The sequence below is a fragment of the Lepidochelys kempii genome, chromosome 2 (genome assembly GCF_965140265.1).
Source record: "Lepidochelys kempii isolate rLepKem1 chromosome 2, rLepKem1.hap2, whole genome shotgun sequence".
In the NCBI taxonomy this organism is placed as follows: Eukaryota; Metazoa; Chordata; order Testudines; family Cheloniidae; genus Lepidochelys; species Lepidochelys kempii.
The window spans coordinates 88,884,579-89,461,294 of NC_133257.1; the positions used below are offsets into that span (position 1 = coordinate 88,884,579).

The 576,716-nt window shown below is 42.9% G+C and overlaps 5 protein-coding genes and 3 long non-coding RNA genes across 34 annotated transcripts; 4 read left to right on the forward strand and 4 right to left on the reverse strand.

Moving 5' to 3' along the window:
* Positions 1-130,744: 130,744 nt before the first annotated feature.
* Positions 130,745-174,332, forward strand: NDUFV2 (NADH:ubiquinone oxidoreductase core subunit V2). The gene is made up of 8 exons (XM_073331599.1): positions 130,745-130,889; positions 132,661-132,726; positions 156,602-156,664; positions 156,743-156,859; positions 160,013-160,181; positions 164,789-164,898; positions 172,572-172,648; positions 174,178-174,332. The coding sequence occupies exons 1-8, from the start codon at positions 130,839-130,841 to the stop codon at positions 174,269-174,271; spliced, it is 747 nt and encodes a 248-aa protein (XP_073187700.1). The 5' UTR covers positions 130,745-130,838; the 3' UTR covers positions 174,272-174,332.
* On the reverse strand, positions 140,666-186,012 carry LOC140906837 (uncharacterized). Of its 5 annotated transcripts, none has more exons than XR_012157262.1 (4): positions 185,546-186,012; positions 182,047-182,187; positions 178,840-178,992; positions 172,527-174,277 (listed from the first exon to the last, which is right to left on the reverse strand). It is a non-coding gene; the product is annotated as an uncharacterized lncRNA (long non-coding RNA). The 5 variants fall into 5 exon arrangements; XR_012157259.1 differs by lacking the exon at positions 185,546-186,012 and adding an exon at positions 174,830-174,914 and having other exon boundaries at positions 182,047-183,909; XR_012157260.1 differs by lacking the exons at positions 172,527-174,277; positions 185,546-186,012 and adding an exon at positions 140,666-141,395 and having other exon boundaries at positions 182,047-183,909.
* LOC140906839 (uncharacterized) lies at positions 149,221-151,441 on the reverse strand. The gene is made up of 2 exons (XR_012157265.1): positions 151,324-151,441; positions 149,221-151,045 (listed from the first exon to the last, which is right to left on the reverse strand). It is a non-coding gene; the product is annotated as an uncharacterized lncRNA (long non-coding RNA).
* A 96-nt stretch (positions 186,013-186,108) lies between the features above and the next one.
* Positions 186,109-293,268, forward strand: ANKRD12 (ankyrin repeat domain 12). 3 transcript variants are annotated; one of them, XM_073331576.1, is made up of 13 exons: positions 186,109-186,264; positions 218,379-218,516; positions 231,601-231,748; positions 239,153-239,221; positions 246,963-247,109; positions 250,170-250,370; positions 254,270-254,412; positions 257,036-257,183; positions 262,054-266,771; positions 279,893-279,991; positions 289,449-289,592; positions 292,153-292,248; positions 292,631-293,268. In XM_073331576.1, exons 2-13 carry the CDS (start codon positions 218,430-218,432, stop codon positions 292,814-292,816), a joined length of 6,186 nt encoding a protein of 2,061 aa, XP_073187677.1. In that variant the 5' UTR covers positions 186,109-186,264; positions 218,379-218,429; the 3' UTR covers positions 292,817-293,268. The 3 variants fall into 3 exon arrangements, with proteins under 3 accessions (XP_073187677.1, XP_073187678.1, XP_073187679.1); XM_073331577.1 differs by lacking the exon at positions 239,153-239,221; XM_073331578.1 differs by lacking the exons at positions 239,153-239,221; positions 246,963-247,109.
* On the reverse strand, positions 261,824-313,715 carry LOC140906838 (uncharacterized). Of its 2 annotated transcripts, none has more exons than XR_012157263.1 (3): positions 313,565-313,715; positions 303,810-303,928; positions 261,824-262,107 (listed from the first exon to the last, which is right to left on the reverse strand). It is a non-coding gene; the product is annotated as an uncharacterized lncRNA (long non-coding RNA). The 2 variants fall into 2 exon arrangements; XR_012157264.1 differs by lacking the exon at positions 261,824-262,107 and adding an exon at positions 290,556-291,013.
* TWSG1 (twisted gastrulation BMP signaling modulator 1) lies at positions 312,716-353,057 on the forward strand. 2 transcript variants are annotated; one of them, XM_073331600.1, is made up of 5 exons: positions 312,716-313,959; positions 317,321-317,485; positions 336,602-336,701; positions 340,796-341,062; positions 350,570-353,057. In XM_073331600.1, the coding sequence occupies exons 2-5, from the start codon at positions 317,363-317,365 to the stop codon at positions 350,749-350,751; spliced, it is 672 nt and encodes a 223-aa protein (XP_073187701.1). In that variant the 5' UTR covers positions 312,716-313,959; positions 317,321-317,362; the 3' UTR covers positions 350,752-353,057. The 2 variants fall into 2 exon arrangements, with proteins under 2 accessions (XP_073187701.1, XP_073187704.1); XM_073331603.1 differs by lacking the exon at positions 312,716-313,959 and adding an exon at positions 314,088-314,439.
* On the forward strand, positions 340,979-438,709 carry RALBP1 (ralA binding protein 1). 7 transcript variants are annotated; one of them, XM_073331596.1, is made up of 12 exons: positions 365,486-365,683; positions 389,176-389,289; positions 394,499-394,635; positions 399,176-399,467; positions 416,181-416,639; positions 420,680-421,029; positions 423,324-423,485; positions 427,425-427,556; positions 428,656-428,763; positions 432,263-432,384; positions 432,845-432,968; positions 434,768-438,709. In XM_073331596.1, the coding sequence occupies exons 4-12, from the start codon at positions 399,224-399,226 to the stop codon at positions 435,032-435,034; spliced, it is 1,968 nt and encodes a 655-aa protein (XP_073187697.1). In that variant the 5' UTR covers positions 365,486-365,683; positions 389,176-389,289; positions 394,499-394,635; positions 399,176-399,223; the 3' UTR covers positions 435,035-438,709. The 7 variants fall into 7 exon arrangements, with proteins under 7 accessions (XP_073187698.1, XP_073187697.1, XP_073187694.1 ...); XM_073331593.1 differs by having other exon boundaries at positions 365,486-365,666; XM_073331594.1 differs by lacking the exon at positions 394,499-394,635 and having other exon boundaries at positions 365,486-365,666.
* An 8,014-nt stretch (positions 438,710-446,723) lies between these two features.
* PPP4R1 (protein phosphatase 4 regulatory subunit 1) lies at positions 446,724-536,852 on the reverse strand. 13 transcript variants are annotated; one of them, XM_073331581.1, is made up of 21 exons: positions 536,562-536,797; positions 536,303-536,347; positions 514,019-514,103; positions 506,251-506,357; positions 491,440-491,582; positions 484,349-484,495; positions 481,172-481,279; positions 479,552-479,617; positions 468,496-468,654; positions 467,396-467,526; positions 466,538-467,070; positions 459,505-459,680; positions 456,925-457,020; positions 455,762-455,878; positions 455,282-455,467; positions 453,261-453,422; positions 452,690-452,790; positions 451,793-451,913; positions 451,532-451,666; positions 449,808-449,949; positions 446,724-447,835 (listed from the first exon to the last, which is right to left on the reverse strand). In XM_073331581.1, exons 1-21 carry the CDS (start codon positions 536,566-536,568, stop codon positions 447,672-447,674), a joined length of 2,931 nt encoding a protein of 976 aa, XP_073187682.1. In that variant the 5' UTR covers positions 536,569-536,797; the 3' UTR covers positions 446,724-447,671. The 13 variants fall into 13 exon arrangements, 12 of the variants coding, with proteins under 12 accessions (XP_073187682.1, XP_073187680.1, XP_073187687.1 ...); XM_073331579.1 differs by having other exon boundaries at positions 514,019-514,154; positions 536,562-536,796; XM_073331586.1 differs by lacking the exon at positions 536,562-536,797 and adding an exon at positions 518,766-518,914.
* Between the last annotated feature and the right edge of the window lie 39,864 nt (positions 536,853-576,716).

The window sequence follows — 576,716 nt, forward strand, 5'->3', positions numbered from 1 at the left end:
CATAAGATAAGGATCAAGACCTTAAACTTGATTGAATAGTCTAGGGGGAAGCCAGTGTATGGAGCAGAGGACAAGTTTGGTGTGATTGCAGTAGCCCGTGTTGCTGAGGAGACTCGCTGCCATGTTCCGTACTAGCTGGAGCTTCCTAAGCACGGAAGACTTCATGCCAAGGTATATTGCACTGCTGTAGTCCAGGAGATGAAGGTGTGAATAACTGAGGCCAGATCATTGTTGCAGGGGATGGAACAGTGTCTCCTAGCCAACTGGTGTAAAAGTGATCTGTTTACGGCCTTTGCAGGAGTCGGGGACAGAACTCAAGGTGCTCAGGCACTACATTGCTATGCCCAATAACCACATATCGTGAGTTTGTAGGGCCCACTCTTGTGTTCACGCCACACCTGTCTTTTCATTATCCTGATAATACAATAATCTTGCTGTGGTGCCTGCATGACATGTCCGTAGCAGTAAAAAAGGCCTGACATTCCTCGCCTTTATAGTGTGGCAAAGTGGTTATGGAAATGTCAGGTTCTATTCAGTGTGACTTACATCTAGATATTAAACAAGTCAATTGGTAATGTGAAGCTGAGAGGAAAATGGACTTTTTGCTTTATCAATAGTAATGAATATCTTGTTTTGGATATTATCAGAACATTTTTAATGGTTTCCCCTTATTTTGGTATATGTAATAGCACTGTATCTAGGCACTTGGGTTTGTATTTCTGATAGAATCGTGGCTGATCTCAAATAAGCTTTATACAAAGAGAGATTTTGTATTAAAAGATTTTTATGGTGTCTATTACATTTGGGCAGGTCAGGAACGAACAGATCTTCAAAGCTGTTCTGGGAACATGGATCCTCTGAGTTCAGGGTGCAGTACTTATAGAGCCTCAGGGAATATATTAACATAGCAGCAGAACTATACAAGATAGAACCACTTACCGGCATTTTAATAACACCTCTTTGATGTCTTTTAACTAGTTAGGTCCTGTAACTGAGGGGATTTTTACTGAACATTTCTTCTGTTTTGAAGAATTCTTTGTTTACTTGAATAGGAGAATGTCATTTTGAAAATTACTAGTCTAAACAGATGTATTTCATGTCAGAACTAATAGGGAGTGTGCCTGGGATGGACCACACTGAGAATGCCACACTCAGGGCAGAAAGCAGGAATCAGGGCAGACAATCCCGCAAAACGTGGAGAAGTTCTATTTGCTCCCCCTCAACTGACTTTGATTACGGAGGCTTCTTCCCTCAGTTGTGGAGCTCACCTGGGAACTCTGCAAACTCAAGGGCTATGGTTTGGCCAGAATTTAGCTCTTCATTTAAAGGTAAGAGAGTTCAGAGCCATTCGTCTAGCTTGCCACACATTCCTTCCCCACACCAAAGGAAGGAATTTAATAGTAGTTATGGATAATACATTGGCTTTGTTCTATGTGAACAGACAGGGAGGGGCCTGAACAACATTTCTTTGCCAAGAGGCTGCTTTGGAACTTCTTATCTCCACCTTAAGCCTCTCATCTTTCAGGTATCCAGAACAGTCTGGCAGATTGACTGAGCAGGTATTTCACCAGTCACTGCAGAGTGGTCTGTCTGCACAGATCTAGTCAGATACATTTTCCAAGGCTGGGGCATTCTCATATAGACATGTTAGCAATCCACATCAGCAGGAAGTGTTGTCAATTTTGTTCACGGACAGGATACTGAAAGACTCCTGTTGCGCTGGACAGACAAGCTCATGTATGCATATCCTCCGGTTCCACTCCTACTCAGAGTGTTGTTAAAAATCAGGCAGGACTATGCTCAAGTGATACTAATAGCACCAGCGTGGCCTCACCAGCATTGGTTTTCCACACTGCAGAGTCTCTCAACCAGGGTTCCATTGACATTAGCACCAGACCCAGACATGATGTCACAGGACTATGGTCACCTCCTCCAACCCAAACAAGAGGCCCTTCAGATTACAGCCTGGATGAACCATGGTTAACGTCGCAGGAGGAGGTCTGTTCAAAGGAGCTATGAAATGTCCTCTTGAATTGTAGAAAGCCACCTACTAAGTTCTCTAAGTCAAAATGGAAGAGACTCTTTGTCTGGCCTCAGCAAAAAGAGGTTTCCCCGGTCCAGGCTCCAATACAACATGTGCTGGACTATTTGTTTTACCTAACCTGAAACAACAAGATCTTGCCATTAGTTCCATCAGGGTTCACCTAGCATTTGTCTTTGCTTTCCACTCTTTGACCAATAATTGCTCATTTCTCTAATCCCATGTCATTCCAGGTGGGTTTTTTTTGTTTTTTGAAGGGTCTGAACTGGTTATACCCCCAAGTACAGGATCCTATTTCAATTTGGGTCATAAAACTAGTGTTGTAAAAACTAATAGGTCCTCCCTTTGAACCACTGGTTACCCGTTCATTGCTCCATCTCTCAGTGAAGGTAGCCTTATTGGTGGCTGTGATAAATGAAGTGGGGGGTAGCCTCCTTTGATGGACACCCAGCCAGCCAGTTAGCTGTAAAATCCCTCTTGGTAGCTGTTCTCTACTTGCTTTACCTGTAAAGGGTTAAAAAGTCCCCCAGGTTAAAAAAAAAAAAAAAAAAGTGAGCCCCTGACCAAAAGAGCCAATGGGAAGGCTAGAACTTTTTAAAATTGGGAAAGAAACTTTCCCTTTGTCTGTTGTTCTCTGGGCTGGAGGGACATGGAGCAACAATGGTATAAGCAGAAATGCTGTGTAAGGTTTGAACCAGGTATGAAAAAGTATCTTCCATATTGAGAAGAAATTATTTGGATAGGGAATGTTTAGTTAGACACAATCAGGTTTATTTCTTATTTTGGCTGTTGGATCTCCTCTGTGCTAACCCCTGATGCTTTTGTTTGCTTGCAACCTTTAAGCTGAATCCCCAAGAAAGTGAGTTTGGGTGCTTAATTTTTGGAATTGCTCTTTTAAAATCTAGCAAAAGCCTAAGTTCCAGATGTATTGTTTTTCCTTTTTGTTTTTAATAAAATTTCCCTTTTTTAAGAACAGGATTGGATTTTTGGTGTCCTAAGAGGTTTGTGCATGTTGTTTGATTAGCTGGTAGCACAGCTAATTTCTTTTGTCAGCTCTTCCCTGAGTGGGGGTGGCGGTGAAAGGGCTTGAGGGTACCCTACAGGGAGGAATTCCCAAGTGTTCCTTCCTGGGTCCAAGGGGTTTTTTGTTTTTGTTTTTGCATTTGGGTGGTTGCAGCGTTTACCAAGCCGAGGTCAGAGAAAAGCTGTAATCTTGGGAGTTTAATACAAGCCTGGAGTGGCAAGTATTAATTTTTAGAATCCTTGCAGGCCCCCACTTTCTGTACTCAAAGTGACAGAGTGGGGATTCAGCCTTTACTTACCTCGGTGAGGAGAATAGGTGAATCAGGTATCTGACCCACTATATACAATCTTCTAGAGGGATAAAGTATGCCTATGCCCTCATCCAAAGTTTCTCTCCACCATGGTTTCACACTCCCACATCTATCAAGCAATACATTTACCAACTTTCTTCCCTAAGTCTGATGCTCATAAGGATGAGGAGGGACTTCGCACATTGGATGTTAGGAGAGTACTAGTGTTCTACTTGGACAGGACTAAATCATTTAGATCATTTCATAGCAGTCCTGGACAGGATGAAGGGTCTTCCAGTCTCATCTCAGAGAATGTCATCATGGAGTTACTCCTGTATAGGTTTGTGCAACAATTTGACCAATATAACTCCGCCAATCAGGGTGCCAACACATTCAACCAGATCACACACTGCCTCTGCAACCTTTCTAGCTCAAGAGCCTACTCTGAACATTTGTAGAGCTCCAACTTAGTCTTCTGTTCATACTTTTGCTTCTCATTATGCCATCTCTCAGTAGTCTAGAGATGATGCCAGATTTGGACATGTAGTCCTTCAATCATTATTTGGGCAGACACTGATCCCACCTCTGGATCGAACTGTGTGTGAGTCACCTGAAGTGGAATGGGCATGTGCTATCACTCAAAGAAGAAAAAAAGGTTACTAACCTGTTCTGTAACTTTTGTTCTTCGAGATGTGTTACACGTGTCCGTTCCACATCCTGTCCACCTTCCCCTCTTTACTGGAGTCTGTCAGGTAAGAAGGAACTGAGGGGGGGTGGAGGGAGGCACAGCTCTGTCCCTTATACTATGGGTTGCATGTGCTACCCCAATGGTTACCACTCAGGGAAAATTCTCCAGGGCTTTGGAGCTGTGCTCTGGCTCCACTCCAGCTCCAGGCAAAAACCTGCAGCTCCACTACTCCGGAGCTGCTCCACGCTCCAGCTCCGGGCTCCGCTCCAAAGCCCTGAAATTCTCCATTGCTAGTGCAGTGGAGTGAACGTGTGCATTACATCTTGAAGAACAAGAGTTACAGAACAGGGTAGTAAGTTTTCTCCTCAGCCCTGTGCCATCTCTATTCCTGCAGAGAGGCTATTGGAGCTTGTACTCTGTTTTTCAAAATCTCAGCACAGGGGAGGCTGAGGAGCTTTGGCCACTATTCCAGCCCATAGACTAGAACAGCAGCCACAAAGGGACTACCCTGGAGCCATGTGGCCTGTCTGCGGTGTTTGCTTGGATTCCATCTTCCCAAACGTTGTGGAGTTCTCTGCACAAAGGCCAGTTACGCTGGCTTTTTGTGGAATGGGGAGCGATTGCTTGTCACCCACTCTAAACAGAACAGCTCAGGCTGGGAAGCGCCACTCCCCATGCTTTCAGCTGTTGCCCCGTAATCAGTGGTTCAACAGTATCCTGACTCAACTTCACTCTCACTGGCTTTCTGTGCTGTGGGTTCAGTGTGAAAGGGGATGCTGAGCTGAGTGATATCCCTGCAGTCAGGTCAGCTGGTGGCATTCACAGATCTGCCCATATTTACATTTCCTGTTATTTTTCAAAAGTTACATCAGAAACCAAGAGCATAAAATGCAACGTTTCAATAAAATTCCTACCCAAACGTGAAATTCCCAGGCAGCGGATCCTATAAAAACATTGTTACTGAAATCAGTATGCTAAAAACTCTACTGGGAGTCCCAGGTTACTATAACATGTAGATACATTTGAATATACATACCATTGTTCTGGAAGGTGAATGAGGAGCCCAAATACCTGATAGAAACACACTGTCTGTAGGCATGTCAGACTGGCATTGAGATTTGCCTCAGAGCCAGGAGTGGCTTCCTGCCATCTCACAACACAAGCAAAAACAGACATTGCAGGCAGCAAGTCTATAGTAGGTGTTTGTTTACACAGCAAATATGGTACTGCCGATCTACGAACTGATAGCTAGCATTGCCTGGATCCTTTCCTTACGTTTACATTGTGCAGACACGGCAACTGCTTCGGAGTTCAAAAAAACCAAAGTTGTGCCATATTTTGCATATATTACTGTATATGGTACCAAGATTCGTACTTCACCAGTTTGTCATTATCTAGCAGTAAAGCACATATTCCTGGATCAAATCTCCTGAGGTGGGAGTTCCACAACAGCACAGCAACCCTCAGATTGCACGTTATCTTTATCTTTCATAAAACATTGAGGTAATTTCATGGACGGGGACACACACACACACACACATCTTTGAATTCTCAAATAGCTCTATGGAGGAATTCAGACTTGATTATAAGAGTCTCATAACTTGGCCCATTGTCCTTTTTATGGTCACCGGTCTGTTGTAAGGGGACCCAACTGTGTACTTCTAAGCCAACTGGGTCCCTGAGTTTGGTCACTGTTCCTAGCTCTGGGTTTGTGAGACACGCTCCCAGACCCCTTGTCTGAACACTTCCCTGGGATGTAGCATGCCACAGTCCAGCGCCCCAGATCCCGGAACCCATGCCTCAGATCTCCTAACCCCTTAGTCTCTTTACACATGCTCCCTCAGAGTGCCGCCTAGGCTGCGGTCACTCTGGCTTCTAGTTTATCCCCTTTGGGAACACGCTGGGAGGAAAGCGACGAACACAGGTTTAACAAAGAAATGTCTTAACGCTGGCTTCTTTACTCTAAAGCACTCTGTCAGTGATACTCAGGCCTCAATGGTTCAGGAGCTAAATTGACAATCAACATGACGTAAAAGAGCCACAGTAGTGTGAATTCATTGTTTCATTTACTATAGTACTACTGTGTGTGTGTGTGTATATGTGTGTTATTCTCACAGCAAATAAGCTAATAACTTAGTGCAAATTGGTAACTTAATTGGTTAATAACATAGTAAAAGCAGCCTGATTGGTTAGTAATTAAATCACACAGTGTTTTAATATCAGGTGCTGCAAAGAGATGCAGGAGACCCATTTAAGAGCCACTGGCCGCTCTCGTGCCTTTGTCTATCCCTGTACTAGAGTTACAGCCCTTTGAAAAATAACAAAACTCCTGAGACACTCCCTCCCTAATCTGATCTCACCCCTTCCGCTCCAAGGTCTTGTCAGTATGTCAGACTAGGCACAGTCCCTCCTATCTTCTCTCTCTCCAGCCAGTTCTTGCATGTACAAGGCAAGGACCCCTGCTAGGAGAACTGCACTACTGCCACCACCCTTAAGTCTCTCTCCCTTTGCCAGGTGCCCAGGCTGAGCAGCTGCAGATCAACCAGCCATCCTTCTTGTAGAAAATGGTGCAGGAATGGTGTCCCTAGCCTCTGTTTGCCGGAAGCTGGGAATGGGCAACGGGGATGGATCACTTGATGCTTACCTGTTCTGTTCATTCCCTCTGGGGCACCTGGCACTGGCCATTGTCAGAAGAAAGGATACTGGGCTAGATGGACCTTTGGTCTGACCCAGTAGGGCCATGCTTATGTTCTTATGTTCTTAATCCTTTGTTGCATGGAGTTGGGGCAGTAGTTGAGAGACAATCAAAGTTGATGGCCCTAGACTGTTCCGTGATAGTTTCTCAGTGACAAGCCTTCAATGAGGTAACAAATCATCTTTCATGGACAGGGCGGCTGCCTGAAATGCACGTTTCCAAGGGTGAGGTTATACATGTGTTCAGCACAGATCACAAAATGGAGGTTACAATACAAAATGGAGTTAGAATCATAGAATATCAGGGTTGGAAGGGACTTCAGGAGGTCATCTAGTCTAACCCCCCACTCAAAGCAGGACCAATCCCCAATTTTTGCCCCAGATACCTAAATGGCCCCCTCAGGGATTGAACTCACAATCCTGGGTTTAGCAGGCCAATGCTCAAATCACTGAGCTATCCCTCTTCACAGTCTTGTGCAGACCTCTGTCACATCAGCTCATGGAGGTGTAAGATGCGATGACATGAGACAGTCAGTACAACCCCCCAAGAAGCTATTTATACCAATAGCTAAATAAGTCCAGTAACATTTGTTGAACTGGTTGTATTTATGCTGTCTCACATGATCCTGTTGTAAGCTTTGATTAAGTTATAATCAAGGTCACATAAGGGAACCACACTCTGCAATTACCACCTGTTCTGGTGTCAGGCAGAGTGTGGCCCTGGGATCCACGCCTCATCCCTATGTGGCATATGGGGCAATGCAGCTGCCACAAAGGCTCCTGCAGCTCCAGTAATAGCTGGGGAGTGGTATCACTGTGGCTTTGAGGGCAAAGATTTTGCCCCTTGCAGGGCACATTGTCGTCTCCGTGCTGTGTCATCTCTGTTCACTTGGGCTTGCTTCTAATGGGTTTTCACGCACTATTACAAGATAAACCGAGTCACTGCAAAAGTGTTCTATAGTAAATTGTCTGTGTGGTGGATTAGTCTGGAAAAATGACAGCAACATCATTGCTGGAAAGCCTAGTGCTAAAATAGGATATGAAATAAATTTGCCACATCAGTGATACAAGGCTGAGCTTTGGTGAAAATGACTCCATCATACACTCCCAATGAGGGCAGGCTTCTAAAGTAGGGTGCTGCCTTAGTTCTAGAAGACAAAGGCAAATCTTTCGAATTAAAAAGTCATTTATCAGTGTTATTGCAGTTGTTATTCACCGTGTACACAGGCATCAGCCGCAGGCTGCTACATTCTCCATGAAAGAAAGAAAGAACAGGTTAGAAAATAGCATTTTCAAAAAAATGTGACCTAAGTATTACATCAAGTTTTTCTCAGTTTATTAATAATTTATTTCTCTCCCCACATGTTCCCAAAATGTCACCCTCCTGTTTCTTCATGATTCATCAGAGAGGCTTGAAACACACAAATTGCGAGGTACAAAGTATTACAGCCCTCTTCTCATCCTCCCCATGTGGTTCAATAAATGAAAATGACCACCATTTGTGGTTTTGAGCATAGTTCTTTGAGAGAGTGTTCGTGGGAAAGAACTGCACCCATTCCACACCGTGGTGCATCACAAGCCAATTGCAATGTTAGTGAAGCATGAAAGTGCATATGAACATCAGCTGATGTCAACAGTTTCTTTGCTTCCTTAAATGCACACTCACACTCTTTAGTCCATTGCCATTTTTTCTTTGCTTGTAAGAGTTCATGTAAAGGTGCCAGTCATAGGTGCTGACTTTTGTTTTTGCCGGTGGGTGCTTTTGAAGAGGTGTGTGTTTGAAGGGGGAGGAGAGGGCACCCTGCCAGTTTTGGCAGGAGGCTATTTTCAGCATATTTATACACTTCTTTCATATTCAAGTTACTGAATGTGTCTATCATTGGTATCTTTACTATTTTAATAATGATTACATTGTTATGAACTACATAATTACATTTATCATGAATTACAGTGTATTAAAATCATTGCACTCACCTACAAGCTGTCTTCACTAACATCCCAGTTTAAAGACATTATTTCTCACTGTAGCTTTCTGGATGAAATTGTCAGCAAACTTATTCACATCTAATTCCCTGGTATTGTCTCGATGCACATTAAGGACAGATACATATTCAGTTGCATCAGTCCCACTGATGACTGGAGATAATTTTTAAGTCTTCTGAAACTGAAGAATGAGTTCAGAATGATACAGGCACAGTGAGAAGGATTCATGTTAGTCTGTATTAGCAAAAAGAAAAGGAGTACTTGTGGCACCTTAGAGACTAAGGTGCATCCGATGAAGTGAGCTGTAGCTCACGAAAGCTTATGCTCCAATAAATTTGTTAGTCTCTAAGGTGCCACAAGTATTCCTTTTCTTTCTGGAAACATAGTACTTCCAGAGTACTGAAAATGAGTCCAAGATCTCTTTCCAGATGGGTAACAGCTAATTTAGGCACCATCATTTTGTATGTATAGTTGGGAATGGATTATATTTTGCCATGTGCATTTCTTTGCATTTAACATTGAATTTCATCTGTCACTTTGTTTTTGAAAAAAACTTGGGCAGATGAGCAGCGTGTCGGTGAAGCTCACTATTAAGTCTGACAGCCAGCCAAAATATTGCAAAGCCAGAGTTGTGCCTTATGCTCTGAAACCTTTGGTGGAAGCTGATTTGGACCATTTAGTGAACACTGGAGTCTTGTCATTGGTTTCACACAGGGAGGGGCTATACCCATCATAACAGTGATCAAGAAGGATGGCTCCATTGGAATTTGGGAATAAACATCCTAGTTTAAAGGCAGGGCATCACTTCATGTTTGTCAGAACTAAGAGTGCTCTGAGAACTTCCTCAGAGCAGCAACAAACTGTGCTACTGACTCTCCACTTCCCTGATGTTGCTGATGAAAATGATTATCATTCTGCTATTATAGTTGGGGTAGGAGGAAAATGTCCCTGCATTGTTGCAGTGATTGTGGAGTATGTGGCAGTTCCAGGCACAGCTGGAGACGAGATCACGCAGCAATCCATATGCTTTAGGAGCCATCGCTGTCAGCAAGATTGAAACTATCTGGAATGGTGTTGCAGGTTACAAATTGCTCAAAACATTCCAGGTACACCAGCCACGATTCACAATTGTTGTGGAATTCACCAACATTGCCCACAGAAGTTACCATTTCTTTGCTCTCCTCCTATTGGGCTTCACCCTCCTGAATGCCTTTTGTTCCACTGGGAAACTTTGTTGTTACTGCACGGTCTGCACTTGTTCTGCCTCTTCTGTCCAGGTGCCAACACTGCAGAATTCTTCCTTTTGGCTGTACTTGGGATCCCTATGCTGGCTGTAGATCCTCAGCGCAGGCTAAGATGTTTCTCTCTCTGCCTTCTTGCACATGGTCAGTTAATTGGGCTGCCTGCATTCCCCACCCTGGTTTGTGTGCAAATTAACCTCCTGGGAAGCAACCTATTCTTTTATTCTATCTTCATTTGCCTACTTCCCCCTCTCTAGCTATCTGGCTCACACAGTCCCAACAGCAAAAGCGACAGTCTATCACCTTGTGTCTCCAGGTGAACTTTCCCCCCATTTTATATAGTCTTATTTGTTTACTGTGTCTTTTTTCAGGCAGAGGCAGCAGTGGACGCTCACAGGATAGAAATCCTGCATCAGCAAATGTTCTATTTGGACCTAGTGGAAAAGGAGATACAGACAGACACAAAGAGAGCAGATAGAAATACAGCTGTCTGCTGTGTTTGCTTTATTGTTCCATCAGAAAAAAAAGAAATTAATACAAAAGTGAAGCTTTGCATTGGAGAGGAGGGAGTGCTCAAATATCTAAAGGGACAGGAGATCACATCAGTCATAAAAGGGTCATTTAACCAGAAGAATCCAGTTACCCTCTGGCATACACCTGTGCCCTGACCCTGTAATCCATGTGCACCTAATGCTCTCAAGGGTTTTAGTGAAATAGGGGCGGGGCTTAAAGGAATACAAGATTAGGCCTTTGGAGTTTGTAGTTGATAAATCAATCTACTCTGACCAGACCACAGACTGCCAGTTTGTATGCTGGGTCCCTGGAGCTCTTAGAAAATCAATCATTTGAAGGGGTCCAAGAACCAGAATGCATTAAATGCTCCCAAAAATAGCAACATGATACTAAGCTGCCAAAGAGCAACAATTCCATAGCCAAAGTGCCTTAACGACGTGCATCCTGTGTTCTTCATCTAACCTACTCATTACAGATGTCATGTTCCATTTTAAAGTTCAGGGTCAATAGCAAGGCTCACATATAAATCCCCAAATTACATTTTAAGTGAGTAAAGGAAACAAGAGCCAGGCTAAGTGCTCAGCTGAAAATTAGCTTTCGTGTCCTCTGCTGTGCACACGCCTGAGGCCTCCCACTTAATCAGCATTGGCTGATGGATATGAGTGGCTGGCTTAGCTCTGACCCTGAACCTCATGTAGACAACTCACTAAACTAAGAGTCTAACAGTTGCCTTCACCATCACCAGTTCCTCTGATTTCTCTCCCTACATGATGATTCTCTGGTCTGTCCGTCTTCTCTCCTGCGGACTCAGGACAGTTGACACGCAGGCAGAACCTTTGTCCTAAGGCAAATCACTTTCCTAACTCTAAGCCAAATCTTTAACCATAGTACTAAATCCGGGCTAAATTGCACCAAAGCTCTAAATCCAACCATACAGTGAGCCACCAGACTAATCCAGTGTCCTAACCCTAACAGCAAAGCCAGAGCAAGGCCAGATCCCCCATAGCATATACATCCCAAGCTCTAACTGTAACCTCATTACACAAGCACTACCAAGCTCTGAACTGAGTCTAAGCCCTAAGTAACTGGACCCCCACCCCCAACCACAGATTTAACTTGAAGACTAAATGTAAATTGAGCCTTAATCTGAAACCTAACCCTATAGTGAGCCAACGCTGTCAACTCAGTTTTAGCCCTAGCCCAAGCCAAAATCCTATCCCTACATTCAGGCCAAACCAGACCCTAAACTCCAGTATAACCTTACACCAGGCCAGAACAGTTAATCCCCCAGAAGAGTCATAATTCCAGCCAGAACCCTACTGGTGCGTTAGGACTGGGGCTCTCCCTTAGCTCCTGAGCTGGAGTAATATCGAGTTAGCACTGGGGATGGTTTTATGGTTGGACTTAAAATTCTGGTTCAGATTCAGGTTTGGACTCTTGCTCAGTCTATAGCTATGTTTTCATAGGTTTAGGGCTTTGGTCATCCTACAGTTAGAGGGGCTGAGTCTCCACTAATTTACAACATGTGCAGTCATTTACAGCTGTGCAAAAAAGAAAGAAAATGGTGGACTAAATTCCCTGCTGTCACAACTCCATTAAAGTGACACTGGCTGAAAAATTGGTCCAGTCATTCTGGTGTGCTAGCATTTTATGCCCCCTTTGCACTGGGAGTAAATGAATCTACCAGGCAGTGGAGAATCAGGCCCAGAGTTTCCATAGGCAGCCAGGTCTGCAGCAAGTCCACCAAAAGCAGGGAGTAGGAATTGTTCAAGTGATTGCTCCCTGTCATCAGATTTCAGACCTTAGCCCTTGGTGAAGGCCCCTCCCCCACCCCTTACACCATGCTTAAACTTCAGATTTCTGATGAGAACTGTTTTAATCCTGGAGACAAACCTCATTTCGATTCTAAGCTCATTGCAGCAGGGACTGTCTATGATTCTTTACATTGCCTAGTATCCTGGCACTGTTCTCGGCTGGTCCCCAAGCATTACCATAATAAACAGAATAAATGATACTGTGCTATTACAGCCATCTCTTTACCAGGGAATGGTCCATTAGCACAATAAGCGTGTTTGCTTACTGTGTAATGCTGTGGGGTGCCTTGGCTCTAGAAACTGCAGTGCAAGCTCATGGGCTATCATTTGGAAGACAAACTTCCCAATTCTTTAGTTCAAAGCAATGGAGGAGCTAAATTCAACTTTCATTGCAAAAGGCAGCTCCATGTGTTTCTTGCATTATAAGAAAGTCCAGCTATAACTTTTCAGCTCCCTGTGGCATCCAGCTCTTCTAACCAGTAGCATGAAGGCAACCAAGGCCCTGATTTTGCAGTTGGAGCTGCTCAGTGGTGACGTTAATGGGGTTGTGCACAGGGGCAAGGATCGTCCTGCCCTGATCCAATTGCAGCAATAGAGCCTAAAAGTGAGAGGCAATGGTAAGAAATTAGCGGGATAAAATGCAGTGGCAGTTCAAAACAAATACAGTTTGTTTTCTTTAATGAGCCAGTTTGCTATCAGTTTCCTGCTGTGTACAGAAGGGATTTCTTAAATGTGGAGCTGTCACAGAGGCACTGGGTGCTAAGAATATCTACAACCTAAATTAATGCAACATTAAAAATAGTACATGCAGCTATCACAGAAGCTTTTCCCTATGTGTACAGGACCAAAGAGAGAAGAGGGCTTAGCACCATGGAAGTTAACATCTGGGAAAGTCTTCAGCTTGCGAAATCCACAAGTAACTGGCATTTCATGTTAAATTTGATGTCTTGAATCAATAGCTAGGAGCTGTGGCAGATTTCATGAAGATAAATTATTCTGGTTAGCTCCTAAACCACATGCTGGAAAATATTTAAATTGGAGATAGTTATTCTTTCATATCACATTGATTTGCCTCCAAAATGTTCTCCCTGTGCTCTCATAAAAGTAAGTGCCAGCCCCAGTTTTATAGTGAGTGCATTTGTTGTTTAAGTTCTTTAGATTTCACTTGCCGTCCTTAGGATACAGTGTGTATCTGCAGACACTTTGAATAATATATAATATAATATGCACTGTAAATTAAGTTAATCTAAACTTTTAGCTGAGGAGCTTCCATGGCTTGAATGTTTATTTGTATGTTGATTATTCCGACTTGTGTAATTACATTCTTCCTAAATTTTCCCAGCAATGTCAATTTCATTTCATCACTTCCCATCCTCAGCTGCTGAATAGTGCTGCTGTGTACTGTTAAGATGCTAGGTTCCACCGCAGAGGAAGTTGTATTTCAGTTGTCAGTGAAATGATTAACACTTTTTCTTCTTTAGCCATACAGAGAGGCTGTGGTCAAGATCGGCGTCCCCCTGTGCTAAACACTGTACAAATACATATGGTGACATGGTCTTTACTCTGGAGAGCTTACACTCAAAGCTATATGCATCCAAAATCTGTTCTCATCACTCTCAACTGATTAGCTGGAGTGGCTTTTGATTTACACGAGTTGTAACTTACTGTCTAATTTGGCTCTTTGACTCCAAACTATGAACATGACCATACATCCAAAATCAGTGCATAGAAGGGGCCCTCTGCATGCAAAAGGGGCTTGGCTGCAGGTTTTTCGATTTGCTAAGGATAAAACAGGGGTAGGCCAGTGTCTGGAGGTCCTGCACATTATCACCCACCCTCCCTCAAACACCACCTAATCTAGGCAAATTCCTCAGAAGAGATAATACAGCCTTCAGCCCTACTGCCTTTCTATGCCTCCATTTCATAGAATCATAGAATATTAGGGTTGGAAGAGACCTCAGGAGGTCATCTAATCCAACCCCCTGCTCAAAGCAGGACCAACACCAACTAAATCATCCCAGCCTGGGCTTTGTCAAGCCAGGCCTTAAAAACCTCTAAGGATGGTATCAGGGTTCCTTCCTCACTCTGAACTCTAGGGTACAGATGTGGGGACCTGCATGAAAAACCCCCTAAGCTTATTTTTACCAGCTTAGGTTAAAACTTCCCCAAGGTACAAACTATTTTACCTTTTGTCCCTGGACCTTATTACTGCCACCACCAAGCGTCTAACAAATATAACAGGGAAAGAGCCCACTTGGAAACGTCTTTTCCCCCAAAATCCCGCAAGCCCTACACCCCCTTTCCTGGGGAAGCCTTGATAAAAATCCTCACCAATTTGCATAGGTGAACACAGACCCAAACCCTTGGATCTTAAGAACAATGGAAAAACAATCAGGTTCTTAAAAGAATAATTTTAATTGAAGAAAAAGTAAAAGAATCACCTCTGTAAAATCAGGATGGTAAATACCTTACAGGGTAATCAGATTCAAAACATAGAGAATCCCTCTAGGCAAAACCTTAAGTTACAAAAAGACACAAAAACAGGAATATACATTCCATTCAGCACAACTTATTTTATCAGCCATTTAAACAAAACAGAATCTAATGCATATCTAACTAGATTGCTTATTAACTCTTTACAGGAGTTCTGACCTGCATTCCTGCTCTGGTCCCGGCAAAAGCAACACAGACCGAGAGAACCCTTTGTTCCCTCCCCCCTCCAGCTTTGAAAGTATCTTGTCTCCTCATTGGTCATTTTGGTCAGGTGCCAGCGAGGTTATCTTAGCTTCTTAACCCTTTACAGGTGAAAGGGTTTTTCCTCTGCCCAGGAGGGATTTAAAGGTGTTTACCCTTCCTTTTATATTTATGACAGATGGAGATTCCACCACCTCCCTAGGTAACCCATTCCAGTGCTTCACCACCCTCCTACTGAAATAGTTCCATAGTTAGGAACCCCTGATAATCTGGCAGAGGGTTAGTTCCCTCCCCTGTCTAAGTGAGGATCTAGCCCTATGACAGGATTGCACTGAGCCTCGCGGCCAACTTTGCTTTCAAGTGGTTGATCTGAAAAGCAAGAGATTGCGTTCAGAGAAAGAAAATCTCTGCTTATGTGATTCTGCACCTGTTGTACTGACCTGACTCCAAGCATAGATGCCGACTCCATGGGTGCTCTGGGGCTGGAGCACCCATGAGGAAAAGGACAGGAGAAAGGGGTCCTGTCACAATTGGATACACTTTGTAATTCACCGTTCTAAATCTGTTCTGCTTTGGTTTTTTTATAAAATTTGAAATTCACTTTCAGCAAATATTCAAGCTTAGAACTCAATGCGTGTGAGTATTTGTGCCAAGATGCTAACTTCTTAAGGCGAGAGCTTGGGGCTTTCAAAGAACTCAATTGTTGGAAAACACTCCAAGCAGCAAATGTGCTGATTTATATAAAAAAACTTTCATTGCAAAAGGCAGCTCCATGTGTTCCTTGCATTGTAAGAAAGTCCAGATATAACTTTTCAGCTCCCTGTGGCATCCAGCTCTCCTAACCAGTAGCACAAAGGCAACCAAGGCCCCAATTTTGCTGCTGGAGCTGCTCACTGGTGATGAGTTGAAAATACTCTCTATTTTATTGAACTACTTTTTTCGCCCTGGAAGGGGGTTGAGGCAGCTGCTATGATTTGGCTAGAGGGCTAAATTGTTTAGAAGCACTGGAATCAGCTCATCCAAGAGTGGAAGAGTAACGCATCTGAATCTGAAAAAAGGGAAACTGAGGCAGGAGCCCCAGCTATGAAGGTGATTATGTCACAGGGATGGAAAAGTGCTCTTTGTGCACAGTGATTTCTGTTTTTAATGAAATTGCATTTTGGCTTCAAATTTTTTCTTCTTTCATGAATCAAAACAATTATTCTACATTCTGGACTGACCACATGTGAAATCTCACTCCCTAAAATAGTCTTTGAGACGAGCATTAAGTTCAAAGATGCCGCTGTGTTCCAGAAGTGGTACTGTATATGCAGGAAAGGATTAATAGGGGTTGTTCTTGCAATTTGTTCATTAGTAATAAATAATGCAGAGTGTATCTTGCTGGCAGGGAAGTGTGCCCATTAGATCCCAACTCTAATGCACACACTCCGATTACTACAGAAAGCCTTTTATTCTGTTTTGGGGTTTTTATTCAGGTGATAATGTAGGTCCTATGGGTAAATATGGCCTCACACACCCTTATGCACAGCTTGCTCCTGCGAACATCATATGAATGACCCCCAGTCTACTGGATAAACTCATGCCATACTCCACAATTATTTTACCTGAGGAAAACATTATGCTAAAATCATCCCCATTGCAGACGTACAGAATCATAGAGACAAACTCATCCCCGCTGTTGTATTACTGGTTGCTGCGGTTTTTGCCAGTCAAGGACCAGGGTTCTGGTGTGCTAAGTGCTGTGCTGCCTTCTTGGAAAAAGAGTCTCCCTGCCCTAGGTCCCTCAAGAACACTAGGTTCTGACAAGATGCAACAGACAGATGAGGTAACAGTAAAGCAGGCAAGTTGTCCTTTGCTAATCAAAGGTCTCGGCTCACTCTCTACCTGGCTGTTGTAGTCACAGGACTCATATCATGGTTGAACTTAGAACCCTGTTTGTGTTTTCCTACCTCGTTTCTACAGTTCTTTAAATGATTATTAAAACCTCACTCCTATCTCTCAATATTTTGTCCTTTGGGAGAAGCAGGAGAAGAGATTTTTTTCCTCTTTCCCCTTCACTACCTGGGTTTGCAGCACAGATGACTCATGCCAAGTTGTCCTGTTTCCTCTCTACATCTCAGGCCTAGGGCTTACAACATACTGGGCCAGGCTGCAATACAATCTGGCTTTGCTTATTTAATATTTAGAAACAAGCTATACTAAACTAATGGCTACTTTCCCTTAAAGCTCCCAGGAGCTCTATCACTCTGTCTTGAGCTCTTAATTACTTGCTTCTGGCAAAGGCGCATTCAGCTGATGGAAGAGATATGGTAATTAAGTTCATCTTCCCTCTTTTAAAGGGACAAGCAAACCTTCTTTGCTAATTTGTCCATTACTATTCTGCAAAGCTCTGCTTGATTTCCAGGGGGGAATCTTTGGTAAATTCTCAGATTGCTCCTATCACAAATTCTCAATTCTGTTAGGCTGCAGCTCTCAGTTGCTCTCCTCTCCAAAATGTTGGATTTCTCCAGCTTTTTTTGATGGCATCACTTGTCTTTTCTCCTCATTAGTTGTGCTGAATAAATACTGTCAAAAAATCCTTAAAGGAATTTGCTCTGTGTATTTTTCCACTGAATGCATCCAGTGACGTGAGCTGTAGCTCACAAAAGCTTATGCTCAAATAAATTTGTTAGTCTCTAAGGTGGCACAAGTACTCCTTTTCTTTTTGTGAATACAGACTAACATGGCTGCTACTCTGAAATCTGTGTATTTTGTGTACATTTTCCACTTCTATCTTGATCAATTAAGATAGACTAAGATAGATTAAGATAGACTAAGATAGATTAAGGTCTTGACACAAATACTCACACGCAGTGCGTTCTAAGCTTGAATATTTGCTGAAAGTGAATTTCATATTTTATAAACAACCAAAAGCAGAACAGATTTAGAACAGTGAATTATGAAGTGCATCCAATTGTGACAGGACCCCCTTCTCCTGTCCTTTCTTTGCTTCACACAGACTGCTCGGAGACCTCTCCTGTTATAGATACCATGCTATTTATTTACAGCAGGGGTTCTCAAACTTCATTGCAACAACAGAAATTACTATATGACCCCAGGACGGGGGACTGAAGCCTGAGACCACCCGAGCCCCATCCCCCTTAGTGGAGGGCCAGGGCCAAAGCAAAAGCCCAAGGGATTCAGCCCTGGACAGGAGGGCCTGTAACCTGAACCCCGCCACTCTGGCCTGAAGCCCTTGGGCTTCAGCCTCAGGTGGTGGGGTTTGGGTTCAGCTTCAGCCCTGAACTCCAGCAAGTCTAATGCCAGCCCCAGTGACCCCCATTAAAATGGGGTCGTGACCCACTTTGGGTTCCTGACTCACAGTTTGAGAACCGCTGATTTACAGTGTTTCATTCTACCACTTTTTACGTCCTAGTGCAGTAACGGTATTGACATTATCTCGCTTTATTACCCATTCACCAAAGGTAGATGTGTGTGTGAGTTTAGAAAAGGTGTCTCTTTCCTGAGAACTCCCTTTTGTCAGGCCCTGCTTGCTAGCTCTCCAGCTTCTCCCCCACACTTCCTTCCTGTACTCTTGAATCCAGCTCCTTTTTAATGGCTAATTAGCTCATTAACTTCTCTGCCCCAATCTGATCTGATAATCAGGAACTCCTCTCCTTAATCAAGCCCTCCCTGGGGGACCTAATTGGTGATCAGAGTGCTGGTTAGTTGCTGATTCCCAGCACTCTGTCACACCAATTAAATTCATGCATTCAAAACATGTATCTATACACCAGTGAAGGAACAGCAATGCTAGCCCATGACTATACAACTCACAAATGGTGCATATCTTCAGTTTCTGAGAAGTCACAATGAACTTTTTGGGAATGACCCACAGACTGGGTGAAACTCTGAGGCCCAAGTTACGTAGAAGATCAGAATAAATTATTATGATGTCTGCCCTCCCATCAAATCTATATATTTATAGGTAATTCTCTTCTTGGAAAAAATGTTCTGCAACAGCTGAGGTTTTTGAGTGGTCTTTAGGGATATGTTCAAGTAAAACTGCATTATAGTAATCCACTTTGGAGATGGACAAAAGCATGGATAACTGTAAAGAGGCCTGTGTCCAAAGAGGAAAGGTTGCAGCCTACTGGTCAAGCACAGATTGGTGGGGAGGGGAAGGAAAAAATATTGTTGGCCACTACTGCTACCTGAGCATCCAGTAAGGGCAGAGATCCAACAAGACCCTTAAACGGCAAACATGCTTGACAAAGGTGGACAACTTTGCTCAATCATGATATAATTTCCACTATTCCCTCTACTTCCTTCCCCCAACTCACCAACATTCACTGATAGATGAACTTCACTCTCATTCCAACCCCAGTCTCAGCTGGACATGAGGGAAGTCACCCAACCACGCATTTCTGGACTGATGAAATGGTAATGCAAAACTTAATACTATTTCCATATTGCTCCCATCACCTCATTATCTCCCCCACAAGTTTCATTTACAAATTGAAGAGAAACAGTGAGAAGATAGAAGGCTGGGGCACGCCCCATGGAAAAGACCTTGGAGCAGATGGACAATTGTCCAGTTCTGTTTTCTGGGTCTACACAGAGAGGAAAGACTCCCTTGGGGTACAAGTAAAAATCCCTCACTTTGTATTACTCCCATTGAGTTATTTATCTCCTCTTGGACCCATTAATATGTTTTTAAAGTCTTGCTGAACCTTGAGGCTCCAATCTACCCGTTAAAGGAGACATCACCTTCAAATTATTTTCTGCAGCTTTAAGGACTATGACTAAGAAACATGCAACGTCATGCATTTAGGGATTAATAACAAGAATTTTTTTATAAGATGGGGACGCATCACTTGGAAGTAACAGAGGAGGAGAAGGACCTCAGAGTATTGGTTGATCACAGGATGACTATGAGCCGCCAATGTGACATGGCCGTGAAAAAAGCTAATGCTGTCTTGGGATGCATCAGGCGAGGTATTTCCAGTAGAGATAAGGAGGTGTTAGTACCATTATACAAGGCACTCGTGAGACCTCAACTGGAATTTTGTGTGCAGTTCTGGTCTCCCATGTTTAAGAACGATGAATTCAAACTGGAACAGGTACAGAGAAGAGCTACTAGGATGATCTGAGGAATGGAACCTGTCTTATGAAAGGAGACTCAAAGAGCTTGGCTTGTTTAGCCGAACCAAAAGAAGGCTGAGGGGAGATATGATTGCTCTCTATAAATATAACAGAGGGATAAATACCACGGAGGGAGAAGAATTATTTAAGCTCAGTACCAATGTGGACACAAGAACAAATTGATATAAACTGGCCAACAGGAAGTTTAGACTTGAAATTAGACAAAGGTTTCTAACCATCTGAAGTTCTGGAACAGCCTTCCAAGGGGAGTAGTGCGGGCAAAAAAGACACATCTGGCTTCAAGACTAAGCTTGAAAAATTTATGGAAGGGATGATATGATGGGATAGCCTAATTCTGGCAATTAATTGATCTTCAACTATTAGCGGTAGATATTCCCGATGGCCTGTGATGGGATGTTAGATGGGGTGGGATCTGAGTTACTACAGAGAATTCTCTCCTGGGTGTCTGGCTGGTGAGTCTTGCCCATATGCTCAGGGTTTAGCTGATTGCCATATTTGGGGTTGGGAAGGAATTTTCCTCCGGGGCAGATTGGAAGAGGCCCTGGGGTTTTTCGCCCTTCTGTGCAGCGTGGGGCACGGGTCACTTGCTGGAGGATTCTCTGCACCTTGAAGTCTTTAAACCACAATTTGAGGACTTCAATAGCTCAGACATAGGTTAGGGGTTTGTTACAGGAGTGGGTGAGTGAGATTCTGTGGCCTGCGTTGTGCAGGAGGTCAGACTAGATGATCATAATGGTTCCTTCTGACCTTAAAGTCTATGATTTCTATGATCTTTTAATTTGTTGCTTATTCCCTTCTTTTTAATGACTCAGCAGGTCTGTATGGAAACAGCCTTTTATAAACTTGGTCCAAATACCCTAGAAAACCTCCTCCTCCTCCTCCTCCTTTTGCTTTTCATAGTTAATTCAAGAGAGAGCCCATGTACCAATTTATAACTTATTCCCATTCAATGTTTAATGTGCTACACTGAAATGTGCAGCTACTTGTAAGGATTAGATTGAAGCCCTTACTCCTAATGATGAGTAGTTACTCACCAGTCTAGTTGAAATCACTGGGATGACTCATGTGAATCATTGCTCGGCAATGTCAGTGAGTGAGGACTTCACAAACTAGCCCAAACATGGTGGAGACCAGTGTGTTGTGGAGGGTTTTCAACCTCTGAAACATGATTCCTAGGCAACTAAGAGAGGCAGAATGCTCAGCTTCAGATGAGATCATTGGTCCTGAATGGATGAATGGCCTATGTGGTAAGACAAAGCCTATATTCCCAAGTGATATCCACCAGTTATCAAACACTATTATTTTATTGTTTTAAAAAGAAAAGGCTAGTGAGCCATTTAAGCTGGTAAATGGTAAGAAGATGTGACTGTCCTCCTTAGACCTCACAGTTAATATTAGGCTGATACCAGTGCCTTTGCCTTCCCAGCTAGGGTGTTCTCGGCAGGTATTGTGTGATCCTAGCCTTCATGCTTGCAACGCAAATTCAATGTGACGTGTAATGTAAAGATATAATAGAAGGGTAAGGCTGTAACTGGAAGGCATGTGATTTTAACCAGATGAATTTTTTTCAGGTTTAGAGCCCTGAAGATGCCCTCAATTTATGGCAAGATTCCCTTTGACATCAGTGGGAGTTGAGCAAGGGTCAGATGTAGCCCTTATTGTTGGTACAGGTGGGTTGGTAGCAGAGGAACACATCCTCCTCATTCGCAGAAAAAACCTTGTTAGAGACAGGAAACTCTTCTTAAATTCTGAGTACCTGATGCTTCACTTGTAACCTGGGCAGTCATTTACATCTCAACCCCCTGTAAGGCCCCACCGGGCTAGACCTGAGGGCTGTACAGCTACCAGGCGGCTGATCTCTCCAGGCTGCCACCTAGCAGCAGCTGTAACTAGCTTGCACCCCGCTTCCCAAGACCCACCGTGGTCACAGATCAGGGGAAATTCTGCCTCAAGGGTCTGACAGACAGCAGCCTCATGGCTTCTGATTGGCTCCCAGCCCTATTTAAAGCTAAGGGGCGTACCAGAAAGTGTTCATCTTCTGTAGCTGCTATGACTGTTCCTACTCCTGAATTCCTCGTTCCTCCTCGACTTGGTCTGGACTTTACCTCCTGATTCGGAGGCCTGGCCTGGAACCCAGCTATGTACTCCTCAGCTACTCCCTGCCTCAGGTTTGCCCCTGCTTTGACCCTTGGCCCTGACTGCCCTTGCTGGGATCCTGATACCCTCCCTATATCCTCTTTACATAGGTGTAAATGATGCAAAACAATTGAGAAAATGGGCCTGAGTTTCTTGGAGTTCTTTCAGTTGAACAGATAGTTGAATTTCCCCACAGAGGACAATTGTGGAATAGTAGATTTTTTCCCCCCTAATCCCTTTCAGATAGAGAATGGCTTATGGTGGGAAGGATGGAAATTTGTCTTCTATTTTGTCCTGTGTAATGTGTCTGTGCACTATCCATATCAATGTCTTATCTTTTTTTGGCTTCTACTAAGCACTTGACCTCAATGATATCTTGTGGCAGTGAATTCCAGGAGTTTATTATGCATTGTGTGTTTAATAATGTTATCAGTTTTAAATTTGATGCTTTTCATTTCATTGAATGTTCTTCTTGTCTTGCCTTATGACAAAAAGGGCTGAGATTTTTCAAAGATGCCTAAGGGTATTAGGTGCAGTTGAAAATCCTAGCCATGGTGAATAGAAGCACCTGCCTTATCTACTCTGTACTACTCCATTATTTTGCATCTCTCTATCATGTCCCTTCTTTAAAATCTTACACCTATAACCACTGACAGCTAATGGAAATTCTCCTTCTGGTGAAGGGGTCAGAGCTGTTCTTTTCTGGAGCTGAAGGTCCTGAATTCATGCTCCATTTCCTATATGTGCTTCAGTTGATGGTGGCCATGGTTCCTGATTTCTGTATGGAATATATAACTAGAAAAGAGAAATAGGCTCCATGTGCTGTTCTACAAAAAGGATTGAAAAGATATTAGCATATCCAATTTCTATAAACATATTTGATGCCACTCTTACTATATTTCACATACAAAAAGGTTAGAGCATTAGTAAGTTTGCAAAGACAAGTACTCAGTAGTTAAAGAATGCCAGCATTCAGGTTATCTGTGCAATCTTATTTTGCCCCCCCTTGTACACATGTATTATGATAGTCGTTAATTACATGATCACATACTAGTTTTTTCACAGACCCCGCCTCCTTCAGTGCACAGGTGGAAGTTGCTTACTTAATGAGCAATTATTCGATATTTTTTTCTCCTCACTGTTCAATGGATGGCACCAAGCCTTACTTACCACACACTACTCAGACTCTTCGCTCATGACAAATTATTCATTTCCTCGTGTCTTTCTATGGTGCTCATCACTATAGTATCCCAGTGCTTTAGAGGCATTAATTTATTTTCATAACACCTCAGTGAAATGAGGGTGTATTTTCTCTGTTGGGCAACTGAGGCACAGAGAGAGAACATCAAACGTATCCACCTATTTTGGGTTTCCAATTCAAGAGACTGAAAATATGGATTTATTTTCCAGCATACTTAGCACTTTCAATGTACAGTTCTAATTGACTTCAGTTGCAGCTGTGAGTGCTCAGCCCTTCTGCTAATTAGGCCCCAGGGTCTCAAGTCAGGCACTCGGCAAATGAGAAACACACAACTAATGATCACTTGTGAACAGTTTGGTGTGACTTGCCTAGCATCACACAGGAACTCCGTGTCAGAGCAGGGACAGAGTCCCGTTCTCTCGGGTGGCACCCAGCTGCCTTAACTGTGAGACAATCATTTCTGTTCCTGCCATCCCTGCCTTACTCCCTACACACCTTCCAGCTTCAGAAACAAATAAGTCAGGGTTCCTCCAGACAGGTCTCCTTCATTACATAACCTGGATTCATCCTTAGAGCATGGCCATCTTGTGTGCTGAATAAGGCAAGAGTCCTGTGGAAAAATAGCATGTGATCATGTAATTAAAGATGGTATCACTGGAAAAAAATCAGAAATTCCATCATGTTGCATTATGTTGACACTCAAGTGGTTCATCAGCAGGAGTGGGAACTTTTAGAGCCTCCACATAGACCTCTGCCACTTGACCTAATGGAGTAACTAATAGCAGTATTAGGTTGTCATCCTGTATGTGGGCTAGCACTAGAGAGGGATGGGACACTTTGCTAGTGGGTTTCACAGGTATTTGCTAATAGCAGAGAAATGGAGACTCAGGAATCTTGGGTTCTATTCCATGCTCTAGAGATGTGAGTGCTTTAGTGGGCACAGAACTCTTCTGCATGTTCCCCCAAAACTTGATCCCTTCTGTACCATCCTGTCTAACCTGTCCCTGAAAAGTAAGGCTCTTGCTGGGCTTACAGAAAATGACCCTGAACCCAAGAGCCCATCGTTTAACTGCTAAAGATCAAGTGCATTAGCATAATTGCATTACTGCAGTTTCATCTTACAGTGCTTCCCGTTGTGTGAGTGCTCCTAGATCTTGTTTGCCATGCCTGATCCTGTTAAGCCCACTTATACAGCTATGATATATGCAAATCCCTCTGGTATGCAATACTTTTTTCCCCAAAAATCCCCAGGTTTACAAAGAAAATGTGTGATGTCGTGTATGGAAGCCCCTCATGTATACGGCTCTTCTTATACAAAGGGGCAAACTGGACCTTCAAGAGAACTTGACAACATTTGCATTTTAAAACAAACTTCTGAATTAATCACTTACTTTCCCAGTTCTTCTGTGCATCTGATGTCTAAATCATGCTGGCAGCCTGTCATTCAATTACAACTATATGTCTCCAAGTAATCCAGCTGTAGGCCATGCATTTTAAACCTATCTCCTCCATTATGAAGAGGCAGGTTCTTCTAATGCATGCCAGAAAACCAAAACAGAAACAGGGAGCAGATAGCTCCTCTATCACAATTTTGTACTCCGTGCTCCCAGCGCTAATTCTGTGACCACAAAAACTAACAGAAGAGGAAGCCTTGCAAAGAGGTGGGATTCCTTCCTTTAACAAACAGTGCATGGGTTTTCTTTAATTTCAGTTTCTTGTTTCAGCATTTCTGTGTCAATTGTTCACAGGAATAATGAACCATGAAAACACCGGTTTGTGAGGAAGAGGAGTAAAACTTGAGTCTAAAAAGGAGTGCTGAGGTAAGGGCGGGGGGAGGGAAGCTGTTCTACCAAATGTTCCAAGAATAGAGTCAGCATGGGGACTGCTCATTCACAATTTTCCCTGCAAAATGTGATGGAGGTCTGATTCGGGTTTCACTTGCAATGGTGTAAATCGGGAGTTATTCCACTAAAGGCAGTGGGATTAGCTCACCTCCAAGGTACTCCAATTTTATACCTTTATAACTCAATTGAATGGAATTGCACAGATGTAAAACAAAAAATGCAGTAGAGAACAAGGCCCAGTGGAGCCGCAGCAGAGTAAAACTGGTGCATGTTCAGAAAGAAGTTAGCATGACCTCAATGTATAATAGACTACCAAGACTTTGCCTTTAAACCTATAGGTTAGACACAAATAAAGCCCTCTAACTCCCTGTAAACTTCAAATGATTTTGTTGTATAATGTAGAGAGAAATTTTGCTAGAGAGAAGGGAGTGATAACTCATTCTTGTTACGACTGCAGTTCATACACCCACGAGGCCTTAGTCTATGCTGGACAAAACCAGCAAGGATTAATGTCGCGATAGAGAAAATACCTTGGCCACGTCTGAGGGTTTCTGCAGTATGCAGCAGCAGAAGAAAACTAGGGATAAGGGAACCAGTATGGCTCAAAAAGGAACTAATTCTCCCCACTTTCTTGATCTTTGAAACAGACGGTGCAAGCTAGAGGTAATTTCTTCCATATGTGCAGTGTGTGCTCTGTTTTTTCAGCCGATGCTGTGAGGCACTAGAATCTTTGGCAGGTCTCAGAACCAGTACTGTGGCAGTATTGTGGATGAGGGGGGAAATGACACTGACATGCTTAGTCTAAGGACAAAGACTGATAGATCTATCAACAAGGATGTGCCACTTTCATGGGAGAATGCTACCCTGCAATACCGGACAAATTGGCATTGACAATACCACCTCCTGAAAGAGGGATAAAATTTCCATTGCCAAAAAACTCCCTTGAAATATTCCTGAGGTCATCTCACAACACTGGTTATAGGCTGGAAAGCTGCAGAAATGCTTGCGCTTGATCTGTAGCCATGTTCACGGGAGACAATATTGATTTCCACATGTTTTACCAGCATCTGAAGCTTAGCCACGCTATTTCTCACAAGCAAAAAATTACTCTCCACCATTGAGGTGCTTTCTCTTTATCATCACTTATTAATCAAAGCAAGCCATGATCTCAGATGAGCAGAGGGAATAGTCATACAAGTCGTCGCTGAGATGTGGACAAGCAGTCAAGCTATTGCATATCTTCCTCTTAACTACATTGGGGTAATATGTGCTACAAGGAGGGTGTAGAGTGGTTCTATCCAGTTCTCCATTGAGTCATTTTCTCTAGGATTAGCTGCTAGGACTTCAGTGTTTCAGATCAACATTAATTGTTCTCCAGTTAATATAATCTGACATAAATAACGTAGTTGCTAAACATTTAAAATAAAATATTTCATGCATGTGTTCCACTATACTCCTCACTAGTCACTATCATTCTCCTTTTCATAACCAGCCTTAATCTGACTAGACTCAAAAGATTGCTTGTGGAGAACAAAGCACATTTTTACACATCTGGTGTTTCTTCCAACATGCCTGCTCTTGCATAGACCTATATAACTACTTCACTAGTGCCTTTGATTCCTCTGGAATTTTTCACAATGCTTCTTTTTTGCCTCAATTTGCTATCTACAGAGCTGGCTCTGCATAGTTTAGAGGTGTCTGTAAGAGGTGTCTCTCTATGTTCATCTCTGGAGACTGTGAGCCAGATTTTGATCCCAGTTACACAAGTATAAATGAATCTGTTTACTTCAGTGAAATTAAAGATTGGTATATCTGGCATAACTGGTCAAACTCTGCCCTGTAGACATAAAATGTAGAAGCATAAATAAAATATTTTAAATCCTTTAAATGGAATGCATTGTTTAATTAGTATAAAACTTTTTAAAAATATCATTGTGGGTTTTGGAAACTAAGCTGGATTTTCAGCGTTTGTGTTGCACATGTAAGTTTCCCAACTTTTGAAGATAAAAAAATTGCGAAGAGCAAACGAGTTGAGCTATTTTCAAACAATTGGCAGATCTTGTAACCAAACATGACCTCAGTAGTTGTGCTGTTTGTTTTTTTTATTTATTTATATTTTTAAGGGGAAACCTTAACAAAACTCTATTTATTCCAGGTTTCAGAGACCTACAAATCCTTGCAATTTTCAGCTCACCATCTGAAACTTGAGGTCACTGATTATTTGTTTATTTTTTTAAGAACAAACGTGTTTGAACAATATGGAAAGAATGCCAGCCTGGGTGTGGAGAAACAACCCTCCTTTGCATAATGAAGTTGGCCACGCATCATCAAACACAAATCTAATTCATCATCTTCCAGACACTATTTCATACCAACAGTTTTGTTGTTTCTTCAATGCATCTGTCTGTCTATTCTCAAGTACCATCTGCTTGCCCTGCCCTCTCCACACAGCACATGTTTTCAGCTACTGCACTTCCAAAGTGACAAATGAGCAGTCGAGCTAATTTCACTGGGTTAAACAAGAAAGCAAGAGCCAGATGGGAAACCATAGAATGTCTTTGGGAGGGAGGAGAGAGTGTCTGGAGGAAGCATCGCCATAACAACAGCAAGGGCGAAGATGCGGTTTCTGGTTTGGCACTGCCAACGATTACTAGGAATTATTTTATTCCTGCCCTGTGGTTTATCCATGTCCAGAGCAATGATTTATTGGCAGATGTATTGGTTTTGTCTCTTCAAAAAGTTTGCCTACATTAGTGTGTTTACATGAGGATTTCTGTTTGTTTTTTGCCTTTGGGGCTTTTTGGGGGGTTGGGGGGGCGGTAAAGATACTCTTACACAGGCAGTAGATGGGGTGGTTTGGTTTATACAGTATTACTGTATGAAGTCTCAAATATATTTAGTTTTATTATAATATTACTCGAAAGATTTGTGACTCGATAACATACATTCAGAACCTGCTTCTCATGCACACAAAGGCTACCTTACACCATAGGTAAATATAACTTACTCTCCCTTTAAGGATTCTTTTGACTGCTAGAGCAGCATGAAGTCCCTGTGTGTAATCCTGGCCCCATATAAATCAATGGCACAACTCCCATTGACTTCAATGGCACCAGGATTTCCCTGCCTGTCTAAACACAGAAGTTGTACCAGCTTAACTAAATCATTTAACAAATGGATATAGTTCAATCACTGCAAAGTCCTGTGTAGATACACGTATATTTGTTTAAAATTGGTTTAGCTCAGACTGGTAATAGATCAACGAAATCCATGTAACACAGGTTTAAACTGAATTAAGCATATCCCACAGGATTTTGCATTAAATTGACTTTTAAAAACACACCATTAATTAAGCCGATGCAAACTGGAGTGTAGACTAAGTCAAAGTGACCTTGATGTATATGAGAATCAGGCCCTTAATCTTTAGTGGTATATAAATAAACACACTGTTAAAATACTAGATGATGTATATAAAAAACTTACAAATTCCCTGACATTCTATCTAGCGATGTCTCAGTCCCTTGTGCGAGTGATGCATTCTCCTTCGCAAAATATCTTCTGTTCTTTTATTTGTATATTACCAGCATCATTCAGGAAGAACCTGCTCATGTCTAACCATGTAATGTGGAAAGATGAATAATACATCAAAAACTAACATGAATTAAGCATCCACCTCAAATTTTTCTCTTGTACCTTAGCTTCCCAAAGCTCATTTTATAATCATATCTATAGTATCTCATTCAGGGCCCAAAAGGTATGCATCAGAAATTCTTACTTCAGGTCTTCTGATGAAATGCGTTGCAGCAGAAAGCATTTCTGTACTGTTCCATGGCAGAGTATAAATATTCACTTTTGAAGATCCAGTCTCATACATCCCCTGTCATACATTCCCTTGTATTTAAGAAGAGTAGTTCTTGGCACAGTACAGATGCTTATTACAAACATTTCCCTTTACAACAGATCCTAGACTTGGAAAATAAGATGTGCTTTGTTCTCTCTAAACTGAAGATCTTCTGCTGAATTATACAGAATCACATTGTAAGCTGGAAAAGGTTTGTCTCCTTTCTCCTTATAAGTATGTGGCGCTCACCATTAGTTTATTCAGTCAGCTGGCCTTTGGTACATTAAGCAGTCATCTAAAGATTAAGGACCCAGTCCTGCTATCCCTCACTTGTGTGAGCAGTCCAATAGGTATCAATGATATCTGTGTGAGAAGGACTACGTGTGAGTAATGGCTTGCAGAATCCGGCCTTAAATTACGTAAATTGTTCCTAAGCAACTTTTTCTGAGATATGTCATTTCGTTAGACTGGTAAACACCATGGAAATAAATGCTATAATAACACCTACTGTGTATTGCTTTGCTTATAAAGAAATCATTAAGGAAAACACTGTATATTCACAAAGAACAGGTTGAGGATTTTAAAATATAGGCTTCTGGAAGCTGAAATATGGTTCTCTTTCTGTAAAATGTCAGTGTACACAAACTGTAATCCTCCTCTGTGGGGGGGCATGAAAAAGAAGGGATGTATTCATAAGGCCCAGCTCTTATATGTGAGTGTTTCCTGATGTGCTGGCAGTAATGAAACGGGATCATTTGCCATATGCGTAGCAGGTATACCAGGAGCCAGCCGACTTCAGGAGAATTGACAGGACTGCTGGGATACAGATGGCTGCAAGAAGATTTTTAACTGTCGAGTCTTCGTGAGATCCCAAGGGATCACAAAACACAGGGTCCCTAATGCCAACAGAACTGAAGAGAACTCTTTCTGAATGGTTTAAATGAGCTCCTAAATTCTAATCTGAACACCGAGCGCCCCCGAGGAAGAGGATTGCTAGGGCCTCTGAGAGAAGACTGGAGGAAACCTATTCTGGACTAAAGCACTGGTGGAGAAAGTCTGCGGCCAGTTCAGGAATCTCAAACACATAGGGCCAAATTCTGTCTTCAGTTTCACCCATCCAACGCCACTGACTTCAATGGAGTTGTGTGTCAACAAGCTCTGATTAGTACAACAGAGTCAGCTAAATCCTGAAGAGATACAGTACACTTACAGTGAATGTATATGGTAGAAGCCATTTTGAGCTGATTACCATTGCACAATGACAATTTCCTGGTAGGTTTATCAGATTGATGCAACTCCCACACTATTTTCTACTTTTCAAAAGAAATTGACATAATGTTTTAGTTATCATAGCTGACTCTATCAACCACCTACCACCAAAATGTTTTGTATTTATGGTGAGTTTACATAAAAAGCTTGGGACATGGTGAACAAAAGCATCTTTATAAAAGGCTTAGCCTGCTTGGTGTAGCCTGCCTGGTTCCAACACATGAAGTGTCCTTTCAAACTCCCTCCTCCTCATTTAGTATTTTACTGCCAGTTTTCAACTGATGTTTCTCTGTGTTTGAGTTTATGAAGGCATGCAGTGTGGTAACTTGCAGGAACATGGCTCCTTACCCACAAGTAATCACCACATACACATACTTTAAAATGTATAGCAGCCCAACCATATATGGTGTTTTTAATTACCTGGTAACCTGTTGTTCTTAACAGCACCACCACTCTCCCAGCTAGCCAGACTCACAACCTAAGAGACATCTTTAATTCCTCCCTGTCTCTTGGCCCAGACATTCAGGCATTATCCAGATCTTACTACTTCTTTCTCAGAACATCTTTGGAGCCTATGCAGCTAGTGTGAGCCTGGATGAGAGTTTCAGCTCCCATCTTGACTGTTGGCTGTCTCTTCCTCTCTGACACCTGCCGCCTCCAGTCCATTCAAAACTCAGCTGCTAACACCTTCCATGCCTGTTGTTTTGCCCATTTCATTCCCCCACCCCAACCTCTCCACAGGCTCCACTGCATCAAAGTCAAGCTTCTTGATGTCACCATTAAGGCCTCACAATTCTGCTCTTCCCAACTTAAACGCATTTGTATTTTACTGAGTCACTCTTCTGGCTTCCTTCATGCCACCACTGCTAGTCTTGACCATTCACTTGTCAACTTCTCCTCGTAACATTTCTCTTGTCTTCCACACTGTCCCTTGCACCTGGAACACTATCCCTGAATTAATCTGTACAGCTAGGGTTTTCCGAGTCCTTTCCAGGATCCATCTCATGTGATGACTAGATGAAAGTGCCCAATTCATAACTTTTAAGTGGAGAGCCAGTGGGGATTGTGAGTAATGGTTGGGATTTTTTAACTTTTAAATGATTTGGTACCATCAAAGTGATTGCAAACAGGCTAGCCTATGTAAAAACATATTCTTATTCCTGTTACCCCCTCCCACTCTCCCATCCTATTTTTGGTTATATTCACATGTTGCCTCTTATTTTAAATTACATCGTAACCTCTTTGGAGCAGGGACCATGCCTTCCTATATGTTAGTATAGCTCCTAGTACACTGGTGCCCTGATCCTGAGTTGGCCTTTGGATGCTACTTCATTATAAATCATAACTTTGTCTTGTTTCAGAGTAGCAGCCGTGTTAGTCTGTATTCGCAAAAAGAAAAGGAGGTCTTGTGGCACCTTAGAGACTAACAAATGTATCTGAGCATAAGCTTTCATGAGCTACAGCTCACTTCATCGGTTGCATCCGATGATGTGAGCTGTAGCTCATGAAAGCTTATGCTCAAATAAATTTGTTAGTCTCTAAGGTGCCACAAGTACAACTTTGTCTTGTGAAGCTGAAACTACTTGAGTCAGTGGCTTACAGTAACATAGAATAAGTAAAAGAACAGGACACTTAAGGGTAATATGATTTGTCTGTTTTTTAACTTCATAAGTTGAAGCTCTGAAAATTCTTGCCTTTTACCATTAGATAAGGCATTACTGACATGAATAAGACTAGTACCAATAATGCCTTATCTAATGCTTAAACACATAAAATAAAATTGTTTCCCTTCTTTATCTGTTATATGATTGTCTTGCAAGAGGGAATTTTCCTGGCAAGAACAAATGCAAGCACACCCTAACAAGCAAAGAGAAGTCTGTACACTGGGTATGAAATTTAACAAAGGACAGCACTGAAGAACTGCCGTCATATTGGGCAAGTAGAAACAATTTTCTGCTCTTCCCAAAAGAAAGTCACTCAAACACAGTAAACCAGTATTATAGATTAAGAACTCCTTGGATTGCACCCCTATTTTTTTCTGTGAAACTACTATTGGCATAATTATTTTTTCTTTCATTTTACTGGGTCTCTTTTGCTTTAAAGAATGAATTCCCAGCTATTTGGCATGTGGCCTTTACTGGGGCTTACAGAGGTATAAAATTGATACAAACCAGAACACAGTCCATCATATAATGTAACATTCCATAAGTACTGCAAAAGAAACTAGTGAGTTCCTGTTCTTTAAACATTAAATGAGTTTTTAAAATATTGGAGTTGGAATAGATGTATCGGATGACCTTTCTCAGTGGTAAATAATGAGAGTATGCTTAGACGAAAGATGGTCACTTTAACCAAAATTGGACATACATGGTGAATAATTTGGCATTGTCTTTCCAGCCACACTGACTTTTATTGTTTTGTGGGTGGCATTATTGGGGTACCATGATGAAGATAACATTTAAGAACTCAGACATAAAGCATCACCTAAAAAGAGCCTCGGCTGCAGGGCCAAGGTATTTTCACATGCCCAATCACTCAGTGCCACTTTCTTGGATAAAGGATTGACGGTGAGTTCTGCAAAGGATCCACTCCTGAAAACAGAGACCACACAAGAAGGGGTAGCAGGTGTAGCCCACTGCTCATCTACCCGCATAACGCTCAGGACTAGTGGACCCACTCTCTGCAGGACTGTAGGCACATCTGCACCACTCCATTGCCCGATCTGCAACTGTTTTGCCTGTGGCACATAGTAGTCTCGTCTCCTGTGGGTTGTAATATTTTTGGTGTCATTTCAGTTGTTGGATTAGTGAGCGGGGGCTGGTTGTGCTACACAGAAGGTCAGATTAGATTATTTAGTAGTCCCTTCTGGCCTCAAACTCTGACTGTATGACAGATTATCAAGATTGAGTTCCAGAAAGTGTAAACATAGTTTATCTGGAGATTTACAAACAGCAAGCAGTCTCAAAGGTGCAATAACGACGTCTCTCTACTCCCCTCAAGACAAATACAACCCAGTAGTCCCCTTATCAGTAGCTTTGACACAGAAAGGGACAAGAGAACATAATACCTGAACTAACTGTACTTAACAGGTTCCTTTATATCACACCACATAACAAAAGCTCCCTCTTGTTTGTGTTACCCACGGTGTGTATTCACACTGAATCACAGACCACTGTGACAGGGTTGGGCCAGATGGCTACAGGAGAGTGATAGAAGGCAGATATATTAGCCCCAGACTAAGTAGGTCCCTTTTCCCTGGGTAATGTAACAGGGAAGGTTCCAGAACAATCAGGAACCTTCTGGAAACAATTAAGACAGACAGGCTGATTAGAACACCTTCAGCCAATCAAGAAGCTGCTAGAATCAATTAAGGCAGGATAATCAGGGCACCTGGGTTTTAAAAAGGAGCTCACTTCAGTTTGTGGTGTGCATGTGAGGAGCTGGGAGCAAGAGGCACTAGAAGCTGAGAGTGAGAACGTGGACTGTTGGAGGACTGTAGAATACAAGCATTATCAGACACCAGGAGGAAGGTCCTATGGTGAGGATAAAGAAGGTGTTGGGAGGAGGCCATGGGGAAGTAGCCCAGGGAGTTGTAGCTGTTGCACAGCTGTTCCAGGAGGCACTCTAGACAGCGGCATTCCACAGGGCCCTGGGCTGGAACCCAGAGTAGAGGGCGGGCCCAGGTTCCCCCCAAATCCTCCCAACTCCTAGTCAGACACAGGAGGAGTCGACCTGGACTGTGGGTTCAGAAAAACGGCCAAGCTGAGGGCTGCCGTGGAGCTCCAAGGCGAGCAAATCCGCCAATAAGTGCAAGATCCACTAAGGTAGAGGAGGAACTTTGTCACACCACATACAGCATACAAAGCCGATGTTGCTTTGGCAATGTTGCTGGCTTGCTTGACGCGCATTGCTGGAGTGGATGGGACAGTCCTTCAAGGGTTCTGCTCTTTATTGGCTGAGATTCCAGAGGATGTAATAAGCACTGCTTCAGCCAGAAGGCTATGAAATGGAGGCTGTTAGAGGGTTAAAGGGTTTGTATGCAGTGAGCTGGGAAGCATGTGTAGCGTTTTGGGCTGCAGTATAGACAATAGGAAGGTGAGTTCCTTTACGTTCTGTGTCTCCTTTACGTTGAACACAGACTGTTTTCTCAGTGGTCAGATGAGATCTGAAGCTGGAAGCGAATGAACTGAGACTGAATCTAAATAAGAAGGAACTGTTCTTGATGCAGTCCCTGACATATCAAGAGATTAGGCGATTTGCCAGTACCTTCAATGGAATACCGTTGGGGTGTGTTTCCGCTGTGGTTCACAGACTAGGAATCTTGTTAGATTCTTCACTGTTTTCAGACATGGAGAAGGCAGTGGATGTAAATCTCATCATGGTTATCCAGACTTTTTAGGAGCCGCTGGAAGCTTTATCTGGGGCAGAACACAGTAGCCCTTTTCTAGCCCTAACATGTGTGCTCCGTACACCGTGCTCACTTACCAGCTGCATTCTGAATATTATTCAACACGTCACTAGACAATCTTTAAAACCCTGTGTGGTCTGGGAACCAGATATTTAGGAAAATTGCCTCTTTGCAGCTTGTCACAGTTGAGGTACCGTGGGGGGATCTTGGTTACTAGTGCCCAGAATTCAGCTTTCTGAGATCCATGGAAGGGCATGCTTATTTGAAGACACTAGAACTTGCTCTTCATAACTGTTCCTGTAAGCAAGGACTCCGATCCCTGTCAAGGCTTTTTGTTCTTTCGGGTTTTAAATGATCGTGATACTCACCAAATAATTTTTGACTAATTAACTGTCTTAAACTAGCATTTACTTTCTGGAAGTTGAGATTGTTTCTCAGATCTGAGCTCTCTATGCTTTTGCTGTACAGGGCCTAGGCATACTATTATTGGCAGTAGGAAATACAGCAACTTTTGCTATGTGTTTACAGGACAGCCACATGTTTAAAATAATCCCTCTTTATTTTAAAATATTCAGAATAAATCTGTATGGCCTTAAATTCTATGCTGGGATTCAGGAGAACCTCTATCCTGAAATGGTCTGCACAGTTAAACTGAGATGAGACATAGAAATATTGATTGCTACTTATTGTACACTACATACTAATAAAGCCTATTTCTGTATCCTGGCCAGTGATATAGAACCTTGGAGAAATTACATCTATATTTTAATAATCCAATTCCATGACCAGAAGTAAGCACTACTGTCAAGGTTCCTCCCCCACTCTGAACTCTAGGGTACAGATGTGGGGACCTGCATGAAAAACCTCCTAAGCTTATCTTTACCAGCTTAGGTCAAAACTTCCCCAAGGTACAAAATATTCCACCCGTTGTCCTTGGACTGGCCGCTACCACCACCAAACTAATACTGGTTACTGGGGAAGAGCTGTTTGGACGCGTCCTTCCCCCCAAAATACTTCCCAAAACCTTGCACCCCACTTCCTGGACAAGGTTTGGTAAAAAGCCTCACCAATTTGCCTAGGTGACTACAGACCCAGACCCTTGGATCTTAAGAACAATGAACAATCCTCCCAACACTTGCACCCCCCCTTTCCTGGGAAATGTTGGATAAAAAGCCTCACCAATTTGCATAGGTGACCACAGACCCAAACCCTTGGATCTGAGAACAATGAAAAACCATTCAGTTTCTTACAAGACGACTTTTAATAAAAATAGAAGTAAATAGAAATGAAGAAATCCCCCCTGTAAAATCAGGATGGTAGATATCTTACAGGGTGATTAGATTCAAAAACATAGAGAACCCCTCTAGGCAAAACCTTAAGTTACAAAAAAGATACACAGACAGAAATAGTTATTCTATTCAGCACAATTCTTTTCTCAGCCATTTAAAGAAATCATAATCTAACACATACCTAGCTAGATTACTTACTAAAAGTTCTAAGACTCCATTCCTGGTCTATCCCCGGTAAAGACCAGCATATAGACAGACACAGACCCTTTGTTTCTCTCCCTCCTCCCAGCTTTTGAAAGTATCTTGTCTCCTCATTGGTCATTTTGGTCAGGTGCCAGCGAGGTTACCTTTAGCTTCTTAACCCTTTACAGGTGAGAGGAGCTTTCCCCTGGCCAGGAGGGATTTCAAAGGGATTTACCCTTCCCTTTATATTTATGACAACTACCAAGCTACCTGTTCATGATTTTGTGTGGTGAAGAAATTGATCCAGTTGTACATGTAGCATAAAACCAAGAGATCACCAAATACAGTCCACTCAGGGCAGTAGGAAGCTTTGTGTTTAGACTGGCTCAGGAGTATAGAACTGGAATACTTTGTTCTTTTGAAAGATGCTATGATGTTGTCTCATCACCACAGGGATGAGTTGAAATGTATGTACAAGGTATTATTTTTTCATTTGAAGGGTTAAAATAGTTATCGTCCCATATCTGTTATCTGGATGGCTCAGTGTGGTGGGCCTTCAGGGGCAGAGCTCACTTGTGCAATCTTAACTCTACATTTCAAACACTGCACTTTTTTTTCAAACTACACTTTTGTTCTTCAAGATGTATTTACCATTTTCAACTCTAATCTGAGTTTTTGGGAGTATTCATAAGAACAGTTATTGCATGATAAATCTACGTAACTATTCAACATGTTTATGGGAAGACTGGCTCAGGAGGCCAGTAATAGTTAAGAGATGTTACCATTAGATCACATGCTCCTACTTAGCTCCAGAGCAAAATTTGTTGCCATCTGATAGTAGTTCAGTGGCCAACATGAAATTAAATTGATGGTCTCCCTCTAATTCCCAAGGGACAAGGTACCATTTTGGAGAAACCACCACTACAACTGGCAATTCGTTGGAAGTCTGAGGTAGTGAAGCCAAGGACTTGAATAAGCATGGAAACAGAATACTGTTATTTTGATGACCACAGCTGTAATCTGACCAGATGTTTGCACTGAAATGACTATAATGACTTCTCCATCTTTTTCCTTTTGTTGCAATTAATTTAGAACCCATCAATGCATTTGAGTACTTGCTACTTTCACTGTTCATTACCTACCATTTTTTATTTAACTGGTTATTTTTATAACACTTGCCTACATTAAATTTTGTGTCGTGTTGGTAAAAGTGACTTCTAGGCTATTCTGAACTTCCTCAGAAACCTCTCTCTAGACACAATTAAACTAATGATACTGTTTCATGTGCAGAATTAGCTTCCTCACTATTCGCTTCCTCTTCCAGATCATTAATTGTAGTCCTAATTAGAGATGGTCAAAACTTGGAATTTCCGTTTTGCAGGAAAACTTCAACATTTCAAATTTTCCCCTGAAACAAAAAGTGGGCGATTCAATCAGCTGTTCTCAACATCCTTGTGTTAGCCTGGAATCATTTTTCTAGGATATTGAAAACCGCTGCTCCTTTGTTCTAGAAAATAATCTCTTAATGTATTAATAAAAGTGTCTAAATAAAATGTCACAGTTCCAGTACAACACAAACAGGAGACACTGAGCTAGAAAATAAGATAAAATGTTTCAATCTGTACTAAGTAGCAGCTGCCTTAATGAATTTAAAAATATAAAGGGAAAACAGAATATTTCAACTGTTTTATTATATTATGACGTGTTGTGTCCTGCTATGACTTGTCATGTCGTGAACTACTATTGCTGACATGACATGACATATATTACTGGCTACTACTAAGATCATGAAATAATATAAAAACCGGTGAAGAAAAATTAAAAATTGAATTTTTTTTCTGAACATTTTTAGGAAATTTGGTCAAAATCAGGCATGGAGACGCCAGTGGCCATGCTGTTCCTGCCTTCTGAACAGAGGGCTTCAATCAATCTGATACCTCTCACAAACATTAAATTCACACTGACAACTAACTATGTGATAGGCATGTACCTCTCTGTTTTAAAACCACAAATTGTTTTAAAACAATCTACTTTATTAAACCATATTGACAGTCAGATCTCAATATCTGAGGATCTTAACTTAAAACAGCATTGTATTTATTTTTTTAGGTGTCCAGTTCAATAAAGAATACTTAAATTCATCCCTATTCAGCAAAACAGGTAAGCATATACTTTAATCCCATGGAAGTCAATGGACCTTAGCCACATGCCCGAAGTTAAATCTGTCATCTGAGTCCTCTTGGGTGGTGAAGTGCAGAGTTTTCTTTTCTTCATTGATTTTTATTGCCATAAAGCTTGGGAACTGAACTGTGGGATGGGCGGGGGGCATGTTTTAATGAAGCATGTCCATATCAACTGGGTGGTCAATCACTGGAGTGGGAAAGAGGGCTCTAGCTAGTCTTTTTTAAAAAAAGAGAGCAAACAAACAACCACATTTCCTTAGTCCCTGGCTCACAGCCTATTCTTGAGAAATTTCTTTCCTTCTTACGTGTTTTTGAAATGTATATGGACTCGCACTACGTGCAAGTATGACCTTACATTCCTGAGTGACTGGCTGTCTCAGAGATTTTTTTCTGATTAATGAATTATTTTTGCTTACCCGTAACCTCACCGTTAAGGCCTTTGACTCCTGAGAGATAAGCCCTAGAAAATTCAGCAACTATACCAGGTTCTTTCCCTGGTATTGCTGACAGATGTTAGGGAGTTTCAAACTTGTGTGGCGGTCACAACTACTTTCTAATTTGGCATCTGATAGTACCATATGCTTATACGTACTTACATAGCTCTGACAGTATCTTTTTACAACCACAGTTATGTCATCTTCATCTCCCTCTTCCTCCTGCTCTTATCCTACTCCAGCATCCAATGTTAGGACAAAATTATTAACAGAAAGAAATGTTCATCTCCACCAATAGATCTAGTGGGTGCAGAGGGAGAATACTGTAAAACAGCAGATTATGAGACAGCAGGATTTCTCAATCTTTGTATCATCATTCTTCAGTTGTCAAAAGAAGGGAGAGAAGCTTAAAATATAAAAAGACACTTGTTTAAAAAAAATTTAGAACCTATGAAGTGCTAGACAGTATGATTTATTAGATACCTGAGAGATGGATAATTCTACCTGTTCATATAATAATTTAAAGTATTTTTAAACATTTTATGTAATTGAAAGTAACAGAGAAATCATATTATTGTCACTTATTGTCATAACCTTTTAAATCAGTTGTGTCAGCTAAAATTCAACCAAGAGATTCCTTCAACACAGAAGGCTCCAATCTCTTTCTGTAAAAAACTCAAGAAGATTCAGGGGGGAAGTGAAAAAAGGAATATATTTATTCTTATTTATTTTCACATAGGACTCTACTACGATTGAACACCTATTGTATATAGAAAATTCAACATAGGTTTGCTGTGTTTGTGTTGGGCAGAGCAAAGAGGGAAAAGTCGCACCTGCTTTCAGGGTTAAATAGCTGTAGTTTTCCCTGCACATTTTTATTATCCTTCTTTTAAAAACAAAACAAAACAAAAACCAGGAAGTATGAAGGCAGAAAGGAAGGCCCAAATTCTTTTTGGCTCCGAACACCCACAGCCAACCTGACTGTGGCCAGCCCTTCACCAGGAGTAGGTCGGGTGCATCTCCGCCAGTGGGGAGGCAGTAATCAGAGCTGGGGGGCATAATGAAAGAGACCCTGCTGGCATGACAGAGGAGTGGCCAAGCCAAATATGAGGGGAGTTGCGACCCGGAGCATGGGTTCCTGTTCCCAGTCCCAAGTGCCACTCTGTTCCCCAGGACACAAGGTCAAGCCACATAACTCAGCTCTGATCACGTCTTCCCCATTGGCAGAGGTGTGTGCCCTATACCCACCCGCTGCTTGGAGGGAGTGCTCGGCGAGAACCAGATTGGCTGGCTGACTGGGAGCTTAGAGCCAATAGGAAGAGAGTAACTGGAGCTTAATGGTGTAGGCAGAGTCGGCGCTGTAAGGCAGCAGCAATTGTGACTCAGCTCAATCTTAAAATGTATATATATATACTGGGGGGCTGTGACCCCTCCCTTGCTTTAAGCACAATGTCTTGTGCTCCCATTTGGGTGGGTATGGGTGCTAACTGGGTGGGCTGTGACACCCCCCCCAACTGTGCTGCTGAGGCATAGATAGATTTGGGGGTCTGAGCCCCCACTAACCATAACCACCCACCTCCTATGTTGGACCCAGCCCTGTTTAGCGATGACTCTCTCTCTCACACACCCACACCCTTGCCGGGATGATACTGAGACAGGATCCAGCCTTGTGGTTGGGGTGTTTGTGAAGCTCCCGGTAGGAGTGGGGCAATTAATGCAGTAGGACTGATCCTGCCATGCCTGCAGACTATGTCCCATGAGTGCTTCCTAGCAAGAGATTCTCCACAGGGATGAGGAGCAACGCACAGCAGGGCAAAGCTGGGGAGCTGCATTCAGCTGAGAGCTGGTCCAAGATGGAGAGCTGCTGGAGCAGGGAGAGTGAAGAGCCCTGTCCCTGGAGGGGAAGGCTTTTGCATCTACAGGATGAAGGGTCAGAGAGGAGAAGGCCAGAGCTAGATAGCAGGGGCCAAGTTGGCAGGTAACCAGCTTCTCTAGGAAATTTCTAGTTGTGTCCCTGCGTCGCCAAAGAGGATTCCAAAACCTTGGTTCTTCACATCCTCTTTACCTCCTATCTTACTAGGAAACCAACACTTGGCTTTTGGGAACCATATAGAACACCAACCCCCAAGGGGAATGTACTGTATACAGGTGAAAGATGTACGCTCTCTGAAGAGAAACCAGAGTTGTATTCCACCCACATGCCAAGAATCACCAAAGTCCAAAAGCTTCTACAGTATGTTGTTAGTACAGGAAGGCACATGATGAGGTTCTCAGACACCCCTACTGCTTCCTTGTACTGTGACAGAGTTACCCACTCACATATTGCTTCAAGATATGTGGCTGTAGGTGATCCATCTCCCTGCTGAAGAATATGTGGAATTTGATGTTGTTCCAACAGTCTCCTGTTGCCCATCATTTTCATCAATCAATAACCTCTGGGAAGAGTCTTTATTTGTTTTTCTTCATTCTCTTTACAACAGCATACCTGTCCCTGAAGTCTGTATATCCATTTCTCTCAGCTTGCTCCCCAGTGAGTGAAGATAATATATTTAGTTTGTTCTGGCTTTTGGCCAAAACGTAGTAACACAGGTGGCTAAGTGCCTGAATAGACTAAGTAGATGGAACGAATAGACTAAGTAGATGGAACCAAATTCAACCCGGATGTTCCTCTATTGAAGTCATCTAAATCTGGGGGAGAGGATGAGCGTGAGTTTAAGGCACTAGACTGGAACTTGGGAGACATGTGGGACTTTGAGCTAGTCACTCAACCTCTGTTCCTAAATTCCATGTTTGTAAAAGATAACAGCACTTCTCTTCCTCACTGGGGTGTTGGGAGGATAAATACACAAATGTTTGACAGGTGCTCTGGCATGACGATGATGGGAGGTAAGTACATACCTAAATAGAAGTCACACCAGTGGTGTGTATGGCCCACAGTTTCACATTTCCATCAACATATTGTATACAAGCTGGATTTTGTATTCCCCCTCACGCTTGTAATATATATCAGTCACAAGGGACAGGTTATGAAGATAGACCACAGTGATAGTAGATCCTCAGCCAGTGTAAATCAGCATAGCGTCATTCACTTCAATGTTACAGCTATGCCTCGTTGGCGGGGGGGGCGGGGGACTCAGCTCCCAGCAGCTCTCACAGGTAGCAGTCCAGAGGCTGCAATTGCCTGTGCTTGACATCCCAACCAGCAGTGGGGGCTGGGACAGAGGGGGAGTTAGCAGGCCACAGGCCTGACTGCTATGCCGGGCCAACCAACATCAGGCCTTGATGTATTTCACATGTCTTAGACCACCCAGACACGTGCGCTGAGCATGGGCAGATACGATTTGGGGAAAGGGCATCAGTTTCCAGGTGTCAACGTCCAGCAGCAAAATGAGGCAGAGCTGCTCTGTGTGCAGTAGGGAAAAGAACCATATTTTGCCTCTCAGCCAGAAGGGCCCTGCTGATCAGAATCACTTGGCTTCTTAGGGGGTGTCCTCCTCAGCTAACTGTTTCTGAAACGGTTTGGCTATTGAAAAGAGAAACCAGTCCCTCCACGCAAATGATCGCCAACCACAAACTGGATCCAGGGGAAAGATGGAGCCTCCATATCCTGTGGAAGAGAACAATGTGCCACTCTCACCTATTAGGCCTCCCTTGTTCTGGAAGCAAGGGAAAGCCAGAGTTTGAGTCATCTGGGACCTGCTCCATCCAGTGAGGGATCTGTCTTGCAGCTTTAATAGTGTATACTGGGAATACATCACTAAGCTAGATAGGAAAGAGGTCTGGGCTGAGGAAAGTCCTGGTTGGTGAGAATACAGCAAGGTGAAAACTCCCTTTGAGTTGAAGGGGTACACACTAGCAACAATCGGGCCTGATTATTTTATTTTAGAAACATACCTATATTCAGTACGCTCCGTAGAGCTCCAACACAAAGACCAGTGTGCACCCAGACTACCTGGCTGACCTGTGGGCAGAATGGGGTTACACCCACCTGCTTTTATAGTCAAAATCCTTTAGACTATATTAATAATTTTTATTTGGGGGAAGGTCTGATTATTGTTGTGCGGCGTAACGTCTTCATTTATCTATTTCTCTTGGTTCTACTGCCTTTTCCCTTTAGTCAGTTTCTATCCTTACCCCTTTTTAAGTTAACCCTGTCCTTTCCCCTAATAAAATATTTGTTCCTTTTTAAACGTGATTGGTCCTTGATTGCTTTTAATTCTTCATGGCATGGAAGTCATACGGACTACAGATTAATTTATTCATCTAGCAACTAAGGGGAGGCACCATGCACTAAGAATCCTGTTTAGTTCCAGCAAGTTAAGGGGTGATACCTGCCATCAGCCCAAGGAGCACAGGGAACCCACGGTGAATTGGTCCGAAGTTAGGACACAGACTCTTTTAGGAGGAAAAGGGAGCAAGTGGATTCTAGCACACTTAGGGACTGCGGTGCTCCAGGTGGGGGCTACATTCTACCTGACAAGCTAGCTCTCTTTCTTTCTCTATCTTAAGAAGTCATGGAATTACTTCTGCAATTATTTAAGGTTTTCCTAAAGGAATCTCTTTAGTTGCATTTTATATTTTGGTAATTTGTGCCACCATACTGCATGTGGTGGCTGGTGACGTGAGAGGCCTCCAAATGTGGGACCCTTACACTGAGTCAATGAACATATTTCCCACCTCTCTTTCCTGCTGTTTATTGCTACTGATTATTGAGTGACCTGTGAGTTAGTGCTCACAATCTAGTATCACATTAATGTAAAGAGAAAGAAAATAACATTAATCTATGCATCCTAATAAACACTTTTGGCCAAATCCATCCCTAACATATCTTCAGTGATTCAAGCAGGATTATGCCAGGGATGCTTCCTTGTATTCCTCGTAACAGATGTGTGCTTTTTATATCAGATTTATGCTTTAGCTCTGTCACTCTTATTCCTTACAGACCCATTTTGTGATGCACATAGATTTTTCACTGGGACAACTGCCACTTTCAGATTTTTCTCTTGCATGGTCACACAGAGGTGACCATGTTTTTTGAGTTTTTACTTTTTTGTCTTATTTTTTATGAAAAACACATACGCTTATGAAAAAGGTTTGTCATGGTTGCCTTTCTTCTATATTTATTTGCAGGGAACTGTCACTGTTCTCTATTAGCTACTGAACGATCTAAGTCATTTGATATCTAGCAACAGTCTTGTTTATTATTTATTGTTCCTTCCAAAAGAGTATTAGCCACTTCTTTCCATGCCTGTTTCTGGTCCCTGCTGTATGGCATATGTAGCTATGTAACAGTCCTTACTGTGTGCTGTGTACTGTACCTTTGTTTCTATAGAGTCTACTATCAAGCCCTCCATTTTGGAAAGCCGTTTCAGTTCAAGATGGCGGTGGTTGCCGAGCGAGCCCCATGCCGTGCTCTCTTACAGAGCCTTTACATGCGTTTGTTCTTTTTGTTGGCTTCCATAAAGACATTCAGGTTGGAAAGTGCATGTTCTCTGTTGGGAAAACAGAACACAAAATTGTGCTGACAACAAGGCAATACCTGCCTTGGACCAAGCATCGGGACCAGGGTTTTGTGATTTGTTATCAGGGTGAACAGTCTTTCAGACACGTACCTATGAAATTTCCTTCAAAAAATGTTGACTGTCGCTTTCTCCATGTGGCAGTGCTTTCACTCTGCTTTTGGTAATGTTCTGAAAGCAAATGCTATGAGGCTTTTCTCTCCCATTTTCACACGGGTGAAATGGCAGCTCCCATCCATAGTGGGCAGGTGCTGGCACGTCACGAGCAAGCAGTTCAACCTAGAACCTATTCTCTCACTCCCCAACACCGTAGGGCCTGAAGAGGGCCATCCCACCTGTCATTCTGATCAGTGGTTTTCGGTTGTTCCCATCCCTCTTTACTACTGGGCTCCCTCCCTCTGCCCCTCACCCATGCATTGTGTCATACAGTATGAGGTGCCTCGCTGTGGATGCGATGCAGAAATTTGCTCTCACCCCTGGCCTGCTCTCCTTCTTTGTAAGTTTCTACACTGACAGTGCTGCAGTGGTGCGCTCAGTGAAGACACTACCTATGCCAATGGGAGAGCTTCTCCCATCCATGTAGGTACTCCCCCTCCCCGCTAGGCAGCAGCTATGGCAATGGGAGAAGACCCTCCCATCAACACAGCACTCTTTACACCAGCGGTTAGATGGATATACAGTAACTACGTCACTTAGGAGGGTGCGGATTTTCCACACCACTGAGCAATGTAGATATACCGACATAAGTTTGTAGTGTAGACCAGAGCGTCTACTTTACCTGCCTGTAAATACTCATTGTATGGTCATAATCTCATAATTACAGTTACATTCTAGTATTGTGTGCTGATTACATGGCTGGCTGTTTGGTTTGCTTTGTTCTTTAATTGGTTTCTGCCTGCTGCTATTTCTCTGTGTCTATGCATTACTTTGCATTGTCTGGGCATAATTTTTCTTTTCTTCTGTACTTACAATTCAATAAACTTTAAATTGCAGAAAGACAACTCTGACTGAAGGCAAGTGATGCTTGACCCTGGTCATGGAAGACTGGTTTTACCTTCAGCTCAGAGTGAGAGGAATGGTCATTATGTATATTCTGTAATTTCTGAAGTAAAAGCATGTTGCGGGGGCCTGTGGACTGAATTAATATTACCAGAGATTGTGACCCTGATTCTTTGTTGCTCTGTTCCTAGGCACTAGACTGAAGGGAAAGACAAAGGTGGCTTTATCCCACCTTTGCACCTCCCATTTTGGTGAATTTTAGGCTGTGAATTCTCAGATGGGTGAGAGGGAAAGATACAAGAAAATAACATCAAGTTCACTGAACTCCAGCCCCCAAATCCAGGCTTCTATGTAAACATGCCCCTTAGAAAAATGCTCCCCTATGCGTGACCTTTTTCTCTTTGTCTGTAATAACTGCATGCTCCCAAACCACGCCCCCAATGCTGACTGCTTCTCAACCTCCACATGAGCCAGCTGCATGTGGTGGGGTGAAGAGCTGTCTGTCGGAAAGACACAGATGGGGCAACCAGCATGTGGCTGCTGAGAAGCTGAGAGCAGGGGTACAGCTGCCCACCTGACTAAGTGCACCGATGTTACCCACATGCACACTACCCGTTGCCAGTATCCCAGCCTCCTTCACTCACATATGTGCACTCAGAAACACACCCATTCACAGTCACACTTACCTAGGGTGACCAGATAGCAGGTGTAAAAATTCGGTATGGGGATGCGGGGTAATAGGTGCCTATATAAGAAAAAGCCCCCAAAATCGGGACTGTCCCTATAAAATCGGGACATCTGGTCACCCTACACTTACCCAAATGTCTTGCCTACATCCTTATGTTTTAAAATGCCCTCCCTCCCACTCAGCCACAAAACTGCCACCCCCCCCACCCCTTACTCTGACACCTTACTCTACTCCCACTCATAACAATCCTGTGCACACCCAGCGGCTCCTCCCTCCAGTAAAACAGCTGACAGCTGTGTGGTCCAGTGAGTCTCTAGCTGTTCCACTGGAGAGGAAGGAGAAGCAGAGCCACCTTTCCTTGATCCCATCTCTTTCACTGCCTGACTTGGTCTCTCTGACAAGAACTCGGCTCCTTCACTTGCCTTCCCTTTGGGGAGAAGAGCTAGTGGTTCTTCTGCTGGGCCTGAGTCACTGGCCTTTTTTTCCTGGAGGGGGAGGTATTTTGAGGGGGGAAAGCATTGGCCAAGAAGCCAGCTGTTTAAGATGCGTGTTCAAATCCCAGGACCATCTCAGCCAAATGGGCAGGTTTGCATATATATAGCTCTCCTACTGTGTATTAAGCACAAAATCTACATTTAATATTATAGCTCAGGTCATAAACGTATGGAAGGAAATTTGAAAATATAGTTCCCATTGCAATTGGTAGCTCAGTCCCTTTGCACACTTCCCTAAACGCTAGAGGAAGCTTTATGCTACAATGTTCCCTTTAAGGCGTGGAAAACTTTGTCCAGGCCAAACTGTATCATCACAGGTTTTACGAGGGAGATGAGAATGTATATTATAAACTGTCATTCCCTGTTTGTACAGAATATAGGGCTTGCTTCATGGAATTATGGGTCCCAATAATAGGAAATATATAAATTTCAAGCACGAAACACCCATCTGTAAAAGCTGCACAGACTCATCTGGGCAAGGTTAAAATGCAGGTGGTATAAACTGAAACATAAACTGTCAGCAAAAGGCACTGGTATCGCCATACCTACAACTGAACGCTTAAGATACCATGTAGGCCCTTCCAGTAAGATTTTTAAATCAAATGGTCACGGACGCCCAGCATTAATGTTTAGAATGTTATAGCACCATCTAGTGCCGATGCAGCTTATGACATTACAGGATGCAAAAGCAGGTCAGGTCTCTTTAAAGCAAAACATTCTTTTCTTTTTAATAGGAACTGACTTGGGACGATCTGGAGGGGACTAAACTTGTGTATGTGGAATCTGGAGGAGGGGGCAAGGTTGGGGAAATCTAAAAGGAGCTAAATCTCAGGTGCATAGTTGTGGGGGGCATGCTGACGGTGGAGGTGGAGAAGAATTGGGGAGGGAAGAGAGAGAGAGCTCTTGGGGCAGAGCAGAAGGGGTAAGGAGCAAGGAGGACAACCACTGCACTCACACTAGAGACAGAGTTTTAACAGAACTCCTTAAAACTGTTGTTGACTAAACCCGCTTTAAGAGCTCAGTGTGGGTGGGGCACGGACTAGGCAAAAATTTTCCAAGCCCATATAATCAAACGTGTCCGGGAACTCTATTGATTGAGATTTTCTTCCTCAAAAGAAGGTGCTGACAATCTACCACCTATGCGAAACACAAGGTAGTAAAGCCAATACTTAAGAAATCATTTCTTCAACACACTGATCTCGCCAACTGCCCCCTAGTATCTAACTTCCCATGCGTAAGCAAGCAAATTGTGAACTCACCAAGTCACCTCCAGTTCTACCTAGACACTGCCCACGCTTTGCAACTCTCTCTGAGTCAGGCTTCAGGCTGGGATATGGGACAGAGAAAGCTCTTTTGACACTGACGGATAATCGTCTCTTGACTATGGACAAAGGTCAGCTCTGCTGTCCATAATTGCATTGCTAGAACTCTCAGAAGCATTTGGTAAGTCTACCAGGGCATGCTTCTATCCCACATCAGAGATGTAGCAAAAATTAGCCAGATGTTGTTGAGATAGCATTAGTCATCCCTCTTAGACCACACCCAAGAATTTCTGAGGGATACCTGCTTCTGACCCTCCTGAGCCCTCACCTGTGGATTAACACAAGGAATCCAGCCGCTGCTCCCACCCCACCTCCTCCACAACATCCATGTGAACCCACTAAAGGAGTTTGTGAAACAGCAAGCACTAAAATGTCAGTACCATACACCAATGACACCCAGCTCTACCTTGCCTTTCCATCAGACTCAAATAGCACCCTCTCCCAGCTAGCCAAAGGCCTGGCCAAATGTAGCAGCGGGATGACAAACAGCTGGGGAAGGTGAATCCAGGAAAAACTGAGGTGAAGTTGGCAGAGAAAGGGAAGAACATTAAACTTGCTATTTCCATAATATCACTCGCCATTTGGGTTGTCTGTCCTCAGATCATACAGACTGTATAAAACCTCAGGACTCATCTGAATGTCCAAATGGCCATATCTGCAAAATACATCCTTTTTCTACTGCACCCGTCCTATTGAATTTGGACTTGGCCATCACTGGTTTTCATTGTCTGTGCTAAGGGGAAAAAAAACACTGACCTTGGTTGTTTAAAAAAAAAAAAAACAGTAACAAAACACCCTTACCGAATGGAGTAAGGAAATGAGGGGACAGATTTTCTTGTGTTCATTTTAATAAATTTGAAGGTATTTAGGTGATGGGTGAAGTTTCTAACCTTAGACTGGATAGATGTACAAGCACAGGCTCTATGGAACAGGTGTATAGAAAGCTTTTCTATATGGAGTTTGCAACTCTTCTGCCTATTCCATGCCCTGTGCACCCTGAGCTCTTAAATCCAATTTATCTGAACCAGTTTTAAGGGATTCGGTTGGGAACTCTTTGGGCCTGTTTCCCACTGCTTTGCACCTCACAGAGTTGTTTTCTTCTGTTTTGAAGTGAGTATAACGCACACAGCTGTTGTGATTTGGCTGTGTTTTACATCCCATTTGCACTTTATTTTGCATGGGTATAAAAAAACTAGACAAGGTGCAAGGCAGTGAAGAATTGGCCCCACTTTCTTCAGTGTGATGCAGAGAGTGAGCATGCAGGAACTGGGCTAGCAGAGAAGCAGCATAAGAAGAATGAAAAAAATAAATAGGTCAAGAAATAAAATGAAAATGTTTGAACTAATAAAATCCAATGAGAGAGAAAAAAGACACTGTGGGGAGAAAATGAACCAAGAGATACAAGAAAATAAATATACCCCTCTCAAAAGCAAAGAGATGAAAAAGATGAGCAATAGGTCAAACTTAAGAAGAGATCAAGGTTTAGTTTAAGCTTCTGATTATTTTTGTTTATCGCCCTCCTTATTCTCTTATATGGAGCGTGATGTTATGGAAGTAGCAACTTTAATGAAGGTCTTCCCTCTCTCCACCAACTTCCTCAGTTTTTCCTGGCATCACTATTAGCTGTTTGTCATTCTGCAGCTGACCTTGACCAGGCCTTTGAATAGCTGTGAGAGGGTCCTGCTCCAGTCTGATGGGACGGGCAAGGTAGAGCTGTGGCTGTTGCTGATGTTTTAGTCCCTGCTATTCTAGTGGCTTCACATGGAAGTTGTAGGGGAGTTGGGAGAAAGAGGTCAATTGTGTGAAGCTGCACAAAAGGAGTGGGCGAAACAGGCCCCCAGCTCATCAGTGAGAGGCGGAACTCCAACACCTTTTATTGATGCCATTTATGACATGTGACAGGGTCTACCAACTCCACCCTGGAGTGCAAAAGAGTAAGGAGCAGCTCTGGGCCCAGACAGTCCCACCCAGACACACCTGCAAAGTCTGCACAAGCTGGAGGCAGAGCTGCTTAGCAGGGAGCAAGCAATAGCATGAAGCAGACCTTTGCTTTGAGCTCTGTGGAAGCTGTAGCCCAGAAGCCCTTGTTGCCTGAGACCTGGCAGCACAGAGTCCTGACACAACCTGTAACCTGTTTGGGAAGGTTAGAAACTTTATTTTCTGTTCAGTTCTTTAAATTTACCATGTGTGGAGAAAGGGGGAACTGAGGTAGAAAGTGACCCAGGCAGGTATCTATTTAGCACCCCCCAGGTGCAGGATTTAGCTGCCCACCATTTGGCCCTGGATTGGAACCGGGGGAAGGGGTGAGCCCAGGCTCACCTACCAACTCCAAAACATGGGCCAACAATAGGCGCCTACCCCTCGGTGGAGAATCTAGAGGGGGAAGGCCCTGGACACACAAGTGTCCAGAGCCCAGACTCTAAATCCCAAAGGTAAGGGGGAAACCCTTGTGGTCACCAAAAGACTCATCTGTTATTGGACTTCCCTCTTTTTATCCACCTGAGAAGGGTGTACTGGAACACAGCCTATACTGTCAGAGGGCTGAGGTATAAAAGAAGGGATCAACCCCACAGGACTGAGTTGTGGCAGAAAGGGGAGATGTCAGGAAGGGGAAGGGTCACCATTCATGCATAATCCTAAACTACTTTTACAATCTTGTATTTAACACAGAAGCATTTATTTCCTCAGTTGGCTCAGTTCAGATCAAACCCCCTGGAAATGCACGGCATTGTGCTGCCTGGAGAACTACAGAGGGGTAGTAGTTTTGTCTTAGCTCCATCACCAGATTTATATAATTGATTGGGTTGGGGTTTTTTTTTCACTCTCCCATTTCATGCTCCATTGTGGCCAGTTTGCCCAAACAATGCTTCAGCTCCAACATAACGTTTTTAATCCATGTGTATGTGGAGGAGAGGGGGGACTTCCATAATAACTCAACGGAACATTTTGTTGCCTATAAAGTCAATGTCAAACAATAAAAGTGTAAAAGCAATATAATGGAAATGAAATGTATCCTAACACATATTGGTGATGCACAGAAGAAATGTGTAAGGAACTGCTTTACAATAAATCTATAACCTGAAGCAAAGATCATAGAGGTCAGCTGTAGATTTGTAATGCATTTTAAGTGGCATAAAGCAAGTGACTGAACTATTTAGCCTCGCAGTCAGTTGACAATAGTTGACTCTGATTTTTCAGGCAGATGAAGAATTTGATTAGTTTGTGAGGTTTACAGTCCACTGAAGCCTTTTATACTGTTGCTATTTGTTATTTGGAAGTCCCAAGTTTATATATCACCAAAAAGCAAGAAGCTGACTGCTCTGCTTTTAGTGTTCCTGCATACCCTTTGAAACATTCTTAGAGAAAAACCTGCTATATTCATTAACTTGTTGTTAAATCATGCCCCTAGCTAGTTGGGGGTTCTCATGCTCAGGAGCATTTTCACTTTCCTCCGAGCATCGTCTCCTGATGTTTTTTTTTAAGGCACTTGGAAATCTAAACTGGCAGTTCAGCAGGAAAAATAGAGTAATTACTTACCTGCAATCAAATCTGCTTCCCTGAAAATATTGTAAATATCTTGCAGGGTTTTAGTTCCTTCATGTGAGACTGGCAACTATCTCACGTCTTACTGTTTTTTGGATGCACACAGCTGTAATGAGTAGCAAGCAAGCCAGGCCCACTGTGGGCTGTTGCAGACCACACCCTGTCAAATGTAAATGCTGCCCTTGGAAAGTTCCAGTCAGTTCCTTCATGACTGTGGCTGGCAAAGGCACTCACTGAAGGAGACTGAATGTGTTCAAACGCCAATTCTTCTGGATTCAATTGGCACTTGCTTGATCTCACTACCATCTACATGGGTCTGGTATGGTTATTCTACTTTTGAAGGTTTTGCCTTAGATGTTATGTCTTTTGTCTTGTCCAGTCCACATAGCGTTTGGTGGCCGTGACAAGACCTGACCTACTAAAGTTGAGGCTTACATTTGTTTTGCTTGTAGATTTTTTTAAAGCAGGGGACAAAAATCAGGCTTGTAAAGGAAACTCGGGGGGCCTATTCTCCCTTGCCAAGCACCTTGTGTCTTCATGTATATGCCAAATGGGTGTGAAGAGCTACCAAATCAAAACAGTAGTACTATTGTCGGTAGGAAGATCAGGCTTACAACTGCAGCTTTAACTACAGGCACTCCATAATACACTTAAGAGTTAGTGTACTGAATGGGGAGTGTCAGCACACTGGGCCAGATCCTAGCCCATAGTACCATCATCTTTGCACTGCTCCGGCAGCCCAAAAGAGGACAGAAGTGCTGGGTGCTGTAAAGCTCTACGCCATCCAGCTCCTCCTGCATAGGGGGTGTTCCTTTTTAGCAACATATTTATGGTTTTCCACTCTGGCTCCAAAAGCTCTCCTAGTCCAGTGTTTCTACCTGGAGTCCAAAGATATTTTTCTCCTTATGTCCCTATTTATAGTATTCAAGTGTTGGCAGATATAACATGGTCTTGTTCACAGTTCTAGTGATAGTGGGTTTTTTTAATGCTGTATATTTTATGCTCCTGCATGAACTTATAAATGATCCTGTTCATTCTGTTGTCTTTTTAGCTTAGACAGATCAGTGATGTGTGAAATGTTTCTGAATTGAAAAAATAGGCCCACAAACTGATTCTAATCAGAAGCTTATTGTATCATAATTGATGGATGTGTGTTGCACAGATTTCCATGAAGGACATGGTGTACAAACAGAAATGCTATTACAACCAGTCCACAGTGTGCTCAGAGTGTAGTGCCTTGTTGACAATCCACTGACAGCCCATCTATCTAGTATAAGTAACTAGACAGACGAATGGAGATTTCTTGCTTATTTGGCATTTTCCATGCATCTGGAGCACCATATCCCTTCAAGTGACATACTTTAAGGGAAAAGATTTCATGCTTTAGTATGTGCTCTTCTATCCAAGTATGCAATTTATAGTAGGCTCCAGACAAGATTCCTTCTCCTCCTCTTTTCTTGAAAATTGAGGTTGTTTTAGTTGGAGTGTAATTCCACTTCCCCACCCAAAAAAAGCCTTAAACCACAGGGCAGTAGCAAAACAAGATTAATTTAAGAATAGAAAGAAGAAATCAGATTAAAACAAAAGAAATGGTGTGCACAATACATTGTCTTGGCCTATGCAAGGCTTGTCTCACTAAGTCCCCTTCATGTCATTAGAGTCCATAGCCTGCTGACCTGTGCAACACTTCCACACCGGTCACATGATCTCACCAACAAATTGGCAAGATTCTTCTTAAACAACACTGGTGAAAGGCAATCCGCTTCCTGTTGCATACTTCCACTATCTGCCATGCTTCTGAGGCATACAACGGTGTTGTGAAGCAGAGACCGATTAATGCCACTTTCTTACAGTGACATGTTAGCATTAGTGACATTTTATACCTGTGGGACAGTGTGAGCACTTCACCTGGCACTCTGTTTGGTTTATGATCAGGCACAAGATAGGTAGATTAGACAGAGCAAGAGAATGAAAGGCAGCTAGAAGATTTGTTTTAAAAGAAGGTTGTTGGGTTTTGTCATGGGGAAGTGAGGAACTGGAATCTGCCATTTAAACTTTTTTTGTTTAGGGGATGGGAGCTGTAGAAAGAGCAGAATTTGTAGCTGACAAGAAAAAAAAAGTCCAAAAATATAGAGATGAAATGGCATCCTGCATGTAGGTGTAGCCTAGATAATATTCACTATAACTCTGAGTTTAGACTGTGCAAAACAGTTCTGGACAAAATTACCAGACATTTGTGCAAAGCACCCAATTAAAAATAATAGTAAGAGAGCCTGAAAGCCCAGCTAGAGAGACAAGGTGTATGAGGAAATATCTTTTACTGGAGAACTTCTGTTGGTGAAAAAGACAAGCTTTCTGAAGAAGAGCACTGTGTGACTTGAAAGCTGGTCTCTCTTTCACCCACAGAAATTGGTCCAATAAAATATTCCCTCACCCACCTTGTCTTTAATATCCTGGGACCAACACGGCTACAACCGGACAGCATAAAAGCCTCACTGTCACATTTTATTTTTTACTCCACATCACAAGTTTCCCTGAAGCAATATCTTTTAATTTTTTTTTCCCTGAGGCTTTTTTTTTTAAAAATCCTATTCATTGAAATATAGTGACCCAGGTCATAAATAGTTGCTGGAAGCTTCACCTAGTCTGCTGATAGGTTGTCCAAAGAAGAAAAGACCCAGTCACAGGTCCAAGACATTTTATAATTTATATTTTCCTTTTTCCTCTGTGCATTTCTGGAATGGAAAGGGTTTAAGCAGCTCTGATGCATGTAAGAACTCCTCAAAAATCAATTTTTTAAGGGCCTTCATGTGAGCTAGGAGTGATTTAACTGTCTCAGTCTTCGAGCAAGTTTTCTAGTGCTGAACAGATGTCTTTATCTGCAAAGAGTTAACTGTCTTCTGATCTTTGGACTTACACCACAATATAAACCTTAATAATTTTGGCTCTTTCCAGCTCTAGCAATCACTTGACAGAGTACATATGACACTTCTATGTAACCGCAACAGATTAAATTATCTAAATAAAGACTCACTCCTAAAATCCCCTTCTTCACGCAGATGGGGCCAGATACTTGGCTGCACCAGCACTCCACTGAATTGTTTTAAATTCCTTCAGTCTGTGAGATTATTGGGACCAGCTGGGCCCTGGTATAGTTTAGGGCAGGGTCAGAGCTGCTGTAAATTGCACGCTGCTACAGTGGCTGCCAGGGCAGCAGCATTCTGGACATATCCCTTCCCTGAATAGGTTCCTGGGGCTAGGAGGAAGATGCTATTGGGCTGCCTATACCAGTTCTACACCATCTGGAGAGCCTTCCTCCTCTCCCCCCCACCCCACCCCCCGCAAGAAAATCCCCCAGGTAACTGGTTAAAATGTTGTTTTAAGTCTGTATTCTTCCATCAGACAATCATAAAGCAGCCTTAGCAGGGCCCTTGTCCAAATATCCCTGTGGTGTGAATACTCACATAAATCAGGACTACCTGTGGGAATAAGGGTTTGCAGGATTGAGCCATCCATTTTTAAAAAATGTTTTTATCAATCTGCTTAGTGGAACTGAGACACAATGCAGAAGTAAAGAGAGTCCCACACCCATGCAAGTAATTCCACAAGAATTGGTCCAAATCAAGCAACAGAAACCATTTTCCCTGTGTTGGTGGGTACTTGCTGTGGGAATCAGCAAAATAGGGTGGAGACTTCCTCATTTATGTTATCCCACCCTTATTACTGCTCTTTAATCAAAGGGATTAAATATTGACCTGCTGTAGTCAAGTAAGCAGTCTTTAAGATTCTGTATTAATCCAGATGAATTAACTCCTCCAGAAGCTATTTCTTGCCAGCTGGCAAAAAGCCATGTAAACTTGTTTTAAAACGTCTCCTGTCTTTGGTGAATACTTTCAGTCTGTGCCAAGGTCACTGTGCCCTTGATCAATACATACCATTTCTCTTCACCATAACTAAGAGTACGGAGCTTTTGAAGCAGTATATAAAGTGTAAGGAACACACTAAAAAGCATTCCCACTTTCTCTTACTTCTATTTTTCTCCAGTGTCTCAGTTCTGTACACTGGTATTCCTTCAGATCCCTAACACTTATCACTGCATCCATCAGTAGATAAAGTGGGTGTGGCTGTACAATTCTTCTGTTGAAGGAATCAGAAAAACAGAAGATTGTATTAAATATACATTTCCTTTAGATTTAATAAAATAGCAACTGGCAGAGAAACACCCTATTTGATAGTAGCATATTAATTGATAGCTAAAGCAGAGCTGGCATGAGACATAAGCAGATGAAGCAATTCCAGGGCCCTGAGCAGCTCAAGGGGGGCCCCCATTTGCTTTTCACTGTGTGGTGTTGGCGGGGTAGGGGGGAAGGGAAATGACAAAAATATTCCTGCTTAGGGCCCGCAATGGGATAGCACTGCCTCTGTAACAGCGATGAAAGGAAATGTTTTCTGTGGGTGCTGGACTTCAATATAATTAATATTCAATCTCTGTGCTAGTGAAGCTAAAACAGCTGTTGAATATTAGAGATAAATCCTGAAGTCCTGGATGATAAATGATTGATTTAATTTTCTTGTCTAAGCCAGTCGGTCTTATCTGAGTAAAGTCTGAAGGATTTGACCAAAAACCTCATATGCGACAAACATATTTAACCAGGATTAATAACTTTTTTAAAAAAAATACTTATTGGAATATACAGGAAAAACATGCATATCTAGGGAATCTCTTTAGCTTTTATATATGCATTCTGCAAATTGTGTGCCGCTATTGGTACATAGCCGGAGTTGGGGGAACACAGAATTTAACTTCAGAATCCTCTCGAACAGTTACTTTGTAATGTTTTGACATCCTGTAAATTGTTTGTTTGCATGAATATATCCTGTAGCATACACGGCTCTGCATCTTACAAAGAAAAAAAAGATTCAGTCTGAGGGAGACATAGGCCCCGATTCAGGAAAGTACTTAAGGACCTGCTGAAGTCATCCCTATTCCTAACAGCACTTCAGCGTTTAAGTACTTGAGTGTTTAAGTGCTGTTCTGAATAGGGATTTGTGAAACCCTGACACCCCAATAGTCACCACTGTCATATAACTAGGATATGTCTTATACAAAGTATGCCTTGTGAGGTGTCATTCTAAAAGTCTTGATCCGCTAGACCGTAATAGCTCATTGGACTGTATGTGCTATTGTCATATATGAAGTTTGTTATGTATGTGTTACTGAAACATGTTGTGAGGTTGAAAAAACCCACACAGTGTTTCAGGTATTACAGTAAAAAGGCCAAACCATGTTAATGGCTTATTGAGAAAATGCACACAAGCACAAGGATTACCCCAGGAACTATGTACAATAAAAATCTCTCAGAGATCACGCTAAACAATGAGAACTGTTTGACCCAGGTCACAGCAAAAGAACTTTCCAGCAACTGTGGAGAAGATATAAAGAGGGAAAATTACATCATGTGGGGAGACCTCACGCTCCCCACAACAACACACCTCAAAACACCAAAGAAACAAAGACTGAACTGTGGGAAGTGGTGGTCCCAGACTAGAAGAATTTTTAGCCTGTGTATGAAAACCTGGGAAAGCTAAGGCAACTTGTTTATCAGGGTGAGACTTGCTAATTTATATCCTACCTATCTAGTGTGTTAAGATCAGTTTGCAGGTTTTGTTTATTTACTAAGGTAATCTGCTCTGATTTGTTTGCTATCACTTAATCTATCTTTTGCAGTAAATAAATTTGTCTCTAAAACTAGTGTGGAACTCATACTTGGGGCAGAAAGCTGTTGCAGATCTCTCTCCACATTGAGAAAGAGGGGAGATTTTATGAGCTTATGCTATATAATTCTCTGTGCAGTGCAAGACTACAATTTTGGGTTTCCACCCCAGAGGAGGGGTGCACTTGTGTGCTGGGCAATCAATTCCTTAGCTGACCTATCCCATGCAGAGCTGATCTCAGCATCTGTGTAAATATAGCTGCAGCTGTGTGTGTGTGCTGGAAGGGGGCTTGAGAGCCTATCACAGCAACACACAGTAAGGGGAACCCAGGCTGGTGGGACAGCAGGCTCAGTGGTATCCCAGTTCCAAGTGGCACCCCGTGGGGAATCTGTCACAAGATTTTTCCTGGATTTGGGCTTATAATAAACAAACTTTTATAGTAAACAAACTTTACTGCTGATGTTTGGAGCTGCCAAAAAGAACCACAGCCCTGTCAACAATAAGCATTTCTCCAAAATGGAACTGACTATACTGTAGTTTAAAACAGAACTTGTAACAATATCTGTAAAAGCACCATCTGGTGAGTCTTGTTACTTTTTTTTGGCTACCAGCCAAATTTAGTCTCTGGGAAAGCCTTCATAAGAAATATATGTGGAGAAAATCAAGGTGAGAAAAGCAAATTGCCCATTTTAATTAACCATCACGATATAGAGAATTGAGCAGCCTTTCTGTGCAAACTCTCATGTTGCAGCTCCATAACAGGGAACAGTGGAACAAATATATCACAAAAATTATCTCCACCAACTTAAGTTCTTTTATTAAAAATACAGTAGAACCTAAGAGTTACAAACACATCCTCATTAGGAACTGGAAGTATGCAATTAGGCAGCAGCAGAGACAAAAAAGCAAATGCAGTACTGTATTGTGTTAAATGTAAACTACTAAGAAATAAGGGAAAGTTTAAAAAAAACTTGACAGGGTAAGGAAACTTTCTGAACTTGTTTAGTTTAAATTAAGATGGTTAAAAGCAGCAGTTTTCTTCTACATAGTAAAGTTTCAAAGCTGTAGTAAGTCAATGTTCAGTTGTAACTCTGAAATGTTTGTAACTCTGAACAAAATGTTATGGTTGTTCTTTCACAAGTTTACAAACAGCCTCCATTCCCAAGGTATTCATAACTTTGAAATTCTACTGTAAGTAAATATGCTGTATAATTATCAATCATAATTAAACCAGTCTTATGCATATCTTACAAATCTGGAGTGCATTTGGGGTTTTAAAATATGAAATCACTAAATTAATCTATCTATGTTGAAATCTCAAAAGTCTGGAATTTATTATTCAAATTATCCCCTGCCTAGACTCCATAAATTAATCTATTTCAGCATGAGTGAAAACATATGAAAAGTGAGAGTTCCGGTTGCCCCTAGTTTGACTCATCTGTAATAATTACCACTTGTTGGTCCATATATTACAAAGATATAGTTATGTTCTTAAAACTTAACTTCATATTTACAGGGAAATATTATGTGATCACAAGGGTATGTTTTCTCTATCTCTTACCCCTAAAGTATGGATATCTTCAGGTTTCACTTGGAAGTACCAGAGAATGAAAGGTTGGGGGGCAGGGCGGGGTGGGGGAAGGTTTCCTGCCCTAAAAAGTTTTTTGGTTTCGCATTGGCAGGATATTTTCAGACAGCACTCTCTGTCATAGGAGAAAGCCAAATATATCAGTGACACAAGACTTGGTCTGATCCAGGGTCTCTATGGCATTACACTCACATCATGAGTTATCCACTTCATTTTCATGCTGTGTCCATTTTTCACTCTAAGTGTAAAAGGTAAAAATAAATCTTTACCCAAAGACAAAAATCTCCTCCGGTAAATCACACTATTGTACTCCAAATAAAACCCTAGTTTTATTTAGCTTAAATGTAACCTGGAATTGCTTTCCAGTGTACTTGAAAAAGTGATTACTGGGAGACCAGTGACTTGGGTTCTGTTCCCACTTGCCGCTAATGTGTTGAGATCTATGGCAAATCATGTAACTTCTGTGCTTTAATAGCCCATCTTTTTATAGATGGAGATAGCACTTTGAGATCCTTGCATAGAAGGCGTTTTGGAAGCACAAAGTATTGTATTTAGAAAATCATATGATTTCTTGTTAGTAGCTTTCACTATTCACTTAATTCCTTCATAGTTGTACTATATCTCAAGTTATTTCCACAAACTGAACCAAATTGGGTGATGCCTATGGTACAGTGAGTTATGCTTCTGGAAAGGGGTGGAATGGAAGAGGTGAAAATGGTGTAATTTACATGCCAATGGGCCAGAAGAGTGGAGGAGCAGGGAAAGCAGCTAATAAGAGGGTGTAAGAAAGTGTGGCTCACCACTATGATAACTTCTGTATACCTTCTTTTAGTCCCTCTGTGTCGCATCAACTGAGACCCACTAACTTGTAACTTACACCACTTTATACATTTCCTCTGAAATTGACCCACTGTGTTGACATTAAACTGAACCTAATTTATCTGGCACAATGTCTGGTGGAAGCACTAAGGAAAAAACTGAGCATTGGAAGTGAGGGGAGTGTGAAGGTGGCTCTGCCTACATACAGAGGTGGATTAGGAGGTTGTGGGGACCTGGGCCAGAGCAAGTGGGGACCCCTCCCCACCCTTCAGCCTGCAGTACCCCCCGTGCTCCTGCCAGGGAGCAGGGTCAGGGCACAGGGGGCTTCCCCTGCTGCCCAGCAGGAGGACTGCGTGGGCGGAGCAGGGCAAGCCCCCATGCCTCAACTCTGGCAGGAGCGCTGAGTGGGGTGTAGGGGTACCCATTTTTCCAGGGGTCCCCCAATCTGCCACTGCCTACATACAGGACCATAGGCATGAAGAAGGAAGGCTTCTGTCTTGTTCTAAAGCAGTGACAGCAAAGAGCTGGTGAGAACGACTGTAGGTGGAGGGGGGGAAAAAGAGCTTCTAACCTGAAGGTCATTTGACAACTCCCACAGTGCAAGATATAGCAGATTATACTTTTTAAACCCCCCCCCCCTTGGTTAAATAACTTCTGCTTGTTTTCCAGGGAGGAAAATATCAAAGTTTGCTCAAGTCAATAAGAGTCTTTGGCATGGAACTTGAACGCTAAACCCATGCAAATTGCATATCCTTGGTCAGTTAGCTCTCTGATTGCTCCATGTACTTGGAAGATAGCCTGTACAACCTTGTTTCCTTCAGGTTTTTTTGTTTTCAAAAACTAAATTGAATATATATGTAATTTATTTTTTTAAAGAATATCCTTTTATGGGAATCATTTGCATTTGATTTAATATAATCTAACTGAGAGAAATGCTATGTAAATGTTACCAGGGCAACTGCAGGATATCTCATGTGAATTCTTTTCTGCATATTATGAATGAGCCCATATTGCTGGCTCAAAACTGACTATTTGGCTCTTTCTTACACCAGTGTAAATTGGGAGTAATCCAGTCATGTCCTCAATGGAGTCACTCCCTATCTACTCTGGCCCTTTGGGAAGAGATTGAAAGATATATCTTGTGGTTGAGGTGCTAGCCTGGGACTCTTCAACAAAGAGCGGTTCCAGTCTTGGCTCTGTCCCCAACTCATTTGGGATAATGGGAGTGAAAAATTTACACTAATAAGGAAAGGAAATCTCGAGTGCCAATGTGTCTAACTACTTGTGGGATACCAGCAGAATAAATACATTTATCACTGCTAATCTTCACAGCACTATACAAACAATAACTACATCATCACAGTACAAATTTGAGATTTGTGTATTCTGGACTTGCTCCTGCTCCCCCTGAAGTCATTTGGAGTTTTGCAAGTCCTGCAATACTATCTGCATTCTACAGATGGTAAAACTGAGGTAAAGTGGTTAATCGCTCAAAACTACACAGGAAGGGGGTATCAATGCTAGGATTAGAATGTAACAGTTCTTGGCTCTTAGTCCCCAACTAGGATCACTAGCTTGTAAATTATTTCAGGGCAGGGGCTGCCTCTTACTATATGTTTGTGCAGAATCTTCATAGATTCCAAGACCAGAAGGGACCATTTCGGTCATCTGGTCTGACTTCCCATATAGCACAGGCCATAGAATTTCTCCCAAAACAATTCCTAGAGCAGATCTCTTAGAAGAACATCCACTCTTGATTTAAAAATGGTCAGTGGTGGAGTCTCCACCATGACCCTTGGTAAATTGTTCCAATGGTTAACTACCCTCTCTGTCAAATTTACATCTTGTTTCCAGTTTCAATTTGTCTAGCTTCAACTTCCAGCCATTAGATCATGTTATAACTTTCTCTGCTACACTTAAATAGTTATACCCCTGTAGATATTTGTGGACTGTAATCAAGTCACCCCTTAATCTTTTCTTTAAGCTCAATAGATTGAGCTCCTTGAGTCTATCACTCTTAGGCATGTTTTCTAATCCTTTAACCATTCTCGTGGCTCTTCTCTAAATACTCTCCAATTTATCAACATCCTTCCTCAATTGTGGGCACCAGAACTGGACACAGTATTCCAGCAGCTGTCACATCAGTGCCAACTACAGAAGTATTATAACCTCTCTACTCCTACTCAAGAATCTCCTCTTTACGCATCTCTAGATCACCGTGGCTCTTTTGGCTCCATTGGCTCCATTGGGAGCTCATTGTCAGCTGACTATCCACCATGACCCCCAAATCTTTTTCAGAGTCACAGCTTCCCAGGATAGAGTCCCCCATCCTCTAAGTATGGTCTATGTTCTTCCTAGATGTACACATTTCCATTTAGCCATATTAAAGTATATATTGTTTGTTTGCACCCAGTGTACCATGCAAGCTAGATTGCTCTTAATCAGTGACCTCTCCTTCTCATTATTTACCACTCCTCCCCCAGTTCTTGTATCATCTGCAAACTTCATCAGTGATTATTTTATTTTCTTCTAGGTCACTGATTAAACATGTTAAATAGTATAGAGCCAAGAACCAATCTCTGCAGACCTTGCTGGAAATTCACACTTGATAATGATTCTTTAATATGATGGGGCCCTGCGCTCAAATTGGAGCCTTTACTAATAACTAACTGGAACATACTGTTCTCTCTAAAGGAAAGCAAATGTACTTTAATGGTGCAGATCAGCAAAGCAAATCTGCCTGCAGAGCAAGTGCCCCAACAGGATTTTTCTAGTTGAGCTCTTTAAATTCACAGGGTCCTCCTGTCCCATGTAGTAATGAGCACTTAGATGGATTTTCCCTTAAGGGACTTCAAACACCCACCCCTTCTACTGGGTGTCCACTTAACTAACTCCAGACCTTTTGCACTTACATAATTATCTCTATGCCACTGATTCAATAGATTCCACCTGAAAATGTAGGAAAAAGTTGCAAGCAAAGCACCTGTTTCATCAGCTACTGGTTTTGAAATATAGTGCGCAGTGTAGCAAAATCATTATCTCCTTCAAACAGTCCTCCAAATGTCACTAATATTGTATCCACCAGTTGTGTCCATGGTGTCATTCATTTCTTTTACTTTCTAATGCTTATTACCTGGGAGATTTTAATTTGTGTTAGTCTTGCTCCAGCCCATTCAAAATTACATTAATGTTCCAATGTATGTTTGGAAACTACTAATTGTGACTTTCTATTTTAAGCATTTTTCCTGTTCTTTGCTCATTTTGAGTTCTATCCTATAGGGGGGAGGGATAGCTCAGTGGTTTGAGCATTGGCCTGCTAAACTGAGGGTTGTGAGCTCAATCCTTGAGGGGCCACCTTGGATCTGGAGCAAAAATTGGGGATTGGTCCTGCTTTGGAGCAGGGGGTTGGACTAGATGACCTCCTGAGGTCCCTTCCAACCCTGATATTCTATGAATAGATCTGTCCTACATAAATGCCAACCAAAAAAAGTAATCTTAGATCTGTGCTGATAGTCTTAGTTTAAATTATTGCAGGGGAGTTGTTTTGGTTTGGGGGGAGGGGGATTAGCTGCTTCTATAAAGAGTTTTCAACCAGATTACTTCCATTTTTTTACCCTAATACTGCAGATGTAATTATTTAGGGCCTAATTCTATATCTTACAGACATGGGGTGAACATGCTAGCAAAGGGCTAGCATCCATGCATCACTGAAGTCCTGCTAAATGCCTCCACACAGAGATGAATTTCTCATTTAGTAATTCTTATTTTTGAAATCTGAGTGTGATTCCTGTTGAGCTGCTCAGTCTGAACTCTTTCTGGATGCACTGCAGATCAGGTATTGCAATCCAGCTCTGCTTGTAGGAAGGGCTTCCAGGGTCTCACCTCTGAAATTTATATGGAGCCAAATTCTATGACCCTACTCACTGAAAATCAATGAGACTGCTTGCAGAGTTCAGTGTGAGCAAGGTGGCCAGATCTGACCCATGGTTTGTGTTTAGCTAATAGCCAGCCCCAAAATGTGGAGCTAGATTTAAGTGTGTTGGTTGCCAAACAACTCACCAATAATGCCTGCTCAATATTCTCCAACTTTTGTTTACACAGAGTTTCATTTAGGAAGATATTAACTTTACCTAAATCTCATTTGTTTGTGCTGAAAAACCAAAGACAAAACTATAATGTGAAAAATGCTTCTGCAAAGGATTTTCCAGTGTTTTCTTTGCTGTGTGACAGTTTTCGAAATGCCAGTCATGATGCACTAGTGGTGCTGGATCCTCTGTCAAGTCACTTTTAGTATTGCCAAGTAGCTGCATTCCTAAATGAAGGGAGCAGCATTCTGTGGGATGTACTATGTATGTATATGAGCAATGTCAGAAGTATGTTAATACACTATACCAAATTGACAGGGCACAGCTTAAAAAAAACCCCACAATTGTGTAGCTTGCCTTTCACTTCAGATGGGTTACAGTTTTTTCTTTAATAACGGCATGTTTACTGTCTCTTCAAATGGGTGAAAAAATGCTTACACTTTAAAGAGGTACTGAAAAGCAAAATAAAAGTTTGTGACCTGTAGTATTATAACATACAAAAAAACAACCGATCAGATATTTTTCCCCAAAAATATTTTTACTTCTGCTTGTTTTGCTATGTTAGAAATATCAGTTCCTGACTTACCTCTTTTTGCTGGAGGACTTCTTGTGATATTGTATTGGGATGGAGCATGAGAGAGGGCTGAAATCCTAACTGCTCAGTTAAGGGAGCAGGGGACATATGTCATAAAAACAATGTAAAGAACAAGATAGTATGAGTTGCTACTGAGAGAGGTGGAGGTTGATGTCTATGTGACCAGACAGATCACAGATGTTTGTAACCATTTCCCAGCTACATGCTTGACTTAGTTCTTTTCTAAATTGGTACTAGTCATAAATGAGACTAGTCAGACTTTCCTTAGGTACTGACAAGATTGCTATCTAATGGCCTGAGGAAAAGAATCCAAGTGCTAATAACACATTAACAACTATGATGGCAAACTTCAAAGGGCTTATGGCTGTTATAAAACATTTCTAGGCCACTGATAACAGCACAAAAAAATTGCTACTGTATCAAAGCAAAGCGGCTAGACTAAAAAACTAGTAATTTCCCCAAGATAACTGATGATACTTAAATCAGGTCACAGGAAGAAAGAACCTCACTCAGCATTTAATTAACAATAAGTGTCTCTTACATTTATCCAGTCATTTTTAATATTTTTCTTTCCCCCTATTTCTAAGAAATCGGTGTGGGGGGGAGGAAATCAGTTTGAAAAATCAATGACAAAAGCACAGATTTATATTTCCTTGCCAATGTTTGGAAGCCAGAGGATGTAAACCAGCAGCCAATTATGAGAGACCAAATTTAGCGTAATTGACAAAGGGGACAAAATGCCCTCCAGAAATGAGTTGAGGAAACTGAAAATAATGTGTGAACAATTTCTTCATTACAATAGGACTTTATTTCTAATGATCAGCATGGAATTACATGAACATGAAACGTGTCACGTGGTATGACACATGATGAAATATTAGGGAAGTAGTGACAAATGACAAAGTGATAAATGACAGCTGCTGAGGAAGAGGACATTATTCTTAATATGCCTAGTTAAATGCTAACTTGGGTTTAAAATTTTTTATAGCAGTAAGGCGCTTTAAACAAATTGTAGATTTATTTGCACATTTCATAACACCTAGAAGAATGAATCAGTCTGAGCACTCTGGCTCCAATCAGCAAAGGCACTTGAGCACATGCTTTACGTTTGTCCCATTGGCATTACGGAGATGACACACATTTTAAGGTTAAGCATATGCTCAGGTGCTTTGTCAGACTAAGGCTAATGTGAAGAGCACCTTGCAAGATGAAGTCCTAGGTCATGCTAATATAGGCCACAGTGAAGGAAAATAACAATGCTTAGAGCCAAGGCCTGGTCCCATCAAAGCTGCAGGAGTTTTGCCAGAGACTTCTTGAAAAACCAAACCACCCCCTGGTGTACGTGTCCGCCTCTGAGGCCTAGGCACTCTGCCTAAGCACAACTTTCCATGAAGCTACTAGGTCTGGACTGAGTTTCGCTAAACTGGGATGTTTGACATGTGTGGAAAATATCATAGCTCCGTCTTCATTTTCCCCCATTCTACGCAGCGCATACCCAAAGAAATTAAGAAAAATCTGTGCCTGGTTAGCTCAGAACAGCTACTCTAAGTTGGAAAAACCAATCTCTCAATTATAAACTAGTCAATATATTTCAAAACAATATTTAAATTTTAAAATTGGTGTTTGACTTAACTGCTGCTCCAGTCACTTGTCACACATGTCCAGAAGTGCTGGAGCCCAAAACAAGGGAATGTAAACCACTTTCCAGGGAGCTTTCATATGTGGTTGTATGTTGAAGAGAAACCGATTTTTTTTTTAAATATTTAAACATACTTAATATTTACACCACATAGTTTCCCTCCTGAGGTTAAGCAGGATAGAACCCAATTCACAGTTTCTTACCAGGCTTTGTCCTGCAGCATCTCGGTCATTATCAGAAGTTCCACCCTGCAGGTAAAAATCCATTGAAAGTGTCAGTTAAATAAAATCCAAAATCATTTGGCGATAACTTAGATAACATGCAGTCTCAAAAAGTAAATGGTCAAAATTTCCCTTCCTTTATCACAAATCCCACCTATCTATAATTTCCTTAACAACACAAATTGAGGCCCTGATCTTGTAAACACTGAAGCATGTGCATAACTTTACTCATGTGAGTAGTCCATTGATTCCAGTGAGACTCTTCCATGTGAGTAAAGTTAAGCATATGGTTATGTGTGAAGGGATTGGATCCTTGATTTAAAAAAAATATTCAGATACTAATTACACTTTCCGTACATCAGAACCAATGACATTGTGATGGGGTATACAGTCTTTTGGAACCACCTGGTGAAAGAGAAATGTTACCCTGTTTAACTTGTATATTTGCAGGGGACTTGGTTTGCAGGGGAGGGGAGAGAAATGAGGGGGGAAAGGTGAGTGTTTACTGGCATGAAAGGAATGTAGCTGGTGCCTTTTTGCCAAGTTTGTGTCCTGCTGGTTAAATCAGAACCCCGGAAATAACCGGAGACAGGTTGTGTTCAGATGTGAACTTCCAACAAACTCTCTCGCTGCTCCTACCCTGGCACTGCAGGTAAGTATAAATGTCCATGTAGTCTTGGATCCTAAATCAAATTACAAAAATAAAGGGAAGGGCTTTCTAAAGGACTCAGCATTGTCTTGATCTCTGCTCCCATTAAAGTCAATGGGAATGCTCTCTATTTCAGTAGAAGAAATGAGCCATCAGTGAATGCTTTTGTCATGGACCTTGGTAGAGAAGGATAAGCCGAGGCAGAATGCTTTGGAAAATCCCACCTCAAAAGTATAACACACCAAGGAAAAAAGCATTGTTTTTTTATAACTGAAAATACTGGGGAAAGGAAAAGTTATTCTGAATAACAGAAAAAGCTCCTTAATGGTGAAATTTTATTAACTTTTCCCAATATAACTATGTTGGTTAGGAATAGGAATTTTTTTTCTCAACATAGTTAAACCGGTACGTACGTGTGTGTGGTTACTGGTATAAAGCAACTTTATACCAGTGTATCTTATTTTATTTCCCAATCCATAATCTATACTAAAATAAGCACTTTTATATGCTATAACTGCATCCACACTAGGATTTTTTGTTGCTTTAACTATACCGCTATAGTTAAAGCAGCAAAACTTTCTAGTGTAAACAAGCCCTTAGAACAGGGGTGGGCAAACTTTTTGGCCAGAGGGCCAGCGCTGGGTATAAGGGGCTTGGGGGTGCAGGAGGGTGCTCCAGGCTGGGACCAAGGGGTTTGGACGGTGGAAGGGGGATTGGGCTGGAGCAAGGGGACTGGGCACAGAAGGGTGGGGAGGGGTGCAGGCTCCAGGCAGCACTTACCTCAAGCAGCGCCCAGAAGCAGAGGCATGCCTCCTCTCCAGCTCCTACACAGAGGTACAGCCAGGTGGTCTGCAGGTGCCACCCCTGCAGCTCCCATTGGCCACGGTTCCCAGCCAATGGGAGCTGTGGGGGCAGTGCTTGGGGCAGGGTCAGCATTTAGCCTGCCTTCTGGCTGCCCCTACATGTAGGAGCCAGAGGGGGGGACATACCGCTGCTTCCAGGAGCCGCATGGCACAGCCCCAGACCCCACTCCCCAGCTGGAGCACAGAGCAGGGCAAGCCCCAGACCCCACTCCCCAGCAAGAGCTCAAAGGCCAGATTAAAATGGCTGGCAGGCCAGACACAGCCCACAAGCTGTAGTTTACTCACCCCTGCCTTAGAGTGTGCAGTAGTCTCTCCTGGGAATGGTGGAAATCCATCACTTCAAATAATCAGAATTAGATAGAACAAAGCACTAGAGAACAGACCAGAGGGAATAATCCTGCTCTGGCAGCAGGGGAAGGTCTAGATAACCTAACAACAACAGCCCTTCCCATTTCTAACTCCCATGACTTTCACTGGTCTTGGATTCTCAAAGTCATCTAATCTTTAATAGGATTCCACTCTGTCTTAAAGAGCCTTCTGTGCTCAGTTGTGGGGAAAAAATAGTGTTACACATTTCCTTCCTTTCACTGGCTTGGATCACAACCTTAACAACCGTTCAATCTAGTTGCTAATGGATGAGGCCTGACCATGGTGGATTGCAACACTCTGCCCTTGCCCCCCTTCACCTGCTTTTTCTCCTCTTTACATTTCTTCATCTAGATTGCCACCAACTGACAGGCCTCCTGATTGGTTTTTAAAGGTGTGATATCGTTATGAGAAACAGACATATCCTTATAGAAAAGGAGTACTTGTGGCACCTTAGAGACTAACCAATTTATTTGAGCATGAGCTTTTGTGAGCTATAGCTCACTTCATTGGATGCATTCGAATGCATCCGATGAAGTGAGCTGTAGCTCATGAAAGCTCATGCTCAAATAAATTGGTTAGTCTCTAAGGTGCCACAAGTACTCCTTTTCTTTTCTTTTTGCGAATACAGACTAACATGGCTGCTACTCTGAAACCTGTCATATCCTTATAGGAAGCTTCTGGCTTTATTTCCAGTTGATCAGACTAACATGCTTTTAAACTGGTTCAGTATTGCTTGATCTGATGCACTAAATTTCTGATTTTCAGTTTGAAGCTTTTGTTTAAAAACAAAATATCTGAGGCTAAATCAACTCAGAAATAGGAATTTATTTTATATCCTGATTACGTGAGAGACTCCAGCTTCCCTTTTTTTCCCCACTCCTGTTTAAAAGAGAGATTGTAGCCTGGCTTCCCAAGATGGAAAGTAAATGGAAGTGACTTTTATTTCCAGTGGTGTATTGCTCTTGATTGAAATTGCTTATTGTATATTTAAACGTAATCAGAAGGTGGCAGGAAGTACTCACTTCATTTGGGTTCTACTAAAAACAGGCTTTTAATGTGTTGAGAAGCATTTCTCAATCCAAAATAGGTAACATTCTGTAAGGTGTTTAGTTTTCTTAAAGGCTGATCCAAAGTCTATTGATGTCAATGGAAGGACTCCCATTGGTTTCAGTGGGCTTTGGATTGGGCCCCTTCATTAGATTTTTAGTTTAGAATTCCTCTAGGATCCCCCTATTTCTACCTCTTCATTGCAGTGTGCTGCAGTGAGGCTCTTCCCCCATTCTGAAGAGGGTGGGACACAACTCTGTCCAGATCACACTAGCCGTGGGAATGGTGATACCAGGTTACATCATTTTAAAGTTACCACCATAACTGGAATCCTTGTTAGTCTCAGCAAACAAACCAAGGACACATGGGACCACAGGTGCTGATTTTTTTTTTAAATTTTTTTTTGCTGGTGGGGTGCCAATGCTCCGCCCCCATTCCATCTCTTCCCCCCTAGTCACCCCTGCCCACCACCCTCCCCCACAACCTCTCTCCACTGCCTCCCCACCTGCCACTTGCTCCTTGCCACTCCCTCCCCTAAGACCCATCCACTCATCTGCCGCTTGCTCCTCTCTGCCCCCTCCTGCCTTAAGAGGGGGTGGAGAGGAGTGAGCGGCAGGGGCCTCAGGGGAAGAGGCGGAGCAGGGATGGAAAGAGGCCGAGCAGGGGCAAGGCCTTAGGGCAGAGCGCAGGCGGGGCCACAGTCCATGGGTGCTGAGCACCTCCCTTCTCCCCCCCCCCGCCCCATAGGTGCTTGAGCCCAGGCGCACCCACAGAGTTGGCACCTATGCCTGGGACATAGAGAAGGAGCTGTTCTCTCACTGCTGATGGTGGCCCTTCCAGATTGGGATAGAGACATATAGTCAGGGGCACTTCTATTTTCACTACTTCTGCTGCATATATTCTGTGGGTAAAACAGACGACTTCAGTTTTCAGGAAAATGATTCTGCCACCTTTTAAGTACTAAATTCTTCACTTAAAATGGGAGGAGGAAGATTAATTAAAAAAGAAAAACAAACAAACCAGAGGCACTCCTCTGAGCATCTCAGTGCTCCCAGACCTAGTCCCCTCATGAAGCAAAGGACTGAACATATAGGGTGACCAGATGTACTTTCTGGCTGGGACCGTCCCTTTTTTAAGCCTTGTCCCAACTTTTTTTCCCAAAAGGAGGTAGTTGTCCTGTTTGCTCTTGCTGACTTGATCAGTTGGCAAGAGCAAATGGGACAAATGCCCACTTTTTGTTAAAGTGTGGTGCAGAGGAGGTGAGCGGAGATGTCTGCCCCCCACAGGAAGAGGAAGGGCTGGGGGAGAGACAGAGGTCCAGCATTCAGGGCCCCCCCATGGTTCCAGCGACCAGGCAGTCTGGCATGGGGAATGGTGGGGCCAGGGTTCCAGCAAATAGCAACTGCATGGGGAGGGGATCCCCTCAGGTGAGCAGCTGGGGGTGTCCCATTTTTTATTTTGGGAAAATATGATCACCCTATGAACACAGAATCAGAATCCATATCCTCTGCATGTCAATTACTGCAACAGCAGACCAGCCCCTACCTGGAGTCAGAAAATTTTGAAAACCGAGTCCGTTGATCCATACATGTGCCCCTGCTGTCCTCATGTCTACAGCCAAGAAGACAGAAGGTGGAGCAGTACAACTGCCTCTCCAGTTCACTCTTACCGCCACATGGCCTTGGGTCAGAACTCCCAGCTTCCAAAGCTGTGTCCTCCTCTCATTCTTTGATCTGTTAATACATATATTGTGTGTGTAATCAGTTTTTTTTTAAATTTACGCGATAGCTTAAGCTAAGTTAGATTCCATGTCATGGAGAATTTCCTGCCCTTGCCACTGTCCCTGTCCCCTGTTACAGGTACTAGACTATGCCCAGGGCTCCAGGCTTCAAAATCTGCGTTTCTTGTCTATATGCCTTTTCCTCCCAGCAAGGGGTGGAATCTGCTGCTCTTCCTGCAGCTATACCCATAAGGGGTGACAACTTCTTCTTAAGAACCACTTAAGGGAAAAAGCCATGAGGCTGCAGTTGGACCCAGGCCAGCAAACCCCTTCCCCCGCACACATTGGCCTGACTCAGCAAGCAGTGTGCCTCCTGCCACAAGGTCTGACTTAATGGTGAGGGAATCTTCTCCCACAGATTTCTCCGCATCAGGGTCTTGTAGGAAAGTCAGGGAGCATTCTCACAAACACAAGAACAAATTCTCCTCTACATCCACTTCAAACAACCCTGCCTAAGTGGAGTCCACTCAGCCCAAGAGGACTCAAAACATATAAGTCTCAAGGTCATGACAAGAGAGCCCACAAATCCTGGGCTCCCTTGGTACCAGACCATGCTCTGGTACTAATTAAGCCTAAACACCGGGATCCGATGGCACCAACAAAGGGCAACCATCGGCAACTTCAACCACCAAGGAAGGGGTTTTTACTCAACGTACTTCCTAGTACCTAAAAGGAAGGATGATTGGAGACCCATCCACTATCTCCACCATCTCAATCACTTCATTCGCAAACTAAAATTTCACATGGTCACTCTAAGGTAAGTACTTTCTCTTTTATTAATATCTAATACAGCTCTGCAACAGGATTCAGAATCACTGCATGGTCTCTACTGCATAAGGGATCAATTCCAGATTTCCTTCTTCTTGCACAGGTGTTCATGGATGGTTCTTGGAAAGCTAGAAGGAGAATTCCTGGGAAAAGCCAAACCTTCCTCCCTTGGCTCTGAGGTTTGATCGCCAGGCAGGGAAAGATTTATTTTTATTTTTTTCCTTTTTCTAATCAGTCCACCAGTCCAGTTTACAACCCCTTATGATTAGGGCCCTACCAAATTCACGGCTCATTTTGGTCAATTTCACAAGCACAGAATAATTAAAATCCTAAATTTCAGGATTTAAATGTGAAATTTCATGGTGTTGTAATTGTAAGGTTCTGATCCAAAAAGGAGTGGGGGGAGGGTGCGGGGGTGTTGCAAGGCTATTGTGGGGGGAGGGGTTGTGGTACCGATATCCTTAGTTCTGCACTGTTGCAGGCAGCGGTGTTGCCTTCAGAGCTGGCCATCTATAGAGCAGCAGCTGCTGTCTGGGAGCCCAGCTCTGAAGGCAGAGCTGCTGCCAGCAGCAGGCCAGAAATAAGGATGGCATGGTATGGTTTGTCACCCTTACTTCTGCACTGCTGCTTGCAGAGCTGGGCCCTCAGTCAGCAGCCACCGCTCTCTGGCCACCCAGTTCTGAAAGCAGCAGCGTAGAAGTAAGGGTGGCATGGTATGGTATTGCCACCCTTACTTCTGCACTGCTGCTGGCAGGGCACTGCCTTCAGAGCTGGGTGCCCAGCCGACAGCCACTGCTCTCCAGCCACCCAGCTCTAAAGTCAGCACAGAAGTAAAGGTGGCAATACTGCAAACTCCCTAAAATAACCTTGTGGCTCCCCCTCCCCCCCACAATTCCCTTTTGGGTCAGGACCCCCCAGTTTGAGAAATGCTGATCTACCTGTGAAATGTGTATAGTATAGGGTAAAAGCGCACACACATACACCAGATTTCACAGTCCGTGATGTGTTTTTCATGACCATGAATTTGGTAGGGCCCTATTTGTTGTGGGACTAGATCCTGTCCATGCAACAGCATGTGCTTTGGTGCTCTAACTCTGTCTCTAATTACTGATTCTGTGAATTACAGTAGCTTCCCAGCTACCGTTAATAATATCGGGTCACCTAACTTTCCTCACATTGAGCCAAGTCCTCTCCTACTTTACATCTGTGAAAACTCTTTGTCAGTGGTGGAACTCAGGACAGAATTTGACCTGCTATGGTCTGTCTCAGCCCTTCACCTTCATACTATTCTTAATGTATTTATTTTTGCAGTTGATTTAAAATATGCCACAATAACTTATTTTTAACTTTCAAAGCACCAAAAAGTGTACGAGTAACCTCCCAAAACAGCTAAAAGGCCAGATCCCTGCCCTAAGGCAATTAAACTAATTTCAGGCATGACAATGAGGGAAGTAACAAAGCAGTAGCAAGGGGCAAGGGAAGCTGGACAGGGACAACATGAGATTATGTAGGACCTCAGCAAGGCTAGTGCACAGCATGATGGAGAAATTTTGTTTGGAGATAGATATATAAATAAAATTAATCCTCAAGGCTCAAGGTTTAATTACCAGCTCAGTTGTAGGGCTTGTGGAAGGAACTTCTTGACTGCTGCTGGGTGACTGTGTTTTTATCCATTTATTTACTTTAAAAATAAATGCAGCCCTTTCAGTTTTTGTTTTGCACCCTTAGGTTCTTGTGCTCCAATTCACACTTGTTTTCCACTAGTGTAACTCAATAGGATTACTAATCATTACACCAACAGATGTGAGAGAGAGAATCAAGCTCTTACTTTCTGAAGGGAAGATTGTTGGTGGCTTCAGGATACTGACCAGCAGAATAACTGAGACTACGCCACAGGATTATAGATCAAGGGAGAGGAAAAATTGCAGCTCCCAGTCTCAACCCTGGATTTTATCCTAATTAGTTCTCCTGACCTCTCAATATCCCTCTGAGTTTTCCTGACAAAAGAACAAACCAAGAGATTTTTATGGCTAGCTTTAGGTTTTTATCAGCCATCTATAAGTACAGTACCAGTTTGCAGTGTATAGCTGCCCCCTCAGAGTTGGGATCTCATTATAGGTGGGTACACATCCTCACATTCAAGAAGAAAGTTTTGTTTCAAATCTTAGAAAGGAAGTAAGGTAACTACCTAATGGGAAAGAACCTGATTCAGCAGCTTCTCTGGAGTTCGGCACATTAGCAATAATTGCATCAGGTACACATTCTGGATTTAAACACCCACAGAGCAGCAGTGAAGCTTCCATTTTTATGTCACAAGAAGGGAACCCCCTCCATCTTCCCTGCCAGACCTATTATTCTCAATGCTAGGTCAGGGTCTGATGGTGATTATTCAGGCAGCAGTGCTGTAAATTCTTCACTTCAGCACATGAAGGCAGCACTTGATTTGATATGCTAGTCACTAAGGGATGTGTTCTCTTCTGGCTTCAAATTTGTGCAGAAACCTACTTTCTGCACCTTCTAGGTTATATATGCTAAACTAATATGTCCACAGATTCTCCATAAAACTCAAAATATGTACAGTGTGATGGAAATGATAAAGCCTGATTTTGTCTCATTCCGGGGGAGGGGGGAAGTCTACGAAATGACATGTTCATAAATACGTTTTAGAAAACTCCATGGGCACCCTGAAAACACCTAATTTAATTATTTAGCTATAATGATCATCAATGTTACTTAAGGTCTAAGTACCATTAGAACCAGAAAAGTGACTCTGTAAAAACATCATCTTGATGTCCCATATTCATTCTCCTGCATTAATTTGCATGTCAAATTTGCTCAGTTTGCAAAGCAAAACAAGATTATTCTAGCTGTGAGCAATGCAGTTCACTATTAGTCATATTATTAAAGCCAGTAACTTAAATTCAACTAACAAGGATTAGACGCTTTGCTAGCTCAGGGTGGATCAGTACGGACAGGAAGGATGGTACAGAAGTCAAGGTGCTTGCCTGGGACACAGGAGCCCTGAATTCTCTACTGTGCCACAGACTTCCTTTGTGACCTTGGCAAGTCACTTAAGCTATGACTACACTGCAAGAAAAGGTGTGTTCTTAATGCAGGTTAGCTAACCCACATTAGCTAATTCAGGTTGAAACACAGCAATGAAGATGCAGCATCTCGGCTCTTAACTCACGTTAGTAGCTGGAGTTAAAGCCTCCAGGGGAGCCTGAGCTTAAGCTATTAACCCAAGTTAAAAGCAGAGTTGCTACTTTAACCTGAGTCACCTAATGCCTTTTTGCAGTGTAGACATATTTATAGTCTTTCTGTCCTTTAGTTCCCCATCTGTAAAACATGGGTGATAGGAAGGTCCTGCCTGTCCTGGGTCTTAATATTAACCAGTGTGAGGCCCTCAGATCTAAGGGTAAGAGGGATAGGGTGACTAGATGTCCCGATTTTATAGGGACAGTCCTGATTTTTTGGGTCTTTCTTATATAGGGTCCTATTACCACCACCCCCTGTCCAGATTTTTCACACTTGCTGCCTGGTCACCCTAAATAGGGACCATGTAAGAACTGTAAAACTTCCCAACAAACTGTTTAAAAGTAATTGTCTGTGATGCAATGTATATAGCCCACAAGTGTATTGTAACAGAGATTTTATTCCCCGTTACTGTAACAAGGAGATTTCCAAGAAGACCCCTAATATTATAGGAATGTACATATGCAACTGGAACTTACCGAGGGCTGACCTGTCTCTCTTGTGACAAGTGCCATGGAATCTTCAGGTACCTTGAACAGCCATTTTACATCACTTACAAAAGGCAGCACCTCCAGTAGCACAATCCCACCTACTGCCATGTTGGTGTATTGGATTCAGTACTGACTCAATGAGGAAAGAGTGCCACATACTGAATGACCCACACTACTGCCTGTAAGACCTAATGGTATGACCCAGGTTGCTAGGGAGCTCTCTACAGTAAAACACAGAGACATAAACTACGTAATAATTAATATTAAGGGGGAGTTGAAGAGAGCTGACATTTTATCTATGATACAAAATGTAACTAAAAATACACATTTTAGATGGTTTTGCTCTTTCACCTGCTTTTTGTATGTCACTCCTGGAGGCAGGGATCACGTCTTCGTTTGTGTTTATACAGTGCATCTGGCAATAGGGCCTAATCCTGGTTGAGGCCTCTATGCCCTGCTGCATCATACAGATAAAATTACATATTAAAAAAAACCAAGATAGTTAAGGTTGCAAAGTCAAGCCCTCAGAAGTTAGAACCTGGCTCTCCTGGCTCCTAGCCCAGTGCCTTCAATGCAAGAGTGTCCTTTCTCTTTCTGCAGCCCTCTGCCTCGCTCACTGTTCATGCTGTGCACTGAGTGAGGCAGGGCTCCTGTAGAACAAATAGCATGTGATCATGTAATTAAAGATATTATTATCATCATAGTCATAAACTGCCTTTGCTACAAAATACACCTTCAGCCTCAAGTCACTGAAACCAAAGACAGCTACATCTTCTCAACAGCTTTCTTCCAAGGAAACACTTGTTAATCTAAAGACTGTCACATCCAAGAGTGCCTGGATCTGATTTACCAATGCTTGGATACTGCCCAAAAATAATCTCTGACCATCAATAATACTGATGATGATCCTGTTCCCAAAACTTCACGCCATGCTTTGAAAACTTGCCATTTAGAACAGCACATTTTTAAACTTTTGCTTTTCTGCTGTTTCCTCCCTTTTTATGGATATATTGTTTTGAAGGAGGGTAATATTGCTAATCACTTCTGACCTGTGCAGTTATAATAAAAATACGTACCGTGCTGAGTATCCTAGCCAATTGATCAGATTGGTTGGCCTCTCTTGTCTGCTTTACAAATGTGTGTGTATACAATTTTAAAGGTGCTAAAGTTTTAGGTTCAGATTTCTCTGTCTGTTCTAGGGCTTGATTTGTAAATCCAGCTTCCAATTTCATGAGAACAATGGCTAGAGCCTTTGGACACTTAGCATTTCAGATAGGTACCAGTAAGTATTTAAATGCTACCATCTGGGCCTGTAATTATCTGAACCATCACAATATGAAGGCTGAATTGATGCCCCTTTTAAAATGTGTGCCCTGTCAATTTATTAAATAAACATTTGGGGATGTAAGAGATATTTGTGTTTCTAATGTTTATGATTTTATTAAGCCTATATCTTCCATTCCAAGAATACCCCAATCTCACTGTTCTTTCATTGGATCCTGGTTACCTGGTGTTTGGTTGTCACACACACTCCATTTCTGTCACATTCACACGAGAGAAGTTACAGCAATTTCTGGAGCGCTTTCAAAGCTGGTCTGAGGCTGATTGAAGTCGTCATACTAAACTGCCTTTTTTGAGTGTCTGTTCACTCTGCACCCAAAGAAGCAGTAGTCATAGAACATAGACTTGTAAAACCTATTTTTCGTGTGAATTTAGCTCTAACGAAAGTTTCTGTATTGAAAGCCAGAGAACCTAAAAGTCAGATCCAAACCTCACAGCTTCTGACCATTTCTTAATAGGCCTGAAATGGATCCCAGTGTCTGAACACACACATGAACTTTGGGAGAGATCTGAATTAAAACCTCCTAGCTCGGTCAGAATAGTAAGAGCACAGACAGCAGTGGTGTAGGCCTTTTTATGCAGTCTCGTAACCCTGGAAGTTTCTTCAAAATAGCCCATTCATGCCTTAGCCGCTTACTGGTGAAACTGTTTTTTGTTTTTTAAAGGTGCCAGGTGAATCTGGTTGTGATTCGATGATGTGGAAAACTGGGACTGAGACCATAAAATACATTTCACAAAGACCATGTCACAATGTGAGCTAGCTCTTTAAGGGGATTGGGGCTCAGCATCACCTGTCCCAGGTGTAGCTCACCTCCCCAGGTGAAGGGACTAAGACTAGTAGTCACGTGATGGGAGCATGTGACTTAGAACCAGGCTTGCTGGGAAATATAAGGGCAACTTGAGTTCAGTCAGAGAGAAATTTTCCTTAGCTCTCAGGCAGAGGGCTTGATAAGCTAGCAGGGAGGTGGTGCTAGCTGGAAAAGAGCAGGTGATAGCTTTTCAGAGTTCCTAGCTGGAAGGCCTGGGAGATGTTCCTGTAAGAAGCAGGAGCCTGTTGCAGGGTGAGTCTTAGCTGAGGGACATACAGGGAACAAGAGCCTACTGAGTAAGAAGCTCTAGTTCAGTGGCTGTAAAGGAGTATGGGTCTGATTTTTAAAGGTGCTGTCCTGCTGAGTACTGTATAGCTGAACTCCCTGAGTGGCCTACAGCCTAGTAGGATTTTCAGAACAGAGGCAGGGGCTAGTAGGCATTTACCTCCCCAATTACCCTGTGGGGATTATGTGAGTGCCTGTAGAGGGGAGTCTTAGAAAACTGGGATGAGGTCTGCCCTGCTTGACTAGAGATTTTACCCAAACCAGGTCCCCTTGAAAAATGAAGAAAGAGTAACTAGCTTCTACACTGGGCTGTCTCCCTGAAACAATCACTGTATATTTCATTGCTGTCTTCAATTGTAGTAGCCCTTACATTTTTACAAGGACGTTTCCACTATCTAGTGCAATGCTAGATAAGAGAAAGTTGTGCTCTCCTGTCTGCAGTTTCCCCTCTCCCTCAGTATTCAGGAGACCCTGGGCTGTTCTATGGGATGCACTTTGCTACCCTGCTCCTGGACACCGCCATAGAATAGGCACTGGACAGAGAAGCATGAGTCAAATCTCCCACTGTGCTGTGATACTTGCACAGGTCATTGCTCTGGAAGGGCTGAGGCAGGAGCACAAGTGGGGAGACGCATGCCTCCATGGAGAGCAGGCACACACTAATCCCAGCCCCGCCATCCCGAGACTCAAAGGCTTCCCAAAATCCTGCAAAGGCACGTCTGGAGGAAGTCAGTCTTAACAACATCCCAAGAGCATAAAGGATAGCTTACATCAACTAGGCTGGGGGGTGGGAACCCTGGATTTATGCTCTGGATATACCTGAGTGCTTAGTGGCGCCTGGGTTGCTACAGAAATGGAAGGAGTGATCTCCTGCGAGAGTGGAAAAAACAGATGAGGTCTCCCCCCTCAGGCTAGTCCAGGGGAAGGCAAACTTTTTGGACTGAAAACCATAGCAGGTTTTGGAAATTGTATGGAGGGCCGGTTAGGGGAGGGGGAGCATAGCCTGTCCCCCGCATCTGCCCAGCCCCACTTCTTGCCCCCTGACAGCCCCCCCCGGGACTCCTGCCCCATCCACCCCCCTCTGCTCCCTAACAGCCCCCACCCGGGACCCCTACCCTATCCACACTCCCGCCTACCCCTGACCAGCCCCAGAACTCCCACCCCTGACAGCCCCCCTCCTTCCTGACAGCCCCCCCCCAGGACCTCTATCCTATCCACACACACACCCCTGGAACTCCCGCCCCTGACTGCCCCCTGCTGCCCCATCCAACCCCCTCCTCCTTCCTGACTGCCCCCCTGGGACTCCTGTCCCTGACTGTCCCCTGCTGCCCCATCCAACCCCCCCCTTCCTGACTGCCCTCCCAGGACCCCTGCCCCCATTCAAACCCCTGTTCCCTGCCCTCTGACTGCCCTGACCCCTATCTCCGCCCCTGACCACCCCCCCGCACTCCCCTGCCCTCTATCTAACCCTTTCCCCCCCCCCCCGCTGCCTGCCCCCTTACCGCGCTGCCTGGAGTGCTGGTGGCAATCAGGCCAGGCTCTGCAGCTGCACTGCCCCAGGAGCTTGCAGCCCCCTGCCCACAGCATTGTGCTGGCGATACAGTGAGCTGAGGCTGCAGGGGAGGGGGAACAGCAGGGGAGGGGCTGGGGGCTAGCCGGCCGGGCAGGAGGGTCCCGTGGGCCATAGTTTGCCCACCTCTGTGCTATTCTTACCATTAGAAGACATGCTGATGGAGAAAAATACAGGAGAATCCTTTAAAGCCACCAGAAGTTCCTAAAGTAACCCAGAGGGTTCCTGGTGCCCTCACCCCATCCATGCTAGTGATCTTAGCAGAACCTCCTCCATGCCTCACCCCCAGCACGTGGCTAGCTCCACAGTGGAAAGCCATGTGACATGAACTGCCATCAACTCCCGCCCCTGCTCCAGACTTCAGTTACTGGGTCACTAGACAGAGCTGCACATTCAAGAGCCATACGCCTCCCTGGTGTCCCAGTTTGCTGATCACTGAGGGACACGTAGGCTGAAAAGAAGCTTTTCCTTCTCTCTCCCCAGCCCCTATGCCTGCGTTCTTGCATTGTCCAATGGTACAAATAAAACAGTCTCCATCTCCAATGTTCAAGCTGCTTTTTTTCCTATGTTTTAGAGAGACCAGCTACAAATCTGGGCATACAGCCAAGTTTGTTTATCCTTTAAAAGAAGTGATAAATCGTGCCTTATGGTGAGGAGGGAGAGGAGTACAGGCACCTAACTCTGTCAGCAAGGTGGTGCTCACACATGCTGTGGATTGTGTAAGTTAGGTGCCACTCACATAGCGAGATTTTCAAACCAGTTTTTATGGAGTGAATTGGGTACCTGCAGGCTTAACATCAGGCAGGGATTGGCTGATGAGTTCATTAGCATATGGTGCAAAGTTTTATTATAAGCCCATCATGCCAGATGCACACCCCTCGAATCCCAGCATGATGGTAACATCTGAGTCAGAGAGTGGCAGGTTTGGAAGTTGGAGACACATTTTTCAGAGGAGTAGATAGAGGCGATAAACAAATTCATGGCTGTGCATGCCCCAACCCTGATGGGTGCCTGAAAGATAGCAACCTCTTGGCTTCCTAGAACAAGCAACTGGAAAAAGCTAAGGGGCTCAGTAAACACAATGGCCGCCCACAGCAGAGGACTTGAGGACATCAACGAGAAGTGGCAGCTGCTGCATGAGAAGGCTAAGAGGGCTTTCTAGAAGATCACTGCCAAAGAGCGGGGACTAAGCCTGGATAACCTGCAGAACCTGTGGGTAGTTACAGCACCAATTCCAGAGGCAGCTGTGGATGGGAGCAGGGGGTCTGGACCACTCAAATCTGCAGAGGAACCCGCTGTGTAAGTTCACCTAATAGGCATTTTACTCTGATGTGCTTTTGTAATCTGTTTCCATTCACCACATTTATTGGTAAGGTGTCAGGTTGTAGGCTGTACTTCCCCAAAATCCCACAAATGTCCCAACCACGCTTTTCCTCATCCCAAGAGAGCAGTTTGGAATTAGCCCCTGCTGTTCGCCCTGTCAGTCAGACTGGGGTCAGTGGTTTCAGCACCCTGGGTGTGATAGGGCAGGTTCAGTAGCACTGCAATGGAGAATGCACAGATACATTAGTGTATTCCTTCTCCACATCTAGCGCAGAACCTCCCAGTCCCCATACCCTTCTGACGAGTGAGGAGACCTCAGATCAGACCTACTACCCAGAGGAGGAGCTGATGGATGGGGAGGAGACTGAAATACCATCAGGGACATGCTCAGAAGGCAGCAACTCTCTTCAGCCTGTGGAGGGCCCTAAGACAGTAAGCCTGAATCCCTGCAAAGACCACCACCTCAGGGGCACCCCTTTTAGAGCAGAGTAAGGCAGCACAAACCACTACCAGGAATGGCACCGTGTGACCTGGGTCCAGCACCACCTCAACTGTCAGGATACCCCCTTCGAAAGCAGCTGCCATAATCCTGTATTTCCTGTGGCCACAGATGGGGACCAAGAGATCACTATTTTCATTCTAGCATCTTCCCACCAAAGATCTGGCCCCCTGTTGATCCCCATAAATAGACCCACTAGCACATGTGTCCCACACTATACACCAGAGAGACCCAGTGAGAGACACCACTGCCTGAGGAAGGTGTACCCAACCCCCCTGCACACATACAAACACACACACACACACACATCAAGAGCAAGAGAATTTATGGGAGTCATGGTCAACCAGAATGATGCAGTGGTGCAGGAAAAGTGGAGACTAATGTGGGTGCATGCACAAAGGCCTGGGTGTGCTGGGACATCATGAGGATAAATCCTACAATGTAAATTTCATGAGTTGTGACAAGCTGTGTGGGGTAAAGGAGGCTTCTGCAATGCATGAAAAACAGGACAGCTGGCCTTTAGCTGTGAATACAATAACAGAGAAGATCATGCTAATAGTCATCTGGAGCCAGTCATCTAGTATTCTTCCCAAAGGGGCACCATCCATCCCATGTGGCCACAACCCCAAGCACGTGAGCCTTCTTTTGTCCATCCTCCCTATCATTGTCCCACTGTAGTCACTGAAATGATTCAGACAACAGCTAACAATTTGTACATCCCTCCACCACTACCCACTCAGCCTCCCCAAAATCCCTTAATCCTTCCCCCTCTACCTATGTGTGTCAGTCCCTTCTCTGGCAACTCATAGACTCATAGACTATCAGAGTTGGAAGGGATCTCAGGAGATCATCTAGTCCAACCCTCTGCTCAAAGCAGGACCAATCCCCAATTTTTTTGCCCCAGATCCCTAAATGGATTGAACTCACAACCCTGGGTCAACTGATCCCCTCTGTCCTTTCACCTCATCCTGCTACTCCTGTTAGGCCATTCCTTCCCCTCTGTCTCACTCACTCACTCTCTCACACATACACACGCTCGCGTGCGTGTGCCCCTGCCCCTGCCATCACTTCCTGGACCATCAGTTTCTGTTTCAGCAGCTAGAACTATTTCATACCATGACAATGTGCTTGGAACATCATAATTTCAAAGAGGTTAAGGATGCAACTGCTGGAGAGAATTTATCTGACGACAATAACATACCTGGATCTTCATCTGTGTCCGCTGTTTCACATCCCCCTCCACAATGTCCACACACGTAAAAGAAAAGGCAAAGCAGTGATGGATGACCCCCAATACCAGCACATCTCCACCAGCAGGCTGCACAACATGATGCAGAGCCTGGAACGAGCTGGGACAGCCATCACAGGGCTCAGAGCAACCAGTCAAAAACAGATAAAAATGAGTGGTGTGCACTTAATCCCTCCACACACACACACGTTTCATACACACTCCAATTTTTGTATTGAGGGCCCGAATCATTTTCTGTACCTGGAGTACCATTTATTCATTCTGTTACAGTACACTACTTTGAGCATAATTCCACCTTGAGTTTTTTTAGTGTTTTCATGATTTGCTCATTAACCTTTGTTTCCTAGAAAGCCTCCTGCATCAGCCTGTCCTGTACCCTGCAGCCCTGCACAGCTCCAGGGAGATTTCCAGAAGGACCACCTCCTGGTGATGGTTGCCTGGGGAGAGGCATGTCTCCCCCCACAGGAAGAGTAATACAAGTTGCACTGCAATAGTGTGTAATATGCAGCATGCCAGGAATATCCTATTGACCTAGCTGGGGCTGTACTGCAGCATGCCACCAGAGGGCTGGAGACACCTCCACCACATCCTTAGGATGCTGAAGGTTTTCTCTATTACTGACCAACTGGCTCTGTGGGCACCATTATGCCATGTTTCAGCTGCTATTTGGGGGTTGACACTGGGCATCATGAGCCATGGCCTGAGTGGGTATTCTATCTCCTGTGTGGGGCGCACGTGAAGCAAGGGGAATTGACACATTACAGTGTGCATGTTTTGCACTGTGGGGACTGACAGTGAGATTGGATGGCTGTGGCAGCTAATCGCCCAGCAGGGAGGAAGAAGCAGGGCATGTGCAGTAGCTGTGCATGGTCTGTGGTTTTAAGGCTGGGGGGTATATCCATTGCAGATGGCCGTAATGTTCGCAGCATCTGTCCTGCGTCTGTTAAGGTGAGCATTCACATCGATTCTTTGCTTCTGTAGGTCGACATAAATTCCTTCCGCTGCCCCTATTGCCATCTAGTTCCCCTAGATGGGAAATGTGCTACCCTATAAAACTTCTGCATGTACCTTTTCTGCTTGTGTCTATCCACTGGGAAATGGATGTAGTTGAAAGGATGTCACAGCAGGGCCCTCATGAATTGGAGCAGTATGTAGGAGACAGGGGACTGGGATATTCCTAGGGGGGCCTATGAATCTCTGGAACAATCCCATAGCCAAGATATACAGGTCACCCAGAGAGACAGTAAGTACATGGCACCATTGTGTGACAGACTTGTGGTCGTTATTGAGCAGTTTGCGGAGGTTTACATGAAGGCCTGGGTTTACCTGTATGTCTGTATCCAGACCTGCTTAGGTAGCAACAGCTTTCTAGGCAAGGCCAGTAGGTACAAGGGTGTGAATATGAGCTTCACCCCTCTCCCTCAGAATCAGACCTGGGCTAAGGATCAGCCCCAGGCTGGGGCTCTTCCCTTTGCTGTCTCCTCCCTCTCTATCAGGTACAGGGCCTTGCAGCTGTTCCACTTGATGCTCTATTCTCCAGCATCCTGGTCCCTATGCAGCAGCACAGTGTCCTCCCCTCACCCCACCCCAAGGTGACCCTCCCCACTCCCTAGCTCTGACTCAGCTCTCCCTCCTTGAGGAAACCCTCGCAGCCTGACCTACCACGATTCCCTGCCCAATCTAACTAACCAAACTGTCCCTGTGTGCTTCTCTTGTCCCCTCAAAGTGCCCCACTAACTAACCCAATCCCAGTCCCTGACCAGCAATCTCTAACTGAAAACTGTCACACAACATATGTCTGTCCCGCTCTCTCTCTAGCTTACGCTAAATAGCTATCTCACACTCATTCTGCATTTCCCTTTCCACTGCTGCCTTTTGAGCAATTGCAATGCTGCCCCCATTGTTAAGCTTGATTCAAGTGCACCTCGGTGATCAACCCCTGGGAGCAAGACAGGCATGCCTCTGCTTAGTTAAAGACACCCACTTAAGCACTCAGGGAACTCCATGTCAGCCAGGGGACTGGGGAGTGGCAGGTGCAGCTGAGCAGATGTACTGCTCGGTGAGTCTGTGACTGTTCCTAGGTGTGAGCCCAGTTCTCAAGGCTACAGCCGTTTGCCATAGGGTAATGGCAATGCTTAGGATGTTTGCACTTGTGCACCAATTGGTGGGAAAGCAGGTGACATGAGGAACTGGGGGTTAGATGGCAGTTGGAGTAGCAGTTCTAAAAATACCAACATGCCTAAATGGTGGACTTGGGTGCCTTTCTGCTTCCTTAGGTGCCTAAATACCTTTAAAAATCTGGCCCTGGGAACCTAGAGGGACAGCTGTATGCATACTGAAGCCAATTATAAACTGAAAGACAGACTGAGCCTGGGGAAGAGGGCTGGAAGGCCTTTAATGTTAGTCTGTGCTAATAAACCACACCCAGAAGGGGGGCACTAGTGTGAAAACATTAGATGTGGGGGTTTGTTTGATATGAGATGGAAGAAAAACTGAGGCAGTGGCAGGGCCCAACCCTAGACTGGGTAAGTCCTGCTATGGGCCTCTAAACACCTATCACCTGGTGATTACTCTTAGTTTCTGCCAACCTAGGCTGGATTTTAACTAGCCAGGGCAAATTAACGGTAATTGTTTTATAGCTTGGTGCTAATCTGTTGCACCACCGAGCATTCCATCATAGAATTTCTTAAACGATTTGATTCCATGACTGATTTCAAACCAATGAAGTGTGTATCTAAGTTTCTGGTCTATTGAAAAATCTTAGTTATGCACATTTATAACTGAGGCCAGGGTTTGGCCCTTTCATATCTGCCTATGCAATTCCAGTACAGTCACTGGCATTGCACAAATATAAATTTGGCCAAAAGGCATTAACTGAAAACAACTGCAGGTGTTCAGAAGAGGGGTCAGATGGGGGTCACGATGCAATGAAGTGAAATGTAAGTACAATATTTATATGCCAATTGATTTATTTTATAATTTTATGGTAAAAATAAGAAAGTCAGCAATTTTTCAGTAACAGTGGGCTGTGACACTCTTGCATTTTTATGTCTGATTTTGTAAGCAAGTGGTTTTTAATTGAGGTGAAACTTGGGGGTATGCCAGACAAATCGGACTCCTGAAAGAGGCACAGTAGTCTGGAAAGGTTGAGAGCCACTGCTGTACAGTATTCCCTTAAAGTCAAGGGAAATGCTGTAAATGAAGCGCTAAGTGTGCACAAGGGCATGGTGGGAAAAGGTTAACTTAAAAGGATACCAGTAGCAGAAACCAATTGCATGACTGGGTTGCTTGTGATGGTGGAAGGCAGGGCTCAACAGCTCTGGGGCTCACTTCCAGTTTGTCTTTGTCTTAATAAAAGCTCATGCTTTCTGGGTTTCAGCTGGCCATCTCCAGGGGTCAGGAAGGGATCTTCCTCCACCCACCATGTATTCTGGGAAGCTTTCTTTTAATCTCCTTCTTCTGAAGCATCGGGATGGCCACTGCTGGAGATGGGGTATTGGATGGGAAGTGCCAGGGCTCTGAGATAGTAGTGCACATTCTCTCCATCAACTGCTTGGCTGGCAGGTTCTGGCTCACATGCTCAGGGTCTAAGTGAGCACCACAGATGGAGCTGGGAAGGAATTCTCCCCCGGTCAGATTGGCGGTGACCTTGGGGTTTTTTTCCCCTTCCTTTGAATCATATGGGTGTAGGTCGCTTGCCAGGATTATCTGGGTATATCTCACTTACCATTTCCCTGCCATTGTGGGACCCTCAGGCACTGGTGCACCTTGATTCCTCCTGTGCTCTGCCTCTTGTGGGCTGTTATACTTTGGTCTAATTGTGGTTGTTGGGTTTAGTGTGCAGGTGCTGAATGGCGTTGGTGGTCTGTGATATACTGGAGGTCAGACTTGAAGATCTGGTGGTCCCTATTTGCCTTAAACTTTTACTTTAACTCTTTGATGCGGTCTCTCAGCTCTTTCTGGTGATCTCCTTGGCCCCATCCCCAAAGGATGACTAACCACATCCTTTGTGATTTTTTTTTCTCTTCCACTCCCATCTCCAGAGTTTCTTCTGTACTGTTCTATGCAGTAGGAACACTCCCCTTCCCCTTTCTAACTAGTCTGATGCACCTCCACCTTCTCCTTCAAGCTCCTCTTGAAAACACGCTTCTTTAAAGAGGGCCAAAAGGGTTAGCCCTCTCATGCTCACCCATACCCCTGCCCCACCTAACTCACTGAAAATGATGAGTTGTTCTCAAACTGATGCACAGATCATGGAACTAGAGGGACATGGGCTCAAACAGTGCTTTTCCTTGTGTGTACGTTGTCTGTATAGGGACATAGCCTGACATGCTCCTGAGATGGTTCACAAGGAGAAAGTAGTTTCCCTCTCTTGTGTCCCTGTGCAGGGACTGGCCAGAATCTTCTTGGAAAGCACTGTCACTGGTCCCTCCTAGCAAACCCATTGGTACTATCTGACCGCAGAAGGGAGCAGGGGGGAATGGGTTCAGGGCAGAACCCGGGCTCTACCCATCCACTCCCTAACCCATAGAGTTAGGCTGGCATAGAGTGGGCAGCAAGTGCACTCTCTCCAAGGTCGGTGAAATTCCAGTTCCAGCACCCACTCCCAGAAAGCCCTAAGTTGGAATTCTCACTGACTCAACAAAAACTCTTCCTGGGACTCACCTCCACTGTGCTTAAGGGTACTGTAATGTGGTGGAGTGGCCTCATTCCAGCATAGAGGGGGTGATGATGCTCCAAAGCCAGCCTGGAGAAACAGCCAGTCACAGCCCCAGGAGATAGAGGAAGTGCCAAGGGAGCAATTCAGTGTGGAGATGGAGAACCAGGCCACAGCAGCCAAGGAACAACCCAATAAGATGCCAGTAAGAAGCAGCCCAGAGAAACAAGACATTGGTCCTGTGGCATTCCCTAGAGGTGAGGCAGCAACCTCATATTTCCCTCCCAGCCCAGCGATGGGACCACCCATCGCTTCAAGGACCCTGGGCTGGGACCCCATTGATCAGGGTGGACCTGAGTTCCCCTAGGGGCTGGACGAACACTAACCCCTTGGCTGAGGGGCCTCAGCTATTGCTTATTTGTTAGCTCAGCCCACACCTGAGGGGCCTGAGCCCTTGACTGTTTATAGTTTAGCCCACAGGCAGGACCCCGAGCTACAGACTCCTTACTGGCCTAGCCCAGATCCAGGAGGGCCTGAGCTGCCACTTGCCCTGCAGCTCAGCTGCAAACCAGGACAACTGATCTCTCCACTCAGCATGAGCACCAATTCTGGACTGCCAAAGGGGATGCCCCAGAAGAGACTCAAGGAACCTTACAGTCACCAAGACCCAATTCTGATCCTTAGATCCCTACCTTGAAGAGGCTGCAACCTTGTCTATGAAACACCTAGCACACCATTGGCACTGTAGTCATAATAAAGATTAGCAATGAATGAAAAATATTTCTAGCTGTACTCAGGCTGAAAAGAGTCATTTCAGAGGACTATCAATTTCCCATGTACCAGTAAGCAAGCTATAGTGGATTGAAATCATTCTGGAGCACTTTCAATTTTATAGAGCTTTAACTATGAATTAATAAAACCCCAAATACAAGACTCTTCCTCTTTCATTTGCCACACCTGACTTGGTCATTAGGCCTATAACAAATACCAGCAGCTTCTCTCAGTCTTATCAGAACCAAACTAAAGAAAAAGAGGAGTTTTTCCTCTGGAGGGTGAGCTAGTGAACGCTGCTAACTCAGCTCCTAGTCAGTGTAGAAATGACTCATTGAAAGATGATCCACTTTCTGGGAAGGGCAGTGGCACAGCTGAGATGAGAATTAGGCCCACAGAGTTCTTGTGAAGATGTCAGATTTTGCCCGAATGCCGTGGTTGATTGCAATTCAACACCAGCCCCAGCACTGTATACTGTAGGTAAAATGACTCACTGTATTAATTGCTGAGCTGGAAGCATCACAAATACTAACACCTAACTGCCAACTTTTTTTCCACAGCAAGCATTAATCATCCTTGTAAACCTATTCCTAAAGTAGGTCAGGTAAGAACATTGTCAGACTGATGAGGAAAGCCTCCATTTTTAATCACTGTGTTTCTATACTGAATCTTTCAGTGTGGGATTTTACTCTCCAGTTGTCTCAGTTTCCAAGTGAAAGAAGTACTAAATATTTTCCAACTGCTTTGTTGAATGTTTGCAGTGAGTCCTTGCAGTGTGGCTATTGTTCTTCTACCTTAAAGAGGAGTGGGTGGGATTGGGACTACCTTTAAATTCAGGTAGCACCATTTCTTAGTTAGCTAGGGGGGTTGTATTTGAGCAGTGTGAGGGACTCCTTTCCCCTTCACCACCAGGATGAACGTGCAGTGCCTCAGACATAGAGAGAAAGAGACCAGGGATGCATGCCAGGTCTCATACACAGCAGCGTGGAAGAGTGCCACTATGTGTTCAGCTGGGCAAAAGCTGTATTTTAATCTGTTCCCAGCAATCAAACACAAAGAGCATGAATTATAATATTCATAAGTACATTTGCATCCCTCAGATAATGTTTCTCTGTAGCCTAGTCTTTTGCAGACTTCCCATAAGGTAACAATGTTACACTGTAGTTGTTCCTCACCTAGGGCCTTTAGAAGGCATACAGTTATGACTTGCTCGACACCAGTCATTTTCAAACTTTTTTTTCTGGAGACCCAGTTGAAGAAGATTGTTGATGCGCATGACCCAATGGAGCTGGGGATGTGGGGTTTGGGGAGTGTGAGGGTCTCAGGGCTGGGGTAGAGGGTGGGGGGTGAGAGCGAGGGCTGCGGGGTGAGGCCAGGAATGAGGGGTTCAGGGTGTGGGGGGGCTCTGGGCTGGGGTAGGCGGTTGGGATACAGGAGGGTCAGGGCTCTGGGCTGGGGCCAAGGATGAGGGGGTTGGGGTGCAGAAAGGGGTTCTGAGTTTGGGGCAGGGGATTGCCTCTGGCGGTTCCCGGTGAGTGGCACAGCCCGGGGGCAGAGACAGGCTTCCTGCCTATCCTGGCACCACAGACCACACTGCGCCTGAAGACACCAGTAGCAGGTCCAGCTCCTAAGCAGAGGCGCACAAGTGGCTCCACCTGGCTCTCAACCACAGGCACCACTCCCTCAGCTCCCATTGGCTGGTTTCCGGCCAATGGGAGTGCAGAGCAGGTGCTCTGGGGTGGGGGCAGCACATGAAGCCCCGTGGCCCCCCTTCCTAGAAGCCAGGCCACTTCTGGGGCACAGCCCAGTGTTAGAACAGGTAGGGACTAGCCTGCCTTAGCTGGGAAGCACCATCGAGAGGACTTTTAATGTCCTGGTCGGCAGTGCTGACCAGAGCGACCCAGTGCCTGACATGCTGCAACCCAGTACTGGGTCACGACACGAACTTTGAAAAATGCTGCTCTATACAGGATTAATATGTTGCACTTAGATTAATTTTCAGTTACTATAAACACTAGGAAAAAATCTCAGAGGTGAAATCCCTCATCTACAAAGCACTACAAGTCATGAATTACCTGATTATAAATCCCTTTAAAAATATTCTGATAAATCACCAGACTCACAAATATTGGGCTGGGTGTTTGGAACCAAAATCTAGCCCATTTCCCCTCAGTCCCCAAAATCAAGTTCATGGCAATCCTTACCTCTGATTCAGTAGTGGCTCAAAAAACCCAGTATTATATAAACTGAATACTGTGTGCCTGGAATTGCTATCTTGTCCATGAGAAATAATTCCAAAGTCCTAACCTCTTCCTGTCATTAAGGAAAGAGAAGCTAGTCCAGAATGCAGTGACTCACTTGCTTAATGAAGCTTCTCACTATGCTTGAGCCTAGGGCTCTGTGACCTGCAGCAGCTGATCATAGAATCATAGAATATCAGGGTTGGAAGGGACCCCAGAAGGTCATCTAGTCCAACCCCCTGCTTGAAGCAGGACCAATTCCCAATTAAATCATCCCAGCCAGGGCTTTGTCAAGCCTGACCTTAAAAACCTCTAAGGAAGGAGATTCTACCACCTCCCTAGGTAACACATTCCAGTGTTTCACCACCCTCTTAGTGAAAAAGTTTTTCCTAATATCCAATCTAAACCTCCCCCACTGCAACTTGAGACCATTACTCCTCATTCTGTCATCTGCTACCATTGAGAACAGTCTAGAGCCATCCTCTTTGGAACCCCCTTTCAGGTAGTTGAAAGCTGCTATCAAATCCCCCCTCATTCTTCTCTTCTGCAGGCTTAACAATCCCAGCTCCCTCAGCCTCTCCTCATAAGTCATGTGTTCTAGACCCCTAATCATTTTTGTTGCCCTCCGCTGGACTCTTTCCAATTTCTCCACATCCTTCTTGTAGTGTGGGGCCCAAAACTGGACACAGTACTCCAGATGAGGCCTCACCAATGTCGAATAGAGGGGAACGATCACGTCCCTCGATCTGCTCGCTATGCCCCTACTTATACATCCCAAAATGCCATTGGCCTTCTTGGCAACAAGGGCACACTGCTGACTCATATCCAGCTTCTCGTCCACTGTCACCCCTAGGTCCTTTTCCGCAGAACTGCTGCCTAGCCATTCGGCCCCTAGTCTGTAGCGGTGCATTGGATTCTTCCATCCTAAGTGCAGGACCCTGCACTTATCCTTATTGAACCTCATCAGATTTCTTTTGGCCCAATCCTCCAATTTGTCTAGGTCCTTCTGTATCCTATCCCTCCCCTCCAGCGTATCTACCACTCCTCCCAGTTTAGTATCATCCGCAAATTTGCTGAGAGTGATTGCTGAGTTCAGAATGACCTGGGGCCTAAATCCACTGTAATGCTGGTGTCATGCTGCCACAGCTGCAATCAGATGAACCTTGGTGAGTTTAAAAAGAGAGCTGGTGACAGGGTTCTCTCATAGGTGCTGAACTTTAAGGATTCTGTCCCCAGCTTGGTCCAAAGTAGCACATATCTGTTGATCTTCAGGACATGCTTCCCAGCTGATCCCATTTCCCAGGCTTTTGGGGAAGGGGCATGCACTGAGGGCTGGGATTTGTACACCGAGTGCTGGGAATTGTGGCTACCCTGCTAATTGTTTTTTATTTTCTTTTAGAAGCTGCTATATTTGGGAGGGGATAAATTGGCTTGCATTTTTAATACATGGCAAAGGGACCTAGAGATCTGGATAAGTGTTTTTAAATGTTTTGTATACATTGAGAAAAGTAAATAGCATTAAGGACATGAGTAATTAATTATTCTACACCTCCATTGTCTGTTAAGATGTTATATTTCACTCACACAGAGGCAGATTAGGTGTTTGTGGGGCCCTGGGCCAGAGCAAGCGGGGGTCCTTCCCCACCCCTTCTGCCTGCAGTCCTCACCCCCACCCCCTCCCAGAGATCCTGCTGCCGGGGTGCAGGAGCGCCGGGTGGGAGAGCAGGTCGTGGCACGGAGCGGGGAGATTTTTCTGGGAGGGCATTTTTCGGGGGCCTCCCAGTTGGCCAGGGCCCCTGGGCATGGGCCCTGTTGGGTCCAGTGGCTAATCTGCCACTGCACTCACAAGAAGATAGTTTCAAATAGTCACTTTCAGAATAGTAATTTTCTGTCATACAATTCCAGTTCCTTCCACTTTCTTCCTTTGCCTGAGATCTCAGAGTTTGTACTCAACATAAAAATCCACATCTCCATAGCAACAACAACAGTGCTTAAGTGTGATTTAGTTTTTTTCCTTTTCCCCTTAACTTTCAGTACCCCCACATTTGTTTGTTTCTTTTACAAACAGTCCTCCTTACAAGAAGCTGAATGTAAATACCACTGTACTTCATTTGAAAAATAAGTGAAGAAATAAGCAAGCCTACAGTATCGTGCAATCTTAATGTGCATGCCACAATGTGTCCTTGTTTTCCGCTTTGTTTTGCGTACAAAATCTCAGCACAGTACCAAAAAATACAAAATCTACAACTAATTCTACTCAGAATCTGATTTGAAAAGAACAGGAGTTGATGACTTATTGTTTGTGGAGTATAGTTATGTGACTCCAGGCTGATTGTAAACATGTACAAATTATTTTATAGACAAACTGTAAAATTGTAGCTATTTTTAACTGGATCCAATAAGCCTCCAATCATTCCTTATGCAGAAAAACCTAGCTAGGAGACTTGAAACTGCAGAGATCTCCCTACAGAATTTCCTATGGGAAAGTGGATTTGCCCCTTCTTCCACACCTTGGAAAAAATAGCAGAGTTTGCCCTCACTGCATGCCCACATTTCAGGGGAATCCATCAAAAGTGAGGGGGTTCCATGCTGAGACTCTGGTGGTGCTGACCAGAGCGGCCAGGGTCCCTTTTCAACTGGGTGTTCTAGTCGAAAACCGGACACCTGGTCATCCTACTACCCAAGGCCTACCTTGTAAATGTAACCCTTCTGCCCGTCAGAGTTGGCAGCAACAAGGGCCGGGTTCAATATCTAGGGGTTCCATTCCAATAACACAATGCAAACCGGCTCGAGCCCCCACCCAGTGACCTGGGACCAATATATACCACCCCCGCTGGGCGCCTCCAAGAGGCAATACTTCCCCTCTCGCAAGCACATAGTCTGAGTGTAGCAAAAGTCTTTTAATAACAGAGAGAAACAATGTGGCATTATGTTGGGGAAACACCACCAACAGGATTCATAACACAACCCATGAGCAAAAACAACCCCACCCCAGGCAAATTGGGGCATGCCCTTTTCCCTTTGGTTCTTGAGTCCAGCAACCCCAAATCACCCAAAGTCCCAAAAGTCCAATGCCCCAAAAGTCTCTGTCCCTGGTCAGGGCAGCCCCAGAGTTCGAAAGTTTATCGGCGGAGCTTTACCTCCCAATCTGGGTGGAAATGGGACAGGGGTAAGAGGCACCTTACGTGATCTGAAGCTGACCGCCCCATAGCTCCATAGCGGCGCTCCGCTCCGCCAGCCGCCCCACGAACTCCTTCGCTCAGCTGCGCTCCGCTCCGCCAGCCGCCCCACGAACTCCTTCGCTCAGCTGCGCTCCGCTCCGCCAGCCGCCCCACGAACTCCTTCGCTCAGCTGCGCTCCGCTCCGCCAGCCACCCCACGAACTCCTTCACTCAGCTCCACGGCCCACAAGCAGCTCCTGCCATCCACACACTGCTCCGCGTCGAACTGCTTCACCAGCCGTCCCGCAAATTGCTCCACAATATATCTTCAGGCTCCCCCACTACTTAACACAACACTCAGTGATTTCAGCTCTTAGGTGAATTCAGCTTATAGTAGGGGAGCCCCAGTGCTGGTGCACTGTCAGCCCAAAGTGAGCTCAGCAGCCTATAACTAGACTTCTAATGAAATCAAAATTAGCTCTGATATTCCACAGTGGAGAGAGGAGGAAGCGCAATCAGCATGTAAGGCCCTCACCAAGGGGCCCATACCACCAAGTATTAATACTTGTCCCCAGCCTCTCTCCATTCACACAGTTTTGGAACCCATGACCCTTGCCTAGCGAGTGCTACTTAGTTGATGGTGAATCCCTCCATCATAACAAAAGGCCACGTACAGTTCCAAGCACAGTTCCCATAATCAGGGTAATAGCAATTTATTCTTCCTGCCCCAATAACAGAGACACTGGGGATCCCACAGCAGCCAAAGTGACCATTTGGGCAGCTATGGTCTCATTCTAGGCGTGGTGGGTGTGCCTATGCAAATGAGATCGGCCCCTGAAGTTCTTTTCCACAACTTGCCACACCTCACCACCAGATGTCAGGGTGGAGCTCATCCTGACACTGCTTACATCCTCCCCCCAGCCAAGACTTTGTCGTCCCGACAAATCACACTCCCTTTATACCAACTCATTGGTTTCCTCCAAAGGGCCTCAGGAAGCCCACTTTAGCTTCCACAAGCCTGTGTGCTAAATGTATTGGCTCCTCACTAGTCACCCCAGGTGCATCATAAGTTAACCGTTTCACTGGTCTTATCACCCTGTCTCGTCTATTGAGAATCTCTGTTGCCGAAGTAAGGGGAACATCCTCTTGAGTGACGGATGGAGAGGCTTCCCTGGAGGGTCCCTCGGCTATTGGCGTAGGCCCCTGCACTCCTAGTTCTAACGCTGGAGGGTCCAAGGTGCCCAGGACATCCTCTACCTGTCTGTCCCCATTGTCCAATAACCTGTGTGTGTCATCACAGGGGGGTCTCATCAGCAGCACCGGGGTATCAGAAAGGGGCCTAAATAGTTCCGCCATTGGGTTTAGGGCGGAAGAGGGAAAACTCTCGTTTGGTTCAGCTGATCGAGACTGAAATCTTGTCTCCATCCCAGGATACACCAGGGTTGTGTCTTCCTCCTCAGACTCACTCTCAGATGTGCAGAATAGGGGTAAGTTAGCTGCAGGGGGCCCACTGTCTGTGTTGGATGGCGGCTTTGGTCTAGCACCTCTGTTCTGCCCGGCGGCCCTGCCGTGGCCCATCTCACAAGGGGTGCTTACCAATTCCCCCACAGGGAGCAAAAGGTTTCTATGCACCGTCTTTATTTGCCCTGGACCGTCTTCAGGTTTGATCTTGTAGACCGGCAGATCTCCCAGCTTTTCCATCACCAGGTAAGGTATTGCCTTCCATCTGTCAGCTATCTTGTGTTTGCCAGCAATACCCAAATTTCGCAGCAGGACTCTGTCCCCCAGCTGGAGCTCCTGCGAACGCACTCTAGCATCATATCGATGTTTGTTGCGGTCTGCGTTCTTCCGAGCCGCAGCGGTAGCTAAGCGATAAGCATCCCGCAGCTTTTCTCTTAGTCGGGATACATATTGCTGATGAGTTTCATAGCTATCTCCATCCTCTGATACACCAAAGCACAAGTCTATGGGTAATCTTGGTTCTCGCCCAAACATCAAGAGATATGGGGTGACTCCCGTAGCATCGTTCTTTGTGGCATTGTAGGCATGCACCAGAAATGCGACATGCTGGCTCCAGGTTGCCTTCTGCTCTGGTCGCAAAGTTCCCAACATATCTAATAGGGTTCGATTGAACCTCTCTGGCTGAGGATCACCTTGGGGGTGATAAGGCGTTGTCCTAGACTTTTTAATTCCTGCTATCTTCAGCACCTCCTTCAGAAGGTGACTCTCAAAATCCCGCCCCTGATCAGAGTGTATCCGAGCCGGGAATCCATAGACTGAGAAATATTTGTCCCACAATACTCGAGCAACGGTGGTGGCCCTCTGATCACGTGTGGGATATGCTTGTGCATACCGTGTAAAATGGTCAGTCACTACTAGAATGTTTCCAACATTCCTCTTGTCTACCTCTACAGACAAGAAATCAATGCATACCAACTCCAAAGGTTTGTTGCTGGTGATGTTCTTGAGATATGCAGCCCTCGTGGGCAGAGTTTTCCTTTGAACACATCGAGCGCAAGTCTCACATTTCCTGCGAACATCTTCAGCCATTCGGGGCCAATAGAACCTACTACGAATAAGTTCCAGGGTCCTCTCCATCCCTAAATGCCCAAAGTCATCATGCAGGGCCCTCATGGCCAGGGCTCTGTACTTTTTTGGCAGTACTAGTTGTGCTCGTTGTTTTTGTAAAGGGTCAGTGGTCATTCGGTGTAGCACTCCCTGAATCAGTTTTAGTTTGGTCCATTCTCTCAATAGTAGTTTACCCTCCGGGTTAGGTGGGACAACCGCAGTTGGGCTTCGCCCCTCCCTTTTGGCAAGTAGTGTATCACGAATGTCAATATCTTGCCGCTGGGCTTCTTGCCAGTCAGCCGCATTGAGCATGGGCAAAGGAGATTGGTCTAATGCAATATAGTTCACTGAAGCAGAAGGCATGCATTCAGGGGGCAGGCCCAAAGCTTCTGCAACACATCCCTGAAAGTCTTCACGGGCCTCTGGCTCTCGGCGACTCACACTGCAAATAGCTCTCACTCCATCTGTGGGTATCACAGCAACTTCTGGAGCCTGCGGACGCCTGGACAATGCATCTGCATCTACATTGCTTCTCCCTGATCGGTACTGAATGCTGAACTCATAGCTAGCCAAGGCGGCCACCCATCTCTGCCCTGTAGCATCCAGCTTAGCACTTGTTAACACATAAGTCAGTGGATTGTTATCTGTCCACACCTGGAACTGAGCACCATACAAGTAGTCTCGAAATTTCTCAGTGATGGCCCATTTCAAGGCCAAAAACTCCAGCTTGTGGGTGGGATAGCGAGTTTCACTACCAGACAATCCTCGGCTGGCAAAGGCTACAGGTTTACATTTGCCTTCCACTTCCTGGTACAGGACTGCTCCCAGACCCTCCAAACTGGCATCAGTATGCAGGATAAATGGTTTGCTTGGGTCAGCAAAAACTAGGACTGGAGCATGAGTTAGGCAAGTAATGATTTCTTGAAAAGCCCTTTCACATCTCTCATCCCACCGTGGCCCAAATGGTGCAAAGGGGCCATTGTGTCTCTGCACAGGAGGCTTTGGGGACCTCCCCTTATTCTTGGACTTAGATTTGTTCTTGCTGAACTGATGTCCCCTGGTAAGATCATTCAGAGGCTTTACAATCGTAGCATAGTTTTTCACAAATCTGCGGTAGTAGCCACTAAATCCAAGGAAGGTCTTGAGTTCTCTGTAGTTACTTGGACGTGGCCATGTAGTGAGTGCTTCTATTTTATCAGGATCAGTACTCACACCTTCTTGGGACACAATGTGACCCACATACTTCACTGAGGTTCTGCAGAACTGGCATTTGTCAATTGAAAGCTTCAGACCATAATCCTCCAACCTATCAAGCACTTTAAGAAGTCTTTCTTCATGCTCCTCTAAGGTTCTTCCAAACACAATCAGGTCATCCAAATAAACTAACACTTGCAGTAAATTCATGTCTCCCACAACTTTCTCCATGAGACGTTGAAAGGTGGCAGGTGCTCCAGAAATCCCTTGGGGCATGCGTTCGAACTGATAAAACCCTAATGGGCAGATGAAGGCTGTCTTCTCCTTATCTTCTTCTCCCAGAGGGATCTGGTAGTATCCACTTCGAAGATCCAACACAGAGAACCACTGGCTTCCCAGCAAACAGTCTAAGGCGTCTTGCACTCGAGGCATAGTGTACTGGTCGACCACAGTACGGCTGTTTAGGGTGCGGTAGTCAATACACATCCGGATTTTCCCATTCTTTTTGCGGACTACCACAATGGGTGAGGCGTATGGGCTGCGGGACTCTGTAATGATGCCATTCGCAGCCAGCTCCTGAAGATGATGTCGCACATCTTCCATCTCAGAGAGAGCAATCTTCCTAGATCTCTCCCTGAAAGGTCGAGAGTCATGTAGTCTGATATTGTGCTCTACTCCTTTTGCACATCCCACATCCCACTCATGCAGTGAGAACACCTTGGATCTTTCAAAAAGTTTCTTCCTCAGGCGATCTTTCCAGTCCTCGGACACTGGTGAATCTCCAAAGTCAAACTTTGCTGGGTCTATTGCCGAAACTGGAGTTTCATACTGGGGTTTTACAATCGACTCAGGCTCAAAGAGGTCTGCTATCTTTTGTCCTTGCTTCACAAAAATATCACGACTCGTTTCATTAGCAATCAATATAGTCACCCTTTCCTGGGCTTCAGCAGGTAGGGTTATGACTCCACTGGGGACCAGCACTCCTTCAGGGAGCTCTCCTCCCATCGGCTGCTCTATCATTGCTAACGTCCCTTTACTGCCTTTCAGACAGGTACTCATGACAAGCACTTCTTGCTCCGTCCTTGCAGGCACTACTAAGGGGGTTGTGCCCGCGTACTTCAGTGCCCCAAGCGGTAGCTCAGATGTGTCCCTTTTAGCGCTCTCAATTTTCCTATAGGCTTCAGCACAAAGCGTATGGATCATCAGGGTATTCAGGTACTGGTCCCCAGCCCGCCTTCTGCAGTAATCCGCGAGTACCTTGAAGAGACTGGAGTTGGTCCCTATCAGCACAGACACATCAGAAGTCCCTTTAGGGTCAGGGCATATTAAGGCAGCTGTGTCTACCTCTTCTCTTACCCCAGCAACCTCCTCTGGGAATTCCAGGTGCACTATGACATACCCTTGATAGGGGTATTCATCCATGCTGAGGCCACATAGGCCAAGGCCAGTCAGTGGCTGTATAGGCAGGTGCCTAAGCATCTGTTGGTAGAATGACTGAAATATAATAGTCACTTGAGATCCAGTGTCAAGCACTGCTTTACACTCCACCCCTTCGATCCTCACCATGACCTCTGCTCGAGGCCCTATCAGTCCTGCAGGGATCCCAGCTGGACAGTCTTTTCTGGGGGAATCTTCAAATCCTGCAGACCTGGGGGGTCCCCGTCCCCAGACCCTCTGGCAGCTACCGGATCTCTCCCAACTGATCCTCAGCTTTCCATACACTAAGGAGGGGTTTTCTTCATTACGGCACTTGGCAGCACTGTGTCCATCCTGACCACATCGGTAGCAGAAGAATTGACCTTTCCCCCTTCGCCTGGGGGGGATGGTGGCTCTAAGTGCGGGCTTCTCAATCGCCACAGTTTGAGGCTTCTTATTCCTAGAAGTCTTAACTCGGTCAACGGTACTTTGCAGCTCAGCTATCCGTTCCGTCAGGACCTGCATTTGTTGGGCAAGTTCCTCTCTGGTGCTCACCATCAGTACACTGGCCATTTGCAGTGGTGTTGTGCTGGCTGGCTCCGATGTTTGGGCTTCCCAAAACTCACTGGCAGCCTGCCTTTCTTCCTCCTCTCGGACCTCTTTTATCAGCTGGGAGTAACTTGGGGGATGTTCCCGTCGTTCTCTTAGCCGGAGATGAAGTAGAATCGGGTTCTGATACTGAGTTCCTCTTACAATTTGAGCCAGTCTGGTCTGATCCATCTGCTCAGCAGTCACTGCTCCCCTCATGACAGCTCTCTGAAGCAGTCTCTCCAGTCTCTGTATGTAGGCTGAAGCCTTCTCGCCCTTTTGTTGTCGGGAATTAAGGAACTTACAGTAGCTGTCTTCAGGGCCCTCTACGCTCCCAAAGTTGTGTTCAAGGGCCTCTAGGCAGTCCTTCACACTGACCCCAGGGTCAATGAGCTTCAGGGTGCGAATCACATCTAATGCTGGGCCGCCAAGGCTCTCTATAAGGCATCTTCGCTTTTCTGCATCTGGTACGGCCCACTCTTGCAGCATTTCAGTGGTATGCTCTAACCAGGGTTCAAACTCCTCCTCCCCAGCAAATAATCTTAACTTACGACAAGAGTCTGACTCAGCATGGGGCAGCACAACCTTTTCCAATATTTGCCCCAGAGCTTTTGTCCAATCATCAGCCGAGGCTGCAGCCTCCGAGCTAGAAGCTGCTGAGCCAGGGCCCAACAAACCTGACATATTAGCCATTATACAAACAGTAATTTCCTCAAAATATAAGCACAAACAAAAAAAATATAAATTGTTTCCCAATGTAGTGGATCACTCAACAGGTGCTTGCGAGGGGTACTGACCCAGGCGATCCCGGACGAGCCCCCAAAAATGTAACCCTTCTGCCCGTCAGAGTTGGCAGCAACAAGGGCCGGGTTCAATATCTAGGGGTTCCATTCCAATAACACAATGCAAACCGGCTCGAGCCCCCACCCAGTGACCTGGGACCAATATATACCACCCCCGCTGGGCGCCTCCAAGAGGCAATACTTCCCCTCTCGCAAGCACATAGTCTGAGTGTAGCAAAAGTCTTTTAATAACAGAGAGAAACAATGTGGCATTATGTTGGGGAAACACCACCAACAGGATTCATAACACAACCCATGAGCAAAAACAACCCCACCCCAGGCAAATTGGGGCATGCCCTTTTCCCTTTGGTTCTTGAGTCCAGCAACCCCAAATCACCCAAAGTCCCAAAAGTCCAATGCCCCAAAAGTCTCTGTCCCTGGTCAGGGCAGCCCCAGAGTTCGAAAGTTTATCGGCGGAGCTTTACCTCCCAATCTGGGTGGAAATGGGACAGGGGTAAGAGGCACCTTACGTGATCTGAAGCTGACCGCCCCATAGCTCCATAGCGGCGCTCCGCTCCGCCAGCCGCCCCACGAACTCCTTCGCTCAGCTGCGCTCCGCTCCGCCAGCCGCCCCACGAACTCCTTCGCTCAGCTGCGCTCCGCTCCGCCAGCCGCCCCACGAACTCCTTCGCTCAGCTGCGCTCCGCTCCGCCAGCCGCCCCACGAACTCCTTCACTCAGCTCCACGGCCCACAAGCAGCTCCTGCCATCCACACACTGCTCCGCGTCGAACTGCTTCACCAGCCGTCCCGCAAATTGCTCCACAATATATCTTCAGGCTCCCCCACTACTTAACACAACACTCAGTGATTTCAGCTCTTAGGTGAATTCAGCTTATAGTAGGGGAGCCCCAGTGCTGGTGCACTGTCAGCCCAAAGTGAGCTCAGCAGCCTATAACTAGACTTCTAATGAAATCAAAATTAGCTCTGATATTCCACAGTGGAGAGAGGAGGAAGTGCAATCAGCATGTAAGGCCCTCACCAAGGGGCCCATGCCACCAAGTATTAATACTTGTCCCCAGCCTCTCTCCATTCACACAGTTTTGGAACCCATGACCCTTGCCTAGCGAGTGCTACTTAGTTGATGGTGAATCCCTCCATCATAACAAAAGGCCACGTACAGTTCCAAGCACAGTTCCCATAATCAGGGTAATAGCAATTTATTCTTCCTGCCCCAATAACAGAGACACTGGGGATCCCACAGCAGCCAAAGTGACCATTTGGGCAGCTATGGTCTCATTCTAGGCGTGGTGGGTGTGCCTATGCAAATGAGATCGGCCCCTGAAGTTCTTTTCCACAACTTGCCACACCTCACCACCAGATGTCAGGGTGGAGCTCATCCTGACACTGCTTACATCAATACTGAAAAATAAACCAAACCAAAAACCTCTGGAGTAGGACAGATTTACTCCAGGCCCCCGCTGCCAGAGGGTGAAAAGCTGAGACCAACGAGGCAAAAAAGGTGCCTTGTCACAATGGTTTTTCAGGGGGAAAAACATGTTTAATTGCTGTATTAGATGCGCCATTAAAACACTAATCAAAGGGGTCACCAAATGAAATTACTAGGCAGCAGGTTTAAAACAAACAAAAGGACGTATTTTTTCACACAACACACAGTCAACCTGTGGAACTCCTTGCCAGAGGATGTTGTGAAGGCCAAAACTATAACAGGGTTCAAAAAAGAACTAGATAAATTCATGGAGGATAGGTCCATCAATGGTTATTAACCAAGGTGGGCAGGGATGGTGTCCCTAGCCTCTGTAAGCCAGAAGCTGGGAATGGGTGACAGGGGATGGATCACTTGATGATTACCTGTTCTGTTCATTCCCTCTGACACCTGGCATTGACCACTGTCGGAAGACAGGATACTGGGTTCGATGGACCTTTGGTCTGACCCAGTATGGCCGTTCTCATGTTCTTAGGTTGTGAGTGACAGGTCTTTTCATTAAGCTAATGCTTATAAATATATTTATCAAAGAAGTATACCTTCATATTTATTCAATACCATAGCTGTATTTGTATTGGTAAATAATTGACCGATAAATTGACCCTGTCTTATTTTGAGACAAGATGGGTGCGAGTGAAGGGAATGGAGGGGTATAACTTTTATTTGAACTTCTGCAGTGGAGAGTTCATGCTGCCATAGCAACAGAATTTCTAGATTGTTGGAACTTGAAGCACGACTGCAGTCAAATTCCCTGTAGTGGAGGAAAACAGCTACATTGTTAGGCTGTACTCACTCTAGTTTCTGCCATTAAAAATTCCTGCAATATGTTTCTAAAACTTGCGATTAATTGAGATTTGCAATTAATGTGTTTTCCAAATCCTGACATTGAAAATGATCCTAGTGTGATAATATACATGGAATTTTGCTTGCTTTTTATTTACATTATTAGGAGTTGCATTTCCCTGCCACTTTAAATGCACACTTCCCCTGTCTAGTATCACAGACTCCTGAGCTAAATGCAGCTGTATGGAAAATGGACTTTCTGCAAAGCTCAGGTCACAATTCTTCTTCCTAAATCAGCCAAAACATTTCAAGAATCGGTTTTTCAGTGTGTAGAGGTTCGTGTATACATGCCTGTATCTGTATGGAGATACCACAGCCGTGCTCACAAATGGGAATTTTGACATCTATTTGCATGCAAAATTGTAGTAATTGAGTGCAAATATAGGAACATTTTGTGTGTATAGAGACCTCAGCCCTCATCCTTTCAAAATTTTGTACGAAAGGGCTCAAGCAGAGAAGTCGTGGGGCTTTGATTTTATTCAGATACTGGTGTTGGATTGCACCCCATTATCACCACCAAACTAAGGGAAATAAAGTATGCCATTTGCAGAAACTAGTTTAGCTGTAGGGGTGGGCAGCATTTTTAAAAAACAAACTTATAGGACTTTAAAACATAGTGATTTCCAGACAAAAATCATTGGGCCAAACGATCTCCTGGACCAGAGCTCCACTCAGTGCAGGAAAAAAGGTATTGAAGCATGTTTGTGACAATCTCATCCTTCAGATGAGCAGTGCTCAGACTTAATCACACTTCTTAAGATACTGCTCATCCCCTTTTGATGTCATGTCTATACCTTCCATGTTGTAGCAATTCCAATGGACTTATTGAGTGTCTCCTTTGAGTGTCTTTTTTTCATTTTAGCTTATGTCTCTTTTGAAGTGGTTTAAGCTAAACTGAAAAAAGTATGCTAAACCCTGAAATGGTGTGTCACAGGGAGTTATACCATCATAACTCTAGCAATATAATTATATCAGAATAGCTATGCTGGTAAATTTCCCCATGTAGATATGCCCTAACAGGAGCCCTTTAGTTCTGGACAAGGATACTCCTCCTATTCCTGCTAGTAAAAATGAGTATAGTGTACATAAACCCTATGCCCTAGTACATAGCACTGTTACACATCTCATGCTGTACTCCATAGTGAACCCACTATAAACTGATCTGTGCAATAGCATATATGTGCATTTGCCAATAAACTTTATGCTTCTGAAAATGGGTATGTCTCAGCTGAACAGTTAGCCCCCTGAGCTAATTAATCTTCATGTATTTCAACTCAGAGTGACACCTAGGGCCCGAAAGCCTTCCCTTGAAACTAGTAATCTTGAATGCTACAGTTCCCTGTCAAGTACCACAGGCTTCTGACGTAAATGCAGCAGGGTGGAAAATTGACTTTTTGCAAAGCTCAGGATACAAGCCTTCATTCAGATTTAGGTTTTTATGATTACATATAGCTCATGACAGGCACAAGATGCCTTACTGTACTCAATAAGCTCTCTGTACGCCTCTGAAATTTAACTAGCTTGAGAGGTCGGAAGACATCATTAATGTCATACTTGCCTGAGGCAAATTTATGTAAAATGTTACTCCAGAGGAATAAATGATGATACAGCATAAGGTGCGAAATGCTGCTGCCCCTGTGCTACTGTCTTGTAAATGTTAGTTAATAGGGTGAAACATATTACAATAATCTAGGCTGACCTAGACAATACTTTGCTTTGCCATTTGGTTTGCAGCAAGGTCCCTCGCTCCCTGGATCAGCAGAAACAGGGAGTTGCCCAGTCCCATGCATGAATAAAAGGGGTTGGTGGGCTCTGAAGATAGTACAGTCTGCCTTGGTTGAAGATCTTTGGGGCTCCAGTAGGGATAAGGAGGAGAAGAAAAATATCCTAAAAATTCTTCTGCTACTTTCATTTTTAGGAGAGTCAGTTTTCACTGTACAGTGGTACTCAGACAGTGCTTGATCAGTAAAGTTCTCCTCAAAGGCTAACGAGGACAGAAAGCACAACAGGCATAAATGAGCAAATAATGCCAGTTCCAGGATGACAAACGTAGAATATTTTGGAAAAATCAGGTGTATGACATAAATGAAGTTCAACTGATGGACTTAAATGCACACAGCACATCACCCCGCCAGACACAGACCTTGGCAGCATTACAAGGGTAACCTATATGCAAGGGTGAGCTGGTTTTGCTCAGTGCCCCATATCTATTCAACATCTTTGTTACATCCTCTCTCACCTACTCTGGAGAATATTTAGGCCTTATTGCACAAAATAGATGCCTAAACTGATGCCATGCTGGCAACCAAAACAATTCTGAATTTGGAATTGGATAAATGAGCCTCAGGGTTAGAGACATTGGGCCATATGCTGGACTTGGACTATTAATGAGAGTTCCACTACGGATCAAGGCTGGCACATGCCTCTTAGGGCAGGTTTACTCTTAAAAAGCTACAGCACCAGCGTAGTGCTTTAGTGAAGACACTCCTATGCCGGTGGGAGGGTTTCTCCTGTCGGCACACTTAATCCACCTCTGCAAGAGGCAGTAGCTATGTTGACAGGAGAAGCTCTCCCATTGACATAGTGCTGTACACACCAGGAGCTAGGTAGGTATAGGTATGGACTTTTCACACCGCTGAGCGACACAGTCATACCATTGTAAGTCTGTAGTGTAGACCTGGCCTTAGAGTCACGGGGTGACACATCAAGACTCTGTGAAGTTGCCAAGAGAAAACAGTGATGTAGCTCAAGGCTTGATTTCTGGCATGAGAAAAGATAGCCCGTCACTCAGAAATGGAAGGAAACACTTAGAAAACAGGGTGAGAATAGCTAATGTACAGGCACTATCCCTGCCTCATGATAGCAAGAACTTACAGTTTTCTGACATAATTTCAAAGCTGCCAAAACTAGATATAAACAACACTTTGTATGTGAATAAATGGCTCCACATTTCCATACATGGGTTCAGATGTTATGGGAGACATTCAGGTATTAGTGATGGAGGCCATATAAGCACCTTCTCAGGCAATATTGTAAAGGTGAAGGGCTTGGCAGGATTCAGATATATTAGCTATTTATTTAAATAACAAGTATATGCACATCTACTTGTGGCTGTATGATTACTTTAGGGAAAGCATGGTCAAAGAAATTGACATGTTACCTGGCCAACATGTAGAGCTCCTGGCATTGGGAAGATACAAAATCATTGGATAAAATACATGTGGAATGGGACGATCTGAAAGATACCTTAAAAGATGGGGTGCCAGACTGTATTCCAACAGCGATGCTGGTGAAAAATGATATTGTGAATATGTCCAAAGGTGGAGTTTATATTGTAATCCATAGTAAGAAGGAATATTGGTCAGTCATCGCAGAAGGGAATAGCTAAAAACACAAAAACTACTGTGGGGGGAGGGGAAGACGCATTTAATCCTGTCTCAGCAAAAGAAAACAGTGTGCTCTCCACTGTGGGAGGGGTTAATACAAACTCAAATCTATCAGAGGGAAGTAGCATGCCCACGGGGCTTGGGGGAGGCGGGGAGGCATTAACAACCATTACTGTAGAAGTTGTCCCTGTTGTTGACATCCAGCATGAAGAAAGGGCAGATCCCAGTCTAGACTACATAAGGGGGCATGTCCTAGAGGGAACCCCAGCAATGAGAAATGGGGAAAGGTATTGGGTTTTTGGGTTTTCTTTTCTGAAGAAGGAAAGTAGTACAGAAAAGCTCCCATGGGGAAGCTCCCTTGAGGAAGTTGTGCCTGTCCAGTACCATGGGCACCCTTCACATCCTCACCCTCACGTCCCACCCCGATACTAAGTGGCGGGACCTCCTGCCACCTCTAGAGGGTAAGGAGCCCCGGTGGGCCGGCCTATATTCCACCCTGGTCCCGCCGGGGATATCAGTTGGTGGCTCCTTCATGGGGCTGTGAGCACGGCCGTGTACTTGGCGCGGTTCACCCCAATCCCGGACACCTGCCCCTTTTGCGGCGTGAGGGAAACCCTGGCGCACATATACCTGGAGTGTGCCAGGTTGCAGCCCCTATTCCGGCTCCTCACAAATATTTTGGTTTCACTTTTCACCTCACCTCCTTATCTATGCACTCCCTATCCGTGGCCCCACTAAGTCACAGGACCTCCTGGTCAACCTCCTCCTGGCCCTGGCTAAAGTGGCCATCTATAAAACCAGGGTACAGAGGTTGGCCGATGGAGTCTCCTGTGACTGTGGGGCCTATTTAGGCAGAGTTCCTCTGGGCGGTGTCCACGGACTCCCTTGACGCCTTCGAGGAGCAGTGGGCACTGTCCAGGGTTCTCTGCTCGGTGTCCCTGTCCGGTTCCCTTCGTTTCACCCTCTGACCGAACTCCTGTCCCTGTTGTCCATTAGTTGTCCCCCATAATTATTTGATTTTCCAGGTCCTGTGGACCCCCTTCTTAGGTTTGGGGGGGGGATCCTTTAGCAGTGGCACGCCCACTTCCTGGATTCCAATAAGACCCTGGGGAGTTACTGTTGCTAGCCCACAGCTGGTCACTTGTGGGCACAGAGAATAGGTTAAAGAAGAATTTTTACTGGCTCGGAACACAGAATAACGTGAGAGACTATTGCAGATCTTGTGACCCATGTCAGAAGAGAGAGACCCAGAAAGCTCCTTTCACCCCTTGCCTGTGATACAAGTAGGGTGACCAGATGTCCCGATTTTATAGTGACAGTCCCGATATTTGGGGCTTTTTCTTATATAGGCTATTTCCCCCCACCTCCATCCCTATTTTTCACACTTGCTATCTGGTCACCGTAGATACAAGAGATATTTTTTAGGGTAGCAATGGACATTGTGGGCCCTATGCCATGTACTATCCCCAGGGAGAAGAGAGATATCTTGGTTGTAGTGGATTTTGCCACTAGATATGCAGAGGCGGTAGCTCTGTCTAACATAGAAGCTGACTCTGTGGCAAAAGCCATTTTTAGCAGAGTAGGTTGCCCTAAAGAGATGTTGTCAAATTGTGGGTCATATTTCATGTCCCAACTATTCAGTGAATTATGGAAGTTGTGTGGAGTGAAACAACTAAAGGCTGCCCCATAGCACCCTGTCACAGGGTCTATGCTGGTACTCCCACTTTTGTGCCTGTACCCTGTGTTTAGGCTGGTATAATAAAGAGTCCCACCAACTTCTTCAGTGGTTTCGCTTTTGTGTCTTTATTTACAGTGTTCTGATGCAGTCCCAATTCCCCCAACAACAATCACACCACAGACCCTTCCCAGGGTCTTCTAGCCCTTGAGGATCCTTCCAGTAGGTAAAGAGAAATAGCTCTCCTATCTCCTCCCAGACCAGCCCCTCACTGAGGTGTTCCCAGGGCTTTTATAGCCCTCCCAGTCTTTAGCCCAGCTGTTCCCACTCAGCCCAGCTTGTTGCTCTGAGCTAGCCCTCATTAGGGCTTACAGCTGGGCTCCCTGCTGCGTACCCATGTCTCTCTACCTGGCTTTTTGACCAGAGAACCATTTGCAGCCAGCATTTTGGCAGGGCTTTAAAAGGGGTTTTACCTTTACCCTGCCACACACCCAAAGACAAATGTTTTGGTGGAGAGGTGCAATGGGACACTGAAATTAATGCTGGGGATGTGTGCCAATAAGTGGGCTCCGGACTGGGTTGAAATATGACCCTGTCTGTTGTTTGCTTATAGGGTAGTGCCCAAGAGTCTGGAGGGTTTGCCCCATTTTATCTTCTGTGTGGAAGGAAAATGAGAGGACCTCCTAGAGCTCATCAGAGACTCCTGGGAAGGGGACACTCAGACTGAGTGGGAGTGAGTGACTGAGTATGTACAAAGGTTCAGAAGAGAATTAAGAGACATGATCAAGGTTATTTAAACTAACTTTACTGATAGCCAGACCAAACAAGCATGATAAACATGCTTGTAAATGCTATTTTGAAGTAGTGGACTTATTCCTGTGAAAAAATGCATAAATCATGGGAGGGACCTTTTGAAGTGGTAGAAGTGGTGAATGAATGTACCCCTATTATGTTAAAAGACCTCACACAAAGCTGCCCCCCAGATGGTATATGTAAATAAGCTGTAGGGATTTCACAATAGGGAAGCAATGGTAAATATGATTTGTTCTGTTGAAGAGGAAACAGAGGCATCACTCCTCATTCATTTGACGGTTGAATGCCAAAATGACTCTCCACTTGAAAGTACTGAGATATGCCATGGGTTAACACCAACTGAAAAGGCAGAAGTAAGATCTGTGCTGTGATCATTCAGGTAAGTGTTCTCCAGAAAGCCAGAGAGGACTCATAAATTCATCACTGAGGGATCCCAGCCTGCACCAAGCTAGATCTACTGTACAACTGGCAAGGTACAAATTTGCACAGAAATATAGACCATGCTGGACATAGGGTGATTAAAAGAGTCTGACAGTTCCTGGGCCTCACCAGTTGTCTTCGTCCCCTAGAAAGATAACACTATAAGATTTTTATGTTGATTATAGAAAACTCAATGCAGTTACTGTTCCCTATGCTTATCCTATGCCCAGAATTGATTATATGTTTGATACTCTGAGCAAAGCTAGCTATCTTAGCACGTTTCACCTTGTGAAAGGGTACTGGCAGATCCCTTTAGACAATTGAAAGGTGTGTTTCCTTTGAATACTAAATGCAATGATAAAGAGCTTGGCCCAGATAAAGAATAGAAAATACACTGATTGGTCTAAAAATATATTTTTTCTTCCTAATATTTCTCTTGTTGCATAACTATTGAAAGGTGTGTGTGCATGACAAATAACCTTTTTTATATACCACACAGTCATAGATATATATAGATATAGATATATATATTATATAAAATGTCTGCGTGTAAGTACACCTAGAGAAAGAACTCATGATGCTTTGATTGTAGCATAAAGGTTTTATCAACAAGGGTTTGGGATTGGGTGCATTACTCACAACTGGTAAATGCATGAGTGAATTATGCAGAAAACCATAAATGAATGATGATAAAACCTTCATATGACCTCACCCCATCATTTATTCCATATATATATATATATTACAGAAGAACTATTTTAAGCAGAAGTGAAAATAAATAGTCCTCATATGTTTTAAACATTCCCAAATGTATCTAAAATACTTTTTCTGAAACATGTATGACACATGCAATAAATGATAGGATAATATGAAGTATGCAGTGACGTTCATTTAGGATGAGCTGCATAACTCACTCATGGTTTCACCAGTCATGTGTAATGCATCCATCCCAAACTCATGCTGATGAATCCCTTGAATACCACACCACACTATCATGTATTTCCTAGACCTCTATGTCAGTACAATACATATAGTGGTGATACCTATGTGGCCATTTTTGATTACTTGCATAACCATTTGTTACTTTGCTTCCTGTGTGTAATGCAACTATCCCAAACTTATACTAAAATTAATTCCCCATCATCAACATGTATTTTCTCTATATCTATGTATCAAGACTTGACGCTTCTTTTGCATCCCTACCTGCATGCTAAAACTATTTAAAGCTGAATACCTTTTCTGTCATTATCTTGGTAACCACAGGTCAGAACAATTGACATAACTGTCCACTAGGTGGCACTACGTAACAAGACTGGGCAGTGATAGTTCCTTGTTTGAAGCAATCACTGTATCAGACATTAACAAATAATTTTAATCTAAAAGGTTACATGATGCTTCTGGCACATTTTTTTTCTATTCCTAGGAAATTCCTGAATCTCAGCTACATGCTTGCCAACAGGCTGGCCTTTAAAATTCACAAATGCACTACTGTACATCTTTGTTGCTGTGCAAAAGAACCACTGTATGGAAATAGAAGCCATCACGTGACAATTTGTATTAACTCAAATGGACAGAAATCAATAGTTCAGACTGTATCTCATTGCACTAGTAATATGATTTTTAAACATCTATGTCTACATTTATTTATATAATACCTCTATAATTGATAGAGATATATTACATGTCCACTGAATGCATCTGATGAAGTGAGCTGTAGCTCATGAAAGCTTATGCTCAAATAAATTTGTAGTCTCTAAGGTGCCACAAGTCCTCCTTTTCTTATTACATAGATAGTGATCAAGGTATACATGTTTTGGTATGGCTATTAAAATTTTATGGGGTATGAGTTTGAGGTGGCGGCATTACCCACAAGTGGAGAAACCACAAGTCAGTTATAAAGGTCTTCCAAACCACCACACTATCATGTAATTTGTGTGTGCCACAGATGTTACAGAGAAACATTTTAGAGTTTTCAAAAATATGTATTGAGACTATTTTTTATCTCTCCACCTGTAAAATTAGGTGATTTAGTTCCCATGATTCCAACAGCTACAGATAGACCCATAAAACCTTTAGAAAAGATCTAGAATAGCTTTCTAGTGATAAAAATGACAGGAAATAAATCTCAGGCCTTTCCAGGGTTAGAATCAAGTGTTGTATCTCCCAAAGGAACATGAGAATTTCCCCTCCCCAATGGTATAAAACTCCAGACTCTGTACTGCATCTATGAGGGCAGCGGTGGGCAACCTGCGGCCCAGGGGCAGCACACGGCCTATCAGGGTGATCTGCTGGCAGGCCGCCAGACAGTTTGTTTACATTTGCACGGCTGCTCACAGCTCCCAGGGGCTGGGGTTTGCCGTTCCCAACCAATGGGTGCTGCGGAAAGTGGCAGTCAGCACATCCCTGTGGCCCGCACCACTTCCTGCAGCTCCCATTGGCTGGGAACAGCAGACCACAGCTACTGGGAGCTGTAGGCAGCCATGCAAATGTAAATAAGCTGTCTGGCGACCCGCCAGTGGATTACCCTGACAGGCTGCGTTTGGCCCACAGACTGCAGGTTGCCCACCAGTGTCCTAGGATATATCTTCATGAAGCCATTAACACAGGTGACTGGCATCCCAGTTACCGTAGCCTAGGAGTGAGTGTTCCAACAGCAAAGCCCAACCCATATTGTTTTATTCTCATTGGTTCTGCACTCTCTCTCAGAATATACCATGATTCTTTGTGCTGAGATGCTCTGTCTAAGATTGTTTCCCAGTCAATTGTGTCAACTGCAAAAGAACTTGTCTGTTCTTCAGGGGGAATTGTGGAATTTGTGGGAAGGCATAGGAGGACTACCAGCTCTCAAGTTATAAAAAGCCAGTCAGCTGCGAACCAGCTGAGCGGTGAACAGCAGAGAGGCTAACAGAGGAAGTTTGCCTGGGATCTGTCTGAGAGGAGGTACGCTAAGGACTGCATTAGGGAGGCTGTGTTGGTGAGTATCTGAGTGTCTGTTGTGGGGACAGTTTGACCATGTGCTTGATTGGTTGTTTGAAAAGTGTAAATTGGGAGTGCTTTGTTCCAGGTGAGCCTTGAGTGGGCCTGACTGTTACAAAAAGCCAGTCAGCTGCAAACCAGCTGAGCGGCGAACAGCAGAGAGGCTAACAGAGGGAGTTTGCCTGGGGAGTGCCCACTGAGGCTTACATCTTGCCGGCTTCTCTGAGTAGTCACTACAACTCCTGAGGAACCTCGTAGAAGGAAGGTAATATGGATGGGGAGTGTTCAGCTGTTGTGACCTGCACTGGATGTGCCATCTTTGTCTTTCTTCCACAGGACAGAAGCGACTTTGTCTGTACAAAGTGCAAGCTGGTCTCCATATTGGAAGAGAAGGTTCAAGGTCTGGAGAAACAAGTATTGACCCTGTGTTGCATAAGAGAAACTGAAGATTTCCTGGACAGACGCCAGGATATGCTTCTACGGACACAATGTTCTGAAGATTCAGAGCAGGCTGCGCAGTGGGGACAGAAGGACGGTGAAGAAATTTGGCAGCATGTGACCTCCAGAAGAGGAAAGGGGAGCGTCCATATACCAGCAACGCAGATACAAGTAAGCAACCGTTTTCATGTTCTCTCCACAGGCACTAATGCGGATAGTGGACTAGATGATATATCTGAGGGAAAGGAACAGAAGGAGACTCCGCCGATTGGAAGGCATGAGATGCACTGTCCTAGGGATGGGGGTTCCACGACCACCGCTCCCAAGAGAAGGAGGTGGGTGGTGGTGGTCAGGGGCTCTCTCCTCAGGGGGACTGAATCATCTATCTGCCACCCTGACTGGGAAAATGGAGAAGTCTGCTGCTTTCCAGGAGCTAGGATTCACAATGTGACGGAGAGACTGCCGAGACTCATGAAGCCCTTGGATCGCTACCTGTTCCTGCTTCTCCACGTGGACACCAATGATACTGCCAAAAATGACCTTGAGCGGATCACTGCAGACTACGTGGCTCTGGGAAGAAGGATAAAGGAGTTTGAGGCGCAAGTGGTGTTCTCGTCCATCCTCCCAGTGAGAAGGAAAAGGCCTGGGTAGAGACCATCGAATCGTGGAAGTCAACGAATGGCTATGCAGGTGATGTCTGAGAGAAGGCTTTGGATTCTTTGACCGTGGGATGATGTTCCAAGAAGGAGGAGTGCTAGGCAGAGATGGGCTCCACCTCACGAAGAGAGGGAAGAGCATCTTCGCAAGCAGGCTGGCTAACCTAGTGAGGAGGGCTTTAAACTACGTTCACTAGGGGAAGGAGACCAAAACTCTGAGGTAAGTGGGGACGTGGGATACCGGGAGGAAGCATGAGCAGGAGAGCGCAAGAGGGGAGGGCTCATGCCTCATATTAAGAAAGCAGGACAAACAGCAAGTTATCTCAAGTGCCTATACACGAATGCAAGAAGCCTGGGAAACAAGCAGGGAGAACTAGAAGTCCTGGAACTGTCAAGGAATTATGATGTGATTGGAATAACAGAGACTTGGTGGGATAACTCACATGACTGGAGTACTGTCATGGATGGATATGAACTGCTCAGGAAGGACAGGCAGGGCAAAAAAGGTGGGGGAGTTGCACTGTATGTAAGAGAGCAGTAAGACTGCCAGCACTTCGGTATGAAACTGCAGAAAAACCTGTGAGTCTCTGGATTAAGTTTAGAAGTGTGAGCAAAAGGATGATGTCATGGTGGGAGTCTGCTATAGACCACCGAACCAGGGAGATGAGGTGAACGAGGCTTTGTTCCGGAAACTAATGGAAGTTACTAGATTGCAGGCCCTGGTTCTCATGGGAGATTTCAATCACCCTGATATCTGCTGGGAGAGCAATACAGCGGTGCACAGACAATCCAGGAAGTTTTTGGAAAGTGTAGGGGACAATTTCCTGGTGCAAGTGCTGGAGGAACCAACTAGGGGCAGAGCTCTTCTTGACCTTCTGCTCACAAACCGGGAAGAATTAGTAGGGGAAGCAAAAGTGGATGGGAACCTGGGAGGCAGTGACCATGAGATGGTCGAGTTCAGGATCCTGACACAAGGAAGAAAGGAGAGCAGCAGAATATGGACCCTGGACTTCGGAAAAGGAGACTTTGACTCCCTCAGGGAACTGATGGGCAGGATCTCCTGGGAGAATACCATGAGGGGGAAAGGAGTCCAGGTGAGCTGGCTGTATTTTAAAGAATCCTGATTGAGGTTACAGGGACAAACCATCCCGATGTGTAGAAAGAATAGTAAATATGGCAGGCAACTAGCTTGGCTTAACAGTGAAATCCTTGCTGATCTTAAACACAAAAAAGAAGCTTACAAGAAGTGGAAGGTTGGACAAACGACCAGGAAAGAGTATAAAAATATTGCTCGGGCATGCAGGAGTGAAATCAGGAAGGCCAAATCACACCTGGAGTTGCAGCTAGCAAGGGATGTTAAGAGTAACAAGAAGGGTTTCTTCAGGTATGTTAGCAACAAGAAGAAAGTCAAGGAAAGTGTGCGCCCCTTACTGAATGAGGAAGGCAACCTAGTGACAGAGGATGTGGAAAAAGCTAATGTATTCAGTGCTTTTTTTACCTCTGTCTTCACGAACAAGGTCAGCTCCCAGACTACTACACTGGGCAGCACAGTATGGGGAGGAGGTGACCAGCCCTCTGTGGAGAAAGAAGTGCTTTGAGACTATTTAGAAAAGCTGGACAAGCACAAGTCCATGGGGCCGGATGCGTTGCATCCGAGAGTGCTAAAGGAGTTGGCGGATGTGATCGCAGAGCCATTGGCCATTATCTTTGAAAACTCATGGCAATCAGGGGAGGTCCCAGATGACTGGAAAAAGGCTAATGTAGTGCCCATCTTTAAAAAAGGGAAGGAGAAGGATCCTGGGAACTACAGGCCAGTCAGCCTCACCTCAGTCCCTGGAAAAATCATGGAGCAGGTCCTCAAGGAATCAATTCTAAAGCACTTAGAGGAGACGAAAGTGATCAGGAACAGTCAGCATAGATTCACCAAGGGCAAGTCATGCCTGACTAACCTAAATGCCTTCTATGACGAGATAACTGGCTCTGTGGATGAGGGGAAAGCAGTGGACGTGTTGTTCCTTGACTTTAGCAAAGCTTTTGACACAGTCTCCCACAGTATTCTTGCCAGCAAGTTAAAGAAGTATGGGCTGGATGAATGGACTATAAGGTGGATAGAAAGCTGGCTAGATTGTCGGGCTCAACGGGTAGTGATCAATGGCTCCATGTCTAGTTGGCAGCCGGTATCAAGTGGAGTGCCCCAAGGGTCGGTCCTCGGGCTGGTTTTGTTCAATATCTTAATTAATGATCTGGAGGATGGTGTGGATTGCACCCTCAGCAAGTTTGCAGATGACGCTAAACTGGGAGGAAAGGTAGATACGCTGGAGGGTAGGGATAGGATACAGAGGGCCCTAGACAAATTAGAGGATTGGGCCAAAAGAAATCTGATGAGGTTCAACAAGGACAAGTGCAGAGTCCTGCACTTCGGAGGGAAGAATCCCATGCACCACTACAGACTAGGGACCGAATGGCTAGGCAGCAATTCTCCAGAGAAGGACCTCGGGGTTACAGTGAACGAGAAGCTGGATATGAGTCAACAGTGTGCCGTTGTTGCCAAGAAGGCCAATGGCATTTTGGGATGTATAAGTAGGGGCATTGCCAGCAGATCGAGGGACGTGATCGTTCGCCTCTATTCAACATTGGTGAGCCCTCATCTGGAGTACTGTGTCCAGTTTTGGGCCCCACACTACAAGAAGGATGTGGAGAAATTGGAAAGAGTCCAGCAGAGGGCAACAAAAATGATTAGGGGACTGGAACACATGACTTATGAGGAGAGGCTGAGGGAACTGGGGTTGTTTAGTCTGCAGAAGCGAAGAATGAGGGGGGATTTGATAGCTGCTTTCAACTACCTGAAAGGGGGTTCCAAAGAGGATGGATCTAGACTGTTCTCAGTGGTAGCAGATGACAGAATGAGGAGTAATGGTCTCAAGTTGCAGTGGGGGAGGTTTAGGTTGGATATTAGGAAAAACTTTTTCACTAGGAGGATGGTGAAACACTGGAATGTGTTACCTAGGGAGGTGGTGGAATCTCCTTCCTTAGAAGTTTTTAAGGTCAGGCTTGACAAAGCCCTGGCTGGGATGATTTAGTTGGGGATTGGTCCTGCTTTGAGCAAGGGGTTGGACTAGATGACCTCCTGAGGTCCCTTCCAACCCTGATATTCTATGATTCTAAGTGATTTTGTCTGCATCCTCACTGCACAGTGGTGGGTTCCAGCCGAAGTGAAAGAAGAACCTGGATTCTAATCCAACTCCTGTAGCTGGGTAAGCTATCTGAGGCCTTACAACACCTTCAAACCTGAGTCAGAGGTTCTTCTGTTTAGAGGAGGGTTGGGCAGAAAACCAGGTGTGACAGATATTGCAACCACATGAAGTATATTTGGAGGACTGTTGTATTAACTTTATGAAGGTTATATGTATTGTTGTGGATTAGGGAGTCATCTTCTTGACCGAGGAGGGTTACCACAGCTCCTCCAGAAAGCACTAAAAGCACTAGGGATAAGTACTGACCCTGGAACAGTAACCAGCTCCAGAGAAGTACCAATCCCTGGTGTGGTTTCAATATACTGGTGCAGGCTGGAGTCAAGAGACAAAGAGGCTTTTGGCATAAAAACATGAGTTTAACCTGACACAGAGGAGCCTTCATTTTGACTCAATGAACAGACATGATGTTTTGTCCAAGGGAGGGCAAAACCCTGGAGAAGGGCTGGAAGGACTTGAACCTACCAGCATCTGCATTGGACTGGTGGGGGTTACAGGTAAAGCATTCAGATCCTTTCACTGTTTTATATGTTTTCTCACTAATCTTTTGTCCTTAAATAAATGTACTCTGCTTTGTTAGAGCTGTGTTTGGTCATTTGTAACTGCTGGCACATGCTGGTCATAGCCCTTGGAGAGAAGGCAAAGCACAGGAGCTGGATTTTTTATCAGACCTACTGAGGAGAATCAGTGAATTGCAGGGGAGCTAAACTCCTGATCAGAAAGGAACGGGTCCCTTTCCAGAGGGAGATGACATCAAGAGGCCTAAGACCTGAGAGGGCATTCCTTGAGCAGACCACATGGGGGGGATCAGGTGCAGTAACCCTAAAACAGTGACACCAGTAAGAGCCTGAGTTAACTGTGCAGTGAATACATACCCTTAACAGACACAGAACAGAACTTGCAGCCCAGGGCTAGTGGATCCTAAGGTAGCTTCCCAATCCTGGTCTGCTCCAGGGACTGAAGAAGATCCTCAGTGTAACTTAACCTATTTAAGTTAAGCCTCCCCTGCCTTTTGGACCACACCACCTCCTACAGTCTCTACAGTGGTCTCCTACAACCTCATGCTCAACACACCCTCCCAGCCCTGCCCTGGCACACCCTCTATGCAATGGGGTCCTTGGAAAACAGCTTTACATGTCTTCTGCACTGAGGAGTCCTCCTCCAGCCACAAGGGCCTATTTATGCTGCTCCAGCCTTTTAGCTGGTGTAAAGGAGCCAGTGTGTGTGGGAGGCATATGTGTATCTCACCTTCAGTTTCTAGCCTTCTATGGCCCCAAAACTTCAGGCTTTGAAGTCACAACTTTTGCATGTATAGAAAGGCTTTCACTGGCCAAAGGCTGATTCTTATATGTTCCTGCTCTTGACCAGGGATGATAATAATTGGAGAGAGAATCCACGGTGGAGTGGGGTGGAATTAAGACTTTGTTGGGATTGCATCACCCATAACTGGAGGAGCCACAAGTCCACTATTTAGGACATCATTTGAAAAATATCTATATATTTAATATGATTAAAATCATATGTTCTGCATATGACAACCAGGTTACAAAACAGCTATTATTATTATTTATTTAAATGTTTTAGAGTTTTTATATATTTTATTTTAAGTACTTTTTTATCCCTTTCATGAGTCCTAATATAAAAGGCTCAGATAAAGCAACAAAAATATCCTAAAATGACATAAAATAGATTTCCTATAGCTAAAGATATCAACATTTTAAGGTTCAATATCTTTGAACCTTCCAGGGACTGAATCCAGTTCCGCCTGTCCCATTGGGAAGTTCCATCTTTCCTCTTTCCAATGGTATAAAGCTCCTATTTCTATCCCCTACTAAGGCATAAGCTATCAGACATTAAACTGTGCATTGGCACAGGACTGAATATTGTCTGTCCAAGGCCTCGGCCCAGTGCAATTGAGGAGGGACTGTCCACATTTGGAAGGAAAAAGGAAACTGTTTCTTGAGAAGCTTGCTTTACATTTAGTTATTGAATTATTTTAAATAGAGAAATAGAATAATAACCTCAAAATACCACGCTGGGAGTAGGGTTGCCAACCCTCCAAGATTGTCCTGAAATCTCCAGGAATTAAAGATTAATCTTTGATTAAAGATTCTGTCATATGATGACACCAGAAATACGTCCAACCAGAATTGGCAATCCTAGCTGGGAGTGTCTTGAGAAATGGAATTTTTCACAAGACAAAAACAGGCCTGTGTGTTTGCTGAGCCTAACAAACGTATAAAATCTCTGACAACCAGTCAGAAAGCTCAATGTGTTCCCAGAGTTTTAAAGCCATTTTCTAATGGTGAATAGGTCCTCCATGAATAAGGTTCACTGAGCTAAATTCCTTTCTAGTAACAAAATTGAAAGTTTAATTACATCAACAGTGAGAAATTTGACCCCATGTGTTTGTTAAATATTGTCTAAATATAACACATATTTGTTGAGCAAATAAATCAGAATAGTGCATCAGAGTTTAAAATATGCTTTAGTAGCCACAAGGGTACATAGTGAGCTGAAGAAGGCCTTGCCTCCTGGAAGATACTAAATAAGGATTCAAATCTGCTCTGACATATTTATTGTTGTTGTTCTTGTTGCATTCTCTAGTTTATTTTGCACAGCAGCAAAATGTTAGATGATAAAATGAGTCAAATTCATCCCAGGCATAAGTAAGCTGAGTGTGAATATTAATTGGTATATTGATCGCTGAAGAACCTCAAAATGAATGAAAAATATTGGCCAAGGCCTCAATTTAGTAAGTACTGACTTCCGTGAGATTAAGCAAAGACTTAAAATTAAAGGATTACTGATGTGTGTAAAGTTAGCATCATGTTAGTGTGTCCATGAATCAGAGTCCATGTTAGCAATAACAATAATTTATTTACTGAAAAGTGGAATACAGATACTAGATAGTATATGTGAAATATTGTTGCAGTTTAGCTGTGAACTAGAGCAAATGGTTCTAGGCTACTGTTTAAGACTAATGTAACACTGTGTATTTCAGGAATAACTAGGGATAATTTAACACTGATAATGCTTAGTTCATATAAAATGGAATAGACAAAATCTTAAAAGTGCTGAGCAACCACTGAACAGGCAGATTTTTGGTATGAACACAAAATCTGGGAATTTTAGAAATTCATCATACACTCTAGTTCAGGGGTGGCCAGCCTGAGAAGGAGCCAGAATTTACCAATGTACATTGCCAAAGAGCCACAGTAATACATCAGCAGCCTCCCATCAGTTTCCCTGCCCTACTCCCAGTGCCTCCTACCCACCAGCAACCCCACTGATCAGCGCCTCCCCCTCCCTCCCTGCACCTCCCAATCACCTGTTTTGTGGCCTGCAGGAGGCTCGGGGGTGGAGGGGGAAGGGAGAAGAGCAAGGGCATGGCAGTCTCGAGGGAGGGGGCGGGAAGGGGCAGGGCCTGTGCACAGCCAGGGGTTGAGTAGTGAGCACCCCCCAGGACACTGGAAAGTTGGCGCCTGTAGCTCCAGCCCCGGAGTCGGTGCCTATACAAGGAGCCGCATATTAACTCCTGAAGAGCTGCATGTGGCTCTGGAGCCACAGGTTGGCCATCTCTGCTGTAGTTAATTATATCCTTTTGTGATGGATCAGAAAGAGCTCTCTGTAATGAGACTGGGGACTTGGGTTCCCCTCTGGGTTACACCACTTTTACACTGAAGTCAATGGCGTTAGTTCTCGTCTACACCAGTGTATGACCCTGATCTGGCAAAGACTTATGCATGTAAGTCACTTTATGTATGTGAGTAGAACCACTGACTGCAATGGGACAGCTCCTGAGTAAAGCTATGAAGCTGTTGCCATCTATCTAGATTCTGATACCAAATCCATCAAAATGGTGCCCGAGCAGCTTGAGAAGGATGAGAAAGAGAAGGGGGGATGTTGTTGGATAGGTAGATGGGTGAAAGGAATATGGACAGCACAGGGAGTTTCATTTGTATTTTATCTTGCAAATAATTAAAAAGAATGTGATTTTCATGTTAGTTCTCAGGGGACTAAAGTCTTCCTCCTCCCCTACATGGCTACATATGACCTACTTGGATCATAGCTTTAGGTGGGCAAGGGCTGTGTGCCCAATGCTCACCCTCAATGAACAAGCAGGCAATGAGGGGCAAGGCCATGGCTCTGCTTGCCATGTGCCGGCCAATGGAGCTGAGTGGATGCAAGGAGAAGACTTGTGACAGGGTACTATCAGCAGCACCTTGATTATTGACATTGCTGCAGCCTGGAGAAGACTGCAGGTCCCGCTGAGGGCAATTATACACTTCATGGTGGGGGATTGTGAACATCTGGGTGACAATCACTGGGCTAACAAGGTAATTGGGAGGAGAATATACAGGAAGAAACAGGAAGCAAGAGGAAGCTTAGGAGGTGCTTAGAAGAAAGCTTAGAAGGTGAGTTTGGCCTGGAAAGCCTAGCCTAGCCTAGCCTGCCTTTGTTGTAAGTCTGTATTGTACAGTATTATGATGTAAGAGGGAAATAAATACACATGTTGGTGTAAGATAAATAGCCTGGTGTGTGTTTGTGACTGTGAAACAATCTGAACTGGCCAGAAAATAAGGTCCTCCAGATAGGGATGGAGGTGCTCTGTAACATGGCTGACACAGCATACTTCCCTCTTCCCTTCTCAGTGAAAATAGGGACTCCTAGAGAAATTGTACCTCAGAGAGGTTTCTGGAAAGGTTGGAATAACTTCCCAAACACAACTTGCTGTGTATGGCACATGGTGTGACTGTTTGCATGATGAGAGGCAGTAAGATGTAATAATGAATGGGTGGCCTACAATGTTGTCATGAATAGTTATTTATATGACTAATAATTTTCTAATATTTAAAAATACAGTTCTCTCTAGTTGCATTTCTTCTCCTTTTTGTTGTTTTTTAATTCCTTGGTTTGTCTATTATATTACTGTGAATATATGTTTATATAGGTCAAGACATTTTGACCAAATATGTTTTTGTCCCACTCCTAGTCTGCCACCCATGATGTATATATGAGTTTGACATTATTCAAAATTATTAAGCTGAAGTGCAGAACGCTGGGAGGATTCAAAAGATTAATTCTAATACTTGCCTTGCTTTTGACAATGCATCTCATTGTTGCCACCATAAAATAACAAAGCCGGCCTGAATTGTGGCAGTTTCTCTTCTTGAAGAGAACGAATGCACAGCTGCTAACACAGCAGTACTTTGCTCTCATCCTGTAAACAAAATCTGTGCGTGAATGTGATTCTGCCACAGGGCAGTAATTTTACCTTTTGATATTGAAATGCAGAAACAGCTGACTTTGAATAATCCACGAATATGAGAAATGGGCTTTCCTGTCCCTGGCAGACTTAATTATTTTAAAGTTTTTAAAAATAAGACTTAGTTACCATGCTCATAATTATTATTCACAGAGCATTGTGACTGCATGTGGTGATTTACGTTAAGTTAAAATATACTAAACAAATAATAAATTCATTGTCCAAAGAGTCTTAATAGCTTAGTATCTTTAAATTGCATTTTAAATACCAGGAGCCCAAATTCATTCCTGATATAACGCTCTTATCTCCAGAATTACACCAGAGATAAATGTGCTGCCTCCTATCATATATATACTCACTGTTTTCTTTGTAACCTCAACCTCAGGAAGACTACAGGTTTACGCTTTCTGCAAAGTAGTCACTTTTTCCCATATACATTTCTCTTCTTATAAAATAGTTCTTATTCTTAACCTTTTTATTTTTCTTTTTCTTTTCAAAAATAAAATAACCAGTCAGTTTTAATAAAACACTATCAAATGTTGTTAATACCGAAAAAAAGAAAACACTGCATCAACAGTAGGTTCTGATGGAAATTCTTAGCCAAATATAAATGTCATAGTTCGCATCCCTGAAGGCTTCTGAGCTTATGAAGGATTTATTTATACAGTAACATAAATGTATATAGCACTTTACAGACAAATAAAATACAGGATCCCTGCCCTGAAAGCCTAATCCAGAAAGCCCTTCCCACATGGGTCTCCTATTGAAGTCAATAGTAGCTCCCCATCTGCAAGACCAGCACTCTCGCTGTATTAAAACATGGCATGAGGAGAGAAAATAGTGAATGCTGTGCAAGGTGGGGAGGAAGTTTGATGAGAAGATGCCAACAGTTACAACAATAAGATCGTGTGGTTGCTATGGTTACTAAGGTTCATGCCTGGATGGTTCTGTGCAATTTTTTTAAAGATATCTTTCTACACAATGCTTTGAAGGCAGGGAGAATCTTCTGATGGCTCATTCCCTCAACACTGTAGAGGCACCATATAAATGGTTGGTTTGTTCATCACTCCTCATGCTGTCATGTGATTTGGGCAGCCTGGGTTATGCCATAGTGATTGGTGTATCGCTTGAGTCCAGCCAGAGCAAGCAGAATATCAGTCAGACTCTCATTTCTCCCAGAACCAGATGAGAGGTTCTGAGACACTGTAGGTTGAGTACACAAATAATAAATGAACAAAATAATGAAGACTAGATGCACCTAATTATTGTTCTAGTTGCCCATTTAAATAAAAGAAGTTCAAAGCTGTTGCAAAAAAAAGACACTGATCGCTTTTTGAACTGCTTTTGAACATCCCCTATCTGATTAACGTGGAAAGTAATAAGCCATCAACAGAAGTCAGGTCACCCTTTTCATATTACTGTTGAGCAGCAATATAGTTAGTGTCTCTTGCAACAACTAATTTGTTTCCACACTGAAGCATTTGTAAGCTTAAATTAATATATTATAAATAAGAAATACAAGAAGCAAAAATAAATAGTTCATACAATATTATTTAATAGATTCATTCAATTCACAGCTCTCCACTTTAGAAGACTTGGCTGTTAGTCTTTCTCACACACACGCAAAATGCCCAAATAACTATGTGTGACTGGGCAACAAAATGGCTGACAAAATTCAATGCTGATAAATGCAAAGTAATGCACATTGGAAAACATAATCCTGACTATACATACCAAATGATGGGGTCTAAATTAGCTGTTACCATCAAGAAAGAGATCTTGGAGTCATTGTGGAGAGTTCTCTGAAAACATCTGCTCAATGTGCAGCAGCAGTCAAAAAAAGCTAACAGAATGTTAAGAGCCCTAATAAGACAGAAAATATCATAATGCCTCTTTATAAATCTATGGTACACCCACACCTTGAATACTGCATGCTGCTCTGATCACCCCATCTCAAAAAAGATATATTAGAATTGGAAAAGGTACAAAGAAGGGCAACAAAAATGATTAGGGTATGGAACAGCTTCCATAGGAGGAGTGATTCAAAAGACTGGGACTGTTCAGCTTAGAAAAGAGATGACTAAGAGGGGATATGATAGAGTTCATAAAATCATAAATGATGTGGAGAAAGTGAATAGGGAAGTGCTATTTACCCCTCCACATAACACAAGAACCAGGGGTCACCCAATGAAATTAATAGGCAGCAGGTTTAAAACAAACATAAGGAAGTACTTTTTCACACAATGCACAGTCAACCTGTAGAACTCATTGCCAGGGGATGTTGTGAAGGCCAAAAATAAAACTGGGTTCAAAAAAGAATTAGATAAGTTCATGGGAGGATAGGTCAATCAATGGCTATTAGCCAAGATGGTCAGGAATGCAACCCCATGCTCCAGGTGCCCCTAAGCCTCTGACTGCCAGAAGCTGGGACTGGACGACAGGAAGTCGCGCTCTCAATAATTGCCCTATTTTGTTCATTCCCTCTGAAGCATCTGGCACTGGCCACTGTCAGAAGACGGGATACTGGGCTAGATGGACCATTGGTCTGACCCAGTATGACCTTTTTTATGATCTTTGGGATCTGAATTCCTCTCAGACTATCGGAGGCAGTATGGTCCAGAAGACAGGACACCAGGTTGTGAGTCAGGAGATTTGAGTTGTATTCAGCTCTACCATGGACTCTGTGTGTGATCTTGGACAAGAGAATAATATCTATTTGCCTCAGTTTTCTACCTATAACATAAGGGTAATAATCTTTACTCCCATTCTAAAATATCTTTTCATCTATGGATTAAAAGGTCTATATAGGTGCTAAGTATTATAATTATTATTATTTTAATAACCCACATAAATGGAAAGAAGAAATCAAAATTGACATAGCTGATGCATTCCCACCTTTAAACAATTGCATTGTAATCTATATACAGTACAGATCTACCCAAGGGATATAATATATATGCATAAAATGGTTAGTATAAACAGTAAGCATATTAAGAAATCCTTAATCATTCTTTACTCTATCAATGAAAGATTTTTCAGATGACTGAGTATGGAGCACTGATTAGGGCCCACACTACTAAAGCAAATCTAGAAACATGAGCTATTTGTAGCCATACTGTGAATAAAGTACAGTGTGTCCTTGCCTAAAGGAAGTATATTGCAAAGGAAAAGATTACCATGTGATATGATGCTAATCATATAAAACACCATTTATATACAGAATCAGGAATATCATAGGGATGTTTAAGACTGCTTTGTGTTTAATCACACATTTTATGATTACTGTATTACTTAAAAAATATAATACATTGTATGGTGTAAAGTGACTTTAGCTACAGCATTTATTGATATTTTACTAAGTTCATTTCTCTGTAGCTAATGCAAAATTTATTCACTCAGTGGACCTTTACACAAGGTATTGTTTGAATATTGACAAAGTTGTATGTATGTTACTTAGATTAAGACACCTATTTAGTACTGGAGTATGCTAGATCTTTCTTTTTCATTCTCCATTTCTGTAGTTTTCTGCCACTACTACCATTCCTTTAATGCAAGTTGAGGAACAGAAAATACAAGCTAGCTCTTAGATCACTAGAACAAACAGATAAGCAACAGCAGAATTTAAATGTCATGATTGTATACAATGGACAGTGGAAGCTACTTTCTTACAAACCAATGGACTAGATCCTTAGCCAATGAAAATCAGTAGAGCTTTATTCACTTCAGTTGGGACTATGCCAGTTTACATCAGTTTAGGATCTGGCCACAGTGAGTGTATGTCACTTCCTTTCTAGTGTAAATATAATGCTAACATCCATACCTTGATCTGTTATGACATTTCTAGCAAGCTTTGCTACACTGTTCCAAGATGTATTACATTTATAACGAGATTTTGCTATATTCATAACAAGATAGCAGACGCACTGGAGTCATTCATACTATTTCCTCAAACAGTTTCTATTAATCCGTTGATACCTGTGGCTATCTTGGTGGGATTATTGGTGCCGTTTAGAGAATATAGGTATGAATTATCAACTTTTGCCTTTTATAGTTGTTCCTTGTCTGTAATCAGTAGTTATTTTTCATGTGTGCTGCAGGTGACACATCTATGGAAGAGAACTTCAGAGTTGACCTTGTCTAGCTACCTTGTGGTAATAGCTACAGGTTCCTTGTCTCCACTAGGTTTTTAGAGAAAAACAACTGTCACACATTAGTTATCTGAGTTAAAGGTAGTCAAACATGATTGATAGGTTAAATTATTTGTGCATATGCAGCTGGGAGTGCTACCTTTAGATTGTCCAAGACAGGAGTTATGAATGTCCCTGTGTGAATAATAGACTGGACATTAATTAAAGCTGATTTGTTTAGTCATGCCTTCAAGATGGAAGATAGTGAAGCACAGTCATTAAATATCCTCAGTACATTGTTATTTAAAACAAAAGTCTGAAAGCAATTAATATTTGGCATAAGGCACCTTAATAATTAAATATGATAATAAAATAAATAACTCTTTGGTTCCAGAAAAAGCTCTATACCAATTAAATACAAACTATTGCATAAACTTAGAGAATTAAAATATCTGACTATATTATTCCTTTCTGATGTATTTTTTCATATACAGTGCAAAACTATTCTTTATTATGGATAATGCTGTGGTACGATTCTTAGTGACAGTCTAGACCCCTTGATGGCACATTGACATCAATGGGTTTCCACATGTGTGAAGGGGTACATACTAAGAAATTTTGATGCAGGAGCAAAGCCCAAGTTTGTAGAATCAATTTGGAGCAGCTCCATTCTTTCTGTCTGAATAGCCAATATCTGGAATACTACTAAATGCAACTGTTTCCTCTGCTTAAAGTGTGGTATGTTGTGAAAGTAATTTAGTGGTAAAGAAACTTCTAGAAACTGAGGAATTATTCAGCAGGGAATTAACTTGCAGTTGCTAGTAAAGCTAGATAGTGCCCTAAGTACATTCATGAGAAATTGGTAGTACATTTCTTGCAACACCCTAATTATATCCCAGGGAGGCACTGTGCTGCAGACACCCCCTAAGGCACAGTTTCCTCTTTGATTTCCCCTTGCTCTGAGAGGTGAGGGGAAGGAATTAGTAATTTGTTGCTGTCCTATATCTGCAGCAAATTATGATACCTCCCTCCTCCCATCCCAGTCAGTAAAGCTAAAGCATGGAGAGTGTGTGAGGAGCAGACTCTGACCATTTCTCTCCTTTCTTTGCTCACCTCTCTGGTAAGAAAATGTATATAGGTGTGCATTGTCTATGTACTGCTGTGTGTCCAGACCCAAGACAGAAGTAGCACATACATGGGTGTACAGGGTACAGGTGTACATTTCCTCTCATTTATGCCTCTGCACAGATGCATAGTCCAAATCACAATCACTCCCTTATTATTGAGTCATGTTGTCTGTAAAGGAGCTGTCATCCACCCAGCACTGAGTGAACACAGTGTGGCCCAGAAAAGCACCTCTAATATATGTCTGACTATATGAGTACTTGTATATTATATTTTGTTCTGAAGTATTAGTTAACACATTGAGCCTGTACCTGGTTTTTGTTTGTTTGTTTTTTCAAAAACTGCTCTGTGGATAACTTTTTGGTGTTACAGTCATGCTGTCAATCACAATCTAGTGCAAGCCCCTTGTGTAGGCAAACAAAACTGCTATAAGCCATGATTTCCACCTGTGCAGCTTAACCCTGCTTGAAACCAGGAAAAACTACACTGGGGCAAATCAAGGTTTATAACAGTTTACACTAGGAGTTTGCACCAATGAAGTGACACTTGACAAGTGTCTTTGAATAAAGATTTTGTGTGTCTGTATTGTAATTTCCATTTTTTAACACAGAATGTTTTTCAGTTTGTACAAGCCAAGTAGTCTGTGGTGCTGACCCTGTGGGAGGACTATTGCTTTTTAAATCTGTCTTTGCAGTGGCTGAGGGGTTGCCTTTCTGCTGGCCCTTCTTCATTTATGAATTTTAGGAGATCCTACAATCATTCAGACTGTGACAGGCTAGGCTTTTTGTTGATTTGCTTTTCCTAGTTCTCTGGTCTCATATACTTGATTCTCCACCCCATATATTAACCTGAGATTAGTTCCTTAGACAGTTAAAAGGCTGCTTAAAGGCTGCTATTCCAGTAGGGATAAGGAGGTTTTAATACCGTTATAAAGGCACTGGTGAGACCTCACCTGGAATACTGTGTGCAGTTCTGGTCTCCCATGTTTAAGAAGGATGAATTCAAACTGGAACAGGTACAGAGAAGGGCTACTAGGATGATCCGAGGAATGGAAAACTTGTCTTATGAAAGGAGACTCAAGGAGCTTGGCTCGTTTAGCCTAACTAAAAGAAGGTTGAGGGGAGATATGATTGCTCTCTATAAATATATCAGAGGGATAAATACCGGAGAGGGAGAGGAATTATTTAAGCTCAGTACCAATGTGGACACAAGAACAAACGGATATAAATTGGCCACCAGGAAGTTTAGACTTGAAATTAGACGAAGGTTTCTAACCATCAGAGGAGTGAAGTTTTGGAATAGCCTTCCAAGGGAAGCAGTGGGGGCAAAAGATCTATCTGGCTTTAAGATTAAACTCAATAAGTTTATGGAGGAGATGGTATGATGGGATAACATGGTTTTGGTAATTAAATATTCATGGTAAATAGGCCCAATGGCCTGTGATGGGATATTAGATGGGGTGGGATCTGAGTTACCCAGGAAAGAATTTTCTGTAGTATCTGGCTAGTGAATCTTGCCCATATGCTCAGGGTTTAGCCGATCGCCATATTTGGGGTCGGGAAGGAATTTTCCTCCAGGGCAGATTGGAAGAGGCCCTGGAGGTTTTTCACCTTCCTCTGTAGCATGGGGCACAGGTCACTTGCTGGAGGATTCTCTGCTCCTTGAAGTCTTTAAACCACGATTTGAGGACTTCAATAGCTCAGACATAGGTGAGAAGTTTTTTGCAGGAGTGGTGGGTGAAATTCTGTGGCCTGCGTTGTGCAGGACGTCAGACTAGATGATCATAATGGTCACTTATGACCTAAATATCTATGAACACAAGTATAATGGTGCAGAGATGCTCAAACACAGATTAAAGATTCTGATGCTAAAGCAATATTTTCATGTTTTATTGGCACCCGCCTTAGGAATTTAAGGCACCCGCCTTAGGAATTCAAATCTATGAATAACAAAGGGCATATATGATAGATTCATGGAATGTTCCTACATTCCTTGCAAACTAGTGCTCATAAATCACTAAATTAATAAACCTCTGACTATATAATAGGAAATGCATGGAGTTAACGACACATTAATTGTATAGGGGCCACCACCAAACACATTATTCAATTGCCTTGTATAAATAGAAACATACGATGTCTACCATTTTCTGCCATATATTTTGGTCTTGTGCTGGTCTCTTCAGGCTTCTGAGTGTTATGTTGATGGACTTAAAAGAAAGAAAATGACATCAACAGTTGCAAACATTCATAATTCAAATGAAAATTACTTATTAAATTTGACTTTCATTTCGACATAAATTAAAAGCCAAACCCGATCAAACCAATGAACAACTTTGAATGTGGGTCCAGTACCTGCACTACCCAGGAAGTGTAGCTGTTGGGTTTGTGCCACTCTGCCTTTTACAAATATGTCATGCTGTGTCTGAGGAAGAAAATTATTCAGTTATCTAATCAGATTAATTTCCTCCGGTTCAAATATCTTAGCTGTACATGGTGAATTTTAACGTAAAATGGGAAAGGTTATTACGGGTCAGGGATTAATAGAGCAACTGAACAAAGCCTTTTGCTGACCCATGGTGATAACAATATGAATGCCTGAAGCTCAAGCTTCAAATATCCCCACAGCCCTGCCTAATGAGGAAGATGAGAAGGAAAAACTGTGGTTATTAATGACACATTAGTCCCTACAATGTAATTTCCTTTACTTTATTATTACAAATGTATATTTGTTCAAAAAGGGAATAACTATTCTTCTCTCTAAAGTGTGATATGGGGAGTTAATGTTTATCAAAGGTTCTGTTTGATGATACAGATCTTGGGGTTCGTTTATGTAGTTTGATACACAATATGCATTCAACAGGATAGGAACAATGAGTTCGTAGGCAAAACAGTCAGGATAGCCTTTCTCTTTCAGAATCACCAGTTATGTGTTGGCACTGTCTAGTATGCTGACATATGTGGTGAGCTCCTGAACCATGAGGTTCAGGTTCACTGTGCTATCCATGCTGTGGCAGGGAATTGTTACCAAGATTGCTAATAAAAGTGTTCTCCTTTGTGCCCTGTTTAATATTTCTGGGCTTTGACAGGAGAACTTTTTGCTGTTGGAGGGACAGCTGGATATAAAAGGGCATTACATTGTGGAATTTTCTCTGCATTTTGCAGGGGATGTGCACAACTTTAGGAAAATTCAAACCTCTTAATTGCTTCAGTAAACACATCCCTCTTCTGAAGAGTTTGCATGCACTTTTGTAGCTCTGTCCTTACAAATGGGGTGGAGATGCCAGCAGCACATCCCATTTACAATCTGGTAGCTAGTATCAGACCTGAGTGTGCTCATTTTCCACCATGGATCTGCCACTGATAGGACAGCAGGGACAGGAGAGCACCCCCCTTATTTTAACTATATTTGTGTGGCTCTCTGAGAGCACTGTGACTAGGGAGGACACTTGCCTGGTTTTAAATCTGACAGGCCTTTTTTTGGATGGTTTGTCCCCAGTCCAGGACTGAAACAAAATTGGACGTGCTTTTGTCTGGTATCAGATGGGGGACACCATTTTGAAGAGTATGCCACTTTACCTCTGCTGGCATGAGAGTGGTGGTGGGGCATTACCCTCTTCAGAATGGTTCCCCGGCGCAGTGTGACCTGGCATGCACAGTGAGTGCGATGCCACGCCAGGACCGGCTGGGGGCCACGTCAGTCCCAGAATGTCTGGCAATCGGGAAATGCAAGTGGTCACCCTAATGATCACTGATCAAATGTGGTCTCTTCTTGTATGTGTAGATTGCAAGAGTACACTGTGGGTGCTGCTGCTGCAGTACTGCCAACCTTCAAAAAACAAGAGCACCCCCTTCCCCCGCCCCCACCAGTGCTTAATTTGTAATGAAAGAGGTGCCATGGCTCAAGCAATTTTTTTAAAATCTTTCATAAACTGACCTGGCAAGCCCAGAGGTGCTGGGGCTATCATGAACTGCCAGGGCTAGAGGTGCTGGGAATCTGCCCTGGCACAAAGTAAGCACTGCCCCCCATAAAATAATAAGATTCGTTTAACAATAATGAGATTTGGGAATCTTTTTCATTGGCAGCAGAGGTGCCAGTGCAGGGGAACAAACAGGTGTTTTGCCCTTGCTCCCCACCCCGTGGCCAATGCTTGTGGTACAGGGCTGGGTACGGGGCGCACGGTGCTTGGCGCCAGAGCAGCGCCGGCGAGTCGCCCAGCAACCCCGTGCGCGGGGCCTGAGGTACCGCCGAGGGTTAATACAGCTCCTGAGCCCCGGCGGCTGCCCTCACGCCTCGCTCCCACCCATCCCTTGGAGACAGGGGCCGGCGCGCGCACGAGGCTGTGGTGGAGCGCGCGCTCCTTCCTCCCTCTCCCGGCCCGGCCGGCAACAGCGCGCGGCCCCCGAACGTGAGGCGTGCGCGCTCCCGCGCTGACGCCGACGCCGGCGGCACAGTGGGAGGGAGCGGTAAGGGGAGGAGGTGCGCGGGCTCCGAGTGGCGGCTGCAGTGAGCGGGGCTGCGGCCTGCAGGGCCGGCGCCATGTTTCTCGCTGCTCCTGTTCGCGCTGCCGGTGCCGCCGCCGCGCACTCGGTAAGGAAACCCGCGACCGAGGTGCCGCTCCCGCCCTCCTCCCCCGCCCCGGGTTCTTCCAGGCGCCGCGGCGAGAGACGGCTTCCTTGGTAGGGACAGGCCCGAGGCAGCCGGCAAGGGCACAGCGGCCTTCAGCTCCCCGGGAGCCCGGCCCATGTCACACCCCCCCCCCCCGCAGAAAGGGGGGAAATCCGCCCCCAGTAAAGTCAGGAGAGGAGGGGCTCGGGGGGTATGGAGGAGGAGGGGTGCATGGGGCTGTGCGCACACTTCTTAGTTATGATTTCTGTCAAGTGTGATACAGTCTAACCACAAAAAGAACAGGAGGACTTGTGGCACCTTAGAGACTAACCGATTAAGCATAACCGTTCGTGAGCTACAGCATCCGATGAAGTGAGCTGTAGCTCACGAAAGCTTATGCTCAAAAAAAAATTGGTTAGTCTCTAAGGTGCCACAAGTACTCCTGTTCTTTTTGCGAATACAGACTAACACTGCTGTTACTCTGAAACCAGTCTAACCACAGTGATTGTTGGTTGATTTGTTTTTCTTTTGTGTATTGTATTTGTGTTTATGGTTTATATATTCCTTGAGGCAGAATACTGTTTAAATAGCTCCATACACACCAAAATTTTCTATAAAAACGAGGGGTAGTGTGTAGTCTTCTTTTAGCCCCTCATGGACATACACCTGGGAGATGTATCTCTTTTGTTCTCTCTCTGATCTTTAGCAGACTTGACATTGCCAAATTTATGACTACCTATATGTTTATTTAAGATCAGTGAGATATAAAGTTCATGTCTCTACTTTCAAACTGGAAAAGGCTAGTTTTAAGGAAATGAATACTTGATATGTATCTTGGGTTATTAGGACTAAAGTTTGGAAAATAAGAGGTCTTTTTCTACTCGGGAAAAATAGATTTCCAGTATTGCTGCTAACAATGCATATCTCTTGTAACTAAGACTAAACATAGGTTAATAATCCTTCTAATTCCCTTACTATGGTCTCTCTCGTACCAATCAAAGAGTTAGATTAAAAATAAGGTCTAATCTAACATTTCTAACTCTGATACTTAGAGGTTTCATTTTTTGAAAAAGATACACATCTTTTGGACAGGTTTCAGTGTAGCAGCCGTGTTTAGTCTGTATTGGCAAAAAGAAAAGGAGTACTTTTTATCGGATGTGCACTGAATGCATCCAATGAAGGGAGCTGTAGCTCACGAAAGCTTATGCTCAAATAAATTTGTTAGTCTCTAAGGTGCCATAAGTACTCCTCATCTTTTGGACAGGGCCAGATTTACAAAGATACTTCGGTGCCTAAAGATGTGGATAGGCACCTACTAGGACTTCCAGACTTCCCTAAATGCATTAGATTTGAAACAGTAGTTTATGCATACATTTAAAAACATACATGGCTGACATGTATTTATAAAGTATGTGTTGCGGCAGTAAATTATTTAGTACATTGTTTGATATATGCTTACATATGAGGAGAGGATATTAAGTTATTTAAAATTCTGGCTTCAAGATGGCAGGGTTTACTTTCTAATTTAATCTGCAGTGACCAGGGTGTGTTAAATAGACAAAGATACTCCTGATATCAGGAGAGGTCTTTAATATTCTCCACTTTGCCTTGTCAAATAATAAACCACTCGGTCTTTTGGTTGTGTTTTATTATGATTGGTATAGAAATCAAACTGTTACTGAAAGCAGTGTATGGCAATTAAGCACTTAAATTTCACCTATAGTTTTTAATACTTCAAAAATGTTGTTTAAAGGTGAGACAGATCCGCTACTTGCATAAAACAGCTGTGCGCAGTGGAGGTGGAGGAGCCTTGTTTCTGGTAAGAAATTTTTCTAGATACTGAAAACATGAATGAATGAATGAATGAATAAATTTAAGTTGTGGGTTGGGTGAAGTATGGTTTTTATTCACTTTTGATTGGCAAAAATTGTTTTTCCAGACCTTAGTAGAAACTTAAAAGGAAACTTATTTTTCAGTAGAGCTCCCTGCTCTGAGGTGTGTGTGAAAATCTCTAATCACCCCCACCCGCCCCCTTCCCTATCTTATATAAGAGGCCACAGCTTTTTAAATCCTTAAATGAGGTTACTTAATGCTTGACTTCATAAGCCTCTGTTTTTATTTGGTTATAACTTTACCAAACTTTCACTGTTAAAGTTTTAAACAAAAACAATTCAGCTATTTTCTAAAGAGGTTTTGGAGAATAGTTAATTTTGCTCTGAACATTAGGATTTCCTTGAGAGGGAAGGTTTTATGCATGGCCCTGTGTAGTCATTGATTCCACTACTACCGAATTTGCCACAGAATTCACTTTGCCACTGAGCTGAGCTCCAGAATTTGACCTTCAGTTTTAAAAATGTTTCTAGCCCATGTTTGTGTGGTTCCCAGTAGAGTAAGGCCCTGATCCATGACTGGGGACTTTAGTTGCAAATGCAACACAAATATAAATAGTTGTAATTATAGTTGCAAGATTCTAAAATGTGAACTGGGGTACACGAATCAATGACATCTGCCTGAATCTGAAGAGAACTACTGTGAGAGGTGTGATCTGTCCTATTCCTGTCATTCATGGCCTTGTGAACTCTGTAGTTATGTAGCTGCACAACTGGCATTTTTTTTCAAGATGCAGTGGAATTCAGCACTTCTGCCACAGACTTCACCTTTTGCTGCAGACAGGCACCCAAAATTTTGTTTTGTCTCCCTGCAGTTCTCTTCCTCTGCAGCTTTTCCCTTAAGGGAGAGTTAATTGGATTACAGTTCATGCCCTCTGCACTTTTCCATGAAGTGAGGCAGGAAGGGGTTGGAGACTTAGGGAGTGAGAGCTGATCTCCAAAGAGGGGGAAGGGAGAGGCTAGGCTATCAGGCTAGGCATCCTCAAGAACAGGTCAGCAGCTGAAGGCCTGGGAAGCCAGGGAGGTAAGCTGCCAAAACTAGCTACAAGCTCCCCCGTTTCCTGGCACACATGGTAGGTTCTGAGGACAATTTCATGGATGCTAAGGCTTATGGTGTGGAGCCAATAGGCTTGGAGAATTTAACGAAAAAGTCATCCTCAAGACCTATTTCACCATTTGAATTTAATTTATAGCAACCTGGGGTACTGTGTCTTATTAGTTGTTTGATATTTGCTGTCCTTTAATGCTCCTTTTTCTTCACAGTAGCTTTGAATTTTGGATACAGTTTTATCTACTTGTTTGCCTCAGTTATGCAATGGCTTTTTTAGCTATAACTTTCAGGCATTAATTAACATAGAGCAGTGGTTTTCAACCTATGGACCCCTGAGGGTCTGCAGACTATGTATAAGATTTCCAAAGAGGTCTGTATCTCCATTTGAAATTTTTTAGAGGTCTGCAAATGGAAAAAAGATTGAAAATCACTGATGGGGTATAAAGGACAAATTGGGAGCATATCTACTAGATCAGTGGTTGTCAAACTTTTTTTCATGGACCACTTGAAAATTGCTGCGGGTCTCGGCGGACTGCTTAATGATCGTTCCAAATGTTGTTTGTACTGCTAGCTAACTATTGTAAAGCGCTTTGGATAAAAGCACTGTATTAAAAAAATAAAAATCTTAATAATTAATGGTTTTTTGTTGTACAAATAAAAGCACACAACTCATATTTTAATATCAGTAGTCTTACCTTTCTAATGCAATGGATATGGCCTGTCTCCGCCGCAGCCCCTGAGCTGGGGCTGGGAAGGAGGGGCGTCTTTCCCCGGCAGCTATAGCCCTGGAGCTGGAGAAAGTCGCCTCTTTCTCTGGTCGTTGCAGCCCTGCATGTCCCAAATTCCCCCCACCCTCTCTTGTCAACCCACCGCCCCCTCTTACCTTCCCTTTATTTCCCCAAGGCCACCACCTCACTTTACATGTGCATCTTCTCCAGCGTGCAGGCACCTAATTCATGGAGCCATGCCTGTGCAGTTTCACAATTATGTGAGTGGCCCTTTATTCTCTCGTGTGTGGCCGCCCAGGTGCGCACCTTAGAGGGAACTGTCCGCGGACCAGCTGAATGAAGCTCGTGGACCACTTGTGGTCCGTGGACCACAATTTGAGAATGTCTGTAATAGATAATTGGTCAATTGCTCTGACTGGTTTGAGGTTAAACTTTTTTGAGTTCTTTAATCAATATCGGGTGTTTTAATACTATCAGAAGGTGGATGTCTTATTGGCTGCCTGGTTTGTACAGAGAAAACCATACACAATTTTAAGTAATCATGTTCTTGGAGTATCACTAGTCTCAATTTTCTTTCTTGCCGTTTGCTTTGTGGTGTTGAAGGTCAATAAAGCCTGCTTGGAGCTGAAGGGGATTTACTGTGTAGCAACACTAACTTTCCTTCCAGTGTGGTTGATCTGTTTTGATGCCAGTTTCAGTGTAAATGGTTTGCTTTCTCTCTTCACCTGTATGTTTGTTTAGATTTTTCTTGCTTATATTGTACTTGTTGTCACATTCCAAGTACCTAGAATCACAGAAATGTAGGGTTGGAAGGGAACTTCAGAGGTCGTCCTGTCCAGCCTCCCTGTGTGGAGGCAGGACCAAGTAGATCTAGACCATCCTTGATAAGTGTTTGTCTAACCTGTTTTAAAAACATTCAACGCTGGGGATTCCCCAACCTCCCTTCGAAGCCTATTCTAGTGCTTAACTATCCTTATGTTTAGTATTTTTCCCTAATCTCTAACCTCAATCTCCTTTGCTGCAGATTAAGCCCATTACTACTTGTCCTATCTTCAGTGGACATGGAGAGCAGTTCATCACGATCCTTTTTATAAACAGTCCTTAACATATTTGAAGACGGTCCCACCTCAGTCGTCTTTTCTCAAGACTAAACATGCACAGATTTTTAGCCTTTCCTCATAGGTCAGGTTTTCTAAACCTTGCATTGTTCTTGTTGCTTTTAGAGACTCTGCAATTTGTCCCCATCTTTCCAGAAGTGTGGTGCCCAGAATTGGACACTGTACTCTGGCTGAGGCATCATTAGTGCCAAATAGAGTGAGACAGTTATCTCCTGTGACTCACATATGACACTCATGTTAATACACCCCAGAATATTAGCTTTTTCGCAATGGCATGTCATTGTTGATTCATTTTTAATTTGTGATTATGACTCTCAGATTGTTTTCAGCAGTGCAACCAGCTAGGAGTTATTCCCCATTTTGTAGATTTTTTTTTTTTTTTTTTTTTTCCTTTCTGAGTGAAGTACTGAGGACTTGTCTATTGAATTTCATCTTGTTCATTTCAGACCAATTCTCCAATTTGTCAAAGTTGTTTTGAATTTGAATCTTGTTTTCCAAGATGTTTGCAATCCCTCTGAGCTTGGTGTCATCCACAGATTTTATAAGCATACTCTCCACTCCTTTACCGAGTTGTTAATGAAACAACTGAATAGTATTGGACCCAGAATTGACCCCTGAGAATCCCATGGGGTTATGTCCCAGTGTAACAGCGAACCACTGATAATTACTCTTTGAGTACAGTCTTTCAACCATTTTTTTTGTAATTTCATCTAGACAAGTGGTTCTCAAACTAATGCCGCCGCTTGTTCAGGGAAAGCCCCTGGTGGGCCGGGCCGGTTTGTTTACCTGCTGCGTCTGCAGGTTCAGCCGATCGTGGCTTCTACAGGCCGCGGTTAATTGCTCCAGGCCAATGGGGACTGGAGGAAGAGCAGCCAGCACATCCCTTGGCCTGCGCTGCTTCCCGTTGGCTATTTCTTATAACCCTGTTATCCTCTAGGTGCTTACAAATTGGTTGCCAGTATCTTTCCAGGTATCAAAGTTAGGCTTACTGATCCATAATTCCCTGGATCCTCTTTCCCTCCACTTTTTAAAGATAGGTACCATGTTTGCCCTTTTCCAGTCCTCTGGGATCTCACTGGTCCTTCATGAGTTCTCAAAGATAATTGCTAACAGTTCTGATAGTTTTAGCTAGTTCCTTAAATACCTGAGGGTACACTTCATCAGGTGCTGCTGATTTGAATACATCTAACTTATCTAAATATTCTTTTTAACCTGTTCTTTCCATATTTTGGCTTGTTTTCCTTTTCCCCCTTATTGTTAATGTTAATATTGTGGTAGGTATGTGATTACAATTAACCTTTTTAGTGAGGCCTGAAACAAAATAGGCATTAAACATGTCAGCCTTTTTGAGTTGTCCATTATTAGCTTTCCTTCCCTGATAAATAGAGGGTCTACACTTTCCTTCATCTTTCTCTAGCTTCTAATGTATTTACAGAACCTCTTCTTATTGCCTTTTTTTGTCCCTTTTAGTTGTAACTCATTCTGTGCTTTAGCCTTCTGATTTTGTCCCTGTATACTTGTGCTGTTCTTTTGTAGTGATTCCTTTTTGATTTTCAAGTCATTAAAGAGCTCCTCTTACTAGTGTTTCTACCTTTCTTTTGTGTCGGGATAGTTTGCTTTTCTTTGTTTTTTTTTTTTTTTTCCCCACACAGTACAGTAGAGTTAACAAAGCTTCTCAGATCTCCCTGTGACCCTGGCAAAGACAGGCTAAATATAGTGTGGATGCTATTAAATGCTGGACATCTACCACCTGCAGTAGTTAGATTTACTGAAATCAAATTACAGGAATAACTGCAAATATTGTAGTGTGCAAGTGTCCATATTTAAACTAAACCCGTATAGTCAATGTAAATATTTCTGCAATAAAATCTATGTCTTTGTTTTAATGGTAAACTGTGATTCTGTAATTGTCCTTTTTCCCCTGGTGCTTGCAATTAAACTGCTCCCAACCTGGGAAGCAAACTTTCAGTTGTAGTCTTTATTTCTGGCATATTGAATCACAGAACAAATGTTAACTCTTTTCCCCTTATTTTTATTTTATTTTATTTTTTTTAAAAAGATCTTTGTCAGTTTGGCACCATCTTTTTGTTGCAGTCACCTAAACCCAGTTAGTTTGGATAGCCACAATTTGTGTTCTGGAAAGTAAAGAAACTGACACATGAATGCCATTTTGAACAGCTGAGACACACTATATGTGCTACCTGATTCTATGCTTGATTTGGTCCACAGTTTGTTGCTACTGAATCTTTTAGGAAACATCAGGTATAGTTTTGTACTACTTGAGCTGGGTCCACTGTCCAGTAGTACGGTTCATTTCAAACACTGTATCCACTAACAAGATGATGCGTCCAGTGCCATTGACTTTTGGTGAAACTTCTGTGTGCTCACTAAATTTAATCTGAATGATGTCATCTTGCTCTTGGCAAGGATTCTCTCTGGGTCCTGCCAGGAACCCAAGTATAAGCGCCTTTTCTGGCCTGGTAACCTTGCAGTCTTCAACATTTCCTGTGGTGCATTTCACCCCCATTTTAGTTTTCGTCCAGGCATACTCAATTAGTCTGCCTCTCATCTTCTTTTGGACTCTAGAACAAGTGTACGTAATCTTGATGTATAATATAACGCCTTCTCAGTTTTTTCCCCTGCCAGTCCTTCCTGAGTAAAGTTATACCCTTTTATACCAAACATGCAATCATGAGATTTATCCCATTAGGTCTCCGTGATGGCAGTTTAGTCATAATTTAGCTAAAGGACTAATACATCCAGTTCTTCCTGTTTATTCCCTGTACTCCATGCATTTGTGTGTAGATGTCTGAAATATAGAGCAGATTTCCCCCACCATTTTGTTTTTTCCTACCCCCCCACCCTCCTCAGACGTTCTTGTTAAACACTGGATTTGTGCTGGAAATGGACCACCTTGATTATCATACACATTGTAAGGAGAGTGATAACTTTAGATAAGCTAGTACCAGCAGGAGAGTGGGGTGGGGAGAGGTATTTTTTCATGCTTTGTGCGTATAAAAAGATCTTCTACACTTTCCACAGTATGCATCCGATGAAGTGAGCTGTAGCTCACGGAAGCTTATGCTCAAATAAATTGGTTAACCTCTAAGGTGCCACAAGTACTCCTTTTCTTTTTGCGAATACAGACTAACACGGCTTTACTCTGAAACCTGTCATTTTCTATCTTGTTGCTCCTAAGAGCCAATTGTAATTTTCTATTCCCCTCTCTTAATATCTGACTCAATATTGAGGTCACCTTTTTTTATACCTACCTGGGGCTTTTGTTACCTGCCTCTTTTGAACCTAGTCTAAAGCCCTCCTCGCTAGGCTGGCATGTCAGTGGGCAATATACACATGCAGTGTGTATGTGATGAAAGAAAGTGCTTTATTTGCATTCCTTGGCCTGCAGAACCATTTTGAGAACTTAAAAGGGACATGACCAACTTAAAACATACTCCTTTTTTTAAAATGGGCTAAAAAGTAGTCTGGGGTGCAAAACTCTCTAAGATCCTTGCTGTGACATGGGTGTTAGGTAGCCCATATGTGCACTCTCTGAGGAGTCTCTGGGAGAGTGGATTCTTCTTGATGGATGGGCCATCAACACATGTCTGGCTGGTCCTGATGTAAATCTGTCTTGTCCGTGTTAGTTGCTCCTTTGTTGCCACTGAAAGGCTTGTTGTGGGCATTTCCCACTTACGACATATTTCAGTAACAAACATAACAATACTTCATAACTTCACATACAATGATGGTACATACAATTCAACAAGATAGTAATTTTCAACAGATCAAGACTTCTTAAATGGTACATCACAAGGCATGCATTGTACAAAACAATTCATAATCGTACCACGATGGTGAATATGGGAGTTCCAGGGTGCTATTTTGAGGTACAGAATGTCACACTGGGTATACAGAGGAAACAGTGGAACTGATTACACAAACAGAAAGGATGTGTCTGGGTGAAGCATGACCCGACCCTGCCCTGCCCACACACCTGCATAGCTGTACTCAAGAAACTCTGGCTGCACTTGTTCAACAAGTGTAGCAAGGGGCACTTCCTAATATACTCCCTCCAGCACTTAGGCATAATTGCCTCCAGGCACTGATGCTTCAGCGATTGAATCTACTCTTGCTCTCCAGTATTCTCTGCCTAGGAAAAGGCATAAATGAGCCTTTATTGTTCAGGGGTAAAATGAGCTAGTGTACGTCCAAGATAGATGTTAGATTTCTATGAAATAGAAGAGATTAGAGACCATGAGAGAAACCGATCCTGCACAGCTGTGTGACTGGAACTCTACAAGATCTTGGTGAAAATTCCCTCAAACTCTACACAAACTCTTCCTTTTAGTCACTCAAACATAAATAGGCCTGTGCGCTAAGAAGCCACCAAATGGAAATTTTTAGCTTTAACTTGCTGTATAGCTTCTAATGTAACCACTCAGAGCTCTGCAGCACAGAACTGTGCTGAGATTGTGGCAGAAGATAACAATCCTCATTTATTATTTCCCCCCTACCCCACACTTGAGATTCTTCAAGCAGACAGATACATAAGAAATAACAGCTGTAATCCAAATAGAGAGGGAGGTTTTATAAATCAATCTGACTTTTTTTTGCAAACAGAAATTAAGAACATATTAACAAGGATAACTGAGTCAGAGAAGCACAACAGGCAAACAAAGCAAGCAAACAGCAGGCTAAAATCCTAAAATAAAACACAGATGAAAGAACTGAAATTTTAGGAGGAAAAACAAAGATCTAGAAATAGATCCAGGATGTGTGGCATATGTCTGGTGTGCCTGTTAGAAATGACAGAAGATTGCTATGTGAAGAAGCTTCCAAGAACAATAAAAGGATCCTCTTTCTGTAACTCAGAGCCCATCCATATGCTTGTACAAAGTCGATTCTTTCTCTTCAGGTAATTTTCCTTTGGTATTCTAGTGTGTAACCTTGGCCCTCCCCCCCCACCCTCCAAATCTTTACACAGACCAGCGGAAATCTGTCATTTATAGCTTCTCTTATTTTTCTGTGTATTTGACATCTAATCTTAAAATCCAAAGATGGAATTTCCCAAATTCACGAAAATTCTCTGTTATAGTAGTGCATATATTATGCTATGTCCTGCCGAGTTGAAAATAGAATTTACAACAAATAAGTATATTCCAGTTGGGGGTTACATAATTTGGAATTGAAGTAGGAGCACATACTATTAACGTGCACTTCGAGAGCATTAGTTTTGTTAATTTTAGCATTTATATATGTAGCACTTTGAATGGGGAAGTAGTCTCCATGGTATTTAGCAAAAGTAATTTTTCTGTGGACATGTGTTTAAATAAGGAGACTACAAACTATGCAAGGAGACACTGTAAAATGGCTAAATCAGTTGTGGGTCTGAGTATGTGTAATGTGGTACTCCCATGGGGATGGCTGGTTCTGTTGGGATATTCTGGATATGAATTCATAGATGGGAGGAAAAACTCAGTCTTACCTGGTTACATGCCACTACCTGCTGCCAGTTCCTGTTTCCTGCACACTGGTGTCCAGATGGCCCCACTTCTAAATTTGCTCGCTATTATGGGTGGGATTTCAACAGACCATAAATCCAGATCTTAATCTTCCAAGGTAGCCTTCAAGGACTGATTCAAAGCCCAGTGATGTCAATCGAAAGACACCCCTGACTTCAGTAGGTTTTGGATCCGGCTCTAAGTGAAGAGAAGATCAGAGAGCATTATGTGAAACATAAATGGGTCTTTCAGATGTGTGGTGAATTACCCTTTTAGTCATTTCCCTATCTCTGAAATCAAATGTATATTTCAACAAAACAAGAAAGAAACCGCTCCTGATACTCGATGAGAAGCTCTCAAAGAGACCAGTCAGTGTTCTGGAAAAAACAATATAGCACTAACCAAAACATTCATATTAATCTTGTTGGAACAAGAACCTAAGTCTGTCTCCTCACAAACACCAGAAAATGCAAAACTAAAGCTGTTAATTTTAATCGCAGTTAACTCACATGATTAACTGAAAAAATTAATCATGATTTAAAAAATTAATTTTGATTAATGGCAGATTTAATTGCGCTCTTAAACAATAGTGCCAATTGAAATTTATTAAATATTTTGGATCCTTTTCTACATTTTCAAATATATTGGTTTCAATTACAACACGGAATACAAAGTGTACAGTGCTCACTTTATATTATTTTTGATTACAAATATTTGCACTGTAAAAATGCTAAACAAGAGTACTTTTCAGTTCACTTCATACAAGTACTGTAGTGCACTCTCTTTATCGTGAAAGTGGAACTTACAAATGTAGATTTTTTTTGTTTTTGTTATATAAACTGCACTCAAAAATAAAACAATGTAAAACTTCAGAGCCTACAAGTCCACTAAGTCCTACTTCTTGTTCAGCCAATTGCAAAGAGAAACAGGTTTGTTCCCATTTATGGGAGATAATTAGGGCCCTACCAAATTCATGGTCTATTTTGGTCAATTTAACGGTGTTGTAATTGTAGGGGTCCTGGCCCAAAAAGGATTTGGGGTGTGTGTGTGTGTCACAAGGTTATTGGGGATGGTGTTGCGGTATTACTACCCTTATTTCTGCTCTGCTACTGGCGGCGGTGCTGCCTTCAGAGCTGGGCAGCTGTAGAGGAGTAGCTGCTGGGTGGGAGCCCAGCTGTGAAGGCAGAGCCACTGCCAGGAGTGGTGCAGAAGTAAGGCAAGTGACACACAGCTGTGTCGCATCTAGCAGCATGTGTTCAGGTGCCCCTCCCCCCCGCTACTTTGCAGCCACGTTGCTCCTGCAGCTGTTCCTGGGACCCTCCTGCTGGCTGTGCAGAGTGGGGGAGGAGGATGCTGATGTCAGGGTGTCCCCTGCCCCTGTACCCCATCTCTACAGAGCTCTCTGGCTCAGAAGTCGCAGCTGCTGCTGTCCTGAGGTCTGAAGACTCCAGCCTCTGGGCGGTGAGAGTCTTTCTTTTTCTTAAAAAAAAAAACAAAAAACCAGCTCGCTGTCTGAGGCTTCCCCAGCAGCCAACTCAGTGTGTCTCTTTCTGCGCCCCCCACCGCCCATGTACCCCATCTCTGCAGAGCAGGGGCAGCGGAGACAGGGCTCAGTCAGGACAGAGCAGGAGAGCTTTCAGTGAGTGCCTTAAAGAGACAGCGCACAGTGCGTCTCAGAAATTTCTCCAGCAGCCAGCATAGTCTCTCTCACACTCACACACTTATACTTGTGGTGGTGGTGGTAGTGTTACTTCATTCAATGCACATATATTCTCTGTAATTCTATTCTTTCAAAGTGTGTTATTTTAGTGTTTTGACTAGTCTGTGCATTTCATAATTTTTATTTCTCTTACACTTAAATTTAATTCTTTGAGTAGTGAGTTCTAAAATGCCTAACCTGTCCTAGATGGAGTAATTATCCCTTCGGTAACTTTTAAAAAATATATATATTATATCTAGGTTTTTTGTTTCTACTGGTAGTGCACATCCACACTTACCTTGGTGCACATAAAAGTGTATTCTGCACATGGAATCGAAAAAATTAGAGGGAACATTGGTGGCAATCCTGTGACTTCCTAAAATAACCTTGTGACCCCCCCCCCCCCCGCGACTCCCTTTTGGGTCAGGACCCTCCAGTTTGAGAGACATTGGTCTCCTCCGGGAAATCTGTATAGTATAGGGAAAAGCCCACAAAATATCAGATTTCACAGAGGGAGACCAGATTTCTTGGTCCGTGACGTGTTTTTCAAGGCCATGAATTTGGTAGGACCCTAGAGATAATGCTGCCTGCTTCTTATTTACAATGTCACCTGAAAGTGAAAATCAGCATTTGCATGGCACTTTTGTAGCCGGCATGCAAGGTATTTACATGCCAGATATGCTAAACATTCATATTCCTGTTCATGCTTCAGCCACCATTCCAGAGAACATGCTGATCATTTAAAAAAAAGTATTAATTAAATTTGTGACTGAACTCCTTGGAAGAGAATTGTAGGTCTCCTGCTCTGCTTTACCTGTATTATACCATATATTTCATGTTATAGCAGTCTTGGATGATGACCCAGCACATATTGTTCATTTTAAGAACATTTACACTGTAGATTTGACAAAACGCAAAGAAGGTACCAGTGTGAGATTTCTAAAGATAGCTACAGCACTTGACCCAAGGTTTAAGAATCAGAGGCCCTTTCCAAAATCTGAAAGGGATGAGGTGTGGAGCATGCTTTCAAAGTCTTAAAAGAGCGACACTCTGATGCGGAAACTACAGAACCCGAACCACCAAAAAAGACAATAAACCGTCTGCTGGTGGCGTCTGACTCATGATGATGAAAATGAACATGCATCAGTCTGCTCTGCTTTGGATCGTTATCGAGCAGAACCTGTCGTCAGCATGGACGCATGTCCTCTGGAATAGTGGTTGAAGCATGAAGGGACCTATGAATCTTCAGTGCAGTGGTCACCAACCTGTAGATCGCCCAATCCTGGAGCCTCTGCCAGTCAATTGCAATCTCCGGTTGCTAAAAGTCCAGCGGGGCTAAGGCAAGCTCCCTGCCTGCCTCAGCCCCACACCCTCACAGCATCGGGGGGTGGGGTGGGTGGGGAGCAGGGGTCTCCATGTGCTGCTCCTGCCTGGAAGTGCTGCTCCTGCCTGGAAGCACCGCCCCTGCAACTCCCATTTGCCGGGAACGGGGAACTGTGGCCAGTGGGAGCTACGGGGGCATCATGTGCAGGCAGGAGCAGCGTGTGGAGCCAAGTTTTTCTCTCCCCTCTTTCCCCCCCCACGCCCAAGGGGCCGCTGGGGCGTATTGGCTGCTTTCGGGAGTGGTGTGGTGCGGGGCAGGCGGGGAGCCTGTCTTAGCCCCACTGTGCCACCGACTGGGAGCTGCCCAAGGTAAGTGCCACCTGGCAGGAGCCCGAACCCCAGCCCTGAGCCCCCTGCTGGAACCACTACTCTGTAGCCCCTCCTGCACCCAAAGTACCTCCCAGAGCTCGCACCCCACACCCTTTCCTGCACCCGAACCCCTTGCCCCAGACTCAGCCTGCAGCCCCCTTCCACACTCCAAACCCCTTGGCCCAAGCTCAGAGCCCACATACCCTTCCAAACCTCAACTCCCTGTCCCAGCCCAGTGAAAATGAGTGAGGGTAGGGGAGAGCGAGTGATGGGGGGGCAGGGGGATGGAGTGTTTCGGATGGGACCTCGGGGAAGGGGCAGGTTAGATCCTGGGTTGCACTTAAATTCAAAAAGTGATCTTGTACATAAGAAGGTTGGAGACCACTGCTTTAGCGCATCTGGAATGTAAATATCTTGCGACGCCAGCTACAACAATGCTGTGAGAATGCCTGTTCTAACTTTCAGGTGACATTTTAAATAAGAAGCAGGAAGCATGATCTCCTGCAAATGTAAACAGATTTGTTTGTCTGAGCAATTGGCTGAACAAGTAGGACTGAGTGGACTTGCAGGCTTTAAAGTTTTACATTGTTGGTTTTATTTTTGAATGCACTTACTTTTTGTACATAATTCTACATTAAAGTTCAACTTTTATAGAAAAAGGTTTGTGCTACAGTACTTGTATTTGGTGAATTGAAAAATACTATTTTTGTTTTTTTTACAGTACAAATATTTGTAATAAAAATGAGCACTATACGCATTGTAATGTGTTGTAATTGAAATCAATATATTTGAAAATGTAGAAAACATCCAGAAATATTTAAATAAATGGTATTCCATTATTTAACATCATGATTAATTGTGATTAATTTTTTTAATCGCTTGACAGCCCTATGTGAAACCTTCGAAGTAGCTAAATTGGAGTTTGGTCTGTTAGAAACTCGGACAATTCTGATACAACTTACTGAAAGGAATCAGTGAAGATCCCACACTGCAATTTACACAGGAATTTAAGGAAATCATCAAATCTGTCCTAAACGACTCCAAGAGAACCTCTACTAACTCCTCCCCAACAAACCCACACCAGGGACCTTCTACATCAGGGGCAGGCAAGCTTTTTGGCTTGAGGGCTGCATCGGGTTCAATAGTGGAACCTTATGGACAACTATATACAAGAAATGCATAGATCACCACACCTACCTTCACAGATCCAGTAAACTCCCCAAACACACTAAGAAATCTGTTATCTACAGTTAGGCACTCTCATGCCACAGAATATTCTCTGAGGGGAAAGTCTGGGATATATACCTTAACACACTTAACCCTTAGGATAACCTAAGGATATACACCTTAACTTAACACACATTCACCAAACAAGGACATTCCACCAGAGAAGTAGGTCACATCACAGAACGAGCCACCCAAATGCCCCAAGAGAAGCTGCTTCAATACAGAAATAGAATCCCCTTGGATCACATACCCCTAGTTGTAAACTATCACCGCACACTGGAACCCCTATGGGGTATCATCAGACTATAATCCATACTCAATGAGTTCCCCATCCTGAAAGAGATCTTTTCTGAACCCCCTCTTCTGGCATTCAAACAACCCCCCAACCTTTCTAAGCTCATCAGAAGCAAGCTTCCCACAGAGCAGGACACAGCAACTCAAAGCAGCACCATACCCTGCCAGAAGAACAAAACCTACAGACCTATCTCCTCTGCTACAATGATAAACACCACCCCACAACAAAGCTTCTAAGAGTAATGGGTTCTACACGTCTATCATATGTGGTGTACCTAATCCAGTTCACTAAATGCCCCAATAACAACTATGTGGGTGAGCCCTGACAGTCACTGTGCTTTCATATGAACTTGCACTGGAAAATGATAAAAACATAAACACCATATCACCTGTGGGCAAATCCTTTTCTCAGACCCATCACTTTGTATCTGACCTATCAGTTCTCCTCCTCAAAGGAAACCTGCGCAACGCTTTCAAAAGACAAGCCTGGGAGCTTACATTCATATCTTTGCTAGAGACTAAAAATCATGGTCTTAGGCTGTGTCTACGCTGCACTTTCAGCGCTAAAACTTTAGCTGTTCAGGGGTGTGTGGGGGGGGAGCCTGAGCAACAAAAGTTTTAGCATTGAAAAGTGCCAGTATAGACAGCGCTTTATTGGCGATAAAGCTACCACCCCTTGTTCGGGGTCAGGGTGGATTTGATTTAAATCACTAGACAGGAAGACTCTATTTAATCGTGGATTTCTACATAAAAGTGCATTCTTGTTGGTTGTTATAACCTTAATATATATTCTTCACAACTCAGATGTAAATTTCATTTTTAGGCGGTACACGCTATACATTTTTAAAGTGATTTATTTTGAAAACTTGTCAAATTTAGTTTTACAGCTATCTCAGAAAATGAATGATTGGTTAGTTCATTTACCAAAGGTAGTTGAGGGAAATAGTTCACCTCCCAGTGACTTCATAAATATCGCCAACAGGTTAATTGTTAATAGTTGGAGGATTTTCTTGCCATGCTGTATTAGGAGGAGAACATCACCAGACAGACATTTAAATTGTTTTATTTAACTAAAACAGCAACATTATGCATTCTGGATTTTTTTATTCAACAGCAAACATACAATATTTTTAAAAACAAGCGCATGAATTTTGGAATTTAGTTAAACATTGAGGTTTTTTAAATTCAGGTTTGTTTTGTTAACTAAAATAATTAAATGAAATATATTAAAAAATTAAATTGACTGTCAGCCAGCCTTCCTGTTTGTTCATAATCTGGAAAAGAAAAACAAGCTTTCCTGCTTTTTCAGGTCCCAAACGATTTCTCAATTTGGAATGAATTAGTCCAAAGGAAGAAAATATTCTTTCTATATCGGTAGAAGATTAAAGATTAAAAGTGAGATTATCACTTCAACAGTCTCTGAATACAAATGCGTAAGTAATAGAATAATAGACTTTAAGGTGAGAAGGGACCATTATGATCATCTAGTCTGACCTCCTGCACAACGCAGGCCACAGAATCTCACCCACCCACTCCTGTAACAAACCTCTAACCTATGTCTGAGCTACTGAAGTCCTCAAATCGTGGCTTAAAGACTTCAAGGTGCAGAGAATCCTCCAGCAAGTAACCCATGCCCCACGCTGCAGAGGAAGGCAAAAAACCCCCAGGGCCTGTGCCAATCTGCCCTGGAGGAAAATTCCTTCCAAACCCCAAATATGGAAGTCAGCTAAACCCTGAGCATGTGGGCAAGACTCACTAGCCGGACACCCAGGAAAGAATTCTCTGTAGTAACTCGGATCCCACCCCATCTGACATCCCGTCACAGGCCATTGGGCATATCTACCGCTAATAGTTGATGATCAATTAATTGCCAAAATTAGGCTATCCCATCATATCCTATCTCTTCCATAAACTTATCAAGCTTAGTCTTGAAGCCAGATATGTCTTTTGCCCCCACTGCTTCCCTTGGAGGGCTGTTCCAGAACTTCACTCCTCTGATGGTTAAAAACCTTCATCTAATTTCAAGTCTAAACTTCCTGATCGCCAGTTCATATTGATTTTGTTCTTGTGTCCACATTGGTACTGAGCTTAAATAATTCTTCTCCCTCTGTGGTATTTACCCCTCTGCTATATTTATAGAGAGCAATCATCTCTCCCCTCAGCTTTCTTTTGGTTAGGCTAAACAAGAGAAGCTGTTGGAGTCTCCTTTCATAAAACAGGTTTTCCATTCCTCAGATCATCCTAGTAGCCTTTCTCTGTACCTGTTCCAGTTTGAATTCATCTTTCTTAAACATGGGAGACTAGAACTGCACACAGTATTCCAGATGAGGTCTCACCAGTGCCTTGTATAATGGTACTAACACCTCCTTATCTCTACTGGAAATACCTCGTCTGATGTATCCCAAGACCACATTAGCTTTTTCTCATGGCCATATCGCATTGGCTGCTCATCGTACTCCTGTGATCAACCAATATTCCAAGGTCCTTCTCTGTTACTTCCAAGTGATGCGTCCCCAGTTTATAACAAAAATTCTTATTAATCCTTAAAGGCATGACTTTGCACTTTTCACTATTAAATTTCATCCTATTACTGTTACTCCAGTTTGCAAGGTCATCCAGATCTTCCTGTATGATATCCTGGTCTTTCTTTGAATTGGCAATACCTTCCAGCTTTGTGTTATCCGCAAACTTTATTATCACATTCCTGGTTTTTATGCCAAGGTCAGTAATAAAAAGATTGGTTTCAAAACCGATCCCTGAGGAACTCCACTAGTAACCTCCTTCCAGCTGACAGGTCACCTTTCAGTGTGACCCATTGTAGTCTCCTGTTTTACCGGTTCCTTATCCACCTTTCTATTTTCATATAGATCCCAATCTTTTCCAATTTAACTAATAATTCCCTATGTGAAACAGTATCAATTGCCTTACTGAAATCGAGGTAAATTAGATCCACTGCATTTCCTTTGTCTAAAAAAATCTGTTACCTTCTCAAAGAAGATCAGGTTGGTTTGGCATGATCTACCTTTTGTAAAACCATCTTGTATTTTGTCCCAATTACCATTGACCTCAGTGTCCTTAACTACTTTCTCCTTCAGATTTTTTTCCAAGACCTTGCATAGTACAGATGTCAAACTAACAGGCCTGTAATTGCCCGGATCACTTTTTTTTCCCTTTCTTAAAAATAGGAACTATGTTAGCAATTCTCCAGACATATGGTACAACCCCTGAGTTTATAGATTCATTAAAAAAATTTTGCTAATGGGCTTGCAATTTCTTGTGCCAGTTCCTTTAATATTCTTGGATTAAGATTATCTGCCCCCCCCCCAATTTAGTCCCATTAAGCTGTTCAAGTTTGGCTTCTACCTCGGATGTGGTAATATCTACCTCCATATCCTCCTTCCTATTTGTCATCCTACCATTATCCCTCAGCTCCTCATTAAAGACTGAGGCAAAGTATTTGTTTAGATATTGGGCCATGCCTAGATTATCCTTAACCTCCACTCCATCCTCAGTGTTTAGCGGCCCCACTTCTTTCTTTGTTTTCTTCTTATTTATATGGCTGGTGTGACTTTCTTTAACCATCATCAGCAAACATATATTTCTTGAATGGTTCACCCTTAGCTCTGAAGTTTATTATAGTTGACATTATGGAGGGATGATTGCTGGATGTCCATGTCCTAGCCAGCTCCTCTTCTTCAGCAGTTCAGGTTTGACCCTGGTACTGAGTATTGAGAATAATTGCGAGAAAATGATCTGGAGATGGTGCTTGTCCTGTTGGTTTTTTTAATGCTTGTAATTTAACTCTGTCATTGCATAGTTCTCTTTTTTAAGCTCTCACTCAGTTCCTTCCAAATTTCAACAGCATCAGCAATAAAACAGCTATTTTCCTGTGTTTTGTTCAAGACTACAGAAATAGGCTTCAGGGTACTCAGCATGTGTTCAACATTTCTCTTAATCCCAATGTTTGGCTGTGACAGTGCCATCTGTTTTTTCATGTTTTTGTTCACAAACTGTCATTAACTGTCATCAGTTCTTGATATAGTGCTCAAAACAGTCCACTACTGAGTTCCATCGCACGTCTTGTGGGAGAGGTAGCTTGGTTCCTCCCACTTTTTTCAGAGCAGCTGCTGCAAAGTGGTTGTTACGGAAGTATTTTGCAATTTCAATAACATTAGCCTTTATTTCTGGAACACTGAAGTCTTTGGCTAGGAGGTGCATCAAATGAGCACTGCAACCATATGTTGTTAGCTTGGGACTCTCTTCTAAATAAGTTCTTCTCATCTTGGATACATTTGCAGCATTGTCTGTGACCAGGCTGCGTACTAGACATTTGAATTTTTTCCCCACAGTTTGTTATAGCTTTTCTTGCTGCTACTTGTAAGTATTCTGCTGTGTGCGCATTTCCTAATGTACCAATTGTTTCTGTAAATAAGACATTCCTTTCTTCTGTTGTCAGACAATCACAACAGGATCGTTGTGGACATTGCTCCACCCATCAAGACTCAGGTTAACAATTTTACCCTCTAGACCTTTTGCACACTGCTCAATTTCTTTCATACACTTTATCCAGCAATTTGCCTGCGACATCTGCTCTGTTGTATGGACTGTGTCCTGGTCTTTATGACTGAACTATGTTAATGAAGTGTGGGTTCTCAGTCATACCGAAAGAAGAGTTCGTTGCATAAACAAACGGTGATTTTTTTCATCAATTACCTCTTTTTGTAATCTGCTGGTTCTTATAACAAATGTATCTATGGTTGTTTCTGGATGATGGAAATTTTTTTTCCTTTTTGCTACAAGTGATATACTGTGGCTATGTGACATACATGATGTGACTGAAACACTATCGTTGGCAGATAATTCTGAAACTATAGAAAATGATGGTGATCTGAAGGTGGATAGTCTTCAGAATCCTGAAGCTTGAGGATAGATTCTCCTAAACAAAATAAGTCAATGCAGTTAGTTGTTTATTACCATACTGCTCATTTAGTATTACTCATTGCATTCACTGACGCTCAGTACTACTTTAAAGGTGAAATTGTAAAAGGAAGATCTGCCTATTTCAGCTATTTTTTTATCACAACTGCATCTAAAATGATAGTACCATAGAGTAACAACTATATTTTTTTGCTCAAACATGAGAATGCAAGAATAGTCCAGAAGGAAGATAGGCAGTCTTTAAGAAAGAAGCATAAAATAAAAAACTTTACCAACCTGAAGATCCTTCATGTTTCTTTCATAAGCTTCCTCCTGAGAAATGATGTTTCATTCAGGCAACCAGGCCTTGCATTTCTTTGTGGCACTGTTTGCATTTTGCACGCATGCCTGTCTCTCCTACAGGTAGAGGAACTTGATTAAAACATTCCCAAACTGGGTCTCTCTTACAGCCTGCTCCCATTGTAGGTTTTCCCTTCTAGTGAGAGAATGGTGTGGTCAGTGATGAGCTGCCAAAATCTTAACAACGGGTTCCCTCCTCACCCCACGAGGGCGTCGTTGCCCAATCCCGCCCCCCGGGACTCCTGCCCCATCCAACCCCCCTGCATTCCTTGATGCCGCCGCCTCCCTCCCTCCCCCAGGATCCCTGCCCCATCCACCCCACTCCCCTGTTGGCCCCCAGAACCGGGCAGGAGGGTCTCGTGGGACACCGTAGTGGGTGCCCACCGAACCCCTAAGAGCCAGAGGCACCTGCCGGGGGGCGAGGTGGGGAGTGCTAGAGGCGCTTACTTAGCGCAGCTCCCAGGAAGCATCCGGCAGGTCCCTCTGGCTTCTAGGGGCGGGAAATCATAGCTGGGGGGGGAGCAGGGGGAGCAGCTGCTCCCCCACTGATCACATCAAAAGTGGCGCCTTAGGCGCTGACTCCGTGGGTACTCCGGGGCTGGAGCACCCACGGGGAAAATTTGGTGGATGCAGAGCACCCACTGGCAGCTCTCCGCCCCATGCCCGGCCCCAGCTCACCTCCTCCACCCTGCTTCTCTACCCCCCCGCCCCCGGCTTCCCGCAAATCAGCTGTTTGGCAGGAAGCCGGGGAGGGCTGAGAAGCAGGCGGCTGTTTCCTGCTCAGGCTGAGGGTAGCGGAGGTGAGCTGGGACGGGAGCGGTTACCTGCTGCGGTGCGGGCAGCTCTCCTCATGCCCCCCTACCCCAGCTCACCTCCGCCGGGGGGGGGGAACGGGACAGAGAAGCAGAGCGGGGCAGCGTGTTCAGGGGAGGAAGCAGAGGCGAGCTGGGGCTGGGGAACTGCTGGTGGGTGCTCTGTACCCACCAGTTTTTTCCTCTTGTTGCTCCATGGCTGGAGCACCCATGGAGTCGGCGCCTAAGGCGCCACTTTTGGCCAGTTACATTTGGAAGACCTTTTGGAACCGGTTGTCCCTCGCGGAACAATTGTTGTATGTTAAATTTAACAACTGGTTCCAGCTCACCACTGGGTATGGTAGATCTCAAATCAATGAAGGCTACACTCAGAAAGACCAAGACTTCTCAAATATGCTGCTCAACCGGTTTCACTTTTGTTTCTGCTGCCTGTCCCTCCCTTCTCACATTTATCTCTAGACTTCTTCTCCTTGTCCAGATCTGTTCGGTCCCCAGCAATCTTCTGTTCATTGAACTTTCTGAAACTTTGCACTTTTAGAGAGAGGTAAGGGATTGACTCTGTACACAACTTTGCAGAGGGACAATAGGGTTGAGGTCTGTTATTTCTCATCATCCATCCATCCATCCATTTAAAAACATTTTTGCTGTTAACAAGCATGTTACCTCTGGGGGGAGACATCCACAGTTTGAGAACTGCAAAACTAAGCATCTCTGATGGTATCTTCTAGACTGAGCACTGAGTCCCATTGGGTAGATAGAAAGATTAACTTAAATCTATACAGGAGCCCGTGGAAGCCCAGAAGATTGGGTTCCTAATCCATGAACTATTGGAACTCATTTACAAAACTTTTCTTAAACATTACATTAATATATTGTCTCATACTACAGAATTAGAATTTATAATCCCTATTCTATGATGAGATATCTTTGGGCTATCATGTATCTTAATTAAAACTATCTTTAGGTAGGTTTTTTCCTCAAAAAGCATTTTATCAAAAATATCAGAGTTAAATAAAAAAATTTGAATTTTTAATTTTTTTAAATTGATTGATTTTTATCCACCCTGGTGGCCAAATGGACCTGAACTAGTAGTCTGCAACTGTGCATATTTCAGATTGCGTAGTGCTCCAAGCCTACAACTCCGCACTATTGTTTATTTTATATATATATATATATCTAAAAGGAAAAATAGAGACAAGGTGGGAGTGGTAACATCTTTTATTGGACCAACTTCTGTTGATGAGAGACAAACTTCAGTGCTTACATAGAGCTCTTCTTCAGGTTGACCTGTTACTACTTGGACTGATTTTTCAGAGCTCAAAATTCATAATTTTAATTCAGATGATTTAAAATAAAGGATGGTCTGTTTTGCTTAAAAGGCAATTTACTTCAATTTTTAAAAGTCTTTACAGTTCACTCGAAAATGCCCAGATGATTTTATTTTTTTAAAATGCCCATCCTAATGTCTTGAAATGATCCAGTGTGATAGGTTTTCCTGTTTAAAAATAGAGAAGTATTTCTTTAGGTACCAGTGCTGCAGTTTGTCATCCGAACCCTGTGCCCTTGCTGAGTTCCACTGATTTTAATGGGGCTCTGCATGGGTACAGGGATCTACCCACATAGTCAGGAGCAGAATCAGGGCCTTAGTGATAAACCTTCTAAATCCAGAAGTTTTGCCAGATTTATAGAGAAGAAATAAAATAAAATAAAAGTTACAAAAAGAGGAAGCACCTTCAGAGGGGAATTTTTTAATTTTATGTCTGAGAGAAACTGAAAATAGGCTCATACCTTTTTATTTTAATCAGGGCAAGTAGGATCAATTTGGACATAAAGTTGCAAATGGAATAATGGTGTAATAAATGTATGCTTTCAGACATTAGAATACTTTGTATTCCATCTGACATCCATTTTGAGATTAAAGACTAAATGTAGCATTATTAATTTCTGATAACTTTCTAAGAGTGACTTAGGAATTTGCAGGAATACTGTGAAATTTTCTTATTTGAAATTTTTTTGTCAAATCAGGTTATTTATTATTGAAACTATGTAGTGTAGGCTAATGTATCCTGATCAGATGCCTTTTAATAAATGCTATAAAGAGTATAGTATTGTTCTATGCTTTTACCAGGTAAGATTAAAAGCCAGGATTCATGGATCAGACCTTACTGTTGTCACAGAATCTCTTAGTTCGGAAACCGAATTAGATCCTGTGTACAGTAAAAAAGTATTGTGCATATTTTTCCTTTACTTGCTAATACAAATTTTCATAGTTGCTGGCCTAACATTTAATATTAGAGTCCCAACTTCTGACATGTAAGAGTTAAAATTCAAGGTGAGATTTTAAATGCTTGTAGACTCATCTGAAATATTAGATAGTTTAGTGTTTATAGATATGAGAATACCGTGTTAAAGTATCCTTAATTTTTCTTTAAAAACAGATTTAATGGGACCATATGTAGGGGTTCCCAGATAATCTCCATACAAGAATATTAAAGGAACTGGTACATGAATTTGCAAGTGCAATAGCAAGGGTTTTTAATGTATCTGTAAACTTGGTGGGTTGTACCCTGTGTTTGGAAAATTGCAAATATAGCACCTATATTTAAGAAAGGGGGGGGTGCGGGGAAGTGATCCAGGAAAGTGCAGGTCCATTGGTTTGACCTCAATTGTATGCAAGGTCTTAAAACAAATTTTGAAAGAGTAGTTAAGGACATAGAGTTTAACACTAATTGGGATAAAATTGGGTTTTATAAAAGGTAGATCGTGCCAGACCAACCTGATCTCTTTCTTTGAGAAGATAACTGATACTATTTTAGACAAGGGAAATGCAGTAGATCTAATCTACCTGGATTTCAGTAAAGCATTTGTTACAGTTCAATGTGGGAAATTATTGGTTAAATTGGAGAAGATGGGGATTAATGTGAGAGTTGAAAGGTGGGTAAGGAACTGGTTAAAGGGGAGACTCTAACTGCTCATGCTGGAATGTGAACTGTAAGATTGGAGGGAGGTTATTATGGAGTTCCTCAAGGATTGGTCTTGGGACTGATCTTCTTTAACGTTTTCCTTAATGACCTTGGAACAAAAAGTGAGTGTGTGCTAATAAAATTTGTGGATGACAACAAAGTTGGGAGATATTGCCAATATAGAGGAGGATCAGAGTATCGGACAAGGAAATTTGGACAACCTTGAAAACTGGAGCAGTGGAAATGGGATGAAATTTAATAGTATAAAGTGCAAGGTCATGCATTTAAGGACTAAAAAAAATCTTTTTGTTGTAAGCTGGGGACATATCAGTTGGAAGAGACAGACGAGAAAGACCTGGGTGCATTGGTCAATCACAGGATGCCTATGAGCAGCCTGTGTGATGTAGCCATGAAAAAGGCTAATGCAATCCTCAGATGTATCAGAGAAGATATTTCCAGTAGAGCTAGGGAAGTGTTATTACCATTATACAAGGCACTGGCGAGACCTTATCTGGAAATGTGTGCAATTCTAGTCTCCCATGTTTAAGGAAGATGTACTCAAACTGGAACAGGTGCAGAGAATGGCTACTAGGATGACCGGAAGAATGGAGAACCTACCTTATGGACGGAGATTTGAGGAACTTGGCTAACAGAATGAAAGATGAAGAGAGAGAGGATTGTGCTCTAGAAATATATCAGAGGGATAAATACCAGGGAGGGAGAGGAGTTATTTACATTAAGGGCTAATGTTGGCACAAGAACAAATGGCTATAAGTTAGCCATCAGTAAATTTTGGCTTGAAATTAGATGAAGGTTTCTAACCATCAGAGGAGTGAAGTTCTGGAACAGCCTTCTAAGCGGAGTAATGGGGATCAAAAAACCTTACTTTTTTCAGTATTGAGCTTGATAAGCTTGTGGAGGGGGATGGTATGATGTGATTGCTACACTGGCATTTGGCGCATCCATGACTGCTAATAGTAAATATCTGCAACGGCTGGAGATGGGACGTTAGAGGGTAACTGAGTAACTACAGAGAATTCTTTCCCAGGTGTGTGTCTGGTGGGTCTTGCTTACGTGCTCAGGATCTCATTGCTATATTTGGGTCAGGAAGAAATTTCCTCCCAGGTCAGATTGACAGAGAACATGGGAGGTTTTTGCCTTCCTCTGCAGCTTGGGGCAGAGGTCACTTGCTGGCTTGAAGCAGAGTAAACAGTGGATTCTTGTAACTTGAGGTCTTTAAATCAAGATTTGAGGACTTCAGTAACTCAGCCCAAGGTTATAGGCCTACTGCAGGAGTGGGTGGGTGAGGTTCTGTAACTTGTGATGTTCAGAAGGTCAGACTAGATGATCGTGATGGTCCCTTCTGGCCTTTAAAATGAGTGAGTGTGTGTGTGTGAGAAATCATATTTTGAGACATTTTATTTTCTTTTTTCCTTGCAGCACAGAGATACTCCTGAAAATAACCCAGATACACCATTTGATTTCACACCTGAAAACTATAAGGTATGGAGAAAAGGGCATGTTAAGTATCCAAATCTGAATCTTAAATAAGTGTTGTAAACAATTTTTTTTTTAAACTAGAGAATAGAAGCAATAGTAAACCACTACCCAGAGGGACATAGATCAGCTGCTGTGATGCCGGTACTAGATCTGGCCCAGAGACAGAATGGATGGTTGCCCATATCAGCGATGAACAAGGTACTTAATCTGTTTGGTTTTTTTTAAGCATTATTGTTACAATTTTTTTTAGCTAAATCTTAGCTTTACTAATAAGATGAGAAAATTATAATTTCGATACTAAAATAAGCTAATTCAAGGATTTAAATTTGGCACAGGATCATGAGAATCCCAGGCCAATTTCATTTTAGAAATTTCCCTGTAGGAGAATCCTGCCCCTGGGAATATTTCTGCATGTGATGCTTGCCTAATACTAGAAACTCCATAAGTATCAGCAGAACAAAACTTAAGTGAAATTTATTCAGACTTGCTGTGATCTTTAATGAAGAAGGTTGAAGCAGAGGTGTGGGACTGTTCACTGCTGATGGGAAAGGAAAGAGGGACAAAGTTCTGGTTAGACTCCCTTTCTTCAGTTAGGAGGAGAGAATCCCATGTGTGCTGCTGAATGTAATACTTTATCTGGAGGAGGTGAGAGAAACTGTGCTGTAGACCAGCATTTCTCAGATGGGTCCACAGACCACTGGGGGAGGTCTGTGAGGGTACTCCAGGAGCTCTGCAGGTCCTGCTGATCAACTCCTTCCCCTCCCCAGTGCCTCCTGCATGCCAGGGAACAGCTGTTCAGTGGTGTGCAGGAGGTGCTAGGAGGGAGGGAGAGGAGCAGGGAGGGGGCAGAAAGAGGCAGGGGTGGAGCGGGGTGGGTAGACGTGGGACAGAGGTGTGGGGCCTTGGGGGAAGGGGTGGAGGCGAGGGTCATAAGGGTTTGGGGAAAAAAATTTTTTAAATAAAAATGAGGGTCCTCAGGTTGCTAAAGTTTGAGAACCGCAGCTCTAGACTATGTCTACACTATGAGCTAGGGGTATGATTATCTTGCTTATGTTCCCATACTCATGCTAGCTCTTCTTGAGCAGCACAGGTATAAATAGCAGTGTAGCCACAGTAGCATGGGTAGTGGCAGTGGAGGCCTGCCTGAGCCATGGTGAGTACATACCCACCACTTACAGGTGAGTTTTCACTGTGTACAAATGTGTAAATACAGCTATAGACAAAGATTCTCACTCCTGTGCGCGAGAGGCTGGGGCAAGCAGGGTTCTGTCAGAACCCTGTCTGCTTTCTGTTGGACCTTTGTCCAAATAGAACTGTTTCTGTGGAACATTTCAATGAAGTTGGCGTTCTCCAGTGAAAAAATGTTCCTTTGGCAAATTTCTGACCGGTCTAATATTAATTATGTTCTTCTGAGAACTCTGAGGAGCAGTGTTGGTTGTATTTAACCATCTTTCCCAGCACAGCTTCAGCTGAAGTAATGTAACGGAAATGGAGACATTTTCTTCATAAATAACCCAGAATTTTGCTGGGAATAATCTAGTTGTTTCAACTCCTGTCTCCTTATATGCCCCTCTAAGAGGTAAAAAACCACTTTCCAAAATGTCTCCAGGAGAGGAGTCATTTCAGGAAAAAAAACCCAAAAAACGGTATTATGGCTTTGATAGGTGATGACCATATCGCTTTAGTAGTTTTTACAGTTTTCTCAGTCATGTTTGCCAGATGAAGTGACACTAAGCTGTTTTTGTGCATGGAAGTCCTATAAGTCCTTTCCGACTTAGTTGATCATTTGTAGCATCCAGTTTAAAATGAGCTTTGCTGTAATGCAGAGGCTCGGAAACAATATCATTCAATGATACAGTAATTTGTACTCTGACCTAGTTCTCCAGTGTTTTCAATTTTCATTCCAGCAAAGAATTATTTTTGATGTTGTCATGCTGCCTGCAGTGGCTCACGACTGTGAGTGCCGACCTCAGTGCAGACTGTCAAGAAGCAGGGCAGAAACTCCAAACTGGCTGTACACCTTCTATAATTAATTTCACCAACCTAGTAACAAGTTTAAGCTCCTTTAAGCGCAGTCACAGTCATACCTTGGAGTCACGGACTGTCCCCTATGGCATTCCTATCTATCTTGCCACCCAAGCAAGCTTGACTTTGTGATAGTTGTTTTACACCAAAAATCACATCAATATTCAGGTTACTTCTAGTCCCAAAGACTGACTGGTCACTTACCCCAGGTCAATTTGCACCTTAGATCTCACACCAAAGACAATGCTTATAGCCAGTTCTGTAACAAACTAACTAAAGGTTTAGGAAAAAGAAGTGAGTTATTTACAATGTTAAAGCAGGTGTGCATACGCATACAAATGAGTTAGATTTTGAAAGATAATAGAATCTGCTTATTATAGAACTTCCTATCTTTTATAGCTAACCCAGGCAAAACAGCTGGGGTCCCCTTGCTTATGCTTAGAAATCCTCTACCGTCAGAATGCAAGCAGCATAGAAATAGTAAATTCTTTCACAGGCATTTTTATTCTCTTCCCCAGTGTTCAAGCTATGATGGGATGAGGGCTTTGGCATGCCCTCTTCAGGGCTCTGAGGGAAGCAGTTAACAGTCTTTTGTCCACAATGGCTTGTCTGATGTCTATCGACCTTTTTTTGGGGAGAAGATGACACATCTTCATAGGTGCAAACCAGTATTTCACACTTGGTGAGATTTCTTTCCTGACTGGATTTGCAGTTTCAGAGCAAACATTTTTAGTTACAGAACAAATACTTAATTATTACCTTATAGCATGGGTTACAGATATTATAAATGAGATTAACACATGCAGCAATTTACAAATATTTAATGAAATCTAAACACTAAATGCATCTTTACAAGTCTAATACCTGTTTTAGCAATATTAACAGAAAGGTGCGTCAGACTAGTGTCTTGCTATGCACTGTTCAGTGAGGCTTGGGGCCTGGGCAGGAGCTGGCACCTGGTCTGCCAGCATCACAGATGTAATTTTGTTTGTTTGGATATATCTTAAGTATTTTCTTTGAGAATCTGCTGTTGGTACATCTAAATCAGAGTAGGCCTGGTTACTGCTGATGAGACGGTTTAATAGCTTAGAAACATGAACTATATAAATTTCAGCCTATCACTTGTCAAAGGTCTGAGAGTCACAGTGGTGATCTGTTTTGGCTATCTTCAGAACAAATGAATGCAGAAGTAATTTTTGTATTTTTTCAGTGTGTACACTACTACAGTGTTGTGAACCAGAATTAATGTAATTAGTGCTTTTGAAAATATTGCATTCAGCTGATATTGTTCTAATTCCCTAAAAAAATTTCTTCCCCATCCTATAGGTTGCTGAAGTTTTACAGATGCCTCCCATGAGAGTATATGAAGTAGCAACTTTCTATACAATGTATAATCGGAAGCCTGTGGGAAAATACCATATTCAGATCTGCACAACTACACCGTGTATGCTGAGAGATTCTGATGGTATATTAGAGGCTATTCAGAAGAAGCTTGGTATGATGCAAATGATATGTTTTCTATAACTATGTGTGTTTTTATAGGCTTACAATATTTAACATTTCACCTATCCAACAAAAACTTTCTAAACAAGGAATCGATATGGTGGTGACAGTACAAAGAGAAAATACACTTAAATTCATAAATGAACTCGTTGAAGTCTAAATTTGAAAAACTTTAGACTTGAAATAAAAAGAATAAGTATATTTAACAGCAGAATAAGATATAAGGGTGATGGTTGGGGAAAACTATTGCCTAGGAGTGCCCATTGATGTTTTTATAGGCAATTTGTCAGATAATAAATCTGTCCTTTTTGAAGTTAAAATGTGAGTTTTGGGGACCTGAGAACATTCAGATTATCCCATCCCTTTGAGGGTGAGGCATGTTCTCTTGTGTCAGTATCCTCAAACAATTGGAAGGGGGTCTCATCAAGTTTTTTTTAATGTAGGAGAGCATTTATTTTCTCTAATGTAGCTGTGCACCATATTTTTTTTTCTCCAGTAATGATTGAATATACCTGAAATCAAGGACTGGTGTTGAAGGCAAGCCCTTGCTCAAAGTTCTGAGTAAAAATAACTGTTTCCAACTTTAATAGGGATTTAAATGTGTTGATATGAGCCTTTATTTTTTTTTCAAGCAATGTATCTTAGAGCAAGACTACCAGACATACAACAGTGAACTCAGCTAGTCAGGTTCCCTTCAGCATTCCTTAGATGCATATCTACACATGGTTCAGTGTGTGGGGAAGAGACATTTGCTATATGAGTGTGTTACTAATCTTTGTTTAATTTAAATGGAATAATGGGAATGTAATTTTTAAATCCCTAATAGTAAAGTAAATTGAGTAATTCCTGCCTGTATATGAGAGGCAGTGACGTTCCCCCTCCACCTTTTTTTTTTTTTTTTTTTTTTTTTTGGGTTTGTTTGGCAGGAGGGGAGGGAGAAGAAGGCAGCAGAAAGGAATATCAAGTCACGGGTTTGTGTCACAGGCTGTGCTGCTTAGAGGAAGCTGTTGGTACAAATCACTATAATTAAGGCAGTAAACAGTTTATTATAACCTTTTATTATGCACGCAGATTTCCATGCTTGGTTTCTGTCCAAAGGTGAATTTTTTTTAAAGTTTGAACAAAATCCTGATATCAGTTTTAAAGGAGAGTAAAAATGTTTTTTTCCAGTGTTAAAATTTTTTAAGTTCAGATTTTTTTGATGGCTAAAGTTTTAAAATCGTGACAACATAGTACTCATTGAGAACTAATGCCTTTTCTTGGTTTTGGAGGGAGTCGGGGAAGAGGGGGAACTAAAAAGTTATTTGGGAAAAAACACTTCTAAATATGCTCCATGGGCATTTGCTAAGAATTTTAGCAGAGCCTAAAGAAGCCCCAAGCATTTGTGACCTCACAGTGCACATTCTCCCTCCATAGTCTGACAGGAACTGGACTGCCACTTTCATGCTTTCAGTGGGAAAACTGATATGAGAGAGATTGTAAATGTCTTGCTTTAACACCCAGCTCAAGTCTCTAAAATAATTGCCTTAACATTAAGGCCAAGAAAAAAACTGAAGCTGTGTAAAACATTTTTGTTCCTCAGTTTTAGGATGCTTGCAATATTTCCTGCATTCTACAATATTCCATAAATTCTAAGCCTTCATGAAAAGTTGGGGGGGTTTCTGTAGCAAAGATAAGTACCCCCAAAATGTAAGAGAGAGAACTCTACCACCAAAATAAAATGGCAGGAAAAGGGGTGAAATCAACACTCCATGCTGTGAACTTCAGTCTAATGGGGACCATTTTAATCGTGGTGCTATTAAGCACAAGTTCTTCCCCTCTTAATTGTTTTAAACAAGTAAATGGAATTAAAAATATCTACAATGATTTAATATTAAGGTTGCACAGATAAAATAATAAAATCAGGAAATCACTGAAATGATTGTCTAACATTGTTATTGTAATGGTTTGCATTTGTATATTACACTTCTCAAACACTGCTATGTATATTACTTACTAGAAATTACACTACAAATGCCAGCAACTAAATAGCTGGTAAAAAGGGTAGCCAGTGCAGCCAGACGGGCTCCCCGATCAAACAATCAAAACTGCTATGTCTTGCAAAGTGTCCTGAAGGTAACTCCCACTAAAAACCTTTGGCTTGTTAAGTCAGGGAGGAAGGGTCAAAGGCTGTCCAGTTGGATAGTCTGTCTCTGGTATACCAATAAAATAAAAACAGGATCTTATTAAAGGGGAAAAGGCAAAATGCCACATTTATTGTGAATACAGAAAGAATCAGTTATAGCTATAACATTCCATTCAATTCCATATTTATTCACACATTCATTCATACACACGGGCACACACAGGTTCTGCAAGGTTGTTATCATAGTTATCAGCCTTAGAGTTGCTCATGCCAAGTCACTGGCCAGGTGGCCTGGACATGAGGAGGGAGCAGGGCCTTGTCAGATGCTCATCTGATGCTCCTGGAAGTTGGTTTGCAGAATCGGACTCCAAAGTTCTCACTTTCTAGAGTACATTATTATAGGAATTTCTTCCTATGCCAGTCTATGGGAATTGCTTCATCATGCTGTTGCTGAATCATCAGCACATGGCACATTCCTGACGGCTCCCTGCTGCCAGATGTTATCTTGTTCTTTGATTCTCCCATTCTTGAGGCTGTTGGGTGGATTCCAGTCTGCCCTCCGGGGTTCCTCTAGTTATTTCCACTTGACGCCTTCTTCAGCCGATGGACACTGGATTCTTAGGCTGGCACCTACCTGATCATTCAGTTATTATCCACACCAAGCATCCATCCACATACATCCTCTATCTCTATTTTAATCACAATTGTTGACAAAGCGAGATGAATACAACAAAAGGGCGGGGAGTCTCTGGGTGCTGTTTCTGTTGTTACAGAGTATTGCTTTGAGTCTCTCTGTGTGTGAGTAGCTGTTGTTACAAAGAATTGCTTTGAGAACAGACTCTGTCTTAGAATGTACTAACAGCTTGCAAGTTTTACACATGGAGGGAGAGAAACAGTACCAAAAATCAAGAGACTCTTAATTAGTAATACCCTGGAATTTAAACTATGGGGAATCCAACTCATTTGTGATTTTAATACAGAACTTCTTTAATATGATCCAACATCTCTAGCCACAAGTGATCATATCTAAGAACTTGCAGCTCAAGAATCTCAACCAATCGTTGGTGTCAGTTTAAAATATAGGCAGTTTTTAAGATACGCAGATCCCAAATAATGAAGGACTTCATAGGTCAAAACCAATAACCTGAATTTCACCAGGAAACAAGTTAGAAGCCAGTGCAATCTCCTGGAGTACACTTGAATTCTTCCAGTTGTTTTGCCTTATAATATATGTGATACTTTTGCATATGTACACAAAATATCATGAATGCTTCTTGATAAATAATAAAACATTTGACAGGCTTGCTATAATGTCCTTTAATATATGCTATATGCTTTTAGTAGTGTAGCTGAATTTAACATAACTGCTACACAGACTGTTTTTGTTATCTTGGTATAAAATATAATCTTTGTAATACTTTTGGATCTTTAGTATTTAAAAAATTAGTTCCTTAAATATTGACACAGAATCTACCTGGCTGATATAATTGTGTGGATCTGACATTAAGATGACATTTCTTGTTTGCAGCCTGTTATCAAAATGGAATTTGTTGGAATAAAATATGGTTTGCAGTGCTCTTTGTAGTTCCCTGTGAGCCACATGAAAAAGTATTTCATGAAGCTGTTCCAGGGAGTATAGTTTTGAAATGAAGTACATTTCACTGCTACAGCTGTCCTTACAGAAATTAACCACATTCACAAAATCGTGATCTCTTTGGTTTCTTCCCAGCTGCTGCTCTTCATCTAATTTTGTTTGCATAGTTTCATTGTAATAATTATTAACCCATTGATAATTTATGCCCAATACTGATCCTCTTTAAATCAACGACAGTATTCTAATTGACCTAGCACTGGTCATGCATATCAACAGCACTTCTTATGGTATTAAAGTTAAGCTCATGGACAACTCTTAGCAGGATTGGGGCCTTAATGCCTGAATCTGCAAGGTTCTGACCATCATGGCCTGTGCTAAGCATGCTTAGCCCTGCTCTGTTCCTTCAGTGGGTATTGAGAGCACTCAGCACCATGCATAGTTAGTCCCTAGAATGGGAGCAGGAGCAGGCCCTTACATATTAGAGCTGCTGTAAAATGTGTATATATATATTCCTTTTTAAGTAACTTCTCCTATTGCATTGCTTCCTAAAAATAGAATAGGTAGTTCTACAATTAATCAATAATACCTATAATTGGTTTATAAAATATTTTTATGAAATAGGAAGCAAGTCTGTAAATCAGTTTTTAAAATGTATCTGAGGGGTTTCAGTTTATGAAGCTTTTTTTACTTAATGGGAAGCATCTTGGAGCTGTTTAAGTGTTGATATTAGGAAAACTGTCCAAATCATGTAAAAGTAAGATACAAATGTTTTACAACATGAAGTGAAATAAAAGCAATAGATTAGCTGAGAAATATTTAAGATTTTTCTTTAAATGTATTAAATAATCACCACTTACCCTAATATTCCTTATTACTGTAGGTATACAAGTTGGGGAAACAACACCTGATAAACTTTTCACACTGGTAGAAGTCGAATGTTTAGGTGCTTGCGTAAACGCACCGATGGTACAAATAAATGATAATTATTATGTAAGTATTTCATTCTGTTTGAAAAGTACAATGTTTTGTTTAACTGGCATGCTAATTATTTACACTAAATTATTGTAATTGTTTTAGATTATGAAGTTCTAGTAGCTCAGTATAAGTTATTTGACTTATTAATTTGATAGTTTATATTGCTACTCTGTGGGTGGCTTATCTCTCAAAATGATATTGGAACAGGACTTCCCCAAGCTTAATTATCAATGTAAAGAGAAGCAGCTCTCATTTTGTGGGAGAGGGACAGTTCATGAGCTGGAACATCTTCTAGTGACATGATATTCTCTACATGAAAATACACATCAATGCACTGTGATATAGGTAAAGTTTCTGAGACCAGTGGAAATTTTTTTAATGTACTCATATTTTCGTAAAAGAATCATGAAGAGAGATAATTAAAATACATACAGAAATACATTTTGGGGTATCCCGGCAGTAGAACTAGGGCACTTTCATAGATACCTTTTAGTTGAAGGAGGATTTGGTTCTCTCTGGGATTATTATTATTAAAAAAATGTATATCCCTCTATCAAATCCTTTTTCAATCTTTGAAGTTTTCTGAGTGACATTCTCCTCTGTTGATTGTTTCCCTTAATTGATTACATGAATAATAATAAAAAAGGCTAGCATATTCTGGAGTGGTAGCAGCCTTAGCAAATTCAGTTTCCATTATATGAGAGAGATTTTCCTTGTTTTTTTTTTTTGCGAGCCCTCCCCTCTTCCTCTTCCCTTCCTCCCTCTCAAAATATTTTCAACATCATTATCAACATGAGTTCTCTGAACATGGTATACTTTTTCTAGCCAATTTTAAGTAAATCAGACAAGGGTTCATAAGTTATGTGACATTAAAAGTATCAAGAGTCCAAGAAGTCTTAGGTTGGTTTTTTTGTTACTAGAAAGTATAAAAGTGGAAAAGAGAAGAGAAAGAAAACAAACATTGGATTAATCTAGTTCTAGTGAAAAAGGTCAAAATGTAGGTGTTTGAACTGTAATTTAAAGTTATGAATATTTTTAAACAAGAATTTCAGAGTAGCAGTTTGACTTTGGGCTTAAAACAGGGAATCAAATGACTGCTGGAGATGTGAGTTTTTATTTATTTTAAAATGTCTCTAAGCCTTTTTCTTGCATAGATGGGCCTCGTGGAAATTGATCTGTAGGGAGGCTTGTCAGTGGTGAACAGAAGAGTTTTCTACCGTAACTGAAATTTAGAGAAACAATTTGTAAAGTAAGAAAACTAAAAAAAAAAAAAAAAACAAACCCCCAAACCCCCTTTCCTCCCCACGCAAATCTGTATGGATATGTCATATTTAAAAAATTGATATGACACTTTAGACAGTCCTAGTTTGAGAACAGCAACTGGATGGCATTTATATTTAAGCTTATTGGATTCATGAAGTCAAGATTCAGCGCACAATAAATTTCTGCACCTTACAGTCAAATTTTAAGTTAATGTTGAAGTAAGAATTTCAGATAGTCACAGCCCCAATATGCCAATCTTTGTTAGGTTTCTTAGGAGCTCAGCTGGAAGCTAACCAGTGTTCTGATGACTTTGCAGAGTTATTAGTTCAGATACTGTGCCCCAGCGTACCCATCAGCACACACTCCTACACAGATAAGATGTGCAAGAGTAGGGTACTCCTGGGCATCATGTTGGTGATGCACTTTCCAAACAGAGATGATGACGAGACTAAAGCATGATAGGGTGATGCATTTTCCCCAGATGCAGACATAAAGACAGAAAAGCCTCCAAAGGCACTCAAGCCACCAAAGTGACTTTGATCATTTGATACAGTGACAGGGGACCAGGTATTTGAGACACTGATGTGGCTCTAGGTGCTTGGAGCCCTGATCTAAGAATGTTTGCAGGAGAGGAGCCGTGCAGCTGTAGATCAGTGTTACCCAGTATGCTTTCCATAGCTTGCTGTGCAAAAAGACACTTGAAGAGTCGTAAGCCTGGTGCAGTGTGCATTGTATGTGATGAAGGGAGCTAATCACTCATTCCAAGCTCTTAAGAAGTCTGTGGCCTAATCTAGTATGCTTTCTAAGACACTTTTATGGAAGAATGCATAGAAAAGTACTAGCCCAGTGGTTCCCAAACTTGTTCCGCTGCTTGTGCAGGGAAAGCTCCTGGTAGGCCGGGCCGGTTTGTTTACCTGCTGCGTCTGCAGGTTCGGCCAATTGCGGCTCCCAGTGGCCACGGTTCGCTGCTCCAGGCCAATGGGAACTGCTAGAAGTGGCGCGGGCCGAGGGAAGTACTGGCTGCTACATTTACTAATACGATCCTCGTTTTAATTGTACTAAACTGTTGGCTTCAGTATCTGTCAGTAAATGAGTTCCATTGGCTAATTATGCATTGTGTGATAAAAGGAAAAAATGTTAAATTTGCTGTCTTTCAGCTTCATTGTCTCCTTGTTTTTATATTATGAGAAAAGGTGATGAGAGAAGTGCCTAGTCTTTCTCTAAACCATTCATTGTTTTGTAGACCTTTATCATGAGTTTCAGGCTTTTCATTCTACGTATCTAAGATCTTTCCATGCATAGCCATTCTCATTGCCCATCTCTAAATACCCTCTATTTCTGTTGCGTCCTCTTTGAGATAGGGTGACCAGAAAGCAACCCAGTATTCTAGTTGAAGATGTATTATTGACATAACATAGTGGTGTTTTCCATCCCATTCCTTATGAATGCTAACATTCTCTGCTTTTTTGACCATTGTTGAACACTGAGAGGTCTGTTACCGTACATCTATCAACGTTGAATTTCATCTGTCATTGTGATGCCTATCCCAGCTAGCTTTGCGAAGGTCCTGCTGAAGTTTGTCGAAGTCTTTTCTGGTCTTGACTAACCTAAATAATTGTGTGGTCTACACATTTTGCAACCTCATGGCTCAGTCCCTTTTCCAGATCATTAATATGTTATAAAACACTGGTAAGATGGAACCTTGTAACACCCCAGTATTAACATTTTTAACTTGAAAGTGCATTATTTATTCCTAGTTTCCTGTCTCTTAACCAGTTTCTAATCCATGACAGTACTTTGCCTTTCATCACATGATTTAGTTTTCTTAACAGCCTTTTGTGACTGCAGTTTAATGAATATCTTTGTCTGGTATCATTTTTGCACCTGGTTCTCTTCATAAAGCTTCCATCAGTTGCTTTGAACATTACTGCCTGACTCTTCCTTTTGCATGACTAATTATGGGTCAAAAGAATGAAACTGGTAGAATCACTTGCAGCTGAATATACCTGAAAAAATATTAGGCCACTGTGGGAAACCCACAACCTTGCCTTTAAGGGGAGGGAAGGGAAGATGAAACAATATTGGGAGACAAAAAGCATAGAAATAAGACAAAGGGAATCCAGATATGATTGTAAGGCGGGCTTCAAAATTTCTTTTAAACATTTTTTTCTTATGCAGATACACTGGCTGTGTTTTTGTGATACTCACCAACTTATAGTTCTGAACTGTGCAGTCATGTGATTAGTGTAGCCAATAGCAGTCCAGGATTTAAACCTATTAGTGATCTTAGCTAATGTCTTTTTCAAAAACAAGTGTGATAATTTGAGAATCTGTTAAGAGCTCTGAACTGAATATACAAGCCTACATTAAGTCTACAAATTGTCAAGACAGAATCATGAAATTCATAAACACATTCCTTTAACAATTTCAGTTCGGACTGTGTTGCAGTGTAGTTTGCTGCAATTCTAAACTTTGCAAATTTAGACTGTATGGTTGCTTCCAATTACCAGTAAAAACCAAAGTAATAAACAGAAAATGTTCTTAGCTGTTGAGTGAAATGTTTTTAAATAACAATATTTCAAACTGGAACATTAAAAAAAAATCAAGATGCAAATAAGAATATTAACAGTGCACTTTATTTTTAGAATTGGCCTTCCATTTTGCATCTACAGTTTTGTTGGCACAGTGGAAGTCATTTAGATGTCTATGCAATTGCAGTTATAAATCAGATAGACATGAGTTGCAGCCTGTGACAGGGCAAGCTCCGCAGAAACCACTCTGACTCCACTGGTTGTGTATCCACACCGTGCTGTTCATTTATGTTCCCTCCACCAACAACTTTACAGTCCTATGTAGTGACCCCTCTGCGTTTGACCCTTCCCCCAGATCATGAGAGGAGCAGAGGACTCCTTTCTCTGAGACCTCTGTGAAACAGCTCAGTGAGCCCTGTTGCTTTCTCTTTCCACTTCCTGTGTCCATGTTATGAGTCTTGAGGTGATGGGCTAATTGGCTCTTTAGCTCACCCAGCCCTGTCAACCTGATTATCTCATCAGCCATCTCTGGCTGAGCTAATTGGTGTCAAAATGATCAGAGTGCTGGTTCACCTAGCTCCCAGCACTGTCATATACTCACCCACCTTGCTTTCCTCACAACCTCCCCTCTTTAGAGGAGTCACAAAACTCTGTGCTCGCTCTGGCCCCCCAGAGAGCCTCAACCTGCAGTCACATAACTGTTTCTGCCCACAGGTCTTCTCACTGTGAACCTGTTGCTGCCCCCTTCTTCTCCATAACTAGGGATCCTAGTTCTCCTAGCCCCACAAATTGGTGCCGGGGTGGGTCTCCCCTCTGTGCTGGTGGCAAGGGTTCCTGGGAGACTCCAACTCTTGTCAACAAACTAGGGTTACTCTCTCCCCCTCCCCCAGTCTTGTCCTGGACTACTTTTTTCTGCCCTCCCTTTCATTAGGGAGGTCGTATTTTCCTCCTTGCTTGTTTCCTTTGATCTAGGGTTTTCTGATTCTCCCCTCTCATGCCTCATTTCCTGGTGTCCTTGCTTCCTGCTGCAAGGGATCCCAGACCCCTGTTCTTGTAATAAGGGAAGTGGCTCCAATATGTTCCTATAATGACTTCATGAGGCAGTCCACCTGCCACCCCTACTTCCATTTAAATTTCTCTTTAACCTTTAAGGGTATCTCCACCATTAACCAGAGTCTCCTTGCCTTGTGGATGCATTTGAACTGTAAACTTCCACCTGACAACATCCTGTTGGGTTTCACCAAATCCTTCTGGACCATCGAGCATCCTGAGGCAGTGTCCGCCAGTCCCTTCTGGTGTCTCCTCCACACTTTTACAGGGATGATTGTTCTTCTTCTGCCCATCCTCTAGTTGTAGTCCACATGCAGAATTCTGCAAACTCACATTCCGTGACAAGGCAATCTTGCTTTATGTGCCCCAGAAGCCCACCCTGGTAGCAAAGCACTCCATGGTTACCTGAAGGAGTTCCGCTTGTCTCCCTTTTTTCCTCAGTTGCCCATGCTAAGATTGAGGAAGCTCTGGAGAAATTTTTCCAATATTACGGCTGCTGCTGTTTTCCTCCACACCTTGAATATCTGGCCTTAGCCAGCAGGGAGCCCAGTCAGTTAACTTTTGCAGAAAGGCTAAGCGCCATACTCCATAAGAGTACCTAGTGTCACAAAATCTGTATTGTTCTGCCAAAGGCCTACCCTGTCCAGGATAACTGCCTTTACCACATCGTAGTTGTAGGCCTGCTCCTTGCACAGGGCCATATAGGCAGCCTAGGCTTCCCGTGATAAATACGGTGCCACCCAGAAGACCCATGATAGCTTATCCCATCTGGCTCCTATTGCTACTCTCTCAGAAATCACTGAAAATGTGTCAGGGTCATCCACTAGGTCCATCTTGCACAGGGTAACCCCCAGGAACAACTACTGTTCACTGTCACAGGATTCATCAGGTTCTGTGTTGCAGGCCGTTCAGCTGCTCAGCCTGCTATGCAGCTAGGGACGGCTTTTCCATTTGATGGGATTGCTGGAATGAGTGCATGGTCTCTTGTTTCTCGTTACAGAGTAACAGCCGTGTTAGTCTGTATTCGCAAAAAGAAAAGGAGTACTTGTGGCACCTTAGAGACTAACCAATTTATTTGAGCATAAGCTTTCGTGAGCTACAGCTCACTTCATCGAGAAAGCTTATGCTCAAATAAATTGGTTAGTCTCTAAGGTGCCACAAGTACTCCTTTTCTTTTTGTTTCTCGTTAGTTGCTTTACCAACCATTGCAGACTCTCCTCCATTGCTGTGATCCAAATCCTTGCACTGGCTCCCCGTCTGATCCTCTGCCACCACGGATGGGGGAATCACAAACTCTGATAAGCGCCCACATATAACAGGGCATTCTCTGCTCCTGCCTTCTAATACCACAGAAACCATGCCAACTTCACTGGTGGTGTATTCACACCATGCCGTTTATGTTCCCTTCACCAACACCTCTATAGCCCCGTGCAGCAGCGCAGTTTACAGTGCGGTTCCCTGTGCTCTTGGCCCTTTCCTCAGGGCTTGAGAGATTTCTGAGACACTGAACTCACCAAGTCCTGTCCTTGTCCCTCTCCCCCTCTCTCCCTTCCTGTGCCCTTTTTTTAAATCAGTCTTGAGCTGATGGACTGAATGGCTCTTTAGCTCACCCAGCCCTTCCACTGACCTGATCAGGTAATTAACTTCAATTACCTCCATCCCATTCAGCCTTCTCCCTGACAACTAAGTGGTGTCAGAGTGCTGGCTCACACAGTAGCTCCTAGTACTTGAACACAGCCCCTTTTAAAACATGGCCATTATGTGTTGGTTTAGAAACGGAAACGGCTTAAAAGCAGTTCATTTTGACTAACAATTGCTAGTGTGTAACATTGCTAAGAGTGACATTAGAATGTCATAAAACTCAAATCTTTTAAGTTTGTTAATTCTTCTTTAAACTTGGATGCATATATTAACTCAGGGCGGGAAACTTTTTCACCTGAGGGCCACATCGGGTTTCCGAAATTGCATGGCGGGCCAGTTAGGGCAGGCTGTGCCTCCCTAAACAGCCAGGTGTGGCCCAGCCCCTGCCCCCTATCTGACACCCCCTGCCCCCGCTTCTCGCCCCCGATGCCCCCCCTCCCCCGGGACTCCTGCCCCATCCAACCCACGTTCCCTGACGCGCCCCCCTGCCCCATCCACCCCTCCTTGTCCCCCGACTGCCCCAGAACCCCCGCCCCTGACTGACCCCCTGCTGCCCCATCCAACCCCACCTCTCATTCCGACTGACCCCCCCGGGACCGCTGCCCTATCCAACCCCCCTGTTCCCTGCCCTCTGACTGCCCCAACCCCTTATCCACATCTCCACCCTCTTACCACCACCCCAAACTCCCTAGCCTTCTATCCAACCCCCGCTGCTCCCTGCCCCCTTGCTGTTCCGCCTGGAGCACTGGTGGCTGGCGGTGCTACAGCCGTGCCGCCCACAGCACCAGGACAGGCAGCCGTGCTGCCTGGCTGGAGACAGCACAGAGCACCAGGTCAGGCTGCGTCTCTGCAGCAGCGCTGCCCAGCAAGAGCTCGCAGCCCCCTGAGCCCAGAGCATTGTGCCAGTGGCACAGTGAGCTGAGGCTGCAGGGGAGGGGGAACAGCAGGGGAGGGGCTGTGGGCTAGCCTTCTGGGCCAGGAGCTATGGGGCCGGGCAGGAGGGTCCCGTGGGCCATAGTTTGCCCACCTCTGTATTAACTGATAGGATCGTAGTTATCTGTGCTGGAATCAAAACTGAGTGAAGAATTCGGTTCAAAGTTAAAAACTGTTGTTTTGAGGAATTGTGAACACTACATTTCACACAATTGCTTACAAATGTTGTTTTAAATTTTCTTTAATAGCGTGGTCTCTTTCATTTTACAGGAAGATCTGACACCAAAAGATATTGAAGACATAATCGATGAACTAAAGGCTGGCAGAGTTCCCAAACCTGGCCCAAGGTAAATTGTATTTGTATAATACAGGGGTGAGTAATGAAAGAGAAAATCTTTTTGGAAGGAAAGCTATTTTTAATGTCGGCGACTAGTTCTAGGAAAAGTTATTGGAGTGATTACTGTAGAACTGAAGGCATTATTAATTCACTGAACTGCACAGGCATTACACATTTTCCACATTGACCTGCTTTATGCATAAACTTGAACCTGGAGAGGCTGTGTGTAGAGGTGAGAGGAAAACTTCATGTCCAGAACTCTTCGATCCTTGGCCTGTTTGAGACTACCAAAGAAAGTGCCAGTTGAGATGTTGGGTCTGAAGTGGCTATATGCCTGATAGGAAGTGGAATGTAATCACAAACTTATTTTGCATAAATCACCCAAAACACTACAAGCTGGTAGACTTTTGATCCCTACAAACCTAGGCTGGATTTGACCCTTGTGAAAGACTGACTTGTCTTTTCCCTCCTCCCCCTTTTTTAATTCCCACTGTTCCTGCACAATTTCAAATGCATAGGAAGAGATATGAATGGGGGAGCTAATTGATGCTGAACAATATCATGAAAGATAATCACCTGAACATGCATTCCCAGTGTAATGCTGTGGCCCAAAGGGCTAATACAATTCTTGTTGGACGCATAAACGGGAATCTCAAATGAGTAGAGGTTATTTTACCTCTGTATTTGGTGTCACAACTGCTGGAATACTGTGTCCAGTTCTGGTGTCCACAGTTCAAGAAGGATGCAGATAAATTGGAGAGAGTTCAGAGAAGAGCCATGAGAATGACTAAAGGGTTAGAAAACATCCCTTATAGTGATGGACTCAAAACAAAGTATGTTAAGAGGTCATTTGATTATATTAATCTGTAAATACCTATATGGAGAACAAATATTTGATAATGGGCTCTAGTAGAGAAAGGTATAACACAATCAAATGGTTGGAAATTGAATCTAGACAAATTCAGACTGGAAATAAGGCATACATTTTTAACAGTGAAGGTAATTAATAATGGGAACAATTTACCAAGGGGTTGTGGTGGATTCTTCATCATTGGCAGTTTTTACATCAAGATTGGATGTTTTTCTAAAAGATACGCTCCAGGAATTTGGGGAAGTTCTATGGCCTGTGCTATACAAGGAGGTCAGACAAGATGATGATGGTCAATTCTGGCCTTGGAATATATGAATCTAGATGGATCTGAAACAAATAATCAGATGTTGCCGTTGGTACTGCTGGAGTAAAAAAGCCATTGGCTCCTGGTTTTTTGTTAATCATATAGATTTAATTTTTGTATCTATGAAGTATGTATTTTGGTTATCAAGTTCCATATTTGACATTCTACTTGAACGCCTTTGATTTACCACTAGTATTTTTACAGATACTATGTTCTGTTGTTCCTCCTCCCCTTCTCTCTGCTCATCCTTTGGAGAAACAGGAAAAATGGTAGCCCAAAGATTGAGTCAGACTTGTCATTCATGGGTAGAAGATGATTGTTACAATACTGATGAACAAATCTGATTGCTCTTTCATCTTTTCAGAAATGGACGTTTTTCTTGTGAGCCAGTTGGTGGTCTTACTTCTCTGACTGAACCCCCCAGAGGACCTGGATTTGGAGTTCGAGCAGACCTCTAAGCATTTCTGTAATAAATTATAAAAACATAAGTTGTCTGAAAATAAAACACCTTTAACTTCATTCAAATAGCTTTAATTATGTGTTAAACTTTTTTTAAAATTGAGAATAGTAACACTATTAAAGATGCCACAGCAATAAAAAAAAAATTAGTGCTAAGTGCAAAAAAAAAAATCTGTAGATTACAAATGGGGAAAGTTTGGCAAAGGTGTATGCGAAACATGTTGCCTTGCCCTCACCCTTCATCAAAAATCTTTGGGTGAAAACCTTGCTCTCAGTTTTATGAGCACAAAAAGGACAAAATAGTTTACTATCTTCTCTGCTGAAGATGCTGTCCTCCTATTGAGGGCATTCAGCACACAAAAGTACATACTGTATGTCTAGATGTAGATTACTTTTAAGGCATTATGACCAATATGATTACATTTGGGGAGCAAGGGTTAGGAGAACAATGGAAAGTAGACTGATTAGCTGATGATACCTCACATGGTATCACCACTCAACAATAAACTTAATATTGTAGGGAATAATAAAAGGGGAAAAATAAGTAGCAGATTTACCTCTAACAATCCTGTCACCTAATCAATGAAGTCTGAGCAGGAAAGAAGTGGAAGAAGATCCTTTTGGTACAATCGATCCCACTCCCTAACAATAAGACTTTAATCAATGCTGAGAGGGATATGATTGCTCTCTCTATATACATTGGGTAATAAATGGCAAGGAGGGAGAAGAACTATGTAAGCTAAAGGAGAGTGCTGGCACAAGTGAGTATAAATTGGCCATGGATAAATTTAGGCTGGAAATTAGGTGTCTAACTATCAAAGGACTGAAGAGAGGGAATAAACCTAACTAGTACTAAAATAGAGCTTGATAAATTTATGGATTGGATGATATGATGGGGTTTCCTGCCTTGGCAGGGGACAGGACTATACATCAGGAGGAGGTCCTTTTTAGTCCCATACTTGTATATGGTAACAGAAAGACATCAAAAACTTGACTGACCAGGTCTTTAACAGGAGCATTCAGGGAATTTCTCCATTCTCAGCGGAGAAAGCAAACAAAAACCCTGAGAGCTGAGGGCACTGATGAACTATATCACTGATTGCAAGGTTGGAATCTTCTATCCACTGAATAGGGGGAGAGAGGAGTACATCCCTTCAGAATCCTTCAGCTTTGGGAGTTCGGGACCGTCTTCAACTGAGTTAAGAATCCTTTGAGAATATTTATAAGGAAAAATGCCTCCATGCAATGAAATATCCAGTGTGCACTCTTTTAAACAAACGCCAGCAATATTTCCAGTCAAATACTGCAGAATTGCATAAGACCCATGAAGTGAAACTGACTAGTAACAAAAGAGAAACAGGAGTCCAGTTTAATTGGTTGGGTCAAGAGCAATTCAAAGAGTAAGCAAGCAGTCTAAAAAAGAAAATTAAGATTTTTTTCAAATTCATTTATAGTAACCTGTAAAGGTGGTAGCATAACTAAACTATAAAAAAATGCATTTAATAAACCAAGTTATACATTTAATAATTGAGTGACAAGAATGAGGTGTCATGTAGGGATTTGAAGCTACTTGGTTTTGTGTTCACATAATCTCCAAGAGGTAGTGCAAGTATAGGGCAACTTTGCCCACATAAAAAAAACAACCATCTTTAACTCTTAAAACTGCCTTATTATTGTAGAAGATGAAGAACCATTACAATTTTTAATGTTTGTTTGACTTAATGCCCTTCACTGAGCCTGGATAGTGAAACTAAACTGTCAGTTTCATTTTCTCTTTATAGTTAAATTCACTGTCCAGTTCTCTTGCACTACTGGTACTATCATATTATTTTCATTTATTTTAAAATGTTATCAGTCCATTTCTGTTTTAATTTTGTAATTCAGGCCAAAAACTTTTAAAATTATTTGTGTATCTTCACATTAATTGGTCTTATAAAATTAGACCAATTTATTAATTAAACAAACTGTTCTTAAACTGTGGTCCATGAACTGGTGCTCTGGAGAGCAAAGACCTGGCAGGTAATCTGGAGTTGGCTCTTTTCAGGTGCTTCCATCTTTGTCCAGAATCCACACATTACCATTACTCTCATCTTCTCTCCTGTTGTGTCAGACACACATTTGTGTCTCCTGAAATTACACTGTTCTGAAAAGCTTACAGGGATAATGTCTCGTGTGCTTGTAAAGTACTTAACCTAATGCGGCACTTATCCTGATTGGGGCCTTTGGGTGCTGCTACTAGATAGATAAATAATAATAAGAGCCTGGATGCCAAGAAAAGCAGCTGGAAATGAGGAAGAGCTAGCCTAGCTCCATTAGTGTGCATTGTTGATCCATAAAAGGAAAAGAGAGCTTATTTGCCAGTATGTCAGGAGAGTAGGTGGAAGAAAGGATCAGCTGCCTGGGAAGCATGTCCCAGGAAAAAGTGGCAAGGAACTAGGTGCAAAGGAAGAGGACATGTTTCAGAAAGCGGTGGTAACATACAAAAGACAAAACATCACATGAAAAGATAGCTAAAATTGCATCCGATGAAGTGAGCTGTAGCTCACGAAAGCTCATGCTCAAATAAATTGGTTAGTCTCTAAGGTGCCACAAGTACTCCTTTTCTTTTTGCGAATACAGACTAACACGGCTGTTACTCTGAAACCTGCATACATTTTGTTTCCTTTAAAAAATTGTTGTAGTTAGTACTAAGATGTTATGCTGTTGCATTTGGCCAGGTAAGTGTTCAGCATGACCATTAAGGGAGTTAATAATGAAGCAGTCTCACAATAAAAATGTGATCTGCACAAAGGAAAAAGATTGAGAACTCCAGAATTGCTCCAACCCATGCACATTAACAACTATTTCAAATGGAGACAAACGAAGACAACTTTTGAAATATTTCCTGAAGTCAATCTTTCATAGTCCTCCACTTCCTAAAAAAATGCAAAAAGCTGAGCCAAAAATTGCTAAATATCATAGTACATAGTTTTATCAAATTTCCCTACCTCATTTATATTCCTAATTCATGCTGAAAAGTTTCTACTTTTTTTAGCTTACAAAAAAAGCAAGTGTCCTAATTCCCTACAGCTGTCTCAAATATAGTATACTTCTATTGATTTAAATTAAAAGATAGGTTTTAAAGAACTATATGTGCAATTTAATAATACAGTAGAACCACAGAGTTACAAACACCTCAGGAATGGGGGATATTGTTCGTAATTCTGAAGTGTTCGTAACAGAACAAAATGTTATGGTGGTTCATTCAAAAGCTTACAACTGAACGTTGACTTAAATACAACTTTGAAACTTTACTATGCAGAAGAAAAATGCTGCTTTCCCTTTATTTTTTTTTTTTTAGAAATTTACATTTAACACAGTACTGTACTGTATTTGCTTTTTTATTTTATTTATTCTCTGCTGCTGCTGCCTGATTGTGTACTTCCAGTTCCAAATGAGGTGTGTGGTTGACTGGTCAGTTGGTAACTGGTGTTCATAACTCTGAAGTTCTACAGTACCATCAGATGTGCCTATATTTAATTATTACATTCAATTTATTTTATACTATCCCAGCACTTTATTTTCAGTAGGCTGCAGAGTATTATCTTTAGGTTTCAGAATTTACAATCCATTAAGATAAATTAAGTGGTTTACACCTCTCAAAGGTATTGTTTCAGGCTTTCAGTAAATTCTGTGTGTATGTGAATGCACTGGTTCACATTTCAAGCATTTATTTTCAACTATAACAGCTAGAAATAAGGTACATGTATTTTAACAAAAGGCTAGATGCTGGAGCACACTTTAGGGGTAAAGGGTGAATTCCATAACCATTAAATACATGGGCCCTGGCTACTACTAATGCTGACACAAGTCTTAACTGATCATTGCAGAAGGTTCCTGCGTGTGTACCTATGGCAAAGTGCATGATGCTAGACTTTCAAAAAACAAGCCCAAGAATGACTAGAAAGGATCTCCAGGTCTATCAAACAACACTGACATTAAAAGGGTCTTCATCCCTACTAATTCTGGGTAACTCTGTGCATGCTCACTTTTACAATGGTTAATGAAACCACAGACTACATAAATACGGACAGCTACCACTTCAACTATAACCAATCAACAGGCACAAGTCAATGGTGGAGTGTGCTTTTGCACAACTGAAATGGCTGTTAACCTCCAATAACAGTTTAGTGACTAATGTAGCCATTATAATACCTGTCTGAATACAGTAGACATTCCTTGGTAGCAACATATAGGTGCTCTTTTGCTATGTTGCTCCTAAGCACATGTTGCTGTTATAGTGTTGTCTGACTAAAAGCATATGAAGCGTTAAGTGTGTTTTGGAAAGTATGGGTCAGCTAGGCTGTAGGGGGAAGAAATTGTGGGGTGGGGGAGAATGGGGCAGGGGAGGCCCCAGTCAGCAAAATGCTTGAGTGCAGCTACTGGGAACAGGCTGATGATGCTCCAGGTGCAGCTTCATGCTCCACACTGGCAAGGGATGGATGATTGGGGAGGGTACCATGCACAGCCTGCAATGGAGGGGGAAAATGCAGTAAAGATAGGAGAGGGGAAGGGGACAGGTAAATACCTTGGGGAGCGCAGTCTCCTGATCCCCCACTGCAAAATAGCACATCCACATCCTGCTGCCAGCAACCGAGATGGAGGGGACAGCTCAGTGCACAGGGGGTCCCCAATACTCCCCACTGCAAAATAGCAACCACCACCGCTTGCAAGCCAGATACTGAGGAAAGACAGAAGAAACTTTCCAGATGCTCCTCTGACCGCAGAAGCCCCCCCCTCCCCCCCACCAAATCCCTCTCTTCCAGACCTGCCTCCCAAACTCCCCAGTACCTATGCCCTCCATGCAGGCTCTGTCAGACAGGGCAAGTGGACAAAGCTGTATGCCCTGGAGCTGTGCTGAACATTCACTTTGGGGTGGGGGGGGCAATGCCTCTACATGGCCCACCAAGCTCCACCTCAGATGTGACATCACAAATGGTGCTCTTATGTGGTGGATATGTTGCTGTTACCGAGTGGACAATTCATGGTAGAGAGAGTGTTCCCAGGGTAAATGTTTCTCGTGAGCAGTGATTGGTCTTACAAGGTGTTGCTACAAACAAGCATCTAATGGAACACGAAATCAGAGGCGGCAGTGTGACTTCCAGCAATCCATGCACAGCTTGATAACTGTTGCACCCAAAGCTGTTACTTATAATAGCATGTGCTGAAGTTTGTGTTTGCCTGAGTTGTGCATAAACTTTCAAAATGATGGTGGGGAAATGGGGCTGGAGCAGTGAAGTAAATTTTTCTTGGTTTTATTTAATCGTTTCTAGTGATGCTGGATTTCCTCTTTGTGTTTTATGTATAAACTTTTGTTAATTGTCTATTTCTCTTGCTTTGCACGGTGAAGGAGTTTCTGGAGGAACAAATTTTTATTTTATTGATAGTGTAACAACTTGCAGTTGCTGCTATGGAAAGCCTTTATGTGCTTTGCTGGTAATGGTTTTATACATTTATCTTATGCTTTACTAGTAGTTTGTATTAGTTTTGGTGAGGAAGTATATGGAGTAGTTAAATGATGGTGTCTTGATCATAAACACTGTGATGTGATAAGTGCACAGTTCTGTATTTTCCAGAAACGTTGTTATTAAACACAAGATTGAAGACCGTCTGTAACAGTTAACCTGTACACCAGGGGTTCTCAAACTGGGGGGTCGCGAGGTTATTACGTGGGGGGAGGTCGTGAGCTGTCAGCCTCCACCCCAAACCCCGCTTTGCCTCCAGTATTTATAATTGTTAAAATATATTAAAAAGTGTTTTTAATGTATAAAGGGGGGTCACACTCAGAGGCTTGCTGTGTGAAAGAGGTCACCAGTACAAAAGTCTGAAAACCCCTGCTGTACATTGCTTTGCCAGCAAAATATGCCTAGAGCAGTTTTCCATGCACTCACTTAATTACAAGGCAAAGCTAAATGTCACTTCATCTAAATATGAGCAGAATGCTAGTTAAGATCCCTGCCTGGCATATGTGCCATTATAACTAAATTGTAATATTTAAAATGCACTATGCTTTTGCTGTAGTGCCCAATATGTGATTTGCAATAAAGTTCTTATTTTTTGCCTTTTTACACTGCAGTTTGTAATTTCCCCCCACTGCTATTTTGAGTTCAGCCATCTGATAGAGCTGAAGCTAATGCTGCATATGCCAAGCTGAACATTTTTATCTTAACCAGGAGCAGTGGTTACCTGCTCATGTACCTGCCAGCACAGGATGTTTCAAGGGAAATGCCAACTCAGGGGAAGTATTAGGGAACTGAACTGGGTTGACCTATGGAGGAACTTGGCAGCTGCACTTGTGCACCAAGGAGATGGAGACATAGCAAGACTGGGAAGGAAAAGGCTGCTGGTGGAACTGAAGTGATAAACACTTTCACTATTGTAAGATGCTGTTTCCTTTTATTAATCCTAATGGCAGCTTTTCTAAGAACCTGGGAAACTTTTTCCAACAATCAAGTTTGCAAAATCAGCCATCTTCTTTAGATGCCCCTCACCTTTCAATTCCTCCTTCTGTATTGACTCAACTGCTGTCTGTAGATCCCCACAAGTATATCCTGCAAATGTATACAAGATCTCTTTGTTTGCCTCCTTGTCCTGATGGACTGCACTGTATGGACTTTCTGTGCTATCCAGAAGCATCTTTAATTGTGCAGAAGGGTGAGCCTTCAGGATTTGATCCAGATCATTGTGAAAGAGGCACGTTTTCTGCCAAGAAGGACCTACTGTTATTCTTCCATGTCTTGTTATATAGGACTTCCAGGCTCTTTGTCTTCTCTTGGTAATACTTCTCCCCTCTAAGCGTACATCTACACTTCCCAGCTCACACAGATGTACCCCCACTATCTCTGCTTGAGCTAGCACCTAAAAATAGTGTGTCCGCAGCAGCACAGGCGGTGGCTCGGCCAAGCTGCCCCAAATACAATCCCGCTTGGGTCCCTGGGTACGTACTCAGGTGGCTAGCCTCAGCTGCCACAGACACTGATATTTTGAGGCACTCGCTCAAGCAGAGTTAGCATGGCTACCTCTATGCAAGCTGGGAATCACACCTCCCAGCTCAAATGTAGATGTACCCCATCTGATGACCAGTTTAGCCAGTCAAACATTAAAATACTGTGAATGAACAAGTGCAGCTGCCCTTGCATATGGTCTCCAGTGCCCATGTCAGCCTCAGGCCAGCTGGCAACACCCTTATTTGGTAGCTTCCAAGACATGCTAGTAACAAAATCAAATAGCACACAACTGAGCTCCATGTTGGGTATAGTGCTATTTGAATAGGAAATTGGCTTCCAGAAAACCTGATCCCTATGTAGCAGAGTTCAGAATGCATATCAGACAGGCTGCCTAAGCAGTGACCAGTGCCCTATGGAATGGTAGCAGTAGGAATATTTGCTTTTAGGGGTCTGCAGCAATCTCTGTCTATGCATACATTGCAAAGGCAGAGATTGGTATAGTGGAGGACCACTCAATGGTTCACATTGCTCAAAAAAAGTTAGTTCAAAAAAGTGCTTGGAACTCCTGTGCACCACTGCAAACACTTGTGTGTGTGGACATGGTATGCCACATCTTAGGAAGAACCATAGCATACACAAGACCACAGCAACTCAGTGACAGTGGAAACATAATTCAGGTGACCAAGCTTCCAGTCTTATGCTAGCAGTTCCCAATTGTGACAGTCTTCTGTTCTGAAAATTTTCTCAATGACGTATTTGATTCTTGGCACTAAGAAGAACTCATTTACCTGAAATGTGGCAATGAGATGACTCCTCTGCACAAGTTTATGTTGTAAATATGACTGATTTTTCTCTTAGATCTTGTTCTATCTTATTTCTAAGATGCCCATCGCTGGGGTAACTTAGCACCTAATGACTTTAGAGGTGACCTGCAATGGAGAAAATATAGTGTAAGCTCTTTGTTTTTTATGTTATATACAAGACATCTATGGAGTGTTTTTATTCTTTTTGCTTTTCTTTTTTTTACACTTGAAATTCATATCTGCTTCTCTTGCAAGACTATGTGGCTGACTTCAGAATTAGTAGGATTACCACATTTACCAAATAAATGAATGCTGATTGACAGAATTTTTATTCAAGGTATTTAAATATGTTTTATTTCCATCTTGAAAATTTCATCTTGTAGAGAATTCATATGTGATTTGTACAGTAGCTATTAATAGAGAAACTCTTGCTTCTTGCACACTTAGCAACTAAGTATGTTCTAGAAGGAGCTTAAGCATGCCAGTTGAAAGGGAACTCAAGAGAATCAACTTATACCCAATTTTCCCTGCCTCAAAATGCCAAACTGCAAATGTCTGATCTACACAATAAAATGTTTCTAAAAGTTGCTCACCAGCTCATTGATGATAGCAATGTCGGGCGCCACTGTGCTGATTACACCAGCACTGAGCTAGGTTATGTAACCTGTTGGTTAAAACAGTGCAGCGGCTGACAATGTGCCTACACTAGGGCTCCCCTACATTGCCATTACTGATGGGCGTGAACCAGTATTAGCAAGTATAGGATTTTTTAAAATTTCCTTATGTAGATAGATGTTAGGAGCTAGGAGTGTATTAATAAAATACAAAAGAGCTTTGAACAAACACCTAACCAAATATCTATGGAAGATGTTTTGTTAAAGTTTCAACAACCATTCCCCCTTTATTAAAGAATAAGAGAAAAATCCATGTTTGAGTCTTGAAAGACAACATCCAGAAAAGATAAAACTTGACACTACTAAGGTTTAAGGTTAAAAAATAAAAAGGGAAAAAAGCTTTAAAAAACATCCAAACTTATAGGCCAACTTCATATCTCATTGAAAAGCAGGTTAAGTCAATACATTTTTCCTAGTTTATTGCTGCTATAAGGGGACAAAGTGGAAATCTTGATAGGTACAATGTCCTTCCTGTAGTATATTGCTAGATACAGATAGGAGACATGATCTAGGGGAAGGTGGCGCTACAATTATATACAGTATTCCTGGGTGAATTCTGCACCACTGCACATGTGCAGAATATATGTCCCCCACAGATTTCTTTGCTTCCCCGCAGAAAAATGACTTTGACGGGGAAGCAAAGGGAAGCCATAAGAGAGGTCATGAGACCCTCCCAACAGTATTTTTCATGTGCCCAAGGCAGCTGGCAGGGACCTAAATCACTGTGCAACAGAAGGCAGGACTGGGAAAGACCTGGCTGGTGGCTGCAACCCTGCGGTGGGCTCAGCTGCTAGTCCCCGCTGGGCTGTGGAGGACAGGACTTCCTCTTCCCTTACACTGTATCTGGGACCAGGTTAGACCCACAGCCAGATTTCTCCCTCGGCTGCAGAAAGCTCTGCAAACTCCCCCTGCCACTTCCTGCACCCATTGCTCCTCAGCTGTACAGGATCCTGCTCCCTCATCCACCTAATCCCCATTCCTCCAGACCTCCTCATAACCCCTCCTGCCGAGCCTCATGCCCCCACACTGAGAACCCTCAATGAGCCCCCCTTCCCCAGACCACCCTGCTGAGTCACATGCACCTGAATCCCCACCCCACTGAGCTCCAACCAACTGCATGTGGATCCCCAACCCACTGAACTCCACTCCCCCAGCATCTGGATTTCCCACAGAGCCTCCCACACCCAGCACCCCCTGCCAAGCTCTATCCCCCCCCCACACCCAGACCCTCCTGCTGAAACCCCAACCATCACCTGTACCCCCCTGCAAACTCCCCAAGCCCCTGTGCATCCAGATCCCCCACCCCAATCCCTCACTCAGCCACCTGCACCCAGATTGCCCCACACACAACCCTCTCAACCCACATCTGGATTCCCCCCACACTAAGCCCCTCCACACTTGGATCCTGCCTTGCTGAGCCTTTTCTGCCCATACCCCAGGGCCCTGGCCCTCCATGACAGGTGCACGAGGTGTTTCCTGGTCCTTGTGCGGTGTCAGGGTTGAGTACAGCCTCACCACTGAGGGCATGTCTACACTCACCTCCGGAACAATTGATCCAGCGGGGATAGATTTATAGACATTATAAATAGACCGCCGAGCGCTCTCCCCTCCACTCCGGTCCTCCACTGGAGCGAGAAGTGCAGGTGGAGTCGACAGGGGAGCGTCAACAGACACTGTGGTAAGTAGATCTAAGTATGTTGACTTCAGCTACCTTATTCACATAGCTGAAGTTGCGTAATTTAGCTCAATTTCTCCGCCCCCCCCCCAGTGTAGACCAGACCCAAGTCCATGTTCCAGGGGTGGGATGGGGGGCTGCACAGTGATCTCCCACCTCTGTGCAGCCATTGGCCTGTGCTACCCCATGCCATGCTGAAGCCTTCACATTTATTTGACAAATAAAATTTGCAGAATTTTAAAATATTCACAGAATTTTTATTTTTTTTTTGGTGCAGAATGCCCTTAGGAGTAATACAGGGCAGGAAACAGTACAATCTCAAATTTCGGGTTTCTTCATTTCTATAAATGCTCAAACAATGGCATATGAAAATGAATGATTTCCTTTAAAAAAATATTGGGGGGGGGAAGCATGTTGTTTTTAAAAACACTACAAACATAGTAATCCTGTAAAAAGGGATTAGAATCCAGTCTAACTGGTATCAGCTGACTTCACTAAACGTTTATCATTATCTCACGCAAGGATGCTGATTACTACTGGAAAAAGCATCGGCAGAATAAACCAGGAATGGATTAACGAAGCTGCAGCATGTCATGCCCTCAATAAAAAGGTAAAACTGAACTACACGAACGAGTGAAAGGATTCAGTGTTAAAAGCTTGAATACAAACTCATTGTACGGGACGTGGCTCCCCCGAGCTCAACAGATGGGAGCCTTGAGCCGGCGAAGACAAGCGAGTGGCCCTCCTCGTGGGGGTGAAGCCGAGCGCCAGCCTCGGAAGGATCGAAGCTTGTCTCAGTACTGAAAGGCGCCCCCTCTGGGGGGCGGGGAACAGCCACCGTCCGGTGCACGGCGCTGCAGGGCCTAGACGACACGCTGACCCCCGCGCTGCGTGAGCCACAGCCACGGGGCCAATGCTCGCTCCGGCCGCTGCTGCTTCCCTAACACACGTCAGAGCGGCTGCCCCCTTCAGCGCAGCGTGCCACGGCGCGGCCCGTGAGGCAAGCGGCAGGGTCGGGGGAGGACACGCGCCCTCCCCTGGGCCCGTCCCCCGTCATATTCGGGCGCAGCGCGAGCCAGTCACCGCTTACCGGAGCCAGCCGCGCATGCGCACTCTGCGGGTAGTTAAAACTCACTGCGCCATCGCTGCCGGAAAACCCGGTGTAGCTCAAGTAGGGGGCCCTGGGCTTGAGAGTCGGGAGGAATCGGTGGCGGCTCCTACTCGGTTCCTGTCACAAGGGGAAGCAGGTGCGCTAGTCTCTTCCCCCATCCCCTCCCGTCTCAATCTCCGGGACATCGCATCCGCCATTTCCAGAATGTTCCAGTCGCAGGAGCCAAGACCAAGACCAGCCGTCCCGGCGCTTGCGCCCTGCTCCGCGCCTGCCTGCTGCCCCGCCCCCGGCCCTGCCAGGGCCCGTTATTTTCCTTCCGTGTGCGTGTGTTGCGCGCGTGTGCACGAGAGATCTGATGCACCGGCGGAGTCACTGCGGAAGGAGGGCGGTGACGTTGACTCTCCCTCCTTCCCCAACCGCCGCCCAACTCCCGTAACGTTCGCGGCGGCGCGTTCTCGCCTGTCTCGCGTGCGTGTTTGGGGTCACGTGGGATGGCGCGGCCAATGGGAGCCCCGCAGAGCTGCACACGGAGACCGACATTCTGACTGGGGGGGAGGGGAGCGGCAGTGCCGGGGAGGAGGGGGGGCACTTTCAAACGCTACAGCGGCGGCGGTGGTCGGTGTGGGTCTGAGTCTCCGGGAACCGTCCGCAGCGGTTGAATCCGGTTCTTCGTCGGGTCCTGTCATAGGGGCAGCGCGGGAGGAGGAGGAGGAACGAGTCCTGCTGTTTCCTTCTCTGACAAGGTAAGGAGAGAGACCCCCAAACCTGCCCCTCTCCCCACCCCCGATGGGAGCCGCAGTTCTAGCGCCCTTGTACTGGGGGCGGCACCACCGCCCGGAGCCTGCTGCGCCCTGGGGTAACCCCTTTTCCCCAGCCGTGTGTGTCCCCGAGCGCGGGGGGGGGGTGTGTGTGACCCTTCCCGTCCCCCGGCTGTCGGTCTCCCCGTTCCGGGGGGGAAGGGTAGCACCAGGGTGGCTGCCCTGCTCCGCCCCCCGCCCCGCTGTGCGCGGCCCCTTCTCCCCGGCCTGCGGGTGATGCCGGTCGCGGGAAGGGCTCTGCCAGCCGCTCTCGCAGCCTGTCACTGCCGCTGCGGGAGCCATGGCTGCCGCTGTCACTGCCGCTGCGTGTCCTTTGTACGGTCCGTCCCCCCCTTCCGCGGCTGCTTTTTGGGGGGCACGCCGGGGCGGGGGTAACTGCTGCCCACGGGGCTGGGCAAGCCAGTCGGGGCTTCGCCTCTGCCGCGGCGCGAGCCCTGCCGGGGCGCGGGCTGTGGGTGTGCAGGCGGGGCGCGGGGCTCGCGCTGTGGACAGCGGGCCGGCGGAGGAGGGGACGCGCTGCTGCAGCCTGTGACTCAGGGCTGGGATTTTTTTGGCAACATCTAAAACGCTAAAAGCTGCTCGCTGAATTTCTACCAGGCTGCCTGTCAGCGTCTTGCCGAAGCCTGCTGCTGCTTTACTGTGTGGCCGAAATGCATTTGGAATACATCTAGGATTTTTAAGTACTTGCCTCGGGCTGAGGGATCTCGTATTGTTTTACAAGCTGGGTGCATCAATTCCATTGTCTGTCACTAAAATACAGCCACCTCTGAGGTGGAGCACAGCAGCTGATTGACAGCATCAACACTAAGTAGCTATTTAGGACAAGAAGGCAAAGAATACTGTTTCCAGTTGAACCTGTAGGGATAGATTAGGTAGGCAGTATAATTACAAAATTCAGATTTGGCCAAATTACCAGCAAATTAATATCCATCCCCTCTGTTTCAGCTTTTAAAACTGACTGGGTATCTTACGACAAGGGGAAGAACAGCAACAAATGCACAATTCCTAATTGAAAATTATCATAAACTGCTCGAGTAAGAATTTTTAAAAAATTGTTAAGTCTGAACATGTGTCTCTGTTTTCTCAGTCAAAAGCCTTTTATTCCTGGAAATTAATTAGGCTTTAGAATGGTGTATTCCACATCTGTCTGGTAGCTCATGGGAATATAGTAGATGACATATGGAAGAGAATCCATTTGTGGCATTCATAACTTTAGGCTTTTGTATGTATCTATTTGCAAGACCACAGTGAAAGCCAAGAATGTCCCAACTTCATTCACTTCCATGTGTCAGCTGCTTTGTTATCTATTCCATGAGGTATCAGACAGATGTGGAACATGTCTTAAAGTTTTGTTAATTTCCAGAAAAAGTGACCAGAGAAGGATTTAATCACAGTGCCTACATAAAGTCAGGACTTCACTAAAATGCAGGAAGAAAAGGAGTACTTGTGGCACCTTAGAGACTAACCAATTTATTTGAGCATAAGCTTTCGTGAGCTACAGCTCACTTCATCAGATTCATTCAGTGGAAAATACAGTGGGGAGATTTATATACATAGAGAACTTGAAACAATGGGTGTTACCATACACACTGTAAGGAGAGTGATCAGGTAAAGTGAGCTATTACCAGCGGGGGGAGGGGGGCGTGAAATTGCAACTTTTAGATCTGTAATTGAGTGATTACCTATCCTTGCAACAAAGCCCGTTGCCAACTGTGTCCACATGTCAATTCAGGGGACACCATCATAGGGCCTAATCACATCAGCCACACTATCAGAGGCTTGTTCACCTGCGCATCTACCAATGTGATATATGCCATCATGTGCCAGCAATGCCCCTCTGCCATGTACACTGGTCAAACTGGACAGTCTCTACGTAAAAGAATTAAATGGACACAAATCAGACGTCAAGAATTATAACATTCAAAAACCAGTCGGAGAATACATCAATCTCTTTGGTCACTCGATTACAGACAAGTAATTAAGTATTAAAAGTGGCAATTCTTCAAAAAAAAAATTTCAAAAACAGACTCCAATGAGAGACTGCTGAATTGGAATTAATTTGCAAACTGGATACAATTAACTTAGGCTTGAATAGAGACTGGGAGTGGATGGGTCATTACACAAAGTAAATCTGTTTCCCCATGTTTTTTTCCCCCCTCAGCCCCCCACTGTTCTTCAGATGTTCTTGTCAACTGCTGGAAATGGCCCACCTTGATTATCACTACAAAAAGTCCCGTGCCCCTCCCCGCCCCCCGCTCTCCTGCTGGTAATAGCTCACCTTAAGTGATCACTCTCTTGTTACAGTGTGTATGGTAACACCTATTGTTTCATGTTCTTTATGTATATAAATCTCCCCACTGTATTTTCCACTGAATGCATCCGATGGAGTGAGCTGTAGCTCACGAAAGCTTATACTCAGATAAATTGGTTAGTCTCTAAGGTGCCACAAGTACTCCTTTTCTTTTTCCGAATACCGACTAACAACAGCTGCTACTCTGAAACTAAAATGTAGGGTCCTTGATGGGTCATCGTGATATGTGTGGAGAGGGGCTCTCCTCCATCAAGGAGGAGCCTCCTCTCATCCTTTACCTTACCCTTGATTGAGGTGAGGTAACAGTAAAACACATCACTCCTTAACAAACAGTCAGTATGTATCTGCCATGAAAATGCCAACTCAACCCTTTGTGCTTTTTTCCACCTTAGTCTTCTGTTGGGGTGGTGTAGATAGAGCATAGTCCTTCAGAGAAGTGGATCTTAAAGTTAACACCACATTGAGATGCACTGGGAAAGTATACACCTCTCAGAGCTTTGTTTTAGGCCCTCTGCAGATTTAGGTGGATGGTGGGTTACACTTACATTTCTTCACAAATATGAGGGTTAACAGCTTACAATTTTTTCCCCAAATGAAAGCTCAGATTCTAATGTAATCATATGCCTCTAGGAGCTGGAGCCCTGAGCATGTGTCTGTGTCTTAATCCTGACCTTCATGAATGCATTGGAATTCTGCAGGTTCAAAGTTCTGTCTGTGCAGATCCAATTGCAAGATCTGAGGTCTGGGTCATAGTAAAATATTGTTTGGGGAGGGTAGTGGTAAACCCATAGCAACTTCTGACAACTCTACTTGGCTACTTGTATCTTGTGAGTTAAAAATCAAGGAGAGCAAGTGCTGGAATAGAATGGTACTTACCAGCACCACAAGGACTGTGATTATGCATTCCTGTGATTATGTATGAAGCAGTTTCTTTCTCTGACTTCCTGGTTCTCCCTTGGCAGTCCCCACCATTAGCTCCAGTGCATGTATAGGATCATGTCCTTTTACCATGAGATCCAGTGTAGTTGAAGTACGCAAAGGATTCTCCCCTTCTGTTGGCACAGGAAAAGAGTTTGGACTTAACCATCCCCTTTGTGTTTCCTATGTTTGTTTTTCTTTCCCCTACCCAAGAAAAAACTGTGCATGCATTCTGAATGCTAGTGTTAACTAGTATAAAACTTCTGATGGATGGTGTGTTGTTAAAAGAAAAGGAGTACTTGTGGCACCTTAGAGACTAACAAATTTATTTATCCGATGAAGTGAGCTGTAGCTCACGAAAGCTTATGCTCAAATAAATTTGTTAGTCTCTAAGGTGCCACAAGTACTCCTTTTCTTTTTGCGAATACAGACTAACACGGCTGCTACTCTGAAAAGTGTGTTCTTCGTGCACAACAAATTAAGCAAATTAAGCCTCTTCCTGGCTTGCATAATATATCTCTTGTTAGAGTAAAAGATCTGTTGTTGGGATGATTGAGCACTTGGATGAAATTACAAAAATTGTCTTCTCTTTCTAAAACACCTAATTATTCAGATAGTAGTAGGAGCACCAAAAATAAATGCAGATTTTTACCAAGTGTGGATTATCAAGTATAATCTCAAGCAATTGTTCTGAGTTTCATACGTTTCCTGATCTGTTTAAGCTTCAGCTGAACTAAAAAACACATTACCCTGCATATTTTGGCACATACAAGTTATCTAGATCTTTCAGAGCTCGAACACCAGCACCTATAAAAATCTTAACCTTTTATTTGAATACTGATTTGTGAATATAAAAAAAAGTTATCTGTTGGACTGATTTGTCATGTTTACCAAAGGCTTTACATTGGAAGAACTCAGTAGATTTCATTGAAGCTGGTCATCTTGACTTTCAAGTTGGGCAGAAGAATTGATCACAGAATATATAGTGCTTAGCCTGTTACCACAGTGATAATACACAAAGTCTTCTGTTGGTATAGAACAACTTTCTTCTCTAACCCTTTCAAATATTTGGATCCCATCTTATTGTGAGATGGGCTGGGCAAATAAAGCTTTTGGCTTAATTTCTTTTGCATATTTGATTTAAGAGAGCTGTGTGAATGTTGACTGGTCATTTAGTCTCCATGTCAGACCATGTTTTGTAACTACTTAATTACAAGTGTTCTTAGACTCCACTGACAGATGGTATGAAATAAATATTAGCCCAAACTGTATCTAGCCTTGCTATCATAACCTTGAATAACGTTAGTAACAGAAGATGAGTCAGATGCCAGTTGTTTTGTCTAGTTCTTAACCAGTTTGTCATTATTCAGGATTCCTTTGTAGTCTTTGCAATAAATAAATAAATAAATTAATTGAATGCTTCATACTGCTCTCAATGTTAACAAATCTTGATTTGCTGAGCTTGAATAATCAACTTGCTTGTAAAGAGGAGGGGATTTACACCACCAACTTCTGTAGAATATAAGCTTTCACTTAAAGTGAACAACAGTCCCCGAGTTGATGGTAATCTTTCAAATATGAACCAAATATAAATAAATAAAATCATCCTGAGTCTGCAGAAGTTTAGTTTCCTTTACTACTCCTACTTCTATCTTACAAGCTGCAAAACTGTGAAACTAGCAAGATGCTGATCAGTTTCCTAGCTGCTGTTGGGAACACTGTGGGTAGCAGTGAAATTGGCATGAATCGGGTCCGTTTCATGCCCTTGCTGCCTGGGAAAGGCAGGAGCAGCACCAGAGACAGGTGATACAATTATTAATGACAGGTTTCAGAGGTGGGGGGGATGTGTGAGAACCTGGATTTGTGCAGGAAATAGCCCAACTTGATTGTCATGCACATTGTGTAAAGAGTTGTCACTTTGGATGGGCTATCACCAGCAGGAGAGTGAATTTGTGTGGGGGGGTGGAGGGTGAGAAAACCTGGATTTGTGCTGGAAATGGCCCACCTGATGATCACTTTAGGTAAGCTATTACCAGCAGGACAGTGGGGTGGGAGGAGGTATTGTTTCATATTCTCTGTGTATATATAAAGTCTGCTGCAGTTTCCACGGTATGCATCCGATGAAGTGAGCTGTAGCTCACGAAAGCTTATGCTCAAATAAATTGGTTAGTCTCTAAGGTGCCACAAGTACTCCTTTTCTTTTTACAATTATTAATGGGGAACAAAATTCCTGAAAATGGAAACTCAGGAAGAGGTAGAGTAAAAGAAATCTTTTCTTCCCTCTCCATGCCTCTTTTCAGCTGTCAGTGATCTGGGGAGGAACAGAGTACTGGGAACCTCTTCCTTTTCTCCTCACTGTGGCACCTAGGAGACCGTGGAAGATAATGAAGACACAAAAAGCTCTTTCACCTAGATCCGCAAAGGCGTTTAGACACCTATGCCTAATTGAAAGTCAGTGAGAGTTTTATCCTTCCAGTAGCTTCAAATTTATTAATTCCACCAGAAGCTGATTACACTCCTGTTAGTGTTCAGGGCCACCATGATGGTAGAAATTCTAGAACATTCCACCTTTTTGATGGCAGAGGAGCTGGGCTTACACTAGGAATTACAGCTGGAGTTTCACTTTTTCCCACCCTCTTTTGTATTTATCTCTGATTAGAAGGGGGAGGGATAGCTCAGTGGTTTGAGCATTGGCCTGTTAAACCCAGGGTTGTGAGTTCAATCCTTGAGGGGGCCATTTAGGGATCTGGGCCAAAAATTGGGGATTGGTCCTGCTTTGAGCAGGGGGTTGGACTAGATGACCTCCTGAGGTCCCTTCCAACTCTGATATTCTATGATTCTAAGGTATCTGGTAAATTTTTCAACACCTGATAATTGGCATGGGAAATTGTCCATCTGGTGGAAACATTTAGTTCTGGTAGGTGTGTTCTCACTTCAATTATATTCTATCAAGTAGTTTATATAAAACATAACATAATCTTTCATCAGTTTCCCTTTGTGCTGTGCCAGACAGTGAGTTTAAATCTTACTATCAGCAAATTGAAACAGGAAAAATTGAAAGGTTTTGTAATGACACTCCCCTCTAAAATTGGTTGATGCTACTCATTTTTTGTTTTTTCCTGGCTCAGAGAAACAGAGCTCTCTCAATAGTCTCAATAAAACTAGACTTTTGGGTTTTACCTTTTTGTTTTGGTCATCCCCGGCCACCTTTCCTTTAATCTACAAATTAGATAGTAGAATGTTCATTCTTTGTCAGACAGTCTGTTAGTGATGTCACACCGCTGCTACAGGGGTATATCTTTTTATAAAAGTAGATTTCTCCTAAGAACCATCAGTTTTACTCCTTAAAAGTATCTGGCAATTCGCTCATTATGGTACTTCTCTGTGCTAGGAGGTCGTGGCCATGAAACGCAGTCATTCAGAGTGCTGGAATCCTTGAACTTCAGGATAGGCTGGTTGAGCTAAAGCCAGGGTATCCAGCTGAGGAAATTGGAACTACCTCAGTAAGGGGCATCTATACTGGTGCATGTATGCAAGACCTTCTGCTTTAGGTCTTGATCCTGCAGTAAGAAAATACTCTGTCAGACCCCTGAACTCCACTGAAATTAAAGGGGCTATGTATGAGCAGCAGGGCTCCATTGTGCATATCTCATTACAGGATCAAGGCCTTAATGTGTTTGTGCCTTCTGGGCCTGGTACAGAGCACAAAATACATTGTTTCAAATGTGGTGTTCTTAACATTATCCACCCTGGAATAAAACTTAATAAAGCGTTAAGTGTTAGCCTCCTAAGTGATCAGGCAGCGACTATTGAGGCCTTGAAGGCAAGATAGAGCACTGTTCCTGTAAGCATCCTGTGGGTGTGGGTGTAAAAGAAAAAAAAAAGAAGCTGATTAAAAATGAGGCTCATAAGTCCATTCTTCCTTGTCTCTAGTCCTCTGGAATTGCAGTCTGATGCTAAAAACTTCTCTGCAGGTGTTTCCTTTGAACCCTGACACCATCCTAAGGGATTCAGAGGAAGCACCTGTGAAGATATTCAGCATCTGATTTCAGACCTATAGATCTAAAGCGAGGAGGAAGAATAAGTTTGGGAGTAAGGCAATGGACTGGAGCTCATAAGATCTGGATTCAGTTCCCAGCTCTGCCACAGACTTTGTATGGCCAAGGACAAGTAACTTTTCAGAAGTTTTCTGTACCTACAATGCCTGTCGATGGAAAAATGTCAGTTCCTGAGCACCTCCAAAAATCAAAAGCTCAATCTCTTTGAACATTGGTTTTCTCAGTGTAAAATGGGGCCAGCATTTCACTACCTCAGAGGGTCTGATGAGAATAAATATTTGTGAGGTGTTTTTATTGCAGTGATGGTGCCACATAAGAACTCAGACACCTCATACTAAAACTGTCTTTCTAGTGGCCATCTACTTAGAGTTGTTGAGCATCAAACTTTTGTGTAGTGATTTATTTTTCTTCCTGTTTTTTTTCCACTGGGCCTACATAGTGATGTTTAAGTTTGTCCCTCATTTCTTTCCAAAGATGGCTTTTTTTCTCTACTTGAGTCAAGAAACCTCTCTCCCATTATTCAGATGTCCTCTCAGAACAAGAAGCATCTTCAGGAGCTCTGTTAGGAGGTTTCTGTGTATTTATCTGAAAAAAAACTATGAAATTTAGAAAATTCAGAGGGCCATGTGTACTTATGCATTTTATTCTCTGAGAACAGTGTGCACCTCTTGTGCAAAGAGTGGGGATGTTTCCATTTAGAACTGTTTAAAGTAGTCATTTTGGTATCCTTATCTAACATTATATAGACTTGACAAAGCAGCTTACATACTAGTCAGGCTTTTCTAGGTACCTCCTTTTGGTCTGTATAGAACTAGGTGTTGTCTGGGCTGACAAGATGCTGGAGGATAATAAAAACAGTGATATTCCACATATGAAAGAGCAAAAGTACTAGCAGGAAGTTTAAAAAAAAATCAAGAGATCGAATGCCTCCAAATCACAGAATATCTGAATTTCTAATACAACCCATTACCATGAATAAAACACTAAATCCTAATTTAGTGGTAGATTGTGGTTCATTGATGAATATTAGAAATAATCAGGTCTTTGACAACGGGTTTATGAACTGCCTCAATTCAAATGTCTTTACCAAACAGATTTGGTATAATATTCTTGTAGCTTTTCTAAGACAGTTGCAGGGAATTGTTTTGTCTAAATTATGCTTTTATTTTTAATATTGAACAGACAATGCCCTTTTGTGATCTACTAATTAACTATATAAGAGCTAGATGATATCATACTTGTATTTGGTACATGAGTAATGTTGCAAAACTCTAGATTTTTTTTTTTTTAGTGTCTCAAATTTACACAACCTCCACTAAGCCCTTCCTTTGTTTTTTATTAAGAAGGATAATTAAATGGATATTTTAACAAAATACTAGAGCTGAGGAAATAGCATGCAGAGAAATCAGAGGCTTAATCACATTTGCCACAATTTTAGATTTTTATAAAACAATCTTCTACAAAACAAAATATTTAAAAAGGAAATTCTCTGTGTCTGCAACTTAAATGCTATACTGGTTGGTGAGAAACTTTAAATGAAGCCAACTAATTTATTTTCCATTATCCAAGATGAAATTCAAAAACATGATAATATCAAAATAAACATCATAAATATTGGTAAGTACATTTTATATTTTAAAATGTTAGGGCATTACACAGTAAACACTACTAAAGAGACTAGTCAGACTGAGAGGATTTTCCATTAGATTTGTGATAATTCATCAGCAGGAAATTGCTGTAGTATAGATATGGATTATGCCAATCTGAGGAATCTTGCATCACTTGCCTTTGCTTTTCAAGTATTTATTGTTCTGAGCATTCACAGAACAATTCTAGCATTTCATTACTTTTTCTTTTGCCACCTCTCACTTGTGACTTTTAGTAATTGGTTAAGATTGTGTTCTTGCAAGCTAGTCAATAAAATACATGTGCATTCCATATGTCTCTTGTATTAATTATGTCCCCAGTCCTTCAGACTTGTATTAAGCAGCAAATAGTGTCATCGAGTGTAGTCCCATATCCATGGGACTACTTGTACTTAAAGTTAACCATGTATGTAAATCTCTTCAGAATCGGGGCCTAGCTGAGCAGTTCCCAGGCACTTATTCCATGGTCCCTTCCATTGCCATTTTTTCTTTTTTTTAACTAAGAAAAATTATTAAGACTACAAATCTTTTTAGTTTAAAAATAAAAATTCAGATGGATTATAAAGTGGAAAAATCATAGGACATATTTTCCTTCCTTTAGTTTCTTAGTTCTTAGATTAGATTGCAATGGTGTCTTTCAACTGTCACTGTTGTACAAAAATCTCTCTTGGAGCTTCCTGTTGCTAGGCAACATCTCCCCCACTCATCTGTTTGCCAGAGTGGTTGCCATAGTGTCCCCTGCCATTGTAGGCCATAGTTGGCCAACAATATTCTTCACTCTTAACAGGGTTGTACAGGCAAATTGATTCCTTAAAGAGTCGTTGCCTTCGTTTTAAATCTCATTTATGTCTGAGGGGAAAAATCCTCTTCATCCACTCTTCTCTTCCTTTCTTTTGTACCCTCCCTAGTACAGTTTTCAAAAATGGGAAGAAAGGATGGGGACTTCTTTGACAGGTCTGGCTTATTTCAGAAGGGTCTCTTAATTCTCAGTACTATAGGCCTGGTTAATTCACTGATAGTGATCATGCTTTTGAAAATGCGGCCTCTTGAGGTATCAGAATTTTAATATCTAGCTAATTACGTTGAGATGTTAAAGCAGAAGTAAACTGAACCATCTAGAGCTCTCTACTTGCCATTGCTTTCTTCCATTTTTCACCTAGGTAACTGAAAAAAGTCAGTTACATGTAGCTTGTTGCTTCTTTTGTTTCTTAGTCTTTTTCATGTTCCATCAATCATTGTATTTGCTTTTAAATCCACAGCAATAGCAGACTGTTTGATTATTACTCCTGCACAATAGTACACATACATGCCAACAGGTTGTGACAAAGAGGATTTTTAAATATTCGTAAAATTGCAAAAAGTGTTGCCTGATAGCATGGGGATTTGAACTCCTCCAAAAAACTAAATGCCTTATTAATTCTGTGCAACCTTCACACCCCTATTCCACATCACCTGGTTCCAAAGCAGTATGCCCCCCATCAGTTAATTTTACAGATCCCCCAGCCACACATCTGCTCCTTGACACACACCCACCCACCCACACACACACCTTTGCTCATGCTGTAGGTACATGAGTGGTTCTTTTACATCACCCCAAGCTCAAAGGGGGGCAGTTCTATGGGTGGTTCTTCATGCTCTCCCCATCTAAACGTGGCAAGGAGAGTGGCATCTGCAGCAGGAGCATCTTGAATCCTGGGGTTGGGGGTAAAGAGAAATAGGAAGGAAGGAGATGCCAATTGATATTATTTATGAGAGCGGAGCAGGAAGATTCCGAGCTACTGGGCACTTCTTCCTCCTTTTCCCCTCTTGCAAAAATGGTAGTCTCCTTCCCTCACTCAAAAACCTCTGTTCTTCCTAAGTGGAGGGGAAGAGCTCTGCCTGTCACATACAGCAGCTTAATTTGTTGCCCTCCCCCAAGAGAGAAGCAAATCACAATCACACATTTTTTTCCCCACAGAAACCTGCCTCATTCTGTGCATAGGATGAACCTGCTCTAGGGATGAATCAGGCCTGTGTAGTAAAGGAGATTGTGACATGTACAACCCCTGTTTCATATGTTGCAGAAATTGGAAGGCATGTAGTCAATGAGCTGAGGGGCATGGGGGTTTCAGGAAGATAAAGTTTTGTCTCATGATTAGGCAGTTGAGTTCTGTCCTGGAGAACTGGTTTCCTTTCCTGTTTCTGTTCTGACCAAGTTCCTATGTGATGTAAGCAAGTAACTTAAAACCAGACTATTCCCAGGTGGTCACTAATTTTTCTGGGTACCTGACTGAAACCCTAGGGTCTGATTTGCAGAAATGCTGAGAACTCATAGCTGCAGATGAAGTCAGTGGGAGCTGTGCTTTGAATATATGAAGTGCTTTGAAATGTTAAGTACTCCAAAGAATGAGGTCTTGGGTGTGTCAGGTTGGGCAACCAAAATTAGTGGATACTTATGACCTTAATCTCTCTGTTTGAGCTCCCCAACTGTAAAATAGGGATAATACCACCCCCTCACTTCACAAGGCTGTTCTGAAAAATGCATTAATTAATGTTTGTAAGCATTCATACTATAGTAATGAACATCCTAGAAATGCCCATAAGGAAATTTAATAATTTTGTCTTCAGAGCAGGGTTTGAACAATGTGCAGCAAATAAGGCATAAGGCCACACATTGAAAAATGAGGAAAAACCAAAATATTGAATAGCTGTTCGTTAGGTGAACACTGGTTATCCTGTGCACTGAATGAGATACGGTTTTGTGGAAAAGACAGTACAATGTATGATAGTCTGTAATTACATGATCATAAAGATGTACACCTAAAGGAGTCAAATTAAGGTTCCACAGGCAACCTTAATTTTGGCATTTCCCAACTTTTGAGTGTATAACTTTATAACATTAATAATGTCCTTTTAACATTGTGTGTAATAATTTGATATACATTTGTGTTCTTATTAATTTCCTTTGTTTTGTTTAGCCTTTGCTCATAAGGACATTTCTCCGTGCTTCTAATAATTTTAATGACCCTTCTTTGGATCTTTACTTCTACTATACTCTTTTTGAGGTGAAAAAAAAAATAGAACTGAACTCAACATTCCTGGCAATGCTGTACCATCAAATTCAATATGGCCAGCATAATATTTTCAGTATTGCTCTATCCTGTTCTGTATATGTCCTAACATTTTGGACATATGCATGATGCATGTTGAGCAGAGGCTTCCATTGAAGTGTCCAGTGATGTTGAGTGGTTACAGTTAACTTACAACCAGCAATGTACATAAGTGATTGGAATTATTCCTTCTAACGTCTATTGCAGGGGTCCCCAATGCGGTGCCTGCGGGCACAATGGCTCCTGCTGGGGCAGTTGTGTGCGCCCACAGGACACCACGCTGCTGAAATGCCGCTGCCAGGCGCGTTGCCGTTTCTTGGAGGCGAGGCTTCTTTCCGCTGCCACATTTTGGCAGCGGGTGTTTGGCGCGCGCCACAGTCTGTTGGGAATAGGAATGTGATATTACCACAGAAAGATTGGGGACCACTGGTCTATTGCCTTGCATTTGTTTACAGTGAACTTCATCTGTTAAACTTTCTATGCCCCTCTGGATTTTCTTACAGATATCTGTAATCTTGTAGATGACAATTATTTTACTTTGTTTGTTTGTTGCCACCAGTGTTCCCTTTAATTTTTCCCACGCATGTGCGGAATGAGTTTTGTTATGTTCACCAGTATGGAGGTGATGTGTGACAGATGCATCTGAAGAAGTGAGGTTTTTATCCATGAAAGCTTATGCTCAAATAAATCTGTTAGTCTTTAAAGTGCCACCGGACTCCTTGTTGTTTTTTGTGGATCCAGACTAACATGGCTACCCCCTGATACTTGACACCTCCATATTGGTGCACATAACAAAATTCATTTGGTGGGGGTGGGCCGAGGAGTTTGGAGTGTGGGAGAGGGGCTCAGGGCTGGGGCAGGGGATGCGGGGGGGCGAGGTCTCTGGGGTGGGGCTAGAGATGAGGGGCTCAGGGCTGGGGCACAGGGTTGAGGTGCAGGGGGTGAGGGCTCCAGCGCAGGGGGCTGGGGATGAGGGCTTTGGGGTGCAGGCTGCTTGGGGCTACGTCAGGGAGAGAGGAATTCCCCTAGTGCTCTCTCCCCGCAGCAGCACCTAGGCTGTGGGGGCAGAGGCGCCCCTCTCCTGACTGTGGCAGGTCTGTGCCAGGGCTGGGTTGGGGCCGGCAGGGAAAGGCACCTTTCCCTGCCGCAGCAGGTCCATGCTGGGGGAGAGGGATCTCTCCCTGCCACAGCTCTGAGCCCCTGTGCGGGGTTTAATAGGCAGCTGTGCGGACGTGCAGCTTAGAGGGAACTTAGGTTGCCACATTTTTCCATGTCATGAATAGCACTTCTCTCTCCTCCAGTTGGTAGTGCACGCCCACGTATATATGAGTCAGTATAGATCCTTGAAAGAGGTGAACCTTGACAGTTTGTTTCTATGCTTTGTATATTATTTTATCAGGTTTTAAATTATTATAGAATTTTATAGAAACCTTATACCTGATCTTTTTGGCTCCCTGTCTAGCTTCATGTGATTTGCCCTTTCTTCTTCGTTGACTAGTGGAAGTGAAGATGCTTCCATTGCACCTAAAGTTTAATGCTCTCTCAGTAGGTAGGAGTCTTCAACAACTGAATTCTTATTGTCCCACCATCTTTCAGAGCTTCACATTGGTCCTGAGAGAACTAAGCTATGGGGACATCATCTCTGGTGGATTTAGCTGATGTATATTTTGATGGGCTCAGCTTAACTGTTACTTGGAAAGGCTGTGGGAGGAAATGGTGGCCATTTTAGCTGAGGGCAAAGGGGGAAACAGGATAGGGATGGAGAAATGGGGGCTTGAGGAGGCACAGAGTGAACAGGGTCTAAGGGGGGAAAAAAAGAAAGCCCTCTCTCCTCCTGTTCTTCTTCCACTATGTGTGAGAGTAGATCCCACCATAGGTGTGCATGCATCTCCATGCACGTGAGATTGGATTCTTTTGAACAGCAGTGGTTGCTTCATGCCAACATGTTGGACTCCAAACTGTCAGGTTCAAACACTGCTTGTCCTGTGATGGTCTCATTCTTACTGACGGACACAGCCATTGCCTTTTCTGCCAAAGAGAGAGCCATATCCTGGAGAGGTTCTCAATATGCCAATCATTTTCCTCTAGGACCTGCAAGTCTAGGGACATAGGGATCAAATTATATCTGCTTCAGCAATCCATGTGGATAACTTCAGACCCAGAGGAAATGACAACTATAAAATTGGAACTGAAAGAGTCTGCATTGGCTAGTGCTCTTTTAAGCAGGCATCACACCCTGGGATTGGGCAGTTAAAGAAAAGCAACCGAGGGTACTGTCAACTGTGTCGGTGCCAACAGCCTCAATATCTGAGCTGGTACCTACACCCCAGTCACAGAGGGATGACACCAAGAGACCGACCCTGACAAAGCACAAACACCGCTCCAAGTAACGTGCAGGATCATCCCACAAAAAGGATATGAGGTATCACTCCTCCATGGATAGAGCCTCAAGTCCATCAACACAGGAATGGAACCCTGGTATTGATGTTGGTGCCCACAACCAAACTGATGACAGGCCTGAGATGTGCACCATGGAGGCCCCAGTGTTCTCTGATCCTGTGTGATGATGACTGGTGCCAAATCAGGTGCAGAGGCCACATCACCTCATTGCACCACCATTTGAAGAGGGTTATTTGTCTTCATCCTTGGTGGTTTACTCTTTCTCACTGTGTTGACCAAGCATGCTTTTCCTTTGCCTTCAGAGAACAACCTCAAGGACGGCGCCAGAGATTTCCTGACAAGAGTTCTGTTCCTGGGAATGATACCGGGCTGGCCAGCCTCAACTAGGGGTACCTGCAGCGTATTGTCTTGGCTCTACTGGCTTTACTGGGGATTGTCATCACATATGATCAGGAAGAGAATACAATCTTGCCCTTTTACAACATTGTTAATCAGACCTCCAACACCAGTTCCTGGCATCAGCCACCATGAGCGGGAGATAAAGGAATGTCTCCCCCCAAGCAGCCTTAATCATCCAATGAGGCAGTGAAACCAGACCTTACGCCCGTTGTCAGTGACTTCACAGCTTTCCAGGATCTCCTGTCCCACATAGCAGAGACCCTGAACATCGAAACAGTCATATAAGAGAAGTTCCATAAACGGCTTCATGTTCTCAGTACACCATCTTCAGTCACAATTGCCCTCCCAATCAGCTGGGGCACACTCGGGCCCGCTAACTGACTGGCAAATCCTGACCACTCTCTCTTTCATCTCTAAGCAGGTGTAGAAAATATATCTGGTACCGCCAGAGGGCTGTGAACACTTCTAGGTCCACTATCACATTTTGAGGTGCAGTTCAGACCAATGAGAGGTTGTCACCTTTTGTCCTGTAACCAGAGTGCTCTGCTGCTGTAGCTTCCTGTCTGGACGCTCCCAGCTAGCATATAAGCATGCACTATGTGTGTGTTATGCAATCCTGGTTCTGCAGCTCTGACTCCAGCAGTCAGCCTGTTACACCATAGTCACACTCTGGTCTCTACCAGCCTTGGTTACTACTAGCCAAATGACCCCAACACTTCCTCAGTCCCAAATTTCTCCAGAACTGTCTGTCATGAAATATCCAGCCCTCTTCTAGAACATTGAGGAATAATAAGGTTTTTTGCTCCTTTAAAGAGAAAAGCTTGTTGCTTTAACTAGAATTGATGATCACTTCAAGTCAAACATAGTGCTGGGTTGATTTAGAATAAAAGTAAAACAAGTTTATTTAATCAAAAAGAGAGAGGTTTTAAATGAGTTAATGTACAAGAGATAAAGACCTAACGGTTACCAGCAAATAAAAGTAAAATACACTGAGACTTAACAAGGTGCAACCTTGGTTCAATTTAGATTTCTTATCAATCTTTTTCTTTCCAGTCTTGGATGACTTTTTTCCTCAGTGAGGACCTGCCACAAAAGTACAAGGTGCTAGTTTCCCTTTTCTACCTAGAGGTGAAAGATCTTTGCCTAAACAGGTTTTTCACTTATATTCAGTTCCCATAATCTTTAGCCCCCTTGGTTGAAGGACCCATCTTTCTCAGCTTGAAAGAGCTCTGGCCCCTTGTCTGTCCAGTGATGAATGCCAAGATAGCTGCTTCTCTCTCCTTAGATCTTCCCAAAGTCAGTGTTTTGTCCCCAGACTCAGGATGACTCATGCTGTTCTTCTCTTCCTATGAATTTCCCATTCCCTTGTTTATTTGTGTGTGAATGGGGGTTCCACTGTTTTTAATCACATGTTGCTTAGTTTCGTTGGAGACAGACAGATAGTTGCCTTCCCTCCTGTCTGGGGGGAAAATCTGCTTCTCTCTGTTTTGGTCACAGACTTTAAAGCATAATATTAAGTATGTATAATTCCTCATATAGTTTTAATAGGTACATTTTACAATGGTATAACTCACCAGTGTGTCATTAGCTTTCATTTAAAAAAAAAAACCTTACTTGATACACTTTTATAATACAATAATATTGTATACAATCAGTGGATTCAATTACTTATCATTTGAGGTTCATACCCACCACAAGAGGGTATCTCTGCCATTCGGTAGGCTTTGTTTACCTTTCATGTAAATGTAAACCTTCATTGTCCCTGCCTGACAACCAGGCTGCTCAGAGAAACAAATACAGTCTGCCTTAGACAAAGGAATGTGTACTTACTGCATTGCTTGCCAAACGCATCTTAAGAACATAATGCTAGCATGTATTCATAACTTTGTATGTTATAACTCTGCAGTCCAAGAGAAATTCAGGTCTTCAAAAGGTACTTAAGGACAAAGACCTGAAGAAATCAGACCTGGTTGGACACAAAGCATACTCATCAGCCTCACTTCAACTCCGGAGGGGTGGAGGGCAAACTATCAGGCCTTGTTTGCAAAATACAACTTCCTCCCCTTCTTTTAAAGATTCCCTCAGGAGAACAGAGGAGTTAAGATCTCATAAAAGAAGGGCATATAGTATCTAGAACAGCTCTGCAGGCAGCCATGGATGCATCTGATATGGCTGCAAGGTTTGTGGTAATGACCATTGTTATGAGATGGTCCTCTTGTCTGTTAGCCTCTGGGATACCCAAAGAGGTACAAGCCATTATTGAGGACCTGTCCTCTGATGGGATGGTCTCAAGAGCTATGTTAAGGTCCTTAGGGATTTACACTCTGGGTCGCTACTGAAAACAATGTAAGGACCATTCCCCACAGAAACAAAGGAAACCAGCTTTCTCTCAGAGATGACCATGTGAGTAGTAATCTCAGACGAGATACCATTGATCTAGGACATGCTGGTCCTCAACTTCCTTTTGCTCACCTGGCATAGAGACAGCAGTATTGACAGAGCTGCTGCCATCTTCAGGAGTCTTTTTGCTTCTTTCTGCCTGGCTTCATTCACAGGAACAAATGAGTGTTCAGACATCTCCCATTGCTTTCCTATTCACACCTTACTCCCTACCCCTTTTTCTCATGAGGTCACAAAAAGTAGCCTTGCTGCTTTGTCTAGAAAGCATAGAAGAGGTCCTGCAAGAGTCAAAGGGAAGAGGCTTTTACTCCCAATATTTTCTTATTCCAAAAAGACAGGTTGTCTTCACCCTGTCTTAGACCTGGGGAGACTGAACAAATATTTATGCCACCTAAATTTTAGGATGATGATGCTTGCCTCTTGCCTCCCTCATTCTGTCCTTGCAGGCCCAAGACTTTTGGCTTGCCAGGTGCATATTTCCACAAAGCCATCCACCTGACTCACGAGATATGCTTGAGATTCATAGTGGGGCTGAATCACTAGTAATTCAAGATACTGTCATCTGGACTTTCCACAGCACCAAGAATTGGCATGAGATGTCTAACAGTAGTTGCAGTGCACCTGAGGAGACAGGATATACACATCTACCTTTACCTGGACAACTGTCTGATCAGAGTCAGGTTCCAACAGGAGATGGCAATAACCCTAGTGCATATACTCGCGCAATCCTTGCCTTGATGGGCCTCATAGTGAACTGTGAAAAATAGTCTCTTTCCCTATCACAGATGGTATACATCATGGTAGCTTTGATAGACTCAATGTCAGAGAGCATACCTCCTAAGGACATGTTCCTGTCTTTGTGATCCCTGCTACTCAAGATAAAATCAATTCCGACTGACCGTATAGGCTTGCCCTAGGCTGTGATGCCATATGTCAGCATGCAAGTATGTGACACTGCTTGCCAGACTCCACCTGAGGCCTCTAAAGCTCTGACTCAGGTCTATGTGCTCTCCAGCAGAAGCCAGATGGACAGGAAACATCACATTGCCACCTCATGTCCTCACTGAATTGACATGGGGGCTAGAACCCGAAAATGTAAGGAGAGAAGTTTTCATACCCCACCCTGGCAAATACTTTTAATCATGAGCATACTAGGGACAGGTTGGAAAGCCCACTTGGAACACCAGCAAATGCAAGAGGTCTGATCTTTGGAAGACCTGGGACTCCACATAAACATGGAACTCAGGGCTATCAGGCTGGCCTGTGTAACTTTTCCTGCCTGTGCTCTGAAATTCCACAGCGGAGATCCTAATGGACAGCCCCTCTGCAAGGCACTGCATAAACAAGCAAGGAGGTGCCCACTCATTGTCTATCTGCCTGGAGGCCATAGGACTCTAGACATGGTACCACCATCACAGGGTAGCCCCAATGGCTCTTCACTTCCCAGGAGTCAGCAATGACTTAGCAAATTTCCTGAGCAGACAATCTGTGATCAGTCACAAGTGGGCTCTGTGAAGAACCATCATAAAGCCAGTATTCCATTGTTTGGGGCTGGGGGAGGCAGGGTTCTGTGATGATGTTCACCACCAAGGACAATGCCAAATTTTTGAACTTCTATTCCATTGGGCTAATTGCTCAGTGCCTTATTCTGTAATGGCAAAAGAGAGTCTCTGATTCCTTTCTCCTGATTCCAGGTTGATTCCCAAAAGCGAAAGAGATGTAGCCACGATCATTCTTGTAACATCATACTGACTGAGGCAGTTTTGGCTGACAGACTTGTTACAGATGTCCAACCTAGATGGTGACTGGTACCATGGACAGGGTCTGCTCTAGACAAGTCCAGAAGATCCTGATGCAGAGCAGAAAGATATCCACACAAAGGACTTATTTATCAACATGGAAGATGTTCTGTCTGGGCAGCCCTAGAAGGTTTGGATCCTAAGCAGACTTTGATATCACAGGTCCTCAACTCCTTTCTGCATCTGAAATACCCCAGCCTTTGTACAGCTCCTTTAAGGTCCACTTAGCAGTGATCTCAGCTTGCCATTCTCCTGTTTGCTCTTTCTCTGTTTTCTCTGGGATATGATTCATGCCTTCAGAGGGTTTTTTTAAATGCTAGTTTGTCCTAGGGAATCTCAGTCTACAGAACCATGTTGTCTCTTTTAGTTTGAAATATGGCTCAAGAATCTAGACCTTTTTTTGCATCACGGTTTACCTTTTAAGCACTTTTTGTCCAAGGTCACACAAGAAACCCGTAGTAAATCAAAGAATAGAATTATGTCATGGTTTCAGTCCTCTGTTTTAGCCACGAAGCCTTATTCAAATGGTTTGGAAACTTTGTTTAGAAGGCGAGAGAAGGCTGATCGTAACTGGTATCATCTAATTAAATAAAAATGTTTGGCCATATTTTATTGTTCCTGTTTTTCAGCTTTTATCTGACTGATATATGACTCAAATCCACACTCAGTGCAGAAATTGCCTGTAATGGACAATGGAAGTTTTGATGTTGTATTAGGGCCCTGTTATTTTGGGGGCATGCATTGGATCTTGGTCCTTTGTCTTTGATATTTCAGTGAAACCTGGTAGACTGAGTTTCAGTTTTATAGCCTCTTGTAAGGCCACCCCTTTCAAGTTCTGATTGTATGAATAAGTAAAGGCAACAGGAGAGCATTCTAGTTTGTGAGAGATATTGGGAAGATAATTTAGTAAATGTTCTTGCCAACCTATTAAATCGGTGTTACTTATAAAGTCAAGAAGCCTTTATTATTCATTTACTCATGTGTTGTGATAGCATGGAGTTCTTTTCAGTTAATAAGATGACATAGTAGACAACCAAAAAGAATTTATATTAAATGAGGAAGTTACTCACCTTGTGCAGTAACAATGTTTCTTTGAGATGGGTGCTCCACTGTAGGTGTATGTGTGCCTCTGCACCTCTAATCAGAGATTTTTGGTAGCAGTGTCCCGTTGAGCCCACACATGTGCCCTCCCTCCCTTGTGGTCTGTCTCGAGGCTATTTAGTACTGCTCGGGCAACCCTCCACCCCCACTTCCTTCTCTACCGCAGAGCCCTATAGACAACTCTGAAATAGAGGGGAGGAGGGCGGGTTGTGGAGCACCCATAGGGACACACCTCGAAGAACCATCGTTATTGCACAAGGTGAGTAATTTCCTCTTCTTCTTTGAGTAGTGTCCCTTTGGGTGCTCCACTGTAGGTGGTTCCCAAGCAGTAACCACCACTGGAGGCTGGGACTTCACAGTACTCTCTGTAGTAAAAGACTCCACTCCGGAGTCGAAGATGTTGTGAGCAGCCAAATCCTCAGTGATCGCATAGTGTTCTGTGAAAGTATGGGCAGAGGCCCAAGTCGTTGCTCTATAGATTGCTGGGATAGGGGTATCCCTATGGAATGTGATGGAGGTAAAAAACTGACTTCGTGGAGTGCTTATGGACTCTGTATGGAAGCAAGTTGCACCCTTAATAAGTGATTAATGCAACTAGAGACCCATTTGGATAGTCTTTGAGCTGATATCACAGACCTTTTGGATCTTTCTGTGGACAAAAGGAAGAGTTTAGTGGATTTCCTGAAGTCCTTAGTCCTGTCCAAGTAGAATGCTAATGTCCTTCTAATATCTAGCATATGCACAATTATCTCCCAGTTGTCACAATGTGGTTTTAGGAAAAAAAAACAGGGAGACGAATCTGTTGATTCATATGGAAAGTGCAGAGAAAGTAGGGAGAAACTTGGGATATGGCCTTAGTTATTCCGTCTTTAAAAAAAAAAAAAAGCCGTGAACAATGGATGTGCTATCAGGGCTGCTATTTCTCCTGTGTGCCTAGCTGAGGTGATGGCAATTAGTAATGCTGTCTTCATTGACAGGTGTAAGAGAGAACAAGTTGCCCTGGACTCGGAGGGAGATCTAGTCAAAGCCCTTAGCACTAGGTTAAAGTCCCAGGCTGCAGTGGGTGGTGTTACATGCAGGAAGAGATTCCCAATGCCCTTAAAGAATCTACGCATTAGTGGGTGAGCAAACACCAAGTAGGAAGTCGACTTCGCCGCGAGATGAACCTTAAGAAAGCTGAGTGAGAGTTTAAAATGTAGTGCAAAATCAGAGGGAGGAAAGATGAGGTTGGATCTGTGTGTTTGAAATGACACAAACTTGGAGTTGTTTCCATTTTGTAGATAAGTATGTCGAGTGGTCAACTTTCGGTTGTGTTGCAACACATCTTTCAGCTTGTCAGAGCATTCTGCCTCTAAGCCTTGGAACTAAAAAGGAGCCAAGCCTGGAGGTGGAGGACCTGTGGGTTGGGGTGAAGGGTCAGCCCATTGTTTTGAGAGAGTGGGTGAGGGATGGGCTGAAGAGAAACAGGAGGGCATATTGCCATCTGTGTCAGGTAAGGGAGCCAGACTTGTCATGGTCAAGACAGGCAATCGGAATAACTCTTGTTTTGTCTCGTTGAATTTTCAACAGACTCTTGGATACAGTAGGAAACTGGGAAGAGACATAAAAGTGGGCCCTGTCCCGTGGGAAGATGAGGCAACTGCCAGTGAATGTTTACAGAGGCCGGCCCTAGAGCAGTAACAAGGACCTTTCTTGTTCCATTAAGTAATGAAGAGATCAATAGTCAGCGTTCCCCAAAGGAAAGATATATCTTGAAGCACCTCTGAATTCAGTACACACTCATTGTCGTGAGAAAATTGCAACTGAGGCTGTCGGCTGTGATGTTCTGTATCCCTGGTAGATAGACAGCTGAGATGAGCACACTGTGATGGGTGCATCAGTTCCAAAGTTTGAGTGCTGTCTTGTAGAGGGAGAGAGATCTGGCAGTTCCTTGGTGGTTTATACAAAACATACAGGTCACATTAAGTCCATCATGACCTTTGTGTGTTGTTTTTGATGAAAGGCAGAAAGTGTGCACAGGCACTCCTGACAGCCCTTAGCCCCAAAAGAGTGATATGGAAGGTCATTTCTGTGGCAGGCCATTTGTCTTGAACCTTGTGGTTGTGTAGGTGATTTCCCTAGTGTATTAGGGAGACATCTGTCCCAAGGTGGTGGATGTGGGTAGCGAGAGGAATGCTCTCACTTGTACCGCATCAAGGTTGGTGCTAATAAAGTCTAGTCACCGTACCAGGGTTAGTATGCCACTACAATGAAGAGAACCTTGGAGAATAACCTGTGTGGAGCAGTCTGTACTGAAAATGATCCTGCCCCAGAGGTAAGCAGTAGGAAATCTCCTGTACGATGGTTGTATTGAGATACGGAAGTAGGCACCCTACTAGAAATCAATCTCCTTGCTTTAGAGCTGGTCCTAACTACTGTGAAGTAGGGCAAGGTGACTTCTGAGAGGCGTGACAGGTGTATAGATGGCAGCTGATGCTGTAAGGTATCATTGTTCAGGCCCTCGACCAGCTCATCAAAAGTGCTTTTGAGAGGTCACAGACTGGGGTGCAGCCCTGGTCCTCTTACACTGTGGCTCATAACAGCACTGAGATGGTGAGTATTGAGAAGATTGTGACCTGTGGTGTGGTTGAGATCTAGATCTTCTCTTCTGTCCCACAGTGTAGGTTCCAAAGGTTGCTGATCCCTGATATAGTGTCTTATATGGTATCAGTTGAAAGCTGGAGTAATGCTGGTCATTAATATTTTTATGAAATGTAGGTACTGATGATATTTAAAAAGTTATGTGTATATACTGAAAATATATCCCGAGAGTATGTATGAAGGTATGAGGCATCACAGAGACGCATGTTCTCTCAGAGGAGGAGAGTTTGTCATTCTAGCTAGCTAAATGATATGTACCGTATATACTCGATCATAAGCCGGTTCGTTTATAAGCCAACCCTCCCCCCCCCCCCCCGATGGATAAGTAAAAATGGTAAAAACTGTATGACACTTTCATAAGCTGACCCTATATTTCAGGGGTTGGCAAACTTTGGCTCCCGGCCCGTCAGGGTAAGCCACTGGCAGGTTGGGACATTTTGTTTACCTGGAGCGTTTGTAGGCATGGAGCCTCTCAGCTCCCATTGGCTGCGGTTTGCCGTAATAAATAAAAACATAATAAAAAACAGACGTGTGAAATCAATAGGCACCAGAGAATAAACAGTAATGGGCTTTACTGACTGAGTGGAGAAAAATAATTTTAGGGGGAATATCAGGGAAAAATAAAAGGACACATCCTTATCTATTGCTGAGGGAGCAAAAAGATCAGCACTTTTTTCCCCATCAGTGAAGGGTGCTTCCCCCCCAGTCATGTTGGTTGTGATGCTGGGAAAGATTGCTTTAGGAGAGAAACTGCTTTAGACAAAGATTTTTGTCCTGTCAAAGATAAATTTAGACTTTTATAAGCAGGTTATCGCTCTTGTTTTTTATGTAATCATTTCTGCTTCCGTTATCTTTACCCAGTATCTCTTAAATCTTAATCTTTGATAATAAACTTATGATTGCTTCACTATAACTATTTCTCTGTGCTGTGGTGGTATAAAGGATCTGATTCTGAGTTGTGCCAGTCAAACTGTGTGTACTGTCTCTTTGGGGACAGCTTACCTGGTGACTATTGATTGTGTCCAGAGATTGGGACTGGATATTGCTGGAGATGCTCCCAGGACTTGGGTGTTGGTGTGTGTCTATCCTTAGCTTGTACAGAGCTGCTGAGGTCTGTGGAGACCTGGAAAACAGTGCTTGTTTGTGATCAGAAGCTGTTGGTTTCAGGTTGCTGAGCCACAGCAAGCACAGACAAGACTGCTTCATGTGAAGGGCAAGTAGTAGTGGTGAGGTACCTCACAAGCCTGGGTACCCATCCTCGCCCTTCAGGGGTCAAGACCAGGAAACTAAATTTTTTCATCCCAGAGAAAAGAGAGGCTCTGCAGATGCTCCATGCTTTCAGACCTAGCATTCATATTCACAGTTTCGGAGAAGGGGTTGTGTAACCTTGTCTATAAAATTACACCTTGTTGATGGTGTGCTGAACGGGGGCAGAATATGGTTTAACTGCAAATGTGTTTCCCAATTCTTAGTGTTTTCTTTCTTATACCTTTTTGTTTAAATTCTACATCTTGTGACTTTGTTTTTCATTTTATTTGAAAAAAAATTATATAGCAAACTTGAATATGGCATTTTCATCAAGCAATATGCAATTTTTATGTGTTGTCTATTAATAAATTTGCACCAAAAAGAGTTACTTCATTGTTAGTGGAAGTCCTTTGTTTTGTTCTTTAAATATAATACTCCTCCCCTTCTCCCTTTTCACGTTGTAGATCTGCTTGTGGGTTTAACAAATAGTGCTGAACAAACTGAAATCAACTTGGATAGACATAGCAAATTGAAATTTAACGTTGTGATTCCACTCTAGATAATTCTTCTGCCTTCTTTCTTAAAAAAAAAAAAAAAGTCTCTCCTTCCTCCTGTGTCCAACTTTTGCGTAAAATAGAGGCCTGATTTTCATAGGTCACTAGTAACTTGGTGGGTGACCAATTTGAGATACCTTAAAAGGGACTGATTTACAGAGAACAGGTGATCTACACTTTCTGAACATCAGGCTCCTATGAGGTGTCTTAAGTTTGGCACCCAAAATTACCAGTCACTGAAATTTTAGGCCAGAAAATAGATCTTTTTGTATACTTTTCAAATATTCTACTGAAACAGAAAAGAAATCCATATTAGCTCTTTTCACATCAATTAAATGACTTGCTCTTACACTTATTTGCTGCTGCTTTTGAATACCATGATGCTTCAAACTGTGTAAAATAGTTCTCTTTAAATCTTCTGTTAACATCATTCAAATGAATAGAGATCTGAGATGCAACCTATCTTCATGCCTGGTTTCTAATATATTAGAATATTCTAATATTTGTAAAAGCAGCAAAGCCTTATAAACATTCACAGCATTTTTTTCATACTGTTTTGAAATATGGCACAGATTGCTAAAATTATTACGAGATATTTTATCATATCAGCATCTTTCCTGTTGAATATAGAGTATTATTGCTCTAGGTTGAAAATAATTCATGAGGAGTAAGAAATTATGTTCGGTCATTTGATGAACTGATGCTAATTTGTAGAATCCTATTTTTGCAGCTAGCACATACAGCAGTAACAACTGTTCCAAGTACTTCGTCTTTTAGAACAAACATGACTCACCGCCCTTAGGTAAATAGAACTTCACTGTTAATGCTCTGCACATATTGGAGAGACTTTGTTTTAGAATAAACAGTGATTTCATCATATATGTATTTCTAATTAGGCAAAAGCATAGGTTTAAAGTGTAGTTTGCAGCTTGGCAAAATGAATATATTTGTTAGCAGTCATTTAACCTTAAACAACAAAAAACCCACTCCTCTTTGAAATCATTTGGCACTTCTGGATCACTTAGATGCTTCAGAATGCCTTATTCTGTGATGATATAGGTGCCATAAAACAGTTTGACAGGTTTTCCCAGATTGGAGTGAGGGAGGGACTTCCCAGGCAGGATAAGAGGCATGAGCCATAGGAGAACAGTAGGGGTGGAGAAGGTGGCATTATGCCAGATCCCATCCCCTCTAAATCAAATATGCTCTTGAACCTATCTATGGATAAAGCAGCAGTGGGAATAGCTCCTTGAAGATCACCCACCCACTATCTCTGCTCCCACATCAGCCCAGTCTAATGCTTCTCTAATTACCATGGCACTCAGCTAAACTGTGAGATTAGTTGCATGCAGCTACTAAAAGATGCCCCAACCCCTTAGCAGCATGTAGCCTTCTGCTGTCTGGGGAACAAGGAAGGCAAACCCCAGAACAAGAAAGTTAAAGAAGAATACATTTGAAAATCAAAAAGAAAATAAGAACAAAGGCAAAGAGTGGACAGAGAACAGATGACAGCAACCATGGTGCAATGTGGAGCATGAATTCCACAGGCTGTTTATATACAGTGTGAATACATGGACTTCCATTAGCTCTAAATGTACGCTTCCATAAATTGAATCAAGTGACTCACTTGATATGCGACAGTATATACTAAAAAGTGATTGATCACTTAGCATTGTATCGTTATAACTGGGCTTACCTCAGTCAAGTCCCCTTTCTTCTCCGCGTTAGATTTTATTAATCCTAGTTTGTTGTGATGTCATCCTATGTAAATGTTTCAGAATCTAATAATATTTGTTAACCTTTTAAAAATAATTTAAAGACCTTTTCAATATTACCTATATATTTTTATCTAACACAACTAAGACTGAATATGGTACCATCGGTGCTGGAACTAGAGGTGCTGGGGATGTGGCAGCATCCTCTGGCTTGAAGTGGTTTCCATCATATACAGTGTTTAGAGTTTGGTTCAGTGGCTCTCAGCACTTCCACTACATAGATTGTTCCAGCACTGCTGTATAGTACTTTAAATTGGTACCACAATAGATATACCATTGTTAATGCCAAGTTTTTGTCACAGATATTTTTAGTAAAAGTCAGAGACAGGTCATGGGCAATAAACAGAAATTCACAGATGCCCGTGACCTGTCTCTGATTTTCACTAAAAATATCCCTGGCAAAAGGGTTAGGCGGGTTCAGCATCCACTGCTGCTGGGGCTCCCGGGTCCCACACCACTGCGGTGCGTGTGAGCTCTGGGGTCCCCTGACCTGTGGCTGGGCTGCTGCAGGGTCCCCTAACCCCTGGGGTAGCTGGGAGCTGAAGGGGACCCCAGCTGCTGCTCGGGGCTGGGCAGCTGCGGGGAGTCACTGCTGGTGTCCCGCTGTGGCTGGGCAGCTGCAGGGTCCACTCGTGTGGCTGGGCAGTTGTGGGGTCTGCCGATCACCTGCCCCTGCCGTGGCTGAGCAGTTGTGGGGCCCCCCCACCAGGGTGGGGAGCTGCAGGGGCGAGGCTGGCTGGGAGCTCCAGTCACAGAGCTCAATGGAAGTCATGGATTCCATGACCTCCATGACATAACCGTAGCCTTAACCATTGTGTGGTAAAATAAAGATGCAACAGAAGATGAATGGACTATAAGGTGGATAGAAAGCTGGCTAGATGATAGGGCTTAATGGGTAGTGATCAACTGCTCGATGTCTAGTTGGCAGCCGGTATCAAGCGGAGTGCCCCAGGGGTCAGTCCTGGAGCCAGTTTTGTTCAACATCTTTATTAATTATCTGGATGATGGGATGGATTATACCCTCAGCAAATTCACGTATGATACTAAACTGGGGGGAGAGGTAGATACTCTGGAGGGTCAGGATAGGGTCCAGAGTGACCTAGACAAATAGGAGGATTGGGCCAAAAGAAATCTGATGAGATTCAACAAGGACAAGTGCAGAGTCCTGCACTTATGATGGAAGAATTCCATGCACTGCTACAGGCTGGCGACCGACTGGCTAAGGTGCAGTTCTGCAGAAAAGGAGCTGGGGATTACAGTGGACAAGAAGCTGGATATAAGTCAGCAGTGTGCCCTTGTTGCCAAGAAGGCTAATGGCATTTTGGCCTGTATAAGTAGGGGCATTGCCAGCAGATTGAGGGACATGATCGTTCCCCTCTATTTGACATTGGTGAGGCCTCATCTACAGTACTGTGTCCAGTTTTGGGCCCCACACTACAAGAAGGATGTGAAAAAATTGGAAAGCATCCAGCGGAGGGCAGCAAAAATGATTAGGGGACTGGAACACATGACTTATGAGGAGAGGCTGAGGAAACTGGGCTTATTTAGTCTGCAGAAGAGAAGAGTGAGGGGGATTTGATAGCTGCTTTCAACTACCTGAAAGGCAGTTCCAAAGAGGATGGATCTAGACTGTTCTCAGTGGTAGCAGATGACAAAACAAGGAGTAATGGTCTCAAGTTGCAGTGGGGGAGGTCTAGGTTGGATATTAGGGAAAAACTATTTCACTAGGAGGGTGGTGAAGCACTGGAATGGTTTACCTAGGGAGGTTTTTAAGGCCCAGCTTAACAAAGCCCTGGCTGGGATGATTTAGTTGGGGTTGGTCCTGCTTGAAGCAGGGGGTTGGACTAGATGACCTCCTGAGGTCTCTTCCAACCCTAATCTTCTATGATTCTATGATTTACAGACATAAGAACCCAGAAATCAGTGAGAGACTGTAGGCCCCTTAGGGTATATATGGTGAATTTGCTATAACAGGAAGCAGGTATTCCTAGAAAACCAGGTGATGGTTGGTTGTTTCCATCTTCAGTTCAGTGTTCATTCTTCTGCTGTGATGGATGTAACATGATCACGAGTTTGTATTCTTCTTTGAGGTAGGGTGAGCTATGCCCAAAGCATCTGGATTACTATATAATCTCCAGGAAGAGATGTTCCCTCCAAGATAACTTTTTTTTTTCCTTCACTCATTTTTAAACATCTGAACTGTTAATGAATTTTTTGGAAAGTGTGAACATTGAGGCTGTGGCATTAAAATTTCTGCGGGCATATTGTATCATTCTTTTTGCTTCACTAAGATGAGGCTGCTCTATGAATTCTTTTCTGGTGAATTGTGGGAGAACTTGTCTGTCCTTTTGAGGCATTTGCTGGGAATTTAGGGAAGGTATTGGAGGACTAGCGGTATCCACATTGCAGAATGGTCACATTAGCTGCTGAAGAGTTGTGCTAACTCAAGCTTTAGCATTTAATGCCATGACAGGCTGGCAAACTTTAATTAAAAGCACCACAGTGCTCCTGGGTTTTTGTGTGTGGGCATGATTCAAGTAGGGCAACATTTGACTTATCACTTGAGTTAACTTTGCACTGAAGACAAGTGCTAAGATGACAAGACATTCTATAGCAAGAAAAGTTACATTACTGCATCAGAAGGCTTTCAGAACCTTTTCTCCCTTATTTAAGAAAAGTCATGAGCTCCTTCTACTAGATGTTCTAATGAATAGGTTCACTATCATCAGGAGTATGTTCAGCTTGGCTTCCTCCAAGTACAGTAAAATTATCATGAACAATAATTCCAAGCAACATTACAAATAAGTGTTTGTTTTTATTTTAAAACCATCACAATTACAGTGCTATAGTGAAATGTAATTAAAATAAGAATTTACTGGGCATTGTCACCACACTATCAAAATCAGATATTGGAGTAATTCAATTATGAGGGCTAAATTAGTTATTTATCAAGAGCTAAGTTTTATTGATTGTCAGGAACATGTACAGGATTATTTTATTATAGCACAGCCATTAGCAACAGCTAAAGTTGAGACTGCTCAGTCTCTCCTATGCCCAAAAGAACTTCAGCATTAGCATTACAAGAAGAAAAAAACCACAAACTTCTGAAAACCAGGAATTGCATGGTTAAGATGCTTCTTCACATACGGTGTAATCACACAGCCTTAATTCTGTGTGCACAGGGAGGCCAGCATCTTGATCCCTTCTCTTGGGATATATTTACAGAATATATTTCAAAACTGCAGAAAACTAATTTTAGGATATCCTCCATTGTGGTGTTAACCTTTTTAATTTTGACTATGTAGCTGGAAACAAAGAGGAGAGCGAGCTCAGTGTGTCCAGTGTGCTCTGTCAACCATAAGCAATTATTCCCCTATTATTGTTGCTACAGAGGCCACACTGACTGTCCTGTTGCATTGTGTGAGGATGAGTCATGATCTGGAGTTGTGGGGGAACAGAATATAGCTTTGGGTTTTTTTTGTTTTTTTTAAGGGCAGTAAAGATATTGTGAAATTCCCACTACGTATTGCCATCCCAGTGAAAAAGAGTTAAGGTTGTGTGTGTGTGAAAAAGCATCTTAATTACACATTTCTTGGTTTTCATAAGTTTATGATTTGTGTTAAAAGAAAAACATGTTTTTCTGAGAATGGAAGACCTTGACTGAACGTTTCCTGGTTTTCCGACATTTGGGTTTGGCATTTTGAAATCCCACCATCAGGAAAGTTATGAAGACAAGGTGTGCACCACCCTAACCGAGTATTTTGTAAGTGAATTCCCTCTGGTTTGGGTCTGCTTTCCTGCGGCTGTGGTATCAAGTTTTAGCAGACAATATTAAACTTTGTTTTGAATCTAAGAGTTTGACTCAGGCGGTCATCACTGATAAGTGTTCCAGAGACACAGCCAAGAGAGTCTGCATGTACAACAGCTCTTTTCAGCGTAATTAACTCACGAAAGGAAAAGACCTAATCTTTATTGACAATTCTGTGTTACGCCAAGCACAACAATGGCCCTAAACATACACCATCTCTGGACATCCCACCTGATCTCTTCAGGAGTGTGGCAATAAAGTGGCTATAGTGAACTATGGATGGAATGGTAGCTAGGTTAGGGAATGCTACAGTAAAATGGTGGCTCCAAAAATAACGGAACCATAGTCAGTTTAAAAAGAAAAGCTACACAAAACACAACACTGGTCCATGGGTTTTCCGTATAACCAAACACTCCACTCCTCATTTTCCTTCCTGTCCCAGGACCCTCTACAGAGTGATTCCCTGGAGCCATGGGCTGACTGTTCCTTATCCTCAAGTCAGTCAAAGTTGGCTCCTGCTTCCTGGATTAGCCAAAATAGCTTCTTAAGGTTCATGGGCATGTTGTGGGTGGCCCATATGAGCCTACTAAGGCTCAGAAGTGTAGGTTGGCCACCAGGGAGCCTAATGATGGAAGACTTGGATGTAGGCCCATCGTTTTTGGATCAGTGAGCTTCCTGAAGTTCAGTGTCCAGCTTCTCTGTGCACACCTCAGTAAATTGGTTACAGGCTCACTACCCAGCATATTCATGGCCCATGAATCTTTTTATTCCTGCACAACAGAGGTCTAGGGTTCCCCATACTTGGCGCCACCAAGGCACAACTCCAGCCCTGTCTAGTGCCTTAACCACAGGACTGTCATCCCTTCCCACACCACCTCTTCCTTCCTCATTCTCTGCACAGAAATTCCATCATGTGCAACTATTTGCTAGGCAAACTTAATTATCTATCTGTCCTTCTTAGAGCTTTGTACCAATTTTCAGGCCAACCTGAGTTCTTAGTAGATTTTAGAGAGGATGCAAAATATTATTTTAATCAGTAATTTAGCTGCAACCTTAACTTAATTGGAAAAATAGCCGGGGGAGAACCCTCCAGAAATTTTCTCAAATAGTACCATAATGAACCTTGTATGGTAGCTGTGGGGATTGAACACCTTGAGTTCATACCACAAACCTCTTGAACTTCACTTAATGCATTTTGCTGATGGATTACATAACCATTTGCTAGATAACAGTAGGACCCTGGAAGTCAAGATTCCTGGATTAAATTCCAGTCTCTGTAAAGAAAGTGTGTTATGTTGGTTTGATAGGTGGTTATAGATAAGATAGCCAAGTACATAGATTTGACACATTCATTCTGAAAGGGAGTGTGTTTAGGTGGATGAGACTTGGATCTGCCATACGAGAGAACTGAATTCTGTTGTAGCTCTTCTAGTGATTTTGTGATTTTGTACAATCTTTCAGTCTGTTTAACTGTAAAATGGGTGCAGTGATAATTGCTTTACCTCAGAGATAGGAGGCCTTGGTCAGTAAGTCTGAACTGCATAGAAATATTAACAGCAGTCAGTGAAAGAAGTGCGCTAGAGGGAGGAGCTGGCTCAGCAGCTGAACTCAGTTCCATTTTAACACCATCTAGTAACAGCTTTGTTTCTATGCTAGACTTCCTGTTCTTCAGCCCAAGGACAGAGCTGTACTTGTCAGAGTGTCCAGTGTGATGTAGCCATAAGCTTGAGTTCAGCTTTGAGCTGAGCCTCATCTTCTCTGAAGAGTCTGCTGTGATTCAGCTCTATTCCTACACTTAATCCAATTCAGCTCTACTCTAGTGTGCTCTACACTGCCACTTGCATGGCTTTGATGCGCGTGTGTGTGTATAAAAAACATTTTCTCTTTTTGCAGACACATGATGAACACACTCATTCAAGATACAGCTAGCTGAACAGCTATAAAATGCCCAAATTTGCATCTACAAAAGCAGTTCAGATTGAAAATTCTGACAGTGATAGCACCATGGTGGAGAAACCAACTGGAAGAAAGGTAAAAAGGAAATGTAATTAAATAAATTACACTGAAAGATGAGTAATTTTGTAGGAATATATAACATGTATGAACCATGAGAAACCATATCATAGGTCAAGGTATGGCATTATAATCCTAGGAAATATATGTGAATCTGTATTTCGGTATCCTGGTCTTAAAAAAATCTAGCTAAAATAGATTACAGGTTTTTGATTGTTAATATCCTCATCAGAATATGTGCAGCAGACATTAGGAATTTTTAAAAACCTTTTAATCTCTTTCAGTTTAATATTAAAAGGAACTGGATATGCTGAATTTATTTTTATTATGTCAGTGTGCTATTCGTGTCTTATGTCATCTGATGTCTTTATGTATTGATGTTGCTATTTTAAATTACTGCATTTAATTCTGTATTTTTGTCTAGAATATATATGTATGTATATTTTAGTAGCTTATTCTGAATTCCTCCAGAGAAAGCACAGATTAATGTTGTAAACACAAGTACATTCCTTGCATAGGACAGGCAGTTGTTGAGTGTTTGTTGACATTTGACTTCCAGCCTTAATACAGAAAAAAAGATGTATAATTATCTTAGAAATGTTGCAGTTCCTGGAGTGTGAGCCCACTTTAAAAATTGTGTAACTTAGTTTTTGAGTGAGGCAAAAAAGTAAGATAAAGCTGACCCTAAGCAGTATGGTTTGTTGTTCTATCATTATGCAAACTGAGATTTTACTCAGTAATATTGCTGTCTCACCCATTTTCAAAACTTCTAAAACCCAGTTATGACCAACTCTGTGTGAGTGTCCTACAGGGAGCCCTTTGGGGCACCTGTACATGTAGTGAGCATCCATAATTTGTCAGTAGGGCTCAGAGACAGTGAGGGGGAGGTAGTGCTGTCTACGGTACTATCCAATCCCAGAAGGTGGTATGCCAGCATGCCATACATTGTCTTCTTCTGTACAATAGTTACACTGGAGAGAGGGTGTGCTAAGTGATAGTTTTCACAGGTATAAAGAGATGATACCCAGTATTATTCTTCCCCTCTTCTGCCACTGGAGATATTATGACTTTCAAAAGTGTAACGCTTCTAGGTAGAAAAGCTCAGGTTGTTGTGTTGAAAGGGTGCTGGGCTTGAAGGTGTTAATGTACTGATAGAATCCTTGTTTTACTGTTGGAGCATTAAACAGTAATTATGGCTCAGATTTTACATAAACCAAATACTCCTCCTGTCAATCACCATCAATACCTCTTAAACCATTTACTAAATGCCGTACAAAGAAAGATAATTTGAAACTTAAATTATTAAAATTAATTTTTACTTAATTTCCCTTATTTTCTTTAGATGTACAGACTTTTAAAAGGAAAATCCATTGCTTGACGGTCTCTCAGTTGGTATTAAATAACCTTGAGAAAAAGAGTTAGTTACAGGTGTTACCTCTTGAGTTGCTGAAGTCAGTCCTATTTCTCTTGAAGATGAAGCTAAGCTAATCAATATGAAGGGGGTGAGAAAGAAAACAACAAATGAGGAGACAATTTAGATTCTATTTCTGCTGCTTGCAGTTTAACTTCTGGAAAATCACAGGCACAGAACACAAAATATTACTTTGTTTGCCACTCCTGGCTAAGATGGAAAGAGGAAGAGGTTAGAGAAATAAAGTAGGGGAAAGAAATTGACATGCAAGGGAAGAAATAATGGTAAGAACCTTATGTTCACATCCAAATTCTTAGGATTTGGCCAACCTGATGGATGAGATAATGTCATCTGGTGAGGATATCGTTCAACATCAGGAAAGTGGTTCATTGGTAAATTCTGGGGTCCCAACAGGTTCGGATGGGAAAAGTCAACACAGTGAAGCTCACTGGTACCCAGTAATATAATTTTCTTCTCCTCACTTCTAAATAAGTTGTCTAATGCTTCCAAGAAAAACTGTCCAAAAGAGATGGCAACCAAGTCTCATCAGAATTAACCAATCAAAACAATTATCCAGTGGTTTCATATACGGACACTTACTGTCACCTTAACCACTTTTGTTTATTGCTGAAACATTTTTGTGATATCCCAGGAACCCTGAAAACCCATAATGCACAGATTTTAATTTACACATCCTGTCTGTGCCACCATTTTCAATTTCAATTTGTTTATTTTTAATAATTTTATATAACACCTGTATAGGCTGAAACAACTTTATCATCTTTTACCCCTTTAAACAGTTTGACATTATCCCAGGGCACAAGCCTCAAAGCAAGACAATGCACCTCTTTTGCAATGTCTAGCACATCATCGCTCTGTCAGAGGTATAATTTTACATATAGATAATACATTTGTTCATAGATTTGAGTATATTGTTTCACTGCATTAATCACTCAGAGCAATTGTAATTTCTTACCTGAGGGGGAAAAGGAACAAATTAATCACATGCTTAGTGACTGCATAAAACCACTTCATTGTCGCATCAGCTCTGAAGAACCTTGTCACTGTTTGGTTATTCCATCACCAACAATTTTGTTGTGTAAGTTAAGGTTGCTGAAGTTTATCAGTCGCCAATACAAACATTAAAAGTATGAGAAATCCCTAGTTAACTTCATCCTTACACACTCTCCTATATTCATTTCAGATTACCTTTTACAATGCTACTACCCATCAACATACCTACCTTCTCCTAGCTTGTGCACAATTTCATACTCCAAATAGGGATTGGAAAAAGAAGTATGTGGTTATATTGATGTAAAACATAAAAATATTGAATACTGTGTTGATTAAGAAGAATGCAGGTTGAAATGGTATTTACAGTTGTGTGTGGAAGTGGGGAATATATTGAGTGATGCTGTTTTGTGACCAGAGGAAGATGTAGAACTATATTTTGGATTTTCCAGGATTATGCAATTTAAACCATGGTGTAAAACATTCACAAAAATGAAGTCCTGGATAAGTTAATATAGTAATTAATATTGTTAATGTTTCATTAGATAGTTTTATAAAGCAGGTTTTTAGCTTTGTGCAAAACCTTAGTTTAATTACTACTTTTGTCCAATTTTATATAACTAAATCTAGCAAGCAAGATTTAAAATAAATCATCATTTAGACGATCAGAAACCCAAACAGTGACTTCTTTGTATATATACAAGGGTATTAACTGACCTTTGCATTTGAAGAAGGTGCAGTCTATTCTCCTGTACAAAAAAATGCACAAACTATTACCTAGTGCTAAATTCTATGGTTCAATCTAGTACCAGCACTATAAAATGTTTAGAAGATTGGGGCAAGAGTAGATAATCTAAAATGAGTCTGAGCAACAAAAAAAAATCATCAAGCCAAGTGCCTACATTTAAAAACAAGTACAGTTTCAGACTTCTAAAGTAAAAGTACAATCAGTACAAATGGAGAATTTCCTTCTGAAACGTTATCATTCAAGTGTGGCTAAAAGGTCTGGATAGTAGGCAAGGACAGCAAAATAAATCTCTTATGGATACTTAAATATTTAAAGCTTTATAATTTTGAAATTTTGGCTCCTTTTAGTATTTGAACTTTCTGTGAAAAGGCACTACTGTATAAAGTTACTGCGGTAGATTCAGAATGAGGAGATGTCAAGACAAAGAAGCTCATTTCACTAAAATGTTTTGGTATTGCAACTCCTTACTACAGCTGTAAAACACCTCTTGTCCACACACAGTTTTTCATAGTGGTGCACAGTCAGGGTTCCTTCCCCACTCTGAACTCTAGGGTACAGATGTGGGGACCTGCATGAAAGACCACCTAAGCTTATTTCTACCAGCTTAGGTTAAAACTTCCCCAAGGCACAAAGTCTTTGCCCTTAGATTAGGTAAAACGCTCCCACCACCAAGTGATTTAACAAACAATCAGGGAAAGGACCACTTGGAGTTCCTATTTCCCCAAAATATCGCCCCAAGCCTTTACGCCCCCTTTCCTGGGGAGGCTTGAGAATAAACAAGATGAGCACAGACCAGCCTTGGATTTTTAAGACCCAAAAAACCCAATCAGATTCTTAAAAAACAGAACTTTATTAGAAGAACAAAAAACGATAAGAAACAACTTTGTAAGATCAGAATGGAAGATAATCTTACAGGCAGTCGGATGCAAAACATAGAGAATCCCTCTTGGCAAAACCTTAAGTTGCAAAAAGACACAAAAACAGGAATACACATTTCCTCCAGCACAGCGAATTTCACAAGCCAAAACAAAGAAAACCTAATGCATTTTCTAGCTAGATTACTTACTAACTTTACAGGAGTTGGAGGGCTTGCATCCTTGATCTGTTCCTGGCAAAGGTATCACACAGACAAAAGCCTTCCCCCCCCCCCTCCAGATTTGAAAGTATCTTGTCCCCTCATTGGTCATTTTGGGTCAGGTGCCAGCCAGGTTACCTGAGCTTCTTAACCCTTTACTGGTAAAAGGACTTTGCCTCTGGCCAGGAAGGATTTTATAGCAGTGTATACCGAAAGGTGGTTACCATTCCCTTTATATTTATGACATGCACAGACAATCGCATCACTGTTCTGTGAGATCAAAAGCAGTATTGATATGTGTGATAGCCACTTGAACTTTAATTCACACTATGTGTATTCTCACTTACAGGTAATGAGCCAACTAGTAGTAGAACCTTCTGCAAGCAATGTCAGAACACGTATGCGTCCTTCCTATCCCTTCCCTCAGTGTCCTCCAACGTTCTGAGTGTGAGGCTATATAAATGGGTGGTGTGTCCTCTACTACCTCAGTTCCTTCCAACCAGAGAGCCAGATGGAAGTGAACCACTCCAGTCTATTTGAATCCAGGGGTTTTCTCCACTGATTTCATCTGGAAGGTTTTATAGTTATTCTTAGTGTTTAGTTTCGTGTAAGGTAGTGTTAAGTATAGGTACTTTAGTGTAGTTGTAGAGTCAATTACTGTCACTCACTGCTGTATCCCTGGGCAGTCTCCTACCTTGCCTTCTATTACCCTGACAGTGACTGCAGTTTCTCTCTCTGCAGCCCCTAGCTGCTCAGCTACTGGACTTTATACAGCCACCTCCTGTTCCTGTCCAGCTGAGCCTTGTCTCTAATTAATGCTTGCTCCCTGGCTTCTCCTCCAGATGCAAGCTAGGTGGTTTAATTGGCCCACCGGTCTACCTTAATTCAGGCCTTGTGTGGGGTCAGCACCCAATCCCATACCCTCCCCCTCAAGACAGTAACTCTCACGGGTATGGATGCCTCCTGCCCTGCACTTGCCTGACCTGGGCCCTCAGGTCATCCAACTCTTGCTCCAAGTCACCCACCAGGAGACGCAGATTGTCCTGGGCCTCTATTCCTGAACTTTTCCCTCTGCAACTGGATGTCTTCTGCAGCTTCTTGTAAGGCAGCTATTAATTTTTCCTGTAGCCCCTTTACTTGCCCCAAAGGATCCCCCACCACCCTTCCACACAGGATCTGAGTCCTCACAGTACTCTGCCTCTGTGTTCATCCCTATGTCTGTGTGGGCCCTCTCTGTCCCAATCATTTTATCTGTTATCTTCTTACTACCCTCAACTGGATGCGTGGGTTGATCACCTGCCAGGTCCTAGGTCATCACCACCATGTCTGCACTGACAGTCTCCAGCATACTCCGGTCCCCACATACCTGTCTCTCTGGGTTCCGTGCCTTTCTGTTTGCTACCCCACAGTTTCTTTAGAGGGCAGTGCCTTTTTATATGGCTGACCTTGCACCACCCAAAACAAACCCTTGTCCTTGCCTTGTCGATAGGCCACACTTCAGCCTTCTCTTGTCTAGCCAACTCCCCTGGGCTAGCCTTCACCTCACAGCTCATAAATGAGCATCTCCTTCTTACGTACCCCTGTTGACCACAGTCAAAACACACCCCTCCGTTGCCTGTTCTCCCCAGGTTGGACTCTTGTTTTCTTGCCTCCTGGGTAAGGTTTCTTGTCCCCATTCAGGTAAGAGCACTCTCTTTTTAGGTGTCCTGTCCACCTGCAGGCATAACATTTCCATGGCTAGGTTTCTGGCCTCCTGGCCCCAGTACCTCCTTTCCAGTCTCGGTCTCTGCAGCTTCTGTTAATTTCTTCCCGCATAAGCTTAAATAAGTACATTTCAGCCAGCTGTGTCAAATAATTTCGAAGGTACAAATGTGTCTGCTACTGTCTCTGGTGGTTCTCTAGCACCTGCCTCAATAGGGCATGGATCCATCCCATCTGTTTATCGCCCCCCCCCCCCCTTTGAAGGGAGGGTATAAGTGCCCTCTGCAAAAAAGGCTCCTGCTTACTGTAGCTCCATTGTCTTTTTTTTTTTTTTTTTCCCCTGCTATGGCCTTCTGCACTCTCGTTGTATCGGGGTGACTGCTTTATACAGTCCCTTACAGTCCTCCACAGTCTCTTACAATCCCCTTTGGTCAGGGGCAATCATCATGCGCCGTCTTTCATCCTCCTTTTGTCTCAGGGGTAATCATCTGCCCGCATTCTCCACCAAGTCATCACAGTGGTACTCTACTCACTGAGGTTGCACCTTCTGGCTGCATCTGGGGATTAGCTCTTCCAGGCTGATGCCCCTTCCTGTGGTTGCACTCTGTTGTTTTCTCAGTCCCTTTTTCCTGGGACTCAACTATTCTTGCTTTGTGGCGTGGCCTTCCAGCCAGGTCACTGTAGTTTTCCCCTTCCGGGGAGGGTGTGTGTACCAAAGTCTCTCAAGACCCACTGTCCTAGGCAGTCTTCCCATTCACAGCCCAGTAACAGTACCACTTGCCCAGTGGCTGGTAGGGGAACCCAGACTGCCCTCTACACTGCGTTCTAGCCCAGGAACCCTGCAACATGCAGTCAGGGTCTGCCCAGTCCTGAACCTTACTGCTGTATCCCTACCTTGCCTTCTCTTACCCTGACAATGACTGCAGTTCCTGTGCAGCTGAGCAGTGGGTCTCAACCTTTCCAGACTACTGTGCCCTTTTAGGGATTCTGATTTGTCTCGCGTACCATACCCCAAGTTTCACTTAAAAACTACTTGATTACAAAATCAGAAATAAAACTACTAAAGTGTCACAGCCCACTATTAATGAAAAATTGCTTAATTTCTCTATTTTTATCATATAATTATAAAATAAATCAATTGGAATATAAATATTGTACTTACATTTCAATGCGTAATATACAAAGCAGTATAAACAAGACATTTTATGAAATTTTAGTTTGTACTGACTTCACTAGTGCTTTTTATGTAGCCTGTTGTAAAATTAGGCGACTATCTAGATGAGTTTGTATACCCCCTGGAAGACTTCTGTGTACCCCCAGAGGTACATGTAGCCCTGGTTGAGAACCACTGGTCCAAAGGTTCTGTGATGTCAGGATCATCAGTTCCAGATTCAGATGCTTCTATCAAACCTATCAATGTTCTGAAATATGTCCCAAAGTATAGTCTGAAACCAAAATTATCTTAAATTATTAGAAAATTGGCAATCAGTTTAAATGGGAGAAAAAAATCAAATGTTTCAAAATAAGTAATAGACTTACTCTTTAACATATGGTTTTGTATCAATTTCATATTAGATAGGTATGGTGCCACCCTGGCTTAGTTTTAGATATATTATTGAAAACAAAAGAAAAACTTTATATACATGTGTATAATTTTAACATTTGAAATAAGAGCTTTTCTTTAAAAAAAAAAAAAAGGTACAAAAGACGCCATATCTGGGTCTAGGACTATACTCATATTTATCTAGATAGGCTAAAACCTTAGTTGGTAGATAAATAAGGTAATAAAATGTTCACCCCTTAAGAGATCATGCATCTTTCAGTTTCTCTGTCTCTCCTGTTAACACTGAACCTCCCAGCCTCTGCTGTCAGCATGCTCACTCACTTCTGTGATAATGACATTGAGTGATCAAGAGGCCTATTGATTAAACTTTTTGGCTACTTTAATGGGTTTAGGTGTGAACAATACGTATGATTTAGTGTTATCTGAGTGCTAGATCTTCTCTACATGGTATTTTCCCATTTTATTCAATCTTTCCTTTTTTTTTCTATTTGCACTAACCAGCAAAAAGGCCTTGTCTTACCGCATGTTAACTAACATGAGGTAACTATAAAGAAAAGCCTAGTGAGAAGGTAGTTTGTAGCTTTCACATGTGTTACCAGGGCGAAGGAGAGACTTTTGGGAAACCTAAGCTAGTTAATAGAAGGTAAGAACACACCTGTTTTCCTAGTGAAGGTGCACCCAGAAAGTGTCCATCCAAGGATCTGGGCCACAGGACCATATAGGCAGCTAGTGCCAATAATGGAGCACAGGCAGTGGTGGATTACCGCATGGGCCAATGGAGGCCCCTGCCTAGGGCCCAGACCAATTTGGAGGCCCTGCAGGAGTGGTGGGAATTCAGGCCATACCCCCTGCTCCTCCTCTTCCTCCTGAGGCCCTGCTTCCAGCCCAGCTTGAAGCCTGTGGAAGAATGGTGAGCAATGCATATTCTCACTGCCCCCAGGCGCTGCTTGCCTGAGCCTCATTCTAAGCTTGGCCAAGTCCCTCCCTCCAGCCCTGCGCAGAGCTGATCCAAGGGGACCCCCCAGCCCCGTGCAGCATTGCACCAAGCCCCTCGGCCCCGCTCACCCAAGGTCCTCTCCCTCTCCCCCCCGGTGTGAAGCTTGTTCACCCAAGTGTGTCTCTTTCTCTCACACACACCCCATGCAGCATGGAGCTCACCAAAGCCCCTCTCCCGCCATGCAGAGTTAGCCTAGCCCCTCTCCCGTGCAGAGCTGGCCTGAGCCACTTGCTGAAATCCCCCTCCTCTGCTCACCTCCCCGGAGCCCCGCTGCTCACCCCACTCCCATTCCCCAGATGCTCCTTTTTGGCAAAACTTTTGTGATCAGTTAGCAAGAGCAAATGGGACAAATGCCTAGTTTTGGCCAAAAAATCGAGACATCTGGGGCCAAAATGGGGAGTATGGTCACCCTAGGCCAGAGGTCCCCAAACTTTTTTGGTTTTGCCAAACTTTTTTGGTTTGGGGCTGTGAGTGGGGGTGCGGCTGGGAGCAGAGCCTGGGGTGGGGCCAGAGCGGATTTGGGGCACGGTCCTGCCACACCCTCCCCCCCAGAATGTTCCTCCATGCTCCCCATAGGGGGTGTGCCCCACAGTTTGGGGACCATTGCTCTGGGCTGTGGTAATAGCCACCCAGGGTGCCTGAGCGGCTGTGGGGAGCCCTGGACCCTGCACTTGTCTTGGGCATGGTGCCGGGGTACCCAAGAGAAGCCCCCAGCCCTTGTCTCTATCCTCCAAGGCCCACCGCCCAGGGCTCCCCACAGTGGCCTGGGCTCCCTGGTCAGCTCTTACCGAGGCCTGACTTCTGGCCAGGCCAGGTGCTAGGGGTAAGGGAAGGAGCAGGGGGTGGGGCCCAAATGTTGTTTGTGCCCAGGGCACCAATATATCTTAATCCGCCTCTGAGCACAGGTCAAAAATGGACACATTTATACAGCATAAACAGATTAATGAGTTTTGCTGCAGTTTGATTTCTAGATCTAGTACTGTAGTAATCCGATCTCAAGGTGAGAGCGGTATGGGTGACAGTTGTAAGGTCTGCATCTGAAATAAGTGATCTTAACCCTTTGGTGTGTGAGGATGAGGGGGGGAAAGTGGTCTGGCCATTACGGCTACCTGCTCATCTAGTAGCACAAAGTCTAACTAGACGCTTTGATTACAAACCCATTCTCTTGTTAGTGTAATCAGAAAGGCCCGATTCTTATGTTGTCTGTTTATATCTAATATAATTTCTTAGTGGAGGATATCTGCTCAGTCACAGTCCTTCCCTCGTGGAGAGCTAGTCATTGCCATCACTGCTACTCTTTCTTATAGTTTTCCCAAACAGCAGTAGAGTGAAATTCTAATTGTTGTCAGTTTCACTGCAGTCTACAGGGTTCTGAATAGCAGCTGTGAAACTGGCCAGTCTTGTGAATTTAATTACTGCTACTATTATTTGAGAATGCTATGAACAGAAACACAAGAGAGTGGTAAGAAAATACCAATTCTAGAGCTAGTCAAGACTCTGAAATCATGAAAATCAATGATAATGCTGTCTCAATGGCATATAATCGTTGCCACATCTGTATTCCTGGTAGGCTGAGGAACTCAGTTGGCTTCCATAATAAACTGGGGTCAGTAGAAGAGGCTTCGGTTTTACAGTTTAGTGTAAGTGTAGTATACAAGAATGAAAAGTTATGTCATTTTGCATACATTTGTAATGCTGCAAACTTAGCTAAGGTTATAGAAACAGTATTATTGTGAGACTCAGTACATAATCGTGTAAAGATAGTTCCTTAATACATTCTCATGGGGAGCAGAGTTAAGGTTTATTACATCTTTCACCTTTCTTTATTTTTTCAGGACATGGGGCTTTTTTATCTCTAATGCACTATGCACATTTATAGAGCTGTAAAAATAATAATGCAATTTTTAAATTAGTTTAACATAGATTTGTTTGGAATGTATATTGATGCATACATTTTACACAGTGCTGTACTGGGAACTGCAGCAGTGAAAGCAGCCCAACAGGCTGCCTCTCCCAGGAGCCAGCACTCCAGACAGCAGCTCCTCTGGCATGGCTGTACTGCCCCACTCCCCACTCATTGGGGCGGGCACCAGGCTCACCGGCAGCTGTCCTTGGTTGCGCTAGTGCAGTGGGCAGGGCTGGGGGTGGTATAACCTTGCTGAAGGAACTGCCAGCTTGGGGCTCTCAGTCCTGGGAGTGGCTGCCCATTGGGCTGTTGCTTTTTCTGCTGCAGTTCCCGGTAGAGCTCTCCAGCTCCGTGGACACTGATTTATATCCACGGATATAAATTTTGTATCCGCACAGAGCTCTCATCATTTTAGTGTTCACTAGTTACATGGTATTTTTTGTGGTTCCCAGGATTGTGGCACTTTGAGCTCTTTAGATGGTATTGTCAGCATTACAACTTCAGTGTCATTGTTTTCCATTTGTTGGCATTGTGGACATGACAAAGTCTTTTTTTCAAGTGCTGTGCTTCTTGTGAAATCAAAATTCCAGTCTCTAATTGACATATGTTTGAAATATCTGCCCTGCAGGTGCACTGTTTATGCAGTCTTCATGCCTACTTCTAACTTCTCAACTTGTTTACCTCTGCCTATGAGTACTTCATGTTACCCAGATAGTTTGTGCCAACTGTTTCTCATTCAGATACCTAACTTTTGGATGTTGAGACAAAAGGGTGATGTACTGTCCACACTTGATGAGGTGACATAGAGCTAAGTGTCATGGGTATAATGCTATCATTATATCCTTAGTGTCTTCTGATCTCCCACACATATGTTTAACTATATGTTAAACCTATAGGAGGGATGGCTGGATTGAGTTGTGTGGGACACAGGCAAGAGCTCTTGGTGAGAGAGAACAATTGCCTACTTCAACCCTCTGTGTCATATCTAAAAGGTAGGAATGCACTCCTCTTAACACAATCCATGTCTACCCTTGCTAGATTTGTAAGAGCATTATCAGCAGTTCATGCTCAGCAATGTTGAAGGCTGCTGATATAGCGAACAATTACAGCAGGGACATTTAAGCTCTGTCCCAGACCTTAGGAGAGCTTATGATTGGTCTTAGATTTCTTTTGTGGTGGCTTAGAAAAACTACCTGGTATCCTTTTGAGTTGACGTTTCCAATCTCAGTGCACTCAAATAGGAAAGGTAGATTTTTCAGTGGGTATCATAACTTTTCCTTCAAGAAGTCTCCCTAATTAGACTCCTGATCAGGTGTGTCCCTTGTAATTTAAATCTAGTCCTGTGCAGATTGTGTTAGTTCTTTTGATTCTCTGAGGTTTTTAACTTTGATGGCTAGAAAGAATTATCTTCATTTTGGCTGTAGTTTCAACCAAATTGGTCAGATGGCCTATTTGAACTCCACTTTCATTCCTAGTTTGACTCCGAATAAACCAAAGGTGGTCTTGAGAATTGTACCTTCTTTTCTTTCAAGTGTTTTCTTCCAGTTTCATCTATACAGGAGATAAATCTTGTACATATCTCCTCTTCTCCAAAAGTGCCAGAAGAATGCTTTTGTTCATTGGATGTCTGCTGTACTTTTGATATATTAGTGTGACAGAATTAGTCAGTCATCTGGTAGTTTGACCTAATCATCCTTTGAGAGTGTCTCAGGATGGGAGGGATGGGGACTAAAATACCTAAATTTCGGTGGCCTACTCAGATGCTATATTTCCAAATCTTATAATGCAAAGAAGACGCCATGTCTCTTCTGTGCTCAAGTACATTGTATCATGAACAGCAAAAAAAGAGGCTTTGGCAGAGAAAATCTGTCAAGTAGGCTTTGTTGACTTTGTCCTTTTTTCCAAAGACTGTCCTTTACACGCTATTGGCTATTTATTACAGCAAAGATGTTAAATTGTATTGCCCCTACTATCCTGCCATCTTTTTTTTTATTATTTTTCTCTTCCTCGTATAAAGGTATGCCCATAATGATCCCAAAAGTTTCAAATTTGTGTGTCTGAAGAGTGCAGAAAGTATAATTTTACTTGTAAATGGTGGTGCATGCACAAGCAACAATCTAGATTTGCCAAAACCTTTCTCAATGTTACTTGTGAGTTTAATAAAATCTTTTCAAATAAATACATTTCACTGTTTTTCCTCTCTTGCTTTCCCCCTGCCTTCTTTCTGAGGTGGGAAGATAGTTTTGAATATATTTTATATTTCATTACTGTATTCAGTTCTGAGCCACATTTGTTCAATATCAGATTATATCTTCTTAATATGATTCTTATGGTATGGGAAGGCAAGAAAGTGAGTTGGGATCAAAGGATGCCATTATTTTAGCATTTCTTTGGTGCTGTTCCTGTACTGATCAGCCCATCATTCCTGGATTCAGATATTTAAGAAACAGAAACAACATTTAGAAGTAAAATTCTACTTTTTATTTCCCCCCACCCCCTTTTTTAAAACTTTTTAAACTTTTTCTAAATTTGTGTCTAGCAAGAACATACATTTTTCTATTTTTCAATAACGGTAATTTGCTTTAACAGTTAAATATGTACGTCATTATTTTTAATAAGTATGCACTGTTTTAGTAAGTACACTATTCTTTATACAAACATTGCTTCGTATACTTTTTGTTTCTATCAGAGCAAGGACAAGATTGCATCGTACAGCAAAACTCCAAAAGTGGATAGGAATGATGTGGGGAAGGAGATGAAAGAAAAGTCTTCCATGAAACGTAAACTTCCTTTTACTATTAGTCCATCCAGAAATGAAGATCGAAATTCAGACACAGGTAGAACACTTTATTTCCTTAGTTAATCATTTGTTGCTGAAACACATCCTGATTATTTTATGTTATGATAGTGAGTTAAATGCAAAGGATACCAACTAGTATAGATGTGCGTGCGTGCTTGCTTGCTTGTTTCTGATTCAGATCTCAGTCCCATCTTTCATCCCATCAGGCACTTGCCAAGAACTTGTATGCTGGCACTGTTCTTCTCAGCTACTTTTTCCAGCAATTCCCCAAACTCATCCTTCTGCTTCTATTTTAGTCATAAATCTGCCTCCTTCATTGGCATCTCTAAATGCCCATTTGCTCAAAGAAACATATTGTTGAAAATGAAAAGACAGAGGTTTAAGTGCCACAATTGAAATACAGCTCCTCTGCCTTCTGTAGGGTCACATTTTTCCTCCTATGTGGGAAGGACCAGGAAGGCTAAGCTCATGGAACTAACTGGTCTCAAATCAACCCTGGAAAGAAACTTTTCCTATGGTATAATCTTCTGTGATCTATATAGGAAGCAACTGTGTGACACATTCAAGCATATCCAACTAGAATCAATTTCTTTGAAATTCCATGGTCTTCCTTAACATAACTGTTTTAGAATCAAGAGGGGGAGTATTAGGAACCCTCACCCCCCCGCCTCCACACCAACCCACAGTATTTTAACTTCATTGAACATGACACTAGTCCAGTGAGAATTCTGATAGTAGCAAGAAAACATCATGCTCTCAGAGGTCATTGGAAGGCAGTATCCACGTATAGCATTTCTTCAGTAGGTTTATTATTACACTTTTTCTTAAGTGCCCTAAATCATATATTCTTCTACCCATAATAAGTTTAACTATCTCTGTAAACTTCCTCCATTAACAATTTTAGAACTCATTGCAAGATAAGAGTATATCCACCACTAGTCATTTGTCTGTCCAGGGTTCATTCATCCAGTTGATTTGCCTCCCGAACATGTACGCCCACTATGAAGTTGCATAATTTTTTTTGGCCCGCTAGAGAGACTATCACATGTTATCCCAATTTGAGAATGGCTAGTAGAGCCATTTATGTTACATTCAAGATGAGGTATTGGCATTAGACCTCAACTTTTGGTAGTACTTTGGAATAGTTGCATATTATGCTAATTAATAATGCTCCCTCTCGTTTCTGAAAAAGGCATGTTCCTAGCATTAGATTTTAAATGCGCTATTAGTATCCATCTCAGGTAGAGCTTTTTGTGTTAGACACTAGCAATAGTGTAATGTCTGATGTTAGAAGCATTTATTAGTAATATTTAGCATTTTTATATAGTGTTTTGCATGTTCAGAACTACTTACAGATATGAAATAAGTAATCATCACAATATCTTGACGTATTACTATTAACTGTTTAACATGTATATTGTAGCACCTACAATAGCAATCATCACAACCAAGTTGGGCTCCATTGTGTTAGGTATCGTACAGACTTACAATAAATGACACTCCCTGTCCGAAAGAGTTTACAGTCTAAAAGACAAGACATAACAGATGGATGAGACAAACAAGTGGGTAGGGCAATGTAACATAATAATAGGATGTTCACTATTAGCCATTCTGTAGCAGTGATCACCACTCAACACCTGGCTAGCTGCTGTCAGTCAGGTTGCAGATCTCTGTATGCATTATGGCACCGGTAGGTAGATTACTGCTGTTATCCACATTTTATAGATGAGAAAATTGAAACGTAGAGGTGAAGTGACTTGCCTGAAATCACCGAGAGTCATTGATATTGCTAGGACTAGAACCCAGATCGCCTAACTCCAAACTCCCATGACTAATCCATTAGATTAATTATGCTGCCTCTGACATTATCAGTGCTTGCTCACTGTATTTAGGAGAGATTGCCGATAGTTTTGGTTGACTGTACTTAAAGGGGGTTGGAAGTGGGAGAAAAATAGCAAGAGAATAAGTTTGGAGAGAAGTGGGATTCGTTCTTCTCTCGACCTACCTGCGTCTACACCAGTGGTTAGGTTGGCAGAGCTGTGATGCTCAGGGATGTGGATTTTTTCAGTGGTTATGTCAACCTTAGTTTTAAGTGTAGATCAGGCCTAAAAAAAAAGGTTCTGCAACTGATTAACTGCTTTTTAAAATACCCCTTAAAATGCCTCTACGAAGGCTAAACTATATTCTGCACCATAAAATTCAAAATTCTGCAACAAAAAGAATGAAAAATTCTGCACACAGTATTTTAAAATTCTGCAAATCTTATTTGTCAAAATAACACAATTAATCACATGTGTTTCAATTATTTTTGGTCATTTATTTCAAAATACCTGTCAGCAAGCATGTCTGTAACAATACAGAAAACAAAAAAGACACAGGAAATTTTTTTTGACAACTATATTCCTTACTAGGCATATTAATACAGAACTCTGAGTAATAATTCACTTAAACTATAATACAGAACTGTATTTCCTGCATCCCTCAGAAGCAGTGTAAAGGCTTGGGGGAGTCAGGGGTAACACAGGAGCTGAGGGAGAAGGAACTAATTGCTGGGAAGGAGCCTGGGTGTGAACTTGGAGGGTTGTTGGGTATGGGTGGTAAAAGGTATGGAACAGGTTTTCGGGGGGGGGGGGGGCGGGGAGGGATTGCTAGGGAGCTTCCCCCATGGAGACCCTGGCTGACCCCTAGCCTCTTCCATTCAGATAGGCACATCTGCCCCTGTCCCCATGTGTCCCTGCACCTCTGTGTCCTTGCACCCCCTGCCCATGTGGCCCTCCACCCCCACTCAGAATCCCACTCTCCTCATCCCCATGTGGCCCTGCACCTCCCTCCCGCCCCGTAGCCCTGCACCTCCACTCCCATTCAGCCTCTGCCCCAGTCTGTCCTCCCCCACTAGCCCTTATGAGCCTCTGTCTGACCCCCATCCCTCAGCAGCCCCATGCTGTCTGTCTCCCCATAGCCCCTGTCTCCCAACCTGGCCCAACAGGTGCTGTGGAGAAGGCAGGCTCTTTCCTAGCTGGCTGGGAGCTGCTGTTCTATCACCACAGTGCCTTCTGGTGGGCAAAAGGTGTAACTGCAGCAATTTTCCAGCCAAAGTTATTTTCTGCTGAGACTGCTCTGTTCTAGCAACATAGCACCCTCTGGTGGGCAAAAGGTGGAACTACATCAACTTTCCGACAAAAGCTTTTTTCTGCACAAAAAAATAAAAATATACGAGGCTCATTAATTATGCACGCAGTGGTGTAGAATGCCCCCAGGAATAACTATGTTGTGATCTTAAAGAGAGGGCTGAAGAAGTGGGTAAGGCAGTCACTTGGCTTCTTACTTACCTTTACCACAACAAGTTTACTATCAGAGCTCTTCAGATTTGACTGTAATATTTACAGTTGTTTTATATTTTAGAAATGTATTAGTTACTATTATCATACTTTATCATAGTTTCTTTTAGTGGGAATTCTATTTGGAGTTATAGGTTTGGAATTATAGATTGGATGAGAACATTTTTCTTACCTGTTATTAGGCATTCTGTAATTCGTCTCCCAATCCAGAGCCAGTCATTTTATTGAAAGGAAGTCATTTTACCTAGAATATTTCAATTTTTCCTCTCTTCTGGTAGTCAGAGGATGAAACAGTAAGACAAAACTGTTTTTGATATGAATGCTTCTGTTTGATTCTTATGCCTGTTTAACAGGCAGAAAGATAATTTAGTTGTCTAAGTAGTAGCAACTTTATTGAAGGTAAGAAAATCTTTCCTTGAGTAATGAGGTATAAGTTTTTGTTTATAAGTTCTTTACATTGTTGATTGCGGTTCTTTCTTCTTGTGAATAATTTAGTATTTGGGCAAAACTTAAATATGTTTGATTCTCTTAACCTCTTGTCACAAGTCTTGTTTTCCAAACCTTTTATTATTTTTTTTAATAATAACTTGTTTTCCCCTTCTTGTTTCTTCTCCAATTTCCCTTTTTTGAAAAATATGATACCCAAAATAATAATACTTCAGTTGAGGCTTAACCAGTATTAATTATAGCTTGTTTTCCGAGTGCAGATCTTATTAATAGAACTTATGGCCCTGCTCCTGCACCCTTCAGTTTACACCCTTGAGTAGTCCCTTTGAAGTCAATGGGACTACTTGCATGCTTTAAATACTTATACAAATGCTCAATTTTAAGGATTGTGGCATTTTGCTTTTTAAAAAATGTTTTTTGATTTTTGGTGGTTTTTGTTTTATAAATGTCAAATAAGTGTCTATCTCAGGCTTTCTAATTTAATATCCACTAGAACCCACACACATTTCTCTGTGGTATACTTCCTAATCAGTATTTCCTTCATCCCTATTCCCCACCATTCTATATTTATTCATTTGACTTCTCCTTCCTACATTAAATCATATGTTTTTCTTTAAAATCATTTAATGACTTCAGAGAATTTACCAGGATTATACTAGTTTAAATCTAACCTCAAGATTACTTTGTCCATCAGTTTTGTATTGTCCTTTTAATTTGGTCATCTTTCTTGACTTTGTCCTCTGACATTATTAATAGTAAAGATACTTCTCACTTCTACATGGTTTATAAACAGTAATTTCCTCTCAGTCCTAACCCACACCTTGCCTTCACACAGACCTATTAACTACTCTTGTTTCTGGTTTGTTTGTTTTTTAAACAGATGTATACTTATATTTCTCATTTTAACCTATGGAAATTTGTGCATGGGATCATGTGATATGTCTTACTAAAGCTCTAATATGTTAATTATACTGCATTTCCTTTATCCACTAATGTTATTACCCTACCAAAGAAGCATTTGGGTTAGTTTGGCATGATTTGTTTTTGAAAAGCCCATGTTACATATTATTTTCCTAAAGTGCTTAGAGGTTGATTTGTTGTTTTTGTTCTAGGAATTCACCTTTTTTCTAACCTTAAAAATAGGTACAATGCTTTTGCCTTGGGACATAATCTGTCTTCCATAAATTCTCCAAAATAATTGCCAGTGGTTCTGACGTTTCTTCTGCTAGTTCCTTTAGCACTTCAGTATGAATTTAATCAGGCCCTGATCATTTGAACCTCTACAGTAAGAAGTGCAGAAAAACATCTATTGCCCTTATATAGCTTTAAACATTTTTAATTGTTTTTAAAGATGTTAAGAAGAAGGCTACAGTAAAAGAGGAAAATGTTAAAGGGATGCTGTCCAACCAAATTGGGCCCAAAATTTTGAAGTTGCTTTTTAAACCTTTTACAAAACGTAGTCTCTTGCAGAAGAAAGGTGTTTTTTTTAAAAAAAAAAAAAAAAAAAAAAAAAAAAAAGGAAATTCCCTTATTAGTTTCTAAGGGTATGTCTACATTATGAAATTAGGTCAAATTTATAGAAGTCAGGTTTTTAGAAATCGGTTTTATATATTCAAGTGTGTGTGTCCCCACAGAAAATGCTCTAAGCGCATTAACTCGGCGGAGTGCTTCCACGGTACCGAGGCTAGAGTCGACTTCCGGAGTGTTGCACTGTGGGTAGCTATCCTACAGTTCCCGCAGTCTCCGCTGCCCATTGGAATTCTGGGTTGAAATCCCAACGCCTGATGGGGCTAAAACATTGTCGCGGGTGGTTCTGGGTACATATCTTCAGGCCCCCGTTCCCTCCCTCCCTCCATGAAAGCAAGGGCAGACAATTGTTTCGCGCCTTTTTTCCTGAGTTACCTGTGCAGACGCCATACCACGGCAAGCATGGAGCCCGCTCAGCTCACTGTCACCGTATGTCTCCTGGGTGCTGGCAGACACGGTACTGCATTGCTACACAGCAGCAGCAACCCATTGCTTTGTGGCAGCAGACTGTGCAATAGGACTGGTAGCCATCATCGTCATGTCCGAGGTGCTCCTGGTCGCCTCTGTGAGGTCGATCAGGAGCGCCTGGGCAGACCTGGGCGCAGGGACTAAATTTGGAGTGACTTGATCAGGTCATTCTCTTTAGTCCTGCAGTCAGTCCTATTGAACCATCTTATGGTGAGTAGGCAGGTGATACGGATTGCTAGCAGTCCTACTGCATCATCTTCTGCCGAGCAGCCATGAGATGTGGATGGCATGCAGTCCTTCTGCACCGTCTGCTGCCAGCCAAAGATGTAAAAGATAGATGGAGTGTATCAAAACAAGAAATAGACCAGATTTGTTTTGTACTCATTTGCAAACCCCCCGCCCCCCATCTCGGGGACTCATTCCTCTAGGTCACACTGCAGTCACTCACAGAGAAGATGCAGCGAGGTAAATCTAGCCATGTATCAATCAGAGGCCAGACTAACCTCCTTGTTCCAATAAGAACAATAACTTAGGTGCACCATTTCTTATTGGAACCCTCCGTGAAGTCCTGCCTGAAATACTCCTTGATGTAAAGCCACCCCCTTTGTTGATTTTAACTCCCTGTAAGCCAACCCTGTAAGCTGTGTCATCAGTCGCCCCTCCCTGCATCAGAGCAACGGCAAACAATAGTGCATCTGAATTGAGAGTGCTGTCCAGAGCAGTCACAATGGAGCACTCTGGGATAGCTCCTGGAGGCCAATACTGTCGAATTGTGTCCACAGTACCCCAAATTCGACCCGGCAAGGCCGATTTAAGCGCTAATCCACTTGTCGGGTGGAGTAAGGAAATCGATTTTAAGAGCCCTTTAAGTCGAAATAAAGGGCTTCATCGTGTGGACGGGTGCAGGTTTACATCGATTTAATGCTGCTAAATTCGACCTAAAGTCCTAGTGTAGACCAGGGCTAACCCTATCATTGTAGTATTGTACTAGTACAGAGAACCTGAAAGTGAAATTGATCAGGAATTCACTATAAATAGAAAGAAAACTGACTTTTCTGGTTACATTGTCCAGACTGAGAAATGTAAAAAGTAAACAACAAAACAGTGAAAGAGAAGTTAGATTTTTAAGACTTAACTTTTAACAGTCTAGGATATTCTGAGTGAAATCTGGTAGGTTAGGAATTTTTTTAAAAATTCATATTTAAACGTACACTGTCACTTTTAATAAGAAAATTATTTCAGTGCAAATAATACCTTTATAAAACAAAACAAACTAAATACAACAAATTGTGAAGACAATAGTGTTCTGAGACCCAGAAAAGCAAGCATATTTTAACTCAAGGTTTCCATAATGCACTTTACTAAACCTTTCCTGCCTATTGCAGTATATTGTACAGTGGGCTCTATGAAGAGATCTTGGAGCAGTGAGTGATTTTACATATCGTATATGTTGCTATAATTGGTTGCATGATTCAAGGGTCCTGATCATTAATCAGAAATTTTCTGTGGATTTATGTGATTATCTATTAAAAGCTGTGGAAAAACTAGTCCTGTAGTCTGACTAAATATCTAGAGATCTTTTTAAATGGTGTGTCAAAGTTTCTCTTTTGTATGCCATACTTCCCTCCACCCCTTTTCTCCTGTGTCTTCTCATTCTGTAGATTCAGATCCAGGACATACACATGAAAACTGGGGGGACAGATTAATACCTTCTTACAGGACATATTCAGGTAAATGTATTATCAGGTGCACCTGCTGTAGTCCAGTGACTTTTTGTTAACATTATTGTTAATTTCAGTGTTTATCGACTATTTAGAGTTTATTTTAAAACTGTGTGGGAATTCTAACAGAAAGGTGGATAAAGAAATGTTTCCTGAATGACAAAGGAATGACTGGAAATAATGGAAATAACATGAACATAATTTAATTTATATGGTACCTTTCATCACCAAGTATCCATAAGTGCAACTGTTTAACAGCATTCTTCAGTGCTAAGCAGTTAGGACAGGAATGTATTACTATCATTTCCTGAATACACTGTTCAAAATATAAAGTGGTGATAAACATAAGTAAACAGAAAACGTACAGTATACTGCACTGCAAACATGCAAGACAGATCTTTAAAGTGTGTCTAACTATATATCAGTATTGGTTTTGGCCCATTATTTTGCCACGTTGAACATTGTTAAAATGACATTGAGGTGTAATTCTGAAATAAAAGTTAAACATATAAAACTTTTTTGTAGAAAAGAACCATGGGCAATAAGTAGTATGAATTAATAAACACAAATCATGCCAGACAAACTAAAGCACTTTCTTTTGATAGAATTACTAAATTAGCGGATGAAGAGTACACAGTAAATAATCCATGGAGTGGATCACACCTCTCCATAGTTGAAACCAGAATAAAAAACTATAAATTCAGATGTGCGCAGTTCTATAATTTTTTTCATGCTTAAAACAGTTTGGATTAAAATTGTTTTTGAAATTCAAAACAAAAGTATGTATATATTGTTTGCTTCTCTTTTCCTCAGGGAGCATTAAGTCTGTAGAAACTGTAGGAATAACAAGCTTTGCAGGGAGGTGGCAGCAGGAGGGGGAGCTTCAGAGTGGTGAGCAGAGCGGAGTCTGGGTCAGGCAGAGGAGGGGTTTGTTACAGTAGATCTATGACAGAAAAGAAGGGAGGTGGGAAGGGAGAGGATAGGAGCAGAGGAGACTTCTTAGGGTAGGGGAGGAAGTGGACGCAAACAGAGAAGGGACTGCAGGGAGCAAAGGAGGGCAGCAGAGAAGAGACTATTGCAGAGGAGTATGGAATATGGTGTAGTCCTTAATGGAATTTAGGTTTCTAGATTCTTAAGTCACTTGAAAATTTTGCACTTAGTATATCAACATATGCCAACAACTCCTTTGCCCAGATTGACCTATTTTTTGCTTTATATGAAGAGTTTGCTCTTTTAGTGCACTTGCAATTTACCTCCTCTGTTACTACAGTCTGTACTAATAATGTCTCCTCCAGCATTAAGATTATTGCTTTCACAAACTGCAGAATTCTTAAAAGCTTTCATGAAAAAAGATGATGAGGGGAAGATGGAAGAATGATATTGTACCACTATAGAGACTCCTCCAAATTTAAGATGTCTGCAGCCATAGTCTGCAAACTTCTTATATCCCTTAGAAAAAATCCTTGTTTTTAAAATAATGCATTTTATGGTCAGGGTAGGTTGATTTAAATCATGATTAAAACTGGTGATTTAAATCATTTTTATTTAAATCAACAAGCAGGAAACATAGATTTAATAATAACTTTTAATCTTGTTTTGCATTTGTAATTTTTAGTTTCTTTCCTAGGAAAGGTTGATTGTCATCGGCAGGTAACCATTAAAACATCTTGATATGCAACTACACATAGCCTTTATGCTAAATTTAGTACTTCTTTTTCTACTTTGAGTGATTGCTCATGTCCATTCCAATAGATGTGTGTGCACACTGCATGAACGGTCGTCGGAAGTTTTTTTACCCTAGCGGTACCCATTGGGTCGGCTGTGGAGCCCCCTGGAGTGGCGCCTTTATGGCGGTGTATATAGGTCACTGCCGACCCGCTGCCTGCTCAGTTCATTTTTACCGCCAGTGATGGTCGTTGGAGCAACTGGTCTCTTGCTTTAGCAAGTGCTTCCTTGTGGTTTTCCCTGTATATAGTTGTTATCCTTCACTATCTTAGTCAGTTAGTTCATTAGTACGTTTAAGTTGGGGGCTTCCCCCCCGATATTTTTTCCCGTTGCCGGGGCATGCAACAGCCCCAGGGGTTCAAGCCATGCGATAGGAGTGGTAAGCCTATGCCCAGAGGGGATCCACATGCCGCTTGTCTGGGAGAGGATCATTTGCAAGACAAGTGCATCATCTGCAGAGGCTTCAAGCCAAGAACTAAGAGGGAGAGAGACTATCTCCTCAAGTTCCTCTTGATGGAATCTCTCCAGCCCCAACTGGCTCAAGAGCCAGCAGCCTCGGTGCAGGACACTGGATCGGTGCGACACTGATCACAATCCCCAGTGCTGCATAAGAAGAAGGCAGAATGGGGCCACTCCCCCACCAAGAAGAGTGGACAGGACTCCAGCGTGGTGCTTCTCATGGTGGAAAACCAGAAGGCTGGTTCATCGGTCCTGGTACCATCGACTCCGGCCTTGAGGGGAGGTCCGTCGACCCCAGTATCGGTGGGCTCTCCAGTCTGGGAAGTGTTGGAGGAGGACCTGGACCTCCTCTCCACACCAGACACTTCTGAGGCTGCGCCGGATTTAATTGCCATGATGGCACAGTCCTTGGCCTTCTATTCCCGTGCACCAGTTCAGGTGCAGGTGGCGCAAGCCCTGGCTGTTGCACCACTTCCGATGGGGGCACCTCCTAGCCAGTACTGGAGCAAGTCCACCATGATGCACTGCCATTCCCCATCGCTGTTTTACCGCTCCCAGGCACCATCGGGATCCACCCCAACCTAGTCGGGCTCAGACTATTCATCGGAGTCAGAGACAGAGTTGTACATGTTCTAATGCAGCCGGTACTGGTCAAGATCCCATCAACGGTCTTAGCACCACAGGGTGGAGGAACACTCGGTACCGATGCTATCCTGGCCTCCCCAGTGGCAGGGACTGGTACAGTGGCTCTTTTGGACACCTTAGAGCTACCACCAGGGCCAGCGGCATGGTTCCAGGGCAGCATCAGTGGTCTCTGTTGCCTGTGCCCCTCCTTCTGCAACATCCATTGCCCCTGATCAGTCCAGGGCTCCCAAGGACTCGCCACAGGGTTCAGACCCTAGGCCTCCTGCATTGAGCGCAAGTCTACACTGGTCCTAACCCAGAAAATAGAGTTCATCGGGGCTCTCCAGGACTCCACTCAGGCCAGAGCCTCCCTACCCGAGTCCTGGTTCTAAAGAATCCAGGGCATCATCGATAGCCTCCACCGGCTCCCAAATACCTTGGTCAGAAACTGCATGAAGCTTCTGGAGCATATGACAGCCTGCCCATATGTAGTGCAGCACACCAGGTTGCGCCTCCGCCCCCTCCAGGCTTGGTTGGCGAGGGTATACAGACCCAGACGGGACTCTCTGGAAAGACTGGTTACCCTGTCCAAGATTCTCAAGTCCCTCAGCTGGTGGCTACAACCTCAAATGGTGTGTGCGGGAGTACCCTTCGCCAAACCTCAGCCCTCACAGTCACTGGTCACAGACACATCACAGACGGGTAGGGGAGCGCACCTGGACAGTATCAGCACTATCAGCACTCAAGGCATATGGTCACAACTAGAACTATCGCTGCATATCAACATCGGGAGCTGAGAGCAGTTCGCCTGGCTTGCCAGATGTTCCAGGCCCATCTTCAGAACAAATGTGTCTCCGTACAGGCGGACAACACCACAGTGATGTTCTATATAAACAAACAGCGTGGTGCTCGCTCCTCTCCCCTGTGCCTGGAAGCTGTCCAACTGTGGGACTTCTGCGTTGCACACTGCATCCAGCTACAGGCCTCATATCTGCTGGGAGCAGAGAACTAACTAGCGGACCACCTCAGCCACTCGTTCAATACTCATGAGTAGGCACTCAGAGCGGACATTGCCCTTTCGATCTTCCAGAGGTGGGGCTATCCCCACATGGACCTGTTCATGACACAGAGCAACAGAAAGCGTCAGGTGTTCTGCTTCTTTCAGAACCACAGCCATGACTCCATAGCGGATGCCTTTCACCTACTGTGGACAGGTCACCTGCTATGTGTGTTCCCGCCCTTCCCCCTCATACACAAGTTCCTCCTCAAGATCTGGCAGGACAGGGCTTCAATGATTCTCATAGCACCAGCGTGGCCCTGACAGCACTGGTTCACCATGCTGCTGAACTTATCAGTGGACAGGCCAGAGACACTTCCTATGCTCCCAGACCTCATCACACTGGATCATGGCCAACGACATCATCCCAGCCTGGAGTCCCTCCACCTCATGGTGAGGAAACTCCATGGCTGAACTAGCTTGAACTGCAGTGCTCAGACTCTGTTAGGGAAGTTGTGTTGGGAAGCAGGCAGCCTTCCACTTGCACAATGTACCTGGCAAAGTGGAAGTGTTTCTCCATTTGATCACTACAGAAAGATACCACAGCAAGCCTCTGTTCCCCTTGTACTACGCTACCTCTTGTACCTGAAGCAACAGGGGTTGACGATATCATCTATTAAGGTGCACCTGGCGGCCATCTCCGCCTTGCACCTGGGTGTGGCGGGCAGGTCAGTCTTTAGGAATCCCATGGTGGGCTGGTTTTCTTAAGGACTTGGATAGGCTTTACCCCCATGTGAGGCAACCCATTCCTCAGTAGGATCTTAACTTGGTCCTTTCTGGACTCATTCCTTTTGAGCCCCTGGCAAACCTGCCCCTTATCCTACCTTTCCTGGAAGGTGGCCTTTCTGGTGTCCATAACCTCGGCCAGAAGGGTCTCCACGCTCAGAGCGCTAACTTCTGAGCCCCCCTACATGGTCCTTTACAAGGACACGGTGCAGCTACGCCCTCACCCAGCATTCCTACCCAAGGTAGTATCACAATTTCACTTTAACCAGGACCTATTTCTACCGGTATTCTTTCCTAAACCTCATGCCAGCAACAAAGAGCAAGCACTCCATTTCCTGGATGTCAGGCGTGCCCCTAGCCTTCTACGTTGAATGCACAAAGCCATTTCGTAAGTCTTCACAGATTTTTATTGCAATCGCTGAGAGGATGAACGGGCTTCCCATCTTGTCCCAGCGCATCTTGTTGTGGATCATGTCCTGCATCAGAACGTGCTATGACCTGGCTAAGATCCCAGCCCCAGTGTTGACCGCACACTCCACAAGAGAGCAGGCCACTTCCTGCGTTCCTCATACAAGTCCCCATTCAGGACATATACTAGGCAGCAAAGTGGCCTGTCCTCACCTTCACATCGCAGTATGCTATCACTCAACAGGTGAGGGATGATGCAGCCTTCGGCAGTGCAGTACTGCAATCAGCAACTCGGTGAACTCTGACCCCTTCTCCGTCGAAACTGCTTGGAGTCACCCATTGGAACGGACATGAACAATTGCTCGAAGAAGAAAAGACAGTTATCTACCTTTTGTAACTTCTTCTTCAAGATGTGTTGCTCATGTCCATTCCAAATCCCACCTGCCTCCCCTCTGTCGGAGTATTCCGGCAAGAAGGAACTAAGCAGGCAGCCGGTTGGCAGGAATGTATGTACACCGCCATAAAGATGCCACTCCAAGGGGCTCTACAGCCGCCCCAAGGGGTACCACTAAGGTAAAAAACTTCTGACAATTGTGCACACGGTGGGTGCGCACACCTATTGGAATGGACATGAGCAACACATCTCAAAGAACAACAGTTATGGAAGGTAGGTAGCCCTCTTTTTTTTCCAAGCCAGAGGATACACTATATCCATACTAGACATGGTGAGTGAAGTAATATCTTTCGTTGGTCTCTCTCTCACAACAGAAGTTGGTCCAATAAAAGATATTGCCTCATCCACCTTGTCTCTCTTATATCCTGGGACCAACATGGCTACAACACAACTGCATACATCTATACACATTTATTTAATCAGTTACAGCTTAACGTATATTTATTCAGATTCTTAATCTTTATATTTTTATTATGTTAGAAAATGAATGATTCATTTTTTGTTTTCTACATTCTAAATAAATTTTACTTATTTGTGTCAAGATGTATTTGGATAGAAATTGGAATTCAATCAAAATGCATGAAAATTGCATTTTAAAATATTTTTTTAGTTAAATAAAACTACCTTAAATATGTTGGATACTTTTTTCCCCATATGTAAGTTTATCAAAGCATGTTTTGCATTTAAAATTACTATTTATTAGACAAAGGAAATTTGTTAGTAGTTAGTGAATTGAACTCATTGTGGTCCTTCAGGATTTTAGAACTAGTAGATCTCATTCTTTCAGACCTTGTTTTTATTCATAGATTGGAAAAGGAAAACAGGCTTTCCTGCTTTTTCAACTCTCAAGCATTTTCTCAACCCTCAGTGAGCTAATCATTGAACAGAACTAGCTGAATAAACTGAAATGGAGAAAATATTCTCTCTGCACTTGCAGAAGAGGCTACTGCAGTCAAACGCCGGTTTAACACTTCAACAAACTATGGTTCCACGTGCTTAGCCAGTGATTTCCTCTAGTTCAATGCTTTTTCTGTCTTTAAAACTTCAGCAGTAAACACTTACTACTTGGATATTTTTAAGTTCAGTTTTAAATTATGTTAATGGATTATGGTTAGTTTTGACCTTAATGTATTGTCATAATTTCTAACTTAATTTTAAATAGATTTATTTTCTAACAGAAAAATGTTTTGAATTTAAATTTTAAAAGATATTATTTTAATCATAGATTTTTATCCACTTTGCTTATAATACATGGGTTCTGTGCCTGCAAACCCTTAATAATGTGAATAATAGTTTTCAGGATCTGATCATGAAGGGAAGGGAAGGGAAGATGGGAGGCTAGTGTCACTAGAGGGACAGAGCTGTGGTTGTAAGAGTAACGTAAATGCATTTCCATACTTTAAAATATTTGAGTTTTCTTTTGCTAGTATCCCAAGATATATTAAAGGACTAATTCAAGCTGACTTGGCTATGAGCATTAATTGAATTGAAATGATAATTAACTGAAGTGCTGATAAAATGTAACTTATTCAGTTAGGGAGGTGTCTGCCACAGGAATGAGTGTGAGAGCCAATTTTACTTAGACCTTGTCTACACTGTGGGGATTGATCTAAGTTACGCTACTTCAGCTATATGAATAACATAGCTGAAGCCGACGTACTTAGGTCGACTTACTGTGGTGTCTCCACCGTGGTGAGTCGACTGCTGCCGCTCCCCCATCGACTCCACCTGCTCCTCTTGTGGCGGTGGAGTACAGGAGTCAATGGGAGAGTTCTCGGTGGTAGATTTAACGCGTCTAGACTAACCTCGTGTCTGAGGTTAATGACGTGAATTCCCCATTATTTCTGATGTTTTCAAACTGGATTCTACAAAGCTCTAGAAGATATAGTTGGGAACCCTCTTGCACTGGGATTGGGGTACACTAGAGGACCTTAAGGAATTTTCCATCTCTTGATTCTGTGAAAACTCAAAATTGTGACTACACATCAGTCTGAAAACAAGTTATTGACTTTATAGTTTTGTTATTTGTATGATATACTTTTAAAATCTTTAAGTGCTTTATTCATGAGCATATTGTTCCAGTCAGCTGAGAGCTATGACAAAACTAGGAGTTCACGCCCTTCTGACTGAAGAAAGAGTAACACAAATATACAAAGTGGGGCAGCATGACATAGTGTATTTTTTTCTCCAACCTCCAGCTCACATAAATAATTGAAAATGGCTATTTCTGTCTGTGTGAGATTCTATACTATAGTTGGCTATTTTTCAGAATCTTATTAGTGTGCTAATATTTCCAGAGAAAGAAGGCCCAGAGAAGAAGAAAATGAAAAAGGAAGCTGGAAGTAAGAAGTCGACACCAGTTAGCATTCTTTTTGGTTATCCACTTTCAGAGCGCAAACAGATGGCCCTTCTTATGCAGATGACAGCTAGAGACAACAGTCCAGGTGATACCAGCTACCACTGAGTTACTGTTTCTCTCTCTCTCTCCTTCCTATAAACCCCCTCCACCTGTCAGTTTTTTTTTCTTGTGTTTTTTAAAGCAATCTTTGACTTAATCAAGAACTCTTCTGAATTTGCAGTGCAAAATTCTTCCCTTGGAAAATATCATCTTTGTAGAAAACTGCATTTTCTGTCAAATACTTTGATGGAAAATTCCTGACTATCTTTAGTTATAATATACAAGGGTTGCTGTGGCAACTGTAATTATGAATTTCCCATTTTTGAGTATTCCATCTCTCAACTGTCATATTACATTTTCATTGGATTTTTGGGGGGTGGGGGAGAGGATTGGCACTTAATAATATATTCTTACTAGTTTAGGGTGCAATTCAACTGTCACTGAAGTCCATGGGAGTCTTCATATGAGGTGAAATTATGGCCCCCTTGAAATCAGTGACAAAATTCCCATTGACTTAAATAGAGTCAGGATTTTTACCTGTGGGCTGGATCAGCTTCTTAGTGTCGAATGCTGTTTACAGGAATAAACTATAAAAATCATCCATCATAGGAGCTGTAATATATTTTTGTTAAACTGTTGTGATGTTAACTTCCATTTTAACATAAGTGTTTGTTTATGAAGTTAATACTTTAACAAAGATAGTCTGCAGGTAAATGACTAAATTAACTTTCAGAATTTGGTGGCAGTTGATAAACCAAGTTGTTCTGTTGTGGTTATAACCAGAGCTGTGAGGAGAAAAAGATATTTCTATTTTGTGTAGGATTTTAATATTTCAAAATTTGGTTTCATTCTGATTTGGAAAAGAAATAAAAAATTTCAAAATTCTCCATGAAAGGGGATCCTGGAGAACCCGGTGCAGGAGCAGACTTTCTAGCTGGCTTCCCTGAATCTGTGGACTCCAGAAGCCCTGAGGTCCTCAGCTCAAGGGCAGGCTGGCTGGCTACCTGGGAGCCACAGACCCTGAGAGCCTGGGCTGTCAAGAAGCCATGAGCTTGGGAGCAGGTCCTTCCAAAGCTTTCCAGCTCCCTATCAGCCTACTAAGTGAGTTGCAGAGGAGCCTCAGAGCTTGAGAGCCAAGGCTTCCAGGCTTCTAGGCTCTCAGCTGCCCAGCAGACAGGCTCCTGAAAACCCAGGAACCTGGAAGCCTGGGCTCCCCAGAAGCCAAGCTGCCAAAGAGTTGGATGGGGAAGCTGGTGCCTTTTCCACTCTGCTTATCCAGAACACTTCATCTCATACTCAAAGTACACTTTATCCAGTTCTCTGGAATTCAAGAAGTTAGTTCAACGCTGGACTTGTCACAGGTTTCTTTATTGGCATACAATCAAACTACCCTTGAATTGATCTGGCTCAAGTATAGGGGATGGTGACAGATTATACCACACTTTCAGTTTACATAAACATGAATCAGCTTACATACACACTGACAATGTATTAACCAACTTACTACCTATATCACACGCTTTATGATTGGGCTACTAATTATTGTAACCAATCCATGTACACATCATGACCTGTTCACAAACTACAGAGTATGGTAGTAAGCAAAGCTGCATCTGGAAGCTTATCATACTCTTCTTGCAATTCATTTATCTACTAACTACATGTTATTTACAAGGCCACTTATAAGTTTATGCTTCATACAGAGTTAACCTCTGTTTCCTTACTTCTCTTCCTTCCTACTTCTTACATTGTTCATGCAAGGCCTACAGCTGGCACGAAGTCGGGCAGGTTTCCCGTGGAAATCTGCCTACTCTGCTAGACACTAAAAATCATGGACTGAACAGAGATGCTGGATTTATGGCTTATTACAACAATTTGAAACCCACTAACCCCCTCTTTTTGTCCTATGAGTGCAGACATGTTAACAGGACGCTCTATCTTGAATGATCCCTTACAGTATGTGCTAACTACTTATCCTAAACAATCTGTTCCACCTTGCATTTTACTGTGATGCTGGGAGTATCTTTTCCAGACCTGAAGAAGAGCTCTGTGTGGCTGGTGTCTCTCACCAACAGAAGTTGGTCCAATAAAAGATATTGCCTCACCCATCTTGTGTTTTCTGTCAGACCTTTACCAAAATTGTCTCCACAGAATGTTTTCTCTGAGTATTGCTGACAATCTTTAATTACAATCTCATGACTTATATTTTCTACTTGAGTAGTACCTTCTGATTATTCTAGAACCATCTGTTTCAAATGGGTACATTTTTCTGTTTGTTTCTTTTTTTAATTATAAAGGATTTTTACTCCGGGAAGATGCTGAATTGACATTCCTATAACCTGAAAACCGCTCTATCCACAAAATATGTATATTTTGGGCAGCAGTTATACAAGCTGGTCACACTGCCTTACTCTGGGTTCCCATCTTTGTTGCTGAGAGGATAGTTCAGTGTCCATATACATTCAATTCTTCACCTCTCTGCTTAGAGACAATGAGAAGATTTTGGTGAAGTAGACTTAGGGCCAGATTTTTGAAAGTATTTAGGTGCCTAGTGGGATTTTCAAAAGTGCCCAAGAAGATTAGGCACTTTTGAAAGTCCCACCAGGAACCTGCACCATTAGATACCTAAATACCTTTGAAAATCTGGCCCTTAGCCCAGTAGGTCCAAAACAAATTGCTAACTTGTTACAGGTAGGCCACTGAATAGTCATCAATTGGTAACAACTTAGTAAAATCACCTCTTGTGGGAAATGGAGCCTTAGGTTGCTCTAAAAAGAGGCCATGCTGAAGTTTTTTGAACAATATTACTAAACTCCGATATGGAATTCATCCAGTCCTATGGTTTCATGGAATCTATTTGCAAGGAAGTGAGAGACTGTAGCAAATAGGAGGCCTTTGTACGCCTCCTTTACCTTTGCTACATAACAAGGGAATATTGTGTTCCTGAAGGGATTACAGGATATTTCCATAAACTATGGAATCTCTTAAAGGACATGACCAATTGTGGACACTGAAATTTGAAGATAGTGAGAATTTTTGCTTTACTTTATTTTACTTTATCTGGCTACAAAATGTATTATTGACTATTTTAAAACTTATTTTGTAGATTCCAACCTGCATCATCCTTTACAGACAACACCAACGCAAAAGAAAACATCAAGCTCCTCATCAAGACAAAAAGACAAAGTTAATAAGAGAAATGAACGAGGGGAAACGCCTTTACATATGGCAGCCATCCGAGGGGATGTTAAACAAGTTAAAGAGTTAATCAGTCTAGGCGCAAATGTGAATGTAAAAGATTTTGCAGGTAAGGTTGATACGCCTTCATTTCATTCAAAGTCAGCGTTAGTCCCGAATTTGTTACTAGAGATCAGACTTACTTCCAATTTAAATCTGATGTGAATTAATACTGTAACTTTAAAAAAAAAATTACCAGAAGTCTCTCAACTTGTGTTATAGTGGTTGTGAAGGTAGCTGGGGTAGTTGGTTTGTGTATATATTTTATTATTATTAATACGAGCATACAGAGGCCCCAATTTTGATCAGGACCTTGTTATGCTATGTACTGTCTTAAACTAGGGGTCTATATTTGAAGAAGTTCTAATTGAAGATAATGACCAATATATGATGGGTGGTAAGAGAGAGACCAGCAACTTATACCATTTGTATTTATTTATACTGTCTTTCTCTCACTTGTTGGTTTTTAGACAAAGTTTTTGTGATTACACTAAAAAGAGACTTTTCTTACCTGCTTCGGAGTCACTTGTGTCATTAAACATTGGCCAGGTTTTTGTCGACATCATGGTTGGAAAGGTATTTGAAGGAGGAGAGAGTAGTATCTTTGCAGATCAGTTCAGTGAGGCTGTTTTGTGTACAAGCGGCAAAGTGGAAGACACCACAATGATACTTATAGGAGGCGGATGGCATTATTAGTGGGGCAGAACAGTAGGTAACATTTCATCAGCTTTGTCTTTATTGCTAATTACAGCTACTATTAATTTTGAATTTTGGTAGACCTAGGAGCCCTAGTCATGGACTAGGACCCCATTGTGCCAGGCATTAGACAAGGAGCAGGGATCATCTTTTGGTTCTGTGCTTGTACGAGTATAAGACAAGAGACAATAGATGGATATAGGCAGATGGGAATACAAGGAAACGATGGTCAGCATGACAGGCAATGGTCTTATCACACCTGCAGCCTAGTTGTTGGGGATTACAAAGAAACAGGTAGTTTTTGGTCAGCATGATCATCAAATGGTCTTAGCACACCAACAGCCTAGTGCTTTTCATGGTTTTGTAGACATAGTGGAAAAGGAGAGTTTTAAGGAGGACAATGTGTTAGTTTTCCAGATGTTTATGGAAATCTTCTTCAAGCATAAGGGGCAATGTGGGAGAAAGCACAAAGATGCTTATTTGAAAATGTAACAAGTGGATGATGGAAGCTGGTATCATTGGCTGATCAGAAACAGGAGTTGGCATCTCGATAGTGAGTGAGAGATGATAGGCAGGGTGAGGATAGGCCAGAATGGGCCTTGAAAGTGAAGTCAAGCCGCATGTGTTTGTTGCAATAGAGAGGGAGGAGCCAGTGTGGGGATGCAAAGAGAGAGAGGTGTGACATGGTCAAAGCAATGGGCTAGGAAAATGATCTTGTAGCAGTATTCTGGTGGATATAAATTGGACAAGATTTTATCTCTTGGTGCCAGAGAAAGGATGTTGCAGTAATCAAAATCAAGGGATGCCTGGGAAATAGCTTTAGTTGTGTGGATGGACATGAAAAGTTGTATGTTAGAGATGTTTTGAAGAAAATCTGCATGATTTAGATTTTTGCCTAGATGTGAGAACCTATATAGCACTCTGAGTCAAGGATGACACCTGGATTACAGGCCAGAGTGACTAGCAGGATGGTGGTGTTGTCCACAATGATTGGGAAATGAGGTAGTGAGGTGAACTTTAGGGTGGAGGAAGATGGAGTTATGTTTTAGCCGTGTTGATATTGAGCTGACAAATAGACGACAAATTGATGTCAGGCCGACAAGGTGAAAATTTAATTTGCCCAAGAGAGGGGTCTGGAGGAGAAAGGGAGATGTGAGAGTCATCAGCATAGTGATGGTAGCTGAATTTGAGTTTGTCAGTGAGGTTTACCCACTGATAAGGGGCCAAGGACAGAGTCCTGTGGAACCCTCTCAGAAAGTTGGTTGGGCATTGAGGAGGATCCTCTGGTGGATATGCTGATGAAGCAATGATTAAAGGGATATGAGGAGAACCAGGGCAGGACAGACTCACAGAAGCCAAGGCAGGCTAAGATTTTGAGATGAGCATGGGCAACAGTGTCACAAGCAGCTAAAAGGTCAAGGAGACTGAGGATGGAGCACTGGTTTTGTCCATTGGATAAGATGAGGTTATTAGGCATTTTATTGAGAGCAGTTTAAAGGGAGTGCAGTTTAAAGGGAGGGTGGAAACCAGATAGGACAGGGTCTAGGTTTGAATCTGAAGAGTGGAACTGTAGACAGCAATTGTAAAAATGGATGCAGTGATCTTAGAGATGAAAGGGAGAAGGGAAATGGAGCAGTGGTTGGAGAGGCAAATGGAGTTGGTAAAGGATGGGTTTTTTTTAAGATGGGGGTGATTAAAGCATGCTTGTATTATAAGGGGACAGATCCAGAGGAGAGTGAGAAGTTAAGGAGAAGAGAAAGTGGGAAGGTGAGAGTGGGCGTAAGTTTCAGGAGACAGAATGGGGTCACTGGGGCAAGTGAGGGTATTAGGAGCAAAGCAGATGACAAATGTCTGTGTCTTTGACAGGGAAGGAGGAAAAGAGAGTTGTAGGAGGAGAAGGGGAAGGTCCTATATCTTGCCAGTTTTCTGTTGGAAGAAATCTATAATATTCTGCATGGGAAGAAAAGTGGAACAAATAGGAAAGGAGAGAGTCAAAGCAGGCAAAAAGGTGGCTGCAGGCATGAGATTCATTTACATTAGAGAAGTAGTGTGTGTTAGTTAGGCAAATAGCAGAACTGAAAGGGAAGAGAATTAATTTGTAGTCTACAAAATCAGCCTCATCCTGGGATTTTTGCCAGAGACAGATATTCGATGGGGGGGAGAGGTGGGAAGCTAGGGATGGGGGGTTGATAGGACAGACTTTGTGATGGGAGATTGGTGCATGGAAAGAATCAACAGCCATATCAAGGGAGGAAAAGGCTGAGAACAGATGAGAAGTCTTCAATACTGATGGACTGGAAGTCACAGAAAGGCCAAGTATGGGGCGAGAGGGGAGGCTCTTGGATGATGCTGAAAAGAGGCCAGCTGATGGTTGGAGGGGAGGTAACTTGGCAACAGAGAGAGGGAGAGTGAGCACTGCTTGGTGAAGACCAAGTCAAGTAAATGGCCCTTTGGTGAATGGGAGAGTTTAACTAGGGCTGCAGGTCGATTTAAGGAGTGAGGTAGAGAAAATGTGCAGCCTTGGTGGCAGATGAGTTTTTAAGATGGAACTTGAAGTCCCTGAGGATGAGAATTAATGCTAGTGGCTTTAATAAATAACTAAGAAATACCAGGAAATAAATTGGTTGGTTTATTTGTCAGTAGCTTATCTAGATTGATAAGGGGTAGGTGCTATTCACACCTGTACTCAACAATGTGAAACTGTCAGTCATTACTGTTGTATGTTCCATTACTCTAGAAGAACAGAGATTGGCAATTAGCATAAGCAAATTTCTTAAGGTGGAGGTTTGTTGTAATTCCAAATGGAGGCTGATTCAGTCATTTGCATATAAATCAAATAATGTGTCTAAAATATTTATTTACCAAGAAAGAATGAAGTGTATAATTAGGGTGGTGTTTTCTGGTCAGATTCTCAGTTTTGCCACAGACTTGCATTGTGAGCTCTGTGCTCAGTTTAATCATAATAAATATAGGATGCTTACCTACTCTAGTGTGCTAATGTGAGGCTTAAGATTTATAAAACACATTTGATCCTGAGATGGAAGGTGTTACAATAGTGCCACATTATGTATATAAAGTCCAGTATAGCACAGGAATTGGCTTAGGATATATATGTTGTGTACACACACACACACATATAATATACACAACTTTGAAGTGACCCACATAACAATTATGTTTTATGCTGATGTTTGCAAGTGGTTTGTTTGGTTAAAAACAATACATTAATATTATAAGATCAAAAATTAAATATTCTGACCTCTATGATTACAGGTTGGACTCCGCTTCATGAAGCTTGTAATGTTGGTTATTATGATGTTGCTAAGGTTCTGATAGCAGCAGGAGCAGATGTGAACACACAAGGACTGGATGATGATACTCCACTTCATGATTCTGCTAGCAGTGGGCATAGAGATGTAAGTATGCTTTAGAAAAAAAAAGTAAATATCTGTATGTGCAAATGTTGAATCTAGTGAAAAAAGCATTGTAGTCTCTACCAAATGACCATATAATCCTGATTCTGCTCTCTTTGTGATATCTTAACATCTTTTGTCTTGCTTTTTGCCCTTGTCAGTACTCTACTTGACAGATCTTTTGCCCTACTCTCTGCTTCAAAAAAATGTAGAAAGACTCTAAAAGCTATTGAATGGAAGCAGGTTAAAAAACAAAACATTTTACCTAAAGCTTTTTCTACAGTGTGTGTTTTTCAACAGAACACTTCTAAACTACACTGTAGCTTCTAGTAAATATTTTAAATTGATACTTTATAGAGAGTATTTTTAAAGTATTTCATACACTTACCTAGCTCCATACATAAGTCCATAAATAAATGGATCTCCTAATACTCTTCAAGACTTGACAGCAAGTATTGAATTCTTAAGGAAATTGAAATTATTTCTGTAGGTTTAGCTCTATTTTCTCCATTTCTGGATTTGTGTTTTTTATCTCTGTGCAGGATTTCTGCAAACTAGATGCTCCAGTTGTTGATCTTTTGTTTATTTGTTAGCACTTAAAATAAGGATTATTAATAAAGCTATGTGCTTTAATCACTGTACAAGAAATAAAAACATAGATCATCTGTACATCAAATGGATTACATTCTTAACAAGACAGGGTAATTTGGGAAATCTAGAATCGGAAATGACAAGTTTTTTTGCTATATTATAATTATTGACTTCCTTCTTGTGGGTATCATGGCAGAAAAGGGCCTTCAGAATGGAGCTGAATGAAGAAAAGGATAGTGGCTTGGAAAACAGAAAATTGAGAATTCTAGGCATGTAGGAGGACCTGGATGGACAAAGTCACCAAGATAGTTGTGGAAGAAGTGTACAAAAGGGGCATGAAAGTTTCTATCATTAAAGGAATTAAGGGGATCATGTGATAAGAAACAAGTTCAGAGATGCATGAGCCAGGGCAGAATTATCTAGGCCTGTAAGGTAAGGACAAGAAGTTTTAATTTGTGGACATGGGGAGCCACTGGAGGGATTCATAGAGGGTTGGTAATATGATTAGATCATCAGGCAAGGAAGATAATTTTAGACAGGATTTTGTAGTTTCCTCTTGTTTGTTCAGTGCTTTCTGTTTTGTTACAAAAAGTATTTGGGAATGGGAAAGAGATTATTCTCCTAATGAATGATGGCAACAAAATTTTTAAATCTTCCTATTAGTTCATCTACTTGAGAGAGCTGAGTAGCTGTCCAGTTGGTATAATAAGTTACCAAAAATTCATTTTACAGCTACTGAATTACAAAAGGACAAATGTTTCTTTTATCTAGTTGTACCTCTAAACCCAGTTATAGAATACATACATTTACAATTTACTAATTATATTATATAGTGTAATTTATGTTTTTTTTGTCCATGTGGTTCAGATGGCCCACATCTGGCCCCCACTGATTTTGTCTGGCCTGTTCATTTTTGTTAATCACAAGTTAAATTTCAAGTCTTGTGCATTTAAAAAAATATGCTAGCCAAACACTTCTCTCGTACCAGTTACCGCTACAAAGTTCTTGAGCCTCAAGCACCACTGAAAGGCTTGTATTGATATTGCCTACTGCCATTGCCTGTACTACAGGCCACAGCTGCTGCCGTGTGCTGGGTTGTTACCTCAGTTACCTGCACTCTCAGTTGTCAGCTCCTCTGCTGTCTCCCTCAAGCACTCAGGGAGAGCTAAATTGTTCCAGGAAGAAGTGTCAACCACTCAGATCTGGCTGCCAAATAGTGCAGGATATTGAAAGGGTCTGAAGAGAAGGAGAACGCTGGTTAATGTTGGAAGGAGAGGAGAATTCTGGCATGAAGGTATGGGACAGCCATCAGTAATGAAGAAGAGGAATAGGTCATGGCATGGAAATGCATGCTTGGTAAAAATAACTCACCATGCTGCCTTGTCTGATTCAGTTAGTTAAAAAAAAATATTGTTGTTAGAACTTCTTTTCAATTGGAAAACAAGTAAATTCTTAATAAAAAGTTGTGGTCCTGCAGTTTTTCATCATCTTGTAGCAGTGGCTCACAGCCATTTTCTTCCTAAAACCCAAAAACCACCTGAGGCTTCTTGTCACTACACTTCTTGAAGTGCCACTTCCCCCTCCTCAGAGCAGAGTGCTGTGCGGATGGGTCGAGAAGAGTAATGGATACCTGAGCAGTTGCAGCTGGGTGAGTGCGAGCAGGACTGGAGCAGAGGGGACAAGAGGGAAGAGCGGCTCCTTCCTTTGCTCCCCCTGCTGTTGCTAGGTCCAAACAACTGTAAACATTTTAATTGTGTGGGGAGGGGGTGCATTTTTTCTCCTTCATCTGATGGGCTCCATCCCACTTCAGCAGGTAGGATGCAACCCAGAAGTCCAGTTCTGCCATCTGGACCTCCGTAGGTAAAAGGTTGGAGCACTCTGTTATGTCATTACAGTATACATAGCCCATGTCAAATTGGAGATTATTACTCAAGAAGTCAAAAATGAGGAAGAATGCACAATTAATGTTTGTATGTATTTTGCAGGTCACTTCTTAGCTCTTACAAAATGTAAAAACCAAGTTCTCACATTGCAGATTGTGAAGCTCCTGCTTCGACATGGTGGAAATCCATTTCAGGCCAACAAACATGGGGAGAGACCAGTTGATGTAGCAGAAACAGAAGAACTGGAACTGCTACTGAAAAAGGAGGTGCCTATTTCTGATGATGAAGACAGTTGCTCAGGTTAGAGAGTTAGACCTTAATTGCACAGTACTAGAAAAATGCATTATAAATAACCTCTTATATTTTTTTGAAAAAAGAATATAGATTTGTTCACCTCAGCTTGCATGTTTTGACCGTCTTTTAGTAATGAGTGCTAGCACAGTTTTTTAGAGGAAGAGTTTGTAGCAACACCTGTAGTTAAGGTTGTCTAACGCTTTGCATTTTAAGACCCTGTTTTTACATGCTGATTAGTGTATTCAAGTAAAACCATTATTGGTGTGATATATAAGAATCTAGATATACTGTTATATACCGTAAAGGGAGTATATAATTCTGGTTTGTTTTTTTCCCTGATCTTTTCAGTTAGCTAAAAAAAGCTTTAAAATGCAAGTCTTAGGAAGGAGGAAAACTTTTTATTTCAGTTACATAACAATGGGACCGTTTGTTTCATATCCCTTTAAAAAAAAAAAAAAAAGCCTGGTTTACTCAGGGGGTTTAGTTGAGTTGACACATGCTTTTTGATGCACGGTACATAAGCCATGCTAATCGCGTACATGCAGGATGGCTATGCCCTCCTTCAATTTGCATCATTTGCGAGGGCTTCTTGGATACTAAGCGTATGGCATTCTGGGAGGGTATCTCATGGGCCTTTGCTTTGCTGGTGAGCAGTGTGCATTCTGGAATTTTTCTTGCTGTGCATTGTGGGGTGCATAGCAGAAGCCAGTGGAATTTAAAAAATCCCATGATTCTGATCTGCCTCATGCTTCATCGCTTTCTGGGTGGGTAATGCCATTTCTGAATTGCTGTTAGCCAGCATGGACCCAACAATCTTTTGCACCGCTATGCTGGCAACCGTGAATACACAGAGGCTGCTTGGGCTTATTTGAGCTCTTGAAGCTGGGTGGCTTCAATTTGGACTTCACCTTCAGCACCACCAAACAGATGATGTTACCACAGTAGCAGCTTCTCCAGCAGCAGCGTCATCAGTAGAGATGGGAGGAAGAAGAAGATGACACCGAGCAACTGCTACTCGTTCCTACTGGTTCCTAGATTAGCTTCACACAGTGCAACACTGTTCTAGCCTAAGGATTGGTGGGAGAGGATTGTTCTGAAGACTTGGAATTACCACTAGTTGCACGAGAATTTGAGGATAGCAAAGGCAACCTTTTTTTAGATCTGTGCTGAAGTAGCCCTGAAACTGCTGCAGCAGTAGCATGCCAGTGTATGGTGCCCCATACCCACTGAGGAGTGGGTTGTCATTGCAATTGGGAAGCTGGCCACACCTGCATGTTACTAGTCCATAGCAAATCAATTTGGTACAGGGAGATTGACTGTTGGGGCCATGGTCATGCAAGGATATGATGCCATGCATAAGGTACTGTTGCACTGGGCTATAAAGTTTGATAATGGTCAGAAAATTGATGGATTGCATGCATGGGGTTCCCAGACTGTATTGGAGCAACTGATGGGACCCATGTGCCTATTTGCACTCCACATGAAGGCTCAGAGTTGATCAACAGAAAAGGGTATTTCTCCAGGGTCTTCCCAGAACATGGGTGACCACCATGAAAGGTTTACAAACATAAATGCTGGGAAGGTCCATGATGCTAGGATCTTTCAGAACTCAGTTTTGTTTACCTTAATGAATAAAAGAGAGTTTGCCCCCGGATCACCGTGGACGCCAATGGCATGGAGATTGCTCTGGTCATCTTTGGAGACCCATTTTGTCCTCTGCTTCCCTGGTTAAGGAAGCCATTCAGAGTACGTCTACATAGCAGTTAAACACCCGCGCTTGGCCTGAGTCAGCTGACTTGGACTCACAGGGCTCAGGCTGCAGGGCTGTAAAATCAGTATGTAGACGTTCAGGCTTGGGCTGGAGCCCAATCTTGGGACCCTGCAAGTCAGCTGACCCAAGATAGCTGCGGCTGTGCCACAGGTCTTTTATTCCAGTGTAGATGTTCACTTACAGGCCACTTGGACAGAAGGAAGGAGCTGTGTAACTGTTGCCTCAGTAGTTGCAGCATGACAGTTGAGTGTGCATTTGGCCATCTGAAACGAATGACACTGCTTATGGGCTAGGTTAGAGGCTGCAGAAAAAAACTTGCCTAAGATTATAGGTGCATGTTGTATTTTGCACAGTATTTGTGAGGAGGGAGAAAGGGAGAAAGCCTTACTGATGGGTGGTAAGCTGAGATGCAGAAACCTGCTCAGAGGTTTTAGCATCCATCAAGACATCCACTGAAAAATGGAAACAGCCAGGATAACTGTCAGGGATGCCTGTTGCGGCTGCTTTCAGGCCTGAGACTTAGAGCATTTAAATTGTGCAGCTGTATACCCAGCTTTTATCCTGGGGAGAGGGGTGAATGGATTGTGAGCATTGCAGTGTCTTCGATGGGGTGGTACAAGTAGCACATTATATAATGACCAGAAATAAACCTTTAATTAAAACAACAATGAAACACAGTTTTAAAGTGACACGGTACAGAGGAGGGCAGAACACAGCAATGGGGAGGGGGACGCTCCAATTCACAGGCAAGTATACACTTTGCCTCTGCCTCTTGTTCTTGGGCCTTACGGTGTTCAGTGTCAGGGCTCTAAATCAAAGGCATTAGATGGCTCTAAAAGCTGGGTTACCAGGTGCAGTTGTTTTCACTGCCTTGACCTTGGGCTGGGGAGGGAAATGGTCTTTGGGAGCAGGGGTGCAGCAGAGAACGTATGCTGGTGTTCCCAGAGCCCAGTATTGTCCAGGGGCTGCAGAAGATGGCTGGGTCCTGGTTGAGAGCATTAGATTATCTGTGTGCCTGCTAGCAGCAGAACATTCCGATTCTTGGTTGCCTCTGAACATCCCTCTTTTTCTCCATAGTGTCTTTTGTCATTATGGCACTGTCTCTGGACACTGCAATGCTCTCTTCGGGTAGTTCTGTGTGTTTTTCCCTCTCCAACCTCAGGCTTCTCAGAGAGCAAATGGACCCAAGACCCACAGGATAGATGCAGGGAGAGGAAAGGAAAATAGGTATGTGCCCTCCATGAAATGGGCTTGTAAAAAGTGAATGGTTGGGGCATTAGTATGAGACAGAAGCCGACTGCCTGGCTAGACCAACCACCATTTTGAAAACATGTAGAGGGATGGGGGGAGAACAGACAGTGAGATCCAAGGAATCGGGGAAGGCAAGGGCTGGAGACTGAGAGAGGCTCCTAGCTCACATCTGCCAAAAATGGCTGTGGTCATGGGGCACCTGGAACAGACGCTAGGACAGCAGAATAGAATAATATGCTGTTAAGACAGATACTTACATGCTAAGGCTCCCTCTCTAGGATCTGCCTCCTTAATCTCCTTAACCTGGGTATCTGGTTGGGAATTGGACTTGCTTCTTACACAGTTGGTTTCAAGGTCTTGAGATCCTGGTTTTGCAGGGAGAGCTCTTTACTGCTCTCCTCATGTTCCTCCTCTAATGATTCTTGCCGCTTGTCATCGGCGGAGGTGGGGGGAGGCCCATGGGAGAAGGGTGGGTAGCAGGGTACATATCCTCTTTGGGTTCAGTAATGGTGTTGTTGCTCAAAATTCTGTCCAGCTCCTCAAAAAAAGGACAGACTATATTCTGTCTCGACTGTTTCCTGGCATCCCTGGTTTTAATGCAAGTCCTTCTGAGCTGTTTGCTTTTGGTCTGGCACTGGTCAGCATCCTGGTGGTGACGCTTTGCAGACATCTGCATAGCAATGTCTACAAACATGTCTTTAATTTGTTGACTGTCCACAAGAGCTTGCTGCATCAATGCTTCTCTCCAGATGGTGAAGAGATCTAGGCTCTTTGCACAGCTCCAAGCAGCTGCTCGAGGCTGGTTGTAATACTTCTGGAGTAATATGCAGTGATGCTGATATATCTGAATTCAAGAGCAAATAGGCAGATTCTGGCCCTCTGCCAGTTTTTAAGCAGGGGAGGAGGACATCTGGTTAACTTGACCTCAGAGCAGTGGAAAGCACACAGGCAAACAGACAGATCAGTAACAAACACACAAAGTAGTGTGGGATAGCAGCTGGAGGACTGCCAGAGTAGTGCATGGCAGCATTACATGCAAATGAACAATAGGCTGCACTACCTCAAGTTCTATCAAACTTAGCACAGCTTGAAAGAGGACTCTAGAGTAACTGGTGATTGCAGAGTTAGGGCACTGTAATGAATTACGTTGTGTGTATGCAGGCATTTTCACACCAGACTAACTCGTGTTACTGCAGAATAAACCCCACATGTAGACAAGCCATAAGTGGCAATTTTGTGATTAAACTGAGATAAGACTTGCAAATTCTTACTGAATTAAATGAGAACTTGGTCCTAGTTCATCAGAGCTGAAAAACTAATGCATGAAACCAGTGTATTACATTGTATTCACTTAACTGTAGAAAATATAAAGTAATGTAACCCTGATTTTGACAAGTCACAAACTAATATACTGCTTGTTATATGCTGTATACAAACGTATTTCACAATGTATTATTAGTCATACTCTTGCTCTTTGTTTTGTGAATTTGAAAGCTGTAAATAAGTTTACCATAGTCAATCTTACTGGATGCAAAAAAAAGGTTTTTTTGGTTTTAAGTTTGTATGTGTAAAAGATGTCTGGTTAGGTCAAACTACTACTTTAAAAGGACTGGCTTTTGAGGTATAGAGTATGTGACAATATTGTAATAGTACTTGTGAATTCTCTAATATGTGATATTTTATGCTGTCTTTTATAAAACTATTGTGCAACAGTAAACTTATATTTTGTCGTGAAGATTTTATCTCTGTAATTAATGAATAATTTATCCATACATGTCCATAATATTTATAATATGATTCGGAGTTGTCAATATCTCCATCATTATTTTCTTTGTTTTTGTCTTCTCAATCTAGATTTTGAAGAGACTCCATCTGTAAATCCTTCCAGTGTAGACGGGAATGTTGATTCTGAAACAGAAAAAGAATCTCTAGTCATTGACAGCAAGCAGATGGTCCCTAGTAAGGCACCACTTTCATCTGCTCTTGATGAATATGAGTTTAAAGATGATGATGAAGATGAGATAAAAATGATTGATGACAGACGTATTCTTAGAAAGGATCTAAGAAAAGATGATGAGTCTGAAATAGAAAAGAATAATTTATTTGTGAAACAGGAAAAAGTTGTTTTTCCAAAATCATTTAAAAGTAAAAAACAGAAACCGTCCAGAGTTTTGTACTCAAGTTCTGAAAGTTCAGATGAAGAAATTCTTCAGGACAAAAAGGTTGTCTCTCCTCCTTGTTCTATCACAGAAACTCCAAACTCTGATATAAAAATGAAAAAAGAATACATTGTTTCAAACGACCACAAGCAAAAAGGGAAAGTTAAAAGGAAGCTAAAAAATCAGAGCAAAAATAAAGAGAATCAAGAACTAAAGCAAGAAAAGGAAAATACTAGAGTGACAAATGTAGTTAGTTCTGGACTAGATTCTTTAGACAAAGCTAGAGAGGAGGAGATGTTTAAAAAATCTTTTAGTCCAAAAGAAGATTCTTCATTACCCTTATTTCATATTACTGCTAGCAAATCTCCTAAACATCCCTGTGGATTAAGTGAAAAGCAGTCAACACCACTAAAGCAAGAAAACACTAAAGCATGCTTATCACCCGGAGGTTCTGAAATATCATTGCAATCTGAAGTAGTTAGGTATGATCATAATACAGATTCTGAATATCTAGTGGAAAGTTCTAGTGGCAAATCTTGCAAACACAAAGAAAAAAGCAAGCATCAGAAAGATTTTCACTTAGAATTGAGTGAAAAATCTAGTCCTAAAATTAAAGAGGAAGAAAACAGTTCAGCATTTGAGAATTCAGAATGTATGCTGAAAAAAATCGACAAGGAAGGTAAAACACTTAAAAAGCATAAACTGAAGCATAAAGAAAGAGAAAAGGACAAGCACAAAAAAGAACAGGATGGGGAAAAGGAAAAACACAAACACAAAGATAGTGCTAAGGAGGTACAAAGAAATATTGAGTTTGATAGAGAATTTTGGAAAGAGAACTTTTTTAAAAGTGATGAAACTGAAGATATATTGTTAAATATGGACCATGAATCTCTTCCCTCAGAAAGAAAATCAAAGCTGGAAAAAACTATGCTGAAAGAAGATAAATCAGTAAAAGAGAAACATGTCCAGAAAGAGAGAAGTTTTAAAGATGAGAGAGAAAAAGAAAAAAACAGAAAGGAAAATGAAAAATTATTTAAGGATGAAAAAGTGAAAGATACAAAAGAAGAAAAAGAGAACATGTTCACAGATAAAGAAACAGAATTGTTCTGTTCAGCTGTAGGTACTAAAGATGAGCCAGCTAGTATGCATTTAGTAGAAAAAGAAGCAGATACTGAAAAGCAGGAAAAAAACATCAGAGAAAAAGCTGAGAGGCGAATCTCAGTTAAAGAAAAGGACATTGAGAAGTTAGAAAGAAAAAATTTAGATAAAGAGAAAAAGATAAAACATGACTATAAGCCAGAGAAAGAGAAAGCAGAGCTAAATGAAAGTATAGAAAAAGCAAAGGAAAAGATAAATTCCCAGCAAGTAGATAAATGTCATAAAGAAAATGATAAGATAAAAAATGTTAGTACTATTAAAAAACTCGATGACAAAGAAAGAAACAAAGAAAAAGTTGATAAAAAACATGACAAAGAAAAGACTGACAAAGACAGACACCTGTCTGAAAGCAAAGAAAAATACTGCATTGAGAGAAAGGTCAAACTATCAGAAAAAGAAAGTGAGTATAGTAAACCAGAAAAAGGCAAAAATAAAGACAAAGAAAAGGAGGCTGAGAAAAAGGAAAAGTCCAGAGATAAAGACAGCTTAACAGCAGCAAACTCAAAGCACATGCAAGAAGAAAGGAAATGCAATATTGCAGACAGTAGTAAAGCATTGCATGAAAAATTATTGTCCTTGAAAGAGAAACCAAAAGATGAATTGCTGAAAACTCCAGATGGTAGAGAGAAAGATAAAAAGGATAAAGACATAGATCGATATAAAGAACGAGACAAACACAAAGATAAAATGCAGCAAAATAATTTTCCTAAACTAAAACTTGAATCTGAAAAACTTAAGCCTAAACCATCAGCAGCACCAAAAGATACTCGACCTAAAGAAAAGAGACTAGTGAATGATGATTTAATGCAAACTAGTTTTGAAAGAATGCTTAGCCTCAAAGATCTGGAAATTGAACAGTGGCATAGAAAACATAAAGAAAAAATAAAACAAAAAGAGAAGGAAAGATTAAGGAATCGGTCCTGTTTAGAACTTAACAAGATAAAAGATAAAGAAAAAGCAAAACATTCACTAACTGAATCTAAAAACAAAGAGCTGATTCGTTCAAAAAGCTCAGAATTGTCAGACATTTACACGAAAGAGAAGCAGCCGAAAGATGCTACAAGTAGTAGATCCCAATCTGTAGACACAAGGAACTTAACAAATTCTGGAAAGTCATCATTAGTTTTAGATAACAACTTAAATAGATCTCCTAGGTCAGAAGGTGAAAAGACAGGTCTAAGCTCCAGGTCAGTGTCAATGGTTTCAGTTGCTAGTTCAGAAGATTCTTGCCATACTACAGTAACTACTCCAAGACCCATAATTGAATATGATTCAGACTTTATGCTAGAAGGTTCTGATTCCCAAATGTCCTTTTCACAATCACCATTTTTGGCCAAATCACCGGCCCTTCTTGAAAGGGAGACTGATAGCCTAGCAGAGTTGCCAGAGCGCATTAAACCTCCTTTTGCAAACAGACTTCCACCAGCCTACATTAGATCAGCTTCTGTTGAAGATGTTAAAGTGGTTTTAAATGACTGTAGACCTGTTGTAGAAGTGCGAAGATGCAGTATGCCTAGTGTTATTTCTGAACACACAAAACAGCCTCGATCATCTGAAGAAAATAGTCAGAGTGTTCTACTAGGAGTCCCAAGTCATACTTGCACTTCTCCCAAACCAGAAGTATCTTCTTGTAGTTTGACTGAAAGGGATTTTCAAAATAGTATGTCTGGTTCACATTCCAATTTTACATCTTCTCCAACTAAAACTGGTAGCAACAAGCATGTTACGTTGGATGCAAATATTGTTAAAAATACTGCTCAGTTGAGCACTTCCGAAGAAATTCATATGCATCTAGAGCCATATAGTCAAAGTGGTCTGAATCAGCTAACTAAGTCATGGGATGTGCCTTTTGACAGACTTAATTCATTAAATAATGGATCCAACTGCTCTGGTTATGGAATGTCAGAGCAAGATACTAGTACTGTTGTAGCATTGCCTGATTCTGAAAACAGGACGTTAAAAGAGCAGAAACTATCTGAATTTTTACCTCAACACGCTGAAATTGTGGGAAATTCAAGTTTTCAGGAATCTACATCAATTTTACCTTCACAGTCACCCTGCTCTTTGCATATCCAGCCACTCCCAGATATAGAGTGTATGTCTAAACACATATCTTTACCAGGTATTAGCAATCAAGAGCCAATATTTGTACAACAGCAACAAAATCTAGTTCAAACTACCAGTTCTGTTTTGAACACAGACACCAATAATACAAGAGAAGTTGAAAACACTTTGTTCCCATCAAACATTAAAAAGGCCAGTGTGCTTATCACTGTATATCCTGAAAGCGTCACTAAGGATATTTCACAGAATTTTGGAAGAGCTAGTACTCTATCTACATTACTGTCAGAAAAGGATTTTACGGTAAATGATGCACAACTAAATACAAATTCTTATGCGTTCAGTAAAATTGTTTACAAGAATTCTCGTGCTGATGAAGTAGATAGCAGCACAGCTAACACTCAAGAAACCCCAAATGAAAAAGCCCAACTAGAAAATTTGGTTTCAGCACATTTAGATAATAGTAAATCTGACATTGATCTATGTGAACTAAATGCAGGAATACCAAAAGGAATTATAAATGAATCAGCTAATAAAAATAATTGCACTATAGATGGCGGAGAAAATATTTCAACACATGACCTGCCACAGTACCCTTTGTCTAATTTGGAAGATAATTCACAGCAAACTGCACAAGAAATAGTACATAAATACAGTCAGACAGTTAAACTAGAAGTAGAAGAAACTGTTGAGGATCATAAAACAGATCAGCAAGAAGTTCCTCAAAGAATTACTAGAAATAGAGCAAATATGCTTGCTAGTCAGAGTAAACAGAATTCTATTGGTTGCACACAAACATCAGAAAAAGACTGTGAGTCAGCTGCATCTATAAAAGGAAGGATAAGATTAATTGAGGAAGATGATGCTCAAGTACACCATCCACGCAAAAGAAAGGTGTCACGTGTGCCTCAGCCTGTACAAGTGAATCCATCTTTACTGCAAGCTAAGGAGAAAACCCAGCAGTCTTTGGCAGCTATTGTAGATTCTCTGAAACTCGAAGAGATTCAGCCATACAGTTCAGAAAGAGCAAATCCATATTTTGAATACTTGCACATAAGGAAAAAAATAGAAGAGAAACGTAAATTATTGTGTAGCGTTATTCCTCAGGCACCGCAGTATTATGATGAATATGTGACCTTCAATGGATCATACCTACTGGATGGCAACCCCTTGAGCAAGATATGCATTCCAACTGTAAGTAACAAGATCTTTTGGTGTGTATTCAATGAATGGCACGTTTTCAGCTCACTGTACAACGTTCGTATTCTTGTCAGTTCACTTGGGCACATTTGAAAATGTTATCTCTGGTTCTGGTATGTTGGGCAGAGAACATTTGCTGAAAAGCATAAGCTGACCAATTTTTGTGGGTACTGCCTCTGAGTGCACCTGGTTTCCTCTGCATAAGCAATGAGCAGTGGTATATCAGCAATCCCCATAATAGAAGGTAGACAATAATGTGTGCACGATATATGTAAAAGGTATGCACAAAAACGTTTCTGATACTTAAAAGCATTCTCCAGTTTAAAAGCCCTGCTAAGGGAAATCAATGCTAAAATTATATTTTCTTTTTTAGGATCTCCGTTCTCTCCCCCCCTCCCTTTTTTAAAGTAAATTAAGATTCTTAAGAATTGTAGCAGTTTTAACAAATTAAGGAGTTGGTAGTAATGTAGGTAGGGAAATTTGTTCTTTAAATGTTATTTTTAATCTGACAGTGCCACTAATTTAACCATTACTTAAATGTTTTAAGCTATTTGGTAGAGGTGAAAGTCAATGGGATTTAGGTTCCTAAATAATTTAAGCGGTTCTGAAAATGTTATGCTTAAATTCTGTCAATTTACTTACAATACTTATCTTACACTTTGAGATACTTAGATGAAGGGCACTAAATAAGTAAAAAATAGTTGCCAAAAATGTGGTTGGTGTTGATTCAAAGTCCTTCATAGTTCCTTTGAATAAGAGAAGTATTTATAATAGCTACATAACATTAGCAAAATAATTATAAACTCTGATTATGTAGTTTACAAAAATAACTAGGGATTGTACCAAAAAGTACAAAGAATTGAATACCATTAATGTCCTTAATGTGAGATGAGAAGCATAGCTTATCAAATGTATTTCTATGAAGGTTTGAGAGAATCAAATATAGGCAGATTTCACCCATTGCCCAGAGAAGTAAAAAAAAAAAATTTAAAGACTTCAGCTGTAAGAGTCTCTGAAATCATAGTTTTCCTGATAAAATTTGTAGAATGTTATGGCCAGATTTTCCTGAGGGTGCCTCCCTTTTTGTTACTTAATTTGTGCCTGTTGTCTTTACCCTTGTATTGGATTCCAGACACAGACATAAACAGGTAGATGGCTAACTGTAATTTGCACTATTTACTAATATTACATGTTATATATAACATTGTTGTAAACATACTAGTATAATACAGCTTCCTCAGTTAGTCTTTCCGCTGCCTTTTGTTTTGGGTCTTGAAGTCCCAGTATCACACAGTTATTCTCAGTTTGTTTATTAGTGTATTTCTTAATATTCTGGAAGTGATAGTGGGCTTGTTGATTTCATTTTTTTTTAAATTGTTAGAATTAAGAAATGATCTAACCTAAAGAGTCTTCAGCCCAAGACTTAAGTCAGGTGAACACTCTTCAGGAGGTGACCATTACAAGAAATCTCCGTTCTGTCAGTTGAAAAATGTTGAGTGAAGTCTCTATAGTAAACACATATATGTGTCAGGTTTCAGAGTAACAGCCGTGTTAGTCTGTATTCGCAAAAAGAAAAGGAGTACTTGTGGCACCTTAGAGACTAACCAATTTATTTGAGCATAAGCTTTCGTGAGCTACAGCTCACTTCATCGGATGCATCCGATGGGGGAGGGGCAGAGGAGAAGATGGCAATTCATACTTGATTGAAATCTAGAGCTACAGTCATGGCCTTATTTGGCAGTAAGAGTGATGAAATGCATGTTATGTGACAAAGCTTTGTCTTTGCCTCTGTGGGTCCCGTGTTTCCTGGCGGATTTCGCTAGCCTCAGAGGCTCACTGTGACCCTCCACGTAACCCTTCCTTCCCTAGAGACAAGGGTCACGGTCTACTGAGCCATTTTCATCATAAGCCAGCGAGGGAAGTGAGGAGAAGTTATCCTTCCTTGCACAGTCTCTGTTGTCTCCCAGTCTCACTGATTAATCAGGGGGCAAAGGTGGGGGGGGGGGAGCCCAGGCCCACCCTCTACTCTGGGCTCCAGCCCAGGGAGCCTAATAGTATCAGCTATGGTAGCTGACCTTTTAGAAACATGACATGTACAATTCCCTGGGCTACTTCCCCCACAGCAGCCCTCACTTCCTCAAGCTCCACTTCACCCTTACCTCAGGGCACAAGGAAGGAGGCCCTGAGGTAAGGGTGAAGTGGAGCTTGAGGAAGTGAGGGTTGCTGTGGGGGAAGTAGCCCAGGGAATTGTACATGTCATGTTTCTAAAGTAAAGGGAAGTAAATTTAAGGCCTCTGTTAAATATATTAACAGAGAGTTTACAGCAAGTCACTTCCGGCACAGATGGGAATAAAACCCAGGTCTTTAATATGATAGATTCAAATCTGAGCCATTTAATCATGCTACTTTTTAGATTGATAAATCCACATGTATGTGGCTTTTGTTCTCCTGTATTTACCACTACCCTACATTGCTTTTTCAGACCCAAGGAAAGAATCCAGGATTTGTAATCTCAGGTTATCTGCTGTTGCCTAGCGAGTTGTCGTGCAACTTTCTGGGAAAGTATGTGTTCAGTAAAACAAGGAGGCCCAAATAAATCTGTTAGTGTTTAAGGTGCCACCCGACTCCTTGTTGTTTTTGTGGATACAGACTATCACGGCTACCCCCTGATACTTGACAATATGTGTTCAGTAGTACCCCTCTAGTGGGTACTCCTCGTACAAGCTAGCAATTATTCTTGTAGCTGAAGTGAAAAAGATCTGACCTCAGCAATGTTAAAAGGAAAGAAGGAACTTCTCGAATGATAAAAGAGCATTTGAGATCAATAAGGTTTTCTATTCGTGTGAGTTTGAAGTTAGGGTACATATTGGTTTTTGTGGCTTTTAGAAGTGGAACTGAAAGCCTTATGGAGTTTTGTCTACAGTGTTGTAGCCAATATGAAGGTGGCAAGGAATATAGGAAACTTTTTTCTCATTTCTATGTTTTTAAGGTTTTGGGTGTTTGGGGCTATATCCTATTGCAGTGATTTTCAGCCTGTGGTCCACTGACCCCTTGGGCTGTGCAGACTGTCTGAGATTTCCAAAGGGATCTGCACCCCTCCATTTGAAATTTTTTAGGGGTCTGCAAATGAAAAAAGGTTGAAAACCATTGTCCTAATGCAACCTTCACTGTCACTAAATAAAGTTTTTTTGTTTGTGTTAGTGTGAGCCATCTTCTTGTGTCACAGCCTCTTGGGCAGTCTTGTCTTTTCGTAGAAATCTTTCAAGCCACAAACTGTTGGTCATTGTAAGCTTTCATGAGGTACTACTATGTGGGTATTGGTGGACACAGCATTTGGGTGTAGAGATCCTGAATACCATGGAGGTCCTCAGCCTAGATTTCTACATCTTTTACCCATTTTGTTTAAGTATAGCTAAACAAAATGCATCGTCCAGTTTGCTGGAGCTTCTCAAGTGGAGCAGTTTTGGGTGTGTGTGTGTGTGTCTTGTGTCTGTGTGTGAGAGAGAGAGAGAGAGAGATAGTAGCCACAAAGCATCACTAATCTGTTCTAAGGAACATAGGATAAAGATTTTTTTTGTGATACCTAGCAGATACTTTAGATGCTCCAGTATGCCAGTTGTGAGACATTTCACAGTATATTTTCTCTTTGCCTCAGTTAGATATGTAGAGCTTAGAGAGTTGACAAACTATAAGCCACTTCTGTTGATCTTCCACTCCTAATCTTTTATAAAGATAAAGTTAGATCTCAAGATAACACTTGGAACAAAGATAGATATATCTCCGTCATTTGTCTTTGTGTTTTTCCTATTCCTACATATCCTAGCTGTATTAATCTTCCATAAATTAGGAACCAGTTTTTTAAAATACTGTATTCAGTTGTAGTAACTGTGCATCTAACTGATTAGACGTGTTGCTTAAGGAAATTGGAAAAATCTAGCCCAAGAAGTACAAGTGAAACTCTTTTAGATCAACAGCTTTTTGTAACCAACAAATAGAAAAACTGAGGCTGAAATCCTGGCATCATTGACATCAATGGGTATGACAACACAGCATAGTAAGCCTGGGTCTTTGGGTATGTCTACACCACAATTAGATACCTGTGCTTGGCCCATACCAGTTGACTCTGTCTCACAGGACTCAAGCTCCGGGGCTGTCTAATTGTAGTGTAGACCTGGAATTTGGGCTCTAGAACCATTAAACAGCCTTACAGCCCGAGCCCCAAGAGCCCAAATCAACTGGCATGGGCCAGCCGCAGGTTTTTAATTGCATTGTGGGCATCCCCTTTGTGACCTGCGTCTGCAATCTCTGTTTTCTAAGCACACACTTCTGCATCCACTACTGCACTGGAAACCCTCAAAACCTGTCAAAGCTTCAGCTTCTGTGGACATATACCATCGTGTCCTAGGTTTCCTAGCTTCTTTGTCAATCAATAGTTGCTCTAGGGCTTGATTCATTAGTGGATTTTGAGAGAACTTGTCTGTCCATCTCTCAGGAACTTACTAGAAGTGCTTTAGAATGTTTTAGTCTGCCAGTACAACCAGCCAAGCCATTTTGAAATTCCCATCAGCTGGAGCCATCGATATGGATCCTGACCCACTATAAGAATTTCTCCACCTCACGCTTGTCCAATTTCAGGAATCAGGGGAAGCATCTTTAAAATCCTGGTGGACATTTCAGCAGCAGTTTTTGGCCTGCCAAAGGCAGCTCTCTGTGGATTACCAGCCATGCCCCAGCAGATGCTGCTCATGCCTATTGCTGTAGATGCAGATTCCCCCCAGGTAGACTGGTGCTTCTGGAGCAGGGCCACAAGCACCGACTGATGGTATCACATTGTCATATGGAGCTGGGATGACCAGCAGTGGGTCTAGAACTTTTGAATGAAAAAGCAAGGTGTTTCTGGAGATTCATGAAACCCTGCTTGCCCCAACCCTCCACCACCATGACAACCTCATGAGGAAGACTGTGCAGGTCCAGAGGTGGGTCGCTGTAGCCATTTGGAAGCTGACTACCCCTAACTAGTACAGATCTGTGGCTAACCAGTTTAGAGTTGGCAAATCAACTGGCACAGGTGGTTGTGGCAGAGATTTGTGAGGCCATCAGGACAGTGATGTACCCAGAGGTGATGGGCATTACAAATGTTCCTGAAATAATTGCTGGCTTTGAGAATGGGCTTTCCAAACTGCACTGGGGCCATTGATGGGTCTCCTGTCCCCAGGGTTTGCCTTTCGGAAGGAGCATGAGTACATAAACTGAAAAGGGTACACCATAGTTATGCAGGCCCTTGTGAACCAAACGTGCAGATTCATGGATACTAATGTGAGATGCACTGGCAGGGTGCATGATACCAGAATGTTCTGAACATCAGGACTTTACCTTCCTGGAGAAACTGGGATATTATTCCCACGAGATTACATTGTTATAAATGGAGTCACTGTCCCCATTGTTATTCTAGGGGACCCTGCTTGCCTCCTGTTGCCATGGCTTATGAAACTGTCCCCTGATTTTAGAGGACCTGGCAAAAGAAAGTTCAACTTAATGCTAATTAGCTGTAGGATGGTGGTGAAGGGTGCATTTGGCAGACTGAAATCCCAGTGGCAATGCCTTCAAAACCATTTGGACGCTAGTGTTGTCAATGCAGACATTTTTATAGCCTTCTGTGTTCTGCACAATGTCTGTGAGGAATAGGGGGAACCTTTTTGCCAGGAGTAGACTCAAGAAAGTGCTGGATTTCTGAATTGATACAGCCAGATGAAAGTGTGAAGGGGACTCGTATGGGGCTGGAGCAGATGCTGAAAGAGTCACTAAAGCGTCACTAAAGCCTGCAGTCTGGTAGCAGCGAGCTCAAGTAATCACTTAAATAGCTCCTTCTGCTGCTCTGTCTTCCTCCCTCAACCTATGGTCATGCTCCATGAATCTTTCTCCTGTGCAGCCTCTCTCTCTTTCCACCCTTCTTGCATCCTTATATTTCTGAGATGCAGTCTGTTCCTTCTGAAACTATTATCTGCTGATTTGTTTTATCTAGAATCTCTCCCAACTCATCTTGGACTCTTTCTCTTTACCCCACAGTAGGCGAGTCTCTTCCCGGGGCTCTTGGTGCTGTGTGTGTTTGTCCTGCAGAGATGAAAGGGTCTTGAAAGGAAAATGAAAAAGCACTTTGTCTGACCATGATAAATTACATTTTCCTTTCTACCAAAATGGCTGCTTTAATTCAAAGTCAGAAGATGATACTTTATATCGATGGCCTTTAATTTATTCACACAAAAAATACTGGCCACTTAAGTTGTACCTTTTGAGCACCACTGAAAGCCATCATACATCATGGTAGGAAATACAGTTGAAATGATTTCTACATTCCCCTTCACTTTTTTCCAGGTGTGGGGCGGACTTATGAGTGGTCTAGTCATTAGCTGTGTTTTTTCAGTCCTTTCAGGTAGGGCAACCTCTGAGAATATTGATATCCTGGAGGTCCCCAAGTGGAAGCATGAACCATTTATTGTGCCCTTGCTGAAGCCGAACATCTTGCTCACTTTGCACCAGAGGGCTGTGTTCCTCTGGCCAGCTAGCAGATGCTGGATGCAGTGGTTCTTCCTAGTGCTGTTCATGCTAATACGCGTGAGGGTTAACTGTGTTTCCAGTTCAGCATTCTTTATGGAAGGATAAATTCTGTTTGTTTAAAATTCTTCTTAAGAAGTCTTTATGTGCCGTTATAGTGCACCTGAAGTCGGATAACGTGGACGAGTGAAGTTTTGTTAACAAATATTAGATGAAGTAACATTTTTCCTCCCTTTTAGTTACTCATATGAAAGTCAATGTGCTGAGTATTATTTTTTTTAAAAAGCAGTATTCAGTGATATGAAAAATAAACTTTTTCCCATGTGCAGTATCAGTTTTTCACAGAGGCAGAGTTGTCATGTACATTGTGGGGGAATTTATTTAAGTTTTAGTTTGAGGATATTTTTCTTTGCTGTCTATTTTTTGTTTTTACTATGAAATTACACATTGTATGTGAATTTTGGGGTGGGGGGGTTAAAAAGGTAAAAGCTTCAGGTTGTTCAAGATAGTGTGAACACTTGCCCATTTTGATTTTTTTTATTTTATTTTAAAAGAGAACTCGCATAACTGGATAAATTTGAATAAAAATATCTGTAGATAAAGCAAGTTTACTTCACCTATAACTGTCACTATTCCTCCACTACAGAAGATACTTATATTTTTGAAAAAGATCTTCTCCTTCATTTTTCAGTAAAGTGTCCGACATAACACTTGGGCTATATAGTCATTTCTGTATAATGAAACAGGAGACCATATGCTTTTGGCAAAAAAAAACAAAAAACCACAAATACAACTGACACCCAGCCAGACTCAAAACCACTACCATGGAGGCAGACTTAATCCAGTCCAAATCCCAGAAGGATATTGTCTATGAAGTACATGGAAAATTCCTCAAGTAAGAAATACTCTAAGTAAAATCAGCCCAGATTCACAAAATTCTTCATTGAGTTTGTGTCAGTGTGGATCCCACTGTAGGTGCACATGCACCTCTTGCATGTGAGATCAAAGTCTTTTGAGTAGTAGTGTCTGGGGCTCTGCCTCCTCATGCTGCCATGAAAGGGCATAAAGGGCAGAGCAGCTGTGACCCTCCTTCCATTCCCTCTTACTGCCCATGGCAGCGAGAGAGAACCCAGCAAGTGGTACCTTCTTCAGAACTTCAAAATTCATTTTTTCACAAATCTTGAAGAACTACTACTTCACAAACCCCGAAATTTGATGTTTCCAAAGAAAAGAAAGGAGAAACTTTCCAGTAAGTTCTCTGCACAGCAGTATGAGGCACTTTGTGCTAACTGCCACACCTCCTGGCAGACTCAGAACTGTCAGGTTTCAAACCACGCCCACCCTGTGACAGCCTCATTCCCCTCAGTGTTGGTCATAGTCTGAGTATTCTGATTAGGGGAAAGCCACATCTTGGACTGGTGTTCAGTGTGCAGGTCTTTGAATTGACCTGTGGGTCCTCAAGGAAAAACTACTGCTAAAGCAGTCCATCTGGGCCACTTCTGACCCTAAGGAAGCAATAACTGCCAGACCAGAATCAAAGAAATTCTCATTAGTGAGCATGCCCTCAAGCAGGCACCATGATCTTGGATCTGGTGAGGAAAAAAGGCATCAGTGACGGTGCCAACGATACTGGCACTGACAACCTTGACGCCGATGACAAAAGCCTTGGCACCAACCTCAGTAGTGATAGATCTCATACCTATGCCCTGGCACTGAAAAGCAACAGAGAGGCGGGACAGGACAGAGCATAAACATGGCTCGAAACACCACACGGGATCCTCTTGCAAGGAGGGCATAAATACCAGTCCTGCAGAGATAGTCTGCAAGTCCTCCACTGCTTTTAAGACTGGAAATGCAACACAGATTGCTGGTATGGCACACAGGAGTGACAACTTGACAGTGACATCAGTACTAATGGCTAGGCCCATCAGCCTCTGGAGATATATCCTAGTGGAGTAGCTGATGTCCTTTGCTGAAACATTCTGGCTCAGAGGCTATACCATTCTAAGGTACCATCTTTCGAAAGAGACTACTTCCAACCTACTAGATTTTACTGACCTCAAGCAGACCCCCCCTCCTTTGCGGTCAGAAAGTGACCCTAAGGAGGATACCAGAGGCTTCTCAGTTAGGACCCTCCCCTCAAGCAAGACATGAATGGCATAATGGTGACCTACCTTGACCTGGCCAGTATCCTTACAACATGCCATATTGGCCTTAGTGGAGAGCATCATTACACATGTCCCAGAGCTTATCCCCCTCTCACACATCAAGGAAGAGAGCGGGCTCTCACTTGTGGTGTCATTAGTCAGGCCACCCATGATGAAGCAGGACATTGGTTTCTGTGAGCAGCTTGAGGTGACAGAGGGACAGCAATAACCTTCATCCTCTCCCAAAGAATCATCGTTGTTGCCAGATGAGGCAGTGACACCAGCCCCAACAATACTGAACTCCACATCCCCAGCCAGGATTGCACTCCCAACCAACTGGGGTATACTCAAACCAGCGAAGGTACATCTGATTGTCTCAGGCCACTCTTCCTCCCACATCTAAACAAGTGGAAAGAGATACTCAGGTACCTCTAAATGTTTTCAGACATTTCTATTTCTAACAAAATCCAGGAACTCTGGTGTTATCAGTGGTGCAAGAGAAATCCAGGTCTACAAAGGGCACCGCAAAGGAAAAAAAGACACTAAGAAACTAGAACTCTTCAGGTGCAAGGCGTAATCCGTTGCCTCATTACAGCTCCAGATAGTTTGCAGTCAGGCCCTGTTCCCAAAATTTAACTTCCTCTCCTGAGAAGGAGTCACACGCTTTCTGTTCAAGATTGCACAGGAAAATAGGGAAGAATTAAAAGACCAAAAAAAAAAAAAAGAGGGCCAGATAGTCACAGAAAGGCATTACGAGTGGCCATGGATGCATCCAATATAGCCATGAGATTGATGGCCACAACTGTCGCCATAACACTGTCCTCATGGGTGCTAGCAGCCAGCATTCCCAAGGAGGTACAGTCCACCATCGAGAACTGCCCTTTGAAGAGATGGAACTCTTTAGCAGCAGAACAGATGAAGAGCACCATTTGTTTAAGAACTCCAAGGGCCACTCTGAGATTGTTAGAGAATTACATACTGGCTCCCTTTGGAAAGCCTGTGATGAATGTGGGAATTTTGTAATATTTTTATGAACCATATATAAGACTCAGGGTACCTACCCACTTTGTATGACCACACATTGGATGGGACATGGGGTGGGTCGTTATTCTCCTGGGACAAGGGAGAGAAGGATGGTGGGGTTGAATTATGTAAAATGTCTGGATTGGAACCAGATTAACAAGGACTCACTGGAATCTATATACATGTGAATGGAAGAGCCAAGAACTTGACCATTATCACTTAATGAGTGGTTAACAACCAAGAGCAGGCTACTTCCTTCAGTACTCTGAAGAAAGCAGAGTAAAAAGACTGCAACTGGAAACAAAGGCATGAAGTGTCATGGGGACTCTCTTTTAAGGTTCATGCAGCGATCAGACACTCACATAGACAAGGGCAGAGAGTGAAGATGGACCTCAGAGAATCATGGCTTGGTATAGCCATTGCTTCAACCAATATGGATGCTGTCTTAAACCTGGCTTTTCCCTGCTAACCTAATGACTCTCTGAAGCTGTATTCCAACTGACTAATAAATGCTACTTTGCTTTGAAAAGGCTGTTCTCTGTCACTGCAGTACTTACTCAGTTGCATTGCTCCCTCAGAAGGTGGATTTTCTGTAGGAGCTCTCTGGGGGTGCTGGAGCCCAAAGACCAAGTCACTGAGGCTGTGTGGACCCTGGTGATCTGGCACAGTAAAGGGATTACTCCCAGGAGACTGAAGGCTGGGGCATAGCACCAACCTGGTAAATCTGTGGTAAAGCCGTACAAATATCAATCCCAAAAGAGGCAAAGGACACCATCCTACTCATAGGACTCACAGTCCAGGTATCCACCAAGAAAAAGACTTTGGTGCTCCAGGAGACTCCCATCATTCTCCTCTTCCATTGCACACCCAAATGCAGAAGGTTTGACTCAAGTGTCAGGAGTTACAATGAAGCCAATCCAGACCCTGTCACCACCTTCAGGAACCACCTTGCCACTTTCTACCAGGCCTGGTCTGACAAATTGGCACAATCATGAACCAAACAGTTCAGACTGGCTTCTCATTTATTTCTGATGGCTATTCTAAAGGTCAGACCATCTCCTCAGAGATATATAAGTACTGTAGATAATCTATCATGTGTTAGCAGTTGGCTGGTGTACTTATCCCACAGAACATCAAGACACTCCACCACAGCTCAAGTGACATTCTCTGTCTGCTTTAAAAATATGCTAAAATCTGCAAAGCGGTGATGTGAAGTAATGTTGTCAAACATTATGCATTGATCTATATAGCTGCTAGATCAAATTCCAGAGAGCATTGCTACCATCTTTTTGACTGAATTCAGTTTGAACTCCTCATTACCATCATCCTGAGGGGATACTGCTTGCCAGTCACCTACAGTGGATCCATACTGACACATACTTGAAGAAGAAAGAATGGTAACTTACCCTTCATGTTGTTGTTAGCATAGATCCTGTGACCTGCCCTCCATCCCCTTTTGGAGTTCTCAGCTGACACAGGCTTTGAATTATGAGAACAGTGGGAAACTTGCAGCCTCTCTGCTCTTTATACCCTTGCACAGGACAGCAAGGAGGCAGAGGGCCCATGTGTGGCCTGACAGAGTCTGCTGTTCAAACAGATCTGATATCATGTGCATGAGGTGCAACTGCCCCTATAGTAAGATCCACACTGACTACATCTTGAAGAACCACAATTTATTGCTGGATAAGTAACTGTTCTATATCAACCATCTAGAATAGTTCTACTTCTTGGCTCTTAGTGTATGCCACTATATTGGAGAAAACTTTTTTTTAAAAATATACCTCCATGAATACCATGGCACTTATTTATAGTATCTTAGATTATAGAGCCAGACTCTATTGGGGAGTTTCAAAATTTACTATATTTACTGTGAGATTCTTGGCATGTTAGAGAGCATAATTTTGAGTGTCTAGAATTTCCCTTGTTTATTAAGCAGGATTTAAGATCTCTTTACCCCCTTTATAATTAACCGTAACAGATAGGCACAGCTATGAGATGTGCATTAAGCTCATTTAAAAATGTGTCCATGAGTTGAACATAATTGCAAATGCTGAATGTTTTGTTCAACAGTTCAGAGACCAAACTCTTTTTCATAAAAAGTAGATACATAATGTTAGCAGTATGAGTCTTTAGGCAGCATATATATGTTTTATATGCAGTAATAAAAGGGATTTTGTTCATTATCCATGATAAATCCTGCTCTCAAAAGAGACTGCCTTCATTTTCATATTCTATGGTAAAAATTATTTCAGGATATCAGTCATTAAATAAATCTTTATAGATACATCACTCTTTCACAATCCCAAAAATATCCTTAATGTAACGTGTGTGTTTAATGTGAGGTAGATATAATACCTTGTATTCCAGAGTAGCCACAATAGCAACATGTGATATTAGATCAATTTGTTAGTTTTATATACAGTGGATAATATTACTGATTCATCTATAAACGTATTTCTGCTGTGCTATCTAGACACCAGTTATGGCAAACAATATTTCAGCTAGTTTTGAGTAGTCCATCCAAAGTAGTATCAAGTGTTCTTCTATTTATCAAATAGTTATGAAATATTCTTGCTAGGTAAAGAATAAAAATACAGAAATGCAGTATATATAAAACAAGAACACTTTGGACAAAGTTTTAATGAGCATTTCAGGGTTCTGATGACCTCTCAGACAACTCTAATTTTGCTGTCTGGTTACTATCATGACTACAATTATGTTTACAGTGTTTTGTTGTACAGACTAGTTAACTATATAATACTTATTTCCTTCATTTAAATCTGAAGCTTCCCATATAATAAAAAACATGTGCAACTGCCCTCAACTTAATACTAGTACAAAACAGCAGACATGGAAATATATCTGAATGTTTTGCTATCTTGGAGTGGGACGTAAAAAATGAGGTCCTCTACCCATTATTAAAAATCAATACCACTTCTATAAATACTTCCTTTGGACTGTCCGGTGCATTTTGTCTCATTTGTGTGTTCTAATTGCAAGATTCTTGGGATAGGGACTTTCTTCTTTTGTGTGTCTTATACAGTCCTAGGTGCACTGTCTGCACATAACAAATGATGCTTAAATAATTTACTTTCCTTTTAGAAGTCTTTATAGTTGTTTTAAACTGCACTTAACCACAGATGGACAGATTTTAGCTTTTTTTAAATGAATCTTTAATTCTATGATTTAATAAAAGGGTAGACAGTGGTGTAATTAATAGATTAGAACAAAAGTCTGTGAATTCAGTTACATTCCTGGGGCTGTTTATGATATACTTTTCCAGTGAAAAATATTCTGTTCATGCTTTTATTTTTAAATGCATGTTCGCAATTGTAAAGCCAGTCCAGGTAAACTGTATATGTTAAATTCAAATTTGTAACAATTTTTTCCTAGATTACACCACCGCCATCGCTGTCAGATCCACTTAAGGAACTTTTTAGACAACAGGAAGTTGTAAGGATGAAATTGCGTTTACAGCACAGTATCGAAAGGGTAAGAATACAAAAAAAAGTTCATTTCCCTATTTTAAACTTTCTCTCTATATATAACTTTCTATATATATAAATCGAGTCTATTAAATTATATAATATATATTGCATTATATACAATATAATATATATAATATAAAATATTATATATAAAATTAACATTGCTTTTAGAAGTAAATTCCTTACACTGCTGTTTTACAATTCAGAGAAATATTGCACACATTCATACTACAGATCAAACTAGAAATAACACAGTATAATTTCAGTACTGTACATGAGGTAACATACACAACAGTCCTTTATATACTAACATGAGGACTTACTGCAACTTGCTGCTTATTGCAGTAAAAACTTGCTCAGTTGTCCAAATAGCAGTTTCCTTGTGAACTGTGGGAAACCACGAAAATAAGACATTTTTAGATTTGTTTTGAATGCCAGTACTTCTAGTAAATATTACACAACTGGCATGTACTTGGTTTACTTGTCTATTTTGTACTCTGTTAAAGAAATAATACAATTTATGTCCGTTTTGCTAGTTAGTTAATTAATAATAATAAAACTGCGTCTGAATCGTGGTGTAATAATTCCCAACTAGAGTTTTATTCAGTTTTAAATAAGGAGATTTACCTGGCTCTGAAAGATATATCCTAGATTACAAATGTTAACTAACACGTTTTGATCTGCTTGTTAGAATTTCACCAACATTTTTTTTTTTTTATGGCTACGCTTGCAGACTTCATGGAAGTTAGAAATAGAAAAAACCATCTATCTGCGAATGTATATTCTTTAAATGTTTATTTCAACATGGTCTTGCCCTGTGGGCTTTAAGAAATCTGCACACTTCAGGAAGGAAAAGTCTGGGGACCTGTTAAAGTCTTTTAATCCAACAGGTTATGCCAAGAAAATCAAAGAGTCTGAGGAGTTTAACTGTCCATCAGGAATGAGTACATTAACCCAGAATTTTCATTTAGGGCATTTTTTCTCAATTTTTCCTCCTTTAGACCCTTGCAAACAAGGCTTGCACACTAGATCACAAGTACTCTTGAATGAAACATATATGAAGTTTCTAGGTCAAATTGCTTTTAAGGTGACCTGAGAAAAAGCATTAGAATTTTCAGAAAGTGAAAAACGTCTATTTTTTTCTAAGATTGGTATCTTTATCAAAGACAACATATCAAACTTTGAGCACAACGGATCTATTTTGGACAATGTAGAAGTGGACCAAAATCTTCCTTTGAATGAAAAACTGGTTGCAACTTCAGGGAGAGGCTATTGTTTCTCCATAATATTGGCTGTTCCTTGTTCAGATTGTCTATTTACAAATCCACTATTGTTTTCCTTTGATGGGAGTCTCTGATTCATTTTATAGCAGATTTTTTTTTTTAGTTGCTTGCACTCTAGGGATATTTGGGTCCATAAATAGAAATTATAAATAATTTTACTTTGAGGAAAGTATAATAATTAATTCAGTTGTGATTCTACTTTAATGTTATATTAGGTCCTGATCCTGCATTGTATGTCATAAAGGTGGACTTTTGTACCAATACAGAGTCCAGTGAAGCTTTCTGCAAATGCAGCAGTCTACCACGAGCTACACAATACAGGATCATGGCCTTATTGAATCTTTATACCTAATGAAAAAAATTCCTTTTACTTAGCACATACACAAAATTGTGTCTTTTTAGATGTTCTACCAAATTCTGTATATATTTAAATTGCACATTTTAGTTATTTTAATCACTGGCTGAGTGGAAATATAATGTATTGTTATGTAGATCAGGGCCAGCTCTGGGCTTTGTGGGGCCTTAAACCAAGTTACATATGAGAGCATTCTCCTCTTTTAGTACCACAAACCAGGACCAAATACGCAAAAAGTAACAGCAAAAAAAAAAAAAAAGTGCAAGTACATCAGAAGCAGGAAGCCTGCTAAACAATCAGTGGGGCCACTGGACGATTGAGGTGCTAAAGGAGCACTCAAGGAAGCTAAGGCCATTGCGGAGCAACTAAATTAATTCTTTGCTCGTCTTCACTGCAGAGGATATGAGGGAGATTGTGTACACCAGAGGCATTCTTTTTAGGTGACAAATCTAAGGAATTGTCCCAGATTGGGGTGTCAGTAGAGGAGGTTTTGGAACAAACGATAAATTAAACATTAATAAATCACTAGGACCAGATGGTATTCAACAAAGAGTTCTGAAGGAACTCAAATATGAAATTGCAGAACTACTAAGTGGCATGTAACCTGTCATTTAAATCAGCTTCTGTACTAGATGACTGTAGGATAGCTAATGTTTTAAATGTTTTGTAAAAGGCTCCAGAGGCAATCCTGGCAATTACAGGCTGGTAAGCTTAACTTCAGTACTAGGCAAATTAGTTGAAACTACAGTAAAGAACAGAATTATCAGAGACCCAGATTAACACAATTTGTTGGGGAGGAGTCAGTGTAGTTTTTGTAAAGGCAAATCATGCCTGACCAATCTATTAGAATTCTTTGAGGAGGTCAACAAACGTGGACAAGGGTGATCTAGTGGATATAATGTACTTAGACTTTCAGAAAGCCTTCAACAAGACCCCTCACCAAAGGTTCTTAAGCAAAGTCAGCCCTCATGGGATAAGAGGGAAGGTCCTCTTGTGGATCAGTAACTGGTTAAAAGACAGAAGACAAAGGGTAAGAATAAAGGGTCAGTTTTCAGAATGGAGAGAGATAAATAGTGGTGTCCCCCAGGGGTCCGTACTGGGACCAGTGCTGTTCAACATATTTATAAATGATCTGGAACGAGGGGTAAAAGTGATGTGGCAACATTTGCAGATAATATAAAATTACTCAAGATAGTTAAGTCCAAAGCAGACTGCAAAGAGTTGCAAAGGGATCTCATAAAACTGGGTGACAGGGCAACAAAATGCCACATGAAATTCAATGTTGATAAATGCAAAGTAATGCACAGTGGAAAACACAATCCCAACTATACGTACAATCTGATCGGGTTTAAATTAGCTATTACCACTCAACAAAGAGATCTTGGAATCCTTGTGGATAGTTCTTTGAAAACATCCGCTCAATGTGTAGCGGCAGTCAAAAAAAACTAACAGAATGTTAGGAACCATTAGGAAAGGGATAGATAATAAGACAGAAAATATAATAATGCCTCTGTATAAATACATGGTTTGCCCATACTTTGAATACTGTATGTAGTTCTGGTCACCCCATCTCAAAAAGGATATATAAGGATTAGAAAAGTTACAGAGAAGGACAACAAAAATGATTAGGGTGTGGAACAGCTTCCATCTGAGGAGAGATTAAAAAGACTGGGACTTTTTGTCTTGGAAAAGAGAGGACTAAGGGGGGATATGATACCAGTCTATAAAATCATGAATGGTATGGAGAAAGTGAATAAAAAAATATTTATTCAAGTGGTTCTCAACCAGTTTTCATTTAAGGACCCCTTTGGAAATTTTGAATGGAGGTGCAGACCCCTTTGGAAATCTATTGTCTGTATATATAGTTGAATTCTGTTCAGTCAGTTTTTTAAATCTTTCAGGGACTCCTTAGACATAGTTGGGTCTGCAGACCACAGGCTGAGAACCAGTGGTTTACTCCTTCACATTATAGAAGAACCAGGGTTCACCCAATTAAATTAATAGACAGTAGGTTTAAAACAAACAATAGGAAGTACTTCTTCACGCTAAACAGTCAACCTGTGGGACTTGTTGCCAGGGGATGTTGTGAAGGCCAAAACTATAACTGGTTCAAAAAAGAACTAGATAAGTTCATGGAGGATAGGTCCATCAGTAGCTATTAATGAGGATGGTCAGGGATGTACCCCATGCTCTGAGTGTCCCTAGCCTGCGTTTGCCAGAAGCTGGGAGTGGACGACAGGGGATGGATCACTTGATGATTGCTTGTTCTGTTCATTCCCTCTGAAGCATCTAGCTTGGGCTGGATGGACCACTGGTCTGACCCAGTATGGCCGTTCTTATGTACCCACAACTACCTCATGCTTTCGCAACATCATCTCTTTTCCCTGCATTTTTACTAGAGGGTTGTACACTTTGTTGCTTTCATAGACTGAGCTTGTACACTCAGAGAGAACAGCATATTAAGCATATAAGAAATTCTGTTCCCTGCAGCACCAAATGGACACACTGATACTGATTTTCCTCTCATAGCAGTGGAAATCAGGCTTCTCCAGTTTTCCAATTTTCACCAAAATCAATAAGGTTTTGCACATTGATGCCTAAAATATTCCCTGAAATTTTGGAATTGATTGGCTGCATAGTGCCACAACCCTTCAACCTAAAGCTTATGTGATTGCTAAGGATTCAGTCGAATTGTCTGTTGTTGGCAGGTGGTGGGAGGGAAAGGGGCAGGAACACAGACTCTACTCCTGAATTCAAATACCCAGCCCTCCTAGAGCACTGCCATCTGAGGACTGGTCTACATTGCAATGTTTGTCAACAAAACTTTTGTCTTTCACGGGTACTTTAAAAAGACCCCCACGAAAGACAAAAGTTTTGCTGATGCAAGCAGCAGTGTGAATACAGGTTTGTTGGCAGGAGTGCTCTCCTGCCGACAAAATGCCACTCACGGGGCTGGAAGTATTTTGTCGGCAAAAGTGCTGACAAACTACTGACTGAGAACGTTCACACATGCTGACTTTTAGTAACAACGCTGTGTCAACAGCCTTGTCGCTAAAAGCTGTGTAGTGTAGACAAGCCCTTAGAGTATTTTATGGGTCTGAGGGAATTCACTTTCCAATCCCCTTTGGCCTACAGGGGACAGAAGAAAATAAGATTCTTTACCGTAAGTTTCTGCAGATCTCCCCACTCTGTCACCGATTTCACCACTGCTGAGGCTTACAAATTCCATGTTGCCATTTACTCCCCCATGTTGCCTCCACGCACACTCAGGCTGCCATTGAATCCTCTCTGTTCTCCATCCCCATGTCCCCACACCTACCCACACACACATGCCCTGATTCCAGCCTCGGCGGTCATCTCCCTTGACTATTGCAGCAGACTCCTCACTGCCTCTCTCCTTACTTCCCCTCAGCTCAGCCAAAGTGCTACTCCTAAAATCACCTTCCTCCCCTGATTCTCTGCTCTTGTCACTCAGTTCTTCAGATCTCTACACTGCACTCCCTGTGCTTGCTGCATTAAGATCAGACTTCTTGCCTGCAATGCCCAGCTCCACACCTGCCTACATCTCCTCTGTACTCACCCAAGCCTCCCTACTTATCACCCCATTGTATGCCCTTGAATGCCTCTCTCCCCTCACCCCCATCTTTCTGCATGGAACAATCTTGCCTCCTTCCCATATCATGTGACTTCCTGCTCTTCCTTCACATGTCTCCCCAGAGCTCATTTCTCTTGGGAGAGACTTCTGTGAGTTTCCTGCAAACAATCCCTAGTGTGCTCTATGGGGCTTAACTGTTCAAATGGGTCTGAGCTGGAGTGTAAGCTCTTTGGGACAGAGACTGTTTTCTCATGCGTCAGCTACATCTTGCCAGAGGCAGTTCTGCATTGTTGGTACAGACATCTCTGGCACCTTGAAAACACTTTGTTGCTTTTGTAGTCTAACCTGTACAGCCAGTGAGAGAGTGCTGTATATTAAGCTGCTGCCTTCTGACGTATTTAGGCAGCTTTAAGGAATCCGATGCCTGTAACACCAAATGGGCACTCTGTGGGCCTGAAAGGTGGAAATCAGGCTCTTCCTGCTTTCCAGTTTTCACCAGAATCAATAGAATTTTGCCCACTGATGCCTAGAATGTTGACTGAAATTTTGGAATTAGTGAGATGCAGTGTTCAAAAGTTATCACATATAGACACAAAGAGAAATGCCATTGAGTTGAGCGTTGGTCCTTGTTCCACTCAGCCAGCTAGATTTACCGTAATGTGCTGCATAGGAAATGAATTTTTGTAGAATGTAATGATCTGCATGCTTAGTGGTTTTAACTGAAAGGAAAATGAGTTTTCCAAAGACTTTACTGGCTCCCTATTCACTTGCAGATGCCATAAGTATGTTAATATTGCTCTGTAGAGCCCTATTTATCAGAGTCCTAGTTATCTGAGAAATTGCCTCTGTTTCCCTACTGTGCCACAATATTTGAAGTCAGATTATTATGAATTATTCGTATTAGTGCAGTACTTAGTCCCTATATTTAAAGGTTTGGGGGTCTACTGGCAGAGCATTTTCAGGGCAGCGGCCCTCAACTTTGGAATTTTCTTTCCTCATTGGAAAGACTGAATCAAAGTTTGTGGACCTTCAAGGCATAGTGTGTTTAAAATAACTCTCTATACGCACACCTTTGTCTAATGGGAGTATATGTTTCTGGGTCTGTGTCCTCTCATTGATTACAGCCAATGTAACTAAATTTTATATTGCTTATAAATTAGGGCTGTCAAGTGAGCAAAAAATTAATTGCAATTAATCATGTGATTAAAAAAATTAATTGTGATTAATCGCACTGTTAATAATAGAATACCATTTATTTAAATATTTTGGATGTTTTCTACATTTGCAAATATATTGATTTCAATTACAACACAAAATAAAGTGTACAGTGCTGACTTTATATTTATTTTTGATTACAAGTATTTTGTAAAAACCAAAGAAATAGTATTTTTCAGTGCACCTAAAACAAGTACTGTAGTCCTGTAGTGCATGAAAGTTGAATTTACAAATGTAGAATTATATACAAAAAAACCCCCTGCGTTCAAAAATAAAACAAAATTTTAGAGCCTGAAAGTCCACTCAGTCCTACTTTTTGTTCAGGCAGTCACTCAGACAAACAAGTTTGTTTATATTTGCAGGAGATAACGCTGCCCGCTTCTTGTTTACAATGTCACCTTGAAAATTAGAACAGGTGTTTGCATTGCACTGTTTTAGCTGGCATCACTAGATATTTGTGCCAGATATACAATGTATACAAAGATATACAAAGATATACATATGTCCCTTCATGCTTCAACCACCATTCCAGGGAATATGCGTCCATGCTGATGACGGGCTCTGCTCGATAACAATCCAAAGCAGTACAGACCAATGTATGTTTATTTTCACTATCTGAGTCAGATGATACCAGCAGAAGATAGATTTTCTTTTTTGGTGACTTGGGTTCTGTAGTTTCCGCATCGGAGTGTTGCTCTTTTAAGACTTCTGAAAGCATGCTCCACACCTCGTCCCTCTCAGATTTTGGAAGGCACTTCAGATACTTAAACCTTGGGTCGAATGCTATCGCTATCTTTAGAAATCTCACATTGGTCCCTGCTTTGCATTTTGTGAAATCTGTAGTGAAAGTGTTTTTAATATGAACAACATGTGCTGGGTCATCATCCAAGACTGCTATAACATGAAATATATGGCAGAATGCTAGTAAAACAGAGCAGGGAACATATAATTCTCTCCCAAGGAGTTTAGTCACAAATTTAATTAACGCATTATTTTTTTTAACGATCCTCACCAGCACGGAAGCATGTACCTCTGGCTGAAGTACGAAGGAGCATGCGAATGCTTAGCGTATCTGGCACGTAAATATCTTGCAGTGCCGACTAAAAAAGTGCCATGCAAATGCATATACTCACATTCTCGTGACACTGTAAATAAGAAGAGGGAGGCTGTAGGCTCTGAAGTTTTACATTGTTTTGTTTTACATTGTTTTGTTTTTGGGTGCAGTTATGTAACAAAAAAAAAAATCTATTTGTAAGTTTCACTTTCACAACAAGGAGATTGCACTACAGTACTTGTATGAGGTGAATTGAAAATTACTATTTCTTTTGTTTATCATTTATCAGAGCAAATATTTGTAATAAAAAATCATATACACTCTGATTTCAATTACAATACAGAATACAATATATATGAAAATGTAGAAGAACATGCAAAATATTTAATAAATTTCTGTCATCACTCTATTGTTTAACAGCTCAATTAAAACTGCTATTCATCGCGATTAGTTTTTGTGAGTTAACTGTGATTAATCGACAGCCCTATTTTAAATGTTTTTATGTGTGAGGATATACAAATGCACACTTCATAAATAAAGACTAACCTTCATGAAGTTGCTTGTGGGCCCTGATGCCCACCTATACTTTTGACTCCTTCAGACACACACAAATAGCTACCACTAGCAGGAGATTTGTGGAAGACAGCAGAAGAGAAATAAAATCAAGTGTGAAATCCTGGGCCTATGAAATCAGTGCAAGCTTTTCTGCTGATTTCAGTAGGGCCAGGATTTCACCCCAAAACTTGAATCAAAGTTGTAATATCTGACTGTGGCTGAGCCAAAGGAAAATACAATTTTGCAGATATGCCTAAGATCACCGCCGCACAGCTTTAAACCTACAATTGCAACAGAAAATACTTTTAAACAGAAAATTAAATGTAGAATGATTCTTTCTCAACGAGGGGAGAAAAGTTGGCCACCAAACTGTATTAACTCTGAGGTGCCATCGGAACACAAATTTGCTTTGTGTAGAATGAGAATATTCTCTGCTTTAGTCTGCCAGCAGCTTTTTGTGTTCGCTCTTTTCAGTCAGGCTCAGAACATAGAGAGCTGAGTTGTATAAGCCAGCCAGCATAACTGCACAATTTATCAAATAAGGGGGAAGAAGTTCAGATAAAAAAGCAATTTCAGAAGCTGTGGTATTATATCTGGCCTTAGAACGTAATAAAATAAAGAAACAGGGAATAGAGACTTTGTCGCTTCAGAGAGCAAGCAGTCTGTCTGAAGGAGTTAGAGGTACTGTGGCTGATAGGTTGGTAAATAAAATTTGCATGCAAGGCCCCAAGATGCATGGGATCCATGTAAACATAAGCCACAGGCAGCATATCATCTACCCTAAAGCTTCCAGCTGTCATTGCTGCAGATAACAAACCTCAGGTAAACATTTGAAATTCAGGCAGACCACAAGGTAATTCTGAACTTAGTAATGAAATAGAAAGAGAGTACACAAGACCAAACACTACAAGATTTTACTCGGACCCTAAAAATAGGGTTCATGCCTAAAAATAGAGAGCAAATACTGTCAAAAACAATTTTAAAAGTAGAGCAGAACATTTTTTTAGGCCCTCATAAAACACAAAAGTTATTGTGGATCCCATTATTACAATAGGGCATATTGCTTCTATTTTAAATTATACTTTCAGAAGTTTCAATTAATTCAGTGACATCATCAAGTAGAGCCACATCTTTAGATTTCTAATGAAATTTCTAGAATGAAAATTCACAAAAGTTATTTTATTTTTCTTTAGAAATCTGGTGACCTTCAAAATGACAGAATGTAAATGTTGTCAAGCCAGAAAAATGTGGGAATGTTGCTTCTTTTCACTAAAGCCCTCAAAAAAAAAAAAAAATCAAAGGTCCAAAAAGAAGAATTTTGGTGTGCAAATATTTTTACAAATGCAAATTAAATTGACAATTCATGAAGTATTCCGCTATATGTTAATATTTGTATTCAATTAGGAAAAGCTTATTGTATCCAATGAACAAGAAGTTCTCCGTGTCCATTATCGAGCTGCAAGAACTTTAGCTAATCAGACGCTACCATTCAGTGCCTGCACCGTACTGCTGGATGCCGAAGTATATAATGTGCCCCTGGACTCTCAGGTAAAAGGAGACTTGTTTTAGGATTTCAGAACATCCAGTTAAGTAATAGGAGAATCATCTATCTTTGATAAGTACTTTTAAGTCTGACTTAAGAGAAGATATTTTGGATAATGTTCTGGTACCATTGAAGTCAATGGCAAAACTTCCTTTGTCTTCCTGGGTGTCTGGAGCATGGATGGGGGTGCGATTTTGCACAAATGTTGACTGGAAAAGCTCATACAATACCTGCCCTGTGTAGGCAATAATTAGTTTATTTGAAAAGTGAAAGTCCTTCACTTTCATAACCACTAAAATTTCACCAAATAATTTTAAAGATGTTAGCCACATTTGTAGTTAAACAAGCCAAGGTAAAGGTAGTCAGATCTCATGTTTTAGGGCATAAACTATTTGCCTGCAGAGCTGAGGAGGGATTTCTTCTCCCTAGCCAACATTGCACAATTAACTAGGTTTATTATAGGGGTTTGTTGCCATCTTCCTATAATTACTATTGGAGCAGGATACTAGACTCATAGACAAAAGACCCGATTCAGTATTTCATATAATCTATTCAGATGATTTGCTATCATTGGTGCTACCATAGTTTTAGGGTTTTTGTGAAGGGATGGATGAGTGCGGGATTCCAATGTGGTATAAGAAATGAAGTAGAAGGATATATCTGAACAATATTTGCATGAAAAAACTTGTATAGTGTATAATGTTTAAGAGATGTGATATCCTAAAATACTCTTCAGTAGTCTAGTACCTGGTGAAAGAGTGTGGCAGTTTTGTATCGTAAAATATCTGCCTGTTCCCGAAGGAATTTTTGAGGTATAGCAGTGTAGTCTTTCACTGAAGGAGTACTGTGGTGGTGTTTTTTCTTTTGTTGTTTGTTCAGTTTAGTGTTTATATAGCTCATTCTATTAACTATACTCCTCTTTGTCATAAAAATTCATAATTGCAAATGTGAAGCTCTTCAACGCTGCCAACTGATTTTCTTCTTAAAAGCATAGTATGGTTTCCCCAGTTTTCATCCTCAATGCACAATGTTTGTTAAAAATAAGCTGTAAACTCTGAGACTACTCAGTATATTTAATTGTGTGGAATGACACTAAAGTTTGCTGCTGTCATGATTCTGAATATGCTTACACATTATGAGCCTTTCATGAATAGTCCCAACAAAGAATGACAATGGAAATATGATCAGACCCCCATTTTGATGGTTGTGACCCCTTCGTAATAGAAGTAGTTTGATTTCTCTGTGGCTATAAGAAAAATACTAAGGCACTGAATGATGGACATTTTAAGGTGGAACATCTTTGTAAAGGGTTTTTGTCATGTGGAGTAAAAAGTAATATGGATCTTTCTCTTGTCCTGCTTTTGAATATCTTCTGCAGCCAATCAGGTCAGATTGCTGAACTTCCATTTTGTTGCTTTCCCTGAACCTGAAAGACAGTTTGGTTACTGGCTTTTTTTAAATAGAACAAGTAGTTTAGCAATGTTGTGGTAGATTTCTTAGTGTATATGAGCTAAATAAAATTTTGAAAGACATACTTAAATCTTTTACTTTTCAGAGACTCTTATCCATAATTGTTATACCTGGTATACAGCAGATAACTTTGGGTCATAGAATCTACAAACTCCAGTCTTTAGTAAGCATGGTGACTTCTACATCATTTGTGGTGTCAGCATGTAAAATCTTGATACGTTGAATCAAAGTCTACTATTTGTCACCTAAAAAAGTATTTTTAATGTATGGCCCTGTAAAGGGGGATGCTTGCCACCAGTGCCACCTCGTGGTTAGGCACAGGTGTGGCAGGTTGTCTTCTTCCCTGACATCCCCCCCTTTTCAGTTATAGTTCTGTCTTCTTGGTCTGTCCCTCCTTTTATGGATCAGCCTCCCCGCTCCCGCCCCAGCCAGGTCACATGTCCCATCCACCCATTTTGGGGTATACAAAAAGGAAGTCCAATCACAGAGAAGTCTTCAGCACCTGCAAGGGCTTCAGGGCTTTCACCTTTGTTTGGGGACTTTGCGATCTGGATTCTTGATCAGCCCAGTTCTTCCCATTGTGGATTTTCCGCTGAGGTAAAGGTCTCTGTTGTCATATCTTTTGGAGTTGGTAGGGGAGCCTGGGGTCTGATCCAGGGCCCAATGGTTAAGTTCTGCTCTTTGGGGTGCTAAGCAGCTGCCTCCCTGGATCACTTCCTACCTAAGTCTCCTTTTTCCCCATGGAGTAAATTTAAGAACCACAAATAAAGTTTCTGGCCTTTGTAATCAGTCACCAGTCTCTCCTTTGCAGGCTTTGTCAGGGCTGTGTTGCCAGGTCTCAGGCAACAAGAGTTCCTGGGCCATACTTGCCCAGAGCTCAGAGCAGAGGTCTGCTCCCTTCCACTACCTGCTTCCCTTTTTAAACTCCACCTCATGCTTGTGCAAATTTTTCAGGTGAAGCAGGACAGAGCCATCTGGACCCAGAGCTGCTTTTTAATCCCTTGTTCTCCAGTATTGTAACAGGAATAAGTAATTGTTAACAACTTGCATTACCTCATTATTTGAAAAACTGTTTCTAATGTGTTTCTTTTGTAGGCTGATGACAGTAAAACATCAGTTAGGGATCGATTTAATGCAAGGCAGTTCATGTCATGGCTACAAGATGTAGATGATAAATTTGACAAATTAAAGGTATGTATCTGCATTTGTCCTTTCAAAGCCAAAAAATTAGACTACAAATGCAACTACAAAGATGAGATGCATAAGCATGGTATGAGTGCAATATCATAAATTATTAGTGTCATGTAAGGAGCATTTAAAAGAAAAATTCATAATCTTGAGCAACTTTTATGTTGATATGTAAAGAAATTATTTGGTGGAAGAACCTGTGTTTTGTTAGTTTTTAATTAAATATCCATACACACTTAAGCCAAGTAAATATTATATTAGATATGGATTTCAACTTTCTAAAGTTTCCTTTAAAGGTCTTTGGTGTTACTTAAATGCAGTTTTCTTTTTAAAATGTTTGTTTTAAATATTTGAAAACATTAACCTAATTTTTCATTTTGAACAGACATGCCTTTTGATGAGGCAACAGCATGAAGCAGCAGCTTTAAATGCTGTACAGAGACTGGAATGGCAGCTTAAGCTACAAGAACTTGATCCTGCTACATACAAATCTATCAGTATTTATGAAATTCAGGAGTTTTATGTTCCTCTTGTTGATGTTAATGATGATTTTGAGTTGACACCTATATGACAGCTGGCTGTCTTTCAATGGAAACAGTCTGAGAGAAATGGGCAGAAATGTATGCATCTCTTGAGGTATAGCACTTAATTCTGTGGAATATCTCCTTGTCCAATAATCAAGGTATTCTTTCAGAAAAATAGTTCAAAGTCTTGTTAAATATGGTAAATGGATGATAGTAAATACTGTGTCATTTAGTGATAAATGACATTAATTATATTGGATGCTAGTTCCAAAAAGCAGTTTCCCAATAAATGCCATTATTTATATTTTAAAAGTTAACTACAACTTTAGAGCATATTCACTGAAAAGATGACAAGATACGGTGAGTTAACAGCGCTGGAAGTTGTTAACAAGTAAAATAACCACTGAAAAGCATTTGATATTTAATAAAGCCTGCTTTAAAGCTTTGTATTATGAAACTTCAGTAACAGTTGAACTCCCACAGAAAAACAATGACAAAGCCTGTGGAAGAAATACAAGATTTGGAAGGGAAAAAGTCTGTTCATTTTATTGTATTTGTAAATTTGTATAGTTTTCTTTTTGGAAAAGATGTAATATTGTCATTTTTAAATAACTTATTTTATACATATTGTGAAAATGTAAATAGTCTTGTAATTAATGTTGAAAACATGTACAAAAATAGATATTTTAATTGTAAAACTGTTTTGTCTAATGTTTTATTGGACCAAAGTTGTAGTTTTTATTAAGTGTAGTGTATTTCTGGTTGGCAGTTCTTTTAGTAAGGCATGTGTTTGATTTAGCTGCTTGTTTCATCACCATAACTGTAAAAGATTTGAAACTGAATGGTGTTGCATGCTTCACTCAACTTAACTCCCTTACTTCAGTATCTGATACCTAAATAACTGTAATATTTACAAAACCACATTTCATATTAGTCTGCTATTGTAATGCCATACCTATGACTTACTATGGTGAAAATATTTTTGTTTAAACTAAAACACCTTTTGCTCTTATATGGTGGTCTCACAATAGAGCCTATTTTTTTCCCCAACAAAATGCCTTTGAATGAAAATTCTTAAATTGTACATTGTCTATTTTAATATTTACCTATGGAAAGATATGTAAATAGTTGTAAATATGTTTAATAAATTTTATTGGTCATGTTAACAAATGGCTGGATTTTTGACTGAAATTAAATCTTGAAGCTTTAGATACTATTTAACAAAAATTATTTTAAAATTGATTTATAATTGATTAGTTGAAAGGGTCCAGAGAGAGAGAGAGTGTGTATAAATATATATTCTGATCACCTTTGCAGTAGTTTATGAACAGCTGATGATCAGGTAAGTTTTTAATCACTTCTATCATAGCCCCTGATCTACACTACGAGTTTAGGTCGAATTTAGCAGCATTAGGTCAATTTAACCCTGCATCCATCCACACAACCAAGCCTGTTTTGTTGACTTAAAATCTATTTCTGTACTCCTCCCTGGCGAGGGGAGTAGCACTAAAATCGACCTCGCTGGGTAGAATTTGGGGTAGTGTGGAAGCAATTTAACAGTACTGGCCTCCGGGAGCTATCCCAGAGTGCTCCATTATGACCACTCTGGACAGCACTCTCAACTCCGATGCACTGGCCAGGTAGACAGGAAAAGCCCTGGGAACTTTTTGAATTTCATTTCCTGTTTGGCCAGCGTGGCGAGCTCATCAGCACAGGTGACCATGGAGTCCCAGAATCGCAAAAGAGCTCCAGCATGGACCGAATGGGAGGACTGAATCTGATCGCTATATGGGGAGAAGAATCTGTGCAGGCAGAACTCCGTTCCAAAAGATGAAAGGCCAATATATTTGCCAAAATCTCCATGGGCATGATGGACGGAGGCTACAAGACGGACACACAGCAGTGCTACGTGAAAGTTAAGGAGCTGAGGCAAGCCTACCAAAAAACAAAGGATGCAAACGGTCACTCCGGGTCAGAGCCCCATACATGCCGCTTCTATGATGAGCTGCATGCAATTCTAGGGAGCGCCCCACCACTGTCCGTGGACACCTGCAAGGGGGGAATCTCACGCAACAGGAATGAAGATTTTGTGGAGGAGGAGGAGGAGGAGGTGGTTGAGGATAGCACACAGCAGGCAAGCGGAGAATCCCTTCTCCCTGGCAGCCAGGAACTGTTAATCACCCTGGAGCCAATACCCTCCCAAGGCAGGCTACCGGACCATGAAGCTGGAGAAGGCACCTCCAGTGAGTGTACCTTTGTGAATATAAAATACAGGATTTAAAAGCAAGCGTCTTTAATGATTAATTTGCCCTGAAGACTTGGGATGTATTCGCAGCCAGCATAGCTACTGGAAAAGTCTGTTAACATGTCTGGGGATGGAGTGGAAATCCTCCAAGGACATCTCATTAAGCTCTCCTGGAGGTACTCTAAAAGCCTTTGCAGAAGGTTTCTGGGGAGGTCAGCCTTATTCTGTCCTCCATGGTAGGACACTTTTACCACGTCAAGCCAGTAGCAAGAAATCTGGAATCATCGCAGAACAAAGTATTGCAGCGAATGGGCCCGGGCTTTGGTGGCATTCAAGCAACATCCATTCTTTCTCTTTGTGTTAGCCTCAGGAGAGTGATATCATTCATGGGCACCTGGTTCAAATACAGGAAATTTGTTTAAGGGGACATTCAGAAGTGTCCACTCCTGCTGGGCTGTTTGCCTTTGGCTGAAAAGAAATCATCCCTGCTGTCAGCCACGTGGTAGGGGGAGGCCCGTTCATGCTGAGCTGTTCGCATTTGGCTGACAGGGATCTTCCCTGATACTAGCCACGCAGTTGTGGTGGGAGAGAGGGTGAAGCGATCATCCCAGAGAACTGGGGAGGGAGGGGGTTGGGTTGTGCTGCACATTCACCCTAAAACTGCAGCCCCTCCTTTTAAATGGCCATACCAACGGGCTATGCTTGGTATGGGAAAGGAGGGTGCTGCTGTTTGAAACTGTTCCCACATGTTATGAAGGTTGAAGAAGCCGAAACCCTTTGCCTTACCATGACTGCCTGCAAGCCGAATTCTGTTGCCCAGCCGAGCGTATGTGATGTTTCTCACCAAACCAGCAGGCACTCAATATAAGAGGAAAAATGCAACCTTCTCCCAAAAGCACATGTGCTATGTAATGTGAATTGCTTGATTCAGTGTGAAACAGTCTTCACTTTGTTCTCTAAAATGTATCTTTTTTTAAATACTACTCTCCCTCTTTTTCCTCCTGCAGCTGCAAATGTTTCTACGCTCCCCCTATCATCTCCGTCCCAGAGGCTAGCACAGATTAGAAGGCGAAAAAAACGCCTTCACAAAGAAATGCTCAGAGCTCATGCAGTCCTCCTGCACTGAAAGAGCTCAGCAGAATGCGTGGGGGCAAACAATGGCAAAGACCAGGAAAGCGTTAAATGAATGCAATGAGAGGAGGGAGGAGCGTGATGAAAGGAGGCAGGATGCAATGCTGAGTCTAATGGGGGAGCAAACTGACATGCTCAGGCGTCTGGTGGAGCTGCAGGAAAGGCAGCAGGAGCACAGACCACCGCTGCAGCCCCTGTATAACCGCCTGCCCTCCTCCCCAAGTTCCATATCCTCCTCACCCAGACGCCCAAGAACACGGGGGGGAGGCTACGGGTCCCCAGCCACTCCACCCCAGAGGATTGCCCAAGCAATGGAAGGCTGGTATTCAATAAGTTCTGAACTAGTGTGACCTTGTCCTTCCCTTCTCCGCCACCCCTCCTGGGCTACCTTGCGAGTTTTCCCCCTATTTGTGTGATGAATTAATAATGAATGCATGATTTTGAAACAATGATGACTTTATTGCCTCTGAAAGCGGTGATCGAAGGGGGGAGGTCGGCTGGCTTACAGGGAAGTAGAGTCAACCAAGGAGGTGGGTTTTCATCAAGGAGAAACAGACATATCATACTGTAGCCTGGCCAGTCATGAAACTGCTTTTCAAAGCTTGTCTGATGCGCAGGGCGCCCAGCTGTGCTCTTCTAATGGCCCTGGTGTCTGGCTGAATGTAATCGACCACCAGGTGATTTGCCTCAACCTCCCACCCCACCATAAACGTCTCCCCCTTACTCTCACAGATATTGTGGAGCACACAGCAAGCAGCAATAACAATGGGAAAATTGTTTTTGCTGAGGTCTAACCTAGTCAGCAAACTGTGCCAGCAAGCTTTTAAATGTCCAAATGCACATTCTACCACCATTCTGCACTTGTTCAGCCTATAGTTGAACTGCTCCTTACTACTGTCCAGGGTACCTGTGTATGGCTTCATGAGCCATGGCATTAAGGGGTAGGCTGGGTCCCCAAGGATAACAATAGGCATTTCAATATCCCCAATGGTAATTTTGTGGTCTGGGAAGTAAGTTCCTTCCTGCAGGTGTTCAAACAGACCAACGTTCCTGAAAATGTAAGCATCATGCACCTTTCCTGGCCATCCCACGTTGATGTCGTTGAAACATCCCTTGTGATCCACCAGTGCTTGCAGCACCATTAAGAAGTACCCTTTGCGGTTTATGTACTGGCTGCCAAGGTGGTCCAGTCCCAAGATAAGGATATGCATTCCATCTATCGTCCCACCACAGTTAGGGAACCCCATTGCAGCAAAGCCATCCACTATGACCTGCACATTTCCCAGAGTCACTACCATTGATAGCAGCAGCTCAGTGATTGCATTGGCTACTTGCATCACAGCAACCCCCACAGTAGATTTACCCACTCCAAACTGATTCCTGACTGACCGATAGCTGTCTGGCGTTGCAAGCTTCCAGAGGGCTATTGCCACTCACTTCAACTGTGAGGGTGCTCTCATCTTGGTATTCTTGTGCTTCAGGGCAGGGGAAAGCAAGTCACAAAGTTCCATGAAAGTTCCCTTACGCAGTTGAAAGTTTTGCAGCCACTGGGAATCATCCCAGACCTGTAACACTATGTGGTCCCACCAGTCTGTGCTTGTTTCCCAGGCCCAGAATCAGCGTCCCACGGCATGAACCTGCTCCATTACCACCAGGATGTCCAAATTGCCAGGGCCCATGCTTTGAGAGAAGTCTGTGTCCATGTTCTCATCACTATCGTGATTGTGCTGTCGTCGTCTCCTCTTGCAGGTTCTGCACATACCCCAGGATAATGCGCGAGGTGTTTGCAATGCTCACAACAGCAGTGATGAGCTGAGCAGGCTCCATGCTTGCCATGGTATGGCGTCTGCAGGACAGCAGAGTTGCAGCGGAAGTGGTGGATGACAACGGATGACACAAGAATAGATATTTATACAGAACGACGAGAGGACCTGTGAGGTGGATTCATGGCCCCAGGAGAGCGGAGTTGCAGCGGAAGCAGTGGAGGACGACAGCACCGCGCACGTTTCCTGAGGAAGAACACAAGTACCTGGGAGCACATGACAGACAACATGGAGAAATTTGCTACTGAGACAAGAGCAGCAGAGTTGCAGGGGAAGCGGTGGATGACGACGATGGTTAGCAGTCCTACTACACCGTCTGCTGACAGCAGTATGGTGTCTGCACAGAAAAAAGGCACAAAATAATTGTCTGCCATTGCTTTCACAGAGGGAGGGGTGACTGACTACATGTACCCAAAACCACCCGTGGCAATGTTTTTGCCCCATCAGACATTGGGAGCTCAACCCAGAATTCCAATGGGCAGCGGAGACTGCTGGAACTGTGGGATAGCTACCCACAGTGCAACACTACAAAAGTCGAAGCTAGACATGGTACTGTGGATGTACTCCCCCAACTTAATGCGCTTAGTGTGGACACATGCAATCGACTGTATAAAATCGATTTCTAAAAATTGACTTCTATAAGAGTGACCTAATTTCGTAGTGTAGACATACCCATAGTCATGTAAGGGTTGAGAGCAGATATAACCCTCAACTGTTGGAAAACTTCCCTGTGTTATTACATTTAACTTTTTTATAATCATTAGCATTACTAATGTGTGGGTAACGAAGTATTTATTGGTAGAAGGTTACAGATATTCATGAAAAGATTTTTGTACTATTTAGACCGGGAAATATTCAAGAATACTTTAGATCTGGTTTCCGCATCTGAGATTACTTTTCAAGGTATTCATAGAATATCAGGGTTGGAAAGGACCTCAGGAGGTCATCTAGTCCAACCCCCTGCTCAAAGCCCAATCCCCAACTAAATCATCCCAGCCAGGGCTTTGTCAAGCCTGACCTTAAAAACTTGAAAGGAAGGAGATTCCACCACCTCCCTAGGTAACGCATTCCAGTGTTTCACCATCCTCCTAGTGAAAAAGTTTTTCCTAATATCCAACCTAAACCTCCCCCACAACAACTTGAGACCACTACTCCTTGTTCTGTCATCTGGTACCACTGAGAACAGTATAGCTCTATCCTCTTTGGAACCCCCTTTCAGGTAGTTGAAAGCAGCAATCAGATCCCCCCCTCATTCTTCTCTTCCGCAGACTAAACAATCCCAGTTCCCTCAGCCTCTCCTCATAAGTCATGTGTTCCAGTCCCCTAATCATTTTTGTTGCCCTCCGCTGGACGTTTTCCAATTTTTTCACATCCTTCTTGTAGTGTGGGGCCCAAAACTGAACACAGTACTCCAGATGAGGCCTCACCAATGTCAAATAGAGGGGAACGATCACGTCCCTTGATCTGCTGGCAATGCCTCTTCATATATATTCCAAAATGCCATTGGCCTTCTTGGCAACAATGGCACACTGACTCCTATCCAGCTTCTCGTCCACTGTAACCCCCAGGTTCTTTTCTGCAGAACTGCTGCCTAGCCATTCGGTCCCTAGTCTGTAGCGGTGCATTGGATTCTTCTGTCCTAAGTGCAGGACTCTGCACTTGTCCTTGTTGAACCTCATCAGATTTCTTTTGGCCCAATCCTCTAATTTGTCTAGGGCCCTCTGTATCCCATCCCTACCCTCCAGCGTATCTACCTCTCCTCCCAGTTTAGTGTCATCTGCAAACTTGCTGAGGGTGAAATCCACACAGTCCTCCAGATCATTAATGAAGATACTGAACAAAATCGGCCCGAGGACCGACCCTTGGGGCATTCCACTTGATACCGGCTGCCAACTAGATATGGAGCCATTGATCACTACCCGTTGAGCCCGACAATCTAGCCAGCTTTCTATCCACCTTATTGTCCATTCATCCAGCCCATACTTCTTTAACTTGCTGACAAGAATACTGTGGGAGACTTGTGTCAAAAGCTCTGCTAAAGTCAAGGAACAACACATCCACTGCTTTCCCCTCATCCACAGAGCCAGTTACTCGTCATAGAAGGCAATGAGATTAGTCAGGCATGACTTGCCCTTGGTGAATCCATGCTGACTGTTCCTGATCACTTTCCTCTCCTCTAAGTGCTTCAGAATTAATTCCTTGAGGACCTGCTCCATGATTTTTCCAGGGACTGAGGTGAGGCTGACTGTCCTGTAGTTCCCAGGATCCTCCTCCTTCCCTTTTTTTAAAGATGGGCACTACATTAGCCTTTTTCCAGTCATCCGGGACCTCCCCCGATGGCCATGCATTTTCAAAGATAATGGCTCTGCAATCACATCCGCCAACTCCTTTAGCACTCTCTGATTCAGTGCATCCGGCCCCATGGACTTGTGTTTGTCCAGCTTTTCTAAATAGTCCCGAACCACTTCTTTCTCCACAGAGGGCTGGTCACCTCCTCCCCATGCTGTGCTGCCCAATGCAGTAGTCTGGGAGCTGACCTTGTTCGTGAAGACAGAGGCAAAAAAAGCATTGAGTACGTTAGCTTTTTGCACAACCTCTGTCACTAGGTTGCCTCCCTCATTCAGTAAGGGGCCCACACTTTCCTTGACTTTCTTCTTGTTGCTAACAAACCTGAAGAAACCCTTCTTGTTACTCTTAACATCCCAGGTGTGATTTGGCCTTTCTGATTTCACTCCTGCCTGAAGCAATATTTTTATACTCTTCCCTGATCATTTGTCCAATCTTCCACTTCTTGTAAGCTTTTTTGTGTTTAAGATCAGCAAGGATTTCACTGTTAAGCCAAGCTGGTCTCCTGCCATATTTACTATTCTTTCTACATATTGGGATGGTTTGTCCCTGTAACCTCAATAAGGATTCTTTAAAATACAGCTAGCTTTCCCCGTCATGTTATTCTCTCAGGGAATCCTGCCCATCAGTTCCCTGAGGGAGTCAAAGTCTGCTTTTCTGAAGTCCAGGGTCCGTATTCTGCTGCTCTCCTTTCTTCTTTGTGTCAGGATCCTGAACTCTACCATCTCATGGTCACCGCCTCCCAGGTTCCCATCCACTTTTGCTTCCCCTACTAATTCTCGGTTTGTGAGCAGCAGGTCAAGAAGAGCTCTGCCCCTAGTTGGTTCCTCCAGCACTTGCACCAGGAAATTGTCCCCTACACTTTCCAAAAACTTCCTGGATTGTCTGTGCACTGCTGTATTGCTCTCCCAACTGATATCAGGGTGATAGAAGTTAATAGATCGCAGGTCCTGGTTCTCCTGGGAGACTTCAGTTAGTTGCTGGAAGAAAGGCTCGTCCACCTCAGCCCCCTGGTCCGGTGGTCTATAGCAGACCTCCACCACGACTTCACCCTTGTTGCTCACACTTCTAAACTTAATCCAGACACTCTCAGGTTTTTCCGCAGTTTCATACCGGAGCTCTGAGCAGTCATTCTGCTCTCTTACATACAGTGCAACTCCCCCACCTTTTCTAAAGAAGAGTTTATCTGAGAGAAACTGGCAGTTGGAAAGCTGTTATAAGTATGGAGAGTAGAACTTACAGTAGCTGTTTAGTTGTTTGGTGAAATACAGAATATTATGCCATGTGCCTGTATGAATGCAGAATGTACTTGTTTTCAGATGAAGAAAAAACAAACTGAACAGGAGACCAGACTGACACAATATCAAGGTCTCACTTGTGTAGGTCTTAACTACGCCCATTCCAGGATAAGACACAAACTCAAACAGAATAGGGCTACACTTTGTGCTAACTACAAAAAGTAATTAAATTTTAAACTTCCACACTATACCACCTTCTGTTTTTCAGCTTGCATTTACATTCACAAAGATCAAGAAAGTAACAAAATCTATTAGAACAATAATGAGTAACTTAAAACTATGGGTGGTGGTTTCACCACGGCATGTATTATAAGCTTGCTGAACATCAAATGGTTATGTGGCTTCCTCTCCAGGACTCGTTTGTTAAGAGACTTTGCTATCCATTGTCCAATAGGCAATGGAAACAGTAACTTGTCTGATTTAGGGCACGCAAAAGAAGACTCATGGAAAAAAGTCCCATTCAGACCTCAAATTCCATATCAACGTTGTAAGAGCTATAAGATGTTTGCATCCTAGAGGTATTACCAGGCAGAACGCATCCAGTGCTTTCAGTAATTTATTTAAACTGGTAAGAGGACCAGAAGCCAGATGTTCCTCTTAAATCCGATCTGCTGTTCCTTTTAAAAGATAGAAGACTAACTGTCCTCAGTTTCCCACTGCACATAAAATGTACATTTTCTTGTGGATGGGTAAAGCAGAAATTCAGTTATCCTGAGGAAAGGACTGTGTGCTCTAGTGTTGCAGTCCCTTGTAGACAAATTAGGGCCCTTGGCCATCAAGCTCTCCCAGGTTTTGAGTTGTTCCAGTTGTTGAGTTTCTCTAGATTGCCTTCTAATCCACCGTACAAGGATTTCTTATATACGTCTTACCACATACCCCATTAAGAGTGTTGGTGTGGTTTAAAAAATAATCAGGCTGAAAATAACCACTACTCATGGTAGTGAACAAGCCTTATTTCATAGATTGTAGTCAAACTTCTTCAGGGAGGTGTCTTACCCCAAATTCACAATTTTTAATCCTAGGGATCAAGTATGTCACCCTGGCACCTGATAGTCACATATGTAACAGGTTAAACCTCTAATGTGAGGAAGTCTCAAGAAAGTAATTGAGACTTTCCTGGAGTCCAGGGACCCCTCTGCTGTGTTAGAAAGGTCTGGAGAAAGTTCTCCTTTTAACTTCCCCTACTCACTCATCCTTTCCATGCTTGCTGACCTGCCAGACAGGAGACACAATGAACAACTCTTTCTAACTATCCTGTTTGAAATGCCCATTTTAACTTTCTCTTTGAACAGAATGCTCAGTTTAACACTTTCAGCATGTTTCTAGAACACAAATACTACATCTTTAAACATCAGGAGGGTGGATAAAAATCAATTTTTTTTTAAATTGGATTTTTTCATTTAAATCTGATTTTTTGATACGTTTTTTCCTCAAAAAGCATTTTATCTAAAGATACATTATAGCCCAAAGCTATCTCATCATGGAATAGGGATTATAAATTCTAATTCTATAGTATACAACAATATATTCATGTAATGTTTGAAAAAAGTTTTGTAAATGAGTTCCAATAGTTCATGGATTAGGGGCCCAATATTCTGGGCTTCCAGGGGCTTCTGTATAGATTATTTAGATCAATCTTTCCATCTACCCAATGGGACTCAGTGCTCAGTTTAGAAGATACCATCAGAGATGCTTAGTTTTGCAGTTCTCAGATTGTGGATTTGTGTCTTCAGAGATAACATGCTTGTTAACACCAAACATGTTTTAAAGTAAATAATATAGAGAGGTGAGAAATAACAGACCTTAACGCTATTGTCCCCCTGCAAATTTGTGTACACAGAGTCAATCCCTTACCTCTGCAAAATTTCAAAAAGTTCAATGAATAGAAGATTGTTGGGGATGGAATAGATCTGGACAAGGAGAAGAAGTCTGGAGATAAATGTGAGAAGGGAGAGGCAGGCAGTAGAAACAAAAGTGAAACTGTTTGAGCAGCATATTCCATAAGTCTTGAGGTCTTTCTGAATGTAGCCTTCATTGATTTGAGATCTATCATACCATTCTCACTAGAAGGGAAAACCCATAATGGCAGCAGGCTGTAAAAGAGACCCAGTTTGGAAATAAGATCCATTCAAGAAATATGTTTCTTTAAAACATCAGCAAAGTCACACCAGTGAACTGGTGGAAATCACTTACGCACCTGGATTCAGAAACTGTTGAAGTGATAATCTCACTTAGCAGCAGTAGCCTCTTCTGATGGTGTAGAAAGAATATTTTCTTCCTTTTGGACCAATTCATTCCAAATTGAGAATTTGGAACCTGAAAAAGCAGGAAAGCTTATTTTTCTTTTCCAGATTATGAATAAACAGGAAAATGAAGGTAAAGGCGACTGAGTCGGCTGCAGAAGCCAAGATTTTAAGTTTCTCATGTTGACCTGGCTGACACAGTTGATTTTTTTTAATATTTAACTATTTTAGTTAAAATTGTTTAACAAAAACAAACCTGGTTTTAAAAAACTTGAATTTTTAACTAAATTCAAAAAGTCATATGCTTGTTTTGTTAAAATATTATATGTTTGCTGTTGAAGAAAAAATCCAAAATACATAATGTTGTTTTAGTTAAATAAAAATTTAAATGTCTATCTGGTGATGTTCTCCTCCTAACTCAGCATGGCAAAAAAAATCCTCCAATTATTAATGATTAACCTGTTGAAATGGAGATAATTCAGCTCTCAATTACTTCATAAATATCTGCTTCAATTACCTTTGGTAAATTAAATAACCAAACAATCATTCATTTTCTGATATAGCTGTAAAACTAATCTGAAAAGTTTTCAAAATAAGTTGCTTTTAAAAATGTATAGTGTGTACCTTCTAAAAATGAAACCTACATCTACCTCTGAGTTGTGAAGAATATGGATTAAGGTTGTAACAACCAACAAGAATGCACATTTATGTAAAAATCCATGATTAAATAGTGTTCCTGACTAGTGATTTAAATCATGATTTAAATCGAATTCACCCTGAACATCAGCAATTAAAATGTCATTCTTCCGCAGCCTACACATTCCACCTGCACTGTAAGCACCAAAGTCTCCTCCCTTCCCATGTGCCAACACTAGTTTAAACCCATGTGAGGATGCAATAGTATAAGAAGCAGAACTGGGGGAACCCAGTTCAAAATGTTACTCTTTTGTCTGGAGATGTTTTGTCCCCTCCTCCCACTTTTCTTTTCCACCAAATGGTTAAGAACATAAGAACAGCCATACTGGGTCAGACCAATGGTCCATCTAGCGCAGTATCCTGTCTTCCAGCAGTGGCTGGTGCCAGATGTTTCAGAGGGAGCGAACAGAACAGCGCAATTTATCAAGTGGTCCATCCTGTCACCCAGACCCAGCTTCTGGCAGTCAGAGGTTTAGGAAAACCTAGAGCATGGGGTTGCATCCTGGCTAATAGCCATTGATGGACCAATCCTCTGTGAATATATCTAATTCTTTTTTTAACCCAGTTATACTTCTGGCCTTTATAACATCCCCTAGCAATGAGTTCAACAGGTTGACTGTGTGCTGTGTTACAAAGTACTTCCTATTTGTTGGTTTTAAACCTGCTGCTTATTAATTTCATGGGGTGACCCCTAGTTCATGTGTTACATGAAGGGGTAAATAACACTTCTTTGGGTGATGTTCCCTATATGTATTCCATATGTGGGTGCAGATGCACACCATGTGCCTGAGTCCAGAAGTGTTTCTTAGCAGTGTCCGTAGACCTGCATGTGTGTAGTACATCCCCTTGTGCTTGCAGCCAAGAGTATAATAGGTTGTGCAGATTGATACCTCTCCAATTCCCTCTTACTGCTGCATGGCCTGAGTTGAAACCTCCTGTTCCTTCACGCTCTTAATTTTGACTAAGAGAGTGAGTTTCTCCATTCTTGTAGATAGTTGTATATAGATAGTAGTTGAAGAGCAGATAATTGAGTTAGTGATAGTTTTTCCCCCATTTGGGAACTGTCCCTGTCCTTCCAGGAGACTATGCTCCGCGTTCCAGGATTTAGAACTGTCTTCTACTCATTCTCATAAGCAACGAGCACCAGAGATGTGTCTACTGCCTCGGCGAGGCTCACTCCTTCCTGCTTCGACAAGACCTTCCTTTCCCCGAACCTGGGAAGCTCAGGAGCTCCACCAGTGTAAATTTCTAATGGAGGAAGCAATGAGACCACGTACACACTTGGATCCGGGACCATCAGACCCCCCGAACAGCAGCCGTCATCAGCGGTGAGCGTCCCTCCAAGCACTTTGCATGCCCCAGATCCAGCAGTACCAATGGTGAAGGACAAGCCCAGACATGAGAGTAAGAAGCACTCTCACAGGCACAAGAGCAGATCCCTGCAGCAGACTGCTCCCATGTGCAGCGTTTCTTCCCCAAGCCAAGCCAGGTCAGCTGAGATGATGCCCGCAGATCTGGCCAGATCCGTGCCCAAGCTTTCCCGAGTGGAAGATTAAAGCTCAGCACAAAGGGATCCGCTGGAACCCTGGTACCTGTGCATTTGGAGTGCTCACAGGCGCACACACCACCCATCCCATCGCTACTGCCATGCTGCTCAGACAAGACAGCCCAACAGATGCCACCCGGATCCTCTGGCATCTCTACGGGCACTCGAAGGACTTCTGGCAGCTCTGAGCCCCTCATTTTGGCAGATGAGCTGATACTCCTGTACCCACCCACTCTGCTCCTCTCCAGACCCCTTTTCACCTAAGAGATCTCCACTCCAGAGGACAAATCTCTTTTACTGCTGCCGGACAGGCTCCTACTAATGCCACACCACAGCCCATCTGTAGTGCTGGTTCCCTTAGTGCTGGAACTGTCCTTGGAGTCTGAGGAGTTTTCAGAGCTGGAACCCTCATTCTCCCCAATGTCATGCCACAGTTCTGACTCACGTCCCTGACCACCTTATCCACTGGCATATGATCCAGCAGCGAGGGTCTAGTACTAGTACCTGTGGGGCCCACCGCAACCACCGGCCCCTTCCCCTTGGCTGTATTGGGCACCCTGGGACTCCTACCAACGCTACCCACCCTGCCAGGCATCCTATTACAAGTGCCCGGCTCCTCTACCACCACTGTCTGAGGAAGAGGCAGATGTCCAACTGGTGCCACTTGCTCTGCCAGTCCCCACAGCTGCTTCCTCTTCACTGGATGAGGTGCTTATTCCTTTCTCCCTTTTTCACCAGATGACTACCGGCAATATCATGATTTGCTCCAGAGGGTAGCAGCAGACCTGAGCATCCCATTGGAGGAAGTTTGGGAAAAGCAACACCAGCTCCTGGACATTCTCCAACCTCAGGGGCCCTCAAGGGTGGCACTACCTATTAATGAAGTCATCCTTCACCCAGCATGAGCAGTGTGGCTCACCCCTGCCTTCTGTGTCCCCACACGTTAGCGGACAGGGCGGAGGTATTTTGTACCTGTTAAAAGGGTGGATTTTCTTTTTTGCACGTGGCAGCTGAGCGAGAATGCCAGCAGACATAGAAGTCACCCCCTCCAGACTGGGCAGCAAAGTGCATGGACCTGTTGAGGAGGAAAGTATATTCCTCAGCAGTACTACAGTTTTGGATTGCAAACTATCAGGCTCTGCTAGACAAGTATGATTTTAATAACTATGCTAAGCTAGCAGAATTCTGGGACAAACTACCAACAGCAGCAATATTAGGTGCTGGTAGATGAGGGGCACCTGGTTGCCCAAGTGAGTCTCCAGGCGGCTATAGATGTGGCCAGCACATCCTCTTGCTCTCACACGACTGGGGTTGTCATGTGCCAGGACTCATGGCTCCAGACATCTGGCTTCCCAAGGGAGGTCCAAAATGCAATCGAGGACCTCCCCTTTGGTGAGTACAAACTGTTTCACAGCAAGACAGACAAGTCCCTTCACTCTTGAAAGACTCCAGGGCCATGCTACAGTTCCTAGGGATATAGGAACTGGGGTAGATAGGGGTATACCGAACAGCTGAGGTGGCATATTTGTGCTTCTACTATGGCGAAAACTTTCATGAAGACTTGTGGAGCCATGGCTATGCCAAAAGGGAGAACCTGGAATTGGTAGTAGTGTGTCCTTGAAAATGTAGAAATTTCCACTGGGCCGGGTGAATGTCCACATGGAAGTGGGCATCTTTAATGTCAAGACCATGAGCCAGGCCCCCTGGGGGAGAGATGGGATAATTGATGCCAGCGTCCGCCTGCAGAATTTGGATTTTCTGATAAATGTGTTCAGCAGCCAAAGGTCGAGAATGAGGCAGCACCCTCCGTCCTTGTCATAAATATAAAGGGAAGGGTAAACCCCTTTGAAATCCCTCCTGGCCAGGGGAAAGCTCCTCTCACCTGTAAAGGGTTAAGAAGCTAAAGGTAACCTCGCTGGCACCTTACCAAAATGACCAATGAGGAGACAAGATACTTTCAAAAGCTGGGAGGAGGGAGAGAAACAAAGGGTCTGTGTGTCTGTCTATATTCTGTCTTTGCCGGGGATAGACCAGGAATGGAGTCTTAGAACTTTTAGTAAGTAATCTAGCTAGGTACGTGTTAGATTATGATTTCTTTAAATGGCTGAGAAAAGAACTGTGCTGAATAGAATAACTATTTCTGTCTGTGTATCTTTTTTGTAACTTAAGGTTTTGCCTAGAGGGGTTCTCTATGTTTTGAATCTAATTACCCTGTAAGGTATCTACCATCCTGATTTTACAGGGGGGGATTTCTTTATTTCTATTTACTTCTATTTTTATTAAAAGTCTTCTTGTAAGAAAACAATGCTTTTTCATTGTTCTCAGATCCAAGGGTTTGGGTCTGTGGTCACCTATGCAAATTGGTGAGGCTTTTTATCCAACATTTCCCAGGAAAGGGGGGGTGTAAGTGTTGGGAGGATTGTTCATTGTTCTTAAGATCCAAGGGTCTGGGTCTGTAGTCACCTAGGCAAATTGGTGAGGCTTTTTACCAAACCTTGTCCAGGAAGTGGGGTGCAAGGTTTTGGGAAGTATTTTGGGGGGAAAGACGTGTCCAAACAGCTCTTCCCCAGTAACCAGTATTAGTTTGGTGGTGGTAGCAGCCAATCCAAGGACAAAGGGTGGAATATTTTGTACCTTGGGGGAGTTTTGACTAAGCTGGTAAAGATAAGCTTAGGAGGTTTTTCATGCAGGTCCCCACATCTGTACCCTAGAGTTCAGAGTGGGAGAGGAACCTTGACAGTCCTTCTTAGGGATGAGGAAGTATGGGAAGTAGAAGTTTCATTCCATGTTAGGAGGTGGGATCTACTCTATAGCTCCCTTTAGGAGAAGAGAGTCTGCTTCTTGTTTGAGAACGCATTGAAGGGAAGGGGAGTATCCAGGAGTGAGGGGGAAATGAGAGAAATTCTATGGAGTATCCACGGTAGATGATTTCCAGTACCCAACAGTCCACATTGTGGGCAAATAGGCCAAGACAGCTCCCAAAGACAACATGAGGCTCTGCAAGTGGCATCGGGGGAGGTTCGTGGGTCTTGACCATCGCATCAAAACTGAGGCTGCTGGTGAAAGAGGATGGTCATGGCAGAGGAAGGGAAGCAAGGTCGCTGAGAGCAGTGCTGCCTATGTGAGGCCTCCTGCTGGCATTAATAGTAGGCTGTGTAGGGCGCATGTGGGCATGGATGGAATTGCTACCATTGTTGTCTGCGTTGCAAACTATGCACTACAGTCCACCATTGTCTCTCTGTCCTTGAACATATACATTGCATGCATGTCTGCATATGCACTGCTTCCAGATGGGGCTCCTCTCCATCTACAGAGTCAGCATGGACCATATGGAGGCCAGGGTCCTTATTGCCTGAACAGTGTTCACCTCCCTCACATGATGGACTGATCCTTCCAAGGTCACATTTGGTACCCCCTTCACCTCTCCCACCACACAGACTACCATTACAATGGATGCCTCCCTCATAGGTTGGGGAGCCCATCTAGATGGTCACACAGCCCAGGGGGTGTGAATGCCATGGGAAGCCAGGATGCATATAAACATGCTAGAACTGTGGGAAGTCAGGTTTCAGAGTAACAGCCGTGTTAGTCTGTATTCGCAAAAAGAAAAGGAATACTTGTGGCACCTTAGAGACTAACCAATTTATTTGAGCATAAGCTTTCGTGAGCTACAGCTCACTTCATCGGATGCATATTGTGGAAAGTGTAGAAGATCTTTTATACACACAAAGCATGAAAAAATATACCTCCCCCCACCCCACTCTCCTGCTGGCAATAGCTTATCTAAAGTGATCACTCTCCTTACAATGTGTATGATAATCAAGGTGGGCCATTTCCAGCACAAATCCAGGGTTTAACAAGAAAGTCGGGGGGGGGGGGGGGGGGGGGGGGTTAGGAAAAAACAAGGGGAAATAGGTTACCTTGCATAATGACTTAGCCACTCCCAGTCTCTATTCAAGCCTAAGTTAATTGTATCCAATTTGCAAATGAATTCCAATTCAACAGTTTCTTGCTGGAGTCTGGATTTGAAGTTTTTTTGTTGAAGAATTGCAACTTTCATGTCTGTAATCGCGTGACCAGAGAGATTGAAGTGTTCTCCGACTGGTTTATGAATGTTATAATTCTTGACATCTGATTTGTGTCCATTTATTCTTTTATGCAGAGACTGTCCAGTTTGACCAATGTACATGGCAGAGGGGCATTGCTGGCACATGATGGCATATATCACATTGGTGGATGTGCAGGTGAACGAGCCTCTGATAGCGTGGCTGATGTTATTAGGCCCTGTGATGGTTTCCCCTGAATAGATATGTGGGCACAGTTGGCAACGGGCTTTGTTGCAAGGATAGGTTCCTGGGTTAGTGGTTCTGTTGTGTGGTATGTGGTTGCTGGTGAGTATTTGCTTCAGGTTGGGGGGCTGTCTGTAGGCAAGGACTGGCCTGTCTCCCAGGATTTGTGAGAATGTTGGGTCATCCTTCAGGATAGGTTGTAGATCCTTAATAATGCGTTGGAGGGGTTTTAGTTGGGGGCTGAAGGTGACGGCTAGTGGCGTTCTGTTATTTTCTTTGTTAGGCCTGTCCTGTTGTAGGTGACTTCTGGGAACTCTTCTGGCTCTATCAATCTGTTTCTTCACTTCCGCAGGTGGGTACTGTAGTTGTAAGAATGCTTGACAGAGATCTTATAGGTGTCTGTCTCTGTCTGAGGGGTTGGAGCAAATGCGTTTGTATCGCAGAGCTTGGCTGTAGACGATGGATCGTGTGGTGTGGTCAGGGTGAAAGCTGGAGGCATGTAGGTAGGAATAGCGGTCAGTAGGTTTCCGGTATAGGGTGGTGTTTATGTGACCATCGTTTATTAGCACTGTAGTGTCCAGGAAGTGGATCTCTTGTGTGGACTGGACCAGGCTGAGGTTGATGGTGGGATGGAAATTGTTGAAATCGTGGTGAAATTCCTGAAGGGCTTCTTTTCCATGGGTCCAGATGATGAAGATGTCATCAATATAGCGCAAGTAGAGTAGGGGCGTTAGGGGACGAGAGCTGAGGAAGCGTTGTTCTGAGGAAGTCAGTTTCACGTGCCAGGCATTTCTTTCTCTCATCCAGTCCCACCACTACAGCAGTTGTGTACATGAATAAGCAGGGTGGTGCTAAGTCTCCCTCCCTCTGTTCTGAGTCTGTCTCTCTTTGGAACTGGTGCATCAAGCACCAGCTGATGCTCCAAACCATATACCACCCAGGTACCGAAAATGCCCTAGCCAATGTGCTCAGCAGGACACTCTACCTCAACCAAGAGTGGGAGTTACATGATGCCATGCTCGGATACCTCTTCCATAAATGGGGTACCCTGTGGTGGGGCCTCTTTGCCACTCGTGAGAACTGCAAACTGCCCCTTTATTGCTCCAGGGGAGCCTTAAGGGAAGACTCACAGGGTGACTCCCTTTTCCTCCCCTGAACAGGCAACCTCCGCTATGCCTCCCCCCCCCCCCCCCATTTCCCCTCCTCCCACAAGATCCGCTTGGACTAAGCCACTGTGATACTTGTAGCCCTATTCTGACCCCGCCAATTCTGGTTCACAGATCTGCACAGACTCTCCATCCACACACTACTCTGCCTCTGAACACTCCCAGATCTCCTTATGCAAGACTGGGACCAAGTCCAACATCCCCAGCTGGGCTATCTTCACCTCACAGCCTAGTATTTGGATGCGGCTAAGGGATAGACAGGGCATGCTCCACCCCAGTGTAACACATCTTTAACCAGAGGAGAAGGGCATCCACCAGGGCCTGCTACAGAGCTAAAAGGAGACATTTCACTGCCATCCCCATCCCCTGAGAGCTATATCTATACCCATCATCCTCAACAACTTCTCAATCTTGCCCTTAGACTCTTATAGAGCTATCTGGCAGCACTCAGGTTCTTTGTCTCCCCATGGATAGCACCTCTGTGTTTTTACAAACCCTACGACCATCCGTTTCATTAAGGGTTTACTCAGTACTTTCCTGCCAGTACTCAAGCCCACACCCCTGTGGGACCTTAATCTCGTTCTCTCTGCCCTCACAAAGCCACCCTTTGAGCCACTGGCAACATGCTTCCTCTCCCACCTCTTCACAAAGGTGACATTCTTGGAAGCCATTACCTCAGCTGGACAGGTCAGTGAACTGGCGGCCATGATGGCAAACCCCCCCTTACACTGGGTTCCACAAGAATAAATTTTCCTTGTGGTTACACCCTAAATTCCTCCCAAAAGTAGTGTTGACGTTCCACCTAAATCAGTGCATCTACCTATCTGTATTCTGCTCTAAACCACACACCTCCCACGTGGATAGGATTCTACACTCCCTAGACATCCGCGGAGCACAGGCATTCTACCTCCACATGACTCGCTCATTTTGCACATTGCCAAATTATTTGTGGCCATTGCCAACTGATCCAAGGGCCAAACCCTCTCCTCCCAGTGAATCTCCAAATAGGTCTCCCGGTGGATCCGTGAATGCTACACACAATCCAATATGCCTCCGCCTGAGGGAGCTACAGTGCACTCTATGCAAGCGCAAGCAGCTACATCAGCCTGCCTTGCTGACGTCTCATGGCAGGCCATCTGTCATGCAACAGCTTGGCACTCCGTCCACATCCCACAATGCCATCGCACAAGTAGCAGCTACCAACTCTGTTGTGGGCCAAGCTGTACTGCTGATTGCACTTCCTATTGCATCCTCTCATCCACCTCTGCACTGATCACTGCTCGCTAATCACGCACACATGGAGTACATATAGGGACCACGACTTGAAGAAAAAGAGGAGACTACTTACCTGCAACTGGAGGTTCTGTGAGCTGTGTAGTCCCAATTCCTATTCCAATCCCCACCCTCCATCCCCCCTGCTGTGGACTGGACTGCACAACAGTAAGAGGGACACTGGAGAGGTGTCCACATGCAAGACCTATTGTACCCTCAGATTTGAGCATGCACTATGCACATGTGGGTGTACGGCTACTGCAAAGAAACACTTCTGGACTCGGGTATGGGGCGCGTGCCCACCCATGGGTGGAATACAAACAGGGATCGCACATCTTGAAGAGCCTCCTGTTACAGATAAGTAACCCCTTAGTCACATTCTTCATACCAGTCATGATTTTATAGACTTCTATCCTATCTCCCCCTCCCACCTCTCTTTTCTCAGCTGAACAGTCTCAGCCTGTTTAATCTCTCCTCAGGCCCAAGCTGTTCCACACCCTTAATCCCGGCTCTTGCCCTCCTCTGTACTTTTTCCAATTCCAGTACAATTCTTGTGAGACGGGGCGACCAGCGCGGCACAGGGCGTTCAAGGTGATTTTCCACCAGGGAGTCAGTCCAGTGTGGAGCTGTTGCCACGTCTGGGCCCCCGGGGGCCCGTCTCCTGCGGAGGTGGACGGTGCCCCGGGGCTGCGCCGCCCAGGGACCCGTTTGGAAAGTCTGGCAACTGTGGCAAAACTCACCCGCGAAATGGCCCCGGTTTGGAGCCGGTGAGGAAGGTGGAGCAGGCCCATCCCCTCCTTGGATGGGACCAAGGGGGCCCAGGCAGAGCCAGGCACGCGGGGCGGGGGCATCCTGGTTTCCCCCAAGTGAGTGCGGATGGGTGGTGGTGGGGGGGGGGGGGGGTGAGCCAGCCCCTCCCCCACGCCAGGCAGAGCGGGGGAGGGTCCTGTCCCTTGACGGTGCCCCTAGGCGGGGCGCTGCCGGGCCCTGAGTGAGCGGCGCGACGCGCGGGCCGCCTCCTCGCTGCGTGCGGCCGAGGCGAAGGAAGCCGCGGGCTGCCGAGCGCGGCCGCTGCCGCCGCCTCTCGAGCCGCCGCTAGGCACAGGGGGGGCTGCCCAGCCCACGACGCCCTGGGGTAAGAGACCCGCCGGCCGGGGGGGGGGGGGCTGCTGCGGGCCGGGGGGGGCGCCAGGGGCCGCGCAGAGAGAGGGGCTGCCGGGCTAGGAGATCGGGGGGGGCTCCGGTGCCGGGAAGGGGGAGCGGAGCGAGGCTGCGGGGTGGGCGTCGCGTCTGCGGCTCTTTCAGGAGCTCCGGCTCGCTCCGCTTTGATTCGAAGCGAACTGCTCCCCTTTGTAGACAGGCTGGACACCCCCAGGCAGGGGGCGCTAGTCTGCGCTGGGGAGGCCATGGCTGCCTTTTAACGGCGTTTTGGAAACACGCCCGGCCCGGCCCGGCCCGGCCCCGAAACGGCGCCTGGCACACGCTCCCGGGAAAGGGGGGTGGGGATGGGCCGGGGAGTTGCTGCTGTTTCTTGGCTCTGCCTGTGGCTGTGGGTGGTGCGGCTGCCTCCCCCGAGCCTCGCCCCGCAGTTTCCATCATATGCGGGGGTTTACAGGTTGGTGCAAAGGCTCTCCGCATCCCCGCCGTACGCATTGTTCCGGCACCCCTGCCCCAGAGAAGGTTGGGAACCTATCAGAAGCAAACTAAAACGGTTTGGGCTTGTTTTCCCTCTCTGTCGCCAGCCCCGGGAGGCCCGTGCCAGGGCCATCTTTGGTAGGAAAATGGTGACTCGGTTAGAAGGGCAGGGTGTGGGTGAGCTCGGAGTGTTCTCCGTGGAGTATTAAGTCAATTCAAAGTGTTTTGTGAGCAGTTAGCACATGAGTTCCTAGACAAATGTTTAGGGGGAAATGGTTGAATTGCAAAAAAACCAAAAAACCCTCCAACCTTTTATGCATATTTCATGTTGTTCGGGAGATCAAGTTCAAGTTGGCATCAGATTTATTTGTGAGTAGTTTCTGTATAGTCATTCACTTGAAAACTACCTAGCCACCCAAGACAAAATGAATCTCTGAGGAACAGAGACCTCAGTCTTATTTCTGTGTATGGAACCAAATGATATGAAATACAGACCACCACCCTTTCAGCCACTTCAAGGGGCAAGATCAACGTAGATAGTGAAGGGGAGCGCTCTGCTGTACCAGGGCCCTAGTGACCTTATATTATTGTAGCACTTAGGCTCTCTGGTCATGGACCAGGTCCTGATTGTGCTAGGTGCTGTACAAACACAGAACAAAAAGAGGTTGTCCCAAAGAGATTACAGTTCAACTACCTTGCTCCTCATTTCTCCACATCATTCCTACCAATCACATGTTGATCCAGACCCATGGAAAGAGAGTGATCTACTCCTTTGCTGCCGTAGCAGCCTCTTGGACAGCAGTACCAGATGTTTGTGCAGGGAAAGGGAGTTAATCGCCAGTACTCATGGTGGACCTTTCAGGGGTATTTTTCTCCCCCGTGTCATGGTTCTTTTGTTTAGATTAGAAAAAATGGACATTTCGGATTAATTTAGCTAACTCAATCACCTGAAATCGAGCTAAAGGTGTTGACCACTTTTCATAGTGTAGATACAAGGTGAGTAACTAGTGTTTGTTAAGCCAGACTTAAAATTGACCTTCCAAATCAAGCTTTAGTGTTCAGTTTAGGATGTGAGTAACTGGGAATGAGCCAACTGAATTATGAAAGGTTAAACAAGAGGGATAGGTAGCAGGCAGAAACTGAATATAGGTAAGGAATGAAGACAGCCAGTGAGAAAGGTTTGAGGGCAAGCAGGGAATGGGGTGTAGTGAAAATGTAGATTGAAAGGGTAAGTGGCAACTAAGAATAAGCAGTGAAGCATGGAAATTGTTAGCCACTCGCCCCACAACACACATCTGTATTAAATTATTAATATAACTCCATTGCAGTGTATTCATATCAGTGACATCTAGCCAGTTGTGTATTCGGAAGCCCTTTGATATACAGTGACTAAATCCAGATTGATGGCATTGAAACAATTTGGTGCTGTGTTAAAACATATCTTTATTCACTAATCTATCAGAGCTTCTCCTTTATAAAATAAGTACTTTTTTACTTACCATATATTTATTTTAGTGCCTGCTGTTTTTGATTAAGATATTTATTGTTAAATCAGGATTATAATTTATGATAGAACATCAAGCTTTGTGTATGTTTGATTAACTACTAAACAGTGAAACTAAATGGCTCTTGATTGTGTGAAAGATCCTCTGTTCTTTGTATATGCCCCTGGATTGAATTGGGGAATCCCCCCAAAACTCTGGATACAAATAATACTTTTTTTTTTTTATTTAAAAAATAACTCTTAATTTTAAATGATATTCTGTATTTAAATAATTTTTATTTACATATTGGTATTTATTTAATTTCTTCCCATTTTATAGTGTTAAATTGCTCAAGTGGATATGTTGTACTTGTTTTTTAATGAGTTTCCTAACTGCTAGTAGAATTTTAGTTTACATAGAATTTTTTTTTCTACTAAAAGGTTCGTATATGCTGAACAAGACAAATCTAGGGCCTCATTAACATCCTTACCATAAGAACAATACAAGCTCATTCTAAGTTCCTTGGGACAGGGACTTTTTATTATGTATTTGTACAGTGCCTACCAGAATGGGGTCCTGGTTTATAATTGGGGTCCATAAACTATTTTAATAACATAAATAATGAAGTCAAACACCTTGTATTTGCAACCATATCGTCTACCGATATACTGAACTTCCAGAAGTGAAGGAAGCTGAAATTCTTTGACCAAGCTGTATTCGTCCAATTTTAGGTGCATGTGTCTCATTGACTTCAGTCACTTATGTGCTTTTAAAAAATCCCACCTTCAAGTGTTTAAGGTACAGGTATAGGAGCCTAACTTTAGGCTCTTTTTTTTTTTTTTTTTTTGGAAATATTGGCGTGTGTGTATTGTTAATATATTGAAAGTCTAAACATCTTATTGTTAACACTGAAGTGGTTTTGTTTTGAAGTGATAAAGATTTCATGCCACTAAGAAGTTTTTGATAAAAAAACAATTTTAGCTCTTGATGCTCCGTACACCTGTGTACATACTTTAAGTGTATTTGTGTGAGTAAAGTAACATAGCTGTTTTGGGGGTTTGCAGGATCAGGCCCTTAATTTTAATACTTTAAAAAACATTTTTTTTTGCATACAGCAGATTTACAACATTTAAATAAGATTCCCTAATCAGTAGTGGCAATTAAGAAAACCCACACATTTATACTTTAATTTATTATAAAGTTTAATGTTGCAATAGCATAACTTCACACTAATGTCACAATTTTCAACTTGATTTAAATCACTCCACCTTGCCAAACCCTTAAAGTTGGTTTAAAGGAATTACATGAGAAAAACAAAAAGAATTTGGCTTCTACTCCAGCAAATACAGTATTTTCAGTTGCTTTTTCTTATTTCAGTGCTGATTGGAGGTTCCAGAAATTGACTGCCTGCAGGAAATCATGAGGTCACAGTACGTCACAGTGCCTATAGTAACTATCCTGCTGTTCTTATTATGGATTCCACCATCAATGGGCTGCAATAAGGCTCTCTGTGCTAGCGATGTCAGTAAATGTCTGATACAGGTATTTCCTTTCTTTACCCTAAAGACTTAAAAACAAATTCTGAAACTATGTCTTTCAAATAGATTCAGCGATTTAAATAAACAATATCCAATGATACTGAAATATGCTGAAATAAAAAACAAACTTTATTTTGCTTAGCTGCTTATTAGTACTTTGAACGGCAGCTGAATCCTCATTCTCTTTATAAGCAATTATATTTCTGACGTATTTTCTCTAATTTTATTGCTAAGAATGGTTTCATGAAAACATTAATTCCAAATTTAAACACTAACACAAAACAAGAGTTCATTTGACTCCTGTACGTTATAAAGCCGATGAAGGTGGATTCCTTTGTTTGTGACAGAAGAGGGAGGGGATGTGGTTTGTATTTTTTCTGAAATCTGTACTACTAACAAAAGATTCTAATTTCATCTGGGTTATAACAGGTACCAGTCACGCTTTTAATAATCCTAGTAGCAAAGAAGAGAACTACAGAAAACCTACATCCGAATTAAGTTTGCTTCTTTAAATTAGGATGCTTTCAGTGTTTTCCATGAGGCTTCTAAAGCTCTTTAAAACTGTCTCATGTAGACATGGAAACTTCTTCAGGTTCCTAGATGTATGAGGAAATCTTTAAATTTTGCTTTGTGACAGCTGTAGAAATAAATATGGCAGCTGGAAATGATGGCCAAGAATTCTTAATGTGCACCTCAGCTCAGGATGATGTACTAGCATCAGAAATTGCAGGCCGTGGAGCACAATGCTTTTTCTACAATTAACCTCAGGTTTTAGATGAGTGAAGTTAGGAAATGAGGGAGAGGAGAGAGAAAATGTCACATCTGCAATGTATTTTGTCTGTTTACTTAAAGTATGCTATAGTCTTAAAAGTGACTAAAAACAACATTAAGAGTTTCCAACTTTGTTTCATTGACTTCCATATAAAATTTGCACAGTTTACAAATAAAAACCTTTGCCAAACATGCATGTTCGCCCTGGGATCTGAAAACCAAACTGGTTTTTTTGGCTCCTGCGTTGCCTCTATTACTGTAAGTTGCTGCATCTGGAAACTACTTAATAATTCTGTGGATAATGGATGAGCTAGAAAAGTGCTAACAGGAGTGGGATTTGGTTTTGTTTAAAGTAAAAAATGTACTTTTGGAAGTAGAGCTACCAGATGGGACTCAATGTCTACAGGGAGCTGATGTGTTGTAAGAATCATTTTTATTGTCTCATTTCTGAGTAACTGCACTTGAAACCTCTTTAAAAGGAGTATACCAATTATAATTTTAAAATGTACAGGGCATTTGAAATCTAGTTACTGTCAAGTTCTCTAACACCTTATTTGTTTTGGGAATAATTGGTAGGATAAAACAGTTTAAAATGCCTACTTAGTAAATATCCGGATACTCACAGGCATTGAGCACTTATGCCTCTTACTGATGGTGATTGGAATTGCAGGTGCTTAGCATCCCTGCAAATAGAACCATAAAATTGAAAGAACTTCAGTTTCAAAGACTTGTGACGTAGAGAACCATAGCAAATGCTTATATGCATTGTCTTGAATTGACACTGTCATCTACTGAGATAGATCTCCTTTTTAAAAGTTTACATTTCATAGTTTGTAATACCTTCTTAGGCCTTGTGCAAATTGGGGATATGCGTGAGTTACAGCGATTGGTGTAGCTATGTTCTCCAGCCCAGAGAGGCCTAGTTGCTGTTTGCACTAGTGGAGGTCAACCCTGCTTGAAACAGGGTTAAGCTCCCCCTGTACAAATAACAGCTCTGCCTTTCTGCACTAGAGTTAGCACCAGTGCAGCTACAATGATGGGTATTGAGAGCAAATTCCAAGTCTAGACAAGGCCTTATATTAGAAAATAAGACTTTTTTCCCCTTCCTGTTGTCCATTTAAGTTGTCAAACACTGATTTCTCTCTCTCAAGCATTCATCTGGTTTTAATGGAGTACATAAGGATACTGTTGAGCTTTAGAGGCCCAACATCTAACCTACCTTTATGTTTCTTTTAAATTCACATGGTCATCTCTATCCCTTTAAAATATCTCCCTAAAATGAAGAATGCAAAATATGTGCAATTGTACTGAGACCCTACAGTAATTTAGGGTGTCTCTACAACTGAGGAATACGTGGTCTGTTCATCTACTCTGCTTGTCTGCTTTCATCTTATGAACAGGAATGATGTGCTTCAGTAAAAGGTAGGAACAGTGAAGGGTTAACCTGGGTGCAAACCTAAAACAGCTCATGAATAGAATAAGTCTTGACTGTCCCTCTAAGGCATTATACCGTCTTTTATTTGTTTCTGTGCTTCCGTAGCACAAGCACTTAAGATATTAGCATAGCTCTGGGACTAGTGTTTGAAAGCTAAGTGAAATATGTATTATTTCTGACTGAGCCCTGAGTCTAAGGATGCGGCGGGTGGTGGTTGTAACTTTACATTTTCTTAAAATTTTCTTGGTAATGGAATTGTGAACTTAAATAAGTAAAACTACTAGATACTGAATCTGGAATATAAAGGATTTTCCCTATCAAAGTAGAACAGCCGTAAAATAGGTAAAACTTGTGGTCTGGAATATGGATAATGTCTCTTTAATATTACTGTGGTACTGCTGCAACATGTGAATATTTGTCATTTTTATGTTCAGATAGTGAGGCCACCTGGACTGAAGAAATACTGAAACAAAACACATGCTCTCTCTCATATGTAGCCCACAGTTATGTAAATATTTTTGCCAGCATGACTGGAAGGCAGTACAGTCATTACTACCACTCCTTACAAACTGCAGTGCTTAAGGGTGGTCCCCACATAAATATTTATTTAGTTAGAACCATAACAGAAAAGAGCATGAGATCAACAACTTCATATTCATAAAGCTTTTCTTGTATATTTCAAGTACAGTTGCTTCATTTGTGCCCTTGGTTTGCTGGCTAGAATTCTGTATCCCTTTAGTCTTTCCTCTAAACAAACATAATAAATTAAGTTGGGACTTCTATCTCAAATGTTTAGAAGACACAAAGATTTAACAGTCTCATGTCTGAGGAATTGAGGGTTAGCTTTTATGTGTGTGAATGTGTGTGCAGGGCTGTTTTGTTTTTTAAGAAAATAAGCAGTGCAAGACCATGAAGCTAGATTTCTGCAGTCATGCATGTACCTTAGTTAGCCAACTGTTACTATTACTGGAAGTTCCTTCCCATGTTGATGAAATTTTAGTGGAGTCAGCAATTGAAGTCATAAGATGCTAAAGCAACCAACTTCTTTTTCAGGGAGTGGGAGTTAGAATCATAGAATATCAGGGTTGGAAGGGACCTCAGGAGGTCATCTAGTCCAACCCCCTGCTCAAAGCAGGACCAATCCCTAATTAAATTATCCCAGCCAGGGCTTTGTCAAGCCTGACGTTAAAAACTTCTAAGGAAGGAGATTCTACCACCTCCCTAGGTAACACATCCCAGTGTTTCACCACCCTCCTAGTGAAAAAGCTTTTCCTAATTTCCAACCTAAACCTCCCCCACTGCAACTTGAGACCATTACTCCTTGTCCTGTCCTCTTCTACCACTGAGAATAGTCTAGAACCATCCTCTCTGGAACCACCTCTCAGGTAGTTGAAAGCAGCTATCAAATCCCCCCTCATTCTTCTCTTCTGCAGACTAAACAATCCCAGTTCCCTCAGCCTCTCCTCATAAGTCATGTGTTCCAGACCCCTAATCATTTTTGTTGCCCTTCACTGGACTCTCTCCAATTTATCCACATCCTTCTTGCAGTGTGGGGCCCAAAACTGGACACAGTACTCCAGATGAGGCCTCACCAATGTTGAATAGAGGGGGACGATCACGTCCCTCGATCTGCTCGCTATGCCCTTACTTATACATCCCAAAATACCATTGGCCTTCTTGGCAACAAGGGCACACTGCTGACTCATATCCAGCTTCTCGTCCGCTGTCACCCCAGGTCCTTTTCCGCAGAACTGCTGCCTAGCCATTCGGTCCCTAGTCTGTAGCTGTGCATTGGATTCTTCCGTCCCAAGGGCAGGACCCTGCACTTATCCTTATTGAACCTCATCAGATTTCTTTTGGCCCAATCCTCCAATTTGTCTAGGTCCCTCTGTATCCCATCCCTGCCCTCCAGCATATCTACCACTCCTCCCAGTTTAGTATCATCCACAAATTTGCTGAGAGTGCACACCATCCTCCAGATCATTTATGAAGATATTGAACAAAACCGGCCCCAGGACCGACCCCTGGGGCACTCCACTTGACACCGGCTGCCAACTAGATATAGAGCCATTGATCACTACCCGTTGAGCCCGACAATCTAGCCAACTTTCTACCCACCTTATAGTGCATTCATCCAGCCCATATTTCTTGAACTTGCTGACAAGAATACTGTGGGAGAACGTGTCAAAAGCTTTGCTAAAGTCAAGAAACAATACATCCACTGCTTTCCCTTCATCCACAGAACCAGTAATCTCATCATAGAAGGCGATTAGATTAGTCAGGCATGACCTTCCCTTGGTGAATCCATGCTGACTGTTCCTGATCACTTTCCTCTCATGTAAGTGCTTCAGGATTGATTCTTTGAGGACCTGCTCCATGATTTTTCTGGGGACTGAAGTGAGGCTGACTGGCCTGTAGTTCCCAGGATCCTCCTTCTTCCCTTTTTTAAAGATTGGCACTACATTAGCCTTTTTCCAGTCATCCGGGGCTTCCCCCGTTCGCCACGAGTTTTCAAAGATAATGGCCAATGGCTCTGCAATCACAGCCGCCAATTCCTTTAGCACTCTTGGATGCAACTCGTCCGGCCCCATGGACTTGTGCACATCCAGCTTTTCTAAATAGTCCCACCTCTTTCTCCACAGAGGGCTGGTCATCTATTCCCCATGTTGTGATGCCCAGCGCAGCAGTCTGGGAGCTGACCTTGTTTGTGAAGACAGAGGCAAAAAAAGCATTGAGTACATTAGCTTTTTCCACATCCTCTGTCACTAGGTTGCCTCCCTCATTCATTAAGGGGCCCACACTTTCCTTGGCTTTCTTCTTGTTGCCAACATACCTGAAGAAACCCTTCTTGTTACTCTTGACATCTCTCACTAGCTGCAGCTCCAGGTGCGATTTGGCCCTCCTGATTTCATTCCTACATGCCCAAGCAATATTTTTATACTCTTCCCTGGTCATATGTCCAACCTTCCACTTCTTGTAAGCTTCTTTTTTGTGTTTAAGATCAGCAAGGATTTCACTGTGAAGCCAAGCTGGTCGCCTGCCATATTTACTATTCTTTCTATACATCGGGATGGTTTGTCCCTGTAACCTCAATCAGGATTCTTTAAAATACAGCCAGCTCTCCTGGACTCCTTTCCCCTTCATGTTAGTCCCCCAGGGGATCCTACCCATCTGTTCCCTGAGGGAGTCAAAGTCTGCTTTCCTGAAGTCCAGGGTCCATATCCTGCTGCTTACCTTTCTTCCTTGTGTCAGGATCCTGAACTCAACCAACTCATGGTCACTGCCTCCCAGATTCCCATCCACTTTTGCTTCCCCCACTAATTCTTCCCGGTTTGTGAGCAGCAGGTCAAGAGCATGAAGTGGCTGCATAGAAACCCTCTTAAATGTTTCTCTTTAGTTGTGGGTGTGCACCATAATCCTTGTAGACTACACAAAAAATGGTTTCCTTCTGCTGCCTTTTACTGTAAAAGTGAGAGGTAGTAGTGCCTGGATGAATCACAGAATCCAATTAACAGAATGCTCAGTCCAGAACTCCTTTTGTTTTAGGTAGAGGCTGGTGATTAACTTATCCTTAGCTATATTAATGGAAGGGTGTGTTCACAGCCATCAATCTCAATGAGGTCTATGATTCATCCAGTCATTAGTACCTCTCTCACTTTAAAGTACAAGGCAGCAAAAGAAAACTCTTTTTTGGTGGGCCTGTAAATCAGGACCTGCTCTGTCAAATGATTCCAATCTTGAAAGACTAATGCCACCATGCACACCCAAAAAGTGCACCAGATTTGAAAGCAGTCAAATTAACCTTTCAGATTTTAGAGCATGTACAAGAGTTGAGCTTTCAAGCATATAAAATGGTGGAAATGGAAGCCCTCTAGTTATTTTTCTGTACTGGTGTATGCACAATGTACACAAAATGTACATTTTCTTAAACACTGTTCTCAATTTGCATTTCACAAAGTTTTAGTGGGTGCCAGGCCCTACCTTGGGTAAAAGTTGACAGATAAAGACCATTTTGACCCACATCATATCAGTAATTTGATCCCTAGCTCTGTGCAAAAAAAAAAAACCACCCACCTAGAAACTTCTGAAAAAATTCAGTTTTTTCAGGACTTATATCTCCACAACCCATAGCTCGAATTACCCCAATTTGGGTCATCAACCTTACACTGCACCCTCCTGAGGTGCACTGAATTTCAAAGGAATACTACTAAGCATGTCAACTTTAGAGGCCATGTCTACACTAAAAAGTTAAATTGACCCAGCTATGTTGCTCAGAAATATGAAAAATTCACACCCCTGAGTGACGTAGTTACGCTCTCTTAACTCCCGGTGCAGACGACGCTAGACCAACAGATGAATTCTTCTGTCAACCTAGCTACTGCCTCTCGGGGAGGTGAATTAACTACACTGACAGGAGAACTCTTCCCATCTCTGTAGCTAGTGTCTATGCTGAAGCACTACAGTGGCACAGTTGCATCTGTGCTGATCTAGCTTTTTAAGTAGACAAGCCCTTAAAAAGGACAACCTTTAAACAGAACTTGTGATGTCATGCAACCTTGACTATATCGCACTGTAGCATCGATATAACAAGGCTTCAGGACAGGAGCAATTACAACAAAAACTTATACGGTTCTCATCTCAGGACCCTGGTTCAGAACTCCCAAACTTAAAGTTGGTAACTCCAAGTCTGGTGAGGCTGGTTTCCTTAAGTCTGAGAGAAACCACCACCAAATACAGACTACATGGCCTGTACTCCCCCCACCACTCTCCCTTGCTTAGCTTCCTCTTCCTGTTTATATAGGTCAGCCCTAGAGCAGGGTAAGGTCTTATTCATTACACTCCAGACTGTTCCAGCTATAAGCTCCAGTCTGCCCTTTAGCGAAGTAGTACACGCCTTCACACACTTCAGTACACAGAACAAGCCTTTGAAACTAGAAACTTCTCTGATAGGGGTTTTCCCACAATCACTCTGCAACGAACAGGTTTCAGAGGCAGGAGCCATTCTGGGTCCTAGAGTTTGGAGGGGTGTGGGAATTTGGGTAAAGACATGCATATTAAATTATGATATTAGCATTAAACACTAACTCTGAACATAGGAGCAGACCCTTTAAAAACTTGAGTATTTTCCCTCCTCCCTGCCCCTGCTCCCCAGGCACTTTAACAAAAGAAACATGTTTCACTTTTGTCTTCATTGGTAAGATCTACCAGAGCTTAAGCAGATGTATAGAATTACTTTGAACTCGGTACTGAAATGCACTATTTCTTAATGACTGCTGTAGCTAGGAGACAAAATATGTTATAATTCAAACTTAGACTAAAGATCTTTCCTTGAGAAAGGAGTTTATTATATCAAGAAATGAAAAGAGTTTATTGTCAACTCAACTCTGCATGCCTGAAACAACCATGGCTGGTATAATTTCATTCTGTTTTAAGATGTATTTTTCAATGAAGATGATTTGCTGTTTATTTTTTTGCTTAAGCACTTAAATCAGCTATAAAGGATTTTAAAGTCTTTTCAGCACTGTAATACTGAATAAAGAATATTTTGTAACTTTTTTTTTTTTTTTTTTTGCTATGCCACAAATAAACTTTGGATATGTTTATATGTTGTAGGTCTAGTACATAATAAAATTGGGTTAACAAAATAATTTTCATCTGGTTGCTTGCAACAGATTTTTCTCATATTAAATTATGGGGGGGGGGGGGAGAAAAAGCATTCACTTCTTCAGCTGTTGCCAATACCCTGAGATCATGTTTCTCACTGAACTCAGAAATTGAAGTCTGTAATAGAGGATATTTAATATCTGCATCTCTCAAAGCCTTTGTGGAAAGACACAGGCTTTCCAGTTATTTACTAGGGCCGAGTGTACACTACAAAGTTAGGTTGACATAAGTTGCCTTGCATTGATCTATTTGTGCATGTGTCTACACTCCAGTTTGTCTCTGGCTGACATGAGCACCTCGATACAGCAGTGTAGTAAAACCACCTCCCCAAATGGTGTGGAGCCACGGTCAATCTATTGAGGTTGATGCAGTGTGAGTGTAGACAGTGTGTGACCTGTGTCAACCCTAACAATCCTCTAGTGGCTGTCCCACAATGCCCTGTTCCCTGCAACAGTGCCTGATCTGGTCACAAATGTAAGCTTTACTGCCCAGACACCCGAGACTGGGAGCCACCATTCCACCTTTATAAAACCACCTGTGTGTTTTTGAAATGCCTTTTCCTGATTGCCCACCTTGGTGAGCACAGTTAGCAGCTCACCCTTGTGTGCAACTGCCCAGCTGACCACGCACTAGATGCACTTCTCCCTGGAGTAGACCATTGATATTGGATCTCCTGGGCCTATGCGGAGAAGAGGCTGTGCAAGCACAGCTATGGACCAGCAGGGGAAAGTGGACATCTGTGAAAAGATTGCACAGAAGGTGCAGTAAAGGGGTACAACAGGGATCAGCAGCAGAGCTGTGTGAAAGCAAAAGAACTTGGCCAGGGCTACCACAAGGCCAGGGAGGCCAACGATAGATCTGGTGGTACCCTGCAGACCTGCTGCTTTTACAACAAACTTCATGCCATACTGGGTGGAGACCCCACCAGAACCCTGCAGAGCACTGTGGATACCTCAGAGGCGCTTGAGAAAGAGGTCCCTGCCATGAACAGCGAGAGAGAAGAGGAAGGAGATGCAGCAGGGGACTGCAGCTATGCTGCGAGCCAGGATCTGTTCAAAACTCTCTGCCACTGCCTAGCCAGTTCCTCTTGCTGAGCATGGAGGAGTTTGATGAAAGGAAAGGGACCTTGGATAAATGTGTGCATTCATTTTCCCTTACAATGTTTAAATTTAAGGGTGGGGCCCAGCCCAACACCAAGTTACCAAGACGCAGGTATCTACTCTTCATTGTTTTACTCGTACAAGAAGAGGTAGAGGTACAACAGAGACAAATTTTGTGTCTGCTTTGTATTCCCTTCTTGGGTTATACGGGGAGGAATGCAATTATCCCGTTTATGCTCCAGAGAGGTTGATGAAACGTTCATGGAAATACTCTGCAATCCTCTCCCAAAGGTTTCTAGGGATAGCTGCCTTATTTCTTCCTCTGCAGTAGGACACTTTTCCTTGATGCCCTGCAATGAGTTCGGCTGGCACCATTGCAGTAAACAGGCTAGCAGCATGTGGGACTGGACGTCTTTGGGACATCAGTAGGAGCTGTATTCTCTGTGCCTTTGTGACCCTCAGGTGCTAGATACCAGCTAAAATCACTGCTGCCTGGGGAAAATAGTTCCCCTGGTAGGCCATGCCCACAATGGCTGGGGTTGAAGTGCCGTGCAGAGGCACTCCAAAGCTAAAATGTTAATCAGCATGTCTTCTTAAAAGTGTTGATAAGAATAAAGGAAGGTCGTTGTAAAACATATCTTTCCCTTTCCATTGTGACTGTAATTTCAATGGCACATCAGCCTGTTTTTATCCGTAGCTTCTGGCGTTGCAGCTTTGAGGGGTGCCCCCATCCACATCTGCAGAATGCCTGACGCTGGTGTAGAGGAAAAAGAAGAGGACAAGGGAGGACATAAGAATGGATATACTGGGTCAGATCAAATGCCTATGTAGCCTAGTATCCTGTCTTCTAACAGTGGCCAGTGCCAGGTACCCCAGAGTGAATGAACAGAACAGGTAATTGTCAAGTGATCCATCCCCTGTCACCCATTCCAAGCATCTGGCAAACAGAGGCTAGGGAGACACCATGCCTGCCCATCCTGGCCAATAGCCATTGATGGACCAATCCTCCATGAACTTATCTAGTTCTTTTTTGAACCCTGACACGTTCTGCGAGATCCTGCAAGCCAACGCTGCATTGAATCGTGAGCAAAGGACTTGGAGGGCCACCACTGACTGACGGCATGGAGGAGAAAAGAGAGGACGAGGCAGGCTCAGAAGTCCCAGCAGGGCCAGGAGAGGGAAATGCACCAGGGTTTTTTCAGGCAGCAAACACAAATGCTGCAGATTATGGTTGACCCACAGGTCCAAAAATCCACCCTTTGCAGTCCTTGGAGAGCTCCCCAACATACCACGTGGGATCACAGGCTGCATTCCTACCCCTACCACTCTGCACCTGGGGACAGCAAGGAAAACCACAGCTTCACATACGCTGACCTGTGAGAACCACCACTGGAGTTTGTAGTAGCCACAACTGAATACATTATTGCACTGAAATGGATAGAAATGTTTACTGCCTTTCCAATTGTAAAGTTAATTTATGTTAAAAATGTGTATTTTTTAATACACTGTCTCTATTTTGCATGTTGTTTTTCTGCCCTTTTTTCCCCGCTCAATAAAGTTCTATTTTTGAGAATAAAATTATTTTCATTAGTTCACAACTCATGTTGCAGAATGCATAGCAGTACTCAAAGCAAACTTCTAAATGTACAGCAAACAGCATAATTCTTAGCTTCAGGAACACACCTAGTTGTATTTACAAATATACAGCTAGCACGACACACTTCTTAGCAGCACCCAAAATTCCAGGCTCAGAGGACAGTCCAGCAGAGAACACTACTGTGTCTGACCACTAAAGTGTTCTTTCAAAGCCCCCCTCAATTGCATAGCTTCACATCGGGCTCTTCTATTAGCCCTTAGGTCTCACTGATCCATCAGTGTTTGTATAACCACAGAAAAGTAGCCCTTTCTTTTTATGTACTTTGTGGCAAGGTGGGCTGTAGCACTGCTAACTCTCCAGGAATTAAGGATTAATCTTTAATTAAAGATTATATCGTGATGAAATCTCCAGGAATATATCCAACCAAACTGGCAACCCTAGTGGGCTGGTGCCAAAATGGTGATATGTGTGCTGTCTGTTGCCACACTGCACTCCGGGAACCCCATTGCTGCAAATCCATTCACTATGTCTTGCACGTTGCCAAGAGTCACGGTCCTTCATAGCAGGAGATGATTAATAGTCCACTATGGATTTTCCAACTCCAAAATGATTTCCCATTGACCAATAGCAATCTGGTGTTGCAAGCTTCCAGAATGCGATCCTCGCTCACTTCTCCACTATCAATGAAGATCTCATTCTGGTGTCCCTGCGCTGGAGGACTGGCATGAGTTCAGGGTGGCCTTTCACATCCAAAAGTTCTGTAGCCACTGCTTGTTGTCCAAAATCTGCATTAGGATGCGATCCTACAGTCAGTTTTCCTTTTCTTGGGCGCAAAAGCAGTGTTCTACTGTCTGCTGTGCTCTGTGAACACCATCACCAACCTTGAATTGTTTTTTCCTGTGTCCCTTAGCAAACTATCCTCAAAGAAATCATCATGTCCCCCATTGTTGCAGTACTTCCTGTGGGTCTGCAAATATGGAAGAATCAAGCATGCTGTAGTTGTAATGTTCATGAGAATAGCGCAGAGCTCTGCAGGCTCCTGGCTTCTGTTAGAGATGGATGACAGTGAAAAATGCCAAGCAGGTTTGTGGGATTTAAAAAATATACATGAAAATTATGGGATATGGATGGCATTATGGGATAGAGAAAGTTGCATGCTGGAAACCTTGACCTTTAGGTCCCAGAGATCCCTGGGCACATCATTGCTTTCTCACAACACATTGAGAAAATTTCCCAAAAGGCAGGACAGTGGTGCATGACACACTGGGATATCTACCTGTGATGCACCACACTTTGCACTGATACAAGCACTCTTGGTGAGTACATCCAGTGCCCACACAAGCAGCCAACTATGCATGAGCGATATACAAACTTCGGCATCTGTACTCAGCGTAGCTTGTGTCAACCAAAGTCTGTAGTGTAGACATGACCTTTAAATCTTGTTCTTCAGAGCAGAAAAATCTTCACTGTGTGAACATGTCTCTTTCCCACTTCATGCTATATTTTTATGTTAAAAGACCTATTTTTGTCTAGCAAAATTTACTCTTTGATGTACCTTCAACAGTTCAGTTTGGAAAGTAGCCAAGCTTATGAGTAATATTTTTTCAACTATATCTTCCCAACCCCTCAGCTATCAATAAGGTACAGTTTTCATTCTGCTTTACTTCACCCAGGTCTCATGCTAGCTTGCTTTAAAAAGATTTACAAATATCCAGTGTGGATGAGTCAGTCTGAAAAACTGAAAGTGTAGGTTAGAAAAACATATATGGAAAAATGTACAGTTCCTGCCCTAAAGACAATTCCCTTTCCAAACTCTGAGGAGGCGGAGTAGGGAGCTGTGCATAGTACTAATTTACCTCTCCTTCTGTTTTTTCAAGTGGAAGAAGAAAAATGTTTTAATGTTGATAAGCATTTTCCCTTAAAAAGGTTAAATTAACTTATTTAAATACTCTTCAGTATAACTGAGTGATCCTCTCCCAAGACAGTTGATACAGAAATTGTTAAGATGCTTCTTGGCACCACTAATTTTGGCAGAGGGTAAAGAATTAAAAATGTTTAGTGTTTTTCCACTCCATCATGTAAACAAGAGTTTTACTTATTTCAAAGTTTTAACTTATGACCTTGGAATTTGGAAGCGAAGGGTTGTAATGAGGAAGGGGAACTCAAGCTGAAGAAGAAACTTGTAGCAATAGTAGGTGTTAGGGGGCTTATTCCTTCACCCGCTTACTTCCCTGGTCCTTCTCGCATGAACAGAGAGCAACAATACCCGAAGTCCAAAGGTGCAAACAATTCAATGTTTATTGGGGTGAACTTCCAGCAAGCATGATTCCAGTTTCCTTCCTTAGTGTCCCCCTTACCTGTGGCCCTGTTCCCATTCCTGCCCTTAGCAGGACATGATTCCAATTTCCCCACCCCCATTCCCTGTTCCCATTTCCCACTCCCCCCTCCACACTTTCCGATTGACTGCAGACTATATTGTAAAACTTGAGTTCTGCTTAGCTATACCTTAACCAATCATTTTACTGAAATTTAACTAACCAATCCTAACATATTGTAACATGATTATGTAACCAATTATATCCCACCACCTTAATTAGTTTACACCCAGCAAAATTAATTATACAGCAGACAGAAACAATCACAGAGCCAGACAGAGATTATACAGACAAACAATAGGGAAATGGGGACTACAGTGACAGAACAACAAAGAAATGAGGATTTCACATCCCAGCTATTGATAAGTGAGTTCTTGCCAGACAGGATGCTATCAAACTAAGTTTCCTTTTACATCTTCTAGGCACTTCCCTTTCTCTGGAGGCGATAGGCATTATCAGGACAGGATTGTATTGTAAGGTGCCAATAGCACCTTATTTCAATGTGACTAGTTTGGAATGTGAGGATGTGACCGTTCGCTTCCCAGCTTATGGCTGCCTCTGCTGCTTAGCCAAAGGCCTTAGCCTAAGAACAGGGCCTCAGACTGTCACAGTAAGAGAATGCTCCTACACCGGCAGACAGTGATTTTGATTCTTTCTTTTATACCTCTGTAACTAGCCAAGTGATAAGAATACACCTAAATTCTTAGAGTATAGGCCTTTACAGACAGGCCTGAATATCTATATCCTAACCGTAGGGTGTTATCTGCTATGTGGTCCAGCCACTAAAGGTCCTAGCCACACTTTGTCAGTGGTTTGCACAACTTTTTGCTCAAAAGCAGAGAAATGTTGATGATCAGGGAATCTTGGGTTTTATTCCTGGTTCTGGAAGGGAGAATGGCCTAGTAGCGAGCACTGCCACAACACAGCTCTGGTACATGCCAAACCAACTTAATTTCCTTCTTGGACAGGTTTACTGGCCTAATGGATGAGGGGAGTCTACGGACATGATATATCTTGATTTTAGTAAAGCTTTTGACACAGCCCCACATGGCATTCTCATAAGCAAACAAGGGAAAGGTGGTTTAGATGAAATTACTATAAGGTGGGTACACAACTGGTTGAAAGCCTGTACTCCAATAGTATTATCAATGGTTCTCTGTCAAATGGGGACACGCCTAGGGGAGTCCTGCAAGCTCCGTTCCTGCGTACAGTATTGTTCAGTATTTTCATTAATGACTTGGATAATGAAGTAGAGTGTGTGTTCATAAAATTTTCAGATGACACCAAACTAGGTGGGGTTGCTAGCAGTTCAAAAGACAAGATTAGAATTCAAAACGACGTTGATAAATTGGAGAATCGGTTTGAAATCAACAAAATGAAATTCAGTTAAGACAAGTGCAAAGTACAACACATAGGAAGCAAAAATCACATGCACAACTACAAAATGGGGAGTAACTGCCTACATGGTAGTACTGCTGAAAACAATCTGGGGGTTATAGAGAATCACAAATTGAACAATGTGATGCAGTTTCAAAAAAGACTAACATAATTCTGGGCTGTATTAACAGGAGTGGCATATGTAAAACACAGGAGGTAATTGTCACACTCGACTCTGCACTGGTGAGACCTCAGCTGAAGTACTCTGTCCAGTTCTGAGCACCATGCTTTAGGAAAACTAGTAAAAACTTCTTAACTTTAATTATAGTTAAGCACTGGAATAGACTTCCAAGGGAAGTTGTGGAATCCCTGTCATTGGAGGTTTTTAAGAACAGTTTAGACTAACACCTGTCAAGGATGGTCTTCTAGGCATACTTGGTCCTGCCTCAGTGCAGGGGGCTGGACCAGATGGCCTCTTGAGGTCCCTTCCAGACCTACATTTCTATAATTCTGTGATTGATTCTGAAAGGTAGTGTTGATGAATAGATGAGGCTTGGATCTGCCGTATTAAACGCTAGAATCTGGTCCCAGGTCTCTGTGATCTCTGTCTGCTACTGAAATAGCATAAAGGGAACATAAAGTGGTCAGGATGGCCCATGCTAGTATTTCTCCAGCACTTAGGTTACTGAGCCATTGTCCCTACGGGATGCCAGCCTTTCTAGCCCAAGAAGCTCTTCATAGGAAGACTTTTCAACAAGCACCCTAGCACTATCTCCATTGTTGCATAAAAATCAACAAAGCTATTAGATTATCTTCCTTCAAATTTCTTCTTAAAACCCACTTCTGATATGATACCAACAAAACACTGCGCAATGGCTAGGCAGACAGTATACTGTTACTGCTCTTTACTACACCAACCAGAAGAAATACTTCAAAGACACTCAAGCATAACTTGAAATAGTGCAACATTGAGGTTGACAACTGGGAGTCATCAACAGCAGGTAGATCATGCTGGCAAGCCAGAGACAATGATGGGGTTACCCAGTTTGAGATTAACCACCATATGGATCTTGAGGCAGAGAGGCTGAGTTGTAAACAGCGGCAGACTCAGCAGGTATAGATTATAATACCTTCCTCAGCATAAAGCTATCTATGCACTTCATGTGGGAAGGACTGCCACTTATGCATGGGTCTTTTTAACCACAACTGTACTCTCAAGGAGTTAAAGCGTTGTCAATGTCATCTTCAGTCACAAAAAACAATAAAACTCCAATCATAATTGTCTCAACTATATTCTTGTGCTTCTGTATGTTTGTTGTATCCACTTGTTTTCTCTAGTCTTGTCCCTAAATGGTAAGTAAAGCCAACTGGAGAACAGAATTTCCTTCCTAGTACCAATTATGAATAAGAAGTTTTGTACAGATTTGGGATGAAAAGTCAAAAAAATTCTAGGGGTTTTTTTGGCAGGAGGAAGTATCTCAAATTTCCTTCTAGGAGAACAGAAATAGAATTTTTCTGCTTGCTGCCTAGAGAGCCTGGCAGCCTGGAAAGCTGTGGAACCAGGAAGCCCCAGCTCCCAATGTCCCAGCCACAGCCACAGATTTGGGGAATCTGGAAACCCGGGCTTCCCAGTAGCTCACCAGGCAAGGAGATGCAAAGCTTGGGAGCTTTCATTTACATTTTACCGATGGAAGACCGCATGTTTCCAGCAAAGTCAAAGTTTTCCATGGGGAAAATTTTGATTTTGCGGAAACTGCATTTTCTATTGGAAAATCATTCTGACATAAAATTCATGACCAGCTGTAATTGCAAACTCTTCGGGGCAAGGAGCATCTTTTAATTTTGTATGAACAGGGCCTAGCACAATGGGGCCCTGAGGCCTGAATGAGGCACCAGACACTATCACCGTAAGATTAACAAAAATCCTATTCTACAACAAATTCAACTTCAGAAGGATAAGAAAATGAACTATCTTCCAAAATCCTCTTTCTAACATTGTTTCTATAAAACTTATCTGTAATGAAGGTGAAACCAAATTGTTTGCCTAGAACTCTTGCTCCTCTGTCAGAGTTACAAAATTAACCTTCTTTCTGTAAATCCTCATAGTAGTAAGTGCTATGCAGGTATGGACCCCTTATGATGAAAACAAGTGACATCACTTCAGTATATACTGGCAGCCATTTTGTAAGGGGCTGGTCAACACTGTTAAAAGGACGCAATCTACTTGGGAGCAGGGAGAGATAAAAGTAACTTCAGGTATTGCCCTGACATTGAGTCCCCCCTTCCAATTTTTGTGGCTTTACTACATTTTCCTATTTCTTAAAATGTTTTTTCTCTGCCCTGTGGCTTTACTGAAAGACCCACATAGACAAGAAAAAATGACCATATCGGGAGAACCATGAAACTGAGTCTCTAAAGTGCTGGCAGATGTGTAAAGTAAATTGGAAATATTTTTCTGATATTTCAGTTCTTGAGTTCTGAGTTTTTAAGACTAGGATTATTTTTTAAATTGATAGTGTTGCTTTAACAAATGGTGTTGAGACCAATAAAAAAAAGGCATGGAGAAGGGTTTCTTTATAGCTTTACATATGCTTTACATTGTTACCTTTATTGATGTTTCTACATCAGTTAATTTCCTAGTGTTCTTACCATGGTGGGTTATAGGCTTTGTAGTTCTTAATTCTGTAATACACAAGAAATGTAAATAAGCAAACAAAACCCTATGTACAGAATCTAATCGCTCAGTAATTTGACTTGAAATAGAAAATTAAGAAATATACACGGTAATTTTCATATAATGTCAAAGGGGACTGAACTGTCCTTTGCACTGCATTGGCTCTGCCTCGTACACTCAGGTAGATGGACCCCATATAGCCAGACCTGGTCTTATAGATGTACTCTTTTTTTCTTTCTTTTTGTTTCGGACCTTCTGCACAGTTAAACAGGGTGAAAATCCATTGATGTTGTGTGCATATTTGCATTTGCCCGTGTTGTGGTTTGCTGTGTTAGGAGAAGGGTGGGATGAAATTGGAGAAGCAGTTTTACAGGAAAATGTCTGGGAATCTGAGCCTTAACTTATTGAAGTTCAGGGTGAAGGTACCCCCTATAATAACTGATACTCCCTTCTTCTCTCCCCCACCCCTTGTGTTTACACCTAACTGTAAATCAAAAGTGTATTGAAACTCATCCTTCTGCCATACCAGAAAATATATACAAGAATAGCTTGACCATTGAAAGGATGTGGCAAGCAAACTCCCCCTCCTCACAATATTTTCTTAACAAGATATGCTCAAGTAGCTCTGCAAAAGGGTTTGATGTTCCTTAACGATGACGGGTAAAGAATTTAAAAAACGGGTTTCTGCCCTCTCACTGCTTCTTTTAAAAGATAGCAAGAAGGCCCCACAGCTGTTCCAAGCTTGTTTTCTGTGTGCCTTTTTTTTTGTTTAACTCAGTAATTGATATTTCTGATGTTTCTGTCTGTCCTGGTTTTGCTGGAGTTGTCTTTGGAGGGGACCAGAGGAGCTTTCTCAGCCTTTATTGGAGGAGTGGCATTACTGAATTTTTTAACAGAAAGAACTTCCTTCCAAGTTGTTTGTTGAGGTTTGAATTAAATGCATTGTTATGAAAAACTAAGTCTTAGACCATCTGAAGTAAAGACCCTCCCCTCTCAGTTGTTCAGGTTTCACCTCGTGTTGTGATCTAATTTGATATGTGTTCTCCAACCAGCCAGCCCTTCAGTCATTCAGTAAAAGCAGGTTAGCTAAAACACAAGTTTCTAAAGTAAAATAAATAAATAAAATAAGCAGAACACTTTTTATTTTTCCAGGCTTCCTTTATACATCAAAGATGTTTCCATACTTAGAGACTCTGTAAGCACTTTTTCTTCAGTAGGGCAGCTCAACCATTGCTCCCCGGCTTAGGTGATGTGTCAAAAATGCTTGAGTCCTCTCCCCCAAAAAAGCACAACCCATTTTTCCTATGTAGGTCACCTTTAACTTTCTATTAACAAAAGAAAAAATAATGAATAAAAAATCCTTGTGATAAACTTTAATGTGCTCTTTGACTATTTAAATACTTTATTTCCATAACTAAATCGTAGTAGTGTGTTTGTGATAGCAAAAATAACACTGCCATCTGTAAAGGGAGGGGACAAGTTATATATCTCAATCATTATCAAAGGCTAGTCTTGACCACGTATCTGTCTTTTGTCTGTCTAACAAACAATATTGCTGTTAAAAATAGCATGTAGGGCAAGAAAGAGATATTTCTAAAAGTTTATTAAAATATGGTGACAATCTAGTGATCTCTTTAAATATTGTATAAGAAAACTTAGAAGTTGTACACAAATCTTGGGTTTAAGTGATTGCACCAAATGTGTTGCTATCAGAATCCATAGATGGATGCATCTGTGTACATTTCATAGGTTTATTGCCTATAGTTATTCGTTGTTTGCAGAAGTTACATTTAAGAAACCACACATTTCTGTTATGAAAAGAGAAAATCTCTTAGAACACCATGCCCAGGCTGCAAAAATATTCACTTAGCTCTGCAGAGAGTTTGTAAATCCAGGTATTCATGGGGGAAATGGTGGTACATTCCCTCCTACACATAATGATTTTGTGTTAAATGCTCAGTATCCCAGTTGTTGATAAAAATGATATCCTGACCTTAAAGAAACCTAAAATAGTAAATATCTTCCTTTGAAAATGCAAAGAAATAATGCTTGCTAGATGAAGAATTATCATAACTTATTAGTATTCTACATCTCAGAAAGCTCCAGCATAATGTGCTGTGTTTTCAGGAGCTGTGTCAATGCCGACCTGGGGAAGGAAACTGTTCCTGTTGCAAAGAGTGCATGCTTTGTCTAGGCACACTTTGGGATGAGTGCTGTGATTGTGTTGGTAAGTTCATTATTTATTATCTACTGCTACTGCTCATTGCATCATTTCTGTAATTAGATTGTAAATTCTTCAGGGCAGGATCTATATTAAATATTTTAATAGCACACTGTGGGAGCTGAATAGCTAATTATAAGCAAGTAGATATTACTGGGTCACCTGATGTACATTATCTGTGGTATTCCTGATTTTATTCAGTTAATGTCACGGTAACTGATTCTGTTTCAGATTATGGAAAACCCCTTAATTTGTCACCTGAGAGGAACTCAGTACACCAACAGTGTTCAATTATCACATTTTGTGATACAGTGGAAGGACTAACTACAAAGTGCCATTAGAAATATCATACAAACAGTGGCGCTTAAGGTTTGCTGTCTTGTGAACCCTGAGAGCTAGAAACAAATACTCAAAAACTTTACCAGATGCCTACTAGCCAGAAGAGTAAACTTACTATCCAGAAATGGGTATGGAAGATGAGGGTGAGTGTTCCACCAGTGAGGCTGAGGGGATAAAGCCCTGACAAGAAGCCCAGTGCTAGTAGCTAAGGCTTCTACTAGTGAGCGCTATTCCTGGACCCTGCTTAGGGATTCCATCTTCTGTATTATCCATATCCTTATAGGTGTCTGATGTATTAGAAGCTTCAACCCTCTTCTGGATGCTGGAAAGAAGAATAAGTTTCCTTTCTTTTCACTCAAGATCCTCCTGGCTGGTGTGAGAGGGGCAAGTCTCCATTGTTCTACCTTCCCCACAGTTTCTTTTTCATTGATCCTCCCCTCTATTGAAGATAATGAATAGCTACAGCGCCTGACTCTTCTACTGCAGCTCGTAGCTTCCCAAGGAATAGCATGAAATGGATGTGATTGTTGGTTGTTCTGCTCTAGTCATTGGGTTCTGACTGCCCACTTTGAAACTGGCCAGTTAACTATCAAAACTTCACTTTGCTTGTAGTTTTGCCAAGTATCAGCAACAGCAGAGGCGCTGCAGTTGTTGGTAGGCAGACTCAAAAAGGGAACTATAACTAGACTTAAACTAGATTCATAGGTGGAAGATTATTTTTGCAACCAGGAGACTAGAAATTTAACTTTTTAAATGAAAGCTTCAGGTTTGCAGAAATTGATGACTGAGGCACCCATGCTCAGCAGGGGATGCTTTCAGATCAACATGAGAATGTTATTCCTGCAAGTCCTGCAAATACTGCTGAACAGTTGTATTGCTTAGTGTTCCAGGGGCATAAAGAATTTCCAGCTGTAGGAGGCCACATGATTTTGGAAGTGAAAACCACATTACTGGTAATGATTGAACTGGTATTTGGCTTTTTTCCATTGTGACTTTTGTCCTTACTTTCAGTGGGCTTTTCAATAAATAAACTTAATTTTTTTAAACTCCCAGAGACTAATAAGAATTTTTATTTCTAGTTGCAATGGCAAGCACAAATAACATTCAGATCTTATATGAAAATTAGGGGTGGGACTTATTGCCTAAGTGAAGTGTAAGAATAGTAAAGTATGTTCCTATGTCATGTTCAGCCTTTGAAAGTCCATTCATCTGGGGAGGTAGGATGATTTAGTGGGTCAGTGCTTACTGCCTTCTGCAAGATGTAAGTTTTAATATTAAAAAAAAAAAATACGTCTAGCCGTTATGGTTGTGGAGAAAAGCTTCCAACAAAAAACTAAACAGATGCAACAGCGGCACAAGAAGGATAAGTGTTTCACACAGTGCTGCCCTGCAGCAGCTGCAGGAGTGAAATTAAAAAGTTTCTGGTCAGTTTCACTGGTGCTATTAAGAATTCTCTTGATAGACTCAATTGAGGACAACTGTGAAGCTATTTCATGCTGCTCCTTGGGTGAGCTCTGAGCAGCAGTAGAGGTAGCCCCTAGATCTAATAACTGGAGAGCAAGGAATCAAAAGGAATTTATTAAAAAATGGAGGCTAGGATAGTGATGAAGCAACATAGATCCCTACCATCCTTGCAGCAGTTGGCAGTCAGGGAACAGTGAGGGAGAGGGAGTGTCTGTGGCTCATAGAAAAGCAATCAAGAAGAGCTTCACTTTTGTCAGATACCTACTATCTGGATGCTACAAGATGGAGAGTCCCCAAGCAGGGTCCAGGGAGAGCACATTAGTAGGAGTTTAAACACTCTTCCCTTTCTCATCTGCAGAGAAAAGGAAGGACACTGGGCCCCCTCATTTTAGTTTGTCTTCTGGCCTTTAGCTTTAGAATCAGAATCTCCTGGGCCTAATGGCACATGTGGCAACCCATTTTTCCCACTGCTGTCTGTCCACAGCAAGATGTTTGACTCTACCATAAGTTGTCTCCATTGTGGCAGCATCTTTTTTGATTGTCCTGCAATAGGTCATTCTTTGTCCTCTTCTTTTCCCTCCAGGTGGGATCCAATCTAAGATGTACCTTGTGCTTCTGCCACAACATAGCGTGATGACATGGTCAAACCACTGTTGCCATTTCTGTCTGAGTACTGAGTCCTCATTCTGCTGACCTTTGTGGTACACTTCCACATTGTTACACAGTCTCTCCAATTAACTTCCTGTTGTGTACTTCCACCATCTGTTGTCTTTCTGAGGCGTACAATAGTGTTCTGAGGACAATTGCATTATACAATCTCATTTTAGTGTGTACATTTTTCATCTTACTCTGACAGATGTTTGACAAATGGAAAAAAGATCCACTGACTTTGCCAGTTCTTGCCTGCACTTCTTAATGAGCTGTCCATTAGTAGACGTACTTTAAAGATAGATGAAGTGAACTCTTCCATATTCTTCTCCACCAATCACACATCCGTCAGTGTTGACAGCATTTTCTTGTTTCCATGATCTTGGTCTTCTGCGTACGGATACAAACTCCCACTTTGGCCACTTCTGCTTTTGTTTGCATTCCATTCAAGTTGGTATCTAAGTCTCGCAGCTTACTCTTGCACAAACAATCTGAGTGCACTAGGCAGCAGCCATTTCTGTTCTCATCCCAAAGTCTATGACCATGCAGAAGAGAAGTGGGGATAGTACACAACCTTGCTGGTAGCAATCTTAAACCATTCCCTGTCACTGATCTGTGTGCTGATGCAGCATGCAGTTTCGTCATACAAAGTGTATATCACATTAACGGTGTTTGCTGGAATTCCATAGTGTCTCAGGATCTTCCAGAGGGCTTTTCTGTGGACCCAATCAAACACCTTCATAAAGTCAAGAAAGTTCTGGCCATTGGGTGTCTGGCAATGTTTTCAAGCTCTGTATATGAACTATTAATAATATAAATTGGGGTGGTTAGAGTTGAGGGTGTGGGAGAGAGCATAAGTATGGTACTGAGAGACTGGGGAAGTGAGGGGAGTGAAAGATAGAGGCAGAGCCAGAGAACATAGTGCAAGGAAAAAGAGAGATGAGCACGTGTAGGGGAAGAAAGAAAAGAGGAAAATGACTGGAAAGCTCCAAGGAAGAGGTGCACTATGATCTCAAGTAGAAAAGAAAGACGTGGAATAAAGATGAAAGAAAAGCAAGAGAAGGAGCTACATAAAACGTTGACATGAATATTGTATTAATTGTAACACACAGTAAACAATTATGTGTTCCTTTCATTTCCAGCAGGCCTGGCTTTAGGGGAGTTGCACTGTAGGTATTTTTCACCCCGGCTCTTAGGTTTTGGATAAACTCTTCAAGTCCTGATCATACTAATGTAAACAAATATCTGTTTTCTTTCAGATGCTGGTATTGTAGTATTTTTGTTCAACGAAACAAACAGCTTCAGTTGAACTTTTCATACCCTAAACCATAACCATAATGGAGAAAGGGAAGCAGAGTGCTGTGCACAAACATTCTTGTGGTGTCTTCATTTATGTACTTCAGTGTTGCCAAGGCATCTCACTTTAAACTTTAGTGCATCACTGCAAAGATCTTAAACCCAGTGGGTGAAATACTGTCCCTAATGAAATATATGAAAGTTTCTCCACTGATACCATTGGGGGGTCAGGATTTCACCCTTTTTTTTTTTTTTTTACAAAAATTAATTTTATTTCTAAATGCTGCCCTTCCTGGGGATGGACGGGAGACAGTTTTAAGACTTTTCACTTTACACTTTTCATTCCTCTGCAGGTATGTGCAATCCTCGCAACTACAGTGACACCCCTCCAACTTCCAAGAGCACTGTAGAGGAGCTGCATGAACCAATCCCTTCCCTTTTCCGGGCACTCACAGAAGGGGATACTCAGCTGAACTGGAATATTGTCTCCTTCCCTGTAGCAGAAGAACTGTCGCATCATGAGAATCTAGTTTCATTTTTAGAAACAGTTAACCAGCCGCAGCACCAGAACGTCTCTGTTCCAAGCAACACTGTCCACACACCATACTCCAGCGACAAAGGTAACAGTTAGTTGTCTAAAGGCTAAATTCCTAGTTTTACCTTTGTGAAGGGGCCCTAAAAAGGACAAAACATTTTTATTAACCATGCTCAAGTGTGCTAGCCTCCTTAAAGTACAAATAGAAGCCATGGTCCCTGCCCTGAAGAGTTTGGTCTAATTTTTGTCACAGTGGGACAAAGGGGGAGTAACACAACATCATGGGCAAAGGGAGGAGCATATGACAGTCTTGGGCGGGGGGAATGAACCACAAAACAATTTGTCAACATGGAATTTCCCCTCCAAAATGTGGGGTTTCATCAGTTCACACCACTCTAGGTGGGATAATGTAAAATGCTGTCAGAAGCTGAACAAATTGCCTCTTCTGACTCTGAGAAAATCAGACTCAGATCAGGAACTACACCTAATCTATCCCATAGCAATACAGAAGTAGGCTGCTGGAACAGTTTTAAATATGTAGCTTTAAAGAGCTAAAAAGGGAAAATTCAGAGAGCTGGTGTTTTTGCTCCTGGATCTGGAATAGAGGTTAAACTCTTGGCTCCAAGATGGCATGTTTTGAGCATCTGAGTGACAAAATGATATTCCAGGTAATACTGGATTAACTATAGATATGAGTAAGTGTTATCTGTTTCTTGGCATTGATGGCATTGATTCAGGGGATGTACGTGATTGGAGGAAGGATGATAAAATATTGATTGCCAGGGGGAAATGATGCCAAATTCAGTTGTTGTGACCTGGAGACTCCTTTTCTGACGGTTGACTTTTTTAAACAGAATTTACAGTATTTTCTCCGACACCCTCCCATGAAACTTAGAGAAACATCGTAAACTGTTCTTTCCTCTTAACTAAATGATTTTTTACCACTTAATTTTTTTAAAAAGAGGAATACCATCTAATTTGTTAGTCATATCTATAAGCAGTGCTGTGATTGGCTTTTTATTGTTTGACTATTGGTAACTTGTGCTGTTCTTCCTGTGCTGGCTCTTTTATTTAACTAATGAAAGGAATACAATTAATATGGACGTATTGCATTTCCATGTAAGTGTGAACCTCTGACCTAGTTTTGTTTCTAAACAAGACTGTTCTTCATTAAATGGAACTCAGAGAGAGACTTTTCTTATTTCCTTTGATTTTAAGGCACATTAAGAAAATAAATTCATTCCAGATGCAGGAAACCATATGGTCAGAAAACATCTAGTTCATATCTGTGTTTGACATTATTAAAATATTTGCTTTCTGGTGTTAGAATAATGAAAGTAACAATGTTAAATAGTAAACTGCAGAAAGCCATATGTGCACACAGTACAGTATTTAAAGATGTGAATTATACAATAGAACCTCAGAGTTATGAACACCTCAGGAATGGACCTCTGAATGAACATTATGGTTGTACTTTCAAAAGTTTTCAAGTGAACATTGACTTAATACAGCTTTGAAAATTTACTATGCAGAAGAAAAATCCTGCTTTTAACTGTCTTAATTTCAATGAAGCAAGCACAGAAACAGTTTCCTTACCTAGACAAATCTTTTTTTAAACTTTTTCTTTATTTTTTAGTAGTTTACATTCAACACTGTACTGTATTTGCTCCTCCCCCCCACACATACACAAACACACAGGTTTTTCCCCCCTCTCTGCTTCTGCCTGGTTGCATATTTCCTGTTCAAAATGAGGTGTGTGGTTGACCGGTCAGTTTGTAACTCTGATGTTCGTAACGCTGGAAGGCATTTGTCAATTTTACTTGCTGCCTTTTTGGATTAAAAGTTGGAGTTTTGGGGCGGGATTTTCTCAAGACTTTATGAAAAGGGCAACTTGTTCTAATAACAATTTGCATTTTATTCATAGCGGGAAAGGTCCCAAATCCAGGTGGTTTTTTGTCTATTTCATGAGACTCCCTGTTCCATAAGCAACATTGTATTCAATATGAGGTTCAAAGATCATGCATGCTATTGCTAAATTCCGAGAATGACAATTGGGTTAAACTTAGAAATAGGTACTCAATGCCCCTGATTAATAGGCTATGGTAGGAATTTAGCATAGAAATAAAAGTGAACTTTTTATAGTTAAGAAACTTGAGCAGATCTAATCCTTTTCAGATCTTCAGTGATTGTAGATGGGGAAGGTGTAAAATTGCTTCCAACATCATGTACTTGGAGGAGGAATAAAAACTGCTGGGCAGTATGGACAAACAGATAATATGCTTGTGCGGGAAGGCTTTCGTACAGCTCATGTAAGCACAAGTATTACAAAATACATGTACATACTATTCATACTATAAGTAGGACATACTAACCAACAGCCTGTATTGTTTCAAGCTAAAACATCTACAAGAAAAATGCTCTGCTAGAAATACCAACATATCCTACAGTCAGTGGTGCTCTTCAGTCTACTGAACCTAGGGAGTCCCGTAAAGCCCTGCACATCTAGGGCCCTGGATGCCAAACATCCATCAGTTCCACTAGTAGTGCTGCTAACAATTGTAATGGGGCTACTAGAAAGCCACTTGGGTTTTTTGCATGCTCTGGTTCCTCTCTGCTCAGCTTGTCTGTCTTCTGTGGACACCTGCCATCCGGCACTAGCATTGTATGCTAAGAAGGTATGGCCCAGATATCCTCTTTCTACCTATACCTCTTTTACTTGTTGCCCATAAGGTGCAATGCTGGCTTCCATATGCCCCCTCCACTTTTTCCCTAACTTTGGAGCTGGGGATGTGTTGTCAATAACTAGAGGTTAGAAAGAGGGGTTGTCAGAGGTGGATGGGACCCAGCTTATTGTATGTTATTTTGTATAGGGTCCCACAAAACTTGGAATGAGCCCTGCCTAAAACTACACTTGCCATATTCTGCCACGCCTCTCTGACTGCCTTGATTCCATACAATGCTTATGCAGGGATTGAAACTAAACTTGTCTGAGGTGTTGAACTTACTATTTTCAGTTCTAGATGAAAAGTATCGCTAGCCCAAGGGACCTCTGAGAGTTGTAATGACAGATACCTCATGAACCACTGGGGCTAGAAAGGACTGCTTTATATTACTGGAAAGCTGGAACTTCCCTTGGTACAAAGCATTCCTTTCTAGCCCTAGCCCATGCAAGCTATTGGACCTTAAAAATCGCATTCTGTTACCATGCTGCTGATTTCCTCACGCCCAGCTTGACTCTGACACTTTAGATATTATTTTGAACTACGGGAACTAGTGATAATTGTTCATACCAAGGGTTGTCAACTCTTTAGTCAGAACTTCAAGCTGTTTTTCTGGGAATCACATTTTTTGTTCTACATATTTAGCTTAAACTCCTTTTTGGTGGCCTCAGAGCTCAGAACTTGCAGTTCAGTACCTTTTAGAATGAACTTAATTGTCACAGGTGGTGACAGAATCTTGGCAGCAGGAGGAAGGATAGCAGAGTATCTTTTGGCAGCTGATGAAACAAAATCCGTAGTGCAGTGAAGGGTGTCTTGACATTAACCATTGGTTACTCTCTGGATGGGCTCTGAATTCACCCTCTTCTGGAACCCGAACCAAGTAAGAGAGTTTGTCACCAATAGTGTATCTAGCTTACTGGATACAACAGGTGGATGTTGAAATAGGTCTCTCTTTTATCATCCTTAATTACCAGAAAATTGTATACTGGTTTATTTTAATAATATATTTACTTCTTTTGTTAAGTGCTTTGATCTACTGATGAAAAGCACTGTATATGACTACCTAATTATTTTCTCTTACAAAAAATGTATTGTCTCTCTTTCATTTGCTGGCAACGCTGTAAATATAGTTTGGCTTGGAGAGGATCAGAAGAATTTTTCATCTCATAGATAAGATTTTAAAGACAAATATTGTATATCAGACTTGGTGTGCTCTGAACTTGTGACTTCCCAAAGTCCTCTGCTGTGTAGTTCTTTTATAATTATTGCTTGCACTGGAAAACATGAAGATTATATCAACATGCTGATGGAAACATGATGCTGTCTTGTTTTGATTACTTTGAATTCAGACTTTTTTTTACGTTATTCTCTGCCACACACACCTCCCTTTATTCTGAATTTAAAAAAAAAAATCTTCATTTTCTGAGATAGTGAGTTATTTATCTGCAGTATTTTCTTCCCCTGAGAACTCTGTCTTCCACATTCCTTTTTGGACATATGTGAAAATTGTTAAAATGCTAATGAAAGAACTGTTACTGCAATAAGTAACATCCTTTTATCTACAGTGAGACAGTCAAGTGGGTGTTTTACATAATTGGTTCTTGAAATTGACAACAGTTAAATAGATTTTCCAGAATACATTGTGAACCTGTAGCTGTAACCTTTTTTACATGGCCACATTTCACAAGTCCAAGAAAGAATCATTTTAGATAAGGGCTCCTGAACTTGCTAGAAGCAACAGGCAGAATTCCATTGCCTGTCATATGCGAACAAAGATTTGTTCTTGAACTGCTGGAGAAGAGATAGTCAGTGATGTAGCAGAAACAGTGTGCTTTCTTTTTTCTGCATCAGACAACTTGTTTTGTTTCTTTATTCAAGATTCTTTGCTCAAGATATTTAAGACCAAAGCAGGCTGTAAGAACTTCAAAAAGATCTCACAAAACTAAGTGATTGGGCCGCAAAATGGCAAATGAAATTTAATGTGGATAAATGTAAAGTAATGCGCATTGGAAAAAATAATTCCAACTATACATACAATATGATGGGGGTTAATTTAGCTACAACTAATCAGGAGAAAGATATTGAAGTCGTCTTGGATAGTTCTCTGAAGACGTCCACGCAGTATGCAGCAGCAGTCAAAAAAGCAAACAGCATGGTAGGAATAATTTAAAAAGGGATCGAGAATAAGACAGAGAATATCTTATTGCCCTTATATAAATCCATGGTATGCCCACATCTTGAATACTGTGTACAGATGTGGTCCCTTCATCTCAAAAAAGATATACTGGCATTAGAAAAGGTTCAGAAAAGGGAAACTAAAATGATTAGGGGTTTGGAACGGGTCCCATATGCGGAGAGATTAAAGACGCTAGGACTTTTCAGCTTGGAAAAGAGGAGACTAAGGGAGAATATGATAGAGGTATATAAAATCATGAGTGGTGTGGAGAAAGTGAATAAGGAAAAGTTATTTACTTGTTCCCATAATATAAGAACTAGGGGCCACCAAACAAAATTAATGAGCAGCAGGTTTAAAACAAATAAAAGGAAGTTCTTCTTCACACAGCGCACAGTCAGCCTGTGGAACTCCTTGCCTGAGGAGGTTGTGAAGGTTAGGACTATAACAAGGTTTAAAAGAGAAATGGGTAAATTCATGGAGGCTAAGTCCATTAATGGCAATTAGCCAGGATGGGTAAGGAATGGTGTTCCTAGCCTCTGTTTGTCAGAGGGTGGAGATGGATGGCAGGAGAGAGATCACTTGATCATTATCTGTTAGGTTCACTCCCTTTGGGGCACCTGGCATTGGCCACTGTTGGTAGACAGGATACTGGGCTGGGTGGACCTTTGATCTGACCCAGTATGGCCATTCTTATGTTCTATTCCATTGTTATGAGAGATTTTCAAATGCAGAGAAGAGGGGAGGATCCCAATACATATTCACAGATGATTTGGTCTCCTTCAAGGAAGGAATTGGCGACTAGGACTATTAAAAGCCAACTCAAACAAAAAGCTTCCCATTCCTGAGAAATAACCATTTTTGAAATTGTACATTTTGTTAACTTTTAGGTCTCCTTTATCAATCTTTAAGTATAAATTTGCAATTTCAAGGTAAGGAGGAAAACAAGTCCAACTCCATCATTTGTAGAGGTGCTATATCTTGATTGTAATAAAGCTTTTGACAGTCTCACATGACATTCTCATGAACAAATTAGGGAAATATGGTCCAGAGATTAAATTACTATAAAAGATGGGTGAAAAACTAGTTGAAAGACTGAGTTGTCTTTGTTCGCTGTCAAATTGGGAGGGTGTATCTGGTGGGGTCCTATAGAGGTGTGTCCTGGACCCAGTTCTATTAAATATTTTTATAATGACTTGGATAATGGAGAGTATGCTCATAAAATTTTCAGATGTGACATCAAGATGGGAGGAATTGCAATCGCTTTGGAGGACAGGATTAGAATTCAAAAGGACCTTGAAAAGTTGAAGAATTGATCTGAAATCAGCAAGATGAAATTTAGTAAAGACCAACACAAAGTACTTCACTTAGGAAGGAAAAATCAGATTCACAACATCAAAGTAGGGAATAACTGGCTAGGCAGCAGAACTTCAGAAAGGGATCTGGGGTTACAGTGGATCACAAAATGAATGTCAGCAATGTGATGCAGTTACAAAAAAGGCTAATATCATTCTGGCATGTATTAACAGCAGTATCATCTATAAGACACAGGAAGTAATATCCACACTCTGTTTGGTATGAGGGAGGCCTCCTCTGGAGTACTGTGTCAAGTTTTGGATGCCACGCTTTAGGAAGGATGTGGACAAATTGGAGAAGAGTCCAAAGGAGAACAACAAAAATTATAAAAGATTTAGAAAAACCTGACCTATGAGGAAAGGTTAATAAAAACTGGGCATGTTTAGTCTTGAGGGAAGAAAACTGAGTGGGGACCTGATAAGTCGTCAAATATGCTAAGGGCTGTTATAAAGAGGATGGCAATCAATTGTTCTCCATTTCCACTGAAGGTAGGAAAAGAAGTAATGGTCTTAATCTGCAGCAAAGAAGATTTAGGTTAGATATTAGGGAAATCTAACTATAAGGATAGCTGTGTTTCAAAGAGTGGCTGTAGAATCCCCATTATTGGAAGTTTTAAGAACAGGTTGGACAAACACTAGTGAGGGTATATTTGGTCCTGCCTCAGCACAAAGGGATGAACTAGATGACCTCTCAAGCCCTACATTTCAATGATTCTATGATTTGGTATGGATTAAGGATGGTGTCAATAGAGTTTCCATAACTTATAAAAAGTTTCTTAATAGTTCATAATAAATCACTGGCAAATGGGAAACTGAAATCTGTATCCTGGAAACAAAGATCTTTCCTCCCTAATGTGCACATTGGTTGTTACTGTAGTTATTCAGAAGTGCTGGGCTGCTGTTTGCTTTTTCCCAAGAGACATGACCTTTGTTTTTGGAGTGAGGAGAAATGTCTGATTATATTAAGAACTATGTGGACTTCAGCAAACAAATCTATAAAATGTATACAGTGGTGTTGTGGCTGTGTCCATCCCAGGATGTTAGAGAGACATGGTGGGTGAGGCAATATATTTTATTGGACCCACTTCTGTTGGTGAGAGAGACAAACTTTTGAGCTTACATAGAGCTCTTCTTCTGGTCTGGGAAACATACTCAGAGTGTCGCAGTTAAATACAAGATGGAACAGATTGTTTAGCATAAGTAGTTAACACATATTTCAAGGGACATTCAAGGTTAAGTGGCCTATTAACCAAATAAAATCACTACAGTCTCAAATGAACTCACACAGGAAAATGATAAAACATAAAAGCACCATATCACCTGTAGGTGAACACTTTTCACAAAGTGATCACTCTGTAGCTTGGTCTACACTACATACTTACTTAGGTATAACTATGTTGCTCAGGGGGTGTGAAAAATCCACACTCCTGAGCGATGTAGTTATACTGACCTTAACCCCACGTGTAGACAGTGCTATGTCAGCGGGAGATCTTCTCCCGCCAACTTAGCAGCTGCATCTCACAGAGGTAGAGTTATTAAGCTGAGGGGAGAGCTCTCTCCCATCAGCTTAGAGCATCTTCACCAGATGCACTACAGTAGCATTGTGCTAATGTAAATTTGTAGGTCGACCTGCCCTATATCTGACCTGTGAATAGAGACACTGGATTTATGGCTTATTACAACAATCTGTAACCCATTAACAACCCCCACAGTTGCACCCCCTTCTTTTTCCCACTATGACTGGTGGGGTGTTAACCAACTACTTCACCTTGAATGGTCCCTCCAAATATAGGTTAACGACTATTGCTGAACAATGTATTGCACCTTATGTTTAGCTGTGACACTGAATATGTTTCCCAGACCTGAACAAGAGCTCTATGTAGGTTCAAAAGCTTGTGTCTCTCACTCACAGAAGGTGATCCAATAAAAATATGTATAAAATAGTAGCTCAGAATTTGGGATGTCTCTCTAATCCATCACTTTCTTTTTTTCTTTAATTGGCATGTGCCTTGACACATTGCCCAAAATTTTTTTAGTACTAGAGACTAGGTATTAGTATTTGCTGACTAGGAAAAGGCTGTTCCCCATTAATTGATCTCCTACTTGTATTTGACCCCTCCACAGCAGAGCTGGAAACCTCAGTCTAATTGCTAGATAGTGTAAGCTTTCACTAACCCCTGGCACAGGGAAGCCAGAAGAGTGAGCTTGTTGGGGATACTGCAAAGAGAAGTTTACTGCTAGGATCAACATTAACAGATTGAAAGCTAAAGATGATGCTATGAGCATCCAGGAAGGTAGTCTGGCATTTGGGATGGAATTTAAGGTGGCAAATGGGAGAGTTGGAGTTGGTATGGGCATCGCCCGGAAGCAATCTAACAATTTTTCAGTTAAGAGCTGGATTGGTAGTCTGTGGTAATAAAATACTATAGAATAGAGAAACGATGGAACTAATGAGACATGATTACACACACACACACACACAATTACTTGCCTGTTAAAGCAGCTTGAACACTTGGTATTTCACAAAAATTCTGTTAAAAATACTTTTAGCTTGCACAGGTAAGCACTCAACTCAGGAAAGGCCAAAAATAGGTTTGCATGTGCAATCTTATCTCTGCTCCCTCATGTATGTAGTTGGACTGTATTGGAATCCATGACCATACTGTTTTTCAAGCAATACAATATTCCTTTTGTTTTTTGTATACTCCTCAATATAAACCTGCAGCATCTTGCAGTGCTGAGTAGAGCAGAGTTCATGAAAATCAGGCTTTTTAAAGGGGGTACATCTACACTGCAGCTGGGAGGGCACTTCCCAGTATGAGTAGCTAGACAAGCACTAACTTTGCTTGAGCTAGCATAGCAAAAATAACAGTGTAGCCAGGGGTAGCACAGGTGGCAGCTTGGACTAGCTGCCTAAGTATGTATCCATGGGGTCCGGGCGGGTCTGTCTACCTGTGCTGGCAAGCATGATCCAAGTTGCAGTGTAGGCGCACCCAAGACATTCGGTGATTGAGGCAAGGGCTCCTGTGTAGCCCTGTCTTATCCACTCTGCATTTTACAATTTGCTCCTTGTAATGGTGCAAAAAGTGGTATGACCATGTACTTGAGAAATAGTATATGATCATAGAAGTAAAGACTACGGTACTCCCTACAAGGGGGTTGAGATCCACAATATGAAAAAAGTATCCAGGCTGGTAGAGTAGGCCTTACGTTCTCACCTCTTCTCCTCTCCTTCCCCTTCCGTTTCCCCCGTGGCACGTAGTTTGAATGACTTGCACTCAAACATCTGACAGCTAGATACTTAACTAAAGTAATCTTTTAAATATTTTTCTCCCTTTGTTTAGAAAACATGTGCACTGTGGTCTATTTTGATGACTGCATGTCAATACATCAGTGCAAGATCTCTTGTGAGTCCATGGGAGCATCAAAATACCGGTGGTTTCACAATGCCTGCTGTGAGTGTATTGGGCCAGAATGTATCGACTATGGCAGTAAAACTGTAAAATGTATGAACTGCATGTTTTGAAGCAGAGAACCTGTATAATAGTAATGTGGAGGCCAAAGCAACGTCTCTTAATTAAAAAGGTGGGGATTGGAAGTATTGCATTATGGGATATGTTCTGGGAACAACTAAACATGAATGATTTGAGAAAAGATGTATAAAATTCAAAGCATAGCTGTATTTTTTTTTTAATCCTGTAAACAATGCTAATTGGCAAATGTTTCAACTGTTATGTTTATTTTTTCCTTATTCTTAGTCGAGTAGCATAGCCATCCTCATGCTTCCTGTCCTGATTGTTTTGCTTTGATCTGAATATATTGCCTATACTCATTTTCAGAATGTAATGTCGTATTTAGCAATTCAGAATAGTGAAGCCTCAACAAGATTCCCATTATTTAGAAGTTCCACAAGTGCTCAAATAGATAATGCTCTTGTTTTATACCTCTCCAGTATAAGAGCCATAAGACTCCAGTGGCTTATAGTCTTACACCAGTGGCCCAGACTCCTATTGTGAAAAGGATGTCCTCAAAAATAAGAAAACAAATTTTTTTTCAACTTCAAAACAGGCGCTGTAATAGATAAAATCCCAGCTTCTTAGCAGGCCACACTACCCACTACAATACCATGAATGTGACATCATTCCTCCAGCTGTTATATGCCTCCATTCCTGCAGGCAAGGTATTGCATTTCATAAAGAAATCTTGTTGCCGTCAATGCGCTCTTCATATAAACCAAAATAAAGCTGGTAAGTTTAGTCATGTCCACGTGCTATCGCACTCTTTGTGGGTTGTCTTGTCCCTGGAAACTCAGTGCGGTGCTGCAAATTTGCAAGGTGGTTGTTATGAACAGACAAAATAGCTTGTATAAACTGGGAATTAAACTGAGTGTCCTAGTAAGCTCAGCAAGGTTATTTGTTGAGTAGCTGGCAGATGTCACATTACCACACTTGGTACTGCTCTGTGGAACACTTATTCTAACTTTGGTTTTGCTTTGAGGTTGATTTTGATTCAGATTTATGATATAAAAGGGCTTAATGGAGAAGTAATTGTCCTCTGAGACAAGTGAGCATTCTCTGAATATGGAATACTTTGTCCATTTTGCTGTGTTTTAATATATGGAGTAGTAGGCAACTGCAAATTATAAGGTAATTACTGTGGTACCATTAGGTTTTTCCTGTGATGATGGCATAGAAACCACAAGAATAAAGTCTGAGTACAATTGTGATCTTGCCAGAAACTCATGATAGTGTTTATAACAATAACTTTTTTTAAGTTTACTAATTTTTTATATAGATGGATTTGACTATTCCTGTTTCTCCCTCTCGCCTCCACCTCTCATGGTCACACTGACTCCTACCAACATGTTCCTCAACACCGAGATCAGTTTTTTCAACTCTCATTTTATTTGAAAAATTGACTTGGGAATTTTTAGTTATCCTGATACATACAACTCTTCAAATAAGAAAAATCTAAACATGGCTGCTGTTGTGCAGGGCTTAAGTTTTTTAACTCTTTTCCAGGTATTATTTGAAAGCTGGAGGTTTGCTTAAACTTTTAAACTGGTGGTAAACAAAATTTCTTCCTATTTAAAGTTGGGATTTATGGGAGAAAGTTTTGAATTCATGGTTTCTGGACGAAGGGCAAAGATCAGCCTAAACTGAAGGAAATGTTATTTCTTCTTCTATTATGGTTTGTTCCTTGCATCTTTTCCATTTTTTGTGCCGAGAAATTCCTCATGAATTTCTTATAGTGAAGGGGGAGAGAGGATATGCTTATGTTGTGAGTATCTGTATTTTGTGTTCTTGAGGATTTCTGATCAAGATCTAATAAAACTTTTTTCAAGTGTCCCTGCAAATCAGTGGCACACTGAAGGCTTTGAGTTATCATATACTGAATTATTTGAAATGTAAAATATTATGGTTTCGGAATCTTAAAATGAATCAAGATTGATTATCTATTTGGGACCCTGTTGCGTGGATTTATGACATCACCCTTCTTTACTTTATGATTTTACTTCAAGATCAAATAGGAGGGATAGAGAGGTTGTGTGTGGAGGGAGACAGAACCTCTGTTTTAAAGAGTTAAATGTCCATAAAAATCATGGAAAATCACAAAAGGTAAATTTTTGTTTGTGTAATACCTTTAAAAGTTTTTGCTTGTGAGGACAGTCCACTTTAAATTAGGTTTGCTCTATTTTTGTAATGTATGATGCTCTCCAGAGAGTCTGTGCTGTAAACTCAGTGCATATGCAAATGATCTATGGCAACATCAGATGTATTTTCTTATATTTCATTTGTTTAAACAAGTATTTTAATAAATAATGAGACATTATTGGGTTGTGTGGTTCTTTTATCACTGCTGCTTCTTCCTAAGCTATCAGGGCAAAAGCTTTTAATGGAGTTGAAGTATAAATTTGATTTAGTGATTTCACTAATTTTAATCCTATTACTGTAGTCTCAGTTGGTAACTTTATTTTTCTTAAGATGTAGTGACAGTGCTTTTTTAGCAGCTGGAAAATTGTTTTACAGTTAAAATTGTAATTTTGCTTCTAACTGAATGTATTTACTTTATATAAAATATGAAACCTACAAAATGCAATTTGAGTTACATTCTGAAATTGTCTTATCTATGAAAATCCCATTATAGGAGAATACGATGTAATTTACATGGCATGGAGGGAAAAATAATAAATATTTTATTGTTGGGACACATCTCACTTAGGCTCTGATTGTAGGAAAGCACTTAAACTTGGGGTTGAAGTGAAGCATATGTGTAAGTACCTTGCTGAACTGGTATCTTATCCAGTTGAAACATCTGGGCAACTTATATAATTAAACACTCACAATAAAATTGTAAATCCTTAAACTTTAAGTACTCAATAAAAAATGCCCTTGTGTAACAATCAGTGGTATAAATCCCAGGTAAATTCTTGATCCACTAAATTCTCTTTGTTGCTATCTGTGGCTCCACTAATTAGGTGCCTGGACCCTGGAGTACTAGATGTACATGTAAGGTGAGGTGGTGACTTTGGGGGGGAATAGGGAGTAGGTAGGAGGGGGCAGTGGGTGAGAAGAGTGGGTGGGGGGAATTTGGGACGTGCAGGGCTGTGGCGGCCAGAGAAAGAGGCGACTTTCCCCAGCTCCAGGGATGCAGCTGCCAGGGAAAGATGGCCCACCTTCCCAGCCTCAGCTCTGTCGATGCTGTGGCGGGGCAGAGAACCCCCTCCTTCCCAGCCCCAGCTCGGGGGGCAGCTGCGGTGGGGGAAAGAGGGAGAGACTCCCCTCTTTCCCAGCCCCAACTCGGGGACTGCCCCAGCGGAGGAGAGAGGGCACATCTATTGCATTACAAAGGTAAGACTACTGATATTAAAATATGGGTTGGGTGCTTCTATTTGTAGAACAAAAAAACCATAATTAGTATTAAGTTTTTTTTTATATAGTGCTTTTATCCAAAGCGCTTTACAATAGTTAGCTAATGGTACAAACAACATTTGGAACGATCATTAAGTGGTCCACTGAGACCCTCAGCAATTTTCAAGTGGTCCACGAAAAAAAAAGTTTGAGAACCACTGCCCTAGGAAACATCCACTGCACTTTCCTGTTCTTAAGTAATGGATATAAGGGGTAATCACCTCACCACATCTATAACAAGAACTGGATTTATAGTTGCGGGGCTCACCAGTGCCTACTGTTGCTATTTTCTGAGTGAGCGGATTCTTTAGCCTTTTTTGTTTGAATGGGGAGAATGTTTTTACAATCTATTTACCAGGAAAAATTGGTACTAGAAGTTGTCACTTCGCATGGCTGAGATAGTGCTGATGGCATGAGCTGTTCTAACAAGCAGGGTGTGAGTCTGGTGGGTGACACTCATCCATGGCAAGTATAAAAAATGCCTGGGGTAAAGTATGTAGCTTTCAGACAAATCTGATACATACAACATAGGGATGCCAAAATTCACCCTGTCCTTATTGTTCCCTTATATGTATTTTAAAGATTTCTTATTCTTCTAGAAGTTGTTTGAAAGAGAGAGGTCTAAGCTGTGTAACTCCATAACGCTAATGAGAGTTGTATAGATAAAGCTTGATATGTTGAGTAGATCATTTTTGGTCTATAGCTGCTTTAACTCTGGGATTTACTGTCAGTTTGTCCCCAAACTTTTGCAAACTAGTGATATTTACATATATCTTTACATATATACAAATATATCTTTTCACAGGCTTTCCTTTACTCTTATAAAATGTGTATGCCAAGATTTAAGGTGAATGCAAAAATCACACTCAGCCAAGGGAAAATTAAATGTTGTCTAATGCAATGCTTGCCATTATAGCTTGCATGTAGTCTTTTGTGTTTGTGTTTTGTATGTCAGGTTAGCCACTGTCCTAAATCAGATCTGCCTTTGTTACTGCATACTTGGGTTGCTGGCAAGAGTTAAGTAGTCTCTCTATGGATTGTGTGCATGGAAGTTATTCTGGAATAAGGCAGGCTGTGAACTTGGACACTATAGCTATTCCAAAATAGCTTCCTGTGTGCACACTTTATTATTCCAGAATAAAAGTGTTCACATGGGGATACACATGGAAAACTTATTCTGGAGTAGCTATGCTGGTCAATTTCCCCATGTAGCCAGTAACACTGAGTGTTCAACATTTTAGAGAAGTATCTAGAAGTGATAGTTCAGTCCGTTCATCAGAACCCGACATTTCCATTTCAAGGTAGGTGAAGGGGTGATAAGTCTTTGAAGTTGGTTTCATGCATAACTTTCTCTTTTTGGGTGCTAAGTAATCTGCCAAATATCATCAGAATGTTCTTACCTCACTAAACATTCTCCTTGCTCCTCCCTGAGCAAAATGGGGACAGACTTCAGTAAGCTCCCCTTTCCCAATCTTGCTGAGCAGCCAACTAGCTGACTCCCATGCCCTGTTCTTCATCAGCTGAAGATGAAGAAGAGGGCATGGGATGCCCTCAACTGAATATGGAAAGGCAGCCTCAGGCAACCTTCTGCCTTTTAGCAACCACGGCACCAGTTCATATCACTTTCTTGATTCAGGGGCCAAGGCAGCAGAGGTAGCCTCTGTTACTTTTCTCCCCGGCAGCAGGGACAGAATTGAGCCTGATCCTATAATGTAAACTGGTTGGGGTCTTCGTATTGAAGTAGTTCTTTTCCAAGGGTGCAGGCAGCCTACCTTCAACAAGTTAATCTGTAGCCAGAGCACTATAAAATAAAATCGTTAAGTAAGCTGTTCTTGCAAGCACTCTTTAAAAGCATCTTTTTAATTGACCAAATATAATAGTATTGTAGTTTGACCATGGCAAAATGTCTTGACCTTTATTTAAATCAATGGATAGTTTTTAAACTGCTGCACTAGAAAACAACAATAATAGTGAATTTAAGGGCAAGGAGGGAGAAATTAAAAGTTACTTCACAAAAATGGCCTCTTAAAGCAACAACTTCCAAAAAATGCCAACAGCAATAACATTAGGAAAAGAAAAGGAGGACTTGTGGCACCTTAGAGACTAACCAATTTATTAGAGCATAAGCTTTCGTGAGCTACAGCTCACTTCCTCAGATGCATATCGTGGAAACTGCAGCAGGCTTTATATATACACAGAGAATATGAAACAATACCTATTCCCACCCCACTGTCCTGCTGGTAATAGCTTATCTAAAGTGATTTCCAGCACAAATCCAGGTTTTCTCACCCTCCACCCCCCCACACAAATTCACTCTCCTGCTGGGTTTTGTGTGGGGGGGTGGAGGGTGAGAAAACCTGGATTTGTGCTGGAAATCACTTTAGATAAGCTATTACCAGCAGGACAGTGGGGTGGGAATAGGTATTGTTTCATATTCTCTGTGTATATATAAAGCCTGCTGCAGTTTCCACGATATGCATCTGAGGAAGTGAGCTGTAGCTCACGAAAGCTTATGCTCTAATAAATTGGTTAGTCTCTAAGGTGCCACAAGTCCTCCTTTTCTTTTTGCGAATACAGACTAACACGGCTGCTACTCTGAAACCTGTCATTAGGAAAAGAGGCTTCCTCTAGCTCCTCCAAAAATCATTTTCTACTTGTGCGTACTAGTTCTTATTTCTTTCCAAATCTGCCAGCATCTTGTCTGCTCCTGTTCAGAGAAATCTGTACTCGCTGACCATGTACTCTTTCTGCGAGTGGTATCTTATTCTGTTTTGGCCACTGCTTTACCTAAGACCACCTTAGCTATTTCAAAATTTTTGTTAACTGACAAATTAGAAAGTGTACCAGGATTCTTAGAGCTGTCACATTATTGCGTTCCTTAGTATTGGCATTATCCAAAAAGCTACTCCCAAGTTATCCGCATTGTAGATTTTAAACTTAATAGTAACTAGACAAACTCAGTGCAAAATGTAACTGCCATTAAATGTAAAATTTAAAAGTAGCAGTAAAGTCTTAATGGAGTTAATCAAACTTCAGTTTCCATCAAGGATTTACGGCAGGTTTGCTGTCACACAGGGATTTTTTTTCACCTTATCAGAACGTATATTTTATTATGTTATGATATATCGCAGAATTCAACTCTCACTTGATACAAGGGGTTTGCTGCCGGGAGCACAGCTAAGCCATGTGTTTTTTCTACACTGAAACATGAGGAAATATGAACATACTTACTTGAGCCCTTATGCTTGAGGTTGAATTAATTTCCATCAGTTGTGTAATACTTTTCACTTTATATATAGCTCCTTTGATTAGAAGAGCTCAGTTCTTTACAAAGGGTTTGATGCTCACATTACAAATGGCAGGGAGGAGGACCTGTGACACAGGTAGGACTGGTCAGATAGAGTGGGTACCAGTCAATAATTGAACCTAGCTGTCTTTGCCAGTCCTCTGCACTAGCAACTAGACTTGCTGCCTTCCTGAGGAGAGTTGGTGCTTTCAGTTGCTTTAAAAAATGTATGCTAGTTTTGTTAACAAAATATCATGCAGCAAATCTATTCCTGTAGTCTTCCCAGCTGCCAGCGAGTGGAGATGTATGGCATCCCTGGGATCAAATTAAAAATGGAGAATAATTAAATGAATCTTTAACTCCTGATAACTGAGCTTATCAAAACTGAGGGCCAGAACCTGCAATGTTCTCTTGAGGTTTTTTTTTTTTTTTTTTGGGGGGGGGGGGGAAAGGGGTTCAGGATATTTTCACTATCTGTCTAGTATTGTTAAATTGTGGGGTGGGTGGGTGTTTTTTAAGGCAATTGTCATTGAGGATCCAAATGTGAATTGATTCTGCAATTCTCTTAAGGCAGTTTCCTTTCTTTTTTCCCCTTCCCCTTTCTCCACAAGCTGAGAGATGAATGGTGACCACCTCTGATCAGGAGTTGTGATCTTCTCCAGTGCACATAAGAACATAAGATTGGCCATCTAGCACAGTATCCTGTCTTCCAACAGTGGCCAGTACCAGAAACTTGAGAGAGAGAGTGAACAGAGCAGAGCAATTTATCAAGTGAACCATCCCTTGTTGTCCAGTTCCAGCTTCTAGTAGAAGTTTAGGGACAGCAAAAGCATGGGGTTGCATCCATGATCATCTTGGCTCATAGCCATTGATGGACCTTTCCTCCATCAACTTATCTAATTCTTTTTTTAACCCAGTTATACTTTTGGCCTTCACAGCATCCGCTGGCAACAGTTCCACAAGATTGACTGTGTCTTCTGTGAAGAACTATTTCCTTATGTTAGTTTTACACCTCCCATCTTTTAATTTCATTGGGTGACCCTGGCTTGTGTTGTATGAAGAGGTAAATAACACTTCCTTGTTCAGTTTCTCCATAGCATTTGTGATTTTATAGACCTCTGTAATATCCCCCCTCAGTCATTTTTTTCTTAGCTGAATAGTCCCATTCTTTTTAATCTGTCTTCATATGGAAGCTGTTCCATACCCTTAATCGTTTTCATTGCCCTTTTCTGTACTTTTTCCAGTTCTAATACACCTTTTTTGAGATGGGGTGATCAGAACTGCATGCAGTATTCCAGGGGTGGGCGTATCATGGATTTATATAATGGTACTGTGCTATTTTCTGTCTTATTATCTATTCCTTTCCTAGTGGTTCCTAATATTCCATTTGCTTTTTTTGATTGCTGCTGCACATTGAGCAGATGTTTCTGGAGAACTATCCATGATGACTCCAAGATCTCTTTCTTGTGTGGTAACAGCTAATTTAGTGACAGCTAATTTAGACCCCATCATTTTGTACATATAGTTGGGATTATGTTTTCCAATGTGCATTACTTTGTATTTATCAACACTTAATTTCATCTGCCATTTTGTTGCCCAGTCACCCAGCTTTGGGAAGATCCCTTTGTAACTCTTTGCAGTTTGCTTCGGACTTAACTATCCTAAGTAATAACACGGCTGCTACTCTGAAACCTAAGTAATTTTGTGTCACCTGTGAACTTTCCACCTCACTGTTTACCCCTTTTTCCAGATCATTTATGAATCTGTTGAACAGAACTGGTCCTAGCACGGATCTTTGGGAGACCCTGCTATTTAGCTCACTCCACTGTGAAAACTGTTTATTCCTACCTTTTGTTTCCTATCTTTTAACCAGTTACCGATCCATGAGAGGACTGGTTCCCTCTTATATCTTGACACCTTACTTTGCTTAAGAGCCTTTGGTAAAGAGTGGAAGGTAAATCATTTGGCTTTGCATACACAGACCTTGTCTCCACTACAGTTTACTTTAGTATAACTTGTGTCGGGCACGGGTGTGAATAATCCACAGCTCTGAGCAACAAAAGTTTATACTGACCTAAGTGCCAGTGTAAATAGCACTATGTCAGCGGCAGAGCTACTCCTGCTGACAAAGCTCCTGCCTCTCACAGAGGCAGAAGTTATTAAGCTGACGGCAAGAACTCTCTCCCATTGGCTTAGAGCGTCTCCACCACAAGCACTATATCGGTGCAACTGTGCTGCTGTAAGTGCTGTAGTGTAGCTGTAGCCCGAGTCAACCCTTAATTTTAGTGTTCAAGTTTACCACTGGTTGTCTCCTTGGATCCCTCTGCAATATTGAGAAGCATGCTGCAAAGATGCACTAGATTTTTCTCCTCTGTTAACCTCTTCCGCCTTTTTATTATGGTGGTGTTGGTAAAAACTCCGTAACTGAATGTTGCATTGAGATTTCCCAGTAAAACAGGACTAAAATCCCTGTTTTATACCTAATGATAGAATACAGTCTTCAAAATTGCCACAGTAACTCTTCATGGGACAACTAGATTTTCTGTAACTCTTTAAATAAACCTACTTCCTCAGAGACTGGAATGGCTTCTCCGGAACTGGTCTAGCCTGTCAGTTCAGCAGTGTACTTAAAATCTTCCATGAAATAGTTTTCATGATTCCTAAACAGACAAACAACTGCCTTTCCTGAAGTAGTGTTAAAGCTGGCAGGAGAGGGAATGAACACTTCTTAATTTATACAGCTGTGCTTTTCTTGGTTTCACTAAACACACCCTTTCCAAAATTCCAACCCATTATTTATTATACTTGTGAGGCTCAGTTGTAGCAGCAAGATTGAATTTCAAAATGAGGGCCTGTCATTTCAGATACCCTACCCCAGCTTCTATGCGCTCTCTCCTTCAGACAGCCAACAAGATTCTGCCAGCAGTAAATGTAATGAGATGAACGGCGTGAGACTATTTCTGAGGCAACCGGGACCCTGGCCACTTAGAGCTTTACAGACGTAGAAACTGATATAGTGAATTTCACATGACAGTGAACTGGAAGCTAGTGCAGTGTAATATGCTTTCACCTGTCTGCCCTCAGAAATTGAGAAAGTTTCATTCTGCATTAGTTAGCCAATGGGATGATTGTGGGCTTACACTGAGAATTGCCTATATATGAATCCCCATTCTTGGGAGTTGAGTGTTCTGGTGAACATCACCTAAGAATAGGGATCCATACAAGCAATCATCTAAAAGAACTATAGTGGCTAGTGAAGGAACCTTTGTTTCCTCCTGTTGCCAGCTGTATTTATAGCCTTTGTATGACAAAAATATTGCTTGTAATATTAAACTGTAACAGTTAGTCTTTGACATTAGGATTTTCTTCTAAAGGAATGTGTGGGAGTTGCCTGGTTAGGAAATACATTGTAGGAAAATATCTCTATGCTCATGAACACTAATCAGAGTGTTTACAACCCTCCCTTTTGTATTTTCCACTGAATAGACACATACAAATTCCTGTGGGGGACCCTTACGTTACCACAGAAAGTTGCACAAAGAATCCATTCTGTAGAGATCAAGGAGTACTGAATTTCAAGTGAATAAATGAAGCAGGTGGCAAACTGCCATAGTATTAATGTGTCCAATAGCTCTAGGATTATGCTTGAAGGCTGTGGAAATGAGTCAGAGCACTACTTACTGAAACAAATTCCCTTGTTGATTAGACTCCTGAAAGAGTTTCAAGATATGCAGGTGTTTAACATATCCAGAAACTCACATTTAAAAAGAGGCAGAGTACAAAAATGTATTTAAGGGACACCAAACAAAATAGGCACTGAGATGGAAGATACATTTCCTGGCACCGATCACATGCTCAACCAACAGCCAAATTATTTCTCCATTCTCTCGTATTATATGGAAGGGTGAAGACGAATCAAAAAAAGATGCTAGACGACTCCTTGGCAAATGCGGAAGTCAAAATATATTGCTGCTTTGTGATATAGGTATATCACTGGTAACCATGAAGCTTCATTCTAAGTTTATTCCAAAAGCAAAGTGAATGTGCAGACCTATAGAGCTGACTTGATCCTTATGTGTTTATCGATGCTTCTTAAAGAGTGGTTGGGTTTTCTACTCTTGCAACATTTTTAAGGAGAATATAACATGACTTAGTTATATTCTAATTGAATTATGGAAAACACTAGGTTTTTTGTATTTAACAAAACCTCTGTTCAGAAGAATGGATGTGCTGCTGAGTTTCTAGGTGCAGGCCACATCACATTTCCCTCTTTATCTAACAATTGCTGTTTTCTCCAGCTGTTCTTTGTTGGGAATAGACTTATGGTTCGGCATTGGCGTGGGAAGGGTCAGTGAAGGCAATGTTCTACACCGTCCTTACTACAGGACTACCCAGCTGCATGTGGCTCTCCTCACACCTACTACTATGCTCGCAGGAGGAAGAAGTGAGACCCACAGCATTTCTCTTTGTATAGAATTGCACACAGTGTTTCAAAGTGAGATTTTCTAGCAGATAAGCTCCTCTAACTGCATTGTATAATTTTGTTAAGAGAATGGAAGAGGTCCACTACAGTAAGATGAAGACACTTGCATGAGTCCTCCACTAGGATGGCAACTACTGTAAATCTATAAAAATGGTTGTGATGCACAGACTAAAAATATAGCCGTGTGTTGTGGTTGGTAGTGTTGAAAGATGACATCCACTTTTTGAGGAACACTGGGAACTTTAGAGAATTTTAAAAGTACAGTGACCTCCACACCCTAAGAGTCCCTAAACTACGAGGAAGATGCTGAGAATGTGGTGGAGTTTCCTCTGTGAGCAAGATCGGGCAAGGAGTAAGAACTGTGCTTCCTTGCTCCAGCAGGAGGAAAGCTCTGACACTCCAGAAGGTGACCAGGCAAAAGATACCTGTTGTTGCTCTCAAACTCCTCCCCTTGTCAGTAGAAAGAAGAGGTCTTGGCTCCTGTCTCAGAAGGAATCTACATGTTTAGTGAACGGAAAAGAGCCTTGGCACTGTGTGTATGCGATGCCTACAGTGGGAAACTGAAAAGCCTAAGATTTGTCTCCCTAACACCCACATTTACTTTTTCCATTTGAAAACAAAACAAAAACATCACATATCCATTTATTTACCGATCATAAACATCTATTATAAACTTTTTTTAGACCAGTAATTATTAATTTCTTACTGTACAATTACTTACTGCACTAAATAATGTCATTTGCCAGGAAAAAAATTAGTATCAAAGGAAGAAAGCATACATAGTATTCTGGATATTTCCAAAGTGCCTGTCCAATAATGGGAGAACCAGCTAGCACCTTTCAGTCCATCAAAAACACAGATTCTAACAGCTCCAAAATAAGATTTACCGATTACGGTAGAAAGGGTGTACAAAACACTGGAATATGGAATTATTAACCTTTTGACAGAACCTCGGTTAACTAGGGCTCTGATGTACGTTAACATTTAATATTTACTGTACTAAATGGAAGCGAGGTAGCAATTCTACAGTTCAGAGTGTAAATAACTTACTTAATTACAACTCCTCCACTTTAAGATACACACACGCGCACGTATGCAAAAAGGATTTTTTTAAAGGTCTGGTTTCTAGCCAAAGGAAATTTCTGGCAAACTTGGAGAATTGGACCAGAAGTTTCTGTGATATGAAACTCTGAAAAATGAGGACCTTCATATTTTGAATAGTCTTCTAATTTTAGTTTTCTAAATCCCAAACTCAAAAATAGTCTCAAAGTGATTATTTTTCTAACGTTCAGAAGCCTTGATTATCACTAGTTCATAGGATTATATCTGCTACAGTCTGGGGCTAGCATTAGGAAGTTTTTCCTATGGGCCTCTGGACACCTTGTGAAGTTTGCCATTGGTCTGTAAAGATTGCAAGAGGTCTGGCTGTATAGGAGGCTGTACGCTCTGCCAGCCAAATCATTTGTTCAAGAAAGTTAAAAACTCCACCGGCATGTCTTGTTGTGGTGCACATTTCACCTCAAATAAATTAAAGCAACAGAGACTTGCAGAGCATATGAACTACTTACAGCAAGTTTTCAATGATCAATGGGCCAGTTCATCCAATCCTGCACTCAAATGCAAGACAGGGCCCTCTGGGAGAGAAAAATCTACGAGAGGATCACTTTGTGGAGACTCTCCCGCCTCGCCAATCCTCCACCAATGATACTCCCTCCCTCTTTGAAAAAGGCTGCAAGACCCACTCCCAAACCTACCTAATCCTTCTAGCAGACCACCCAGAATCCTTCATAAGGACCTCAGATCCCAGTTCACATGGGGGGTGGCGGGTAGGGAGAGGGGCTCAGACGCAGCCAGAAAGGCAAACCTCCTCTAGAACCTGGTTCACATGATGGGGGTAAGGAAGAGGGGATCACACCTCTGTAGATGGGAGAGGAATGAGAGGATGGATGACAGCCTGGTACTTTTGTCTCCTCCAAGGCTTCCTCCCTAGTGTCCCACCCCGTCCCTCCTCATTACTTGATCCCCCAAATCACCCTCCCCTCCCAGCGAGCATTTGCCTGTGTACTTTATTTTCTTTTCAAACCAAGTTTCAGCGCCTTCTGACCATTCTGCAGCAGTCCTGTCACCTTTCCTGAAATAAACACCCCCCTTCGACAGAGGCAGATGGCAGCAAGATATGTTGTCCCCTTGGGTTGTTTCAGATTGCTGCCCTGACTGCACCGTGCCTGCTTCCTGGGGCTCAGATGCAATTACCACAACAGGTTAATAATTCCATATTCCAGTGTTTTGTACACCCTTTCTACCGTAATTGGTAAATTTTATTTTGGAGTTGTTAGAATCTGTGTTTTTGATGGACTGAAAGGTGCTAGCTGGTTCTCCCATTATTGGACAGGCACTTTGGAAATATCCAGAATACTATGAATGCTTTTTTCCTTTGATACTAATTTTTTTCCTGGCAAATGACATTATTTAGTGCAGCAAATAATTGTACAGTGAGTAAGAAATAATTACTTAATGAAGCAATATTGCAGACCTAAAAAGAGTTTATAATAGCTGTTTGTGATCAGCAAATACATGGAAATGTGATGTTTTTGTTTTGTTTTCAAAGGGAAGAAGTAAATGTGGGTGTTAGGCTTTTCAGTTTCCCCCTGTAGGCATCGCATACACACAGTGCCAAGTCTCTCTTCCGCTCACTGCACGTGTAGATTCCTTCTGAGACAGGAGCCAAGACCTCTTCTTTCTACTGACAAGGGGAGGAGGTGCAGAGCAGCAACCGGTATCTTTGGGAACACAAGTGCGGGGCAGCCCTGCGGGTAGTTATCCAGCGCGTTAGCGCCTCTCCTCCTGCCCACGCTCAGTGGCTGAGCCACTTGGCCTTAGACCCGCCTGGCGGGCACCGAGCTGGAGAAGCAGTTTGGCCAAAGAACATTTTTATTTGAACCCCCCAGGGCCTGACGCTGCCAGGGCCGGTGCAGGGACTCTGCTTTGATTGCTGCCGGCACACGTCACCTTTAAGGAAAGCTATTTTACTCAGGGGGCTGCACCTCTGGGGCACCCCTTGGCCCCGGACTTGGATCATTGACCACCCCCCCCCGGATTTGGAGGCACTCGGGGGCGCCGCACCGATGTCAGAGCGCGGGGAGCAGCCAAGCTCCAAACAGAAAGCGGGGCTGGGAGACTCGCTCTCAGCCACCCACCCAGACCGCTCCGGGTCCAGCTGGCACCGGCCCTGCCTGGGCACCGTGGCCAGAGAAAAGCCCGGCGGGGCGGCCGGGGGCGGCTGAGGCGGACCGTGGGCAGGAGGCGCGCGCGAGCTGGACGCGGGCACAGCGCGAGGCGTTCCACCCTCCGACGTCCAACCTCCTTCCGTCCCGGCCTCTGCTTCACGGGATGGAACTACACTTCCCAGCATGCCCCACGCGGCCATGTAACACCCACTAGGCGGAGACTTAACCGTCTCCAGCCGTGCGCTAACGCACAGTCGTCTCCCCGTCGCGTACTCACCGAGAATACGCATGCGCGCCCCGCCCGCCGTTTGCGAAGCGCATGCGCAGCTCCATCCCGCCTCTTGTGGCTGCCTTTGCTACACGCATGCGGACCCCTTCGCCTACCGCTGCCGGGGGCAGTCGGCGGCGCATGCGCTTTGGCAGGCTCGCTGTATTCACGCATCCGTACCCGTCCTTGTAAACGGGTGGCGGAGGCGGAATGGGGCGCGAGGCGGGGCGCGCGTGAGGCCGAGGCGGAGCCGAGCCGCCCTGCAGGCAAGCGGAAACCCGGGGTCGGTGCTGGGGTCGCGTATGTGGGGGTCCCCGCCCCCATTTCCCAGTGTGGGGCGACCGGGGGGGAGTGACTTCCGGGCCGGGGGGGTTAGAGTGCGGCCCCCGGGGGGAGGGACAGTGCCAGGGATTCCCCCCCAGGGACCCTCTCCCCCCCTGCCCCCCCGAGCGCCAGGGACCCTCCTCCGCCCCCCCAGCGCGCTCCCTGGAGAGGCGTTTACACCGGGGACCACCACCACCACCACCTCCTCGAGGCTGCTGCTGCCCGTGCTGTCTCCTGGGCAAGGGTGTGGCAGAGCCCAGCAGCCCCTCCCCACCCCGCAACAGTGACAGGGGCTGTGTATGCCCGCATCTCCTATTGCCCCAGCCCGGTGCCCTCAGGGATTGGGGGAGGCACCTAGCTTTTGCACCTGCTTTCCTCTCCCAGGGTGAGCATCGTACCTCCCAGTGGCAGCTACCAAGCTCCCTGCACCCCACGTACTCCTAAATGGTTGTATGCTGTGAAACACACATGAGATTCTGTGCTTCGCATATAGCACCAATGGGGAGGACTGTGGTGCTGCTACATATTACTGTCCTGTCTTTTTCATCCACTGACCCTTTATTTCCTTGAAGTGGAAATCACTCATAAAAGAAACAAAACTGCCATCATGCTCTTATATATAGTGTGTTTGGAATGTACCTACTATGCTGTGCACGGTACCAGCCATTAATAGTATATTTGTTGTTACAGCTGTGCTATATAAGTAAAAAGGTGGACCCTGTCCCAAACTGTTTGTTATCCATTAAAGCAAAATGGAATGACGGGGGCAACAGAACATGGGGAGGAAAGTGCATTAGGTCAAAGAACATTTTGTCTGGAAACACTGAGGTTTGTAGTCATTCTGAGGAGTTCCACAGTCCTGGGTAATTTGCTAAGAAAGCTCTGCCTTCTGCACAAATCACCCCCCCCCTTTTTTTTTTTTTTGAGATTGACAAAGTCCATTGTTGCAGTGGAACAGAGTGGACCTGCTCACATAGAGTGAAGATAATGATCAATCAGATGTAGCACCTTTCATCCTGAACGCTCTTGATCCACTTCAAAGAATACACGTACATCACTAAAATGCATCTGCCAATAAGCTTGAAGGTGGCAGTCAGGTGGCATCTAGTAAGATGTAGAATAAGAAGGAGGGGAAATTATTAGAGCATTTAGGTCAATCTCTACTCTTACAAAAATGTTATGGGATCTTAATAATCATACAGGTGTGGATACAGCCTTTATTGCATGATGCAGTTCAACTTTTTTCATGTTGACTTCTAGTAATATATAAATCAGTATTATTTAGTATTTGTAATGCTTAGGGGCCAGAGTTATACACCAGGACCTCATTGTGCTAGGTGCTGTACAAACACATAACAAAAAGACAGTTTCTGCTCTGGGGGCTGACAGTCTAAGTTTGAGACAAGAGATGACAGATGGGTGAGTACAATTAAACAGGGAGGCGGTATTGATCAGCATGGTAGGCAGTGGTCTGTGCATACTAGCAGCCTAACCATTATCATGTTTTCTGTAGGCATCACAGCAAAAGGGGAGTTCTGAGGGGAGATTTGAAGGTGGATAGTGAGGTAGCTTTGTAGATGTTTAGAGAGAGTGCCTTCCAAGTCTTTGGGGCACGATGAGAGAAATAATATACTGGAATAAACACACATTTCAGCTATTTGCATCCAAAAGTATGATAACTTAGTGTGGATCTGGGTTCAGTTTCTGGTTTTGCCAAAGGCTTCCTGTGTTGCCTGAGAAAGTAACTTAATCTTTCTTTACCACAGTTCCCCATCTGTAAAATGGGAATAATAAAACTTCCTTTCTCCCACCCTTTGACTTGTCTATTTAGATTGTAAGATTTTTGAACTTGGCTTGCTGTAAACACAGTTTTTGTACTAGTATAACTTTCAGTTAGGGATATGATATGTTTTTTAAACAAATGGTTAAAATAGTATGCCACCTAATGTGGACTCTTATCTTGGTATAAAGGTGCCTTCTATCATTGTAACTTATTTCCATTCCTGTATGGAAATAACTAAACTGGTGTAAAGCATCTTTATATTGAAATAATTGGGTCCACACTAGATGGGTTATACTACTCTCAGTGTACCAGTGTAATTAAAGCAGTACAACTTTTGTGTGTAAAATACTTGTTATGTGTGTGTATGCTGCATCAAGCACATAGGCACTAAACTAATACAACTCTAATTTTTATGTTATATATTATTTGTATTGCTGTTTGCAAAAGTTTAATGGTAGTCTGCCAACTAAAAATACTTGATAGGCTAGATAGATGAATATTTAAGATATTACTGCCTCAAAATAATCTATTGTATACTCTTTTTTTTTTCTTATTCCATAAAATCTGGCAACATGTAACCAGTGTCAGCAGAAAGGAACACTGGGGATGGATTGCTGTCGTATGACAGTAAAGGGGCTCAAGCAAACACACATACTTAGCTTAATGCACTTGAGTAGTCTCACTGAAATCGGTGAGACTACTCTCATGTAAGTATTTACAATATTTGGGAGCTTAGTTTTCCATTTTGTGTGCATGTTTTTAACATTGTAAAAGGGTTGAAAGAAATTTTAAACATAGAAAAAGTGACTGGAAAAAACACAAATTGGAGGAGGACCAAGGGAAGTCATTGCCCTTCCGGCTCCATATTTACTACAGTAGAACCTCAGAGTTACAAACACCTTGGGAATGGAGATTGTTCATAACTCTGAAATGTTCGTAACTCTGAACAAAATGTTATGGTTGTTCTTTCAAAAGTTTACAGCTGAACATTGACTTAACACAGTTTTGAAACTGTACTATGCAGAAGAAAAATGCTGCTTGTTACCATCTTAATTTAAACTAAACAAGTTCAGAAAGAGTTTCCTTACCTTGTCAAATCTTTTTTTAAACTTTTTTTTTTTTGGTTTCTGCTGCTGTCTGATTGTGTACTTCCGGTTGCAAATGAGGTGTGTGGTTGACCAGTCAGTTCATAACACTGGTGTTCATAGCACTGAGGTTATTTCTAGTGTAATTCTTTGAGGCTTTCTGGTTTTGGTTTTTTTTAATTTTCTAATTTTTATAAAATAGAAATATCAAAAGTCTTAAAAAACTGCTCAGTATAGAGAAAAATTGGACTTTCTCTTTACCATTTAAATTCTTTGTGACATTGCTGAACAGTCATGACACTGAAGGCATCCCATTGTATCCTGGAACATGTCAGCAGTCTCACAAAAGAAACTTTCACTGACTTGGTGGTATATATAACTTTTAACTGCTTGTTAGTTGTTCGAAAATTCTGCTTCTCATAGAATGCTGGAACAGCATTGTAAAAATGGAAAATAACCCTCTAATCTTGCCTGCCTAACTCCAGAGTTTGGGGGATTTTTCAAGTCTGCAGGACTTTCTCCAGTGTCTCTGCCAGTGCCACAGCCATGGGTACAAAAGATGTGAAAGTGACATTAAATGGAATTGACTTTGTTCAGGCAAGCCACCAAAATGAGTTTTTGATTCCCAGTCATCTGGAATCTTCTTAAAGCTGATGTCCTGTTTTCTTGATTTTAATAACAAAAAGGATTTGTCAATATTTTCAAATAGAAGAGAGACATAGGGGTATAGAAAAAGTTGAGGAAAGCCAAGAGGAAAATCTCAAGGTTTCCCATTTTAGGCAGGAATGCCATTGACCCAGACTAAAGTGAATGATTGCCGATTTGAGTGACAGTTAATTTTAAAGTAAGACATCCAGTGGTTCAAAGCAAATGCCAATCTAAATTAGCCATCATAATGCACAGTTTTTGTGTAAAAAGGAAATGTCACTAAGCATTTTTTGTGGTTACCTTTTTTTATTTTTGTTTTGTTATCTCCCAGTGATCAAAGTACTATTTTGGTACAGTAGTTACACTACACTGAATATTCTCATGTTTATGTGGACTTGTTTAGGTTAGTGCACAGTGATAGCTTCCTACTTTGAATCAGAGTTTCAGCTGGTGTCCTGCTGCTTACATAAAGAGTCAATCCAGCAAGGGGCATGTTAGTCAGCAGAAAGGAACAATGGGGATAGATTGCAGGTTTATGGCATGCACTGCTACAGACTAGGGACTGAGTGGCTAGCCAGCAGTTCTGCAGAAAAGACCCCACTGGGGGTCACAGTGTATGAGAAGCTGGATATGAGTCAACAGTATGCCCTTGTTGCCAAGAGGGCTAACGGCATTTTGGGCTGTATAAGTAGGAGCATTGCCAGCAGATTGAGGGACGTGATCATTCCCCTCTATTCAGCATTCGTGAGGCCTCATCTGGAGTACTGTGTCCGGTTTTGGGCCCCACACTACAAGAAGGATGTGGAAAAATTGGAAAGAGTCCAGTGGAGGGCAACAAAAATGATTAAGGGGCTGGAGCACATGAATTATGAGGAGAGGCTGAGGGAACTGGGGTTATTTAGTCTGCAGAAGAAAAGAATGAGGGGGGATTTGATAGCTGCTTTCAACTACCTGAAAGGGGGTTCCAAAGAGGATGGATTTAGACTGTTCTCAGTGGTAGAAGATGACAGAACAAGGAGTAATAGTCTCGAGTTGCAGTGGGGGAGGTTTAGGTTGGATATTAGGAAAAACTTTTTCACTAGGAGGGTGGTGAAGCACTGGAATGGGTTACCTAGGGAGGTGGTGGACTCTCCTCCCTTAGAGGTTTTTAAGGTCGGGCTTGACAAAGCCCTGGCTGGGATGATTGGGGATTGGTCCTGCTTTGAGCATGGGGTTGGACTAGATGACCTCCTGAGGTCCCTTCCAACCCTGGTATTCTATGATTCTATGACAGTAATGGGGCTCAAGCAAAATGAGGAATGGGTTGGAAAAAATGCAGTATGTGAGAATAATACCAACATTGTGCATATGAATCAGAATGTCAAATATATCATCCATTTTCGCAAGAATTAACAACCATAAAGGTTCAATTCTATTTAAAAACAGGTCTAATTTTTAGAATGCTAGTTATACAGCAAATTTAAAAAAAAAAAGACTGATGACAAATCTCTCTTTAACTAATCCCGAGTTATTGAAGGGATTCTCAGGTCAGTGTCAGATTAAGTGTTCAAATTCACTTGATTGTTAGGGTGATCAGTACCTTAAGAATTCCAACTGTACATGTTTGTACTGATCTTGTTGCAGCACTTTTGAAAAGAAAAAAAAAAAAGGGGAAAACCCACTTCCTGTGTGTTACACTGAAAATAAATGGATGTATATTGATCTCGTTGTTGTTTCACTCCATGTATTTTGTCCTAATAGAAGTCCTTGTGGCATCTTAGAGACTAACAAATTTATTTGGGCATAAGCTTTTGTGGGCTAGAACCCACTTCATCAGATGCATGGAGTGGAAAATACAGTAGCAGGTATATATACAGTACATGAAAAGATGGGAGTTGCCTTACCAAGTGGGGGGTCAGTGTTAATGAGACAATTCAATTAACAGTAGAATATCAAGAGAGGAAAAATCACTTTTGTAGTGGTAATGAAGGTGGCCCATTTCAAACAGTTGACAAGAAGGTGTGAGTAACAGTATGGGGAAATTAGTTTTTGTAATGACCTATTCACTCCCAGTCTTTATTCGGACCTAATTTGATGGTGTCCAGTTTGCAAATTAATTCCTGTTCTGCAGTTTCTCGTTGAAGTCTGTTTTTGAAGTTTTTTGTTGAAGAATGCCACTTTTAAGTCTGTTATTGAGTGACCATGGCGATTGAAGCGTTCTCCTACTGGTTTTTGAATGTTGTTATTCCTGATGTCAGATTTATGTCCATTTATTCTTTTGCATAGAGACTGTCCAGTTTGGCCAATGTACATGGCAGGGGGACATTGCTAGCACACGATGGTATATATCAGATTGGTAGATGTGCAGGTGAACGAGTCCCTGATGGTGTGGTTGATGTGGTTAGGTCCTATGATGGTGTCCCTTGAATAGATATGCGGACAGAGATGGCTCTGGGATTTGTTGAGGGGTTTGGTTCCTGAGTTAGTGTTTTTGTTGTTTGGTGTGTAGTTACTGGTGAATATTTGCTTCAGGTTGGGGGTCTGTCTGTAAGCGACGCCTGGCCTGTCTCCCAAGGTCTGAGAGAGTGAGGGATCGTCCTTCTGGATAGGTTGTAGATCCTTGATGACGCACTGGAGAGGTGTTAGTTGGGGGCTGAAAGTGATGGCTAGTGGCGTTCTGTACTTGCTTTGTTGGGCCTGTCTTATAGTAGGTAACTTCTGGGTACTCTTCTGGCTCTGTCAGTCTATTTCTTCGCCAGGTGGGTATGGTAGTTTTAAGAACGCTTGATAGAGATCCTGTAGGTCAGGGGTGGGCAAACTACGTCCCACTGGCCGGATCTGGCCCATCAGGGCTTTGGATCCGGCCCGTGGGATTGCCCCCCGTGCTGCTCTCAGAAATGGCCGGCACCACGTCCCTGAGGCCCGAAGGAGGGTGGGGGGAAGGCAGAGGGCTCTGTGCGTTGCCCTAGCCTCCAGGCACCGCCCCCTGCAGCTCCCACTGGCTGGGAATGGGGAACTGTGGCCAATGGGAGCTTCAGGGGAGGTACTTGGAGGTGTGGCAAGGGCAGCGTGTGGAGCCCTGTGCCCCGCAGGGACGTGGTTCTGGCTGCTTCCCGGAGCGACGTGGCGTGGGGCCAGAGCAGGCATGCAGGGAGCCTGACCTGGCCCCGGTGTGCGCCACGGCTACCCCGGAGCCACTTTAGGTAAGCAGCGCTGGGCCGGAGCCCAAAATCCTTCTGCACCCCACCCTCGAACTCCCTGCCTGTACCTCGCACCCCTCCTGCACCCCAACTCTCTGCCCTGAGCCCCCACCGCACCCTCCTCCACCCCAAACCCCTGCTCTGAGCTCCCTCCCGCAGTCCCCACCCCTGCCCTGAGCCCCCTCCTGCACTCCTCCTGCACCCCAACCCTCTTCCCTGAGCCCCCTCATACATCCCGCACCCCTCTTCTGCCCCAATCCCTTGCCCTGAGCCCCTCCCGCACACTGCACTCCCTCCCACACTCTGCACTCCCTGCCGCACCCCTACCCCCTGCTCTGGCCCTGCATACAATTTCCCCACCCACATGTGGCCCTCGGCCCAAAAGGTTTGCCCACCCCTGCTGTAAGTGTTTGTCTCTGTCTGAGGGATTGGAGCAAATCTATTAGGACAAAATACATGAGGTGAAAGAAGTAATCTCCAAAACTAAGCATCCAGCAGAGAAGCTCTCATGTTTTTCTGGTGGTGATGAATGTTTTTGCTGTGGGTGTTCTGTAAAAGTTCTTAGGTTCATGTGTAGTGTGTGCTTTCTCTAAATTAGTAAAAATTAACTAGTCTGAACTGTATCAAGAAGACTCATTAAATAATTATGGAATTATATAATTGCTTAATTATGGGATAATTATAGATTATATATTATATTATAATGTAATATAATTATAACTAAAGGATAATTATGGACATAAATGCATTCATTACATTGATTGTAGTGGTAGGGAGAAGAAATAAGTACACATCTGGTCTGTTTCAAATATGGTGAAGTAAGACGGAATATTTCAGAAATTCAGTGGATTACTTAAATCTAATGATTTTTACATTTCCTGTGCATTAGGCATTTTTACCTCTATAAATTCCATACAAAGTGTGCTTCATAATGCTGCTAGTCTCCTCCAAACTAATCTCAACTGAAAAGTTCTTTCACAAGGAGCAAGTGGCGTACTACTTAAAATGTTTAATCCTGAAATCTGGCTGTACAGTGCTCTCAGTTCACATAGCAACTCAAAGACCGCTTGATCATAGAGTTTATTTGGCTTGTTCTCAAGAATGTTCTGAAAATGCTTTACAAAGTTGTTGGAGAAAATGAAATACAGTTTGTTGGATGAGGGTTAGGAATGGACAGCTGGGTAGAGTTCTTGACTGCGAGCCTAGATGGGTAATGTAACTCTTGAATTGAGTCTTGGATTCAAATCCTACTTTGTCACATAAGAGGATGAATTAGATGGTCTCACCATAGTTCATAGGAATGTGGAAATAATGCCATATCACAAAACAACTCAGAATGTGATAAGATTTGCAGTCTCTTCAAAAAAATAGCCTAGAAATGGAATAGCAGGGCATTCACAGGTCACAAATGAGGCACACTGTACACCCATCCTGTGCTTCGTTTTACCTAGTGCTTTTAGTCCTTTACTTTAAAGAACCCCAAAAATTTAACATTTAAAAAATGCTTTCAATTCAGACTTTAGACACATCTACAGTCATGGGTGACAGGTATAATAGACCAGGAGAGGCTCTGACTCCTCCGGTGCGGCTGCGGCTGCTGGACCCCCGGTTGTGGGGTTTGGCGGCGAAGCTTTGCTTTATTATGCCCCATGCAGGTTCCTGGGTGGAGGAGGAGGCACATACCACCTCCTCCACCGCCCCAGAACCTAAATGGGGCATACCAGAAGCGTCTTCTAACAGACACTTTTCCCTGAGGCGGGTTGGGTCTGGGGAGGGGAGGCACAGCTGCGCCTGGCCCAGGGCTCCTCTGCGTGTCGGGAGGAGGGGAAGGCTCAGGGCTTTGGCCAGCCTGGGGCTCCTCCAGTGGGGTAGGGGCGCTCAGAGCTTTGGCCAACCCAGGGCTCCTCCAGCCAAGTGGGGGGTTGCTCAGGGCTTTGGCTGGCCCAGGGCTCCTGTGGCCAAGTGGGAGGCTCTCTAGGTGGGGCTTGGGGCTCTGGCCATGGGCGGGAGGTGAGCAGGGAGTCCTGAGGCTCCAGCCGTGGGGAGGGTGCGGGCAGAAAGGGAGGAGCCGGGGGTTAGCCTCCTGTCATAAATATAAAGGGAAGGGTAAACCCCTTTGAAATCCCTCCTGGCCAGGGGAAAGCTCCTCTCACCTGTAAAGGGTTAAGAAGCTAAAGGTAACCTCGCTGGCACCTGACCAAAATGACCAATGAGGAGACAAGATACTTTCAAAAGCTGGGAGGAGGGAGAGAAACAAAGGGTCTGTGTCTGTCTGTAGTCGTCTTGGCCAGGGACAGAACAGGAATGGAGTCTTAGAACTTTTAGTAAGTAATCTAGCTAGGTATGTGTTAGATTATGATTTCTTTAAATGGCTGAGAAAAGAATTGTGCTGAATAGAATAACTATTTCTGTCTGTGTATCTTTTTGTAACTTAAGGTTTTGCCTAGAGGGGTTCTCTATGTTTTTGAATCTAATTACCCTGTAAGATATCTACCATCCTGATTTTACAGGGGGGATTTCTTTATTTCTATTTACTTCTATTTTTTATTAAAAGTCTTCTTGTAAAACACTGAATGCTTTTTCATTGTTCTCAGATCCAAGGGTTTGGGTCTGTGGTCACCTATGCAAATTGGTGAGGCTTTTTATCCAACATTTCCCAGGAAAGGGGGGGTGCAAGTGTTGGGAGGATTGTTCATTGTTCTTAAGATCCAAGGGTCTGGGTCTGTAGTCACCTAGGCAAATTGGTGAGGCTTTTTACCAAACCTTATCCAGGAAGTGGGGTGCAAGGTTTTGGGAAGTATTTTGGGGGGAAGGACGCGTCCAAACAGCTCTTCCCCAGTAACCAGTATTAGTTTGGTGGTGGTAGCGGCCAGTCCAAGGATAACGGGTGTAATATTTTGTACCTTGGGGAAGTTTTGACCTAAGCTGGTAAAGATAAGCTTAGGAGGTTTTTCATGCAGGTCCCCACATCTGTACCCTAGAGTTCAGAGTGGGGGAGGAACCGTGACATGGTGGCACAGTGGTGGGATTAACCTGAAATCATTTTGAGATCCAGTTGAGATTTTTTGAACTAGAAATACAGATTTTAAAAAGGAATTTTTAGGAAGTCCAGAAAGCAGCTTTGAAACTGAAAGCAGCTTGGTTTCTCTCTGCTTTGTGGCCAAGCAGAGACAAAAGGGGATTATCTTGGGAATTGCAGGTTTTCTTTGCCTGGAGGCAGGGTACTTAACTCCTGCAGGGAAATTCACAGTCTTCCAACCCAGAGGTTTTTTTTTTCTTTTCTTCCTAAAAGTAAATAGGGGGTGTGTGCTCTACCCATTTGCCTGGAGACAAAAGTGGCAGGGGTTTTTTTAGGATTTTGATTTTTTTTTGTTTTACAAGGAGCACAGGTTTGAAAAGAAATTTTTTTTTCTTTGGGCTGGGTAAGCAGGTTTCCAAGTAGTTGGAGGTTTTTTGCTTTAATTTGGGCCCAGAGCAGAGACAAGGGAATTGTCTTTTTCTGTAGGCTGACAATCACTATCAGAGAATAGGTATTCTATTCCAGCACAGCAAAATTTTACAGCCAAGTTTTGTTTGTTTATTTCTAAACCTCGGGTGTAAAGTTAGTTAAAAACAGAGAGGTTAGAATGGCCAAATCCTCTGGCTCGACTACAGCTGGAATTAGCCAAATTTCAGGCTGAGGAAAAACAAAGGGAACATGAAAGACAGATAGAACTCATGCGGCTGGAGAAGGAGGTACAGGAGGCTGCCCACAAGAGGGAAATGGAGGCAAGGAAGCATGTGGAGGAGATGGAGAGGATAAAGGCCCAGCAGAATATACCAACAAACCCTAGCAATCCTTCTCCAGGTACCACTTCCCATCCCAGAAAGTTCCCCACCTACAAGGCAGGTGATGATACTGAGGCCTTCTTAGAAAACTTCGAAAGGGCCTGCCTTGGGTACAACATCTCTACTGACCAATACATGGTAGAGCTGAGGCCGCAGCTCAGTGGACCCTTAGCTGAGGTGGCAGCTGAAATGCCTAAAGAACACATGAACAAGTATGAACTGTTTAAATCCAAGGCGAGAGTCAGAATGGGGATAACACCCGAGCAGTCTCGTCGGAGGTTCCGAGCCCTAAGGTGGAAACCAGACATGTCATTTACCCGACATGCCTACCACATTGTGAAACATTGGGATGCCTGGATATCAGGAGCAAGTGTTGAATCTCCAGTAAATTTGCCCTTCCTAATGCAAATGGAACAATTCTTAGAGGGTGTTCCTGAGGAAATAGAAAGATACATCCTAGATGGGAAACCCAAAACTGTAATCGAGGCAGGAGAGATTGGAGCCAGATGGGTGGAGGTGGCAGAGAAGAAGAAAACTGGTCGCAGTTGGAGCGGAGACCAGAAGGGACCACCCCAGACCACACCCTATTACCGGGGGCCGCCCAAAGCCCCACCTACCTCCCAAAGAACCCTCCAGACCCCTTATCGTCCCACCACCCCGTTCTCCAGCAACCCACCTCGCCCCGGTGACCCGTCAGCTGGACGATGTTTTAAATGTAACGAGCTGGGGCATGTAAAGGCCAACTGCCCCAAGAACCCCAACAGATTACAGTTCATTGCACCGGAATCACACCAGAGGTCCACAGGCCCAGATACCTCCCAGATACCCTTGGAGCGGAGGGAAACTGTGAGTGTGGGCGGGAAGAAGGTCACCGCGTGGAGGGACACCGGAGCACAAGTGTCAGCTATCCATGCTTCCTTAGTGGACCCCAATTTAATCAACCCAGAGATCCAAGTGACGATTCAACCCTTCAAGTCCAACTCTTTCAATTTGCCTATAGCCAAGTTGCCTGTCCAGTACAAGGGCTGGTCAGGAATGTGGACTTTTGCAGTCTATGATGATTATCCCATCCCCATGCTGTTGGGGGAAGACTTGGCCAATCACGTGAAGCAGGCCAAGAGGGTGGGAACGGTCACCCGCAGCCAGGCTAAACAAGCCGTGGGGCTTAGCTCTGTTCCGGAAACTTCTATCTGGGCCCGGTCAGAGGTGATGGACCCGGACCCCAGGCCAATGTCTGCAACAGCAGTAGTGGATCCAGTCCCAGAGACCCAGACGGAACCAGTCCCAGAACCGGAACCAGCCAAACAACCAACACCAGACCCCGTGCCAGCACTGAATCCAGTACTTGCAACCTCAACACCAGAGGACCCCACCGAACCTGAACTGGCAGCAGCCGATAACCCTACACAAGAGGCTCAGCCGGAGCCTGAATCCCAACATAGTGCCCCAGCGGAGAGCGGTTCACAGTCAACAGAAACAGCTCCATCCCCTATATCGCTTCCAGAGGGACCAAGCCTATGTCCCCAATCCAATGAGGAACTGATGTCTCCAGCATCAAGGGAACAGTTCCAGACCGAACAGGAAGCAGATGAAAGCCTCCAGAGAGCGTGGACGGCGGCACGGAGCAACCCACCGCCTCTCAGCTCTTCTAATCGATCCAGGTTTGTTGTAGAAAGAGGACTTTTATACAAGGAAACTCTTTCTGGGGGACACCAGGAAGACTGGCATCCTCAGAGACAGTTGGTAGTTCCAACTAAATACCGGGCCAAGCTCTTGAGCTTAGCCCATGATCACCCTAGTGGCCATGCTGGGGTGAACAGGACCAAAGACCGTTTGGGGGGGTCATTCCACTGGGAGGGAATGGGCAAGGATGTTTCTACCTATGTCCAGTCTTGTGAGGTGTGCCAAAGAGTGGGAAAACCCCAAGACCAGGTCAAAGCCCCTCTACAACCACTCCCCATCATTAAAGTTCCATTTCAGCGAGTAGCTGTGGATATTCTGGGTCCTTTTCCGAAAAAGACACCCAGAGGAAAGCAGTACATACTGACTTTCATGGATTTTGCCACCCGATGGCCGGAAGCAGTAGCTCTAAGCAACACCAGGGCTAAAAGTGTGTGCCAGGCACTAGCAGACATTTTTGCCAGGGTAGGTTGGCCCTCCGACATCCTCACAGATGCAGGGACTAATTTCCTGGCAGGAACTATGAAAAACCTTTGGGAAGCTCATGGGGTAAATCACTTGGTTGCCACTCCTTACCATCATCAAACAAATGGCATGGTGGAGAAGTTTAATGGAACTTTGGGGGCCATGATACGTAAATTCGTAAATGAGCACTCCAATGATTGGGACCTAGTATTGCAGCAGTTGCTCTTTGCCTACAGAGCTGTACCACATCCCAGTTTAGGGTTTTCCCCATTTGAACTTGTATATGGCCGTGAGGTTAAGGGGCCATTGCAGTTGGTGAAGCAGCAATGGGAGGGATTTACACCTTCTCCAGGAACTAACATTCTGGACTTTGTAACCAACCTACAAAACACCCTCCGAACCTCTTTAGCCCTTGCTAGAGAAAACTTACAGGATGCTCAAAAAGAGCAAAAAGCCTGGTATGATAAACATGCCAGAGAGCGTTCCTTCAAAGTAGGAGACCAGGTCATGGTCTTAAAGGCGCTCCAGGCCCATAAAATGGAAGCATCGTGGGAAGGGCCATTCACGGTCCAGGAGCGCCTGGGAGCTGTTAATTATCTCATAGCATTCCCCACCTCCAACCGAAAGCCTAAGGTGTATCATATTAATTCTCTAAAGCCCTTTTATTCCAGAGAATTAAAGGTTTGTCAGTTTACAGCCCAGGGAGGAGACGACGCTGAGTGGCCTGAAGGTGTCTATTACGAAGGGAAATGTGCTGGTGGTGTGGAAGAGGTGAACCTCTCCATGACCCTTGGGCGTATGCAGCGACAGCAGATCCAGGAGCTGTGCACTAGCTACGCGCCAACGTTCTCAGCCACCCCAGGACTGACTGAACGGGCATACCACTCCATTGACACAGGTAATGCTCATCCAGTTAGGGTCCACCCTTACCGGGTGTCTCCTCAAGCTAAAACTGCTATAGAACGGGAGATCCAGGATATGTTACAGATGGGTGTAATCCGCCCCTCTGAAAGTGCATGGGCATCTCCAGTGGTTCTAGTTCCCAAACCAGATGGTGAAATACGTTTTTGCGTGGACTACCGTAAGCTAAATGCTGTAACTCGCCCAGACAACTATCCAATGCCATGCACTGATGAACTATTAGAGAAACTGGGACGGGCCCAGTTCATCTCTACCTTGGACTTAACCAAGGGGTACTGGCAGGTACCGCTAGATGAATCTGCCAAGGAAAGGTCAGCCTTCATCACACATCTCGGGCTGTATGAATTTAATGTACTCCCTTTCAGGCTGCGAAATGCACCCGCCACTTTCCAAAGACTTGTAGATGGTCTCCTAGCGGGATTAGGAGAATATGCAGTCGCCTACCTTGACGATGTGGCCATATTTTCGGATTCCTGGGCAGACCACCTGGAACATCTACAAAAAGTCCTTGAGCGCATAAGAGAGGCAGGACTAACTGTTAAGGCTAAGAAGTGTCAAATAGGCCTAAACAGAGTGACTTACCTTGGACACCAGGTGGGTCAAGGAACTATCAGCCCCCTACAGGCCAAAGTGGATGCTATCCAAAAGTGGCCTGTCCCAAAGTCAAAGAAACAGGTTCAATCCTTCTTAGGCTTGGCCGGTTATTACAGACGATTTGTACCGCACTACAGCCAAATCGCTGCCCCACTGACAGACCTAACCAAAAAGAAACAGCCAAATGCTGTTCAGTGGACCGGAAAGTGTCAGAAGGCCTTTAACAAGCTTAAAGCGACACTCATGTCTGACCCTGTACTAAGGGCCCCAGACTTTGACAAACCGTTCCTAGTAACCACAGATGCATCCGAGCGTGGTGTGGGAGCAGTTTTAATGCAGAAAGGACCTGATCAAGAATTCCACCCTGTAGTGTTTCTCAGCAAAAAACTGTCTGAGAGGGAAAGCAACTGGTCAGTCACTGAAAAAGAATGTTATGCCATTGTCTACGCTCTGGAAAAGCTACGCCCATATGTTTGGGGACGGCGTTTCCACCTGCAAACCGACCATGCTGCACTAAAGTGGCTTCACACCGTCAAAGAAACTAACAAAAAACTTCTTCGGTGGAGTTTAGCTCTCCAAGATTTTGATTTCGACATCCAACACATCTCAGGAGCTTCTAACAAAGTGGCTGATGCACTCTCCCGTGAAAGTTTCCCAGAATCAACTGGTTAAAATCGTCCTTGAGATGTGGAAAATATTGTTAGTCTTTATGTACTTGGTAGTATATTTAGAGATGCATGTGTCTTATTAACTCTGTTTTCCTAGAGCTCCAGGAAGAAATCCCAGCCAGTGTTTCACCCTAGCTGAGATTTGGGGGGCGTGTCATAAATATAAAGGGAAGGGTAAACCCCTTTGAAATCCCTCCTGGCCAGGGGAAAGCTCCTCTCACCTGTAAAGGGTTAAGAAGCTAAAGGTAACCTCGCTGGCACCTGACCAAAATGACCAATGAGGAGACAAGATACTTTCAAAAGCTGGGAGGAGGGAGAGAAACAAAGGGTCTGTGTCTGTCTGTAGTCGTCTTGGCCAGGGACAGAACAGGAATGGAGTCTTAGAACTTTTAGTAAGTAATCTAGCTAGGTATGTGTTAGATTATGATTTCTTTAAATGGCTGAGAAAAGAATTGTGCTGAATAGAATAACTATTTCTGTCTGTGTATCTTTTTGTAACTTAAGGTTTTGCCTAGAGGGGTTCTCTATGTTTTTGAATCTAATTACCCTGTAAGATATCTACCATCCTGATTTTACAGGGGGGATTTCTTTATTTCTATTTACTTCTATTTTTTATTAAAAGTCTTCTTGTAAAACACTGAATGCTTTTTCATTGTTCTCAGATCCAAGGGTTTGGGTCTGTGGTCACCTATGCAAATTGGTGAGGCTTTTTATCCAACATTTCCCAGGAAAGGGGGGGTGCAAGTGTTGGGAGGATTGTTCATTGTTCTTAAGATCCAAGGGTCTGGGTCTGTAGTCACCTAGGCAAATTGGTGAGGCTTTTTACCAAACCTTGTCCAGGAAGTGGGGTGCAAGGTTTTGGGAAGTATTTTGGGGGGAAGGACGCGTCCAAACAGCTCTTCCCCAGTAACCAGTATTAGTTTGGTGGTGGTAGCGGCCAGTCCAAGGATAACGGGTGTAATATTTTGTACCTTGGGGAAGTTTTGACCTAAGCTGGTAAAGATAAGCTTAGGAGGTTTTTCATGCAGGTCCCCACATCTGTACCCTAGAGTTCAGAGTGGGGGAGGAACCGTGACACCTCCCAAAACGGGGCTCCACCCACTGCCCATGTCTACAGTATAATCAAACATATATTATACAGGTCTGGTTTACACACAGTTTTTGTATCATAACTGCCAGGGATGTAATTCTGTTTTTTTGTTTGTTTGTTTAACTGATCATTATATTGGTACAATCCCTAGTCTGGTAGTACTTAGGCCAGTATAAACATGCCTTTTACCAAGGTAGCTTATTCTCCTTTCCATATGGGAATACGCTGCACTGATTTAAGTGCGTTTATACCGATATGTCCATGCTGAGGGATCATGCCACCTGCTTTAACTGTACTGGTATAGTTACAGTGGTACAGCTTTTGGATTTAGACAAGACATGATACCAATGAGTTATATTCTTTTATTGATTAAAATATCAGATAACCCAGGTTCAATCAGTTTATTAATCGAAGATAAATCAGCACAATGCAGAGAGGTTATACATTACCAATCTCTGGGAAACAGTCCTACAGCATCCAGCCTGTCCCAAAATGATTACAGAATTTTGGTTTATAGCCTGCTTGTTTACAACAGATGGAAAATCAAAAAATTACTCTGAATTAGCACAACCCTTTTCTCTTATGTGGCTTCATATATGTTTTGCAAAACATAGAGGTGGCTGTATCAACGTGACCCATTACAGATGCAGTACAGTAACTTGCAGGTGGTGCATATCTTACAAGCGTCACCAGAACATACATCTTATTTTCTGACAGATTCTGTATATACAAAGAACAGAACTATATGTACAAAAACAGATTGCAACAGTTTAGTTACTAGTAGTTTTTCACACTAAGCTTAGCAGGAATACAGTTCATAGTTCTGCAATTTAGAATATATGATATATCTTAATTGTTCAGTATTAGCTATTTTCTTATTTTAGTTGCACAACACACCTTATTCTGTCAGACTTGTGGTTACATCAAAAAAGCTATTTACATATTTTAGTTAATACATCTGTTTGCAAGAGCTGATTTCACAGTCTTAGTACAGTTCCATTCTTTAAATGATGAAACTACCACTGCAAGCATGAACACTATAGTTTCTCAGGCTGTAGTTTTCCACTTCATCTGTGGTCTAGTCATAGAGTATTATAGGACTGTGGTTGTCTTTGGTCATCCCCATAATTGCACAGATAAGAGAGAGTGGACAAGGCATGGGACTGGGAGTCAGAAACTCAAGTTCCAACACTGGCTCAGACATTGATTCTGAGCGTAGCTTTGGGGAAGTCATATAACTTTTCAGTATTTGGGGGTTTTTTTGTTTGGTTGGCTGGCTCTCTTGTCTCCCACCCCCAACCTGTAAAATGGGGACAATTACCTAACTCACACGGGTGTTGTGGGGAGTCAATATTTGTATAGCACTTTGAAGATGTAAAGTATATCAGTGGTAAGTAATGCTGGTAACTTCAAACTTGATATTAGAAAAAATATGGTCATGTATGTGAGTTTTTAATCTGAAATTAAAAAGATGTTCTGTCACCCCAGAGAACTGTACACTGCTAATGTTTCACTTGAGCCTTGTGTGGGACTGTTTTGTAAGTCTGCAAGTTTGCAACCTGTAGGACAAACCCAAATTATATTTTCTCTTCTGTACCATAGGCTTCTGTGTTTGTTGTTGTTTTTGTAACACATTGCCAATATAGTCAGTGTAAATACTTATTAGTTTTATTTAAGGCCTTCTCCTAAAATGTGTGTATGGGTATATGCTCTGTATAATCCATGTCTACTCCCTTCCAGGGGTTTTGTTTTATTGAATCTCAAACAACAATCAAACATGTTCTACAGCCAAAACTTTCAGTCCAAACGTGGCTGGGGCTAAGGTTTTTACTTCCAGAATCTCTCTGTACCAGACCTTAGTTTCCGTGCCCCTGAGAGAGTTTCTTTAGGTCTTTCCTTTATCCCCTTTATGTCTTAATTGGCATTTAATGAATATAGCTACTGGTACGGCATTAAAAAAAAGGAGTACTTGTGGCACCTTAGAGACTAACAAATTTATTTGAGCATAAGCTTTCATGAGCTACAGCTCACTTCATCAGATTCATGCAGTAGCTCACGAAAGTTTATGCTCAAATAAATTTGTTAGTCTCTAAGGTGCCACAAGTCCTCCTTTTCTTTTTGCGGATACAGACTAACAGGACTGCTACTCTGAAACCAGGTATGACATAGTAATTCCACTGCACCTTCATGCAAGGTACAAGCACCTGATAGCACGTCTTATATATATACATAGAATATGGCACATTTTTACAAATAATTTTACTTTTTACAGCAGTCTTCATTCAGGCAATGAAAACATGTTTATTAATTAAGTCGTATAGGAAAAATTCTAGTTGCCTGGTGCAAGTCACTTTTTGATGGGCAAGTAAAATATCATAGAAAGGATGGATTAGTAGATTTTATGTCTGGGCTTGTATGTTTTCATGAACACCTTGCAAGGCTTAATTAAGTCTTGCAACATCCTTGCACAGTAGGTATTAACATTTCACATTAATCATAATTAATGATGCACTGTGCGTGACAGATTTGAGACCTTGGAAGCATGAAAATTTCAAAAACCTATTGTATTGGGATGTGCAGATACAAAAATTTATCACTAATCCCAGTATCTATAAATGCTAGCAGTGTTGGTCCCAGGATATTAGAGAGACAAGGTGGGTGAGGTAATATCTTTTACTAAATCAACTTCACCCACCCATCTTGTCTTTCTCACATGTCATTACATGGGTGATCCAGTCTTTATAGTGTACTTGAATTTTCAGAAAGCCTTTATTTAACAAGGTCCCTCACCAAAGGCTCTTAAGCAATGTAAATTGTTGTAGGATAATAAGGAAGGTTCTCTCAGGTATCAGTAACTGGTTAAAATATCAGAAATAAAGGCTAGGAATAAATGGTCAGCTGTCAGAGTGAAGAGAGGTAAATAGTGGGGTTTCTCAAGGATTTGTACTGGAACTTGTGCTGTTCAACATATTCATAAACAATGTGGAAAAAGGGGTAAACAATGAGGTGGTAAAATTTGTAGATGATGCAAAATGATTCAGGATAGTAAAGTCCTGAAAAGAGAGATGATTGTAAAGACTAACAAAGGGATCTCACAAAGCTGGATGACAAAATGGCAAATGAAATTAAATGTTGATAAATACAAAGTAATGCACATAGGAAAACATGATCCCAACTCTTAATACATCTTAGAAAAGAGATAACTGAGGGAAGGATATGATAGAGGTCTATAAAATCATGAATGGTGTGGAGAAAGTGAATAGAGAAGTATTATTTACCCCTTCACTTAGCACTGTGACAGGATCCACGGGGTGCTGCGTCCTGGAAGTGAGGTTCTGCTGTGCATCCTTGTGCCTCCAGCCTGGGCTGTCTCTCACAGTGCTTTGCTAGTAACAAGCAGTAGACCGATACAGGCTCTGCTATCACTCAGGACAATAGCATGTCGAGCCCCACACCCAGCTCAATTTCATGAATGCTCCCAAAGCCACTCATGAATCACACAGAGAAAGGCAAAAAGAAAAGTAGTGCTTGTGGCACCTTAGAGACAAATCAATTTATTTGAGCATGAGCTTTCGTGAGCTACAGCTCACTTCATCGGATGCATACAGTGGAAACTGCAGAAGACATTATATATACACAGAGATCATGAAACAATACCTCCTCCCACCCCACTGTCCTGCTGGTAATAGCTTATCTAAAGTGATCATCAAGTTGGGCCATTTCCAGCACAAATCCAGGTTTTCTCACCCTCCACTCCCTCACACACAAACTCACTCTCCTGCTGGTAATAGCCCATCCAAAGTGACCACTCTCTTTAAAATGTGTATGATAATCAAGGTGGGCCATTTCCAGCACAAATCCAGGTTTTCTCACCCCCTCCCACCCCCCTCCAAAAAGGCACCAGCCAATCCCACTCCCGCCCCCAAGCCTTGCATCCCCAGACTATCTTGCCCTGGTCAGAAGCCTAACCAGTGTAAGTTTATTACTCAATGTGGAGAGGACATGCACCAGCCTTTGTACCAGAGCTGAGATTTCCCAAGCACTTCAACCAGACCGCACTCTTTTAGGTAAAATGTAAAACAGGTTTATTAATTACGGAAAGGTAGATTTTAAGTGGTAGGCATAAAAGACCAGAGAAAGTTACCAAAGGAAAAAAGATAAATGCACTATCTAAATCTTAAACCATATTATACTAGGCTTTATTTAGATCAGCAGTTTTCTCACCCCACTGGATGTTACAGTTCTTAATGCTTCTTCTTAAACCTGGACCAATCTCCTCAGATGACCTTCATCTTCTCGGCGTTCCTGTTGCTTCCAGCATAAGTGGGGGAGGAGAAGGGAAAAAGCATGATGCTATAGTCTCCCATTTTATATCCTTAGTCCATGTGCCTAGAAGACAAGACACTTGCCCAGACATGTCCTGGTGGGCTTTGCTGAGTCAGTGGCTGGGCAATCCACGGATGTGGTATTGTTAAACTGAGTCATAGAGTTGATCAATCTCCATTATGTGGTGCTTCTGCAGCCCTCATTGAATTGTAAATCCCTTGATGACACCTCCCCTGCTGATTAATTGTTGTTGAGCACCCTCCTGGGAGTGGTTTGCCTTCTTTGTATGTCACTAGCAAACTTGCAACATATTTCAGAAACAACCATACAGCAAAATCTCATAATTTGATACATACTAACAATATATGTGTTTTGACAGAACAGTGGGTTTCAGGAGACCACGACCTTTCATTTGACATCTTACATGGCATGTTTTATATGAAATATCACAACAATATATGAATGATATATATGGGGCTTATAGGGTGCCATTTTGAGGTCCAGTATGTCACAGTATATTTTTTTTAGGACAGAAAATGAGAGTCCCATATTCCTTTGGGTATGTGGAAGAAACTTGATGATGTTAGATTGCAGTGTTGCTCTGTGTTGGAAGCACTGCAGGTGCTTTTGGCCATACAGCCAAATTCAGTATTACATTATTAAACTAGAATTTGATGAAAAGGTCCACATTTTGTGCTGCAAGACTTCACATCCCTAAAGTTTTTTTTTTCTCATAATGGGTCTGATCCAGTACTGTTGAAGTCAGTGGGAGTCTTTTAATTTGCTTAATGGGCATTGGATTAGACCAGTGGTTCCCAAACTTTAACAACCTGTGAACCCATTTCACTAAAATGTCAAGTCTCACGAACCCCCTCCTAAAAATGAATATTTCCAGGGATTTTCTCCTTTACCTGATTATAAACTGTAAAAGCAGTGATCTTGGCAATATAAAATTTTGTTTTTATGACACACATTACACACTATGTATTAATTATTATTTATCATTATGAAAAGTGCAACACTCTTCCAAGATCTCGCTTTCATAGCTTGTATCACTTTGAATAAGCCTATTATATGACAAGGCTCCTATGTTTCATCAAGGAGTAAAACAGCATGAAGGTATTTAAGAAGCCAACTCAGAGTTCTTTCTACACAAACATTCAGGTCTTGAGCAGTCCAGGCAAACAATGCATGTTACAACAAAGCTTAAACTTGTTCTTCATAATAAAAACAATACTAGCTGCCTATTTAATTTTAAAAACAGCAAAAAATATCCACCTCCCTTTCCATTTCTTATAAGGAGTCTTGAAGTTTAAATCTCCTCAGTGTGATAGATATACTTGCTTTGATCTGTTTAGCTCTTGGAAGTCCCGGGGCTCCAGGCTGCTGACCCTGTGCTGCCCGGGATCCTTAGGGACAGCTCTGTCCACTATTAGGGAATTTTTTTTCCGAGAACCCCCTGTAACATTTCGCGAACCCCCCCAGGGGTTCACGAACCCCAATTTGGGAGCCACTGGATTAGACCCAATAACAGTATGACGATGCACAAGGCTTTCTACCCACAGTAACTCCTCCATCAGTTAGGGCACAATTTGTTTTCCCACTCATCAAAAGCCCTTATCTATTGGAAGAACTGTTATGCAGTATATAGGAAGAATAACCAGTCTTTCTAGGTCATAAGCTTAATTACAGTCTTCCTTTCCCTTCTGGTGCCATTATTGAATGGAGTTCATCCCCACAACCGCTAATTCCATTTTAATCATATGGAGGTCATGAAATGTTCATTAGAAGATGCTGAGATTCATTTATATTGCATTGTCATCCAGTGCAATATGTCTTACAATTTCATTAATAACTTTCAAGTTGATCTGCTCTGTGTTATTTATCACCCCAAAGAGGAATCAGAGCAAAGCTGTTTTCAGCTTTTTTTGTTTTAGATTTGTCAATGCAAATGACAGCTTGTGTTGTAACAGTGCAGCTCTTTGTCAGTCTATGTATGGCAGCAATTGAATAGGAGTTAGAAACTAGTATACTCATAATACCAAGCCTGGGGGGAAAATTACTATTTGCTGGAAGCGTTAGGTTTGTGTAGCCTCCTCTAAATGTCAGAAGATATTTGCTGTTGTGGATTGTAGTGCCTCTATTAGATCTAATTTTTTTTGTATTGAGAACTGGATCAAACAAAGCTAGATTGTTTACACCAGTGTCTCAATGAAGGATTATATAGCAGCTTTCATAAAATGGACCTAGAGCACTTTCCAGATTGTAAATATATGAAATTAAGCCACTTCTCTGGAGAAGCATGGGAGCCTTTCAGTTCTGTTAGCAGTGCTTTCTCGAGGGGGAAAGTAAAGAATAAACTATCCAGTTGAAACTACTTGAGAGAATTTTGAGGTTGGAAGACTTATGTCTGAATTGGAGTATTTAACAGAGCTAATATCCCTACTCTTGTGAAAATATTTAACAACACTTTGTACATCCCACCTAAAAGATGCTACCTTTAGGTAGAAGCACAGTGTCCCTGATGCATTCAGACTCCTGCTGCTAAGTAATGGATTAGAAGGAAATGTGCTGTCCATTGTTATAGTAACATTACTTAGCATTTAGGCTTTTCTTCGATGGCGTCTCCTCCTCGTGCTAATAGGGCTTAAACCTGTTTAGCTGACAATATCTATTAATCCTTGCCTAGAATATTTAAGGAGTGATATTAGCACTGTTAGCTAAAATGTTTTAAAAGTCTAGTGTAGACAAGGCATGCTGCCTTTAACACATACTAAACTCATCAAGATAGCATGTTAAAGGCATTGTGCCTTGTCTGCTAAAGACTTTTAAAATGTCTTACACATTAGCTAACATATGCTAACATCACACCTTCAATTCTAGTCTACCCAAGGTCTTAAATCATAGACCCAGATGGTAGAACTGGTAGTTTTTGTTCCTTTTCCTGCTATGGAAAATCAGTTCCAATTCTTTTGCTTTCTGATCTATCCTGTTCAATGAATAGTAGCATAGTGTCAATTGAAAGAGCAACAAGAACTGCTCAAAACTCAAATAAAATACTCAGCGCTGGAGCCATTGGCTTTATTCAGCTCATTTTATTTCCATTGTGGTACTTCAGACGTGTTTTGTTTAATTAAATTGTATGATACGTTTAGCTAAACCAATCTTTTCTTATTTTTACTAGAGTAACTGTACAGTCCTACATAAGCTCTGGTGTTTTCAGGCCATTAGAGCACAGAGGTGAAGGTTCCAGTGCGCACATGTGATTGTTAAATAGAGTGGAATAATTGAGACCTGGGTAAGTGGTATTTCTTCTTCTAAAAAAAGCCCAGTTCAGCAGCTGAAAGTGTAAGAAAATAAGAATAATCCAATCTGATTGCTGTTTGGACAGACTTGTAGTGATCTAGGATCCTTTCTGAAGACTTATTCAGAAATTTCAAATTGTTTAAAAAGTGTGTGAGCCTCTGGGTATGTGCAAAACCTGGTGTGGGGTTTTGACAGTTGGGTAAAGTAGCCCCAAAAAGCGGGGATGGGGATTTGGCATGATTAGATAAATTATTATATAATATCTAAGGCTCTTGATTAATCACAGTTAACTCACACGATTAACTCAAAAAAATTAGTCGCAATTAATCACAGTTTTAATTGCACTGTTAAATAATAGAATACCAATTTAAATTTATAAAATATTTTAGATGTTGTTCTGTATTTTCATTATATTGTATTCTGTGTTGTAACTGAACTCAGTGTATATTTTTTATTATATTTGCACTATAAAAATGATAAACAAAAGAAATATTCAATTTCAATTCACCACATACAAGTAGTGTAGTGCAATCTGTTGTGAAAGTGCAACTTACAAATGTAGATTTTCTTTTGTTATGTAAGTGCGTTCAAAAACAAAACAATGTAAAATGTCCCCTGGTATGGTGGTTGAAGCATGAAGGGACATAGGAATCTGTAGCACATCTGGCACGTAAATATCTAGTGACATCCGTGACAATAGTGCTATGAGAATGCCTGTGCTCGCTTTCAGGTGACATTGTAAACAAGAAGCTGGCAGCATTATCTCCTGCAAATGTAAACAAGTTTATTTGTCTGAGCGCTTGGCTGAATAAGAAGTAGGACTGAGTGGACTTGCAGGCTCTAAAATTTTACATTGTTTTATTTTTGAATGCAGTTTTTATGTACATAATTCAACATTTGTAAGTTCAATGGTCAGAAGAGTGCTACGGCTGCAAGGGAGCAGCTCTCCTCCTCCCTCTGCGCTGCCTGCCCAGTAGCCCTCCTCCCCACCCCAGAGCTGCCAGGGGAAGCTCTGGCTGGCAGGCAGTTCGCATCCCTTCCATGCCCACTAGGAGCCCCTGACCCCACTCACCATGGGGCCCCACGCTCTGTCCTGTGCTGCAGACTGTTTCTCAAAGGGGCTGCCTGCAGCCCAGCTGGTGCTTGTGTTCTGCCTCGGGCGCTGCTGCTTCAGGGTTGGGCGACAGGCTGCCACTTCTCCCTCCTCCCCCCCCCGTGGTAACTGGACTTTTAGTGTCTGGTTCATATATCTGACCGGACTTTCCAGTCGAAAGCCAGACACCTGGCAACCCTAATTATGATAGTATGTGATTACTATACATAAAAGACTGTGTTGTTCATGGGACTGCTGCCTCATTCAGTTCACAGGATGGGTCTGCTGTGGGGATGAATCAGGGTTGCGTAGTTAAGGAGACTGTTGTCTGTGGGACCACTGCTTCATTTCTTGCAGAATAAGGCAGCAGATTGCAGGAAGAGAAAGGATGGTTTCATAGTTCAGGCAGTTGAAGGGTGCTCTGGAAAACTGGATTCTAACCTGAGTTTGCCACATGTTCCTGTGTGATACTAGGCAAGTCACTAAGACCAGTAGTTCCCAACCTTTTCTCTGCCTTGGCACATCTTGAGCTCCAGTGACTCTTTCACCCGTTGGAAGGAAGGGGAGGGGCAGAGGAGCCAACCTGTTGCTCACATAGGAGGGAAGGGGGGAAGAGAAGAAGATTGAGTTCTTATTGGTTTCTCCATCTCTGAAGGAGGCAGGGCTGTGAGGCATATGGCCAATAAGAAGGGAGCTTCCCCCTCCTTCTCACATGTTTTTCAAAAAATTCTGCAGCACACCTGGCTGGGCACTCACGGCTGAAGTCAATGGAATGTGCTTTGAACAAACCTATAAAGTGCTGTATAATGCTAATATTCTTAAACATTCAGGCCCTAGGTGTCTCAAATTGGGCACCCAAAATTAGTGGATACTCTTAATCTTAATCTCTCTGTGCTTTAATCCATGCCTCCATCAGTAAAATGTGGATAATATCACACCTTTATCTCACAGGAATATTGTGCATATAAACTCATTAATATTTGTGAAGCACTCAGATGCTATAGTTCATGGGTGGCCAGCCATGGCTTGTGAGCTGCCTGTGGCTCTTTTACAGTTAAAGCGTAACTTTCAGAGCCTTTCCCCCCCCTCCCTCCTTCTGCTGACCAGACTATTTGTGGGAGCTTGGGGCTTCTGCCCAGCCTGGAGGGGGGTCTCTGGGCTTCAGCCACACAGGAGGTGCCTGCTGGGGCTCTGAGCTTCAGCGGGAGTGGAGTTGAAGCCCAGAGCCCCAGCAGGTGTGCCCTGCGGGTCTAGCCCTGAGATTCTCTGAACCCTAGCCCCCCTCATCCCGCCACAGGGCTCAAGCCCTGAGCCCTAGGAGGCATGCCCTGGCTCTCGAACTTCTGAAGATTGTCATATGTGGCTCGGAGGGCCAGTAAGTTTGGCCATTCCTGCTATAGTGATAAGCTCTATAGCAGGGATCGGTAAGCTCCCTGGTGGGCTGGGCCGGTTTGTTTACCTGCCACGTCCGCAGGTTCGGCTGCTCGCGGCTCCCAGTGGCCGCGATTCGCCGCTCCGGATCAATGGGGGCTGCGGGAAGTGGCATGGGCCGAGGGATGTGCTGGCTGCCGCTTCTCGCAGCTGATCCCTGCTCTATAGAAAACCCTTTGAGAATATTAATAATTCTGTCTTCAGAGCAGGATTTGAATAACCTGGAGTAAATAAGAAATGGGACTACACAGTAAACCACAATGAGAAATCAAAATATTGAATATCTTCTCCTAAATGAGGTAGGGGACCTGTGGAAAAAATAGTGTATGATCATGTAATTAAAAACGGTACCGTAATGCACACACATAAGAGGGCCCAATTAAGATTGCACAGGCTACTTTAATTCTGGCACTTCCTAATTGATGAGTTCTTGACTTTGCAAACTTAGTAACTTTTTTTATTACAGATTTTTGTGTGTAATACTAATAAAGCTGGGCTGGGGCTAGTATTATTTTGAAGATCATGTTAATAATGCATTTAATCTGATAGTTTAAAGTTGCGCAGATAATCATTTTGCTAAATAAGCTTTTAGTTTTAAATCAAAATAAGCTTTTAGTTTTAAATCAAAATAAGCTTTTAGTTTTAAAATTATAGGATTCTTATGTGGGAGAGCATGAATCCTGTTGTTTAATACAGATTTTATCTTCATCTGTGAAATTTCAGGGAGGGCCTTTTTAATACTTTAATTATCAGTAATTGTGGAGAGTATGTGATTCACATGGGAATTATTTGATGAGCTGATCAGTCATGCCATTATGCTGACTTATGAAATTTAAGCTTGCTTTACCTGTTTCTGTTATTGCAGGTCAGCATGCTGGGAGATCAGGGCAGAAAAATTATACACTTCTCCAAGATAGCTCTTGAGTGTGTGTAAAACACAGCACAAGAATCTAAAATCCAGATGAGTGAGCTTTGTATAAATGGCAGAGAAAAACTAGATACTTGTTTTCACAATTAATTAGTATCATCTTTGGTCAGATGCCACTCCTGAATTTAAAATTTGTTTTGTAGGACTTTCTTGTAGAGACTAAAGTAGGTAACTTTGGAAAGAAATACACTTCTCTTTTACATGTGTAGACAAAAGTTTATCCTTTGTAAAACTATTTTTGTATATCCCAGTGCTTTACAGTGCTTTACACTGTTTGGATTCCTGCTTGGGCTTCAGCAAACCAGGCTGACATCGTTGTCTTTTTCTCTGTTTTTATGGCATATCACGTTGACAGAAAAACAAGGATGCACTTTTTGCGCAACTGAATACTGATTTTTTTTATTAATAAAACTAGGCTTGGCAGAACTTGATTTTTTTAAAATTTTCATTTGATGGATAATGTGTTTTACTTTAAAGCCTTTATTTGTATCAATTTTAAATTTTCAGTTGCATTAAATTATGGGTTGAGGCATTTTTTTATTTTTATCAATTTTAAACTTTTGCAGTTATAGGAAATTATGGGGGGGGTGTAATAATTATTTAATGACAGTCTCTGATAAGTTCTCAAGTAGCATTTTTCTTACTTTGCCTATCTGTACATTTCAATTATTATTGATGGTAATCTTTTTTTCATCAGCTTGCGTGTGAATGGTGACATATTACCAATAAAAATTGAATCCTTCCAAACCTAAATATTACTTGGCTCTGATGCTGTTTTTCTCTTTAAGGAATACGTAATTAAACCAGCAAGAGGGCCCTCCAGTTTGCATACAGTATATAGCTTCGTCTCAAATACAGCTTGGGTTTCTTCCAAGAGAATGTTAAGAATTATTTTGATGTATTTTAGATGTAGTTGCCTGAACTATTGCATTTTATGCTGTAATACTTTAGTATGATTTAAAGCTAAATGATTTTAAACTGGTAAAATTATTGCTTGTTTTTTGCTTAAGTTGTTGTCAAATTTCACAGCCATCTGCTTTATTATTGAAAGATTAGATTTGACAAAGATTTCACAATCTTTCCTCATTAGAGGAAGCATAGCTTAGCGGTTGAAGTACTGGTCTCGGAGTCAGGTTTGGGTTCTATTTCCTGCTGTCATGACCTTAAATAAGTCACTTAACTGCTCTGTACCTCAGTTTTCTCCTCTATAAGGCTTTAATACACTTATGTTTGTAAAGTGCTTTGCGTTTTTTTTCTCTTCCTGCTTGTTTGTTTAAAAGCGAAGCTGATGTTTGTTACTAGAGTGCTTTTGTTCCAAGAACAGTGTTCCTTATTTCCTTGAGGGATGTGTTGTTTCCTTAATTTGTCCTGGTCTTTTTGACCTAAGGCCTAAGATAATGAGTACATTCTGTACCCTGGGTTTTGTTTTTGTGAAGCTGTCATTAAACAAGGTATCCCAGGGTGGTTGGTAGCCTGGGAAAATACTCCCACTTTGTTTCCTTCTCTTGACTTCTTAGCTTTTAGCACTCTATTTCTTTGTAACAACTAGAGTTTGGGAGAGTATGGAGAAAACAAATTAAGTTTTGAGGCCGTATGCAGTGCTTCTGGTGTAGACCTGCAGAGTACTTGCTACTGTAGTAGAAATTCTCGATTTACCTGTCCATCTACTTCACTCTACATAGCAGTTGTTCTGAAGAATAGCAGTGAAGTGTGCAATCACCACTTCTCATTTGCCCCTGTTGTGATCAGGACAAAGGCATGGGACTGGCTCAGCACAAAGAAATAATGAAGCATTCTGTGCCGAAAGTGTGTATGATGTGCAGAAGACAGGCCCAGCCCTGAATGTGGTATGGTTAAGAGCTTCAATCTCCATGACCCATGTTGTTGTAAGTGTGGCTGATACCACCGCCTATTATTAAGATTGCCTGACGCTTCCCATTATAAGACCCCTTTTTGTGTTCTTTATAACTTTAAACACTTGGGATGGCATATTTCTGCCTCAGATTCCAAATGTTTTGGAAAATGTAAGCCAAAACGGTTCAGCCATTTTCGAAAATGAGGTTAGGGGAAAATACATTTGTTTGGCCCATTCTGGTGACCTTTTCTTTTAAAAGCTGTAGTACACCTATGTTTTGGTGCAGGGACTTGAAATTTGGAAGGACTACATTAATACAAACTAGGTGTCTAATTCATGTTAGTGGGGAATACATGGGGCAGTTACACTGCTACACTTCAGTATGCATTGCAGCTCATACCTCCACAGACCACATTGCAGGGACATGTAGACAAGCCTGTACATTTGAGCAGCTAATTTCTCCAAAGATTCCATCCGCGCAGAACTGAACAGGATTTCCCCTGCGATTGCAGCTCTGGGCTGCTGCAAATCATGTCGGGTCCAGGCCCCTCAACTGAGTGCAGGGAGACTCTCTTATGCTGTCAGTCAGTGGTGGATTAGCCACTGGGCCAACGGGAGCCCCGTTGTCCAGGAGCCCCGGAAAAGTTGGCGCCCCTGACCTGCTCCGCCTACCCACCGCTACTGCTGGGGATTGGGATCTGGGTGCTGGGGCTTGTTCCGTTCCACCTACCTGCCTGGCACTCCTGCTGGGGAACAGGGTCAGTGCATGGGGGTTTCCCTCGCCCACCTAGCACTCCCTGCTGGCAAGCCGAGTATGGTCGCTAGGGCTTGCCCCGCTTCGCATACCTGCCTGGTGCTCCTGCCGGGGAGCAGGGCATGGGGGTTTACTTTGCCCTCCCAGCACTCCTGCTGGGGAGCGGAGGAAGCCCCAATGTCCTGACCCCGCTTCCCGGCAGGAGCACTGGGCAGAGCGGGGGAAGCCCCTGCACCCCAACCCTGCTCCCCGGTTGGAGAACCGGGTGGGAGGGGGAAGCCCCCCAACCCTGCTTCCCAGCAGGAGCATAGGAGAAGGGCGGCGGGGTGGGTCCCTACTTGCTTTGGCCCAGGACCCCACAAAACGGTAATCCACCTTTGCTGTCAGTGACTCTTACGCTGTCAACGATCCCCAAGGCAGTGTAGAGGAGGATGCTGCCTTATCTGAATGCAGAGGGAGCAAGGACTGCATCTTTGGGGGAAGGAGAGAGAGTAGATTGGGACAAGGAGCTTGGGGCTGTGGGAGGAGTCTGGCAGTGTGGGGACAGGTAAATTGAGACTGGGAATTGGCAAAGGGAGACTGAGACTGGGAGACTAAAAGATGATGAGCAAGGAAGGAGTCTGGAACTGGCTGGGCAAGGAAATGGTCATAAAAATCTTTGCCCACTAGAGTATGCTCTCCTCCAGAGCCAGGAATAGAACCCAAGATTCCTGAGTCTCACCACTCCTCTGCTGTCAGCAAATATCTGTAAAACCCACTGGCATAGTGTTCCATCCCCCTCATGCTAGTCCACATAAAGGACAACAGTTTACTATTGCCATCAGTTACGCTGTTAGCTCAAATGGCAGAGGTTCTTGTGGTGAATATAAAGGTTCCAACTCTGCTGATGACCCATGTGGATGTCAATATGATCCCAACATAATGGATTCTTTTTCAATTTGCTTTTTTAAAAACCTAGGAAATTCCCCACACAACTACATTAAAAGAACATTTTCAGGGTTTCCTCCCCTCTCTGAACTCTGGGATACAGACGTGGGGACCTGCATTATTTTTTACCAGCTTAGGTTAAAAACTTTCCCAAGGCACAAATTCTTTCTTGTCCTTGGACGGTATTGCTGCCACCACCAAGTGACTTAGATAAAAGTTTAGGAAAAGGACCACTTGGAGTTCCCAACCCAGGCTTCTAATCATAATTCCATGATCTCCTCACCCAAAATATCCCCCCAGCCGCCTTCACCTCCTTTCCTGGGGAGGCTTGAGAATAATATGCCAACCAAATAGGTAAACAAGGTGAGCACAGACCAGATCCGTGGGTTTTTAGGACACTAAAAACCAATCAGGTTCTTAAAAGAAGAACTTTATTATAAAGGAAAAAAGTAAAAGAAGCACCTCTGTACAATCAGGATGGAAGGTAATTTTACAGGGTAATAAGATTTAAAACAGAGGATTCCCCTCTAGGCAAAACTTCAAAGTTACAAAAAACAGGAATAAACCTCCCGCTTAGCATAGGGAAGTTCACAAGCAAAATCAGTCCTTCAGCACTGTATGAAGGGTTACTGTGCTGTGGGAGGTGCCATCTTTTGATGAGATATAAAACTCATGCCCTGATCACAAGAGTAGGGATGTGAATCCTGGTGTCTCGGCCAAATTCTAATTGAGTATTAAAAATTACATTTAGATTCTGCTCTATTAAACAGCTTCTGTATTCCACCCTATAGATGATGGCATTTCATTGGTGGGTGAAGTGATTTTCCTGTCACTTGAGGTATTATGAGGTTAATTTTCTAGCATTTTTAAAGTACTTTGAGATGCACAACTGAAAGATGCCATGGAAGTACAAGGCAGTGTCATTATTCATACCAAGTACATTTTTATGGATTGCAAGCTATGATGTTGGAAATGTTTTGGATGATCACAAGTCTTAAATCCCAGGAACTCCTAAATATTTCTATTACAGAGTATATATTATTACAGGAGAGCAGTCACTTGTTTACATCAAAAACAAATTAGCACAAGTTATTGAGGGGATTTGATTATTTCATATCCCTAATTCAAATAAGAAAAATACAAGACAAACAGGAAACAGTTATGAAAGATAGGTTTCAGAGTAGCCGCCGTGTTAGTCTGTATTCGCAAAAAGAAAAGGAGTACTTGTGGCACCTTAGACACTAACCAGTTTATTTGCGCATAGCTTTCGTGAGCTACAGCAAAGATAACACCATTGAAATAAGAAAAATTAGTTGTGTCCTTTGGCTAAGAATATAGTCTAACGTATATGATCATTTATTTAGGGTTATTTTCACCCCCAGATAATTTTGTACATTTTGTTCCCCTGAATGAAGGTTTATCTAGTTACTTTTAAATGGGATTGTTCTCTGCTTACATTGGAGTGGTGAGGATTTCTCACTATAGTGCAGGGGTCTCAAACGTGCGGCAGCCCACAGAGTTTTTTTCTTGCGGCCCGCCAAGCTCCCCCCGTCCCCTTTTTGACTATACTTCTGTATTGTTGTATGAAAAGGTTTCAGTGATGCGGCCCTCGGGCCAATGTATTAGTCCTCATGTGGCCCTTGTAGTGATTTGAGTTTGAGATCCCTGCTATAGTGTGTGTGTACATCACTGAGCAGGAGCTCCAGATCTGCTGACTGCATGGAGTTTGTTACATTGAAGCCAAAATACTAATTTTTGGAAGCACTGCTCTGGCAACTAGCATACTCTTCATGCGGAAGTCAGTTCATCATGACTCTGTTCACATTTCATTGTAAACCCATAATTCTATTCTCTGAGTCTTTGTCCAAGCACACCAGTAGGTGTAGGAATGGAGAGCCTCCTGCACTGGGGAAGCAGGGAAAGCAGTAAAATGGAAAGGTTACATTTCAGGATGACCATTTAGATTCAATAGGCCAAATTCAGCAAAAGCTGAAGCAAGGAGATATAGAGTATACTATGACTCACTCCTGTGGAGGGCAGAGTTTCTGCTGCCACTCTCTGAAATTGTGCTGGTTTGGGAAGAATTTTATTTCTGGCCAGGAGCTCTGCTATAGGGAACCTCTGAAGGGAGTATCTGCGTTAGTGGACTTCATGGCTACCTTGGCCATGCCTCCCTAACAGGCAGCTTGCCCAAATTTTGGGTTCTGCTAGCCCATTATGCCCCTATTTTGTAAGCGATGTTGTGGTTGTTTTGCACTAGATCAACCCCGTCCTCCTTGATTCTCTCCCCCTTCCCTCCCTTCCCACTTACACCACCGTAAGCTGGAGATGAATTTGACCTCACTCTTTTCATATTGGAACAGGAAAAGCAAATTCTTGTTTGCAGGTAGGCAAGATAATTAATTAGAGAAGAGAATGAGCTCTGGATGGGAGTGGTGGGACCTGTAGAAGGTACTCATGATCACTGCCAGCCCTCATACAAGAGTAATTTGTGTGAAAACTAGAAGTGTAAATTCCAGTAAACCTTTCAAACAAACAAGAACTAAAACCACCACCTAATTTAAGAAGTAGAAGCTTGTAGGATAATTTTTTTTAACAGGTATTCAAATCTGTTGATATTTGAAATGGCAAATCTTAAGTATTTTAGCCTTTTCCACTTAAACTGTCTAATAGATCCCTCAGTACATTTGTATAACAAGGCTGCAGTTCAGTAATTGTCAGATCCTGCAGACGCTTACTGCTGAATATAGTACCATGAGCGGTCCCATTGACTGTCTCATTGTAATAAACATTACTACTGCTACTGTTTGTAGGATGGGGATCTAAGGAGATTGTTTAAAAAACATTGATTGGAGCATTTTGGAGACCTTGTTTGTTTTTTCTGTTGTAGGTGTGATGGACAGGTGACAGATTTTTCATTTTGTGTCAGGGAATCAGAATGACTGAGTGCTTCCTGCCTCCTACCAGCAGCCCCAGTGAACATCGAAGAGTGGAACATAGTGGGGTTCTTGCCCGTACCCCCAGCTCTGAAGAAATCAGCCCTACAAAATTCCCTGGATTGTACCGGACTGGTGAGCCTTCACCACCTCATGACAACCTACATGAGCCTCCAGATATAGTGTCTGATGATGAAAAGGAGCATGGGAAGAAGAAAGGAAAATTTAAGAAAAAGGAGAAAAGAAGTGAGTAGACAGTCTAACTCCATATGTGTGATCTCTCTAACTCAGTGTTTCTCAACCTGGGAGTCTGGGACAGGTTTAGGGGGGTCACGAGCAGGGCCAGCGCGAGGGCGTGGGAAGCAGAACAATTGCCTCGGGCGGCCCTGCAAAGCTAATTGACATGTTTTGTGGGACTGAAGCCTGGAGCCCTGAGTTTGAGATAGGGGGCTGCAATTTGTGTGTGTGTGTGGCGGCGGGGAAGGAGTCCATAACTTTTTTTAAATCCAAAAGGGGTCGCCAACACAAACAGGTTGAGAAACACTGGTCTGACTCCTTCTTTCTTTTCATGCCTGAATTATGAGCTATGCTGGTCTCTCATTTAAAAAAAAAATTTTTTTTTTGTTTTTAAATATCTTACTTCTTTCTAGGAAAGCTAATGAGCAACTTTATCCAAAGTCTAAGACATTGCTCGGTCAATTGCCTGGCAATGGGTTCTTCTCATTCCTCTCTATTTTTTCAGACACATTCCTCAGAGTCTGAAGAGAAAATGGGGTATGTCTTCACTGCAGAGTTAGCCCATGTGTTGCCCCTGAAGGTTCCGTCCACAAAGAAAAACCTCTTACCTGGGTTTGAGGGCACTTTAAGCCCAAACTAGCAGCCACAGCCGAGCACATAGGCATGAGCTTGGGTTTGGCTTCAGTCCAGGAACCCACCTTGGCTGTACTTTCTTGTTTTATTCCTCCATTTCTCTGCACTGCATTTTTAATTCCATGTGTACCTGCTCCATTTCTGCTGCATTTGAACTGATATACTATCGGAGAAATCCTCCTCCTGTATTGCCAGTTTACCAGAAGCTGGCACCAGCCCTCTGGTAAAGGTTTTGTGTGATAAAATCTGTAATTTGGGGAAATATATGCAAAATGACATATGTTTAGTGGATGGGAAAGAAATGGAGAGGCAGACAAGTCAGTCCATTAGGTGTGAATTGCTTTGGTTTGCAGACTGAATTTCTTAATGAGACAGGATGAGTGAGGTAATATCTTTTATTGGACCAACTTCTGTTGGTGAGAGACACAAGCTTTCCAGCCACACACAGCTCTTCTTCAGGGCGGGTATTCAGAGAGTCACAACTAAATGCAAGTGGAACAGATTGTTTAGCATAAGTAGTTAGCACGTATTCAGGCCCCTCTGCCTTGAATGTTCCCTTAGCCTGGGCTAACTGCAGTGAAGACATACCTTGAGAAAGGAGTTCCCAGGCATGTGTCCAAGTTCTGACATAATAGCTGCATGCCTGTGAAACAAAGCACTTTGGTGTCAAATCTGTTTAATTGTCCAAAAATGGATATGTCTAGATTTAAATTATTTCTCTAATTTTTAAAGTCAGAAGGGTGAAAAATTAACTTAATCATGTAATTTTTTGTTGTGGAATCGCTCAAGGTTTGTGTGTGCTTACTGTATGCTTTTTGAGGTGTAGTGAAATGTGCACTGTGGTTACTTAGTTAAGCCTAGTCACATAGCCACAAATTATGGGCCTGATCATGAAATGCCATATTAACTATTATGTATATTATGGTGATGCCCAAAATGAGCAAGCAAATTGTAAGATAAGCATGTTAAAAAACAGACCGAGAAAGGGAGGGGGAAAGTGGTGCTGTGGCATTTCCTGCCACAAAATCATTTTTAAAAACTGCAGCTTTCACAGCAAAAATTGTTTCTAATCCTTAGAGTTGTGAAGAAAACTGTGGAAACACAAAATGATTGTAAACTTGGTACAGTGATAAGAAAAGGAGTACTTGTGGCACCTTAGAGACTAACCAATTTATTTGAGCATGAGCTTTTGTGAGCTACAGCTCACTTCATCGGATGCATACCGTGGAAACTGCAGCAGACTTTATATACACACAGAGATCATGAAACAATACCTCCTCCCACCCCACTGTCCTGCTGGTAATAGCTTATCTAAAGTGATCATCAAGTTGGGCCATTTCCAGCACAAATCCAGGTTTTCTCACCCTCCACCCCCCCACACACAAACTCCCTCTCCTGCTGGTAATAGCCCATCCAAAGTGACAACTCTCTACACAATGTGCATGATAATCAAGGTGGGCCATTTCCTGCACAAATCCAGGTTCTCTCACCCCCCCCCCACCCCCATACACACACAAACTCACTCTCCTGCTGGTAATAGCTCATCCAAAGTGACCACTCTCCCTACAATGTGCATGGTAATCAAGGTGGGCCATGTCCAGCAGAAATCCAGGCTTTCTCACCCCCCCCCTTTTTTTTTCCTGGGGACACACAAACTCACTCTCCTGCTGGCAATAGCTCATCCAAACTGACCACTCTCCAAGTTTAAATCCAAGTTTAACCAGAACGTCTGGGGGGGGAGGGGGGAGGAAAAAACAAGGGGAAATAGGCTACCTTGCATAATGACTTAGCCACTCCCAGTCTCTATTTAAGCCTAAATTAATAGTATCCAATTTGCAAATGAATTCCAATTCAGCAGTTTCTCGCTGGAGTCTGGATTTGAAGTTTTTTTTGTTTTAAGATAGCGACCTTCATGTCTGTGATTGCGTGACCAGAGAGATTGAAGTGTTCTCCGACTGGTTTATGAATGTTATAATTCTTGACATCTGATTTGTGTCCATTTATTCTTTTACGTAGAGACTGTCCAGTTTGACCAATGTAAATGGCAGAGGGGCATTGCTGGCACATGATGGCATATATCACATTGGTGGATGTGCAGGTGAACGAGCCTCTGATAGTGTGGCTGATGTTATTAGGCCCTGTGATGGTGTCCCCTGAATAGATATGTGGGCACAGTTGGCAACGGGCTTTGTTGCAAGGATAAGTTCCTGGGTTAGTGGTTCTGTTGTGTGGTATGTGGTTGTTGGTGAGTATTTGCTTCAGGTTGCGGGGCTGTCTGTAGGCAAGGACTGGCCTGTCTCCCAAGATTTATGAGTGTGTTGGGTCATCCTTTAGGATAGGTTGTAGATCCTTAATAATGCATTGGAGGGGTTTTAGTTGGGGGCTGAAGGTGACGGCTAGTGACAGAACCACTAACCCAGGAACTTATCAGGTGGTAGCACGTGCTCTTCCAGAATGTCAAGTTCAGCAAAACTCAAACTTCTGAAAACTAGAAAATGCAGAGTTACGGTAAATTCCCATGCAACCTTAACTTTGCCTTTTGGAGCTGACAGTAGCCACTGGGAATTATGTGTCATGCTGTCTTGCCTGGCTCATGACCTGAGTACCAGCCTCAGGGCAGACTGTCAAAAAGCAGAGCACGGACACCCCAAACTGGTTGTATGTTCTATAATTAGATTTCACCAACCTGGTAACAAGTGTGAACTTTGAAAGCACTGTAACAGTCTTATCATGGAGTTACAGACAGTCCCCTTGGGCATTCCAGTCTGTGTTGCCATCACTGCAAGGTGGACTATGTGATAGATCAGGGGTGGGCAAACTACAGCCCGTGGGCTGGGTCCAGCCCATCAGAGTTTTTAATCCAGCCCTCGAGCTCCACTGAAGCTTGCAGCGCTTCACCCGCTCGGCGTTTGCAAGCCCCTGTGCCCTGCTGCCGCTCCCCAGCTGGAGCACCAGGTGGCGGAGTGGGGAAAGTAATGGGGTGGGCCTGGATAATAAGTGGGTGGGCCACGGCCCACCTTTGGCTACGCCCCTGGAGCAGTGTCTTTTCGGATTTAAAAAACACGTCGCTGTTGCAGCTCTTTTGAAAATGAGGCCCTAACATGCAGTTTGTGTTCAGACAGGAGCAAAATGTTGTGGTAAAATCAACAAACAGCTCAGTAATGTACTTTTCTAGCAGCACATTGTTTAACAGAATTATTATAATAGTGTTGATTTTGAAACAAACTTGTGTTGTCCCTGTTTGAACATGAATTGTTATTTTTGTGAGTATTCATGGCCCACCATACCATTTCCATACCCAGATGTGGCCCTCAGGCCAAAAAGTTTGCCCACCCCTGTGATAGATGATCACTTTACACCAAAAATAACAACAGTATTCAGGTTACTCCCAGTCACTATCCTCAGGTCAGTTGTACTCAGATCTCAAACCAAAGACAATGCCTGTAGCCAATCCTGTTATAAACTAACTAAAGCTTTGTTAACTAAGAAAATAAATGAGTTACTTACAAGGTTAAAACAGGAAACATACACGCCAATGAGTTACAGTCTTAGATTTGAAAAGGTAACATAAGCTTCTATAATAAGCAGCTCTGTATGTCCTTAGGGCTGACTCATGCCAAGCGGCATGGGAATCTCTTGTTTAGGAATCTTTGCCCTTCAGAGTCCAGACAACATAAAAATCCAGTTTCTCCTTGTCAGGGATTTTTATCCCTTTCACCCCAGAATCCAAACTGATGAGGTGCGTTCATGCACGTCTCCCCTTCCTGGAGGGAGTGAGGAATGCAGTCAACAAGGTCTTTGTCCTTTGATGCTACCTGATGCCTCCTTTGCCTTCAGTGGGCCATCTTGTGTGCAGGACAAGCACTTTTCCTTAATTAATGCTGCTTTTCCTGTTTGGTGAGTTACACAATTAGAGGTTTTACAATGCAAACACTTAGTATAACTTTATACCATGGGATACAGATATTATAAGTAAAATTAATACATGCAGCATCCTGCAAGCATTCCATAAAGTCTAAACACTAAACATGTTCTTATAACACTAATATATCTTTTAATTGTACTAACCCACAGGTGTGCCAGACTGTTTTCAACTATGCATTTGTCAGTGTTCAGTGAGGCCCTGGGCCTTTGGTATGAATTGGCATCTGGTCTTCCAGCATCAGAGTCTGCATGCAGTCTAGCTGCATTCACTATGTGACCTATAGCTGTATGATGGAGGGAAAAGTGGAGCTGCTTGGAAGAGCTGTGATTTGATATGAGGAGATCTGGGTCTGAGTCCCCGATGTGTATTATCAAAGGAAGGAGGTGCATGTGTATCTTGAGGTTCCAGCCTGCATTTTTTCAATACAGAACTATATAAGTTGTTTCAGTAGCAGGGCACTGGGGTCTTCTTGCCATGGGTGTTGTCAGTAGTGAGGTGGGATATGAGAACAATCTGTGGATTTAATGATGGGTGGGGAAGGTATAGGTTTAGGTAGTATCCTGTGCACAAATGTGAAGGGGTTGTAAGAGGGTATGAAGTGGTTGTTAAATTTTCAAGGGTGGTATTCTGTCGGGGGAGTAGGCTCAATGTTTAAGTGTAGGAGAGGTGCAGGTAGCACCGGTCCATTACAGTGAAGAGGCAGAGTGGGAGTGTGTGTGTTATGGGTATTGTGTGTGAGGCATTGATCGAAAAGGACAGAGTTCAGGCTGTGTGGGTGTTTACCAGGTGCAAACACTTTAGAATTCTCCCAATAATTTTCTGTAGACTGGACTCTGAGTGTGGGGGTTTTGCATATGCATCTTGAGAAGTGCTAGATCCTTATAAAGTATCTCCCTTCTCGAGGCCAAAACCAAAAGGTTGTAGGGTTCAGCTAACAGGAAGATTCTCTGGAGGCTCTTCCCTTCCCCAAACAGTCTCCTTTCTCACAAGCAGGGCGTTCCCTTTCTTCCTCTTACCCCCACTTGTCACCTTGGGTGGAAGCCCAGGGGTCTGAAACTCCTTCTTTTCAGTGTCTTCAGGGAGTAGCAACAGGCCCATTCTTCTTCTAGTGCTTGTTCACGTCCATTCCGCATTAGGTGTGCGCGCACCGCGTGCACGAGCGTCAGAAACTTTTTCCCTTAGCGGCTCCCGGCGGGGCCCCCTGAGTGGTGCCACTGCCCTGTGCATATATACCCCGCCGGCCCGACCCCCTCCAGTCCTTTCTTACCGTCCATGACAATGCTGGAACAACCTCTCTCTCTCATAGAAGAGCAATCCCTTCGCCTTTAGAGTAGCTGGTATCAGTTGGTTAACATACCTATTGCGGACACTTAAGTCATTAGGAGCTTGGAGGCTTCCAGCACCCGCTGCGGGGCATGCCGCAAGGCCACGGCTTCAAGGCTTGCGCCACGTGCCGCAAACCTATGCCAGTTAGTGACCCCCACGATTCGTGTCTATGTTGCCTGGGGGACGGACATCAAACTGAACGGTGAAGGATTTGCAAGGCGTTTAAGCCAAGAACAAGGAAAGAAATCGACTTTTGTCTAAAGCAGCTGTTGATGGAGCTGCATTGCAACCTCCAGGCCCAGAGCACTCTACGCCGGCTCAGGCTTCCTTGGTGCATAGTGCCCCGGAGCTACTGAGAGACCCGGCACTGGCTAAGCACCGTAAACTGTTGGCCCCAGAGCGCCAGGCTAGGCCCTGGCACCGCTCATCCTCCCTGGTGCAGCCCCCGGCACAGCCGAAAGGAAGGCGTGGTCATTCCCGCACAGGAGGCCAGCGCCTCCCAAGGTCCCGAGTGCCAATAAGAGCAGGAAGGCCACAGTACTGGCGCTGATGCCAACAGTTCCAGCAGCATGAGCCCCACCGAGCCCAGACTTAAGTGAGCTCAGTGTGAATGATAGGCTCGAGGGCATAACGGATCAGCCCTCTACACCTGGCACCTTTGAGGCTGCAAAGGACCTCATCGAGCTGTTGGCGGCAAGCCCCCTCCTGTTTGGGGAGAACCCTTCAGCACCCATGCCTCGGGTGCCGTCGAGGGGTAAGCCGGCAGTGGTGTGCCGCTTGAGGACACCGTCCCAGCACCACTCCTGGAGTTGGTCCCGGTCAAGCTCCAACTCCATGGACTCACAGTTGCCAGTGGCCCAGAAGGAGATTGCTGCACTGGCAGTGGGTTGGCGCGAGGAAGCACCGGAAAGGGCACGCCACTCCCCGGCACCACCCAGTGACTGGCACCAGGAGGAGTCGAGACCGCCCTCTCCAGAGGACTCCCGCAGATGGTCCCAGTGCAGGGAACGCCGGTACCAGTCCCGGATCCGGGGATACCAGAACCGCTCCCGCTCAGCCAGGAGCTGCTTGTTCTCCTGCCGGCGCAGATCATTGGCACCGCCATGGCCTTTGTGATCAGCATCGCCGCAGTCCAGTGCCGACTCCGGCTGCTATACCTACCTGCACTGAGCCCCGGACAACAGGGACCTTCAGGTGGGCTGGCAACCCCAATGAGGGCCGCCAGGCCCTTGGCCCTTCTGGACCCCTTAGGCCTATCAGGAGCGACAAGGGGCCCTGTCCAGGGCAAGTTACTTGGTGCAGCAGTCCCGGTCCCCACACCTATGCCAGACGGTGCCAGAGGCTACAGTATCCAGGCCTCCAGCATCCCCCCAGGATAAACGGGAGAGACCAGCACCGAGTCCAGTGCTGTCCCATGGACTCCCGCCCAAGCCTGAGCCGGAGGCCCCTCCCACAGGAGAAGGGGAGCAGGAGGACCAACCGGGCGGGGGTCGAGCTGCAGCTAACTCCTCGTCTTCCCCGAAAGAGGCAGTGGCGGGTACAGAGGTGTCCGGCCCTCCATTGATAGACCATAGAGCCCACCAGGAATTGCTGCGCAGGGTCGCCCAGAACTTGGGGTTGCAGGCCGAGGAGACAGTTGAGTAGGAGGACCCCATGGTGGACATTTTGAACCCCGAAGGTCCATTCAGAATAGCGCTCCCACTCATTAAGACCATTCAGTCCAACTATAAGACTATGTGGTACACCCCGGCCTCCAGCACTTCAATGGCCAAGGGAGTGGAGCATAAATACTTTGCCCCTTCTAAGGGCTATGAGTTCCTATTCTGCCAACTGAGTCCATGCTCCCTAGTGGTCTCACCGGTAAACGAAAGGGAGCGCCATGGACAGCAGGCCCCGGCCCCTAAGGCTAAGGAGGCGAAATGCCTGGACCTTTTTGGCAGAAAGGTGTACTTATCTGGGGGCCTTCAGTTGAGGATTGCGAACCAGCAGGCCATCCCCAACAGGCACAATTTCAACTCCTGGGCAGTGGTGGGGAAGTTTAAGGACAACCTCCCACAAGGTTCCCGACAGGAGTTCACAGCCCTGCAGTAGCCAAGACCTCTCTCCAGGCCTCCCTGGATTCGGCGGATGCAGCGGCTAGAACGATTGCGTCCAGGGTGGTCATGAGGTGCTCGGCGTGGCTCCAGGAGTCAGGTCTGCCACCTGAGGTCCAGAATACACTCCAGGACCTCCCCTTGGAAGGGTCCGGGCTCTTCTTGGACCAGACAGACACGAGGCTGCACAGCCTCAAGGACTCGCGAGCTACGCTTAAGTCGCTGGGTATGCACACCCCGGCGACCCAGAGGAAGCCCTTTAAGCCTCAGCCTCCCCTTCAACGCCAGTACCAGCCTCGCCATAGGCATGAGCCTTACCATAGGCGATGCAGGGGTAACAGGCGACGGCACAACAATAGTAACAATAATGCACCGGGCCAGAACAAAGGCCAGCACAAACCCTGGCCGGGCACTATGCCACACCTTTTGAAGGTGTGCTCGAGGTCAGCGTACCAGACCAGCCACCAGATCCGTCCCCTTGTTTCCTGAACCACCTGTCCTGTTTCTCTCATGCGTGGTCCACCTTTACATCAGACCGTTGAGTCTTACGCACGGTGCAGAATGGGTACTTGCTGCAGTTCACCTCCCTCCCCCCCTCACCTCCCTTCCCCGTCCCTCTTCAGGGACCCCTCTCACAAGCATTTCCTAGAGAAGGAAGTCCGCTCGCTGCTCGAGGCGGTGGCAGTAGAGATGGTGCTGCACAGTCTAAAGGGGAAGGGGTTCTACTCCCGGTACTTCCTCATCCCCAAGACCAAAGGGGGCTTTCACCCCATCCTAGACCTGCGCGGGCTCAACAAGTTCCTGGTCAAGACCCAGTTCCACATGGTCTCTCTGGGCACCATCATCCCTTCCCTGGATCCGGAGGACTGGTACTCTGCCCTCGACATGAAGGACACGTACTTTCATATCACCATCCACCCAGCACATCGGCGGTTCCTACGCTTCACCATGGGCCAAGAACATTACCAGTTTGTGGTTCTCCCGTTCGGTTTAGCCACGACCCCAAGGGTGTTCACAAAGTGCATGGCGGTGGTGGCAGCCTTTTATGGAGGCAGAGAATCCAGGTGTATCTGTACCTCAACGACTGGCTCCTGGGGGGCCGATCCGAGGCGGAAGTGCCAGGCCATGTGGAGGTGGCCCCGAGATTGTTCTGCAAGCTAGGGCTCCTGGTCAACGTCCCGAAGTCCATGCTCGTACCCACGCGAAGAGTGGAATTCATAGGGGCAGTCCTGGACATGGTGCAGGCCAGGGCAAGCCTTCCAGTATCCCGATTCCGGGCTATCCAGCAAGCGGTGGCCTCCCTGCTTCAGTTTCCAACGACAACAGCCAAGTGCTGCCTGCAGCTGCTGGGCCACATGGCAGCATGCATGCATGTGGTCAGGCATGCCAGACTGAGACTCAGGATGCTGCAGGCATGGCTTGCTCAGGTGTACCGCCCAGGCAGCGACCCCCTGGACTTGGTAGTGATAGCCCCAAGGGACGTGCTGGACTCCCTGCTGTGGTGGCAGTCCCAGCCTATGGTTTGCGAAGGCATCCCCTTTGCCACCCCACAACCGGACCTGACGCTGGTGATGGATGCGTCAGACCACAGATGGGCAGCTCACCTGGGGGCCATCATGACGCAGGGTTTGTGGTCCAGAGCAGAGCGATCACTCCATATCAATGTGAAGGAGCCCAGGGTGGTTCGTGTCGCCTGTCAGACCTTTCACGCCACTCTGAGTGGTCACAGTGTGACCGTTCTGACAGACAACACTACTGCCATGTTTTATATAAACAAGCAGGGCGGGGCTCGTTCCTCGCCACTCTGTCACAAGGCTCTCCTCCTCTGGGACCTTTGCATAGCCCATGTGATTCACCTCGAGGCCTACCTCCAGGGGTGTGGAACGAGCTGGTGGACTCCCTCAACAGGTCGTACCGCATGCATGAGTGGACACTCAGGATGGACGTTGTGCTTTCGCTCTTCCGCAGGTGGGGGTTTCCCTGGGTAGACCTGTTTGCCACCAGTGCCAACGCCCAGTGCCCGCAGTTCTGCTCATTCCAGGGCCGCAGCCCGGGTTCACTCGCGGACACGTTTTGCGATCCCGTGGAGAGGGGGCTTGATGTATGCCTTCCCCCCCGCTCCCCTTGGTGCGCAAGGTCCTGCTCAAGGTGCGTGGGGACAGGGCAGCAGTGATCCTCATTGCCCCAGCCTGGGCTCGCCAGCACTGGTACATGTAGCTCCTAGAGCTGTCGATGGAGGTCCCAGTAGTCCTGTCCCTACACCGAGACCTCATTACACAGGACGGCGGGCGGTTTCTCCACCCTGACCTACAGTCACTGCACCTGACGGCGTGGAGGCTCTGTGGCTAAATGCCCTGGAGAGCCAGTGCTCCCTTCCCAGGCAGCAGATTCTGCTTGGCAGTAGAAAGCCCTCTACCAGGGCGACCTATATGGCCAAGTGGAAAAGGTTCTCATGTTGGCGTGAACCCCGACAGGTGCAGCCGTGCCAGACCCCGGTGCAGGCCATCCTGGAGTATCTCCTGCACCTCAAGCAGCAAGGGCTAGCCCCATCCTCACTCAGAGTGCACCTGGCGGCCATCTCCGCCTTCCATCCGGGGTTCTCGGGGGGGCACGGTGTTTTCCCACCCAATGGTGGGGCAGTTCCTTGAAGGGTTGGAGAGGTGTTCCCGTACTCCCACCCCCCAGTCCCACCATGGAACCTTAACCTGGTCCTCTCTAAACTCATGGGACCCCCATTCGAGCCCCTTGCTTCCTGTTCTCTCCTCCACCTTTCCTGGAAGGTGGCATTTCTGATTGCCATTACCTCGGCCGGAAGGGTATCCGAACTGAGGGCCCTCACGTCTGAGCTACCATATACGGTATTTCACAAGGGCAAGGTGCAGCTCCGGCCACACCCCAAGTTCCTCCCTAAGGTGGTCTCCCAATTCCATCTGGACCAGGACATTTGTCTGCCAGTGTTCTTCCCGAAACCCCATACGGACCCAAGTCATTGCAGCTTGCACACCCTGGATGTGCGTCGAGTGCTGGTGTTCTATTTGGAGTGCCCCAAGCCCTTTCGCAAATCGGCACAGCTGTTTGTGGCTGTAGCTGAGAAGGCGAAGGCCTCCCGGTGTCGGCGCAGCGGATTTCGTCTTGGATAACAAGCTGCATCCAGGCGTGCTATGAGTTCGCAGGTGTTCCGGCCCACTCAACCAGGGTGCAGGCGACTTCCACGGCTTTCCTGTCACAGGTCCCGATCCAGGAGATCTGCAGAGCAGCCACCTGGTCCTCAGTGCACACCTTCACAACTCACTACGCAATCAACCAGCAGGCCAGAGAGGACGCGGCCGTTGGCAGAGCGGTCCTCCTAGCGGTTTTTCCGTGACTCCTACCCTCCTCCAGAGGTAAACTTGTGATTCACCTAATGTGGAATGGACGTGAACAAGCACTTGAAGAAAAAATGGTTACTGACTTTTCTCGTAACTGTTGTTCTTCGAGATGTGGTGTTCACGTCCATTCCACGACCCACCCTCCTACCCCTCTGTCAGAGTCACCGGCAAGAAAGAACTTGAGGGGGTCGGGCTGGCAGGGGTATATATGCACGGCACAGTGGTGCCACTTGGAGGGGCCCCACTGGCCTGACGGGAGCTGCTAAGGGAAAAATTTTCCGACTCTTGTGCACGCGGTGCGCGCATAATGTGGATGGACATGAACAACACAGCTTGAAGAACAACAGTTACAAGCAAGTAAGTAACTGTTTTTTTTCAGTTGGCAAGGATGAAACTTTCCCCATTCCACCCTGAGTTTAGTTCTTGAAGCAATGAAAGAGTAGTTCTCTCTGCAAGCTTATTCAATCATTGATCTCTCTGTGAAGTGTCAGCAGAGATGGACATTATAATGATAGGTTTTTTTGAGGTGGACACTTGTCCATTAAGAATTGGAATGAGACAGACTCATCTTGCTCAGCTAACATTTGATTTCTGCCAACCCAATGTTGTCTTGAACTGATGTCTTAGAAGAAGAGCTCTGTATACTGTTTTCCGATTTGTGAGATATAAAGTCCCTAGGATTTTCTTACCTTGTGTCAAGCTGTCTAGAGTGGCTCACGACTGACAGTACCAACCACAGGGCAGACTGTTAAGAAGCAGGGCACAAACCTCAAATTGGTTGTGAGTTCTATAATTAGATTTCACCAACCAGTATCAACTGTGAACTCCTCAAGCACTATAACAGCCGTAACAAGGAGTCACACCAGTCCCCTTGCGTACTTTGGTCTATCTTGCCTCCCAAGCAAATTTACCTTTGTGATAGGTGGTACCTTACACCAAAAATATTCAGATTATTCCCAGTACCAAAGGTTCAGTCACTCCAGGTCAGTTGTACCTCAGATGTCATACTAAAGACAACGCTTGTAGCCAATCCTATAATAAAATAACTAAAGATTTATTAACTAGGGAAAAGAAACAGTTATTTACGCAGTTAAAGCAGGTAAGCAAACATACACAAATGAGATACTTTTTGAAATTTAAGACTAATAGAAGCTGCTGCAATATGCAAGGTTTGCATGTCCTTTAGAGCTAACCCAAGCTAAGCAGCTTGGGGATCCCTTGCTTATGCTTAGAAATATTGCCCAAATACCAAGCAGCATAGTGATAGAGTTCCTTCTAGTCCGGGACTTTCATACCCTTCCCCTAGAGTTCAAATTGATGTACAAGTTTTTGTGCCTGTATCTTCTTCATGGGTGTGTGTGTTGGGGGGGGATCAGCGAAGTCTTTGTCCTTTCATGGTTGGCTCATTTGGTTTCAGTGGGCCTTCTTGTGTGGAGGACCAGCACTTTGCATTAATTAATGCCTCTTTCCTATTTGGTGAGCTACACAGTTACAGTGCAAACACTTAATATAGCTGTATACCATGGGTAAGGCTACGTTTTAGTCACGGGTATTTTTAGTAAAAGTCATGGACGAGTCATGGGTCATAAACAAAAATTCATGGGCCCGTGACCTGTCCATGACTTTTCCTGGGCGACAGCACGGCGGGTGATGGGGGAGGTGGCCCGGGACTGCCACAGGTACTGAGGGGTGGGGAAGGTTGGCAGGGCTGGCAGGAGCTTCCTACCTGGCTCCGTGTCCCTGCAGCTCCTAGTGGCGAGGGCCAGGGCAGGGGCTCCGCTGCTCCTGCCACAAGCTCCAGCTGCCACAGCTCCCATTGGCCAGGAACCACAGCCAATGGGAGCTGTGGAGGTGGACCCCCCTCTGCTGCCTTGGAGCTATGGGGGGGCCATGCCATTGGGAGCCGGGGAGTCCCCCACGCCAAGGGGGGTAAGTGCCCCTGCACTCCCCTGCCCCTAGCCCTGTGCCCCCTCCCAACACCCAAACTGCTATTGCTGGTCCAGGGGCTGCCTGGCTCAGGCAGCCCCTGAGTCAGCACCAGCCACTGCAAAAGTCACGGAGGTCACAGAATCCATGATCTCTGTCACAGACTTGCAGCCTTAACCATGGGATACAGATGTTATATTTGAGATTGGTAAATGCAGCACACAAGAAGCATTTTATCAAGTCTAAACACTAAAAACATTCTTATAAACGTAACATCTATTTTAACAATGCTAACACACAGGTGAGCCAAACAGGTTTCCAGCTCTCCATTTGACATTATTCAGTAAAGCATAGGGGCCTTGGCATGAGCTGGCACCTGGTCTGCCAGCATCACCCCTTTATGTTCATTATCTCTTCTAAGGCACGTCTACATTATGGTACCACAGTCATGGTGCCTCAGCTGTGCCGCTGTAGCAACATAGGGTAGATGCTTCTCACATAGATGGAAGGTGTTTTTCCAGCAGTGGAGTTAATCCGTCTCTCTGTCAACCTAGTTGCGTCTACACCAGTGTTTCAGTCGACCTAACTATCGAGCCAAGGGCTCACATTTTTCACAGCTGTGAGCAATGTAGCTAGGTTGATCTAATTTTTAAATGTAGACCAGGCCTGAGCTTGTGGATTTGTACTTTTGCTTTGTGACATTCTCTCTTTGCTGGGAGAAACTGTGCTATGAATGTAGGTTCTGCTTTGCTCTTCTAAAACTAATAAAATCCTTTACAATGAAAATAAAGCAAAACACTTACTTCAACTTCTGGTGCTTCCCACACCCAAGGGAAAGCAATAGCCTGAATGTGAACTTACAATCTGGAGGGCTTTATGTATTAAATAACATAATTATGGAGTGACCTACTTGTTCGTTACTAAATTTTGGCACAAGTCTAGTAATAGACAAATTGGGGAGGGAGAGGGGGAATGAAAAAAGCCATTACAGAAGCTAAATATGCATGCATCTCTGTTCCATCCTTATATATATATATATAATATGCATTTTTATGTAGATATAGAAGTACAGATATTTATGTGTATTCATGTCAGGGTCACACATAGGATCAGTGTACTCATAACTTCCTTCTGTTCTAAACTTGTTTTTCATCCTACCTCTTGCTTACTTAAAACAGACCTACATATTTTTAAATCAGTTAATTGTAGAGACACATGCAGAATGCTCCAAAGAGCTAAAATTAGAGGGCTGGTCAACTAATAAATTATTTAAAATATTTGTTGGGTCAAACACCTGACCCACTTAACATATATATCTGGCTCCCTGTGATAGAATGCAAGATTTAACTTTAAAGAAATAAAATGGACTCTTAGCTCTTGTTGTATAGAGAGCCTTCTAGACATGAAGAGAGTATAACCAACAAAGAACTGTTTTCCTGAGACTGCAGAAAAACTGAAACATTGGCTCTAAGATATGTTAACTGTCTCCACTCATCTCAGTATTATAATTTAAGCCTATAAACTACACTGTATGAGTCAGATTTAGCCTGGATTGCACAATTATGCAACTCTGTACACAAATTGGGTTAATCATATATCCAAGGGATTAAAGGATAGAAATAGTGGTTGTCCTAAAAGTGTCCAGAACCACTCTTTGACTAATGGTGAATGTGATAAAGTAATCCTATTAACTAAAGTTTAGCTACTACTTATGGACTATGTTTTATCCTGGAGAGATCTGCAAACCTCCCATGGTTATCAATGGGATTTCTTCTGTGGTTCATGGGTAGTATATGTTCCTGAACTTGGAGACTTGACACACACACAGCCAAATGAAAATATGAAATTTGGCCCTCTTCACAGAATGGGTTTAACTTGCTTGATTTAACATATGACTTTGTTTGATCCCTTGAAGCCAGGGCACACCACTTTCACCAGCATGCACTGTGCTGATGCTTCTACATTAGCCAGTTAATCCCCCTGGAACATGGAACTTGGAGTATTTTTGAGGGAGTTAAAGGAGGATGTGCTGGTCAAGTAATTTCAGTTTATTTAGTATACCTCAGTTCTGTGTATTTAAAATATTTTATACCGATTACATTTTGGGGATTTTAATATAAAAACTTTGCAAAAACTATGTTGTCTATAGAGCAGCTTAGGGAACCTGCCATCAAGCCTGTCTAAATTATGCTGGGGCCCCTCTAGCCCTTGGAGCAGCCCAGGATCAGAAGGGCACAAGGTGGTTTAAATCCATCTTAGCCCTGTAGATGCAAGCATACAACGTCACGCACGGTGCCTGCTCTGAGGACCTTGCAAGCCAAGTAGTGTAAAAAAAATAAATAAATAAAAATCTAAAACCATGTCCATTAAGAAATGGCGCTTGACTTAACTCTGTCCTTCCCTCATGCAAATAATAGGCCAGTTTCATGTTCCAGGAGTTTTTGACTAATGGAACAATATCAGGAAAACCTCATTCAGGAATATCACATCCGAGATAGAGCTGATTATCCACAGCTTTAATGGAACCTAAAAACTACATATTGCATGTAAAATCTCTGCTTTGTTGAACCCATTTCTTGTTTACTTTAGCTCTTTGGAGTATTGAGCATGTAAACCTATAATTAGGTGGCTTAAAGAAACCCTTCCAATCCACCTTTAAAGATTTTCCTGTTGTTGCCTAGAGGATAGGCAGGGCTAGCTGCAGAGGTGTAGCTTATAAAAACTCTTGTGCATATATTTCAGAGACAGTACCTTGTATTTTGCAGCTGAAGTGTGGTGTTGTTAGGCTGTGACTTTGGAGTTGCAGTCTCTCACAGGCTACATAAGGCAAATGTAGAACTGCAGTAATAAGTAATATGTCAGTACAGTTGGAACAACTTTACTTATCTAATGAAAAAGTAAGTTTCCCCCCTTTTTAATGATATTTTGATCTGAGGCTAAAATGTAATAATTTCACACTCCTCCTAAGAAGATTCTTAACGTTTTCAGAAAGGGAGTGAGCAGTTAAGTGACTCTACTCTTTGCATAGTCATTTATTAAAGCTGTACTTGTGTAGCAGATGATTTTTCATAACAGCAACTTTTATACTATTGATTACAGGAACATAGAAGTTGCCAGACAGTTGTTTTATTTTGCATTTCCTTGACTATTAAGTGGACAAATAGCACGTAAGATGGACATTGTCATACTGAGTAAGTATTTAAAATACCAAATGTTTAGGTGATTCATGAGATGAGTTCATATTGGACATAACTGTGAAACGCTAATTTAATAATTGCCCTACTTAACGCTGTAAAAAGAAAAATGGATCTTTTTTAGTTGTAGGCAGGTACCGTGTCTCTTTCAATATTACCCTTTACCCCTTTTTTTCTCCTTCTAGACTTTTTTTTTAAAATAAATTAAAGCAGGTGATAACTTTCTGCCACTCGCTTTCTCTTCTTTCTCCCAATAGCGGAAGGTTATGCTGCCTTCCAAGAGGACAGCTCTGGTGATGAAGCTGAAAGTCCTTCCAAGTTGAAGCGGTCCAAAGGAATTCATGTTTTCAAGAAACCCAGCTTTTCCAAAAAGAAAGAAAAGGATTTTAAAGTAAAAGAAAAACCCAAAGATGAAAAACATAAAGATGACAAACACAAGGAAGAAAAACATAAAGAGAAGAAGTCAAAAGACTTAACAGCAGCAGATGTTGTAAAACAGTGGAAGGAGAAGAAAAAAAAGAAAAAGCCAACTCCAGAGCCAGAGGTACCTCAGATGGATGTTCCAAGTCTTAGGCCGGTGTTCGGGATTCCTTTGGCTGATGCAGCAGACAGGACCATGATGTACGATGGCATTCGCCTGCCAGCAGTTTTCCGTGAATGTATAGATTACATAGAGAAGTATGGCATGAAATGTGAAGGCATCTACAGAGTTTCAGGTATACTGGGCGCATCTAAGTGCAGATTTTCAAGGCTTTACCTTTATTTGTCCAAAAAAAACCATGAATATAGTACTTTGCTTTTCTCTACACATCCACTCCACATGTATAGTTTTATTCATTTAATTTCATAAAAGACTGGAATTTCAGTGAAATTAACTATGTAATTGTAAACCAAGCTATGGATTTGAAATTCCTGAAAGATAGCTTACGCGATGGTAGAGAAAAAAATTCTACGTTCTTAGCCTGTGGAGTAGGAGATGGTTAAGTTACAAAACCAGTCTCATGGTGTAAGGGAAGGGAAAGGTTTATCAGATGCACAGGTGTTCAGTATTGAACCTCTCCTTCTCCAATGTTTCCATAGCATGGTCACCCACTTGCTGAAGGTAGCAACAAAAAGGTATATGGTTTGGTCTTTTTGATGGGGTGGAAACTAGGTATGTAGCATAACATGCTTTGGAGTCAAGCCATAGCTGCTAAAACGTTTTGATCAGCGCTTGGGGTTATTTTGAGTATATTACTCCTTTATTAGAAATAAGATACAGTTCTAGCTAATGAAAATGGAAATTTGGTAGGGAGTTGAAGTAATAAATAGGTTACTCCTGACTTTGCTTTCCCCATCCACTTTCATTCTAATTTTCTTCCAAAACGAACTTAAATATATACAAAACCTTTCTTTTTTTCTTTCAGTAAATCCACTAGTAATGTAGAACAGCAGTTGAGAATTTCAGCTTGGATTTGAAGAAACACACTGGTAGTAACACCAAGATAATTAGCAGCCTTAGTTGTATAACATTGATCTACATACAAGTACCAATGATTTTAGTCATTATTTAAATATACAGATATATTTGATTTGTGAAAGCCACCTGCAATATGAATCGTGCAAATATTCCAAGTATCTGAGCTGTAGAACAAAAAAGGACAGAAAATAAGAAAAAGCATTTAGAGCAAGTAAAATATGTATTATCTAAATCTATAAAATAGCACAGGGGAGTAATTTTAAAGGCTTTATTAAGATACCTGCATTCAATTGATGTGCATGGAATTAGTTGGGGATGCAAAGATAAGGCAATAGTCAAAACTGTTTCTCAGACCTTGTATTTCAGAGCATTCAAGTGATCACAATGTCCTGCGGAAATATAACATGGTGTGGGGTTTTGTTCTGTGACCTATTTTTGAGCTCTCTTGGCAGTCTCTTGTGCAGCATCCCCCTCCTCTCTTGTGAAAGAGAGTTCAAATTAAGCTTATTAGTTGAATCAGATTCCTCATTCCTTTACTATGTAGATGTATTAGTTTACGCAGTTGCATATGATTTCACCCTATACTGTATTTGAGGCTAGGGCATAACAGCAAAAACAGTTCCTCATAATTTGAGGTCTGGAAATTCTGTGCCTAGGATGATCTTCATTTTCTTTGGATAGCCTTTTCTTTATTCACAATATGCTGTCCAGTTCTGGGTCTTTTGGTGGGAAACACATTTAACCCACCACGCTTACCTTATAGCCATACCAAAATTCTCAGTTTTAGATTCCTCTGTACATTTCTGCAGGATGAACTGAATTAAATAATCAATATTAATCATGATTTAAATCAGTACACAGGAAATCTTGTTTTGATTAATCGGTTTTAATTGTGGTTTGCATTTGTAATTTTTAATTATCTTCCTAAAGAAAGGTTGATTCTCATTCGCTAGTAACAATTAAAATGTGTTGATTTACAAGTGAATATAGCCTTAAATTTGGTGCTCATTTTTGCTAACCAGGAGGATACAGTATATTATGCACATTTATTTAAACAGTTATATAACTTAATTTATATTTATTCAAATTCTTCCTTATTATATTTTGCTGTGGTTAAAAACAGCAAATGATGCATTTTTTATTTATTAGATGATTAATTTTTTACTTATGATTTGTGTCAAGCTCTATAAGAATGGAAATTCATTCAGGGTTATTTTTTAACGTATTTGTCACACTCTATATGTATGAAAATTCAATTAAAAATTCACAAACAGCATTTTAATAAATAAAGCTACCTTAAATGTGATCAATACAGAAGCAAAAAAAAGTTTATCAAAACATGTTTTGCATTTAAAACTAATTTACCAGACTAAGTATTATCTGTATTTAGTGAATTGAACTGATTGTTTCTGGTCACCATGTCCTTCTAGATTTTAGAACTATTAGATCTTACCCTCTTAGTCCCAGGTTTTTATTCATAGATTGGAAAAGGAAAACCAGCTTCCCTGCTTTTTCAGTTCCCGATTGGTTCTTAACTTTGAACGAACGAGTCATTGAACGGAACTAGTTGAATAAACTGAAATGAAGAAAATATTTTCTTTGCTCCTGCAGAAGAGACTACTACTACTATCAAATGCTGGTTTAGTAAACTCTGGTTCCAGGTACTCAGCCAGTTCAGTGGTTTGACCTTCTGTAAAACTTGTCAGCAAACGTACTGCTTAATATTATTTTTGTACTTAATTTAAATTATTTTAATAGATTTTAAAATGGTTAGGCCTTAATATAGATTGCTAATTTCAAATTTAATTTTAAATAGGTTTAGTTTAAAAAAATTAACCTGTATTTAATTTAAATGAAAAAAATCTGATTTGAGTAAAAAAACAAATTTTTAAACCAAAATCTATTTTTGTTTTGTTTTTTATATAAAATCAGGTGGGTTTTTTTATTTAAAACAAAAATAATCAATTTTTATCCATCCACATATCTGCAGAAAACTGTATCAAAGCCCTCCCATAAACACAGATTCTCCTGGTTTTGGGGATCAAAATGCTACTCAGATATTGGATAGTTTTTTCCAGTCATACAATAAATACACACTTTGACACAGTTAGTGCCCCGAACCGAGAGTTTTAAATATCACACCTCCCAGGAGGGATGACTGATTGGAAATTGGCAAACAAGAGTTGTTGTTTTTTTTAAAGGAGGTCTCTGGCTTTGTGGGGGGCTGTTGCTTAGAGATTATTCTGTAATATTAAAAGTTAATTGCAAGTATTTTTTAATAAAACTACTCATTTTAGGGATACATGCTGAATGCCAACTGAGAGTTTAAATACACAAGTGATCTTAAACTTTTCCCCTTATTTTAGGTGCTTTGGCTCCCACATTGATCTGACATTGCATCCATTTCTATGATCATGAAACCCTGGTACAGCTTGCAGGCAACTTACTTGGGGGTGGGGTTCAGGTAGGTGCCATTGCTTTACTATATAGTGTGGTTTAGCAGTGGGTCTTTTGGTATACACAAATATTTAAACTTTATAAAATCATACCAATATGGTAAAGCAGTGTCTCTTACGTGTTTAACCCCTCCACACACACGTATGCTCATGCTGTCAGGCTGCCACTGTGCTTCAGCTACACAGCCTTTTCACATCAGAGCAGGAGCCAGTTTTTTGACTTCAGGAGACCTAAAACAAAACATATACACTATCTTATGTGCATGAATTTCCTTCTTAGTCTTGCTTTTAGAGGCACTGAGCACAAAACCGTACTGGTCTTGGTTTTATTTTGTAACATACAGGTCACCTTGAGAGGTTTTTCTGAATTAACTTCATTCTTGGTAGGGAGAGACAAAAAAAAGCATCTAAAAAGGAAAAGTGTGTGTGTGTGTGTTTAATAAGGAGGAGCAGATAAAAGAAAACCTGTAAATCTAAGGCTATGTCTACACTGCAAATTAACGTGTAAATAGTTGTAGCACAGGTAGGCATACCTGTGCCAGCTTTTATTTAGCTAGCATGGGTAACAGTAGCAATGAAGACATGGCAGAATGGTCCCTGGCATGGGCTAGCAATATGAGTATGTATCCAGTGTCCCTGGGGGCTTATACTAGGGCCTGTGCTGAAGCCTGTGCCACCACATCTTCATTACTGTTGTTACTATCACTAATTAGATGAATTGGGTATGCCTACCTGTGCTACAATTCACATGTTAATTGGCAGTGTAGACATACCCTAAATGTAAAGATGGTTGATGTACTTGTTTTCAAGGTCTCTTTAATTTCAATCTAAATATTTTAAGGAATAAAATCAAAGGTGGATGAACTAAAAGCAGCCTATGATCGAGAAGAATCTCCCAACTTGGAGGAATATGAGCCGAATACCATAGCCAGCTTGCTGAAACAATATCTACGAGAACTGCCTGAAAACTTGCTTACCAAAGAGCTAATGCCCCGCTTCGAAGAGGCTTGCGGGAAGAGCACAGAGGGGGAAAAAGTTCAGGAGTGCCAACGCTTGCTAAAGGAGTTGCCAGAGTGTAACCATCTCTTAATATCTTGGTTGATTGTGCACATGGACCATGTTATCGCAAAGGAACTAGAAACAAAAATGAACATCCAGAACATTTCTATAGTGCTCAGCCCTACTGTTCAGGTACATGCACAACCCAACAAGTATGTGAGCTGTATTGCAGTCCTAGCAAGAGATTCTTTAAAACGTCCTCCTCTTAGAATTGTACACACAAACTATATAGTGCAGTTGAATAATAGCTTCTCTTCATGTATTCTTCAGGACTTCATATTTTGGTTTTACTTATTCCTAATGTGGGCTGGTCTGAAATCCAGATGAACATATTTGGCCTTTAAATATAGTTAAATAATGTAAGCATTATAAACACTGCTGTATGACTAGTTTTACAAGTAAGCTAACAGTGTGCAGTGAGAGAGGAGGAGTGGAAACCTTTGACACCTATAGTTGCACACACACTTCATTAGAATTTGTTAAAGTTAGTGGTTTAATGATTTATCATTGAACAATATTGTATTATTGCTTATAATATCAGGCCAGTCAATCCAGTTCTGTAAACACAGATTTTCCTCCTGAAATAATTATTTGGGTATATTGGCTAAGTATCAATTAACATATTATCAGAAGAAATCAAATGGACCTAGTAAGAGTTTTGAGCAATAACTGGATTACAGCTTAATTTCTAATGATACTTTATATATTTTAAATTAGTCTCTGTTTAGAATTGGAGTTTTGCTGCATAACGCACTTTGTGATTGGGGTTTTTTCAAATCTTACTTCATGATTTTATAATCTCAGTAAGGCCCTCAATAAGGCAAGAGGGTTGGGTTTTACTCACTGATACTTTGGTGTGGCAGCTACGCTGTCCTGTCCTCCTCTCTAACAGAATAGGCATGAAATTAATGCAGCGTAACTCATGTCTTGTCATGTCTTGTTGCTTAAATAGATTTAGGCAATAACATAACATTGGTGTCAGAACTGTCACTTATTTCAACACAAGTAGTGAATTTCCATTTGATAGATCATATCAAAACAAATCTAGTCTCAAGGCAATGAACATAACGCAGCTCTTTCAAAAACATTTTGTGGCCAGCTTTTTTCCCCCTGTTTAAAGTATTTGAGATGTGTTAAAGTATATTTTAAATCTCTTGAAATATTGGGGAGAAATAGAGCAAATAGTTATTCAGTAGGCATAACTCAATGATTCCCTTTTTTTTTTTTTTTAACATTTCACAATATGGTAGACATTACTTGCAGCCCTGTACGGAGTCTGTTAATGGATTATCCTTTAAAACTGTAAATACTAGTTTAGCTGAAGTCTGTATCTGTAAGGAAGGGGGGGTATCATTCTGAGCATTTTATCAAACATGATGTTTGCATTCTAGGCTATGTGGTCTAGTAGAGTTATAAAATGTGTTCTCATTAACCCTTTAGTCTCAGAGTTAGGCCAGTCTACACTACAGACTGATATCAGTGTAACTACTTTGCTCAGGGGTGTGAACAATCCAGACCCCTGAAAGACATAACCCTCCATGTAGACAGCACTATGTCGGTGGGAGAGCGTCTCCCATTGACATAGCTACTGCCTCTCAGGGAGGTACATTAACTACACCTACGGGACAAGTTCTCCTGTTGGTGCAGGCGCATCTTCACTTAAGCGCTACAAGGCACAGCTACATTGGTGCGGCTGCACTGATGCAGCGTTTTAAGGGTAGATTTGCCCTCAGTTTCCTGATGTTCCTGGCTTACTCCAGATTTTTAAGGTTCTGAGTTTTTCATACCCACTGATATCTAAAAACAGTAGCAATTGAATGAGGTAATATAGTCTACTATAAAGGAGTCGCTAAGTCTGTTAAGCACAGATGTAATGACAAATGATCATTCTCATTTTGCAGTAAGCTAGAGAGAAAAATCAGCTTGGTGGATAAAAGGGAAAAAACATAACTGGTGCAGTACAGTTCTTGTAAGGTCTCTCTTGTCTGTCACTAGCACTGACTTCACATTTTTGTGTATGGAGAAAGGCCTAACAAGACACTAGCAAATTTCTGTGTCTACCATTTATAAAGCTAATTATTGCAAGCCAGCAACTTTTAGCTTGGAAATAGAATGTGTCATGGTCACCAGAGGGTACAGTGATGAGAGACCACAAAGTGAATACAGCGTGGTCACGCTTCCTTTAGGCTCGCAGCAGATCATGAATTTCAGACATAATTTTATTTTAAACTAACCCTTGAATCTTCTAGAAGTAGTATTGATTAGCTTGTCTGAACAGAGTTGTAGCTATATCCCAAAGATGGAAAAAAGCTTACATCCTTTGTCCGGTAAGATACAATGTAGGGCAAACGTACCATTGATAATAAAGGACATTGTGTTAAAAAATCACTTTCTGAAGTAGTATTTTCACTGTCATTTCTTCCCAGATCAGCAACCGTGTCCTGTATGTATTTTTTACACACGTCCAAGAGTTCTTTGGAAATGTGACTCTAAAGCAGGTGACAAAACCCCTTCGCTGGTCTAATATGGCAACGATGCCAGCACTGCCAGAAACACAGGAAAACATTAAAGAGGAAATCAGACGACAGGTTTGTCTTTACCTCAGTGTGTCTGGCCTGAAGATTATGTTCTTGTTCAGGCAGCTGAGACCTGATGGAAGTAGATCTCATAGACAGTAGTGATGACTTTTAAATTCCCATGTGCTGTAACAGTTTGCTGTAAACTCAGTAATGTGGCTAAGTAGTTGGTATTTTGTTAATGTTACCATTGTATTTGGGGGAAGATATGTTGTACTTCTGTAGAGGCGTATCGAAAAACCAAGTCTTGTACTAATCACCTTGTGAGCTATTCAAGGATTTTCTTGATGTATGGGGATAATGGGGACAATGTTTTGCAGGTAAGTGGTTTGTGTAATATCCCTTAATAGCATGCTCGAGGAGTTATTTAAATGTGTCTGAAGTTCATTACTAACAGGCCAACAAAATGTGGTAATAGGGGATGTGATACAGAGTTCCAAACTTGTGGAACTGGAAAGGTGACTTTCCTCAGGGACTGCTTCTCTGGTGCATTAGGGTTGCTTTGTGCTGCCTCAGCAGTCTCTTAGAACTGGTTTGCCAGGCTACTGGAAGATTTCGCCTTGCCTATGGAAATCCATGGGTGATGCAGAACTGCTGCAGCACCTCTTACACCACCTGGTTTTCAGTGCATGAGCAGGAGCTGAGGCATCCCTATATAGTGGTGACTCCAACTGCTATAACATTGCCTAGGAGCTGCAGCAGTTGGTCTAAAATACAGCAGACTTCAGACTGCTCTGGATTGGGGTGTTAGCGCTCGAAGGGCAACTTTCCAGTCCTTCTCCTAACATGTGCTGCACACTACACTTCTGAAATAGAAGATAAGGGCCAGGATTTCTGGGAAAATAGATATTGGTTATAAGTGTCTTTTGGAATGGGTTCAGCTCTCTGGAATTCAGTTGAGGGCTGAAGAGCTAGCTAAACAGAGGTGCCTTCCATGAGTATGGGAGAAGAGGGACACTAATAACCCACTGAATCAAGGAAGGAGAATGGAAAAAGGAGCTAGAACTATTTGAATTTTCTTCTGGACAAGTTGCAGTTCAACGTTAATGTAACTTCTAACATGTACTACCCATGCTAATGCTGGTGGTTTTCCCATATCATTCCTTAAGACCTCCAGAAAAGATCTTTTGTGATAGTAGTAAGTTTAGATAAGGGGAAGGAAAGGGTATCTTATTTTATAAGTCTTTTGAATGGACTTTCCTCTGTGTATAAAGATTTGTGCATTTTGACGTCTGTCTCTGCTTCCATGTGTCTTACATAATTTTCTGTGTTGGTGCATTCTTGGCGTCCAGTCTTTATTATTGAAAATTAGCACTAAGGATAAACTTGAAATCGCAACTTTCCCTAACTTGATTCTGCTATTTATAATTAAAGGAACTGTAATTTGAGGTGGTGAGGGAAAGCAGCCCCATGTAAATAATTTATTATTTGTATTACTGTAGCACCTAGGAGCCCTAGTTAAGCACCAGGTGCTAAGGGCTGTACAAATCCAGACCAAAAAGATGGTTCCTCCCCCAAAGAGTTTACAGTCTATCTATAAGACAAGACACAACAGATGGATACAGATAGATGGGGGAATACAAGGACAGAATGAGACAATGTGGTTAGCATGATAGGTAGTGATCTCAGCACACTAGTAACCTAACTGTTGCCAAGTGTTTTGCAGGCATCTCAGAAAAGAAGAGTTTTAACCAAGGATTTGAAGGCTGGTAATGAAGAAATTTTGTGGATGTTTTCAGGGAGCTCCTCCCAAACAATAGGGGCAGTACAGACAAAAGCAAGAAGGTGCTTGTTTGAAAATTTAATAAGAAGGCAATGAAGAATGGTATAATTTGCTGACTGTAGGCAGGCATCAACATCTCAGTAGTGAATGAGAGACAATAGGTAGGATAGAGAGAGTAGCCGTAAAAGGTCTTGAAAGTGAAGACAAGTAGCGTATGTTTGATGTGATGGGGAAGGGAGGAGCCAGGGGAGGGATAGAAAGAGAGAATGTGACCTGGCCAAAGCAACAAGCTCAGAAAATGATCTTTGCAACAGCATTCTGAATGGATAGGAGCAGGGCAAGATTGCATTTGTCAAAGCTAAAGGAAAGGATGTTGCAGTAATTGAGATGCAAGATGATGCGAGCCTAGATGAGTTTCAGTTGTGTGGATGAATAGGAAAGTCCATACGTTTATAGATATTACACAGAAACAATCGGAAGATTTAGATATAGACTGGAAGTGGGGACCTATGTAGAGTTGTTAGTCAAGTATGATGGCCAGGTTATGGGTCAGTGACAAACAGGATGGTAGCATTGTCCACTAAGAAAGAAGGTAGGGAGAGGGATTGGAGGGCGGGGAAATTAAGAATAATGTTTTCTAGCCTTGTGGAGCTTGAGCTGAGAGCTTGAGATCCCCAAGGAAATGTCGGAATGACAGGGCAAGATTTTAGTTTGTACAGAAGATGAAAGGTGTGGAGTAGAGAGGAAGATCTGAGAGTCATGTGCAGAGAGATAGTAGTTGAATTTGTGCTTGTGGAGGAGATTACTCAGAAATAAGGTGGAAAAGGAGAAGAGAATGGGACCAAGGACAGAGCCCTGTGGAATCCCCATAGAAAGTTGGAGGGTGGATGAGGAGGATCCTTTGAAGGACACACTGAAGGAGCAATTAGAGAGATGGGAGAACCACAAGAAGACAATCTTGGAAGCCAAGGTGGAGGACAAGATTTCAAGAAGAGGAGCGTGGTCAACAGTGTCAAAGGTCGCTGACAGGTGAAGGAAGGTACGGATGGAGTACTAGTTCTGACCTTTGGCAAGAATGATTTTGGAATGCAAGAAGAGGAATCCAGATTGGAGAGGGTCCAGAATGGAATTGGAGGAGAAGAACTCCAAACAGAGAATGAAAACAGCATGTTCAGTGAACTTAAAGATGAAAGGAAGACAGGGCTGTAGTTGGAGAGGCAGCTCGGGTCAAGGGTCAGGTTTTTAGATTTGAAAGACTAAAGCATGATCATATTGTGAGAGGAAAGAGCCAGAGGGGGAAGAGAGATTAAGGAGAAGAGTAAGGGAAGGGGTCAGAGTGTGTGCAAGGGAGATCAGGAAATGTAATAGGGTCACTGGGAAGTGGAAGGTTTAGAGGAGAAGTGCAAACAAGAAACTTCTGCGTCTGTGACAAGAGAGGCGGAGGAGGAGAGGGTTGTAGGGGAGGGGGAAAGGTCTTGTCTTTTTGTCAGTTTTCTCTTGGAAGTAACTGGCCAGATCCTGTGTGGAGAGGAAAGTGGAGGGTTTAAAGAGCAAGTCAAAGTTGATGAAAAGGCAGCTGGGATTGAGGACATGGAATAATTAAATTGGAGAAGTAGAGTAGTTTTAGCTAGGAAGATGACAGAACTGAAAGAGGAGCGAATGAATCTGTAATAGAAAAAATTGGCCGAGTCATGGGATTTGTGCCAGAGACACTCCACAGAATGAGAGCAGGATTGGAGGAAGAGGCTGGTTGGGGTGGCCCAAAGGTGGGGATTGGCAGGGCAAACTTTGTGATGGGAGATGGGCAGAAGAGTCAACGGTGGAGGAGAGAATCAGTGGAACAATCATATCCGTGGAAGAAAAGCTAAATCTAACATCCGACAAGGAAGGAGTAGGGTGATGTCTGTTTAGCCATGAGTGCTTTACACAACCAAAAAGAAGGTTGTTATGAGAGCAATGGAAATTAAGCTTTTTTCCCCTCTAGAAGGAAACCAGTGAGTTCCCTACTTGCAGTCCAGGTTCTTGTGTCTACAAGAGATTGTGGTATTTTTCCGTTTCCCTTTCTGTAAAATGGGGATAATGTATTGACCTCTTTTTGTAAAGCACTTTGAGGCCTACTGATGAAATGCACTGTATAAGAGCTTGGTAGTGGTGGTGGTATTGTGTATTATTAGAATGTAGTTGTATAGCACTGAGTGGTGAATATGATGCTTTTGGTGTTATTCTAGGAGTTCCTTTTGAACTGTTTACATCGAGACTTGCAGGCGGGGATAAAAGACTTATCCAAAGAAGAGAGATTATGGGAGGTACAAAGAATTTTAACAGCCCTCAAACGGAAACTAAGAGAAGCTAAAAGACAGGTGGGTCATTTTATCTGTTCATTGCCAAACCTTTTAAATTCACAGATTGTAATTGCTGTGAGAATATTTTTGACCCTGTTCAAAGTGGTTTTGAAATTTCCTGTTATAATAGCTTCAGTGACATGCACAGGTTTTGTTTTGTTTTGAACATGAAACTAACTCATCTTCAGGACCTCTCATTGCAATGTGCTGGAGGTGTTCTAAGAGAGGGTTAAGATGTGTTTGATTCGCATTTAGAAAGGGTAAATGTTGTGATGGGATTTTGGTTTGATTTTCTTGTTGCATATCCTGTCTGTCTGATCTTGTTCTTAGCTTGTAAGTACTAAAAAAGGCAAATGGAGGATTTTCTAAACATTGAAGTTGCTGTGTAATGCAAGCATCTGGCAGGACTGAGTAGATAATTAAAAGGTTTGCTATATTCAGGGTTCCAAAAGGATGAGAGTTTCTTAAATGTGAGAACAGAAATGGATTTTTAGAGGAATAGGTGAGCAGTTAATTACTTTGCTTATGTCAACATACCACATAAGTGCCTGAGTCCTACTGGTCCATTTGTTTCAAAAGGACGTCCATTTAAAATTGCAGTTCTAAAGGCTCACAGCTGTTCAGTAGGAAAGGGCTTGAATTTTCCCATTTCACTGAATTTGTTTTTACCCAGTGCTTTGCTGTTGTTGAGTTGTGCTTTCATTCCAGTTTTTGATTTTCAGTCTTTGGTTACATTGACCTTGAGCCTTAGGAATCTGTTCATCAAACACATCACTATGGTGCGCATAAAGCAATATGTCCTGAGCAGCCAATACATACAACTCCAATTGATTATCTACCCTGGAACATCCACAGTCTGCTCTAAACATACTGCTTCCCCGGAACAAGTAAATCCAAAAGCTGTCCTTATTTAACTACCATGTGTCCCAGAAAGGAGGACTAGTGATGAATGACTTCTGGATACTGTTTTAAAAAACTTGAAATAAAAACAGAAACCTTCTCTGGGGATGACTCTAACAATACATGCTAGCTTTGGACAGATACGTGAACAGGATTCTATTATATAATGTGGTGATGTGGCCAGGTAGCCTTTTAATCCAAACTTCTGTCACTGCAGGAGTGTGAAACAAAGATTGCTCAAGAAATTGCCAGTCTTTCGAAGGAGGATGTGTCCAAAGAGGAAATGAATGAAAATGAAGAAGTTATTAATATCCTACTCACTCAGGTGGGTGGTGTGTTTAATCCCATTTTCCTTCTATTCTTCTTACCCTTCTGTTAATATACCAGCAAAACAAGTTTTGGAAAACGAACCAATGACTAAAGAGAAGCAAATATATTTCAGGTTTATTAAAGAAACCTTTGCTTGTTAGTAAAGTTAGTCAGTTAAAGAAGGCTGTAATGTTCTGTTATTCTCTGTGTTTGCACCATGGAAAGCCATGATATATTGTCTGAGTGGTAGGTCAGAAAGTTCAAGAATGGGGAAGGAATAGGTGGCTGACTGCTGGAATGATCCTGAGGCCAGAGTAGGCACACACTGTAACAGGTGCTGAAAAATACTGTACACGTGAAGCGTTCATATTTCTATTTCATATTTAAACATTTTTATATCTAGTACCACAATTTTTCCTTAATATAATCTAGTTAACACTTTTACCTGTTTCACTGTTAACCAAAGAGAGGAGAGATTATTCTATTACGAGGTGTTCCACAGTCTGATCGGTGTCTCATTTTGGCATCACCTCTAGGTGGAGCTTGGGTTGTGGGAAGAATTTTCAGAGTACTACCACTATTTTCCCCAGTCTGTTCCCGAACTGGATGAAGATAAAGACCCACCCCCCCTTTTTTTTTTCTCTCCGTTTTAATTGTGTCTGTGAAAGTTTTGATGATTTGAGTGCTGAGGTGAGGCTGGACATATAAGGCTGGTTTTGAAAGTTTTGAACAGAAAGTGTAATGTACATTACAATAGAAATGTACTGATTAACTGAGCACTTCACATTGATGCATCACAGTTATATTTAATTTAAATGCTATAGAAAAGCGTTGAATCCTCCTGACTTACCTGGAGCCAGAGGAGTCATCCTCCCCTGAAAACACTTCAACTCCAGCACACATGCTTGCAGTCTACTTGAAATTCAGAGTTTAAAACCTACTTTCTCACCCAGAGTGAGAGTCACAAAAGTACTTCGGTGGCAAAACCTCACACTTGGGTGTCTAGGCACCTAAATCCCAGTTTTAGGTTCCACAAAACTCCTGCTAAACCCTGGAGGCACCTAAACTCACTCGGTGTCTGCATTTTCAGAGTATAAATTCCCTCTGTGCCTAGGTTTCTGCCTCTGAGTGTGCGCACTGCTGCCTCCCTCTAGGTGTTGGGATACCTACCTTCTGCCTGAGCCCCAGTGTGATGCACAAACCAGGGAAAGGTAGGCGTTCTCCTGCCAATCTTGTGTGTGGAGCCTGACCTGGTAGGTGTGCTCACAGGCCACCTATTTCATCAGTCAAAAAGTGGCTAGAGGCAGCAGCACCGACTTTATAACTTTTATCCTGGTGATTGGAGCACTTGCCTGGGATGTGGGAGATACACATTCAGTTCCCCCACCTGAGGGGGGGGGAAAGGATTTGAACAGGAGTCTCCCACCTCTGAGTGCTCTGAGCTATGGGATATTTTGATCTGGGGTTCCCTCAGTCTCTCCTGTTGAAGCTGTTCCACTGTGGATTAATAACTAGGTACTGGAACAGGGACCTGGGTGTCTCAATACCCAGGGGGATGCCCTAACCACCAGGCTATGGAGTCCTTCTTGCTCTCTGGCCCAGTGACTCTTTAGTTATTTATCCACAGGAGCTCTTAAAGGAGCCCCACATCAGAATATTCACTAGCTCAGAGATTAGAGCATGCTGAGAGGTGGGAGACCCCTGTCAAATCCTTTCTCCCTCTGTGCCAGAGAGGGGAATTGTACCTGGGTCTCTCACATCCCAGTTGCCTCTGGGCTACAGGGTATAAGGTGGGTGCCACCACCTCTTCCTCTTCTGGCCATTTTGTGTGGGTTTAGACTGGTGCCTAACTCATTTTCCCAAGAAATGTCTTAGGCGCCCAAGCCCCCTGACTCCAGGAGAAGAGTTCCCATTTGAGAGAGAGGTGCCTAGCTCCTTGAGAGCGGCGAGAGTTAGGACCTACTGTCATCTGCATCTCCCATTGGCTAATTTAGGCGGTTCCCTGCCTGGCATGCTGGCTTTTGTGAATTGCAGCCTAAGTCTCCTATATCTCCCTGTTCGTTGTATAGGGAATCTAGGGTCTAACTCAGGCTTTGTGAATCACAATGTTGTGGTGTTCCTGTAATTTTGTAAGGTGGCTAAGTGTTAGGTATTGCAACACTGATCATCCCAATGCCTAAGTCCCTTTGTGAATATGGGCCCCAGTGTCTGATGTACACTATGCTCATGATGAAAGGGGATGAGCTACTCACAACTCTCATTGGCTTCAGCCCGTCAGGTCAGACTTCCAGTTGTTAGCTTTCTCTCTCTTCCTCTCGAATGCCTGAATGAGAGGCAAGACTGAAGCATTTACTGTTCAAGTAACTCATACCGTTGTTCTCCTTCACTTCTCTTGTTCATGCCTCACACTCTATAGTTCCTCTTTCCAAATATAATTGGAAGCTTTTCAGTAACATTTTCCTACAGATCTCATTCTTGCCCGCTTTTTACTGTGTTATCGACAACAAGGTAACTAAAAACTTGTCACTTAAGGAGGCTCATTAGGTTTGATGTAATAAGTTAATCTTGTCTTATTGGATAGGTTGCTTGCTAGATAGCAAAATAAGTTCTGTGGGCTTCTTAAACCCTTTAGATGTGTTATTTTTTAAAAGTATAATTAAAAAAAAAAAAAAGGTAAGTGGAGGTGTTTCCTTCCTCAGTTCTGCATTCTTTGCTCCTAGCCTCTTTGGAATTGACACGGGAGTGTAGGTTTAAAGTTTGTTTTATCCATTGGTTTTAAGTAAGCAGGCTAGAGTAAAGGACTCAGAATTTCCAGATCTTTCAAACAAGAAACACCTTTTCTTAATACTGGGAGGCTGGCACAAGTGAAAGGAGACAAAGGCCTTGGCTCATATATGAGGCCTGGCAGGAAAGAGATTAGTGTGTGGGGTGTTTGTTATGTGGAGAGAGTAGCGAGGGAGGTACACAGCGTTTTTGTCGTCTTTGTCCCAGACCACTGTTTTGCCACCCACCTCATCCGTTCTTCCCCATCCATCATGACACTCTTCTGCCATAATTCTTGCCACCCACTTTCTATCTTTCAAGGTGAGTTTAGGACTTGTCTGCTTCTGTACTTGGTCCCAGTGTTTCCCCTTTGATTTGAGCTTTGGCACCTAATGGAGTCTGGGGAGCAGGAAATCCCAGCCTCACACCGTCTGGCTTGTGCTGGAATTTGGTGAGCCATAGCGCACAACAGTTCAGTAAGAAGATCTCAAAGCAGACGTAACTGGATCCCAGATTAATCTTGGCTGTGAGAGCTGATGGACCAGAGGAGTAGAAAGGTTGGCCAGCCTGTCCGCATACATCCACACTAGGACAAAACCGTGCTTTCAGCATAATTACCTGAAGTGTTTCCAGAAAACAAAGTTGCTTGGTCACTTCTGAGGATGCAGCATTAGAAAGAAGGAACGCTGTAGTGTATTTTTTGTAGACCATAAATCCAAGACCTCATGAGGTGAATTAATTGATCATTGCAGGAGAATGAGATCTTGACAGAACAGGAAGAGCTACTGGCGACGGAACAGTTTCTGCGCAGACAGATTGCCACTGAGAAGGAGGAGATAGACCGTCTTCGAGCAGAAATAGCTGAAATTCAAAGGTAAGAAAAAGCCTGCTGACGTCAGATCCTCAGCCAGGCTAGAACTCTTACAGGAATTTCTGCTGTGATTGTATACCTCTTATAAAGGGTTGGATTTTGAAAAACGGAAGTGTGCAGTTCAAAATGCTAATGGAAAGGACAGGAACCTGATGAACATTACAGATTGCCTTGTTGCAGCTTTTGGGATATTTTCTTCTAGATCATAGTAACTTGTGAAGACCTTAAGCATAAAAAAATCCCATTGTCTTAATGGACAAACTGCCTTTTTTCTTTATTTCACCAAGAGTAGAATTTGCTTTTAAGAAAGAAAGAAAGAAAAAGAAAGAAAACGCTTTAGTTTTATAAATTGCTGCAGACTTTCAAATGGATAGGCAGGTGAAAATAGCTACTTTCTCACCTGCATTTCCAGCAAACTTACATGCGAACAGGGCTTAAATTAAGATCTCTTTTACCCTTTCAGTCGTCAGCAGCATGGTAGAAGTGAAACTGAAGAATATTCTTCTGAGAGTGAGAGTGAGAGCGAGGATGAGGAGGAGCTACAGATTATCTTGGAAGATTTGCAAAGGCAGAATGAGGAACTAGAGGTGAGACCAGTGCATTTTACCAAAATAACCTTTGCTTTTCATGCTGGCTTTCTTGGGGAGTGGGCTCCTAACCATGTGGAAGAATTTCTCTGAGGTGCAGTTTGGCAAGTGTTGCTCATTCTGTTCTCCGTGTAAAAGAGAGAGAACAGAGGATTACTTCAGTCTCTCTCTGGAATATATTTAATTCTCAGGAACCAATCCTGTTCTTTTTAAAAGTTAACTTCATTCCCCAGGGCTCCTGCACCATGTGCAGTCATTTCCCCATGTGCAAAGTGGGTGTAAATTGCTACCAAAAATGATTTAGTAGAGTCTCACCACCACTTTGGACAGGTGTAAACGACTGCACATGAGGCAGGGCCTGGAGAATGGATTTCTCAGATTTTTTCACACACAGCCCTTTCCATTTCTTTCATGCATCTGTCTGTTTTTTTCCTCCCTACAAACATATGAGACTCTCTCTTCACCTCCCCTCCCCTTTCTCTTCACCTATGCATTGTGTCTGAATTGTGACTCTTCATTTAAAAAAACAAACTTGGAGCTCCATTGCCCAGTTCAGGAATTGTTACTCACTGGAAAGCGACAAGAGCATTTTAAAAGAGGGGCATTGGTATCCAAAAATTAAATATAGATATTCCAGAGAGAGATTGAAGCAATTCTCTTACCTAGTGTGAGGAATAATTTTCCTGGGTATGGATAGTGTTACTTTAGCCAGCTAAGGAGAGCTCTAAGGTCCTTTCAGTCCCTTCTTCCCACTCTGAGGTTAGAGCTGTATTTCCTCCATCACTCTCCCAGCCCTATGGCTGGGAGTAAGATGTAACACTTGGTGTATAAATTCTGGTCTCTTGCTTGATGGTGCCTAGTGCTGTCAGGAGGCTCCTGGGTTAATGTCCTTTACAATTCTCAGTAGAAACTCTGTACTTCTACTGTTTGGTGCTTCCCATCTGAGGAACTTAAATACTCCTCAGTTATTAATAAACTACATCTCACAAACACCCTGTCAAGTACTGTTCTCATATTACTGCTGAGGCACAGAGGGTTAAGTGACATGCCTAAAGTCGTACAGAAAGTCTGTGGCAGAGCCAGGAATAAATCCTAGGTTTCTTGAATTCTAGTCCTGTGCTCTGACTAGCTAGCTGGTAACTTTAGCTAGCTGTTGATACACCATATTTGTAACTCAGACTGAAGATGGGGACGATTTAAGAAGCTGATTAAGAACAGACTCCAAAAAATTGATGTAAAGCTGCCTTGGTGCAAAAAATTAAAAGTAGCCCAGCTCTAAGAATAACATCAGAGACACTTCACTCTGTTTCTCAACTTGTAGATTTGTTTTTTAAACTGCTGTGCTCATTTTTATAGTAATTCCTGCTGGAGGGAGGTGGGGCAAGGTAGCTCCAGAACTAATTTAAATGTAAAGTCTCTTTGCAGTCCATGTTGGAACTGTCATCTGCCAAAACCTAATTAAGTATTTAACTCAAAATATAGTTTACAAAAATCTTAAACCAGCTCTGAACCTTTCTGTAGAGGGGTGGGCAGGAGTGCTCATTTTCTTGTCTGTGTGTATTTTTGGTGGGTGCAGCTGTTAGTCCATTGTCACCATAAATCTTCTGTTCCTTGTGGGGTTAATTTTTTTTCATGCACTCCATTTCTGTTAATTCCTGTGTGCGTATTTATGCACACGTGCACACACTTGTCTCTTTCCCAAGTTAGCAGCAAAGGTTACGTTGTGTGATACTCTATTCATGAGTCAGTAGGTACAGAAGTTACTGTTTTGTCATATTTTCCTTTCCCTTGCTCAAAAGATAAAGAACAATCATCTGAACCAAGCGATTCATGAGGAACGAGAGGCCATCATTGAGCTGCGAGTGCAACTTCGCCTGCTACAGATGCAGCGAGCAAAATCAGAGCAGCAGGTGCAGGAAGAAGATGAGCCAGAAAAGCGTGGGGGTGTTTCTCAACAGCAAAGAGACAGTGTCCTGGAGACAAAAGCAGCTAAAGAGCAGTCAAAGGCAGTCAAGGAGCTAGTCAAGCCATCGCCAAGCAAAGACAGGAAGGAAACTCCAATTTGATCAGGGTCCTTGGGTATTCATAAAATCAACTGGACTTAGCAAGGACTGTGCAACTTACTGTAATTCAGAGGCTAAAACTGCACAAATCTTTGCTGGCTGTGTACATTGTGTAAAGAATCTTGTCTTTTAAAACCCTTGAGATTTTTGTCTCCTTCACAATTGTGGATTCTGCCTATTAGGCTCAGGTTACTTTGGAGGACAAAGCAATTAGAGGTTGGAGGGTGCAGAGGAGTTTTCCAGCTAGTGTCAGATTATTGGAGACCAATTTGCTTCAGGTGACTTTAGATAATTCAGTAATGGTTTTATTTTAAACCAGAGCAATTATTTGTTTTCATCAGAGCAAAATTGGGAGGTCTCTTCTTTCCAGTCAATAAAAAGCAAAAACCTATCCACAAACATTAATTATTTGCCTTGTGAATCTATTCATTCTCATTCACAGTCATTTCTGCTTACCTGGTCACTCTTGCTTGTGCCTTTGATACCTTTCTGATGCAGATTATATACAAAGGAGCTTTAAATTCTTTCCCGTTTGGCTAAAATGTCTGAGACTTCAGGAGATCATCATTACCTAACACATCCTCATTTTACAGTTGTAAAATGTATTAAAATACATGTCAAATCTCACAGCTGTCCCTTTGTGGTGGAAGGTGTTCATCAAGAGCCAGTCAAGTCTTTTGGCAGTGTAGTGAACCCATTTGCTGGTTTGTAAACCAGTGATCCTCACCATCATACGTGTATAACATAGATGCTGTATTCACACCGCTAGTGCATAAGAGCAGCCTTTTCTTAGTACAGAGAAAGGGTCCATTTTCAAGTGTTTGGAATGCTCAGTTCAGTTCAAACTCAGCGACCGAAGCTTTAGCAGTTAAAGAGGATTGGTTAAGTTGTTTGCTTAGCTTAGAATAAGTTATCTTTGTCTAACCAAGCAATATATTGTTCCAGCTACAGAAATTTAAGCCATTCATGCTTTTCACATAAGTCTGATGAAAGATGCCCAGTGGAGGGAGCAGGGTTCAGCAATAGACATTTTTTTTCTGTAGTAACAATAACTGTGACTGACTTTTGGCTCAGCTATTTAGTGCTATCAGCAATCAAAGGCCTTCATAAAAATTGGCATTGTCGAGCCATTTTTATGTTTCAGATGCACTCATTTATATATGTCAAATGAAATGACGGTCATGAGACTAGTCAATAAATATTCAACTCAAAAAATATTGAAAACAACTCCACAGAGTGCTCACTGCCTATCTTGTTTCTAGAATCTGGATATTTATTTTCAGCACCTGTTGGATGTGGGTGTATTCTTTCTTTATCTATTGCACTGTTGTGAATCATGGGCCATGATTTCATTTTGTATAAATAATGCTTTGATATGTTATAGAAAACAGCCTCATATTTTTTTAAAATTTGGAGAACAGAATTTATGAAGATTGAGAATGTGATTAGGTGGCAGTTGTAAACATGTAAAGCATTCTCCCTTGCCTGTCTGTTACATGCATTTTATGTACGCTAGCAATATTTAAACATTTTCTTTAAATTCACTCTAATTTCTATCAAATTGTCATAGATTTTTCTAATCAGTGTTCTTCAGACAAATCTCTTAATATTGATTAACTTTTATTTTGTTAGGACCATATTCATCAAGCTAATAAATTCAACAGCCATTTGAAAATAGTTTGTAATGTATCTACCTCGCAGTAAATGTCCATCTTCCGAAAGCAGCCTAGCTCACTTTGCATGCGCAACTACCTTCCATTGTGTGTGGGGTTTGTTTTGTAGCAAACCCATCCCAATTAAACTATGAAATCAGTTTTTTGGATTGCTGTCCTCTAGGGACAGTTATCCTGGCATTTCTATTATGAAACTCTGCTGAGGAAAAAAACTGGTTCAAAGCTAACATTTAAGTCTTGTTTTAGATCTAATGAAAGGAAAGGAAAACAAATATTCAAAGGTCTGTGGTTTTCAAGACCCTAATTTTACTGCTGTAACTGAAAACGTGAACTAAAAGATTTACTTTTTGAAATGTGAATTCAGGCACTCGGTTCTGTTTCTCCTGCAGTTACCAAGCAGCTGCACCACCATGCTGCTTTAGGTGTTTGGGTTGTCACCAGCCCCTGTAGCTATAGGACTGAACACAGGTCTTTGCAAGTAAGTTCATCTCTTGTTTCTGTAATGCAGTTTGGTTGATCCATCTTATGTTAAGAATTTTAGTTCTAAAAGTTTCTGGAAAAAAATTCAATTCTCTTGAAAAAATAATTAAAGCAGATTATGTCCATGTTGCTAATTCACAACAGACCCTTTTTTAATATAAATCTGAAGAGCGGAGCTACTGTGCTTGAGTTTTTGGTGTGTGGAGTTATGGATTCAATTCTTAGTAACACTGTTGATGGGTTTTTCATCCATCAGTTTATGTACAGACAGGATACACTAAGAGGCCACTTGTACTTTGTCTGAGGTCAAGTAAGTCTTAATGAAAGCAGTGCTAGATCTAATACGTATCTTACACATGTAATGAGTTAGTGATCTCTTTGAAGGAGCCATTATACAATTAAAAGAACTGATTACTTTTAATTGGACAGTAAATGTAACTATGAAAGTAATTTTAATGATCTGATATTTTACACTACCCAGCTCACTTATAAGATGCCCTATAAGAAGAGCATCCCAAGGTGCCTTACAATAAAACTCAGCTGGAGGTATAATTAAAGGGAGTGTTGCCCCTAATCCTGAACTTCCCTGATCATCCAAGAAAATGCACTGAAGTTTGTCATTTAAAATAGAAAGGAAACCAGAGTATAAGGACCTAGCTGGCCTACTAAGTGGGAAACTTGGATAAACAACCACTCTAACAAATTAAAATGGACAAGTAGTAGCAGGAGGAGAGCTGGCATACAGAGTACATTACATCCATTTAATTTGCTTGCTATCATACTATGGCTATGGATCATACCTGACAGTAGTGTTCAAATGAGGAATGCAATAGCATTATTGGGCATTTATGCCGTTGCAGAATCAGCAGCCAAAATACCAGACTGAGCAAATTTAAACCTCCTGAAACCAGACTTCATTTTGTTATGCCTTTGTGGGCCAAACTCAAACAATGCATGTAATAAATAGCTAGTCATAATTGGACATGATGGTTTGAGCACCGATTGTATCAGTAATAATGAATCTGTTGTGTGTGTTGACTAGATTTAACATGGCCCATTGTTCTAATCTTATGAATATAAACATTTACACTGGTAACCTGTTTTGTAAATTCCTAATGCTAGCTCTAACTGAATACTGCAGAAGGGTGACACTTCTGGGCCACACCTAAATTAACTGTTCTTCAAATCCAGCTTAAAACCTTGTGCCCACACCATGAAGTACTTTAGTTGACCGTACCAGCACATGCTTCTGTTGAATTACTCCATTTACAAGCCATTTCAAAATGAACTCTCAAAAGGCCAGCTAAACAGTCTCACACCCCAGTGAGTAAAACTCTTTATAACCAAATTTAAATTAATTGTGGGGAGAAAACCAATGTAAAGCAGCAGGTTGTTATGTGCATCTGAAGTGGGAAGTTTTGAAGGCTGTTACCATCCTATTTATTGAAACTGTATTGAGCTATTTTAGACAACTATTTTTAATACAAATTAATCTTTTTCCAATAAAGTGTTTGTACCCTGAGAAGTAGCCGTTTGCAGTGAACTGTTGCCTACATGAAAGTTGCAGTTAGTGGTTTGTCAAATCTAGCAACAAGCAGCTGTTTTTATCAGTTCATGCCCCTGGCAGGACTCTGAAAAATGTCAGCCAGTGCTGACTTCAATCTTTTAGCAATCGCTCTGCAAGACCCAGATACCCCAAGGGCTAGATTACCTAAGAAACTTTTGTGTGGTGATGCTAAGCTTCATTATGCCTCACTTCTAGGTGCCTAGAAAATTGTTTATCCACAGTGGATAGTGCAAGATTAGGCCAGAGAGAGCACACAAGCATGAGAATAACTGGAGGGTGTGAATACACACAGCTGACTTTTCAAATTATTTATCCACTGTGAGATGGGGGAGGCCCATGTGAGAATAGCTCAGGAGATCGGGCACACTCCTGCAACATAGCAAATCCATTCCCCCACTTCCCCTCAGGTGGAATAGATACGTGAAGTGGGGAAGCTCCCAAATTCCTGTTGAGGTACCCTAAGCCCTGGGCTAAAAGTAAGGAGAATGGTTTCCCCACTGCAGCCATTTTGTGCACATTTGTCTATAGGGGCCTGATCTGGTAGGTGAGGTTGGAGCACACTGAGCAAGTCAGGCCCTGCAGGTGCCTTAAGTACAGGCACACCTAGCATCTCTGTGCATGGCTCTGGGCTTAGACACCAGGATGCCTGGTGTATGCCAAGGGGCTGTATCACAGGTGCAATTGGGAACTCACTGCAAAAGTTAAAGTGCTAAGTGATGTCCACTGCCTACAAGGTGTGGGTCACTGAATTGCAGTGGGGCTGATTCTGAGATTGAGGTGCGTATTGCCATTTTAAGTCCTTTTCTGAATCCAGCCCTGGGGGATGATTTTAAATCACTCCTATGCACAGCTGAAGCTGTTCCTTCATTAACATCAAAAAGTAGTGCATTGTTGGCCCCGTAGCTCAATTTCCATCTCCACTGGAATGACTGCAAGTAGAAAGCTGTCTAACTCTTACCCCTGCAACGTCTTCCTGGTCTTCTAACTGTCAAGCTGGCTTCTTTCCACCATCTAAGTCTAATGATGCTACAGGAGCCTCCAGCTTTTTGTGCAGGTGCCAAGGGTGTAATTTGTCTTGTGGAATGCTGACTAGGGCTCTTAACTGCCTGCGAGGGAACACACCCAGACTGATTGCAATGGAGGTTGCAGAATCCACCCCAACCGAAGGCACAATCCCTGTATGGGGCAAGGTGGGAGCAGCTAGGATCCCTCTCTACCAATCTGGCTGGCTAAGTGGCCTAAAGAGCTGCCCCAGGACCTGAAGCAGGGCTCAGGCAGGCCTTGTATAAGGCCAAGCAGCTGTTGTGGCAGAGGAGGAACATTCTCCCACCTGAGAAGCAGAAGTGGCTAAGACCCCACTCCCAAACCTCCCCAGGGATTTTCTTCTGTGAGGGCTGTGAACCAGGGCAACGGCCCCTTGGGCAGAGTTGGATCCCCACCACCACCAATAAATTACAGGCTGCAGTGAGGACACCAGCTCAGCCCATGGAGCATGCTTGGCTGATGACAAGACAGGGGGTCAGTGACTGGCCTTGGCTCTGCAGCCTGAGCCTGTGCGCTGATGTTGGAGGGACAGGCTGCTGTGGTCATGATTGCCTTAGCTCCTGGGGAGAATTTAAAAAATAGGTGGGAAAAGGCATCCAGGGTCATAAGCAGCCACACATGGAGGGCAGGGCTTGATAGGATCACCCACCCCTGAGGAATGGCAGGAGGGGAGAAGAGCCTATGGGGCAATTGCTTATCTTGAGTTCTGGCAAAGGAGGGGGAGGCTGGTCTTAGTCTCTCCCTCTTCCCTTAGAAGGGGCAAGTTTGTGCTCCCATGGTGGAGAGGTAATCAGCAGGAGAATGGAGCTTTGCCTGGAAAAAGATAAGGCCCTTCCAGCAAATGATCCAGCTCAATGCTCCAGCACTGGGCAACAACAGCTGCTGCTGCATCCACTTCAGTTACCTGCCAAATGCATCCTCCTTTCTCCAGCCACGAAACAGCAGGGAAGCTCTAGGCCTAGGAAAGCTTCATACCCCCCTGGCTAAGGCTGTGTGACTGTCACAGATTCAGTGAGTTTCTGTGACCTCCACAGCAGTCCCAGGCCACCAGGCTGCCCCCACAGCAGCAGTTTGGGTGTGGAAGGGGGCTTAGGCCTGAGGCTTGGGGGTAGGGCAGCGCTTACCTCAGGAGAAACTCCCTGGAAGTCACCAGCAGCATGTCCCTGCAGCTCATAGGCAAAGGGGCCAAGGGGCTTTGGGTTCCTGGCCAATGGGAGCGGTGGAGCCAGCACGAGTGGCATGGGCAGCACACGGAGCCCCCCTGGCCGGCCCTGCCCTTAGGCGCTGCAGGGATGTACGGGCCACGTCAGGGAAGCTATGGGCAGTGCGTGGAAGGGAGCCTACCAGCCCCACCAACCCTCCGCCCCCAGCACCAGCAGAGGTCCTGGGCCACACACCACCACACTCTTCCCCCCTACCTCAGCACCCGCAGCCCTTTGGCCCATGCTTTAGTTAGGGGTACCTAGTAGAAGTCATGGACAGGACACAGGCTGTGAATTTTTGTTTACTGCTCATGACCTGTCCATGACTTTTACTAAAAAGACACAACTCAAATATAGACTTACTCACAACCAGGGAAGCTAGCAGATTAGAAGGGGAGAGGGAGTTGCACACTCCTGCTTGCTTTAACCCAGTGGTACAGGAACAGGGAGAGTCAGGGGGCCATGGCCCTCCCACTTTTCACCAGGGAAGACCCCCCCCCCCGCCCCACCAGGCCCATAGCTGGTAGAGCCCGAACAGTGGTGGGAGCTGCTTTAAATAGCTCAGGCTAAGCTACCTTCCGTATTGCAGTACGAGAGGTCAGGATCTAAAACAATTGGCTCTTTAACAATCTACTGAAAGCTGAGTTGCGACACAAAGGAAGGGGAAGGAGAACACCATCCTTACTCACCTGGTTGGAAGAAAAGCAATCATTGCCAGATCACCAGTAGCAGAGAAAACTAGGGCAGGTGCTAATCTTTACTACACAAAATGATGAACTGGTGTACTAAGAGCCTTGATCAGCTTATAAATAATCACTGAGATGACAAAGGTTCAGAGAAAATAAACCAAACTTTCTATTATCTATAGGCTGCAGTAACAAAGAGGACCAAAAAAAGAAGGGCTCAGTTTGCCTCCCGTGTCTGTACCTGTAATGGGCTGGAGAGGAAGTCCCAATGGGTTTTCTGGGACTTGTATAGCTCATCTTAGGGAATCCACATTTCTGCTTTGCAAATAGGTTATATCAAAAGGAAATGAGATTTTAGTAGAAACCTCCACTTCTTCATTGAGCAGCCTCTGCCTATTCTCACTTGTGGGACCAAGGTAGCTGCACTGCGAGCCACTGATTCTTCTGATGTGCAGCATCTGTCACCCCTGCTTCATTCCAGGCTGGAGGCTTTAAAAAGGGAGAGTGGCTCCAACCTCAGCTCACCTCCCTTCTGATAGCTGAAGCAGCATCGAGTCTGGATTGTATGCAGTATCCTACACCTCAGTCTCACAGGTTTCTCTTTCTTTTTGCCTTTTGGAGGCTATGGTTGTTTATAGGTAGATTGCCAGACAAAAGGGGAGGAAGCTGCCTGTATGTCATGGGCATCCTCTAGATCAGCAGTTCTCAACTTGTGGCCAGCGAGCTGCATGTGGCCCAATTAGCACACAGCAGCAGCCCAACTGTGTGCTAAAGGCCACCAGGCCACACGGTGGCGTCCGGGTTCCCAGATGCTCGGCCACGTGTGGCAGGGGCTGCTGGCTGGCCGGCCCTGTGGAGTCTGAGGGCTGCCACATGAGGTCGAGGTCCGGGGGCAGCTTCAGGGCTGCCGGCCAACCCCACAGCATTGAGGTCTGGGCTGCTGCATGGCCAGGTTCAGGGTCAGGGCTGCTGGCCAGCCCCACCCAGCATGGTCTGGGGTCCCTGCCACCCGGCCCCTCACCCAGGGCTCCACTCCTGTGGAGGAGTCTCTGGCCAGAAGGTGCTGGGCATCGAGGTCTGTGGGGAGAAAGGGGGGGGCGCTGTAGTTCAAAACCTGTGGCCCAGGTAACATATTGTAGGCCATATATACGGCTCACAATGATAAAAGAGGCTGAGAACCACTGCTCTAGAGCTTCGTCTCGCTCACCTCTACCGACAGGGGAGTCTTTACAGGTTTGGTTGACTATTAGTCTGGCAATGCGCAAGCCCCGCATCAACTCTGGAGCTCAGCCTGCAGGGAAAAACGGTTATGAGAAGGTGAGTAACTGTTGTTCTTCGAGATGTGGTGTTCATGTCCATTCCAAGCAGGTGTGTGCACCCTGCATGCACAACAGCTAGATGATTTCCCCCCACGCAGTATCCTTAGGGTCAGTCTGGGTGGCCCCTGGAGTCGTGCATTCATGGTGCTCAATACAGGACCCTGCCAACCCGCCACCCCTCAGGTCCTTCTTGCCTGCTACTCCGACCGAGGAGAAGAAGGGTGGGTATTGAAATGGACATGAGCAACACATCTCAAAGAACAGTTACGAGAAGGTGAGTAACTGTTTTTTCTTCGAGTGCTTTAGGGCAGGGCTACTCAAAGTGGTGGTCCACGGAACCATCGGCTGCCCGTTTGCGTGCACATTGGAAAAAAAAATGCCAGTCCCCCACATCAGATAGCTTGAGAAGCACTGCTTTAGGGTGTCAAAAATTGGGACGGGGGTGGAGTGTAATGGGTGCCTATATAAGAAAAAGACCCAAAAATCAGGAGTGTTCCTATAAAATCGGGACATCTGGTCACCCTAGAGTGCTTGTTCATGTCAATTCTAATCAGGTGACTCACAAGTCCAAGTTCATCCACTGATTGGAGCACTGCTCGTCCGAAAGTCGCATCGTCTTTGGCCTGCTGGGTGATCGCATAGTGCATGGGGAGAATGTGTATGGAGGACCATGTCGCTGCTCTGCAGATTTCCTTGGTAGGCACCTATGTCAGAAACGCCGTTGAAGAGGCCTGAGCCCTCGTGGAGTGCGCAGTGATCGAAGGAGCAGGCACCTTTGCCAAGTTGTAGCACTCCCGAATGCATGACGAGATACATTGAAAGGAGACAGGAAAACCTTTCATTCTGTCCGCCACGGCCATGAATAACTGGATGGACTTTCAGAATGGTTTCATTCTCTCGATGTAGAAGGCTAGCGCTCTGCGGACATGCAATGAGTGAAGTCTTTGCTCCCTGCCACTCAAGTACGGCTTAGGGTAGAACACAGGGAGGAAGATGTCCTGGTTGATGTGAAACTGGGCGACAACCTTTGGGAGAAAAGCCGGGTGAGTCCTGAGCTGAAGTTTGTCCTTATGGAACACACTGTAAGGGGGCTCTGATGTTCGGGTGTCTGAGCCCGAGGACTGGTGCGGTCTTTTTCTGCTGCTTCTATTCCTCCTCTGAGGAGCATCCTGCCAGTTCTGTGGTTGGTAGAACCGTGAGGAAGGCTGTGGCTCAAAGTGCCTGTGCTGAGTCGCAGGAGTGTGGAGGCCCAAGGACTTGAGGGGCACCCTCGAGTCCGTTAGACTGTGGAGTCCTTTATCCGTTTTGTTGGAAAAGAGGTCCGAACGCTCAAAGGGAAGGTCCTGAATGGTCTTTTGGACCTTGTGGGGAAGACCTGAGACCTGCAACCAGGAACTCCTCCTCATTGCCACCCCTGTGGCCATTGCGCAGGAGGCAGCATCTGCCTTGTCCAATACAGCCTGTAGGGAAGCTCGTGAAATTAGTTTCCCTTCCTCCACCAGTGCAGAGAACTCCACATGGGGAGTCCTGCGTCAGCTGCAAACTTGGCCATCACACCGCAGGTATTATACAAGTATCTGCTCACGATGGCCTGCTGGTTCAATATGCGGAGCTGCAGACCACCGGTGGAGTAGACCTTCCTCACAAACAGGTCTAGTTTTTTTACCATCCCTATTTTTAGCGGAGAGCCCCTGGTAGCCCTGCTGCACACACTGATTAGCTGCATCAACCACCGGGGAATCAGAGGGGTGGGTGGGTATATAAGTGTTCATATGCCCTTGAGGGGACAAAGTACCGTCTTTCATTTCTCTTGGACATAGGGGGCAAAGAGGCCGGGGTCTACCAGACCGTCTTTGTGGTCTCAGCACAGTAGGGTCGGCCTCCTCTACCACCACCTCTGCCTGGATCCCCAGGTTCTGGGCCACCCGTCACAGCAGCTGTTGTAGGACCCTGTTGTCTTCCAAGGCCGGGGCTGTCCATGTCCCTGCCATGGTCTCATCTGGGGAGGAAAGTCCTGGCAATGAGCCCTGCTCACTCCCCTTGCATCCATGGGGTCACGAGGCACCCAGTATTGCTGTGCCGCCACATCAGCAGCCTGCGGTGCCAGGGCTGCCGGAACCGAGATCATGGGTGCCGAGGTAGTCAGTGCCGAGGTTGCTGATGCAGGCAGTGCCGAGGTCACCACTGCAGTCGCCGGCACTGCAGGCGAAGGGAGGGGCGTTGGTGGCGCCGCTGCTGGCAGTGCCTGCGGAGGAACGAAGGACGCCGACGATACCAATGCAGATCTGGGCCTCGACGCCTGGTTCTGTCCCTGGCTCCGATGATATGCCCAGGGTGTCCAGAAGGGCCACTAAGTTGGGGGTTGCCACTGCAGTGGCCACGGCGCCGGCAGTCCAGTCATATTCTAATACCCATGAATAGCCATTACATTGGTTGTACCTTGGAAAAAGGACAATCAAAGTGTTGAAATGCAGCAGTGAACTCATAGAATAAGTAAAATCTTGTGAGAGTATCAAGGAAGCTTGATCAGTGCCAATGGTTCCATCAAGGATGAGGTTAAAAGGAGACATGTTTTAACTACATATGCTGCACAGAAGTTAATAACATTATGGACTAAAAAGCATTATGTTTGGTACCAAAGTGAAAATTTAGCAAACGAGTGTACTAACAGTGTGTCTCTACAGTCTGGAAGTAGTTTCACTGAAACAGGTGGCTGGAGACAGTAGGGATGAGCTATTTGGAAGATGGCAGGTGTAAAGTAGAATGATTTTAAGACAAATGATGTTAAAACGAGTAGTGTGAGATATCAGGGTATAGAACTGGCTGCAATCAAAAAAGATTACAATGGTGGAGTACTGTAGAAAACAAAAACAGATGACAGGATGCCAAAGAAAATAATGCAAACGCAACCAAGGTCAGACAGACCTAGAGGCTGACCATCAACTAGATGGCAGGGCATCATATGCAGAGACATAACCAGACTGGGCTTAATGGAGGAACAAGCTGTGGACAGGAATGGATGGCAATACTGTACTGCTCCCCATGTCTGTCAAGATGCTTTGGGAGGAGAAGGAGAAGTGGAATTAAGTTTGCTCATGGGCAGCTCGATGAGATATGTTTGTGTGTTTGGTTTTTTATGGGGAGGCTGCTGTTTTGTACTCCAAAACCTAAGATTTGATGTAAAGTCTCCAACCCTCTTATAGAGAGGAGCTATAAGCAGAAGTCCCATAAAAGACACAAGGGAAGATTTCATCTCCTCAGTCACTGAAGTTAGCTTTTTTATGAGGAGAATGAGTAGATATCCAAAGGACAGAGTGGATTTCTTAGTAACCCTAGAAACTGTATTCAGCTAGATGAAGGAATTTTGATCAATCTGGTCCCTGAAAATCTGGGTTGAGGTGATAGCCCAAGTTCCCTACAGCTACGATGTCATTCTGCATTTGGGTGATAGGAGAGCCAATAAGCTCCCAAGAATGAGTATAGAGATTCTTGATAAAGATTCACTTACGAACTCCTCACCCTATTATTTCACCAATTTTTTAAAAAAGTGTTTCTGTACTTTTGTAAGCTAACTTGACCACTGTATTTTTGTGTTGTGGTATATTTCTTTTCTAAATATAAATCTTAAGTTTCACATTAAAATCCCTCTGGAAAAAGTCCTTCAAATATAAATGATATTTACAGAAATCCATGCAAGAACTAGAAAAGGAAGGACACGAAGTCATTTCAAAATTGTTCTTTTAATATCTTTAAAAGGTCACAACGTATTCAATCTTATTAATAAATTTTATTTGGACAAGTAGAGAACAACTTGTATCACAACATTTTTAAACAACATGATTAAAGACTGCAGCACTCCCAAGAGTGGTCACAGATATGTACAGTATATGAAGAAAAAGTTGCACCTTAGAGCCGATCATGATCAAGTTAAAAATACCTGACTTAAAGTACATGTGCTAATAAATTTCCTTCAGGTCATGACCAGCATGAAAATAATTAGGACACAGGTACTCAGCAAAGTTTTCAGCTAATGGGTACAGCAATATGCTGCATTTAAAGATTAAAATCAGATTCTAGTTTAGTGTTACCACTGAGCCCTTAAGAGAAATCCAAATTTCTACTGTTCCCCATTTACACACATCAAAACTATTCAGACTTAAGGATGTGCCCAGCTGCACACAATCAGGTTCTTTGCATGGATAAAAACTTTTATAGCTAATACTGGAGGTCTTACATCTGGATATAAATCTGCCTCTCTGGCTATAAGAATTTGAACTATCAGTTGCTAAGGAAAAAACTTGCTAAGTTAACTCCTCAGGAGAAACAACGCAAGTCTCTGGAAATCACATCTCTTCTACAATGAAAATGCTCTGCCAATTCAAGTTTCATTTGTTCAGGAAGACAGACGATTTAAGGCTTCAGTGGCAAATATAATCCTCTGAGCAATGTTTTTCTAAAGTCAAGATGAGATAGGTAACGTTTACTTTTTCTTGACTCTTAACATCCCTGGTATCAGGTTTAGATAACATCCACCCGTAGTTAAGTCTGGCAAGAAATCTCTCCTCCTTTGGAAGAGGTTGTCCTAAATCATCCATTTTAGGAGCATTTGAGGATAGTTTGCGTTTTGTTTGTTTTTTATTAAAATTATAGTACTATTCAGAAGCTTCTTTTAATAAGTCGATGAAGCAGTGCTCATGGCATCATCTGCAATTTTGGTACTGGCAGGGTGTATGCTTGCAAAATATTTGACATCATTGTCATCATCCATTTGAAGGGCCATAATTGTCTGTTCCACAACTTCTTGATGAGAATTGGCAGAATTCAGAAAATATTCTGTAAATAATGGAGAATACACGAGATATATAAGAAAAATAAGAGTAACAATATTATATTTTGGTGCAAAACCCAGCTACTATGCTACAGTGTTATATTCAAAAACATGAGCACGCTTCTACATCAAGGGCAAACAGAGGCTTCTGTTTTAATATGGAAAGGCTATCAGTGAGACTGAAATTCTGTATTAACAAATCAAAGTTTTTGGATATTTTAGTTTAATCCTTATGCTGTAGGCAGATACTGATTCATGACATTAAATATTAGGGCAATATCTACTCTAACTACAGTCACACCCAATCCTTGTAAGCAAGCAAATAATGTATTAATTTAAATGTATTCACAAACTAACAAAATACTGGGTGATTAATACATGTGCTGGAGGACTCAAGTATAATATAGTTGTCCTCATGGTATAGGAGTACAAGACCCCTAAAATTCCTTCAGTGTAATAAGTGGCAGACAACATGTGCAAAGGGAAAAACTCCTGCTAAGAACAGGAGTCCCAAAATCAATGTGTTTATATTTCTAATGGAAGGTAATACAAATAAACTGCCATGCTATTCCATTCTAATGACAGATGCTACCACACAATAAAAATGGTAATATGAATAAACAGTATGCAAGAAACCCCAATATGTGACAGTTTTTTTTAAAATTATATGATACAATTGTATTAAAAAATCTTCCCTTTCCACAGCAGTTTGTGGTTGATTTATTCCCAGAAGTATACCAATTAATATACCTTTTAATTTTATTTTTTAAATCTAAATTGAATAATCTATCCACTGTCTCTCGTTTTATACTTAGATTGTAAGATCTGTGAGATAGGGACTGTTATACATTTGTACAGTGCCTACACAACAGGGCTGGGTCCTCTAGATGCAACCATAATACAAATAAACTATAAATCAGCTATGAATATTATCCACGTAAATGTCTTTTCTGACTACAGCAAGGCTCTCTGTTACAAGAATTCATGAGTTCCACAGCTTAATTAAGTGTTGCATAAAATTTTCTACTTCTTTTATCATTTTTAAATGTAATGCCCTTCAGTTTATTTGGCTGTCTCCTTGTTCTTGTATTGATAAACGGTAAATAGGAATGCTGAAACGGTCTCCTCTGTATTGTTCATTATTTTACATAATTATCATGTCCTATTTGTCTCCTCTAAACTATTTCTGTTATGTCTTTTTGAAATGAGGGTGACCAGAGCTGAACACAGTATTCCAGATGAGAGAATAACACTGATTTATATAATGGCATAATATTTCCAGTATTATTTTCCACCCCACTCTTAACATCCTAACATTGCTAGCTTTTTCTGGGCACCGCTGTGCACTGGGGATGCTTTCCCTAAGGGAAGTCTACAGTTTGACAATAGCAGTTCCCTTGTTGAAATGTTGGAAAGGTTCTCCCTTCACTCTCAAAAGGAAAACAGAACAGCACTAGCCACCTCTCCTCTCCCAGAGGGACAAGAGACAGGGTTAGCAGTGAAGTCTGTTTTTCTGATCCCCAGCCTTTATTGCATACAGCATCAATTTTTAGACCAAACACAACACATTTGTTCTACGTCACATCAGTGAATCACCAGTATGCAGGCTGAGCAATATCCTTAATTTCCCAAAATTAGCCCATTTAGGGAAAACTGGTCAAGGAAAATGGGCTAAGAGGGGGAAAATGAATCCATCCATTTCTCCAACATTACAGAATAGCTCTAGAAGTTGTGATGTTGTCAACAGGCTTGCAGGTACTATCAGGGCCTCAAAGGTCAGTCCAGGCTAAGCCTTGCCACCCCTGGGGGTAAGGTTCAGGAGAGTACAATGTCGTAAGTGACTTCTCACACTGGTGCTATTTTCTCCACTTGTCTACAGCAAACTAACTAAAAAAGGAGACATGTTAAACATTCAATAGTTATCTTTGACATTCATCATCTATTAAACAAGACATTCTGAACTCCAGTAGCACCAACCTTTCTCTAAAAGGGTTTGCCTTAAAGTTTTTGCAAGTAGTACTCTAACATTTGGAACCCTATCGGATGCCAAGTGTAGTAAATGAGGCAGTAGTTGCACAGCAAATTGGTCCATTGGGAGGCAGTCATCTTCAATGACAGTCTGTCAAACAGAACGAAGCAACTGCATTAGATTTCTCCCCATAAAGAGAGAGCTAAAAACAAATACAGACCACAATGAGCATTCACAGATCCTACCAACTGAATAATAATCAACACATAAGAATATTTAGCATTCATAGAGCACTTTCTATCTACAGATCTCAAGATGCTTTACAGATACAGGGCACTGTACTTCCCAGTAGGAGGCGAGGCCTTATAAAGCAGAATAAAGGTTTGAGAAAAACTTAGATTATTTAGAAATTCTTACTGATTTAGACTGCTGTAATTAGATGCAGTGGTAAGTATAGGGTTATGTTATGCTGCAGTTTTCCTTCTAAGTACTGCCCATTTCAAGCACCATAACCCATATTTTAAAGAGCTGTCATAACACACAGCATTATATCTCTGTGTGTATATAATGTCCTCTGCAGTTTCCACGGTATGCATCCGATGAAGTGAGCTGTAGCTCACGAAAGCTCATGCTCAAATAAATTGGTTAGTCTCTAAGGTGCCACAAGTACTCCTTTTCTTTTTTAGACTTATCCATATATGTAATCCTCCCCCTACCAAACAACAAAGCACAAAATTTAGCTGAGTAAACAAAACAGGAGTGAACTAAGAACCAGGTGGGTAGTCTTTGCTGGCAGAATTCACTGGGAAACCAGAGATGGCCCATGAAATTCCATGAGACTTGCCTCACAGAGATCCTGACAAATTCTCTCCTCAGCTCCGGGGAGGGGAAGGACGGAGCTGAGGAAACAAGGGCACACTACCAATAGCCCTCAGATCCAAATCTCCAGAAGTTTCTTTAAATAAGATCAAACCTCAGGGAGTGGATATCCCTTCTGGGCCATACTCTGGGAACCCTTTCCCACATGGCAGAGCGATTGCTCCTTTGCCATCACTGGCCACCCCAGATGTACCTGGGGTCTACTCCTCCTCCACAGCTCAGACCAGCTTGTTTTCCTTGATGGTATTTCTGTCAGTTTCTGAACAACCTATGCTAGCTGGGTGTGTGGGAAATGACACCTACTTGCCCTTGCTGCCTGAATAGATCATTCAGTAAATGGTAAGCAGCTGCCAGCACTGTATCACTCACCACTAGAGGGTGCTCACTTCATACCGGTCCTTGGAACAAGCGGCTGAAGGTTATTCCCAAACTCAGGTATCCTAGGTGTTATTCAGACTAGTTTTTTACTGTCACTTTTTTTGTTGTTGTTTTACATCAACACCATACTTTGATCCTCTGAACATACTGAGGAGAAGACATGAAGTTTGCATACTGAACTTCAGTGGTATGCAACATGGGAATTTAGACGGCAAGAGTGACTGTGGAACTAAGTAATATATCAAACTCTCCTGCGGAGGGAAGAAAGTGCCCCATTTCTACAGCATCTCCTGATGTCTTCTATGGAGCGGTGCTGAGCAAAGAAAGCCATGAATTGTGCCCCCCATCTTCTCCCAACAGAGGAAAGATTCTCTGGCAATGATTTCTACGAACTGTTCAGGAAAATACAGATGAATCCATAAGGAAGTTAGCTGCCCACCCTCTCCCAAACAAATACATAAATAAAAGCTCTTACCTGGCAGATAAAGACAAATGTTTGCCGACCGGACCACTTTGGGCATCTGCAGAATTTTTCAACAAGTTCGTTCATGAGGTCTACCACGAAAGTTGATGTTGAAGCCATATGCAGCTTCTTTAACATTTCACTAACCTATAAGAAATGTTAAGTTAGCAGTACATAAATACAAAAATAACAACTTCCAACCATGACTTAGAAGTTTGAGATATTGGATTCACTTAAATTATTTTACATTAAAATTTGTTTCTTAGCTCATACCAGCTTGTAGGAAATCCATCGAACAGAGGAAACCTTATCTGCACAGAGGCTAAGGGCAATAGGGCGCAAATAGTCATAAACATCTCTGGCACTGTATAGGTCTATAAGCAAGATCAGCTGCCTAAAAGAAAGAACAAAGCATAACACAGCAGAACAAATCAAAAATGAAAAAGGTATCCTGAACCTTGAAAATTACAGTTGACACAACATTGCCTACCATTTAACATAACAGAAACCAAACCATCCATATACACTAAGAAAATTTTCCATTCTAAATGTTAATTGTTTTCTCTCATAATATTGAATAATTCCAGCCCTGTCATCTGCCACTTATTCAGTAAATATGACCCTAATTCTACGTGAGATCAATAAAAGAGTGCAAAAATAATCTGGGATAAGAAAATTAATAGATAAAAAAGTTTGCACTCATTAGATTGTATAACTAATAACAATGTTACAAGGTACATGCAAGCTACAGTGTGACCAAGCTGGTTGCACAGATAACAAGATCAACAGCTTTTCAGATTAAAGTGAGTAGAACAGATTTGATCAAAATAAGTATAAGGCATTCCCCACCCCCACAAGCATACTAAAATAATTACTGGTTGGACAATCTGAGTGGAAGTGCTCAATTAATTTTTTCATTCTACATTAAAGAGGATTTAAAAAATAGTTTATAAGGAGTAAAATTATTAGTAGATATTACTAGTGTGTCACAGACATAAGTAGTATATGTTGTAGAAGTCGTGAGCTCATGTAGATGAGCACATGAAGATGTGTCAAAATGCCACTATAAAATAGTTCGTGAATTTGATTAATTGATCGATGAACTGAAAACATTAAAATCCACATAGCAGAAAAAATATCCAAATCCAAACCAAAACCTCATGAACATACTCTGCCAGCTCATATCGAAAACGCCAATTCCTGCTGTTATCGGTCACTAAGAATTCCTGGAGCTGATAAAGATATTCTCGTCTTTTGTCAAGATGAAGAAGCTGAAACAATAAATATAAATTTAATCAGAACCGTGCAGATTGCAAGCACTTAATGTGAATGGATGGAATATGAACAAAATGTCTATCATAAAACACCTACTTGGATTAAAAAAGCATCCTTTGATATATACAGTATAATGCTTGTAAAACATTGTGGGTAAAATTTTGCTGTGACTTGCAAGAAAATCAGCAAAGTTAATGGGGTATTCTTAACAACATTTTATGCTGTATATACTTTAATTAATAATAACAAAGAGTAAGTGGTAAATAACTGCTACGTCTTCAACTGGCTCAGAGAAGGAAAAGTATTAGCTTCATACAGCTTTTGCAACACCTTCTCTGGTACCATATAAGCATTTGGCTGGACTACTGTAAGGGATTATACTAGTGAAATCTATGGACACAGGGAAAACAAGTGGATGATAGGCATAATATATTATGGTTCAAAGTGAAATAAACATGAAATGTACCTTTAGAAAATCATGCAAGTGTTTAAGGACACCTATCCTGACTTCATCTAGATCCTTTAAAAATCCATTGAAGACTGGAACCAAGTCTCCAGCTGTGAGTTGATCTCCCAGGATAACTGCAAGCTCATGTATAGAGAATGCTAATGTCCTTCGAACTTTCCACTGCAAAAAAAATACAAATGCATTTATTAATAAATTATCCCCAAACAACAGTTTTAACATTAGGATTAGTTTTCTTATATTGTTCAACATTAATATTGCAATCCTCAGTACAACCACTTAATTCACTCATTTCTTTCAGTAAAACAGAACTCATTTTTTTCAAAAGCGAAAAACAAGACATGAATGGGATTGTTCAAGGATCATTTGTTCCATCTGCATATCCAGGAACTTAACAAGTAACAAAATTATTGTGTTCTTAATTAGCAGAAGCAAAACAAAAATTATGTTGGATATCAACACTTTTGCAGTTCTCTTCCTGCTTCAATTTTTTCTTATGCATATTGAATGTTATAGTTCTTGTTCCTCTCTGGCTTCTGTAATCTGTACTTTACAAAGCAGAAGAAGAAAGAAGGTACTCTGATATACTTTGATTGGAAACTGTAACTCCAGAGTTACATGAGACTTTCCCTCTCAGGGAAGCCAACATCTGACATCCACACACAGTATCAAATATTTTGTTCCAAGAAACATCTTGGCACAAGCACTGGTCCAATTAAGAGGTGTTAGGTCTATGTGGTCTTTTTTTTTTTTTTTTTGGGCGGGGGGGGAAGAAGAGAAGAGGGAGGGAACATGACACATTGTTCAAATGGATAATGTATTTTCAATTATATAAAAAATAAGTATTGTTATTTAACCTTATTTTCCCCCTCTAACCAGCACTTTCCAACTACCAAATGAGATCTTTGCAGACTTAATCCTATTTTAGTGATTCAGTTTTCTCCCACATTATTCTTGTGGCAGACTGTCAAAGTAATTTTAAACAAACTGCAAACTTAGCAATATTTATTTATTTATTTTTAGTTTCTTTACTGATTACGTGTGCGCTAATTTTTTTTACCTTACTGTAAAGCACTTTGGGAAATGTGACTGATACTATATACAATATTCTCCAGTTTATTAAAAATCCTGTTATCAAAGCTCTGCATTACCTGAATCCCTTCCTTGTCCCCCATTATGAGATACATGAACTATATGCTCTCTGCAGCACGTATCTCATGTTGGGGACAAGGAAGGGATTCAGGTAATGCGATGGTTAGGAAAATAGAGCCCTCTTGATTATCTGAATAATCGTAAAATTGGGAATGTATCGTATAAACGAACAATATAGGTCAGTGAGTTTTTGCTCTGATACATCAGTGAATTAGTTTATGAGGGTGAAGTGGATCAAAAATCACTACTTCAAAAAGGAAGCATGTCTTTGAAAAAGACAGGAAAGAGTGGAAAATTAAAAATAAAACAAAACAAGAACAAAACAAAAACATTAAAACAAAATAAAATGATCCATACACTGAAAACTGCTTCCTTAGCAGCAAACAGGAACAGAGAAGAAAGCAACAGCCATTTCCAATATTTTAACATTTGTTTTTAACACACCAATGATACTGCAATACTGTTAATCGTTTATGACTAACTTTCAGGAACTGGCCAGTGCATCAAAGTGGATACCCCTATTCTCATTAAAAGTGCCACAAGAACTGTAGCAACCTGAAGTGATCAAGACGTCTGGTTTCTCATCTACCCACAAGGTGACAGGCTCAGCAACATTTATGCCTCTATTCTAGGTATTTATATAGTCCCCATTACCGTAGTATCTGAGCACCTCACATGGTGCTCAAGCATTGTTCTGGGACACTGGTCAAACTATTACTCAGAGGAAGAGCATCACCTACTAAATTACCAACACCAGTGATACGATATGAAAACCATAAATTCAAAAATGCCCATTATACAGAAACAGTTATAAAAGTGTATATACAATTTGTTTTCAAAGCTGATTGAGTTTAAATGCTTTAACATACCTGCATATCAGATGCTAGTGTCTCATAGGTGTCTTTCAGACAGTGCCAGTTCTGTCTACCTAACGTAAGTGCCACACCTGGCAGGCTATACGCACAATGTTTAGCAATCTCAGTATCAACCGTTTGTGCACGAGAAGGATCAGTCATGGATAAATATTGATCCAACAAGGCTTGAGGTACAACATCCTAGAGAGAGAGCAAGCCTTAGTTTGCCACATTTTCAGGTATTTTCCATACAACCTACTATATAAAACTAGGTTACATATTAAGAGAGAGAATTTTTCTCACCTCATAATAAAGGACAAAAAATGCTTAAAGATTAAGAATGTAAATATAATAATTCATAAAAGTACCATACACAAAAATCAGACTAACTTTAGTTGTTTAAAGTTGATATTTTAAGCAAATGTTAAGGTTACTTAAGCAATATTAATACAGAAACAAAATAATTGAGAAGGTATTATTAGTCCTTGTAAATACCCAGACTGAAGTTGGGGGTTGGACTAGATGACCTTCTGGGGTCCCTTCCAACCCTGATATTCTATGATTCTGATATTCTATGAAGTAACAAGGATGAACAGGTGGATCACTTTCACACTACCAAAACACAGTAGGAGCATTGTTTGAAACTTAAGAAGAAACCATTTAACTTAGACTTCTATAGCATTGCTCAACACTCTTACAAACATTACAAACTCAATATCCTGTGAGACTGGCAAACTTTATGCCTGTTTAATGAATACATAAAATACATAAAAATAAGTGACTAATGTTTGTCAGTACATGTTTTTCCCCACCTTGCAGAAAATTTTTACCATATGGCAAAAAATGAAGACTAAATTTAAATGTTTCATTTTGGGTCAGTTCAATATTAAACTGTGCCTGCCTGAGCTGCTGAAGTGCCTCATAGGAATGGCATTTGGGTGCCTCATGCCCTGATTCTCTCTATGGGCTGGGCTCCTTGCCTGGAACTACTTCTCCCATGATGCAGCACATTCTCCCCCCTTGCTGAACTGCTGCAGTGCTTCATGGGAGAGACAGAACCCAGCCCATAGAGAAGTATGAACGGATGAGATTCCCACACTACAACTCCCATCAGTGGTTCAGGAAGATATAGTTTAACACCAAATTAAGCCAAAATAATTCATTTGGTACCAAATCTAAATTTGTTTTTTTTTCTGCTAAAGTCAAAGTTTTCAATGGACAACACACTTTTTGTGAAAAATTCTGTTCAATTAAAAAAAACAGCTTTTCCCTGAAAAACAGTCTTAATGGAAAATTTTCAACTGGCTCTGTGAATAAGTCACTGAAGCTGTACAGCAAGTCAGTGACAAAGGAAAAAATAAAATAAATAGCTTGGGAGTCTTGACTAACAGCTCTTCCGTCAAAGCTACACTACTTCCTTTAAAAAAGACTGGAATGGTCAATTACAGCAGAATAAACTGCCAATATAACCACTGTCACTGCAGCAACTCAAGGCTGGATTATACAGTGACCTACTAATGAGGCTTTCACATCCTCTGAAAATAACTACAGCAAAGTGGGCCAATGGACTACATAACTAAAGGTGAACCTTCCATCATCTCCTGTCTATAAAGTTTCAATTTAATCAGAATTACAAGGGGAAAAAAATTCTCATTTACCTGTACTTTGGACTTTCTTTCCTCTTCAGGGCTGAAACTACTATTGGTGCTCAAGTCTGAATCATTATGAATATAGCGGAGAGTGGAATCTATGTTCTGCATATGGGGGGGGAAAAAAGGTCTCTTACAAAATGGGACATTCAAGGATTACACGCACACACTGAATTTAAATACCATGAAAGGTTGCCTCACATTGTGGGTATTTTCTTCAAGATTCCAGAGATGTATTTTTATTTTCAGCATATCCTTGCTGTAGCCCAAATTAACAGAAAAATCTTATTGGACAACTTTTATTTATTTAGATTCAAAATAATAAAGATGCTTGAGGTGCTATAATTAAATCATATTCTATTCTACACAGATTCTTACACCTTGCCCACCACCGTATTATCTGGAGTGCCTTCCATTAATGCAATAAGCAATGACTCCTGTCACGTGGTGTTCTCTCAAGAAAGGGGAAGGAACTAAAATAGGGAAAGAAGAGGATAAAGAATATTTACACAAATTAGATGTATTCAAGTAAGCAGGGTCTGATGAAATTCATCCTAGAGTACTTAAGCAACTCAGAACCATTAACAGTTATCTTTGAGAACTCACGAAGGACGGGTACGGTCCCAGAGGACTGGAGAAGGGCAAACACAACTATCTTTAAAAAGGGGAACAAAGAGGACCTGGGGAAGCATAGACCTGTCATCCTAACTTCGATACCTGGAAAGACACTGGAAAAAACTATTAAACAATTTGTAAGCACTTAGACGATAATACAGTTATAAGAAATAGCCAGCATGGATCTGTCAAGAACAAATCATGCCAAACTAACCTAACTTCCTCCTTTGACAAGGTTACTGACCGAGTGGTTGACTTTAGGAAGGCTTTTGACACAGTCCGACATGACATTTTCAAAAGCAAAGTATGGAAATATGGTATTTGATGAAATTACTATAAGGTGGGTGAGACACAGAGACCCCTTGGCAAAGAGACTCTTGCTCTTTGCGAACATCGCTAACCTCAGACCTGACAAACTCACTACACCAAACATGTCCTACAGGATATTTATCCATAAAGAATAACATTTAAGGATCTACATAAAGCTTGTAACTTGAACTTGTCAAGATTCATAATCATTGAGAGATGTATATATTTATATTGAAAGTATGGTTTATGGTCTTGGAGTAGACATTAGTCACCAGGAGATAACGCATCTTAGTGATGGTCCATTCAGACAAGGGGTGGTGTCAACCCCAGTCTGTCTGGCCACTGATGCAATGCAAGGCTCACTGGGGTTAGGACAGAGGAACTCCCCTCCGGTCCTAGCTCCACCCATCACCCCCCTGGGAAGAAGCAGGCAAACCTTCTGAACTTGCCTGCTGGCTCCTGATTGGTTAGTGTCCCCGTCTGCCCAGTTTACACCATTGGAGGATTAAGTTTTCTTGGTTCATAGTCCTGAGTGGGTTTTCCCTAGGCAGGGTGTATCAGGTCACCAATACCTCAGGCCAGGGGCAAAGAACACCTGACAGATCCCCCCCTTATTTTGACAGAGGTGCCATTTTTACCTAGGTACTTTTCAAAACATAACTTCACTTTAAAAAGATAAGAACTTCATAATAAAAGAGAGCTTGCAGGGTACATCAATATCTAGGTCATGGTTGTATCGCTAAGATTTTGGAAGGAGGGCAATCTGTGCATCTTCCATCAGACAATCCAAATTTAAAGAGTCAGATTTTACACATATACAAATGTATGTAAGGAGCTTCTTATCAACACAGTGAGCAATGCTGTCAACTGTAGCAGGTTAATGGCAGCAGAGTATAATCTGAAAACTATTTGCAGTGCCAACTGGCAAGCAACAATCCATGAGGGTTGCATCAAGATTTTATTATTCTTCTATAGCACTGGAGTTTCAAAGACCATCACACTTGTGCCTCCAAGTGGAGTGGAGAAGTCACAACATTTTTGCCACAACACATAATGAAGAACAGAAAACCAGTACTAAATGCTTTTGTTTGATTGGATGGGGAAAAAACGGAAAGAAGAGCCACAAGTAAAAACTCAAAATGATATTGAGTGGTAGTACCCGCCTTCATTCTCCAGAGACCAGATATTGCCAGTGGTCCACTGCAACATGGCCTCAAGTCCTGATTGTCTCCTGGTCAGAAAAGTGTGTTGCCTGCTGCAGTAAAATGTTTCCACCATAAACAAAATGTATCTCTCTCTCCAAACAGAAAAAGGAACAGTTAACTTATTTTAAGAAGGGCATTGTTTCCAGTAAGACTATTTTACTGCAGCAAACTATAGTAACACAGTTAGTTGAAAGTGACCATTAGTCAGGACTGAAGGTTTAACTTCAAGTCCTCAAATGATTCAGATGTACAAATACAGAACGTTGTGAGGATAAACTTTACTTTATGCACTAGGCAGAGCTGCAAAATTAGCAAACAAAACTTGGCATCATTTCAGCCTAAAGTGGGAACAGTTTAGCTATGATTGCTGCAAGAGTGCAAAATACAGCTCTCTCTCTGACTGTAGCCCTGTATTTCTGAATCAAACTGTTTGTATGCCAAATACAGCCATGTCTCTTACCTCAACAGTGTCGCTAATTAAAGACACAGTATCATCGTGAATTAGTTTATAATTCAGTTGGTCTTTGATGCTCAGTTCATTTTGAGAGTCCATTCCCTTGCCAATGCCTGCTGTTGTCTCTTCCTGAGGGTCCAAACTGGAGGCTCGGAGTGCAGCAGACAACACCTCCACTTGTGCTGTATGCAAAGTGAAACACGTTAATGGAAGTGGAAAGAACAGTTACACAGCAACAACATTGCTGATGGCAACTACCTTTGAAAAATAACTTTTAATTTATGGACTAGCCAAAGAGGGAAGCTGAAAGTTTCCTACTCAGATTATCAATGGTTAGTAAGTCCCGCAATAGAGGAAACCAGCGAGGATGGTAGGTGAGGGAGTCTCATGTTGGCCTCCATTGCCTCAGAAGGCGAAAACAGCACTGGAGCTAAAGGAGTATCTGTGTAGGAGGCAGGAAACCCAAGAACAAGAGGCTGCGGAGGCAACAGTATCTTTATAGAAGTATCTTTTACAAAAATGTGACAAACTACTTATGTTGAGGCTAGGTAAATAAACAGATGTGTACACAATCTGTAACAGGCAGAACACACACAACAGTTTATTGGCAATTATAGTTAAAAGAATACGGCAAGTAAAGGGTGGGAATAGGTTTGACTTTAGTTTTTAAACTATTATTGACTGATTTAAAAAGTTGTACTTTTAAATTTTATGAGATCAGCGGAACATATTTTTGGGGACTAAATGAATGAGTTGCAAAAGTGCAGTTAGCTGCATCCCTGTAAATCTAAGTGGAGAGCAGGACTGCTAAATCTTCCAACTGAGAATATAACGGTAGGTCTGGGGTCCTGGAAAATACACATTCAGATGCTCCCACGCTGCAAATTGCTAGAAGGTTGACTGGTCCCATTATGCTGAACTAATTCTGAACAAAGCAACTCTTCTGGAAATGCAGACGCAGCATGAAAGAGAGTAGGTTATTCTGTGACAATTGTAAGTCTCAGTCAGGACTTAGAAATTTTTTATCAAACTCTGAAAACAGATAAAAATGAAATATGAAATTTCACTCCACCTGGCCCTTCTTGCCACTAGTCTCCCCACCACAAATTAATTAATTCTGTCTCTCTCTCTCTCTCATACCTCCCCAATCTTATTGATGAATTCCGGGCTCTACTTCTACTCCAAATGAAGGGAATTACAACTTCTACTCCAAGGAAACTACTGGGCCCTCTATTTCTTTGCACAGACACTCTAGGACTGCAGGATACACAAAAGATGCTTGGCCTCCCAGCAACTCTTCTCCATATAGTCCACTTGGCTCCTCATTCCCCTTCTCTTGACATGAAGCCAGTACTATCTGGTGTTTCCCTGCTTCTCTCCTTTCCTTCCTCAAAGAGCAGCAGCACCTGCCTTTCTGCTCTCTGCCTATCACCTTCCCTTCCTGGAAAGGAACAAGCGGCTCAGGGATTGCTCTACTTTGCCTTCCACACCCACTTCTCTGCTCCTGTCAAAGCAGCAGTGATTGGGCTGCTCTCTTCCTCTCCTCTTCCCTCCCTCCCTTCCAGGGAAGGAGCAAGTGGCTCTCCAGTCCAAATCAGCACACTTGCTTGAGCTAAAACTCTACTACCCTTTTTTCAAGGCCTCTCCAATACTGTGTACACATTCTGAAATTAAACAATTGCATCTGTTTTTATCATCCGCCTCACTCTACCTCCCATCTTGGAATTTTGTCTCATTTATCCTTGCACATAAATTTACTCACATAAGGCCACCAGAATTTATCAAAAGCCAGATTAATTTGTATGGCACACCTAACCTTTTTTTACAATTATGACGGACTGTTACATAAAGCAGAATTACAACTCAGAACAATATTAAACACTAAATACACAGCTAGACAACTGAGACACACACAATGGTGTGGGACAGGTAAGTAACATCACATGTGAAGGCCAAACATGAACTGTGGTCTTCTATCTCTGGGATGGTCTCTAGATGGGGGTAAGAACAGCAGGAGCAAATGAGTAAGGATTTGGTCATTATGTAGCCTAGCCAGTTCTGTAACTGACAAGCATTTAATAAAATACTTGAAAGAAAACAGTTACAGTAGGATTGTAGTAATCCATACTGACAAGGAAGCCCACTACAAATTACTAAGTAAACAAAAAAGTACTAATACTGTACATGAAATGCATCAGGTTCATTAGAAAGTATAATTTAGTTTTAATTAATACCATATTTCATATAACACTATTAAGTTATCTACAGTAAACTTTGTAAAATTAATGAGAATTTGATAATTAGAGACCTCACAGTAGTATTCAGTTGTTTCTTCTTTACTGAGAAGTGAGGGAAAGACCCCTGGTTTTTTTAAATGCACAAACAATAGATATATGGATAAACAAAATGAATGAGTTTCTACTATAAATTAAAAAGTGAAAGCGATTACTAGCTCTTATCAGACTATTTAGGCATGAAATGCTATTCCAGATTTTCAGGAGAGTTAATTCTTGTGAGGCAAAAAAACTGAAGAAATAATTCAACTGAACTTTATCCCACTGCACATTTAAAAGAACTTATCTTTCCTCTCCTCCCCCACAACCAGAACCAACATCAAAATATAGGCCTTTCATTTTCAGTTAAAATTAAAGGAATATTAAGGGTCTTTTTCTAAATAGATAATGTATATAGATGCACAACACTTCAAATTTGTGTGTTTACAGAAAAATACATAAATAACTCAGAAGAAAAAAATTCGTCTACATGGCAGCACATCTTCCCTCTTTATTTTCTGCAGTTTCTCTTTTCTGCTTCTCTTGTTTTCACTCTTTTGCTTTCTGTTTCTTTCCTTAGTGTTCACCCATTATTAGCAGACAAAAAAAATGCTCCTGTGATTATTTTAAGTGCTATAATGGTGCAGGTACTGTATTAAAAAAAAAGAAAAAAATCTATCCCGAAACACCTATTAGGAATTTCAAATTCTTTTGAGGCTGCTCTAATGATAACACACAAACAAAAGTTTTTTCCCAACTTTAACCAATATTTATTATAGGTGGATCTAGTAGAGACACACATACTTAAGGTTGACAGATATTTTCCATTATAAGCCCCTATGTTCTGTTGCTTGGGGTTTTGCCAAACTATTCATTGGGGGCTGAAATTTTCCATGCCAGGTATCTGCTTCAAACTTAAGTTTTGGGTAAGTTTCAGCTGAAATGATTCCGACATTTCTGAGAATGAGATTATGGGAAAATGTTCTTTTACCCATATTTTAAAAAAATTCTTATAACTATTGTGTTGAGAAACTCTAATTCCTCCATGCTTTGGAGCAGGGACTTGTAATTTGGCAGGGTGACTGGTTTGTTGACAGGTATATGCCTTTTGCTGTCCCCATGAAAATTTACCCAAATTTAGCCAAGTTATAAGCCTCTGAAAAATTGCAGTTCACACATGCTCAAAAGAGGCTTGTTTGGCAGCTAAGTTCTCTGAAGATTCTGTTTGCACTGAGCATGCTCATGGCTGCAGGGGTTGAGCAGGACTTCCCTTACAATTGCTCCTCCAGGCTGCTGCGGCACCAGGCACAGGAATTGAGAGCAGGAGATTCTCTCTCCTGTACTACTGATGCTGGCACCCAAGTGTATGGAGAAGGAGGAAGCAACCATACTGGAATGCAAAGGGGCGAAGAAGGGGCGGGGGTGTTTGCAGGACCCAGAGGATGGGGAGGACCAGGGGAGGAGGGAGACAAGAGTCAATTGAGAGGGAGTTAGGAGGTACACAGATGCAGAGGGGGACAGTGACAAGCTGGGGGCACAGGAACAGAATGGTCTGTAACCTCTAGACAACATTCCCCTATAGAAACTGGAATTGAAATCAGGTGTCCTGCATTTCTACATTCCTCTGCTATTAGTGAATAGCTGTGAAACCTACTGGCAAAGTGAGTTTCTCATCCCCCTCTCTTGGCTGGTCCAATAGAGGGTAACAGTCTACTACTGCCAGCTACTCTGTGAGGCAGAGTGCTCTAGGACCATGCTGTAGTCCAAAGGTCTGAACCCTGCTGATACTTAAGTTGTGCTTCAATATGGTTGCATGTCTTAGAATTTCTTTTCACTTCCCCCCCCCCCCCATTAGGAAATTTCCTATAAAACTACATTAAAAAACATTAAAGCTGGGTTGCCTGTGAAACCTTAATTTGGCCCCCATGTGTGTATGTGTATGACCAATGGGTCATGTAAAGGTTCGAGATGGGTGACCCCAGGGGTATGGAGGTGGAAGGAGAGCTTAGCCTCCACTTACCCCACACTCACCTCGCAGCAGTGGCTCCCGTCCTGCAGTGCTGGACCTGGCTCCCCACTCCAGAAGTTGGGACCTGGCACCACTCAGGTTTAGCCCAGCCACTGCGAGGTGAGCTCTCTCTCCAACTGACCACCCCTCTGGGCCTCTCCTCCACACCAAGCCAGGATAGGGTTGCAGTGCTAGGGTGGAGGGGCTGCTGCAGGTGGTCAGTGTCCCTTCAGAAGGGCAAGGTGGAGGCGACAGCAGCAGAAGAGAAGGATGCTGGCCTATGATTTTGGGGCCCTCCCCATGTTTTGGAGCCTGGGTGGGTCACAAAAAAAAAAAAAAAAGGCAAAATGCACTTAGTGGGTCACCTTAATAAGAAGTCTGGGAATCACTGTGTTATTATATAGTCTTTAATTTCCTGAAACATACTGGTTTTCCACATAACCCTTGCCCCTCTCCATGCACAGGAAGACAGTGCTCTGGAACGAATAAGGGTTGGGTAGTTAATAAGGCTGTTGTCCCTGGCTCATTTGTTGCAGAAGTTGGAAGGTGTCTGATATAGCAGGGGACTGCAGGTCACAATTAAAGAAACTGAATTCCACCTTGGAGTACTGAATTCTATCCCCGTCTCTGGTACAGAGTTCCTGTGTGACGCTGGGCAAGTCACTTAAACCTCACTTTTCATACGTGGCCACTAAAATAGCATCTTCCTAATTTTCTGGGTGCCCAATGTGAAAAACCTCATTTGCAGATGTGCTGAGCATCGACTCAAATTGGCTGGCGCTGTGCTGTGAACATAGAGAATGCAAAATATTCCGGAAAATCAGATGTCTCAAATTGGGCATCTGAAATTAGTGGACACTTTTGATAATTTTGGCCTTAATCTCTCTCTGTCTCAATTCCGCATCTGTAAAATGGGGAAAGTAATATTACCCACTCTTACACGCGTGTTGTGAAGATAAATTCATTTATTTGTAAAACACTCTTTTAAGATAGTGAAAGTGACTATAAAATTAATAATTTTGTATTCAGTGCAGGATTTAGATGGCGTGCATTCAATAAGCTCTAAGGCCATACATTTAATGAGGGGAATAAAAAGAAATATTGAGTAACTACCCATCGCCTGATTGAGGCAGGGGACCTGTATGAAAAAAATAGTATGTGATCACATAACTAACGACTGTATCAGAATGCATATGAACAAGGGGGTCAAACTGTTACTGCACAGACACCCTAGTTCAGGCATTTCCTAACTTCTGAGTATTTGGATTTTGCATCTTTAGATTTCCTTTCATGTAGTTTTCTTTGATCAGACAGACAGACATACACACAGAACTGCACCTGTGAGCTTCTTTACATTGAAACCATCCTAAAGTGCAGCAAGACAATTGCTCTGGAATGAGACCAGCCAACTTCAAAGCACAGATTCAGAAACAATCTTGTAATACCGAGCACCTCTGAGTATACAAATGCATTAGCTAGGCAGATCCTCATGAAACAGTTTAATATACATTTTGTAGCTGTGTAGAACAAGTCTCTAGAGTCAAACCTAAACAGCACTGGCTAATGTGCTTCTCACCAGTAACTGAACTAGTACATTTTTCTAGACCCCATCCTTCTTATCCACCCCTTACAGAGCAATGGGCTAGAGTTTTCTCAAAGCAGAACATTTTCATCTGCTGATTTTACAGTAGATTAAACAGGAACAGGCCAAGTCTAATTAAAGTTAGGCTATCAGTGAGTATCCTGTGTAATTAGTGATAGGAGAAAAACCAAAGTTTCAGGAAAGCATCCAAGCATGGCTGCTTATTCTGACAGGCGTTTCCCACCCCTCTTTTCTTCCCTCCTTTAAGAGTGTGCTCTTCTAGCCTGCAGGATTCTTGAGATCAAGAATACTCCAATCTCCATGGCCACTTTCCAAGCCACAGTGCCAGATTTGCTGCTGCCCTTTTTGAATTTGGCATGCTTTAAGACTTCTGCAGTGCAGCTATCCCAACAAATCTGTGATGCCACATAAAGGGCAGCAGATTATTAAAAAGAAGGTAGGGGACAGCACATTCATTACACTTCAATCTCACAAGATGTGTGTGCATTTAAGAGTTGGACAGGATTTGGGTCACTTCTAACCTTGCCCTAAGAGTTGGACAGGATTTGGGTCACTTCTAACCTTGCCCTGACCATAATCCTGGCGCACATCAGCAGGCAATGAAAGTTGCTATAGAAGAGGTTCTGGAAACATGGATACCGTAAGGCTATTTCCTTAAAAAATAAACTTGATTGTTCAGAAGGTGAAAACATTGTTACATTCAGGCCTTGATTTTTCAAAAAGGCCTCAATCTGGCTTCCTATTTTGCACATAACAACTGCATATGCAACACTGAGCACAATGATTCGCAGCACTCAGGTGACAGCCTGATTATATTGACAAATCAAGTAGTTAGATATCCAAGTACTAAGAATTACAGGTGCAATTATTGTACCTGCAGTTATGCACTCGCAATAAACAATGGGAGCAGAACTGCATCTGTACAATCAGAGGCTGCTTTTCAAAAATAAGAATGTTTTGGTTTGTCATCCTTTTTCACAGTTAAATTAAAACAGCTAGAACCAATTTTGTTAAACTCCAAAAGCATTAATTCTTCTGAATTTTTTTAAAAAGCTTCATTCAAAAGGTTAAAAATGAAAACCTCCACAGCAAAACATTAATTATTACACAAAAACATTTCCAGACACTAACTATACACAAATATCTTCACTATACCTTTAACATCTGGATCATCAACATGAGGCTCCAGATTTTCTATCATTTCTTCCAGCTCCTTCCTCGTGGCCATAGTAATGTTTGAAAACACTGGTACCGTCACGTCTTTTGTTCCTTCCCGAATTTCTGGGTTGGACATTATCTGATCAGTTTGCTGAAGCTCTAAATCAATATCTATTTCAGGAAGCGGAGTCCTCCAGAAATGGAAAGAATTGTACAATTCCTGTTCTGAGAGGGAGGTTTCCTGGGACCTCAACCCAGATTCCTGCAGTGTTGCTATACTACAGAAGTTAGAACTTTGATCATTCTCATCAGCTATTTCCCCACAAGATTCTGAAGACAAAGTGCAACATAAGAATGTCTCAGTCTGGTAATCAGTTTCACTCTGAGAATTACTTGGCACAGGGTTATGGTCTTCCATGGTGTTTTCAAGTTTTATTGTAAAATCACTAAAATCAGCATCTGAAGGCGGCTTCTCTGTCCTGCTATGTACATCCTCTGTTGTGACATCTTCTGTATCCCTGATCTTTTCACTGTTGGGTGTCAAAGAAAATAGGCATGAGTTTTAAAAAAACCCAACATACTGGTTATAAATTTAGACACTTATGAAAGTTTATAGTCACGTTCTTATTTTAGTATTTATAGAATTAGTTTTACTTACTGGATAGCTGACCTAAGTGAAGTACCCTAAATAACTGAACAACAACTTAGCTAAAGAGGGTTCCATTGGCCAATTTTTGGCAAAAGTTCTGGTGTCTTCACTACCAATGTGGGTATCAAATTAAAAGAAAAATTAAAGTCTCCTAAGCAGCAATATCTATATGCAAATGAAAACTACAAAACCAAGAAAATTCATACCTATCTTCCTCTGCAGATCTATGATCCTCTGTGTTCTTACTTTCTTCTTCTTTAAAAAAATGACCACTGCTGGATGGGTTAGCAAAAGTTGATATGAAAGGCCCCAGGGACTGAAAGGCAGCTTGGCGGACCTAGAGTAATGGGTTCCAGAGAAAATAATTTAAATACAGCTGTTGTATAAATACACCACCAGCTGTTAGGAATGGGAAGAGTTGTAAGGGCATTGGGGAAAGTGACAGGAGAGACTTGCATCTGGGAACAGTGCCAACAAGCTGGATATGGGAAAGTGCCAGGCAAAAAGCCTTGAGCAGGGGAAGATTGGGGTGAGACATGAAATACAGGAGGCAGACAAAGTGGTCAATTCACAGATCATTATATACATCTTCACATTGACTGTGGTTGACAGCATGCTTCACCCTCCCACACTATTTCAATGTTTAAAGTGAGTAAGTCTGAACGCCAACCAAGTGGAGGATCCAAGCGACTGTAAAGCTGGTTTAGTGGAAACACAATATTTTACACTGTCAGGAATTTAAGTTGATTCAATAAGAACCACAGGCTTGAATTCCATTTACTTCTGGTGAGCCTCTCTCACCTCCATTTCTATTACTTCTTTCATTGTACCTGATTATGGCTCACATGCCTCCTCAGAGCCAAAGAGCTGGTGCTCCGGGGCACTAAGGCTTCCTTTTGGCTCTGAGAAGGAGCCCCCTGTTGACAACCCTAACACAGATTTGAAGGATGGATTTTCAAGGGGGGAGAGGAGAGAATGTGAACTACGGAGAAAAAAATCTCAATATATTCAATTTAATTACATCTGCAATTTTCTGATATTCCTCGTGATAAGCAGACTTTTGGCAACACTGAATAGCAGGGAAGCCTGCAACTCCACATACCTTTTCTCAATGGAAGGGTCCAGTACATTTTACCAGAATAATGTAGAACAGCATTCCTCCAGTCAGCAAAACCACCATTATACATAATTACTTGACAAAATCATGCACATGAAGAAGATACTTATCTCTAAAAAATTAACATGGGGTATCAAAGAAAAAGCGAACAGAAAAATAGTTATTTGATAAATAAAACAAAACTCTTACCCATCGTGACGGGTCACTGATCAGATTGATAAAAAGCGTTGACAGTTTTGTCCGCCGGACCTCCTGGGATGTTGCACATGAAACTGCCATGAAGCATTCTGCACAAGCCTTCCGAACTCCCCAAACATTATCAGAACAGAGCTGGAAAAACCTTGGTAGCTATATAAAACACAGTAAATAAACATTTATGCAAGCTTTAATAGGGGTTACTTGTTCCGATTTATGCTCCTTTACTTCACTACTTCCCTTGTTAAGATTCTTTGTCCTGCTGCTCACAACAGGATCTGTTTATATAGGTTTTGCAAAGCAAAAGGGCATGCCATTTCTACTATCCTCTTAATTAGATCCCCTCAAATTACATCTGAAGGATGGACATCAAAGTTCGCACCTGGATACAAAACACTCTTTTTGACGGCTAAGTATTTCCTTTAATTCTCTCTTACCACTGTCTTTCTCCTATATACAAATAACTCTGTCCATAAACTAAAAAAGCATTTCAAAAGACAAACTCTTCACTATGTAATTCCTTTTGAAAAAGGTAATATTAAAGGGACACAATCACACTTGTGTCTGACAACTTTACCTACTATTGTCAGAAAACATTTAAGATTACTATAGCCATTGGAAAGAGAAGATTCCCAATTAAAAGCAAATGATGAGCTTCTTCAGAAAACGGAGAATCTCTCCTTTATAATGATATAAAACTCCCATTGCTAGCTCTTATAGGTTGTGAACATCAGACTTTAAACCTGTCACTGCCTATCAACAGAACACTGCCCATTCTGGTTCTTTGGTGAAAAATTCCACATTTGGTGCAAGGAAAGGAGAGGTTACTCACCTCATGCAGTAACTGGAGATCTTGGAGATGCGTTCCCCTATGGGTGCTCCACTTCTGCGGCACCTGTGCCTTTGATCAGAGATTTTCAGTAATACTGCCCGTTTGGCCTGCAAATACACTCCAGACACCCTCATGCCCTATACTAAGGATATATGGAGCTGCATGAGCAAACCACTCTCAGTTCCTTCTCTACCACAAGGTCCTGCGAGACAAAACTCTGAAGTAGAGGGGAAGGAGGGTGGGTAGTGGAGCACAACTAGAGAGACACCTCTCAAAGAACTCTGGTTATTGCACAATGTGAGTAATGACTACTTCTTCGAGTAGTGTCCTTATCGGTAGTATCACTTCAGGCATCCAAGAGTATCCCTTGGAGGAGGAGAGAGCTTTGGAGCTGGATCCAACAATAAAGAAAGGACTATTGTGCCAATAGCAGCTTCTGATCTAGAGGCATATATCAGGATATTGTGTTTGGAAAAAGTGTTCACTGATACCCAGGTTGCCATATGGCACATTTCAGCAATTGATACATTTTTAATAGTACTATGGAACTAGTTTGGGATCTCGTAGAATGGGCTTTTATTCTCAAAGGGGGCTGAACATTAGCAGCCCGGTAACAAACAGGAGCACAACTGGAAACCCACTTTGAAAATCTTTGGGTGGAGATTGTGAATCCTTTAGTTCTGTCTGCAACTGAAAGAGTCTTGTAGACTTTCTAAATGGTCTGATCTGTCCAAATAGAAGGCTACTCCCTTCTAACATCCAAGGTATGCAAGGCAGCTTCTTCACTAGTCTAATGTGGCTTTGGGACAAAACACAGAAAGATCAAGAATTTAGTTAATGTGGAAATTGGGGGATATTTTAGAATGTGGGCGTACTGGTACCTTATCCTTGAAAAAAAAACAATAAGATGGGATGGAGAGGGATCAGCCATCATTACGCCTAATTTTCTGACTCTGCAAGCAAAAGTGATGGCCACTAATATGCCATTCTCATAGATAAGTTCAGCAGAGAACACAGCTAGTGGCTGAAAAGGAAGTTTCAGAAGACAATTAAGGATCAAGTTCAAATCCCATACGGACACAGGCTCTCTGATATGGGGAAAAAGTTTAAGCAATCACCTCATGAATCTTGCTGTTGTGGGATGAGCAAAGACTGAAAACCCCTGGGGACTAAAAGGCTACAAAAGCTGACAAATGAACTCTGATAGAACTCATCAGAAAGACCTGACTTCTTTAAATCCGATCAGTAATCAAGAACAGTGGAAAGAGAAGAATGAAGAGATCAAGAGTTGCTGGATACACCAATGGTAAAATTTCTTCCATTGTTGAAAGTAATTATCTCTAGTAGAGATCTTTCTGCTGTTCAATAGGACCTGTCAAACAGGAAATCTCTCTCTCTCTGAGAATCAAGCGTTGAGTCAGAGGATGGCCAGGTTGGAATGGAGAGTCCAACCAGCGTTCTGAGACAGCAGATGGGAAGTGGTTGGAAGTTTAATGCTGGACAGGAGGCAAAGTAAATCAGGTAAGTGTGCCAGACCTGCCTCAGCCAAGTTGGTGAAATTAGAATGACTCCATCTTTGTCTTGTTTAACACCCTCAGAATCAACGATGTTAGAAGAGATAGAGAATACCTCTCCTGCAAGGAATGAGAAAGGTGTTCCCAAGGATTGATAACCCAGTCCTCTCAAGCACAATTTTCTTGCACTTTCTGTTGGCAGGCGTTGCAAAGAGGTCTACTTTCAGAAACCTGGAAAAAAACTGAGAATCCAAGAGTCCAGTTCTCACACGTAATCTTGGAAGAAACATCTGCTCAGATCAGCAGCCATGGTGTTTTGCAATGCCTGGAAGATAAGAGGCTGAAATGAGGGTGTGATTGGCTATAAACCAGTTCCACAGCTTTATTGCTTCAGCACAATCATCCCTCACTGACAATTTATATAGAATGTACAGATTATATTATCTGTCATGACTTTGATGGACTGGCCCCTGATTAAGGAAAGAAAGTGGATACAGGTGTTCCAGACTGCTTGTAATTCTAGGAGGTTTATCTGTAGGAGACACTCTTGAGGCAACTATCTGCCTTGGACAGTGTCCCCCCACCCAGGTGTTTGTCCCTTTGCACAAGTGATGCATCTAAAAGTTATGGTGATAGTAGAAGAGGGTGGGTGAAAGGAACTCCAGTACAGACTCTGAATGGGTTCTTCCACCTACTGAGCAAGTCTAGCGCCTGATGGACAGGCACCAGCTTGACTGGGATACAGACTGTTCTGAGCCACCCCTGGAACCAGTGAAGTTGTTGTGGCATGTTGTGTTACAAAATTACAAGCTGCCATATCACCAACAAGTTGAAGGCAATTTCTTGCCATTGACTGGGGGCTTATTTGTATCTTGACAACAAGGCTTGTCAGTGTAATAAATTTGTGTGCAAGAAGGTAAGCTCTGGACGCTAGGGCATCCAGAGAAGCTCCTATGAAGTTTACCTATTGAACTGGAGTCAAATGGATTTTTTGATGTTGAGTTGAAATCCTAAATTGTAGAATAGGCTCACGGCTGTCTGTACTGCAGAGAAGACTTCAATATATGGTTGGCCCTTGAAGAGCCAATCGTCAAGGTAGGGGAAGACTATTATTCTCCACAGATGAAAGCGAGCAGCTACTACCGCCAGGACTTTGGAGAAAAATCTTGGAGCAGATGACAGTACAAAGGGGAGCACTTGATATTGGATGTGATCCTAGCCAACTCTGAAATGAAAAAACCTCTTGCAAGGGAGTGAATGGAGACATGAAAGTATGCATCCTGAAGGTAGAGGGCCACAAACCAATTCCCAGAACCTGATGATGGAATTACAGCGGAGAGAGTTACCATCCTGAATTTCTGTGTTTCATGAAGGTATTCAGAACTCTGAAATATAATTTTGGTCTCCGTTCTTTTCTGAACCAACCACTACATTACTTGGAATAAAATCCCTTCCATTTGTGCTGAACTAGAACTGGGTCTATGGCCCCACTAGATAGAATGGAGATGATTTCCTATCTCAGCAAATGTTTGTGAGAAGAGTCCCTGAGTGGATGGGGTGAGGGGTAGGATGCGGATGAAATGGATGGAGTAACCAAATGTTATAACCTCCAAAACTTATTTATCAAATGCAATTTTCTCCCATGCACTTCAAAAATGGGAAAGAGTGTCTCCCAAGGGAAGAGGGTGAGTAGTGTAGTACAGCTGAAGATCCCTGAGGTGGAGGCATTCTGGACCCTCAACCAAACCCTCAAAATTGACATTTCAATGAGGAGGTGGCCTGTGTGGTGGCAGTGGTTGTGGTGGAAGGTCTCCTTCAAGTGGTTTGGCAGGTCTATGAAAGCCAGAGAATTGGACTGGATGGGACCGCTCTGCCATTTCATACCTACTAAATTTTCTTTTACTTGCAGGTTTACATATATCAAGAGACCCGAGTGTGGCCCTGGAATCTTTCAAGGTGTGCAAGGATTCACCAGTGGATACACTGAAAAGTTTCAATCCACGAAAAGAAAGGTCTTCTCTGGTACTTTGGACCTCCCTAGGAAATCCCAACAGTTGCAGCCAAGATCCTTGATGGATGACGATAGCAGCAGAGATGCAACAAACTGCCATGTGTGCTCCATCTAGGGAGGCTTACAATGATATCCTTGCTAAGAACTAACCCTCTGCTCTAATAGTCTGGAACTGTTCCCGATGTTCAGAGAGAAAAAATGGTTACCTACTTCTTCGTAACAGTTGCTCTTCAAGATCTGAACCATGCTCATGTCCATTCCATTCTAGGTGTGCACGCGCCCACGTGCGCGGTCGTCGGAGATTTTTGCCTTAGCAGTATCCGTAGGGTTGGATGTGGTGCCCCCTTGAGTGCTGCGCTCATGCGTCGGTGTATCAGGCACCGCCAGCCCTACGCCCTCTCAGTTCCTTCTTACCGGCAACTCCGACAGAAGGGCAGGAAGGCGGGTAATGGGAATGGACATGAGCAACACATCTCAAAGAACAACAGTTATGAAAAGGTAGGTAACTGTTTTTTCTTCTTTGAGTGCTTGCTCATGTCAATTCCATTCTAGATGACTCACAAGCAGTGTCCATGGTGGTGGACTTGGAGTTCACGGTCATGCCGATTGCAGCACTGCTCTGCAAAAGCCAGCATCGTCTCGAGTTTGCTGGGTAAGTGCATAATGAGATGTAAACGTGTGGACAGAAGACCAGGCAGCGGCCCTACAGATCTCCTGGATTGGCACCTGCGCCAGGAAGGCCAATGACAACGCTTGCACCCTTGTCGAGTGTGCTGTCAGGATTCCTGGTGGAGGCACTTCTGCCAGCTCATAGCAGTAGCGGATGCAGGCCGTGATCCAGGACGAAATCCTTTGTGCAGTGTAATAGAGCTGGACTCACCCAACAGCGCCTCCTGCTGGTTGTCCTTGGGAATTAGCTCGTCAGCCTCTGGAGCGCCCTCTGCCGTCTTGATGATCTGCCTTACCGCCGGCCCCAGTCCCTCCCAGGACCTGGTGCTGCCCCTGGGCAGTAAACCCCAACAATCCCTGAGGGTCTCCCCCTTTGGGAACTCCCACCCACTACCTCCACCTCGCCTCAGTCTTGGCTACTACCAGTTATCGCTTAGCCCTGCTCCACAGGGCAGACTGCAGTGTATCAGCTACTCATCACAGGCGAGGGGATTTGGACCTGCTGCCTCTGTCTACCCATAGGTTGCCCCTTGCAACCCCAGAACCTAAGAGGCCCAAATCTAGGCCTCGCAGCCTGGGGGTTTCCAGGTCGGAGCTCCCCTGCTCCCCTGGCCTTTCCCACTCAGCCCTGCTCCACTCTAGGTACTCCCTCCGGTCCCTGCAGCCAGGCCCTTCCCTCTCTGAACGCAGAGAGACTCTAAGCTTCAGCCTAGCAGCCCCTTTATAGGCCCAGCTGCAGCCTGATTGGGCCATGGCCCAGCTGTGGCCATTTCCCCAATCAGCCTAGCTTCTCTTGCCCTCAGCCCTGGCTCTCCGCCAGGGCTGGCTTTTAAACCCCACCGGGCAGGAGCGAGTAACCACCCCACTACACACAGACATTGGGCGACCTTTCATTCTGTCTGCCATCACAACGAACAACTGCGTTGACTTACGGAACAACCTTGTTCTATCTACGTAGAAGGCCAGCGCCCTTCTGACATCCAGCAAGTGCAGCCTGCGTTCCTCCTCTGATGTATGAGGCTTTGGAAAGAAGACAGGTAAGTGTATGTCCTGGCCAGTATGAAACTAGGAAACAACCTTGGGCAGAAACACTGGGTGCAGCTGCACCTTATCCTTGTAGGAGACCTTGTAGGGCGGTTCTGAAGTAAGCCTCCTGATCTCAAACACCATACAGGCTGATGTTATTGCAACCAGGAACAAAACCATCCGAGAAAGAAGCAGGAGAGAGCAGGAAGCCAATAGCTCGTAGGGAGACCCCAGGAACCTTGACAACACGAGATGTCCCAGGGAGGGACAGGATCCCAGACATGCAGGTAGAGACGCTCCAGACCTTTCAAAAACTGGCCCGTCATGTCGTGAGCGAAGATCAACCTGCTTTGGAATGCAGCGTGGAGAGCCAAGATAGCGGCCAATAGGACCTTGATCAATGACAGAGACAAACCTTGGAGTTTGAGGTGCAGCAAATAATCCAGGGTCTCCTGCAGTGAGGCCTTCTCAGCCCAGGCATGTCATTCCAAGGCCCAGCACGTGAACCTTTTCCACTTGGCCAAGTCAGTCGCTCTGATGGACGGTTTTTCTGCTACCCAACCCAGGCCGAGCATTCCCATTCGTCCACATTCAGCCATGCAGTAGCCATGCTGTCAAGTGCAATGCCGCCAGGTTTGGGTGCAGAAGACTGCCATGGCTCTGGGACAGCAGATCTGGCCAGAGGGTAGCTGCAGTGGGGCAGCTACCGAAAGATCCAATAGCATGCCGAACCAGTACTGGCGAGGCTATTAGGATAAACTTTGCCCTATCATGTTTGATCTTCACTAGGACTCTGCGAATCAACGGCATTGGTGGGAAGGTGTACATCAGAGCCCCCGACCACAGGAGGAGAAATGCATCTGACAGGGAACCCCTGTCCATCCCCCAGATTGAACAAAATACGTGGCATTTCCTGTTCTGCCTGGATGCGAACAGATCCACCTAGGGAATCCCCCACTTCCAGAAGATTACACTGACCACCTCTGGGTGGAGCGACCACTCATGGCAAGATGAGAAGGTACTGCTGATGCGATCTGTTAATATGTTCCTGGTCCTGGGTAGGTGAGCGGCTACCAGATGAATGGCATGCCGCACACAAAAGTCCCAAAGGCGGAGAGCTTCTTGGCAAAGGGCCAATGAACCGGCTCCGCTGTGTCAGTTGATGTAATACACTGTAGCCATATTGTCTGCCAGGACCTGTACCACCTTGCCCTTCAGGTGGGGCAAAAAAGCCTGATAAGCCAAGCAAACCACATTGAACTCCCTAACATTGATATGGAGGACCAGATTGTCCCACAACCAGCAGCACTGGGTACTGAGCTCGCCCAGGTGGGTTCCCCATCCCAGGTCTAAAGCATCAGAGACCAGGGTCAGTGATGGAGCCATGGCCGTGAAGGCACCTTCCTCCAACACCAACCCAGGGTTCAACTACCTACCCAGGGTTCTTGCCGCAGCCGGAGATGGAGCCTGGCATGACTGACCACTTATGTGCATGCGGCCATGTAGCCCAACAACTGCACGCAGGTGACAGCCGTGGTGAGCGGGTGGTTCTTCATATGGGAGATCAGGTCTGACATGGCCTGAAAACATGCTGCTGGAAGGAAGGCTCTGGCTTGCGTGGAGTCGAGCCATGCCCCTATTATTAACAGACCCACTTCGCGGTAGGTGGAAAGCATCAGATCGAGGCTCCTCTGCACAAGTTCCCGAGACCGGCCCTTGATAAGCCAGTTGTCAAAATACGGGAAGACCTGGACCCCTTGACATCTCAGCTAAGCAACCACTGGCACCATACATTTTGTGAACACCTGTGGGGCCAATGAGAGGCCAAAGGGCAGCGCCGTGAATTGAAAGTGACGTCTGCCCACTATGAAACGGAGGGAATGTCTGACCTTGGAATATGGAAATAAGCATCCTTTAAATTGAGGGTGGCGTACCAGTCTCCCAGTTCCAGGCAGGGGATGATGGAGGCCAGAGAGATCATTCAAAACTGAGAGACGTGTTGAGGCAATGCAGGTCCAGAATGGGTCTGAGACCCCCTTTTGCTTTCGGAATTAGGAAGTACTGGGAATAGAACCCCTTTCCTTTCATGTCTCAAGGGACCTCCTCCACCGCCCCCAGGCGCAGGAGATTCTCGATCTCTTAAACGAGGAGTTGCTGGTGGAAAGGGTCCCAGAAGAGGGATGGGAAAGAGAGGGGATGGGAGGGAACGGCAGGGTCTAGCCCCTGAGATACTATGTCCAGCACCCAGCAGTCCTAGGTGACCCGCGACCAGGCTGAATGATAGGAATGAAGTTGGTCGAGGAAGGAACAAGGTGGATCCAGGGAATTGACTTGGGCATCGCTCTTGCATGCACCTTCAAAATGAGCACTTCTGCCCTACAGGATGCTTTGCTGAACTGGGCTGCACAGAAGAAGGAATGGCAGCAATGATTTAAACTTGTGTCTCTTTCCAGACCCCTGATGAGGCTGCCAAGGCCTTGGGGCAGGGGCGGCTGGAACTGCTTCTTTGGGACGCTACGGCAGATGACTCTGGTACCAAGGTATGCTTGCTACAGAAGGTCTTTAAGGAGCTTGAGGTCTTCAATGAACTCCAGATACTGTGGAAGACTGGCGCCTCAGCATGGGACATGAAGTCTCCAAAATGGTCAATCTTGACAGTGACAGAGGCTTTTTTTTTTTTTTAAATGTAGGCTCTCTGTGAGGAGAGCCAGAACTCCTCTTCTTAGGAGCTTTACTGGTATCCTCTGTGTTCTTATCTTGCAAAGACCTAGACAAGCAGGGCATGGAGGTTGAAGGGGCACTGTGCTCACTTGGAGGCTGATGTATGTGGGGTGTCTGAACCCGGATCCGAGGCAGGTTTTCGGGAGAATTCCAGCATGAGGAGCCAAAGTTTAATCTTGTGGTTTTTTCGAGATCTGCTTTTAAAAGCTGAGCAGATCTTGCGCTTGTCTGGAAGGCATGCGTCTCCTAGACAGCATTTACCCCAGGAATGTCCTTTGCTAACTGGGATAGACTCCCGGCAGGCACAGGAACCCTGGCATACCAGGTCAGTGATGACCCCACAAGGCAAATCCCTCAAAAGGAAAAAGGGAGAAAAAGGCGGTATTAAACAGGAAAACCCCAAACTAACTAAAAAGGTGTGATTACAAAATAAATAAGGGAACTAACTAAACTAAACCTAGAACTAAGAACTCAAGGCTAAGCTACAGCAAAGCTGAAACAGGCACAACAAACATGCCAAATCGAGCCCTTGTGTGGTTGGGAAGGCACTGTGGGCGGTTCACTTGAACAGCTCTACATACCCTCAGTATGGGGTACGAGGTTGTCCGGAACGTGTACACGGGCCGAATGGGCACTGCTACTGAAAAATCTCTGATCAACCGGAAGTGGAGCACCCAGAGGGACACTACTCAAAGACAAAATAGTTTTATGGAAACTGGTTTTATAAAAACTGATGACTGAACTTTCTTAGATCTTTGGAATTTTTGAAGTAATCCCAGCAGAAATGGATTAGTGGGCAAGGTGCAGATGAGGCAATCACAGCATAAAGTTCATCACATGATTATCACTGTCTGTGGTATTGCAGCAAGACCAGCAGTGACTTCTATCAAGATAGCACTACAGTTTTCATCACAACCCTATTTTCAGTTGCTCAAGCAGTCTCCTTTTGTGTTGAAATTTTCCAGACTTTCTGACTAAAAAGTGGTTTGTAAAAAAATAAAATTTCAACAGAAGTCATTCAACTGTTTTTGAAGTACCAGAAGAGTGGAAAACAAACACTCCTTCCATCATGAAAAGAGATTCCTGACTTTTCTTTTTTAAAGCTCAGCAGCTGAAATAGTTGGGAACAAAATCTGAATTGTATCATGAAAAACGTAAGCAGATAGCACAAATTACCAAGGGGCTAAATAGAGCTCCTTCACAATTCGTAAAAGTGCTCAAGATGGAGCCCCACTCTACATTCCTATCAGCCTCTTAGAGGAGACAAGGTAACCCGATGGTGTCTACCCTACTAGTTTCAGATTGTGAGATGCACACATGCTATTTAAATATGTTATGGACTGTTATAAAGAGAACGTGATCAACTGTTCTCCACGTCTACTGAAGGTAGGACAAGAAGTAATGGGCTTAATCTGTAGCAACGGAGATTTAGATTAGATATTAGGAAAAACTTTCTAACTACAAGCATGGTTAAGCTCTGGAATAAGCTTCCAAGGGGTGGTTGTGGAATCCCCATCAATGGAGGTTTTTAAGAACTGGTTGGACCAACACCTGTCAGGAATGGTTTCAATTTACTTGGTTCTGACTCGGTGCAGGGGGTTGGACTTGATGACTTCTCGAGGTCCCTTCCAACCCTACATTTCTATGATTCTATTGCCAATTTTTTAAAAGCTAGAAGAGCTCGCAGTCCTGCAGCGTAAGATCCTTTCTTGTCCCACCACCTTCTCTCTCCATTTTTATTTATTTTTTTTTAAAAAACCTTACTAAAAACTATATTAAATGTACATGCAAGCTGTGCTAGCACTCAAAATTCAGGAAAAGCCCAAGCTGAGGATATGCAGGCAACCTCAACTCTACACCCATATGCACAGGCCTAACAGAATTTGATCATTTCATGATCACATATTATTTTTCAAACAACTCCATATCTTACACATGTATCCGAGGTTGCAGGGGTGAAAAAAAAAAAAATTCTGTAGCACCATGTACTTCAGACGGAACTGATGAAAATCATTTAAATACAAAATGTTCAGAAAATGAGTGATGAAAGAGGCAACGGTTCTGCATAAATAATGTTATGTAATGGTGTAAATGTATTGCAATACACTCTTTAAAAGGACAGAGTTCAGGTGCACGTGCAAACTTAACTTAGTCATTTCCCCACTTTTGAGTTCTCTTAGGTAGTTTATTTGTAAGCCAGGTGTTGAGAGGGTGAGGAGAATATATGTACACCTACAGCCATACCTCAACAACCTGACTTCTGTACAAAAGACTTACAAGCATTTCTTCAGTGGCTTGCTGCCCAACCACACTGCAGATATCTCCAAAATTGGCTGCACATACCTGCAGACAAAAATTAGAGATAAGTAAATTACATTAATTAAAAATAACTGATTTATGATCATTGCAATGTTTCATCATCTGCAAAGGTATTGTAACAGCCAGCACAACCACAATTTTAATATACTCCCCATGATAACGTCAACCTGAAATCAAGTCAGTTTCAAAAAACGATTACTAGTAGTTTCAGGTACTACACCTTACACCTGCCAATTTGTGTGGTTTTAAAAATCACAATTTATTATTTTTTAAAAAAGTTTTATCTCCCCTTCTTCCATATGAAAGAACCCTACAAAGAATGTGGGACACTAACTAGATACAAAGGAGAAAGTGAAACTTATACACAAAATGTTATCAAATACACACAGTAAAACTAAAAAAAAAAAAAAAAATTAGAGAAAAATATCTTCTTCTGTAGTATCAGGTACTCTTTGGTACAAAATGGAACCAAATTACATAGCTGCAATGTCTGAATTCCATGGAAGCATTAATTTATTTTAATACCCTGACATTAAGCCAGTGCTAGCCCAACAGGGGCCCTAAGCAGCAATATTTCCCGTGCGTGCGCACACCCCCCCCCCAAAACAAGCAAGTTCTTATAATAAAAAAGTGACTAGGGGGCCTCTTTGAGCTGCTCAGGGCCCTAAGCAATTGCTTGGTCTGCTTATGCCCAGTGCCAGCTCTGCCTTGATACACCCTTCCTTCCCTCCCAGAGAGCTGTGGATCAGGCAAGCGAAACATCAGTTTACACTTGATTCATGTTTTCAAGGTTATCTCCACACCCATAAGGGCTAGAAGCAAAGTTTCATTTTTAAATAAAAGCCAAGATTCTAGAATACAGTTCTGCAGCAATTTCCACAGCTGCTCAATCACAGAATATGTGGGGTCCTGTATCTTTCATTTATAGTTATCTTCGGTATTTCAGGTAACAACAGAAGATAAAAATAATTTCAGACAAATGTGGTTTTTAGGTTGACTATGTGCCTTTAAATCATTTCATTCAGTTTACACTTGATTCATGTTTTCAAGGTTATCTCCACACCCATAAGGGCTAGAAGCAAAGTTTCATTTTTAAATAAAAGCCAAGATTCTAGAATACAGTTCTGCAGCAATTTCCACAGCTGCTCAATCACAGAATATGTGGGGTCCTGTATCTTTCATTTATAGTTATCTTCGGTATTTCAGGTAACAACAGAAGATAAAAATAATTTCAGACAAATGTGGTTTTTAGGTTGACTATGTGCCTTTAAATCATTTCATTCAGTTTACACTTGATTCATGTTTTCAAGGTTATCTCCACACCCATAAGGGCTAGAAGCAAAGTTTCATTTTTAAATAAAAGCCAAGATTCTAGAATACAGTTCTGCAGCAATTTCCACAGCTGCTCAATCACAGAATATGTGGGGTCCTGTATCTTTCATTTATAGTTATCTTCGGTATTTCAGGTAACAACAGAAGATAAAAATAATTTCAGACAAATGTGGTTTTTAGGTTGACTATGTGCCTTTAAATCTAAAGGCAACAGCAGAACCAAACCAGACAGGGAAAAATTCATACCTTACGAACATGAAACATTCTGCAATCACAGCACATCTCACAAAACCTAGGAAGAATGAGTCTCTCTGTGATGTCTTTCCCCACCATGGAGGCCATTTTGCACATTATCTAATGAGAAGGAAAAACACAGATTAGGAATGCCTATACAACAGATAAACTAGTTTCACAAGCATTAAATAATGACCTTTTTGTATTATTAAAGTTGTAACTACAGTCAAGCTAAATCCTGATGCACATGATCCTGAATTTTTCTGATACTTGTAAATCTCATTTTGAAAAGTGTGTGCATTATGTAGGCAGCTCAGTTGATTATTTTCTTTCCCTGTGTCAAACTGCAATAGGGTATGCGAAAAACTGTTCTTCCCAATATAAAGCAACAAAATCAGAAGTTAAGTTATGGAAACAAGTGACTACAAGGCATTCTGGAAAGTTGGTAGGAATGAACTCTTAATATTAATGCAGCTATCTCACAATACTGTGTATTGAACAGTACAGAAATAGCAAATGGATTAGTCTTAAAACAGTCAAATGAGGGACTTCATTTCTCACCTCCACTTATTAAAGCACTTCAACACTTAAAAGCAATTTTCTGACATTTTAAACCAAACGTGCTTGATTTCTTGTTCTTTAATATAAAGTTTAGTATAATAAAATGATTCCCACAACCCTCAAAATATTCCATATTTACAGAGATTTCTAAAATTCTCTTTATTGCTCATTTGTGATGCCCTATGTGTAAGTTACTGAAAAAACTGGGTCATGGAGCAATTAGGCCAAAAAAAGTGACAATTTCTCCTTCTAATTGTTTTTCATTCTAATTTTTACCAAGGTTTTGTTAAGAAAAAAATGGAGGTAACTGAACATAACACTGTGATAAGCCGTGAGATCACTTTTGATGAAATAAACTATCCTTCAAAATCAACTTCCGATAATTTTCAAGTATACTTTGTTAATCTAAAGAAACTCATCTCAAGCATCATCAAAGCTTCCATACCTTCATAACAATGAAAATGGACAGTGTGAAGCAACTCAGTTGTAAATTTTATTCCACCTCACGTATGTTTACTTTTAGACTCTTTGAGGAAGGTACTGTCATTTATTGTATATTTGTATGGTGCCTAATACATTAGGATCCAACGTGGTTGTTGTCTTTTGGCACAAGCCACAATTTTAAATAAAATAAATAATAATATTTAATAAATATTAAGTGTTTTTGTTTCAAAGTGATTTACATAGTCCCAGGCAGGCTATGAAGAGCTACAAGAGGATCTTTCAAAACTGGGTGACTGGGCCACAAAATGGCAGATGAAATTCAGTGTTGATAAATGCAAAGTAATGCACATTGGAAAACAATCCCAACTACACAAATAAAATAATGGGGTCTAAATCAGCTGTTACCACTCAAGAAAGAGATCTTGGAGTCATTGTAGATAGTTCTCTGAAAACATCCACCCAATGTGCAGCGGCAGTCAAAAAAAGTGAACAGAATGTTGGGCATCACTAAGAAAGGAATAGATAATAAGACAGAAAATATCATATTGCCCCTATATAAATCCATGGTATGCCCACATCTTGAATACGGCATGCAGATGTGGTTGCCACATCTCAAAAAAATATGTTGGACTTGGAAAAGATTCAGAAAAGGACAAAAAAAAAATAAGAGGTATGGAACAACTGCCATATGAGGAGAGATTAATAAGACAGGGACTTTTCAGTTTGGAAAAGAGACGACTGGGGGGGATATGACTGAAGTCTATAAAATCATGACTGGTGTGGAGAAAGTAAATAAGTGTTATTTACTCCTTCTCATAACATAAGAAGTAGGGGGTCACCAAATTAAATTAATAGACAGCAGGTTTAAAACAAATAAAAGGAAGTATTTTTTCACACAACGCACAGTCAGTCTGTGGAACTCTTTACCAGAGGATTTTGTGAAGGCCAAGACTATAACAGGGCTCAAAAAAAGAACTGGATAAGTTCATGGAGGATAACTCCATTAATGGCTAATAGCCAGGATGGGCAGGGATGGTGTCCCTAGCCTCTGTTTGCCAGAAGCTGGGAATGGGCGACAGGGGATGGATCACTTGATGATTACCTGTTTTGTTCATATCCTCTGGGGCACTTGGGCCACTGTCGGAAGATGGGATACTGGGCTAGGTGGACCTTTGGTCTGACCCAGTATGGCCGTTCTTATGGTCTTATAGTGTAAAATGAAAATCTAGAATGAATAGAGTGGTAAACAATGCATTTGGCAGAAGGTGAGGATTTTCACGACATTTGTCATTATACTATTATAAATTAACTCATTAAATGGTTTAGTTAAATGATTAATTTTTATTCTTCAAAAACATGTATAATCTATGAGGACTGTTTAATAAATTTGTACCAGTTTAAACCACTGAGTTGCTGAACTTAGTCCATTCATTACTCTAAATTCCATCTGATAAAATTAATTCAAGCCTGTCTGAATGAGCATTATATTCAGAGATGCTGGTGGTGATAAAAGGGAGAACAAGCCCACAAAGTAAAGGTCAACACAATTCATGTACCAAGAATTCTCTACTAAAGAAAGGAACACAGTACAGAAACAATCAACTGCCAATGGCCATAAAAGGAGGCTCCCAAAACAGAAAACACTTTATCAGGTAATACAATTAATCTCCTGAGTTTCTTGTCCAGTTGGGTCTCTCTTCTTTTATGGAATGTACAAGTAATTTATTTCAAACATGACCCTGATTAGGTGCAATACAGTGCAAAGAATGCTAAGAATTAATTTACTGACAGCCATTTCTCTCTGAGGCACCACAATGGTAAGTGCCTTAGAAATACCCAAGTACCTTTATTAAAGCTAATGTTAAAAATTATATAATACACAGGTTAAGGAAAAAGAGTATCTGTACATCTTGGTATAGTGCTTAGATTATCCAAAAGTACAAAATTTGGTTTAAAAGTAATAAAATACATATAGTACATAATCTGAAATAACCCAAATTTAAGTGAATAAATTTAACGATACAGTTTAGATATGAGAATCTAAATACTCAGGTACATCACTCATGAAAAGTTATACATAGAGTTAGTTGTAGAAAGCAAATATATAGGAATGAGTGTATGTTACAACACCAAATGTTCACTCAAACCTTAGACCTTAAAGCTCAGTTTCACTGATTTACTCACAGCCACAGCCTCTGTCTTCACATCATCATTACTGTCTGGCGCAGTCAGTTCTATAAGAACAGGGCATACTTTGGTCTCTACATCATATCTCTCAATAAGTTCTTGTTCCAACAGAACTAGTAATGCTGCCTGACTTGTTTTTCTCACCTATCGTAGGAAAAACAAAGTGGAAACAAGAGTTTACAGGAGACAGTTTTTAGATATACACTGGGAGATACATAGACATGCTCTCATAGCCCCTGTCAAGGTTGAGGGCACATGTTCTTAAATCCTTCTACAAACTATAACATTAAAAAATAAAAAGTCATGTCCAGGAACACTTATATACTGTAATATTGTAATACTACAGATACTGCAAGAGAGTTTCCTGAAAGTCAAAATGGCGACGCGAAATAGGCACAATCATGGGAAGGCTAGTATGGGACACTATCAGTAAACAATTAAAGAAGGAGAGCATCATTAATGCCAATCCAACATAGTTTTATGGAAAGTATTTGTCAAACAAACTCCATTTTTTGAAAGGATTACAAGTTTGGTTGATAAAAATAACTATATTGACATAATGTACTTAGACATCTGTAAGGCATTTGACTTAGTCCTTTATGGCCTTCTGATAAGAAAAATGTAGCACTATTCAAAAATCAAGAAGTACATATTAATAGTGTAAAATGGTTAACTGACAGATTTTAAAAAAATAAATGTAAACAGGGAAACAGGGGAGCTTGGTGGGCCGCAGGAAATAACTCCGCGGGCCACGTGTTTGAGACCCCTGGGGTAGTGTGACGTGAAGGTGTGGATAGAAGACCATGTTGCCGCCTTGCATATGTCTTGAACAGGGACATGTGCGAGGAAAGCTACGGATGAAGCCTGAGCTCTTCTGGAGTGCACCATCAACGGTGGGGGCGGAACTTTGGCCAGGTCGTAGCACATTCTAATGCAGGATGTGATTCACAACGAAATGTGCTGGGATGAGATGGGAAGCCCTCTCATCCTTTCGGCGATTGCAATAAAGAGCTGTGGTAACTTATGAAATGGCTTGTGCGTTCAATGTAGAAGGCATGGGCACGCCTGACCTCCAGGGAATGGAGTATCTGCTCTCTGCCAGTGGCATGAGGCTTAAGGAAGAATACTGGTAAAAATATGTCCTGATTCACATGAAACCGGGAGACCACCTTGGGTAGAAACACAGGATGAGGACACAGCTGGACCTTGTCTTTGCAAAAGACGGTATGGGGGGCTCAGAGGTAAGCGCTTTGAGCTCAGAGACCCTTCTGGCCAATGTTATAGCCACCCGAAAGGCAACCTTCCAAGAGAGGTAGGAGAGAGGGCAGGTAGCCATGGGCTCAAATGGAAGACCCATGAGCCTGGACAAGACTAGCTGAGATCCCACTGGGGAACGGGCTGCCGCACATGAGGATAAACCCTGTCCAAGCCCTTGAGGAATTGGCCCACCATGGGGTTTCCGAAGACTGATGTACCTGCTGCCCCTGGGTGGAAGTCCGAGATGGCAGCCGGGTGCACTTTTGTAGATGATATTGCCAGCCCTTGTTGCTTCAGGTCTAGTAAGTAGTCCAAAACAAGGGGAATTGGCGCTTGCTGCAGTGGGATACCCTTCTGCAGGGACCAAACAGAAAACCACTTCCACTTTGCCAGATATGTGGCTTGGGTGGAAGGTTTGCTAGTTCCCAGGAGAACTTGTCTCACTGAGTCCAAACACTGGAGATCCATCAGGTTCAACCAGGGAGTTTTCACGCCATGAGGTGGTGGGACTCCAGGTTGGGGTGCTGGAGCTTGCCGTGGCCCTGAGTGATGAGGTCTGGGCATAAGGGAAGGGCTACTGGTCTGTCAACCAGTGGGCTTAACAGCATGGTGAACCAGTGCTGGTGGAGCCACACCAATGCTATGAGGATCAACGAAGCCCTGTCCTGGCAGACCTTGAGGAGGACTCTGTGTATGAGAGGCAAGGGTGGGAACACATAGAACATGTGACTCGTCTACATGAGGAGAAAAGCGTCCACGATGGAGCCCCGGCTGTGGTTCAGAAAGGAGCAGAATTGCTGGCAATTCCTGTTAGACCTGTTTGTGACATGGAGCATGTGGGGAAAGCCCAACTTCTGAAAAACTAAAAGGGTGACATTCAGCCTGAGGGACCATTCACGACTGAGGAACGAGTGGCTGGGTAAGTCAGCTAGCTCGTTCTGCGTCCCTGGGAGGTAAGATGCTTGTATATGTATCAAGTTGGCAATGCAAAATTCCCAGAACTCTAGGGCTTCCTGGCACAGGGGAGAGGAGCGAGCACCACCCTGTTTGTTTATATAAAAAAACATCGCCGTGGTGTTGTCTGTGAGCACTGACACACATCTGCTTCAAAGGTGGTTCTGGACGGCTTGGCATGCCAGGCAGACCGACCTCAACTCCCACACACTGATGTGCAGTGATAGTTCTGCCTACGACCATAGGCCTTGAGTTCTGATACTGCCTGTGTGCACCTCCCACCCCAGAGCAGAGGCGTCCGTGACCAGCAACATGGTAGGTTGCGGTTTGGCCCAGGGAACTCCCGCACAGACCACTTGTGGCCATAACCACCCAGCGTACAGATTCGAGAATGGGAGGGGGAAAGATAACTATGCTGTCCAGTGGGTCTCGGCTGGGCCTGTACTCTCGGATCAACCACACCTGAAGGGATCTGAAATGTGGTCTGGCATGCCGGACCACATACGTGCACACTGCCATATGCCCCAGCAGCTTCATACAGTTTCTAGCCATTGTTGTGGGGAACTGGTGGAGGTTCTCAATGATGTCCCTGAGGGCTTGGAAGGGATGCCCTGGCTTGCGCAGAGTCCAAGAGAGCCCCTACGAACGCTATTCTCTGTGTAGGGACCAGCGTGGATTTGGGCATGTTTAGTATGAGGCCTACCCTGAGGAACATGGCACAGGCCAGGGCTACATGCACCTCCGCTTGTGCTTACAACTTGGCCCTGATGAGCCAGACATCCAGATACAGGAATACTTGTACCTGACATTTGTGGAGGAAGGCTGCCATGACTGCCATGCACTTCATGAACACCCTGGAGCAGTCAAGAGCCCAAGCAGGGCTGGTAGTTCTGGCTGCTGGCCACAAAACGAAGAAACCGTCTGTGGGTCGGGATAACGGAGATATGGAAGTAAGTGTCCTGCATGTCAAGGATGGCATACCAGCCCCCCAGATCCAGGGAAGGAATGATACAGGCTAGGGAGACTATGTGAAACCTGGCTTTCTTGATGAATGCATTGAGGTCTCGCAGATCCAGAATAGGTCGCATTCCACCCTTGGTTTTGGGGATAACGGAATATCAGGAGTAAAATCCCTTGGCCTTGAACTCCTGAGGAACCTCCTCTATCACCCCCAGAGCGAGGAGCAATCGCATTTCCTGGAGAAGGAGTTGCTCGTGAGATGGATCTCTGAAGGAGGACAGGGAAGGTGGGCGGGAAGGTGGGAGGGAACAGAACTGGATAGAATATCCCACCCCTACCGTGCTCAGAACCCAGCGATCTGTTGTGATCTGGGACCAAGCACGGTAGAAGTGGGATAGCTGGTTCACAAAGGGAGGGTAAGGATTCAGATTGAGTCTTGGTGCTCCATCCTCAGGCACACCTTCAAAAGTTAGGTTTCGGCCCCGGGGGCTGTTTGGATGAGCCCTGGCCTTGGTGCCTGTGACTGGCACCTCCTATTATTCCTGCCCCTTCTCCTGGCTGAGTCCTGCCTCGGGGGTCCAAAGTAGAAGGGGCAGGGGGGCTGGGGTGTGAAGGGCTTCCTCTGGGATGCGGGAGTGTGGATCCCCAGGGACTTGAATGTCGCACTCGAGTCTTTCAGATTGTGCAAGTGGGAGTCCGTGTTCTCAGCAAACAAGCCCACATGGTCAAAGGGCAGGTCCTGAATGGTGTTCTGGACCTCTGGGGTATGCCCGAAACCTGTAACCAGGCACTCTGTCTCATGGTGCTGCTATGGCCACAGTCCGAGCTACAGAGTCAGCTGAATCTCGGGCAGCCTGCAGGGAGGTCCTTGACACCACCTTGCCCTCCTCAAGAAGGGCCACGAACTCTGTGCGTGAGTCTAACAGGAGCAATTGCTGGAACTTAGCTAGCACTCTCCAGGAATTGAAGGCGTAGTGGCTGAGCACCACTTGCTGATTAGCAACGCAAAGCTGGAGACCCCCAGTCGAGTCGACTTTTCGGCCGAAAAAGTCCAGCTTCTTAGCGTCCCGTGACTTTGGGGCAGGACCCGGTTGACCTTGCTGCTCTTTGTGGTTCGCCGCATCTACTACTAATGTTCCAGACTGAGAGTGGGTAAAAAGGTGTCCGTACCCCTTCTGCGGCACAAAATACCTCCTTTCCACCCCTTTGGCCATGGGAGGTATGGAGGCCAGGGTCTGGCATAGCACCTTTGTGGTGTTTTGTATGGTCTTTATAAGGGGCAAGGCTACCTTAGAAGGACCCTCTGGGGCAAGAATGTCCACCATTGGGTCTGAGTCTTCTAGAACCTCCTCAGCCTGGAGGTGAAGTTTTGGGCCACCCTCTTAAGAAGGTCCTGGTGCACCCTATTGTCCATCGCAAGGAGCATGGTGGTGAAGGTGCCAGCCACCGCCTCATCCCTCAAAGAGGATGAGGAGGCCCGGGGGACCTGGTTTCCTGACCCTCAGGCTCCCTGGAGGCTGGCTCAGGTATGTCTGCCCTATTTGGGGTAGACTGCGGCGCTGGTACCACATAGGGTGCTGGCCCGAGAGTTGCACCTGGTTGCGAAGACACAGGGTCCTCATCATGTGGGGGGGTCTTCAGGTGCTGTGGGAGTATGGCATGGTACCAACGTGGCTGAAGGAGGAGCACAGGGCATGGACACCAGAGACGTGGCCCTGGAGCCCTGCCATTGAGCCTGATGGTAGGCCCAAGGAGTCCAAAAGGGCTATTGTACCAGCCCCTGCCATTGTGGAGGCCAGGATACCACGGCTGGCAGCACATCCCGTATTCTATGGTGCCCGGTCCGAGGCCAGTACCGACTATGTCGGGAGATCGACAACTCGTTATCGGAGTCTGACAAATAGCCTGAACCAGACGATGGAGAAGCGGAGCCCGACGGTGCCTGGGAGCGGCACCGCGGTGACGGGGAGCGCCGTAGGAGCATCTTTGGCTTGCCCTGTCAGTACCACAAACTGTGCCGTCACTGGTGCCGGGCCTTGCTCCGCTGCCTGGACTGGCACTGGTGCTCGTGCCTGCAGGGCCAGGGACTGTGTTGTCATGGCAATAAGGTCCCGTGTGGTCTCAAAAGTATCCAGTGTGGTGGGGAGATCAATCTCGTCCTCCAATTCCTCCCGACCCAGAGAGTCCACAAACACGAGACTTGATGGAGCCTCTGGCAGGTGCCGGGATCTGAGGGCCAGGCCATAGGTGCCCTGACATAGGACACACCCTGCTGGGATTTCTGTGCTGTTTCCTGACAGGGGACCGACCCCGTCTGCCTTTTTCTTCTTATGTGGCACCGGGGACTGAGAGTGGTGCCACTTGCTCGAACCTGCTTTGTGAGCCAGGGAGCCGTGTCGATGTTCCCTGGAGTAGTCTTTTTTCGGTGCCAAGGCATCCCGCACTGATGTTGCCAGTGCTGCTACCGGTGCCAGCTCAGAGCGAAGGGCCGCCTCCATTAAAAGGAGCTTGAGCCAATAGTCCCGCTCCCTCTTTGTCCTAGATCTAAAGCTCCTGCAAATGGAGCACTTATCTGTTTGATGGCCCTCACCCCAACATTTAAGGCACAACATGTGCGGTTCGCCCTTGGGCATAGGCTTTCCTCAGTGTTCGCTGGACTTAAACGCCTCAGACCGAGGCATACCCTGGTCAGGGAAGCTAGAGAGGTGGGGGGAAACCTCCCGAAAGAGGCTAACTACAACTTTCAAGAACTATTTACAACTAACTAGACTGTAACTACTAGGTAGGCACTTGCGAAGCAAGAGACTGAAGGAAGCTCCAACGACGGTCACTGGCGGTAAGAAGGAACTTAGGCGGCATGTCGGCAGTATCCTATATACACCGCCATGAAGGTGCCATTCAAGGGGGCTCCACAGCCGACCTGACGGCTACCGCTAGGGGGAAAACCTTCAGATGGTTGTGCACGCAGCGCATGCACACACCTATTGGAATGGACATGACAAAACAATTGAAGATGAATATCAAGTAATAGGGATGTGATATTACCTCTGTATATGGCTATATGGCATTAGTTAGACTATAACCAGAATATTGTGTCTAGTTCTAATATTTACACGTCAAAAAGTATGTTGAAAAATGGGAAAGGGCTCAAAAAAGATCTACAAGAATGATTTGAGGTCTGGATAACATGCCTTACAGTGACAGACTATAAGAAACTAGATTGAGCTTCTTGAAAGAAGGTGAAGAGCTGGTTTGATCACAGTGTTCAAGAGCCTACATAGAGAAGAGATTCAGCTCTTTAATCTAACAGAAAAGGGCATAATGAAGTTCAATGATGGGAAGATGAAGCTAGATAAATTCAGACTGGAAAAAAGGCCCACATTTAACACTGAGGGTAATTAACCACTGGAAGAACTTATTTAAGAACACGGTGGATGCTTCATCCTTTGAAGTCTTTACATCTAGACCAGACACCTTTCTAAAACTTATGCTAAAACTCAAACAAAAGCTATGGGGTTAAGACAGAAATAACTGGGTGAGGTTCTACAGTCTGTTATGTGGGAAATCAAAGATGACCATAATGGTCCCTTCTGGGCTTAAATTCTATGAATTAAAACTAAAAATGTGTTCTCTTTCTTCCAAGGAATTTATAATATGTAAGCCTATATAAAAGGATAGCGTTTTGTTTTGGTAGTGGTGCTTTAGCACTACATAAGGGAAGCCGCAGATGCCTAAGACCAGTTCAGATCCTATTATAAAAATGTCAAACTCATTTTTTGCATAAGTTCAGACTTTAATTTACTTCTTGTTGCTCTAAACCTTATTTACTTAGTGTAAAATGTTTGCATTATCCTATTTGAGAAAGTGTGTTATCCATTCAATTTTAGAACATAACACTCTGTTTATAAATGACTTACCTGGTTATTCTGGTCTGCGAGGTATCTCACCACAATAGGCAATAAGTATTTGGAAAAAGCATATGGTATTGAGGGCCTGTTTTCTTGACAAAACACAGCGATATGAGGGACCTGTTCCATCAGTTCTGCTCGCACAGTTGGCTCTGTAAGAATGTCAAAATAATATAAAATAAAAAAGGCATCGTATCTGCAATAATATTAAACTCTTTTTACAATGCTGTCCAGGTGAATCGCATCCTAATGTATTTATGCTAAAAAAACAGTTTGATGAGGTGACCACTACCCTTTTACAACCCAGGGTGCAGATTTTGGTTGCATCACTGAACCTGCTGACAGTCTGGGCCCAGATTTTTACTGCAAGGTGGCAAGAGAAAGAGAAGAAGGAAGCCCCCAAGTGCAAAAGAAGCTGTTTGCTATGGCACAGAAACAAACAGATCAGGCCATGATGCAGTTCCAGAACTCAAAATAGGAAGAACAGTTTGGGCACCAAACAAAATTTCAGCAGCTTCTACAGCCTTTGTGGGTGTGGTTAACCAAACAATAAAATCCAGACCAGAGGATTCCATGTGTGAGTGAGAGAAGCCAGTTGACAAGCTCCTAAGGGACCATACTGTGGATGAGTGGGAGAAGAGTGACAAGATACAGTATAACTGGGGCAAATACCTAATTGTTGAAAAAAAACTGAAATTGCATTAGCATTTCCAAATAAATCCCACCTGCACACTCACCCCTTTAGAGCTTATATTTTCCTGTTTACTCCAAGAAAAAAATAGAACAGTGAGAAAAGTAGATTAGCAGCATTTCCATCATTCAGAGTATGCACACAGTCCATAGAAGTAAATATGCAAAGACACATTTAAAACTAGGAATGTAGAAATTTCACATTTTCACTCCAATGGATGCCTAATAAGAACATCATCAAGTTATGATTCTCAGGTACACGGTGGCATCAAAATTGCATGCCAGCTAACAACAGCTCTGATCCCAACACGTACTGTTAGCAATATAAAATAGATGCCAAAGCACAGCAGAGTAAGCCATCAACATGCAAAGACGTGACGGGACCCTGATTTCTTGATACCTGGCTTCTCACTTCTTTGGTAATGTGACACTCTGATATACAGTAACTCCTCACTTAAAGTCATCCCGGTTAACATTGTTACGTTGCTGATCAATTAGGGAACATGATCATTTAAAGTTGCAGAGTGCTCCCTTATAATGCTGATTGGCAGCCACCTGCTTTGTCCACTGCTTGCAGAAAGAGCAGCCCGTTGGAGCTAGCTGGTGGGGGCTTGGAACCAGGGTGGACTGGCAGCCCCCCATCAGCTCCCCGCTCCCCTAAGTTCCCTGTACAACAGCAGCCCACCCAGCCCAGCAAGCTATCAGTTGCTGGGCCGTTGAGCTTTCCCTCCCTCCACTGCCGTGTGCTGCTTCTGACCTCTGCCTTGAAGCTGTTCCCAGGAGCCTCCTGCTTGCTGTGCAAGGGCGGGGCAGGGAAGAGGGGTGCTAATGTCAGGGTGTCCCCCTCCCCCCTGCTCCTTTACCTCATCTCCACAGAGCATGGCGGGGGACACAACAGGGCTCAGGACAGAGGGAGCTTGCTGGCAGCAGTTGCTGTCTCAACTTGCTGATCTACTTACAAATGCAATGTACTTAGAGTGGGGTCAGTGTATTTAAAGGGGCAATGCACATCTCTCTTTCTCTCACACACACACACACACACACACACAGTGTGTGTCTCTGTCTCTCTCTGCCATGCTGTCTCCCCTACCTCCATTCGTGCTGCTTGTAGAGTGAAAGGCTAAATTAACAACGCGTTAACCCTTGAGGGCTCAGCCGAATGCTACTTCATCATTCAGCAGTAAGGCATTCCCTGGGAAATATCCCACCCTCTGACTTCAGCACCTCAACCAAGCTTCACAATCATCATTGCTGTGTACAGTATTAAAACGTTTGTTTTAAACTTATACTGTGCATAATGTGTGTGTATATTTATAAAATATAGTCTTTTGTCTGGCGAAAAAAGGTCCCTGGAACCTAACCCCCCTATTTACATTAATTCTTATGGGGAAATTGGATTCGCCTAACATCGTTTCACTTAAAGTAGCATTTTTCAGGAACATAACTACAATGATAAGCGAGGAGTTACTGTATTGTCTCTGTGCATGTGCGCTTTATAAGGACATTATAGTGGATGGTGGTTTTTCTGTTATGTCACAAATCCAAAGATGGCAGCTATTCAAGTTCCACCTTTGAAGTTTTATGGAATTACCAGTCACTTCTTTCCTTTGAAGAAGGCACCTCTGCTCAAGCTACCAAGACAGCTAGGTTGTAGTGAAGTTTGATGGTGGGAGCTGAGGAATGGGAAGGGAAAATATATAGTCCTTCCTTCTCCATTAGTAAGAGGCTTTTTCAAATATAGTATGTGAGCTGAAATGGGATAGAGATATTTCACCTCCTCAAAGCAAGTGACAGAACACATCTTATGGAAAGGTGACTCCTCTCCACATCAAGGCAAAAACCAGAGCACTGTAAAAGCTTCACATTTACACTGTCACTCTTGCTTCACACATTCATTTGATTAGTAATGTCAAAATATTGGTGCATGAACCCCTTCAATTCCATGATACTGGTGGGATAGGGAGGACTTGTCTTGGGGGAAAGAGGACAAAACTCATACGGCGACACACCCGCCACCAAGATGACTCATTCAAGTTATTTGGGAGAGAAAAGAAAACCTGATTGGCTGTGAATTTAAGATATCTCAGATGAGACCCTGCTCAACAGAGCATCTAGTAGTGATCACACGATCACAGCAGCTCCTTTTGGAATTTTAATTTTTGCAATATTTAGAAATATTTTGTCTAAAATTCTGTTAGTGTTTAATAGTTATTCATTCTATTTTTCATTTATGTATATTTACATCATTTTTGTAGAGGAAGTGGGACACTTCTTGAGTTGATCTGAATATCTTCATATACTGGATTCACATCTCTCTGAAGATATATGGATCAAATTCAAATTGGGTATTTTGTACATCCTCAGTTTTAATAGACAGTGGGACATTACTGAATCCCAATACTCCATTTGCCTAGAAAACAACCTATTTCAGACTTAACCACTGGCTAAATCTGCCTCTCCAGAATTTTTCAATCCCTGTAGCTGCTGTTAGAGAATAGATTTGTTAAAACCATACATAATGAAAAGACAATACCTTCAAATTACAGTAATTTTGATGATTACAAATCTGTGTGTAATATTCTTTCATAGGTGTATAGTCTACATTTGTTCCTTCTTGGAAATTCACACATGAACTGTTCAGGTAAAGCCTATATGGCACTAACTTTTCTCATTTTGTTGAACACATTCACTGTAAATCTTATTATATAACATATAGCAATCATCAAAATAGAGTGGTCGTATAAAGCAGTCCTTATTCTAAGAGGGAGGATATTACTTATATTTAGTACTGACTAATTGCATGCTGCAATTAAACCTGAGTGAGCAAGACAAATTTTGCTATTTGCACTACTATATCCAGTGGTGGATAGAGCAAATCTAATGCTGCATAGTGTCTAGATTAGAAGCAAAGGTTCTGAGTGGTAAAATAATAAAATTTCTGCCTAGCAGTTCCATTTCTTCGTACTACACATTTAAAATGTATTTAGAAGTTAGAAAATACTTTTGTGCATTCTTCCTAAGAGTTCATTTTTTGGCCTTAAGAAAGTCCCAACATAATCAAGTTGGTTGGCTGTTCTGACTATTGGACTGTGAAGAATACAAGTGCAAATTAACAGTTTTGGGCTGCTTAGTTTCTCTTCATATGACATTACTAAGCCCTTGTATAAGAGAAACAAAATGTCTTTAAAAAGAAGATTCTCTGGACACACGTACAAATCAAAAAACTATACAATCAAACAAATGCCTAAAAATAAGACCCTAAAAATCCTTTCGATGTATTAAATCTGAACTTTCATCAGAACTGATTTAGTGAACATTAACAGATTTAAAAAAAAGCTTAGACTTCAGTTTACTGATTGAGTGCACATTTTTGGCAGTACAAACAATGTCAGTGAGCCAAGCAGCCATTAAGGAGGAAGAGAAATTGAGCAGCCAAAGAGACTATGCATTTCAATACATTATATAAGCACAACAAAATGTTTAAATAATTTAAAATTTATAATTAAAAAAATTCAGTATATGCAAATTGTAAAGTTTACAGAGTAGCATTATAGTCACAGCTGACAGCACCAGCTACTATTGATGTTGCCTGATACTTCTCAATAATGAGATCTTGTTTTTCAGTTGCTTATAAAACTTTGCCAAACTTGAACTCGTTGGGATGAAATTATTCACTTTGATTGTCTGCCTCAGGGTGCATCTGAAGTAGTGCATTTTTTACCCACGAAAGCTTATGCCCAAATAAATCTGTTAGTCTTTAAAGTGCCACCAGACTCCCTGTTTCCTCAGGGTGAATATTTTTGGAAAATTTTAGTCAAAACTGTTCAGCAGTTTCCAAGAAATAAGTTTGGGGAAAATATGTTGTTAGTACTCATGTTAAAAATTCTGGCCCCTCTTCTTTGAAAAGCTCTTGCTTCCCTATGCTTCGGGGGCAGGGACTTCACATTTGGCAGGGAAGGGGCCTTTGTACTAGTAGTGTGCCTTTTGCCATCCCTGTGAAAATCCATGCTAAATTATGAGCCTTTGAGAAATCTCAGTTTGCACATGCTCAGTACAGACATCTGAGATTTTTAGCTGCTAAAAATCAAAGATTACATGTTCACTAAGCATGCCCAGTGCCTCTCAGAGCTCCGAGCACTGACCAGACTGTGACTGAACATGTTCCAACCTACTGCTGATCAGATCGTGTTTGCACAATTCCCACAGAGCAACTGATCATGCTCCTGCCCAGGACTACAGGGGAGTAGTCACACTTTCCCTATAATAGCTACTCTGAGCCAGAATGGAGCCAGCCACCGGAACTGAGAGCAAGGAGCCTGCCCTTCCTGTGCTCTCAATGGTCACCCTACTGGCACCCATGCAGCATGGAAGACGCTGATTCAAATGCAGGACAAAAGCCAGAATAGTAGGAAGGGAAAGGGCTAAAACGGGACAAAGACTCTGCTAAACTGGGACTCAGGAGGTGTGAGGGGGAAACTGTGCCTAGGAGTTGGAAGGGTGGGACTGGCTGGTCAAGGAGGCTGGGAACTCGGTGGAGATGGGGAGGCTAGGACTGGAAGCTGGTGATGGAAATAAGAGATGACAACTGGGAGTGGGAGATGGACACAGATTTGGATGAAAAGCGTACGTGGAGATAAGGAGGGATATTGGGACTGGCTAGACAAAGCGAATTGGAACAGGAACCAGTCGGGGGGATCAGGGGGGCAGGAGAGACGATGGAGACGGAAATATTTTTTTTTCACAGGACCACAACCTCATTCAGTGCACAGGAAGGTACTGCTCTGGAGAAGAATCAGAGCTGTGTAGTAAAGAAGACTTGTCTGTCGGATCCATGCCTCATTTGTTGCAGAAGATGGAAAGCATGTAGTGAATACAGCAGATCGCAGGCAGAGAAAGTATGATCTCATGGTTAAGGCAGTTGAATGACATCTTGGGAAACTGGTTTCTTTCCTGCCTCTGCTACAGAATTTCTATGTGATGCTATGCAAGTCACTTAAACCAAAATATCCGCAGCTTGCCACTAACTGAGTGTTCTTCATTTTGTGGGTGCCCAGCTCAAGATCCTGGGTCCAGATCTGCAGGACTGCTGAACACTCACAGCAGCAACTGAAGTCAATGGGAGCTACGTTTTCAATATATAAAGTGCTATATAATGCTAATTATTCTGGAAAACATGGTCCTATTGGCTACCAAAAATGTTTGGATACTTAATCTCTTCAGGCCTCAGCACCCCATCTGTAAAATGGGACTTGATACTATGCCCTAACCTCCCAGGGTATTGTGAAAATAATAATATAATATAATAATATATATATTATATATATATTATATTAATTATAATATATATAATAATATAATATAATAAATTTGTTAATATTTGTGAAGCACTCAGAGATTATAGTTATAAGAGTCATAGATAAACCCATGATAAAACTAAAAATTCTGTATTCAGAGCAGGGTTTCAATAGCCACACACGATAAAGCAAAATACTGAAAATCTTCTCATTAAGTTAGCACCACTTTATTCCGTGCTCTGAATGAGGCAAGGATCCTGTAGAAAATATAGTATGTGATCATGTAATTAAACACTGTATCAAAATGTCCATGCACAAGGGGGACAAAATAAGGTTGTTCAGGCAGCCTTAATTCTGGCATTTCCTAATTTCGGAGAGCTTGACTTTACAACCTTAATAATGCTCTTTTAATGTAGTTTTGCATGTAATTAAGTGTAATCATTTAACAGCATAGTTAATAATTAAATATACATCATATATACAATACTATTTCTATGCGAGAACCTTAAACTTCTAAGTTCCCTGACACTCATTTTTAAGGTCTCAATTCTACAAAGCACTTAAGCACATGTTTAAGTGCCTTGCTAAAAATGGACCTAGATGCACAATCTCAATCTTACATTAGTACAGCTTTTTGCATTATAGTTCCTAAAACTGTACTAACAAAAACAATACCAAAGATGAAAAGACAAAAATATCCACCCCTCCCTCATTCTCCCCACTTTCACTTCTCCGCCTCCTCCTACTACTACTTAACTTTGTCCTATGGCAGCCTAAAGATAGATTTCTTTATATCACAGTAAACTGCAATGGCTGTTATTACTATTTCTATAAAATACAAACCAATTTACCAAACAGAACCAAATAGTAACCAAACAGAAACAAATAGTTTAGTCATCATCACAAATTAAGATTATGGAGGCACTGGCTAAAGTTATTACTCAGTTAGACTGCAAGGTCTTCAGGACAAGAACCATATCTGTGTTTTATGTTTGCACAGGGCTTAGTTCAACGGGCCCAGTCTGCTAGGTGCTAACACAATACAAATAAATAATAAAGTTGGGCTGAGATTTTTATTTCAATCAGCATTAAAAATTTCTACTTCAAACTTTAATGATTGCATTTAGACTCCAAACAACACAATAAATCTGCAGAGGATGATTACATTTTCCATAACATTTGTTTAGAAAAATAATTCTCTACCTTTGTCAGGGGAAACATTTTAAAATGCTCCTTTTTTAAATTTTGTCACCTGAAAGTATATCTTTATGAAGTGGGTTTTTTACCCATGAAAGCTTATGCCCAAATAAATCGGTTAGTCTCTAAGGGGCCACTAGACTCCTTGTTATGCTTTATCCTAATATCTCATAGATTGGCTACTTTTCAAGCTTTACACTTAAGTCTTTTATATTTATTTTTCTCATTTATCAAAACTCAATTTAGCTCCACCAAGCTCTCATGTGTTCTGCAGCTGTTTAGTCATGGAACTGTACTCCAGAATTTAAATTTTTTAAGTTGTTTCTAATTTTCCTGGATGTGAACTTGACAAGATGATTCAAGTGTAAACTGATATAGTTTTGTCCTCCCCAGTTTGCAAACCGCCTTCTACAATTACAGTAGAACCTCAAAGTTACAAACAGACCAGTCAACCACACAACACACCTCATTTGGAACTGCAAGGGTGCAATCAGGTAGCAGAGGACCTCCCCCCCCCAAAAGCAAATAAAATACAGTACTGAGTTAAACATAAATATTAAAAAAATAAGGGAGAGCAGCATTTTTCTTCTGCATAGTAAAGTTTCAAAGCTGTATTAAGTCAATGTTCAGCTATAAACCTTTGAAAGAACAACCATGTTTTGTTCAGAGATACAAACATTTCAGAGTTACGAACAATCTCCATTCCAAAGGTGTTTGAAACTCTGAGGTTCTACTGTACTCTGCAAAGTGTGAATTGCCCCAATCATCTCAAATGAGTTGGGAATGTTGACACTGCAATATCCTGGGAACCACACTACACTGCATAGAACACTGTAATTCTCATTTTTAAATCTGAATTAACTATTTCACCATTGATCATTTTAAACAGAAACATTAATCTAAAGTGCTTATCCCAAAAGCCAGAAGTGACTTTCACATCTCCTTATGACAGGTTTCAGAGTAACAGCCGTGTTAGTCTGTATTCGCAAAAAGAAAAGGAGTACTTGTGGCACCTTAGAGACTAACCAATTTATTTGAGCATGAGCTTTCGTGAGCTACAGCTCACTTCATCGGATGTGCCTCAACTGGTCCCTCCTACTGAGCAGCCAAAAAGCTCCAGTGTTCCCTAACAACTTTTACAACGGAGTTGGGTATTAACATGTTAAATCAATGCACATGCCCAGTGACCCGATACTTGTTCACACAGACTTTAACATTACACATATGCCAACAGGAAACATATCTTAACCTAGCTGAGGGTTAGGTTCTGATTGCATTGTGGTTATGAGGCACTGAATGTGTGCACCGTAGTTATTTATGTGTTGCACTGAAATGGAGTTGTGGACCAGAGGAGTCTTAGGGTTTGTCTACAAGGGGAAACTGACTGGCGTAGCTATTCTGGAATAACTCCCCATGTGGATGTTATTGTGAAAAAAACAGTAACTTCGTTCTGGAATAGCGTCCACATGAAGAGCTTTTTCACAATATCTATACCGGTCAATATCTCCCATATAGGTAGATGCAGCGTGAGTGTATTTGGTTATCACGAGGTTTGGGTGGTAATAATGTATGAGAACTGAAGTTATTGTAGGTGTTAATGCTGCCACAACTGGTGATTTCCTTCATCTCTGTTGAAGAAACTCATTTGAAAACTCTTAACTCCATGTAATTAAGTTTTTTGCACAGGATATATTTATTGATTTGCATAAAAGCTTCTGTTCTTAATTAGATACCATCTTCTGATGAAACACACTTATCAAACAATGCTGGTTTGTGTGTGTTATGTATTCGAAGGCTGGCTAGGCAGTGTGGGGAGAAAGACGACACCTCTTGAAAGTACCTCTCCCTGCACAACCACCACCGATGTACTGAGCTTCACATTAAGAGGTATAAAATTTCCAGCACTGCAAATCACAATGGCCACTTGTCAAGAGCCTGAGGGCAGAATCTAATTTGCATATATATTTATATCGTTTACATGAACTGTGTCAGTTTGTATTGTGTCATGATACAGTTAGACTAATTTAAACAGTAATAAATTTAATCAAATCTTAAAGCTTTATTCCCTACTCTCCTTCAATCTGGTATACACTCTCTTTCATATACCATTTTCCTCCTCTCTCTTTCCAATACTCTCTCTCCTCTTCCTTCCAACTCTCTCCCATTATACTTCTTAATCCCCACCCTGCCTCTTAATCTCTCACTCACTTCCCCCTCCCTTTCATCTGTCCCTCTATCCCACACAGACTTTGCTAGGGCTGTATTCAATAAAAAAAAATGGACTAGGTGAAAGTCTATCGCAGCCTGAAGACAGAGCTTGCTCCTTTCTTTTCAGGTATGCCATCAACACAGACAAGACCTCAGTCTGCTCCTTCAGGCTGCCAGCTGTGATGCTTTGCTCTTTCCACATGCCTTGCTAACCAACCAGGAGTGGACCAAACTAGGGACTACCAGTTCAAGGAGAGAATTTTTGCTAGTAACTACCAAGTGAGAGGGACTTTTGGCAGGGGAAGGAGATGCTGAAGCAATTAGGGAAGGAAGAGGACTTTCTGACAAGTTGAAGATGGAGTGTAAGGGTGCGGAACTGCTGGCAGCTGGGATGGGGACACATAAGCACTTCAGTTATTCCAAAATCTTAAGGACAATGTGAGCTGCAGACTAAAAGAAACATTACTAAGCTGTCAGCAAGCTATGAATCAGTATCTCAACTGTTACTTAAAGTGGGCTTTTCAACATTACTTTTGACATCCATACATGTTTTCAGAAATATTTAGTGTCATCCCATAAATCTGCTTAAGAAAAAACTCTGATAGTCATTTCTGAGTACAGCAATTATATGCACAGTATGCACAAATCTGGAATGATGGCAGACAAGTTATTTATATTCGGCTTACTATATGTTACTTGATTAATTATGGTTAAAAGAATTCTAGGCTTGATTACAGCCTCAAAATTAGTCTCATGATAAGTTTTTGGAAAACTTTAAGTTTATCAAGTAAGTTGTATTTGAGACAGATGTATGTAGAAAACTAACTAGTTCATCACTCTGGTGACAGTGTTCTAACAATCTCGGTGTTTGGTGAAATATATAATATCTTTCCAGCAGGAGACTTTCATCTCCAACCTGCCATTCCCCCCCATAGCCCTTTAAAAAGGTTTATTACATTAGTAGTTTTTATAATACCCTAAATATACATGGTACTTTCCAAAAATAGACGAAGATACAGTCCCTGTCTTATAGATGTTACAACTGAAAGGGGCCCAGTGCTACAGGCATTCTGCAACATTCACAACAACTTCAATGGGAATTGAAACGTTAACTTCAAAAGGGAGTTAATGGCACTCCATGGACACTGGACCTGCAGCATCAGGCTCCATGTTTGATAAACGAAACATAAGATGTTACAAAAATAACAGAGGTAGGGACAGTATCATGATTATTGATGAGGTAGAGAAGTACAATTATCCCCATTTTACAAAATGGCAAAAGGAGGCACAAGTGACTTGTCCATGCCCACAACGGAGATGGTGGCAAAGCTGGGATATTACCCCTGAATCCCAGTCCAGTGGCTTCACTGCAATACTAACTTTCACAAGGGTGAATACATTACACTTTACAAGAGTGTTGGGAGGACAAATCAATTAACGGTTGTAAGGCATTCAGATGCTATGGTGATGGGCTTCACATAAGTGCATATGTATACACAAGGCAGATTCATGTTTCCACATTAACTGCTATTCGCGCTTTTTATTTAAGAACTAGGGGAACAAAAGCTGAAAAGTAGCAAATTCGGAAGAGGAAATACGTTTACCACACAAAGTATAATTAGTCTGTGGAACTCTTTACCACAAGTTGTCAGCGAGGTCAAGAGCTTAGCAGGATACAAAAAACAAACTAAATGTTTGTGTGTGTAACAATACCTTCTGCCCGACACACACACCCTCCCCACAATTATGGTAGTAAATATTAAAAAAAACAAAAAAGAACTTTGGAAGGAATAGAAACCCTCAAACTTTGGGACGGACACCAAACTCTAAACTACTGGGGGTTAGGAGGAAACCTTCCTTGGGGCAGATTAATACACATCTGCCTACTACCCGGTTTCCTCCTCTAAAGCAGATGTTACTAGCCATTGGAGATAGGATACTGGACAAGACAGATCATTGGTCTGATCTCGTATGGCAATTTCTGTGTCCTTAGAGTAAGAATTTTTATAATAAAAATCATATTTTTACTCATTATTCTTGTACTCAAATGCAGGCACACAGCTGAACCATTTTGGTTCAAACTTTAAAAAAACCTAGAGACCATGACTAGAAAATTTCAGCCCAATAGCGGACTTAACATTAGAAGTATCTAAAGATATGGGTTTGTAATGGAAGTTATTAGACAACCTTAGTATAGGTCAGTAGTTCTTTTGTACTGGTGACCCCTTTCACATAGGAAGCCTCTGAGTACGAGCCCCCTTATAAATTAAAAACAGCTTTTTATATATTTAACACCATTATAAATGCTGGCGGCAAAGTGGGGTTTGTGGTGAAGACTGACAGCTCGCGACCCCCCCCCCCATGTAATACCCTCGCGACCCCCTGACGTGTCCCGACCCCCAGTTTGAGAACCCCTGGTATAGATGTTTCTAGCACTCCAGCTGTAATACCTATATATTGATTACCAATAGCTAAGGCTACGTTTTAGTCACGGGTATTTTTAGTAAAAGTCATGGACTGGTCATGGGCAGTAAACAAAAATTCACAGCCTGTGACTTGTCCAAGACTTGTCCTATTTACCCCTAACTAAGCTTGGGCTGGGGGACCGCAAGTGCTCTCGGGAGGACGGTCTGGGGGTGCTGCAGGTGATGCAGAGGGGGAAGCGACTGGTGGGTTGGCCCAGAACCCCTGCTGGTGGGGAGGCAGGCGGCAGTGCGCGGCCATGGATCCCCCACTGATCCTTGGGGGGGAAGAGGGTTGGCGGGGCTGGCAGATTCCCTATCTGACTTTGCTCATCTCCCCAAAAGTGGATGGGATGTCCCTGCAGCTCCTAAGAGGAGGGAAGGCTGGGGGCCTCAGCTCACTGCCTCCGCCCCAAAGGGGCGCAGTGGCCTAAGAATGCCCCAGCAGTGGCCGGTGTGGTTGGCCCAGGGGCTATCTGATCTGCTTGGGCAGCCCTGAAGCTAGCCACGCTGGCCGCTACAGAGGTCACCGAAAGTCACGTAAATCCTCCGTGATAGACACACAGCCTTACGAATAGCACTGGTGGGGGACTCTCACTCAACTATGCAACATTCAATGCAAGTCCCTGTTTCTGTCTTCAAACTTAATTATACAATATACACACAATAAAAAGAACTGCCTCAGTTTCTCATTTGAGCCAGCTGACAGATGGTAAAAATCAGAAGAAAACCAATCATCATGGTTCAAGTGTGACAGTGATGGAAATCAGCTGTCAAAAAATGAGAAGTTGTCTACATTAGTTTAGTCTAATTTCGCAGCAGTTCACGTGCTAATGGGCTTTTCTTGATACTTAGGCTTGGTTCTGGTATAATTCTAACAATGAAGCCAGAGTACCACCAGATAAGAGATTTGAGTCAAACTAAGCAAGTCCAAAGCACAAATAAATTAAAATTTTCAATTGTTTATAAGTTTTACAAAGCAAGTTTAGAAAATAACTTAAGTCACAAAAATACCACTTCTTACCATACAAAATTAGTAATTTTATTTAATGCTGCAGTGTAGATTGAAAAGATACAAGTATTTATACTCTCTTTTACCAGCTTCATCAAGACAGATCTATTTCCATTTGTAACTAGTTTTGTTTTAAGATGCACAATGAATGTTCAAATTGACTGTCTTAAAGAAACAGGTTACGGCCTGATATTACAGCTGTACCATGCATGAAACTCACAATGAAGTTAATGGCAGTATTATTCACAGAGCAGCTGCAGAATCAGGCCTACAGTATGACAAAACTAGTAGCACTGGAAACTGAAATTTTACAGTGCACAAAAAGCTTGAAATGCTGCTTTTGCTAACTAGCCAAATACCAGTCCAGACCAAAAATACACTACTCTTGCTATAGGAAACAAAGCAGATTTGAGCTCAGGTCTCAGTACTCCATCTTTCTTCTACAAACGGATATGTCAAATTGACAGTTATGCATGAAAGCTTTAGGCTGAAAACTTGCTCATCACTATAGCAATAAAGACTGCTGATATTACTGCACAAAACGTACATAGCTCTTCATGAAGCTATTTTCCCACAGACACATCTGTCCTATTTTCAGATATGCTGAGAACCCAAAATTAACCTGAGGGCTTACGAGATGCTAGTGCTCAGCACAGTTGGAAAAACAAAAATAGGCAAACTGCTGCTATAGATACATAGATTTCAAAAGCAAAACCAAATCGGAAAGTGTCCAAGAAACAATGGTTTACCACTATTTTGTATATATTGAAATATATATATATTTTAAAATAGCACGATCATCTTATTATTACTCAGAATGGCTACTTATCTGTCAATAACATTTGCTCATATAAACATCAAAAACATGCATTATAAATTAACATGGTAGCCCTTGGTAGAACTATTTGTCTTGAAAAGCATGTGTTCTGTGATTCTGGAAGAAAGAAAAGGAGTAAGGGAGATGAAGACCAAAAGCAATTTTCTCCTCATGTTAGATCTACACAGGTTTCTCAAACTCCCACAGCATTCCTGCTGTAAAGTATAAATAATGTTTGTGCCTCCTGTGATGTCAGGCCTCTCTTGCTGCTGAAATCATCCTCCTCTCTTGTTACTTCAACCGCAGCATCACCTCTCCAGATGTGAATATCTCCATAACTTTCTGTTTCTTACCACATCAATTTCAATATACACATCCTCACTTAGAAAGCCTTACATATATTTTACTGCACCTACTTCCCTGCTCTCATTTTTCCTTATTCAACCCCATCCCCTACTCTCTTCCCACTCCTTTTGCCTCACTATTCCATTTTCTTCCTTCTATGCTTGACTTCACATCTCAAACATCCAAAAGTATCAATATGCTCCATCAGCAAAGCCCTCTCCCCACCTTCAAATTCCTCCTAAAGCCCCTACTACTACAAGAAAAAAAAATCCTTCCTTCCACCCTATCAACAATTCTCATGTCCTCCTTTACTTCAGCAGTTTGTGGTATAATGTGATTGATTTGACCAACATAGGGCCTGAACCTGCAAGACCTCTGCCTGTGAAACTCCTATTGAAGCCTATGGGAGTTTTGCACAGAAGGTTTACAGGATTAGGCTCCCTTCAATTGTCAGCTCTTCAGGGCAGAGAATGTATCTTCATCTACAAATTGCAAAGTACCATGTAAATTTGGGATACCTGATTATATAATATAAACTTTTGTTGAGATCTACTAATGAAAAGCACTATAGATGAGTTACGAATTATTAGCTGTTTTCGTAAAGTGCTACTGAAACAAGCAGCAGGGGAGGGGAAGAAAGACTCCTGAGGGAAAAAAAAAAAAAAAATCACAAAATACATTACGGAATTCTGAAGGCCTATTTTAAATATGGAAGGGGAAGAAAAACACACTGATCTAATGTTAAAAGCTTTGATCTTCCTCCATTAGCCCATTAGGATCTTTCATACTACATACCTGAATCATCAGCTAATCTGCTGATTCTCTCCAGCACAGCAATACAATCTCTCTCATCATCGCTGACTTCCTTCAAAGTGTCCAGCAAACTTCGAGCCACCATTTGCCTAGTTCATAAGAGAATAAATATCATACAATTTTTGGAAGCAGTAACTTAACATTTTTGATTACTCAATATTTTTGGGGGTGAACAAGTTTTCTAACCAGACCATAAAAACGGATCTAAATAATTTTAAATTAATAACTTTAGTTAAAATAATCTTAAAAATACCCTAAGGATTTTTAGAGCTATGATAAATATCTGAACTATTAACATTAAATGTAAAAAGCTGAATTAATGTTAATATCCTTCAATTTACAAGGACAAGGGAAATCAAAGGGGACGTCAACAACCTGGGATTATTCCCCATCCTCCAGGTGCGGGGGGGTGGGGGGTGGGGTGTTGACAGAGTCAGATTTTCGTCCTCAACTCTGAGCTCCCCTACTTGGCTGAGGCAAGGTGAGGCGAGACTCTTGCTTTTAAACAGTTTTTGATACAACTCCAGGTTTTATTTCCACTAATGAAAGTATGAGAACTCAGTAAAGACTAACTATAGCCAAATTAAAGATAACCAACGCTGCATTTTGTACCAAGTTATATACATGCACCATGAAAATAAAAACGGAACACATGTACAGCTCTGTTTATGCTTGAATAAGAGATATGAAGCATTCATGTAAATCAGAACCACCTTATCCACTACTTTTAACTCATGACATTTTTATACTGAACCCAAAACATCTCAATATTGACACTACAGACTAGACTAGAAATTTAAAGGACAAGATCCAAGTTTTAACTAAAATTGTAATTTGTTAGTGACATGGATGGCTCTAAATGGGATGTGTTCAGACAACATGGTTAAAGACTGGTTAGTAATTGTAGCCACTACCAACTTTCCTCCTTGTAAGCAGGCTACTCTGGCATATGATTTTCTTTCTTAAACCAGTTTCACACTTTTTGGCAGTATAGATGGGATATACACAACTATCACAAGTTTGGATGGTCCTCTATCTCTCTATATAGTAAGAAAACTCGGACAAGAGTGCATTGCCCCCACAGGCTGCTTGTTCTTTGTGCATGTCCTTCAAGCTACCTATCCCATTCCTGACACAGTAAGGGATAACCACCTAGATATTCCCAGAATGGACTGGTACAAACATAGTGATGTAGGTGTGGACAGAAAGTTTGTTGACAAATGGGAGGGCCAGGAAAAAATTCAGCTGTGCAGACAATTCAACCACATAATTAAAACTAGATCACATAAGTGTGTCACACACTGGTTGTATTTCTCACATACACAGGGCCTTAGGAACTTTGCAATTCATTTAACTGGAGCCAGGAAAATACAGACCATTTCCATGAATGTAAAGCCTCAACATTAACAATCATTTAAAACTTTCTAGAATTAAAAGTGGTAAACTTTTCCACAATATCAAAAGTAATCCATCCACATTACACACTAACCATCTGCAAAACTGTTTTAAATGAAAAAGAATCTTTTAAGAAACTATTTTCTTGTATATTTTCTTTAAAAATACAACAAACTGTAGAAACTCTTCACTTTTTCCAAGTCTGCTCTTGAAATGAGATCACCCATGCCAAGTTTCAACCTGGAAAAAGTGTTATACATCTCTAAATAGAGAAACAGCTAATAAAAATATGCTCATTGACTATAATGGAACAAAAATATTCCAGCTTGATCAGGATTCATGGTTCGTTCAAACTTTTTATAATCAAATGACCAGAAGTATCTATGTAGTGCTCATAAAAGGGTAAATTTACCCTAAAAACTCAGCTTTTGCTTAAGAAACTCTGTGAGGGATATAAATGACCTCCCTTTCTTTAACTAGCAGGCAAGCAACAGGCTTCACCTGCCATCGCCCAGCCCTACCACTGCCACTCTGTATCCTTTCCCCAAGGTTTCATTGACCACTGGAACCCTGGACAGAGAATCATAGGGAAAGAATGATTACTTTCCCTGCAGTGCATGGTTCTTCAATATATTGTACTCAGTGTGGATCCTACTGTAGAATGGACATGCACCTCATGCACAAAAGATTAATATCTTCTAAATAGCTCGGTCCTTTGACACCATTTATGCACCCTATGCCTCCCTGTGGTCCCACACAAGGGCATAAAGGGAAGGACAGCCAAGACCCTCCCTCAATTCAAAACCCATAGTTGCTTAGGACTCCCTAAAGTGGGTATTGAGGATGGGTCACGAGAGCCACGCTGACTACACCTTGGGAGTGGGATGGACTCAGTGTCACTGTAGGTAAGTAACTGTTCATTCTTCTTCAATTATGTGTAACTGGTGACTGGAAAGCAGTGGCCTCACTGGATGGTGGGAACGAGGAATTTCAGCTATATTACTCAAAATAATGATTGAAGTGCTGCTCTCCCAAACTCAGCATCTGACCTAGTTGCTAAGTCAAGGATGTAATGTTTGACAAAGGTCAGGGAGTTGCCCAATGTTGCTACCTTGCAGATCTCAACACATTCCTGAAGCAGGCAGAAGAGAATGCCTGTATCATGGAGGAGTGAGCCTTGACATTTGGAAGAGAGGGTGGCCAGAAATCTGATAAAAAAAGATGGAAATACTGTGCATGATACATACAGATTCTCTATGATGAGATGGCCTGGCTTTTCAAAGGGATGGACGTAACCAGAAAGAGGCAAGGGGATAGGCTTAAAAGGCTTGGCCCTGTCAATATAATAGAGTATGGCTCTGGAAATGTTCATAGTACTTAGCTTCTTTTATCCTGTATCCAGTCAGATTTTGGGCAGACTGATTGATTGAATAGTTTAGGTGGAATTCTGAGACCAATTTAGGAATGAACCTGGGATGCAGATATAGCACAATTTGTCCCTGTGAAAGGACATATAGGCAGGTCCAAAGTCGGATCTCTAACCAGTGGTTAAGCATGCAGAAGACTTTTGAGAAACTTGGATACAGTTGGGGGTACAATGGAGCATGACTGAACCACAGAGTGATGTACTGATATTCTTGCGAGGTGAACCATGAGAGCAGGCCAGCATGCTTTAAGTGTGGCATGTAGTTGACAATCTTAGGTATCGGGGCTTCTATCAGGTCCAGACTGCATTGGACTGTCCATATGGAGAACTTCTTCCATTTCAAAGAGCACCTCTTTCCTGTATATGACTTTCTGCTCTGTATGAGAATTTCCTGAATTGCTGGAAGCAGTCTTTGTCATCAGTGGTCCATCAGCCGATATTCAAGTCATCAGGTACAATGACAGTAGGCGTGGGTGCAGAATCTGACCACGATTCTGTGATATTATGCCTGGGCAGCCTGGGAGATGGATGGAGTGCCAAATGGACACCTGCAATAGGTCTGAAAGCCAAAACTGCTTCAGCCAGTAAAGCATTCTGAGGATGAATGTGGCCTTGCTCCTTCTGACCTTGGCTATCAACCTGGGGATCGGGGGAAAATTGGCAGAAGTAGATTCAGGACTTGAGTCTATTGTTGCAGGAAGCAGTCTGGCAATGAAACAGGGCATTTTATTCCTCTGGAGCAAAAAGTTTGGGTATTTGGCACTGTTCTTGGTGGTGAAAACATCAATGGTAGAAATCTCAAATTGACCAAATAGCAGCTCTGTGATGGATTTCCACAGCAACCACCCATTGTTGGCTACTGCAGGTCTGCTCAAGAAGTCTGTTAGGTTGTTGCTGATTTCTGGAAGAGAATGAGCCAATGGAGTTATCCCATTTGGGCAGCATGTCACGGCTTGATGGCTTCCTATCAAAGGGGTAATGAACCAGCTCCTCCCTGCGTATTTACATAGCGTATTGAGCATCAAGATCTGTACCACTGAGTTCCATAGGAGAGTAGAAAATGCCATACAAGCCAGTCTATGGGCATAAGCTCCAGGATGTTTATGTTTCAAGTCATCTTGGGACCAGGTTCCCTGGACCTACAAATGGTTTAGATGGGCTCCCTATCCTGTTCCTGGTGTGTCTGTAATGAGTATCATTGTCAAAGGGGGCAGAGTATTGAACTTCCTTTCGTTTGTTCTTGGGGTTTAACCACCAACTGCGCTCTCTCAAAACTTGGAGTAAGACTGTGACCCTCTTGCTCATGTGTGTTTGGACAAAAAGTACTATCCCCTCAGCCAACGTTGTAGAGACCAAAGGTGAAGTTTGGAAAGTGGTGTCATTTATGTGCACACCAACGAGTGGCCTAGTAGACCTCAGCAAGTCTACACTATCATAACTGGACTTGACTTTAGGTTGTTTATTATTGATCAGAAAGAGTGGAACCTGTCCTTTGGAGATAGGCTTTCACCAATGGAGAGTTGATTGTAGCTCGTATGAACTCTATCATTTGTGATGGAATGAGACAAAATTTAGACTCCTGCCTCTGATCAGCCAATTGTCTAGGTACAGGTAAACATGAATGTTCTCTCTCCTTATGTGTACTGCTGCTAATACCATTAGGCAATTTGTCAAGATCATCGATCCCATGGAAAGTTCAAATGGCAGTGCCTTGTACTGGTAATGGCTGGGGCCCACTGTGCATCATAGGTACTTCCTATGGATGGCTACATGGAAGTATATGTCCTGTAAGTTGAGCCGCTAATCAGTTTTGAGCTTGAAGAGATGGAATGAGGAAGGTAAGTTTTAACATCCTGAACCTGAGGTAACGTATGTATTTGTGGCGTCTCCACAGATCTACCACAGGACAAAGAGTCACTCTCTTCAGAAGAAAGAGGAAGCACAGAAAAAGAAGCCTCTTCCCCTGATTTGAGTTGCACCTCCTTTGGCTCTTAGACAAAGCAATTAAACCACTTCTGCCTGCAATAGGTTCTTGTGAGAGAAGTCCCTGAAGAGGGAGAGGGAAATGGGGTGGAGGCAGGCTAAGGAATGAAATTTGATAGAAACCATCACCAACAACTAACCTAAAACCCTTCTTTCTGGTGGCAGACCACGGCTGGTGCAAGGAGCAAGGTGGTTTCCAAAGGTTACGTTCACTAAAGTTGCTCTGATGTGGCTCCCAACAGTCCTGTCAAATATGCTGATGTGCCACTGGTGCAGAATGTGTCACTGAGAAGAAGTAGACTGACACCTCCTGATGTATCTGGGCTATTTCCTGGGTGGATAACTGGGCTCTCTAATGCGATAGGACAGGCTCTTCAGTCTCATCCGAGGTGTGTAACAGTATGGTTTTTGATAAAAAGACAGTGCATAGATTCCAAAGGGACGCACGGTAGCCTTTAAAGAATTCAGATAAATTGTCTGCGTGACCGCTGAGCAACTCCATCCCTTCACAGGATAGGTCCTCTATGGTGGCTTGCACTTCCTTTGGAATTCTTGACGCCTGAAGCCCTGAGGTCCTTCTTATAGTGACTGCCACAGCTGCTCCGATGAACACGGCTATTCACAAGACTCCTATCTTGTGCACACAAGGCAAGTACGCACCTACAGTTGGATCCACAGTTATATACTCGAAGGACCTTAGATAACTTTACTCGGGCATGCCAAACTTCTCTTAACCGCTTGCCGATTTGGAACCAGCACCAAGACTTCTCCACAGAGCACAGGTGATGCAGAGACTTCCTATGCACAGCCATTTTATCCCTTTCTTCCCCTAATTTCTATCACAGGGTATAAGTGGTGCAAGATTCTTTTACCAGAGCTTTGCATAAGAAATGAATGTCATCCTACAAGTACACATTTAGAAAAAATAAAGGAAGGTTAGAAAAAAGTTGCCATTTGCTTTCTGCAGGCATTCTAAATCACGATTTGGAAGATTTTTCAAATTTACAAAAAAATAGGACTTGAAACAAGCAAATTTACTACTAGTAATTAAAATATTTGTCAAACAAAGAAACAAACCTAAAAGAGTTTCTGCATCAATTCCCAATTTTACACTGAACTTCAGTGTACCACTACGAATGGAAAGATTAATACCCACACACACACCCCATCCCTTGGCAAATATCAGAAGTGATTATAAAGTAGATTAAGACCCCTAACACTGGCTTGAGAACAATGGTAAATCTATAACTCCAACTTCTGTTGACATCATTTCAACACACCTTTCTAATCTAAACTCTGAGTCTATGTTTTGAAAATAAAGTATACTTTAGCAGTCTTTCCTTAGAAATGGAATAATTTTCATTTGAAATGTATACACTTAATAACATTAAATTACAGTTATAAGAAAATGTACTTATCAACCTATAATGGGGTCACAGGGATGAGAGAGAAATAAACCCATCATGCATGTGTAGGGAAGAAGGCAGTTTGAAGGGAAACAAAGAAAGAAAAGATTACTTTATTTTATTAAGTGGAGGTGAAAACCTCCTGAGAATGCATGTGGGGGGAAAGTTAAGAATTATTCCTGTTAAGTTTGAACCTCATAGTCTTGACATTTACAAAAGTTTTGTTTTCCTCACTAACTGTTTTTTTTACATATCACAATAAAATACGATAGGCCTTAGAAAGTTTATTTAAAAAACTACTACTTTGGTGATCTGCTGATTCAACCCTCAATTGCAAAACTGTGAGGAAACATTGGGTGTCAGGGATTTCTCCACAGAAGTAAACCTAAACACCACGAACTATTAAATGCAAGACACTTGAAGAGGAAGAAAATTTTTCAGTTATAACAAGCTAAACCTTACCAAATTAGAACATTTAAAAACTTTAGTTCAGTCTGAAAAATGAAGGCCCAGTCTGGTAAATTGGGGGCATGTCACTTTTAGGGACTATTCACATGCTTAATATTAAGCACGTGTAAATCTTTAAAGGACAGGGCCCTAAATACCAAAATTAACAGTCTAATCTGCAATGTGACTGAAAAGTATATCAAAAGCAAGCTTAAAAATTAAGAACTGCACATAAACACGTTATTAAAGGTAGTTTAGGTTTAAAATATAATCTTTATTACAATAAAACACCAAAAAACACTTTTACAGTAACTTATATTAATAGAAAAATGTTCATGATCTTTTAAAATTCCAACAAAAAGAGGTTTCGGTTTGGACTCAAACATTCCCTTGCAGCATGTGAAACCCAAACACTAGAGCATGCATAATACTATTGCACAAAAACCAGAACATGGAATAACTAGTCCACTTGCCTCATCATCAAACACACAGTGGGAAAAATAAACCAAGCGCACAAAAGGGGGAAAAGTAAATTAGATTTTTAAAATGTTTTCAGTTTTAATACCCTAAAGAAACAGTTCCCAAACTGTGGTCTGTGGATTACCAGTGGCCCACAGGATACTTGATTGTCTGCTGAGAGCCGACAGGTCACAAGACACTGGCGCTCCTTGTTTGCAGCTGCTATGTTTCATTAAATAAATAAATATTTTCCTAGAATACCTTTTCCACATAAATTATGACAGCCTCGTGGCAACTACTGCTATGTGATTGTTAATGGGAGGTGAAGTATCCACAGGAACCTATTAGGATATGGTCCACTTTATGAAAAACTTTGAGAATCTCTGAGAATTAAGGTTACTTAACAGGTAAAAAACAAAACAGGTTTTGGTTTTGTGCGGGGAGGGAGGGTGAAGAGATTTGTATGTGGAGGGGGGATTAACGTATAAATTTTAACCTGACAATGTACTTTTAAAAGAAATTTTTAAAACATTTACATGTCACACAGATGAACTCTAATCAGATATCTAAATCAGATTAGTATACAATATGCACCTTGTTCTTTAAACAGAAACAGGACATTTAAAAAGCATACCTGTTAAATATGTTCTCACTTGCAGCGTACTTGTCCAGTCTTCCCAAAGGCGTCAACATTTCATCTTGTGAGACAAAGTCCAGGGCTGAAGGTATAATAATCACATCAGACTCTGAGCTGTAGTCATCCACACCAACTATCAGAGACATCAGAAATATTCCTTATAATCACAATACTTTAACACTAAAATGATGCCCTTGTCTGAGGACAAGCAAGTCTAGGCAAGAATCTCTGTCTCAGATAAATATATACTGAACCACATTTTAAAAATACTCTCATTTTCCTTTACAGTCATTTTCCTTCTATGAAGCCCTCTTTGAATAGGTCAGCGTTTAATCTCAAAACCTATTTGCTTCAACTTGCATGCCATTGCTCCAACTTCCCAAGTCTGAAATGTCACAAAAAGTTTAAAGCTGCAGTAGTTACACAATATTCCTATTTGCATACATCAAATGACTCTTGACTAATCCTCTGACTCTTCAGTCAACTCAACTTTTTAAATACATCTAGGATTAAATATTTCAGTTAAAATCTGTAACTATTGAAAGGTGTAGTTTTTGCAGGCAGTGTACATCTGGACTAAGAAGCAATTAAATATTAATGCAATTAAAAATAAGGTCTACTAAGCACAAAACATAAATGCACATAAATGAAAGTTGAGCACAAAAATGAACTTCAAATATGTGCTGTAACATTATAGTCCGATATAAAATCTAGAAAATATTTCCCAATGCGTCTACTTCTCTACAGAAAAATATACATCTGAAACATTAACTGCACATACACGCACACTTCAATCTGACAAGCAGCTTTATGCAGTTACATACCTGCATCCACATGCAGCCTCAGTAAAGTTACTGGGGCTGTGCATGGGAAGTTCTGCATGGAGCTGAGTGAAGGATGTGACTTAAGCTAAGTCTCTGAATGTGTATAACTCTTCTTAGGGTATGTCTACACTATCCACTGAATCAGCAGGCAGCGACTGATCCAGCGGGGATCAATTTATCACATCTAGTCTAGAAGTGATAAATCGATCCCCGAGAGCTCTCCCGTCGACTCCCGTACTCCACCACTGCGAGAGGCGCAGGAAGTCGAAGGGGGAGCGGCAGCAGTCGACTCACAGTAATGAAGACACCACAGTGAGTAGATCCAAGTACGTCGACTTCAGCTACATTATTCATGTAGCTGAAGTTACGCAACTTAGATCGATTCTCCCTCCACCCCAGCCTAGACCAGGGCTAAGTTAACTGAAGATTCAGTATAACAGACCAAGGACCCAATCCTGTAATCTTTACTTATGTGAGTACTCCCACTGAGCTCAAATGAGACTACTCTTATACCAAAAAACTGCAGGAACCCCAGGTCAAAAGTGTTACCACTGCAGGTCTGACATCACAGCACTGTATAACTACTTCCCAGTCTGTCTGGCTATTTAAGTTCTGCCATATAAAATGTTCAAGGCTAAAAACTTGGTATATCAGTTTAGGACTATATTTTTTAAAAGCAAAATCAGAAAAATAAACACACTCCTCTACTCACTTTTAATAAAATCATACTCTGGGTATGTCTACACTGCAATTACAAACCTGCAGCTAGCCAGTGACAGCTGACTCGGGCTCATGGGCTCAGGCCCTGTTTAATTGCAGTGTAGACATTCGGACTCAGGATGGATCCTGCACTGTAGGACCTTTCGAGGTGGGAGCATCCCAGAGCTCAGGCTGCAACCCAAGCCTGAATGTCTACACCACAATTAAACAGCTCCTTAGCCTGAGCCTCACAAACCCAAGTCAGCTGGGGCAGGTCAGCCGCAGGAGTTTAATTGCAGTGCAGACACACCCTAAGAGTTCTGAAAGTTAGCATTTCAGGCATATAATTTCTTTTCAATATTCCAAATGCATGTATCCGTAATTTTCTGAATTGAATCCTTACACATTTTAGTTTTCAAAATGTACCTTCCTTAAATACCACACTAGAATATATTATTTTAACCTAAGGGAGTGATATTTTAGAACCTAATGATATTTACATATGAAGAAACATTGTTAAGTCATGTACCCATTCCCTACCTGGGTAATAAATTGCCATTCTGTAATTGCTACAGAAGGTGATGATGAGGAAATATACATGAAAGTTAATGGATGGATGAGCAGCAAATATCCTGAAAAAAAAGCAAAGTGGCCAAATTCTACTGTAGCTGGGAGTCAAATGTATGGGTTTCTTAAGGGAAATCAGGGAGAAAGGAAGAAAATAAGGTTTTGGTAGGGAGGCAGCTGGCAACCAACTTACTAGGAGATCTAGTGCAGTAGCAGCGGAGGAAGCATGGAGGGAAAGGTGGTGATAGAGTTGCAGTTAGAGGATAAGAGAAGACAGACACTCTGCAAACATGAAGTCAGACTGGGTGGAGTGATACTGAACTATTCAAGAGAGCGGCTCAGGAAAAGATCAGCTGTGTAATCAAATGACTGCAGCACAAAGGGAAAACACTTAGCAACCTGTTGCTTACACAACTAAACAGGCACTTGGGGAGGGCAGAGGTGGTTGAGATTTAGGATGTGTCTTCACTACCAATGTTAAAACACGTGCTTTAACGTGGCTGTGCAGTCCCCGCACCAGCGCTGGGAGAGAGCTTTTAAAAAAGAAAAAAAAAAAGAACCACCCCCATGAAGGGATTAGCTTCCAGCACTGGTGTAGTCTACACCTCCACTTTACAGCGCTGAATCTTGCATCACTCAAGGGTGTGTTTTTTCATATCCCTGAGCAAGAAAGTTTCAGCGCTGTAAAGTGGTGGTGTAGACAGGCCACAGGGTCTCTTTTGGGAATAGGTCTTTTTCTTCACTGGGGGATAGGAGAGGAAGAGAAAGTGTACATGAGTTAACCCAAGGTAACCTTAAACTTGGCCTGCTAACTCAGGTGAAAACTACAAACTACCTTGTCTTTGTTATGATTTTCCTCACCTTAGTTTATTCAAGTTAAGACTACACCTTTTTTCATAGTGAAGATAAGGCCTGTGAGATTTTGTTTTCTAAGGATTGCCCAACGCATAGTTTTTATTCCAATTTAATTATATTGGTTTAGACCTAGACACCCAAGAAATAAGACACACCAGAATAAGCCCCTTTATACCATTATAACTATGTCCACATTACTGGCTGCATCAATTCAATTATATTTGTCTCTAAACTAATACAGTTAAATCAGTACAAAAGTTATGGGTAGACAAGCTCTTACTGACTGTTTAAGTTGGGAGGCATTTGTTTCTCTTTTCATGCTATGCATTATATTTTTAACAGATGCTTGGATGCCTAGATCCTGGGATACGGGGTATTACATCTAAACTGAAATTAAAAAAACTACTAGAATGCTCCATTAATATGGCAAGTCATAGCTGAAGCGATTAAGTGTGAATTCTTGTGAATCTGAGTAGTCAGTGCCTTTGTATGTTGCACTTCATACACAAAAACCATTATAAATGCCAAGAATTATGGAGGCATGGTAGCAATAACAAAGTTAAGACTGTGTGAAATTTTCCCTTTGACAGATTTTAAAACCTTTTCTGTAGCTCAGTGTATTTGCTCTCTCCATAAAAATTAAAAAGGGGATGCAGTCTTTGAAGTTACCTTGGATTTTTGAAGGTACAAATGAGCACTGACAAGTGATCCTGGGACAAGTAATAGCCCACAGAAAGTCTCTGTGACAGGGCAATTTTCTGCAATATCCTTGAAAAACCTTAGTGAACTAAGCTTAGCAATCTTCAGAATCCATTGTATTAACTTCAAAGGTTATATATTATTGTGTGTCTCAATAATCAAAGGACTATATTGAACAATGTCACAGACAAGAATGGTCTTTTGCAACAATGTGTGTGAAGTGGGTTTCCTGGGAAATATGTAAGAGAAGGTGAATGCATATCCCCATCTCCAGTTATGCAAAAACCCAGCCTTTCATAGCTATGCCCTGAGGAGTTGGCCTTAGTCTCCTGATCACCTGCTACAGGAGGCCAGGATCAAAGGCCCAAGCTGTATAAGGAAAAGACTGAACTACTCAGGGTTGTGCTAGTTCTGAGCTAAGGCTGTTTTGAATTTGTAATCAAACCCCACAAAGCTGTTTTCTTGTGAAGGACTGACGCCTATCAGACTCCTGGTAAGCTTATTAGAATGCATGTACATATTTTTTATTGTTTTAATAAGTTTTCTCTGTAATGCTTTCACCTTAAGAATAAATGTTCTTCCTTCTAAAAAGAGTTGTGTGGTAACTTGGGACTGCTGGCAATTAGTTATCACAGTCTTTGAAAAGAAATCAGAGAGCAGATGCTGGCTGCTTGAGGCAGTCTGTCTTGCTGGGGATATCACAGTGTAGGCTGGGAACTGTGCAATCTGGAAAAAAACCAGGTCAGGAGGGAGGGAGACGTGTCTCTCTGTCCAAGAGAGTTAATGGCTGAGGAGACAGGAGTCTAGAGTGGGTACCCTTTGTTGATCATGGAGGGGAATATAGGTGCCGGTACCCTGAACTGTGACATCCTCCCTTTTCTGAAGCGTAGGTCTCCATGCTCTCTAATTTTGAACAACCACAGTCTTTGTAATTACCAAACTGCCCCAAACACATGCTGGTCTCCTCTATTCTACAGTGTAGAAGACATTTCTATATACAATATTTTTGACTTTTGGTTTTGGTTTTTAATTTGCCTAATTTGCAACAGATACTGGGAACCTTGCCAAGAGAGGTTGGCTGATTTTACCAATTGCAATACCTATTTCCAGCTGTCCACAAACTAAGGCATCAGTTGCTTGGATAAGTTCCTACTCCTTTGTCCTGTTTGGAGGAAGCAAAGGGATGATCTACACATACGCTGCAGCACGTCTGGTGAAAACGCTCCATGCTGATGGGAGAGAGCTTCTCCTGTTGGCATAATAAAACCATTTTTGTGAGAGGCAGTAGGTATGTCAGCAGGAGAAGCGTTCCTGGGGACACAGCACTGTCCACATTGGCGCTTATGGCGATGTAACTTACCTCACTCAGGGGGGTAGTTTATTCACACCCCTGAGCAACATAAGTTATGCCGACCTAAGCTGTAGTATAGACATAGCCAAGGAGGCACCCTTTGGAAGGGAGTATTTGTACCTGAAGTTGTCTTAAGTATAGAGGTTTCCACTAGAGCTGGCCAAATCACAGGATTTTCAGTTCACAGGAAATCTTCTGTTTTTTAAAACAAGGTTTCACTACGATTCAGAACAAAACCACATTTTTCTAAATTTGCCACAAACAAGGAATTGTGAAAAAATTTCAGTTTGAAAACATCAAAACATCTGCTCCCTAGGATCCCCTCACAGTTGTTTAGTGAAATTGATATTCTTGCCAGTTTCCCTGCTACAGCAGCATTGAAAATCAACAAGAATGTCAATTTCACTCAGCAGCTACTAGGGGCTCTGAGGCGCCAGGTGGTGCCAGCTGGCAGAAGAGTCTGGAAGCCCTGGGGTCCCTGGTCTGAGGAAGTCCACGTGGTGGAGCTAGCCAGGAGCTGCAGACCCTGGGAGCCCATCCCAGGATTTCCAGGCTCATGCTCCTGTGGCAGCAGGCCTGGAAGTCCCGGAAGGGTAGGGTTGCCCTGAAAATACAAACCCTGGACGACTGGAGTCCCGGGCCTCAGGCAGCCCAACACATGGGATCTTGCTGTCTCTCCGGCTCCTCTGGAGCTGGGGGGAAGGCAGCAGGGAGGCAGAGTGCCCTGGGCTCTCCTCCCGGCAACCATCAAGTTTTTTGTCAATTTCACTGATAGAAGATGAAATTGACAAGAGCTATCATTTCAATCCTCCCCCATCCCCCCATCCCCCAAAAAAAACAAAGCTCTTTGGTAAAACTAACATTTTCTCGTGGAAAAATTTGGTTTTGCAAAAAGGGCATTTTTCATAAGAAAATCATTCTGGGGGAAAATGTTCAACCAACTCTAGCTCCCAGCTCTGCTCCTAAGATACGTTTGTTAGCCAACAAGTCATTTATGGTTTTACCAGCTAGTAGTGTTAGCCCAGTGAGGGCTTCTCAGACCAGCACAACAGGCACTACTGCAAAGGAGTCTTCATTTGTACCCACTACTTCTAGAAGGGCTTTATGGTGGGGACAACAAAGGAGGACCACCCCTGGCCACTATATGTCCACTTATTCCACACACACCCAACTCCGAGTGCCTCCCCACTCACCCATCATCCCTGCTCTCTACATATTCCAATCTCAGAAACAACTTAGCCCTACCAGCCGCGCTCCTGATAAAAGTCCATCTCGTTAACATCCTCAAGTCCATCCTCGTTAACAGTCCATCCTCAAGTGCTGCATAGAACCAACTTACCAGTGGGCACAGAGGAAAAAGATGTGCACCACTACTACGGTAATAGCTCCAACTTTTGAGGGCTCTGGCTCTCCACAGGTACTGCTAGAAAAAAACCCATCATTCTGTTGTCTGAATGCCTTTCAAGAACTGCAGCAACAATCATTTTTATCAATTAAAGAGCAAGAGCCAAGCATTCATCCTGGCCTCCATTTTGAGAAAAATACTTAAGAAATGGCACTGGCATTCAAGGACTTATGGGTCTCTTCTTGCCACAAATTTTCTAGTCACTGCTTATCAGTGAGTTGTGCCAAAAAACAACAGGATTAGTTTGGGGTCACTGCAGCTCCAATGGTGCAGTACAGAACCATGGATACAGCAAAAATTCAAATATAGCAGAAGTGTAGATACTGCACTGTTGGTACTTAAACCAATGCCACTCCACCAACTGAGTAACCAATGGTGCAATTATGGTCATTTATTGCTAACGTGGATGGGACAACATAACTCTAAGGCCAGGTCTACATTCAAAATCTGAGTCCACCCAGCTGTCACTCACGGGTGTGACAAATCCACCTAACAAGCACAGTAGATAGTGCTAGGTCGACAGAAGAATACTTCCATCGATGCAGCTACTGCCTCTCAGGGAGGTGGATTAAATACACCCCTGGAAGAACCCCTCCCGTTGCTATGAGTGTCTACACTGAAGCGCTGCAGCTGTGCTGCTGTAGCATTTCAAATGTAGACAAGCCCTACCTATGCTAAGGAATAGTGTTTTAGCCTAGCCCAGGTGAAAAGATGCAGCAGGGTTCTTCCAGCTGATAGGAGCTGTCATGCCATCTTTGACTACATTTAGGAAATCAAAGCACTACTGGAAATGGCGTTCAGAAAAGGTTCACTCAAACAGCTAATGAAAACAGTTTAAATACTAATACACTAGACAAACAGCTTAATGCCTTTACAGAAAGCATGTTTGAACCAGGATGGAAACTTGGGTGAAACATGGTTAAAGGTGACCTTCAAAAGAAGAAAAAATGTTTTAGCTTGTGATCTTTGCTTCTTGATGATGTATAAAGACAGAATGAAGAGTGTTTTTTCTTTGAAATGAAGAGTGTTTTTTCTTTTTTTTGAGGGAGGAGGGGGCAAAGGGGGATTCCTCCCTCTCTCTCCTTTAAGGGTAGTATGAAACTGAGGAAAAGCTTCTGCCTGTTTGTTACCAAGGCTTTGTCTACCCCCATAAGACTCTATGCCAATTACAGTACTCACGAAGTTATGACAAGACAGAGACAAACCTCAACAATTAAGATAGGGAAAGAAATTTTAGTCAGAGCTTGTCTACACTTGAATTGCTGCAGCTGCACCACTGTAGCGCTTCAGGGTAGACACTACCTATGCCTACAGGAGTGGTTCTCCCATCAACATAGGTAATTCACCTCTCTGAGAGGCAGTAGCTAGATCAACAGATCCGATTAAGTGAGCTGTAGCTCATGAAAGCTTAAATAAATTGGTTAGTCTCTAAGGTGCCACTAGTACTCCTTTTCTTTTTTCTTAGATCAACAGAAGAATTCTTCCCTTAACCTAGCACTGTCTAACAGGGACTTAGATCACCTTAATTACACTACTTAGGGGCATGGATTTTTCACACGTCTGAGCAATATAGTTATGGTGACCTATTTTCTTGTGCAGACCAGGCCTTACTGTTCCAAACTCCAAAATACCCAATTAATTTGCACCCCTGTACATCCACATCACACTTAAATTACAAAGTTACCAAAAAAGTGAGACGTTTGCCCAAAGGCTTGACATCAATTGAGTGTTTCTTGGAACTGTCAATAATATTAGCATTTAAATGATTTCAAACAACAGCTAATCAAGGTGAATGGTGAGAGCCAGAAGGTATGAGAAAATAATGGTTTCCAAGAAGCAGTTATGGTCTATCATGTCAAAAATCTAAATCCTTAGCAATACCTAAAAGAGAAGGTAGTTTGAGTCACTTTGTCAATTCACAGACTAAATTGTCAAGAACTAGCATACTAAGAAGAACCTGTCATAACTGTCAATTTAAAAAGAACCAAGAAAAGTACTGAGCTCAAGAGTTTCAAACTCATTCTGCACTGAGGGCTAAATTATGGTCCATCAGCCAGGTTAGAGATTCAGAATTACATAATATACTCAATTTATGGCACAACTCCCACTTTACAGTTATTATTTGATAATGAGATCTTACTGATACATTCAGCATCACTAACACAAAAATATGCTCAGGAAAACATGCTTAGCATTAGTATTACCACTGCTCAACCTTAATTTCCATTCCTTCCTATGTGTGTGTATACGCACATGCATGAACATTCCTTTTTTCCCCCCTTTGCATTCCTTTTGTTGCAGTGACTGCCAATTCCTACTATCTGTGGATAGGTCTTCAAAGCAAATGAAGATGCGATTGTAATGCAGAAAGGCATACCCATGCTAGCTTTAATCTAGTTAGCTCAGATAACATTGGTAGTGAAAAGAAAAGGAGTACTTGTGGCACCTTAGAGACTAACCAATTTATTTGAGCATGAGCTTTCGTGAGCTACAGCTCACTTCATCGGATGCAAGTTAAGATGTTGCTTCCTGGGCTTCAGTGGGGTAAGCACCCTAGTATAAGCCCGCCAAGGAACCTGGGTACAGACTCAGGTAGCTAGCCTGAGCCAAAGCATCTTCACTCCTTACTACCTGCACGGGCTAGATTAAAACTACAGCAGGTATGCCTACCCACACTACAGTCAAACCTTCATTTGCTGCGTATATGTACCTATGGAAGGCAGTGGAATTGACTTTCATCATTAAAATGATAAGCAATGACACAGTAATGTGTCACCGTTAGGCTTTAGAGCCAGCACCCCCATTAATCTCACTGGGGGATAAGGGAATTCAGAGCTGCCAGGGTTATTGTTTCAGATTATCTACAGACTCAGGAACGCAACGCTGCTTCACACTTGGTGCATATTTGGAACTTTGCAACCACGAGGGCAATAAATTTTAAGTAGATAAATAAATAAATAAGTAAATAAATAAAATAAAAGCTGAGATACTGCAGAATTTGATTATGCCATGTAGGCCACATACATCTCCCAAAGCAGGCTTGGTTCAGCACTTCTCGAACTGGGGGTCCCACCCAAAAGGGGTGGGGGGGAGGGTCACAAGGCTATTGTAGTGGGGTCACAAGATCAAAAAAATATTGCCTGGGGAAGAAGAGCTGGAGGGAAGGGGGTATAGCAGCTGCCGCTCTCAGGTCACCTAGCTCTGAAGGCAGCACCACCACCAACAGCAGCGCAGAAGTAAGGGTGGCAATGCTCCTATTAGTATGTACATTAATTTGCTATCACTTTTTTAAGGGGGAGTGTCATCACAGCCTAAAATATTTTTGAAGGGGAACCCAGCAAAAAAAGTGTGATAACCCATGTCTTAGGTGGACCATTCCATTTTCAGTATGGAAGAAAAGATTTATATTTACTTAATCCAAAATCAGCTACCTGTAATTAATCTGTATTTTTAATCAACTTTTCAGATTTATCTCACACTGAGATTACTAATTTACTTTCCTGACAAAATATTTTTGTGGGAGGGCAAACGCTAATCTTTTGTCATATTAAACTGTTCACTTTCCTGGTTTTTGCTCTCAGACACATTCAAGAGTTCTATGAAGTACTGAAACTTTTCTGCCTCACAGTTCCTGTGCCAGATGAACAGTAATGGAACTGACAGAGGAATCTAACACGATGTGATTTTGCATCTTTAAGAGTGAAAAAGGACAACAGAGAACACATCTGTTGATCCAGAATAAAATGGGACTACTTAGGGCTTATTTACACAGGAAAATTTACCAGAATCGCTATTGCTAAATAAGCTTTTCTGCAATAAGCTTCTGTTATTCCAGAACTAAGTATTCACAAAGAAAGCTATCTGCAAATATTATTCTAGTCAGTGTCCCCATGTAGACAAGCCCTTTATAAGACACAAATGTATTACTATATAAAGAATCTGGTACACCACCCCCTACTTCTAGTCCAATTTCCCTTGGCAACAAGCTGAATGAGGTTCTTAAGGCAAGAGTCTACCAAACATCGTATTTTTAAAAAAGAGGGGGGGGTGCCCAAAAAGGAGTCAAGGCAAAAGCAGAAGATAGCTTGAACATCACAAAAGTGCATGAATATATAATCAGAATTTTTTTTTTAAAAATCCAGATATTTAGCATCTGTTTATCGTCACCACCATGTTAACATACAAATGTTCTTATACATTTAACATAAAGAGCAGAATTATCAGAGACATAGATGAACACGATTTGTTGGGGAAGAGTCAACATGGTTTTTGTAAAGGGAAATTATGCCTCACCAATCTACTAGAATTCTTTGAGGGGATCAACAAGCATGTGGACAAGGGGGATCCAGTGGATGTAGCATACTTCGATTTTCAGAAAATCTTTGACAAGGTCCCTCACCAAAGGCTCTTAAGCAAAGTAAGCTGTCCTGGGATAAGAGGGAAGGTCTCTCCTGGATCGCTAACTGGTTAAAAGATAGGAAACAAAGATTAGGAATGGAGAGAGGTAAATAGTAGTGTCCCCCAGGGGTCTTTACTGGGACCAGTGCTGTTCAACATATTCATAAATGGTCTGAAAAAGGGGGTAAACTTGAGGTGGCAACATTTGTAGGTGATACAAAACTACTCAAGATAGTTAAGTCCAAAGCAGATTGCCAAGAGTTACAAAGGGATCTTACAAAACTGGCTGACTGGGCAACAAAATGGCAGATGAAATTCAATGTTGATACATGCAAAGTAATGCACATTGGAAAATATCGTATAAAATCATGGAATCTAAATTAGCTGTTACCACTCAAGAAAGAGAACTTGGAGTCACCGTGGACAGTTCTCTGAAAACATCCATTTAATGTGCAGCAGCAGTCAAAAAAGTGAACAGAATGTTGGGAATCATTAGGAAAGGGACAGATGATAAAAAGAAAATATCATATTGCCTCTATATAAATCCATGGTATGCCCACATCTTGAATACTGCATGCAGAAACCAAGCACCACTTATAGAAGTTGTAACAGAACATTGCATCCACAATAGCTGTCCTGTTTCAGATGTATACCAAGCACCATGTCCACACATAACACATCCTAAGCCATTGCAAAAGAACTGTGTTGTGGTGGTCCCTGCACAGTTCCCCATCTTCTCCCTGTGCTATTTTTTTCCTGAAAGATGTAAGTGCTTACATTTGACAAGTGAAACAAGAAGGGCTAAGGAAAACTGAAATCTCAATGAAACATCATATACCCAGAGTGCAGAATTTCCTCTGAGTAGTGGGAGAGGTATTGTGGGACAGTACTGGGAGGGATACTTCCAATGCCAGCACTTTCTGTCCACATTAGTACTACAACCATCCAAAATGACCAAATGCTTTGCTTTGAAGAGCAAATTAAAACTATGCTGACATCACCTGAGCACCACTGGAGAGACAACAGGATTTAGTAGGCAGAGCTGGATTAGGAGTCAGCCAGGAACAGAAACCAGATCTCCTCTGTCACTGACCTGTTGTGTGACCTTAGCCAAGTTACTTCACCTCTCTACCTGTTTCCCTCCACTATTTGTCTGTTTTGTTTCTTTTACTTATATTATAAACTCTTCAGGAGCAGGATCTCTCTATATATATATCTCTGTACAGCACCTAAAGGTATGCTGGGATTCTCTTTAAAATGTCCCGTATATCCATGTCTTACAACAAGGACTTAACACTGTTAGCAGCCATAGTTATTAACTAATCTTTAACCATGCTATGTGTTGAAACAAACTACATTTAGAGACAACCAGTTATCTAACTGGTTATAAACTTGAGGTTAAAAAGCTGGACTATGGATAGTATGCAGTGTAGTTGTGGCCGTGTTGGTCCCAGGATATTAGAGACACAAGGTGGGTTAGATAGTATCTTCTATCTTTTAAGTTGGTCCAGTAAAAGACATAACCTCATCTACATTGTCTCTGTACTATAGATAGGACAGAAGGCCATGTAACCGTTAAAAACATAAAAATAAATAACTCACCATAACCAACGATCAGAAGTTACTTAATTTTTCAACTCACTCCTATCTCTTACTATCTTGATTTGAAAATGACTTTCAAAAAACATTTTGACCATATCTGGGCATAAGACCATGTTTGCCAAACCCACTCTGACTGCTCACCGCCACATTTTTTTGAGATACACAAAAATGGCTCTACTACAGTAGACTTTTTTGTAGCACAGACACAACTAAATTTAATTTATCCACACCTGTTATGTACTCCACCTTACAAAATAGCTTCTCATGAAGATTCAGAGAGCACATTGTATAATGGTAACTCAGGAACCAGAAGGCAGGTGTTCCAGGGTGTGCAATGTCTTTCTAATTTCCAAAGCTATGCAACATACAACAGTAAAGTATATCAGGACTTCTGACAATGTTATTTGAAACTAACCTTTACATCTGTCATTTTCCATTCTGTATCCCAATAGCATTCTCTTGGTCTACCGTGCCCTTACAAATTAACTGATCATCATATTTAAATAATAGGGAGATCTTGTTTGTTAAGTAGACTGTTGTTGTTATGATATATAAAGCTAGAAAGATAGACAGATATAAATATATATTGTATGTATAGCTATCTCACATAATACACCGAAGAGACCAATTTCACCTCCTGGCCAGCCTGATCCAGATGCCTTTCATTGTTTTAGATACTGGTCGCATTACCAAAATGGGCAAGAAGATTTTCTAGGGAACACATGAATTTTCCACCAAATTAGACTACAGTAGAGCCAAATGAAAGGCAAATGCAACCTCAACACCTGTTGTTGATGTTAATATTGGCAGTAAGTTGCTAAGAATAAGATTGTGATTGCTTTGTAATTTTACTAAGCAAAATTACAAAATAAAAGGGAGCATAAAAGGGACCACTTATAAACAATCTTGAATAAATTCCAAACCACAGTAATCTATGCATTCCTGGTCTCTATACCTAGGAACAGAGCCATATCCTATAAAATACAGCTGCCGATCTGCTTTGCAACACAAATGACTATGAAAGTATCACCTCAATGCTCCTGATGCCCCAAATAATCAAGTTCAAAATCTTTATCCTGATATCCAAAGTCCTTCAAGGGACCGGCTCTAGCTAGTTTGAAGATCACTCCTTCTTGCACTCATAACGTCCTATATTCTGTTCAAAGAGTAAGGGCTTATCTGCACTTGAAATGCTACAGCAGCGCAGATCCAGCATTGGAGCTGTGTTGCTGTAGTGCTTTAGTGTAGACACTACCTACAGCAATAGGAAGAATCTCCCACCAGCATAGGTAATCCACTTCTCTGAGAGAACGCAGCTAGGTCAACAGAGGAATTCTTCCATTGTCCTAGCGCTGTCTACACTGGGGGTTAGGTTGTCTTAACTATCTCACTCAGGGGTTTGGAATTTTCATACCCCTGAGCAACGCAGCTGGGCCAACCTAAGTTTAGCGTAGACTAGGCCTAAACTCTGACCAATAGGACGAGACTTGTGAATGCATGAACTGCCACTTAAGATGAATTTAGCCTACAGTATTCACTCTTACAAAAGACAGAAGTGGTCAAGGCCATTACCACTTTCAGAATTAAATGCAGAACTCAATTCTTTGATTTACCTCTACCTTAATAAGGTTTCCCCTGTAACCCTCTTCCCTCACACACAAACTAAAGAAGTTACCTATCCTAGAGCCTGGAGAGGAAGCAAATATTGTTATTTCTATTTTTAACTATATGGGAGATGCTTGCATACTATAGTGACAGGGACCACAAAAGCACCTAAATGGATACATTTACCAGGGGAGGACAGTCACGTCACCCAATAATTTCAAACAATCTGGAATAACTTCCATATAGAAATTAATTGCGTTAATGGTGACATTGTTTTGGTATCTGACCTTACCGTATCTGCTAAGCCTGAGGGTCCAGAAATCTGGAGGTTTTATGCAAATTATAGTATGCCTTAACTGAGTAGTAATGAATATATATCACTCCACTTGCTTTTATTTATAAAGAAAAAAACATTTACCACTTCTCTCAGCCCTCACCACAATATTAGCTGTTCTGCTGCAGAGACAGGCGCGCTATAAAAGTCAGTAAAAAAAATGTATAAGATATTTTGGTGCCTGTTTTGGCCTAGTGAAATTGAAGCAAAAGATGAATTTACACACTTGAGCTTAAGGCACCATGGTCATGAGGGAAAATGCACTGTCCAGTGTTCCCTCTAAGCTACGCAGATGCATGGCCACCCAAGAGTCAATCAAGTGCAGCACACTTGATTAGTAGAGCCGCGCACATCCAGTGACTTATGTTCAGGTGCCCCCGGCTGCTCTGCTGCCGCATTACTCCTGCCCTCTGCCTTGTAGCACCTGGCTAGTTGCTCCCGGGACCGTCCTGCTCGCTGTGCAGAGCCAAGGGGGGTGCTGATATCAGGGTGTCCCCCTGCCCGCTGCCCACGTATCCCATCTCCACAGAGCAGGGGAGGGCAGACAGGGCTCAAGAGCAGGACGGAGCAACTGAAGGAGTCTTCAGACTGGTGAGTGCCTCTCTGCTTAAAGAGACATGGCAGTCTCATACACTTTCCCAGCAGCCAGTACACACACACAGTTCCCAACACACACTTCTTGGTACTTCCTGCAATGTACATATATTCTCTGTAATTTTATTCTTTCAAAATGCTGTTATTTTAGTTTTTTGACTGGTCTATGCATTTCATAATTTTATTTCTCTCTTTGTGCTTAAATTTTATTCTTTGAATAGTGAATTGTAAACTGCCTTCCCTGTCCTGGCTGGAGTAGTTATCCCTATGGTCATTTTCTTTTAATACGCGCACACACATCAATCTCTCTCTCTCTCGATTTTATGTTTTTTGTTTCTACTGGTGGTGCACATCACCTTGATATTGATGCACATAACAATATTCATTCCGCACATGGATGGAAAAAACTTTGAGAGAATATTGACACTGTCCCACCCAAACCAAGTTAAAAAAACCATGTTAACTCCATTCATGTTACACACCCCAAAGTAGCAGAAACCGGATACTCCTGGTTCCTTTAGGGTGATACACTCTCTCTGGGAGCTGTGAGTCACAAGGCCCTGCTGTGTCACTAGCCATACGTTGCTCCTCCCAACAGCTCGTACAAAGTCCCCACTGCACACAGAGGAAGTCAGGTATGCTATCCCCGCATCCTGTAGTCTCTACTTTTGCCTACTGACAAAGTGGAGGTGAAGCATTCTAGCCACACATGCTCACCCGTTCCCTTCTGACAAGTCTCCCCTCACCCTTATCTGCCTCTTTCCCTCTCTTTCCCGCACTTCTCCTTTTGAGCATTTTCCCTTGGAAGGAAAGTACCTGTTTCCCATAACCAAGGGGTGATCAGCAGCAGCAGGAAACAAGAAAAGGGAGAGAGAAGGAGCCAGTGCCCGCAACTCAGGGGTACTCAGGAGAGGCAAGGTGGGTGTAGCGGTAAAAGAAGCAGATTTGCTTAATGCTGTGGGGCTTGGCATCAGCAGCAGGGAAGGGGTGGAGGCTGGAAAATAATCTCCTCTTTGACCCCCCCTGGTGGGGGGGTTGTGGCATCTGTGTGAAGGACCAAGAAGGGACCTCATTTGCCTGTGTCATACCAAGTACGAGCTATCCCTCTCCCCACAGCTCCTCCTGAACATGGGTCTCAGCCCTGGACTGGAGCAACTCAGTTGAGATCATAAAGACTAGAAGTGTATGAGAAAGGCGCACCTCAGCCTCATTTGCTGGTGATCTTCCCACTCCTCAGAACATTCAGGCGTGCATTCAGGAGCCCAAGAGATGGCAGCCAAAAATTAGAAGACCAAGCAGGTCTGGTCCAAGGAAAACTGGAGACTTAATAAGTATGCCTTTGAGCACTAAAAACCAAATATATTACCAAATGAGCATGACAGTCCTACAAAGCAGTAGCTAGAATTACAGCAGCATTGTGATACTAACTCCGAGTACTACCTTTAGACAGCAACAATGCTAGTACAAATGCTAGCAACATGTTCAAAACATGTACTACTGTCATGCTACCAGAATTACTAGCGACTTAACCTCTGCCTGGCACTCTGTTATTCTCACCTTGAGGGCTGAGTTAGCAGGAACTCTGGTGGCATCAGTGGTTAGTGCTGTAACCACTAGTTAGTGCTACATGTCTAGTGGCAGGTAAAAAGCTTGAGTCCTACCTGTAGTGAAATTAAACTTTAAAAAAAAAAAATTAATTTCCTGACTCCCTGCACACAAACAGCTGCTAAAAGCACCACAGAACTCAAGGACTCCTAGTTAACTCTTCCCCTGTAATGAAACTAATATGGAAGAACCAAGAGGCCTCAGTGCAAGCAGGTCCTACTGATACCATGTGTACCAGAGGGAGTAGCTAAGGGTGAACTCCAATGACTTACCCACATTTAGTGCTTGTATCATGCCAGTTTATAGTGCATATGTGGCATCAATGTGACAGCAGTGATAGAAATGTGACAGAAAGCTGATATCACATTGTTATTATGATTTCACACTCAGGATTCTAATTATGCATCTTTTCAGAACACACACAAACATCATGGGCATAGCAATGAACAAACTAGAAAAAGTTGGCATCATGACAATTTTGATTACAGCTTCTTGTACTGACATGTGAAGCCTTGGATATGTGCACTGGAAAAAAACTGCTTAAGGATGATCTTACAGCAGTGGTGGGCAACCTGCGGCCCACAGCCCACGCTGCTTCCCGTAGCTCCCATTGGCTGGGAACAGCAAACCGCAGCCACGGGTAGCTGCAGGCCATGCAAATGTAAATAAACTGTGTGGCGGCCTGCCAGCAGATTACCCGGATGGGCCACAGGTTGCTCACCACTGTCTTACAGGCTTTTTAGCTACTGGGAGGAGTATTTAAATTTATTTCAATTTACTTCTTATCATTTATGCTATTTGCTTGCTTTTCAGTACTCTGATTAGTGCCATTGTCCAAGCTAGTCTATTTGAATTTCCAAAACACAAAGCAAACATTAATTTAAATAAAAGTCATTATTTCCACTGACTTGTGTTTTCCATGATTGTGCCAGATGCTGGCTTGAAAACCAAAGAGATGGCAGTATTCCACTTATCTAATAGACACACGCAATACAAGTTGCACCAGTGCGAACAAGCCCTTCCAACAGATCACCAACCTGATCTGAAGTGAAAACTACTATTCAGTCTCCATACGCACAGTTGCCAAGTGGCCCAAAGACATCAGTTAGTCCAAGCTTTGATGTGGATACCCATCTACTTGAAACAAAACTAGAAGTACTAACTTAGGGAATGTCTACACTTAAACCATCACTGCGGCACAGTTACAGCTGTGCTGCTGTAGCATTTCAGCATAGACACTACCTACTCCAACAAGAGGAGTTCTCCCATCGGAATAAATAATCCAACTCCCCAAGAAGCAGTAGGTAGGTCAATGGAAGAATCATTTCACTGACCTAGCACTGTCGACACATGGGTTGGATGTTTCACACCCTTGACACACAGCTATGTCAATGTAAGTCCCACAGCGAAGACCAAACCTTATTTTATATAATAGCCACATGGTAAAACTTTCAGGTCACTACTAACAGAGGCTGGATTCAAACTGGGAACTCAGGGGTGAAAAACTCCATTATTGCATTACTAGTATTTTGAGACACTTCCCTTTAATTTAATTATTTTTTTAAAAAATAGACATGCAAACATTAGACTCACATTACTTTTTTTTAATGTAATCTCCCGATGGCCATTCGCCACACTCTAAGCCAGTGTTTCTCAATGACTGGTCCCCGAGATTTCCCTGACACAATATAGAAAGGCAGCAAGTAAACCTACAATTTAGGCCTCATCTATTTGTCTGTATATTTTTAATGAAGTGTGCTCTTACAAGAATAGCAGTTTTCATCTTTGAGCTTTTGAAGAAGATTCTATAGTCTGGGGCCTTATTCTATGTGTACCCATTGTATTTTTCCCCATGTCTATATAGCAACCAGCACTACACCAAAAGTAATCCAAAAGTAGTTTTGCTAGTCTCATTTAAAAGTACTAGAAACATTTCCTTTGACTTATATGTCCATCAATGAATGCCTGGCAGCAGCAAATTTTCCCAGTGTCACCTGCTGTTAAAGACATACTGTCAAGTCTGAGAAATCAAAAACAGAATACTTTTAAAATCGTATATTTAATAGGAATATTATCTGATGTGCAGGTATGACGACATAGGGAAGACACAAACTGCCTAGTAACATGCAAGACCTTGATTAAGTGGACATTTTAAAATTAATTCTGGAGGGACTATAGTATATATCCTCTACAAAATTATTACTTTAAAGATATTCTATATCTGACAGTGTCTTAACACTGTGGAATTTAATTTACCACTAACCCCCAAGCTTTCTCCTGCTGTTTTGTAACAGGACTAATAAGTACTATTTGTTACTCACCTTAAATATATCTACTTTTAATTCCATAATCAATTTATCTATCCATATTCAGTGCAAAGTTATAGTACTTTTTCTTAAAAAAAAAAAAAAAAAAAAAAGACTTCCCAGCTTGGAATCATAACATTTCATGCTTGCTGAACATTTTTCTTCCAGTTCACTGAAAGGGCAAAATTGGACCCACTAATAAGCTGTGATATTTAACTAGTCACCTCCTAATTCACACATGTTCCATCAACACATACTTTCATGTCTCTGAAATCCAACTGAGCTCTTTATATACTCAAGTACTCTTCATCACTCCTTTTTTTTCTGATCACATACTTGCCAGCTTTTATAGACAAAGTTTTTTTAATTGGTCTAATATCAAAGATTTTCAAAAAGTCTAGGTAGTTTTGTTTCCCAGACACCCAGTTAGTTTAGCTCATTTCAAACATACAGACATTTATTAGATTGCCATATCCTTTTATGAAATAACTGTGTTGACCTATAAATTATACCATAGTTTACAACAGGGATAATAATATGTTAACATTTGTCTTCCTTATCCTTGGAACAATTCAGCATATCCAAAACAAGACTGTTTTTAACAGAATTATATGGATGCATTCACATAACAAGCTTTTTATGACCAAGACTGCCTGAGTGCATTCTGGGACTTTTGAAACATGTCCTAGAACCAGTTCTCAGCTTGTTGCTGGAAAGAGGGGCCTTGGGATAATTTAAAAATGAGAGCCACTGCACTGTATGATGGTGTTAACACAACTGTCTGAACTGGGTCAGCTGTTACAATCATGGCTTTCTGTCTTTTCTTGTATAAGCCTTTGTAGATTCCAGTTCACTCACACCTGAGCGTAAAACCCCATCCCAAGTGTTGCAATTAATTCATAAAATTAAGTTTGTAAATTGACTGGAACAGCTGTTGCTTGTGGCTACAAAGCACCACTAGTTCAAAGAATTCCGATCCATGGTTATCTACAATGCCTTTTAACCAATGTATAGCGCAGGGAGCCTGTGTGTTCCCAGTATACCTCTGGTTCACATCAAGGATAATCCCACTACTGAAGTCAACGTTACAACTACTGAAACCTACAGAAGTTAGAATTGTAAAAGACCTTTAAAATAATCTAATCTAGTCCCCTTGACAATACAGAATTGTTTCCTACGTTATGCCGTGTAATCTGGTTTCATCCAGGTTCTTGGTTCTTCTCTAAAAATAATTATCCACTCCTCTCTGATACATCAGAACCACCCTCTTTCCCAGTAAGGTCTTGAATATTTTTATTAGCTGTCTGAATACTTCCTTCAGAATTCTAGGACAGCTCTTGTCTGATCTTTGATTCTTATATCCCCAAGAGTTCTGACACTGTTATTTCTTCTTTTTAAGGCAAGTCCATGATTTTTTTATCTCCCTTTGGAAACAACAGAGCAAAGATTCAAAGTGTGTGTGGTGTGTGAAAGTATATCAATATTCTCCTCTAGCTACCTCGTAAAAGACCTACAATCTCTTTTATCCAACTTTTGTCTTTTGCAGTCAAGAAAGTTGCATTTTTAAAGGGAAAAGTAATACGTCAAATCATTTTAAAAATTCCTTAACTATTCACAGAAATATCCCACACAGATTAAAGGCACATCAATCCGATATCTAGGAATGTTAAATTTAAAAAAAAATAGTTTGTAACAGTTTTTAAGCCTTACAAGAGAGGCTCTCTCTTGAAAAGTAGTTTACTATGAAAAAGCAGAAAGAACACAGGACAAAACGCTGATATATTGTGTTACACAAATATTACCCTGCAGCGACTGTAACACTGAAATTCTGCTTGACTGTTGAAAAAATAATTTAATATAAACATTTCCACTGTTTTAAATTTCTTAAACGCTTATTTTCACCGACCTAGGTACCCCATCCTGAAAGCTGCTCCTTCTGGGCAGGCTCCTGTGCCTGTACGGACTTTACTGAAGTCAATGGGTTTGCCCACAAAGCAGGTTGCAGGATTGAGGCCTAAATCTGAAGGATTTGTTAACCATATAACATGCTAAGTATTCGTTCGTCCCTACCTTAGAGTTAACTTGGTTTTAATGTTTCCAGCTCTACACTTTAACCAGAGTTTTCTAATAGTCACGTCCCAATAGTACTTTCTTACTGTAGATTACTTTTTACATTCTCAAAAACAAAAGGAGTACTTGTGGCACCTTAGAGACTAACACATTTATGCTCAAATAAATTTGTTAGTCTCTAAGGTGCCACAAGTCCTCCTTTTCTTTTTGTGAATACAGACTAACACAGCTGCTACTCTGAAACCTTTTTACATTCTATAGTTCACATATGCTGAAGACACAGCTATTATCATAAACTTCACATCACTGCATTTATTATTGTTTTAAACAAAAACAAAGCATACATCCCGTTACTAATGATGAATTGCATATTGAGGCTTCTTTTATAGTACTACAACACAAGATTAATTATTTTTCAAACACTAAGATTTTTCCCATCCCTTCCAGAGGAAGAGGATTCAAGAAAGAAATGCATATAAGTTAGTTCATTTTCCATGTCTCATATGCAACATCACCACCAAAACAAACCTAACACTGCCTTTTACATGTCTGTTAGGCCCCTTACAGAAAGGCCCTCAGTTTCAACACAGCATCAGTCCTCAGAAATCCTGTTTCTACAGAGCTACAGCCCATCACATAAAGGTACACTCAAACTCTCACTAAGATATGTACAGTGCTGAACACAAAAGCCTAAAAAGCTTAAAATTTGTATGACACATCCAATCAACTGTATGATAGCCCGGTACATCGCATGCCAAGCAACCTTAAAACAAGGGGAAAACACAACCTGCCTGCAAGTATTTTTTTAAAATAATCTGCCTTTGAGTTTATAGTATAACATGCCAAGAAATCTTAGGCAGCAGCACCTGCCAACTACTGCATTCCCCACAACCCATCAGCGCAGCAGCTCCTGCCTGTCCCCGGTCCCCGCTTCCCTACCTCTACGCAGACATTATTAGAGGGAAACTTTGGCCGGCTGGCCAGCCGGCCGGCCACACACACGTGTAGGGACGAAGCAGGAGCAGCTGAGCATGGCCACCTCCTCCTTCTCCCACAATGCAACGTGGGCTTTCACATTTTAAGCTATTTCCTCACAGGATCGAACGCAAGAAGCCAAAAACCCACCGCAAAAAAAAGCTCCCCGCACCCCAGTACGCGGTGCCAGCCCCCGGGGCAGACACTCGCTCCCTACCCGGCCCCGCAGCCCCGTTTCATCCAAGGCCCCGACATGCCCGGAGCTTCCGGCGGCGGCGGCGGCGGCGCGTGTGATGGACCCGCCCCTGGGCTCACCGCCCCTCCGCCCTGCCCCACCGCCCGCCCGGGGCGGCGCAGCCCCTGTGTGGGGCCAGGGAGCCGGCGATACTCACACGCGTCGATCTCCTCCGGCAGGTCCTCCTGGAGCAGCGACAGATCTAGGGGAAAGACACAATGAGACGCCCCCGCCGCCTCGACGCGCCCCCCTCCGGCCCCCTCCCGCCTCCATGCGCGGGGGGGGGGGGCCGCGCGTCGCCCCACAGCCGCCCGCTCCCCGCACACACAAGGGCCGCTGCCCGTGGCCGGGCATAGCCGGGGATGCGGGGCGGCGCCAGGGCCGCCCCGGCGCGCGGGAGGCCGGTTGGGACCTACCCGCCATCTTGCCGTAGGCCCCCCCCGCCCGGTGCTACATGGAAGCCGCCGCGGCAGGAGCAGGGCAGGCGCCGTACGGCCCGGGCCCGCTGGCGGCGTCTCCGAGTGTCCCCGAGAGAGACTCGCAGGCAGCGAGCGAGCGAGCGAGGGAGGGGTCTGAGCCGGACACGCCGCTCCCGCCTCCGCCAGGGAGAGTCACACAAGCGCGGCCCTCCCCGCCCCTCGCTGCTGACTGACTCACGGAGCCGCCTCCAGGGCAGCGGCCGGGGACCCGCCCGGCCCCACAGGGGGCAGCCAGGGCACGCACCCTGCCCCGGCACTGCCCCCCGGGCGCGGGGACTATTTCACACCTGGCCCTGCCTCTGCACTTCTTCTCCAGCCCAACGGCCGCCTGGCCCGGGCCCTGCGCCCCGGCCCTGCCCCCCACCCCCCGCAACCCCGCCCGCTGGGCCCTGGCACCGGGCCTCCTCCTGCCAACCCCCCACCCTGCGCGCCCCGGCCCTGCCCCCCACCCCCCGCAACCCCGCCCGCTGGGCCCTGGCACCGGGCCTCCTCCTGCCAACCCCCGGCCCTGCCCCCCACCCCCTGCAACCCCGCCCGCTGGGCCCTGGCACCGGGCCTCCTCCTGCCAACCCCCCACCCTGCGCGCCCCGGCCCTGCCCCCCACCCCCCGCAACCCCGCCCGCTGGGCCCTGGCACCGGGCCTCCTTCTGCCAACCCCACACACTGCGCGCCCCGGCACTGCCCCCCACCCCCTGCAACCCCGCCCGCTGGGCCCGGGCACCGGGCCTCCTCCTGCCAACCCCCCACCCTGCGCGCCCCAGCACTGCCCCCCACCCCCTGCAACCCCGCCCGCTGGGCCCTGGCACCGGGCCTCCTTCTGCCAACCCCACACACTGCGCGCCCCGGCACTGCCCCCCACCCCCTGCAACCCCGCCCGCTGGGCCCTGGCACCGGGCCTCCTTCTGCCAACCCCACACACTGCGCGCCCCGGCCCTGCCCCCCACCCCCTGCAACCCCGCCCGCTGGGCCCTGGCACCGGGCCTCCTCCTGCCAACCCCCCACCCTGCGCGCCCCGGCCCTGCCCCCCACCCCCCGCAACCCCGCCCGCTGGGCCCTGGCACCGGGCCTCCTCCTGCCAACCCCCCACCCTGCGCGCCCCGGCCCTGCCCCCCACCCCCTGCAACCCCGCCCGCTGGGCCCTGGCACCGGGCCTCCTCCTGCCAACCCCACACACTGCGCCCCCTGGCCCTGCCCCCCACCCCCTGCAACCCCGCCCGCTGGGCCCTGGCACCGGGCCTCCTTCTGCCAACCCCCCACCCTGCGCGCCCCGGCACTGCCCCCCACCCCCTGCAACCCCGCCCGCTGGGCCCTGGCACCGGGCCTCCTCCTGCCAACCCCCCACCCTGCGCGCCCCAGCACTGCCCCCCACCCCCTGCAACCCCGCCCGCTGGGCCCTGGCACCGGGCCTCCTTCTGCCAACCCCCCACCCTGCGTGCCCCGGCACTGCCCCCCACCCCCTGCAACCCCGCCCGCTGGGCCCTGGCACCGGGCCTCCTCCTGCCAACCCCCCACCCTGCGCGCCCCGGCACTGCCCCCCACCCCCTGCAACCCCGCCCGCTGGGCCCTGGCACCGGGCCTCCTTCTGCCAACCCCCCACCCTGCGCGCCCCGGCACTGCCCCCCACCCCCTGCAACCCCGCCCGCTGGGCCCGGGCACCGGGCCTCCTTCTGCCAACCCCCCACCCTGCGCGCCCCGGCACTGCCCCCCACCCCCTGCAACCCCGCCCGCTGGGCCCTGGCACCGGGCCTCCTCCTGCCAACCCCACACACTGCGCCCCCTGGCACTGCCCCCCACCCCCTGCAACCCCGCCCGCTGGGCCCTGGCACCGGGCCTCCTTCTGCCAACCCCACACACTGCGCGCCCCGGCACTGCCCCCCACCCCCTGCAACCCCGCCCGCTGGGCCCTGGCACTGTGCCTCCTTCTGCCAACCCCACACACTGTGCACCCTGGCGATACACCATACTCACTTCCTTCCCCCAACCCTGCACGCTTGGCCCTGGCACAGTGCCTCTTTCTGGCAACCCCACATACCGCACCCTGGCACTTCCTTCCCCCAACCCCGCATGCTGAGCCCTGGATCTTCCCCACCCCTGCACCCTGTGCCTCTTTCTGCCAACCCCACACACTGCCCCCTGGCACTTCCTTCCCCCAACCCCGCACACTGGGCCCTGGCACTGTGCCTCCTTCTGCCAACCGAACATGCTGGGCTCTGGCACTTCCCTAGCCCCACACACTGTGCCTTCCTCCTCCAACCCCCCACGCTGTCCCCTGCTCTGGCACTTCCTTCCCCCAGCCCTGTGCCCTGGCACTTCCCCCAAACCCCACACACTAGGCCCTGACACTTCCCCAACCCTGCACACTGCCCTAGCGCTGTGCCTCCTTCCCCTCCTCCCCACAACCTGCACCCGGGCACTTCCTTCCCCCAACTCTGCACACTGAGCCCTGGCACTGAGTCTCCTTGTCCCCCACCCCACACGCTGGGCCCTGGCACTTCCCCAGCCCCACACACTGTGCCTCCTTCCCCCAACCCCACACACTGCCCCCTGTTCTGGCACTTCCTTCCCCCAGCCCTGGCACTTCCACCAAACCCCACACACTAGGCCCTGACACTTCCCCAACCCTGCACACTGCCCTGGCACTGCACCTCCTTCCCTCCCCACGAGCTGCACCCTGGCACTTCCTTCCCCCAACTATACACGCTGAGCCCTGGCGCTGTGTCTCCTTGTCCCCGACCCCACACGCTGCGCCCTGGCACTTCCTTCCCCCAAGCCCCGCACACTGTGCCCTGGCGCTGTTGGCTGGCATTTCCAACCCCCATGCTGGACCCTGGCACTTCCTTATCCCAACCCCACATGCTGGGCCCTGGCGTGGTGCCCCTTTCCTTCAACCCTGCACCTTTGGCCTGGTGCTGCACCTCCTTCCCTCAACCCTGCACACTGGGCCCTGGCTCTGCATCCCCCACAGCCCTGCACACTGGGATTTGGCAGTGCACCCACTCACCCAATCCTGCACGCTGGGCCCTGGGCACTGCACTTTTACCCCAGACCAACACACACTTGGGACTACTTCCTGTTACTTGGCTCTGACATGAATTTCCCCTAAGCTGGTACTGCAGTGTTGCTCCCTCCCCACATACTTGGTGCTGACATCCTTTCCCCTTTGCTTGATACTATTGCTGCCCCCTTCACCACCCACACACTTATTTGGCACTGGATTTATTTCCCTGTTGTTTAGCTTTGATACGATTGCCCATCAGCACTGCCACTATTGTCTTACTTGGCATCTGTACTTATATGGAAGCCTCTTCCCTATCCTTCCAATCACTTTTCTGGACCTTCACTCTGTCTGCCAATGTCATAGTGGTTTTAAAAAAAAAGAAAAAGAAGAAGTGGGTAACCTAAACTCCATGTTCCCCAAATGAGCAGTGGGTAAACTGTATACCCTCAGTTACACTACTCGTTCCTGCAGAGTGCTGTTTGAGTGGAGATAACCAAAACCAAATTCACTGTTCGAGGTTAGGTTGCATCATAGGTTTTTAGAATACTACAGCATGCTCCAGAGGGTGACACAAAAATGCCAGAATTGGACTTTGTGATGTCATTCCACAAAGAGGGATCTTCCAGAGGTGTCACAGTGCAGCAAGGAGGAGATTTGCTGACTCATTCATACTTTAATCCAGGGTTTCTCAAATGCTGCCACTGTGCCTGCTCAGAGCCACCAGGGGCTTTTCTTGTGGCCACACCTTCCTGGGTGATGATGGGGGGAGGGGGGACAAAGCAGCTGCACCTCCCCCAGGGCTATCACCGGGGTGGGTCCAGGCCCCCTTCTGGAGCCACAAACACTGTAGGGGCAGGTAGGGTGACCAGACAGCAAGTGTAAAAAATCGGGACAGGAGCCTATATAAGAAAAAGACCCCAAAATCGAGACTGTCCCTATAAAATCAGGACATCTGGTCACCCTAGGGGCAGGCAACCAGTACGAGTTCCCCACCTTCCCCAGGAAGGTGGGGACTGGGCTTCAGCCATGAGGTGGTGGCAGGCTCTGGCCATGTGGCAGCGGGCTCTAGCCTCAGGGCTTCAGGCTCCAGCCCTAGGGCTCACTCCCACCCCCCATTGCCGCTAGCCCTCTCCGCCTTCCTCCCCACCTCCTCATCTAAGGCTTAATTTGTCTCCCAGCTTGCCAGGACTGAGTAAATCTGCTGTGAAAAGTGAATTTGTATATTTATTAATATCACTTTTCACAGTAGCAGATTCACTAGCTAGCAAGTCTAAACAAAAAACAAAAAACCACCACCAACAACCAAAAAAAGCAAAACATAAAACACCTTATTTGTGTTTCTGTATAGGTCCCATAAAGAATAGAGACGACTGTATGTTATTTTTATTATTGAGTGTGCAAAAAAACCTATGTAAATAAATTACAATGATTTGGACATAATTAACTTTAGGAAAAAAGTATATGTGCTGTGGCAAAATACCTTGTTTGCCTCAGTAGGCTCAGTCCTTTTTAGCCTTGGAGACTCAGGTTTGGGGCAAGGCGAATCCTTATAGGTGGCACAGGGTCCTGCTACTCCTCTCCTCAGTCAGTCCCTTGTGCTTATGTAACCCTTCTGCCCGTCAGAGTTGGCAGCAACAAGGGCCGGGTTCAATATCTAGGGGATCGAGCCCCCACCCAGTGACCTGGGACAAATATATACCACCCACACTGGGCGCCTCCAAGAGGCAATACTTCCCCTCTCGCAAACACATAGTCTGAGTGTAGCAAAAAGCCTTTTAATAACAGAGAGAAACAATGTGGCATTATGTTGGGGAAACACTACCAACAGGATTCATAACACAATCCATGAGCAAAAAACCCACCCCAAGCAAATTGGGGCATGCCCTTTCCTTTTTGTTCTTGAGTCCAGAAACCCCAAATCACCCAAAGTCCCAAAAGTCCAACGTCTCATGGAGAAAGTTGTGGGAGACATTTTTGGGGGCTCGTCCGGGATCCCTGGGTCAGTACCCCTCGCAAGCACCTGTTGAGTGATCCACTACATTGGGAAGCAATTTATATTTTGTTTGTTTGTGCTTATATTTTGAGGAAATTACTGTTTGTATAATGGCTAATATGTCAGATTTGTTGGGCCCTGGCTTAGCAGCTTCTAGCTCAGAGGCTACAGCCTCGGCTGATGATTGGACAAAAGCTCTGGGGCAAACATTGGAAAAGGTTGTGCTGTCCCATGCTGCGTCAAACTCTTGTCGTAAGTTAAGATTATTTGCTGGGGAGGAGGAGTTTGAACCCTGGTTAGAGCATACCACTGAAATGCTGCAAGAGTGGGCCGTACCACTTCGCAGAAAAGTGAAGATGCCTCGTAGAGAACCTTGGCGGCCCAGCATTAGATGTGATTCGCACCCTGAAGCTCATTGACCCCGGGGTCAGTGTGAAGGACTGCCTAGAGGCCCTCGAACACACCTTTGGGAGCGTAGAGGGCCCTGAAGACAGCTACTGTAAGTTCCTTAATTCCCGACAACAAAAGGGCGAGAAGGCTTCAGCCTACATACAGAGACTGGAGAGACTGCTTCAGAGAGCTGTCATGAGGGAAGCAGTGACTGCTGAGCAGATGCATCAGACCAGACTGGCTCAAATTGTAAGAGGAACTCAGTATCAGAACCCGATTCTACTTCATCTCCAGCTAAGAGAACGACAGGAACATCCCGCAAGTTACTCCCAGCTGATAAAAGAGGTCAGAGAGGAGGAAGAAAGGCAGGCTACCAGTGAGTTTTGGGAAGCCCAAACATCGGATCCAGCCAGCACAACACCACTGCAAACGGCCAGTGTACTGATGGTGAGCACCAGAGAGGAACTTGCCCAACAAATGCAGGTCCTGACGGAATGGATAGCTGAGCTGCAAAGTACCGTTGACCGAGTTAAGACTTCCAGGAATAAGAAGCCTCAAACTGTGGCGATTGAGAAGCTCGCGCTTAGAGCCACCATCCCACCCACGCGAAGGGGGAAAGGTCAATTCTTCTGCTACCGATGTGGTCAGGATGGACACAGTGCTGCCAAGTGCCGTAATGAAGAAAACCCCTCCTTAGTGTATGGAAAGCTGAGGATCAGTTGGGAGAGATCTGGTAGCTGCCAGAGGGTCTGGGGATGGGGACCCCCCAGGTCTGCAGGATTTGAAGATTCCCCCAGAAAAGACTGTCCAGCTGGGATCCCCGCAGGACTGATAGGGCCTCGAGCAGAGGTCACGGTGAGGATTGAAGGGGTGGAGTGTAAAGCAGTGCTTGACACTGGATCTCAAGTGACTGTTATATTTCAGTCATTCTACCAACAGATGCTTAGGCACCTGCCTATACAGCCACTGACTGGCCTTGACCTGTGTGTCCTCAGCATGGATGAATACCCCTACCAAGGGTATGTCATAGTGCACCTGGAATTCCCAGAGGAGGTTGCTGGGGTAAGAGAAGAGGTAGACACAGCTGCCTTAATATGCCCTGACCCTAACGGGACTTCTGATGTGTCTGTGCTGATAGGGACCAACTCCAGTCTCTTCAAGGTACTCGCGGATTACTGCAGAAGGCGGGCTGGGGACCAGTACCTGAATACCCTGATGATCCATACAGTTTGTGCTGAAGCCTATAGGAAAATTGAGAGCGCTAAAAGGGACACATCTGAGCTACCGCTTGGGGCACTGAAGTACGCGGGCACGACCCCCTTAGTAGTGCCTGCAAGGACAGAGCAAGAAGTGCTTGTCATGAGTACCTGGCTGAAAGGCAGTAAACGGATGTTAGCAATGATAGAGCAGCCGATGGGAGGAGAGCTCCCTGAAGGAGTGCTGGTCCCCAGTGGAGTCATAACCCTACCTGCTGAAGCCCAGGAAAGGGTGACTATACTGATTGCTAATGAAACGAGTCGTGATGTTGTTGTGAAGCAAGGACAAAAGATAGCAGACCTCTTTGAGCCTGAGTCGATTGTAAAACCCCAGTGTGAAAATCAAGTTCTGACAATAGACCCAGCAAAGTTTGACTTTGGAGATTCACCAGTGTCCGAGGACTGGAAAGATCGCCTGAGGAAGAAACTTTGTGAAAGATCCAAGGTGTTCTCACTGCATGAGTGGGATGTGGGATGTGCAAAAGGAGTAGAGCACAATATCAGACTACATGACTCTTGACCTTTCAGGGAGAGATCTAGGAAGATTGCTCTCTCTGAGATGGAAGATGTGCGACATCATCTTCAGGAGCTGGCTGCGAATGGCATCATTACAGAGTCCCGCAGCCCATACGCCTCACCCATTGTGGTAGTCCGTAAAAAGAATGGGAAAATCCGGATGTGTATTGAGTACCGCACCCTAAACAGCCGTACTGTGGTCGACCAGTACACTATGCCTCGAGTGCAAGATGCCTTAGACTGTTTGCTGGGAAGCCAGTGGTTCTCTGTTTTGGATCTTCGAAGTGGATACTACCAGATCCCTCTGGGAGAAGAAGATAAGGAGAAGACAGCCTTCATCTGCCCATTAGGGTTTTATCAGTTCGAACGCATGCCCCAAGGGATTTCTGGAGCACCTGCCACCTTTCAACGTCTCATGGAGAAAGTTGTGGGAGACATGAATTTAATGCAAGTGTTAGTTTATTTGGATGACCTGATTGTGTTTGGAAGAACCTTAGCGGAGCATGAAGAAAGACTTCGTAAAGTGCTTGATAGGTTGGAGGATTATGGTCTGAAGCTTTCAATTGACAAATGCCAGTTCTGCAGAACCTCAGTGAAGTATGTGGGTCACATTGTGTCCCAAGAGGGTGTGAGTACTGATCCTGATAAAATAGAAGCACTCACTACATGGCCACGTCCAAGTAACTACAGAGAACTCAAGACCTTTCTTGGATTTAGTGGCTACTACTGCAGATTTGTGAAAAACTATGCTACGATTGTAAAGCCTCTGAACGATCTTACCAGGGTACATCAGTCCAACAAGAACAAATCTAAGACCAAGAATAAAGGGAGGTCCCCAAAGCCTCCTGTGCAGAGACACTATGGCCCCTTTGAACCATTTGGGCCACGGTGGGATCAGAGATGTGAAAGTGCTTTTCGAGAAATCATTACTTGCCTAACTCTTGCTCCAGTCCTAGTTTTTGCTGACCCAAGCAAATCATTTATCCTGCATACTGATGCCAGTTTGGAGGGTCTGGGAGCAGTCCTGTACCAGGAAGTGGAAGGCAAACGTAAACCTGTAGCCTTTGCCAGCTGAGGACTGTCTGATAGTGAAACTCGCTATCCCACCCACAAGCTGGAATTCTTGGCCTTGAAATGGGCCATCACTGAGAAATTTCAAGACTACTTGTATGGTGCTCAGTTCCAGGTGTGGACAGACAACAATCCGCTGACTTATGTGTTAACAAGTGCTAAGCTGGATGCTACAGGGCAGAGATGGGTGGCCGCCTTGGCTAGCTATGAGTTCAGCATTCAGTACCGATCAGGGAGAAGCAATGTAGATACAGATGCATTGTCCAGGCGTCCGCAGGCTCCAGAAGTTGCTGTGATACCCACAGATGGAGTGAGAGCTATTTGCAGTGTGAGTCGCCAAGAGCCAGAGGACCATGAGAGCCTTCAGGGATGTGTTGCAGAAGCTTTGGGCCTGCCCCCTGAATGCATGCCTTCTGCTTCAGTGAACTATATTGCATTGGACCAATCTCCTTTGCCCATGCTCAATGAGGCTGACTGGCAAGAAGTGATATGCTACTTGCCAAAAGGGAGGGGCGAAGCTCAGCTGTGATTGTCCCACCTAACCCAGAGGGTAAACTACTATTGAGAGAATGGACCAAACTAAAACTGATTCAGGGAGTGCTACACCAAATGACCACCGACCCTTTACAAAAACAACGAGCACAACTAGTACTGCCAAAAAAGTACAGAGCCCTGGCCATGAGGGCCCTGCATGATGACTTTGGGCATTTAGGGATGGAGAGGACCCTGGAACTTATTCGTAGTAGGTTCTATTGGCCCCGAATGGCTGAAGATGTTCGCAGGAAATGTGAGACTTGCACTCGATGTGTTCAAAGGAAAACTCTGCCCACGAGGGCTGCATATCTCAAGAACATCACCAGCAACAAACCTTTGGAATTGGTATGCATTGATTTCTTGTCTGTAGAGGTAGACAAGAGGAATGTGGGGAACATTCTAGTAGTGACTGACCATTTTACACAGTATGCACAGGCATATCCCACACGTGATCAGAGGGCCACCACCGTCGCTCGAGTATTGTGGGACAAATATTTCTCAGTCTATGGATTCCCGGCTCGGATACACCCTTATCAGGGGCGGGATTTTGAGAGTTACCTTCTGAAGGAGGTACTGAAGGTAGCAGGAATTAAAAAGTCTAGGAGAAAGCCTTATCACCCCCAAGGTGATCCTCAGCCAGAGAGGTTCAACCGAACCCTATTAGATATGTTGGGAACTTTGCGACCAGAGCAGAAGGCAACCTGGAGCCAGCATGTCGCATTTCTGGTGCATGCCTACAATACCACAAAGAACGATGCTACTGGAGTCACCCCATATCTCTTGATGTTTGGGCGAGAACCAAGATTACCCATAGACTTGTGCTTTGGTGTATCAGAGGATGGAGATAGCTATGAAACTCATCAGCAATATGTATCCCGACTAAGAGAAAAGCTGCGGGATGCTTATCACTTAGCTACCGCTGCGGCTCAGAAGAACGCAGACCGCAACAAACATCGATATGATGCTAGAGTGCGTTCGCAGGAGCTCCAGCCGGGGGGCAGAGTCCTGCTGCAAAATTTGAGTATTGCTGGCAAACACAAGATAGCTGACAGATGGAAGGCAATACCTTACCTGGTGATGGAAAAGCTGGGAGATCTGCCGGTCTACAAATTCAAACCTGAAGACAGTCCAGGGCAAATAAAGACGGTGCATAGAAACCTTTTGCTCCCTGTGGGGGAATTGGTAAGCACCCCTTATGAGATGGGCCATGACAGGGCAGCCGGGCAGAACAGAGGTGCTAGACCAAAGCCGCCATCCAACACAGACAGCGGGCCCCGTGCAGCTAACTTACCCCTATTCTGTACGTCTGAGAGTGAGTCTGAGGAGGAAGACACAACCCTGGTGTATCCTGGGATGGAGACAAGATTTCAGTCTCGATCAGCTGAACCAAACAAGAGTTTTCCCTCTTCCTCCCTAAACCCCATGGCGGAATTATTTAGGCCCATTTCTGACACCCCTGTGCCGCTGATGAGACCCCCGTGTTATGACACACACAGGTTATTGGACAGCGGAGACACACAGGTAGAGGATGTCCTGGGCACCTTGGACCCTCCAGCGTTAGAACTAGGAGTGCAGGGGCCTACGCCAGTAGCCGAGGGACCCTCCAGGGAAGCCTCTCCATCCGTCAATCAAGAGGATGTTCCCCATACCTCAGCAACAGAGGTTCTCAATAGACGAGACAGGGTGATAAGACCAGTAAAACGGTTAACTTATGATGCACCTGGGGTGACTAGTGAGGAGCCAATACATTTAGCACACAGGCTTGTGGAAGCTAAAGTGGGCTTCCTGAGGCCCTTTGGAGGAACCAATGAGTTGGTATAAAGGGAGTGTGATTTGTCGGGATGACAAATTCTCGGCTGGGGGGAGGATGTAAGCAGTGTCAGGATGAGCTCCACCCTGACATCTGGTGGTGAGGTGTGGCAAGTTGTGGAAAAGAACTTTAGGGGCTGATCTCATTTGCATAGGCACACCCACCCCGCCTAGAATGAGGCCATAGCTGCCCAAATGGTCACTTTGGCTGCTGTGGGATCCCCAGTGTCTCTGTTATTGGGGCAGGAAGAATAAATTGTTATTACCCTGATTATGGGAACTGTGCTTGGAACTGTACTTGACCTTTTGTTATGATGGAGGGATTCACCATCAACTAAGTAGTACTCGCTAGGCAAGGGTCATGGGTTCCAAAACTGTGTGAATGGAGAGAGGCTGGGGATAAGTATTAATAGTTGGTGGCATGGGCCCCTTGGTGAGGGCCTTACATGCTAATTGCACTTCCTCCTCTCTCCACTGTTGAATATCAGAGCTAATTTTGATTCCATTAGGAGTCTAGTTACAGGCTGCTGACCTCACTTTGGGCTAATAGTGCACCAGCACTGAGGCTCCCCTACTACAAGCTGAATTCACCAAAGAGCTGAACTGACTAAGAGCTGAAATCACTGAGCATTGTGTTAAGTGGGGGGGGCTGAAGATATATTGTGGAGCAGTTTGCGGGACGGCTGGCGTGCCTTGTGGACAGGCTGGTGGAGCAGTTCATAGGACGGCGGGAGCTGCTGGTGGGACGCGGAGCAGTTCGTGGGACGGCGGGAGCTCCATGTGGGCCGCAGAGCAGAGCGGAGCTGAGTGAAGCAGTTTGTGGGGCGGATGGCGGAGCAGAGCAGAGCGAAGGCCTATGGAGCTGTGGGGCGGTCAGCTTCAGATCATGTAAGGTGCCTCTTACCTCCACCCCCATCTCCACCCAGGTTGGGAGGTAAAGCTCTGTAGATAAACTTTTGAACTCTGGGGCTGCCCTGACCAGGGACAGAGACTTTTGGAGATCCCACAGCAGCCAAAGTGACCATTTGAGCAGCTATGGCCTCATTCTAGACGGGGTGGGTGTGCCTATGCAAATGAGATCGGCCCCTGAAGTTCTTTTCCACAACTTGCCACACCTCACCACCAGATGTCAGGGTGGAGCTCATCCTGACACTGCTTACACTTATTTTCCTTCCCTCCTGGGGAGCGAGTGCAGCCTTCCTACTGGGAAGGTTTGGTATCTTCCTGCAAACAGCCTACTGGCAGCTTCCCTGCTCCCTTCACTCTGCCCCTCCTATCACCCAGGGGAGGGTTTAAAAAGGTCCCAAGTAGTTGGAGTCAGCTGAACCTAATTGGTTCCCTAGCAACCACTTTTCCAGCTGAACCTTATTGCCCCCTGGTTCTCTCTCCTCAGTGGATAGGGAGGGGTTTTTTAAACCCCTGGGACTAATTACAACCCCTCTTTTGTAGCTGTTTGTCCCGGGTTTACCACAGTGCATATTTAAGTATTTTAGAAAAAGATTGGCAGAGCGGCCACCAGCAAGAGTTGGTGGCCGCACTGTGAGGCCACCAAATAATTTGTTGGGGGAACTCCTGCTTTAATCAGTGACCTCTAGTATAAGTTTATAAACCACTGAGATTCTCGATGCACTTATGCTTGGGATCATAGTTAAGGCATCCCAATGTCTTCACTATGAGCCAGATACCTTGTAATTTCAAGAGACAAACCAATTTAAAAATCTGTTGTGAAACAATCCATAGGGGTGCAGTTTATTCTTGCTGTTTATTTGTTTTTAATGAAAACATATCATTTAAATTTAAACAAAAGCAATAATTCTTCTCTAGTCCTTTACCATTGAGTGTAAAGTATGGCTCAGTCCACTGTCATAAAGAATAATTCTTAGCACAAGGCACTTTCTATTCGAAATGAGAAGGCTAAGAATGTTAATCAAGCTAGTGATTTCATTAGCTAAACACTCCAGGGACTTCATAGGACAGTTATATTTTGCCTAAAAAATGCACCATCATTGACAATAGTGCTCTCTAGAAGTACTTGTCTCAGTAATCCACCGTTCTTTTATTATTATTATTTTGTCAATTTCCTTTTTGCTGATGTTGGAAATACCCAGAAAGTGAATACATACATTACTTTTAAACCAGTTGTCCAAATGAGGGACCTTTGACAAGACCCCAAACCAAGGCTCTTATGTAAAGTAAGAGGTCATGGGTTAAGAGGGAAGGGCCTCTCATGGATCAGTGACTAATTAACAGAGGAAACCAATGGTAGGAATAAATGGTAATTTTTCACAGTGAAGAGAGGTAAATAGTAGGTCCCCCACAAATCTATTCTGGGACAAGTGCTGTTTAATATATTCATAAGTGACTTGGAAAAAGAAGTTAACAGTGACGTGGCAAAGTTTGCAGACAATACAAAATTACTCAAGATAAGTAAGTCCAAAGCTGACTGCAAAGAGTTACAAAGGGATCTCACTAAACTAGGTGAGTGGGCAACAAAATGGCAGATGAAATACAATGTTAATAAGTGAAAACTAATGCACATTCGGGGGGAAAATCCCATCTAAAATGATGAAGTCTAAATTAGCTGTTAACATTCAAGAGAGAGATCTTGGAGTCAACCATGGTTAGTTCTCTGAAAACATCTGCTCAGTGTGCAGCCACAGTCAAAAAACGCTAACAGAATGTTAGGAACTATTAGAAAGGGATAGATAAGAAGACAGAAAATATCATAATGTCATGGTACACCCACACCTGGAATAATGCTTGCAGTTCTGGTCACCCCATCTCTAAAAAGACATATCAGATTTGGAAAAAGTGCAGGGAAGGGCATCAAATGAGTAGGGGTATGGAAAAGCTTCCCAATGAGGAGAGATTAAAAAAACTATGACTGTTCATCTTAGAAAAGAGATGATTTAGGTGGAATATGTTAAAAGTTTATAAAATTGTGAATGGTATGGAGAAAGTAAATAGGGAAGTGTTATTTGCCCCTTCAGATAACACAGGAACCAGGGGTCACCAAATAAACTTAAAAGGCAGCAGGTCTGCAACAAACATAAGGAAGTACTTCTTCACACAACGCACAGTCAACCAGTGGAACTCGTTGCCAGGGGATGTTGTGAAGGCCAAAAGTATAACTAGGTTCAAAAAATAATTAGATAAGTTCATGGAGGTCCATCAAAAACTATTAGCCAAGATGGTCAGGGATGCAACCCCATGCTCTGTGTTTCTATAAACCTCTGACTTCCAGAACCTGGGACTGGATGACAGGGGTTGGATCACTCGATAATTGCCCTATTGTGTTAATTCCCTCTGAAGCATCTGGCACTGGCCACTGTTGAAAGACAGGATACTGGGCTAGATTGGTCTGACCCAGTATGTCCATTCTTATGTAACAGGACCAAAATCTGGGTAGTTTAATTTTTGGCCTAACTATTTTGACAGTATGCCTTACAAATAGCTTATTTACATCAATCTGTTATTTTCCTTAGATGTTGTAAATAATTTGTTGCCTAGAATCTGTTTTTCCTTTGTCATAATGATTCAATCTGATGAGCTTTTTTGTAAAATTCATATATCACAGGCCTTTCCTCAAATGTCTAAGGGCCTGATTCAATCCTTTTCAATTCTAAGTTAAGTCAGTGGAGTCTACAGGCCACAACTTCCCCTACATTTCCTTTTATTCTGACCTATTGTCTTAAAATCTAGTGATGGAACTTCCCAACTTCAAGAAAATCCCCCATTACAATAGTATATGTGCCAGGCTACATCCTGCCAAGTTGAAAATTGAATTTAAGGGAAAATATTCTTCCAAGATTCAGTAGCAACATTTAACTTCATGGAATGCCAGCAATGCAGAAATAACAACCGAACAAAAAGAGGACTGCTGAACAGCTAAGTGTGACCCACGGATCAAGTTTGCTATCTTCATTCCTACAGGTTATTTCGAAGAAGGTTCCTTTCTCTCCCTTACCCCCTCATTTAGATCCCCAATCCTGTTTCCACTTAAATCAATAGCAAAACTCTCAGAATCCAGTGGTGCAGTATCAGACTCTTTATATAGAAAGTACTAACTAAATGGGGAGAGACTGCCTAAAATGACCCATTTTGTGTTCCCTAAATTTGTTTTTTGTACTGTTTTTCAAACCATATAGATTGGTAATAATGCGTGCTAAACATAAATTACTTTGTTTAGAATGTATCAGATTATTTTTCTATAATCCTTAAAGGGAAATTCATTTTAAATACATAAGAATATTCCATCTGTGGCTTCTATAACTTGGAACTTCAGAAGGAGCACATGCTCTCTTAGTTTTGTTAATTATAGTATTTATGTATGTACCACTTTGAATAGGGAAGTATTATCCAGGGTGTGATGGGTTCAGTCACAGAGACCCCCTTGGGACTGTTACCTGATGTGCTGAAACTACCTCTGAGCCCATTTTCCCTGTTAGCTTGGGACTCCAGAACCCTGCCTTGTTGAGCCAGACACACTAGTGTGCTGCAACACAGACCCAGGTCTGGTCCACGCCCCCAGAGCTGCAGACTTTAACCAAAAACTGCTCAGCAAGTCACCTATCTCCAGCACCCAGACACCGAGTTCCCAATGGGATCCAAACCCCAAATAAATCCATTTTACTCTGTATAAAGCTTATACAAGGTAAACTCATAAATTGTCTGCCCTCTATAACACTGATAGAAAGATATGCAGAGCTGTTTGTTCCCCCAGGTATTAATCACTTACTCTGGGTTAATTAATAAACAAAAGTGATTTTATTAAGTATAAAAAGTAGGATTTAAGTGGTTTCAAGTAATAATAGACAGACTGCATCCGATTAAGTGAGCTGTAGCTCACGAAAGCTTATGCTCAAATAAATTTGTTAGTCTCTAAGGTGCCACAAGTACTCCTTTTCTTTTTGCAGATACAGACTAACATGGCTGCTACTCTGAAACCAGAACAAAGTAAGTTACCAAGCAAAATAAAACAAAACATGCAAGTCTAAGCCTAATACATTTACGAAACTGAATATAGGTAAATCTCACCCTCAGAAATGTTCCAATAAGCTTCTTTCACAGACTAGATTCCTTCTTAGTCTGGGCCCAATCCTTTCCCCTTGTACAGTTTTTGTTCGTTCTAGCTCAGGTGGTAACTAGGGGATTTCTCATGACTGCAGCCCCCTTTGTTCTGTTCCACCCCCTTTAATGGCTTTGGCACAAGGTGGGAATCTTTTGTCTCTCTGGGTCCCCACCCCTCCTTCTAAATGGAAAAGCACCAGGTTTAAGATGGATTCCAGTACCAGGTGACATGGTCACATGTCCTGTGAGACCCCAAGCCTCCATTATTTCTGGCCTGACTCACATGAACACAGGAAGGCTTGCAGGTAAACAGAGCCATTTACAGCCAGTTTTCCTAGTCAATGGTTGCCACCAAGATTCTAAACCACCATTAATGTTCCACACTTTGCATAATTACAATAGGACCTCAGAGTTAACTTCATATTTCTAGTTTTAGATACAAGAATGATACATACATACAAATAGGATGAACACACTCAGTAGATTATAAGCTTTGTAATGATACCTTACAAGAGACCTTTTGCATAAAGCATATTCCAGTTACATTATATTCACATTCCAAGCATATTTTCATAAAGCATATGGAGTGCAATGTCACACAGGGTATTTAGGAAACAGAATTTTTCTATGGACATGTATGTTTAATAGGGGAACTACAGCCTCTGCAAAGAGACACTGTAACATGACTAAATCAGAATCATTATGTTTAATATATACTGTAACTCCATGTAATCCAATTTTGGGTTTGAATATGTGATTGTGGTACTTCTCTGGGGATGGCTGCTTCTGTTTGTATATGCTAGAGTGTTGGGGGTTTAAGAGATGGTCGAGTTCAGGATCCTGACACAGGGAAGAAAGGAGAGCAGCAAAATACGGACCCTGGACTTCAGAAAAGCAGACTTTGACTCCCTCAGGGAACTGATGGGCAGGATCCCCTGGGAAAATAACATGAGGGGGAAAGGAGTCCAGGACAGCTGGCTGTATTTTAAAGAATCCTTATTGAGGTTACAGGGACAAACCATCCCAATGTGTAGAAAGAATAGTAAATATGCCAGGTGACCAGCTTGGCTTAACAGTGAAATCCTTGCTGATCTTAAACACAAAAAAGAAGCTTACAAGAAGTGGAAGATTGGACAAATGATCAGGGAAGAGTATAAAAATATTGCTCGGGCATGCAGGAGTGAAATCAGGAAGGCCAAATCACATCTGGAGTTGCAGCTAGCAAGAGATGTTAAGAGTAACAAGAAGGGTTTCTTCAGGTATGTTAGCAACAAGAAGAAAGTCAAGGAAAGTGTGGGCCCCTTACTGAATGAGGGAGGCAACCTAGTGACAGAGGATGTGGAAAAAGCTAATGTACTCAATGCTTTTTTTGCCTCGGTCTTCACGAACAAGATCAGCTCCCAGACTACTACACTGGGCAGCACAGCATGGGGAGGAGGTGACCAGCCCTCTGTGGAGAAAGAAGTGGTTTGGGACTATTTAGAAAAGCTGGACGAGCACAAGTCCATGGGGCTGGATGCGCTGCATCCAAGAATGCTAAAGGAGTTGGTGGATGTGATTGCAGAGCCATTGACCATTATCTTTGAAAACTCATGGTGATCGGGGGAAATCCCGGACGACTGGAAAAAGGCTAATGTAGTGCCAATCTTTAAAAAAGGGAAGAAGGACGATCCGGGGAACTACAGGCCAGTCAGCCTCACCTCAGTCCCTGGAAAAATCATGGAGCAGGTCCTCAAGGAATCAATTCTGAAGCACTTAGAGGAGAGGAAAGTGATCAGGAACAGTCAGCATGGATTCACCAAGGGCAAGTCATGCCTGACTAATCTAATTGCCTTCTATGACGAGATAACTGGCTCTGTGGATGAGGGGAAAGCAGTGGACGTTTTGTTCCTTGACTTTAGCAAAGCTTTTGACACGGTCTCCCACAGTATTCTTGCCAGCAAGTTAAAGAAGTATGGGCTGGATGAATGGACTATAAGGTGGATAGAAAGCTGGCTAGATTGTCAGGCTCAACGGGTAGCGATCAATGGCTCCATGTCTAGTTGGCAGCCGGTATCAAGTGGAGTGCCCCAAGGGTCGGTCCTGGGGCTGGTTTTGTTCAATATCTTCATTAATGATCTGGAGGATGGTGTGGATTGCACCCTCAGCAAGTTTGCAGACGACACTAAACTGGGAGGAGTGGTAGATACGCTGGAGGGTAGGGATAGGATACAGAGGGACCTAGACAAATTAGAGGATTGGGCCAAAAGAAATCTGATGAGGTTCAACAAGGACAAGTGCACGTAGGACGGAAGAATCCCATGCACCGCTACAGACTAGGGACCGAATGGTTAGGCAGCAGTTCTGCAGAAAAGGACCTAGGGGTTACAGTGGATGAGAAGCTGGATATGAGTCAACAGTGTGCCCTTGTTGCCAAGAAGGCCAGTGGCACTTTGGGATGTATAAGTAGGGGCATTGCCAGCAGATCAAGGGACGTGATCATTCTCCTCTATTCGACAATGGTGAGGTCTCATCTGGAGTACTGTGTCCAGTTTTGGGCCCCACACTGCAAGAAGGATGTGGAAAAATTGGAAAGTGTCCAGCGGAGGGCAACAAAAGTTATTATGGGACTGGAACTCATGACTTATGAAGAGAGGCTGAGGGAACTGGGATTGTTTAGTCTGCGGAAGAGAAGAATGAGGGGGGATTTGATAGCTGCTTTCAACTACCTGAAAGGGGGTTCCAAAGAGGATGGATCTAGACTGTTTTCAGTGGTAGCAGATGACAGAACAAGGAGTAATAGTCTCAAGTTGCAGGGGGGAGGTTTAGGTTGGATATCAGGAAAAACTTTTTCACTAGGAGGGTGGTGAAACACTGGAATGCGTTACCTAGGGAGGTGGTGGAATCTCCTTCCTTTGAAGTTTTTAAGGTCAGGCTTGACAAGGCCTTGGCTGGGATGATTTTAGTTGGGGATTGGTCCTGCTTTGAGCAGAGGGTTGGACTAGATGACCTCCTGAGGTCCATTACAACCCTGATATTCTATGATTCTATGATTCTAACCCATGTAAAATAACTAGGGTGCTTTTACATCCCAAGAAAAAGTACAGTTGTTCAGGAATCCCACTTGTTGCAACAAGTAATTAGTAAACATTTGTTAAAATCTGGTTCCTCATGTGAAACCAGTTCTAAATGCATTGTTATAATCACTCGTAAAAGCTTCCACCTTTGTAAATAAAAATGTTGGGCAAGACTTTTGGCTATACAGTGACACTTATATGATAAGAGGGGTTGGGGCAGAGGGAAACCAGATTTTAAGAAATGTTTACTAATTACTTGTTGCAACAAATGGGATTCCTGAACAACTGTACTGGTGGGACGAATGGAAGACCCCTAGTATCATTCTTCACATGATGAAAATGCACATATGGTATCTGCCATCATAATATGGATCAAACACATACAACCCCATAACAATCAACTGTGAGTTCCACCTCAATCAAATTATGATATGATATTTGGTAATGGTGTTTAATTGGTTTTGTTTATTGTCCGCAATTTTGGCTTGTCAAGGACAAGTAGTCCACTATGTTAGACAGCCTTCTTGTTCCCTTAGGAGAGAAAAGGCGGGAAATCTAGTGGCTTGTTGCTAGGCAACGGGAGGGATCATATAGGCTGTGAAAGAGCGGGAAGGAGTTCTTTCTCTGCTCTTACCTTGGAGAGAAGGGAGGAGGTTCTTTCCAAAGTTGTGGCTTGGAAAGAGATCTGACACCAATTATCTGCCTAGATTACAGCTCAACTCTAATTGTGTGGGAAAAGGTCTGGTTTATTTGTTTTGTTTTAATGGAAGCATACCTCCATCCATGGAGTTTGTACCTCGAGTCGCTAGGGCTCTTACTCACAGAAGGACATTGCAAAAAGGGTTAGGGTGGGAAGTTAGTTAGGCCTCTTACCTGATTCCTCACCGTTATTCTCCGGTGCGGTAGTCCTGTCCTGTTCCAACGGTGATCGTGGTTGGGTGAGCCATTCATTGAATCCTGGTCTCGGCAGCAGCAGCTTCTGGACCTGGTATAGAGCAGCCATCATTTACCCTTTTGTAATACCTGTGTGAAAGAGTACAGGGTTATAAAATCTGTTCAGTATTATTCATCCTCCCTCCCCATTTCCTTCTTGCCTATCCTATTCCTAATTCCCTAGTTAATAAAGAATCAATTGTTTAAGTTGTGGTCTCGGTGGTTATTTCAGATAAGCTCTGATAGATGGGCTATACTGAGGGAATCTTGGGAGACTTCTGTTAGCTCCCCGCAGTCTTCTGGAAGTAGGGTCCTGAAATCCTGAAATAATAAAGACTAATCAACTAACAGTACTAGCGACCACAGCAGGACCCTCAGGTTAGTAGGTAATTAATCCATGATAAAGTTTCCCTCCCCTTCTACTATTTAAATTACCTTTTTATGGTTGCTTTATAAATCCCAACTGATTAGAGTGAGTGGAGTGTGTCTGCAGTGTGTCAACCCCAGACAGCGTGTGTGAGTTTGGACCATTGGTGGAGGCGGTAGGGAGCCAGCGATCAGACATCGTTGGTTCCACCAGGGGCAGGCCAAGGCAGCTGGCAACCAGAGAAACAGGCTTGTAGGGATCAGTTACCAGAAGGAGTTTAGGAGCTGATCGACCTAGGGAAGCAGCCTGGGTTGTTGAGACCTCATATGGGCAGACTGCCTAAGGGTATGTCTACACTACGAAATTAGGTCGAATTTATAGAAGTCGGTTTTTTTGAAATCGGTTTTATATATTCGAGTGTGTGTGTCCCCACAGAAAATGCTCTAAGTGCATTAAGTGCATTAACTCGGCGGAGCGCTTCCACAGTACCGAGGCAAGCGTCGACTTCCGGAGCGTTGCACTGTGGGTAGCTATCCCACAGTTCCCGCAGTCTCCGCTGCCCATTGGAATTCTGGGTTGATATCCCAATGCCTGATGGGGCTAAAACATTGTCGCGGGTGGTTCTGGGTACATATCATCAGGACCCCGTTCCCACCCTCCCTCCCCCCGTGAAAGCAAGGGCAGACAATCATTTCGCGCCTTTTTTGTCTGCTGCCAGCCAAAGATGTAAAGGATAGATGGAGTGGGTCAGAACAAGAAATAGACCAGATTTGTTTTGTACTCATTTTCCTCCTCCCCTGTCTAGATCACACTGCAGTCAGTCACAGAGAAGGCGCAGCGAGGTTAATCTAGCCATGTATCAATCAGAGGCCAGGCTAACCTCCTTGTTCCAATAACAACGATAACTTTGGTGCACCATTTCTTATTGGAACCCTCCGTGCAGTCCTGCCTGAAATACTCCTTGATGTACAGGCACACCCTTTGTTGATTTTAGCTCCCTGAAGCCAACCCTGTAAGCCGTGTCGTCAGTCGCCCCTCCCTCCGTCAGAGCAACGGCAGACAATCGTTCCGCGCCTTTTTTCTGTGCGGACGCCATACCAAGGCAAGCATGGAGGCCGCTGAGCTCATTTTGGCAATTAGGAGCACATCAACCACCACACGCATTATCCAGCAGTATATGCAGCACCAGAACATGGCAACGCGATACCGGGCGAGGAGGCGACGTCAGCGCGGTCCCGTGAGTGATCAGGACATGGACACAGATTTCTCTGAAAGCATGGGCCCTGCCAATGCATGCATCATGGTGCTAATGGGGCAGGTTCATGCTGTGGAACGCCGATTCTGGGCTCGGGAAACAAGCACAGACTGGTGGGACCGCATAGTGTTGCAGGTCTGGGACGATTCCCAGTGGCTGCGAAACTTTCGCATGCGTAAGGGCACTTTCATGGAACTTTGTGACTTGCTTTCCCCTGCCCTGAAGCGCATGAATACCAGGATGAGAGCAGCCCTCACAGTTGAGAAGCGAGTGGCGATAGCCCTGTGGAAGCTTGCAACGCCAGACAGCTACCGGTCAGTTGGGAATCAATTTGGAGTGGGCAAATCTACTGTGGGGGCTGCTGTGATGCAAGTAGCTCACGCAATCAAAGATCTGCTGATATCAAGGGTAGTGACCCTGGGAAATGTGCAGGTCATAGTGGATGGCTTTGCTGCAATGGGATTCCCTAACTGTGGTGGGGCTATAGACGGAACCCATATCCCTATCTTGGCACCAGAGCACCAAGCCGGCGAGTACATAAACCGCAAGGGGTACTTTTCGATAGTGCTGCAAGCTCTGGTGGATCACAAGGGACGTTTCACCAACATCAACGTGGGATGGCCGGGAAAGGTGCATGACGCTCGCATCTTCAGGAACTCTGGTCTGTTTCAAAAGCTGCAGGAAGGGACTTTCTTCCCAGACCAGAAAATAACTGTTGGGGATGTTGAAATGCCTATATGTATCCTTGGGGACCCAGCCTACCCCTTAATGCCATGGCTCATGAAGCCGTACACAGGCAGCTTGGACAGTGGTCAGGAGCTGTTCAACTACAGGCTGAGCAAGTGCAGAATGGTGGTAGAATGTGCATTTGGACGTTTAAAGGCGCGCTGGCGCAGTTTACTGACTCGCTTAGACCTCAGCGAAACCAATATTCCCACTGTTATTACTGCTTGCTGTGTGCTCCACAATATCTGTGAGAGTAAGGGGGAGACGTTTATGGTGGGGTGGGAGGTTGAGGCAAATCGCCTAGCTGCTGGTTACGCGCAGCCAGACACCAGGGCGGTTAGAAGAGCTCAGGAGGGCGCGATACGCATCAGAGAAGCTTTGAAAACCAGTTTCATGACTGGCCAGGCTACAGTGTGAAAGTTCTGTTTGTTTCTCCTTGATGAAACCCCCCGCCCCTTGGTTCACTCTACTTCCCTGTAAGCTAACCACCCTCCCCTCCTCCCTTTAATCACCGCTTGCAGAGGCAATAAAGTCATTGCTGCTTCACAGTCATGCATTCGTTATTCATTCATCACACAAATAGGGAGATGACTACCAAGGTATCCCAGGAGGGGTGGTGGAGGAGGGAAGGAAAATGCCACACAGCACTTTAAGCACAGCACTTTAAAAGTTTACAACTTTAAAATTTATTGAATGACAGCCTTCTTTTTTTTGGGCAATCCTCTGTTGTGGAGTGGCTGGTTGGCCGGAGGCCCCCCCACCACGTTCTTGGGCGTCTGGGTGTGGAGGCTATGGAACTTGGGGAGGAGGGCGGTTGGTTACAGAGGGGCAGCAGTGGCAGTCTGTGCTCCAGCTGCCTTTGCTGCAGCTCAACCATACACTGGAGCATTCTGGTTTGGTCCTGCAGCAGCCTCAGCATTGAATCCTGCCTCCTCTCATCACGCTGCCGCCACATTTGAGCTTCAGCCCTGTCTTCAGCCCGCCACTTACTCTCTTCAGCCCGCCACTTACTCTCTTCAGCCCTCCACCTCTCCTCCCGGTCATTTTGTGCTTTCCTGCACTCTGACATTATTTGCCTCCACGCATTCGTCTGTGCTCTGTCAGTGTGGGAGGACAGCATGAGCTCGGAGAACATTTCATCGCGAGTGCGTTTTTTTTTCTTTCTAAGCTTCACTAGCCTCTGGGAAGGAGAAGATCCTGTGATCATTGAAACACATGCAGCTGGTGGAGAAAAAAAAAGGGACAGCGGTATTTAAAAAGACACATTTTATAAAACAGTCGCTACACTCTTTCAGGGTAAACCTTGCTGTAAACATTACATACATAGCACATGTGCTTTCGTTACAAGGTCGCATTTTGCCTCCTCCCACCGCGTGACTACCCCCTCAACCTTCCCCCCTCCCTGTGGCTAACAGCGGGGAACATTTCTGTTCAGCCACAGGCAAACAGCCCAGCAGGAATGGGCTATACTGAGTGTCCCTGAAGAAAAGCACCCTATTTCAACCAGGTGACCATGAATTATATCTCACTCTCCTGAGGATAACACAGAGAGAGAAAGAACGGATTTTGGTTGAATGCCAGCAAACATACACTGCAATGCTTTGTTCTACAGTGATTCCCGAGTATGTGTTACTGGCCTGGAGTGATAAAGTGTCCTACCATGAAGGACGAAATAAGGCTGCCCTCCCCAGAAACCTTTTGCAAAGGCTTTAGGACTACATCTAGGAGAACCGCAAATCCAAGGCAAAGTAATCCTTTCACATGCTTGCTTTTAAACCATGTATAGCATTTTAAAAGGTACACTCACCAGAGGTCTCTTCTCCGCCTGCTGGGTCCAGGAGGCAGCCTTGGGTGGGTTCGGGGGGTACTGGCTCCAGGTCTAGGGTGAGAAACAGTTCCTGGCTGTCAGGAAAACCGGTTTCTCCGCTTGCTTGCTGTGAGCTATCTACAACCTCCTCCTCCTCCTCATCTTCTTCGTCCCCAAAACCTGCTTCCGTATTGCCTCCATCTCCATTGAAGGAGTCAAACAACACGGCTGGGGTAGTGGTGGCTGAACCCCCTAAAATGGCATGCAGCTCATCATAGAAGCGGCATGTTTGGGGCTCTGACCCAGAGCGGCTGTTCGCCTCTCTGGTTTTCTGGTAGGCTTGCCTCAGCTCCTTCAGTTTCACGCGGCACTGCTTCGGGTCCCTGTTATGGCCTCTGTCCTTCATGCCCTGGGAGATTTTCACAAAGGTTTTGGCATTTCGAAAACTGGAACGGAGTTCTGATAGCACGGATTCCTCTCCCCAAACAGCGATCAGATCCCGTACCTCCCGTTCGGTCCATGCTGGAGCTCTTTTGCGATTCTGGGACTCCATCATGGTCACCTGTGCTGATGAGCTCTGCATGGTCACCTGCAGCTTGCCACGCTGGCCAAACAGGAAATGAGATTCAAAAGTTCGCGGTTCTTTTCCTGTCTACCTGGCCAGTGCATCTGAGTTGAGAGTGCTGTCCAGAGCGGTCAGAATGGAGCACTCTGGGATAGCTCCCGGAGGCCAATACCATCGAATTGTGTCCACAGTACCCCAAATTCGAGCTGGGAACATCGATTTAAGCGCTAATCCACTTGTCAGGGGTGGAGTAAGGAAATCGATTTTAAGAGCCCTTTAAGTCGAAATAAAGGGCTTCACTGTGTGGACGGGTGCAGGTTTAAATCGATTTAACGTTGCTAAATTCGACCTAAAGTCCTAGTGTAGACCAGGGCTAAGGGTTGTCACTGGAACAACTCCAGGACAGCTCTGGTGCAAGGCGCCATTTAGGGAACTGTCAGTATCCCATACTCTTAGCTGGACTCGGGCCCAGGAGGGAGGGCCAATTAGGGAGGCAACTGGTGGATTAGCTACCCACTGTTGAACACTCTAAGGCGGCCTATCTTGTAGTGAGACCTCAGTGACAAGAGTCTGAGTATATGGAACCAGGGAAGGGTTTGAGGGCCTGACAGGGTTTGGTGCCATTTCATGTACAGTGAAGGGGCCGGTAGGTGGCGCTCAAGGGCAGTGTTCTGCTCAGCTTGAAGAAGCGGGCACTTCCCACTCTGTCAAGCAGAACCAGAGACTAGTGAGCTGGGGAACCTCTCACACTCCCATAGCTCCAATGGGAGCACCCTGAAGCCTGCTGGTGGGACAACTCGAGTCCCAATTATCTTCAGTGGTGGTAACCCCACACTGGGAGTCATCATAGTTCTATTACAATATGTACGCATGGACGAATTGTTGTAGATCACAGAGGAAGATGCAAGGGTAGCTTATGGAGATTGCGATCCAGAAAATGGCCAAAGGTGACAATCTGTGGAAGGAGGGAACCTTCCATGGGAGGGAGGCTTGGACAATTTTCCAATCTGAATGGTCTGGTTTCATCAGTGGGTGGCCAAAGCCCTCGAACAGAAGCCAGAAAAGAGCCATGCTGTATGGTCTCCTGTCGGTTACCGAGGAGTTAATCAAGGTAGTTGCTGAACAGGACACTGTAATAGCAGAGGCCAAAACCCAGACATCAGCCAAAGAAGCAGAGATTGGAAAATTACAATCCAAGATAGACTCTACAGGAGCAAAGTGTAGCATGCTCTATGCAGGTGGGGAGGCTAAAGGCGCAGGAACAAGATCTGACCAACCTTCTAGCCGACAGAGAGGAGGAAATTAAAACCTTAGCCATCCAACGTGAGACGATGCAAGCAGCTTTGTGGCAGCTTATGAAATCAATGCAAGCAGGCAAGGCTGGCCTTAACATGAGGCAAACTGAGGCGGCCACCTCAGGTGCCAGACTGTTGCAGGGGGTGCCAATAGGACCAAGTGTGTAGAAAATTGTGTCTGCTGTGGTGCATATGTATTCTCTCTGCTCTAGATGCACAGAGATGGTGGAGTGCTGTGCTGGAAGAAGGAGGGCACAAGAGCCATAACAGGCCGACAGGAGAAAAGGTGAGAGGGAATAACAGAAAGCAGCAGGAGCTGCAGGGAGAGAGATGGGGAGGAGCCTCTTATGTACCTCTCTAGCACTCCCAGGAACCTGGACTGATTTACACCAGCTTCTCAGGGAGCTTTCTGTTTCCTGCTGCTTCCCTGAACCCACTTGAGGAGAACAGGTAGTCAACTGAAGTAGTAGGAGCCAGTTAGTCCCTTAAGACGCTGATATCGTCCCTCACTCAGGCCCTGCTACCAGCCTGCTTATTTGTCCCCTTCAGTTGGTGTTGAGAGCCACTATAGCTGACATAGAATAGCAGTCATGAATGAAAGAAGAAAACGCCCTTCTGGGGCAGCATTCAGAAAAAGAAAGAAAGCAAAGGAAACTTTTCTATCTAAGCAGGAAGGAGCTCTCCTGAGATACAGGCACAAATATTCACGGTGAGCCTTCCGGCCCCAGTGAGGATGTGAGTGGTGAGGAGATGCCTGATCTTCCAGTTAGTCAGAGTGCAGGTGACTTGGCAGCTACTGCGGCATCCATATCTCCATCTCAAATGGATGTAACCATGCACATTCCTGAAGAAAAGTGTAGATCAGAGAAGAGTGTGGTGGAGGTGCAAGAAACAGCTGCTGCTGAGTTTAGTTCCTTAAGTCTAGATGATCCAGGACTGTGGACCCACTTGAGCAGTAGCCTGAGGGACTTCCTTGTACTGCATGGGCCACAGCAAGTGAAAAACTTCATGTTCCCCAAAGACAATGAAAATAGAAGTTTCCATCCAACACATTACTGGCGTGAAATCCCCAGTGGTGACAAAGTGGAGAGGCCATAGCTTATGTACTCAAAAACCCAGAATGCTGCATACTGTTTTTGTTGCAAACTGTTCCAGTCTAATGTTCCAGCCACATTGGGTTCTACAGGAACAAAGGACTGGAAAAATTTGGCTAGAAATCTGGTATGCCATGAGAAGGCAGCAAATCACCAGAGAGCATTCCATAGGTGGAAACAGCTTGAGATGAGACTAAAGTTAAAGGCCACCATAGATGATCAGCATCAAGAGAAGATTGCATCAGAGTCTCTTTACTGGCAAAATGTTCTGAAAAGGCTCATTGCCATGGTGAGAATGCTTGCTACCCAAAACCTAGCACTGCGTGGCACTTCAGATCAGCTCTATGTGCCAAACAATGGAAACTTCCTTAAAATTGTGGAGCTGATGGCTGAGTTTGATGCTGTACTCCAGAACATCTGGGAAGAGTCACCACCCAAGAAATGTACACACACCCCTACCTTGGAAAAACAATTAAAAATGAGATCATACAATTACTGGCAACAAAAGTCAAACAGAAGATTGTGGCAGATCTGAAGTCAGCAAGATATTACTCTGTTATTCTTACTGCATGCCTGACATCAGCCATACTGAACAAATGACTTTAATGGTGCATTTTGTAACAACAACAAAACTTAGTGAAAATGTCCCTGCAATGGTGACTGTCAGAGAGTATTTTCTAGAATTTATTAACATTGATGATACTACAGGAGCTGGTATGACAAATGTGCTTCTTAAAAAGCTGGAAGATACGGGAATTGCGATAGCTGAACTGAGAGGGTCAGGGCTACGATAATGGTGCCAACATGAGGGGAAAGAACAGAGGAGTGCAGACACAGATCCGAGAGTTAAACCCTCAAGCTTTTTTTGTCCCATGCAGTTCTCATTCATTGAACTTGGTGGTCAGTGATGCAGCATCAGCTTCTAGTGAGGCTGCTGAATTTTTTAACGTAATTCAAAACATCTATGTATTTTTCTCTGTGTCAACTCATCAATGGCAAATTTTGAAGCAACATCTGGGAACATCCTCTCTGACAATGAAACCACTGAATGCCACATGATGAGAAAGTCGAGTGGAGGCGATAAAGCCTATCAAACACCAAATTGGGAAGATAGATGATGCTATAGTTGCCTTTATGGAGGGTAATGCTATGACAGGAACTGTTCGTGGGAGAACAGTGGCAGAGGGAAATGGAATCACCAGAAACATACATAACTTCAAATTTCTGTGTGGCTTAGTGTTGTGGCATGATATACTGTTTGAAATAAATGTTGTAAGCTAGAGACTCCAAGGTGTTGACCTTGAAATATCTGGAGCAATGGAACAACTGGACAAAGCAAAGTCATACCTACAGTCTTACCAGTCAGATCAGGGATTTCAAAACGTTCTGAAGAGTGCACAGAAGTTGGCAGAGGAACTTCACACTGAAGCTATTTTCCCACCCATTCAAGAATACAAGAGTCACCGAAGAAGAAGACATTTTGATTAGAAGGCATGGGATAATCCCATAAGAGACTCCAAACAACAATTCAAAGTTGAATTCTTTAACCATGTGCTAGATTGTGCAATACAGTCAGTTGAAGAACATTTCGTGCAGCTCAAGGAACACAGGAGTATATTTGGGATGTTGTATGATATTCCAAAAATCCACACTATACCTGAAGAAGACCTACACCAGCAATGCAGGGCACTAGAGACAGTGTTGACACATGATGACATGCGCAATATTGATGCGAGTGATTTAGGTGATGAACTGAAAGCCCTTTCAAGATACATTTCAGCAGGATCAACTCCAAAGGCTGTTCTGGAATATATGTGCACAAATAAGATGACCACCCTCTTTCCAAATGCTTTTGTTGCTCTGCGCATACTTCTAACACTTCCTGTAACAGTTGCCAGTGGAGAACTCAGCTTCTCTAAGCTGAAGTTAATAAAAACACATCTACACTCCACAATGACACAGGAGAGGCTGGTTGGCATTGCAGCCATCTCAACAGAGCATGAGCTGGCCCAGACTGTGCACCTTCAGCAGGAAGCAGTTCAAATCTTTGCAACCAAGAAGGCACGGAAAGCACCACTTTGATTATTCAAACAGATAAAAATGCCAGTGTTTACAAGACAAGACAAGAAAAGTTAACTTTCAAATGCCTGAACAGCAAATGTAAGTGTTACTTAAAATTTTTGAACAAAGCATTTTAAGTTGTTAGTTCTCCTTTATTGGGGTGGGTAGCAGAGCAGTACCATGAGAGGAGTAGAACAGGAAGAAGGCAGAATTGAGACCTTTCAAAGTTTTGGCCCAGGCGAGGGGGCATGGAGGCGTCATTTGAGCTCCCTGCCTCAGGTGCCAAAATGTTGGGGCCAGCCCTGCAAGCAGGTTCTGGGGGAGCAGTTGAACATGTGAAATGCCAACAAAGGGAGGCTCAGCTAAGATCTAAGTTAATGAATGTCACCTGGAATGTCACGGGGGGTTGTTAGAACTTGCCACACCTCTGTCAGATATGTCACCTCGGAAAAAATAAACGAAGGACGCATCTCTTTTCCCAGGCTCGTGGGTTGGACGTTAAGTTTAATAAATTGAGATATAAGCACTGAGAAGATTTCACATATGGAGGTACAACCTTATGCCTTGATTTCTGAAGGTACTGAACAAAAGTGTCCACTCCCATCAGAGCAACCGGTGTTACAGTCACCTTTTTCTACATTGACATCATGGGAAGAAGTAAATCAGAATCAACTCACTGTATGGGTGGTGGATGGCAGCGCCTATTATCTGTATGGATGCCCAGTGGCAGGGTATGCTGCGATCCAGGAACTGACTGGAAGAACACTGCAAGGAACAGTAAAACCCCCATCAGCACAGGCTGCATAGCTAGTAGCTATTCTGGCTGTGCAAGCAGCAGAAGAGTCTGATGTTAATCTATGCTTGTGTTCTGACATCCTGGGTAATCCAAGCATTGGTTACCTGGATGCCAATATGGATGGCTAGAGCCATGTCTACCATGGATGGATGGCCTGTGAAGCATTCTATTATGCTGAGAGAGGCATGGGATATAGCATCCTCCTGCACAGGTGTCAATTGCCTATTTCAGGTCAAGGCACATAGTAAGAACCTCTCTGCTCCAACAAACATAAACCGATAAGTCAACATACTGACAAACAAGCGGCTAGACTCGGTCCTGAATATCTATGGAAGTCACTGACAGTGGCACCTGTAACTTCATTTAAAATGCCAGCTCTCGATCCGGCTACAGCTGTGGATATTCTGTTTCTGCAACATCAGGACTAAACATTAAAGTCTTTGGTGCAGGAAGGAACCTGTGAGGGCTATAACATCCATCAAAATTCAGGAGGATTGATCCTGGCTACAAAGGCTTCATCTGAATAGGAGTTACCTGTCCTAGTGATGCCAGGAAGTCTGAGACGAGAGTTAATTGAACTAGCACATCAACAGGGACATTTTAATAGCACTAAGACATTAGAACGAATTCTCAAAGTAGCCTAGTGGCCACACATGAAAGGTGAGGTCTCTGACTTTGTAAGATCTTGTTTGCGTTGCACCGAGAACAATGTGTACACATGGCCAGTGAAGTGTCCTCTGTTACATCACCTACCTAAGGGTCCTTGGAGGAGACTTCAAATAGATTTTATTGGACCACTCCCAAAATTGAGACAGGATAACATGTATTGTTTGGTGGTCATCAATGTGTTCACATGTTGGATAGAGGAGTACCCGACCAGGAACGCAAAAGCGGCTACAACTGTGAGGGTTTTACTGGAACAGACCTTTTCCAGATTTGGTTTACCCATGGAGATAGAGTCTGATAGAGGGCCCCATTTTGTAGGTGACCTGACTCGAACATTATGTATTGCCCTTAATATCAAACAGTGATTACATATTGAAGCCCATCCGCAGAGCTCAGGGATCGCTGAACGAGCTAATCATACCCTTAAGACTGCTTTGCGGAAGCTCATTGAGGTGCATGGGAAAGATTGGGAAGTGAAGTTGCCATATGTCCTTATGACAACGAAGTAAACAAAAACCGTCCATGGCTATTCACCCCATGAAGTCTTAATGGGTCAGGCGATGACTACTCCTGAGCTGTGGTGGGTTGGGGCAGTTCCTCGAGACAGGTATCAACCAAAAGTTAAGATTGATCAATTTATAAAACAGCAGTTAACTACTTTAAGTGAAGTCCAGTACCAGGTTGCAAGAACGTTAAAGGTGCAAAATCAGGTAGCTAATAAACTGCTAGGTCATTTTAATGATGAGTGCTGGGAGGTGGGATAAGTTATGTATAGATTTTACATGGAGAAAGGACGTGTTCTTAGTCCACAGTGGATGGGTCCTGTAATGATTATAATAAAGCTAGTGTATCAGTTTATGAGGTTAAAATTCCAAAGAAAAGAGGAACCAAGACCAAGTGGTTCCACTGTAGCCAACTAAAATTATGGAAAGGTAGAGAATTGCCATAACTCCTACATCGTAGTAATTGTTCTGTTCTGTGTTGCAGGTAATCATGTTCACCGTCGGCTTGGTTTTACTGTGTATAAGTTGCTTTGAATTTGTTCCAGTGGAATCCTATGTGGCATGTTTGAAGGGGACGATTATTTTTGTATCACCAGGGAACATTTTGCCCTAGAGGACCCAGTAGCAACCCCAAGTCCTCTGGAAATAAATGAATCAGTGTCATAAATTGTTAAGAAAGAGGGAGAGAACTGTGTGTTGATTTGGTTTATGAAGAAGTCAGGTAAGTCAGCTAAATTTCAATCTGCCATCTCAAAAGATTACCCAAATTATATAACACCACCAGTGTGATGTATCAAAAAGCCCAAAGACGAATGTATGTGGGAAATTGTTAAACCTTTTTTGGTAACTGCACCAAGGTTAAAGAATAAAGTAGACCAAAGTTGTGGGGGTGCTCAGTCATAAACATTCCTGACTACATTTCAGTAGGTTTAATAATTGGAAATATCTCGCCTTCCTGGCTTGTGGGTAAATCAAATGGGATTATAAGGTTGAATACTCCAGACCAGACCTTCCTTCTCTGGTCGGTTTGTTAGGTTTCATCTGTACCTGTTTAAATTGTGGTCTTGGTAATTATTTTGGATAAACTCTGATTGATGGGCTATACTGAGGGAATCTTGGGAGACTTCTGTTAGCTCTCCGCAGTCTTCTAGAAGTAGGGTCCTGAAATCCTGAAATAATGAAAAGAAAAGGAGTACTAGTGGCACCTTAGAGACTAACCAATTTATTTGTCTATTAGGTGCCACTAGTACTCCTTTTCTTTTTGTGAATACAGACTAACACAGCTGCTACTCTGAAACCTGAAATAATAAAGACGAACAAATGAACACAAGAGATTATGTGAATACTGTAAAGTATTATATCAATCTATTCAGTTCTACAAAAATTAACAAATCAAACAATATTTAGTTAACATCAACCTCAATGTCCAAACCAGGATATGCTATTGCTGGAATATGAAATCCCTATTCAAAATTGTGGCAGCTATAAAGCATTAAGCATAAGGAAAACTCAAGGTCCAGGTGACCTCCACATGAAAATATAAAAGGACTACTCAGGAAATTTGCAAGGCCTCTCTCATTCGCTGTTGAGATGTCGACTCCATCCTCTGTTCAGCCAATGATGCCACCCTCAATTGTCCCCTTGCTAAATTTTCAGACAAGCACTTTTGTGCTTTCTCTCATGTTGTCCTTCACAGAAGACAACTACAAAGCTACCTTATTATCCTCCTTCAAAACATTTGAAAAGGGTTAGGCTACTAGTGTGCTGAGACTACTGCCTACCATGCTGACAAATACTGTCTCATTGTTCCTTTGTACTCCCCCATCTGTTTGTCTGTCTCCATCTGTTGTCTCTTGTCTTATACTTCGATTGTAAGGTCTTTGGGGCAGGGATCATCTTTTGGTTGTACTGCGCCTAGCACAATGGGGTCCTGGTCCATGACTAGGCTCTACGGCAGGGATCGGTAACCTTTGGCACATGGCCCATCAGGGAAAGCTGCTGGCGGGCCGGGACAGTTTGTTTACCTGCAGTGTCCATAGGTTTGGCCAATCGCAGCTCCCACTGGCCGCAGTTCACTAATCCAGACCAATGGGGGCTGCGGAAAGTGGCACAGGCTGAGGGATGTTCTGGCCGCTGCTTCCCACAGCCCCCATTGGCCTGGAATGGTGAACTGCGGTGAGTGGAAGCTGCGATCGGCTGAACCTGCGGACACTGCAGGTAAACAAACCGTCCTGGCCCACCAGCGGATTTCCCTGATGGGCCATGTGCCAAAGGTAGCCGATCGCTGCTTTATGGTAATAACAATAAATTATTATTATTATTATTTAGAGGGTAGGTGGACTACTGCACCTGTTTAGAGTCCCACTGGGATACTGGACTTGATAGATCATCAGTCTTTTTTGGTATGGCAATTCCTATGTCCCTACGTTAACAATCTAAGGTGTTTCTTATGTATGGAGATTTTTAGCTGAATACATAGATACATAGATATTAAGTTCAGAAGGGACCATTATGATCATCTAGTCTGACCTCCTGCACAATGCAGGCCACAATATGTTTATTTTAGTATTGCTGAAGATTGTGTTAAATGTACAAGGGAGGTTTTCAGTGTTGGGAATTTACAGGGTAGAAAATAAAACCGGGGCTCCACTCTGAAAAGTAACTCTAAAAAATGGCATCATGGGGTTTTGTGTTTATTGTCTGAATAATTTCCAGGTCAAATTTGCTTAGTTTACAAGGAAAAGAATGGATTTCTTTCAAATTGTTAGCACTGCAAATTCAACCTGGGACCCAGAGCAGCCATCAGCCATATCTTTTTGGAGTGGTCTGAAAAAATAATCCCTCATCACCCCCACACCAAATGTAATTGACTCCTTTCTGCAGGATCAGAATGGCCTGCTTATTTTTGGAGTTAGCTAGATGATTCTGTGGGACACACCTCACATTTAACTCACTAAATTTACATAAGAAGTTGTTTGGAGAGGGAGGATGGTGTGAGTGAGATCTTTAGGACCTTCTGCTGCAGAAGTGGAGTCCATCTATTTGTGCTACTGTGGGATCTGTTATACTGATTAATTCAGAACAACTGAGATTTATCAAACCTCTAACAGTATAGAGCTATGGGAACCATTTGTTCAGCCTAATTGAATACTTTAAAATTTATGCTATTGTTCCAGGGGGTAGAAAAAGCATTTAACTGGGTTGAATGACACTTAGTTTTCAACAAGCATTTAAATGGCTTTGATTTGGACCAATGTTTCAGAAGTAGTTACACCAGATATGATTCTCACTGTATTTGTACTGACAAATACAGTAACATTATAAATTTTAAAAAAATGTATGTACAAGATAAGGGGATTTCTTTTTCTTTCACCCTTTAAATTTTGCTTTGTTTATTGAGCCAGTGATCTAAAATAGCCAAAATAATAAAATGCAAAGGAAATGGATTGGAAACAAAGTACATAGTATAGTGTATAGCACATAATACACAACTCAACATACGATAACCTACTGATGTTATCTCACTCTAGAACAGTGGTTCCCAAACTTGTTCCGCCGCTTGTGCAGGGAAAGTCCCTGGCGGGCCAGGCCGGTTTGTTTACCTGCCGCATCCGCAGGTTCGGCCAATCACGGCTCCCAGTGGCCGCACTTCGCTGCTCCAGGCCAATGGGAGGTGCTGGAAGTGGCGGCCAGTATGTCCCTCAGCCCGCACCACTTCCAGCAGCTCCTATTGGCCTGCAGCAGTGAACTGCGGCCACTGGGAGCCACAGTCAGCTGAACCTGTGGATGCAGCAAGTAAACAAACAGGCGCAGCCCGCCAGGGGCTTTCCCTGCACAAGCAGCGGAACAAGTTTGGGAACCACTGCTCTAGCACATTGAATTGAATGACTTTGGCAGGGTCTCAGAACTGATGATTAGTAAACCCAAAATCTAGACTATAACTACTCAGCCAGAAAACAAATTTTCCATCAGAGGTTTAAATTTTATTGAGCTAACAGACTAAGGGCCTGATCTTTCAACTCTTAGCCATATAAGTATGTTTACTCACTTAGGGGGAAATTTACCCCAGTGCAGAGGGCCAACATAAGGTGTATGCATCACTCAAGCCTTCAAAATAGAGCTGAAAAGTGACTCAAGTGATGCATAATCTTTGTGCTATCCTGCTGCACATGGATGCATTTCATCCAGAGATAGTATCACTGACTTCAATCGCTTTTTAATTTCAAAAGAAGCAGTATGATCCAGTGGATAAGGCATTACACTGGAAGTCAGAAGGCCTGGATTCTGTTAAGAACTTCTGCCATTGATTATCTGGGTGACACTGGGCAGATCACTTAATCTCTCTATCTATCTGTGAAATGGGGATAATAATAATAATCCTAATAAAAACCCTAAAAATCCTTACCCATTTTGTAAAATGCACTGTGATCAGCGGAAGAAAATGCTATGTAAGTTCTAGGAATTTGTATTATTTCCAAAAGAGAAGGGATGTAAATCCTGTTGTCCTGGTCAGATTCTAATATTTGTAGTAATAATATTAATATTTGCCTGTTTTTGTTAGGGCACTTTTCATCTTCAAAACACTTGACGCTACAGTCCTGTGCGATAGACATGTAAGTGCCACTTAATGTCCATTTTTAATTGTATTGGACTTCCTGTCCCAAAACTGTTGTGCACTATTAAATGGCTTTCATATTCCAGCACAGAAGTAAAAGGTAAAGTATTTAGGCCTCAGTCCTGCAAAGCCTTATACATATGCTTAACTTGATGGTTGTGAGTAGTTCCACTGATGTTAACAAGACTACTTGAGTGTAAAGTACATTCCTAAGTCTTTGCAAAATCAGGGCCTTACACTGTAAGCTTTTCAAGGCAGAGACTGTCTCTTATGTGTTTATGCAGCACCTTGCATGGGACACCCAATCCTGATTGGGGGTTCTAGGTGCTAATATGCAAGTAATTATACATACATACATACATACATGTGCTTTAAAAATAATGTAATTGATTTAATTACACTATTACCATTTTTCCCTATTCTATTTTTCAAGGATTCTTTCAAAAATAGGCATCCCTTTTTTACGATGTTTTGTTATTTGTCAAAGGCAAAAGTATTATCCCATGCAATAATTTTCAGTTGTCTGTCTATATGTTTGTATTCACACTGTATGTGTCAAACAACTTGTATAATTCTGGACCAAGTGAAAAGTGAGATAATAAGTATATTACTGTGCCCAGGGAAGGATGCTGCAGTCTATGAAGGCTAATAGGTCCCCACCAGTCACATGGCTGCTTGGGGCAGAGTATAAAAAGAAGGGGAAGCAGATTAAAGAGGAACTAAGGGTATGTCTACACTATGAAATTAGGTCGATTTTATAGAAGTTGATTTTTAGAAATCAATTTTATATAGTCGATTGCGTATGTCCACACTAAGCTCATTTAGTCGGCGGCGTGCATCCTCACTACCATGGCTAGCATCAACTTACGGAGTGGTGCACTATTGTAGCTATCCCACAGTTCCTGCAGTCTCTGCCGCCCACTGGAATTCTGGGTTAAGCTCCCAATGCCTGATGGGGCAAAAACATTGTCACGGGTGGTTTTGGGTATATGTCGTCAGTCGCCCCTCCCTTTGTGAGACAATCGTTTGCGCCTTTTTTCCACACAGACTCCATACCACAGCAAACAGCGAGCCCACTCAGCTCAGCTCACCGTCACCGCGGCTGTTGTGTCCTGGGTGCTTGTCAGGGTTCCCTCCCCACTCTGAACTCGAGGGTACAGATGTGGGGACCCGCATGAAAGCCCCCCTAAGCTTATTTATACCAGCTTAGGTTAAAAACTTCCCCAAGGCACAAATCCTTTGTCCTTGGATGGTACGCTGCCACCACCAAGTTATTTAGACATAGAATCAGGGAAAGGACCACTTGGAATTCCTATTCCCCCAAAATATCCCCCCAAGCCCTACACCCCCTTCCTGGGAAGGCTTGAGAATAATATACCAACCAAATAGGTAAACCAGATTCTTAAAAAACAGAACTTTACTATAAAGGGGAAAAAGTAAAAGAAGCACCTCTGTAAAATCAAGATGGAAGGTAACTTTACAGGGTAATCAGATTCAAAACACAGAGGATTCCCCTCTAGGCAAAACTTTAAAGTTACAAAAAACAGGGATAAACCTCCCTCTTATCACAGGGAAAATTCACAAGCTGAAAACAAAAGGTAATCTAACGCACCCTGCCTTATTTACTTACTCTTTTTGCAATATTGAGACTCACTTTATAGGAGAAGGAGTTTTCTGACCTGGTGCTTCTCTGCTTCCCAAGAGAACACACACAAAAAGAGCACAAACAAAGCCTCCTCCCGCCCTCAGATTTGAAAGTATCCTTTTTCCCCATTTGTCCTTTTGGTCAGGTGCCAACCAGGTTATTTGAGCTTCTTAACCCCTTACAGGTAAGGAGGAATTCTAGGCTACCCTTAGCTGTATGGTTATGACAGTGCTGCTGTCAGCAGACGGTGTAGTAGGTCTGCTAACCATCATCATTCACCGCTTCCGCTGCAACTCTACTCTCCTGCAGCTTGGGGGATCTGCTCTGGTCCTCCTGGGTGCTGCTAACCATCATCATCCACTGCTTCCGCTGCAGCTCTGCTCTCCTGCAGCTCAGGGGATCCGTTCTGGTCCTCCTGGGTACTGATAACCGTCGTCATCCACCGCTTCCGCTGCAACTCTGCTCTCCTGCAGATGTCATACAATGGCAAGCATGGAGCCCGCTCAGCTCACCGTCACCGCTGCTGTTGTGAGCACTGTAAACACCTCACGCATTATCCTGGAGTATATGCAGAACAGGGCTAAGAGACGCCAGCATCAGGAGGATTTTGATGAGGACATGGACACAGACGTTCCTGAAAGCACGGGCTGTGGCAGTTGGGACATCCTGGTGGCAGTGGGGCTGGTTGATACAGTGGAACACCGATTCTGGGCCAGGCAAACAAGCATGACTGGTGGGACCGCACAGCGTTGCAGGTATGGGATGATTCACAGTGGCTGCAAAACTTTCGCATGCATAAGGCCACTTTCCTGGAACTCTGTGAGTTGCTTTCCCCCACCCTGAAGCACAGGAATATCAAGATGAGAGCTGCCCTGACAGTTGAGAAGCGAGTGGCGATAGCCCTGTGGAAGCTTGCAATGCCTGACTGCTACTGGTCAGTTGGGAATCAATTTGGAGTGGGCAAGTCTACTGTGGGGGCTGCTGTGATCCAAGTAGCCAATGCAATCATTGACATTCTGTTATCAAGGGTAGTGACTCTGGGAAATGTGCAGGTCATAGTGGATGGCTTTGCTGCAATGGGGTTCCCTAACTGGTGGTGGGGCGATGGACGGAATGCATATCCCCATCCTGGCACCGGACCACCTTACCAACCACTATATAAACTGCAAGGGGTATTTCTCAATGGTGCTGCAAGCACTGGTGGATCACAAGGGATGTTTCACCGACATCAACGTGGGATGGCCAGGAAAGGTGCATGATGCTTGCATATTTAGGAACTCCGGGCTTGGAGCAGCTGCAAGAAGGGACTTACTTCCCAGACCACAAAATTACCGTTGGGGATGTTGAAATACCGATAGGTTTCAGAGTAACGGCCGTGTTAGTCTGTATTCGCAAAAAGAAAAGAAAAGGAGTACTTGTGGCACCTTAGAGACTAACCAATTTATTTGAGCATGAGCTTTCGTGAGCTACAGCTCACTTCATTGGATGCATACCGTGGAAACTGCAGCAGACTTTATATATACACAGAGAATATGAAACAATACCTCCTCCCACCCCACTGTCCTGCTGGTAATAGCTTATCTAAAGTGATCATCAGGTGGGCCATTTCCAGCACAAATCCAGGTTTTCTCACCCTCCATCCCCCCACACAAATTCACTCTCCTGCTGGTGATAGCCCATCCAAAGTGACAACTCTTTACACAATGTGCATGATAATCAAGTTGGGCTATTTCCTGCACAAATCCAGGTTTTCTCACATCCCCCCCCACCCCCATACACACACAAACTCACTCTCCTGCTGGTAATAGCTCATCCAAACTGACCACTCTCCAAGTTTAAATCCAAGTTAAACCAGAACATCTGGGGGGGGGCAGGAAAAAACAAGAGGAAACAGGCTACCTTGCATAATGACTTAGCCACTCCCAGTCTCTATTTAAGCCTAAATTAATAGTATCCAATTTGCAAATGAATTCCAATTCAGCAGTTTCTCGCTGGAGTCTGGATTTGAAGTTTTTTTGTTTTAAGATAGCGACCTTCATGTCTGTGATTGCGTGACCAGAGAGATTGAAGTGTTCTCCGACTGGTTGATTTGTGCTGGAAATGGCCCACCTGATGATCACTTTAGATAAGCTATTACCAGCAGGACAGTGGGGTGGGAGGAGGTATTGTTTCATATTCTCTGTGTATATATAAAGTCTGCTGCAGTTTCCACGGTATGCATCCGATGAAGTGAGCTGTAGCTCACGAAAGCTCATGCTCAAATAAATTGGTTAGTCTCTAAGGTGCCACAAGTACTCCTTTTCTTTTTGCGAATACAGACTAACACGACTGTTACTCTGAAACCTGGCAAAAAGAAAAGGAGTATTTCTGGCACCTTAGAGACTAACCAATTTATTTGAGCATAAGCTTTCGTGAGCTACAGCTCACTTCATCGGATTCATACTGTGGAAAGTGTAGAAGATCTTTTTATACACACAAAGCATGAAAAAATACCTCCCCCCACCCCACTCTCCTGCAGGTAATAGCTTATCTAAAGTGATCACTCTCCTTACAATGTGTATGATAATCAAGTTGGGCCATTTCCAGCACAAATCCAGGTTTTCTCTCCCCCCCACACACAAACCCACTCTCCTGTTGGTAATACTGAGGAACTGTATGTAATTCCTCAAAGAAGAGGGAGATGCTAATGTAATTCCTCTAGTTATCAGCCACTTTGAAATCATGCCGCTGTGAAGTCTGCATATACTAGTTCAGACTGGATTCTTCAGGAACTAACAGACAAAGAAATGATTTTTAGTTAAACAGTTTAGTTTTAAACAGGATCAGGGCCTTCTTCCCGATCCAGCAAATGGACAGCAACTTTTGTCCATGGAGAGCCCCAATTCTTAGGGAAGGATTGAAAGGACTCGGCCTACTGAGGCCCCCTAATACTCTGTGCTTGTTCTGAGCTAAAGCTATGATGAATTTGTGACCACAGAAGAAATCTTTTGGGTGGGGTTTGAAGGGCTGCTCCAGTCAGAGCGCATGTTTACCTGGGGGTGACCTCTGGTAAGCTTGTTAGGGTGTGTGTA

What these genes read in the sequence shown, in the direction of transcription:
- NDUFV2 (XM_073331599.1), top strand. Translation starts at nt 130,839, where the DNA reads ATGTTTCTCGCTGCTCCTGTTCGCGCTGCCGGTGCCGCCGCCGCGCAC. An exon ending in GTGGAGGAGCCTTGTTTCTG is followed by an intron (nt 132,727 to 156,601) that starts GTAAGAAATTTT and finishes TTTTCCTTGCAG; the next exon opens with CACAGAGATACTCCTGAAAA. An exon ending in CCATATCAGCGATGAACAAG is followed by an intron (nt 156,860 to 160,012) that starts GTACTTAATCTG and finishes CCCATCCTATAG; the next exon opens with GTTGCTGAAGTTTTACAGAT.
- PPP4R1 (XM_073331579.1), bottom strand. An exon ending in AACCCCCAACTTCAGTCTGG is followed by an intron (nt 455,468 to 455,761) that starts GTATTTACAAGG and finishes CTCTCTCTCTAG; the next exon opens with GATGTTGTACCTCAAGCCTT. An exon ending in GATGGATTTCCTACAAGCTG is followed by an intron (nt 451,667 to 451,792) that starts GTATGAGCTAAG and finishes CATTTCTTATAG; the next exon opens with GTTAGTGAAATGTTAAAGAA.
- ANKRD12 (XM_073331576.1), top strand. Translation starts at nt 218,430, where the DNA reads ATGCCCAAATTTGCATCTACAAAAGCAGTTCAGATTGAAAATTCTGAC. An exon ending in CTAGCAGTGGGCATAGAGAT is followed by an intron (nt 254,413 to 257,035) that starts GTAAGTATGCTT and finishes CTCACATTGCAG; the next exon opens with ATTGTGAAGCTCCTGCTTCG. An exon ending in TGATGAAGACAGTTGCTCAG is followed by an intron (nt 257,184 to 262,053) that starts GTTAGAGAGTTA and finishes TTCTCAATCTAG; the next exon opens with ATTTTGAAGAGACTCCATCT.
- RALBP1 (XM_073331597.1), top strand. Translation starts at nt 399,224, where the DNA reads ATGACTGAGTGCTTCCTGCCTCCTACCAGCAGCCCCAGTGAACATCGA. An exon ending in AAGAGGAAATCAGACGACAG is followed by an intron (nt 423,486 to 427,424) that starts GTTTGTCTTTAC and finishes GTGTTATTCTAG; the next exon opens with GAGTTCCTTTTGAACTGTTT. An exon ending in GAAATAGCTGAAATTCAAAG is followed by an intron (nt 432,385 to 432,844) that starts GTAAGAAAAAGC and finishes TTACCCTTTCAG; the next exon opens with TCGTCAGCAGCATGGTAGAA.
- TWSG1 (XM_073331600.1), top strand. Translation starts at nt 317,363, where the DNA reads ATGAGGTCACAGTACGTCACAGTGCCTATAGTAACTATCCTGCTGTTC. An exon ending in TCAGTAAATGTCTGATACAG is followed by an intron (nt 317,486 to 336,601) that starts GTATTTCCTTTC and finishes CTGTGTTTTCAG; the next exon opens with GAGCTGTGTCAATGCCGACC. An exon ending in TGAGTGCTGTGATTGTGTTG is followed by an intron (nt 336,702 to 340,795) that starts GTAAGTTCATTA and finishes ATTCCTCTGCAG; the next exon opens with GTATGTGCAATCCTCGCAAC.